Here is a 576,716-nt window from a genome sequence, read left to right as displayed (position 1 = left end):
AGATTTCTAACATCATTCTTTTTGCTTGCAATCACATCAGTCTCTATTTGTTTACTCTTCTGTACATCCTCATTACAGATATTCTCAATTCTCCTTTTCCGACAAACAACACGTTTTTCAAACACAGGATACTGACCTAAATGAGTAGCATAGCTTTTTCTTAATCTATTATATTCCTTTACACAGTTTGCATCAGCACTAACTTTTGACTCATCAAAGTCTATCATGAATAAACCAGATATTTTTTTCACACGTGACAAAGCAACATATGCCATACCTTCTTTAAACACACTAGATCCAATGTTTACAAAAGCACTATCTACAGTTAATCCTTGAGATTTGTGAATAGTTACAGCATATGCTAGAGAAAACGGAAACTGCTTCCTACGTACATATAGGTCTTTCACAAGCAAGAAACGAACTGAACAACAACTAATGTCTTTAACCTCTTCAATCTGATCAAATTTTATTTTTAAAAATTCAATTCCATCTTTTTTCTGGTAATTAACAAAACCCACAACGTTACCCATAGCTCCATTCACTAAACCTTTTTCTACATCCAAATTACGTCTTAAAATTACTCGACAGTTCATACATACATAAAGATTCTTTTCTAAACCAGCTGTTTTCGATATGTTTTTCTCTAGAGAATCCAATTTAGTTGTCAATTTGCTTGTCAATATATTAGTTATTCCTTCATGCTGTATTTTATCCACAGCTTCCAGTTTTATAATCTCTTCATTTTCCAATTTCAAAGGTTCTTGATTGAATATAGAGCATTCATGTAGTGTTGGCATTAAGCAGATTACAGTATTTTTTCCAGCAATTTTCTTGTATATTTTCTCTGGAACTATTTGTTCTGCTGGAAACAAATTACATAACAATCGACTCTGTAAAGCTTTTCTGCCATGTTCTGTGAGTAGTCCAATTCTGATATCTTTGAGAATACTTGCATAATCATCATCATTTGCTTGCCGCATATTGGTAATGAGTTCTTTGTACTCAAAGTATGTCCAAATATTCACATTACCTATACTTCCTAATGACTTTTTTGTGTCTTCATGTGTAAGAGTATGAAATACTGGTTGTCCTTTAACTGGAGTGAGCTGCAGTAGATCCCCAAAAACTATAACATGTTTTCCTCCAAATAGCACATCATAGTTTGTCTTTAGAATTTGCTGCATTCTTAAATGCACAAAGGCAAGCATTAAGTTTGATACAATGCTTACCTCATCAATAATGAGAACTTTCATTTTTTTCAATACTCTTGAAACTTCAAAACATGCTTCTCCTGTTAGCTTGCGGTATTGTATTTTGTTCTCATGCTCTACTGGTAACATTAGCAAACGATGGAGGGTAATTCCTTTTATGTTATATGCTGCTAACCCAGTTGGAGCAGTAACAACACAAGACAAAGTTGAATCAGTTTTTTTTCTGTAGGTAGCTTCTAATTACTTTAATTAAGAAACTTTTTCCAGTTCCAGCTTGTCCACTCACATACATTCTGATTGGTTCGAATGATGTGCATGAGCACTCTTTATTTTCATGTAGTAATCCATGATCAATTTGTTTTGTGACTTCCTCATAAATTTGTTGTTGTTCATCATTCAGTTGCTGTTCCAAATTTGGTAAGTTTATTAAATCTTCCCAAGCTTGATTCATAGCTGTTTCCACTTCAGTCATGGCTATTGCAGCTTCATTTTCTACGATTGGTTGTCCTAGGGATCTTGACTGAGCGTCCCAGAACTTTGACTGTCTTGAGAACTGTCTCTAGCTACTTCAGCTGCAATTGTTGCTTCTTGTTCAATTTCTTCATTTAACATTTGTACATAAGTTGTGAAAGTACTGCATTCTATGGTATCTTTGCATGCATTAAAGGAATCTTCATAGCTTTGAAAATGTCCAAGTAATTCATCCTCTGAACGCCATGGTTTAAACAACTGTAAAAGTGCTAAGTGGTAAATTTCCTTCTTGTCACTAGTGTCGCAACTCAGCTTTCTGTGATTAATCAAACTTCCTTTTGTTTGTTTTACCAAACATCCTTCCTCACCAATGACTTTATATTTTCCATTGTTAATGTCCTCTGTGGTATTCCGTTTAAAAATGTAGTTCTTCATAGAGACACATGTTCTCAAGATGATGACTTCTCTTTGGGTAATATGTGTCCAACATGTTTGTTCTTAAAATGTCTGTACTTTCTGGTTCGTACTCTGCTAAATATTCAATTTTTCGAATAGATTTCAATACCCGATTTTGCATTCCTGCAAGGCCTAAACTTACCCAAATTATTCTTCTGGATTTGGAGTACAGACTTGCAGATGATAACCTATCTGAGCATTCGTATGACCCAATTTCTCGATGCGATAACATCTTTAAACTGAAACTCTATAGCTTTTTACTGACAGTCTTCTCGTGAGAAATCTCTTCCCACATTTCTTTCAATTCCGTTTTCTCAGATTTAGTGATGTAAGATGTGACATACCGAGCAACAGCAATAGAATTGTCAGCTACATACTGAATATCCATGTTAGCATTCCACATGGATAAAATGACTGGGTTGTAGTCATTTATATATTTTGACTCTTCTTTTCTTCTTAGGTTGTAGGTATTTTTAGGCGATTTTCTTGTAATAGTATGTCGCACAGCTGACATAAAACTGTTTACTCTTTTGAAAGAACAGGCCGTGGAAATCCAAATCGACATTTTGTGTAGAATTTATCTTTACTCTTGTACTTTCGTCAACAGTATTTTCCACACCGATGACTTTGGAAACGTAAAACTTGCTCTTTTAAGTTTTTTTCTTCTGTGCTTTTAGGTATAGCACATGTTGCATATCCTTCAATGAAAGATAAAATTGCATCATCAGAATCTGTTCCAAATTTTGGGGCATCCTTGATCCACAACAGCATATGAATATGAGGAGCACCTCTTGCGTGGTACTCTTTTCTCCAAAAGAAATCCACAACTTCTCCAAGAGGTGGATTTTTTTTTATTGCAGATGAAGGACATCATAGCCTCAAATCTATGATTGAAATATCTGCAAACATTAACCGGATCCGATGAGCACAATTCTCCTGCTGTCTTGTATTGCATGTTTTCAATATTTTAATTTGCCTCTCGAAGAAAATCCAGTAAATCATCCCAAGCGTACTCAGCACAGCTTAGGGTAAGGAACCATGTAGGAGTTCCTAAATTCCGTAACATACATTTCAATTCTCCATGGCGTCGGTACCAATATTCATTAGTCCCACGCTGACAAGCCATCAGATTAATCAAGTGAGATTCCAAATGATCATCTCGCTGTTGCACTTTGTTCAGAAAATCCTTTGCAGACACATTATGTAGATGTACTCCAGTTTTCAAAATGTGATTTACTGCATAAGATAGTGCAGATAAGTCACTTTCAAATAAAAGATGGAACAAATAAGGAATACTTTGACGAAATCTTGGATCTTCTGCATATAATCTTGTAGTCCGGTACTCAGAAGCAGGAATCTGTACTGGACGTTCATCATATCGTCCACCTTTTCCTGTAGGAAACAGCTGGGGAAAACAACGAGCTTCCAAGCTCTCCTCCCATACACTCACGGGAGTTCCTTTTGCTTTTTTCATCTGAAACAGATCAATAGTGTTTCCCAAAACTTCTTTAGAATGAAGAGGATGTATGCTGAAATGTTCATAAATTTGCCCAGTTGGTATTCCTGTGTCTGCTAGTAAAACTTCTTCATCTTCATCCATATAAATTGATTCATACCATTTATTATTTCTTTTCAAATATAAATTTGCTCTTTGTACTTTTCGTACACCTACCAGCTCCTGCCAAATTTTCCTATTCTTTGTAGGTACACCATTAACCAGAATAACTAATGGTTCAGTTTCCAAACTATCTGCATCAATTGTTTCAATATTTTTTTTCAAATCTAATGGCAAATAGACAACTCTTCCTTGTAAACCTCTTTGTAAATCTGAAGGAGGTAATTTACCTGTTTTGGACTCCATACGAACTATAGTCTGAAACGGATGGACACATTGAATGAGGATAGACTCATACGTAGTTAAATCACTAAGTTCTGCAGGAATATCAACCAATTCTAAATTATTATGTACAGCTCTAGCTGGCATTTTATTTTCTTCTAACTTGTTATAACAGTATTTAAAAAATAGGCGGATCTTCACCCAATTCAAAACAATTTTCCAGAAACAAATATGTAGCAAAATCCTTCCACTTACAATTATTTTCTTTTCCACTTTTTTTATAGAGATCAACATTCCTAGTTTGAGTTTTATAATGGCTTCTCCGGACACAAATACAAGTAATATTTGGTCTTTCATTGGAGATGATAGTAAATTTTGTCATTTGATCTTCAAATGTTTTACTAACAGTGGGTTCTACATTCTCTTCCACATTTTCTTCAATAACAGTATCATTTACTGCACTTTCTTGCTCTGGACCAAAGTAACAAATCTCAATATCCTCACAAACCTTCTTCACATCTGATACAGATCCACGGAACAGAGCACTATTCAACTCATGTAACTCTAGTTCTGGACTTTTAGCAAAATACAATCTTCTCACAAACTTTCTCATTTCAGTATGATGAACTGCCAGCATCCTAAAATGGTGAAAAACACTTTGACAAACTTTCCTAGAAAGACAAGCCAGAGAATGTCCTTGCAAACCAGTATTCTCTCTCACTCTGCATGGATCTAGTCTTTGAAGCACCTTAATCTTCTGTTTAACACTTCTTTTACTATATTCTCTTAGAAAGTCACAAAATTTATCAATAGATTCCTGTCGTACAGTACAAATACTACTACAATTCCAAGTGTACACTGGGGCTTTAGGACGTCTCCCCATAACCTCATCAGCTAACACGTCTTCCTCATTTCTTGGAACCATTTTCTCCTTTTCCATTACACAACCATCTTTCACTTCATATGCTCGACCACTGGTGTCAACTGCATGCAGCAAACTATTACTTTGAAGATAACTCTCTTCATTAAAAAATGGTTCAGTTCTTGAACTATGCTTCCATTCTCCTAAGAACACTTTACAAAAGTACTGGTTTTTCACTTTTCTTTTTCTTTTGCTTTTTGACTTCATTACATTCACTAATTTATCTAATGTACGGATCCTGTTCAAAATTAAAATGAATAGTTTTCTTTTTAATTCCAAAGCCTTTGCAACAATTGATTCAATATGGTTTTTTTTCTTATAAAATTTGGCTTTCTTCCTATATTTTTTCACATCCTTTAGCAAATTGAACATCACTCTTCTCTGAAACATTTTTCTATGAATGTTTTTAAAATCTATTTTTCTTTTTAAGTCATTCTTTCTTACTTCTGATTGTACATTAGCATTTAGTATATTCTGTCGATTGTCTTGTTGTTTTCTACTTGAAAAACTATTTCCAGTGGATATATTTTTTAAATTTTTTTTTGCTTGAGGACATTTTTTATAAAATCCTTAGTATGCTTAACAGAAGGCTTTTTCTTTTTTCCAACATGAGGTTCTTCAACTAAATTTTGTTGTCCAGTTGTCTTCAAATATAGATGTTGCTGTTCTTTTCTCTTTTATAGGCATCTTTAATTTATTTCAGTGTTGTTCAGCAATACCCGAAAGAAACTAAAAAAAAAATACCTTTATGTAATTTAAATATATTACTATATTTTGTATGAGCTTTTCAAAACCTATCATATAAGCTGTCCCTTTCCTATGACTGCAAGTCTTACACAATAAAAGCTACACAAATTAAATCTCTGACAACAATTCCTGTGTGCATACAGACTCATGGTGTGATTCTAGGCAGAAAACGATATTTGATTGGCAATTTCAAAGCACATTTACTACTGTGGTTTTGCAAGTGATAATTACTGTAACACCCTGACACATTTTCCTTATAGATTAGAGAGGCAGAAAAGAGCACATGTCCTAACAGCTACTTGAGAGCATGAGCACGTGGAACCTGAGTGAGTGATTAGACTAGAGCAAAGGAAATGAGCCTTGGTGATGTTGAATGTGTTAGCGTTACTCACTGCTATCTGAAATACCACACAGTGCTGAATACTTAGCATGGGAGTGCAGGAGAAGCAGCTGCCTGTGTGCTAAGAGCGTGCTTCTGGAGACTGTGTATTGTCAGGTGCAAGAGAGATCTGCATGGACGCTTGCAGAACTGCATGAAGACTGCAGAGATGTATGTAAGAGTACATGTGGGGTAAGGGTTAATTGGAGTTTTGAACATGTAGGATCTACCTCACCCATTGCAGGAGTGTAAGGAAAATCTACCCTGTTGTTTTCAAATGTGTTAGCATTTGCCTCTCATTTGTGAGATATTGATTTGTGCTGAATGCTAGCCATCACAGTTCAAGAAAACAAGCTGCCCCTTTCCTACGAATGCAAGTCTTACAGAACCAGACCAACACAAATTAAATCTCTGACAACAATTCCTGTGTGCACACAGACTCATGGTGTGATTCTAGGCAGAAAACGATTTTTGATTGGCAATTTCAAAGCACATTTACCACTGTGGTTTTGCAAGTGATAATTACTGTAACAGCCTGACACATTTTCCTTATAGTTTAGAGAGGCAGAAAAGAGCACATGTCCTAACAGCTACTTGAGAGCATGAGCATGTGGAACCTGGGTGAGTGATTAGACTAGAGCAAAGGAAATGAACCTTGGTGATGTTGAATGTGGTAGCGTTACACACTACTATCTAAAATATCACACAGTGCTGAATACTTAGCATGGGAGTGCAGGAGAAGCAACTGCCTGTGTGCTAAGAGCGTGCTTCTGGAGACTGTGTATTGTCAGGTGCAAGAGAGATCTGCATGGACGCTTGCAGAACTCATTGAAGACTGCAGAGATGTTTATAAGAGTACATGTGGGGTAAGGGTTAATTGGAGTTTTGAACATGTAGGATCTACCTCACCCATTGCAGGAGTGTACGGAAAATCTACCCTGTTGTTTTCAAATGTGTTAGCATTTGCCTCTCATTTGTGAGATATTCATTTGTGCTGAATGCTAGCCATCACAGTTCAAGAAAACAAGCTGCCCCTTTCCTACGAATGCAAGTCTTACAGAACCAGACCAACACGAATTTAATCTCTGACAACAATTCCTTTGTGCACACAGACTCATGGTATGATTCTAGGCAGAAAACGATTTTTGATTGGCAATTTCAAAGCACATTTACTACTGTGGTTTTGCAAGTGATAATTACTGTAACAGCCTGACACATTTTCCTTATAGTTTAGAGAGGCAGAAAAGAGCACATGTCCTAATAGCTACTTGAGAGCATGAGCATGTGGAACCTGGGTGAGTGATTAGACTATAGCAAAGGAAATGAGCCTTGGTGATGTTGAATGTGTTAGCGTTACACACTGCTATCTGAAATACCACACAGTGCTGAATACTTAGCATGGGAGTGCAGGAGAAGCAACTGCCTGTGTGCTAAGAGCGTGCTTCTGGAGACTGTGTATTGTCAGGTGCAAGAGAGATCTGCATGGACGCTTGCAGAACTCATTGAAGACTGCAGAGATGTTTATAAGAGTACATGTGGGGTAAGGGTTAATTGGAGTTTTGAACATGTAGGATCTACCTCACCCATTGCAGGAGTGTAAGGAAAATCTACCCTGTTGTTTTCAAATGTGTTAGCATTTGCCTCTCATTTGTGAGATATTCATTTGTGCTGAATGCTAGCCATCACAGTTCAAGAAAACAAGCTGCCCCTTTCCTACGAATGCAAGTCTTACAGAACCAGACCAACACAAATTTAATCTCTGACAACAATTCCTTTGTGCACACAGACTCATGGTATGATTCTAGGCAGAAAACGATTTTTGATTGGCAATTTCAAAGCACATTTACTACTGTGGTTTTGCAAGTGATAATTACTGTAACAGCCTGACACATTTTCCTTATAGTTTAGAGAGGCAGAAAAGAGCACATGTCCTAATAGCTACTTGAGAGCATGAGCATGTGGAACCTGGGTGAGTGATTAGACTAGAGCAAAGGAAATGAGCCTTGGTGATGTTGAATGTGTTAGCGTTACACACTGCTATCTGAAATACCACACAGTGCTGAATACTTAGCATGGGAGTGCAGGAGAAGCAACTGCCTGTGTGCTAAGAGCGTGCTTCTGGAGACTGTGAATTGTCAGGTGCACGAGAGATCTGCATGGACGCTTGCACAACTGCATGAAGACTGCACAGATGTATGTAAGAGTACATGTGGGGTAAGTTTTAATTGGAGTTTTGAACATGTAGGATCTACCTCACCCATTGCAGGAGTGTAAGGAAAATCTACCATGTTGATTTCAAATGTGTTAGCATTTGCCTCTCATTTGCGAAATATTGATTTGTGATGAATGCTAGCCATCACACTTCAAGAAAACAAGCTGCCCCTTTCCTACAAATGCAAGTCTTACAGAACCAGACCACCACGAATTAAATCTCTGACAACAATTCCTTTGTGCACACAGACTCATGGTGTGATTCTAGGCAGAAAACAGCATTCCTGCGTGATACCAGTACACCTTAACTTATGGTGAACACATACTCCATAATATCTTACAAGTTCAAGGCAGTTAAATATCTTCCAAAACATAAAATGTAAAACACAACTTTAAAACAAGAATCACATTTATATTTTTCATATCGAAATGCACCACATACATCCCCTCTCAAATTCATAACTCGCCTTTAAAAGTAGTTAGTAGAGAAAGAAATGTGGCACTCACACAGCAGATTATCAGAGCCAGAATCTCTGAACTGTACACCTCTCAGCAGAACCAGTAAATGGCAATCTTTCCCTCTCTTTTTTCACACATATACATGTTAACTTCAAATCACAGTGCTTCCCACATTTTTTCAAATGGAAACACACATTTCTATTGGTTGCAAATTTCAACCCTTTCCAAATGATCCCTACCCCCAACATGACTTCTGCCTGCTACCATAGCAACATGTCATGGAACACTGGTGTGAGCAGAGAGGTCAGAAGTTCAGCACACAATGTTTCTAATCCAAAGAGCAAGAGTGCTTGACTTTTCAAACCTAACAGCAAATCCATAGTAATGTTCTGTGGGAACACATTTTTCTGAACCAATACAAAACATGCTTTTAAAAATTTAAACATACAGCCTAGTTTTTAGTGTAGAATGGTCTGAAACAGCCAATGAGCTCTTTTTATTAAAAAAAAAAAGTATGTAAGCCTCCATTTTACAACTATCTTTCTTTTCATATTGCCATTCTACTGAAAGACACCTTCTGAGTGCATCCAGATCTCCTTGAAAGATGTTCACAGTGTGGATTGTAGGTCATAGCAATGTCTTCTGGAGTGAAAAGTATGCATAAAAAAGAGGTATTTTGAAAAACCTTGCTTTGCCAAATGTAGACATTAAATGGATTGGTCAGAGAAGGTTAAAGTGGCACCAATTAATGCCTTTGGTGAAATCCTTTCTACATCTCCCACAGCCTGACCTTATAATTGTGCACTGTGGTGGAAATGACCTAGGCACTTTAACTGGGTAGGTCTGGAAATGCTTGTTAAGGACACCTTTGTGCAATTGATGTCACTTTTTCCACAAACTACCTTTGTATATTCTAATATATGCCAAAGGCAAAAGTGGAACTGGTCCAACCAATATTGTCTGCAGATTGACAAAGCAATAAGTCTGTTTCTGCTTTCCTCAGAGACTATGGTATGGGTTCTATATACCACAACAACTTGCGTTATGCCTTGAACTTGAAAGATATTATGGAGTATGTCTTCACCATAAGTTAAGGTGTACTGGTATCACCCAGGAATACTGTTTTCTGTCTAGAATCACACCATGAGACAACATGCACACAGGAATTGTTGTCAGAGATTTAATTTGTGTTCCTGTTGTTCTGTAAAACTTGCACTTTCAGGAAAGGGCCTGGTATCACCCAGGAATACTGTTTTGTGCCTAGAATCACACCATGAGACAGTGTGCACACAGGAATTGTTGTCAGAGATTTAATTTGTGTTGCTGTTGTTCTGTAAAAATTGCACTCGCAGGAAAAGGGCAGCTTGTTTTTTTCAACTGTGATGGTTAGCACTCAGCAGAAATCACTATCTCACAAATGAGAGGCAAATGCTAACACATTTGAAAACCACAGGGTAGATTTTCTTTCCACTCCTGCAATGGGTGAGATAGTTCCTACATGTTCAAAACTCCAATTAACCTTTACCAAACATGTACTCTTACACATATATCTGCAGTCTTCATGCAGTTGAAAAAGTCTCCATGCAAATCTCTCTTGCAACTGACAATACACAGTCTCCAGAAACACACTCTTTGCACACATGCAGCAGCTTCTCCTACACTCCCATGCATAATACTCAGCTCTGTGTTGTGTTTCAGATAGCAGTGTATAACGCAAACACATTCAACGTCACCAAGGCTCATTTCTTTTGCTCTACTCTAATCACTCACCCTGTAACACATGGTCATGGTCTCAAATAGGTGTAAGGACATGTGCTATTTTCTGCTTCTCTAAAATATAAGAAAAATGTGTCAGGCTGTCACAGTAATTATCATTTGCTCCTCAACAGAAGTAAATGTGCTTTCAAATTGCCAATCAAATATCGTTTTCTGCCTAGAATCACACCATGAGTCTGTGTGCACACAGGAATTGTTGTCAGAGATTTAATTCATGTTTCTCTTGTTTTGTAAGACTTGGACTGGTAGGAAAGGATCAGCTCATGTGATAGGATTTGAAAAGTTGAAAAACAAAATTGCAATGAATTAAAATTACATAAAGGTATTTTTTTTTAGTTTTTTGCAGGTATTGCTGAGCAACAGTGAAAACATTTAAAGATGCCTATAAAGTCAAGAAAGAGAAAAGAAAAGAAACAACAACTATATTTGAAGACAACTGGTAAAAAAAAAATAGGAGGAGAAGCGTGTGTTGGAAAACAGAAAAAGTCTTCTGGTAAGCAAACTAAAGAATTTTTAAAAAATATCTTCCAAAAAAAAAAAAAGGATCGAAAGATAAATTCAAACAGTGTTTCAAGTACAAAACAACAACAGAGTCGACAGCAAAAACTAAATGCTAATGTAGACTCAGAAGTAAGAAAGAGTGACTTAACACGGAAAATAGATTTTAAAAACATTCGTCGAAAAATGTTTCAGAGAAGAGTGATGTTAAATTTGCTAAAGGATGTGAAAAAATATAAGAAGAAAAAAAAATTTATAAGAAAAAGACATTAATTGAAAGTATTGTTACCAAGGCATTAGAAATAAAAAAAAAACTATTCATTTTAATTTTGAACAGGATGCGTAGATTAGATAAATTAGTCAATGCAATGAAGTCACAAAGCAAAAGGAAAAGAGAAGTAAAAAAAATAACTTTTGTAAAGTGTTCTTAGGAGAATGGAAGCATAGTTCAAGTACTGAACCATTTTTTAATGAAGAGAGTTATCTTCAAAGTAATAGTTTGTTGCATGCAGTTGACACCAATGGTGGAGCATATGAAGTTAAGGATGGTTGTGTAATGGAAAAGGAGAAAATGGTTCCAAGAAATGAGGAAGAAGTGATGGCTGATGAGGTTATGGGGAGACGTCCTAAAGCCCCAGTGTACAATTGGAATTGTAGTAGTATTTGTACTGTGCGTCAGGAATCTTTTGATAAATTACGTGACTTTCTAAGAGAATATAGTAAAAAGAGTGTTAAACAGAAAATTAAGGTGCTTCAAAGACTAGATCCATGCAGAGTGAGAGAGAATGCTGGTTTGCAAGGACATTCTCTGGCTTGTCTATCTAGGAAAGTGTGTCAAAGTGTTTTTCACCATTTTAGGATGCTGGCTGTTCATCATACTGAAATGAGAAAGTTTGTGAGAACATTGTATTTTGCTAAAAGACCAGCACTAAAGTTGAATGAGTTGAATAATGCTCTGTTCCGTGGATCTGTATCAGATGTAGTGAAGGTTACTGATGAGATTCAGTTTTGTTACTTTGGTCCAGAACAAGAAAGTGCAGAAAATGACACAGTTACTGATGAAAATGTGGAAGAGAATGTAGAACTTACTGTTAGTAAAAATTTTGAAGATGAAATGACAAAATTTGCTATCATCTCTAATGAAAGACCAAATATTACTTGTATTTGTTGCCGGAGAAGCCATTACAAAATTCAAACAAGGAATGATGATCTGTATAAAAAAAGTGAAAATGAAGATAATTATAAGTGGAAGGATTTTGCAACATATATATTTCTGGAAAATAGTTTTGATTTGGGCGAAGATCAGCGTATTTGTAAATACTGTTATAACAAGTTAGAAGAAAATAGAATGCCAGCAAGAGCTGTACATAATAAATTAGAATTGGTTGATATTCCTCCAGAACTTTCTGATTTAAATACGTATGAGTCTATACTCATTCAATGTGTCCATCCGTTTCAGACCATAGGGCGTATGGAGCCAAAAACAGGTAAATTACCTCCTTCGGATTTACAAAGAGGTTTAAAAGGAAGAGTTGTCTATTTGCCATTGGATTTGAAAAAAAATATGGAAACAATTGATGCAGAAATTGGAAACTGAACCATTAGTTATTCTGGTTAATGGAGTACCAACAAAGAATAAGAAAATTTGGCAGGAGCTGGTGGATGTACGAAAAGTACAACAAGCAAATTTGTATTTGAAAAAAAATTATAAATGGTATGAAGCCATTTATATGGATGAAGATGAAGAAGAAATACTAGAAGACACAGGAACACCAACTGGGCAAATTGAAAAAGTGGATAAGTCAAAAGAAGAAGAAATTTATGAACATTTCAGCATACATCCTCTTCATTCTAAAGAAGTTATGGGAAACGCTACTGATCTGTTTCAGATGAAGAAAGCAAAAGGAACTCCTGTGAGAGTATGGGAGGAGAGCTTGGAAGCTCGTTGTTTTCCCCAACTGTTTCCTACAGGAGAAGGTGGAAGATATGATGAACGTCCAGTACAGATTCCTGCTTCGGAGTATCGGACTACAAGATTATATGCAGAAGATCCCAGATTTCGACAAAGTATTCCTTATTTGTTCCATCTTTGATTTGAAAGTGACTTGTCTGCACTATCTTATGCAGTAAATCACATTTTGAAAACTGGAGTACATCTACATAATGTGTCAGCAAAGGACTTTCTCAACAAAGTGCAACAGCGAGATGATCATTTGGAATCTCAATTGATCAATTTGATGGCTTGTCAGCGTGGAACTAATGAATATTGGTACCGACGCCATGGAGAATTGAAGTGTATGTTACGGAATTTAGGAACTCCTACATGGTTCCTTACCCTCAGCTGTGCTGAGTACGCTTGGGATGATTTACTGGATTTTCTGCGAGAGGCAAATTCAAACATTGAAAACATCCAATACAAGACAGCAGGAGAATTGTGCTCATTACATCCGGTTAATGTTTGCAGATTTTTCAATCATAGATTTGAGGCTATGATGTCCTTCATCTGCAATAAAAAAAATCCAACTCTTGGAGAAGTTGTGGATTTCTTTTGGAGAAAAGAGTACCAAGCAAGAGGTGCTCCTCATATTCATATGCTGTTGTGGATCAAGGATGCCCCAAAATTTGGAACAGATGCTGATGAAGCAGTTTTATCTTTCATTGAAGGATATGCAACATGTGCTATACCTAAAAGCACAGAAGAGAAAAACTTAAAAGAGAAAGTTTTACATTTCCAAAGTCATCGGTGTGGAAAATACTGTTGACGAAAGTACAAGAGTAAAGATAAATTCTACACAAAATTCTACACAAAATGTCGATTTGGATTTCCACGACCTGTTCTTTCAAAAGGAAGAGTAAACAGTTTTATGTCAGCTGTGCGACATACTATTACAAGAAAATCGCCTAAGAATACCTACAACCTAAGAAGAAAAGAAGAGTCAAAATATATAAATGACTACAACCCAGTCATTTTATCCATGTGGAATGCTAACATGGATAAACAGTATGTGGCTGACAATTCTATTGCTGTTGCTCGGTATGTCACATCTTACATCAATAAATCTGAGAAAACGGAATTGAAGGAAATGTGGGAAGAGATTTCTCACGAGAAGACTATCAGTAAGAAGCTATACAGTTTCAGTTTAAAGATGTTATCGCATCAAGAAATTGGATCCTACGAATGCTCAGATAGGTTATCATCTGCAAGTCTGTACTCGAAATCGAGAAGAATAATTTGGGTAAGTTTAGGCCTTGCAGGAATGCGAAATCGGGTACTGAAATCTATTCGAGAAATTGAATATTTAGCAGAGTTCGAACCAGAAAGTACAGACATTTTAAGAACAAACATGTTGGACACATATTACCCACAAAGAAGTCATCACCTTGAGGACATGTGTCTTTATGAAGTGCTGCAGAACTTCATTTTTAAATGGAATGCCACAGAAGATATCAACAATGGAAAATATAAAGTCAGTGGTGAGGAGGGATGTTTGGTGAAGCAAACAAAAGGAAGTTTGATAAATCACCGGAAGCTGAGTTGCGACACTCCTGACAAAAAGGAATTTTACTACTTGGCACTTTTGCAGCTGTTTAAACCATGGCATTCAGAGGACGAACTACTTGGAGAATTCCAGAGTTATGAAGATTCCTTCAATGCTAGCAAAGACAGCATAGAATGCAGTACTTTCACACTTTATGTTCAAATGTTAAATGAAGAAATTGAACAAGAAGCAACAATTGCAGCTGAAGTAGCTAGAGACAGTTCTCAAGACAGTCAAAGTTCTGGGACATTCAGTCAAGATCCTCTAGGACAATCAATCATAGAAAATGAAGCAGCAATAGCCATGAATGAAGTGGAAACAGCTATGAATCAAGCTCAGGAAGATTTAATAGACTTACCAAATTTGGAACAGCAACTGAATGAAGAACAAAAACAAATTTATGAAGAAGTCAGGAAAAAAATTGATCACGGATTACTACATGAGAATAAAGAGTGCTCATGCACATCTTTTGAACCAATGAGAATGTATGTAAGTGGACAAGCAGGAACTGGAAAAAGTTTCTTAATTAATGTATTTAGAAGCTACCTACAGAAGAAAATGGATTCCATTTTGTCTTGTGTTGTTACTGCTCCAACTGGGTTAGCAGCGTATAACATAAAAGGAGTTACCTTACATCGTTTGCTAATGTTACCAGTAGAGCATGAGAACAAAATACAGTACCACAAACTAGCAGGAGAAGCATGCTTGGAAGTTTCAAGAGTATTGAAGAAATTGAAAGTACTCATTATTGATGAGGTAAGCATTGTATCAAACTTAATGCTTGCCTTTGTGCATTTAAGAATGCAGCAAATTCTGAAGACAGAGTATGATGTGTTATTTGGAGGAAAACACGTCATAGTTTTTGGGGATCTTTTGCAACTTACTCCAGTTAAAGGACAACCGGTATTCCATACTCTTACACATGAAGACACGAAAAAGTCGTTAGGAAGTATAGGTTATGTAAATATTTGTACATATTTTGAGTATAAGGAACTCATTACGAATATGAGGCAAGCCAATGATGAGGACTATGCAAGTATTCTGAAAGATATAAGAAATGGACTACTCACAGAACATGGCAGAAAAGTATTACAGAGTCGATTGCTGACTAATTTGTTTACAACAGAAGAAATTGTTCCAGAGAAAATATACAAGAAAATTGCTGAAAAAAATACTGTAATCTGCTTAATGCCAACACTACATGAATGCTCTGTATTCAATCAAGAACTTTTGAAATTGGAAAATGAAGAGATCATAAAACTGGAAGCTGTGGATAAAATTCAACATGAACGAATAACTATTATATTGACAGGCAAATTGGCTACTAAATTGGATTCTCTGGAGAAAAACATTTCAAAAACAGCTGGTTTGGAAAAGAATCTTTATTTGTGTATGAACTGTAGAGTAATTTTAAGACGCAATTTGGATGTAGAAAAAGGTTTAGTGAATGGAGCTATGGGTAAAGTTGTGGGTTTTGTAAAGTACCAGAAAAAAGATGGAATTGAATTCTTAAAAATAAAATTTGATCAGATTGAAGAGGTTAAAGTCATTAGTCGTTGTTCAGTTCATTTTTTGCTAGTGAAAGACTTATATGTACGTAGGAAGCAGTTTCTGATTTCTCTAGCATATGCTGTAACTATTCACAAATCTCAAAAATCAACTGTTGATAGTGCTTTTGTAAACATTGGGTCTACTGTGTTCAAAGAAGGTATGGCATATGTTGCTTTGTCACGCGTGAAAAAATTATCTGGTTTATTCATGATAGACATTGATGACTCAAAAGTAAGTGCTGATGCAAACTGTGTAAAGGAGTATAATAGATTAAGAAGAAGCTATGCTCCTCATTTAGGTCAGTATCCTGTGTTTGAAAAACGTGTTGTTTGTCGGAAAAGGAGATTTGAAAATATCTATAATGAGGATGTACAGAAGAGAAAACAAAAAGATAGTGATGTGACTGCAAGCAAAAAGAAAAAGGACAGTGTTGAAGAGGTTGTTGGTTGTCATTTTGAAAATAGCTCTGGTGTCGCAGATGTAGTGCTGAATGTTGTATTTTATCTTGAAACTTTGCAAGAGCAGATAATACTAAATCCTGAAAAAAGATTCTGTTCTTTGCTGAGTCTCCTTTATGAGAAGCTGAGTAATGATAAAAATTAAATAGAAAGTGCTTCTGATGTTAGAAATATTTTAGATGTATGTTCTGGATGTACACAGTTTACACAAAATGTCCAGCAAGATGCACAGGAATTCTTGATGTATATCCTGATGGTACTGGAAGATGAAGGAGTAGAAGTAGGAAATTTATTTGGTGTCTCTTATACATGGGAACATTGTTGTGATAACTGTATGAACACAAGCAGTAGTAATGTAGATTCTGAAAGGTTCATATATTTACCATTACCAGAAAGTAAAACAGTGACTTTTAGTAAATTAGTTAAAGATGCTAATCACAACATGGAATGTTCTAATTGTAAATCTGAAATGTTGTCAACGTTATTTTTAAAGAAATATGGACAGTATGTAATTTTAATGGTACAACGTTGTAGAGCTGATGGAACAAAATTGGAAACTTTACTAAAGAAGTTTGTTGGCAACCAATTATCTATATCTGGAAAAACTTTTGTAGCAGTTGCAATCATTTTTCATGATGGTCCTTCTATAACTTCTGGTCATTACACAGTTTATCTTAAATGTGAAAAAGGATGGACACTGTGTAATGATTCTCAATTGATTTTTAAGCAACGTTTGCCTTATGATTTACCCAATTGTTACTTAATTTTTCTGAAACCCAAATTTTAAATACTAAAATCAGCATCGGAAGAAAGCATTATTAAAATTTAAAAGGATTAAAATTGGATATTTCACTCAAAAGGGGTTTTAAACTTACCATTTGGCCTCAAGGAAAGGTAAAACAAACAATTGTGGACTTCTTTGACAGACATTATTTTGGAAAATGTTCTTTTGCAACAAGGTTTACAGACGTTATTTCTTGTAAATTGTTATTGTTCTTAAAAGGTATTTTTGACATTTCTATTAAGGTATGTTTTAGTGAGGATACATTTGGGGCTTTTTTAAACAATCTTTCAGATTGTTTTTTTTTTTGCCCACTGTTAAATGATGAATACAATTGATTTCACTATTTTCAGTGAAAATCAAAACATTCTGAAAACAGCAAAAAAAGGGCAACAAATTGCTTTGCTAAATATGAAAAAACATGTACTGTTTAATAAAGTGTATTGTTGAATATTTCAGAACTAGAAAGAAAATTTAGAAGATGTAATTAATTTTCCTTGCAATTAAATAAAAACATTTATTTCTCAATAAGTTAGTTTGATGGTCAGGTAAGTTTAAAATATCTGTATGTGTCACTGCTTTCGTTTTATGCTTCCTTTTCTTCACCTCTCCTTACTCTGCTTTTCTCATTTCTCTTCTCACTCACTCTTCCTGCTTTACTACTCTTTTGTAACTCCCTCACTCCTTCTCTACTACTCCCCTACCTTTACTACCTCCATCACTAATTTTTCATCCATGTTTCTTTCTCTGTATCCATATGTCTTAGTCTTTTTACCTGCCTTACTCCTTCTCAGTTGTTTGCTCTCTGTCTCTGTATCTGTCACTCTTGGTTTGTCTGTTTTACCCTTAATTTCCTTAAAATCTCTGGGGCACATTTACAAGCCACCTGCACCACCACTACGTCACTTTTCTTGACGTACTAGTGACGCAGGGTGCTTTTCCATATTTACAAGGAGAGGATAAGCCACCTTGTGTGTCTTTTCCTCTCCTTGTAAATACAGCCAATTCAAATGCAGCACTAAAATGAGCTATTATCTTTTTGTGATAGGTTTAGGGTACCTATAGGTAAGTACTGATGCAGAGTTTAAATTTAATAGGAAGACTCTCTTCCCTTCATGTGTGAAATGTACACCATCTCTTTTTTAATTACTTTGCCACTCCCCTCTCTTTGTCAGGGAGTCCCTGAAGGTTTACTAAAGGTGAGAAAAATGATTTTTTTTTTTTAAATGTCATTGGGTGCGCGCAGGGTGCGCGCACCCGAAAAAAAAAGGCAAATAGATTCAAAAAACAAGTTTTTGTGTTTTGATTTTAGGTGGCTCTAAAAAGAGCCCTTGAGTTAATGTAGGGACAGAGGAAGAGAAAAACGAAAAAAAACACAAAAAAAACTATGGCCTAGTGCAAGGGTGGTCCTCAAATTTCCTCTGAATGAGATCAATACTGCTCTCACCCATAGTAATAAGAGTAGCACAATCCATGCACCGTGTACTCATCCTCCCAAAACAAGGACGAATATCCAGAGGTGTGTTAGAAGGTGAAGGCACCATTGCAGAAGAAGTGCTCGGCTGAGCTGCCGAAGATGTGCTCGGCTGAGCTGCTGCAGATGTCGTCGGCTGAGCAGGTGGAGGGTTTGCTCCAGAAGCTTGACAAAAAGTCACAGGATGCATTGCCTCAACGTGCCTCATCATAGTGTGAATACTAAAAGAGTACTTCTGATTAGCATTCCCACGTGACAAGGTGCAGTGACACAGTGTGCAGGTGACCTTTGGTGCATTCACATTCTTTTGTCCCTCAGGAAAAGTGAAAAACTGCCATATAAAGGAGTCTTTCTGCTTCCTCTGCCTCTGTCTCTCAAGAGTGTCCTGCTCACTCTCAGAAGGTGGCTGGTGCTCTGCCATTGTCTCACAAAAACAGAGTAGCTCCTTCTCCAAGGGAATCAGAACTAATAATGAGGGGAGTGGGTGTAGTTTTGGAAGAATCTGGAACTGAAAGTACTTTGAACCAATGAAAAGTGATGTTTCTTGATCACATGACTTGCCATGAGGGGATTGGGTGTGGTGTTGAAACAATCTGAAACTGAAAGTAATGAAAACCAATTCAAAGTGTTGTTTTATTAATCACATAACCCGAGGTGCGCGCACAGAGAAAGCTCCGAGCACGCACGGTGCAATTATGCATGCACGAATGTGTACGCGCGCATGCGCATAAGTATTATGCGCGTACGTAACGCGCATACGCAGCACGCGCGCATGCGCGAACGTCAGCGCGCGTACTCTACGCGTATACGCGAGTGTAGCACGTGGAGCACGTACGACGCACACATGCGTACATACGCATGCGTACTGGGTGCGCGCTGCGAGCGCGTACTAAAACGTACATATGCGTACGTATATAACGTACGCATGCGTACACAAAAAACGTACGCATGCGTAGTAGGTGCGCGCTGCAAGCGCGCACTAAAACGTATGTATGGGTACGTAGATAACATACGCCTGCATGCATGAAAAACGTACACAAACGTACTAGGTTCGCGCTCAGTGCGCGCACCCTAAAAATGTATAGAAGAAAAAAAAAAAGAAATAAAGTGGACATAAGTTAATAGAAGATATTAACTATGCTGTTCAACTTTATCCAAATTCAAAGTAAAAAAAAAATGACCCACACAAAATTAAAGGATACAGATAATTTATAAATGTATACATAGGGAATTTTTTCTAAAAGAAATATATAAAAAATATATTAAAAAAATAAAAAAATAGCATTTAAAAAACCTTTGAAATTCACTGAAAAAACCATAGGTTTCACAAACGTTATAGTTAGGAATTAGCATTTAAAAAACCTTGCAAATTCACTGAAAAAACCATAGGTTTCACACACGTTATAGTTAGGAATTAGCATTTAAAAAACCTTGCAAATTCACTGAAAAAACCATAGGTTTCACACAGGTTATAGTTAGCTGGACATTTTACTCGTAAAAAACCAATGAAATTCCCCCGTTATAGATAGTTCAGCTAAATATAACTCACGCGCCCGCAATCCACTGCTGATGACGTCACATATTACTTCACTCATGACATGGTCAGTGACATCACTCATGACATCACTGATGACATCTCAAATGACATCACTGATGACATCACTGATTTCAGGAATTGTGGTGTGTTCTAAGGTGATTTTACCATGTAAAAAAGCCTTCTGCTGTGATATAATGAATCATGTTTGAGAGAAAACTATTTTCTCATGCTTTTCCCACAGAGGTTTGGAAGGTGATCTATAAGCTAAACTGAGAGCATATTTTCTGTAAATTCACATTATCTTTCTCAGTCATGTGAGAATGAAGTCTGACATTCTCAGTAAAACATGTACATCAAACAAGGGCAGAGACTGTCAGTTGATTCCTTTGTGTTCTACTGCAGCTTCCCAGAATGTTCTAAAGAACAACTAGAGCGCTGACAGTCCTACTTATGACAAACGTATTGCACACCGGAAGCCATCTTGATTGGAATAAAGTGGTAACTCTTAAAACATTTAATTTAAAAAGGAACAAAATGAGGGGGTCATTTTGCCATAGAAAGTATGATTAGTGCTGCAGAAAGAAAAATTAGGGCACATTTTGAGTGACTTCTCAAATCCTTTTCTATTTCATTAAAAAATTCTGATATGCAGACTGAAACATGCACTTTCAATACCAGCAGCAGACTTCCCTGGTGAGCAGTAGCTTTAATACAGTGATCTAATGAGCAACTAGAGTGCTAACATTCTGAATTTATGGCAAATGTGTGACACATCTGAATGCCTTCTTGATGGAATCAAAGTAAAAAAACTGAAAGTATTTCCTAGTGAGGAGACTTTAGTAAATGAGGAAATTAGGAAACTTCATAACAAATAAGTCTCCCAAAATGGCCACCAGAGACAAAAGAGCCCAATTGTAGCACAAATGTCACCCAGATGTAGCCCAAATATAGCCCAATGACAGAATGTCCCAGAGTGTTCTAACGAACAACTAGAGCGCTAACAGTCTTACCTATGACAAAGGTATGGCACACCTGAAGCCATCTTGATTGGAATAAAGTGGTAACACTTAAAACATTTAATTTACAAAGGAACAAAATGAGGGGGTTCATTTTGCCATAGAAATTATGATTAGTGCTGCAGAAAGAAAAATTAGGGCACATTTTGACTTCTCAAATCCTCTTCTATTTCATGAAAAAATTCTGACAGTCAGACTGAAACATGCACTTTGAATACAAGCAGCAGACTTCCCTGGTGAGCAGTAGCTTTACTACCAGTGATCTAATGAGCAACTAGAGTGCTAACATTCAGAATTTATGGCAAATGTGTGACACATCTGAATGCCTTCTTGATGGAATCAAAGTAAAAAACTGAAAGTATTTACTACTGAGTAGACTGCAGTAAATGAGGAAATTAGGAAACTTCATAACAAATAAATCTCCCAAGATGGCCACCAGAGACAAAAGAGCCCAAATGTAGCCCAAATATCACCCAAATGTAGCCCAAGTATAGCCCAATGACCGAATGTCCCAGAGTGTTCTTAAGAACAACTAGAGCGGTTACTGTCTTACTTCTGACAAAAGTATGGCACACCTGAAGCCATCTTGATTGGAATAAACTGGTAACACTTAAAACATTTAATTTAAAAAGGAACACAATGAACTGTACACCTCTCAGCAGAACCAGTAAATGGCAATCTTTCCCTCTCTTTTTTCACACATATACATGTTAACTTCAAATCACAGTGCTTCCCACATTTTTTCAAATGGAAACACACATTTCTATTGGTTGCAAATTTCAACCCTTTCCAAATGATCCCTACCCCCAACATGACTTCTGCCTGCTACCATAGCAACATGTCATGGAACACTGGTGTGAGCAGAGAGGTCAGAAGTTCAGCACACAATGTTTCTAATCCAAAGAGCAAGAGTGCTTGACTTTTCAAACCTAACAGCAAATCCATAGTAATGTTCTGTGGGAACACATTTTTCTGAACCAATACAAAACATGCTTTTAAAAATTTAAACATACAGCCTAGTTTTTAGTGTAGAATGGTCTGAAACAGCCAATGAGCTCTTTTTATTAAAAAAAAAAAGTATGTAAGCCTCCATTTTACAACTATCTTTCTTTTCATATTGCCATTCTACTGAAAGACACCTTCTGAGTGCATCCAGATCTCCTTGAAAGATGTTCACAGTGTGGATTGTAGGTCATAGCAATGTCTTCTGGAGTGAAAAGTATGCATAAAAAAGAGGTATTTTGAAAAACCTTGCTTTGCCAAATGTAGACATTAAATGGATTGGTCAGAGAAGGTTAAAGTGGCACCAATTAATGCCTTTGGTGAAATCCTTTCTACATCTCCCACAGCCTGACCTTATAATTGTGCACTGTGGTGGAAATGACCTAGGCACTTTAACTGGGTAGGTCTGGAAATGCTTGTTAAGGACACCTTTGTGCAATTGATGTCACTTTTTCCACAAACTACCTTTGTATATTCTAATATATGCCAAAGGCAAAAGTGGAACTGGTCCAACCAATATTGTCTGCAGATTGACAAAGCAATAAGTCTGTTTCTGCTTTCCTCAGAGACTATGGTATGGGTTCTATATACCACAACAACTTGCGTTATGCCTTGAACTTGAAAGATATTATGGAGTATGTCTTCACCATAAGTTAAGGTGTACTGGTATCACCCAGGAATACTGTTTTCTGTCTAGAATCACACCATGAGACAACATGCACACAGGAATTGTTGTCAGAGATTTAATTTGTGTTCCTGTTGTTCTGTAAAACTTGCACTTTCAGGAAAGGGCCTGGTATCACCCAGGAATACTGTTTTGTGCCTAGAATCACACCATGAGACAGTGTGCACACAGGAATTGTTGTCAGAGATTTAATTTGTGTTGCTGTTGTTCTGTAAAAATTGCACTCGCAGGAAAAGGGCAGCTTGTTTTTTTCAACTGTGATGGTTAGCACTCAGCAGAAATCACTATCTCACAAATGAGAGGCAAATGCTAACACATTTGAAAACCACAGGGTAGATTTTCTTTCCACTCCTGCAATGGGTGAGATAGTTCCTACATGTTCAAAACTCCAATTAACCTTTACCAAACATGTACTCTTACACATATATCTGCAGTCTTCATGCAGTTGAAAAAGTCTCCATGCAAATCTCTCTTGCAACTGACAATACACAGTCTCCAGAAACACACTCTTTGCACACATGCAGCAGCTTCTCCTACACTCCCATGCATAATACTCAGCTCTGTGTTGTGTTTCAGATAGCAGTGTATAACGCAAACACATTCAACGTCACCAAGGCTCATTTCTTTTGCTCTACTCTAATCACTCACCCTGTAACACATGGTCATGGTCTCAAATAGGTGTAAGGACATGTGCTATTTTCTGCTTCTCTAAAATATAAGAAAAATGTGTCAGGCTGTCACAGTAATTATCATTTGCTCCTCAACAGAAGTAAATGTGCTTTCAAATTGCCAATCAAATATCGTTTTCTGCCTAGAATCACACCATGAGTCTGTGTGCACACAGGAATTGTTGTCAGAGATTTAATTCATGTTTCTCTTGTTTTGTAAGACTTGGACTGGTAGGAAAGGATCAGCTCATGTGATAGGATTTGAAAAGTTGAAAAACAAAATTGCAATGAATTAAAATTACATAAAGGTATTTTTTTTTAGTTTTTTGCAGGTATTGCTGAGCAACAGTGAAAACATTTAAAGATGCCTATAAAGTCAAGAAAGAGAAAAGAAAAGAAACAACAACTATATTTGAAGACAACTGGTAAAAAAAAAATAGGAGGAGAAGCGTGTGTTGGAAAACAGAAAAAGTCTTCTGGTAAGCAAACTAAAGAATTTTTAAAAAATATCTTCCAAAAAAAAAAAAAGGATCGAAAGATAAATTCAAACAGTGTTTCAAGTACAAAACAACAACAGAGTCGACAGCAAAAACTAAATGCTAATGTAGACTCAGAAGTAAGAAAGAGTGACTTAACACGGAAAATAGATTTTAAAAACATTCGTCGAAAAATGTTTCAGAGAAGAGTGATGTTAAATTTGCTAAAGGATGTGAAAAAATATAAGAAGAAAAAAAAATTTATAAGAAAAAGACATTAATTGAAAGTATTGTTACCAAGGCATTAGAAATAAAAAAAAAACTATTCATTTTAATTTTGAACAGGATGCGTAGATTAGATAAATTAGTCAATGCAATGAAGTCACAAAGCAAAAGGAAAAGAGAAGTAAAAAAAATAACTTTTGTAAAGTGTTCTTAGGAGAATGGAAGCATAGTTCAAGTACTGAACCATTTTTTAATGAAGAGAGTTATCTTCAAAGTAATAGTTTGTTGCATGCAGTTGACACCAATGGTGGAGCATATGAAGTTAAGGATGGTTGTGTAATGGAAAAGGAGAAAATGGTTCCAAGAAATGAGGAAGAAGTGATGGCTGATGAGGTTATGGGGAGACGTCCTAAAGCCCCAGTGTACAATTGGAATTGTAGTAGTATTTGTACTGTGCGTCAGGAATCTTTTGATAAATTACGTGACTTTCTAAGAGAATATAGTAAAAAGAGTGTTAAACAGAAAATTAAGGTGCTTCAAAGACTAGATCCATGCAGAGTGAGAGAGAATGCTGGTTTGCAAGGACATTCTCTGGCTTGTCTATCTAGGAAAGTGTGTCAAAGTGTTTTTCACCATTTTAGGATGCTGGCTGTTCATCATACTGAAATGAGAAAGTTTGTGAGAACATTGTATTTTGCTAAAAGACCAGCACTAAAGTTGAATGAGTTGAATAATGCTCTGTTCCGTGGATCTGTATCAGATGTAGTGAAGGTTACTGATGAGATTCAGTTTTGTTACTTTGGTCCAGAACAAGAAAGTGCAGAAAATGACACAGTTACTGATGAAAATGTGGAAGAGAATGTAGAACTTACTGTTAGTAAAAATTTTGAAGATGAAATGACAAAATTTGCTATCATCTCTAATGAAAGACCAAATATTACTTGTATTTGTTGCCGGAGAAGCCATTACAAAATTCAAACAAGGAATGATGATCTGTATAAAAAAAGTGAAAATGAAGATAATTATAAGTGGAAGGATTTTGCAACATATATATTTCTGGAAAATAGTTTTGATTTGGGCGAAGATCAGCGTATTTGTAAATACTGTTATAACAAGTTAGAAGAAAATAGAATGCCAGCAAGAGCTGTACATAATAAATTAGAATTGGTTGATATTCCTCCAGAACTTTCTGATTTAAATACGTATGAGTCTATACTCATTCAATGTGTCCATCCGTTTCAGACCATAGGGCGTATGGAGCCAAAAACAGGTAAATTACCTCCTTCGGATTTACAAAGAGGTTTAAAAGGAAGAGTTGTCTATTTGCCATTGGATTTGAAAAAAAATATGGAAACAATTGATGCAGAAATTGGAAACTGAACCATTAGTTATTCTGGTTAATGGAGTACCAACAAAGAATAAGAAAATTTGGCAGGAGCTGGTGGATGTACGAAAAGTACAACAAGCAAATTTGTATTTGAAAAAAAATTATAAATGGTATGAAGCCATTTATATGGATGAAGATGAAGAAGAAATACTAGAAGACACAGGAACACCAACTGGGCAAATTGAAAAAGTGGATAAGTCAAAAGAAGAAGAAATTTATGAACATTTCAGCATACATCCTCTTCATTCTAAAGAAGTTATGGGAAACGCTACTGATCTGTTTCAGATGAAGAAAGCAAAAGGAACTCCTGTGAGAGTATGGGAGGAGAGCTTGGAAGCTCGTTGTTTTCCCCAACTGTTTCCTACAGGAGAAGGTGGAAGATATGATGAACGTCCAGTACAGATTCCTGCTTCGGAGTATCGGACTACAAGATTATATGCAGAAGATCCCAGATTTCGACAAAGTATTCCTTATTTGTTCCATCTTTGATTTGAAAGTGACTTGTCTGCACTATCTTATGCAGTAAATCACATTTTGAAAACTGGAGTACATCTACATAATGTGTCAGCAAAGGACTTTCTCAACAAAGTGCAACAGCGAGATGATCATTTGGAATCTCAATTGATCAATTTGATGGCTTGTCAGCGTGGAACTAATGAATATTGGTACCGACGCCATGGAGAATTGAAGTGTATGTTACGGAATTTAGGAACTCCTACATGGTTCCTTACCCTCAGCTGTGCTGAGTACGCTTGGGATGATTTACTGGATTTTCTGCGAGAGGCAAATTCAAACATTGAAAACATCCAATACAAGACAGCAGGAGAATTGTGCTCATTACATCCGGTTAATGTTTGCAGATTTTTCAATCATAGATTTGAGGCTATGATGTCCTTCATCTGCAATAAAAAAAATCCAACTCTTGGAGAAGTTGTGGATTTCTTTTGGAGAAAAGAGTACCAAGCAAGAGGTGCTCCTCATATTCATATGCTGTTGTGGATCAAGGATGCCCCAAAATTTGGAACAGATGCTGATGAAGCAGTTTTATCTTTCATTGAAGGATATGCAACATGTGCTATACCTAAAAGCACAGAAGAGAAAAACTTAAAAGAGAAAGTTTTACATTTCCAAAGTCATCGGTGTGGAAAATACTGTTGACGAAAGTACAAGAGTAAAGATAAATTCTACACAAAATTCTACACAAAATGTCGATTTGGATTTCCACGACCTGTTCTTTCAAAAGGAAGAGTAAACAGTTTTATGTCAGCTGTGCGACATACTATTACAAGAAAATCGCCTAAGAATACCTACAACCTAAGAAGAAAAGAAGAGTCAAAATATATAAATGACTACAACCCAGTCATTTTATCCATGTGGAATGCTAACATGGATAAACAGTATGTGGCTGACAATTCTATTGCTGTTGCTCGGTATGTCACATCTTACATCAATAAATCTGAGAAAACGGAATTGAAGGAAATGTGGGAAGAGATTTCTCACGAGAAGACTATCAGTAAGAAGCTATACAGTTTCAGTTTAAAGATGTTATCGCATCAAGAAATTGGATCCTACGAATGCTCAGATAGGTTATCATCTGCAAGTCTGTACTCGAAATCGAGAAGAATAATTTGGGTAAGTTTAGGCCTTGCAGGAATGCGAAATCGGGTACTGAAATCTATTCGAGAAATTGAATATTTAGCAGAGTTCGAACCAGAAAGTACAGACATTTTAAGAACAAACATGTTGGACACATATTACCCACAAAGAAGTCATCACCTTGAGGACATGTGTCTTTATGAAGTGCTGCAGAACTTCATTTTTAAATGGAATGCCACAGAAGATATCAACAATGGAAAATATAAAGTCAGTGGTGAGGAGGGATGTTTGGTGAAGCAAACAAAAGGAAGTTTGATAAATCACCGGAAGCTGAGTTGCGACACTCCTGACAAAAAGGAATTTTACTACTTGGCACTTTTGCAGCTGTTTAAACCATGGCATTCAGAGGACGAACTACTTGGAGAATTCCAGAGTTATGAAGATTCCTTCAATGCTAGCAAAGACAGCATAGAATGCAGTACTTTCACACTTTATGTTCAAATGTTAAATGAAGAAATTGAACAAGAAGCAACAATTGCAGCTGAAGTAGCTAGAGACAGTTCTCAAGACAGTCAAAGTTCTGGGACATTCAGTCAAGATCCTCTAGGACAATCAATCATAGAAAATGAAGCAGCAATAGCCATGAATGAAGTGGAAACAGCTATGAATCAAGCTCAGGAAGATTTAATAGACTTACCAAATTTGGAACAGCAACTGAATGAAGAACAAAAACAAATTTATGAAGAAGTCAGGAAAAAAATTGATCACGGATTACTACATGAGAATAAAGAGTGCTCATGCACATCTTTTGAACCAATGAGAATGTATGTAAGTGGACAAGCAGGAACTGGAAAAAGTTTCTTAATTAATGTATTTAGAAGCTACCTACAGAAGAAAATGGATTCCATTTTGTCTTGTGTTGTTACTGCTCCAACTGGGTTAGCAGCGTATAACATAAAAGGAGTTACCTTACATCGTTTGCTAATGTTACCAGTAGAGCATGAGAACAAAATACAGTACCACAAACTAGCAGGAGAAGCATGCTTGGAAGTTTCAAGAGTATTGAAGAAATTGAAAGTACTCATTATTGATGAGGTAAGCATTGTATCAAACTTAATGCTTGCCTTTGTGCATTTAAGAATGCAGCAAATTCTGAAGACAGAGTATGATGTGTTATTTGGAGGAAAACACGTCATAGTTTTTGGGGATCTTTTGCAACTTACTCCAGTTAAAGGACAACCGGTATTCCATACTCTTACACATGAAGACACGAAAAAGTCGTTAGGAAGTATAGGTTATGTAAATATTTGTACATATTTTGAGTATAAGGAACTCATTACGAATATGAGGCAAGCCAATGATGAGGACTATGCAAGTATTCTGAAAGATATAAGAAATGGACTACTCACAGAACATGGCAGAAAAGTATTACAGAGTCGATTGCTGACTAATTTGTTTACAACAGAAGAAATTGTTCCAGAGAAAATATACAAGAAAATTGCTGAAAAAAATACTGTAATCTGCTTAATGCCAACACTACATGAATGCTCTGTATTCAATCAAGAACTTTTGAAATTGGAAAATGAAGAGATCATAAAACTGGAAGCTGTGGATAAAATTCAACATGAACGAATAACTATTATATTGACAGGCAAATTGGCTACTAAATTGGATTCTCTGGAGAAAAACATTTCAAAAACAGCTGGTTTGGAAAAGAATCTTTATTTGTGTATGAACTGTAGAGTAATTTTAAGACGCAATTTGGATGTAGAAAAAGGTTTAGTGAATGGAGCTATGGGTAAAGTTGTGGGTTTTGTAAAGTACCAGAAAAAAGATGGAATTGAATTCTTAAAAATAAAATTTGATCAGATTGAAGAGGTTAAAGTCATTAGTCGTTGTTCAGTTCATTTTTTGCTAGTGAAAGACTTATATGTACGTAGGAAGCAGTTTCTGATTTCTCTAGCATATGCTGTAACTATTCACAAATCTCAAAAATCAACTGTTGATAGTGCTTTTGTAAACATTGGGTCTACTGTGTTCAAAGAAGGTATGGCATATGTTGCTTTGTCACGCGTGAAAAAATTATCTGGTTTATTCATGATAGACATTGATGACTCAAAAGTAAGTGCTGATGCAAACTGTGTAAAGGAGTATAATAGATTAAGAAGAAGCTATGCTCCTCATTTAGGTCAGTATCCTGTGTTTGAAAAACGTGTTGTTTGTCGGAAAAGGAGATTTGAAAATATCTATAATGAGGATGTACAGAAGAGAAAACAAAAAGATAGTGATGTGACTGCAAGCAAAAAGAAAAAGGACAGTGTTGAAGAGGTTGTTGGTTGTCATTTTGAAAATAGCTCTGGTGTCGCAGATGTAGTGCTGAATGTTGTATTTTATCTTGAAACTTTGCAAGAGCAGATAATACTAAATCCTGAAAAAAGATTCTGTTCTTTGCTGAGTCTCCTTTATGAGAAGCTGAGTAATGATAAAAATTAAATAGAAAGTGCTTCTGATGTTAGAAATATTTTAGATGTATGTTCTGGATGTACACAGTTTACACAAAATGTCCAGCAAGATGCACAGGAATTCTTGATGTATATCCTGATGGTACTGGAAGATGAAGGAGTAGAAGTAGGAAATTTATTTGGTGTCTCTTATACATGGGAACATTGTTGTGATAACTGTATGAACACAAGCAGTAGTAATGTAGATTCTGAAAGGTTCATATATTTACCATTACCAGAAAGTAAAACAGTGACTTTTAGTAAATTAGTTAAAGATGCTAATCACAACATGGAATGTTCTAATTGTAAATCTGAAATGTTGTCAACGTTATTTTTAAAGAAATATGGACAGTATGTAATTTTAATGGTACAACGTTGTAGAGCTGATGGAACAAAATTGGAAACTTTACTAAAGAAGTTTGTTGGCAACCAATTATCTATATCTGGAAAAACTTTTGTAGCAGTTGCAATCATTTTTCATGATGGTCCTTCTATAACTTCTGGTCATTACACAGTTTATCTTAAATGTGAAAAAGGATGGACACTGTGTAATGATTCTCAATTGATTTTTAAGCAACGTTTGCCTTATGATTTACCCAATTGTTACTTAATTTTTCTGAAACCCAAATTTTAAATACTAAAATCAGCATCGGAAGAAAGCATTATTAAAATTTAAAAGGATTAAAATTGGATATTTCACTCAAAAGGGGTTTTAAACTTACCATTTGGCCTCAAGGAAAGGTAAAACAAACAATTGTGGACTTCTTTGACAGACATTATTTTGGAAAATGTTCTTTTGCAACAAGGTTTACAGACGTTATTTCTTGTAAATTGTTATTGTTCTTAAAAGGTATTTTTGACATTTCTATTAAGGTATGTTTTAGTGAGGATACATTTGGGGCTTTTTTAAACAATCTTTCAGATTGTTTTTTTTTTTGCCCACTGTTAAATGATGAATACAATTGATTTCACTATTTTCAGTGAAAATCAAAACATTCTGAAAACAGCAAAAAAAGGGCAACAAATTGCTTTGCTAAATATGAAAAAACATGTACTGTTTAATAAAGTGTATTGTTGAATATTTCAGAACTAGAAAGAAAATTTAGAAGATGTAATTAATTTTCCTTGCAATTAAATAAAAACATTTATTTCTCAATAAGTTAGTTTGATGGTCAGGTAAGTTTAAAATATCTGTATGTGTCACTGCTTTCGTTTTATGCTTCCTTTTCTTCACCTCTCCTTACTCTGCTTTTCTCATTTCTCTTCTCACTCACTCTTCCTGCTTTACTACTCTTTTGTAACTCCCTCACTCCTTCTCTACTACTCCCCTACCTTTACTACCTCCATCACTAATTTTTCATCCATGTTTCTTTCTCTGTATCCATATGTCTTAGTCTTTTTACCTGCCTTACTCCTTCTCAGTTGTTTGCTCTCTGTCTCTGTATCTGTCACTCTTGGTTTGTCTGTTTTACCCTTAATTTCCTTAAAATCTCTGGGGCACATTTACAAGCCACCTGCACCACCACTACGTCACTTTTCTTGACGTACTAGTGACGCAGGGTGCTTTTCCATATTTACAAGGAGAGGATAAGCCACCTTGTGTGTCTTTTCCTCTCCTTGTAAATACAGCCAATTCAAATGCAGCACTAAAATGAGCTATTATCTTTTTGTGATAGGTTTAGGGTACCTATAGGTAAGTACTGATGCAGAGTTTAAATTTAATAGGAAGACTCTCTTCCCTTCATGTGTGAAATGTACACCATCTCTTTTTTAATTACTTTGCCACTCCCCTCTCTTTGTCAGGGAGTCCCTGAAGGTTTACTAAAGGTGAGAAAAATGATTTTTTTTTTTTAAATGTCATTGGGTGCGCGCAGGGTGCGCGCACCCGAAAAAAAAAGGCAAATAGATTCAAAAAACAAGTTTTTGTGTTTTGATTTTAGGTGGCTCTAAAAAGAGCCCTTGAGTTAATGTAGGGACAGAGGAAGAGAAAAACGAAAAAAAACACAAAAAAAACTATGGCCTAGTGCAAGGGTGGTCCTCAAATTTCCTCTGAATGAGATCAATACTGCTCTCACCCATAGTAATAAGAGTAGCACAATCCATGCACCGTGTACTCATCCTCCCAAAACAAGGACGAATATCCAGAGGTGTGTTAGAAGGTGAAGGCACCATTGCAGAAGAAGTGCTCGGCTGAGCTGCCGAAGATGTGCTCGGCTGAGCTGCTGCAGATGTCGTCGGCTGAGCAGGTGGAGGGTTTGCTCCAGAAGCTTGACAAAAAGTCACAGGATGCATTGCCTCAACGTGCCTCATCATAGTGTGAATACTAAAAGAGTACTTCTGATTAGCATTCCCACGTGACAAGGTGCAGTGACACAGTGTGCAGGTGACCTTTGGTGCATTCACATTCTTTTGTCCCTCAGGAAAAGTGAAAAACTGCCATATAAAGGAGTCTTTCTGCTTCCTCTGCCTCTGTCTCTCAAGAGTGTCCTGCTCACTCTCAGAAGGTGGCTGGTGCTCTGCCATTGTCTCACAAAAACAGAGTAGCTCCTTCTCCAAGGGAATCAGAACTAATAATGAGGGGAGTGGGTGTAGTTTTGGAAGAATCTGGAACTGAAAGTACTTTGAACCAATGAAAAGTGATGTTTCTTGATCACATGACTTGCCATGAGGGGATTGGGTGTGGTGTTGAAACAATCTGAAACTGAAAGTAATGAAAACCAATTCAAAGTGTTGTTTTATTAATCACATAACCCGAGGTGCGCGCACAGAGAAAGCTCCGAGCACGCACGGTGCAATTATGCATGCACGAATGTGTACGCGCGCATGCGCATAAGTATTATGCGCGTACGTAACGCGCATACGCAGCACGCGCGCATGCGCGAACGTCAGCGCGCGTACTCTACGCGTATACGCGAGTGTAGCACGTGGAGCACGTACGACGCACACATGCGTACATACGCATGCGTACTGGGTGCGCGCTGCGAGCGCGTACTAAAACGTACATATGCGTACGTATATAACGTACGCATGCGTACACAAAAAACGTACGCATGCGTAGTAGGTGCGCGCTGCAAGCGCGCACTAAAACGTATGTATGGGTACGTAGATAACATACGCCTGCATGCATGAAAAACGTACACAAACGTACTAGGTTCGCGCTCAGTGCGCGCACCCTAAAAATGTATAGAAGAAAAAAAAAAAGAAATAAAGTGGACATAAGTTAATAGAAGATATTAACTATGCTGTTCAACTTTATCCAAATTCAAAGTAAAAAAAAAATGACCCACACAAAATTAAAGGATACAGATAATTTATAAATGTATACATAGGGAATTTTTTCTAAAAGAAATATATAAAAAATATATTAAAAAAATAAAAAAATAGCATTTAAAAAACCTTTGAAATTCACTGAAAAAACCATAGGTTTCACAAACGTTATAGTTAGGAATTAGCATTTAAAAAACCTTGCAAATTCACTGAAAAAACCATAGGTTTCACACACGTTATAGTTAGGAATTAGCATTTAAAAAACCTTGCAAATTCACTGAAAAAACCATAGGTTTCACACAGGTTATAGTTAGCTGGACATTTTACTCGTAAAAAACCAATGAAATTCCCCCGTTATAGATAGTTCAGCTAAATATAACTCACGCGCCCGCAATCCACTGCTGATGACGTCACATATTACATCACTCATGACATGGTCAGTGACATCACTCATGACATCACTGATGACATCTCAAATGACATCACTGATGACATCACTGATGACGTCATCCATGTGATAAATTAGCACATCTTCTCACACCCTAATATAACCTTTGATACACCGACTCAAAATTTAAGAGTTCCATTCTCAAAACCATACATACTGCAATACCAATAACTACATACCCACTTATTAACTCTTAGGTCTACATACACCTCCACTCATTCACCTGTACAGTCACTCATACTTACAGTCACTCCATACAAAACTATCATATGCATTTATACACCTATATACACACTCACACACTACCAATCATCCATAGAGGTACTCTCACACCTAATCAGTCATGCAAATAATCACACTCCCATTTACTCACCTATGCGGTTATACACACTCAAGTTCACTTACTCATAAAAATAGTATCACATTGTTACGTTCTTATAGAATCATTGATACAAGCACACACTCATCCATTCAGTCACTCACACAATCACACACTCTCACATCTACCCACTTATATACTCTTACACGCATATATACTGCCTTTCACATATGTAGTTAGTCACAAATGTACCACTGAGATATACATTCAATCCCTAACACACCCATACATACACTCACTCAACCATACAGTCCATCACAGATTCACTCTTAAAACCATGCACCCATAGAATCATCCACTCACACATCCATGCATAGAGTCACACACACCCTACCCACACAAACACTCAGGAACCCATACAGATACTGAGACAAGAAATCAATCTCTCATATAGACACTCATATAGCTATTCACAAAACCATGCAGCCACTTATACAGAAACATACAGACATTTACATAGTTTAGTCACTAGTCTGCAGTAAGATACATTTAATGGCTCACTTATAGAGTTAGTTACGCACCACAGAAAATCATCCATTTACACACTTGTACACCCACTCATTCTTCAACAGGCCTTTCCCTATATATATTAAACATATTAAAATTGTTAAGAAACACACGCTCAATGGATGATGTCATCAGTGATGTCATCAGTGATGTCATTTGAGATGTCATCAGTAATGTCATGAGTGATGTCACTGACCATGTCATGAGTGAAGTAATATGTGACCTCATCAGCAGTGGATTGCGGGCGCGCGAGTTATAGTTAGCTGAACTAACTATAACGGGGGAATTTCATTGGTTTTTTACGAGTAAAATGTCCAGCTAACTATAACATGTGTGAAACCTATGGTTTTTTCAGTGAATTTGCAAGGTTTTTTAAATGCTAATTCCTAACAATAACGTGTGTGAAACCTATGGTTTTTTCAGTGAATTTGCAAGGTTTTTTAAATGCTAATTCCTAACTATAACGTGTGTGAAACCTATGGTTTTTTCAGTGAATATATATATATGTATTGCCTACTGGCAGTCGCCAGTAGGTAGTTATAGTTAGGACCTATTTTCCATAGGAAATCCGCAACATTCTATTTGGAATAACATTGGTGCCGATTGACGAATCTTCGCGAAATTTTCCAAACTTTTGGCCAGCTCCGGTCCACTCCTATCCTGAAAAGTTCACGGTGATTCGTCAAGCTGGGGCCGAGAAAAAAGAGGGGTCCCAAAACGCATTTTCCCCAATGCATTTTCCCATAGGACCTGTTGACCCAGCTACAGCCGAAACTGCAGAACGGAATTACACCAAATTTGGCAAAGAGGTAGTCCTCAGTTCATACTCGTGACTTTTGCTTAAATGCTGTAAATCTGTTCAGTAGTTCCTGAGAAAATTAGAGTTAAAAAGATAGATATATCTGGGTGGAGCCTAACCACACATCTCATCGTGAGATTTGATTGGCTGTCAGTACTTCATCCAAGAAGAGTTGGCAGCCATCTTGGGACCAATATACATTATAGCACCTCATTAAAAAGCATTGCAGTTAATAGAAGGTTTTAAGACTTTAGTTACATTATAAATCATTTGTTGATGGTACCATACTCATTTCAGGAATTGTGGTGTGTTCTAAGGTGATTTTACCATGTAAAAAAGCCTTCTGCTGTGATATAATGAATCATGTTTGAGAGAAAACTATTTTCTCATGCTTTTCCCACAGAGGTTTGGAAGGTGATCTATAAGCTAAACTGAGAGCATATTTTCTGTAAATTCACATTATCTTTCTCAGTCATGTGAGAATGAAGTCTGACATTCTCAGTAAAACATGTACATCAAACAAGGGCAGAGACTGTCAGTTGATTCCTTTGTGTTCTACTGCAGCTTCCCAGAATGTTCTAAAGAACAACTAGAGCGCTGACAGTCCTACTTATGACAAACGTATTGCACACCGGAAGCCATCTTGATTGGAATAAAGTGGTAACTCTTAAAACATTTAATTTAAAAAGGAACAAAATGAGGGGGTCATTTTGCCATAGAAAGTATGATTAGTGCTGCAGAAAGAAAAATTAGGGCACATTTTGAGTGACTTCTCAAATCCTTTTCTATTTCATTAAAAAATTCTGATATGCAGACTGAAACATGCACTTTCAATACCAGCAGCAGACTTCCCTGGTGAGCAGTAGCTTTAATACAGTGATCTAATGAGCAACTAGAGTGCTAACATTCTGAATTTATGGCAAATGTGTGACACATCTGAATGCCTTCTTGATGGAATCAAAGTAAAAAAACTGAAAGTATTTCCTAGTGAGGAGACTTTAGTAAATGAGGAAATTAGGAAACTTCATAACAAATAAGTCTCCCAAAATGGCCACCAGAGACAAAAGAGCCCAATTGTAGCACAAATGTCACCCAGATGTAGCCCAAATATAGCCCAATGACAGAATGTCCCAGAGTGTTCTAACGAACAACTAGAGCGCTAACAGTCTTACCTATGACAAAGGTATGGCACACCTGAAGCCATCTTGATTGGAATAAAGTGGTAACACTTAAAACATTTAATTTACAAAGGAACAAAATGAGGGGGTTCATTTTGCCATAGAAATTATGATTAGTGCTGCAGAAAGAAAAATTAGGGCACATTTTGACTTCTCAAATCCTCTTCTATTTCATGAAAAAATTCTGACAGTCAGACTGAAACATGCACTTTGAATACAAGCAGCAGACTTCCCTGGTGAGCAGTAGCTTTACTACCAGTGATCTAATGAGCAACTAGAGTGCTAACATTCAGAATTTATGGCAAATGTGTGACACATCTGAATGCCTTCTTGATGGAATCAAAGTAAAAAACTGAAAGTATTTACTACTGAGTAGACTGCAGTAAATGAGGAAATTAGGAAACTTCATAACAAATAAATCTCCCAAGATGGCCACCAGAGACAAAAGAGCCCAAATGTAGCCCAAATATCACCCAAATGTAGCCCAAGTATAGCCCAATGACCGAATGTCCCAGAGTGTTCTTAAGAACAACTAGAGCGGTTACTGTCTTACTTCTGACAAAAGTATGGCACACCTGAAGCCATCTTGATTGGAATAAACTGGTAACACTTAAAACATTTAATTTAAAAAGGAACACAATGAGGGGGTTCATTTTGCCATAGAAATTGTGATTAGTGCTGAAGAAAGACAATTTTGGGCACAATTTGAGTTACCTCTCAAATCCTCTTCTATTTTATTAAAAAAATTTGATATGCAGACTGAAACATGCACTTTTAATACCAGCAGCAGACTTCTGTGGTGAGCAGTAGCTTTACTACAGTGATCTAATGAGCAACTAGAGTGCTAACATTCAGAATTTATGGCAAATGTGTGACATATCTGAATACCTTCTTGAGGGAATCAAAGTAAAAAACTGAAAGCATTTCCTACTGAGGAGACTGCAGTAAATGAGGAAATTAGGAAATTTCATAACAAATAAATCTCCCAAGATGGCCACCAGAGACAAAAGAGCCCAAATGCAGCACAAATATCACCCAGATGAAGCCTACATGTAGCCCAATGACATAAGTGTGCAAAACACTTATTTTTTGTGTATTTGCAGTTTTATAAAGTGCAGACTTGTCAGGTATTGGAGTGCTTTACATGAGCATTGGATACATCACACAAGATCAAATTCATTTTGGTTGTAGACATGGGGAGATTAAGTGATTTGACCAGAATCACAGAATGTTGATCTGAAGCAGAAACGCCAACCTGGTTTCCCAGTTGCAAAGTCTGCGGCTCTGGAAGTAACACCACATCCTCTCCCCTAAGTGCAACATTTAATCAAGTGGCCAACTGGATAAAAAAACATAAAGATTACAAATAATTTAAAAGTTCTTTGTCGCTTTTTGAAAACTCAGAAAATATGCCCTCATTTTAGTTTTTTAGAGCACAAACCATAATTTTGATGCAAATAAGATCCTCTCTTATATGTAATTTCTAAAGGAAATGCTCTAGGTATTACAGTTTTGATTACATGAAGATGACGTCAGGCGTTCCACACTTTTGTAATAAATATAGAATGTTAGCAATCTAGTTGTTCATTGGGATACTGTTGAGAGGCAGAGGCCAGGGGCACGGACTTATTCAATGTAACTCAAAGGGGAAAATCAATATCCCAGTTTTTTTTCAAAATCTCCCTCTTACCAAGTTGAAAATGTTCACAAGTATGGCACATTGGATCATGGTAGGCAGGAGGAATTGGGGTAGGGACATGGACTCGGATAACAGAGGACAGGAGGGACATGGAGAGGTGCACCAAACTGACCCTACAGGGCAGGCATCAGGGTTTGCAGCAGCACAATACACCACACAGAGCATGCGGGGCGGGAGTACAGCACAACAATCCATAGAAAGCAATAGGGAGGGGACAGGACCAAGCACATGGACAACAGAGAACAGAGGGGAAAGAGGCAATGGTAGCTAGCTGACCATAATGGACAGACAGGAGAGAAAGCTGCAGCATAACAGACCATAAAGGGCAGGAGGGACGGATCAGGGGCATTACAATGGAACAGACAAGCCAGGATGGAGGGAATAGGGGTCTGCACATGGAAACAGAGGGCTGGGGGCAAGGAGGCAGGGCAGGAGCAGCAAGATGACCATGGAGGTCAGGCAGGATGGGCACTAGAAACAAGACACACCATGGAGAGCAACAGTGAGACTATGATGGCATACACACAGACCATGGAGGGAAGGTGGGAGGGGGTCAGGGGCAGCTAACTGACCACACAGGGAAGGTGGGAGGGGCCATGGCAGCACAGAAGACCATGCATGGCCAGCGGGAGGGTTAGTGGCAGCACAATGGCTATGATGGGCAAGAAGGAGGATGCAGGGGCATGCACAAAGGACCATGGAGGATAGAAGGGAGGGTCAGGAACCGGGCACAGACAAGAGAGTTCAGAGGAAGGGGCCTCACAACAGACCGTGCGGGGCAGGCAGGAGGAGCAGTTGCAGCACAACAGACCAGAGAGGGCAGAAGGGTGTGGCAGTAAAATGGACCATGGAGGACAGGGGGAAGGGGATAGGGGCATGGCATGTGGACAGGCAGGGTGGAGGTAGCAGGGACAGGTTACAGTCCTCTGACAATGCTAGGCAGGTGGGAGGGGAGTGGCAGCTCAACAGAACACCCAGAGTAGATAGGAGTGGCAGGTCCATGAACATGGTGGGCAAAAAGGATGGAGCAGGGGCATGCACAAAGACATCGGATGGCAGGGGGAAGGAGAATAGGGGCAGCAAGCTAAGCACAGAGGCTAAGCAGGAGGTCAATGATGGGCCATAGAATTGGGCAATGGAGGGCAGGAAGAGTGGACTGGTACATCATGCTAAATGGAGGGCAGTGGCAGCACATCAGACCATGCATGGCAGGAGGGAGGAGGCTAGTCCATGGATTCAGACAACAGAGGATAGGGAGGAAGTGGATGGGGCAGCAAGCTAACTGTTCAGAGAAGGTGGGTATTAGGAACTTTATTGTTTTTAAAATGTGTGTCTGTGCGAACTACTTAAAATATGAACAAGTATGCAGCATAATCTCACTTTTATTCAGGACGAAGAGGACGTTTGTGACTGTGACTCCGGGCTCACTTGGCAGAAACAACCCCTGACCCTTCACCCCCATCGCAAAATATAATGCCTGTGAAAAGGGGAGGTGGACGCAGTGTTATATAGAACATAGTCCTGAGAGCACGATTGAAAATGAAAACTAGATATAGTATGTGGTATAAACTATGCACCAAAAAGTGTGATATAAGATGAACCTGGGCATGAAATATAATATGCAATACATTGTGCGCAATGACAGATTCATTGGAGAGCGAGAGATAGCACAGGCACTAGCACGTGCTATGCGATATGCGCCTTGGAGTGTAATATGCACAGGGCAGTGTTGTGTAAACTAACTAGTCTCTAAAGTTGTAATATAAAATATGTGCTGGGGAGTGTAACGTTGCATATGCACTGTGACAAAGATATGGATCCCAGATTGTAATATGTATGGCATAGCGCTGTGCGTTATAACATAGGCATCGAGGAAGGCACGTTAGATGGGGCAATATAACCTGTGCGAAGGCAAGTGTGGCATGACATATTCACGGGGAGGTGTTACAGTGCACATGGGCTAGAGAGTGTCATAGCATACGCACTAGCTGGTGGAATACAACACAGAGGTGTGTGGCACTCGGCGGGCACTGGTGGGTGTAACACAGCATTGGGCTCAGCCAGGAGCACGCTGTGACTCTCAAGTGCGGTTTGTCTCCTTTCCAGAGAGTGAAATTAAAAGTATTACACATCCGGCGGTGGATGTGTGTTTTATTAACATTGAGGGGGGTTTCTTGCATAGTTTGGTCGAATTTTTGTCGAATCTTATTTGAATGGCTTGGTGTGCGTGTGTATTAAATGTGCCCATCAATACCTACCCATGTTTGTATAAATAAGCAACAAGGGTGTCTACTTGGAGAGTACCCACCGGCGGGGGCGCCGGAATTAGGCACGGTATGGCGTCAGACACGTCAGAGCTTCACTAGCGGTGTAAATACATTCCACGTGGATTCATTGTATGCATAGTCGCCTTTGAATGATTATCACACAAATCGTCATGGTGATAGGTACATACGGTTTGTCCAGCATGTCCTAGGTGTTTCTATAAATATATTTGTTTTTTTAAATAATAAAAAACAAAGGACGGCCCGGGGATAGGGTCCCTGGGGCCATAAGTGGCCTGAGGAGGGAGGTAACGCAGCCCCCCTCCTAAAGAATTTAAAAAAAAAGGCCATGACCCGGGGTTTGGGTCCCCGGGCTGATTAACGCCTTGGTAGGGGAGCCACGCGGCCCCCTTCCAAATTTATTTTTTCAACAAAAAAAATTAGGGTGCAGGCCCTGGGGGATGGGGTCCCCAGGGTCAATAAATTAGAAAAAATGGGGGGCCGCACAGTTTCTATTTTTGAATGTGTGTATCAAAGGTTATATTAGGGGGAGAGGAGGTCTGCCACTCTATCACAAGGATGATGTCATCAGTGATGTCATCAGTGATGTCATTTGAGATGTCATCAGTGATGTCACGAGTGATGTCGCTGACCATGTCATGAGTGATGTAATATGTGACGTCATCAGCAGTGCATTGCGGGCGCACGAGTTAAAGTTAGCTGAACTAACTATAACGGGCGAATTTCAATGCTTTTGTACGAGTGAAAAGTCCAGCTAACTGTAACGCCCCTGAAACCAATGGTTTTTTCAGTGAATTTCTAAGGTTTTTTAAATGCTAATTCCTAACTATAACGTGCCTGAAACCTATGGTTTTTTCAGTGAATTTCAAAGGTTTTTTAAAGGTTTTTTTCCAGAGATAGGAGTGCAGGAAGAAGGATAACGTGCAGAAAGAACAAACAGAAGAGCAGAAAGAAGCCTTGTTGCAAAATCATCCTGTACCCTCAACTTTTTCAGACGGATACTGGTGGTAACTGAGTCTGACTAACTAGTCCTAGAGCCAGTGCTATTTTAAAAGACACTCAGAATACAGTGAAAACACCTACATACACTAGGGAACACTATGCATTGGGGTCCCCCTGTGATTAGCATGACCTCCTCTGTAAGCCCCTAGTTTATAATAGGGCAGTGGATTAAAACTACCTCTTAAAACGCGCCACAGGGCGTGTTTGCACATGTCACCTCAGGCCCCGTCCCCTCCCTTCCCCACTGTGTCAACAAGCCCTGTGGCCATTTTAAGTTTGGAGATTAGGTCCCCTTGAATCCTGAGGGATCCTAGGGTCCAACTAGACCACTAGATACCTCCAGTAAGCGCCACAGAGCTGCGTTGCATAGAGATGTAAAAAGGGGCACGACCTAGACTACCTCTCTGCAACGCAGCGCAGTGACGCTTACTGGAAGCACCTGGTGGGCTAGTTGGCCCCCAGGGTCCCTCAGGATTGAAGGGGAATTATTTCCCCAACTTAAAATGCGCCACAGGGCGTGTTTGCACACGTTAACTCAGGCCCCGTCCCCTCCCTTCACCACTGTGTAAACACACCCTGTGGCCGTTTTTAGTTGGGAGATTAAGTTCATTTGAATCCTGAGGGTCCCTATGGTCCAACTAGCCCACTAGGTACCTCCAGTAAGTGCCACAGAGCTCTGTTGCAGAGAGGTGTAAAAAGTGGCACGGCCTGGACCACCTCTCTGCAACGCATCTCAGTGGCGCTTACTGGAAGCACCTGGTGGGCTAGTTAGCCCCCAGGGGCCCTCAGGATTGAAGGGGAATTATTTCCCCAACTTAAAACGCGCCATAGGGCGTGTTTGCACACGTCACCTCAGGCCCCGTCCCCTCCCTTCCCCACTGTGTAAACACACCCTGTGGCCGTTTTTTAAGTTGAGAGATTAAGTCCCCTTGAATCCTGAGGGTCCCTAGGGGCAAAATAGCCCACTAGGTACGTCCAGTAAGCGCCATTGCAGAGAGGTGTAAAAGGGGGCACGGCCTGCACCACCTCTCTGCAACGCAGAGCAGTGGCGCTTACTGGAAGCACCTGGTGGGCTAGTTGGCCCCCAGGGTCCCTCAGGATTGAAAGGGAATTATTTCCCCAACTTAAAACGCGACACAGGGCGTGTTTGCACACGTCACCTCAGGCCCCGTCCCCTCCCTTCACCACTGTGTAAACGCGCCCTGTGGCGGTTCTAGGTTGAGAGATTAAGTCCCCTTGAATCCTAAGGGTCCCTAGGGTCAAACTAGCCCACTAGGTACCTCCAGTAAGCGCCACAGAGCTGTGTTGCATAGAAGTGTAAAAGGGGCGTGGCCTCAGAACACCTGTCTGCAACTCAGCTCCCTGGCGCATACTGGAGATACCTGTTGGGCTAGTTGGCCCTCAGGGACCCTCAGTATTGAAGGGGAATTAATTCCCCAACTTACAACTGGCCAGGGGGCGCATTTGCAGAGTGCTGCAAGGAGAGGGCGTGGGCTCTGGCGTGATGCCGGTCTTTTATTTTATTTTATTTTTTTAAAAAGGAAGGCTGTGTGGCCCCCCTTCTTTTTCTAATTTATTGGCCCCATCCCCCAGGGCCTGCACCCTAATTTCTTTTGTTGAAAATAAATAAATGTGGCTCTCCCAAGGCCTTAATCGGCCCCAGGGACCCCAACCCCCGGGTCATGGCCTTTTTGTTTTTTTAATTCTTTAGGAGGGGATCTGCGTTGCCCCCCTTCTCAGGCCACTTATGGCCCCAGTGTCCCCATCCCCCGGGGCCGGCCTTTGTTTTTTATTATTTAAAAAAAAATATATTTATAAAAACACCTAGGACATGCTGGACAAACCGTATGTACCTATCACCATGACGATTTGCGTGATATTCATTAAAAGGCGACTATGCATACAATGAATCCATGTAGAATGTATTTACACCGCTAGTGAACCTCTGACGTGTCTGACGCCCTACCGTACCTAATCCCGGCGCCCCCGCCGGTGGGTACTCTCCAAGTAGACACCCTTGTTGTTTATTTATACAAACATGGGTAGCTATTGACGGACACATTTAATACACACGCACACCAATCAATTCAAAGGGGATTCGACAAAAATTTGACCAAACTATGCAAGAAACCCCCATCACGGTTAATAAAACACACATCCACCGCTGGATGTGCAATACTTTTCATTTTACTCTCTGGAAAAGAGAGGAACCTCACTTGAGAGTCGCAGCATGCTCCTGGCTGAGCCCAATGCTGTGTTACACCCACCAGTGCCCGCCGAGTGCCACACACCTCTGTGTTGTATTCCTCCAGCTAGTGTGTATGCTATGACACTCTTTAGCCCATGTGCACTGTAACACCACCCCGTGAATATGTCATGCCACACTTGCCTTTGCACGGGTTATATTGCCCCATCTAACGTGCCTCCCTCGATGCCTATGTTATAACGCACAGCACTATGCCATACATATTACAATCTGGGATCCATATCTTTGTCACAGTGCATATGCAACGTTACACTCCCCAGCACATATTTTATATTACAACTTTAGAGACTAGTTAGGTTACACAACACTGCCCTGTGCATATTACACTCCAAGGTGCATATCGCATAGCACGCGCTAGTGCCGGTGCTATCTCGCACTCTCCAATTAATCTGTCACTGCGCACAATGTATTGCATATTATATTTCACACCCCGGTTCATCTTATATCACACTTTTTGGTGCATAGTTTATACCACATACTATATCTAGTTTTCATTTTCAATCGTGCTCTCAGGACTATGTTCTATATAACACTGCGTCCACCTACCCTTTTCACGGGCATTACATTTTGCGATGGGGGTGGAGGGTCAGGGGGTGTTTCTGCCAAGTGAGCCCGGAGTCACAGTCACAAACGTCCTCTTCTTCCTGAATAAAAGTGAGATTATGCTGCATACTTGTTCATATTTTAAGTAGTTCGCACAGACACACATTTTAAAAACAATAAAGTTCCTAATACCCACCTTATCTGAACAGTTAGCTTGTTGCCCCATCCACCTCCTCCCTATCCTTTGTTGTCTGAATCCATGGACTAGCCTGCTTCCTCCTGCCATGCATGGTCTAATGTGCTGCCACTGCCCTCCATTTAGCATGATGTACCAGTTCACTCCTCCTGCCCTTCATTGCCCAATTCTATGGCCCATCATTGACCTCCTGCTTAGCCTCTGTGCTTAGCTTGCTGCCCCTATTCTCCTTCCTCCTGCCCTCCGATATCTTTGTGCATGCCCCTGCTCCATCCTTTTTGCCCACCATGTTCTATGGACCTGCCACTCCTATCTACTCTGAGTGTTCTGTTAAGCTGCCACTCCCCTCCCACATGCCTAGCATTGTCAGATGACTGTAACCTGTCCCTGCCACCTCCACCCTGCCTGTCCACATGCCATGCCCCTATCCCCTTCCTCCTGTCCTCCATGGTCCATTTTACTGCCACACCCTTCTGCCCTCCCTGGTCTGTTGTGCTGCAACTGCTCCTCCTGCCTGCCCTGCGCGGTCTGTCGTGAAGCCCCTTCCCCTGAACTCTCTTGTCTGTGCCCAGGTCCTGACCCTCCCTTCTATCCTCCATGGTCCTTTGTGCATGCCCCTACACCCTCCTTCTTGCCCATCATAGCCATTGTGCTGCCACAAACCCTCCCGTTTGCCATGCATGGTCTTCTGTGCTGCCATGGCCCCTCCCACCTTCCCTCCATGGTCTGTGTGTATGCCACCATAGTCTCCCTGTTGCTCTCCATGGTGTGTCTTGTTTGTAGTGTCCATCCTGCCTGACCTCCAAGGTCATCTTGCTGCTCCTGCCCTGCCCCCTTACCCCCAGCCCTCTGTTTCCATGTGCAGACCCCTATTCCCTCCCTCTTGAATTGTCTGTTCCATTGTAATGCCCCGGATCCATCCCTCCTGCCCTTTATAATCTGTTATGCTGCAGCTTTCTCTCCTGCCTGTCCATTATAGTCAGCTAGCTACCATTGCCTCTTTCCCCTCTGTTCTCTGCTGTCCATATGCATGGTCCTGTCCCCTTCCTATTGCTTTCTATGGATTGTTGTGCTGTACTCCCGCCCCGCATGCCCTGTGTGGTGTATTGTGCTGCTGCAAACCCTGATGCCTGCCCTGTAGGGTCAGTTTGGTGCACCTCTCCATGTCCCTCCTGTCCTCTGTTATCTGAGTCCATGTCCCTACCCCAATTCCTCCTGCCTACCACGATCCAATGTACCATACTTGCGAACATTTTGAACTTGGTAAGAGGGAGATTTTGAAAAAAAACTGGGGTATTGATTTTCCCCTTTGAGTTACATTGAAAACGAGGAGATTGTAGACAGGAGACAGATCAAATAAAGCCCATTTGAACTTAAAAACATTGGACGTTTCATGGCTGAAACGGGTCTGTTGGCATGTATGGTTGTACTACCACTGCCTCTTCCTTCTGCCCACAATGGTCTATTATATTGCCACAGCCTCTCTTGCCAGTCTTGTATTGTTGGTTTGTTGCCCCTGCCCCCTTTTCCACTGCCCTCTATAGTCTGTTTTGCTGCCACTGCCCTTCCTGCCTGCCCAGTGTGGTCAAATTGTTGCCTCTGCACTCTCCTACCTGCCTTCAATTTTCAGAGTCTGTGCCCCTGGCCTCTGCCTCTCAACAGTATCCCAATGAACAACTAGATTGCTAACATTCTATATTTGTTACAAAAGTGTGGAACGCCTGAAGTCATCTTGATGTAATCAAAACTGTAATGCCTAGAGCATTTCCTTTAGAAATTACATATATGAGAGGGTCTTATTTGCATCAAAATTATGGTTAGTGCTATAAAAAACTAAAATGAGGACATATTTTCTGAGTTTTCAAATAGGACAAAGAACTTTTAAATTATTTGTAATATTTAAGTTTTTTTATCCAGTTGACCACTTGATTAAATGTTGCACCTAGGGGAGAGGGTGTGGTGTTACTTCCAGAGCTGCAGACTTTGCAACTGGGGAACCAGGTTGGAGTTTCTGCTTCAGCTCAACATTCTGTGATTCTGGTCAAATCACTTAATCTCCCCATGTCTACAACCAAAATGAATTTGATTTTGTGTGATGTAACCAATGCTCATGTAAAGCACTCCAATACCTGACAAGTCTGCACTATATAAAACTGCAAATACACACAAAATAAAATGTGTTTTGCACACTTCTGTCATTGGGCTACATGTGGGCTACATCTAGGTTATATTTGTGCTGCATTTGGGCTCTTTTGTCTCTGGTGGCCATCTTGGGAGATTTATTTGTTATGAAGTTTCCTAATTTCCTCATTTACTGCAGTCTCCTCAGTAGGAAGTGCTTTCAGTTTTTTACTTTGATTTCATCAAGAAGGTATTCAGATATGTCACACATTTGCCATAAATTCTGAATGTTAGCACTCTAGTTGCTCATTAGATCACTGTAGTAAAGCTACGGTTCACCACGGAAGTCTGCTGCTGGTATTAAAAGTGCATGTTTCAGTCTGCATGTCAGAATTTTTTAATGAAATAGAAGAGGATTTGAGAAGTCACACAAAATGTGCCCTAATTTTTCTTTCTTCGGCACTAATCATAATTTCTATGGCAAAATGAACCCCCTCATTGAGTTCCTTTTTAAATTAAATGTTTTAAGTGTTGCCAGTTTATTCCAATCAAGATGGCTTCAGGTGTGCCATACTTTTGTCATAAGTAAGACAGTAAGCGCTCTAGTTGTTCTTAATAACACTCTGGGACATTCTGTCATTGGGATATACTTGGGCTATATATACTTCTGTCATTGGGATATACATGCGCGGACGCCCGCGCATGCGCATTTCTCGCGAGAAATGCACATGCGCGGGTGTCCGCGCATGCGCATTTGCCAAAAGAAATTAGAAACAGATAGAGGGAGCCCCGGAGACGCTGCGCTTACGGGTAAGTCGACTTACTTTAATTTATTTTTCATTGCTTATATTATTAAAAGGAGGGCAGGCGGGAGGTGGGTGGCGGGTGGCAAGCAGCTACGCTTCGCCCTCGGCGTGTGCGTAGCGCTGCCCTGCTTCGCCTACTTCGGAAAGTGCGAAGCAGGCAGCGCTACGTACACTACGTGGGCGAAGCGTAGTGCTACGCCCGGGGTTACATATTACATCACTCATGACATGTTCAGTTACATCACTAATGACATCACTGATGACATCTCAAATGACATCACTGATGACATCTTCCAGTGAATGTGTATTTCTTTATAGTGTAAATATGTTTTATATATATGCCAAGGTGTATTGAAGAATGAGTGGGTGTATAAGTGTCTGAATGGACAATTTAGTATGTGTGTGACTGATTGTATAACTGACTGATTAAGCATATCAGTCAGTCAAATAGCTTTATTCGATAACAAGTATCATATAAGCAACATCAGACAAGCCAAAAAAAAAAGATGCGAGTTATCGTAAAAAAACAGTAAAAAAGATCGGTGTATAGATTCCACCCAGGGATAATATACAAAAGATTGATTGTTTTGTTGATAAATATTAACAGTGGCACATTAATCTCTGAATCGAAATGGAGAGTTCATTTGTGCATTCGATACATTTTAAAATATGATCTAGTGAATAAAACTGGTTAAGAAAAAGTGAGAGCATACATCTTTTACAGCTATTTGATAAGATTTAAAAAATATATAAAAATGCATTCACAGTGTAAATTCATTCCTCCCTACGCAAGAATTTGGACCTAACAAGTCAAATACAGCCAAGATACTTTGCCACGGCACAGACAAAAAGAGCTCTTGAATCTGATCTCAAGATCCACAAAGCAACACTGTAATCCAAGGTGCCCAGCTGTCTACAGATTGGTTTTATCCATCTTGCTCTGGCCCGGGAGTATGCTGGGCATGCGAACATGAGGTAGACCACGCTCTCTTTTGGTGCCTCGCAGCAAAGGCAATCCGCGATAGTCTTCCGAGGAGGATTCCATTTTGTAGTTAGCTCGTGAACTAAGAGAGAGCCAACCCTAAACTGTATATAGAGTGCCCCATCTCTTGGGATCTGAATAAGATCTAAATATGGTTCTAAAAATATGTGCTGCTTGAAGTGATAAAAATCATCTGTCATCCTACCTGCGCTAGGGTTACTGAGTTCCTCTGTGTCAACCCAAGCCCAATATACTTTTTTGAGTTGGTCCTTACAGGGTGGGTTTTGACCTTCCCAAGAGTCTTTAAGGACTAGGGCAAATACTAATTTCTTAACATTGTTAAGCCAGCTAACCCTGTGGTTACAGTCTAAACTAATTACCTCTTTAAATGCGGCAGCGTATTTGACAAGTTCGGTAGTTCGCTGTAGGAGCGTCTTCCCATATCGCTCATCAGGGGCTTGAGTGGGACATTTCGGGGACATTTTGGGGAAGGCTCACTAACTCTCTCAGGAACTTTTGTTCGGATCAACAGCTCTCTTGCACGTTGTTGAACCCCCACAGTTCCGCACCATAGATGGCCGAGCTGACTACCTTTGCAGCATAGATCGTGAGCTCTGGGGCTACAGGTCTGCTCTGTGAAGAGCGATGTTCTCTGCCTATTGCCCCAGCCACACGTTTATGATTCAGGAGCATCTTGTTAATGTGGGGATTCCAATGCATTGTTTCGGAGAGCCGGATGCCCAGATAGTCAAAAGTGCTGACTCTCTCCAGACGCATTCCACCGATGGTAAAAATATGCCTGAAAGGCTTGTAGGGGTTGAATGTCATTAATTTAGTCTTTGTAGTGTTAATGATCAGCACCCTTGAGGTGCAAAAGAGCTGGAACCTGTCCAAGAGTTTCTGTAGCCTAACCGGGGTCTTGGAGATCTCTTGTGACCCCCACCTCACTTGAGCATAATTACCCTCATGCAAACTGACAAGCAGGTTCAGAATAAGCATGGGAATACCCATGTCTCCCAGAACTTTCCATAATTGTTCCCGGGGGACCAGATCGAAGCAGTCTTCATATTGATGAAAGCAAGATAAAGACTGCCTCCACCGATCATGACTACCTTCCAATAAAGGAGGAGCAGCCTGAACGACTGGTCAACTGTCCCAGTTCTGGTCCTGAAACCCGCCTGCTATTGGGGGACGATATTCTCATCCAAGATTGGATTCTCTGCAGCAGCACCCTGCAAACTACTTTTTGAATAGCATCTATCAAACTAAGCGGTCTGTAGTTGTCAGGGTCCTCCCTAGCTCCCTTTTTAAAGACGGGCACCACTTCGGCGCCCTTCCACGATTCGGGTATAGGGCATCCTTTAGAGATGGAATTAATTAGAAGCGTGATATATTGTGCTCAATCACTAGGGTTCGCAAGTAGTAGATCCCCTTGAAGACCTTCCGGACCAGGGGCTTTTGATGGTACTATTCTTTTAAATGCCCCTTCTACTTCATTTAAACTAAAGTAGTCACCGATATTTGGAGTAAAGCAGGGAAGTGGCTGGTCGCAAGGCCCTTCCGGATAAATTGTATCTGTTCCTGTGTAAATTTTCCTGAAATGGACGAAACAATCTTGGCTCGATATGTGGTTGGGGATTAAGTCAGGGTCATTACTATTGGCCCCCCTAACAAGGTTCCAAAATAGATTAGCATCCTTTGCTAAGCTAGCATCTTTTAAGTTCTGCCAGTGGCATTCTTCCCACTGTAGTTTTGCACAATGCAATGCTATTTTATACTCCTTCCTGGCAGATTTGGATGCGAGGACAATTTTTACTTTTGATAGCTAGGGCTTGAGCTTTCCTTTTTTGTCTACAAGTTTTAGAAAACCAAGCCTGCCCGCTTTTCGGGCGTGCTTTGTAGGTATTAGAGCTAGCAGCTATTTTGAAAAAAGACCCATCTGCTCTACAGTTCTCATGTAAATATCCAAGGCCTTCTCTGGGGCGTCGGGGTTAAGAGATGCCTCCTGCAAATCACCTATGTTTTCTACCAAGACTCGATTAATTCCAGACATTTTTAGTTCATTAACAGCAACTTTAGGCCATTTAAGATATCTTCTACAGTTAGAAGGGGCCACTTCCTTGGTCGCCATATTGGTAGTTGCACCAGGGACAGGGCAGGAAGAAGGCCAAAAAGCCTTCATAGTCAGACAGAGTGGGTTATAGTCAATGTCGATGGTAGGGACTATTTCTATGTCAATAGTGCTTCTCCACAATCTTGCATCTATTAATATGTAGTCGATGCGAGATGGACAACTGATTCTATTGTATGTGCAGGCCCCTTCAGCAGCCAACGTTGTTCTACCATTTGCGGCCCTCAACCCAAATTCCAGAGCAAGTGTGTTCAGCTTGATTGCGACCTGTGACCATCTTTTAATGGGGGGAATGCTTAGGGGGGGAATACCCCATCTTTTATCGTCCTCCTCCAACCCCAGCATGTCCTCCATGCTAAGAGGCTCGAACGTACAGTTAAAATCTCCCGCTATCACAAGATATGAGTCGGGATGGCAAATAGATAGCTCTTGCTCCAAGGATGAGACAAAAGCTGAGGACATTCCCCCTCTTGTCCCCCTTACATATACATTAAACAACTCAAGGGTTATGGCTCCTTTTTTTCCATTGATGGTAAGTCTCATTATATCTGGGCTTGCACATTTTCGTTCGGTTATTCTAAAGCCCAAATCAATATTAACCCAGACATTCAGGCCTCCAGAGGGGTGCCCTCTCCCTGTGGTGACAGCTGGTAAAAAAAAGCAAGTATAACCAGATTTATAAAGGGGAACTAAGCTCCAGGTTTCCTGGAAAAGGCAGATGTCTTGACTTTCTATTAGTTTGTTCCAGTCGGGCAATAGCAATTTACTGCTAAGTCCGGCTACATTCCAGGAAATGATCTTGAGCTGGGAGTAAGGGGCCGAACCGAGGGCTGCCTCTCGAGGGAATGTTGCTTGGGGCTGGAACAATGAGGCATGGAGAGCATTAAGGGCAACCCTATCTGTGTCCATGTTTATAAATGCAATTTGATCCCTCATCTTATCGGTGCAGCAACTAATGTGATCAGTGTGGTTTGGATTTATGCATAATTGATCAAGAACACTTGAGGGTTGTATACTTAGAAGGGTGCTTGGGTTACTATTGTGAGGGGTGTCCAGAGACTCTAGATGTAAGGTAGGGGCAATTCTCAGTCAATCATTAGCATCCAGTGTGGTACCTCCTTCTGCACTCGGCTCTGGTGCATTACCCTGTGCCCTGGCATCAACAGTTACTGGGAAGCTTCTAAACTGGATAGCTGAGGGCCCTGGAGGGCAAGTCCGATATTCTAATGCTAGCAAGTTTGCGGCCAAATCGGGCTTGGCCAGGGGGAGTTCGATGTAATCCAAGGATTGATTGTGGTGCATGCATCTCCGTGCCCTAACTATGTCGTCCCGTATCAGTGATCGGCAGCCCCTGACATGGCGAATCCAGTGTATGGCCTTGTTTTTTAAAGAGTCTTCATTTTCACGGTCACCATGCAAGTCAAGCTTGGGGACATTGACCTTGAAGACTGTACGTGTCTGTGCAGGGGGAGGGTTCGAAAGTTTTTCTAAATAACAAGAGTCTTTGGGCTGCTGATGTATTGAAGGGTCTAATGTACTTTGTGTTGGTTTGCAATTGAGGTTGTTTTGCCTGACTAATGGGGACAAAGGCTTGGGAGGAAACCGCCTGTTTATAGTTGGATGCCTTAAGGGCCCAGTCAGCCTGTACTTTGGGGATGAGGGTGGACCTTTGTGTGCGGTAGTTCATTCTTTTTGTACATTTGTAAGTGCCCGTTGGAGATGGGAATTGGGTGGGCAGCTAGCTGTTGGCTGATGTAGCATGCTTCCTGGGGTTATTAGTTCAACTACAGCCACTAAGTCCTTGATTATCATCCTCATCGCGCCTATTTCCAGCCTGAGCGCGCTAACTATCTGCATAGGATCTTCTGGTGTAGGGGTACTGGTTCCTACTAACTCGGGTGAACTTACAGTCGGGCTTGGGCTTGGGGTTGGGCATGGCACGTCAGTTCCCCCAAAGAATCAGAGGCCTCAGCCAGTATCGGAAAGTGGTTGGAACAAATGATGACAGAAGGTTCTAAATGGTTCGCAGGATCGTGGGTCGGTGGGTTATTGTGCTGGGTAGAAATAATTTCCCGTTGCCCTGTCGCAGAATGGTCAGCCTCGCTGCTAAATGAGGTGCGGTTATGGGGGGATTTCTGAAATATTGAGGGTATTATAGTTGGGAGCGGTTGCCTGCAACTCTTCTCAAGTGGGGATTTGGTGACACCATTAGCCGCCGGTAACTCAGCTACTAGTATCCCTTCACATTCTGTGATTAGAGTCTCGATTCTATCAATCACGCAGTTGTTGGCAATGTTCTTAATGGTTTTCCTTGCCTTTTTCCCCTTACCCATCCCGCCAGATGCTCCGTTTGCCACCCCGCTCCTTGGTTTTCCTTTTTCCCATGGTTGCACTATCAGTGATTTAATTAGGCACAATAAAGAGTCAGAGCCAAGTAAAGAGAAAAAAATCAAAGGCGGAGGTGCAGCGCAGCCTATCCCGAGTAGGAAATGTTTAGATGTCTTTAAAGGCCCGGGTTACACTCAAAGGAGTGGTGCACGATCACAGATCAACACAGTACCTTATTTGGTGTTCAGCAGTTCCTCTGGGGTTAAATAAGCAGCGATGGTCTGAGCGCCTCCCCCTCGTCAGCGGCAGCTGCAGGTGGCGCTGTGCACCCTGGGCTTGGTGGTCCACAGCTCAGGTCAGTTGGAGGTAAGACCTGCAGTGGATTAGCAGCATAGGTAATTCCGGTTCTCCAGGGATACCGGGGGTCCCTTGAATGGCAGCAGGCAGCAGCGGTCACAGGCAGGAGGTGAAAGATCGTGCACTGAACAGCGTGTCCCTCGCCGTGGGGGGAGAGGCAGCGCTCCATGCGCAGGATGGTCCGAGCACCTCCCCCTCATCAGCGGCAGCTGCAGGTGGCGCTGTGCTCTCTGGGCTTGGTGGTCCACTGCTCAGGTCAGTTGGAGGTAAGACCTGCAGTGGATTAGCAGCGTGGGTAATTCCAGTTCTCCAGGGACACCGGGGGGTCCCTTGAATGGCAGCAGGCAGCAGCGGCCCCAGGCAGGAGGTGAAAGATCGTGCACTCAATGCATGGGTTAGTGAGTCAACTCTAAATTTCTGTATCAGTCTGTCAGTTGGTGTATAAGCGGCTGCATGGGTTGGTGAGTAGCTGCATTACTGTCTATATGGGTTATTGATTGGTTGTCTGATTAACAGTATGGGTGGGGGGTGGGTGACTCTATGCATAGATGTGTGTGATTCACTGGGTGTATGGGTTCAACAGTGCATCTGTGAAGGGCTGTATAGGTGGGTGAGTGTGTTGTATGGGTGTGGTGGTGAGTGAATGGATGTGTCAATGGTACATGTGTGAGTAACTACATATGTGAAAGGCAGTATATGTGAGTGTTGGAGTATATAAATTACTATATGTGAGAGTGATTGATTGTGAGAGTTGCTGTATGGATGAGTGTGTGCTTGTATCAGTGATTGTATAAGAGAGTAAGTATGTGTTAGTATTTGTATAAATAAGTGAGGTAGTCTGTGTATAACTGTATAGGTGAGTAAATGGGTGTGATTGATTATTTGCATGACTGACTAGGTGTGTGAGTAACTGGATGAGTGGCGGCATGTGAGTATCTGTATAGGTGTTTGAGTGCATATGATAGTATTGTATTGATGAGTGACTGTATTGGTAAATGAGTGGATGTGTGTGTAGACCTAGGAATCAGTGTCTGCATATGTAGTAACTGGTATTGGTGTGTCTATGGTTTTGAAAATTGGAATCTGTATTTTAGAGTGGGTGTATCAAAGGTTATATTAGGGTGTGAGGAGGTTCATCAGATTATCACGTGGATGATGTCATCAGTGATGTCAGCAATGATGTCATTTGAGATGTTGAAGATGGCTGCATACCCACAGAGGTGGAGTATGTCCTGAGGGCACAGGTTTGTAGTCCTCTGCTAGGAGGTTGTTCATTTTATATCCCAATTTCAAATAAAAAATCTTGAAACCAATTATACCACTGGTGTTCCTTTATTTTCCAATGGTGCTTCTTTATGATTTTATTAAATCAAATTTGTATAAGTAGTTTCAGCACTACGTTTCCCTTCATACATTTTATAGATCCCAATGCATTTCTGCCTAAAAGGCCTTCATCTGGGGATAGTTAGTATTAGTGTGTGGTCAATGTTCTGGTCGCATCACAAGGCATGTTCGACAATACGCCTCGGTTCCCGGCTGGTAGTTAAATAGTCATTTGAGATGTCATCAGTGATGTAATCAGCGATGTCACTGACCATGTCATGAGTGATGTGACATCATCAGCAGTGCATTGTGGGGGCGTGAGTTATAGTTAGCTTTACTAAGTATAACGACCGAATTTCTCTGGTTTTGTACGAGTGAAATGTCCAACTAACTATAACGTCCCTGAATCCTGTGGTATTTTCAGTGAATTTCTATGGTTTTTTAAACGCTAATTTCTAACTATAACATATCTGAAACCTATGTTTTTTTCAGTGAATTTCAATGTTTTTTTAAATGCCATGTAGCCCACCAGGTACATCCAGTAAGTGCCACAGAGCTGTTTTGCATAGGGGTGTTCTGATGCCACGCCCCTTTTTACACCACACTGCAAATGCTGCTTTTGGCACACTGCTGCTCAGAGGATGAAGTCCACTTGTGACCTGAGGTCCTCAGGACGCAAGAGGACCTCATCGCCACACCAGCAGTGTACCAGAACCCGCGTTTACAGAGTGGTGTAAAAACGGGCGTAGCTTCAGACCACCTCTCTGCAATGCAGCTCTGTGGCGCTTACTGGAGGTACCTGGTGGGCTAGTTGGTCCCCAGGGACCCTCAGGATTAAAGGGGACTTAATCCCCCAATTTACAACACACCAGGGGGTGGATTTGCACACTTGTAATATCATGTCCCGCCCCCTCCCTGCACCACTGTGCAAACGCGCACCCGGCAAATTGTAAGTTGGGCGATTAAGTCCCCTTGAATCCTGAGGTTCCCTGAGGGTCAACTAGCCCACCAGGTATCTCCAGTAAGTACCACAGAGCCCCCCCCCCGCATCCAATTAACATTGCGTTGGAACCCCCCACACATTCATTTAGCAAAAAGCCCCGGGGAGATGGCGGTCCCCGGGACTGCGGGGGGCCGTGTGCCTCCCACACATAATTACCATAGCCCCGGGGGGGTGGTGGTCCCCAGGGTAGCGGGGCCCCCGCGGGCCCCTGCTATAAGTTTTCAACAATGCCCCCGGGCCCTGGCCCACCCGGGGTCCTCATTAAAATGAAGCACGGGAGTCTGCACTTCATTTTTTTAATAATTTCGGCTGGATTCGTGACCCCAATGAAATTATAAAAATAAATGCTTTTTTGGGTCCTAGGGGTCCTTGGGGGACCCCCTGAGCAGGCCTAGGAGGTCAGGGTGTTTATACCCTGCCTCATTTTCTTGTTTTTTATATTTGTTTTACTGTTTTCTTGTGACTTGGTCACACGATGGCTGCCAACACTTGCTGGTTTGGAGTGTTGGCAGCTGATCAGAATTGAGCTTGTGCTCGGGATGATTTGGGAATCAGATATCGATATTTTTCTTTTTCTAATTTCTCAGGAACTACTGAACATATTTAAACCATTTAAAAAAAGGGCTGTTTCTGAACCAAGAGCTACCTTTTTGCCTGCAAATTTGGTGTAATTCCATTCAGCAGTTCGGGCTGTAGCCTGTTCCAATTTTTCCTATTGAAATTAACATGGGGAAAATGCATTTTGGGACCCCCTTTTTTCTAGGCCCCCACTTGACGAATCACCCCGAAATTTTGAAGATAGGAGTAGACCAGAGTGGGCCATTCCTTTTGAAAATTTCACAAAGATTTGTCAACCGGCGCCAAAGATATTGAGAAAAGAAAAAACGCTATTTGAATAGAAACGAGATTCTAACTATAACTACCTACTGATGACCGCCAGTAGGTAATGTGTATATATATCTTTAAAAGGCAGCTATATATATATATATATATTCACTGAAAAAACCATAGGTTTCACACACGTTATAGTTAGGAAATAGCATTTAAAAAACCTTACAAATTCACTGAAAAAAACATAGGTTTCACACATGCTATAGTTAGCTGGACATTTTACTCGTAAAAAACCAATGAAATTCCCCCGTTATAGTTAGTTCAGCTAACTATAACTCGCGCGCCCGCAATCCACTGCTGATGACGTCACATATTACATCACTCATGACATGGTCAGTGACATCACTCATGACATCGCTGATGACATCTCAAATGACATCACTGATGACATCACTGGTGACATCATCCCTTGAGTATGTGTTTCTGAACATTTTTAATATGTTTAATATATATAGGGAAAGGCCTGTTGAAGAATGAGTGGGTGTACAAGTGTGTAAATGGATGATTTTCTGTGGTGTGTAACATACTCTATAAGTGAGTCATTAAATGTATCTTACTGCAGACTAGTGACTAAACTATGTAAATGTTTGTATGTGTCTGTATGTTGGTGTATAAGTGGCTGCATGGTTTTGTAAATACCTATATAAGTGTGTATATGAGTTATTGATTGCTTGTCTCAGTATCTGTATGGGTTCCTGAGTGATTGTGTGGGTAGGGTGTGTGTGACTCTATGCATAAATGTGTGAGTGGGTGTTTCTATGGGTGCATGGTTTTAAGAGTGCATCTCTGATGGACTGTATGGTTGAGTGAGTGTATGTATGGGTGTGTTAGGGATTGAATGTATATCTCAGTGGTACATTTGTGACTAACTACATATGTGAAAGGCAGTATATATGCATGTAAGAGTATATAAGTGGGTAGATGTGAGAGTGTGTGATTGTGAAAGTGACTGTATGGATGAATGTGTGCTTGTATGAATGATTCTATAAGAGGGTTATAGTGAACTTGAGTGTGTATAACCGCATCTCTGAGTAAATGGGAGTGTGATTATTTGCATGACTGACTAGGTGTGAGAGTACCTCTATGGATGATTGGTGGTGTGTGAGTGTCTATATAGGTGTATAAATGCATAAGATAGTTTTGTATGGAGTGACTATAAGTATGCGTGACTGTACAGCTGAATGATTGGAGGTGTATGTAGACCTAAGAGTTAATAAGTGGGTATGTAGTTATTGGTATTGCAGTATGTATAGTTTTGACAATTGAACTCTTAAATTTTGAGTTGGTGTATCAAAAGTTATATTAGGGTGTGAGAAGATGTGCTAATTTTTCACATGGATGACATCATCAGTGATGTCATCAGTGATGTCATTTGAGATGTCATCAGTGATGTCATGAGTGATGTCACTGACCATGTCATGAGTGATGTAATATGTGACGTCATCAGCAGTGGATTGCGGGCGCGCGAGTTATAGTTAGCTGAACTAACTATAACGGGGGAATTTCATTGGTTTTTTACGAGTAAAATGTCCAGCTAACTATAATATGTGTGAAACCTATGGTTTTTTCAGTGAATTTGTAAGGTTTTTTAAATGTTATTTCCTAACTATAACGTGTGTGAAACCTATGGTTTTTTCAGTGAATTTGCAAGGTTTTTTAAATGCTAATTCCTAACTATAACGTGTGTGAAACCTATGGTTTTTTCAGTGAATTTCAAAGGTTTTTTAAATGCTAATTTTAGAATTTTTTAATATATTTTTTAAATATTTCTTTTACAAAAATTTCCCTATATATGCATTTATAAATTATCTGTATCCTTTATTTTGTGTGGGTCATTTTTTTTTACTTTGAATTTGGATAAAGTTGAACAGCATAGTTAATATCTTCTATTAACTTATGTCCACTTTATTTCTTTTTTTTTTTCTATAAATTTTTAGGGTGCGCGCACTGAGCGCGAACCTAGTACGTTTGCGTACGTTTTTCATGTATGCAGGCGTACGTTATCTACGTACGCATACATACGTTTTAGTGCGCGCTCGCAGCGCGCACCTAGTACGCATGCGTACGTTTTTTGTGTACGCATGCGTACGTAATATACGTACGCATACGTACGTTTTAGTACGCGCTCGCAGCGCGCACCCAGTACGCATGCATACGTACACATGCGTGCGTCGTACGTGCTCCACGCGCTACACTCGAGTATACGAGTAGAGTACACGCGCTGACGTTCGCGCATGCGCGCGTGCTGCGTATGCGCGTTACATACACGCATAATACTTATGCGCATGCGTGCGTACGCGTTCGCGCATGCGTAATTGCACGGTGCGCGCTCTGAGCTTGCTCCGTGCGCGCACCTCGGGTTATGTGATTAATAAAACAACACTTTTAATTGGTTTTCATTACTTTCAGTTTCAGATTGTTTCAACACCACACCCAATCCCCTCATGGCAAGTCATGTGATCAAGAAACATCACTTTTCATTGGTTCAAAGTACTTTCAGTTCCAGATTCTTCCAAAACTACACCCACTCCCCTCATTATTAGTTCTGATTCCCTTGGAGAAGGAGCTACTCTGTTTTTGTGAGACAATGGCAGAGCACCACCCACCTTCTGAGAGTGAGCAGGACACTCTTGAGAGACAGAGGCAGAGGAAGCAGAAAGACTCCTTTATATGGCAGTTTTTCACTTTTCCTGAGGGACAAAAGAAGGTGAATGCACCAAAGGTCACCTGCATACTTTGTCACCGCATCTTGTCACGTGGGAATGCTAATAAGAAGTACTCTTTTAGTATTCACACTATGATGAGGCACGTTGAGAAAATGCATCCTGTGACTTTTCGTCAAGCTTCTGGAGCAAACCCTCCACCTGCTCAGCCGACGACATCTGCAGCAGCTCAGCCGAGCACATCTTCGGCAGCTCAGCCGAGCACTTCTTCTGCGATGGTGCCTTCACCTTCTTACACACCTCTGGATATTCGTCCTTGTTTTGGGAGGATGAGTACACATTGCATGGATTGTGCTACTCTTATTACTATGTGTGAGAGCAGTGTTGATCTCATTCAGAGAAAATTTGAGGAGCACCCTTGCACTAGGCCATAGTTTTGTTATTTTTTTTTTCGTTTTTCTCTTCCTCTGTCCCTACATTAACTCAAGGGCTCTTTTTAGAGCCACCTAAAATCTAAACACAAAAACTTGTTTTTTGAATCTATTTGTCAATTTTTTTGGGGGGGTGCGCGCACCCTGCGCGCACCCAATGACGTTGTTTTTAAAAAAAAATCTTTTTTTTTTACTTTAGAAAACCTTCAGGGACTCCCTGACAAAGAGAGGGGAGTGGCAAAGTAATTAAAAAAGAGATGGTGTACATTTCATAGATGAAGGGAAGAGAGTCTTCCTATTAAACTTTAAACTCTGCATCAGTACTTACGTATAGGTACCCTAAACCTATCAAAAAAGATAATAGCTCATTTTAGTGCTGCGTTTGAATTGGCTGTATTTACAAGGAGAGGAAAAGACACACAGAGTGGCTTATCCTCTCCTTGTAAATATGGAGGAGCACCCTGCGCCACTAGTACGTCAAGAAAAGTGACGTAGTGGTGGCACATATGGCTTGTAAATCTGCCCCAGAGATGTTAAGGAAATTAAGGGTAAAACAGACAAACAGAGAGTGACAGATACAGAGACAGAAAGCAAACAACTGAGAAGGAGTAAGGCAGTTAAAAAGACTAAGAAATATGGATACAGAGAAAGAAACATGGATGAAAAATTAGTGATGGAGGTAGTAAAGGTAGGGGAGTAGTAGAGAAGGAGTGAGGGAGTTACAAAAGAGTAGTAAAGCAGGAAGAGAGAGTGAGAAGAGAAATGAGAAAAGCAGAGTAAGGAGAGGTGAAGAAAAGGAAGCATGAAACGAAAGCAGTGACACATACAGATATGTTAAACTTACCTGACCATCAAAGTAACTTATTTAGAAATAAATGTTTTTTTTATTTGCAAGGAAACTGAATTACATTTTCTAAATTTTCTTTCTAGTTCTGAAAAAAAGAAAAAAATATTAATATTCAACAATACATTTTATTAAACAGTACATGTTTTTTCATATTTAGCAAAGCAATTTTTTGCCCTTTTTTTGCTGTTTTCAGAATGTTTTGATTTTCACTGAAAATAGTGAAATCAATTGTATTCATCATTTAACAGCGGGCAAAAAAAAAAAACAATCTGAAAGATTGTTTAAAAAAGCCCCAAATGCATCCTCACTAAAACATACCTTAATAGAAATGTCAAAAATACCTTTTAAGTACATTAACAATTTTCAAGAAATAACATCTGTAAACCTTGTTGCAAAAGAACATTTTCCAAAATAATATCTGTCAAAGAAGTCCACAATTGTTTGTTTTACCTTTCCTTGAGGCCAAATGGTAAGTTTAAAATCCTTTTTGAGTGAAATATCCAATTTTAATGCTTTAAAATTAAATAATGCTTTCTTCCGATGCTGATTTTAGTATTTAAAATTTGGGTTTCAGAAAAATTAAGTAACAATTGGGTAAATCATAAGGCAAACATTGCTTGAAAATCAATTGAGAATCATTACACAGTGTCCATCCTTATTCACATTTAAGATAAACTGTGTAATGACCAGAAGTTATAGAAGGACCGTCATGAAAAATTATTGCAACTGCTACAAAAGTTTTTCCAGATATAGATAATTGATTACCAACAAACTTCTTTAGTAAAGTTTCCAATTTTGTTCCATCAGCTCTACAACGTTGTACCATTAAAATTACATACTGTCCATATTTCCTTAAAAATAACGTTCACAACATTTCAGATTTACATTTAGAACATTCCATGTTGTGATTAGCATCTTTAACTAATTTACTAAAAGTCACTGTTTTACTTTCTGGTAATGGTAAATATATGAACCTTTCAGAATCAACATTACTACTGCTTGTGTTCATACAGTTATCACAACAATGTTCCCATTTATAAGAGACACCAAATACATTTTCTACTTCTACTCCTTCATCTGCCAGTACCATCAGGATATACATCAAGAATTCCTGTGCATCTTGCTGGACATTTTGTGTAAACTGTGTACATCCAGAACATACATCTAAAAGATTTCTAACATCAGAAGCACTTTCTATTTTATTTTTATCATTACTCAGATTCTCATAAAGGAGACTCAGCAAAGAACAGAATCTTTTTTCATGATTTAGTATTATCTGCTCTTGCAAACTTTCAAGATAAAATTCAACATTCAGCACTACATTTGTGTAGCAGTTGACACCAGAGCTATTTTCAAAATGACAACCAACAACCTCTTCCACACTGTCCTTTTTCTTTTTGCTTGCAGTCACATCACTGTCTTTTTGTTTTATCTTCTGTACATCCTCATTACAGATATTCTCAAATCTCCTTTTCCGACAAACAACCCGTTTTTCAAACACAGGATACTGACCTAAATGAGGAGCATAGCTTCTTCTTAATCTATTATACTCCTTTACACAGTTTGCATCAGCACTTACTTTTAAGCCATCAAAGTATATCATGAATAAACCGACTAATTTTTTCACGCGTGACAAAGCAACATATGCCATACCTTCTTTGAACATAGTAGATCCAATGTTTACAAAAGCACTATCAACAGTTAATCCTTGAGACTTGTGAATAGTTACAGCATATGCTAGAGAAATCGGAAACTGCTTCCTACGTACATACAAGTCTTTCACTAGCAAAAAACGAACTGAACAACGACTAATGACTTTAACCTCTTCAATCTGATCAAATTTTATTTTTAAGAATTCAATTCCATCTTTTTTCTGGTACTTTACAAAACCCACAACTTTACCCATAGCTACATTCACTAAACCTTTTTCTACATCCAAATTACGTCTTAAAATTACTCTACAGTTCATACACACATAAAGATTCTTTTCCAAACCAGCTGTTTTTGAAATGTTTTTCTCCAGAGAATCCAATTTAGTAGCCAATTTGCCTGTCAATATATTAGTTTTTCGTTCATGTTGAATTTTATCCACAGCTTCCAGTTTTATGATCTCTTCATTTTCCAATTTCAAAAGTTCTTGATTGAATACAGAGCATTCATGTAGTGTTGGCATTAAACAGATTACAGTATTTTTTTCAGCAATTTTCTTGTATATTTTCTCTGGAACTATTTCTTCTGTTGTGAACAAATTAGTCAGCAATGAACTCTGTAATACTTTTCTGCCATGTTCTGTGAGTAGTCCAATTCTTATATCTTTCAGAATACTTGCATAGTCCTCATCATTGGCTTGCCTCATATTGGTAATGAGTTCCTTATACTCAAAATATGTCCAAATATTTACATTGCCTATACTTCCTAACGACTTTTTCATGGCTTCATGTGTAAGTGTAAGGAATACCGGTTGTCCTTTAACTGGAGTAAGTTGCAAAAGATCCCCAAAAACTATGACGTGTTTTCCTCCAAATAACACGTCATACTCTGTCTTCAGAATTTGCTGCATTCTTAAATGCACAAAGGCAAGCATTAAGTTTGATACCATGCTTACCTCATCAATAATGAGTACTTTCAATTTCTTCGATACTCTTGAAACTTCCAAGCATGCTTCTCCTGCTAGTTTGTGGTACTGTATTTTGTTCTCATGCTCTACTGGTAATATTAGCAAACGATGTAAGGTAACTCCTGTTATGTTATACGCTGCTAACCCAGTTGGAGCAGTAACAACACAAGACAAAATGGAATCCATTTTTTCTGTAGGTAGCTTCTAATTACATTAATTAAGAAACTTTTTCCAGTTCCTGCTTGTCCACTTACATGCATTCTCATTGGTTCAAAAGATGTGCATGAGCACTCTTTATTTTCATGTAGTAATCCGTGATCAATTTCTTTCCTGACTTCTTCATAAATTTGTTTTTGTTCTTCATTCAGTTGCTGCTCCAAATATGTTAAGTCTACTAAATCTTTCCTGTGCTTGATTCATAGCTGTTTCCACTTCATTCATGGCTATTGCTGCTTCATTTTCTACTATTGGTTGTCCTAGAGGATCTTGACTGAATGTCCCAGAACTTTGACTGTCTTGAGAACTGTCTCTAGCTACTTCAGCTGCAATTTTTCCTTCTTGTTCAATTTCTTCATTTAACATTTGAACATAAGTTGTGAAAGTACTGCATTCTATGCTGTCTTTGCTAGCATTGAAGGAATCTTCATAACTCTGGAACTCTCCAAGTAGTTCGTCCTCTGAACGCCATGGTTTAAACAGCTGCAAAAGTGCCAAGTAGTAAAATTTCTTTTTGTCAGGAGTGTCGCAACTCAGCTTCCGGTGATTTATCAAACTTCCTTTTGTTTGCTTCACCAAACATCCTTCCTCACCACTGACTTTATATTTTCCATTGTTGATATCTTCTGTGGCATTCCGTTTAAAAATGAAGTTCTGCAGCACTTCATAAAGACACATGTCCTCAAGGTGATGACTTCTTTGTGGGTAATATGTATCCAACATGTTTGTTCTTAAAATGTCTGTACTTTCTGGTTCGAACTCTGCTAAATATTCAATTTCTCGAATAGATTTCAGTACCCGATTTCGCATTCCTGCAAGGCCTAAACTTACCCAAATTATTCTTCTGGATTTGGAGTACAGACTTGCAGATGATAACCTATCTGAGCATTCGTAGGATCCAATTTCTCGATGCGATAACATCTTTAAACTGAAACTGTATAGCTTCTTACTGACAGTCTTCTCGTGAGAAATCTCTTCCCACATTTCCTTCAATTCAGTTTTCTCAGATTTAGTGATGTAAGATGTGACATACCGAGCAACAGTAATAGAATTGTCAGCCACATACTGTATATCCATGTTAGCATTCCACATGGATAAAATGACTGGATTGTAGTCATTTATATATTTTGACTCTTCTTTTCTTCTTAGGTTGTAGGTATTCTTAGGCGATTTTCTTGTAATAGTATGTCGCACAGCTGACATAAAACTGTTTACTCTTCCTTTTGAAAGAACAGGTCGTGGAAATCCAAATCGACATTTTGTGTAGAATTTATCTTTACTCAACAACAGTATTTTCCACATCGATGACTTTGGAAACGTAAAACTTTCTCTTTTAAGTTTTTCTCTTCTGTGCTTTTAGGTATAGCACATGTTGCATATCCTTCAATGAAAGATAAAACTGCTTCATCAGCATCTGTTCCAAATTTTGGGGCATCCTTGATCCACAACAGCATATGAATATGAGGAGCACCTCTTGCTTGGTACTCTTTTCTCCAAAAGAAATCCACAACTTCTTCAAGAGGTGGATTTTTTTTATTGCAGATGAAGGACATCATAGCCTCAAATCTATGATTAAAATATCTGCAAAAATTAACCGGATCCAATGAGCACAATTCTGCTGCTGTCTTGTATTGTATGTTTTTAATGTTTGAATTTGCCTCTCGTAGAAAATCCAGTAAATCACCCCAAGCGTACTCAGCACAGCTCAGGGTAAGGAACCATGTAGGAGTTCCTAAATTCCGTAACATACACTTCAATGCTCCATGGCGTCGGTACCAATATTCATTAGTTCCACGCTGACAAGCCATCAAATTGATCAATTGAGATTCCAAATGATCATCTCGCTGTTGCACTTTGTTGAGAAAGTCCTTTGCTGACACATTATGTAGATGAACTCCAGTTTTCAAAATGTGATTTACTGCATAAGATAGTGCAGACAAGTCACTTTCAAATAAAAGATGGAACAAATAAGGAATACTTTGACGAAATCTGGGATCTTCTGCATATAATCTTGTAGTCCGATACTCCGAAGCAGGAATCTGTACTGGACGTTCATCATATCGTCCACCTTCTCCTGTAGGAAATAGTTGGGGAAAACAACGAGCTTCCAAGCTCTCCTCCCATACACTCACAGGAGTTCCTTTTGCTTTCTTCATCTGAAACAGATCAATAGCGTTTCCCATAACTTTTTTAGAATGAAGAGGATGTATGCTGAAATGTTCATAAATTTCTTCTTCTTTTGACTTATCCACTTTTTCAATTTGCCCAGTTGGTATTCCTGTGTCTTCTTGTATTTCTTCTTCAGCTTCATACCATGTATTATTTTTTTTCAAATACAAATTTGCTCTTTCTACTTTTCGTACATCCACCAGCTCCTGCCAAATTGTCTTATTCTTTGTTGGTACACCATTAACCAGAATAACTAATGGTTCAGTTTCCAAAGTATCTGCATCAATTGTTTCCATATTTTTTTTCAAATCCAATGGCAAATAGACAACTCTTCCTTTTAAACCTCTTTGTAAATTCGAAGGAGGTAATTTACCTGTTTTTGGCTCCATACGCACTTTGGTCTGAAACTGATGGACACATTGAATGAGTATAGACTCATACGTATTTAAATCAGAAAGTTCTGGAGGAATATCAACCAATTCTAATTTATTATGTACAGCTCTTGCTGGCATTCTATTTTCTTCTAACTTGGTATAACAGTAATACGCTGATCTTCACCCAATTCAAAACATATATGTTGCAAAATCTTTCCACTTATAATTATCTTCATTTTCACTTTTTTTATAGAGATCAACATTCCTTGTTTGACTTTTATAATGGCTTCTCCGGCAACAAATACAAGTAATATTTGGTCTTTCATTAGAGATGATAGTAAATTTTGTCATTTCATCTTCAAAATTTTTACTAACAGTAAGTTATATATTCTCTTCCACATTTTCATCAATAACTGTGTCATTTTCTGCACTTTCTTGTTCTGGACCAAAGTAACAAAACTGAATCTCATCAGTAACCTTCACTACATCTGATACAGATCCACGGAACAGAGCATTATTAAACTCATTTAACTTTAGTGCTGGACTTTTAGCAAAATACAATGTTCTCACAAACTTTCTCATTTCAGTATGATGAACAGCCAGCATCCTAAAATGGTGAAAAACACTTTGACACACTTTCCTAGATAGACAAGCCAGAGAATGTCCTTGCAAACCAGTATTCTCTCTCACTTTGCATGGATCTAGTCTTTGAAGCACCTTAATTTTCTGTTTAACACTCTTTTTACTATATTCTCTTAGAAAGTAACGTAATTTATCAATAGATTCCTGACGCACAGTACAAATACTACTACAATTCCAAGTGTACACTGGGGCTTTAGGATGTCTCACCATAACCTCATCAGCCATCACTTCTTCCTCATTTCTTGGAACCATTTTCTCCTTTTCCATTACACAACCATCCTTAACTTCATATGCTCTACCATTGGTGTCAACTGCATGCAACAAACTATTACTTTGAAGATAACTCTCTTCATTAAAAAATGGTTCAGTACTTAAACTATGCTTCCATTCTCCTAAGAACACTTTACAAAAGTTGTTTTTTTTTACTTCTCTTTTCCTTTTGCTTTGTGACTTCATTGCATTGACTAATTTATCTAATCTACGCATCCTGTTCAAAATTAAAATGAATAGTTTTTTTTTATTTCTAATGCCTTGGTAACAATACTTTCAATTAATTTCTTTTTCTTATAAAATTTGGTTTTCTTCTTATATTTTTTCACATCCTTTAGTAAATTTAACATCACTCTTCTCTGAAACATTTTTCGATGAATGTTTTTAAAATCTATTTTCCGTGTTAAGTCACTCTTTCTTACTTCTGAGTCTACATTAGCATTTTGTTTTTGCTGTCGACTCTGTTGTTGTTTTGTACTTGAAACACTGCTTACCAGAAGACTTTTTCTGTTTTCCAACACGAGCTTCTCCTCCTATTTTTTTTTTACCAGTTGTCTTCAAATATAGTTGTTGTTGCTTTTCTTTCCTCTTTCTTGACTTTATAGGCATCTTTAAATTTTTTCACTGTTGCTCAGCAATACATGCAAAAAACTAAAAAAAAATACCTTTATGTAATTTTAATTCATTACAATTTTTTTTTTCAGCTTTTCAAATCCTATCACATGAGCTGATCCTTTCCTACGAGTCCAAGTCTTACAAAACAAGAGAAACATGAATTAAATCTCTGACAACAATTCCTGTGTGCACACAGACTCATGGTGTGATTCTAGGCAGAAAACGATATTTGATTGGCAATTTGAAAGCACATTTACTACTGTTGAGAAGCAAATGATAATTACTGTGACAGCCTGACACATTTTTCTTATATTTTAGAGAAGCAGAAAAGAGCACATGTCCTTACACCTATTTGAGACCATGACCATGTGTTACAGGGTGAGTGATTAGACTAGAGCAAAGGAAATGAGCCTTAGTGACATTGAATCTGTTTGCGTTACACACTGCTATCTGAAACACCACATACAGCTGAGTAGTACGCACGGGAGTGTACGAGAAGCTGCTGTGTGTGTGCAAAAAGTGTGTTTCCGGAGACTGTGTATTGTCAGTTGCAAGAGAGATCTGCATGGAAACTTGCACAACTGCATGAAGAGTGCAGACATGCGTATAAGAGTAGATGTGTAGTAAGGGTTAATTTGAGTTTTGAACATGTAGGAACTACCTCCGCCATTGCAAGATTTGATGGTAAATCTACCTTGTTGATTTGAAATGTGTTAGCATTTGCCTCTCATTTTTGAGATAGTGATTTCTGCTCAGTGCTAACCAACACATTTCAAGAAAACAAGCTGGCCCTTTCCTGAAAGTGCAAGTTTTACAGAACAACAGCAACACAAATTAACTCTCTGACAACAATTCCTGTGTTCACACAGACTCATGGTGTGATTCTAGGCAGAAAACGATATTTCCTTTGGCAATTTGAAAGCACATTTAGTACTGTGGATGGAGCAAGTGATAATTACTGTGACAGCCTTACACATTTCCCTTATATTTTAGACGAGCCAAAAAGAGCACATGTCCTAACAGCTTCTTGAGACCATGACCATGTGTTACAGGGTGACTGATTAGACTACAGCAAAGGAAATGTGCCTTGATGACGTTGAATGTGTTTGCATTACACGCTGCTATCTGAAACACAACACAGAGTTGAGTATTATGCATGGGAGTGTAGGAGAAGCTGCTGCATGTGTGCAAAGAGTGTGTTTCTGGAGACTGTGTATTGTCAGTTGCAAGAGAGATCTGTATGGAGACTTTTACAAGTGCATGAAGACTGCAGATATGTGTGTAAGAGTACATGTTTGGTAAAGGTTAATTGGAGTTTTGTACATGTAGGATCTACCTCACCCATTACAAGATTGAAAGGAAAATTTACCCTGTTGATTTGAAATGTGTTACCATTTGCCTCTCATTTTTTTGATAGTGATTTCTGCTGAGTGCTAACCAACACATTTGAACAAAACAAGCTGGCCCTTTCCTGAAAGTGCAAATTTTACTTGAGACCATCAGCATGTGTTACAGGGTGAGTGATTAGAGTAGAGCAAAGGAAATGAGCCTTGGTGACGTTGAATGTGTTTGCATTATACACTGCTATCTGAAACACAACACAGAGTTGAGTATTATGCATGGGAGTGTAGGAGAAGCTGCTGCATGTGTGCAAAGAGTGTGTTTCTGGAGACTGTGTATTGTCAGTTGCAAGAGAGATCTGCATGGAGACTTTTTCAACTGCATGAAGACTGCAGATATGTGTGTAAGAGTACATGTTTGGTAAAGGTTAATTGGAGTTTTGAACATGTAGGAACTACCTCACCCATTGCAGGAGTGGAAGGAAAATCTACCCTGTGGTTTTCAAATGTGTTAGCATTTGCCTCTCATTTGTGAGATAGTGATTTCTGCTGAGTGCTAACCATCACAGTTAAAGAAAACAAGCTGCCCTTTTTCTGCGAGTGCAAGTTTTACAGAACAACAGCAACACAAATTAAATCTCTGACAACAATTCCTGTGTGCACACTGTCTCATGGTGTGATTCTAGGCACAAAACAGTATTCCTGGGTGATACCAGGCCCATTCGTGAAAGTGCAAGTTTTACAGAACAACAGGAACACAAATTAAATCTCTGACAACAATTCCTGTGTGCATGTTGTCTCATGGTGTGATTCTAGGCAGAAAACAGTATTCCTGGATCCTACCAGTACACCTTAACTTATGGTGAAGACATACTCCATAATATCTTTCAAGTTCAAGGCACCTAAATATCTTCCTTAACATAAAATGTAAAACACAACTTTTAAAGTGGTAGGAAAATGTACCATGCTATTTTCAAATGTGTTTGCATTTGCCTCTCATTTTTGAGATAGTGATTTCTGCTGAGTGCTAACCAACACAGTTGAAGAAAAGAAACTGCCCTTTCTTAAAAGTGCAAGTTTTACAAAACAACAGCAACACAAATTAAATCTCTGACAACAATTCCTGTGTGCACACACACTCATGGTGTGATTCTAACCTCAAAGCGATATTTTGTTTGGCAATTTGAAAGCACATTTAGTACTGTGGTTGAGTAAGTGATAATTACTGTGACAGCCTGACACTTTTTTCTTATATTTTAGACAAGCAGAAAAGAGCACATGTCCTAACAGCTCCTTGACACCATGACCATGTGTTACAAAAAACAAGCTGCCCCTTTCCTGCGAGCACAAGGGTAATAGAGCAAGACCAACACGAATTAAATCTCTGATAACAATTCCTGTGTGCACACTGTCTCATGGTGTGATTCTAGGCTGAAAACAGTATTCCTGGGTGATACCAGTACACCTTAACTTATAGTGAAGACATACTCCATAATATCTAACATGTTCAAGGCACTTAAATATCTTCCTTAACATAAAATGTAAAACACAACTTTTAAAGTGGTAGGAAAATGTACCATGCTATTTTCAAATGTGTTTGCATTTGACTCTCATTTGTGAGTAACTGATTTCTGCTGAATGCTAACCTTTACACTTTAAGAAAACAAACTGCCCCTTTTCTGCGAGTGCAAGGCTAACAGAACAAGAGCAACACAAATTAAATCTCTGACAACAAATCCTGTGTGCAGACAGACTCATGATGTGATTCTAGGCACAAAACAGTATTCCTCAGTGATACCACTACACCTTAACTTACAGTGAAGACATACTCCATAATATCTTACAAGTTCAACACAGTTAAATATCTCCTAAAACACAAAATGTAAAACACAACTTTAAAAGAAGAATGACAATTTTAATATTTATATCAAAAATCACCACATACATCCCCTCTCAAACTCATAACTCACCTTTAAAATTAGTTAGTTGAGACAGAAATGTGGCACTCAAACAGCAGATTATCAGAGCCAGAATCTCAGAGCTGTACACCTCTCACCACAACCAGTAAATGGCAATGTGTCCCTCTCTTTTTTCACACATATACATGTTAATGTAAAATCACAGTCCTTCCCACATTTTTTCAAATGAAATCACACATTTCTATTGGTTGCAACTTTCAACCCCTTTCCAAATCATCCCTTCCCCCAACATGACTTCTGCCTGCTACCATAGCAACAGGTCATGGAACACTGGTGTGAGCAGAGAGGTCAGAAGTTCAGCACACAATGTTTCAAATCCAAAGAGCAAGAGTGCTTGACTTTTCAAACCTAACAGCAAATCCAAAGTAATGTTCAGTGGGAACACATTTTTCTGTACCAATCCAAAACATGCTTTTAAAAATGTAAACATACAGCCTAGTTTTAACTGTAAAATGGTTTGAATCAGCCAATGAGTTCTTTTTATTAAACAAAGTATGTATGCCTCCATTTTTCAACTGTCTTTCTTTTCATATTGCCATTCTACTGAAAGACACCTCCTGAGTGCATCCTGTTCTCCTTGAAAGATGTTCACAGTGTGGATTGTAGGTCACAGCTATGTCTTCTGGAGTGAAACATTTGCAGAAAAAAGAGGTATTGTAAAAGACCTTGCTTTGCCAAATGTAAACATTAAATGGATTGGTCAGAGAGGATTAAAGTGGCACCAATTAATGCCTTTGGTGAAAACCTTTCTACATCTCCCACAGCCTAACCTTATTATTGTGCACTGTGGTGGAAATGACCTAGGCACTTTAACTGGGGTAGGTCTGGAAATGCTTATTAAGGACACCTTTCTGCAATTGATGTCACTTTTTCCACAAACTGCCTTTGTATATTCTAATATATGCCAAAGGCAAAAGTGGAACTGGTCCAACCAACTTTGTCCGCAGATTGACAAATCAAGAAAGCACGTCAATAAGTCTGTTTCTGCTTTCCTCAGAGACTATGGTATGGGTTCTATATACCACAACAACTTGCGTTACAACATGCAAGACATTTATAGAGGAGACGGTGTACATTTCAATGATGAAGGGAACCGAGTCTTCCTCTTGAACTTTAGACTCTGCATCGGTACTTACTTGTAGGTACCGAAAAACACTCAATGAACACAAGGGCTCTTTTTAGAGCCAACTAATATCTAAGCACTTAAACTTGATTTTTATTTCTATTTTTGTTAATGTTTTTTTTCGGGTGCACGCAGAGTGCGCGCACCTCGCGATGTTTTTTAAAAACATTTCAATCATTTTTTTTGCCCTTAGTGGTCCTACTGTGACCCCCTGACAATGGCTAGGGGGTCAAGAACTCCCTACTCTGCCCCCTATTCACGTTCTCCACCTTTCCTTTTCAGTGCGACAGACAAAATGGCGGCCAACACTTCCTGATTTCGACCGATTCGAATGTTTACTGACATCTAACAACCAATCAGAATTACGCTCGCGCACGGCAGGGTGCGCGCACAGGGCTTGCACTGTGCTCGCACGCTGCACGCGTATAGATATTGATATGCTTTTAAATGCTATTTTCTCAGGAAATACTGAACAGATTTACACCAGACCTGCAAAAGGCACTTCCTTGACCTTATGGCTACCTCTCTGCCAAATTTCAAGTAATTCTGTTCAGCCGTTCGGGCTGTAGCTGCGACTAAAGGTCCTATGGAAAAATGCATGGGGAAAACGCGTTTTGGGACCCCCCTTTTTTCTCGGCTCCCACTTGACGAATCACCCCGAGACTTTCAGGGTAGGAGCTGAGCGGAGCGCCCCATTAGTTTGGAAAATTTAGCGAGGATTTGTCAACCGGCGCCAAAGTTATTCAAAATAGAATTTTGAGATTTCCTATGGAAACACGGTCCTAACTAGAACTATCTACTGGCGACCGCCAGTAGATTATATATATATACCGTGCGCGCAGGGTGTGCGTACGGTGAAAAACCAGAAAAAAAAATAAAAAATAAATACATAACTTAGCATTTAAAAAAACGTACAAATTCCCTGAAAAAACCATAGGTTTCACACACGTTATAGTTAGGAATTAGCATTTAAAAAACCTTGCAAATTCACTTAAAAAACCATAGGTTTCACACATGTTATAGTTAGCTGTACATTTCACTCGTAAAAAACCAATGAAATTCCACGTTATAGTTAGAACAGGTAACTATAACTTGCGCGACCGCAATCCACAATGTGTCATTTCAGATGTCATCATTGATGTGAAGAGTGATGTCACTGACATGCGTGATGTAATATGTGACGTCATCAGCAGTTTATTGTGGGCGCGCAAGTTATAGTTACCTGTTCTAACTATAACGTGGAATTTCATTGGTTTTTTACGAGTGAAATGTACAGCTAACTATAACATGTCTGAAACCTATGGTTTTTTAAGTGAATATATATATATATATATATATTCACAGAAAAAACCATAGGTTTCAGGGGTGTTTTAGTTAGCTGCCCATTTCACTACAAAACCATAGAAATTCCTCCGTTATAGTTAGTTCTGCTAACTATAACTCACGCGCCCGCAATGCACTGCTGATGATGTCACATATTGCATCATTCATGACATGGTCAGTGACATCACTGATGACATCTCAAATGACATCACTGATGACATCACTGATGACATCATCCACTGAATATGGTTTAGTTTGAAATTTAAATATGTATTATATATATACCAATCTGTATTGAAGATTGAGTGGATATATAACTGTCTGGATGGAGGATTTAGTAGCTGTCTGACTGTCTTTTTAAGTGAGTAATTAAAAGTGTCTCACTTAATACATGGATTAGTAACGAAATTATGTGAATGTGTGCAGCACTGTCTCTGTTGTTGTATAACATGCTGCCTCAGTTGGTCACTAACTACATGAGTGTGTATATTAGTTATTGATTAGTTGGGTGAGTATTTGTATGGGACACTGAGTTTGTGTGTGGTTGGATGGGGTGTGTGTAACTCTATGCATAGATGTGTGAATGGTTGATTGACTAGGTGTCTGGGTTTAAGAGTGGATGTGGAAACAGTTGTTTGGGTGACTGAGTGTATTTATTTGTGTGTTGGTGAGCGAATATATGTTTAGTTGTACATCTTCAACAAAGTAAAAAAATAAAAGGCATTGTATGTGAGAGTTGGTGTATATAAATAAGTTTGTGTAAGAGTCAGTGATTGTGAGAGTAAATATATGAATGAGTGTATAATTATAATGGTGCTTTTTTAACATATTAACGATGAGTTACTATGTGTTTGAATAAATGAGGTGTCGTTGGATAATTGTGTAAGTGAGTAAATTTAAGTGCGATACATTTTTTTCATGAGTGAGTAGGATGACTGCATAACCGACTAAGATGACTGCTGATGTGTCAATGTCTTTATATGTGTATAAGTTCATTTGATAGTGTTCTAATAATTAATGACTGCATGTATAGATGATTCTGTTGTTGAATGGGTAGTTGTGTGTGTAGACTTAGTAATCAGTGAGTGGGTATGTAGTAACTGGTATTGGTGTGTCAATGGTTTCAAATATGGTACTCTATTTTACAGTGAGTGATGAAAGGTTATAAAAGTGTATGATGTGGTGTATCGGATTGTCAAGTGGATGATGTCATCAGTGATGTCATTTGAGATGTCATCAGTGATGTCATCAGTGATGTCACTGACCATGTTATGAATGATGCAATATGTGACATCATCAGCAGTGCATTGCGGGCGCGTGAGTTATAGTTAGCAGAACTAACTATAACGGAGGAATTTCTATGGTTTTGTAGTGAAATGGGCAGCTAACTATAACACCCCTGAAACCTATGGTTTTTTCTGTGAATTTCTAAGGTTTTTTAAATGCTAATTTCTAACTATAACGTCTCTGAAACCTATGTTTTTTTTCAGTGAATTTCTAAGGTTTTTTAAATACTTTTTTCTAACTATAACGTCTCTGAAACCTATGGTTTTTTCAGTAAATTTCAAAGCTTTTCTAAATGCGAATTTCTAACTATAACGTCTCTGGAACCTATGTTTTTTTTCAGTGAATTTCAAAGGTTTTTTAAATGCTAATTTTTAAGTGTGATATTAGTTATATCTTTTGTACTGATTTTCTACAGTTGTTTAACTGTTTATTTATAAATATTTTATTCATTAAATAACATTATATATTTTTCTGAAAATTGCAAAAAATAAAATAAAATAAAAATTCAAACTGAAATATTGATTAATTTTCTTGTTTTCATTTTTTATTTTAATATATTTATATTATTTTCTTTAAAAAAACAAATTCCATTTTTTTTCGGAGTTGCGCACTCAAAGCGTACACATCACGGTGGGTGCGCACATTCTAGCCATCATTTTGGAAAAGTCGTGAAGGATCCGCGTACGGTGTGAGACGACTGCGTGTTTTTCAGTTACATCATATACATTTAATATCACGTGATATGCGCGATTGGTATGCGACCAGTCTGCGACTCCTGCTCCCGCGCATTCGCGACACATGCGCATTACGGTACAAGATGTTTGCGCGCTTGCGGGTCCCGCGTGACATCATATACGTGCTGGGGCGTGATGGGTGCACGACTCCCGCAAAAAAAATGTATGTTCCAAAATGATATGTATGTGTCTTTAATATACATATTAAGGCAAGAGATTATGTAAGATATTCATCAAAATAATATATTTGTACTTATAAGAAACTTATATTATTTTTAAATATATTTTCGCGAAGTCGGGTGCGTGCGTCGTGAGTGCAGAAAACCAGGTCAGCAGAGCTGCTGTAGAGCCAGAGGACCAGGTCAGCAGAGCTGCTCTAGAGCCTAAGAACTAGGTCAGCAGAGCTGCTCCAGAGTCAGAGAACCAGGTCAGCAGTGCTGCTGTAGAGCCAGAGAAACCAGGTCAGTAGAGCTGCTTTAGAGGGAGAGAACCAGGTCAGCAGAGCTGCTTTAGAGCCAGAGAACCAGGCCAGCATAGCTTCTTTAGAGCCAGAGAACCAGGTTAGCAGAGCTGCTTTAGAGCCAGAGAACCAGGTCAGCAGAGCTACTCTAGAGCCAGAGAACCAAATCAGCAGAGCTGCTTTAGAGCCATAGAACCAGGTCAGCAGAGCTGCTTTAGAGCCAGAGAACCAGGTCAGTAGAGCTGCTCTAGAGCCTAAGAACCAGGTCAACAGAGCTGCTCTAGAGCCAGAGAACCAGGTCAGCAGAGCTGCTGCAGAGCCAGAGAAACCAGGTCAGTAGAGCTGCTTTAGAGGGAGAGAACCAGGTCAGCAGAGCTTCTATAGAGCCAGAGAACCATGTCAGCAGAACTGCTTCAGAGCCATAGAACTGGGTCAACGGAGCTGCTTTAGAGCCAGAGAACCAGGTCTGCAGAGCTGTTGTAGAGCCAGAGAACTAGACCAGCAGAGTTGCTCTCTAGCATAAGAACTAGGTCAGCAGAGCTGCTCTAGAGCCAGAGAACCAGGTCAGCAGACCTGCTGTAGAGCCAGAGAAACCTGGTCAGCAGAGTTGCTTTAGAGAGAGAGAAACAGGTCAGCAGAGCTGCTTTAGAGCCAGAGAACCAGGTCAGCAGAGCTGCTCTAGCTGACACTGACTGACTGACACTGACTGACACTGATTGACACTGACTGACACTGATTGACTGACACTGACTGACACTGATTGACTGACACTGACAGACTGACTGACACTGACTGACTGACATTGACTGACATTGACTGACACTGACACTGACTGACTACTCTCTACTACTCTACTACTGACTCTCTACTACTCTCTACTACTCTCTCTCTACTACTCACTCTCTACTACTCACTCTCTACTACTTTCTACTACTCACTCTCTACTACTCTACTACTCTCTACTACTCACTCTCTACTACTCACTCTCAACTACTCACTCTCTACTACTCTACTACTCACTGTCTACTACTCACTCGCTACTACTCTCTACTACTCACTCTCTACTACTCACTCTCTAATACTCACTCTCTACTACTCTCTACTACTCACTCTCTACTACTCTCTACTATTCACTCTCTACTACTCACTCTCTACTACTCACTCTCTACTACTCTCTACCACTCACTCTCTACTACTCTACTACTCACTCTCTCTACTACTCTCTACTACTACTCTCTACTATTCACTCTCTACTACTCACTCTCTACTACTCTCTACTACTCACTCTACTACTCTCTGCTGCTCTCTAGCACTCCCTCTCTACTACTCTACTACTCTCTCTCTACTACTCACTCTCTACTACTCACTCTCTACTACTCTCTACTACTCACTCTCTACTACTCCCTCTACTACTCTCTACTACTCACTCTCTACTACTCTCTCTCTACTACTCACTCTCTACTATTCACTCTCTACGACTCACTCTCTACTACTCGCTCTCTACTACTCACTCTCCACTACTCACTCTCTACTACTCACTCTCTACTACTCTCTACTACTCACTCTCTACTACTCACTCTCTACTACTCTCTACTACTCTCTCTGCTACTCACTCTCTACTACTCACTCTCTACTACTCTACTACTCTCTACTACTCGCTCTACTACTCACACTCTACTATTCTCTACTACTCACTCTACTACTCTCTCCTACTCTCTACCACTCACTCTCTACTACTCTACTACTCACTCTCTACTACGCTCTCTCTACTACTCACTCTCTACTACTCACTCTCTACTACTCTATACTACTCACTCTGTACTACTCACTCTCTACTACTCACTCTCTACTACTCTCTACTGCTCACTCTCCACTACTGATTCTCTACTACTCACTCTCAACTACTCTCTACTACTCACTCTACTACTCACTCTCTACTACTCTCTCTACTTCTCACTCTCTACTACTCTCTCTACTACTCACTCTCTAGTACTCACTCTCTACTACACACTCTCTACTACTTGCTCTCTGCTACTCGCTCTCTACTACTCTCTAATACTCACTCTAATACTCACTCTCTACTACTCTCTACTACTCACTCTCTACTACTCCACTACTCTCTACTACTCACTCTCTACTACTCACGCTCTACTACTCTACTACTCTCTACTACTCTCTCTCTACTACTCACTCTCTACTACTCACTCTCTACTACTCTCTACTACTCACTCTCTACTACTCTCTACTACTCACTCTCTACTACTCTCTCTACCACTCTCTACTACTCACTCTCTACTACTCTCTACTACTCACTCTCTACTACTCTCTCTCTACTACTCTCTACTACTCACTCTGCTACTCACTCTCTACTACTCTCTACTACTCACTCTCTACTACTCACTCTCTACTACTCTCTACTACTCACTCTCTACTACTCTCTACTACTTTCTACTACTCACTCTACTACTCACTCTCTACTACTCTCTACTACTCACTCTCTAATACTCACTCTCTACTACTCACTCTCTACTACTCACTCTACTACTCTCTACTACTCACTCTCTGATACTTTCTCTACTACTCTCTACTACTCTCTACTACTCACTCTCTACTCTCTATTACTCGCTCTCTACTCTCTACTCTCTACCTCTCTACCTCTCTCTCTACTACTCCCTACCTCTCTACCTCTACCTCTCTACCTCTACACCTCTACCTATACACCTCTACCTCTCTACCTCTCTGTACATGCACACAAGTGCACATATATATATGCATATATATGCATATGCATTTATATATGTATGTGTATATATATATATACATATATAAACATATAATCTGCATATCTATATAAATATAAATTAATGCAAACATATACATATACATATATGCATACATATGCATGGTATGTATATGAAATTTTGAAAAACACTAATAAAAGCAAAGCTAAAAAGCCACCTAATTATAAACAGAATTGCTTTAACTTAAACGAGGGCGAGACCTATTGCATTTTCAATGCTTGTTTACTTTGGTTCCATCAAGAAGGCATTCAGATGTGACACATTTGCCATAAATTCTGAATGGTAGCACTCTAGTTCCTCATTAGATCACTGTAGCAAAGCTACTGCTCACCATGGAAGTCTGCTGCTGGTATTCAAAGTGCATGTTTCAGTCTGCATGTCAGAACTTTTTAATGAAATAGAAGAGGATTTGAGAAGTCAAAATGTGCCCTAAGTTTTCTTTCTGCAGCACTAATCATAATTTCTATGGCAAAATGACCCCCCTCATTTTGTTCCTTTGCAAATTAAATGTTTTAAATGTTACCACTTTATTCCAATCAAGATGGCTTCAGGTGTGCCATACCTTTGTCATAAGTAAGACTGTTAGCGCTCTAGTTGTTCTTTAAAACACTCTGGGATTTCTGTCATTGGGCTATACTTGGGCTACATCTCGGTGATATTTGTGCTACATTTGGGCACTTTTGTCTCTGGTGGCCATCTTGGGAACCTTGTTATGAAGATTCCTAATTTCCTCATTTACTGCAGTCTCCTCAGTAGGCATACTGTCAGTTTTTTACTTTGATTCAATGAAGAAGGCATTCAGATGTGTCACACATTTGCCATAAATTCAGAATGTTAGCACTCTAGTCGCTCATTAGATCACTGTAGTAAAGCTACTGCTCACCAGGGAAGTCTGCTGCTGGTATTGAAAGTGCATGTTTCAGTCTGCATGTCAGAATTCTTTAATGAAATAGAAGAGGATTTGAGAAGTCACTCAAAATGTGCCCTAATTTTTCTTTCTGCAGCACTAATCATACATTCAATGGCAAAATGAACCCTCTCGTTTTGTTCCTTTTTAAATTAAATGTTTTAAATGTTACCACTTTATTCCAATCAAGATGGCTTCAGGTGTGCCATACCTTTGTCATAAGTAAGACTGTTAGCGCTCTAGTTGTTCTTTGGAACACTCTGGGAAGCTGCAGTAGAACACAAAGGAATCAACTGACAGTCTCTGCCCTTGTTGGATGTACATGTTTTACTGAGAATGTCAGACTTCATTCTCACATGACTGAGAAAGATAATGTGAATTTACAGAAAATATGCTCTCAGTTTAGCTTATAGATCACCTTCCAAACCTCTGTGGGAAAAGCATGTGAAAATAGTTTTCTCTCAAACATGATTCATGATATCCCAGCAGAAGGCTTTTTCACATGGTAAAATCACCTTAGAACATACCACAATTCCTAAAATGAGTATGGTTCCATCAACAAATGATTTATAATGTAACTAAAGTCTTAAAACCTTCAATTAACTGCAATGCTTTTTAATGAGGTGTTATCATGTATATTGGTCCCAAGATGGCTGCCAACACTTCTTGGATGAAGTGCTGACAGCCAATCAGATCTCACAATGAGATGTGTGGTTAGGCTCCGCCCAGATATGTATATATTTTACTTTTGATTTTCACAGGAACTACTGAACGGATTTACACCATATATGCAAAAGGCACATGCCTGGCCTGAGGACTACCTCTTTGCCAAATTTCACGTAAGTCTGTTCAGCCGTTCGGGCTGTACCTTCGACTAAAGGTCCTATGGAAAAATGCATGGGGAAAACGCGTTTTGGGACCCCCCCTTTTCTCGGCCCCCACTTGACGAATCACCCCGAGACTTTCAGGGTAGGAGCTGAACGGAGCGCCCCATTTGTTTTGAAAATTTCACGAGGATTCGTCAACCGGCGCCAAAGTTATTCAAAATAGAATTTTGAGATTTCCTATGGCAACTAGGTTGTAACTATAACTATCTACTGGCGACCGCCAGTAGATAATATATATATATATATATATATATATATATATATATATATATATATATATATATATATATATATATATATATATTCACTGAAGAAACCATAGGTTTCAGGCACGTTATAGTTAGGAATTAGCATTTAAAAAACCTTAGAAATTCACTGAAAAAACCATAGGTTTCAGGGGCGTTATAGTTAGCTGGACTTTTCACTCATTCAAAACCCTTGAAATTCCCCCGTTATAGCTAGTTCAGCTAACTATAACTCGCGTGCCCGCAATGCACTGCTGATGACGTCACATATTACATCACTCATGACATGGTCAGTGACATCACTCATGACATCACTGATGACATCTCAAAGGACATCACTGATGACATCATCCAGTGAATGTGTGTTTTTCTGAAAATTACATATGTTTTATATATGTATATCTCAAGGTCGATGGAAGAATAAATGGGTATATAAGTGTCTAAATGGATGATTTGTTTTTGAAAAATTCATTGTATAACTGACTGATTAAGTGTATCTTAGTGAATACATGGTTAGTGAGTAATGTTTAAATGTGTAAATATCTGTATCAGTCTCTCACTTTGTGTATAAGTGGCTGCATGGGTTGGTGAGTAGCTACATGAGTGTCTATATAGGTTATTAGTTGTTTTTTGAGTATCAGTATCAGAGTGTCTGAGTGTATGTATGGTTCGGTGGGGGGTATTACGTAGTGCATAGGTGCATGAATGAGTGACTCACTGTTTGTATGTGTTGAAGACAGCATGTGTGCAGGACTGTATGGGTGGATGAGTGTGTGCATGGGTGTGTTAGTGAGTGATAGACTGTCTCAATAGTGTCTTTATGAGTAACTACATATGTTTTAAACTAGTATATGTGACTATTTGTGTATATAAGTGAGTATATGTGAGAGTGAGAGATTGAAAGAGTTCCTGTATGAATAAGTATGTGTTTCTATAAGTGATTGTTTAAAAGACTAAGTATGTGTAAGTTTCTGTAGAAGTAAGTGTGGTGGTGTGTGTATAAATGTATATGCAAGTAAATGGATGTTTGATTCTTTATTAGCATGAGTGACTATGTGTGTGAGTAACTCTATGGATGAGTGTCATTGTGTAACAGGATGTATAGGTGTGTGAGTACATATGATGAGTGAGTACATGTATGAGTGACTGTATAGTACTGTTGGTGAATGAGTGGATGTGTATGTGGATCTTAGAATTACTGAATAGGTTGTTGTAACTGGTATTGGTATGTCCATTGTTTTGAACATTGTAGTTTCTATTTTTGAATGTGTGTATCAAAGGTTATATTAGGGGAAGAGGAGGTCTGCCACTCTATCACAAGGATGATGTCATCAGTGATGTCATTTGAGATGTCATCAGTGATGTCATGAGTGATGTCACTGACCATGTCATGAGTGATGTAATATGTGACGTCATCAGCAGTGCATTGCGGGCGCGCGAGTTATAGTTAGCTGAAATAACTATAACGGGGGAATTTCAAGGGTTTTGTACGAGTGAAAAGTCCAGCTAACTATAACGCCCCTGAAACCTATGGTTTTTTCAGTGAATTTCTAAGGTTTTTTAAATGCTAATTCCTAACTATAACGTGCCTGAAACCTATGTTTTTTTCAGTGAATTTCAAAGATTTTTTAAATGCTAATTTCTAACTATGCCTACAGAGATAGGACATGTGAAGATAGAAGAAAAAACGCACGGAAAGAAAAAAAAGAAATGCAGAAAGAAGCAACAGAAGTCCTCAAAGACGAAGAAAAGTACAGGAAGAAGGATAACATGCAGAAAGAACAAACAAAAGAGCAGAAAGAAGCCTTGTTGCAAAATCATCCTGTACCCTCAACTTTTTCAGACGGATACTGGTGGTAACTGAGTCTGACTAACCAGTCCTAGAGCCAGTGCTATGTTAAAAGACACTCAGAATACAGTGAAAACACCTACATACACTAGGGGACACTATGCGTTGGGGTCCCCCTGTGATCAGCATGACAGCATGACCTCCTCTGTAAGCCCCTAGTATATAATAGGGCAGGGGATTAAAACTACCTCTTAAAACACGCCACAGGGCGTGTTTGCACACGTCACCTCAGGCCCCGTCCCCTCACTTCCCCACTGTGTAAACATGCCCTGTGGCCGTTTTAATTTGGGAGATTAAGTCCCCTTGAATCCTGAGGGTCCCTAGGGTCCAACTAGACCACTAGGTACCTCCAGTAAGCGCCACAGAGCTGCGTTGCAGAGAGATGTAAAATGGTGCACGGCCTAGACCACCTCTCTGCAACGCAGCGGAGTGGTGCTTACTGGAAGCACCTGGTGGGCTAGTTGGCCCCCAGGGTCCCTCAGGATTGAAGGGGAATTATTTCCCCAACTTAAAATGCGCCACAGGGCTTGTTTGCACACGTTAACTCAGGCCCCGTCCCCTCCCTTCACCACTGTGTAAACACGCCCTGTGGACGTTTTTAGTTGGGAGATTAAGTTCATTTGAATCCTGAGGGTCCCTAGGGTCCAACTAGCCCACTAGGTACCTCCAGTATGCGCCACAGAGCTGCGTTGCAGAGAGGTGTAAAAAGTGTCACGGCCTGGACCACCTCTCTGCAACGCAGCTCAGTGGCGCTTACTGGAAGCAATTGGTGGGCTAGTTAGCCCCCAGGGGCCCTCAGGATTGAAGGGGAATTATTTCCCCAACTTAAAACGCGCCACAGGGCTTGTTTGCACACGTTAACTCAGGCCCCGTCCCCTCCCTTCACCACTGTGTAAACAAGCCCTGTGGCCGTTTTTAGTTGGGAGATTAAGTTAATTTGAATCCTGAGGGTCCCTAGGGTCCAACTAGCCCACTAGGTACCTCCAGTATGCGCCACAGAGCTGCGTTGCAGAGAGGTGTAAAAAGTGGCACGGCCTGGACCACCTCTCTGCAACTCAGCTCAGTGGAGCTTACTGGAAGCACCTGGTGGGCTAGTTAGCCCCCAGGGGCCCTCAGGATTGAAGGGGAATTATTTCCCCAACTTAAAACGCGCCATAGGGCGTGTTTGCACACGTCACCTCAGGCCCCGTCCCCTTGTTTCCCCACTGTGTAAACATGCCCTGTGGCCATTTTTTAAGTTGGGAGATTAAGTCCCCTTGAATCCTGAGGATCCCTAGGGGCAAAATAGCCCACTAGGTACGTCCAGTAAGTGCCATTGCAGAGAGGTGCAAAAAGGGGCACAGCCTGCACCACCTCTCTGCAACGCAGAGCAGTGGCACTTACTCGAAGCACCTGGTGGGCTAGTTGGCCCCCAGGGTCCCTCAGGATTGAAAGGGAATTATTTCCCCAACTTAAAACGCGCCACAGGGCGTGTTTGCACACGTCACCTCAGGCCCCGTCCCCTCCCTTCACCACTGTGTAAAAGCGCCCTGTGGCCGTTCTAAGTTGAGAGATTAAGTCCCCTTGAATCCTAAGGGTCCCTAGGGTCAAACTAGCCCACTAGGTACCTCCAGTAAGCGCCACAGAGCTGCGTTGCATAGAGGTGTGAAAAGGGGCGTGGCCTCAGAACACCTGTCTGTAACGCAGCTCCCTGGCGCACACTGGAGATACCTGTTGGGCTAGTTGGCCCTCAGGGACCCTCAGTATTGAAGGGGAATTAATTCCCCAACTTACAACTGGCCAGGGGGCGCGTTTGCAGAGTGCTGCTAGGAGGGGGCGTGGCCTCCAGCGCAATGCCGGTCTTTTATCTATTTTATTTTTTTAAGAAGGAGGGCTTTGTGGCCCCCCTTATTTTTCTAATTTACTGGCCCTGGGGACCCCATCCCCCAGGGCCTGCACCCTAATTTTTTTTGTTGAAAAAAATACATTTGGCCCTCCCAAGGCCTTAATCGGCCCCGGGGACCGCAACCCCCGGGTCATGTCCTTTTTTTTATTTAAATTCTTTAGGAGGGGGCTGCGTTGCCCCCTCCTCAGGCCACTTATGGCTCCGGGGACCCCATTCCCCGGGGCCGGACTTTGTTTTTTATTATTTAAAAAATATATATATTTATAGAAACACCTAGGACATGCTGGACAAACCGTATGTACCTATCACCATGACGATTTGCGTGATATTCATTAAAAGGCGACTATGCATAGAATGAATCCATATGGAATGTATTTACACCGCTAGTGAAGCTCTGACGTGTCTGACGCCCTACCGTGCCTAATCCCGGCGCCCCCGCCGGTAGGTACTCTCCAAGTAGACACCCTTGTCGTTTATTTATACAAACATGGGTAGCTGTTGATGGGCACATTTAATATACACGCACACCAAGCCATTCAAAGGGGATTCGACAAAAATTCGACCAAACTATGCAAGAAACCCCCCTCACGGTTAATAAAAAACACATCCACCGCCGAATGTGTAATACTTTTTATTTTACTATCTGGAAAGGAGACAAACCTCACTTGAGAGTCACAGCGTGCTCCTGGCTGAGCCTAATGCTGTGTTACACCCACCAGTGCCCGCGGATTGCCTCACACCTCTGTGTTGTATTCCACCAGCTAGTGCGTATGCTATGACACTCTCTAGCCCATGTGCACTGTAACACCACCCCGTGAATATATCATGCAACACTTGCCTTCGCACGGGTTATATTGCCCCTTCTAACGTGCCTTCCTCGATGTGTATGTTATAATGCACAGCACTATGCCATACATATTACAATCTGGGATCCATATCTTTGTCACAGTGCATATGCAACGTTACACTCCCCTGCATATATTTTATATTACAATTTTAGAGACTAGTTATGTTACACAACACTGCCCTGTGCATATTGCACTCCAAGGCGCATATCGCATAGCACGCGCTAGTGCCTGTGCTATCTCGCGCTCTCCAATGAATCTGTCATTGCGCACAATGTATTGCATATTATATTTCATGCCCCGGTTCATCTTATATCACACTTTTTGGTGCATAGTTTATACCATATACTATATCTAGTTTTCATTTTCAATCGTTCTCTCAGGACTATGTTCTATATAACACTGCGTCCACCTACCCTTTTCACGGGCATTAAATTTTGCGATGGGGGTGGACGGTCAGAGGATGTTTCTGCCAAGTGAGCCCGGAGTCACAGTCACAAATGTCCTCTTATTCCTGAATAAAAGTGAGATTATGCTGCATACTTGTTCATATTTTAAGTAGTTCGCACAGACACACATTTTAAAAACAATAAAGTTCCTAATACCCACCTTCTCTGAACAGTTAGATTGCTGCCCCATCCACCTCCGCCCTATTCTCTGTTGTCTGAGTCCATGGACTACCCTCCTTCCTACTGCCATGCATGGTCTGATGTGCTGCCACTGCCCTCCATTTAGCATGATGTACCAGTCCACTCCTCCTACCCTCCATTGCCCAATTCTATGTCCCATCATTGACCTCCTGCTTAGCCTCTGTGCTTAGCTTGCTGCCCCTATTCTCCTTCCCCCTGCCCTCCGATGTCTTTGTGCATGCCCCTGCTCCATCCTTTTTGCCCACTATGTTCCATGGAACTGCCACTCCTATCTACTCTGAGTGTTCTGTTGAGCTGCCACTCCCCTCCCACCTGCCTAGCATTGTCAAATGACTGTAACCTGTCCCTGCCACTAACTACTGGCGACTCTCAGTAGGTAATGTGTGTGTGTGTATATATTATAAATCATTTGTTGATGGTACCATACTCATTTTAGGAATTGTGGTGTGTTCTAAGGTGATTTTACCATGTGAAAAAGACTTCTGCTGTGATATCATGAATCATGTTTGAGAGAAAACTATTATCTCATGCTTTTCCCACAGAGGTTTGGAAGGTGATCTATAAGCTAAACTGAGAGCATGTTTTCTGTAAATTCACATTATCTTTCTCAGTCATGTGAGAATGAAGTCTGACATTCTCAGTAAAACATGTACATCCAACAAGGGCAGAGACTGTCAGTTGATTCCTTTGTGTTCTACTGCAGCTTCCCAGAGTGTTCTAAAGAACAACTAGAGCTCTAACAGTCCTACTTATGACAAACGTATTGCACACCTGAAGCCATCTTGATTGGAATAAAGTGGTAACTCTTAAAACATTTAATTTAAAAAGGAACAAAATGAGGGGGTTCATTTTGCCATAGAAAGTATGATTAGTGCTGCAGAAAGAAATATTAGGGCACATTTTGAGTGACTTCTCGAATCCTCTTCTTTTCATTAAAAAATTCTGACATGCAGACTGAAACATGCACTTTCAATACCAGCAGCAGACTTCCCAGGTGAGCAGTAGCTTTACTACAGTGATCTAATAAGCAACTAGAGTGCTAACATTCTGAATTTATGGCAAATGTGTGACACATCTGAATGCCTTCTTGATGGAATCAAAGTAAAAAACTGAAAGTTCCATGGACCTGCCACTCCTATCTACTCTGAGTATTCTGTTGAGCTGCCACTCCCCTCCCACCTGCCTAGCATTGTCAGATGACTGTAACCTGTCCCTGCCACCTCCACCCTGCCTGTCCACATTCCATGCCCCTATCCCCTTCCTCCTGTCCTCCATGGTCCATTTTACTGCCACACCCTTGTTGTGCTGCAACTGCTCCTCCTGCCTGCCGCGAGCAGTCTGTTGTGAGGCCCCTTCCCCTGAACTCTCTTGTCTGTGCTTAGGTCCTGACCCTCCCTTCTATCCTCCATGGTCCTTTGTGCATGCCCCTGCACCCTCCTTCTTGCCCTTCATAGCCATGGTGCCGCCACCAACCGTCCCGCTTTATTCCAATCAAGATGGCTTCAGGTGTACAATGCGTTTGTCATCGGTAGGACTGTTAGCGCTCTAGTTGTTCTTTAGAACACTCTGGGAAGCTGCAGTAGAACACAAATGAATCAACTGACAGTTTCTGCCCTTGTTGGATGTACATGTTTTACTGAGAATGTCAGACTTTATTCTCACATGACTGAGAAAGATAATGTGAATTTACAGAAAACATGCTCACAGTTTAGCTTATAGATCACCTTCCAAACCTCTGTGGGAAAAGCATGAGAAAATAGTTTTCTCTCAAACATGATTCATGATATCCCAGCAGAAGGCTTTTTCACATGGTAAAATCACCTTAGAACACACCACAATTCCTAAAATGAGTATGGTACCATCAACAAATGATTTATAATGTAACTAAAGTCTTAAATCCTTCTATTAACTGCAATGCTTTTTAATGAGGTGCTATCATGTATATTGGTCCCAAGATGGCTGCCAACACTTCTTGGATGAAGGGCTGACAGCCAATCAGATCTCACGATGAGATGTGTGGTTAGGCTCCGCCCAGATATATATGTGATTGTACTTTTGATTTTCTCAGGAACTACTGAACGGATTTACACCATTTAACCAAAAGACACGACTCTGAACCAAGGGTCACCTTTTTACCAAATTTGGTGTAATTCCGTACAGTTCGGGCTGTAGCTGCGACTAAAGGTTCCTATGGAAAATTGCATGGGGAAAACATGTTTTGGGACCCCCCTTTTTTCTCGGCCCCTGCTTGATGAATCACCCTGAGACTTTCAGGATAGGAGCGGATCGGAGCTGGCCAAACAAAAGTTTTGAAAATGTCACGAAGATTCGACAACCGGCGCCAAAGTTATTGGGAATAGAATGTTGCGGATTTCCTATGGAAAATAGGTCCTAACTATAACTACCTACTGGCGACCGCCAGTAGGTGATAGATATATATATATATATATATAGATATATTTATTTATATATCTTTAAGGAGCAGCAAACAAGGGTTAGGAAAAAAGGCTGTTAACATAAGGTTTGATAAAAAAAACTTGCAATCAAATTTCTAAGTTGTTGTGAGAAACTCTGATGAACAGACAAGCATAGTACTTAGGCCAATGAACATTTACAGAAAGGAAGCTTATGATAAATTAAATAAGGCAGAGTTGTATGTGATATTGTGATATGTAATCGAAGTGATTTATCATTGGTCAACCATCATTACAAGGCTGATCTTACTGAGTGGCAAAATGATAAGTGATTAATCAGGATGAATACATGTTTCAGTGAAATAATCGCCCTAAAATTTCTACGATGTACCTAATACCAAAAGTTCATAAAAATCCAATTGAGCACCCGGGTAAGCCAATAATATCAGCTCAGTAGAGTCTTCTGGAGACTACATCAAAATACATTGATCATTTTTTCCAGCGGTATATCAAGAACTTACTGCCTTTTGTGAAAACACAAGTGGCTTTTTGAAATTAATATATGACATCCCTATGGAAGATGATTACATTCTTATCTCGTTTAATGTGACACCTTGTATACAAGTATCTGTCATGATGATAGTTTAAGAGCAGTTGGACATTATTTGCATCATCAACAGGTGAACCTATGCAGACACACACAAATGTTGCTGGCAATGATCAAGTGATTTTTGTAAAGCAAATTTTTCCTGTTCAATAACAAGCTATTTCATCAGCTCCCTGGTACTGTGATGTGCATCTGTCTTGCCCCCAGCTATGCATTTTTACATGTGGCCATGTGTGAAGAACAGGTGTGCCTCAATAATTACAAGTGGGCCTGGAACCAACATGTAGTTATTTGTTCAAGGTTTATAGATGCTTTATTTGTGGTGTGGTGAGTGTCTATTGCAAGTGCTGAGCTATTTGTGAGGGAAATAAATGTTAGCAATCTGAATTTACAATTCATATGTCAAATCAGCAAAACAAACCTAATTTTCTAGATTCTGAAGTCTTTATCAAAGGCAACAGAATTGAGACCATGTTATTCAGGAAAGATACTGCTGGTAACACGGTTTGCATGCATCTAGTTTCCATCCACAACATACTAAAGCCAGTATCCCCTGTGGAAAGATACAACACACCAGGAGAAATTGCAGCACTACCCTAGACACACAAAAATGTCAAGATGAGATGAAAATCAGATTTACACAAAGAGGCTACAGCAAAAAGCTTTTAAAGCAGGTGCAGTGAGCTGCCAATGAGAAAGATAGGGATGCCATCTTATTTTCTTGGCCAAAGAAACAACAGGGAGATGCACTGCACACTTTATTTAGAAAACACTGGCACATAGTGAGAACTAATCCAATAATTGGCGCTAAAGTGCATAAGAGCCTATTGATCACCTATAGACCAGCAAGAGCAATGAAAGAAAAGCAGCGCTGAAGTGACAAAGAAGGGTAACTGGTTGCAACCAAAGGATGGATTTGGAAAATATAATAGATGTGAAGCATGCACAGTTGGCGAGAATACTGAAGAATACCTATCTCCCTTTCATGAGAGACCTAATAAAGGTAGGGGCTCTTATAACTGCAGAACAGATTTTGCTGTATATATGATGACCTGTGTCTGTAACCTGCACTATGTAGGCAGCACAACATTGCCAGTGTATACGGGAATTCCCCAGCACATGTGAGTGATTTGCAACATGGACCATACATATCCTGTAGCTAGACATTGTGATACACATCATAGCCATTACCCAAAGCAGATGAGATACTTGGCAATTGATGCAGTACCAGTCAATAGGCGAGGTGGGGGTCATGTTAAAGTGCTTAAGCAACTTGAGATGTGTTACATTCTAAACGTAGACTGCAGATACTTAATGGTCTTAATGCAGATGAAGAGTTACATGCTTGCCTTTGAGGCTACAGGAGAGATGCACACATTATCTAGAAGTAGGCACACTGATCTCCTGGGAAGCCTCCATGTGTAAATATGTGATTGTTGGACCTGGCCCTTTTTGCAGGGTTATCCCCAAACTTTTTGCGTTCCTCCTGCATTTCTTATGCCCTGTTTTTGTTGGTTTTAGGACTCTTGGCATTTTGCCACTGCTATTCAGTGCTAACGTGCATGTGCTCTCGCCTTTAACCCCTTCGATGCGCATAACGGAGCGGTTCCGTCATGCGCGTCGGTTGCGCTGTGCGCATGACGGAACCGCTCCGTCATGGCCCCACCCGCGCACAGAACCTTCAGCACAGTGCGGAAATCCGCTCTGCGCTGAAGGGGTTAAATATGGAAAGTTTGGTCTACACCTATTTGGCATATTTAATGTAGTTGTAAGTCCCTTGTACATTGGAATCCCATATACCCAGGGCCTGTAAATTAAATGCTACTAGTGGGCCTGCAGCTCTGCTTGTGCCACCCATAGAAGTAGCCTTTCAAACCTGTCTGAGGCCTGCCACAGCAGTGCCTGCATGCGCAGTTTAATGCCACGTTGACTTGCCATTTAAAGTTACTTGCCAGGCCTGAAACTCACCTTTTACTACACTTAGGTCATCCCTAAGGTAAGCTCTGGCTTGCCCTATGGGCAGGTTGTTTTTAAGGTAAAAGGTAGGACATGTGCCTTTATTGTGTGGCATGCCCTGGTAGTGACAAACACCCTGTTTCATTGTTCACTACAGTGAGTTCTGCTCCTTTCATAGGTTAGCATTGGGAATTTCCTTCAAAGTCTTTAAGTGGTAATTTCCGATCTGAAAGATGTATTGTTGCCATGTTTGGTATGTTTGGAATAGTGATGATAAATCTCTCCTATTGGTGTAGATGCATTTTTTCATTACTATTATAGAAATGCCACTTTTAGAAAGTCGGAATTTCTATGTACTTATGACTCTTTGTGCTTTGCAGCCTGGCTCTCATCCACGTCTAGGACAGAGTGACAGCTAGGCTTTGTGCATACATGAAACATACAGTCAGCACACAGGAAAGGTTGAGTGTAACAGGGTTGCATCTGCATTCATCTGCATACCGAATGGTCTTCCTGGGCTGGGAGAGAGGGAGGTGGGGTGCACTTACATTTGTATAGGCTCAGCCCTGCCCTTACACAAAGGGCTTGTTTACTTCCTACTGATGTCTGGAGCCAGGGATGAGATTGAATGGGGGTGTTGTGTGGTGTTGTGCACTTCTAAAATTCTTTTGAAGTTACCAAGGGCTCTGACCCCATTTTTCTAGACACTATTTGGGACTTTTATCAAGCCGCTGCTGGCTCTGCCTGCTGCACCTTGCTAGATAGAACTGATATTTCACCAGAAGGAACTGTCACTTTATTAACTGCTTTTCTGTGTTGGCCTGCTGCTTGCTGTGTGCTGAGCTGCAGGATGGACTATCACTCTGCACCCTGGTTCTGTGCTGGCCTGCTGTCTGCATTCCTGCTTGTGTGCTCCCACTGATCTTTACGGATTGTTGGCTTGGCCCTGGTTGGTTGCGACTCCAGCGTCAACAAAAGTTGCATCAGCACACCACTGCCCTGGGAATCTTGTGGTCCCCATTGCTTTGACAGTCTGCAAGTGAGTAGCGCCACACTCCTACCCCTAGTGGAATTGCAGTGTGTGTAGGGTGCTTTATTATGCCATCCTTTTGGGGCTGAACTGCAGTGTATGGTGAGGGCTCCAGGTCTCACACTTTTTCCCCACAACCCAAAATGTAGTCGGGAAGATTTATTTGTTTCATTTTGGGTCACTCTCAGGCCGCAACAAGCCCTCCCTGCAGCACAGACCACTGGGATATGGCAGAAAAGAGACATCACCGCACTTCCCTTAAAGGGAGCGCCAGCATTTTTGCTTCTTAAAGTACTAGTGCTAATGGGGTACACCTCTTGCTTTGTGAACAACGTGTGCCAGAGCAACCAACATCGCCTCTACCTGCCTTTCATCACTGGAAGAGCTCAGGCTCTATCTGCAGTTTGAGGGCCTTTTGTTTTCCTCCGCGGGGTTTATGGGTGAAGCCTCAAAAGAGCTCCCTGGTTCAGTCTTAATTAACATAAGAACACTAATAGGAGCATCGGTGCTCCCGGGCACTACATTCCTTCTGGGGATGAATGTTGGCTGCTACAATAGATAGGATGCTCCTAACTGTATAGGTGATATTACTGCAATGCCTGTGGTGGTTTAGGCTGTACTACTACATGTGTACATGTAGTTATTTTTGTGGTACCGCATTCGACAGAGAGCTTACAAATTATCATATTTACTGCAATAGGCACACACTGACAAAATTCATTGAAGCACAACTGACAAAATTAATTGAAGAAAACTGTATCCTCGAACCCTCCCAGTCCAGATTCTGCAGCAGCCACAGCACCGAGACCACTCTACTCACCGTCTCAGATGACACCCGCACCCTCCTCGACCAAGGACACACCGCGGCCCTGATCCTACTCGACCTCTCGCCAGCTTTCGACACCATCTCCCACCACACACTCACCACCAGACTCCACAACACTGGCATACAAGGAACGGCTCTTAAATTTATCCGCTCATTCCTCACCGGAAAAACCCTAAGAATCAGACTACTTCCTTTCCTCTCCAAACCCTTGGAAATCAACTGCGTAGTACCTCAAAGATCATCGCTCAGCCGCACGCTATTCAATATCTAAATGGCCCCCCTCACCGCCATCGTCAGACAGCATTCACTCAGCATAGTATGCTATGCTGATGACACCCAGCTTATCCTCTCCCTCACCAAAGACTCCACCACTACCAGACTCAACTTCCAGAAAGGAATAAAGGATGTTGCATCCTGGATGAGCAACATCCGCCTGAAACTCAACTTGAAAATGACAGATGTCATCGTCTTTGGACCCTCCCCCTCTACATGGGACAACACCTGGTGGCCCAGCCCCCTCGGCAGCCCTCGACACGAACACATCACACAACACCTGTTGAACCTTCACTGGCTCCCCGTTGAGATGAGAATCACCTTCATGATACTCACCCACACCTACAGATGCCTCCACAACACCGGACTCCAATACCTCAACAAAAGAATCTTCTTCCACCTTCCCAAAAAAAACCTCTGTTCCGCCAAACTCACCCTCGCCGAAACCCCTTGCATCCGCAGAGCGAGGACAGATGGAAGAGCATTCTTCTACCTCACAGCCAAGATCTGGAAAAAGCTCCTGATCCCTCCCAATGCCTTAAGATCCTCACCGGTGAGTACTGTGCTTACAATTCCCTGATTGATTGATTGACAGGTGGCTATGAGCCCTTTGCTGGTTCCTTAATTATTGTATACCATCTAATCAAAGTGCATCTGGGCTGCACCCTGTGTTATTATGGGGATATTGTGTGATTTAGGTACTGCAATGATATATGATGATTCATGTGATTTCTCTCCCTAACCTAGCTGCTGCAATTCATGCCCTGATGTTATGATATGTGTTGTTTTTGCTTTACTTGTTCAGGATAACACGTATTACTTCAGCATTTGTCTTGTATGTACAGTGAGGGTGCTTTTGATAATGTGTGCAACATATAAGTCTTTGTCTTATTGGTCTAACTGTTTTAGCAATTGCCTCGTAGCAAAATGATTATTGGTTTATGTGGTTTTGGTCTACGTTTATATGCAATACAGAAACATATTTGTGTATAATATTATGTGGAGTCTCTTTTGTGGTGTATTTGTTGTGTCACTGGTGTGAGTGTGTTCTGGAAACGCTTTACACATTGACTCCAGGAGAAGCCTGACTGCTCGTGCCCAACTACCATGAGGGAGAGCAGAGGTTATTTTTGGTGTGTAACTCCCTTACCCTGACTACAGTGGTGGGTTCTGCCTGGCTTGGGGGCATATCCTAGCCAAATTGAAACCCCACTTGTAACAGTGACCTTGAAGGAACATTGAAATAGACATACCTTCTCCTTCTCACTGACTTTTTAAAATTTTAAACAGTAAACAATTATTTTGTTTGAGACGCTATGTCCAGACTCAATGGAATCTGTAAATATGAAATGAACAATGGTGAAACATTCACAATGATGTCAGTCCTCTTGTGCCTTATTGGTTGTAAATCGTGCATGCAATTAATGCACTTTATTTTTTTTCATGGGCATATCAAGTAGCCAACATGGGCTCGGTTGGTTGTATAATGTGCCTAACATCAAGGCACTTCAGTTTATTTATGTGTTAATACTTAGCCAAAAGATAAAATTGGCAAATAACCCACTAGGGCGTGATTGATAATATGCACAAAATCAAGGCACTTTAGTTTATTTTTACATTAAAACATAGACAAAAGATGAAAGTGGCAAATAGTCCACTTGTGCATTATTGGGTGAACTATATTCATAATATGAAGGCACTTTATGTTATTTATGTGTGCATACATTGTTATCAAATCACCTCAACTTTGTGGGAGTCTATCTAATCTATGGGGATTTGTGAAAAGAAAGTTGTGCCAAACGTGAATTGCAATGATATAGCAAACTAAGCTGACAGTCTGACAATTGTAGGTCATTTTAACCAAACATATGATTATATGCAGTTTTTGTTAGAGTGAAAGGTCGTTTTTCATTTGAGTCAAAAGTCTTTTTCTTCTATTCAAGATGATGAAATGGTATGATAACAAATCAAAATGGCATACATGTCTGGTGACCAAGGCCGTGAGTGACAGCTGAAACTCATTATGGCATACTGGCATTTTGCGAGATTAAAGTACTTGAAATTGACATTGTGTGGGTCTGCATCGATCCCTGCCAAGAGCATCAGGAGGATTGGGGGTTGTATATATAAAAGCGTTAACTTTCCAACCGGCGGCAGCATCCACGAGGGAGACTCCAAGTCCCAGATCACCCTGCTTCAGGAGGGAGGAGCCTGCAATTCCTGGCGCTCTTAAAAGTGCCTTCCAACATCGCAGCGCAGGACGTGCTGACTTTCCAACCGGCGGCAGCATCCATGAGGGGGACTCCAAGTCCCAGATCACCCTGCTTCAGGAGGGAGGAGCCTGCAATTCCTGGTGCGCTCAAAAGCGCCTTCCAACATCACAGTGCGGGACGCGCTGACTTTCCAACCGGTGGCAGCATCCATGAGGGGGACTCCAAGTCCCAGATCACCCTGCTTCAGGAGGGAGGAGCCTGCAATTTCTGGCATGCTCAAAAGCGTAGCTTTTCTCTGTCCCATGACCTCTTCCACCAGAACCTCGCCCCCTAGGAGCTGCAACTTTCTGTAAAAGCACAGGACACTGGCTAATCCAATGGCTTTCCTCCTTACAATACACACACTGATTTGGCCCTAAAGGTGTCGTTGAAGTCTGCCTGCTGTTACGTGGAAGCTCTCTAGAAGGACCCCCTTGTCCCCTACCATTTCCCCTAAATGCTTGTTGCAGCAAAACATTTGTTTTTAACTTCTTGTGTTTCTTATCAGTCCTATCCTTTTCTTCCTGATCTCGGTGTTCATAATACTGGGCTGTTAGAGTTGGGGGTCTCTAGTTGGCAGAGGTAGGTACCTTTGACTAAATAGGGACCCTTGCGTCTAGTCAGGGAAATGGGTTACACTGCTAAAATAACCCCTGCTCACCCCCTTGGTATCTTGGCACGAGCAGACAGGCTTATCTCAGAGCCAGTGTGTAAAGCATTTGTGAACACATACAGTAATATAGTGACGACACTACAAAGGGACGCCACACAGGTTGTATTATAAAAATAAGCATCTTTCTATAGACTTAACACAAGACCACAAACGACAAAAATCCACAATACTGTACTTTAAAAAGGGTAGGATTAGCTTAGTTCTCTTAAGATGGTAAATGCAACACTTTATGTTCAATGTACCTTTGGATGCGTGACCCTATACAACAAAAAGAGTTGCAGGGAAGGTGATGCATCTGTTTCTTACACACAAGAACGGGGATGCGTCGGTTCCTTACTCCGGGGGAGGTGATGCGTCGGTTCCCTAATGCTACGTAGGGGACGGTGATGCATCGGTTCCTTACCAGAGGGGAGGTGATGCGTCGGTTCTTCTCTGCGCGGGGAGTTGATGCGTTGGTTTCTTACTGTGCTTCTGTGGAGATGCAGCTAGCAATGCCGTGATGCAATGAAGATCCGGTGCAATGAAACAAAGATGGCGTCTTCTTGATGTTGCGACAATGAAGGGCTGATGCGTGCACGCCCGACAGCCATGCGGCAACTCTGTGAAACATCTTGAGCTGCGACAGGCCCTGCAACATGCTTCTCTGGTGATGCGACGGCGTCTGCTGCAATGGCGACACTCTTCTCCAGGGATGCGGGGTGCCTCGGTGATGCGATGTGACAGTGGCAGCGGCGGCACGCTTCCTCAGTGATGCGATGATAACGGCTGCGGCAGCGACACGCTTCTCCGGTGATCGACGGCATCTGCTGCGACGGCGACACTCTCCTCTGGTGATGCGACTACAACTGCTGCGGCGGCGACACGCTTCTTCATCTTGAGTCGCACTTCCAGCTCCTAGCGACATGCAGTCTCTCAGAAGGCCCAGCTCCACAGCAGGCACTTCAATTCCCAGCAAGGGAAGTCAGGGGAAAGCTGGTGGGTGAAGTCTGTTGTCCCTGAGAGTTCAGCAGGAGGCAAGCTCTAGTTAAAACCCTTGGAGATCTTCTTTCAAGTTGATGAAAGTAGCACAAAGTCATTTCTCCTTTCTTTGGCAATCAGGTAACCACTGCAGGCCAATCCTCAAACAGCACACAGTATAGGGATAGTCTCCTCCTGCAGTCTCTCTCTCTGGTTCCTCTCCTCAGCTAAGGTTCTTCTTGTTTCCCAGAAGTGATCTAAAGTTCTGGGGTCTGGGTCCCCCCTTTTATACTCATTTTCTCTTTGTTCCCTGAAGGCAGAGAGGCCTTTGCCTAGTCCAAACCAGTTCTGGTCAGTCCTGGAGCACTTTTTTTTTTTTTTTTAATATATTTTTATTGGGTTCTTGGCAATCCATTAGAGCAAATAATACAGTTTATCAAACATAGACAATATGCTGGATCAAAGCATAGTACATCAACAAAAAAGAAAGAGAGACCCCCACAAACCATATATAAAAAGAGTTCAGCATTTTAAATTATAGTAACGAATATCGAGATATATCTACCACATTCAAAAGATAACTTTAGTCAAAATAAGATTCCCAAATTTTGGTGAGTTTACGCAGTGCCCCGATCCTTTTTGCGAATATAAATTCGGATTTCCTGACTTTCTTAATCTTTTGATATCATTCATCCACAGTTGGGACTGTTTCTGTCTTCCAATATTGAAGAATCAGTGATCTGGCCACTGCTACCAAAATATAAAAAAGTTTCGCCATAGAATCAGGCAAATTTAACTCAAGGTCCAATCCGAATATAATTACATTTTCATATCTAGTGATCGTAAAATGTAAATGAAGAGAAAGCAAAGAGAACATTCCTTTCCAGAATGACTTAACTTTAGGGCAAAAAGCCATTATATGAGACCAGTTAGCCAGGTCCGGTTGAGTGCATCTGAAACAATTAGGCGACGAAGTGCTATACATTTTAGCCAAGATTGCAGGAGTGTAATATAAAAGCCACTTACTAAAAAAAAAGCATTCGTCGCCAATTGGCACCTCTCAAAACCGTAAAATTAAATTTATTTAAGGTATTCCAAAAGTTATCAGTTATTTTAATGTTTTCCTGCTTCTGCCACTTTTTTATTGCTTCGGCACTTATATCCTACTCCCTACTTTGTGCTAAACTTTTCCTCCATTTTCCAGGATTTTTAAAAAGTGGGGACCAAAAAAGGTCATTTGTTAAATGTGACAGTTGACTATTTTGTGCTAAATCGAATTGAGCCAAAGATTTATACAATAAAACATATGAACCCATAAGAAGAAAGTTTCCACAAATTAAAGTGGACATCTCATCAATAGTTAGCCATACTCCATCTTTCACAAAGCTCGACAAAGTTGTAAACCCAGATCTGGCCCAATTATGTATGATTTCTAACCCGATATTAATCCCGAATCCCAGAACAGCGTCCCTCAGTGGAGTTACTAAGCTCAAAAGAGGAAGAGAGTACCTTTTTAGCATGACTTCACGCTTTTTAAAAAACCAACTCAGAACCTTATATCTGACTAGTTTGGGTGATTTAAATATCAAAAGAGGAAAAGGAATTTTGGTCTCTTTACAAATTAAGTCGAAAAAAAAGTTTATAACCAGAGCAACTCTAGGTATTGAGTGTTTAAATCTTGAGAGATACTGTGCAAAATAAGCGTAGTAGTAGTCTTTCAAATTTGGCAGACCAAGACCTCCTTGTTCTTTATCTGCATATAAGGCGTTAATAGCTATTCGAGGTTTTTTTCCAGCCCAGACAAAAGCTGAAAATAAGGATTCAACTTTTGAAAAAAAAGAGCCTGGGAGAGAACAAGAGATAGTAGAAAACAAAAAGTTAAATAAGGGAAGTACTGACATTTTAATTAATGCCACCCGGCCCAGAATAGATAAAGGCAATAGATTCCAACGTGAAAACATATCACAAACTTTTTGTATCAACGGCTCGAAATTCAATGTGAACAAATCCCGTACTAGAGGTGTGAAAAGGACACCCAAATACTTTTTGGGTCTATTATTAACACAGCTCTGAATATCTGGGTGCAATTCAGGATTATTCCTACCACAGATTAAAATTTCAGTTTTCTTCTTATTGATTCGATACCCCCCCAATGCTTCAAATTCTGTAAAGACCGAAAAAAACAGTGTTTGCGTATATATCTCAGGTTTCAGCAGCAACATAATATCATCTGCGTATAGTTTAATTTTGTCCATACAAGCAACAGGCGGAAGAATATCCTTACTTTTTCTAATTGCTACTGCTAGAGGCTCAATAAAGAAAGCAAAGAGAGCAGGAGATAGTGGACATCCTTGCCTCGTCCCTATTTGCACTGAAATCGAGCCTACTATGGATGAATTAACAAGGATATGAGCTTTTGCCCCCTGATATAAGTTCCTAATTAGGGTAATGATTTGAGAAGGAATACCAAAGTGCTGTAATATAAAAAAAAGTGTATCCCAAACCACCAAATCAAAAGCCTTTTCTGCATCTAAAAGGAGAACTAAGGCCGGAACCCTACGTGTTTCAAAATAGTCTAATGCCTCAATCAGATAATGTGTGTTAGTAATTAATTGACGGCCAGCAATAAAGCCATTCTGGTCTGCGTGAATCAATTGCGAAGAAACGTGGTTAAAATGAATAGAAAGTAATTTTGTAATAATTTTATAATCTGAGTTCAGTAATGTTATAGGCCGGTAAGAGTTGGGATCTAGGGCTTGTTTCCCTTTTTTCAAGAAACTGACCACCGTTCCATCATAAAAGGACGCGGGAATTGGGCCACCCTCCAGCATAGAATTAACTAGTGAAAGAAGAAGCGCAGAAAAAGAACTAAAGAACGTAACAAAAAATTCCGCGGGAAGTCCATCTGGACCACAGGCCTTACCATAAGGAAGGCCTTTAACAACAGACTCTAAGTCATCAGGTGAAAATGATGACGCCATTGCTTCTTGGTCCAGTTGAGAAAGAGTAGGAAGACCATATTTATCTAAAAAATCGTTTAATCTCCCCTGATCCATAGTGTGATCTGAGGTATAGATGTTCTCATAATGGGACAGCATCATTGTTCCAATCTCTCCCTGATCTGAGGTATCCACGCCACTAATTGGGGATTTAAGAGATCGAATCACATTAGCTGCAGCACGTTCTTTAACCTGCCATGCCAGGAATTTGCCCATAAAATTACTATGCTCGTAAATTTTTTGGGCTTGTCTGCAAAAGATTTCCTCACTTCTAGTGTAATAATGTGCATTCAACTCCCGTTCTGCGACATTCAATTGATTTTGTATCTTAAGAGAGGGATTGTGATACATTTGATTTACTAAGACCTGTATGTTTTGCTGCAATTGATTCTTTGTATCCCTATAAATGGCTGATTCCTTTGCATCCCTTCCTATAACTACCTCCCGAATAAATGCCTTCAGTGAGTCCCATACAACATGTATGGGGGCTGTTCCCATATTTCGTTCAATATACTCCCCAATCTCCTTTTTAAGAGAAGAAACCCATATTTCATCAGAGAGATAAGACTTGTTAAAAACCCATCGTTTCTTAGTATTCGCGCTTTCTTCCAACACAAACTCAGCCACTAACATCGCATGGTCGGAGAAGCCATTATGTAACATCCGATAATGCTGAATTTAAAATTTTGAGGAAACCAGAAAAAGATCGATACGAGAAAATGACTTATGCCTTCCCGACCAACAAGTATATTCTCTTTTATAAGGATTTAAAGAGCGCCATGGATCAACAAAATCGAAAATCCTTACGTTATTCATAATTATCTGAAATGATTTAGGTTTCAACTGCTTTTTCCCGCCAGTGGTGGAATCCAAGTTCGGTTTCATAAGAATATTAAAGCCCCCTCCGATCACAATATCCCCCCCAACCATCAGTAGGGACTGAAACATTTCATCATATATTGCAGGGCAATCATTCAAGGGGGCATAAAAGCTTACAAAGGTAATATGCAGTGGTCTATTCTTTAATTTACACGTGGCCCAACACCACCTACCCTGGGTATCTGCATCAGTTTGAATCAACTCCACCTCTAATCTCCTACTAAGAAAGAGTGCGACTCCTCTCGCTGACTCAGAGAAAAAGGAAAAGCCCCGATAAAAGGCCCACCCCTTAAACATGGAAAAATGATCAGATTTTGAGATAGGAATATGAGTTTCTTGCAAAAGTATAACTGCTGGATTTTCAGACAAAATCCATGTCTCCATTGCCCGCATCTTCTTTTTATTATTTAGACCGTTCACATTAAAAGAAATAATTTTCAACTTTATTTTAGTCATAATTAGGGCCCAAACTTAGAACCCATAACACACATTTTTCCCTTTTATCTAATATAGCTTTAAACAATCAATACCGTGATCAGTATTCACCAGAAAATCCAGCACAAAGACCACGTTTATCTCCAGCATTTGACCAAGCAGCAAAAATAGAAGCAACAAAATTTTTTTTTTTTTTTTGGGAGCACTTTGTTGACAAGACTTCTTCTTTCCTTTTTACAGTGTAGGCCAGGGACATCAGACGCACCACAGGAGTTGGAGCCAGCATTGTGGAAGGAAGGCACAGCCCTATTCAGGTCCCAGGTGCAACTCCTCCCACCCAACTGCATGCTGACTCACCCTGTCTCCTAGAATCTCCCAGCCCCTGTGACTCAAACTCCAGACAAGGAAAACACAATCTGGCAGAGGCAGGCTTGGATGGTTAGACATGAAAATACCTACTTTCTAAAAGTGGTATTTTCAAACACAAAATGTTAAAACCAACTTCACTAGAAGATGTATTATATCATTCTGAGTTCAGGCATACTAAACTCGAATTTCTATCTAGTTCTCTGAGTCAGCTAGGATTATAAGATGTAATAATCAAACTGTCAATTCTGGCCTATGGGGAACAGGTAGCCTTGCAATAGCGAAAAACAAAAATGGCTGTTATTCACTGTTAGAACATGCCACACACATCAGGGCATGTCCTACCTTTTACTTACAATGCACCCTGCCCTTGGGCCTACCACAGGGTTGACTAATATGCAGAAAAGGGAAGGTTTAGGGACTGGCAAGTGGGTGCAATTGCCAGTCAACACAGTGGTACCAGACTGCACACAGGCTCTGCAATGGCAGACCTGAGACACACTTTACAGGCTGCTTCTGTGAGTGGCACAACCAGTGCTGCAAGCCCACAAGCAGCATTTGGTTTACAAGCCCTGGGCACATTCAGTGCACTGTACTAGGATCTGACAAGTAAACCAAATCAGCCAATCATGGAGTCACTAATCCATACATCAATTTACCATAGGGAGCACTTGCACTGTGGCACTGGATAGCAGTGGCACAGTGCCCAAAGCATCTAACACCAGCAAAAACACATGAGGCAACAACAAAAAAAGGAAGGGAGACCCACACCAATGGTGCCAGGTCTAACATATTCAAAATAACAGGGGGAGAAGACGTGGACCAAGTAAACTCAGATGCCTGTAAATCAGGAAGAAGGCTAGACACAAATCTGTCAACGAACAATCGAACTCCTCCGTCGATAGACATATCTTTCCCACTATAGTCCAAAAACGTATCTTCAAACCGGGTAAAGAAATCAGACACACTTTCATCCTTCTTCTGTTGACAAGCCATCAATTTGTCCCAGCTCCCCTTCTTAGGCGGAATAATGGAATGCATGTATGTAATAATACAACCTGCAAAGCAAGTATCTGGGCTCTGGGTTTATCACCTGGCTTCCTTTCCTGATCCCATCCCTTAATCACATCTCATGTACCTCCTAGCTCCGGGACATGATCTTGAGTATGAACCTGTCTCCAACCCTCAACCGGAACGAGAGGACCAAAAAACATTTCAATATCAGCAAAATTAATTACAGTAGAAGAGGCGTCCTCTGTTAATTCTTTATAATAAGCTGTAGGATTTTTCCTAGGATCAGTCAAATGAATCTTAAGGGCTACAACATCACTCCTTTTGGATGGAGTATAAACCCATTGCTCCTGGAAACGGGCCTAGTAACATTATTACGCTTATCTGTTATCTCAGGTATTTCTGGGTGATATATGGGGTGAACCTCCCCCATCGGAAACTGAGTTATATGGGTAGGGCTACTCTCATGTGGTCTACCCCTATTGGCAACTAAAGTTGTAGCATTCCCAAATACTTGTCCTGGCTCCAAGTCAGTGGCATACACATGATCTCTAATATCAAATAAAATTTGAGGCGCTTCTGTCCCAATGTGTTTCTGCCAAAAACGAATCAATATAGCAGACATATGCTTAAGGGCATGTTACTGTATAAAGGGTTCAAAATCTCACATACCTTCCCAAACATCCACCACACTATAAAGTGCATTACAAGCCCACCACGCAGCCTGGTCAGCTAATACTTGTTTCACTTCATCCTCCACCCCAGATCGCACTAACGGGCCTATTCGCTCCTTGATTTTGTCCTATCTCTGTCCTCAAACCCGCATGCTGGTGTCTCAGCATTCAAAGGCACTGAAGGATGAAAGACCATAGAGGGAGAAGCAAATGAGGTAACAGGTACAATCGTTGTTAATGCTTGCACCGGAGGTGAAAGAATGGAAGATACGGGAGTTTCACCAGTAGCTGTGCTAGGGGGTCACAGTTGTCAAAGACATGGAGGACAAAGAAGAAGCGAGAGATTTCGTAGCCAAAGCCATCAAAACAACAGCTGTAGATATGGGAACAACCTAAGCAGATGTGACAGGCTGCTGGGACTGTAAGGGAATTGCAGGATATATCCCCTGCGGGGCATAAGGAGGCAGTGGTCGAGTATCTAATAACTCTACCACAAAAGTATCATCATCTTCTTTGACCAAATAAGACTTATCAATATGCATCCCAAATCTCCTATCTTCATATTCAATTCCAGACTCTTGTTTTTCTTTATCATATGCCACAGCTTTCTGTGTCAATGTTTGTATTTTCCCTTTCCGTGCATCCCTCTCCATCTTTAACCGCCTCTTTCTGGCCTCCATCTGCCAAGTTCTAAGGGAATCAAACATGGACTGTCTACTTCTTTTCTTAAATAATTGCTCCTGTGAAAACCCAATTTTTTGTTCATCAAAAGTGCCCGCCAACGGCCACTGTAAACTCGGTGTTGTCCCTCCTATATTTGTACCATATTGTACTAAACATAATAGGGTCAAGACCATGGTTCACATACATGTCAAAATTAGGGCTACCTTCAGGAGGCGCTGGCTGAGCTTCTTTCAATCGAGAATCTGCAGAACAACAACGACAACACAAAGTCCATATCTTACTGAATCCAGGCATTTTGAAAGGAAAAAAATAAGTTTGTTATTTTGACCTGGCAAAGTAGTTGCAAGTACTTTTATCAAAAAAAATCCTCAGACAGTACCAAACTGAAACCACCATGGTACCATATCCACAAAGAACCAAAACAAACTCACCCGATATCAGTAGCACAAATGGACCAGTTCTCCACTACTGACTCTTCAGACCAAGCGGTCAGATCCAAGGGTATTTGCATTCAGGACTCCAGTCGGGATGACCACTGCGTGAGGCACCGTCCGGCAGGACAGAAGGGGCAGCTGCGACCAAATATTACTCTTCGTGCAGGGATCCCTGAGCAGTCAGTCTGACCCGACGATGTCCTCAGCCTCCCCCATCTGTTGAAAGGGGATGGATCCATCCCCAAAGGAGTACCTGTTGGGGCACCAACTGAAAGAAGTGGCCCGATTAGGGTCACCCGGGTCACTAATGACCACCTCTCAGCCTTCCACACCAAATGAAGAGTTGGTCAGTCAGTAGAGAATACAAACCAATAACTGTTTATTCTGATACACTCAGAGCGGTGCCCGGTCTGCCCAGTCGCTAGGAGTGCTGCAGAGGGGACTGAAATCAACAAGCATGAAGATACAATATGTAAATTTCATAACTGTGCTGAAACACGCCCACAGTGGGATTTTCCAGGCAGGTGCAGCTAAGCAGTGGAATACAAAAAAACGCTTTCAACACATATCTTACACAAAGTTACAGAGTCCAAGGTTGTTCCATTCGGGCTTGCCACTGTTGGAATGAAAATGTTTTAGTTGTTTTGTCTGCTTATTATTCTATGTAAGTTAGCATTTGCAGCACCCTTTTTTATTTTTGGCCGCCTTTTTGGACCATGATCGAAACCAATCCTTATTCTTCTTTTTGAGAAATGGCCTGTGGTTAGTTTTGTTTCTCAAAGGTTGGGCCTTGCTTTGCTAATGAATACACTGTTCTTATTAGCACATATCTTTCCCACTAGTCTAGTGGCGGGCACGGACAGAGTGACCTTGGGTAGGAGATAGTATGTACCCGGCCTCAGAATCGAAACCTATCCTTCTGTACTTCTTTGTTTAACTGCATCTGCCTAGAAAATTCCATTATAGGCATGCATTCATTGGTTCTGAATGGTACATAATATATCTCCTTGTTTGCTGATGTCAGTCCCTCTGCAGCAATCTTAAGAGACTGAAGAGACTGGGCTCCGCTTGAGTGTATCTGAATAAATATATATTGGTTTGTATTCTCTACTGTCTGATGACTCTTAATTTCTATGGAAGGCTGAGAGGTGGTCACGAGTGACCCTAATCGGGTCACTTCCTTCAGTTGGCACCCGAAGAGGGACGCCATCAAGCGGGTGATCCATCCCCTCCTGAGGACGGGTAGGGAGGTCGAGGCCATCGTCGGGTCGGACGGACGGATCAGGGATCCCTGCACGAGAAAGTTCCTGTACTCGCAGCTGCCCCTTCTGTCCCGCTAGACTGTACCTCACCCAGCGGTCATCCCGACTGGGGTACCGAACGGTGAAACCTTTAGATCTGACCGATTGGTCTGAAGAGTTAGCAGTGGAGAATAAATTAGTTTGACCTACATACATCAGGTGAGTTTGTTTTGGTTCTTTGTGCATATGGTACCATTTTGGTTTGCATTTGGTACGGGTTGAAGACCGAATTTGGGTGAAAAGTGTTTGCAAATACTTTGCCAGGCATAAGCAGTGAAGTTTTTTTTTTTTTAGAATGCCTGGAATAACTAAACTGCTTTCTTTGTGCTGCCGTTGTTCTGCTGATGCTCGACTGGAGGAATGTCAGCCAGCTCCTTTAGAAGGCATAATGAATTTTGATATGTATGTGAAGCATGGCCTTGGCCCTATTATGTTTAGTACGCTATGGCACAAATATACGAGGGACAATGCCAAGTTGCAATGACCATTGTTGGGCACTTTTGATGAACAAAATATTGGGTTTTTACAGGAATCATTTTTTGCAAAGCGAAGTAGGCAGTTTATGTTTGATTCTCTTCTAACTTGGCAAAAGGAGGCTAAACAGAGACCATTAAAGATGGAAAAAGAGGCACAAAAGGGGAGGATGCAAACATTGACTCAGAAAGCTGTAGCACATGATAGAGAGAAAAAAAGATAGGGATAGAATGTGAAGATAGGAGGTTTCGATTACAAATTGATAAATCTTATGTAGCCCAAGAAGAAAATGATACTTTTGTGGAAGAATTGTTAGATACTCGACCCCCACCTCCATATGCCCCGCAGATGATATATCCCGCTATTTCCTCACAGTCCCAGCCACCCGTTCTCTCTGTCTCTGCTATCTCTGCTCCCGCTACTGTTGATCAGAATGCTTTGGCCACTGCACCTCCTGTCCTTTCTTCGCCCTCGCTGTCTGTGGCAACTATAACTGCTAGTACTCCTGCCACACCTATTGTTTCAGCATCCATTTCACCAGCTCTTACACTTGCGATGCAGCCAGCAGGGATGTTAGTGCCTGTTACTTCCGTTGCTACTCCCACTCTGTTTTTCATCCTCCGACATTACTGAGTAGTGGGACACCAGTGTGTGGATTTGATGATAGAGATTGGACAAAATTTAAGGAACGTACGGAGCTGATAATATGATCTGATGTGGGAGATGAAGAGAAAAGGGTAGTAGCTAATCAGGCTTCCCAGTGGGCTCATAATCCCATTTACAGTGTGGAACGTTATGAAGGATTATGAGCCTTTTGTACAACAGCATGCCCTTAAGCATATGTCTGCTTCTCTGATTAGTCTTTCAGAGCAGTGCTTCAAAGATGCAGCACAGCAGATTTTATATTTTATATGATATTAGAGATCATGTATATGTCACTAATACGCGACCGAGCCGTATTGCAGATCGTGCAGGATTTGATTGGGAAGGGAGTGATTGAGGAGACCACTGCTAATATTTGCTATTACCCTATTCTTCCAATTCTTAAAAGGGCACCCCAGTTTCCTCTGATGACCATTAGGATGTTTATCGTTTTGTGATTGATTTGCGTGAAGTTAATAAAATTGTGATTCCCCAGTTTTCGGTGGTTCCTGACATTATTACTCTTTTGACAATGATTCCCTCTTCTGCTAAATTCTTTTCTGTCATTGATTTAAAAAATGCATGCTTCAGTATTCCCATTCATCCAGATAGCAGATATCTTTTTGGGTTCACCTTAGCTGGTAAAAGTTTTAGGTTCTGTCGTACTCCTCAAGCCTATACAGAAAGTCAGAGTATCTACAGTAAGGCATTTTAAGGTCAGTTGGATTCTTTGTCGCTCTCCACCAGTAATGTATAGCTACAGTATGTTGAGGACTTGCTCATCGCTTCTGACACACTAGGGGTAGAAAATGCTGTCTTTGGATTTGCATCATCAGCTGGTCAGTCAGTCAGTCAAAAAGCTTTATTATCGGTTAAAAACCATAAAAGCGAAGAATACATAATTACATAAGACAACCAATTGATCACCAATGAGCAGCAATACAAAGTTTACATGATTAAACAATACACCTAGAACAATAAATAGTTTTTAAAATAATAAAAACAGATAAAATCAGGCCACTCAAAATGGTATTAAAATTCCCTAGTAAATGCAGAAGGGTACTGACAGTTAAACAGTTAGTGCAGCTTTCTCCTTAAGTTTGGCTCATCTAGAGCACCACATAGAGAACAAGAATCTGGAGGTCGCAAACACAGTCATATTTCAGCAATCTAAACACAACCCTGTAATCCCTGAAGCCCCTGGACTAACATAACTGTAAGATCCATTTGGCTCTAGCCGTGGAGTATGAGGGGCAGAAGAGCACAACGTGCAGATCTGTCTCTTCGGCGTATTCACACACCCGGACATAGGCTAGATGCATAATGAGCCATTGACCACTTGTTTGTTACTGCCCTCACTGGGAGGGATCCATGTCTAAATTGGACATACAATTTCTTCGCCAGTGGGGGCTGAGTTTCTCAAATTGGTACCTATCCTTGACTTCGAGAAAGCTACTGGACAACCTACCCAACGATGGTCTTAGTGCCATCTGTTCCAATCGGAAATAGTTGAATGCTTTGACCAGTGCCCTCTTGGGAGTCGTAACAGAGGAGAGTGCGGGGGCAAGCCACAGATCTTCCTTCCCCAGGGCCAGGCATAGATCTTTAACATGCTTTAACCAAGGGATTTTTCCCACACCCCTTAGCGTCAATAGATGACTAAGTTCCTCCTGATAACTTAAGAGCTCAGATGTGGACCAGAGTCTCTTCCAGTACAATAGAGGACAGTTAGGGATAACTTCATGTATGGGGACCAGACCTAAGTCAAGGCGTAGCGGGATCAGCGGTGTGCTCTGTGGGAGTCTCAGCAGACGCCTTATGAAACTATTCTCAGAGATAGAGAGCGAGGAGGCATTGGCGTGGCCCCATAGCTCTACACCGTAGAGTGCCCCATCTCTTGCTTGTGCTTTATAGATTTCTACAGGAGGTCCCACAATTTTGGATGTGCACTCATTATGTACCTTTAGAATACCTCCCGCTGCTTGGGCCAGCTTCATATTTGCCTTGGCTATATGGGTCCCCCATTCCATCTTGTCATTCAGTGTTACCCCTAAATATTCAAAAGTAGAGACTCTTTCAAGGACTGTGGCATCCATGTGGGGAAGGGGACAGTTGAGCAATTTAGAGTTAAAAACCATAAATTTGGTTTTGGACAGGTTGATCTCCAGGTTTCTTAGTCTGCAAAAGGAGCAGAAAGCCTCCACTGTTCGCTGAATACCCGTTGAAGATTTTGATAACAAAAGGGTATCGTCAGCAAACATCAGGGCTGGTATCTTTCGGGCTGCCAAGCCGTACCTCTTGCAAAAGTGCCCTGATGTAGACGTTTAAATAATTGGCACAAATAGGCTGGAACACCCATCTCCAACAAAATGGCCCATAGCTTCTCCCTCTGGACCAGGTCAAATGCAGATCGAAGATCTACAAAGATCAAATACAAACTGCCAGCCCCCAAAGTCACCGTCTTCCAGTATACCATCAGTAATCTAAACAGTTGGTCGATGGTGGAAACTTTGGCACGAAAACCTGCTTGTAGGGAGGCCAGGATGTGATGATTGTCCATCCAACACTGCAACCTTGATAGAAGAATGCGGGCCATTCATTTCTGGAAGACGTCAATAAGACTGATGGGGCGGTAGTTGACCGGGTCCAGGGGGATGCCTTTTTATGGATGGGAATAATCTCCGCGCCCAGCCAAGTTAGAGGAATTTCCATACCCAGGAGTATGGCGTTAAAATATAGGCACATGTAAGGGACCCAAACCTTCTGCTCACTCAGAAACAGGTCTCCCGGTATGCGGTCCAGTCCGGGGGCTTTCCCTGTGGCCAGACTTTTAAGGGCTCCCTGAGTTTCCTGCAGGGTTACTGGATAGTAGTCCGGGTCAGTAGTGACCTTTGTGTCTGGAGCAGGTGGGACTGAGTCTGTTGGGGTCACAGTATTAGTATGCGCGAAGAGGGGTTTAAAGTGCGCTATCCACACATCTTCACTCAAATTAGGTGTAATAGCACTCGACCCCTCGGATGAACCTGATCTAACAAGATCTCATAATCCCCTGTAATCACGTCCATCTAGGGCATCTTTATGTTATCCCATCTACGGGACTCCCATTCTGATATGGACTCCGCTGTAATGCTTTTGTAAGCGAGTCTAGCCCCTCTTATACTCTCAACTGTGCCAGTTTTAACCTCTCTAACAAGGGCGCGTTTTGCTTACCTACAGGATTTGTTAAACCACTGCTCCTGGATTCTTGGCCGGACTCTCCCGTGAGCTGGGATATAGAAATAATCAGCTAGAGAGGTGAATAAATTACAGTGGATGAGCTCAAACGCCCGAAAGTAGGAGCAATCACAAGTAACCGGCAAAAAGGAAGCCTCTGCAAAGAACAAGGCAACTAGTTGGTAGAGTTCAGATACTTTATCCAATGCCAATGCAAACTTAGCTCATTTAATACGTCTGCCTCCTGCCACAGTGATTAAATTGGGGTTTGGGTAAGGATTGTACTCCCCCACTCCAAGTTTACTGCCCAATGCTGAATGAAGTTCTAGAGACAGGAGATTGTGGTCACTATCCACTCTCTCAATTACAGTGAAGGTCTTAATTTGGGACCACAATTCAACATTGACCATAATATAGTCAATGGTCGTAGTTTTCCCCGCTCTATTGTAAGTGGGCTTCCCTGGAGAGTCGGCAGGAAGTCTGCCATTGCAAGCTCTAAGGGAATGGGAGACTAAAAGCTTATTTATCTGCAGCGCCAATGGAGTCAGGCGCTTAACTGGATACAATAAGCACTCCTGAATATGCCAGATAGAATCCTCCTCTGCAGTTACAGACAGGATCCCCACCAATGGTTCAAAATGACAATTAAAATCACCACCCAATATTCTATGTATAGGAGTGGGGTACAGTGCGAGGAGTTCGTCAATAGCCTCAATCAGGGGAGACCCCCTGGAGTGGGGAGTGGGGCGCAGGTAGATGTTGAATATCACTACTGACGTGCCATCCAGATATTTAAGGGCAATGCACAAAAGCTCCGGGGAGTGTGTATCGATCACTGTCACTGAACACCCCAGATGAGTAGCTACCCATGTGCACAAGCCCCCCGATGGTCTACCCCTCAATCCCTGTGCAGCTGGAATGTGGTAGCATGCATAGTCCACCCTGAGGGGGACGGATGTCATCCAGGTCTCTTGGAACAGAAACACGTCATATTGATCCACCAACTCCCCCCCAATCTGGGCTCTATAACTTAGAGCCTAACCCCTCTACATTCCAAGACCCTATAAATGAGCTACATAGCTGGGGCCTTGTGGAATTGGCTATGGCGAGCAGTGGCAAACAAATACAAGCGATTCCTTCTTGAATGGTTGTCCCGCTTCCATCTCCTTGGCCGCGAGCTTTAAGATTTACAATTAGTAGAGGCGGCAGTGGATCCACTAGTACTGCCCCCCCTGGGGTCTGAGGGAGCTTCTCCCCTAGCCTCTCACCCGCCTTCACCTCCGGGCACTCGGCTGGAATACGATCTATATCATTGTGCCAAGGGGAGGAGGCTAGTCAATCCACATTATTCAAAACACTAAATCTATTTTCCACAGGTATATTATATTTAGACCTCTCACCGTCCTTATGATAGTAGGATGCTCCAAAACCATCAGATAGTCTGATCTGCCAGTAGCCAGCTGTCAGGTCAAATGTGCTTAGAAACTTGGCTGCGGCCAAAGTATCTATTAGCTCATCTGCCCTGGTGATGGGATGGGCATCAGTCCTAGTGACTGCATTGAGACCCCTGTAGTCTACACAAAACCTCATCTTTCTTTTCCCACCACTGGTGTGAGGTTTAGGTACCAGGACTACTGGGCTAGCCCAAGGACTAACTGAGGGCTCAATCACATCCAGATCCAACATCTTTTGGACTTCTGTCCTTATACAGTCCCTGACATGGTCAGGTTGCCTGTAGATCTTATTCTTCACAGGTAGACTGTCCCTAGTGTCCACTTCATGAGTGCACCAGGTGGTCTGACTTGGAGTTAGTGAAAACATATGTCTAAACTGGCTGAGAAGGTTTCTGCAGTCAGTTTGCTGCTGGGCAGTGAGGCTGCCTGCCAAGGCTACACCATCATCAGGGTTCTGAGAAAGCAGGTCAGGGAGTGAATCACTCTCTTCCTCCTGTCCTTCATCAGTAGCCATGAGCAAGCCCATGTCTGCCCTGTCAACATATGGTTTTAGTCTCTTGACATGAAGTACCCTATGGGGACTCCTAGAGGTTCCAAGGTCTACCAAATAGGTAACCTCCTGTTTTTGTTCAACAATTGTATGGGGGCCACTCCATTTGTCATGGAGGGCTTCTGGGGCCACAGGCTCCAACACCCACACTTTCTGTCCTGGCTGGTAAACAGTCAGCACAGCCTTTTGGTCATGCCAGGCTTTTTGCAGTTCCTGGCTAGTCGCAAGGTTTTTGTTTGCCTTTTTCAAGTACTCAGCCACCCTGGAGCGGAGACCAAGTACATAGTCCACTAAGTCTTGCTTTGGGGGCTTGAGAGGTAACTCCCATCCTTCCTTCACCAAACACAATGAACCCCTGACAGGGTGTCCAAACAAAAGTTCAAAATGGCTGTAACCATCCCCCTTTTGAGGCACCTCCCTGTATACAAATAAAAGGCAGGGCAAGAGTAGGTCTCATTTTCGCCTAAGCTTCTCTGGGAGTCCTTTAATCATGCCCTTTAAGGTGTTGTTGAATCTCTCAACTAAACGATTGCATTGTGGGTGATAGGGTGTGGTGAACTTGTAGTTCACTCCACACTCCTTCCACATAGCAGTCAAGTAACTAGAGATGAAGTCTGTACCCCTGTCAGATACTACCTCCTTCGGAAAGCCTACTCTTGAGAACACACTCAAGAGAGCTCTTGCCACTACAGGTGCTGTAGTGGTCCTTAGGGGAATTGCCTCTGGGTACCTGGTGGCACGATCCACCACCACCAGTATGAATCTGTGCCCAGATGCTGTTTGGGGATCCATGGGACCAACAATGTCAATCCCTACCCTTTCAAAGGGCACCCCCACCACAGGTAGTGGTATCAGGGGGACCTTTGTAGTACCACCTGCTTTGCCACTGGCTTGGCAGGTTACTCAGGAGCGACAAAACTCCTTTGTGTCCTCAGACATGTGGGGCCAGTGAAAGTGAGGGACAATACTGTCCCAAGTCTTGTTCTGGCCTATGTGTCCTGCTAGGGGAATATCATTGGCTAGTGTCAATAGGAAACCCCTAAACTTCAGAGGTATAACCACTCTCCTGGATGCACCAGGTTTGGGGTCTCTACTCTCTGAGTAAAGGAGTCCATCATCCCAATAAACTTTATGGGTGCCACTAGCATTCCCAGCAGCCTCATCAGCAGCTTGCTTTCTGAGGGGTTCAAGAGAGAGGTAGGTTTTCTGCTCCTGGCTCAGATCAGACCTGTAAGGGCCCCCTGTCCCCAAGAACTTAACCTGGTCAGGTTCAAGCTCCTCTGGGACAGTTCCTTCTTCAGGCTCAAGATCATCTCCCTGAGGAGACTGATCAGCATTCTGAGTCAGGTGGGAAGGCTCTGCCTTAACCCTACTGCTCCTCCTCTTGTGAGGCACCTGGTATATTATTTTAGAATCCAGGGCCTGTCCAGCTTTAGACATTTTAGCCTGTGTCCTAGTCACAGCAAAGATATGAGCAGGGATCCCTAACATTTCTGCATGTGTCCTGAGCTCCACTTCAGCCCAAGCTGAAGTCTCTAGATCATTGCTAAGCAAGCACTGTACTGGTAGGTCTGCACTTACCACAACCTTCTTAAGGCAAGTTACCCCTTCCCAGGAGAAGTTAACAACTGCCAGAAAATGGTCTGTTCTGACATTGCTAGCATTGGTCACATGGTACATTTCACCAAGTATAATCTGCCCAGGATCCACAAGATCTGTTGTCACCATTGTGGCACTTGCTCCTGTGTCCCTGAATGCCCAAGCTTCTACTTCATTTATCAAAGGCTGCTGTCTGTATTTGCCCAAGTTACTGGGACTCACACAGGGGGACATATCCATGCCCCCATCACAGACAAGCACAGCCTGAGTTGGAACTCTGACTAGGCCAGAGTCCATTTCAGAACCCAGGGTCAACCCTACTACACCCTTATTCTGTGTATTCCCACCACCAATTGTAACTGCACTAGGGGGACCAGGTGCCTTAGGGGCATTAGTGGGGGCTGGAGTATTCTCTTTGGCCTTGGTGCAGTCACTGATCCAGTGAGTTTTCTGCTTACAGATTTTGTACCAATGTTTCTTTTGGCCTTTACCCTTACTTGACTGTGAATCCCCATTAGAAGAAGATTTTTGGGGCCCTTGAGAAGACTTCTGGTCTTTTCCCTTGTCCCCACCCTTGTCAGAGTTCTTAGAAACCTGCTTCTTTGGGACACCACCTTGGTTCTGTACCTTCTGCCTCACCCTGGTTCTGACCCATTTGTCTGCCTTCTTTCCCAATTCTTGGGGAGAGGTCAGATCAGAGTCTGCCAAGAACTGGTGTAACAGCTGATTTTGACAGTTATTAAGAATCTGCTCCCTCATTATCAGATCGTACAATCCTATGAAGTCACACACTTTCCTGCCCAATAACCAACCTTCCAGAGCCTTAGCAGCACAGTCAACAAAGTCAACCCAGTCTTGATTTTGTGCTTTTTGGGTGTCTCTGAACGTTAACCTGTATTGTTCAGTGGTTAGGCCAAACCCATCTATCAGTGCACTTTTCAAGACCTGGTAATCATCAGCATCCTCTTCTCTTACAGTGAGGAGCTTATCTCTACCTCTCCAGGGCAGTTATCCACTTGTGGATGTCATCCCCACTCTGGCAAGGAGGTACAATCTTACTTAGGTTTCTATGGTCATAAGACCTCTCCCTATCTCTAGGGAAATTGCTGCCACCAATGGACTCTAGTCCCTCCTTTTTACTAGCTCTGTAGAGCTCTAGGGCGTCCCTATCTAAGGCCATCTGCTGCTTTCTGAGGTTGAACTTGTCTTGCTCATACTTCAGCAGTCTCTCTCTCTCCTCTCCTGGGAGGTTTCCCTCCCTCTGTGAGAAGAGACAGAGGTCCCTATAGAGGAGTTAGACTGTACAGATCCCCTTGACAGAGATCTATCCCTTCTAGCCCGACTTTCAGGTCTACCTGGAGGAATAAAGGAAGGAGCATTATTGTCATCCTCCTCATCCTCATCCAGGAGAGCTGGGTTTACCAGAGTCTGGTCATTGTCACCATTCTGGTCAGCATTAGAGGTAGGGTCAGGGGAATTATTACCCCTGGGCCCACCCTCACCTGCAGCCCCACCCACACTGCCTACCCCATCAGAACCACTAGGTCCTGGGAGATCATCCAGCTTCAGTATCTTTATGAGATGCTGGATGGTTGTGCTTTTGCCTGTCTTTAGCTTCCTAATGGAACATAAGGCCCTAAGCTGAGCAAAATAGAGATCATCATATCTATAGGGAAGGAGCTCACTGGTTCCTGGTAGGGACCCACTGGTTCCTGGCTTTTTAGACATTACTAATGTGGTGTGGTGTATTGCACTACCTACACTAGTGTGGCCTACTAAACTCTCTTGAGTTGTAGAAAGGGTGTGCTATCCCTTAACACACAACTCTAAGTTCAGTAGAACTTACTGTAGCGAAACTTGATATTATGTGTACCTTAGGTACCTTTAGTGGTTTTCAGTTGATCAATTTAATTGAGATTATCTGTAAAAACAATAGCAAGCTGGAATCCCACACACTGCACACCAATGTGAGAAGGTGGCCTGATATATGCTGTCCACTAGTTCTAGTGGGCACCTTGTATCAGTCCAAACAACCCCTTATGGTGATAAGTTAAAGACAACCTTTCTTGAAAGCTATCCTAGCGGGAGCTATGGAGAGCAGCCTTCAGGCTAAGTCTTGAAGGAATGTAAAGCAGCTTGTTTTACCAGTCTATAATCTCTTGAATGATCAAATGAAAGGACAGCCACACCAGGTATATATTCAAAATATATGTATTTAGGTCAAAACACACCCCTCTAGTCTCTTTATGAGACTGGAGTTCGAAGTACTTAATTTACAAGTTAGCAATCAACAGTAATAGCACAAATACACGTTTGGGCCCTAGGGGCGTACCAAACCATATACCAAAAATGTGGTATAAGAACCACGACTGGAACAGACACAAGGCCTAGAGCCTGTAGAATCGCCTGTAGAATGACACAGGGGACCCACGGGGACTGTATGCAGTGTGTAAACACAACCGTGGGTTCCTGTTCACTTTTATGGGCAATGTTGGAAATTTAAAGATTAGGGACACTTAGAATCGAGTCAGGACCAAACCCTTTTGGACTTAAGAAGTTCTAGGGCTAGCACCCATGGGAGCAATGGAGTACTCGAGTTACCTCACCCAGGGAAGCCGGGTGCATAGGTGTCTCTTGGTGTTGGGTCGCATCGTCGATTGCAATGGAAGCTGGCAAAGAACTGCTGCTGCCGTGAAGAGGAGAAGTGTCCGAAGAGATCCAAGCCTGGATCTAGGATGGAAGGAACCTGTAAGCAGAGGGGACAGAGTCTAGATCACTAGCCAGTGACCGAGGGCAGGATGGACCAATGCCCACAGATGTCGGGTGCTTCAGGTGAGTTGATGGGTGTCTTGACTCTTCAGCCATGAGGTCCAGAAGATGCAGATGAAGACCAGGAGCTGGATTCGAGCTGTCCCATAAAGTCTGTCGAGTGCTGCAGTGTCGGCGACCAGATTGGACCCAACAAGCCTTGGCAACAGCAAGTCACAGGAAAGCAGAGAAAGAACTGCGGTGCAGACCAGCAAGGTCTGAGGGACTCACCCAGCAAGGGTAAGTTGAGGCACATCTGGAGCAACCAGGAAATCCCAATTAGAAGAGGAGTTGCCTTCGTGCAGACCTACTAGCCAAAGGGCTAGCGATCGTGAAGGAGCCTCAAGCGGTCGCACTTGAAACTGGCCCACGGGTCACTCGTGGAGTAGAGGCCAGCATTCTTCGGTGCAGGAGGTGCTCAAGGCCGGGGCTACTCGGAGCCCAAAGCACGACTTTGAGGAGGACCAGGAAGATAGTGTTGCTGCAAAAGTTCACGGTGTCCAGGGGTCACGGTTCCATGTCACCCACAATAGCCACGGGCCTCAGCTTCACTGTGGACTCAGGGTAGCATCAGGGAAGTCTAGAAATCTATCTCTGGTGATGCAAAGACTTCGGCGTCCGGCAGAAGCTTCAGCGATGCAGACCGGTCAGTTGCTTCTTTGGTGCCTGCCAAGCAGGGGAGTCACTCCTTGACCCCAAGGGAGATTTCTTCAGTCTTGTAGGCAAAGTGTAATGTCGAAGGTCCAGGATATATCTTGACGAATTTTGTCCAGGGTAATCTAAAATCACAAGGACTGGGTTCCCATACTTATACTAAGTTTGGGGGTTGGACATACTCTAGGGACCCACCTATGGGACGGTTTGGAAAGAGGGGTGGTTAAAACCATTTCCTTTGTCCAGTTTTGCACCAGAGCAGGGCCAGGTAGCCCCTGCAACCGGTTTGAACTGGGCTATGCACAGGGACACCAAGTGTGCCCCCAGTGCAGGACTTCAAAGCACCAGAGAGTGCTCCCGCCCAGCCCCAATACACATCTGCCTGTCTGGGGAGGTGGTCACACCTCCCTTCGACAGGAAACCTACTGTCCAGGCCTCCCCTGCCGGAGTTTCGGTCAGCAGCAGCAGGCTAGACCTGTGTCTGTGGCAGAGGTATCCATTTTGTGATGCTAGGGCTCAGGAAAGTCCTACCGGGTTAGACTAGTGCGAACATGTCTCTCCCTCTAGAGGGGTGGAATGCTAGTATTCCAAAGCATTTGACACCAAACACAACATGTTTCCGTGCAGCCATCCCAAAGTTAGCATTTACCGCGAGGTTATAATGCACTTAAGAGTATATGGTCAGCCTGCACCACAAACAGCATCAGAGGAGATACTCCGTACGCTGCAGAGGGTCTCTGCTCATGCAGGGGCACCCTCTCACATAAAAACCAAGCACTCTGCCTTCAGGATTGTTAAGGCCTGCCATAGGAGTGACTTATAGGTTCACATGTGTGTGCAATGGTAGTGATATAGGTAGCCTATACCACAGTAAGGGGTGTAAGCACACCCTTACCCAGGCTGCAATAGTAGACCTGTGGTGCCATTTTGAAGTGCTTCCCAGGGGTGGCATAATACATGCTTCAGCTCCTGGTAGGCCTCTGCGGTACCTATGCCCTAGGTACATAGTATGCCATATACGAGGGGCTTATAAGGCACTCCAGAATCCAATTAGATATGTACCTAATGTACATGCAAACCATTTTAGAGAGGAAGCAGCTAGGCTGTGGTCCTGATTAGTAGGATCACAGCCAGAGTATGGTCGAAAAACAGTGACACACCAGCAAAAAGTGGGGCTACCCATGTGAAGCAGATCCTACTTTCCTATACACCTCAGATCCAATCTGTAATGTACCTAAAGTAGATGGAATCATTTTAGAGAGGAAGCAGCTAGGCTGGGGCCCTGAATAGCAGGGTCCCAGCCAGACTAAAGTAAAAAAACTGTGAAAAACCAGCAAAAAGTGGGGGTAAACATGTGAAGCAGATCCTACTCTCCTACATTGTGAACCTTTCTTGTCTCTTTCTGCAACACTCTTGCCTCGTTTTGCATCTATTTTGCTTGTTTCTGCACTTCTCATGCCTCTTTCTGCACCCTCTTGCCTCTTTCTGCACTTTTGTTGGTTCTTTTGCACTGCTCTTGCTTCTTTGTGCACCTTTCGCAAATTTCTGCACCCCTCTTGCCTCTTTCTGCGCCCCCACTTCCCTCATTCAGCAGCTCTCTTGCCTCTGTCTGCAGTCCTGTTCCCTCTTTCTGCACATCTTGTGCCTATTTCTGCAACTCTGTTGACTCTTTTTGGAGATCTCTTACATCATTCGGTCCATCTGTTGCTTCTTTCTGTACTTCTCTTGCTGCTTCCTGCGCCCCTCTAGACTATTTCTGAACCCCTATGGCTTCTTACTGCACTTCTCTTGCTTCGTTCTGTACCTCTCTTGTTTCTTTCTGCACTCCTCTTGTCTCTTTCTACACCCCTTTTACCTCTTTTTGTAACTTTTTTGTCTGTTTCTGCAACGTTTGCCTTTCTGCAGTTCACCTGTCCCCTTCTGCACCTCTGTTGCACCTTTCTGCATCCCTCTTGCCTATTTATGCACCCCTCTTGCCTCTCTCTGCACCCCTGTGCTTCATTCTGTACTTTTCTTGTTTCTTTTTGCAACTCTCTTGCTTCTTTCTGTACCCCTCTTGACTCGTTGTGCACCCTTTTTCTCTCTTTTTGCATCCCTATTGCCTCTTTCTCTACCTCTCTTGCCCACTTTCTGCATTTCTCTGGCTTCTTTTTGCACCTCTTTTGCTTCCTTCTACAGCCCTCTTGTCTCCTACTGCACCCCTGTTGCTTCATTCTGCACTTCTCTTGCTTCTTTCTGTACCTCTCTTGTTTCTTTCTGCACTCCTCTTGCTTCTTTCTACACCCCTTTTATCTCTTTGTGCAACTCTTTTGCCTGTTTCTGCACCTCTCTTGCCTCTTTCTGCACCTCTGTTGGTTCTTTTGCACTGCTTTTGCTTCTTTGTACAGCTCTCGCAAATTTCTGCACCCCTCTTGCCTCTTTCTGCGCCTCCACTTCCCTCATTTAGCAGCTCTCTTGTCTCAGTCTGCAGCCCTGTTCCCTCTTTCTGCACCTCTTGTGCCTGCCTGTTTCTGCAAATCTGTTGACTCTTTTTGGACATCTCTTACCTCCTTCGGTACATCTGTTGCTTCTTTCTGTACTTCTCTTGCTGCTTTCTGCACCCCTCTAGCCTATTTCTGCACCCCTATGGCTCCTTACTGCACTTCTCTTGCTTCTTTCTGTACCTCTATTGTTTCTTTCTGCACTCCTCTTGCATTTTTCTACACCCATTTTACCTCTTTCTGCAACTCTTTTGTCTGTTTCTGCAACTCTAGCCTTTCTGCAGTTCACCTGTCCGCTTCTGTACATCTGTTGCCTCTTTCTGAACTGCTCTTGCCTATTTATGTACCCCTCTTGCCTCTTTCTGCACCCCTGTTGCTTCATTCTGCACCTCTCTTGTTTCTTTTTTGCAACTCTCTTGCTTCGTTCTGCACCCCTCTTGCCTCTTTCTGCACCCTTTTCCCTATTTGTGCATCCCTTTTGCCTCTTTCTGCACCTGTTCCCTCTTTATGCATCTCTTTTGTCTGTTTCTATAACTCTCTTGCCTCTTTCTGCAGTTCTCTTGCTTCCTTCTGCACCTCTGTTGCCTCTTTCTGCACCACTCTTACCTCTTTCTGCACTCTTCCGCCCTTATTCTGCTCCTCTCTTGCCTCTTTCTCTACCTCTCTTGCCCACTTTCTGCATTTCGCTAGACTCTTTTTGTACCTATTTTGCTTCCTTCATCTCCCCTCTTGTCTCCTACTTCACCCCTGTTGCTTAATTCTGCCCTTCTCTTGCTTCTTTCTGTGCCCCTCTTGTTTTTTTATGTACTCCTCTTGCCTCCTTCTACACCCGTCTTGCCTCTTTGTGCAACTCTTTTGCTTCTTTCTGCACCCCTGTTGTTTCATTCTGCACCTCTCTGACTTCTTTCTGCACCTCTCTTGCAAATGTGGGTACTCCTCTTGCCTCTATCTGCACCACTGTTCCCTCTTTCTGTGCTTCTCCTGCCTCTGTCTGAACCTGTTCCCTCTTTCTGCACTCCTCTTGCCTCTTTCTCTACCCCTTTTGCCTCATTCTGCACTTATTTAGTTTCTTTTTGCACCTCTCTTGCTTCTTTTTGCAACCCTCTTGCCTCTTTCTGCACCCTTTTTCCATCTTTCTGTACCCCTATTGCATCTTTTTGTACCCCTATTGGTTCCTTCTGAACTGCTCTTGCTTCTTTCTGCACTTCTCTTGTAAATTTCTCACCCCTCTTGCAAATTTCTGCACCACTCTTCTCTCTTTCTGTACTTCTCTTCCCTCTCTCTGCACCCGTTCCCTCTTTCTGCTGTTTTGTCAGTTTCTGCAACTCTCTTGCTTCTTTCTGAAGTTCTCTTGCCTCCTTCTGCTCCTCTGTTGCCTGTCTCTTTGTACACCCCTCTCGCCTCTTTCAGCACCTTTCTTCACTTTCCCTGCTCCTCTCTTGCCTCTTTCTGTACCTCTCTTGCCACTTTCTGCAACCCTGTTGCTTCCTTCTGCACTGTTCTTGTTTCTTTTTGCAACTCTCTTGCTTCTTTCTGCACCCCTCGTGCCTCTTTCTGCACCCTTTTTCCCTATGTGTGCATCCCTATTGCCTCTTTCTGTACCTGTTCCCTCTTTCTGCACCTCTTTTGTCTGTTTCTATAACTCTCTTGCCTCTTGCTGCAGTTCTCTTGCTTCCTTCTGCACCTCTGTTGCCTCTTTCTGCACCACTCTTACCTCTTTCTGCACTCTTCTGCCCTTATTCTGCTCCTCTCTTGCCTCTTTTTCTACCTCTCTTTCCCACTTTCTGCATTTCGCTGGACTCTTTCTGTACCTCATTTGCTTCCTTCCTCTCCCCTCTTGTCTCCTACTGCACTTCTCTTGCTTCTTTCTGTACTCCTCTTGTTTCTTTCTGCACTCCTCTTGCCTCTTTCAACACCCCTGTTGCCTCTTTTTGCACCTCTCTTGCCTCTTTCTGCACCCCTGTTGCCTCCTTCTGCACCTCTCTTGATTCTTTCTGTGCCCCATGCCACTTTCTGCACCCTTCTTCCCTTTTCCCAGACGTCTCTTGGTTCTTTCTGTACTGTTCTTGCCTCATTCTACACCCCTCTTGCCTCTTTGTGCAATTCTTTTGCTTCTTTCTGTACCCCTCTTGCCTCTTTCTGCCCCCTGTTGTTTCATTCTGCACCTCTCTGACTTCTTTGCGCACCCTTCTTGCCTCTTTCTGCACTCCTCATGCCTCCTTCTGCACCTCTCTTGCTTCTTACTGCACCCTTCTTCCCTTTTCCTGCACCTATCTTGCCTCTTTTTGCACCTTTCTTGCTTCTTTCTGCAGTTCTGCTGCCTCTTTCCGCACCTCTTTGGCATCTTTATGCACTGCTCTTGCTTCTTTCTGCACCTCTCTTGCAAATGTGGGTACCCCTCTTGCCTCTATCTGCACCACTGTTCCCTCTTTCAGTACTTCTCCTGCCTCTGTCTGAACCTGTTCCCTCTTTCCGCACCTCTTTTGACTGTTTCTGTAAATCTTTTGCCTTCCTGCAGTTGTTTTGTCCCTTTCCGCACCTCTGTTGCCTCTTTCTGAAGCTCTCTTGCCTCTTTCTGCACCCCTCTTGCCTCTTTCTGTACTCCTTTTGCTTCATTCTGCAATTCTTTTTTTCTTTTTGCACCTTTCTTGCTTCTTTTTGCAACCCTATTGCCTCTTTCTGTACCCTTTTTCCATCTTTCTGCACCCCTATTGCTTCTTTCTGTACCTCTGTTGGTTCCTTCTGAACTGCTCTTGCTTCTTTCTGCAATTCTCTTCTAAATTTCTCACCCCTCTTGCAAATTTCTGCACCGCTCTTCTCTCTTTCTATTCTTCTCTTCCCTCTCTCTGCACCCGTTCCCTCTTTCTGCTGTTTTGTCAGTTTCTGCAACTCTCTTGCTTCGTTCTGCATTTCTCTTGCCTCCTTCTGCACCTCTGTTGCCTGTTTCTGCACCCCTTTTGCCTCTTTCTACACCCCTTTTGCCTCTTTCAGCACCTTTCTTCCCTTTCCCTGCTCCTCTCTTGCCTCTTTCTGTACCTCTCTTGCCACTTTCTGCATTTCTCTTGCCTGTTTTATACCTCTTTTGCTTCTTTCAACACCCCTGTTGCCTCTTTTTGCACCTCTCTTGCCTCTTTCTGCACCCCTGTTGCCTCCTTCTGCACCTCTCTTGATTCTTTCTGTGCCCCATGCCACTTTCTGCACCCTTCTTCCCTTTTCCCAGACGTCTCTTGGTTCTTTCTGTACTGTTCTTGCCTCCTTCTACACCCCTCTTGCCTCTTTGTGCAACTCTTTTGCTTCTTTCTGTACCCCTCTTGCCTCTTTCTGCCCCCTGTTGTTTCATTCTGCACCTCTCTGACTTCTTTGCGCACCCTTCTTGCCTCTTTCTGCACTCCTCATGCCTCCTTCTGCACCTCTCTTGCTTCTTACTGCACCCTTCTTCCCTTTTCCTGCACCTATCTTGCCTCTTTTTGCACCTTTCTTGCTTCTTTCTGCAGTTCTGCTGCCTCTTTCCGCACCTCTTTGGCATCTTTATGCACTGCTCTTGCTTCTTTCTGCACCTCTCTTGCAAATGTGGGTACCCCTCTTGCCTCTATCTGCACCACTGTTCCCTCTTTCAGTACTTCTCCTGCCTCTGTCTGAACCTGTTCTCTCTTTCCGCACTTCTTTTGACTGTTTCTGTAAATCTTTTGCCTTCCTGCAGTTGTCTTGTCCCTTTCCGCACCTCTGTTGCCTCTTTCTGAAGCTCTCTTGCCTCTTTCTGCACCCCTCTTGCCTCTTTCTGTACTCCTTTTGCTTCATTCTGCACTTCTTTTTTTCTTTTTGCACCTTTCTTGCTTCTTTTTGCAACCCTATTGCCTCTTTCTGTACCCTTTTTCCATCTTTCTGCACCCCTATTGCTTCTTTCTGTACCTCTGTTGGTTCCTTCTGAACTGCTCTTGCTTCTTTCTGCAATTCTCTTCTAAATTTCTCACCCCTCTTGCAAATTTCTGCACCGCTCTTCTCTCTTTCTATTCTTCTCTTCCCTCTCTCTGCACCCGTTCCTCTTTCGGCTGTTTTGTCAGTTTCTGCAACTCTCTTGCTTCGTTCTGCATTTCTCTTGCCTCCTTCTGCACCTCTGTTGCCTGTTTCTGCACCCCTTTTGCCTCTTTCTACACCCCTTTTGCCTCTTTCAGCACCTTTCTTCCCTTTCCCTGCTCCTCTCTTGCCTCTTTCTGTACCTCTCTTGCCACTTTCTGCATTTCTCTTGCCTGTTTTATACCTCTTTTGCTTCTTTCTATACCCCTCTTGCCTCTTATTGTACCCCTGTTGCTTCATTCTGTACTTCTCTTGCTTCTTTCAACACCTCTTGCTTCTTTCTGCAACACTCTTGCCTCTGTCTGCACCCTTCTTCCCTCTTTGTGCACCTACCTTGTCTCTTTCTGCACCTCTCTTGCCTCTTTCTGTACCTCATTTGCTTCTTTCTGCACTTCTCTTGCCTCTTTCTGCACCTCTGATGGTTCTTTTGCACTGCTCTTGTTTCTTTGTGCACCTCTCACAAATTTCTGCACCGCTCTTGCCTCTTTCTGCTCCCCCATTTCCCTCATTAAGCAGAACTATTACCTCTGTCTGTACCCCTGTTCCCTCTTTCTGCACTTCTTTTGTCTGTTTCTGGAACTCTGTTGCCTCCTTCTGCACTTCTCTTGCGTCTTTATAAAACTCTGTTGCTTTTCGATGCACTTCTTTTGCTTCTTTCTGTACCTCTCTTTCTTCTTTCTGCACCCCAGTTGCCTCTTTCTGCACCTCTCTTGCTTCTTTATGCACCCCTCTTGCCTCTTTCTGCACCTCCTTTGCTTCTTTCTGCACAACTGTTGCTTCATTCTGCACTTCTCTTGCCATTTTCTGCACACTTCTTCCCTCTTTATGCACCTCTCGTGTCTCTTTCTGCACCCCTGTTGCCTCTTTCTGCACCTCTGTTGCTTCTTTCTGCGCCCTTTTTCCCTTTTCCCACACCTCTCTTGCCTCTTTCTGTCCTTTTCTTGCCTCTTTCTGCAGTTCTGTTGCCTCATTATTATGCACCTGTTTTGCTTCTTTCTACACCTCTCTTGCTTCTTTCTGCACCCTTTTCCTTTTTCCTGCACCTCTCTTGCCTCTTTCTGTACCTTTCTTACCTCTTTCTGCAGATCTTTTGCCTCATTCTGCACCTCTTTTGCTTTGTTCTGAACATCTCTTGCTTCTTTCTACACCTCTCTTGCCTCTTTCTGCATCCCTCTTCCCTCTTTCTGCACTTCTCTTGCCTCTGTCTGCACCTGTTACCTCTTTCTGTACCTCGTTTGTCTGTTTCTGCAACTTGTTTGCCTTTCTGCAGTTCTCTTGTCTCCTTCTGCACCTCTGTTGCTTCTTTCTGCACTCCTCTTGCCTCTTTCTACATCCCTTTTAACTCTTTTTACACGTCTTTTGCCTGTTTCTGCACTTCTCTTGCCTCTTTCTAAACCTCTGTTGATTCTTTCGACACGTCTCTTGCTTCTTTCTGCACCTCTCTTGCTTTTTTCTGCACCCCTTTTGTCTATTTCTGTACCTCTCTTGCTCTTTCTGCACATCTCTTGACTCTTTCTGCACCCCTCTTGCCTCTTTCTGCACCCTTCTTCAATTTTCCTGCATGTCTTTTTGTTCTTTCTGCACTGCTTTTGCCTCTTTCTGTACCCCTCTTGCCTCTTTCTGCAATTTCTTTGCTTCTTTCTGCACTTCTCTCTCTCCTTACTGCACCTCTGTTGGTTCTTTCTGCACTGTTCTTGCTTCTTTCTGCACTGTTCTTGCCTCTTTCTGTACCCCTCTTGCCTCTTTCTACACTTCTGTTGCTTCTTTCTGCACTTATTTTGCTTCTTTCTGCATCTCACTTGCTTCTTTCTGCACCCCTTTTCCCTCTTTCTGCACCTCTCTTGCCTCTTTCTACACCTATGTTGTTTTTTTCTGCATTGCTCTTGATTATTTCTGCACCTCTCTTGCAAAGTTCTGCACCCCTATTGTAAATGTATGCACCCCTCTTCCCTCTTTCTGTACTTCTCTTGCCTCCATCTGTACCCGTTCCCTCTTTCTGTACCTCTCTTGTCGGTTTCTGCACCGCTGTTGCCTCTTTCTGCACCCCTCTTGCCTCTTTCTGTTCCCTTCTTCCCTTTTCCTGCACCTCTCTTACCTTTTTCTGTACCTTTCTTGCCTCTTTCTGCACTTCTCTTACCTGTTACTAAACCTCTGTTGCTTCTTTCTGCATGTCTCTTGCGTCTTCCTTCACCTCTCTTGCTTTTTTCTGCACCCCTGTTGCTTCTTTCTACACCTCTCTTGCTTCTTTCTGCACCCTTTTCCTTTTTCCTGCACCTCTCTTGCCTCTTTCTGTACCTTTCTTACCTCTTTCTGCAGATCTTTTGCCTCATTCTGCACCTCTTTTGCTTTGTTCTGAACATCTCTTGCTTCTTTCTACACCTCTCTTGCCTCTTTCTGCATCCCTCTTCCCTCTTTCTGCACTTCTCCTGCCTCTGTATGCACCTGTTACCTCTTTATGTACCTCGTTTGTCTGTTTCTGCAACTCGTTTGCCTTTCTGCAGTTCTCTTGTCTCCTTCTGCACCTCTGTTGCTTCTTTCTGCACTCCTCTTGCCTCTTTCTACATCCCTTTTAACTCTTTCTACACGTCTTTTGCCTGTTTCTGCACTTCTCTTGCCTCTTTCTAAACCTCTGTTGATTCTTTCTGCACCTCTCTTGCTTCTTTCTGCACCCCTTTTGTCTATTTCTGTACCTCTCTTGCTCTTTCTGCACATCTCTTGACTCTTTCTGCCCCCCTCTTGCCTCTTTCTGCACCCTTCTTCAATTTTCCTGCATGTCTCTTTGTTCTTTCTGCACTGCTCTTGCCTCTTTCTGTACCCCTCTTGCCTCTTTCTGCAATTTCTTTGCTTCTTTCTGCACTTCTCTCTCTTCTTTCTGCACCTCTGTTGGTTCTTTCTGCACTGTTCTTGCTTCTTTCTGCACTCTTCTTGCCTCTTTCTGTACCCCTCTAGCCTCTTTCTACACTTCTGTTGCTTCTTTCTGCACTTATTTAGCTTCTTTCTGCATCTCACTTGCTTCTTTCTGCATCCCTTTTCCCTCTTTCTGCACCTCTCTTGCCTCTTTCTACACCTATGTTGTTTTTTTCTGCATTGCTCTTGCTTCTTTCTGCACCTCTCTTGCAAAGTTCTGCACCCCTCTTGTAAATTTCTGCACCCCTCTTCCCTCTTTCTGTACTTCTCTTGCCTCCATCTGTACCCGTTCCCTCTTTCTGTACCTCTCTTGTCGGTTTCTGCACCGCTGTTGCCTCTTTCTGCACCCCTCTTGCCTCTTTCTGTTCCCTTCTTCCCTTTTCCTGCACCTCTCTTACCTTTTTCTGTACCTTTCTTGCCTTTTTCTACATTTCTCTTGCCTCTTTTTGCAACACTTTTGCTTCTTACTACACCCCTCTTGCCTCTTACTGCACCCCTGTTGCTTTATTCTGCACTTCTCTTGCTTCTTTCAGCACCTCACTTGCTTCTTTTTCCAACCCTCTTGCCTCTTTCTGCACCCTTCTTCCTTCTCTGTGCACCTCTCTTGTCTCTTTCTGCACATCTCTTGCCTCTTTCTGTACCTCTTTTGCTTCTTTTTGCACTTCTCTTGCCTCGTTCCGCCCCCTTGCCTCTTTATGCAACTCTGTTGGTTCTTTTGCACTGCTCTTGCTTCTTTGTGCACCTCTCTTGCAAATTTCTGCACTTCCCTTGCCTCTTTCTGTACCCCTCTTCCCTCTTTCAGCAGCTGTATTGCCTCTGTCTGCACCCCTGTTCCCTCTTTCTGCACTCCTCTTGCCTCTTTCTACACCCCTAGTGTTTACCTATGTATTCATCTCTTATCCAATTTCTGCACTACTCTTGCCTCTTTCTGCACCTCTGTTGCTTCTTTCTACCTTTCTCTGTCTTTTTCCTGTAACTCTCTTGCTTCTTTCTGTGCTCCTCTTGCCTCTTTCTACACCCCTTTCATATCATTCTTCACCTCTTTTGCCTCTTTCTACACTTCTCTTCCCTCTTTCTGCAATTCTCTTGCTTCTCTTTGCACCCCTGTTGCCTCTTTCTGCACCTCTCTTGCCTCTTTATGCACCTCTCTTGCCTCTTTCTGCACCTCTCTTGCTTCTTTTTGCACCCCTGTTGCCTCTTTCTGCACCTTTCTTGCCTCTTCTCACACTCCTATTGCTTTTTTACTGTACTTCTCTTGTTTCTTCCTGCACTTCTCTTGCCGCTTTCTGCAGCCCTCTAGCCTCTTTCTGCACTTCTTTTGCTTCTTTCTGCACCTCTCTTGCTTCTACCTGTACCCCTGTTGCTTCTTTCTGCACCTCTCTTGCCTCTTTTTGCACCCCACTTGCCTCTTTCTGTACCGCTCTCGCTTCTTCTTGCACCCCTCTTGCCTCTTTCTGTACCTCTCTACTTCTTTCTGCACCCCTCTTGCCTCTTTCTGCACCATTCTTCCCTTTTCCTGCACAAATCTTGGTTCTTTCTGCACTGCTCTTGCTTCTTTCTGCACCTCACTTGCACATATCTGCACCCCTCTTCCCTATTTCTGCACTTCTCTTGCATCTGTTTGCTCCCTTGTTCTCTCTTTCTGTACCTCTCGTGCCTGTTTCTATACCTCTGTTGGTTCTTTCTGTACTGCTATTGCTTCTTTCTGCACCTCACTTGCACATTTCTACACCCTCTTTCCTATTTCTGCACTTCTCCTTCATCTGTCTGCACCCTTGTTCCTTCTTCTGTACCTATTTTGCCTGTTTCTGCAACTCTCTTGTCTCTCTCTGCAGTTCTTTTGCTTCTTCTACTCTCTGTTGCCTCTTTCTTCTCCCCTCTTGCCTCTTTCTGCACCCCTCTTTTCTCTTTCTGTATCCCTGTTGCTTCATTCTGTATTTCTCTTGCTTCTTTCTGCACCTCCCTTGCTTCTTTCTACACACCTCGTGCTTCTTTCTGCACTCCTCTTGCCTCTTTCTGTACCCCTCTTGCCTCTTTCTGTACCCCTCTTGCCTCTTTCTGCAGCTCTCTTGGTTCTTTCTGCACTACTCTTGCTTCTTTCTGCACCTCTCTTGCTTCTATCTGTACCCCTGTTGCCTCTTTCTGTACCACTCCTGCTTCCTTCTGCTCCCCTCTTGCCTATTTCTGCACCATTCTTCACTTTTCCTGCACATCTCTTGGTTCTTTATGCACTGCTCTTGCCTCTTTCTGCACCCCCTTTGCCTGTTTCTGCATCTCTGTTGGTTCTTTCTGTACTGCTATTGCTTCTCTCTGCACCTGTCTTGCACATTTCTGCACCCCTGTTCCCTCTTTCTGCACCTCTTTTGCCTGTTTCCCCAACTCACCTGCCTCTTTCTGCACCCTCTTCCCTCTTTCTGTACCACTTTTGCTTCATTCTGTGCTTCTGTTCCCTCTTTCTGTACCTCTGTTGGTTTGTTCTGCACTGCTCTTGCTTCTTTTACCACCTCTCCTGCAAATTTCTACACTTCTGTTTCTTCTTTCTGCACTTCTCTTGCTTCTTTCTGTACCTCTCTTGCTTCTTTCTGCACCCCTGTTGCCTCTTTCTGTACCTCTCGTGCCTCTTTCTGCACCTCTCTTGCTTCTTCCTGCACCCCTGTTGCCTCTTTCTGCACCTCTTTCGCCTCTTTTTGTACCTCTGTTGGTTCTTTCTGTACTGCTATTGCTTCTTTCTGTACCTCACTTGCACATTTCTGCACCCCTCTTCCCTATTTCTACACTTCTCTTGCATCTGTCTGTACCCTTGTTTCCTCTTTCTGTACCTCTGTTGCCTGTTTCTGTAACTCTCTTGTCTCTCTCTGCAGTTCTCTTGCCTCTTCTGCTTTCTGTTGCCTCTTTCTTCACCCCTCTGGCCTCTTTCTGCATCCCTCTTACCTCTTTCTGCACCCCTGTTGCCTCTTTCTGTACCTCTCTTGCCTCTTTCTGTACCTCTATTGCTTCTTCCTGCACCCCTTTTGCCTCTTTCTGCACCTCTTTTGCCTCTTTTTGCACCCCTATTGCTTTTTACTACACTTCTCTTGCTTCTTTCTATACTTCTCTTGCTGTTTTCCGCACCCCTCTAGCCTCTTTCTGCACCTCTCTTGCTTCTTTCTGCACCTCTCTTGCATCTATCTGTACCCCTGTTGCCTCTTTCTGCACCTCTCTTGCCTCTTCTTGCACCCCTCTTGCCTCTTTGTGTACCTCTCTTGCTTTTCTGCACCCTCTTGCATCTTTAGGCACCATTCTTCACTTTTCCTGCAGAATTCTTGGTTCTTTCTGCACTGCCCTTGCCTCTTTCTGCACCTCTCTTGCCTCTTTCTGCACCTCTGTCGGTTCTTTATGTACTGATATTGCTTTGTTCTGCACCTCACTTGCACATTTCTGCACCCCTCTTCCCCGCTTCTGCACTTCTCTTGCATCTGTCTGCACCCTTGTTTCCTCTTTCTGTACCTCTGTTGCTTGTTTCTGTAACTCTCTTGTCTCTCTCTGCAGCTCTCTTGCCTCTTCTGCTCTCTGTTGCCTCTTTCTGCACCCCTCTTACCTATTTCCGCACCCTTGTTTCTTCATTCTGCATTTCTCTTGCTTCTTTATGCCCTTCTCTTGCTTTTTTCTGCACCCTTCTTACGTCTTTCTGCACCCTTCTTCCCTCTTTGTGCAACTCTCTTGCCTCTTTCTGTATCTCTCTTGCCTATTTCTGTACCTCTCTTGCCTCTTTCTGCAGCTCTCTTGGTTCTTTCTGCACTGCTCTTGCTTCTTTCTGCACCTCTCTTGCTTCTAGCTGTACCCCTGTTGCCTCTTTCTAAACCTCTCTCGCCTCTTGTTGCACCCCTCTGGCCTCTTTCTGCACCCCTCTTGCTTCTTTCTGCACCCCTCTTGCCTATTTCTGCACCATTCTTCACTTTTCCTGCACATCTCCTGGTTCTTTCTGCACTGCTCCTTCCTCTTTCTGCACCTCTCTTGCCTGTTTCTGCACCTATGTTGGTTCTTTCTGTACTGCTATTGCTTCTTTCTGCACCTCTCTTGCACATTTATGCACCCCTCTTTCCTCCTTCTGCACTTCTCTTGCCTCTGTCTGCACCCCTGCTCCCTCTTTCTGCATCTCCTTTGCCTGTTTCGCCAACTCTCGTGCCTCTTTCTGCAGTTCTCTTGCTTCTTCCTGCACCCCTGTTGCCTCTTTCTGCACCTCTTTTGCCTCTTTTTGTACCTCTGTTGGTTCTTTCTGTACTGCTATTGCTTCTTTCTGTACCTCACTTGCACATTTCTGCACCCCTCTTCCCTATTTCTACACTTCTCTTGCATCTGTCTGTACCCTTGTTTCCTCTTTCTGTACCTCTGTTGCCTGTTTCTGTAACTCTCTTGTCTCTCTCTGCAGTTCTCTTGCCTCTTCTGCTTTCTGTTGCCTCTTTCTTCACCCCTCTGGCCTCTTTCTGCATCCCTCTTACCTCTTTCTGCACCCCTGTTGCCTCTTTCTGTACCTCTCTTGCCTCTTTCTGTACCTCTATTGCTTCTTCCTGCACCCCTTTTGCCTCTTTCTGCACCTCTTTTGCCTCTTTTTGCACCCCTATTGCTTTTTACTACACTTCTCTTGCTTCTTTCTATACTTCTCTTGCTGTTTTCCGCACCCCTCTAGCCTCTTTCTGCACCTCTCTTGCTTCTTTCTGCACCTCTCTTGCATCTATCTGTACCCCTGTTGCCTCTTTCTGCACCTCTCTTGCCTCTTCTTGCACCCCTCTTGCCTCTTTGTGTACCTCTCTTGCTTTTCTGCACCCTCTTGCATCTTTAGGCACCATTCTTCACTTTTCCTGCAGAATTCTTGGTTCTTTCTGCACTGCCCTTGCCTCTTTCTGCACCTCTCTTGCCTCTTTCTGCACCTCTGTCGGTTCTTTATGTACTGATATTGCTTTGTTCTGCACCTCACTTGCACATTTCTGCACCCCTCTTCCCCGCTTCTGCACTTCTCTTGCATCTGTCTGCACCCTTGTTTCCTCTTTCTGTACCTCTGTTGCTTGTTTCTGTAACTCTCTTGTCTCTCTCTGCAGCTCTCTTGCCTCTTCTGCTCTCTGTTGCCTCTTTCTGCACCCCTCTTACCTATTTCCGCACCCTTGTTTCTTCATTCTGCATTTCTCTTGCTTCTTTATGCCCTTCTCTTGCTTTTTTCTGCACCCTTCTTACGTCTTTCCGCACCCTTCTTCCCTCTTTGTGCAACTCTCTTGCCTCTTTCTGTATCTCTCTTGCCTATTTCTGTACCCCTCTTGCCTCTTTCTGCAGCTCTTTTGGTTCTTTCTGCACTGCTCTTGCTTCTTTCTGCACCTCTCTTGCTTCTAGCTGTACCCCTGTTGCCTCTTTCTAAACCTCTCTCGCCTCTTGTTGCACCCCTCTGGCCTCTTTCTGCACCCCTCTTGCTTCTTTCTGCACCCCTCTTGCCTATTTCTGCACCATTCTTCACTTTTCCTGCACATCTCTTGGTTCTTTCTGCACTGCTCCTTCCTCTTTCTGCACCTCTCTTGCCTGTTTCTGCACCTATGTTGGTTCTTTCTGTACTGCTATTGCTTCTTTCTGCACCTCTCTTGCACATTTATGCACCCCTCTTTCCTCCTTCTGCACTTCTCTTGCCTCTGTCTGCACCCCTGCTCCCTCTTTCTGCATCTCCTTTGCCTGTTTCGCCAACTCTCGTGCCTCTTTCTGCAGTTCTCTTGCCTCCTTCTGTCCCTCTATTGCCTCTTTCTGCAACCCTCTTGCCTCTTTCTGCACCTTTCTTTTTCTTTCTGCACCCCTGTTGCTTCATTCTGCACTTCTCTTGCTTATTTCTGTATCTCTCTTGCTTCTTTCTGTACCCCTCTTACCTCTTACTGCACTTCTCTTACATCTTTCTGCACTCTCTTCCCTCTTTTTGTACCATTTTTGCTTTTTTCTGCGCTTCTGTTCCCTCTCTCTGCACCCCTCTTGCTTCTTTCTGTACCTCTGTTGGTTCATTCTGCACTGCTCTTGCTTCTTTCCGCACCTCTCTTGCAAATTCCTGTACCCTTCTTGCCTCTTTTTGCACCCTTCTTCCCTCTTTCTGCACCTCTCATGCCTGTTTCTGCAACTCTATTGCCTCTTTTTACAGTTCTCTTGCCTCTTTCTGCACCTCTGTTGCTTCTTTCTGCACTGATCATGCCTCTTTCTCCATCCCTCTTGCCTCTTTCTGCACCTCTGTTGGTTCTTTCTGCACTTCTCTTGCTTTTTTCTGTATCTCTCTTGCTTTTTTCTATACCCCTCTTGCCTCTTTCGGCACATCTGCTGCTTATTTCTGCACTCCTCTTGCTTCTTTCTCCACCTTTCTTCCTCCTTCTGGACTTTTGTTGCCTCTTGCTGCATTTTTCTTGCTTCTTTCTGCACCTTTCTTCCTCTTTCTGTAGATGTTCTACCTATGTAGGCATAGTTAGAAATTAACATTTAAAAAACCTTAGAAATTTGCTGAAAAAAACCACAGGTTTCAAGGACGTCATAGTTAGGGTTTAGCATTTAAAAATATTAGAAATGCACTGAAAAAAACACAGGTTTAAAGGGCGTTATAGTTAGGGAGTAGCATTTAAAAAGCCTTAGAAATTCATTGAAAAAACACATGTTTCAGGGACATTATAGTTAAGCTGATATTTCACCCATACAAAAACAGAGAAATTCATCGCGCCCCCGCAATGCACTGCTGATAACGTCACATATTACAACACGATTGATATGGTCAGTGACATCACCGATGACATCACTGATGACATCACTGATGACATCTCAAATGACATCACTGATGACATAACCCACATAATATCTGATGCATCTCCTCACACCCTAATATAACTTTTGTTGCACCCACTCTAAAATACAGACTGCCATTCTCGAAACCATAGACACACCAATACCAGTTAGTACATACCCACTCACTGATTCAAAGGTCTACACACACATATCCACTCACTAACCCTTACAGTCACTCATACGCGCATGCACTCATCAATACAGCCACTGATATATGCACTCATACACCCATAAAGACACTCACACCCACCCAATCACCCATAGAGTTACTTAAACACCTAGTCAGTTACCCAAAGAATCAATCACACTGCTCACCTATAAACTTATACACACACCACCTCACTTATTCATACGGATAGTAACATATACCTACTTTCTTCTACAATCACTGACACAACACACACATATCCATACAGGTACTCTCACAATCAATCTCTCTCGCATATAGTCTCTTATATACTCCAACACTCACATATACTGCCTTTCACATTTGTAGTTACTTACACATATACCACTGAGACATTCATTCCCTCACCAATACAGCCATATGCATACTCACTCACTTACCCATACAGATCCTCGCAGATGCACTCATGAACCCACACACCTAGTGAATCACTCACTCACACATCAATGGAGGAAGTCACATATGTGAGAAATTGGCCTGATATATGCTATCCACTAGTTATAGTGGACACCTTGTATCAGTCCAAACCATCCCTTATTGGTTATAGGTTAAAGACAACCTTTATTGAAAGCTATCCTAGTGGTAGCTATGGAGAGCAGCCTTCAGGCTAAGTCTTGAAGGTATATAAAGCAGCTTGTTTTACCAGTCTATAATCTCTTGAGTCACTAAATGAAAGATATCCAAACCAGGTATATATAAAATATATGTATTTATTACTAAACACACCCTCCTAGTCTCTTTATGAGACTAGAGGTCAAAACACATAAGTTACACTTCAATAATAACAGTAAAATAGCATAAATACACGTCAGGCCCTGGGGCGAGCCAAACCATATACTAAAGTAGTGGTATAAGAACCCCGACTTAACTAGACAAAAGGCCTAGAGCCTGTAGAATCACTGGGACCCCAAGGAACCACCCAAGTTAGTGAAACAGGGGACCCACGGGGGCCGTGTGCAGTGTGTGAACACAGCCGCGAGCTCCCACTAGCTTCTATAGGGAAAGTCGCGGTTCGATTTTTAAACATTAGGGACACTTAGAAATGAGTCAGGACCAAACCCTTTTGGACTTAAGAAGTTCTAGGGCTAGCACCCACGGGAGCACCGGAGTACTCGTGTTATCTCACCGAGGGAAGCCGGGTGCATAGGTGTCTTTTGGTGTTGGGTCGCGTCATCGATTTCAATGGGAGCTGGCGAAGAAGTGCTGCTGTTGAGAAGAGATTCAAGCCTGGATCAAAGATGAGAAGAACCTGAAAGCAGAGGGGACAGAGTCTGGGTCACTAGCCAGTGACCAGGCAGGAGATGGACAGATGTCTACCGATGTCGGGTGATTTCAGGTGAAAGAAGTGAAGGTTGACTCTTCAGCCACGAGGACCAGGAGCTGTCGAGGACAACCTGGAGCTGGATTTGAGCTGCTCCACAAAGGATGTCGGGTGTTGCAGCATCGGTGCCCAAAATGGACACAACAAGCCTTGGCAACAACAACCCACACAGAAACAAGAAAGATGCTTTGGTGCAAACCAGCAAGGTCTGTGGGACTCACCACTTGAAAGGGAGTTTGGGCACATATGGAGCAACCAGGGAAGCCCAAGGAAATTCAAAGTTACCCCCTCAGGGACCCACCAGTCAACAGACCAGGGATCGCAAAGTGACCTCAAGACAAAACACAAAATGGTGGCCCACGGGTCACTCGGAATGACCAGGGCAACAATCTTTGGGGTATTCAGTACTCAAGGTAGGGGCTACAAGTCAGCCCAAGCACAACTTCAGGAGATGTCGAAAAGTCAATGCACTTGCAGAAATGCACAGTGACAAGGAGTTCTGGTTCCACGCTACTCACAAGGGCTGCGGGTCTCAGCTTTGCTGGAGATTAGGGGCGGCCTCTGAGATGTCTGGAAATCCTTTTCCTGGGCTGCAAATACCTCGGAGTCCGGCAGGAGCTTCGATAATGCAGACCGGCAAACTGCTTTGTTGGTGCCTGCCAAGCAGGGGAGTCACTCCTTGACCCTAAGGGAGATTTCTTCAGTCCTCTGGTCTTTAGCAGAGCGTCAACGGTCCAGGATTAAGCTTCAGAGTTTCATCCAGGGTAATCTAAAGTTCTGGTTACAGAGGTTCCTTGCTTATAAGGAAAGGGTTGGACTAGCTCCTGGGATCCACCTATGAGAGGGTTTGGAAAGAGGGGTGGCTACACCATTTCCATTGTCTAGTTTCATGCCAGAGCAGGGGCTGGTCTGAGCTGGACTATGCACAGGGACACCAAATGTGCCCCCACTGCAGGACTTCAAAGCACTCAGAGAGTGCTCCCACCCAGCCCCAATTCACATAATCCTGTCTGGGAGGTGGTTACACCTCCCTGTGACAGGAAACCTATTGTCCAGGCCTCCCCTGCCGGAGTTTTGGTCAGCAGTAGGAGGCCAGACTTGTGTCTGTGGCTGCAGCATCCATTTTGTGATGACAGGGCTCTACTAAGTTTCTACCAGGTATACCAGTGCTGGCATGTCTCTCCCTCTAGAAGGGTGGGATCATACTCCCACACCAGTTACTGGTGTGGGGGTATGATTCCAAGGTGTTTGACATCAAACATGACATGTTTCCGTGCAGCCAGTCCAAAGTTAGCATTTACCATTTGGTTATAATGCACTTAAGAGTATATGGTCAGGCTGCACTACTGGCAACCCCAGAGAAGAGATTCCAAAGGCTTCAGAGGGGCTCAGCTCATGCCTGGGCACCCCCTCACATATAGCCAAGAACCCTGCCTTCAGGATTGATAAGGCCTGCCATAGGGGTGACTGATAGGTTTGTATGTGCAGTATGTGGTGAGATATAGTGAACCTATATCTCAGTAAGGGGTGCATGCACTACCTTACCCAGGCTGCAGTAGCAGATCTGTGGTGTCATTTTGGGTGGCTTTCCATGGGTGGCATAATACATGCTTCAGCCCCTGGTGGGCCTCTGGGGTACCTATGCCCTGGGTACATAGTATACCATATACTAGGGACTTATAAGGGCACCTCAGATCCAATCTGACCTGTACCTAATGTACATGGAATCATTTTAGTGAGGAAGCAGCTAGGCTGGGGCCCTGAATAGCAGGGTCCCAGCCAGACTAATGTCGAAAAACAGTGATACACCAGCAAAAAGTGGGGGTAAACATGTGAAGCAGATCCTACTCTCCTACAACATACCCCCCAACCACCCACAAAGACACTCAGGCACCCATACAAGTACTCAGACAACCAATCATTAACCCATATAGACACTCGTGTAGCTACTCACCAACTCATACAGCCACTTACACACTAACTGACAGACTGATACAGACATTCACACAGTTTAGACATTCACCCATGCATTCACTAAGACACGTTAAATCACTCACTTATACAGTCAGTCACGCACCCAATAAATCAACCATTCCAACACTCATACACCCTCTTATTCTTCAATACACCTTGGCGTTTATATATATATATATATATATATATTACCTACTGGCAGTCGCCAGTAGGTAGTTATAGTTAAGACATATTTTCCATAGGTTATCTGAAACATTCTATTTCGAATAACGTTGGCGCCGATTGACGAATCTTCGAAAAAATTTCCAAACTTTTGGCCAGCTCTGGTCCGCTCCCATCCTGAAAATTTCACAGTGATTCGTCAAGCGGGTCCGAGAAAAAAGGAGGGTCCCAAAACGCGTTTTTCCCATGCATTTTCACATAGGACCTGTTGACGCAGCTACAGCCCGAACTGCTGAACGGAATTACACCAACTTTGGCAAAGAGGTAGTCCTCAGTTCAGACTCGTGCCTTTTGCTTAAAGCCTTTTGCTTAAATGGTGTAAATCCGTTCAGTAGTTCCTGAGAAAATTTGAGCTAAAAAGATAGATCTATCTGGGCGGAGCCTAACCACACATCTCATCGTGAGATTTGATTGGCTGTCAGAACTTCATCCAAGAAGTGTTGGCAGCCATCTTCGGACCAATATACATGATAGCACCTCATTAAAAAGCATTGCAGTTAATGGAAGGTTTTAAGACTTTAGTTACATTATAAATCATTTGTTGATGGTACCATGCTCATTTTAGGAATTGTGGTGTGTTCTAAGATGATTATACCATGTGAAAAAGCCTTCTGCTGTGATATCATGAATCATGTTTGAGAGAAAACTATTTTCTCATGCTTTTCCCACAGAGGTTTGGAAGGTGACCTATAAGCTAAACTGAGAGCATATTTTCTGTAAATTCACATTATCTTTCTCAGTCATGTGAGAATGAAGTCTGACATTCTCAGTAAAACATGTACATCCAACAAGGGCAGAGACTGTCAGTTGATTCCTTTGTGTTCTACTGCAGCTTCCCAGAGTGTTCTAAAGAACAACTCGAGCGCTAACAGTCCTACTTATGACAAACGTATTGCACACCTGAAGCCATCTTGATTGGAATAAAGTGGTTAATCTTAAAACATTTAATTTAAAAAGGAACAAAATGAGGGGGTTCATTTTGCCATAGAAAGTATGATTAGTGCTGCAGAAAGAAAAATTAGGGCACATTTTGAGTGACTTCTCAAATCCTCTTCTATTTCATAAAAAATTCTGACATGCAGACTGAAACATGCACTTCCAATACCAGCAGCAGACTTCCCTGGTGAACAGTAGCTTTACTACAGTGATCTAATAAGCAACTAGAGTGCTAACATTCTGAATTTATGGCAAATGTGTGACACATCTGAATGCCTTCTTGATGGAATCAAAGTAAAAAACTGAAAGTATTTCCTACTGAGGAGACTGTAGTAAATGAGGAAATTAGGAAACTTCATAACAAATAAGTCTCCCAAAATGGCCACCAGAGACAAAAGAGCCCAAATGTAGCACAAATATCACCCAGATGTAGCCCAAGAATAGCTCAATGACAGAATGTGCCAGAGTGTTCTAACGAACAACTAGAGCGCTCACAGTCTTACTGATGACAAAAGTATGGCGCACCTGAAGCCATCTTTATTGGAATAAAGTGGTAACACTTAAAACATTTAATTTACAAAGGAACAAAATGAGGGGGTTCATTTTGCCATAGAAATTATGATTAGTGCTGCAGAAAGAAAAATTAGGGCACATTTTGACTTCTCAAATCCTCTTTTATTTATTAAAAAGATTCTGACATGCAGACTGAAACATGCACTTTGAATACCAGCAGGAGACTTCCCTGGTGAGCAGTAGCTTTGCTACAGTGATCTAATGAGCAACTAGAGTGCTAACATTCAGAATTTATGGCAAATGCGTGACACATCTGAATGCCTTCTTGATGGAACCAAAGTAAAAAACTGAAAGTATTTCCTACTGAGGAGACTGCAGTAAATGAGGAAATTAGGAAACTTCATAACAAACAAATCACCCAAGATGGGCACCAGAGACAAAAGAGCCCAAATGTAGCCCAAATATCACCCAGATGTAGCCCAAGTATAGCCCAATAACAGAATGTCCCAGAGTGTTCTAACAAACAACTAGAGCGCTAACAGTCTTACTTATGACAAAAGTGTGGCACACCTGAAGCCATCTTGATTGGAATAAAGTGGTAACACTTAAAACATTTAATTTACAAAGGAACAAAATGAGGGGGTTCATTTTGTCATAGAAATTATGATTAGTGCTGCAGAAAGAAAAATAAGGGAACATTTTGACTTCTCAAATCATCTTCTATTTCATAAAATAAATCTGACATGCAGACTGAAACATGCACTTTGAATACCAGCAGCAGACTTCCCTGGTGAGCAGTAGCTTTACTACAGTGATCTAATGACCAACTACAGTGCTAACATTCAGAATTTATGGCAAATGTGTGACACATCTGAAAGCCTTCTTGATGGAACAAAAGTAAAAAACTGAAAGTATTTCCTACTGAGGAGACTGCAGTAAATGAGGAAATTAGGAAACTTCATAACAAATAAATCTCCCAAGATGGCCACCAGAGACAAAAGAGCCCAAGTGTAGCCCAAATATCACCCAGATGTAGCCCAAGTATAGCCCAATGACAGAATGCCCCAGAGTGTTCTAATGAACAACTAGAGCGCTAACAGTCTTACTTATGACAAAAGTATGGCACACCTGAATCCATCTTGATTGGAATAAAGTGGTAACACTTAAAACATTTAATTTACAAAGGAACAAAATGATGGGGTTCAATTTGCCATAGAAATTATGATTAGTGCTGCAGAAAGAAAAATTAGGGCACATTTTGACTTCTCAAATCCTCTTCTATTTCATAAAAAAATTCTGATGTGCAGACTGAAACATGCACTTTTAATACCAGCAGCAGACTTCCGGGGTGAGCAGTAGCTTTACTACAGTGATCTAATGAGCAACTACAGTGCTAACATTCAGAATTTATGCCAAATGTGTGATATATCTGAATACCTTCTTGATGGAATCAAAGTAAAAAACTGAAAGCATTTCCTACAGAGGAGACTGCAGTAAATGAGGAAATTAGGAAACGTCATAGCAAATAAATCTCCCAAGATGGCCACCAGAGACAAAAGAGCCCAAATAGAGCACAAATATCACCCAGATGTAGCCCACGTGTAGCCCAATGACAGAAGTGTGCAAAACACTTATTTTTTGTGTATTTTCAGTTTTATATAGGGCAGACTTGTCAGGTATTGGAGGGCTTTACATGAGCATTGGTTACATCACACAAGACAAATTCATTTTGGTGGTAGACACGGGGAGATTAAGTGATTTGACCAGAATCACAGAATGTTGAGCTGAAGCAGAAACTCCAACCTGGTTTCCCAGTTGCAAAGTGTGCAGCTCTGGAAGTAACACCACATCCTCTCCCCTAGGTGCAACATTTAATCAAGTGGTCAACTGGATAAAAAAACATAAAGATTACAAATAATTTAAAAGTTCTTTGTCGCTATTTGAAAACTCAGAAAATATGTCCTCATTTTAGTTTTTTAGAGCACTAACCATAATTTTGATACAAATAAGACCCTCTCATATATGTAATTTCTAAAGGAAATGTTCTAGGTATTACAGTTTTGATTACATCAAGATGACGTTAGGCGTTCCACACTTTTGTAATAAATATAGAATGTTAGCAATCTAGTTGTTCATTGGGATACTGTTGAGTGGCAGAGGCCAGGGGCACGGACTCTGAAAATTGAAGGCAGGTAGGAGAGTGCAGAGGCAACAATTTGACCACACTGGGCAGGCAGGAATGGCAGTGGCAGCACAACAGACTATGGAGGGGAGTGGAAAGGGGGGCAGGGGCAACAAACCAACAATACAGGACTGGCAAGAGAGGCTGTGCCAAAATAATAGACCATTGTGGGCAGAAGGAAGAGGCAGTGGTAGTGCAACCATACATGCCAACAGACCCGTTTCAGCCAGGAAACGTCCAATGTTTTTTAGCTCAAATGAGCTTTATTTGATCTGTCTCCTGTCTACAATCTCCTCTTTTTCAATGTAACTCAAAGGGGAAAAGCAATACCCCAGTTATTTTTCAAAATCTCCCTCTTACCAAGTTCAAAATGTTTGCAAGTATGGTACATTGGATCATGGTAGGCAGGAGGAATTGGGGTAGGGGCATGGACTCGGATAACAGAGGACAGGAGGGACACGGAGAGGTGCACCAAACTGACCCTACAGGGCAGGCCTCAGGGTTTGCAGCAGCACAATACACCACACAGGGCATGCGGGACGGGAGTGCAGCACAACAATCCATAGAAAGCAATTGGGAGGGGACAGGACCATGCACATGGACAACAGAGAACAGAGGGAAAAGAGGCAATGGCAGCTAGCTGACCATAATGGACAGACAGGAGAGAAAGCTGCAGCATAACAGACCATAAAGGGCAGGAGGGACGGATCAGGGGCATTTCAATGGAACAGACAAGCCAGGAGGGAGGGAATAGGGGTCTGCACATGGAAACAGAGGGCTGGGGGCAAGGGTGCAGGGCAGGAGCAGCAAGATGACCATGGAGGTCAGGCAGGATGGGCACTAGAAACTAGACACACCATGGAGAGCAACAGTGAGACTATGATGTCATACACACAGACTATGGAGGGAAGGTGGGAGGGGGTCAGGGGCAGCTAGCTGACCACACGGGGAAGGTGGGAGGGGCCATGGCAGCACAGAAGACCATGCATGGCAAGCGGGAGGGTTAGTGGCAGCACAATGGCTATGAAGGGCAAGAAGGAGGGTGCAGGGGCATGCACAAAGGACCATGGAGGATAGAAGGGAGGGTCAGGACCTGGGCACAGACAAGAGAGTTCAGGGGAAGGGGCCTCACAACAGATCGCGCGGGGAAGGCAGAAGGAGTAGTTGCAGCACAACAGACCAGGGAGGGCAGAAGGGTGTGGCAGTAAAATGGACCATGGAGGACAGGAGGAAGGGGATAGGGGCATGGCATGTGGACAGGCAGGGTGTATGTGGCACGGACAGGTTACAGTCATCTGACAATGCCAGGCAGGTGGGAGGGGAGTGGCAGCTCAACAGAACACTCAGAGAAGATAGGAGTGGCAGGTCCATGGAACATGGTGGGCAAAAAGGATGGAGTAGGGGCATGCACAAAGACATCAGAGGGCAGGGGGAAGGAGAATAGGGACAGAAAGCTAAGCACAGAGGCTAAGCAGGAGGTCAATGATGGGCCATAGAATTTGGCAATGGAGGGCAGGAGGAGTGGACTGGTACATCATGCTAAATGGAGGGCAGTGGTAGCACATCAGACCATGCATGGCAGTAGGGAGGAGGCTAGTCCATGGATTCAGACAACAGAGGATAGGGAGGAGGTGGATGGGGCAGCAAGCTAACTATTCAGAGAAGGTGGGTATTAGGAACTTTATTGTTTTTAAAATGTGTGTCTGTGCGAACTACTTAAAATATGAACAAGTAAGCAGCATAATCTCATTTTTATTCAGGAAGAAGAGGACGTTTGTGACTGTGACTCCGGGCTCACTTGGCAGAAACACCCCCTGACCCTCCACCCCCCCATCGCAAAATGTAATGCCCGTGAAAAGGGTAGGTGGATGCAATGTTATATAGAACATAGTCCTGAGAGCACGATTGAAAATGAAAACTAGATATAGTATATGGTATAAACTATGCACCAAAAAGTGTGATATAAGATGAACCGGGGCGTGAAATATAATATGCAATACATTGTGCGCAATGACAGATTCATTGGAGAGCGTGAGATAGCACAGGCACTAGCACGTGCTATGCGATATGCGCCTTAGAGTGCAATATGCACAGGGCAGTGTTGTGTAACCTAACTAGTCTCTAAAGGTGTAATATAAAATATGTGCTGGCGAGTGTAAAGTTGCATATGCACTGTGACAAAGATATGGATCCCAGATTGTAATATGTATGGCATAGCGCAGTGCCTTATAACATAGGCATTGAGGAAGGCACGTTAGATGGGACAATATAACCTGTGCGAAGGCAAGTGTGGCATGACATATTCACGGGGTGGTGTTACAGTGCACATGGGGTAGAGTGTTTCATAGCATACGCACTAGCTGGTGGAATATGACACAGAGGTGTGTGGCACTCAGCCGGCACTGGTGGGTGTAACACAGCATTGGGCTCATCCAGGAGCACACTGTGACTCTCAAGTGAGTTTCGTATCCTTTCCAGAGAGAAAAATAAAAAGTATTACACATTCGGCGGTGGATGTGTGTTTTATTAACCGTGAGGGGGGATTCTTGTATAGTTTGGTCAAATTTTTGTCGAATCCCCTTTGAATGGCTTGGTGTGCATGTGTATTAAATGTGCCCGTCAATAGCTACCCATGTTTGTATAAATAAACAACAAGGGTGTCTACTTGGAGAGGTACATACGGTTTATCCAGCATGTCCTAGGTGTTTCTATAAATATATATTTTCTTAAAATAATAAAAAACAAAGGCTGGTCCCGGGGGATGGGGTCCCCGGGGCCATAAGTGACCTGAGGAGGGGGGCAACGCAGCCCCTCTACTAAAGATTTTTTTTTTTAAAATGGCCATGACCCGAGGGTTGGGGTCCCCGGGGCCGATTAAGACCTTGGGAGGGCCAAATTTATTTTTTCAACAAAAACAAATTAGGGTGCAGGCCCTGGGGGATGGGGTCCCCAGGGCCAATATATTAGAAAAAGAAGGGGGGCCACACAGCCCTCCTTCTTAAAAAAATAAAATAAATAAAATAACGGCATCGCGCCGGAGGCCACTCCTCCTCCTTGCAGCACTCTGCAAACATGCCCCCTGGCCAGTTGTAAGTTGGGGAATTAATTCCCCTTCAATACTGAGGGTCCCTGAGGGCCAACTAGCCCAACAGGTATCTCCAGTATACGCCAGGGAGCTGCGTTGCAGACAGGTGTTCTGAGGCCATGACCCTTTTACATCTCTATGCAACGCAGCACTGTGGCGCTTACTGGAGGTACCTAGTGGGCTAGTTTGACCCTAGGGATCCTTTGGATTCAAGGGGACTTAATCTCTCAACTTCGAAAAAAGGCCACAGGGCGCATTTACACAGTGGTGAAGGGAGGGGACGGGGCCTGAGGTGACATCTGCAAACACGCCCTGTGGCGTGTTTTAAGTTGGGGAAATAATTCCCTTTCAATCCTGAGGGACCCTGGGGGCCAACTAGCCCACCAGGTGCTTCCAGTAAGCGCCACTGCTCTGGGTTGCAGAGAGGTGGTGCAGGCCGTGCCCCTTTTTACACCTCTCTGCAATGGCGCTTACTGGATGTACCTAGTGGGCTATTTTGCCCCTAGGGACCCTCAGGATTCAAGGGGACTTAATCTCCCAACTTAAAAAACAGCCACAGGGCGTGTTTACACAGTGGGGAAGGGAGGGGACGGGGCCTGAGGTGACGTGTGCAAACACGCCCTATGGCGCGTTTTAAGTTGGGGAAATAATTCCCCTTCAATCCTGTGGGCCCCTGGGGGCTAGCTAGCCCACCAGGTGCTTCCAGTAAGTGCCACTGAGCTGCGTTGCAGAGAGGTGGTCCAGTCCGTGTCACTTTTTACACCTCTCTGCAATGCAGCTCTGTGGTGCTTACTGGAGGTACTGTTGCAGGGATTCTGCTCATGCACAGAACTATGCGCAGGAAACCAGGACCTCACTGAATTGTGGTGTACCAAAAACTCACCTCAGTACCCAGAACCCCAATCCGACTTGCATCAGTGTCCCATTCGTTATCCGTATTCTCTCGGAGGTCCCAATGTATAGACAACCCAGAACAAGCGAATTAGAGTACTCTCAGGAATGGTGGGAATCAGAAATACCTGTACGCTATTATTCTCATATCAGTTCACAACAAGAGTAATCAGAGACACGGTAAAGTTTAAAAGGTTTATTTTATAAACTACGTGTCCTAAGATGCAGTACTTTGGCTAACATAAGCAGACAAATGATTACAATTAAAACCATCAGCATTGTTACAATACCATAGAAAATGAAGGGAGAAATCATGTTACAAATGACAGTGGAATACAACCCCCTTCCCCTCGCTAGTAGGCTAGTATTATTATACTATTAGAAGGTCTCTAGGTTTGAATGGGGAACCCCATACCGTAAAGATCAGCCTAGGTGAATCACATCACAGGATCAGCTTCGCTCTGCACCCGGAAAAGTTCTTCTCCAGAATGTGTGTGTAATGCATGCAAACTGCAATATTAAAGGCTCTTGACTTTCAGGTATTTGCAGCTGTGTGCGTATTATGGCTAGAGAGTGGGCCGATCAACCTGAACTCAAAAACATACATTGTTTGGCGGCTCAGAGTGTTTCTGCACACAATGTTCAGACCAAGGTCGCAGTGCACATCTAGGGATGTGAACAACAGACAGTTCTCAAGTGAAGAAAAGGCAAGCAAGCAGTTTTCAAATAATAACATGTCTCTGCAGTGTCGTGTGCAAAAGCAGCAAAAGTGGCAAGATGGCTTTTCTAACATCTAACGCGCTTATGCTAACATAGCAATGTATGTATCTAAATCGCTGCCTTCACTACACCCCCCCTTGATCGGACCACAAACAAATAGGGATACAAAAAGGAATGCAGAGTTCAATTTCGACAGAGCGGAACCAAGTGCATGTATTGGAAATCCAAATAAAGAGGAGTGAAAGTTCGGAAAAAAAACGTTAAAAAAACCAAAATGAAGTGGAAAAAAAGTAAATGGTAAGTCAATACATCATGCAAAGGCTCAACGAGCACAGATGTCATAATCCGGGGCAGGAGACACCGAGTTTGACAAGCACAAATCCAGAGCACATTCGAAAGGACAATCTAGGCAATGAAAAACAGGTTGTACACATGTAAAGTAGGCAAACCGGAAGGATAATCCATAGGCTATGCTCAGGGTTGACAGTGGTAAAGTTCCATAATATTCAAGCATCCGGTTATGAAGATGGAGCAGCCGGGACAGGCTGTCGCGTGGCACAAATTGTGCAGCCATTGCGCAGTAAGCAGACCAACAGCAGCACACCAGCCGCGAGGGCGAGAATCAACGGGAGCCTGCCAAAGACGCTGGAAAAAATTGAATGAAAAAATGCCGGTATCACACCAAAAATAGTTTGGAAGGAGGTCACGAGGCCGTAGCCCACAATTTTGAAAAAATGCGCCAAGCCAGTCGTTGACGAGGCATTAAATATGGTTTGAATCAGGGCACCAAAATGAAGTGGGAGATCAGTATTTAAAAGCACCTGCACCTCGGTGCGGGTGTTGGCTATGTGAAGGACAAATGTTTCACGGGACGAAGTCAGAGCGACTTCTTTTTGAGACAATAGAGCCCTTATTCTGCTCATCTTGTTGAACTCTGCTTTCAAGGTTGGAATGGAAGGCCAGATGGATACATCCAGCTGCCCATGCGGGGGTGGGAAAAGGACATTTTTACAGCAGACTACTCTCTGTGATACAGTCACAATGTAAGTAATTCCCACCAGCATCCTACAGCAAGCCTCATTATTTAAAAGTAGATAACTACCGTTAGCTAACAACGTGAAAGAGGGTGTAATAGCTGGCACTGGAATTCCTTTCAGGACGCATGCTAAATTAGGCGCTTGCACATTGCACGCGCCATGCAATTGGATGTGCCTACAGACTACAGAGTGATCAGGTGTGGAAGAGCATTCCTCACCCTTCAAATAAACTTCTTTACCTTCTCTCATGCACCTGTATGCAAATGGGAGTGACCATACTTCATGCCGGAAAGCAGTACCCAACGGTTCATATCTGCCTAGGGCATAATGTTTCATGCACGAACTGAATTTAAACAAAGGAAATGGCAATGTGATTAACCCGTGGATAAGCCGCACAGCTGAGTTCAATTCGGCCACTGAAAAAAGCAAAGGTTCTAACTTTTCAATATGTAGTAATGAGTATGTTGCATCTTTCATGGACATGAATTGTTGTTTCGCAGTTAGATTAAAGGGAAGTAAAAAAGATGAAGTATTCATGTAGTTCCATGGGACTTTCCCAGCCTTTAACGTTTGCAAAGTCCATGCAAACTGCATTATAGAACGCAATTGATTCTGACCATGATACAAAACAGACATATCATCCTGTATAATATCAACAACAGATGAAACAATATTATATAATGTGTAAATTCTGGAAGAAAGGGTGTTAATGCTATTATCTATAACAGCTAGCACTTTTCCCATATTGGCTTGATCAATAGCTCTCAATCTGGAAGCAGCTTCAATTTGTGATAACTTCCAAACCTTGGGGGGCGGAGCTTGGCTCGCAACGAAGATGGCCGCTTGAGCTCGGAGCTCCGGCGAGCCACGTCCAATATCTGTAAATAATCCTGACCCCGACGAATCCCAGAGCAACGGTCGGCCCCAGCGGAACGTACCGGGGTGCCGGACAGTTGAACGCCGCGATTTCCAGCCCGATCGAGCGAACGGGCGACCTCCGGAGCCGGCGACTCGAGCGGCGTCCTAGGCCGCGGATCCCCGGCCTCGGGTGGGGTGGACAGCCGACGACGTGAGGAGGCGTGCGGCCAGCGGACCTGAGGTGCGTGGCGGAGGACAGCGGCGATTAGAGGCAGGGTACGCCGGCGCACACAGAGGCAGCGGACAGCACCGAGAGTGAGACGCCGAGCTGCAGAGAGTGAGATCGGCTCGCTGAGAGGCCCGGGTTGCATCCCACGGCGCCCGCAGCGCGGAGGATCGGTGATACCCCCTGCACGCCCTAAGGCAGAGAGACTGGAGGTGAGGCGCGTTAGGGGCGCTCCTGGGCATCGTTGCGGCGGCGGCCGGGACGAGGGGCGCTGGTGAGCCCTGCAGCGGAGGTGCGGAGGAGGCAGCAGGTCGGGTGTCACCGCGGGTGAGACGCCTCCGGGGCTGGGCTGAGCGCGGACACCGCGAGCTTGGTAGCCTTGCAGCTGGGACGGGGCGGACGGCCTGCCGGACACCTGGAGTGGACGTTAGAGGATTGGTACGCCGGGTGAGGACAACAGGTGCTAATTGAACCGCCGAGACGCCCGCGGTGGGCTGCCTGCGACTGTGCCACGGCTGGGTGGTGACGGGGGACTTGCCAGGCCGAACGGCGGCGCGCTGAGCGGAGTGGGGGCACAAGATGGGTAAAGCTGATAAAACCCAGTCGAAACTAAAGTTCGAGCAGCGGCGCCCCCAGCCGCAAACACCGATGGAGGGTGCTACGGGAGGCGGGCCTGACCCCGCGGAAGACGACCGGGACCTGAGGGGCCTCTTGTTGTCCATGGAGAAGGGACTGCAGAGCGGCATCACTGCCCTGGGCGCCAAAATCGACGCGCTCTCCTACCGAATGGACCGCATGGGAGAGCGCCTGGACAGGCATTCCGAGCGCCTAGACCAGGCTGACAGCCGCATATCGGAGGTGGAGGGCGCGCAGACGGCACTGGACAGCGACCACAAGAAGCTCGAGCGCCAAATGCAGATGCTGCAGGACAAGACAGAGGACTTAGAGGCCCGTTCTCGGCGATGTAACTTGCGCATCACTGGTCTGCCGGAGTCCACTGCCACAGGCCGCATGGAGACCTTCGTGGAGACACTGCTGGTTGCACTGCTGGGGAAAGAAGTGTTCTCCGGGATGTTCGTGGTAGAGAGAGCGCACAGGTCCCTGGGCCCAAGGCCCCCGCCAGGAGCACCGCCCCGACCGGTCATAGCTAAACTTCTGAACTATAGAGACCGGGATGCGGCGCTGAGAGTGGCCCGGGAAAAGAAGACACTGTCCTATGAAGGGTCGCCTATCTCGCTCTACCCGGACTTCACAGCCCGGGTGCAGGAGGCCAGACGACAGTTTGCCCCTGCCAAAAAACAGCTCCGGGAGCTCGGAGTGGACTATGCCATGCTGTACCCGGCTAAGCTACGAGTCAACCGACAGGGCAAGTCGCACATATTCCAGGACCCTAAAGCACTTCAAAAGGCGCTGAAGGACTGGGCGAAGGAGCAGCGTCGGAGCCCGGCGACGTCACCGCGAGGGGACGAGAGAGATGCCGACCTGGACGCACGGGACTGATCAAGAGTGCAGGACTCATCTAGTTGGTATTTGGTCGAGACATGCTTGGCTGCGGGGAGGTGGGATCTGAGGGGCACGGGGGGGGAGTGGTTGGACGATATGGTTATGGGGTACTGTACAATGTGAGATGCACTCCCCACCGGACTAGTCGCAACAGGGAGGCCCGGGGACAGTGACTTATCCCCCAGTTGCTTAACTCCTTTATAGGATTATAGAGTATGCTGCTGGGACCAACCACCTGAGAGCGCTGTTAAGAAGTTGTATCAAAGTGCTGGGAGGGGTCGAGAGACACCATAGTGGCTCGCTGGGCCGGGCGGCGGCAGTTGGGTGCTAGGTGCTTCCACACTAACGTGTGAGCGCAGAGCGACCTCCGCCCGCGTGTGCGTTCCACTCCGTTGAGAGTTCGAAAGTTAAGGGTGAGGAGGCGGGAGGTATGGGGTGCCCAAGTTTGGGAATCTGCAAGGCCGAGTTGGGGAGGGTCTGCTGTGGGCGGGGGGGAGGGGGGGTTTGAGTTCCGGGGGTTTGAGGTCACTAGGATGGGGTGCGAGCTTAGCACTACTAGTATGCTCCTGCGCTTGGAGGCGCGCTCAATTGAGGGATTTGCACCCAAGAGCAAGCTATGGCGAACGCCGAAGCGGCCATGCCTGAGAGGCGCGACGCACTAAGAATCCTCTCTTGGAATGTACGGGGACTTAATGATTACCGAAAAGCCCGTAAAGTGCTGCACTACCTTAAGAGGCATGAGATAGATATTGCGCTCCTACAGGAGACGCATCTTCCAACTAACAGCCCTATCCTGCGCACCAGGGACCTGAGGGAGGCACATGCAGCGGGGTTCACTACACACTCTAGAGGGGTGCTTACATGGGTCAACGCGCGGGTGGAGCACAGATTGCAGTGCATTGCCACAGACAACGCGGGCAGGTATGCACTCACGCGCTTTCAGGGTAAGGGCATGGATTTACTACTGGTTAATTGTTATGGGCCGAATTATGACTGCCCTGAGTTTTTCACAGCGCTGGCGGGAGCGGTGGGGGATACAGGCGCGCGGCAGGTACTATGGGGAGGCGACTTTAATGTAGTGTTAGACCCGGAGCTGGATAGATCAGGCGGCCCGAACCGAGCGCAACCTGCGGCAGCGAGGGCGATCAATCGGGGTATGCTATGTTTGGATTTGGTGGATTTGTGGCGCACTCGTAACCCGGCAAAGGGAGGCTACACGCATTACTCGGCATACCATAACCTGCATACGCGGATAGACTACTGGCTACTATCTGCGCCCCTCACTTCGCAGATTCGCGAGTGCGCGGTACTCCCACGAACGCTTTCTGACCACTCGCCGATACTGCTCTCCCTGGCGACGCCCAGGAAGGCCCCCCCGCCGTTTCTTTGGCGATTTCCCCCTTACTCGCTGCTGGATCCTCTGTTCAAGGAGGAGCTGATGGCTGCGATCGAACAATTCTTTGCCACCAATTTGGGCTCCGTGGAGGATTTCCAGACTGTCTGGGAGACCTTCAAGGTCCACATTCGCGGAGTGGCGATGGCTAAACACTCGGGGGTACTCCGAAGTATCCGGCGCCGCCTTGCGACGCAGGAGCGTAATCTGGCAGCGTTGGAGACAAGACTGCTAGAGACGGGCGGGGATGACACTACTGAGGAGATAAAGGCTCTCCTGGCAGAGTATCACGAAACGGCTGATGCAGAGGTGCTACACCTGGGGAAGTACGCTACGGCCAGGGTTTATGGTGAGGGGGACAGACCGGGGTCGGTGTTAGCTAACCTGCTCAAGGCTCGCAGGCGCAGGACCGCCGTCACGCAGGTCAAGGCAGTGGATGGCTCACTGCTCACAGAGGAGGAGGACGTGGTGGAGCGATTTCGGTCGTACTACGCTGGACTCTATGCTTCTAAACAAACCGGCATGGAGGACGGCATAGGGGACTATCTGGACCATATAAAGTTGCCGTTCCTACCGAACGAACACAGGGAGTTTCTCTCCCTACCTATCGAGAGGGATGAAATTCTGGAGGCCCTGGCGAGCATGAAGGCGCAGAGCGCCCCTGGAGCTGATGGCCTCACTGTCGCGTTCTACCGAGCTTTCATAGACCAGCTCTTACCACACGTGTCGACGCTGTTTGACGATATGTGCACGAAGGGACATATGCCACCGTCCATGCGCGAGGCGCTCTTAGTCGCTATACCGAAGCCAGGCAAACCGCCCGAGGAGTGCAGCTCCTATCGACCGCTGTCGCTACTCAACGTGGATACGAAATTATATGCCAAGGTCCTGGCCACGCGGCTGGCCCTGCTCGCTCCCGAACTGGTCGCCCCAGAGCAGGCGGGATTCATGCCGGGCAGGAACCTCACATACAATTTGCGGACGGTGTTTGGCGTCATGCAACACGTTCGCCCTGAAGCGCGCGCGCTCGCTGTGTTTCTCTACATGGAAAAGGCATTTGACTCTGTCGAGTGGCCATTCATGCGGCAGGTCCTGACGCGCATGGGGCTCGGTCCGATCTTCCTTCAAATGATAGGGGTACTATATAATGGCCCCACAGCGAGAATACGCTTGGGCGACCGAGTCACGGAACCGATAACAATTACGAGGGGCACGAGGCAGGGTTGCCCCCTGTCGCCTTTGTTGTATGCCCTGGTGGCAGAACCGCTGGCGTGCGCTATGCGTGAATACCACAGCCTTCGAGGTATCAATTTCCCGACTTACAGGATAACGATATCCACGTATGCAGACGACACCCTGCTATATGTCAGGGACCCGGAAAATAACCTAGCCCCAGTGTTGAGGGAGGTAGTCCACTTTGGAGCGCTCTCCGGGCTGACGGTGAACTGGGATAAATCTATAGTGTTCCCGCTGACGCCGGTCACGACCCCATTTGCTATGGAGTACCCGTTGCACTGGTCTGAGGAACCGGTCCGGTACCTGGGGATCCAGCTCCATAGGGACTCAGAGGTGGTGCTATCTGAGAATTACGGACGGGCCATAAGTAAACTGGAAGACGACGTGGAGACCTGGATCAAGCTGCCCCTTTCGTTATTGGGACGCATATCCATTATGAAGATGGTGGTGCTCCCTCGGTTCCTGTTTCTTTTTATGAACATCCCCATGGTGCTCTCGCGTGCTTTCTTCGCGCGGCTACAGGCGTCAATGCTAAGGCTGGCGTGGGCTGGCAAGCAGGCGCGGACCAGCTGGAGAGTACTGACGCTACCTTACCAGATGGGTGGCCTTGGGGCACCCGACATGGAGCTGTACTACCGGGTGGCGCAGGGAGCTCAGGCGCATAGTTGGATACACGGGGGCGAGGCTGTCCCGTATCTCAGACTGGAGACATTGTTTGCGGCGCCGTTGCCGCTCCCAGCGGTAATTTTTGAGCATCCGGACCGCCGCACGGGATTTCTTGATTCCTTGAACTCCACTAGGCATGCCTGGAACTGTATACTACAGCGCGACTCTGGGGCGCAGCTGTATTCGCCGGCAATGCCCACTGCCTGGGCGGTGTGGCTGGCCCCTTGCAAGGAGGAGGGAGTGCGGCGAGCGCTTAAGGAGATGGGAGTGCACACCATGGGTGACATGTTTGCTGACGGCCAAGTCAAGACGTGGGAGGCGGTGGCAGCCTCGGGCGCGGAGGGCACACAATTGCAGCGTTTTCAGTATTACAGAGTCAGGCAGGCCTGGAGGCAGTTGTTGGGGGGTGATATGGAGGAGCCGGCGGAGGTTCAGGAACTGACATACATAATTAAGAATGACAACCCCCGCGGGTTGATCTCTAAGCTGTACAGAATGGCGCAATCTCATAGGGTGCACGAGTTCGCAAAATGCAGACTGGACTGGCAAAGAGACTTAGGGATTACCATTGACGATGCAATGTGGGCGTACTGCTGCACGGGGATTAGACGCATCTCTCTGCATGGCAGACACCGGCTGGTCCATTTCAAATTCCTCAACAGGTACTACTACACGCCGGAGCGCTTGCATAGATATGGGCTGCGTGAAGACTCTGTATGCGACCGTTGCAGACACCCGACGGCTGGCTTCCTTCACCTAGCGTGGCAATGCCCGGGCATATACAACTATTGGGTGGCGGTCTACCACCAGATAGTGGGGGTGACGGGGGTGGAGCTGGCTCCGGACCTGGCAGTGGCGCTATTGGGGCATTCAAGAGGTGTACCAAGGGCGGCCAGACGCCTGGTTGATATGGGGATGCTAGTGGCGAAACGACGAGTGGCGATGAGCTGGATGCGTGGTCCCGTGCCCACGGTGGAGCAGTGGAAGCGCGATGTGCTGTACTGCTGCACCCAAGCGGAGAGGTTCAGCGAGTTGCTGCCGCCGCGTAGCAGGCCTAAAAACTTCTGGGAATTGTATGAGGACTACCTGAGCGGGCGAGGGGCTGCAGCGGGAAGCCCGGATGGGGGCCCTGACACGGAGGTTGCAGAAGAGGAAGCTCCCGTAGGAGGTGTTCGTGCGGGTGACGCTAGATGAAGATGAGTGGCGGCTGAGTGCGGGATGCGAGCGATACTGCGACTGACTTAGGACCTCAGGGGTTTGGTTGGGGAGGGTGGGTTAGGGGAGTTGGGGGAAGCGTGAGGGGAGGGAGGGGGTTTGGAGTTTTATGGCCATAAAAAGAGTGACTGTCCCCTAAGCTTTGGGGAAAGGAGCGCGTTAAAGCCTGACCGCAGACAGGGGGTCTGCCCCGCATGCAAGCGCTGAACTGGAGGGACACTCGGGAAGCATTAGGTATTTATTCAGTTTAGCACGGTGATGCCCGGCCTCCGGGATGTGGGATAGCCGATATAATCGATTGCGAGATGAGACAAAATGGCGGGCCTCAGGTTGATGGCACTCGGATATGTATATTACTTTTCCTTGTTTGCAGTCAATAAATACATTTAAAAAAAAAAAAAACTTCCAAACCTTGTAATAAATAGCCTACACCCATCTTTTGGACCTGCCACCACAGGACCCTTAACAAAATCATTCAAATCTATTTTGTCATGTAATTTAGATAAATGAACTTTAACAGATGCCAAGGTGGAATGTTGCAGCCAAGACTGGCATAACTTCCCAACAGAGTAGGTAGTAACAGAATGAAAAGATTCAAAGCGGGGGTCTACGCAAACCTGCGTATACCCAGGCTGCAGACCCCAAAAACGATGTTGACAGGAATCTGAGCTCGTCTGCCAAGTCAACCATCCTTTTGAATTTAATTTGGAAATATTGAATGATGTGTTAGTAGTGTATGACTGCAACGCATCAAGGGACAGATCTGTATGATTATCCCAATTTGGATAAGCACCCAGATCTGGAATAGATGGGGAATTCAGCTTTTTAGAAGTAGCCAATCCAAAACAGGTGGTCTGAAAAATAGTTGAATTCAAAAATAATATGTGGTTCGGGATGAGGCAGGCATGATGCAAAGCTTCTGTTCCTTGTACCTGCCATGGTTTAGAACCCCAAACAGATTTAAGATCAATAGTAGCTTTCCATAGATCATAACCCCTGACCGCTAAATCATCCTTAAAGGATTTGGAATACAATAATTTAGTGTGTGTCAGCCTTCCCTTCGAGGCAGACTCCGCTGCCACTTTAAAATAAAAGGCGGCAGGTTTTGAAACACTGAAATCAGTAAAATAGGCACATTTATTTACCAATGTGCTGGAGCTGCCTAGCATTGGCGCTGGACAATGTTCCCATTGTGTATAATTCACAAAATTACGATACGTATTGGCTTTATGTAGGAAATGATTGCCATAATGTTGATAGCAAAACAGCTCCCCGTAATTAGCAGTATCTAAATACAAATCTTCAGCATCAAAAGCGGCATAATATTTCAAATCAGAAAACAGTGCTTCTATGGCCTGAACGTCCCAATCATCAGAGCGGATGTTTTGTTTAACCACATCACCCATAGAAACACGAAATACATTCGGAACATTAATAACCCCAGTGGGTCCATGAATTTGAAATTTAACAGCATCCCACGCAATCCCATCTAACACAGGCCAGACAGTAATATTCACAAAAGTCTGGTCTCTCTTTATGATGTGTGATGAGGAGTGGGGGGCCAAAGTTCCATCAATTGTTATAATTGTCAATCTTTCTTTTAGGTAGTGTCCATTTACAAGAGGAAAAAATACCACCACAAATCCGATGGACATAAATAAAAAAATACATATGAGCATCAGCCAAATGTAAGTCCAAGGGACAATCAAAATATGTCTTTTAAACCAAACAGCAAAAATAGAAACTTTTGATGGGGCCCTGGAAGTCACAGAGTTAGTATCAAAGGAGAAACGTAACTGGGTAACTGTGGTTGATTGTAAAACAGGCAATGTTACATCTGCAGGATAAGCATACTCAGTATCTTCAGGTAGACCATCAGCTGGTGGTAGCAACAAAGGATCAGCAACTGTATGCATCTCGATAGCAATATCAGGCATGGTGGTAGACGCCGGAGCCAAAAGAGAATTTCTCAGCATAGCAGGGCAAGAGACTGCTGTAGTCATACTAAGAAGAATCGGCCACTCGCTGTAGTTTGACATTGTCAATGGAGATGTACCTGTTATCCTTGCGACCAGGAAGTGGAGGTAAAATGACTGTTCTTGTACCCTGCATGCCAAGCACTGGAACCGGGGCACGATAAGAGGGGCCGAACTCCTTCTTGTTCTCTACCTTCTCACAGACCAGGTCACCAACTCGAGGTAGCCAGCCGACTACCGGAATCTGAAGCGCAGCATCAGATGTGGAGGGCAAGTGTTCCTTCACAAGACTGTCTCTGGTCTCTTGTAGACTCTGTAACACAGCACAGTGATCATCTACGTCAAAGGGTGCGGCAGACGCCGCCATGTCTAGACCATCAAGGTCCGGGACAAACATTTTTATGCCAAAGAGCATCATGTATAGGGTCCGCCCACCCAGAGACCTTCTAGGGAGATTATTAAGTGCACGTTGAACATTATACAGATGGGTAAACCAGTTCCGTCCAGTGCCTAAAACCCTAGCTGTCAAGGATTGCTTTAAGTCACGGTTCATTCACTCCACTACACTATTACCCTCAGGTCGGTACGGAGACGAAAATTTGACTTGGACCCCCAAGGATCTCATGGCTTCTTTGTACGCCTTAGAGGCGAACACAGGGCCCTGCCCTGATCAGAATGAAAGGTACCACACGCAAAACTTCCCACAAAGACACGCAAATCCCTTATGACAGTACGAGCATCAGCACTCCTTTGTGGCCATACCCAAAGAAAACGAGTGCACGGATCCACTGCAACCAAGATATACTTGTACGCAGTATGAGAGGAGAAAGGACCGCAGTGATCTAGATAAACACACCGAAGTGGCTTATTATATATGTGCAACTGAGTTTGTGGTGGGCGCGCAGCAGTTGAAGGTTTAATCTGCTGGCAAATGTCACAATCAAGAACATAAGTGCGAGCCTGTTTATATAACCCGCTCCACCAGTAAGGTTGTTTTAACAGAGTAACAGTTGCTGCAACGTCGGCATGGGCAGAGGCCATACCCTCGTAAGCCGCTGTTACCAAGGATGGTCTGCAGTCCGCGTTGGGAATCAATCCGTCACCAATGTCAGTAATTCTCACTAATGGGACGTTATCAGGACTTAAGTGATAATGGTAACGAGAAGGGAAACCTCTCGGGTAATTACTTCCCTTCTCTGTAGCAGCAATAGCTGCCAAAATGTCATTATCTATCTTACTTTTGGATCTCGTAACTGCTGCTACTAGATACGTTGCCACTGCTGTTTTCGCTGCCTCGTCAGCCAAGCTGTTGCCGACAGCGTGGACACCAACTCGCAGGTGACCAAGAGTGTGAATTACATTCACTAGAGGCAGATGTTCTTTAAGTTCTGCCACTCGAACCCAAAGCATTTTATGCTTAATTGTGCTACCTTTGGAATCACGGTATCCATTTTGAGACCAAAAGAATAGATTTTCGTTGAAAGATTGATCACAGTTAAACGAGTCACGCACGATAAGAGTAGTGACCCGAGGATCAGCAAACTCCAGTGCAAGCACCAGAGCATGGAGCTCTACCAAATGTGCGGTACAATCACCCAATGGCTGCGTATGCACGACATCAGACTTGAATTCTCCATTCTCGAAAGTAACCGCTACAATTGCGCAGGCTGCTGAATAGGCATGCTTCGATTCCATCGCCGGTTGCGCCGAACCGTCAGTAAAAATGACACACGGGTAATCTTCGGGTGGGCGCAAAGACAGAGGAGCCGGATAAACGAATTCATATTGCAAGTACTCCTGCGTCTGCAATGAGGCATCAAAGATATAGGTGACATCTGGCGATGTCAGAGAAGTGGCCCATTGTATCCAATGTGGATGCAAAGCTTTTGAATTTGGTACACTGGCTTTCGTCACTGCCTCTAGGGCAGGATACGGTGTAACCACCAACATGCGTTTTCCTTGCGACAGCGCCCATTCTTTATGAATCGCCATCTGCACCGCAGTCAAAACTTTTTCGACTGAGGAAAAGCGCAATTCAGCCAAAGTGTACAAGTGTGATTTATAGGCGATGGGGACTGTGCCGCCCTCATTGAACGTTAAGTACGTGAAACCCACTGCGCCTGGCACAATTCTTATTACCAGGTTTGTGTGGTTATCGCGTGTAAGTAAGTATTTCGAAGCAAGAAGATCAGCCTGCAAAGATTGCAAAATAGCTGAATGCTCTGGCAGCCAGCTCGATTTGGAAAAAGAAGGTTGTACCAAGGCATATAGTGGCTTGATACACTGGGCATAATCGGGAATGTATGTACGACCGAAATTCAGAAAGCCCAGCAAAGACTGTAATTTTTTCAATGTTGTAGAAGCACGCAGACATGCGCACTTCTCCAGAAAGTGAGGAGCAGATCCTCGACCCTCATTATTGAGTTAGTAGCCCAAAAACAACACTGTATACTCTGCAATGCGAGACTTCGCAAAGTTGAATTTGTAACTGAAGTCTGCAAACATAACAATAATGCGATCAACGCGACACAGATGCGGCCACAACTCGTCATCTGTGAGATAGATATCATCAACATACGAGTACGCATCAGGGTCAATGCTCTACACGTGCTGCAAAGACGCCAGGGCTGTTTTCATAGCCCATGGCTAATCTCTTAAACTGCTTTTGTTTGCAGCCAGAAGTAAACACTGTCCACTGACTACTAATAGAGGACAGGTTATGGCTGTAAAAACCATTGGATATGTCAAGGGTGGTCTTAAACCTTTTTCTCACTAGACTATCAACGAGGGCAGAACTGTGGGTATTCTGTACCGCACACGTCCTGCAATGAGAGTTCAAATGCCGGTAATCCAAAACTAGGCGGTACGATCCATCAGGCTTCGTTACAGTGAATAAAGGATTATTCATTGATGACACACATGTTTCAATAACTCCCTGATATTCCAATTGCTCAAGGATGTCCGTGACGTGAGATCTAGCTTCGCGGCGCATGGGATATTGGGGTTGTGGTTGAGGCATAGACCGCAAGGGAATCTCATGGCTGGGAGACAATTTATCCCAGTCACCTGAGTACGATACAAAGCCGGTGCAAGCACCTGAGCCCACTCTTTGGCAAACCTTTCAGCGTGCTCCTTTGGCACTGTGTGCGCAAAGGACGGGAGGATTACCTCCTCCCCTATAGGAGCATCTAAAATGAAAGCCGGGGGCCAGTCCGCCTCTGCCAAGAGAATGTCATAGGAAGAGGTCAGATTATCCCAAAAAATCCCTTGTATTGTACGTTGTATGTCACCTTCAATTAAGAGGACCATGTCATATAGTCTGTCAGGGGGAGCCACTCTAGTGTCAGCAGTTTCTACAGTAATGAACGTGTCAGTTGCTGTCACCTCCAGAAATGGACGCAGTGCTTGCCGCACTACTGTATCCTCCGCTGCGCTGTCGAGCAGCGTTAGTGCCCATGTCATGTTCCGAAGCTGCGTCCGCACTATCTGTGGCATACCTCGCTGTCAATGCAGCAACTTTCTTCTTCTGAAACGGGGAACGTTGACGTGCAAACTCATCCTGCTTGCCTTTACCGTCAGGCTGACGGGGTTGCTCACGTCCTTGTTGGGCACCCCAACCTTTGCCACGTTATCCGCCACCGGACTGTGAGGCCGATGTTTCCTGTGAAGAATGAGGAAAACGTTGTTCAGTAACCTGAAATCTATCAGGTGACCTAATACTAGTGCGATCGCGCAAATCGTATGTGCATGCACCAGTCGCCTGTACAGGAGAGGCAGGATGAGACCCCTGTTTCTGTTGCTGCTTCCCCTGTTTCTTTGTTTGACAATTTTGTTTAGGGAATGTTGGACGATCGTCTTTGACAGACAAACTCACCTTAGTCTGCTGTATTAAGTCAGGAATGACTATAGTCAGTTTAATCCCTAAGCTACTGCGGCCAATAGTTCTATATGCTTCCGCAATAATTTTAGGCAACTCTTTGGGCTTGTTGAGCTCATCAATGCGGGCTAAGCCATTAGCCACTTGGAATTGCAGCGCATCTTCCTTGAGATTACCAAGGACGAGAGAGGCAACTACGTCAAATACACCGACAAGCCGCATTCCCAACTCTACAGACGCCTCCGGACCGTGGTTATCTTGAACACGTTTAATGACGGAGGGTAGCACAGCCATAGACGGGGTGCCAAAGCACTTTGAGTAGACTGCGGCAAAGACCTTGCCCCAGTTGTCACAATCAGACACCTCTGGGACTAAGTCCTTCTGCAAACTAATGGTGAGGATCCTGTGTTTCTCCACAGGGGTAGAATGCGGAAATACCGCTTCCAGTTGGTCAAATTTCTCAGCAAGCCAATAAGGCAAATCATCCTTTTTCTGGGGGCGCTTGCCCATTACCATCACCTGCACGTTGAGTGAAACGTATTGCACTAAAGCCCTATATACTGTAATAAGGGCTGTATAGAGTACACGCAACTCATCCACCGCAACACTCAGATAGCGGGGATGAGGCGTAAATACGGCCAGCACCGGCCATGTGGCCCCTGGAATTGACAAAGGGCCCATTCTAGCCGGTGTAACCGCATGGGGAAGGGCGCCATTAAACCAAATGCAATGCTGCCAGGCCGAAAGGGGAATATCCTGCGTCCTATACGGTGTTAAATTTGCTGGGACCCGTGTGTGAGTATAGGAGTGAAACGTATTATTATCCGCATTCACTGCCGGCAGTGTCACCCAAGAGTAAAACAACTCGTAGGGGTAAGACGCATCGACACTCACCACAAAAATTACTGCCATCCCATCATCTGGCACCCCATACTGCGTCAAATGACGCCGCAGAGGTGTACGGCTATGCGCTGCAATATCGACCGCCATAAGGACACAGAGAAGAACAACAATGGATATTACAGTAGCACAATGGTTCAGAAATATAAAAACCTTTTTAATTAACAAGCTTGAGGGAACCTATCGTACAAACAGGTAGGTTAAAACCGTCACTCCTGCTATCCGGAAACAAGAGTGAGGGTGTCGTGGACTAATATAAGCACTACTAAGGCGTTTCAAATCAGAAGACCAAACGTTAGGTGCTCCATGTTGCAGGGATTCTGCTCATGCACAGAACTATGCGCAGGAAACCAGGACCTCAGTGAATTGTGGTGTACCAAAAACTCACCTCAGTACCCAGAACCCCAATCCGACTAGCATCAGTGTCCCATTCGTTATCCGTATTCTCTCGGAGGTCCCAATGTATAGACAACCCAGAACTAGCGACTTAGAGTACTCTCAGGAATGGTGGGAATCAGAAATACCTGTTCGTTATTATTCTCATATCAGTCCACAACAAGAGTAATCAGAGACACGGTAAAGTTTAAAAGGTTAATTTTATAAACTACGTGTCCTAAGATGCAGTACTTTGGCTAACATAAGCAGACAAATGATTAAAATTAAAACCATCAGCATTGTTACAATACCATAGAAAATGAAGGGAGTAATCATGTTGCAAATGACAGTGGAATACAACCACCTTCCCTTCGCTAGTAGGCTAGTATTATTATACTAATAGAAGGTCTCTAGGTTTGAATGGGGAACCCCATACCGTAAAGATCAGCCTAGGTGAATCACATCACAGGATCAGCTTCACTCTGCGCCCGGAAAAGTTATTCTCCAGAATGTGTGTGTAATGCATGCAAACTGCAATATTAAAGGCTCTCGACTTTCAGGTATTTGCAGCTGTGTGCGTATTATGGCTAGAGAGTGGGCCAATCAACCTGAACTCAAAAACATACATTGTTTGGCAGCTCAGAGTGTTTCTGCACACAATGTTCAGACCAAGGTCGCAGTGCACGTCTAGGGATGTGAACAACAGAAAATTCTCATGTGAAGAAAAGGCAAGCAAGCAGTTTTCAAATAATAACATGTCTCTGCAGTGTCGTGTGCAAAAGCAGCAAAAGTGGCAAGATGGCTTTTCTAACATCTAACGCGCTTATGCTAACACAGCAATGTATGTATCTAAATAGCTGTCTTCACTACAGTACCTACTGGGCTAGTCGGACCCTAGGGACCCTCAGGATTCAAATGAACTTAATCTCCCAACTAAAAATAGCCACAGGGCGTGTTTACACAGTGGTGAAGGGAGGGGACGGGGTCTGAGTTAACGTGTGCAAACACGCCCTGTGGCGCGTTTTAAGTTGGGGAAATAATTCCCCTTCAATCCTGAGGGACCCTGGGGCCAACTAGCCCACCAGGTGCTTCCAGTAAGCGCCACTGCACTGCGTTGCAGAGAGGTGGTCTAGGCCGTGCCCCTTTTTACATCTCTCTGCAACGCAGCTCTGTGGCACTTGCTGGAGGTACCTAGTGGTCTAGTTGGACCCTAGGGACCCTCAGGATTCAAGGGGACTTAATCTCCCAACTTAAAATGGCCACAGGGCGTGTTTACACAGTGGGGAAGGGAGGGGATGGGGCCTGAGGTGACGTGTGCAAACGTGCCCTGTGGCGCGTTTTAAGAGGTAGTTTTAATCCCTGCCCTATTATATACTAGGGGCTTACAGAGGAGGTCATGCTAATCACAGGGGGACTCCAACGCATAGTGTTCCCTAGTGTATGTAGGTGTTTTTACTATATTCTGAGTGTTTTTTAACAAAGCACTGGCTCTAGGACTGGTTAGTCAGACTCAGTTACCACCAGTATCCGTCTGAAAAAGTTGAGGGTACAGGATGATTTTGCAACAAGGCTTCTTTCTGCTCTTCTGTTTGTTCTTTCTGTACGTTATCCTTCTTCCTGCACTTATCTTCGTCTTTGAGGACTTCTGTTGCTTCTTTCTGCATTTCTTTTTTTTTCTGTGCGTTTTTTCTTCTTTCTTCACATGTCCTATCTCTGAAGGCATAGTTAGAAATTAGCATTAAAAAAATTCTTTGAAATTCACTGAAAAAAACATAGGTTTCAGGCACGTTATAGTTAGGAATTAGCATTTAAAAAACCTTAGAAATTCACTGATAAAAAACATAGGTTTCTGGGGCGTTATAGTTAGCTGGACTTTTCACTCGTACAAAGCCATTGAAATTCCCCTGTTATAGTTAGTTCAGCTAACTATAACTTGCGCGCCCGCTATGCACTGCTGATGACGTCACATATCACATCATTCATGACATGGGCAGTGACATACAGCCCTAAATCGGATTTTAAATACACTGAGACCAGGGTTGATATATACAAGATTGTGCGGAAACTAAAACTACGCAAATTTTTCGCCCTCCAAGGTCCAACCAATATCGTTGAGGAACGACCGCGTGATCAGGCTGATGCTGGTACCAAGTCCTACAATCTCACTGCAGGTGATATGGAACTATTTAGGGACATGCAACATCTACAAAATGAGCAAGAAGGAACTATGGGGGAAATGAGTTGTACGCTTCTGGATAGAACAGTGGCCAAAACTCCCTTCAAAGCCAAGTCTACCTTCTATCCCTTGATGTTAAAAGACAATCTGGATTCATTTAGTGACAAAGTGGCAACAGAATTGAAAAGTCTGTACTCTATGACAGCAAGGGCGCCTAGAAAATACAACAAACTAGACAATCAGTATTTCCAACTCATGCATAAATTAAAAACCAACAACAATGTCATAGTGCGACAATCAGACAAAGGGGGCAATGTGGTCCTGTGGCCCAGGGACCAGTACATGGAAGAAGCTCTCGCCCATCTTAACAATCGCAACTGCTATAAATTGAGTACTCTCAATATGATGAATGCAGCACGGCAGGATTGCTACAGTAAACTGTTAGCCTGGAGATCGTCAGGCTTGATCACAATGGATGAATTCAAATTTCCTAAAGTTGACCACCCTATTGTTCCAGTCATCTATTTCATCCCGAAAATACACAAAAGAATGGACAGGCCCCCTGGCAGACCAATCATTTCAGCCAGGGGGAGCCTACTGGAAAATGTGTCTAAATACGTTGACCACTTCTTACAAGAACAAGTGAAAAGTCTCCCATCTTATATACAGGATACCGGGGACTTTTTGAGAAAGTTGGTCAATGTTCCATGGAGTCAGGATTTACTTCTTATCTCTATGGACGTTACGGCCCTATACACTAGTATTCAACATTTGGATGGGGTCAGGGCCTGCGAACATTATCTGAACCGTAGAACCATGGGAATGTCTGCACACAACAAGATGTTACTTACTATGATTTCTATGTGTTTAGATAACAACTTTTTTCTTTTCCAACATCAAGTATACCAACAGACACATGGGGTGGCCATGGGGGCTTGCTTTTCTCCCAGTTACGCATGTTTGCACATGGGTTACTGGGAGGAGCGGGTCCTCATGGCCAAATATCACATGATTATGGAGTCCAATATTATCTGTTGGTATAGGTTCATCGATGATCTGTTTTTGATTTGGCGTGGTAATGAATGTAGTGCACGCAGTTTCCTTGAGGCTATTAACACCAATGACTTGAATTTACAATTTACGTTTGAGATTAGTAAACAATCAGTTTACTTTATAGACGTTGAAATATTTGTCCTCAATAACCAACTTCAAACTAGACTCCACAGAAAGGACACTGCGGGGAATACGGTGTTACATGCATTCAGTCACCATCCACAACACCTAATTAACAGTATTCCCTTTGGAGAAATGCTGAGAATGCGTCGCATTTGCAGCATGGATGCAGACTTCTTTAAAGCACAGACTGATTGTAGGGATCGTTTCAGGGAAAGGGTATTCTGATTCTATACTCTCCAGAGCAGTGCGGAGAACTAATAATATAACTAGAACCATGGCACTGGCACCAAAAATAGCCCCTGAGCACAGTCCAACAGTTGACACCACTGAGGAGACACGCATTATACTGACATTTAGCGCACAACACAAACTGGTGCGCAAGATTATCAATGATAATTGGTCACTAATACGTGCGGACTCGGTATTAGGGAGTCAACTGCCGAAAAAGCCCAAGATTGCATTCAGGAAAGCACGCTCAATGAGTAATTTGTTAGTGAGCAGCAGTCCTGAACTGAGCCATTCTAAATCTTGGTTAACAGCAAGGAAAGGGTTTTTCCGCTGCAATTCATGTAAGGCATGCAGATATGGAGTGAGTTGTAGGACATATATGTCACCTTTTCTCCCAGAACCTGTTCCAATCTCCAAGTATCTTAATTGCAAAACAGATTTTGCGGTGTATGTGCTAGAGTGCTCCTGTGGCCTGCGTTATGTTGGTAGCACCAAGCTGCAGGTTCACAAGCGTGTACTCTGGCACATGCGAGCGATCACCAACAATGATCTAGCCTATCCGGTGGCACGCCACTTCAAAGAGCACCACTCTAGTAAACTGGAGGCTTTCAGTTACTGGGTGGTGGACTCAATTCCCACAATGAGAAGGGGAGGCAACCGTGAGGTCGCTCTTAGGAGATTGGAAACGGATTATATCTTGGAGTTGGACAGTAAAGGCCCCCGAGGGTTAAATTCTAGTGAGGACTTCTTTACCCATCTATAAGCTAGTCATTAAGTCTTTAGAGATCAGATAATATACTGTACAAACTTTAACAAAGGTTCAAACATATGCTGCTATTTTCCTGTTTTTTATATGTAAATACTATTGAAGTTTAATTAAGTTTTTATACACTTCTTTGCACATAGGGTTTTCTCTTTTTAATAAAATAATGTACTGTATATTTATTAACAAAGGTTGTCACGGATGTGACCTCTAGTTACAAATATGCATTTCTTGCACAGTCACTTTATTTCAGCAAGGGTCTTAATTGAAGTACCCCAATGGGGCGGCATAATGCAAGATTAACTTGTCTTTTCTATGTTTTGAAAACAAAGTAAGAATGACAAAATCTATCTGTCTTTCGAACAGGAGGGTTTTCAACTAATATCATGGTGACATTTGGATGCATTATGCAAGTCATGTGAAAAATCAATTGATTTTATATACACCATTGTTTTTTATAATGAGTCATTGCTTATTTATATAAATACCTTCTCTGTTTAATTATGCAGTTGACACAAGCATTAGTTCGTTATCACAATGTATTTAAACAGTGATTGGAACTATTTGTAATTCAGTCTGGTGAAGACAGACTATTAGTGGACAAGTTAACTGTATATGTCTATTTCTATGCCTGACCACTTGCGGACCATGTGACTCACTTGGGCAGATATAATAGGATAAACTCGCTGTGTTGCGCATCATGTGACCAAGGCCTGTGACGGGCTGAAACGCGTAATGGCGGCGTTGGTGCTTGTTATATTTAAATAAATTATTGGAATTTGCACCGCACTTTGGGTCTGCTTCCGTTCTTTGAGGACAATCCTGTAACTTTGAAACGGAGTTTTGGCTATATATATATATATATATATATATATATATATATATATATATATATATATATATATATATATATATTATCTACTGGCGGTCGCCAGCAGATAGCTATAGTTAGGACCGAGTTTCCATAGGAATCAGTGAATATATATATATATATATATATTATCTACTGGCGGTCGCCAGTAGATAGTTATAGTTAGGACAGTGTTTCCATAGGAAATCTAAAAAATCTATTTTGAATAACTTTGGCGCCGGTTGACGAATCCTCGCGAAATTTTTAAAACTAATGGGGCGCTCCGCTCAGCTCCTACCCTGAAAGTCTTGGGGTGATTCGTCAAGTGGGGGCCGAGAAAAAAGGGGGGTCCCAAAATGCGTTTTCCCCATGCATTTTTCCATAGGACCTTTAGTCGCAGCTACAGCCCGAACGGCTGAACAGAATTACTTGAAATTTGGCAGAGAGGTAGCCATAAGGTCAAGGAAGTGCCTTTTCCAGGTCTGGTGTAAATCTGTTCAGTATTTCCTGAGAAAATAGCATTTAAAAGCATATCAATATCTATACACGCGCAGCGTGCGTGCACTGTGCAAGCCCTGTGCGCGCACCCTGCCGTGCACGAGCGTAATTCTGATTGGTTGTTAGATGTCAGTAAACATTCGAATCGGTAGAAATCAGGAAGTGTTGGCCGCCATTTTGTCTGTCACACTGAAAAGGAAAGGTGGAGAACGTGAATAGTGGGCAGAGTAGGGAGTTCTTGACCCCTAGCCATTGTCAAGGGGTCACAGTAGGACCACGAAGGGCAAAAAAAATGATTTAAATTTTTTCTTAAAACATCGCGAGGTGCGTGCACTCTGCGCGCACCCGAAAAAAAACATTAAAAAAAATAGAAATAAAAATCATGTTTAAGTGTTTAGATATTAGGTGGCTCTAAAAAGAGCCCTTGTGTTCATTGAGTGTTTTTCGGTACCTACAAGTAAGTACTGATGCAGAGTATAAAGTTCAAGAGGAAGACTCTGTTCCCTTCATCATTGAAATGTACACCGTCTCCTCTATAAATGTCTTGCATGTTGTAACGCAAGTTGTTGTGGTATATAGAACCCATACCATAGTCTCTGAGGAAAGCAGAAACAGACTTATTGACGTGCTTTCTTGCTTTGTCAATCTGCGGACAAAGTTGGTTGGACCAGTTCCACTTTTGCCTTTGACATATATTAGAATATACAAAGGCAGTTTGTGGAAAAAGTGACATCAATTGCAGAAAGGTGTCCTTAATAAGCATTTCCAGACCTACCCCAGTTAAAGTGCCTAGGTCATTTCCACCACAGTGCACAATAATAAGGTTAGGCTGTGGGAGATGTAGAAAGGTTTTCACCAAAGGCATTAATTGGTGCCACTTTAATCCTCTCTGACCAATCCATTTAATGTCTACATTTGGCAAAGCAAGGTCTTTTACAATACCTCTTTTTTCTGCAAATTTTTCACTCCAGAAGACATAGCTGTGACCTACAATCCACACTGTGAACATCTTTCAAGGAGAACAGGATGCACTCAGGAGGTGTCTTTCAGTAGAATGGCAATATGAAAAGAAAGACAGTTGAAAAATGGAGGCATACATACTTTTTTTAATAAAAAGAACTCATTGGCTGCTTCAAACCATTTTACAGTTAAAACTAGGCTGTATGTTTATATTTTTAAAAGCATGTTTTGGATTGGTACAGAAAAATGTGTTCCCACTGAACATTACTTTTGGATTTGCTGTTAGGTTTGAAAAGTCAAGCACTCCTGTTCTTTGGATTTGAAACATTGTGTGCTGAACTTCTGACCTCTCTGCTCACACCAGTGTTCCATGACCTGTTGCTATGGTAGCAGGCAGAAGTCATGTTGGGGTAAGGGATGATTTGGAAAGGGGTTGAAAGTTGCAACCAATAGAAATGTGTGATTCCATTTGAAAAAATGTGAGAAGGACTGTGATTTTACATTAACATGTATATGTGTGAAAAAAGAGAGGGAAACATTGCCATTTACTGGTTGTGGTGAGAGGAGAGAGGTGTACAGCTCTGAGATTCTGGCTCTGATAATCTGCTGTTTGAGTGCCACATTTCTTTCTCAACTAACTCATTTTAAAGGTGAGTTTTGAGTTTGAGAGGGGATGTATGTGGTGATTTTTGATATAAATATTAGAATTGTCATTCTTCTTTTAAAGTTGTGTTTTACATTTTGTGTTTTAGGAGATATTTAACTGTGTTGAACTTGTAAGATATTATGGAGTATGTCTTCACTGTAAGTTAAGGTGTAGTGGTATCACTGAGGAATACTGTTTTGTGCCTAGGATCACATCATGAGTCTGTCTGCACACAGGATTTGTTGTCAGAGATTTAATTTGTGTTGCTCTTGTTCTGTTAGCCTTGCACTCGCAGAAAAGGGGCAGTTTGTTTTCTTAAAGTGTGATGGTTAGCATTCAGCAGAAATCAGTTACTCACAAATGAGAGGCAAATGCAAACACATTTGAAAATAGCATGGTACATTTTCCTACCACTTTAAAAGTTGTGTTTTACATTTTATGTTAAGGAAGATATTTAAGTGCCTTGAACATGTTAGATATTATGGAGTATATCTTCACTATACGTTAAGGTGTACTGGTATCACCCAGGAATACTGTTTTCTGCCTAGAATCACACCATGAGACAGTGTGCACACAGGAATTGTAATCAGAGATTTAATTTGTGTTGGTCTTGCTCTATTACCCTTGCACTCGCAGGAAAGGGGCAGCTTGTTTTTTGTAACACATGATCATGGTGTCAAGGAGCTGTTAGGACATGTGCTCTTTTCTGCTTGTCTAAAATATAAGAAAAAAGTGTCAGGCTGTCACAGTAATTATCACTTACTCCACCACAGTACTAAATGTGCTTTCAAATTGCCAAACAAAATATCGCTTTGTGGTTAGAATCACACCATGAGTGTGTGTGCACACAGGAATTGTTGTCAGAGATTTAATTTGTGTTGCTGTTGTTTTGTAAAACTTGCACTTTTAAGAAAGGGCAGTTTCTTTTCTTCAACTGTGTTGGTTAGCACTCAGCAGAAATCACTATCTCAAAAATGAGAGGCAAATGCAAACACATTTGAAAATAGCATGGTACATTTTCCTACCACTTTAAAAGTTGTGTTTTACATTTTATGTTAAGGAAGATATTTAAGTGCTTTGAACATGTTAGATATTATGGAGTATGTCTTCACTATAAGTTAAGGTGTACTGGTATCACCCAGGAATACTGTTTTCTGCCTAGAATCACACCATGCGACAGTGTGCACACAGGAATTGTTATCAGAGATTTAATTCGTGTTGGTCTTGCTCTATTACCCTTGCACTCGCAGGAAAGGGGCAGCTTGTTTTTTGTAACACATGGTCATGGTGTCAAGGAGCTGTTAGGACATGTGCTCTTTTCTGCTTGTCTAAAATATAAGAAAAAAGTGTCAGGCTGTAACAGTAATTATCACTTACTCCACCACAGTACTAAATGTGCTTTCAAATGGCCAAACAAAATATCGCTTTGTGGTTAGAATCACACCATGAGTGTGTGTGCACACAGGAATTGATGTCAGAGATTTAATTTGTGTTGCTGTTGTTTTGTAAAACTTGCACTTTTAAGAAAGGGCAGTTTCTTTTCTTCAACTGTGTTGGTTAGCACTCAGCAGAAATCACTATCTCAAAATGAGAGGCAAATGCAAACACATTTGAAAATAGCATGGTACATTTTCCTACCACTTTAAAAGTTGTGTTTTACATTTTATGTTAAGGAAGTTAAGGAAGTGCCTTGAACTTGAAAGATATTAGGGAGTATGTCTTCACCATAAGTTAAGGTGTACTGGTATGACCCAGGAATACTGTTTTCTGTCTAGAATCACACCATGAGACAACATGCACACAGGAATTGTTGTCAGAGATTTAATTTGTGTTCCTGTTGTTCTGTAAAACTTACACTTTCAGGAAAGGGCCTGGTATCACCCAGGAATACTGTTGTATGCCTAGAATCACACCATGAGACAGTGTGCACACAGGAATTGTTGTCAGAGATTTAATTTGTGTTGCTGTTGTTCTGTAAAACTTGCACTCGCAGGAAAAGGGCAGCTTGTTTTCTTCAACTGTGATGGTTAGCACTCAGCAGAAATCACTATATCACAAATGAGAGGCAAATGCTAACACATTTGAAAACCACAGGGTAGATTTTCCTTCCACTCCTGCAATGGGTGAGGTAGTTCCTACATGTTCAAAACTCCAATTAACCTTTACCAAACATGTACTCTTACACACATATCTGCAGTCTTCATGCAGTTGAAAAAGTCTCCATGCAGATCTCTCTTGCAACTGACAATACACAGTCTCCAGAAACACACTCTTTGCACACAAGCAGCAGCTTCTCCTACACTCCCATTCATAATACTCAGCTCTGTGTTGTGTTTCAGATAGCAGTGTATAATGCAAACACATTCAACGTCACCAAGGCTCATTTCCTTTGCTCTACTCTAATCACTCACCCTGTAACACATGCTGATGGTCTCAAGTAGCTGTTAGGACATGTGCTCTTTTCTGCTTCTCTAAAATATAAGAAAAATGTGTCAGGCTGTCACAGTAATTATCATTTGCTCCTCAACAGAAGTAAATGTGCTTTCAAATTGCCAATCAAATATCAACTGGGGGTTCGCACCGTACATACACGGGTGGGGGTACGACTCGAACGTACACGGGTGTACATACAGGGGGGTTCGACTCGAACGTACACGGGGGGGTTCGCACCGTACATACACGGGTGGGGGTACGACTCGAACGTACACGGGTGTACATACAGGGGGGTTCGACTCGAACGTACACGGGGAGGGGTTCGACTCGAACGTACACGGGGGGGTTCGACTCGAACGTACACGGGGAGGTTTGACTCGAACGTACACGGGGGGGTTCGACTCGAACGTACACGGGTGTACATACAGGGGGGTTCGACTCGAACGTACACGGGGGGGTGCGCACCATACATACACGGGTGGGGGTACGACTCGAACGTACACGGGTGTACATACAGGGGGGTTCGACTCGAACGTACACGGGGGGTTCGCACCGTACATACACGGGTGGGGGTACGACTCGAACGTACACGGGTGTACATAGAGGGGGGTTCGACTCGAACGTACACGGGTGTACATACAGGGGGGTTCGACTCGAACGTACACGGGGAGGGGTTCGACTCGAACGTACACGGGGGGGGGTTCGACTCGAATGTACACGGGGGGGGTTTGACTCGAACGTACACGGGTGGGGGTATGTCTCGAACATACACGGGTGTACATACAGGGGGGTTCGACTCGAACGTACACGGGGAGGGGTTCGACTCGAATGTACACGGGGGGTTCGACTCGAACGTACACGGGGGGTTCGACTCGAACGTACACGGGGGGGTTCGACTCGAACGTACACGGGTGTACATGCGTACAGGGGGGTTCGACTCGAACGTACACGGGGGGTTCGCACCATACATACACGGGTGGGGGTACGACTCGAACGTACACGGGTGTACATACAGGGGGGTTCGACTCGAACGTACACGGGGGGGTTCGCACCGTACATACACGGGTGGGGGTACGACTCGAACGTACACGGGTGTACATACAGGGGGGTTCGACTCGAACGTACACGGGGGGTTCGCACCGTACATACACGGGTGGGGGTACGACTCGAACGTACACGGGTGTACATACAGGGGGGTTCGACTCGAACGTACACGGGTGTACATACAGGGGGGTTCGACTCGAACGTACACGGGGAGGGGTTCGACTCGAACGTACACGGGGGGGGTTCGACTCGAACGTACACGGGGGGGGTTCGACTCGAACGTACACGGGTGGGGGTACGACTCGAACGTACACGGGTGTACATACAGGGGGGTTCGACTCGAACGTACACGGGTGTACGTACAGGGGGGTTCGACTCGAACGTACACGGGGAGGGGTTCGACTCGAACGTCGAACGTACACGGGGGGGTTCGACTTGAACGTACACGGGGGGGTTCGACTCGAACGTACACGGGGGGGTTCGACTCGAACGTACACGGGGGGTTCGACTCGAACGTACACGCGCGTACATACGGGGGCTGAGGGGGGTTCGGCGCGTACGTACGGGGGCTGGGGGGGGGTCGGCGCGTACGTACAGGGGCTGGGGGGGGGTACGGTGCGTACCGGGCCACCTACTCTGGTCGATTCGCGCCGTACTTCGCTTTTCCGGCACTTTTTGGGTGCCGTGAAAATATTGCCGTCCGGACTGCTGTCGGTTCGAATCGGAATCGTAATTCCTGGTTCGTGAAACGCTGCCTGAAAGCGTCCCGACGTCACGTCACGTCGCAGCATTCCCGGATCACATTCGTATGTACGTTTTCGTCGGTCGGTGTTTTTTACGATTCGTACGGAAATGGTGTTTCCGTGCGAATCGTAATTCCATGTTTGTAAAGTTTTACGACCGGGTACGAGTCGGACGGGGAAAACGCTCCGACCGACGGTTCGTACCCGGTTTTTACCGGATCGTAATCGGCACCTAAGTGTAGAATATGCCAGAAACATAACTTTTGCACATCAAATAAAACTTCTAACAGCCCTAGCTTATGTACCAACCACAGATGTAGCAGAACATTACAATCTTTTATTAGAAAGTCCATGCTACAAACAAAATGAAGTAAAGTTATCTCCCCTCTTAGATTATTTTGAGGATACCTGGGTGGGGAGACTACACAGATCAGGCCATAGACGTCAGCCCAAGTTCCAAATACCTTGGTGGAATGTATATGTAAGTACACTCAACCAACAAGCCAAAACTAACAACGCCGTCGAGGGCTGGCATAATGCATTCCTAACTTCTACTGGGAGAACAACTCCAACACTACAAAAACTCCTAATTGCCATACAAAAGGAACAAAGTTTCCAAGAATTAAGAATGCAACAATCTGTCCTACAATTAAAACCAAAACAATCTAGACAAACTACTCAAATGTATAATTACCTACAACAACAGGTACAGCTATACCCATCCACAAGAGGACTTGAGTACTTAAATATAATAGCTCAAACTCTCTTCTAAACCCTTTCCAAAATATTAACCCACAATTCTACTAAAACAACTATCACAACATAAATAAACCACTTTATTATATCACATATTTAATTATGTGGTCTAAAATATATAAATAATTGATATCTACATATATTTAGACAACATAATTAAACAAACCAAGTACACAACAACAATATTAAAGATATAAGATTTGCCCACCCACAATTAAAATATTTAAATGAACTTACCTGTGTAGTTGCTCCAATGGGATAATAACATTCCTTCCAAATAAATCCAGGTAGTTCAAAATCCATAGGTATCAAAAATGAATCCAAATAAAATGGAAAAATACAACTGTTTTTCGAAAAAAAACGTCGACGCCAAAAAACGACAATCCATTAACCATAAAAATCCCGAAAAATATAAAAAAGGTAAATAACCGCTCCTGGAAACCCGAACAATAAAGGAAGTGTTAAAAAAATATTAGTAAACATAACTAATACACACTTCCTTAAAAAAAAAAAACTGTTTGAAATAGACGAAAATATCTTCTCCGTAAAACGTACAAAAGAGAAACAAACATTCCCACCCACACACAAACATACATAATACACCTAAAAACATCACTACAAACATTATTCATACACTATAAAACTTTAACACACCTAAATAACAAAAGACTAACAAAGCCACAAACACGGAACACAACGTAAATTATAAAACCGTATACAAACTATTACTAACACCCTAACTTCTAAAACATCAATCCATACACACTTATTACAACATTACTACTTCCACAAAACACTTAAAACTATGTACTAATAAAGAAAATAACTCTTACCTTCTCAAACGCGAAACCGCTCCCGACCGCGACCTGGATTCTACCAAAATAACCCAAAACAACAGCGAGCGGTTACAAAATAAAAGACCCAAACAAACATAACAACTCAAATAATACCAATAAATGGCCTAACTATTTATTTAACATTACACATTACTTTAAAAATGAGTAAAACATTACAATAAAATACTCAAAAAGAATACCTATTTATTTTATATATGTGAAAATTATTTAACTTATAAAAATAAATATAATAAGAAAAATATATTTACTAATATAATAACAAAACTGTATATAAGACCAAAAAACAATGTATGAACATGATATCATTAATATATTGTATCTAAAATTTAAAAGAAATATTCTAAAATATAAACATTTTCAATATTAATTATCTAATATAAATATTAATAATTAAAATATATTTAACATATATTTCAAAACATACAATTTCTTATGAATTCAAATAAAGTCTAAAAATATTGAGAGTACACAATATAAATTTAAAAATATTAAACAGCTATAAAAATCATATATTTTTATTTTTTATATTTTTGTCTATTCATATATTAATGTCCAAAATATACATTAAACAAAAATATATCCATTAAAAAAAAATATTACAATAATACAAATATTAAATATTAATTATTTTATTACATGTTTATTTCAATGATTTAATTCTTATAATATGCGTAATAATAAACAATATTTTCTCTGTAATTAATATACATTCCAACAACTATAAAACAAATATTATTTTCCTTTCTACTATTTTACACAAAAATTTAGAATTTGCATTCTGATATAACTTCTATCTTTTATCCAATCAAAACTAAAATCTACAGACTTATAGTAAATTAAAACAAATTAATTTAACTGTTCCTATTCAACTCTATATTAAATTATAATAATTGCTATTTACCAAACTTGATTAACATACTACTCCCACTACAAACTGAACTGAATTAATTTACTATTCCCACTCCAGTCTATATTTAATTAAGATAAGTGCTGGACACTGAACTTAATTAACTTACAATCCTCACTCCAACCTATATTTAATTAGGGTAGGTGCTGGACACTGAACTTAAGAAATTTACTATTACCACTCCAGTCTATATTTAATTAAGATAAGTGCTGGACACTGAACATAATTAATTTACTATTCTCACTCCAAACTATATTAAATTAGGGTAGGTGCTGGACACTGAACTTAATAAATTTACTATTCCCACTCCAGTCTATATTTAATTAAGATAAGTGCTGGACACTGAACATAATTCATTTACTATTCTCACTCCAACCTATATTAAATTAGAGTAGGTGCTGGACACTGAACTTAATTAATCTACTATTCCCACTCCAGTCTATATTTAATTAAGATAAGTGCTGGACACAGAACTTAATTAATTTACTATTCTCACTCCAACCTATATTAAATTAGAGTAGTTGCTGGAGACTGAACTGAATTAATTTACTATTCCCACTCCAGTCTATATTTAATTAATATAAGTGCTGGACACTGAACTTAATTAATTTACTATTCTCACTCCAACCTATATTTAATTAGGGTAGGTGCTGGACACTGAAGTTAAATAATTTACTATTCCCACTCCAGTCTATATTTAATTAAGATAAGTGCTGGACACTGAACATAATTAATTTACTATTCTCACTCCAACCTATATTAAATTAGAGTAGGTGCTGGACACTGAACTTAATAAATTTACTATTCCCACTCCACTCTATATTTAATTAAAATAAGTGCTGGACACAGAACTTAATTAATTTACTATTCTCACTCCAACCTATATTTAATTAGGGTAGGTGCTGGACACTGAACTTAATAAATTTACTATTCCCACTCCAGTCTATATTTAATTAAGATAAGTGCTGGACACTGAACATAATTAATTTACTATTCTCACTCCAACCTATATTAAATTAGAGTAGGTGCTGGACACTGAACTTAATAAATTTACTATTCCCACTCCAGTCTATATTTAATTAAGATAAGTGCTGGACACTGAACATAATTAATTTACTATTCTCACTCCAACCTATATTAAATTAGAGTAGGTGCTGGACACTGAACTTAATAAATGTACTATTCCCACTCCAGTCTATATTTAATTAAGATAAGTGCTGGACACAGAACTTAATTAATTTACTATTCTCACTCCAACCTATAGTAAATTAGAGTAGGTGCTGGAGACTGAACTTAATAAATTTACTATTCCCACTCCAGTCTATATTTAATTAAGATAAGTGCTGGACACAGAACTGAATTAATTTACTATTCTCACTCCAACCTATATTAAATTAGGGTAGGTGCTGGACACTGAACTAAATTAATTTACTATTCCCACTCCAGTCTATATTAAATTAAGATAAGTGCTGGACACTGAACTTAATAAATTTACTATTCTCACTCCAACCTATATTTAATTATAGTATGTGCTGGACACTGAACTGAATACATTTACTATTCCCACTCCAGTCTATATTTAATTAAGATAAGTGCTGGACACTGAACTTAATTAATTTACTATCCTCACTCCAACCTATATTAAATTACAGTAGGTGCTGGACAATGAACTTAATTAATTTACTATTCCCACTCCAATCTATATTTAATTAAGATAAGTGCTGGACACAGAACTTAATTAATTTACTATTCTCACTCCAACCTATATTAAATTAGAGTAGGTGCTGGAGACTGAACTGAATTAATTTACTATTCCCACTCCAGTCTATATTTAATTAAGCTAAGTGCTGGACACTGAACTTAATTAATTTACTATTCTCACTCCAACCTATATTTAATTAGGGTAGGTGCTGGACACTGAAGTTAAATAATTTACTATTCCCACTCCAGTCTATATTTAATTAAGATATGTGCTGGGCACTGAACATAATAAATTTACTATTCTCACTCCAACCTATATTAAATTAGAGTAGGTGCTGGACACTGAACTTAATAAATGTACTATTCCCACTCCAGTCTATATTTAATTAAGATAAGTACTGGACACAGAACTTAATTAATTTACTATTCTCACTCCAACCTATATTAAATTAGAGTAGGTGCTGGACACTGAACTTCATAAATTTACTATTCCCACTCCAGTCTATATTTAATTAAGGTAAGTGCTGGACACAGAACTTAATTAATTTTCTATTCTCACTCCAACCTATATTAAATTAGGGTAGGTGCTGGACACTGAACTAAATTAATTTACTATTCCCACTCCAGTCTATATTAAATTAAGATAACTGCTGGACACTGAACTTAATAAATTTACTATTCTCACTCCAACCTATATTTAATTATAGTATGTGCTGGACACTGAACTTAATAAATTTACTATTCCCACTCCAGTCTATATTTAATTACGATAAGTGCTGGACACTGAACTTAATTAATTTACTATCCTCACTCCAACCTATATTAAATTACAGTAGGTGCTGGACAATGAACTTAATTAAATTACTATTCCCACTCCAATCTATATTTTATTAAGATAAGTGCTGGACACTGAACTTAATTATTTTACTCTTCTCACTCTAATCTATATATAATTATGGTAGGTGCAAAACACTACACTTCATTAATTTAGTAATCCCACTCATAAATATATTTAATTAGACTAAATCATGTATACTGATCTTAATTAATTGTATATTCCCACTCCAATATGTATTTAATTACAGTAATTGCAATACAAATATATAATTACATGAAAAACATTAGTGTTAATGATTATTAAAAAATTTACATAATAAAATACCCACACTTATCCTCTACAAATCCAATTCCCCAATCTAAAATTTATCCCAAAATATTATATTATAAAATATTTTTTTTTAATATAAATGACTCAATATTACTAATTTAACATAACTTTTTTAAACACTCCCCACCCTTATCCCCTATAATCCAACATCCAAAACCCCAAAAACATTTTAAATTGTACAATTAAAATCAAAATTTATACATACTTCTTATACAATATTACCAACATTTTACAAATTTTTAGAAAACTCCACACCCTTATCCCCATAACACAACATACCACTCCTAAAATTAAATATACCTTTCGAAATGTTATTCTAATATTCTAAATTATGTATACAAATTATTCCTAAATAAATGTTAATTTTTAAAACACTTCCCACCCTCATCCCCTATAACCCAACATCCCACTCCTAAAACATAATAGAAAAAATATATTTTTATTCCAAATTTCAAATTAAATTTATTAAATATTCCAAATTAAAATATTTTTTTAACAACACTTCCCACCCTTATCCCCTGTAACTCAACATCCCACTCCGAAAATTTAAAATAAAATTCTAAATTACATTTAAAATTATACATTTTTTTTTTAAAACATTCAAAAATACATAAACATTTATAAAACACTTCCCACCCTTATCCCCTATAACCCAACATCCCGCTCCTAAAATAAATTTTAAATTTCTAAATAAAATTTAAAATTTCTACATTAATTTTTTATTACATTCTAAAATATATAAACATTTTTAAACACTTCCCACCTTTATGCCCTATAACCCAACATCCCTCTCCTACAATAATTTGTAAAATTGTAAATTATATTTAAATTTTCTAAATAATTTTTTTTTTAAATTAAAAAATATATAAACTTTTTTAAAACACTTCCCACCCTTATCCCCTATAACCCAACATCCCGCTCCTAAAATTAATTTTAAATTTCTAAATTAAATTAAAAATTTCTACATTAATTTTTTATTACATTCTAAAATATATAAACATTTTTAAACACTTCCCACCTTTATGCCCTATAACCCAACATCCCTCTCCTACAATAATTGTAAAATTGTAAATTATATTTAAATTTTCTAAATAATTTTTTTTTTAAATTAAAAAATATATAAACTTTTTTAAAACACTTCCCACCCTTATCCCCTATAACCCAACATCCCGCTCCTAAAATTAATTTTAAATTTCTAAATTAAATTTAAAATTTCTACATTAATTTTTTTAAACATTCAAAAATATAAAAACATTTTTTAAACACTTCCCACCCTTATCACCTATAACCCAACATCCCGCTCCTACAATTATTAGTAAAATTCTAAATTATATTTAAATTTTCTAAATAATTTTTTTTTTAAATTCAAAAATATATAAACTTTTTTAAAACACTTCCCACCCTTATCCCCTATAACCCAACATCCCGCTCCTATAATTATTTGTAAAATTCAAAATTTAATTTAAAATTTCTAAATAATTATGTTTTTTAAATTCTAAAATATATAAACATTTTTAAAACACTTCCCACCCTTATCCCCTATAACCCAACATCCCGCTCCTAAAATTAATTTTAAAATTCTAAATTTATTTTAAAATTTCTAAATATTTTTTTTAAATATTCAAACATATATAAACATTTTGAAAACACTTCCCACCCTTATCCCCTATAACCCAACATCCGGCTCCTAAAAATCTTTTTAAAATTCTAAATTTATGTAAAAATTTCTAAATTAATTTTTTTAAATTCTAAAATACATTAACATTTTTAAAACACTTCCCACCCTTATCCCCTGTAACCCAACATCCCGCTCCTAAAATTAAATATACATTTCAAATTAGAAATAAAATTTAATAATTAAATTTTACAATATATTAAAAAATTAATTAACTTTTTTAAAACACTCCCCACCCTTATCCCCTATAACCCAACATCCCGCCCCTAAAACAATATAAATATTTCTCATATTATATACATTTTAACTATTTATACAAACAACTTCAAAATATTTACTAAACATACAATAACGATATTTTAACATGTCGATATTATTACTAACGATATTACTTACATCGACATATAATAAAAAAAAAAAAACGATATTTTTCACATCGATATTATCTATTTCGATATTTTGTACTTTCGATATTTTTGACTCGATATTTATGTCCCTCGATATTAAAAAGTCGATATATAGACTGCTCACCCGAATAAAGTTTATTTATGATATATATATATATATATGTATATATATATTATCTACTGGCGGTCGCCAGTAGATAGTTATAGTTAGGAGCGCGTTTCCATAGGACATCCGCAACATTCTATTTGGAATAACTTTAGTGCCGGTTGACGAATCCTCGCAAAAGTTTCAAAATAGGTGGGGCGCTCCGCTCCGCTCCTACCCTGAAAGTCTCGGGGGGATTCGTCAAGCGGGGGCTGAGAAAAAAGGGGGGTCCCAAAACGCTTTTTCCCCATGCAATTTTCCATAGGGACCTTTAGTCCAAGGTACAGCCCGAACGCCTCAACAGAATTATTTGAAATTTGGCAGAGAGGTAGTCCTCAGGTCAGGGATGTGCCTTTTGCAGGTCTGGTGTCAATCTGTTCAGTAGTTCCTGGGAAAATCAAAAGTAAAATCATATATATATGTGGGCGGAGCCTAACCACACATCTCATCCTGAGATCTGATTGGCTGTCAGCACTTCATCCAAGAAGTGTTGGCAGCCATCTTGGGACCAATATACATGATAGCACCTCATTAAAAAGCATTGCAGTTAATAGAAGGTTTTAAGACTTTAGTTACATTATAAATCATTTGTTGATGGTACCATACTCATTTTAGGAATTGTGGTATGTTCTAAGGTGATTTCACCATGTGAAAAAGCCTTCTGCTGGGATATCATGATTGAGAGAAAAATATTTTCTCATGCTTTTCCCACAGAGGTTTGGAAGGTGATCTATAAGCTAAACTGAGAGCTTATTTTCTGTAAATTCACATTATCTTTCTCAGTCATGTGAGAATGAAGTCTGACATTCTCAGTAAAACATGTACATCCAACAAGGGCAGAGACTGTCAGTTGATTCCTTTGTGTTCTACTGCAGCTTCCCAGAGTGTGCGAAAGAACAACTAGAGCGCTAACAGTCCTACTTATGATAAACGTATGGCACACCTGAAGCCATCTTGCTTGGATCATTTTTCCATAAAAAGTATGAATAGTGCTGCAGAAAGAAAAATTAGGGCACATTTTGAGTGACTTCTCAAATCCTCTTCTATTTCATTAAAAAATTCTGACATGCAGACTGAAACATGCACTTTCAATACCAGCAGCAGTTTTCCCTGGTGAGCAGTAGCTTTACTACAGTGATCTAATGAGCAAAAAGAGTGCTAACATTCTGAATTTATGGCAAATGTGTGACACATCTGAATGCCTTTGGAATCAAAGTAAAAAACTGAAAGTATTTCCTACTGAGGAGACTGCAGTAAATGAGGAAATTAGGAAACTTCATAACAAATAAGTCTGCCAAGATGGCCACCAGAGACAAAAGAGCCCAAATGTAGCCCAAATATCACCCATATGTAGCCCAAGTATAGCCCAATGACAGAATGTCCCAGAGTGTTCTTAAAAACAACTAGAGCGCTTACTGTCTTCATTATGACAAAAGTATGGCACACCTGAAGCCATCTTGATTGGAATAAACTGGTAACACTTAAAACATTTAATTTAAAAAGGAACACAATGAGGGGGTTCATTTTGCCATAGAAATTATGATTAATGCTGAAGAAAGAAAATGAGGGCACATTTTGAGTGACTTCTCAAATCCTCTTCTATTTCATTAAAAAATTCTGACATGCAGACTGAAACATGCACTTTTAATACCAGGAGCAGACTTCCATGGTGAACAGTAGTTTTACTACAGTGATCTAATGAGCAACTAGAGTGCTAACATTCAGAATTTATGGCAAATGTGTGACATATCTGAATACCTTCATGATGGAATCAGAGTAAAAAACTGAAAGCATTTCCTACTGAGGAGACTGCAGTACATGAGGAAATTAGGAAACGTCATAACAAATAAATCTCCCAAGATGGCCACCGGAGACAAAAGAGCCCAAATGTAGCCCAAAATCACCCAGATGTAGCCCAAATATAGCCCAATGACAGAAGTGTGCAAAACACTTATTATTTTGTGTTTTTGCAGTGTTATATAGTGCAGACTTGTCAGGTATTGGAGTGCTTTACATGAGCATTGGTTACATCACACAAGAACAAATTCATTTTGGTTGTAGACATGGGGAGACTAAGTGATTTGACCAGAATCACAGAATGTCGAGCTGAAGCAGAAACTCCAACCTGGTTCCCCAGTTGCAAAGTCTGCAGTTCTGGAAGTAACACCACATCCTCTCCCCTAAGTGCAACATTTAATCAAGTGGTAAACTGGATAAAAAAACATAAAGGTAACAAATAATTTAAAAGTGCTTTCTCGCTATTTGAAAACTCAGAAAATATGTCCTTATTTTAGTCTTTTAGAGCACTAATCATAATTTTGATGCCAATAAGACCCTCTCATATATGTAATTTCAAAAGGAAATGCTCTAGGTATTACAGTTTTGATTACATCAAGATGACGTCAGGTGTTCCACACTTTTGTAATAAATATAGAATGTTAGCAATCTAGTTGTTCATTAGGATACTGTTGAGAGGCAGAGGCCAGGGGCACGGACTCTGAAAATTGAAGGCAGGTAGGAGGGTGCAAAGGCAACAATTTAACCACACTGAGCAGGCAGGAAGGGCCGTGGCAGCACAACAGACTATGGAGGGCAGTGGAAAGGGGGGCAGGGGCAATAAACCAACAATACAGGACTTGCAAGAGAGGCTGTGGCAATGTAATAGACCATTGTGGGCAGAAGGAAGAGGCAATGGTAGTACAACCATACATGCCAACAGACCCGATTCAGCCAGGAAACGTCAATCAATCAATCAATCAATCATAGGCATTTGTATAGCGCACTGCTCTGAACTAACTATAACGGGGGAATTTCAATGGTTTTGTACAAGTGAAAAGTCCAGCTAACTATAACACCCCTGAAACCTATGGTTTTTTCAGTGAATATATATATATATTACCTACTGGCGGTCACCAGTAGGTAGATATAGTTAGGACCTATTTTCCATAGGAAATCCGCAACATTCTATTTGGAATAACTTTGGCGCCGATTGACGAATCTTCGCGAAATTTTACAAACTTTTGGGGCCAGCTCCGGTTCGCTCCTACCCTGAAAGTTTCACGGTGATTCGACAAGCGGGGGCCGAGAAAAAAGGGGGGTCCCAAAACGCGTTTTCCCCATGCAATTTCCCATAGGACCTTTAGCCGCAGCTAAATTACTCCAAATTTGGAAAAGAGGTAGTCCTCAGTTCAGACTCGTGCCTTTTGCTGAAATGGTGTAAATCCGTTCAGTAGTTCCTGAGAAAATTTAGAGTTAAAAGTACATATATATCTATGGCCTTGGAGGATCCGAGCAGCCTCCCCATCACAAGCTGAATTTTAATTGGCTGCCAACACTCTGAATCAAGAAGTGTTGGCAGCCATCTTGTGCCTCGGCAGAACCGACGCACAAGAAAGCCAACAAAAACCAACGCAAAACGCGACAAGGGGGCAGGGTAGAAACACCCTGACCCTCCTTTGGATTGTGAAACCAAGGAAGCAAGATGGCGGCTCCGTAGCGGTCGGTGCAGTGAAGCAGTGAGGGCAGAGGAGACGGGACCGGTGAAAGGCTAATGCGCGCCGAATAGGATCTGAGTTGATCGTGGCCCCCGTAAGGATGCTGCTGCTGCTGTTAGCACCCACCTCAAAAAGCTTTTTTCGTCACGTAGCTGGGGCAGTTGCTGTTGTGTTTTCGGCTTCTTTGTCTGGACGCAGACTCCGCGGAAATACAGGAGGGCGGAGCCTAGGTGGAGCAGTGCGGATTCGGGGAAGACGGAGCAGTGCCGGGCCTGGGACGAGCAGAGCAGACCTTCTCCTGGCGCGAGGGGGTGACAGCGGCTTGGGTGTTGTTAAACGGCCCGGGGATAGACGGAAAAGAGAGATGGCTCCAAAAATAGCGGCAGGATTAAAACCGGCATCCCAAAGGAGGAAAGCACCACGAGAGGACGCCGAGGGCATGACAGAGGGGAATGAGGTCCTAGTGGCAGGATCAATACCTATCGAGAAAGCAAAAAAGGGCCAGCAGAGCATCGGAAGGACTCGCCAGGGGCCCACCTCAAATGCGGATATCTTTACCAAAGCCGGTAAGGAGAAGGGGAAGGAGTTAGCTAATGAGGTGGAGGTGGAGGGCGGTATTATACCGGTAACAAGAAGCCAATTGGAGGATTCGAAACCTGGGCATAATATTGAGGAGGGCCCCCTATCCTGCGGCAATGAACTCTCGGACCAGGTATTATCCCCCACAATGTCGGTTATCGATCCCGTGTCTCAATCTAAAGCTGGGGTGCAGGAGGTGTTAAAGGAGTCACTCCGGGCTGGTAATATGCTGTCATCCCAGATCACGACATCGGAGGTTGTAGACGACCCAGGGTCAGACTCTTCGACGACTAACGTCGGGCCACTGTCATTGATACAATCAGGAGCTTTATCTGATATGGGACTTCCGAGAGTTGAGTCGGACCCAGACTTGTTAGGTCTATGCAGCGAAAAGGAGAAGGACCCCAGTGAGTGCTTCTTTGAAGGGGACGGTTGGTCCGAGGAAGATGAACGTAGTTCCAACTCAGAATCAGAAGGTGATACAGGGAGTAACCCAGAACTAGATGTTCCAGCAACAGCCGTAAGACCTCCAATGGCGGCAAGGAGCCAGGCTCAGAGTCATATGCATCGGGACTTAAGCCATGACCAATCTACCGTTCTGCCTCTCCAGGGAAGCCCGGGTGTTGATAATACTCATCTGTCACTTCTGGAGACAATCCACCAAGAGATAATCGCACACAGAGAAGAGACCCGCCAGGATAATCGAAAAGCTCAGGCCGCGATGAGGAAGATGCAGGGCGTGGTTAGGAAACTCTCTAAGGTTTGTGCCAATACTGGAGACAGAGTCTCAAATCTGGAAGAAAGACTGGTAACAACAGAGGCTGAGGCAGCTGAGGCTTCTCTCAAGGTTAATGCCCACTGCACTCAGGTGATCGATCTTCAATGGAAAATGGAGGAGATGGAAAATAGGCTTCGTCGGAACAACTTGAGGGTATTGGGAATTACGGAGGGGGCTGAGAGCAAGCGTTCCCAGAGCTCTCTAGTTGGAACTGGGTTACTGAGATCCAGCGGGTTCATCGTACCCCCTTCAAACTCCATAAGAATGCAAGGGAAAGCAATAAACCAAGAGCGGTATTGGTGTTTTTCGGAAATTTCATCTTGAGACAGTCCATTGCGGAAAAAGCGAGACCAGATGCGCGGAGAGTTAGTGAAGGGATCTCTTTCTTTGTCTGCCCAGACTATTGCCATTCGACTGTAGAGCGGAGGTGGAGACTGAGGGAGATGATTAAGCCTTTTCAAGATAAGAAGATCCAAGCCTTCCTGATCAATCCAGCCCAGTTAAAAGTGATCAACAACGGCAGGATATTATTTTTTGCTTCAGAAATTAAAGCCAAGGAGTATTTGAGCTCTTTAGGCAATTAGACACTAAGCTATTTTTTTTTTCTGGATGGGACTAATCTGTTTACCTTTCCATCAGGAGATGGTGCAGTAGAATGTCATGTAGTTATTTTTCGGTGCATGTACAAGCCTGATATTGGTCTAAGGGTTCTTATTGGTCTTTCCTCACTGCAAAACACCGCCAGACCATCACGTGCACAGACTAGGTCCGAGCGCTTCACAGAGGGGGTTATGTCGGGGTGGTGTAGGGGGGGAGGGGTTCGAGTGGGTTGGGTTTGGACAGCGGGTGGAAGGGGGGGAGGTGGGGGAGGGGGAAAAAGATGCAGTTTGGATTACTATGGATGTTCTAATAGTCAGTATAAGGATGCAGCAATCGACAATCAGTTAAGGTTTCAGGTATCTTTAGATGTTCAAGTAGACTTTCAGGATGGCAAGCATTAGGGTGTGCTCAATTAATATTGGAGGGTTAAATGATTGGAGGAAACGTCAAAAATTAGCCCATTTTCTGAGGTACAATAGATTGGACGTTTTATGTCTGCAAGAAACTCACCTCCCTTGGGCTAAAAGGAACCATATGTCTGTGAGTGGCTATGAGTTAGTCGCCTGTTCAACGCAATCTTCGATAAACAGGGGAGTGGCAGTCTTGGTTAGAACTTTCTTGGGAGGGGTTAGACGGACTAAAGTGGATAGTAATGGGAGATGGGTCTTAGTTGAGTTGGTAAAGGGTTTTACGTTGTGTGTAGTTTATGGATCTAACAATGATGATCCCGAGATTTATGATTTTCTCGAAATAGAGTTAGCCACCTGGTCAACCCCCATAATTTTTTTTGGTGATTTGAATATTTCAGCGGACTGGGGCCCGGATGCAGTATATTCAGGACGAAAGCCAAGGGTGTTTAGGGCTGTTAAATCTCTTATCCGCTCGCACGGGCTGCTAGATGTATGGGGAATTAAGGTGCCTAAAAACCCAGGCTACACATATTTTTCATACCCTTTCCAGAGATATACTAAGCTGGATTATTTTTTCGTGTCAGCTTCAGAAATAAACAGGGTAGCAATATCCAAGTTCCCAAAGGTATTATCGGACCATAATCCGTTGGTATTAACATATGAACTGGATGGGTTAGAAAGGGTAAGAACTAGATGGACTTTCGAAAGGAGATTATTGTTGGATAAAAGATTTGTAGAACATATTAGGAAATGGGTGGGGGAATTTTTTGCAGCTAATAGATATAGTACCTCACGAAATGCGGTCTGGGAGACGTTTAAGGCAGCCTTAAGAGGTGAATCAATAAGCTGCGCGGCCAGATTGAGAAGAGAGGACAGGAGCGAGGTGGAAAGATCAACGAGGGAATTATCAGTGGCAGAGGAACAACATATTCTAGATATAGCACAAGGTAGGGATAGTATGGAGAGCCAAAGGAAACTGCTGGTAGCTAAAGCCGATTTACAAAAGCTGGTAACGCAGAGGGTGACAGGCGAATATCAAAACTCAAGGGTGCAACGATATGAAACTGGCGAACAAGCCGGCAGGCTGTTGGCACTACAAATTAGGCAGGAAAGACTAAAAAATACTATCACTAGGATAGAAGATAATGGTAAAGAGTACACAGAAGCTAAAGACATCCTGCAGGTTTTTAAGAATTTCTATCAAGGCCTTTATACCGAGGAAAATCCAGGCGGTCGCCAAGGTGACGAATATGTAGATAACGGCCCCCGACTTGACAATATAGCTAGGGAAGAGCTGGAGATGGATATTGGCGAGGGCGAGATTATAGCAACCTTGCAGGAATTATCCACGGGCAAGGCGGCGGGCCCTGACGGGATTCCTTTGGAGGTATACAAATGCATCGAGTCCGAGATTACTCCGCTTCTTATAGATCTATTCAATGGTATAGTTTGTACAGGGGTGGTTCCAGACTCATGGAGGGAAACAAACATAGTCGTTTTTCAAAAGAAGGGGAAACCTAGCGAAAAACCGGGATCGTACCGCCCCATTTTGCTAATCAATGCGGATACCAAACTCTACTCTAGAATCTGGGCTAAAAGGCTGGGCAGGATCATAGGCGGCCTTGTCTCCCCGTGGCAACACGGGTTTGTACCTGGGCATGGTACCACAGACCACACTAGGAGAGCAATAGCTCTGTTTGATGCCCAGTCCATTGTGGGAGACGGGATGGCTATGATCCTGCTCGATGCAGAGAAGGCTTTTGACCGAGTGGTTTGGAGTTTTCTCTGGGGGATCTTAGAGGGGAGGGGATTCGGAGAGAAATTTATAAGAGCACTCAGGGCAATGTATGTTAACCCGTTTGCCAGAGTGGGGGTTATGGGCGAGAGCTCCGATAAAATTATTATAAATAGAGGCACGCGTCAGGGCTGCCCTTGCTCTCCAATCCTCTTCTCTCTATATATCGATCCGTTCATCCGAAAGATACTAGGCTGTCCAACAATCAGACCCTTGGTATGTAAGAGGCACGAAACTAAGATTTTGGCGTACGCGGACAACTTGGCCGTGGTTACTTTAGATCCGCATCAGGCACTTTTGGTCTTGGCACAAATTGCTAAGGATTTTGGCAAACATTCAGGATATCTATTAAACGAATCTAAAACATTAATAATTTGTACAAATAATATCGTCAAAACGGATGCAAGTTTTGTGGATTCAGCGAGCTATTTGGGGGTCAGAATCAATGCTTCAATAGATAAAATAGTAGAATTTTGGCCCCCTGAGTAAATCTATAGAAGCAGATCTAAAAAGGATCAATGTATTACACCTTTCGTTGATAGGGAGGGTCAACGTATTGAAAATGACGATGTTTCCCAAAATTCTTTATTTGTTCCGGGCCATACCTCTTTTAATTGAAGAAAAAGTAATTAAAAGTCTGGAATCCATCTTTATAAAGTTCATCTGGCAGTATGGGAGGGTAAGGCGTTCTACTAATCTTATGTCTCTCCCTAGGGATAGGGGCGGTCTGGCCTTACCGAACTTGAGGTTGTATCATTGGTCGTGTCTACTGATGCATATGTCCATTCTTTTCCAGTCAGAGCCACAATTCAGTCGAGGAAATTATGATACTCAGGTGCCCCCCTCAATTTTTGAGTTATTAGTAGGGAGAAAAGCATTTGGCCTTTTAATGCGCGAAGTCGATCGCAGATATTATAGGAAGGTTTGTTTTAAGGTATTGGGTGGTGCATGGGGGGTCTGGAGGGCTATCTCAAAGTTTTGCAGAATCCCCAAGGTAAATCAATATCTCCATTTAAACAATTCTAGCGTATTCCCACAGATGGCAGCCAATAGGAATTTGCAGGTATGGGAAGAGCTAGGAATTAAGACATTAGGTGATATAATGAGGGGAGATGAGATCTTGGGGCTTGAGGAGCTGCAGCACAGTGTTGGTATCCCCTTAAAACATTGGTATGTCAAATTAGTGTGTAGGCTGAAGGCATTAAGACCGAGGATTTCATCATCAGCGGAATTCCCCATTGTAGACCTATTGGTTAAAGGGTGTAAGAAGATAAAAGATATGTATAGTCTACTTAATGGAGAAATTCAAGATGATATAGAAAAAACTGAATCCGCTTTGGCTATAAAACTGGGAAATCCCGATGTTGATTTGGATCTGGCCCTCCTTTTGAATAAGAAAATATTCAGTTCCACTAGTCTGAGGGCACAGCATTACAAAACCTTGTTCAATCTATGTCATACGCCAGCTAAGCTATATGCCTGGGGGGTAAGGGAAGACGACAGCTGCCCCAGATGTAAGGGGGGTCAGGCAGATCTGCTTCATATGTTTTTCAACTGTGGGTCTCTGGCTGGTATTCAGAGGGAGATAGAAAAATTCTGGGAGGGGCTGATAGGCCAAAAAATTGATATATCCCCTACCCTTATGGTATTAGGTAGCGATGATAGGTTAAAACTGGGGAAGGCGGAGGAAGCTTTGGTTTTCATCTCCGTCGCAGTACTCCGGATCTTAATTTCTGCTGGGTGGAAGGATATCGTAGCTCCCCCATTCCAAATGTGGCTCTCTAGACTACTTGGTTTGCATAATATTGAGATCTCTCTGTATGCTCAGAAGGGGAAGAAATTAAGGGATCTTGGGGAAAGTATCTGGGCACCTCTCTCAAATTGGAGGGGGGCCGGAACTAGAGAGGAGGAGTGAAATCAGAAGAGCAACGAATAAAATGTGGCTCCTCATCCCACTATGGTAGGCATTGCAAGGATAAAGGATGTATCATTATGGTATTATTATTTTGAATTCTTACACTGACGCATTGATGTAACTTTATGTTATTTGTACAAACTGCAAATCTAAAATAAAATAAAAAAAATAAAAAATAAAAATAAAAAAAAGAAACACCCTGACCCCGTAGGCCTGCTCAGGGGGTCCCACAAGGACCCCCACGGCCCAAAAAATATATATATATATATTTTTTTTTTTAATGGGAGGATGTGCGCTGGATGCACGGATCCTTCCGATAGAAAACAAAATTCGGCGCGGGCTTCCGCGCTGAATATGCTAATTTGCCCCCGGGGGGGGCCAAATCCCGGGGGCATAATAAAAAAAGAAGAGTGGGGGTCCCAATCCCCCCCACACTGCCCTGGGGCCTGCCACCCCCCAGGGCTCGAACATAGTATATGCGGGGGGCTCACGGCCCCCCCGCAGCCCCGGGATCCGCCACCCCCAGGGCTTCTTGAAAATGGGTGGGGGGCTCTCAGCCCCCTGGACCGCCACCCCACGGGGCTTGAAATAATTTGGGGTGGGGGGCTCTCAGGCCCCCCCAGCCAACTTGTAAATGCTGGAGGGGGGACACGTGGCCCCCCTCCTGGAGCCTTGTATTGGCCCTGGGGACCGCCACCCCCCAGGGCCAGCTCCTGCAGTGTCCCGGGGTGCCCACCCCCGGGACACTGTAGTTTGCAATGACAGGGCGGGAGCCTCGCAGCTCCCACCCTGTCATTGCAAACTGATTCGCTTCATTGAAGCAACAGCAGGGAAACCTGCTCTCGCTTCAATGAAGCAAAGCTGATTGCTTTTTCACATGGGGAGCAGCATGTTAGCTGCTCCCCATGTGGAAAAGCAATGCCGGCTCCCGCAGGATGCGGGGAGCCGGCTAGGACTGTGGGGGGATTGGGGACCCCCCCAAGGCCCCCAACGAGAGGTTAGGCCCCGGGGCATGGGGTCCCCGGGGCCATAAGTGGCCTGGGAGGGGGGTCACGTGGCCCCCCTCCACCATTACATTTAAAAAAAAAAACAATGGCCGGCCCCGGGGGATGGGGTCCCCGGGGCCTTAAAGTGGCCAGAGGAGGGGGCTACACAGCCCCCCTCCATAAAAATATTAACTAATTAAAAAAAAAGGGCCATGCCCTGGGGGATGGGGTCCCCGGGGCAAATTATGGCCTCGGGAGGGGGGCCACGCGGTCACCTTCCCGATTTTTTTTTAAAAAAAGAAAAGAAATTGGAGGCAGGCACTGGGGGATGGGGTCCCCAGGGCCAATAAATTAGAAAAGAAGGGGGGCTACACAGCCCCCCTTCTAAAACAAAACAAAAAAAAAGACGGGATCGGGCCGGAGGCCACGCCCCCTCCTTACACCACTCTGCAAACGCGCCCCCTGGGACGTTTGCAGAGGGAGAACTAATTCCCCTTGAATACTGGGGTTCCCTGGGGGCCAACTAGCCCACCAGGAACCTCCAGTATGCACCAGGGGGCTGCGTTGCAGAGAGGTGTAATGAGGCCATGCCCCTTTTTACACCTCTCTGCAAGGCAGCTCCGTGGTGCTTACTGGAGGTACCTGGTGGCCTAGTTGGCTGCCAGGGGACCTCAGGATTCAAGGGTACTTAATCCCCCAACTTAAAACACGCCACGGGCGCGTTTGCACAGTGGTGAAGGTAGGGGGCGGAGCCTTAGGTGATATGTGTGCAAACACACCCTGTGGCGCGTTTTAAGTTGGGGAATTCATTCCTCTTCAATCCAGAGGTCCCCTAGGGGCCAACTAGCCCACCAGGTACCTCCACTAAGCGCCATGGAGCTGTGTTGCAGAGTGCTGTAAAAAGGGGTGTGACCTTTGAACACCTTTCTGCAACGCAGCTCCCTGGCGCATACTGGAGGTACCTGGTGGGCTAGTTGGCCGCCAGGGGACCTCAGGATTCAAAGGGACTTAATCCCCCAACTTAAAACATGCCACGGGGTGCGTTTGCACAGTGGTGAAGGTAGGGGGCAGGGCCTGAGGTGATATGTGTGCAAACACGCCCTGTGGCACGTTTTAAGTTGGGGAAATAATTCCTCTTCAATCCAGAGGTCCCCTCGGGGCCAACTAGCCCACCAGGTACCTCCAGTAAGCGCCATGGAGCTGCGTTGCAGAGTGTTGTAAAAAGGGACGGGGCCTCTGAACACCTCTCTGCAACGCAGCTCCCTGGCACATACTGGAGGTACCTGGTGGGCTAGTTGGTCCCCAGGGGACACCAGGATTGAAGAGGAATTAATTCACCAACCTAAAATGCGCCACAGGGCGTGTTTGTGAAGAGAAACACAATGGTTCTAAATGGCCTAAAAAGGTCCAAGTTAGAAAAACCTTAAAAATGGGCAGGCGTATGAATAGTGCTCTTTCTTTTGGCTCTAGTAAAAATTCTCGATGGGAATACCAGGCTCGTTTCATTGAGCGTTTAACTAGCCGTCTCGGATAGCCTCGGTCAGTTAGCTTTTTGCATAGGATTTCTGCCTCTAAAAAGAAATCCTCTTTGAATTTACAATTCCTTCGGATTCTGAGGAATTGTCCGTAAGGCAGACCGTCTCTCAAGGCTCTAGGATGAGCACTGTTATATTGTAATAGTGTGTTGCGCTCAGTGGGTTTACTAAATAAGGTAGTGTAGAGTTCGCCATTGGCGCTCTTGATGGTGACATCTAAATAGTCAATTTTGTTGCTGTCAAAATTATGAGTAAACTTAAGATCAGTTTGGGTGTTGTTAAGCCAGGAGCAGAATGATCGGAGTTCGATGTCGGTACCAGACCTTTTTTCGAATTCAAGATTAGGAATTATATTAGAGCTTTGTACTTAATTTATTATATTATTATCTTTTTCGCTGATGTAAACAGTCCCAATAATTATTCGCTCTAACAATTGTATGTTTTGTATAAGTAGCATCACTCCAAAGAGAGCAATATGTAGTCTATATTAATTTTTAAATGTTAAGCTCCTTGCAGGGACTAGACTATGGTTCACTTATATTTTGTATTCTTGCTTTTTAGATTATAGATGCTCACTTTTTTTTCCTGAAGATGAACTCAACTAACTGAGTTCGAAACGTCGTCGACCGCTTACAACATGAACCCATCATATTAAGTTAAAAAGAAAGTGGTTCAATTCTTGTTGTCAATGCGATGTCTTCTTTTAAAGTTCACTTTCACTTTTTATGTCACGCGTATTGTCACTAAGTATGTGAGCACCTGAATTTGTTTCACTGTGTAATAAAATATCTGTTATACCGTGACCTTCTTGTCCCTGCTCTATATTAACTATCGCTCTTTCAAATTAATTTCAAAAAACCTTTATTCATACGCTTACCCATTTTTAAGGTTTTTCTAACTTGGACCTTTTTAGGCCATTTAGAACCATTGTGTTTCTCTTCACACTTTACCACCCCAGGTTTGTATATTGGGGTACCCTTGTTCTTTATAAAACACAGGGCGTGTTTGCACACGTCACCTCAGGCACCGCCCCCTTCTTTCACCATTGTATAAATATTCCTCTAATATCAGCCGAACTACGAATTCCGATTTACTCACCTGTTATCAGCAGAGAACCCCGTGCTGCATCTTTTAGACCAGCACTGACCCTGAAAAGTAATTCTAAGCATACTTAACAGTAACTTATATTTCCTTCCATAGGAATCCATTGTGTGGTTTTCACCAGAAAAGTTTCAAAGTGTCCATTTTTGAAACGTATAAATATTCCTCTAAAATCAGCCGAACTACGAATTCCGATTTACTCACCTGTTATCAGGAGAGAACCCAGTGCTGCATCTTTTAGACCAGCACTTACCCTGAAAAGTAATTCTAAGCGTACTTACCAGTAACTTGGATTTCCTTCCTTAGGAATCCAGTGTGTGGTTTTCACCAGAAACGTTTCTAAGTGTCCATTTTTGAAACGTACAAATATTCCTCTAAAATCAGCCGAAATACGAATTCCGATTTACTCGCCTGTTATCAGGAGAGAACCCCGTGCTACATCTTATAGACCAGCACTGACCCTGAAAAGTAATTCTAAGCGTACTTACCAGTAACTGGTATTTCCTTTCATAGGAATCCAGTGTGTGGTTTTCACCAGAAAAATTTCCAAGTGTCAATTTTTGAAACGTACAAATATTCCTCTAAAATCAGCCGAACTACGAATTCCGATTTACTCACCTGTTATCAGGAGAGATCCCAGTGCTGCATCTTTTAGACCAGCACTGACCCTGAAAAGTAATTCTAAGCGTACTTACCAGTAACTTGTATTTCCTTCCATAGAAATCCAGTGTGTGGTTTTCATCAGAAAAGTTTCTAAGTGTCCATTTTTGAAACGTATAAATATTCCTCTAAAATCAGCCGAACTACGAATTCCGATTTACTCACCTGTTATCAGGAGAGAGCCCAGTGCTGCATCTTTTAGACCAGCACTGACTCTGAAAAGTAATTCTAAGCGTACTTACCAGTAACTTGGAATTCCTTCCATAGTAATCCAGTGTGTGGTTTTCACCAGAAAAGTTTCTAAGTGTTCATTTTTGAAACTTACAAATATTCCTCTAAAATCAGCCGAACTACGAATTCCGATTTACTCACCTGTTATCAGGAGAGAACCCAGTGCTGCATCTTTTAGACCAGCACTGACCCAGAAAAGTAATTCTAAGCGTACTTACCAGTAACTTGTATTTCCTTCCTTAGGAATCCACTGTGTGGATTTCACCAGAAATGTATCTAAGTGCCCATTTTTGAAACGTACAAATATTCCTCTAAAATCAGCCGAACTACGAATTCTGATTTACTCACCTGTTATCAGGAGAGAACTCAGTGCTGCATCTTTTAGACCAGCACTGTCCCTGAAAAGTAATTCTTAGTGTACTTACCAGTAACTTGTATTTCCTTCCATAGGAATCCATTGTGTGGTTTTCACCAGAAAAGTTTCAAAGTGTCCATTTTTGAAACGTATAAATATTCCTCTAAAATAAGCCGAACTACGAATTCCGATTTACTCACCTGTTATCAGGAGAGAACCCAGGGCTGCATCTTTTAGCCCAGCACTGACCTTGAAAAGTAATTTTAAGTGTACTTACCAGTAACCTTTATTTCCTTCCATAGGAATCCAGTGTGTGGTTTTCACCAGAAAATGTCTAAGTGTCCATTTTTTAAACTTTCAAATATTCCTCTAAAATCAGCCAAACTACGAATTCTGATTTACTCACCGGTTATCAGGAGGGAACCCAGTGCTGCATCTTTTAGACCAGCACTGACCCTGAAAAGTGATTCTAAGCGTACTTACCACTAACTTGTATTTCCTTCAATAGGAATCCATTGTTAGGTTTTCACCAGAAAAGTTTCTAAGGGCCTTATGTAGGTGGGATTGCATTTACCACTTCATAAATACCGAATCATACCGATTCGGTATTTATGAAGTGGTAAATGCTATGTAGGTAATTGGTCGGTAAATATTACCGATTCGGAATCATTCGGTAATTACCGAATCGGTATTTACCGATTCGGTAATGAGGCATACCTTCCCATTGATGGGAAGGTATGCCTCATTACCGAATCGGTAAATACCGATTCGGTAATGGGGGAGCAAATGCAAGGGTGGCAGGGTGTCACATTGACACCCTGTTGCACCCCTGATTCGGCCATGTGTGCACATGTGGCACACATACATGCCCTGAGGGCATGTGTGTCTGCCACATTGCACACATCTACGGGCAAAATCATGCATTTACACACATATTCGTCATTTACCACCAACTATTAGTTGGTGGTAAATAACGAATCCCCACACACACCACACAGTCCCCCTACATCTGATTTCTGTATTCGGAATTTACCGAATCGGTAAAATTACCGAATCGGTAATTTTACCGATTCGGTAATTTTACCGATTCGGTAAATTCCGAATACAGAAATTGTCCCCCTACATACCAAAAGCCAAAATACCGGTCGGTAACGGTATAATTACCGAAAATCGGCCGTTACCGACCGGTATTTGGCTACCTACATGAGGCCCTTAGTGTCTATTTTCACAAACTAAAAATATTCCTAAAAAATCGTCTGTATGACTTAAACACATTCTTTCAACTGTTTACAGGAGATTCACCAGTGCTGGATCCAGGATCCACCACTGAGAAAGAAAAAGTAACGATAACACTACTTACCTGCTAAGTGAATTCCCTGCCATAGGATAACATTGTTGATTCTATGCATAAATCTTTCTAAGTGTCAACTTTTAAAATACAATAATATTCCTTAAAAATCACTACTGTAACCAAAAGGATTTTACTCAACTGTTTACAGGAGATGTCCAAGGACTGAATCTAGGATCCAGTCCTGTGGTTAGAAAAGTAACCCATAAAGTAGCTAATTGCATTTGACTAGAACTTCACATTGAGCTCAATGTTGCATTGTGTTTAAAATTTTGTTGCCCATTGCAACAACTGTAACTACTGTACTTAAAAGTCTATTGCCTATTTTCAAAGTATTTAAACTAAAGTAATTCATTCTGAGAAAGTATATTTTGTATTGTAATGTGTAATGTAATTAAAAAAATAAAATATCTAAAAACAAACAGTTTACAAAATGTAGTAAATCAGTATCAAAAAAATCAGTATAACAATTAATACATTAAAAATTGTCATTTACAAAACCTTTGAAATTCACTGAAAAACCATAGGTTTCAGGCCTGATATAGTTAGGAATTAGCATTTAAAAAACCTTAGAAATTCACTGAAAAAACAATAGGTTTTAGGGGTGTTATAGTTAGCTGGACATTTCACTCAAACAAAACCATTGAAATTCCTCCGATATAGTTAGTTGTTCTAACTACATCTCGTGTGCCCACAATCCACTGCTGATGATGTCACTTATTACATCATTCATGACATGGTCAGTGACATCACTGATGACATCTCAAAACTAACCATATCGGAGGAATGTCAATGGTTTTGTTCGGGTGAAATGTCCAGCTAACTATAACACCCCTAAAACCTATTGTTTTTTCAGTGAATTTCTAGGGTTTTTTAAATGCTAATTCCTAACTATATCAGGCCTGAAACCTATGGTTTTTTCAGTGAATTTCAAAGATTTTTTAAATGCTAATTCCTAACTATATCAAGCCTGAAACCTATGGTTTTCTCAGTGAATTTAAAAGGTTTTATAAATGCTAATTCCTAACTATATCAGGCCTGAAACCTATGTTTTTTTTCAGTGAATATATATATATATATATATATTCACTGAAAAAACCAAAGGTTTCAGGGGCGTAATAGTTAGGAATTGGCATTTAAAAAACCTTAGAAATTCACTGAAAAAAAACATAGGTTTCAGGGGTGTTATAGTTAGCTGGACATTTCCCTCGTACAAAACCCTAGAATTTCCCCTGTTATAGTTAGTTCAGCTAACTATAACTCGCGCCCCCGCAATGCACTGCTGATGACATCACATATTACATCACTCATGACATGGTCAGTGACATCACTGATGACATCACTGATAACATCTCAAATGACATCACTGATGGCATCACTGATGGCGTCATCATGTCATAAATTACTGCATCTTCTCACACCCTAATTTAACTGTTGATACACCAACTCAAAATTTCAGACGTCCATTCTCAAAACCATAGATACTCCAATACCAATAACTACATACCCACTCATTAACTCTTAGGTCTACATACACCTCCACTCACTCACCTGTACAGTCACTCATACTTACAGTCACTCCGTACAAGACTATCATATGCATTTATACACCTACATAGACACTCACATACCACCAATCATCCATAGAGGTACTCTCACACCTAGTCAGTCATGCAAATAATTAATCACACTCCCATTTACTCACCTATGCAGTTACACACACTCAAGTTCACTTACTCATAAAAATAGTACCACATTCTTACACTCTTATACAATCATTGATACAAGCACACCCTCATCCATACAGTCACTCTCACAATCACACACTCTCACATATACCCACTTATATACTCTTATAGGCATATATACTGCCTTTCACATATGTAGTTAGTCACACATGTACCACTGAGATATACATGCAATCCCTAACACACCCATACATACACTCACTCAACCATACAGTTCATCACAGATGCACTCTAAAAACCATGCACCCATGGAATCACCCACTCACACATCTATGCACAGAGTCACACACACCCTACCCACACAAACACTCAGGCACCCATACAGATAGTCAGACAACCAATCAATAACCCATATAGACACTCATATAGCTATTCACAAAACCATGCAGCCACTTATACACCAACAGACAGACACATACAGACATTCACACAGTTTAGTCACTAGTCTGCAGTAAGATACATTTAATGACTCACTTATAGAGTCAGTTACGCACCTAGAAAATCATCCATTCACACACTTGTACACCCACTCATTCTTCCACAGGCCTTTCACTATAAATATATAAAACATATTTACACTTTACAGAAACACACAGTCACTGGATGACATCATCAGCAGTGCATTGCGGGGGCGCGAGTTATAGTTAGCTGAACTAACTATAACAGGGGAATTTCTAGGGTCTTGTACGAGGGAAATGTCCAGCTAACTATAACACCCCTGAAACCTATGTTTTTTTCAGTGAATTTCCAAGGTTTTTTAAATGCCAATTCCGAACTATAACGCCCCTGAAACCTTTGGTTTTTTCAGTGAATTTCAAAGGTTTTTTAAATGCCAATTCCTAACTATAACGTGCATGAAACCTATGGTTTTTTCAGTGAATTTCAAAGGTTTTTCAAATGCTAATTCCTATCTTTAACTTATCTCTGAAGATATCATGTTTAATGTTTTTGATTGTATTTCTATATTTTTCAAATTCAGTGTCTCAATTTCATTAATTAAGTTTTTTTTAAAATACTTTTTTATCACCATTTTTTAAACTTATTTTTTCAATTTATTCTTTTAAAAATTAAAAAATATTATTTGAACTTAATGGGTTTTTCAAACATATTTTGGTAACTATATGTTCAAAACTTTATTTTATATATTTTTTTCCCATGTTTTTGGATCCGCGCACCCTATGCGCACCGTTCTCGATCCCTACGCGATAGCATCTGCGCATGGTAAGCGTTGGGTACGAGTTTAGTGCGTGATCGCAATGCGACCGGTAGGCGACTCCCAGCCTATACGCAACACGTTCGATGTACGTAATGCGACGTTTACGCGATGCGTCATCTGCGTCTATGACGCGGTAGGTGCGCGGATCCCGCGAAATATTTAATATTTAAAAAAACAATGTATTTCATGTGAATATTAATTGAAGACAAACCTAAACTAGTCTTAAAGCTAATATATTTTTACATCTAATCCTATAATTTTTTTAATTCAACTTCGAGGATGCGTAAGCGCAGGGTGCGCGGATCCCATGTGACCTGCAAAAAAAGAGATTTGATTGGTTCATTACACTTCCTCTTCTAACTATTGAAAGACCCCACCCATTTCAATCATTCTTCTTTGACCTTCTTTAGAGCACCATCTCTTTGGAGAGAAGAAGATTTTTTAGACTAAGTTTACACTTAGCTCTAACTTTTCTCAACCAAAAATGGCTTCAGGGCAGCAGGCATCACCTGCATCTCCTCATACTTCTGAGGATGAATTTTTGGAGGAGGCACCACCCAAAGAACGTTTTTCTTCAGTGGTGTGGAAATGTTTTACTTTTCCCGAGTGGCAGAATAAGACCAATGCCACCTTGGTCACGTGCAAGATTTGCAAAAGAGTGCTGTCACGAGGGGATCCTAACAAGAAATACTCGTGCGGCACGGCAAGTATGATGAAGCACCTGAGGAGCCTTCATCCAAACAATCTTGCACAACAAGAGTGCAAATGGATGAGAAACACTCCTGCTCCTGCGCCTTCCACCTCATCGCAGTCGAGCACATCAAGTGTGCATCCATCAGCCCAAACCTTGGACATCCGTCCTCAATTTAAATTTTTAAAAGTGCCCTGCACTAAGTGCAATAAGACTTAAAAATTATAAAAGAAGAAAGAAGAAAAAAAAAAGTTTTTGTAAGAACTAACTTTCCTGGTTTAAAAAAAGAGCTAAATTTCTTTGTTAGTGTTAGTTTAGATGAATGTATGTGTAGTACGTACTTGACTGAATGAATGCATTGGTAGCGTATGGTGAATGTATAAGTGCAGAACTATGAGGAAGTGCTGCAGCATCACACAGTAACCTCTTTAACTGCAGTGTGCTGTAGTACTTCCGGAGCACAGGGATGCAACATATGTACAAAAATATGTGCTTCTGTCTACACGGCTGCTTAAACTGCAGCCATGTGGTGACACAGGCACCCTTGCACCATAGTGCAAGGATATCTGTGTCATGTGCTGTTTGTTTTTCTACAGGAATACACACCTTCCTGCACAAAAACAATGAGAAAATGCATTTTTCTCCTTCAATGTATGCTGAACATTTCAGCATGCATTGAAGATATAAAAATGTGGAGAGGGGCGTGGCCAAGATGGCGGGGTGAGCGGACGCTTCCTCCCGTAGCTCCTCCGGCCCGGCCAAGCTTGAGCCCTTTTCTTATGCTTTTCTCCCCCCGCTGAGGCTCAGCGTGGAAGAGGAGTGTGGCGGAGCACCTGGTGCGCACGTTGTTGCCGTTTTGGTTCTGATTGCCTCGGGGGAAGCCCCCAAAAAGTCCGATCGAGCTTGAGGAGCGAAGGAGGGCCTGAGAGGCGGAGCGCATCGGAGTGCTGTCCGGGCGCCTCGGCTGGGCCTGGTGCTGAAAGTTGCGATCTGGAGGGAATCTGGCCCGTCGCTCGACGGAGGGTGAAGGAGCCCTGCGGGAGGGGACCCGACGGTGCGGAATACTGAGGACGGGTGCTTCGGCACTCGGACCTGTGTCGGCGACACTTCGCACTGTGTAGGCCCCTGTCCCTTGGCCGAAGTACGGCGGACTCTCTGTTGGGGTCGGACCATCTGGGCCCCTACGTGTGACAGACTGACACCGGCGGTGGAACCTATTTGATTGCTGTGCGTTTTGGGGGCCCCGGTGGTGTCGTCGGGCCTGGTCGCTCTGCCCTGCCTCGCCCTGCAGCCATCTTGTCCCCGTGGGATCAGTGGTGTTGGCCTTCGCCGGAGCCCTTGCTGGCGGATGTATGTGACCGCCGCTGCTGCCGGGCTGACTTTTTGGGGGATGTGCGGATGAGGAGCCCCCCACTGTAGCTTCCATTCCTGTCTCGGCTGGGCACCCGCGGCTGGCGGTGACCGGGCTGGACCGCCATTTTGTCACCTGTGACGCAGCGACCCTGCTTGCGGGGGGACACCCACGTCGAGTGCTTGCCAGCAGCTGGGCATCCCTGGGGCGGCTGGGCCAGTGCCCGACCGTAGTGCTTGCGATGTCTGGAAGAGGAGGCTCGAAGAAGGGGGACCGCACCCTGCCGGACATGCTTGGCAGGGCCCAGCAACTGCGGGACAGAACACAGCCTCCGCCGGGGACCTCCCAGGCCTCGGCGGACGTGACTGGGGGGGAACCACCCGTCACGAGGACCTTTATGGAGGAACTGTTTAGCTCCCTCAGGGAGGACTTCCAGACACTTAAGCGGGAGGTGGCCAGCGAGGTCCGGGAAGTGCGCAGGGAAGTGGAGGGCCTTGGCGAGCGCGTTGAAACGGTGGAGACGGAGGCCCAACGCCGGGAGGAGGAGATAGTCCACCTTCAACAGGACGTTCTCCGCCTCCGGGAGCAGTGTGTTGAGCTCCAGGCCCACTCTGAGGACCTTGAGAACAGATCACGGAGGAACAACATTCGAGTGCGTGGTGTGCCGACTGCAGACGAGGGGTCCGATCTGGGGAGCTACCTGCGGGACCTGTTCCGAGAGATCCTGGGGGAAGCTGCGGACTTCCCCATTCGCATTGATAGGGCACATAGGGTTGGCCGGCAGCGCCAGTCATCAGCACCTCCACCGGACATTCTGGCCTTCCTGCCCGATTTCCCGCTGAAGGAACGCATCATGACTGAGGCCCGCAGGAAACAGCCCCTGACTTTCCGGGACCGGCCGGTGGCGCTTTACCAGGACCTTTCCGCCATCACGCTGCAGAAACGCAGGTCCTTCAGGATTGCCACTGACTTTTTGCGAGAACACGAGACGCCGTACTCTTGGGGTCATCCCTTCCGCCTGATCTTTCGATGGAACGGGGTGCTACACCAGCTACGCTCCTTGCAGGACATTTGTGGAGTCTTGGGGCTTACGGCGGCGGAGGAGGAAGGAGCTACACCGGCGTGGAGGGCCTCGGAGAGACGGAACCGGCGGAGGTCGGCGAGGCGACGATCAGCGGCCAGCGCAGGGCGTCCTGATTCCCCTACCATCAGGGCGGACATGGCCGACGCTTTGAGGGCTGCGGCCAGGGACTCGGCCGGCTCCACCGGCGTGGCCTTGACGGCCTAATACTCACTCCGGGGGGAGATGCCTTTAGCTTCTTTCAATGCTTGGTGCGGGGCGGGGGGGTTGGGGGGGGCGGCTGGAGGTGAGTGGCTGGACATCCACTTCGTTTCTTTCTACGGACTTGCCCGTTTTGGGGCTTGACTGGGACAATGGGGTGTTTGAGTTTGTGTTTGGCTAGTTGCCAGGGTTGTGTTTTGGGGGGGTGTAGGGGTTGTTCTGGGGTTGGGGAGGTCCCGTCCGATGTTGTCCATGCCTACGCTTGGTATGTTATGGCTTGTCCTGTGCGGCTGCCCCGCGCGCCCCACCCGCTGATCCCCTGCCCATTGCACGGCGCTCCCGATCCCCGAGAGGAATGTCGGCCCTAAAGGTAGTGACCCTTAATGTTCAGGGTCTGAATAACCCCGTGAAGCGCAGAGCGATTTTATCTTTGCTGGAAGGGACGCAGGCGGACATTTGCCTTTTACAGGAGACCCACCTCTTGTCCCGGGATTGCCATAGGCTGCGCTCTGCTAAGTTCCCTACCCAGTTCTTCTCCTCGGCAGCGAACAAGACGGCGGGGGTAGCCATTCTTCTAGCGAGCTCCTTTAGGGGGGAGGTTTTGTATAAATGTGCTGAACAGAAGGGGAGGCTTCTTGCGTATCGCATGCGCTTAGGGGGCATAGCGTTTACGGTCGGCTCCGTCTATAGCCCAAACGATCACCAAGAGCGTTTCCTAGACTCCGTGTTGGTGGATGTCACTGCTTCCCCCGACCGCCACGTCATTTTGGGGGGAGACCTTAATATTGTCTTCGATTCTGTGATGGACAGATCGGCGCAGCGCTTCCCGCAGACGGGGGAACTGTCCCAGGCTGTGAAGGCCCGGATTGCGGAAATGGACTTACACGACCTTTGGCGTTCCATGCACCCCACGGATAGGGACTACTCTTACTTTTCACACGCACATCGAACCTACTCACGGCTGGACTACCTTCTGGTGAGTGGAACGATGCATGCCGCTGCCACGGCGGCGGACATCGGGGTCCTGACCTTGTCTGATCATTCACCAGTCACCGGAGTATTCCAGTGGCCGGCGGCCTCCCCCTCTCGAGGGGTGTGGCGCCTCCGGGATACCCTTTTACACAAAAAGTCTGTCGTGCAGCGTATTGGGGAGGTCATACAGGACTACCTAACTCACAACAGCAACACCGACACTTCGCAGGCGACACAGTGGGCGGCACTGAAGGCAGTCCTCCGGGGGGAATTTATCTCTATCTCCGCAGCCGAAAATAGGGAGCGGCAACGGAAGAGGGACGAGCTGACCGTTCAGGTCCGGGAGCTTGAGCAGGTCCACCGCCGCACGGGGGCGCCACGGGTGTGGAGGCAGCTGAAGGCTGCGAGGAAGCTCCTGTCGGCATTGGATCTTGATAGGGCGGAGTATGCCGCCTTGCGCTTGAAACATGCCTTCTACACTGGGGGGGACAAATGCGGCAAGCTTCTAGCACACCGGCTCCGGGTCACGCAGCAGCGTGGCATCGTGAGGGAACTGGTAGGCGCGGACGGGGTGGTAGTCTCCGGGGACTCAGCGGTAGCGGAATCTTTCCGCGGCTTCTATGAGGCGCTGTATGCGGAGGAGCCCTCCTCGCCACGGGACGCCGAAGGCTACTTGGAGTCGGTGACCCTTCCGGTGCTGGATCCGGCTCAGGCGGACCACCTGGAGCGGGATATCCATGTTGAGGAGGTGATTTCCGCTATCGCGCGGCTGAAGCATGGTAAGGCCCCGGGCCCGGACGGGTACACGTCTTTGTTTTATAAGACTTTTTCCACGGCTGTGGCCCCTGTCCTTACTCGGCTATTTAATTCCTTTTCCGAATCGGGAGCCATCCCACCGGATCTCCTGGAGGCGACGGTTGCGGTAATTCCGAAACCTGGGAAGGATCGAGCCCTCTGCGGTTCGTATCGACCCATTTCGCTCTTAAATGTCGACCTCAAGTTGTACACAGGGATTCTAGCGTCCAGGCTGGGTCCACACCTCCCCGGATTGGTGGAGGCGGACCAGGCAGGCTTTGTACCCGGGAGACAGACGGTTGACAATACCAAGCGGGTGGCGCATGTTCTGGAAAAGGCCTCGCGGATCCCGGGGGAGCGGATGTTGCTGTCCGTCGACGCGGAGAAGGCCTTCGACAGAGTTCACTGGCCGTATCTCGAGCTGGTTCTCAAGAAATTGGGAATCGGGGATAAGTTCCGCACCATGGTATTCAACTGTTATAAGCATCCTTCAGCGTCGGTGCGGGTCAACGGGTGCAGCTCCGGTGGATTTGCCATCGAAAGCGGCACGAGGCAGGGCTGCCCCCTCTCGCCGCTCTTGTTTGCCCTCTACATGGAGCCGTTTGCTCAGAGGATTCGCGATAACCCGGATGCGGTCGGGGTCCGGATGGGCCAGTATGTCCACACTGTCAGTCTCTACGCGGACGATGTCCTGTTGACCTTGGACGACCCCAGGAGGTCGCTGCCTGCTTGCCTCCAGGAACTAGACGCCTTTGCCTGTGTGGCCGGCTTCAAAATGAATATGAGCAAGTCGGTGGCGTTAGACGTGTCCCTGGCTGCGGACACCAGGAGGGACCTTCAGCGACTCTTCCCCATGCAGTGGTCCTCCTCCACGGTGCCATACCTGGGGATTCTGCTGGCGCCCACATTACCGGAGATGGTTACGGCTAACTATGCCTCCCTCAGCAGGAAGATCAAGGAGGAGCTTGGTCGTTGGAGCAAAGGCCTACTGTCCTGGTTGGGGCGAATCGCGGCGGTTAAGATGACGGTGTTGCCCCAGATACTGTATCTTTTCCGGGCCCTCCCTCTCCAGCCCCCGGTGGGCTGGATACGACAAATGCAGGCTGACATCTCCCGCTTTGTCTGGCAGGGCCGCAAGCCACGAATGAAGAGGGTCCTCTCCACGCTTGCTCCGGAGGCGGGGGGCCTCGGTATTCCAGACCTCCGTAAGTACTTTCAGGCGGCACAGCTGCGATATTTGGTGGAGTGGAGCAGGTGGGAGTCTGACAAACACTGGCTCTTTCAAGACCAGGCAGTGGCGGGCCGCACTTTACAAGAGGTTCCATTCTTGCGTCGCGCGCACCGCCCCCCTAACCTTTACGCTTCTTTTATTACGCGGGTCCCCCTGCGGGTGTGGGACGCAGTCTGTGAGGCTCGGGGCCTCACCACCTTCCCTTCGCCGTTCACACCCATAGCGGGCAACCCGGACTTCTCCCCAGGGATGGAGCCGGGAGTTTTCTCCCATTGGGTGCAGGCGGGCTGCAGGGCGCTCTTCCAGATCTATGGCCCGGAGGGAGTGATTCCGTTTCAGCAACTCCGCCAGGAGTTCGGCCTGACGGAACTGGACAGATTGCGCTACATGCAGGTTCGGCATTGGGCCCTCCAGCCCCAGGTGCGTGACACCGCTGCTCGTCAAATTACACCGTATGAGAGGTGGCTGGCTACCCGGACCTCCGATGCTAAGCTAATTACCGATCTGTATAAGTACCTACAACCCCCGCCGTTTCACTATTACAATCCGGGGAGGGAGCGCTGGCACAGGGAATTGGGTAGGACACTCAGCCACAAGGAGTGGGACAAAATTGCGTATCGGGCGCGGCACTCTGCATATCACACGGGCCTTACGGAGACCTTCACTAAGGTGTCCACTTATTGGTATTACACCCCGGAGCGACTGTATGAAATGCATAAACACACTGACAAGGGGTGCTGGCGGGGCTGCGGGCAGGAGGGTACCCTCTCACACATTCTTTGGGATTGCCCCGTGTTGACCGCTTACTGGAAGGAAGTTTTGGATGAGGTGGATAAGCACTTTGGGATAGAGCTGCCGCGCTTCCCAGCGTATGTCCTGCTGGGCCTCCCCAATGACCTAATGTACCCACTGAAGTCCCGCAGGGGCAGACAGATCGCGATTGCGCTGGGGTCTGCGGTCCAGAACATCCTTATCCACTGGCGCACCGACACTGTCCCCTCCATCACGGGTTGGTTGCATAGGCTTTGGCACGTGCTGGGAATGGAGAAGCTGTCGCTCACGGTGGCGGGGGAAATAGACCAATTTGAAGAGCTGTGGCAACCCTTTCTAGCGCTGCTGTCCACCGAATTCCGGGAGCTCACCTGTCCGAGGTATCTTAGGCTTCTCAGGCTGACGCCGCCGGTAATCCCGGCGGACTAGATCACATGTGAGACAAGGGCCTCCGGGGGGGGGGGAGGTGCGGGGCTTCTTGGTGAGGACTAATCTGACGCGGGACCATAGGACGTGGGGGTGGGGTATTGTTTTTTCTTCCTTCCTTTCTTTACTGGGGGGATGGGGGATGGGGGGGGGTCGATTGTGCTTTGTCGAGTTGCTGCTGGCTTTCATTGCTCAGATTTGGGGTGTTGGATATGCACGCAGGGATTCCACAGTTTGCTTTTCTAGCCTTTCATTTATTGTGCTTTTCCCTGGCTCATCGAGCTATCCATCGCTAACCCTCTTGAGTTGCACCTTTTTTCTTTGATTGTATTAAGTGTACCCTAACCTCCTATCCCCCTCCCCCATGGTTTGTTTTGTATCAATAAAAACGTTTTAAACATAAAAATGTGGAGAAATTAAAACAATTCTCCTTGTTGTGCTTTCCTACACCAATTTTAGAATGGTGCACCATTCACACACATATCGAGATTTATGATTTCTGATACATCTAGACATGTATCTTGTTCTATGAGTATTAAGTGCAATCATGCACAACACTTATAGAACACCCTTTCAACACAAAGTGGTCTGCATGATGAGGTTGTATTTACATGGAGTATAAAAAGTGCACAGAGTGCCTTTTCCTCTCTTTGTAAATATGAAAGAGTATCTTACACAATGACTATGTTAGAAAAAGTGACATATTTCCATTTTTAAAATTCCTTGCAAATGATAAAAGGTAAGCACAGAGTTTTGTCTGCAAAGATGTTCAAAGAAGAATGATTGAAATAATTGCGGTCCTTCAATAGCAAAAATAGGAAATATTATGAACCCCTCAAATCTCTTTTTTTGCAGGTCACATGATATCTGATTGTGGTCAGATTTCAAAACTACAAAGGAGTGTTTTTAGAAACATGTTTCAACTTTGTACCTTCTTGCAGACCTCCTCATTCTGCATATTGAGACTTAGTTAAACTTACCTTCACAGTAATAGGAATAAAAAATGGTACACATTTTTTTCACATTTTCATTCCAATCTAAATTCATAAAAATTGCTTATTTTAAAATTTGGATCTGTGAAAGAAAAGGGAGAAAAAATTATGACATGTAATAATACATTTTTTACAACACAGCATAATTTCCACAAAGTAATTTTTTTGCCTTTTTTGCTGTTCTCAGAATATATTAAATGTCACTAAAAATAGTGATTCCAATCGTACTCATCACTTAACAGCAGGCAAAAAAAAAACAATCTCAAAGATTGTTAAAAAAAAAACAACATGCTATTCTCAAAATAAAACAAGATACAAATCACAGATATATAAAATGCATACAGCTAACAAAATTTTATAAGTTTAGCTTACAAAAACTGTAAATGTCGCTTTAAAATATTCACTGAATCTAAGGATGAATTTTTGGAGGATGCACCACGCCCACAAAGTTTTCCTTCAGTGGTGTGGAAATGTTCTACTTTTCTCAAGGGGCAAACAAAGACCAATGCCACCTTCGTCACGCGCAAGATTTGCAAAAGAGTTCTGTTACGGCGGGATCCTAACAAAAAATACTCGTGCGGCATAGCAAGTATGATGAAACACCGAAGGACCCTTCATCCAAAAAATCTTGCACAAGAAGAGTGCAAACAGATGAAAAACACTCCTGTTCTGTATCTGTAAAAAAGTATCACAAATAAATGTATATTAATAACTTTCAAATTTATACTATTCCATTACTGTACAAACACATTTTATATAAAAATTGACTAAGAAACTATAGCCCTGAACCACAAGTGTGACGATGGTTAAAACACTACATGCATAGTGCATACTACTTTGAAGCAGTTCATGCCCTAAAGCATACCTCACTAAAAGACTACATGCTAACTGACTAAATGATTACAGTACTATAAGGAGACACACTGGGTGAGTGACAGGGTGTTTGCTAGAAGTGTATGAATACTAACTAGGGAATTGAAGGTGTGAAAGACAACTGTGTAGGTGATTATAGGACTGCATCCATACTGCATAGGCATTTAAAGCAGTCCATGTGCTAAGGCCTGGCTCACTGCATGACTACTTGGGTACTGACTGAATGATTAGAGTACAGCAAGGAGAGTGCCTAGGTGAATTTATAAGTGGTAGTCTTTTCGCACAGGGAATGGATTAGTACTTGGTACTGAATGGGTCACTAGAGGAGTGCAAAGGGAGTGACAGGATGTTTGCTGGACTGTATGGATACTGACTAGGGAATTGAAAGTGTGAAAGACAAGTGTCTAGGTGGTTAGAAGACTGCATACATAGAGGATAGGGGTTTGAAGCAGTCCATGTGCTAAGGCCTGACTCAGTGCATGAATACTTAGGCACTGACTGAATGATTAGAGTACTCCAAAGATAGTATCTTGGTGAATTTATAAGTGTTTGGGTTTTGGCACAGTGAATTGATTAGTACATGATGCTGAATGGGTCACTAGAGGTCTGCAAAGGGAGTTACAGGGTGTTTCCTGGAAGTGTATGGATACTGACTAGCGAATTGAAAATGTGAAAGACAAGTGTATAGTATGTTAGAAGACTGCATGCATACTGCATAGACATTTGAAACAATTTATGTGGTAATGTATGGTTCACAACATGAGTACTTGGAAACTGACTAAATCATCAGACTACTGCTAGGTTAGTGCCTGGGTAAAACTTTTACATTTTCAGTTCTGGCACAGTGAAGTGAATAGTACATGGTACTGCACTTTAGTGTCAAATCCTGACTCATTTTATCAATGCATAAGCAAAGAATAGCTTCTAAAGCTACTAAAACTTGACAACATGACCGATTTTAAAACAGTTATCTGTCATCAAATACACTATGTTACCAAATGCTTCTCTCACAATCCTTACCCAAATGTACACAGACTCACAGTGTGATTTTAGACAAGCAACACTATTTCTAGCAGTTTACCAAAACTCATTCACTAGTCTAGAAGAGGTAATGGTACTGCACACAATCCACATATTTAAGTACAGCGCATTAGTGTCAAAGCATGACTCATTTAATCAACGCATAAGCAAAGACTGCCTTCTAATGCTACTAAAACTTGACAACATGACAGGTTTTAAAAGAGTTATCTGCTAAAAAATACACGATATTACCAAATGCTTCTCTCACAGTGGTTCCCAAATGCACACAGACTCACAGTGTGATTCTAGACAACAACCACTATACCTAGGACTTTACCAAAAATCATTCACTACTGTGGAACTGATAAGGGAACTGCACACAATCTACATATTTCAGGACTGTACTTTTCTGTCAAAGCCTGACTCATTTAATAAAAGCATATTCAAAAACTGGCTTCTAATTCTACTAAAACTTGACAACATAACAGGTTTTTAAAAAGTTATCTGTCAGAAAATACACGATGTTACCAAATGCTTCTCTCGCAGTGGTTCCCAAATACACACTAACTCACAGTGTGATTCTAGACAAGCACCACTATCACTAGGAGTTTACCAAAACTCATTCACTACAGTGCAAGTGGTAAGGGAACTGCACACAATCTACATATTTCAGGACTGCACTTTTGTGTCAAAGCCTGACTCATTTAATCAAAGCATAAGCAAAAACTGCCTTCTAATGCTACTAAAACTTGATAACATGGCAGGTTTTAAAAGTTATCTGTCAGCAAATACACGATATTACCACATACTTCTCTCACAGGGGTTCCCAAATACACATAGACTCACAGTGTGATTCTAGACAAGCAACACAATCCCTAGCAGCTTACAAAAACTCATTCACTACTGTGCAAGGGGTAAGGAGACTACACACAATCTACATATTAAAGTACAGCACATTAGTCTCAAAGCATGACTTATTTTATCAATGCATAAGCAAAGACTGGCTTCTAATGCTACTAAAACTTGACAACATGACAGGTTTTAAAACAGTTATCTGTCAGCAAATACACGATGTTACCAAATGCTTCTCTCACAGTGGTTCCCAAATGCACACATACTCACTGTGTGATTCTAGACAAACAACACTATCCCTTGCACTATACCAAAACACATTTCTTCATCTAGAAGAAGTACTACATTTTAGTATAGAAACATAACATAACTCATTTCACAAATTCATAAACAATGACTGGTTTCTAATTCTACCAAAATATAAAGACAGCACAGTTATCTGTCTGCAAACACATGAAAAACACAAATGCTTATCACAGAATGGTTTCTACATGCACACACACTGTCAATAAGATTGTAAAGAAAAAAAGTACTCCCTACACCTTAGCAGGAGAAATACATTAGTCTGATTAAAATCAAAATAGTCTACATATATCCCCTCACAATTAAATAACTCACATTTCAAGTTGTTTTGTAGACTAAGAAGTATATCAGTCACTCACCATATTTTCTTTTACAGAATCTCTGCACTGTGCACCTCTCAGCAAAATAAAAGAATGGAAAAGTTTCCCTTTCATTTTCCACACATATACATGTAAACATCAAATCACAATCATTCACACATAAACTCAAAAGCAAACACACATTTCTATTGGTTAAACATTTCAACCCTTTACAACTGAAATACATTTCAACCCTTCCCCCAATCTGCCTTCTACCTGTTACCATAGAAAAAGCTCATGGAACACTGCACTGAGCACACAAGTCACAAGTTCAGCACACAATGTTGCTAAACAAGACAGGAAGTGTGCTTGACTTTTCAACATATCAGATTATCATATATAATGTTCCTTACAATCTGTTTTTGTCAACCAATAAGAATCATACCTTTAAAAAACAGAAATATACACCCTACCTTTCAGTGTAGAAAGTAGTCATACAACCAATGATTTCTTGTCTTTTTTCCCCCAAAAATTCTGTGGATCCGCGCACCCAGCGCGAGAGAATCCGTGCACCCAATGCGATAGGATGCGCGCACCGAGCGCGCATTTTGCTGTTTAAAAAAAAAAAAGGGGACCCCAGGGGGTTCTTCTAGGACCCCCTAAGCACCTCTAGAGGGTCAGAGTATTTCCACTCTGCCCCCTTTATATGTTTTACACACTTATTCCCCTTGCTTCTTCAGCCTCGCTTCTACCGAGGCAGAAAATGGCCGCCAACATTTCCTGGTTTCGAATGTAGACAGACACTCGACAGCCAATTAGCATTCAGCGTGCGATCGGGAGGGTGCGCGCTTGGTTCAGGGAGAGTGCGCTTACGGTGCGATTAGAGTCCGCGGATCCTCCCCGGCCATAGATATTTATGTACATTTAACTCTAATTTTCTCAGGAACTACTAAACGGATTCACACCATTTATGCAAAAGGCACGAGTCTGAACTGAGGACTACCTCTTTGCCAAATTTGGTGTCATTCCGTTCAGTGGTTCGGGCTGTAGCTGCGACAACAGATCCTATGGGAAATTGCATGGGGAAAACGTGTTTTGGGGCCCCCCTTTTTTCTCGGCCCCCGCTTGACGAATCACCACGAAACTTTCAAGGTATGAGCGGAGCAGAGCTGGCCAAAGGTTTGGGAAATTTCGCGAGGCTTCGTCAACATGCGCCAGACTTATTGGGAATAGAATGTTGCGGCTTTCCTATGGAAAATTGGTCCTAACTATAACATATATATATATTACCCCGTTATAGTTAGTTCAGATAACTATAACTCACACGCCCGCAATCCACTGCTCATGACGTCACATATTACATCACTCATGACATGATCAGTGGCATCACTCATGACATCACTGATGACATCATCCTTTTGATAGAGTGGCGGTCGCGCAAGTTATAGTTATCTGAACTAACTATAACGGGGTAATTTCATTGTTTTTTTATGAGTGAAATGTCCACCTAACTATAACATGTGTGAAACCTATGGTTTTTTAAGTGAATTTGCAAGGTTTTTTAAATGCTAATTCCTAACTATAACGTGTGTGAAAGCTATGGTTTTTTCAGTCAATTTGTACGTTTTTTTAAATGCTAAGTTATGTATTTATTATTAGATTTTTTATATATTTATTTTACAATAAACTACGTATTAATTTTTTTAATTTTTTTTATGGTTTTTCACCGTGCGCGCGCACCCCGCGATTTAAAAAAAAAAATTAATGTTTTTTTCTGCCTTCGGGGTCCTTCAGGGACCCCTGACAAAGGCTAGGGGGTCAGGAACTCTGTACCCTGCCCCCTTTTCACGTTCTCCACCTTCCTTTTTCACTCTTGCACTCAAAACAAACAAAATGGCGTCCGACACTTCCTGATTTCGACCGATTCGAGCGTTGACTGACATGTAACCACCAATCAAAATTACGCTCGCGCACGTTAGGGTGTGCGCGCACCGTGCGCGCACGGTGCGCGGCTATAGATATTTATGTACTTTAACTGCAATTTTCTCAGGTACTACTGAACAGATTGACTCCATATATGCAAAAGGCACATCCCTGACCTGAGGACTACCTCTTTGCCAAATTTCAAGTAATTCTGTTCAGCCGTTCGGGCTGTACCTTCGACTAAAGGTCCTATGGGAAAATGCATGGGGAAAACGCGTTTTGGGACCCCCCTTTTTTCTCGGCCCCCGCTTGACGAATCCCCCCAAGACTTTCAGGGTAGGAGCTGAGCGGAGCGCCCCATTAGTTTTGAAAATTTCGCGAGGATTCGTCAACCGGCGCCAAAGTTATTCAAAATAGAATTTTGGGATTTCCTATGGAAACACGGTCTTAACTATAACTATCCACTGGCGACCGCCAGTAGATAAGATATATATATATATATATCATATATCCAACACAAAGGGTAGCCCCAAGGAGAGGAGCCGCAGGCTGTTAATAAGTTCATTTATTGCGTTTCCCAACTTGCAAACAGGCTCTCGTCAAAGAAGTAGCATCCAATTCAATCCGTTCAGGTAAGCCAAATACGTTTCAGGAATCTCGTTCCCTTCGTCAGTGGCGTTGATTTTGAGTCATCAAGCAGTGTTTCTTGTGCACCTATAATAACAAAGTACCTGCCCCAGTGAGCATGGCCACTTTTATGGCCTTGTGGTTCTTGTGGTCGGACAAGGTCTACCCATGTGAGTGTGCTAAATGATTCACAAAATTTATAAAACAAATAACACCCAAGTGGGTTGGTGCCAAGTTCATGTCAGAGTGCCTGCCCCGCTTTCCAGTTGAAAAATCTTTAGAACATACAGCCTTCCAAAGTGCCTGTTCTATATATATAGGGTTTCACTTACTTGATATATACTATCAATCAATCAATGGCATTTATAAAGCGCGCTACTCACCCGGGAGGGTCTCAAGGCGCTGGGGGAGGGGGTATGTTACTGCTCGAACAGCCAGGTCTTGAGCTGCTTTCTGAAGGAGAGATGGTCCTGGGTTCGCCGAAGGTGGGTGGGGAGGGAGTTCCAGGTCTTGGCAGCCAGGTAGGAGAAGGATCTTTCTCCGGCGGTGGCTCTGCGGATGCGTGGAATGGTGGCGAGGGCGTGGCTGGTCGATCGTAGCTGGCGGGTGGGCGCGTAGAAGGTCATGCGGTCGTTGAGGTACTTGGGGCCCAGGTCGCGGAGAGCATTGTGTGCGTGGGTGAGGAGTCTGAACGTGATTCTCTTGCTGACGGGGAGCCAGTGCAGGTCTCTCAGGTGTCCGGTGATGTGGCTGTGTCGGGGGAGGTCCAGGATGAGTTGTGCGGAGGCGTTCTGGATGCGTTGGAGTCTTTTTTGAAGTTTGGCTGTGGTTCCGGCGTAGAGGGTGTTCCCGTAGTCCAGTCGGCTGGTGACGAGTGCCTGGGTAACGGTCTTCCTGGTTTTGGTGGGGATCCATCTGAAGATCTTGCGGAGCATGCGCAGGGCGTTGAAGCATGAAGATGAGACGGCGTTGACTTGTCTGGTCATCGACAGGGAGAAGTCCAGGATGAAGCCCAGGTTGCGTGCGTGGTCCGTTGGTTTGGGAGCGGTGCCCAGGGCCGGGGGCCACCAGGAGTCGTCCCAGGCGGAGGGTGATGATCCCAGGATGAGGACTTCCGTCTTGTCTGAGTTCAGTTTAAGGCGGCTGTTCCTCATCCAGTCGGCGACGTCTTTCATCCCTTCGTGTAGGTTGGCTCTGGCGGTGGTGGGGTCGTTGGTGAGGAAGAGGATCAGCTGGGTGTCATCGGCGTAGGAGATGATGTTGAGGTTGTATTGGCGTGCGATGGCTGCGAGGGGGCTCATGTAGACGTTGAAGAGGGTTGGACTGAGTGAAGATCCTTGTGGTACGCCGCAGATGACTTCGGTGGCCTCGGATCTGAACGGGGGGAGGTGGACTCTCTGGGTTCTTCCGGCGAGGAACGAGATGATCCACTTCAGTGCTTTCTCTCGCATTCCGATGTTGCTGAGGCGCTTCACGTGGGTGCGGTGGCAGACGGTGTCAAACGCCGCAGAGAGGTCCAAGAGGATGAGGGCCGCTGTTTCCCCGTTGTCGATCAGGGTTCTGATGTCGTCGGTGGCTGCGATGAGGGCGGTCTCGGTGCTGTGGTTGGCCCGAAACCCGGACTGCGAGGGGTCGAGGGATTCGGTCATCTCAAGGAAGGCGGCAAGCTGTCTGTTGATGGTCTTCTCGATGACTTTGGCGGGGAAAGGAAGGAGCGAGATGGGACGGTAGTTCTTGAGGTCGGTGGGGTCCGCCGTTGGTTTCTTCAGGAGGGCGGTAAGCTCGGCGTGCTTCCAGCTCTCCGGGAAGGTGGCGGTGTGGAAGGAGGAGTTGATGATGGCCCGGAGATGGGGTGCGATGATGGCGTCGGCTTTGTTGAAGATGTGGTGTGGGCAGGGGTCGGTTGGTGATCCGGAGTGGACGGAGTTCATCGTGCGGGTGGTGTCTTCGGTGCTGTTCGGGGTCCAGTTGCAGAGGGTGGTAGTGGCGGGCGTTGGTTCGGTGTTAGGGTGCGTGGTCTGTGTGTTGAAGCTGTTGTGTATGTCGGTGATCTTGCGGTGGAAGAACGTGGCCAGTGAGTTGCACAGGTCTTGCGAGGGCGTGATGTTGTTGTTTCCAGCGCTGGGGTTGGAGAACTCTTTGACAATGCTGAAGAGTTCCTTGCTGTCGTGGGCGTTGTTGTCCAGTCGTTCTTTGAGTGCCGATTTCTTGGTGGCGCGGATCAGCTGATGGTGTTTGCGGGTGGCGTGCTTGAGGGCGGTCCTGTTGTCTATAGTCTAGGTCGAGCCTCCAGGCTTTCTCGAGGGTGCGGCAGTTCTTCTTGGATTCCTTGAGTTCTTCGGTGAACCAGGGGGTTTTCTTGCTGCCGGGTCTGCTGGGAGGGTTCTTTAGTGGTGCGAGGTCATTGGCGCAGGTGGTCAGCCACTTGGTGAGGTTGCTGGCTGCTTCGTTGGGGTCCGTTGTGTTGGTGGGAGTGTTCTGGCTGAGGGAGGCTGTGAGCTGCTCGGCGGTGATCTTGCTCCAGCTCCGGCGGGGAACCTGTTGCGGGTGGTAGTGGGTTGTAGTTTTTCTGAAGCTGAAGTGGACGCAGCTGTGGTCGGTCCAGTGGAGTCCGGTGGCGTGGCTGAAGGAGATGTGCTTGCTGGATGAGAAGACGGGGTCGAGCGTGTGACCGGCGTAGTGGGTGGGAGTGTTCACCAGTTGCTTGAGTCCGAGGTTGTCGAGGTTTTCCAGCAGGGCGGTGGTGTTTCTGTCGTTTTTGTTCTCCAGGTGGAAGTTGAGGTCCCCTAGGAGGATGTAGCCGGCGGAGGGCACGGCGTGCAGGCTGATGAAGTCTGCGATGTCTTCGCTGAATTGTGTGTGTGGTCCCGGGGGTCTGTAGATGAGGGTGCCTCGGAGGGTGGTCTTGGGGTCAGTGTGTATCTGGAAGGGCAGGTGTTCGGCGGCGGTGAAGGTTTCGTCGGAGTTAGTCGAGATGCGGATGGTGTTCTTGTGTACGATGGCGATGCCTCCTCCCGTCTAGATGCGGTCCTTCCGGGTGATCTTGTATCCGTCCGGGATGGCTATGGCGATGTCGGGTGCTGAGGAGGCGTTCATCCAGGTTTCGGTGAGGAAGGCGATGTCCGGTGCTGTCGCGTCGAGCAGGTCCCAGAGTTCCCGTGCCAGTGGATGGAGCGGGTGTTCAGCAGGATGCACTACAGGTGGTTGCTGCTGGTGCTCGACTTGGCGGGGGTGGTGCTGGTCCGGAGGCAGGTGAATCGGCAGGCTTGGCAGGTAAAGGGTCCGTGGGTGCGTTTCGGGGTGGCTCGGTAGCAGGCAGGGTTCCGGCCGGCATTGAGTGCGTTGAGGGTGGTGGCGTCGTAGGTCCGTCGGGTAGTCTTGCATCGGCGGGGGCCAGGGGTCCTGGCGCTGGGCGCGGTCCAGGCGTGGACGGGCGCAGACGGGCTTGCCTAAGGCGCGCCAGCGGCGCGCCCGCTGCGTGCGTCCACAGCGCGGCCACGCAGCAGTCGCCATAAGAGGGAGGGAGGGGAGGAGGGGTCAACTGGAAGGACCAGTAGGGGCAGGGGGGCGGGGCCGCACGGGAGGCAGCGGCAGGAAAAAAACGGCGCAGGGAAGGAGTGCGCTGCCCGGGGCAGGCAGCACAGGCACACGGGGTACAGGGGGAAAAAAGGGCCACACGGGGTACAGAGAGGAAAAGGGCACACAGGCACACGGGGTACAGTTCAGCTATCAGGCGTCAGGTGAAGAAGCAAGGCGGAGCTGCAGCGGTGGGGGAAGTGACCTACCCAAGGGTCAAGGGTCACTGACTCCGCCGCGCAGCGGTCACCATAAGAGGGAGGGAGGGAGGGGAGGAGGGGTCAACTGGAAGGACCAGTAGGGGCAGGGGGGCGGGGCCGCATGGGAGGCAGCGGCAGGAAAAAAACGGCGCAGGGAAGGAGTGCGCTGACCGGGGCAGGCAGCACAGGCACACGGGGTACAGGGGCAAAAAAGGGGCACACAGGCACACGGGGTACAGAGAGGAAAAGGGCACACAGGCACACAGGGTACAGTTCAGCTATCAGGCGTCAGGTGAAGAAGCAAGGCGGAGCTGCAGCGGTGGGGGAAGTGACCTACCCGAGGGTCAAGGGCGTGAAGGCATGCATGATAAAGGCATAAAGGCATAACTGTGATAAAGATTTGCATGGTAAAGACAATGCATGGTAAAGGGATTGTGAGGTAAAGGATTTGTGTGGTAAAGGTACTGCGTGGTAAATGATGTGTTGTAAATGCTGTTTGACGACAAGTACATACGCAATATATTTCATATTTCTTTCTAATGGTACGGTGATGGGAGCGATCACACTCCTAATAGCGAGAAGGACTGAAAACCTAGACATACAAAAAAACACTTGACCATACGTCGAAACTGAATTGGACTAGAATAGCACTTCTAATTGCTTTTGATATCGCACCAACCATTTTAGATTAATGTCAGCTGCTTTGAAGGGAATGCGAAAGCATGATAATTGAGCTATTATGGTCACCTACATGTGAGCTAATACATTTTCCTTTTTTTGTATGGATTACTAACATGAACAACTTGAAGTCCTTAAAAACGCATGATAACAATTCTACATGTTAAAATGTTTTGGTGCACAATCAGGGCCTCACTTCCAATATTTTGCCGTAGGGCAGCGCTGCAAGCCTTCCTGCTGTGCTTCTCTATGGCAATAGAAAAGGGCAGGAATGTGATGTATCTGTCAGATATGGCACATTCCTGTTTTTTTTCCCTGCACAGGCACACAATCAACTGCCATGCACCACTGTAGACACCCTTGCCCCATTGTACAAGGGTGTCTGCATTGTGGGAATGATTGTTTTTGTGCAGGAAGGGACACATTCCTGCACAAAAATAATCAATGGAGGCAATTTCCTCCTTCTATGTGTGCTTCAGAGTGCAGCACAGGTGGAAAGAGGAAACAAGCATTGGCATAGCCAATAGGTCTCGCCTTTGGGACCTTATAAGTGTTTAGCCAAACAACAGTTGCATAACTAAATACTTATAAGGTCCCAAAAGCGAGACCTATTGGCAATGCAAAGCGGCAGCGAAAGTGAAAGTGATCGCGATTGGATCACGATCAAACATCACAGTGGCCACGAAACCGAAAGTAATCCCGGTAAAGTGCGGCGCGCGAGCCCGCGCACGTGCACTGTAGCTCTAGGCTGGCCTGGCAGCACTTTTTGGAGCCCTCTCAATAAGTCTCGCCAGACCAGCGCATGCGCTGGGTCAGGCGAGACCTAAAAACAAGGAGAAATGTAAGAATTTCTCCTCATTACGCCTGCTCAGGGGAGGCGCAAGTTTTTGGAGCTGCCCCAGATTTATGCTATGTTGTAAATTTGGGGGACTGTAAAAAACCATGGGTGTTGCGTGGGAAAATCTACAGCAACACTCATAGCACGCCTCACTGCCTTAATGTAAGGCACCGCAGTGACGTGCTACTGGCCTTACACCATATCTACAAGGCATGAAAAGCCATGCAGGCTGCTTTGCATGGCCGTGTAGATATGGGCCTGCAATGTGCGCCACCGGACCGTCAAACAAGTGGCGCTCCGGTAGCGCAAGAGGCTTGCAAAAATGACTCTGTTTATTATACACACTTTCATTAGGCAACTTGACCCTCTTAGCAACATGTCTAAACAATATTGGACAAAGCCAATGAATCTCACATAAGCGAAACCTGTCGGCTTTGCCAAGGCTTGTATAGATAGCCACAGGGAGATTAAGCGATTTGCCTAGAATCACAGGACGTGAAGCACACAATGGACTTGAAGCCGGTCCCCAAGTTCAAAAGTATGTAGTAATGCCCTTAACGCCACTCGTTCTCTCTTGTCTGTGTGTTTTTCTTGTTTGTGCGAGTTGAAGTGTGGAATATAATTAACTGCCAAATCCTCCGAGACCACTGCTGTGGCCTCCGTACCGGTTAATTTCCACACAATTTGTAACACCGGATGACGAGTCTTTTTTCCCAAGCTCGGTGCAGTGCGAAGTGGTCACCACGCCCTCTGCACCACATGCAACTGTAATCGTGGTAACCTTATATGGTCGCCTTTCCTCCTCAAGCGAGGCATATTGAGAAAAAAAATTGTAGTCTCCGAACTTCGCTTGAAGGCTTCGTGCTTCCTTTTGATAAACGAAAACAACGCACCAGAGCGAGGCAAACCCGCTGCTGAACTTACTCTCCCATCCACCCATCTGCTGAACAAGATGAAAACACAGCCAGACAGCGACCCAAAACGGCTCCTGGGTATACGGGGAAAGCGAAATGCGTGAATAACTTCTCAACAGAGCACTGCCAACCACAGGTACTCATATTCCTTTTAATTTGCGTTGCTTCTATGTTTCCCTCAAAGAATCCTAGGTTTCGATGTTTTATTCGGCATCAATTTGTTCTCGTGCAGTTCCGGAGAACAAAAAAGCGGAAAGAGGAGTAACTGTTTTTGTGTGCGAAGGAGTTTGGTGGCCGCGGTAGTTTTGTTGCTGTATAGCTTTAAGTCTGCGTTTAGCCGTGGTAGGCTAAAATGTCTCGAGAGCATTGTTTGCTTCGGAGATATATCAGTAGGAGTTTTGGGATTAATAACGGGAATGTGAATGATACAATTTTGAGCCTGACCTTGAAAAAAATATGATACAAATTGTCCCAGATCTTGCTGTATAACCCACAATAGTGGAGGAAGCAATGTTATGCTGCTGTGCAGTGGACCAAACCATGTTAATGTGCCCCTCATTCGGCATTGGACTAATGGACTAATGTTCCCTCTGCAGGGGCCTTTGTTCCACCTCATGGTTACAGGTTCAAATCCTGGCGGGGCCACTCAGCCTTTCATCCGTTTGAGGTCGATAAAATGAGTACCATATAGTTGGGTAACAATATATCACCTGTTTTTCAGCGGCAAGATACTTCCAGGTGAACGTGCGCTTTACAAATACACATGTTATGTTGAAGTGAATGATTTGTTAAAGTACATGTAATGAACATTTATGTTGTAATCAAGTCTATAAAGTGACTCGTGACCTGATGAAATTTCCCTTGACAACCAAGTGGTGTCTCCGCTCACTTACTGATTTTAGGTTTTAAACATGGTTCATGTAACTTTTTTGTTAATGTCAGTACTTTTCAACTGTGGTCTACAAATGGTTTGCATGTGGATAAAATGTTTCGGCTAAGTTCTGCACAATTATATATTTTTACACAATTAAATCGGCATTTCCTCTAAAAAGAGAAGTAAAAAAGTAATATGTCACAACAACACGTATTTAGAGTGTAAACTATTTCAAGTGATTCCGAGAATGGCGAGGCTTATATAGTAAACATTATAAACTACGCACTATAGTTTGTTCGCTACAATAAGTTCAGTCTGTGAAATAAAACCTATTGAAAGTGAGGAATGCAGAGCACCCAGCGGTCTTCTGGGAAGAGGAGTATGTTTCATTAAAAAATGCTTCCAATAATTTACATTAATTGGTACACGTCATTTTCTCAAACTAACATATTTAACGTTTCAAAACGTTGCTCTATTTTTTTGAAGATGCCAAGAACATTGCCTTTCTCTATGGGTTTTGAGAGGCATTCATGAAATGGCTGAAGAAGTATCTCGAAAGTCTTCGGCCTTACCTGGATCTTCCTTTTGCTGCCCACACATACAATGTAAAAAAAAACTTGTGAAAATTTTTTAAAAAGTCCCACCCCCCCCAAAAAAAAAAAAATATATATATATATATATATATATTCACTGAAAAAACCATAGGTTTCAGGCACGTTATAGTTAGGAATTAGCATTTAAAAAATTCTTAGAAATTCACAGAAAAAACCACAGGTTTCAGGGGCGTTATAGTTAGCTGGACTTTTCACTCGTACAAATCCATTGAAATTCCCCTGTTATAGTTAGTTCAGCTAACTATAACTCGCGCGTCCGCAATGCAGTACTGATGACGTCACATATTACATCACTCATGACATGGTCAGTGACATCACTCATGACATCACTGATGACATCTCAAATGACATCACTGATGGCATCACTGATTACATCATCCTTGTGATAAAGTGGCAGACCTCCTCTCCCCCTAATATAAACTTTGATACACACATTCAAAAATAGAAACTAAAACATGGGTAGCTATTGATGGGCACATTTAATACACATGCACACCAAGCCATTCAAAGGGATTCGACAGAAATTCGACCAAACTATGCAAGAAACCCCCCTTCACGCTTAATAAAACACACATCCACCGCCGGATGTGTAATACTTTATATTTTACTTTCTGGAGAGGAGACGAACCTCACTTGAGAGTCACAGCGTGCTCCTGGCTGAGCCCAATGCTGTGTTACACCCACCAGTGCCCGCCGAGTGCCACACACCTCTGTGTTGTATTCCACCAGCTAGTGCGTATGCTATGACACTCTCTAGCCCATGTGCACTGTAACACCACCCCGTGAATATGTCATGCCACACTTGCCTTCGCATGAGTTATATTGCCCCATCTAACGTGCCTTCCTCGATGCCTATGTTATAACGCAAAGCGCTATGCTAAACATATTACAATCTGGGATCCATATCTTTGTCACAGTGCATATGCAACGTTACGCTCCCCAGCACATATTTTATATTACAACTTTAGAGACTAGTTAGGTTACACAACACTGCCCTGTGCATATTACACTCCAAAGCGCATATCGCATAGCACGCGCTAGTGCCTGTGCTATCTCGCGCTCTCCAATGAATCTGTCATTGCGCACAATGTATTGCATATTATATTTCACGCCCGGTTCATCTTATATCACACTTTTTAGTGCATAGTTTATACCATATACTATATCTAGTTTTCATTTTCAATCGTGCTCTCAGGACTATGTTCTATATAACACTGCGTCCACCTACCCTTTTTACGGGCATTACATTTTGCGATGGGGGTGGAGGGTCAGGGGTGTTTCTGCCAAGTGAGCCCGGAGTCACAGTCACAAACGTCCTCTTCTTCCTGAATAAAAGTGAGATTATGCTGCATACTTGTTCATAATTTAAGTAGTTCGCACAGACTCACATTTTAAAAACAATAAAGTTCCTAATACCCACCTTCTCTGAACAGTTATCTTGCTGCCCCATCCACCTCCTCCCTATCCTCTGTTGTCTGAATCCATGGACTAGCCTCCTCCCTCCTGCCATGCATGGTCTGATGTGCTGCCACTGCCTTCCATTTAGCATGATGTACCAGTCCACTCCTCCTGCCCTCCATTGCCCAATTCTATGGCCCATCATTGACCTCCTGCTTAGCCTATGTGCTTAGCATGCTGCCCCTTTTCTCCTTCCCCCTGCCCTCCGATGTCTTTGTGCATGCCCTTGCTCCATCCTTTTTGCCCACCGTGTTCCATGGACCTGCCACTCCTATCTACTCTGAGTGTTCTGTTGATCTGCCACTCCCCTCCCACATGCCTAGCATTGTCAGATGACTGTAACCTGTCCCTGCCACCTCCACCCTGCCTGTCCACATTCCATGCCCCTATCCCCGTCCTCCTGTCCTCCATGGTCCATTTTACTGCCACACCCTTCTGCCCTCCCTGGTCTGTTGTGCTGCAACTGCTCCTCCTGCCTGCCTCGCGTGGTCTGTTGTGAGGCCCCTTCCCCTGAACTCTCTTGTCTGTGCCCAGGTCCTGACCCTCCCTTCTATCCTCCATGGTCCTTTGTGCATGCCCGTGCACCCTCCTTCTTGCCCATCATAGCCATTGTGCTGCCACTAACCCTCCCGCTTGCCATGCATGGTCTTCTGTGCTGCCATGGCCCCTCCCACCTTCCCTGTCTGGTCAGCTAGCTGCCCCTGACCCCCTCCCACCTTCCCTCCATGGTCTGTGTGTATGCCATCAGAGTCTCATTGTTGCTCTCCATGGTGTGTCTTGTTTTTAGTGCCCATCCTGCCTGACCTCCATGGTCATCTTGCTGCTCCTGGCCTGCCCCCTTGCCCCCATCCCTCTGTTTCCATGTGCAGACCCCTATTCCCTCCCTTCTGGCTTGTCTGTTCCATTGTAATGCCCCTGATCCGTCCCTCCTGCCCTTTATGGTCTGTTATGCTACAGCTTTCTCTCCTGTCTGTCCATTATGGTCAGCTAGGTACCATTGCCTCTTTCCCCTCTGTTCTCTGTTGTCCATGTGCATGGTCCTGTCCCCTCCCTATTGCTTTCTATGGAATGTTGTGCTGTACTCCCGTCCCGCATGCCCTGTGTGGTGTATTGTACTGCTGCAAACCCTGATGCCTGCCCTGTATGGTCAGTTTGGTGCACTTCTCCATGTCCCTCCTGTCCTCTGTTATCCGAGTCCATGTCCCTACCCCAATTCCTCCTTTCTACCATGATCCAATGAACCATACTTGCGAACATTTTGAACTTGGTAAGAGGGAGATTTTGAAAAAAACTGGGGTATTGATTTTCCCCTTTGAGTTACATTGTAAAAGAGGAGATTGTAGACAGGAGACAGATCAAATAAAGCCCATTTGAGCTTAAAAACATTGGACGTTTCCTAGCTGAAACGGGTCTGTTGGCATGTATGGTTGTACTACCACTGCCTCTTCCTTCTGCCCACAATGGTCTATGATATTGCCACAGCCTCTCTTGCCAGTCCTGTATTATTGGTTTGTTGCCACTGCCCTCCATAGTCTGTTGTGCTGCCACTGCCCTTCCTGCCTGCCCACTGTGGTCAAATTGTTGCCTCTGCACTCTGATACCTGCCTTCAATTTTCAGAGTCCGTGCCCCTGGCCTCTGCCTCTCAACAGTATCCCAATGAACAACTAGATTGCTAACATTCTATATTTATTACAAAAGTGTGGAACGCCTGACATCATCTTGATGTTATCAAAACTGTAATACCTAGAGAATTTCCTTTAGAAATTACAGATATGAGAGGGTCTTATTTGCATCAAAATTATGGTTAGTGCTCTAAAAAACTAAAATGAGGACATATTTTCTGAGTTTTCAAATAGCGACAAAGAACTTTTAAATTATTTGTAATCTTTATGTTTTTGTATCCAGTTGACCACTTGATTAAATGTTGCACCTAGGGGAGAGGATGTGGTGTTACTTCCAGAGCTGCAGACTTTGCAACTGCGGAACCAGGTTGGAGTTTCTGCTTCAGCTCAACATTCTGTGACTCTGGTCAAATCACTTAATCTCCCCATGTCTACAACCAAAATGAATTTGATCTTGTGTGATGTAACCAATGCTCATGTAAAGCACTCCAATACCTGACAAGTCTGCACTATATAAAACTGCAAATACACAACAAATAAATGTTTTGCACACTTCTGCCATTGGGCTACAGATGGGCAACATCTGGGTGATATTTGTGCTGCATTTGGGCTCTTTTGTCTCTGGTGGCCATTTTAGGAGATTTATTTGTTATGAAGTTTCCTAATTTCCTCATTTACTGCAGTCTCCTCAGTAGGAAATGCTTTCAGTTTTTTACTTTGATTCCATCAAGAAGGTATTCTGATATGTCACACATTTGCCATAAATTCTGAATGTTAGCACTCTAGTTGCTCATTAGATCACTATAATAAAGCTACTGCTCACCACGGAAGTCTGCTGCCGGTATTAAAAGTGCATGTTTCAGTCTGCATATCAGAATTTTTTAATGAAATAGAAGAGGATTTGAGAAGTCACTCAAAATGTGCCCTAATTTTTCTTTCTTCAGCACTAATCATAATTTCTATGGCAAAATGAACCCCCTCATTTTGTTCCTTTGTAAATTAAATGTTTTAAGTGTTACCAGTTTATGCCAATCAAGATGGCTTCAGGTGTGCCATACTTTTGTCATAAGTAAGACAGTAAGCGCTCTAGTTGTTCTTAAGAACACTCTGGGACATTCTGTCATTGGGCTATACTTCAGCTTCATCTGGGTGATATTGAGGCTACATTTGGGCTCTTTTGTCTCTGGTGGCCATCTTGGGAGATTTATTTGTTATAAAGTTTCCTAATTTCCTCATTTTCTGCAGTCTCCTCAGTAGGAAATACTTTCAGTTTTTTACTTTGGTTCCATCAAGAAGGCTTTCAGATGTGTCAAACATTTGCCATAAATTCTGAATGTTAGCACTCTAGTTGCTCATTAGATAACTGTAGTAAAGCTACTGCTTACCAGGGAAGTCTGCTGCTGGTATTCAAAGTGCATGTTTCAGTCTGCATGTCAGAATTATTTTATGAAATAGAAGAGGATTTGAGAAGTCAAAATGTGCCCTAAATTTTCTTTCTGCAGCACTAATCATACTTTCTATGGCAAAATGAACCCCCTCATTTTGTTCCTTTTTAAATTAAATGTTTTAAGAGTTACCACTTTATTCCAATCAAGGTGGCTTCAGGTGTCCAATACGTTTGTCATAAGTAGGACTGCTAGCGCTGTAGTTGTTCTTTAGAACACTCTGGGAAGCTGCAGTAGAACACAAAGGAATCAACTGACAGTCTCTGCCCTTGTTGGATGTACATGTTTTACTGAGAATGTCAGACTTCATTCTCACATGACTGAGAAAGATAATGTCAATTTACAGAAAATATGCTCTCAGTTTAGCTTATAGATCACCTTCCAAACCTCTGTGGCAAAAGCATGAGAAAATAGTTTTCTCTCAAAGATGATTCATAATATCACAGCAGAAGGCTTTTTCACATGGTAAAATCACCTTAGAACACACCACAATTCCTAAAATGAGTATGGTACCATCAACAAATGATATATAATGTAACTAAAGTCTTAAAACCTTCTATTAACTGCAATGCTTTTTAATGAGGTGCTATCATGTATATTGGTCCCAAGATGGCTGCCAACACTTCTTGGATGAAGTACTGACAGCGAATCAGATCTCACGATGGGATGTGTGGTTAGGCTCCGCCCAGATATATCTATCTTTTTAACTCTAATTTTCTCAGGAGCTACTGAACGGATTTACACCATTTAAGCAAAAGGCACGAGTCTGAACTGAGGACTACCTCTTTGCCAAATTTGCAGTCGCCAGTAGGTAGTTATAGTTAGGACCTATTTTCCATAGGAAATCCGCAACATTCTATTTGGAATAACGTTGGCGCCGATTGACGAACCTTCGCAAAATTTTCCAAACCTTTGGCCAGCTCCGGTCCGCTCCTATCCTGAACATTTCACGGTGATTCGTCAAGCGGGGGCAGAGAAAAAGGCGGTCCCAAAACGCATTTTCCCCATGCATTTTCCCAAAGGACCTGTTGACACAGCTACAGCCCGAACTGCTGAACGGAATTACACCAAATTTGGCAAAGAGGTAGTGCTCAGTTCAGACTCGTGCCTTTTGCTTAAATGGTGTACATCCGTTCAGTAGTTCCTGAGAAAATTAGACTTAAAAAGATAGATATATCTCGGCGGAGCCTAACCACACAGCTCAATGTGAGATCTGATTGGCTGTCAGTACTTCATCCAAGAAGTGTTGGCAGCCATCTTGGGACCAATATACATGATAGCACCTCATTAAACAGCATTGCAGTTAATAGAAGGTTTTAAGACTTGTTACATTATAAATCATTTGTTGATGGTACATACTCATTTTAGGAATTGTGGTGTGTTCTAAGGTGATTTTACCACGTGAAAAAGCCTTCTGCTGTGATGTCATGAATCATGTTTGAGAGAAAACTATTTTCTCATGCTTTTCCCACAGAGGTTTGGAAGGTGATCTATAAGCTAAACTGAGAGTATATTTTCTGTAAATTCACATTATCTTTCTCAGTCATGTGAGAATGAAGTCTGACATTCTCAGTAAAACATGTACATCCAACAAGGGCAGAGACTGTCAGTTGATTCCTTTGTGTTCTACTGCAGCTTCCCAGAGTGTTCTAAAGAACAGCTAGAGCGCTAACAGTCCTACTTATGACAAACGTATTGTACACCTGAAGCCATTTTGATTGGAATAAAGTGGTAACTCTTAAAACATTTAATTTAAAAAGGAACAAAATGGGGGGTTCATTTTGCCATAGAAAGTATGATTAGTGCTGCAGAAAGAAAAATTATGGCACATTTTGAGTGACTTCTCAAATCCTCTTCTATTTCATTAAAAAATTCTGACATGCAGACTGAAACATGCACTTTCAATACCAGCAGCAGACATCCCTGGTGAGCAGTAGCTTTACTACAGTGATATAATGAGCAACTAGAGTGCTAACATTCTGAATTGATGGCAAATGTGTGACACATCTGAATGCCTTCTTGATGGAATCAAAGTAAAAAACTGAAAGTATTTCCTACTGAGGAGACTGTAGTAAATGAGGAAATTAGGAAACTTAATAACAAATAAGTCTCCCAAATGGCCACCAGAGACAAAAGAGCCCAAATGTAGCACAAATATCACCCAGATGTATCCCTTGTATACCCCAATGACAGAATTTCCCAGAGTGTTCTAACGAACAACTAGAGCGCTAATAGTCTTAGTTATGACAAAAGTATGGCACACCTGAAGCTATCTTGATTGGAATAAAGTGGTAACACTTAAAACATTTATTTTACAAAGGAACAAAATGAGGGGGTTCATTTAGCCATAGAAATTATGATTAGTGCTGCAGAAAGAAAAATTAGGGCACATTTTGACTTCTCAAATCCTCTTCTATTTCATAAAAAAATTCTGACATGCAGACTGAAACATGCACTTTGAATACCAGCAGCAGACTTCCCTGGTGAGCAGTAGCTTTACTACAGTGATCTAATGAGCAACTAGAGGGCTAACATTCAGAATTCATGGCAAATGTGTGACCTATCTGAATACCTTCTTGATGGAACCAAAGTAAAAAACTGAAAGTATTTCCTACTGAGGAGACTGCAGTAAATGAGGAAATTAGGAAACTTCATAACAAATAAATCTCCCAAGATGGCCACCAGAGACAAAAGAGCCCAAATGCAGCACAAATATCACCCAGATGTAGCACACATGTAGCCCAATGACAGAAGTGTGCAAAACACTTATTTTGTGTGTATTTGCAGTTTTATATAGTGCAGACTTGTCAGGTATTGGAGTGCTTTACATGAGCATTGGTTACATCACACAAGATCAAAATCATTTTGGTTGTAGACATGGGGAGATTAAGTGAATTGACCAGAATCACAGAATGTTGAGCTGAAGCAGAAACTCCAACCTGGTTCCCCAGTTGCAAAGTCTGCAGCTCTTGAAGTAACACCACATCCTCTCCCCTAAGTGCAACATTTAATCAAGTGGTCAACTGGATAAAAAAACATAAAGATTACAAATAATTTAAAAGTTCTTTGTCGCTATTTGAAAACAAAGAAAATATGTCCTCATTTTAGTTTTTTAGCAGACTAACCATAATTTTGATGCAAATAAGACCCTCTCATATATGTAATTTCTAAAGGAAATGCTCTAGGTATTACAGTTTTGATTACATCAAGATGACGTCAGGCGTTCCAAACTTTTGTAATAAATCTAGAATGTTAGCAATCTAGTTGTTCATTCGGATACTTTTGAGAGGCAGAGGCCCGGGGCACAGACTCTGAAAATTGAAGGCAGGTAGGAGAGGCAACAATTTGACCACACTGGGCAGGCAGGTAGGGCAGTGGCAGCACAACAGACTATGGAGGGCAGTGGAAAGGGGGGCAGGGGCAACAAACCAACAATACAGGACTGGCAAGAGAGGCTTTGGCCATATAATAGACCATTGTGGGCAGAAGGAAGAGGCAGTGGTAGTACAACCATACATGCCAACAGACCCGTTTCAGCCAGGAAACGTCCATTGTTTTTAAGCTCAATGGGCTTTATTTGATCTGTCTCCTGTCTACAATCTCCTCTTTTTCAATGTAGCTCAAAGGGGAAAATCAATACCCCAGTTTTTTTTCAAAATCTCCCTCTTACCAAGTTCAAAATGTTCGCAAGTATGGTACATTGGATCATGGTAGGCAGGAGGATTCGGGGTAAGGACATGGACTCGGATAACAGAGGACAGGAGGGACATGGAGAGGTGCACCAAACTGACCCTACAGGGCAGGCATCAGGGTTTGCAGCAGCACAATACACCACACAGGGCATGCGGGAGGGGAGTGCAGCACAACAATCCATAGAAAGCAATAGGGAGGGGACAGGACCATGCACATGGACAACAGTGAACAGAGGGGAAAGAGGCAATGGTAGCTAGCTGACCATAATGGACAGACAGGAGAGAAAGCTGCAGCATAACCGACCATAAAGGGCAGGAGGGACAGATCAGGGACATTACAATGGAACAGACAAGCCAGGAGGGAGGGAATAGGGATCTGCAAATGGAAACAGAGGGCTGGGGGCACGAGGGCAGAGCAGGAGCAGCAAGATGACCATGGAGGTCAGGCAGGATGGGCACTAGAAACAAGGCACACCATGGAGATCAACAGTGAGACTATGATGGCATACACACAGACCATGGAGGGAAGGTGGGAGAGGGTCAGGGGCAGCTAGCTGACCACACAGGGAAGGTGGGAGGGGCCATGGCAGCACAGAAGATCATGCACGGCAAGTGGGAGGGTTGGTGGCAACACAATGGCTATGATGGGCAAGAAGGAGGGTGGAGGGGCATGCACAAAGGACCATGGAGGATAGAAGGGAGGGTCAGGACCTGGGCACAGAAGAGAGAGTTCAGGGGAAGGGGCTTCACAACAGACCGCGTGGGGCAGGCAGGAGGAGCAGTTGCAGCACAACAGACCAGGGAGAGCAGAAGGGTGTGGCAGTAAAATGGACCATGGTGACAGGAGGAAGGGGATAGAGGCATGGCAGGTGGACAGGCAGGGTGGAGGTGGCAGGGACAGGTTACAGTCATCTGACAATGCTAGGCAGGTGGGAGGGGAGTGGCAGCTCAACAGAACACTCAGAGTAGATAGGAGTGGCAGGTCCATGGATCATGGTGGGCAAGAAGGATGGAGCAGGGGCATGCACAAAGACATCGGAGGGCAGGGGGAAGGAGAATAGGGGCAGCAAGCTAATCACAGAGGCTAAGCAGGAGGTCAATGATGGGTCATAGAATTGGGCAATGGAGGGCAGGAGGAGTGGACTGGTACATCATGCTACATGAAGGGCAGTGGCAGCACATCAGACCATGCATGGCAGGAGGGAGGAGGCTAGTCCATGGATTCAGACAACAGAGGATAGGGAGGAGGTGGATGGGGCAGCAAGCTAACTGTTCAGAGAAGGTGGGTATTAGGAACTTTATTGTTTTTAAAATGTGAGTCTGTGCGAACTACTTAAATTATGAACAAGTATGCAGCATAATCTCACTTTTACTCAGGAAGAAGAGGACGTTTGTGACTGTGACTCCGGGCTAACTTGGCAGAAACACCCCCTGACCCTCCACCCCCATCGCAAAATGTAATGCCCGTTAAAAGGGTAGGTGGACGCAGTGTTATATAAAACATAGTCTTGAGTGCATGATTGAAAATAACAACTAGATATATAGTATATGGTATAAACTATGCACCAAAAAGTCTGATATAAGATGAACCGGGGCGTGAAATATAATATGCAATACATTGTGTGCAATGACAGATTCATTGGAGAGCACAAGATAGTACAGGCACTAGCGCGTGCTATGGGATATGCGCCTTGGAATGTAATATGCACAGGGCAATGTTGTGTAACCTAACTAGTCTCTAAAGTTGTAATATAAATTATGTGCTGGGGAGTGTAACGTTGCATATGCACTGTGACAAAGATATGGATCCCAGATTGTAATATGTATGGCATAGCGCTGTGCGTTATAACATAGGCATCGAGGAAGGCACGTTAGATGGGGCAATATAACCCGTGCGAAGGCAAGTGTGGTATGACATATTCACGGGGTGGTGTTACAGTGCACATGGGCTAGAGAGTGTCATAGCATACGCACTAGCTGGTGGAATACAACACAGAGGTGTGTGGCACTCGGCGGGCACTGGTGGGTGTAACACAGCATTGGGCTCAGCCAGGAGCACGCTGTGACTCTCAAGTGAGGTTTGTCTCCTTTCCAGAGAGTAAAATAAAAAGTATTACACATCCGGTGGTGAATGTGTGTTTTATTAACCGTGAGGGGGGTTTCTTGCATAGGTTGGTCGAACTTTTGTCGAATCCCCTTGGAATGGCTTGGTGTGCGTGTGTATTAAATGTGCCCGTCAATAGCTACCCATGTTTGTATAAATAAACGACAAGGGTGTCTTCTTGGAGAGTACCCACCGGCGGGGGCGCCGGGATTAGGCACGGTAGGGCGTCAGACACGTCAGAGCTTCACTAGCGGTGTAAATACAGTCCACGTGGATTCATTGTATGCATAGTCGCCTTTTAATGAATATCACGCAAATCATCATGGTGATAGGTACATACGGTTTGTCCAGCATGTCCTAGGTGTTTCTATAAATATGTATTTTTTAAAAATAATAAAAAACAAAGGCCGGCCCCGGGGGATGGGGTCCCCGGGGCCATAAGTGGCCTGAGGAGGGGGGCAATGGAGCCCCCTCCTAAAGAATAAAAAATAAAAAAAAAAGGCCATGACCCGGGGGTTGGGGTCCCCGGGGCCGATTAAGACTTTGCGAGGGGGGTCACGCGGCCCGCTTTCAAATGTATTTTTTTCAACAAAAAAAATTAGGGTGCAGGCCCTGGGGGATGGGGTCCAATAAATTAGAAAAAGAAGGGGGGCCACACAGCCCTCCTTCTTAAAAAAATAAAATAAATAAAAGACCGGCACCGCGCCAGAGGCCACGTCCCCTCCTTGCAGCACTCTGCAAACGTGCCCCCTGGCCAGTTGTAAGTTGGGGAATTAATTCCCCTTCAATACTGAGGGTCCCTGAGGGCCAACTAGCCCAACAGGTATCTCCAGTATGCGCCAGGGAGCTGCGTTGCAGACAGGTGTTCTGAGGCCATGCCCCTTTTTACACCTCTATGCAACGCAGCACTGTGGCGCTTACTGGAGGTACATAGTGGGCTAGTTTGACCCTAGGGATCCTCAGGATTTAGATGAACTTAATCTCCCAACTAAAAACGGCCACAGGGCGCGTTTACACAGTGGTGAAGAGAGGGGATGGGGCCTGTGGTGACGTGTGCAAGCACGCCCTGTGGTGCGTTTTAAGTTGGGGAAATAATTCCCTTTCAATCCTGAGGGACCCTGGGGGCCAACTAGCCCACCAGGTGCTTCCAGTAAGCGCCACTGCTCTGCGTTGCAGAGAGGTGGTGCAGGCCGTGCCCCTTTTTACACCTCTCTGCAATGGTGCTTACTGGACGTACCTAGTGGGCTATTTTTCCCCTAGGGACCCACAGTATTCAAGGGGAATTAATCTCCCAACTTAAAACGGCCACAGGGCGTGTTTACACAGTGGGGAAGGGAGGGGACGGGGCCTGAGGTGACGTGTGCAAACACGCCATTTGGCGCGTTTTAAGTTGGGGAAATAATTCCCCTTCAATCCTGAGGACCCCTGTGGGCTAACTAGCCCACCAGGTGCTTCCAGTAAGCGCCACTGAGCTGCGTTGCAGAGAGGTGGTCCAGGCCATGCCATTTATTACACCTCTCTGCAACGCAGCTCTGTGGCGCTTACTGGAGGTACCTAGTGGGCTAGTTGGACCCTAGGGACCCTCAGGATTCAAATTAACTTAATCTCCCAACTAAAAACGGCCACAGGGCGTATTTACACAGTGGTGAAGGGAGGGGACGGGGCCTGAGTTAACGTGTGCAAACACGCCCTGTTGCGCGTTTTAAGTTGGGGAAATAATTCCCCTTCAATCCTGAGGGACCCTGGGGGCCAACTAGCCCACCAGGTGCTTCCAGTAAGCGCCACTGCACTGCGTTGCAAAGAGGTGGTCTAGGCCGTGCCCCTTTTTACATCTCTCTGCAACGCAGCTCTGTGGTACTTACTGGAGGTACCTAGTGGTCTAGTTGGACCCTAGGGACCCTCAGTATTCAAGGGGACTTAATCTCCCAACTTAAAACGGCCACAGGGCGTGTTTACACAGTGGGGAAGGGAGGGGATAGGGCCTGAGGTCACGTGTGCAAACACGCCCTGTGGCGCGTTTTAAGAGGTAGTTTTAATCCCCTGCCCTATTATATACTAAGGGCTTACAGAGGAGGGCATGCTAATCACAGGGGGACCCCAACGCATAGTGTTCCCTAGTGTATGTAGGTGTTTTCACTGTATTCTGAGTGTCTTTTAACATAGCACTGGCTCTAGGACTGGTTATTCAGACTCAGTTACCACCAGTATCCGTCTGAAAAAGTTGAGGGTACAGGATGATTTTGCAACAAGGCTTCTTTCTGCTCTTCTGTTTGTTCTTTCTGCACGTTATCCTTCTTCCTGCACTTGTCTTCGTCGTTGAGGACTTCTGTTGCTTCTTTCTGCATTTCTTTTTTTTCTTTCTGTGCGTTTTTTCTTCTTTCTTCACATGTCCTATCTCTGTAGGCATAGTTAGAAATTAGCATTTAAAAATCCTTTGAAATTCACTGAAAAAACCATTGGTTTCAGGCATGTTATAGTTAGGAATTAGCATTTAAAAAACCTTAGAAATTCAGTGAAAAAACCATAGGTTTCAGGGGCGTTCTAGTTAGCTGGACTTTTCACTCGTACAAAACCATTGAAATTCCCCCGTTATAGTTAGTTCAGCTAACTATAACTCGTGCGCCCGCAATGCACTGATGTTGACGTCATATATTAAATCACTCATGACATGGTCAGTGACATCACTCATGACATCACTGATGATATCTCAAATGACATCACTGATGACATCATCCTTTTGATAGAGTGGCAGACCTCCTCTCCCCCTAATATAACCTTTGATACACACATTCAAAAATAGAAACTAAAATTTTCAAAACAATGGACATACCAATACCAGTTACAACAACCTATTCAATAATTCTAAGATCCACATACACATCCACTCATTCACCAACAGTCCTATACAGTCACTCATACATGTAATCACTCATCATATGTACTCATACACCTATACGTCCTGTTACACAATGCCACTCATCCATAGAGTTACTCACACACATAGTCACTCATGCTAATAAAGAATCAAACATCCATTTACTTGCATATACAATTATACACACACCACCACACTTACTTCTACAGAAACTTACACATACTTAGTCTTTTAAACAATCACTTATAGAAACACATACTTATTCATACAGGAAGCCTTCCAATCTCTCACTCTCACATATACTCACTGATATACACCAATAGTCACATATACTAGTTTAAAACATATGTAGTTACTCATAAAGACACCATTGAGACAGTCATTCACTCACTAACACACCCATGCACACACTCATCCACCCATATAGTCCTGCACACATGCTGTCTTCAACACATACAAACAGTGAGTCACTCATTCATGCACCTATGCACTACGTAATACCCCCCACCGAACCATACAGACACTCAGACACTCATACTGAAACTCAAAAAACCAACTAATAACCTATAAAGACACTCATGTAGCCACTTATACACAAAGTGAGAGACTGATACAGATATTTACATATTTAAACATTACTCACTAAGCCATGTATTCACTAAGATACACTTAATCAGTAAGTTATACAATCAATTTTTCAAAAACAAATCATCCATTTAGACACTTATATACACATTTATTCTTCCATCGACCTTGAGATATACATATATAAAACATATGTAATTTTCAGAAAAACACACATTCACTGGATGATGTCATCAGTGATGTCATTTGAGATGTCATCAGTGATGTCATGAGTGATGTCACTGACCATGTCATGAGTGATGTAATATGTGATGTGATCAGCAGTGCATTGCGGGCGCGCGAGTTTTAGTCAGCTGAACTAACTAAAACGGGGGAATTTAAATGGTTTTGTACGAGTGAAAAGTCCAGCTAACTATAACGCCCCTGAAACCTATGGTTTTTTCACTGAATATCTAAGTTTTTTTAAATGATAATTCCTAACTATAACGTGCCTGAAACCTATGGTTTTTTCAGTGAATATATATATATATATAATTTAGTGAAAATCTTGGAGATTCATTGATGAGAAAAGGCAATTGCTTGACAGGCCACCACAATCAATGAATAATAATGCTAAAGCCACATGAATAGCAATTGCGTGTTGACCAGAAGGGCCTCAAGGACAGAGCCAACATTGCAAGAAGAGCGAAATAGCAGAGCTTCTCAAACTAGAGGTCAGCCAGCAGTCTGCCAGTTAGGGAATGCCTCAGTCATCGCTCTTCAGAGGGGGATGACTTTGTGAATGTAGGAGTAGTAAATTGTAAGTCGGAATCTCTAGGACAGGAGGGCCTCCGATTCAGTGATTTTCCAAAAAGCAGTCTCTTAGAAAAAGTGAACTTCAAAGTTTGAGGTGCTCATACAATAGGATCATCAGAAATATTCATTCCCTGAAAAGAACATTCTTTATAATTAGGAGTCCCTCTGATGATGGTGGCTTCAGCTAGAGTTCCTTAAATTGTGAGCGTTTTTATGTTATAGTCCTTTAAATTAGGACATATTGATAGGAGAGGGAGGCATCAGGGTTGTATCGACCCACTGGCACTGTCAGGGAGAGGCAGCGGATGAGAGTCTTATGAGCAGAGGCCATTGGGAGGAGCTGCATAATCCAGTTGAGTTGCTCCACAATCGTACGGCGGCCCTCAGCCTAACAATGCACCCGCGGTACATAAGGCCACACTGCATAGCAACTCTGGCCCTAACAAGCACTGGGAGATGGTAGGAGAAGTATCATGAAGTAGGCAACAGACGTCCTGAGATCCACTGAAGGGCGGGCCTCACCTGATGTAGCTGACAGGGGCTTATACCAGGCTGGAGAGGGTGATCTTCCCCGCACTTTTACTGAGGAGCTGATCTCCTGACAGTTGATCAGTGGTCCCAGAGCTCGGACCCCACCCAGACTATGGGTAAGACCCTCCCTGCATTTAATGGCACACTTGAAAATGTGGAGCTCTTGAATCCTCCGTGAATGCAGACATACAGGTAAGGCCTGCAGGTAGGCACACCAAAGAGAGATTGCATAGAACGCTTGGCATGCTTGTCTCCCTTCAGCTCCTTTGTGCCCTGGACTTTTGAGTGGGGCCTTTGGCCTGGCCTGGAAAGATAAATCTACCCAAGCTCTCCAATTGCGAAGACTTGCTGACGCCCCTCTCTCATGGGAATCATGCGTTCAGGCGAGATACATACCCTGAAGAGGATGCTGGCTTGTAATTTCCTGGCTCCTTTTGATAGTCATGTGAAAATGCCTTTAACAGCATTACTGGATCTGGGCGGTGTTCCTTTAGGTCATTTTTACTAGGAGTACCATAATGCTACTTTCTGCGCCCTCCTCACCACTTGCTAACAGTTCTGATGGGGCCACAAGGCATAGAAGCTGGTTGGTTGTAATGTGGCCATATTTAATGAGTCTACTTGTTTCGTGTTCTACAGAGCGAGGGCATAGGACTGAAATGCATATCCAGTGTCTGACTACTATACACCCAACCCATGGCACAAGTCACTTGCAATGGTATTCCTCTTCTGCGTTCGATGTGCACAGGTGAACTAGACAGGGGTGCCCACTAACCCCACTACGGTTCGTCTTGCCTTTTGATCCTCTGGAGAAAACAATTACTGAGGCACCATATAATCAAGGGATACCAGTACCAAAGAGGAACACACAAAGTGTTGCTATACGTGCTCGATATTTTGGTTACGCTGCAAACCCTGCCACCTCATTGCAAGCTTTCATTGACCTGATCTCTCACTTTTTCGCTCCCATCTGGTTATATGGTTACATCGGATACATGTAAGGCGGCACGACTAATATGAATTACAACAGTGGCAGCCTTAGGTGGCCAACCAATACTTTGATTGACCAATAAACTGAGGTACTTAGGGAGAGAGGCAATACCCAGACTAACAGATATGGTCATATATATCATTACCCATGAAAAAAAAAATATACCTCAATAGGTGGCCTCAGCTTAATATCTTGCTCCGGAAGTAGACCCAAGTGATAAAAATTAATGTTACACCCCACTTTACAAACCTTTTTTTCAAATATACCAGTATGTATACTGACTTGCCTGATGTCAGCAGCTATTGACAAGGCCCTGAAAATGTTCGTTTTGGTCGGCAGAAAACCACGTCTACATATGGGAAAACCACATGCCTCTATGGAGAGAGGAGGTTTACAACGTGCCTAACAAAAACATAAAACAAGCATTTGCAATGCAATCTGACTCGCCTTTTGGACCTTATATTTATTTAGCCATGCAGCACATTAGTTTGGGTGCTGAAACATCTACTGTTCTTTAACATGGAGGAAAAGCAAGCACCAAACTGAGTGACACGCCAAGTATGGGAACACATAGAGAGAAATATTGCTTTTCAGCAGGAAAGCTCTGTTTTTAATATAAAAGCAGGGCCTTCGGTGGTCATATCACTGAAAATACAAGATTAGAAAAAAATATTATTGTCTACGGGTGCTCGTGGAAGACAAGTTCTATGGACTGGAATCTAGAGAATGCTTAAGTTATTCTGGTATTTTACTGACCTCTGCTGGTCGTTTTCGATCTAAAAAGTTAAATAGAGGCAATTTCCAGAAAAATTAAAAAAAGAAAGTCCCTCAGCAGACATCAATTCTGATATTTTACTGACCTCTGCTGGTCGTTTTCTATCAAGACAGTTAAATAGAGGCAGTTGAACAAAAAAAGTCCCTAAGCGGAAGCAGACAAGTCCTAAGGCTGATCTTCAGAGCCCACAAAGTACATACACATATAAGTATATACTAAAGTATATATACTAAAGTATATACAAGAGGTATTGAATGCTCGAGCTAAAAAGCAGAGCCTACAGTCCCACAGGAGCATGCTGTCTCACTGCTGTTCACATCATTGTCTCAGATTGCAACCTCTTAGGCCACAGATGATAAAATGATTTTTGCAAACCAGAGCCTACCTACAGCCCACTGTTGCTGAAAAGATTTTCTCAAACCAAAGCCTCTAGTCTCACTGCTCATGTAATCAGTGTTCCAGGCCAGAAGCTACTGTCCTCTCTACGAGGACTTTAATGACTTTAACGTCCCAAATGAGAGCCCGTGTCCGACAGGTGATGGCAGCATTGTCTCAAGTCAGAGTCCGCTGTCCCACATGTGATGACATCACTGACTGAAGCCAGATCCTAGGTCGCACAGCTGATGACATGAGTCTCAAGCCATCTGCCAGTGCCTATTGTCACACAGGTGATATTGTCTCAAGTCAAAGTTCACTGTCCCACATGTGATGACATCACTGACTGAAGCCAGATCCTAGGTCGCACAGTTGATGACATCAGTCTCAGGCCATCTACTGGTGCATATTACCTTACAGGTGATCTATTGTATCAAGCCAGAGCCCACTGTCCCACATGAGACTCCGAACCCCCGTAAATCAGAGGTGAGGAATGGGCAATTAGAGGGGTAGGACTGGCCTGAGGGAGCCGTCATCACACTAAGTGCACAGCTGGTTCGGAGATGAGCAGGGCAAACCTGAAAGTCCAGCTATGCAATAGAGACTGGGCGTTAGACCTCTGAGCGGACTAATAAATTGGTACTGCCCCCAGCAGAAAACACAGAGGAAAGTGACAGGCCTTTGAAAGGATAGGAGGACAGGGGCAGAGTCAGCCGCAAGTCAGGTACAGAAGAAGGTGGCGACATGAAAATGCTCCCAAAGTCTCTAAAATAACAATATTGCAAATTAACAAGGACTTTATCCAGCTGCAGAACACCGGGAACGCGGAGGACATTCCCTAACAGTATAGCCAAAAGTTGTTTCTACTTCCACTGTGAGTTTGTGACAATGCCTCTTTGGTTGTGCTTTCCTTAACTTGCTTTAACTCCAAGTTTTGAGTAGAGGGCGCTGCTTGCTGCCCCGATGCCAGCAGAACAAGTGACGCGAGGGTGATCTGAATGCGGAGTTCGAAGATTTGGGCTTGGCGCTGCACGCATCTAGCGCTTGGAGGGGAGACTTAAATCACTGAGCCCCGTTCCTTCGCTCTTTGAACCTGGCCCTAACATCAGCACATTTATACTTTTTTTCTTTTAAAGCTGCAGTTGTTAAAACTCGGTTTCTGCTGAGGTCTTACAGACTCCCCGAAGAACACGTTGCATAAATGTACCTCATGCAAAAACAACAAGCATGCGAGCCTCGCGCTGGCAGCAGGGTGGTGGGGAGAGAGGAGGGTGCTTGCGCCTGTTTCCCTTGCGGGAGTGAGCAGGAACCATCTGTCAAAGCTCGCTCCCACAAGGGAATTGCCAAACGTTAACGCATTTGTGAGAAGTTGGCCTGGTATATGCTGTCCACTAATTATAGTGGTATAATAAACAACAGGAGCATAAACCCTTAAACCTCATTGAGACTGGGGTAATAGTGTAAGAAACAACAATGATTCTCAACAGGTATCATTAAGCATAGACAGATAAATTGCATGTACAAGACATTACAGTTAGAATAAGGAAGACCCTGAAAGAATTGGGTAGAAAAAGGTCATGATGTATTAGATCAAAAAAAGGTTTTGCAAATAGGACATACAATGATGTAAATGAACAAGATAATGGAACAGTTGTATTAGCACTGTACGCAAAATAAATGACGTATAAGAACAACCCGAACTTGTACTTGGTGCTTAAAAGTGTACGTGACACGAAGACGGCGACGCAAGTGACAAGGTGAAATCAGCTGGGGACAGCGCAAAGTGAAGTGAAAGTGAGATTTAGAATAATATATACAAAAGTTCTGAATTCAATTTCTTTACAATAGAATTACTTAAATATACATAATAAGGAACCATAAGGCCATCAATTAAGCTGAGGAGTCGACGGCGTTTCGATCCGAGCAGATTGGGATCATCATCAGGACTGGGTTGTCATATTCAAGAAACAGTGCTGTACAAGAAAGAGAGGGAAGGGTCAAGGAAAAGGATTAAGGAAAAGTATCAAGAGATAAGGTGAACTGGTCAATGAAAGACAGGGAAAGGGAAGGCCCTAAGTTTAGGAACACCAAGAAAAATAAGGGCCAGTCAAGACATGCTTATATCAGCAAATTAGGGTGCATGGAAAGAGGATAAAGGGAGGAAAGGTAAAGGGGTAGGTAGGGGGGTAGGGGAGAGGTTGTCGGGGGTGGTGGCGATAGGGGTCAGATAGGAAGGGGGGAGGTGTGAGAAAAGAGTTAAAGAAACCGGAGGCAAGGTAAAGGAAAAACCAGGGACTAAGAAATCTAATACCTGTAAACATGTATGACTCTTGAATACAGAAGGTCGCTAGAGAATACGAGTAGGTGAAAATCTGTGGGAGGGGAAATTCGAAAATTAGTGAATACAGAGAAAGGGAGAAACAAGAGATGAATGGGAACCAGAAAAAACTGAATACCTGGACGTGGGTCAATTGAAAGACTTCCAGGGAAGGAATTGGTGTATAGGAGTTACAAAGCAAGTCGAGGATGCTGCTCGTAAGTAATGGGAGCAACCAGAGGCAATGAATGCAGCAATTCTAAAATGGGGACAACAGGAGAAGGTTAGAGGAAACTGATGGAGGTGCGTGCACATGGAAGGGGGCGTAGTGAAGGGAGAGGAGGGGGGTAAATTATTACCTTAATTTCAATGATTCAGCCTCATGTTTAAGTCGGCGCTAGAAAAGCGCGAGAGGTACTGACAGCCTGGAATAAGAAAAATAAATAAACTAAGCCTGGGTCAGACTTGAGCTGGAGCGAACTAAATATGAAGAGAATTAACGACCAAAAACCGAAATGGAAGTGGAAATACCTAATGAATAGGGCGTCAGGGAAGGCGTCTGATTCAACCGGAGTTCGGCGTCCTGAGTGGTGGACGATCGCGGGTCCGGACCTCAAAGCCGGGAAGGGGGGGGCGTGGCTGTGACGTGGGACTATGTCCGAGGGAAGGATTGAGCTAGAAAGAGGACTAGGGAGAGGAACGGGGGTGCGTGGCTATGACGTGAGAATACGTCCGAAAGAAGGATAGCAAAGGGAGGCAGCTAGAAACAGGACTAAGGAGAGGAACGTAAAAGTAAAGGAAAGCAAAGTTAAACAGATACGAATTAAGCAGTTCGCTGTGCAATTGGAAGACAGTTCACACAATATAATTAAGGGGCAATAATGTACGTTCCCTGAATGAGCATTGCCAACATCACCAATCACACCATGAACAACCATGTCAATGATGAACCAATAAATACTTTCATATTTACAAGGTCGCGATCATCCACCACTCAGGACGCCGAACTCCGGTTGAATCAGACGCCTTCCCTGACGCCCTATTCATTAGGTATTTCCACTTCCATTTCGGTTTTTGGTCGTTAATTCTCTTCATATTTAGTTCGCTCCAGCTCAAGTCTGACCCAGGCTTAGTTTATTTATTGTTCTTATTCCAGGCTGTCAGTACCTCTCGCGCTTTTCTAGCGCCGACTTAAACATGAGGCTGAATCATTGAAATTAAGGTAATAGTTTACCCCCCTCCTCTCCCTTCACTACGCCCCCTTCCCTGTGCACGCACCTCCGTCACTTTCCTCTAACCTTCTCCTGTTGTCCCCATTTTAGAATTGCTGCATTCATTGCCTCTGGTTGCTCCCATTACTTACGAGCAGCATCCTGGACTCGCTTTGTAACTCCTATACACCAATTCCTTCCCTGGAAGTCTTTCAATTGACCCACGTCCAGGCATTCTGTTTTTTCTGGTTCCCATTCATCTCTTATTTCTCCCTTTCTCTGTATTCACTAATTTTTGAATTTCCCCTCCCACAGATTTTCACCTACTCGTATTCTCTAGCGACCTTCTGTATTCAAGAGTCATACATGTTTACAGGTATTAGATTTCTTAGTCCCTGGTTTTTCCTTTACCTTGCGGTTTCTTTAACTCTTTTCTCACACCTCCCCCCTTCCTATCTGACCCCTATCGCCACCACCCCCGACAACCTCTCCCCTCCCCCTTCCCACCCCTTTACCTTTCCTCCCTTTATCCCCTTTCCATGCACCCTAATTTGCTGATATAAGCATGTCTTGACTGGCCCTTATTTTTCTTGGTGGTCCTAAACTTAGGGCCTTCCCTTTCCCTGTCTTTCATTGACCAGTTCACCTTATCTCTTGATCCTTTTCCTTAGTCCTTTTCCTGGACCCTTCCCTCTCTTTCTTGTACAGCACTGTTTCTTGAATATGACAACCCAGTCCTGATGATGATCCCAATCTGCTCGGATCGAAACGCCGTCGACTCCTCAGCTTAATTGGTGGCCTTATGGTTCCTTATTATGTATATTTAAGTAATTCTATTGTAAAGAAATTGAATTCAGAACTTTTGTATATATTATTCTAAATCTCACTTTCACTTCACTTTGCGCCGTCCCCAGCTGATTTCACCTTGTCACTTGCGTAGCCGTCTTCGTGTCACGTACACTTTTAAGCACCAAGTACAAGTTCGGGTTGTTCTTATACGTCATTTATTTTGCGTACAGTGCTAATACAACTGTTCCATTATCTTGTTCATTTACATCATTGTATGTCCTTTTTGCAAAACCTTTTTTGATCTAATACAGCATGACCTTTTTCTACCCAATTCTTTCAGAGTCTTCCTTATTCTAACTGTAATGTCTTGTACATGCAATTTATCTGTCTATGCTTAGGCCGACAATCTTTGGTTGATTCTCTGCTCGAGGTGGGGGCTACAAGAAACCCCAAGCACAACTTCAAGAGACGTCGAGAAGGCAATGCACTTGCAAAAGTGCACGGTGACCAGGAGTTCCGGTTCCATGCTACTCACGAGGGCTGCGGGACTCAGCTTTGCTGGGGACTTGGGTCCACCTCTGAGATGTCTGGAAATCCTCTTCCTGGGCTGCCTGAGTCTGGCGGGAGCTTTGGAGATGCAACCCTGCAAATTGCTTTGTTGGTGCCTGCCAAGCAGGGGAATCACTCCTTGACCCCAAGGGAGATTTCTTCAGTCCTCTAGTCTTCAGTAGAGCATCGAAGTTCCAGGAGTCAGCTTCAAAGTTTCGTCCAGGGATATCTAAAGATCTGGTTACAGAGGTTCCTTACTTATACCTAAGGAAGGGGTTGGACTAGCTCTGGGGACCCACCTGTGGGAGGGTTTGGAAAGAGGGGTGGCTACACCCATTTCCTTTGTCCAGTTTCACGCCAGAGCAGGGGCTTCCAGCCCCTGAACCGGTTTGAGCTGGACTATGCACAGGGACACCAAATGTGCCCCCAGTGCAGGACTTCAAAGCACTCTGAGAGTGCTCCCACCCAGCCCCAATACATATCATCCTGTCCGGGAGGTGGTTACACCTCCTTGTGAGAGGAAACCTATTGTCCAGGCCTCCCCTGCCGGAGTTTCGGTCAGCAGCAGGAGGACAGACCTGTGTCTGTGGCTGCAGCATCCATTTTGAGATGCCAGGGCTCAGTTAAGTTTCTATCGGGTATACCAGTACTGCCAAGTCTCTCCCTCTAGAAGGGTGGGATCATATTCTCATATCAGGAATTGATATGAGGGTATGATTCTAAGGTATATGACACCAAACACGACATGTTTCCGTGCAGCCAGTCCAAAGTTAGCATTAACCGTTTAAGATATAATGCACTTAAGAGTATATGGTCAGGCTGCACCACTGACAACCCCGGAGAAGAGATTCGGAAGGCTGCTGAGGGGCTCAGCTCATGCCTGGGCACCCTCTCACATATAGCCAAGCACCCTGCCTTCAGGATTGATAAGGCCTGCTATAGGGGTGACTGATAGGTTTCTATGTGCACTGATAGGTAAGGTATAGTGAACCTATACCTCAGTAAGGGGTGCATGCACCACCTTACCCAGGCTGCAGTAGCAGACATGTGGTGTCATTTTGGAGGGCTTTCCAGGGGTGGCACAATACATGCTTCAGCCCCTGGTAGTCCTCAGGGGTACCTATGCCCTGGGTACATAGTATACCATATACTAGGGACTCACAAGGGTGTCCCAGAATCCAATCTGGAGTGTACCTAAAGTACATCCAATCAATTTAGAGAGGAAGTAGCTAGGCTGGGGCCCTGAAGAGCAGGGTTCCGGTCAAACTAAAGTCGAAAAACAGTGAAAGACCAGTAAAAAGTGGGGGTAACCATAAGAGGCAGATCCTACTCTCCTACACAGTTGCCATTCAAAGCAATGCAACGCGTGCATGTTTTTGCCTGCAAAAGTGAATCGATTGCTAAAGGTCTTTTTCCTATGCAGCGCATGCGCGCTGCGTAGACGAGACCTAAAAATGAAAGTGTCCTCATGTAACACAACTGGTGCTATTGAAAGCGCTTTGATACCCGGAACCGGGTAAAGTTTGCGGTATATAAAACTCCATTAAAAAAATACATTAATAAATAAACTCCTGCACATGTGCACATATTGGCTTGATTAGCAACTTGCACAACTCAGGTATATAATATCTTCATGATTCACTTGATACACCTGGCTGGTTTATTCTAGCAAAAGGCCCTTTTTGGGAAAATCTGTGGAGTTAGGTTGTTCTACAATGGGAACGCAGGCAAGGTAATAGCATCACACCCAATCCTGCACACTACGTACAGGCTTAGAGCAGCACCCACGACTGCTGGGCGAACACTCCAAGGCTGATGACCAAGCCCCAGTGTGGCAGAACGCCTCCATTATTATAGAAGGTAGGAACCACTGTTGAAAGGTTTAGAATATGAGTATTCCCTCGATCTCAGACCTCCGCATAGATATTAGAGATATTAAAATGCTTGCAGTTGCCCAGGCACAGTTTAATCCACAACCAAGACAGCTCTATTGCTATCTGAGACTTGTCCATGCTTTGACACACACTTTAGGGCCTCTCACGTACCCACTCAAGTCATCCTCAATTCTGAACTGTATACAGAAGTGGAGCATTTAAAAAGGTATGGCCTCAGGCCTTTATAAAATCATGGCTGACCATCAATTTTTTATGCCTGTCTGCCACTCTTTAAAGGAGTTGGGTAATAAAAACCAGCAGGTATGTAACTCTGATAAGTGGGAAGACCTCCTGGCCATGTACAATAAGCCCCTATGAGAAACCAGTCTCAAACCATGTTATCTCAAGGTGCTACATTGATGGAATTGGTCCCTAAGATACCTCCTCAATGCAACTTGCTGGAGAAGAGGTTCAATTGAGGAGGACATTGTTCATCTGCTCTGGGAGTATCCACTATTGAATACCTTCTGGACTTAGATTGAGATGGTATGCAAGGGCACATTACAAGTAAGAGGGAGCCTGACAGTGCAATTTGTACAGCTTTATGACTTTACTCATTTCCCGGAGATTTCTTTCCAAGGAGTGCGCTGGTTAGCCAAAGCGCTGGCCACTGTGAAACTGTGTATGCTTCAAGTATGGTAAATGCATACCAGTCCCAGAACGGTCATTTGTTTGCAAGAGATTTTTAAGATAGCCAGCCTTAATGATCAGCTTGATACATTTCAGAAAATCTGGGGATGCCATCACCTACCACAAGCATGGACTGGTGATAGAACAAAGGGATGGCTGCTGAAAAGTGAAACACAAAGATAAGGAGTTATAATCCGGCTCCATGGGTCCCTGTTAAGGATCGGCTTGGCATAGAGGCCTGAGGAGAGGGACTTACGTTTTATAGTTTACATTTGAGGTTATGTTTCACTGGTTTATATCTGTGACTAGGAAAGTATATGAGTGTTTTGGCTTGATCAATATTACTTGGAAAGGAAGATGGACACCTCGAGACATTAGAGGTATGCTGGGGATGGTTTGAGGCTTCACTCTGCCCTTTATCAGACTGTAGTGGGACTGGGTTCTGAGAGGTGCGAAAGTAACTGGGAACGATTGTGATGTATATGGCTACTACCGAAAAAGAAAATAAATTCAAGGTCAGATTTATTAAAATGAGAAGGACCCTCATGTCATAGACTGTCAGAATAAAGTGGTCTCTTAATCTTATCCCCTTAGAGTAGTAAAATCGATGAAGCAGGCCTTAACAACTGGTTTGAAAAGATTGCCTTAGACTACATACTGCTCTTGATATCTCATCGGAAACCTGTGTGAGGAGATAGGGCACCCAGACTTATCTGGTTCACCGGACCTTTCCTGTCCTTGTATTAAAAAGGGTAAACTAAACAAATATTTCTGGGTAAGGCAAGGTCAAAAAGATGGGAGGTGGATAAGTTTAAACCAACTGTGATTTTGTTTAATCTGGTCTACATCCATAAGGGTCTTCAATATTATTTATCTCTTATCCAGAATAGACAACATCGCTTTGATCTTACAAAATTTCATTTTAATTTGCTACTCCTTATGGTAGGATACCCAGCTAACTTTCACACTTTATAACAAAAAACCAAAGGTGCACCACATACACAATATGAGAATAAGAAAGTCCTTTGTAAATAACAATTTTCTTCAGAGGTCACTTATTGTAAACATTTTTAATTTTCATTTAAATAGAAATTCCAAAACATATAATCAATCCATCAGTGTGATTTAGTGAACAGTCCAGCCGACGCGTTTCGTCCTGAAACAGGACTTCTTCAGGGCTGTCAAACAATGAACAGAGAGATATATACATATAAATAACATATATACACCAATACATACATATACATTTATAAAAACACTAATACATAAATATAAACACCCTAAGAGCAACAACAAGACAGAACGACATTTTTACTAAAGTGTATGGAAAATAGTTCCGACATGCGGCAAAATGGATGGAACATGTCATCTTCTGGGGTAGGTACATCGACGATGTAATTATGTTGTGGGATGGACCTATCGCCTCTCTCATAGAATACCATGCCTACTTGAATAATAATCCCTACAATGTAGGATTAACCATAGATTACAATCAGCAGGAAATAGACTTCTTGGACATCACATTCTTTATCCAGGATGATTATATACACAGTCGCACTCACAGGAAGATCACGGCGTGCAATAGCACACTGCACTACCAAAGCTCACACCCCCAACATGTTATTTCCAACATCCCCTATGGGGAAATGATTCGTATGCGCCGTAATTGCAGTACAGATGATACCTTTGCCTGTAATTTAGAGAAAACCAAGAAACGCTTCCGGGATCGAGGATATCCAGAAGCAGTGCTAAAGAAAGCTTACACTAAGGCATTGAAGACCCCAAGACGAGAGACCCTAACAACAAAACCATTGAGGAAACTCCAAAAAGCTCCTATTGCTTTTGGAACCCAATTTGATGATCGCAGCAATAGGGTATATAATGTCCTAAGGAAACACTGGCACTTATTAACCGATATACCAGACCTTAAGGACATTATACCGTTAAAACCCAAAGTAACATATAGAAGAGGGCAAAATCTGCGTAACATCTTGTGCCCTAGCTATGTCACTACTGAAAAACCCCAAATCTGGCTCCAATCAAAGACGGTTGGCTTTTACACATGTAATCAATGTAATATGTGTAAACTGGGGAGAAATAAAACTAAACTTTTCAGCTTTAATACCAAACGAAGTTTTTCGATAAACCATCTAATCAATTGTAACTCCAAATACGTAACATATGTGCTAGGTTGCCCCTGCAATAAGATTTATGTGGGAAGCACTAAAAGGGCTTTGAAAATCAGAATGCAGGAACATGTTCGGGCTCGTCGAAATGGTGACTTGAAATACCCACTCACATATCACATGCAGGAAAATCACGCAAAAGAAGAGGAATTATGGTTTATGGGAATAGATCACATACCTATTAATGCGAGGGGTGGGAATCGGGAACTCTCTCTAAGAAGAAATGAGGCAGGGTGGATTTGTAAACTGCGTAGTTTGGAATTTGGGTTCAACAGCGATGATGAGATGCATTACTTTCTTGAATAATTAATGGTTTCCTGTTCTGTGATCATCAATGAAACTGTAAACTGATATCGGCTTCTGTTTCTCCAAAATGAAAAAATTAGTTGGACTATTAGGGACAAATGTATAAATACTCTGCATTTGTTCTTTACTAATGTTATGTTTTCTACATGTTCCCTGAATTATGTTTGTTTCGCTTCATTCACTAACTCTACTGTCTTTCATTAGAGCAAACAGCATTGATTCCACTCTGCGTGTTATGTCAACATGGATTAACTTTGATCTGATATTATATAAGATAATTCGATAAAACCACGAAAAGGTATGGTTAGTGTATTCACCTCTTCTGTTCCCTCACCCTCTCTCCTTTTTTTCCTTGTGCTGAGCTGCATACATTATTGCTAAACTGTAATATTTCCTTCTTGTGGATCTAACTTATTCCCTCCAAATACAGGGATATATATTTCTTATTCCATGGAGATCATAACCAATTCTTTGTTTATCATGTATGCATCATGCACTTTGTGTGCATTTCAATTACATCTCAATTAGGGTTAAGTACACCTCAGATTGCAAATATGCTCTTTACAAACTATATGGCGATCATGGTTTTAGATTTTCTCTTAGCACAATCATTCTTTGGATGTCCTGTTATCTATATGAATTATTTTATCTTCATACTGGCCACCGGCATATGTGAGTGGATCTCTTTCTTATATATTACTATGACAACCACCCACGGGGTCTATTTTTGATAGGACCGCAGGTATATGGTTAATAACAAACTTTAACTGCTTCTCCCACGTTCATCACCACCCAGTGGTTGATACTTATTCTCTAGGTGGTGATTGCCCCTGAGATTCCGTTTAATTATGCTTAAATAGGCCATTATGGGACGGAAATTCTTCGATGTCCACAGTATCTATGCAAGTATATTTTCGAGTATTGTGGCCGCTGTCATTGACAAACGGATCCAAAGTTTACATGTTTTCTTGGTAACCAATCATGTGGTTCCCAGCTCCTCTCGCGGTATTCACAGAGTGTGGAAACATGAATCACAATAAGTCATTTATTCTTCCCGCTGTGCTCTTTGCATAGAATTGTTTTTCTATGCCTCCTCTAATGCGGGTTGCTCAATACATACAGTTTATTTATTTATTAGATACTCGGTAAATTTTGTCTAAGTTCTTGTTAAAATGGCCGTTCTAACCAATGAACGCGCAGAATCCGTTATATTTTGGTTTCTAGGACAACGACTTACGTGATTTGCCGTGTTCTCGTTTGCGTTTTTTATATACATATATCGCATTATTATGAGACACATATATTCCTTACTTTGAGCTCACGCACATATATCAACTGTCCAGTTCAATTATTGAAGACTCATATATTATTACGTGATAGATTGCCCATTGTTGAGTTCACACATAGATATTAACTATCTTTTTTAAATGTTGATTTTATAATATTCCTATGGCATACCCGATCTCATTTTGATCATATATACTGACATTATTTCGTTTGGGACATCTCCTAGACCTAATACAAGCTATTCCGTAATGGCCGCCGTATTTGACAGTCAAAGCTTAGCTCGTTTGGTTATCATGGAAACGATCCACGTGACCTGTTTAACCCGCCACCCGTTACACTATTTAAAGGTTTCGGCTATAGGACTAAGGTTATTCAACGCGTTATTAGACGCTGCTCCGTTCCAGTGTTGGACGCCTGCAACCTTGCTTATCGGCAATTACTAACATACGGTGAGATTATTAGTTAGTTTTTTATCGATGCGCTCGCGTACACTGTGTCGGGCGCCGCATTCCCCCTGACTCGGGCCCCCCCTTCTCTGGGTATTACTATATATATAGTCTATATACATGCTTTGGTGGCTCCGGGTCTCTTGCTTTTATGTACCACTTTACAGATAGGGTTTTTAATTGCATATTCACGGGTTCTGCTTTCCTTTCCACTCGGGTTTTTTTAACCCTGGGTATTTCTGTATTTATGACAGTTATTGTTTATTTCATGATTTCCTGCTTCCACGTTTCATTTGGGAAGCAGTTTTCAGTTAGACATATCCATGTTTTGTCTCATGCAACCAATTGACTTCGTTATTTTATGTTCTTATACATATACATTATTCATTCCCATTTTAGAACCTTGGAATGATGTTTAATATAAACATGATGTCCGCCTGAGATCAATTTTGACTGTGGAACCCCTGGGATTATTACCCCCCAGATTTTGGCAGCTACATTGCTTACTTTGACGTGGCGGTCTTTTGTAAGTTGTACTTATCTTCTTCCCTTGTATATATTATTTATAATGACGGTTTTTTTAAAGTCCGCTTGATATTTTTTTTGGTTGCATTCTTTTGTAACATAATTATATATACGTGTCTCCCCCTCTTTCTTCTTTTTTCTTGTTTAGTAATACTCTCAAGCCCTGTCAGTACAACACTTCCATCTAATATAAGAGGCTATGGAATGATACATATCCACGAGGAGCTTTTCACTTGCTTTTGACGCCTATATGTAAGTCATTTCTAGCCCAATTGGTTTATATTTATCATAATGATAGCATTAGTCTTTTACCTTCTTTTTTGGTTATCATTCTGTGATTATGACTGATTTTAGTCATTTCTCTTTCTCTTTTTCCCCTTCCCCTCCCCACTTCCCTCCCCTTCCCCTCCCCCTCCTTTTTTCATGTTTATCCTTTTTTTGACTGTACAGCTGATAGAATCATACACCGGACCCTTGTTTACTCTTCACAAGGATTAAACTAATCCATAAGGACTCTGCCATTTATGAATTACGTCATCACTCTATGGTAGGTGAGGTTCTCTCTTCCGTTGCCCCCTCTTCTTGTTCTTCCTGTCTTACCTTCTCCTCTTTTGCAAATTTGTTTGGACAATCAATAGAACCAACACGTTGCTCGGGGTACCTCAAGCGAATGCTCTATGTTATAATAAATTACAATGATCAATAGGATTGAATATACCCCATATCTGGAACTATTTTCCATACACTTTAGTAAAAATGTCGTTCTGTCTTGTTGTTGCTCTTAGGGTGTTTATATTTATGTATTAGTGTTTTTATAAATGTATATGTATGTATTGGTGTATATATGTTATTTATATGTATATATCTCTCTGTTCATTGTTTGACAGCCCTGAAGAAGTCCTGTTTCAGGACGAAACGCGTCGGCTGGACTGTTCACTAAATCACCCTGATGGATTGATTATATGTTTTGGAATTTCTATTTAAATGAAAATTAAAAATGTTTACAATAAGTGACCTCTGAAGAAAATTGTTATTTACAAAGGACTTTCTTATTCTCATATTGTGTATGTGGTGCACCTTTGTTTTTTTGTTATATACTCTGATTCCTACGGGAATAGGCATTGTTGCGGTGGGTGCCACAGAGTGTGCACACGTCTTTCCCAAATATATAGGGCTCTGATAGGGAGAGTGATACAGGGTTAGGTGCTGGCTTAGTGAAGGTTCCACTGTGAGTGTTTGTCTTCTAACTTTCACACTTTGTTGGATCTGACCCCTTGTCCCTGTGATGGTATATCCACCCATCTGATATTTTGCACTTTTTATCAGATCCCTAGAAGGAAACCTTTATTGCTATTATTTAAAGTTTTTAGGTTTAGACAGTGCAGAGCTTCCCTGCTGTTTTTGCACCAGCTACATAGCCCCTTGATATGCTGCTTGGTGGGCTCCTTAATTTGGCAGATTTTAAAACTGAGGAAAAGGGCAATGCTTTAAGGCTGCTGTGTTTAAGGAAATTACCACAGTTGTATTAGTCTTTTATATTGGGTGGGCCATAATTCTGCAATTTTTACTTGATACATACGTTTTCCTGTATTTCTCTGCACACTAGCTGGGCGAGGGAGTTTTATGTATTTCTTTTAACTGCTTTTTTTAAACTGTATTTGTATTGTTTGTATTTTTCAATGTGCTTTTATGCTAGAGAAATGTAGCAAATAAAGATATTTGACTGACTAACTAGTAAAGTCTTAAATCAAGAACTCAAATGAAAAGTTGGGCATCAGTGTCAGAGACACTTAAATAAAATGATCGGATTACCTCTGGAGAGGACTTACAGTCTCTGTTGAATCCTAGCTGCAAAGCAGGTATTGCATTTAGTGTAGGAGCCCAATTAAACCCTGTGATTTAAATGGACATTATGACTGCACTTGAGACAGTAGACACAGTTGGACAGTTGGTCCTATTCACAAACTGCATTTTTTGGTATATAAAGTAGTGCTGCAGTGGTACTGTTGAAGTACTCCCAAATGCTGTTCACAAACCAACGACCGGAGACATCGGCACCAACTTTCTTTTGTGCAGAGATCTCTGCCAGCTTGGTATAGTTATACTCTAGCCCATCCTTGGAATACGTCTAGCACCATGCATGGCTACTCACACGTACTGCAACACATTCCAAAAGAAAATAATGCAGACAGAAGCTTAATAGAACATATCAAAGGAAATCATGTTAAAATGTGTGTGTATTGGATGTTGTAGTTCGCTTCAGGCTTTATTTACAAAACCACAGAAATTCAGCAGTTATAGTTATCTCAAGTAACTATAACTCATGCACTAAAGTAACTATAACTTGAGCCTCCGCATGCAGTTTTCTCATCAATAATTGTATGCCAAATGTTCCAGTAATATTATCAATAATGTAATAGAATATGTCATGAATGATGTAATATGTGGGGTAATTAGCAGTGCATGGTGAGGGCACGAGGTATAGTTACCTTAGGGCCTGGCCTTATTGGAAAAGTGTGAGTGAGCTTGCAGCCCCCCTACATGGACTAATTTCCACCCGGGTACCCCATCTCTCAGGCCCGGGGCACATTGGCAAATGAGGAGGGGCACACAGCCCCCTCCCCGTGCTCATTTTGGCCCCGGGGACCCCATTCCCCGGGGCCTGTCCCAACAAAGGGCGGGTGCTCTGGTGCCCACCTAGGGCATCCACCACACTTTTGTTAAGGCCGCGAGGAGCCCTAATGCCGCTGTGTCCTCAGCCGGCTTTGTGGAAGTCGGCATTGCTCTGCCCTCAAGGAGAAGTCAAAAAGCTTCTCCTTATAGGTGGAAACAATCTTTTCATCTGTTTCCCTGCCCGCCGCAGTGCCAGCAGGGAAACAGACATAAAGTCCAACTGCATTTTTCATGCTCCTGTGGGCAGGGAGCGCACTTGGATGGAGAGGGCGGAGAACCCACTATGTCCCTTGCGGTCACCCTCCTCTTTGTCAATGTGGCTGGGACTTGGTGGGGATAGGGTCTCTGGGGCTGAATTTGGCCCAGGGAGGGGGGCCGATTGCCCCTCTCTCCAGTTGTATATACAGCCGAGCCCCAGGAGAAGGGGTCCCTGGAGTCAAAATCAGCCCAGGGAAGGGAGGTTTGCATTCCACCTCATTTTCACTTTAGCTGGGCCCAGGGGGATTGGGTACCTGGGTCCAAAATCAGCCCGGAAGATGGGGCCTTTTCTCCATTTTTTTTCTAACAAGGCCAGACCACGGGGATAAGGTCCCCGGGACTGAAATTTGCCTGGGAAGGGGGTCTGTGTGGCCTCCTTTTAAACTATGGCTGGGCCCTGTTTGATGGGGTCCCCAGAGCTGAGATCAGCCCCGGTGATGGGGCCGTGTGTCTTTCTCCTACTTTTCCAATAAGGCCAAGCCCCAGGGAATGGGGTCCCTGGGGTAGATATCAGCCTGGGCGGGGGCTGCGTGTGCCTCCCTCCTCCAAATATATATAAATATTCCCCCGGTACCTGGCCCATCTGGGGGGGGGGGGGCTTAAAAATCAGGTCCAGAAGACCCTGCCTGTTTTATTTTTTATTATAACGTCCTTGTAATATTAGTTATTTCCTTAGGTTTTTTTAAAAAAAGAGTGAGTATGTGAGTGGCTGTATTGGTATGTTGCTGGGTGTGTGAGTGGCTCTATGAGTGTGAGAGTGGCTGTATCAGTGTGTGGCTGAGTATGTGAGTGGTTGTGTAAGTGTGTGGGTGAGTTTGAGAGTGGCTGTATCAGTGTGTAAATGAGTGTGTCAGTGGCTGTATTGATGTGTGTGTGGCTATATCTGTGGCTGGGTGTGTAAGTGGCTGTATCAGTGTGTGACTGGTTGTCTCAGTGTGTGACTAGGTATGTGAGTGGTGGTGTTGGTGTGCGGCCAGGTGTGTGACTACCTGTATCAGTCTGTGAGTGGGTGTGTGACTGGCTGTATTGGTGTGTGAGTGGGTGTGGGTGTCTATCAGTGTCTGAATGGGTGTGTGAGTGGCTGTATTGCTGCGTGGTTGGGTGTATGAGTGGCTGTATTGGTGTGTGAGTTTCTATATCAGTGTGTGAGTTCCTATATCAGTGTGTATGTTGGTGTGTAAGTGTCTGTATCGGTGTGAGTGTGTGTATGAGTGTCTGTATTAGGGTACGAGTGGGTGTGTTAGTGGCTGTATTGGTGTGTGAGTGGCCGTATGGGTGTGTGGCTGGGTGTGTGAGTGGCTGTATCAGTGTGTGGCTGGGTGTGTAAGAGGCTGTATCGGTGTGTGAGAGGCTGTATCAGTGTGTGAGTGGGTACACAAGTAGGAATATCAGTCTGTGATTGGGTGTGTGAGTGGCTGTATCGGAGTATGGCTGGGTATGTCAGTATCTGTATCGGTGTGTGGCTGGGTGTGTCAGTGGCTGTATCAGTGTGTGAGTGGGTCTAGAAGTATCTATATAGGAGTATAAGTGGCTGCCTGACTGTATAAGGGGGTGTATGTGTTTTTTTATTTGTGCTCTGGAACCTCCCATGGTATAAAGTAATGAAACAACACTGTACCAATTAATTTGTTAACCACATTTCGCCAAGAAAAGGTGATATTCACTCGTATAAAAAAGAAATAAACAAAAGTGAATTAGAATTACAATTTGTAAAATTATATATTAAAATGTACAATATTTCAACAATGTACAACTCTCTTTTGCAACAATTATTAACATATTTCTCAAGCTGTAATTATAAGCATTCAAATATTCTTTATAACTGTTCTCAGCTTTTATACTTATTCCCCATAAGTTATGTACTGTCTAAAGACTCATCCTTTAACAGTGGGAAAAAACAATCATATAGACTGTAATAAAACAAAAGTGCTCAGTATGTCAGTACAAATAAGCAACACTTTGTATTACACTCACTATAATTATTTAAACAGTCATTTGATCTATACCTGCTCTGCTATCCAAAGAAACATATGCTGAAAATTAGGTCTTTTTCATTGGAGGCACTAGTACATATATAAGGCTCACTAGCATAGGCAAAACCTTACAAAGACATTGCCCTTTGTTTGTCGCATGATGTCATAGATACTGATAATGCATCTACCATAACAAGGCTATTCCATTTTTACAACTGTAATCCTCCTTAGATCTTTGGTTTGGGAAACAAAAGCTACATATCCCCAAAAAATATTCTGTAAATTAGGTATTTTTCATTAGAATTACTAGTACAAATATAAGGGGCACCGGCATAGGCAAAACCTCGTAAAAAACGTCACCCTTTGTTGGCTGCATGATGTCATAAATTCTGGTAATGGATTTACCATAATGAGACTATTCTACTTTTACAACTGTACTCCTCCTTAGAACTTTGGTTCCAAAAACAAAAGATGCTTATCCAAAGAAATATTTGCTGAAAATAAGGTATTCTCCTTTAGAAGCGCTAGTAGTTATATAAGGCTCGCCAGTATAGGCAAATCCGTATAAAGACATCACCCTTTGTTAGCCGCATGATGTTGTAAACACTGATAATGCATCTTCCATAAAGATAGTATTCCATTTTTACAACTGGAATCCTCCATAGAAATTTGGCTCCAAAAACAAAAGTTATGAATTTGCTAACTTCAAAGTCAATCTTTGCTTAAATTTCAGGTTGCTATCATTCAATTCTGTCCATCCACTTTTTCACTTTTTAGATAGACAGTGTAATGGCCAGATCTAATACTAATTTCTTCATGAAAAATGATAGTAGTATTATTATATATTTCCCCAGAAATAGATATTTGTTCCACTTTAAAGTTAGTAATCTCAGTTTCTAATTTTGTTGCATCTGTTCTGCATCATTGTAGCATTAAAATAACATATTTGCCACTCCTTGCTACATGTAACATTGACACAATATCTGTTTGACTATTTGAGCATACATTGTATTGTGAAGCTTATCTCGGCAATCTGTCAAAACTTCACTTTTGCAGTCTGGTAATGTTAAATAAATAACACGCTCTGAATCTATTCCTGTAGTTGATCTGTATGAGCAATCTTCACATTCATGGTTCCATCAATAAGTAAGTCCAAATAAGACATCAGAAGGTATTCTTCTTTGAAAACAGCAAACATCACCATTAAAAACTCCTGTGTATCCTTTTAAGTCTCTTGAGTAAACTGTACAGATCCACTACATACATCTACGAGATCTCGAATGTGTGACGCACAATGTGTTTTTCTTTTGTCACTACATAGATGTTGCAACAAACATACAGTGCAGAACACAGTCCTTTTTGTCATTTCTGTTTAATTGCATCTACAACACGAAGTAGTACAAATAGTATGTTTAACACAACATTAGCATAGTAGTTCACACCAGAGGAGTTTGACAACTGGTAAACAACATCTCCCTCATTTTCAATTTTTTGTTTCTTAATAACTTAGGGGGTCATTAGGATGGCGGACAGACTTCAGTCCATATGCCATCGTCTCAGGGATAGGGACCGCCCACCTATATGGCAGCGGTCCTGCTCCACAAATTGCACTGGCTGAAGCACCTTCTGCAAAGTTAAAAATGCACGTTTTGTTTTTCCCTGCCACTTGGTGCAAGGAAATGTAAGGGAGCACCTTAGGTGCCCCCAGGTACAAAACTAAAGTGCCCCTGCACAAGGGGGACCCGCAACGTGCCCCCAAAATCAATCCCCGCCAACCTTTCCATGGTGGAGGAACTGCCATGGAAAGGCTGGCGGGATGCAGCATCCTAATGTGGTGGACGGTGCCTGCTAGGAACCACCACCATTCTTGGGATGCAGGCAATCATAATGATTGCCTTTGTTGGACCCATGGCGGATGGGCTTTCTGCCCGCCAGCACATCGCCCACCATCCTTATCTGGCGGAAGGAGAATGGCCTTACCATGGCGGTGAACCCGCCACCGACATGTTGCAGGTGGTGGGTTCACCGCCATCGTAATCAGGCCCTAACTTCTCTTTTATTTACTTCTTTGCAACAACATCACCGCACTGCTTTGAAGGTTTATGCTTTGGACAAAGTGGCCTTTCTCTCGTAAACTAAATACAGCCCTAAGTGAGGAGAGTAAAGACTTCTTAATTGGTTTTATTATTTTACACAACTTGTATTTGCATTTAATCTGCTGTCATCAAATTCAACCAGATACTAACTAGACAATGTCCTAACTCGAGACAAAGCCACATGACATGCCTTCTTTAAACAATGTAGTACCAATATTAATATTTGCTGCATCTGCACTTAAACATTGTGACTTACGAATATGCTAGAGAAACTTGAAACTGTTTCAGTCGAACAGATATCTTTCACAAGCAAAAGGCATGCAGTAGATTTGCTTTGCATTGTCAGTCTGATCAATTATAATCACAAAGTATTCTACCTCATTCTTATTTGGAAAATTAACAAAGTCAATAATTTTACCCATAGAACCATTAGCCAAACCTACTTCACCAATCAAATGTTGGCGCAAAATCGCTCTACAGGTTTTGCGTACACATTTCTCCAATCCTGCAGTCCGTGAAATGGTTGTCTCTAATGAATCCAGTTTTGTTTGTAACTTGTCATGCAGCAATATGGTGACATCCTGGTGTTACAATTTATCTATTGCCTTCAGTTGAAAATGTTCTTCTTTTTCCAATTCTAGCAATTCATTGTTAAAAATACAAACTCCTCTAGAGTAGGCATTAGACACACATTAAGTTTTCTTAGATGACTTTCCAGAACAAGCCTTACCTCTTTTGAAAGAACACCTACTCTAATATGCTTCAGAATATGTCCATATTCCATATCAGATGCTTGTCACATATTCCTGATTAATTCTTTGCATTTGAAATGTAACCAAATATTCACATTTACAATGCTTCCCAAAGATTTCCTAGTTTTATCATAGAGCAGTGTTTTGAATACAGGCTGATCCTTCACATGTGTAAGTTGCAGTAGATCTGCAAAAACAATTAAATACTTCCCTCCAAATAGGACATCGTAATCCATTCTCAAAACGTCTTGCATTCTGAAATCCACAAAAGCAAACATTAAGTTTGAGACTATACTCACCTTATCAATGACTAAAGGTTTCAACTTTTTTACTGTCTAACCTTTGGTATTCCAGTTTGTTTTACAGGCAGAATTAGAAGACAATGTACAGTAATACCTTTAATATTGTGTGCAGCTAATCCAGTAGGTGCTGTAACCACACATGATAAATTGCAGACTGTATTCTTCTGCAAAAAAGCAGTATGAACTTGTTTAGGAAACCTTTAACAGTACCAACTTGGCCACGACTTACAACAGAAGATGCTTAAATGTTGAACACAGACACTCTTTCCTGTCATGAAGCAATCCATGCTCAACTGTAGCTTTCACTTCCAAATATATCTCCTTTGCTCATCATTTAGTTGTACAATAATCTGCCAGAGTAATTGTTGCCTGACTTGCTTACTCCATCGCTGGCTCTACCTCATTCATTGCAATACCAGTCTCATTTTGAATGATTAGTTATCCAAGTGAGTCTTGACTTTGAATCCCAAATGTTGGCTGCTTTGTGAGCTCTCCTTAGCTGCCTCAGCAGCAATTGTATCTTCCAGTTGAATTTCATCATTCAACATTTCAAGAAGTTTGGAAATACTGAGCACTCAATGCAATCATTCGCAGCACTGAAAGGGTCTTCATAGCAGTCAAACTGTCCCAGTAATTCTGTTTCAGAACGCAAAGTTTTAAACAGCTGCAAAAGTGGCAAATAAGAAAACATTCTTTTTACAGCAGTCTGGCAACTCAGTTTTCTATGGTTAATTAGACTACCCTTGCTCTGTCGCACCAAACACCCGTTGCAACCAACTACTGCAAATTTAACTTCATCTACATTTTTTGTCACATTGTTTCCATATATGTAGTACTGAGAACTTCATATAGACAGACCTTTTCTATATGTACACTCCTTTTTGAATACTAAGTATCCAACATGTTTGTTTTCACAGTGTCTGTGCTGTCTGGTTCAAACTCTGCAAGATATTCTGTTTCTGGAAAAGATTTCAAAACTGAGCTCCTACTTGATTTGGGCCTAGACTCACCCAAACAATTCCTTTCAACTTAGAAAATGAACTAGCAAAATTCAGTGGTCACAGCATTAATAGGATACAATTTACCTGTGTAAAAGCATCTGTAAAATGAAGCTGTATAATTCTTTTGGTAGAGTCTTTTCAGCAGAAATCTCTTCTTGCGCATCTCTCATCTGTCTTCTCATATTTTGTTATATATGGCGTAACATAACAAGCAACAGCCATAAAGTTGTCTACCACATATTGAATATCCATATTGGCATTCCACATTTTGAAAATCACAGGATTGTAGTCATTAATATATTTTGAAGCCTTTGTTCTCTTAAAGTTGTACGTGTTATTTGGTGGTTTACGAGTAAGTGTGTGTCTGGCTGCAGACATAAAACTGTTCACTCTTCCTTTTAAAATAACAGTTCTTGGAAATCTAAAACAATATTTTGTATAAAACTTTCCTTTTTCTCTGTATTACCGCCGACAGTCCTTTCCTCATCTATGTTATTGAAAAAGTAAGAATTGTTGTACTACATATAACATACTCCTGTATGAAAGAAAGTACAGACTCATCTGTGTCTGTTCCAAATGTAGGTGCATATTTTACCCACAACAGGACCACCTCTTGCTTGGTATTCTTTTGCCAAAAGAAATCAGTAACTTCTCCAAGAGGTGGATTGTTTTAGTTGCAGATTAGGGCTGCATACCTTGAAATCTGGGGTTAAAATACCTACAAACATTTTCAGGATTTAAAGAGCAAAGTTCTCCAGGTGTCTTCACTTCAGTTTCTTTAATGTTAGAGTTTGCTTTTCTCAAAAAGTCATGTTAGTCACCCCATGCATATTCTGCACCACTCAGGGTTACAAACCAAGTTGGTGCACATAATTTTCGCAACATGCACTTCACCTCACCATAACAACAATACCAATATTCATTGGTTCCACGTTGACATGCCCTTGCATTTATCAAATTGTACTCCAGCTTCTCATCTTTTCAATGAATTTTCTCAATGTAGTCTTTTGCAGACATATTTGACATATTTTGTAGATTAACTCATGTTTTAAGAATATGATTAACAACATATGAAAGTCCAGACAAATCACTTTCAAATAAGAAATGAAATAAATATGGAATACTTTGTCGTAATCTAGAGTCCTCTGAATGTAATCTTGTTGACCTATACTCTGCTGCAGGTATTTGCACAGGGTGGTCATTATACGATCTGTCTACTCCAGTTGGAAATAGTTGAGGAAAACATCAAGCCTCTAAACCTTTCTCTCACACACTCATTAGAACTCCTTTAGCTTGTTTTATCTGATACAGCTCAACAGCATCCGCCATAACCTCTTTTGAATGCAGTAAATGGAAACTGTAGTGCTCATATATTTCTTCAGATCTACTCCTATCCACGTTTCAAACTGTTCACTTGAAGACAACCTTTCTCTCTCCATGCAACTTCCATGTTCAACAACATCTACATCTTTACAGTATACATTATTGTCTTTAAGATAGAATGTAGTTATCTTATTTACATCTACTAGTTCCTGCCAGATTATTTAGTTTTTTGTGGGCACACCATTCACTAGAATAAGAAGCTGTCCTTCCAAATCTCTCTCTACACCCACAGTTTCAATATTGCATTTAAAATCTAAAGATAAGTACACAACTCTGCTTTCAAGGCTTTTCTATAGCTCAGTGGGTAATAGCTTCCCAGTCGTTAGTTCCATATGAACTATTGCTTGAAAAGGGTGTATAGATTGTATTAGTATTGGTTCATAACATTTTAGCTGTTGAGGTTCCTCTGGACTTTAAACCAACTATAATTTATTATGTATTGCTCTGGCAGGCATTTTGTTTCCTCTAATTTATTATAGCAATACTTGTAGGTGATCTGCACGTTGACAAATCAAAACGCTCTTCCACAAATATATACACTGCAAATTCTAGCCATTTTTTCTATTTTCTTGTTCAGTTTTCATTAACACAATAACATTTTGAATTTGACCTTTGGAATTAGTGTGCCGACAGCAAATACAAACATAGTTTGGTTTCTCTGTAGAAGCTGCATTAAACTTCACTTTTTCTCGTGCAATGTTATCAGTACTGATATCTGTGTTCTGTTCCTCTACACTTAAACATACCAACTACTGATTCTCCTCAGACTCTACGTCAGGACTAAAGAAACTTAACTAAATGTCTTCATAAACATTTTTAACCTCTGATGCTGTACCATACAAAAGTGTTTTGTTCATTTCTCCTCAACACAATGCAGGACTTTTTACAAAATAATGTCGTCTAACTTAAATTTAGCATTTTTGAATGATGAACAGCCAACATTAAAAAATGATGAAAGGTGCTTCTGCACAGTTTCCTGGATATACATGCCAATGAGTTATCTTGTAAATTAGAGTATTTCCTCACATTGCATGGATCTAATACTTGCAACATTGCAATTTTCTGCTTCACACTTTAAAATGGAAATTTAAGCAGGAAAGGTCTTTATTAATTGCTTCCTGGAGAACACTATAAATACTACTGCCATCCCATTTATACACAGATGCATGTCTACACCTTCTTCCTTTTTTATTTTGTAGTTTTCTGTAGCGCGAACTTGACCTGAAGGTATCAGAGCACTTTACGTGAGCACCAGCTGCATTACACAAGGACACATTCATTTTTGTTAGGCATGGTGAGATGAAGGGCCATATGTATCAAACCCCCTTTTTGCGATTGCCAAATTGCGATTTTTCGCGAATCGCAAATTGAGAATCGCAAAACGGTATGTACAAAAAAATCGCACAAAAATAGCGATTCCCTAAAAATCGCTATTCCCAATTGCAAAACTTCAAATAGCGATTACTTATACTAAAAAATCGCAAATTTGTGAAATTCGCAAATTAGAGAATTGGAAACTCAGGTGCAGCATGATGACATCACAACCAGGAAGTGTGACTACCCATGCTGCACCTGAGTCTCAGAAGCACAGTGAGAGAGTAGGAGTGGAGGTGAGGGATCACTGCAGTGCTACAAACAATGGCAGAGCTTGGAGACATGGCCAGCAAGGACAATCAGCAGCAGGGGGAGACCCCCAGAAAAAGAAAACAAAAGTTCTCTGAAAGTGAGCTGGAGGTGCTGATTCAGGAAATGGTCGTTAGCCACGAGCACCTCTTTGGAAAAAAGTCCCTGCGTGTGCCTGAAACACGCAAGAGGAGGATTTGGGCTGATATCCAGTGTAAAGTAAACGCAATTAGCGTCACCCACCGAAGCGTGGAAGACCTCAGGAAGCGCTGGTACGACATACGCCAGCGCTCAAAGGAGAAGGTCGCTGCAAGGTTGGAGCAGGCCAAGAAGACCGGCGGTGGGATCTCTACTGCCACCACCTCAACACCACTCAAGGAAATGTTTGAGGGGACCCTGCTTCCAGAGAGTGTAATGGGCGTGGCAGACCTTGACAGCTCCGACCCCCCCAGAACCAAGACAAGGTAAGAAGCATGCCATCACACCCTTGATACCCCCCTACTTCCCCCACACACCCAGGAGAGACCCTGGGGCACAACAAAACTAAAAATCCAGTGCAGGTACACAAGCACACACAGCAATGCATTATGGGAGATGTAATCACATGCACATAACAGTGGAGCATTGACTCCCAGCCAGTCCCAAACAGTATGTGCGCATCATGAAAGGCAAAATACAGACAGACAAGACCCATGTAACTCCAAACAGTGATTTTTAATGCATGACAGATGCAAGTCAGGACAGAAAATGAATGTGTGCATTTACGTCCACAACACCATCAGAAACACAGGGAACAGTCAGTGGAGGCGAGGATGATTCCCCTAACCCAGAGGCAACAGGGCAAGAGGAGGGAATGGAGGAGGAGGGCAGCCCAGTCATCCCTCCAAAACACAGCAGGCGGATTGCAATGCCACCATTGCCCCCGCTGGAGGAGGAAGCCCAGGACACCGATAGCGATGTCCAACCAATCCCGGGTCAGCCAAGCCACGACACCGTGATCGAGCACGTGCTGATCCAATCCTGCCAATACCATCCAGGCGCAGGGCACGTGCATTCATCAGTGCAGCAGTCCCAGGACAGGACACAGTCTTCAGAGGGCTGGAGGGGCACATGTTGGAAGTCCAGCGCCTGCAGGCGAGAAATATCAGGTCAATACAGAGGCAAATCAGGGCTGGCTTCATGGGCATGACGGGTGCCCTGGAGGCACTCTGTACTGAACTGAGGGCGGATCGTGCTGCTAGGCGCAGGGGGATGCAGCGCCTATACCTCTACACCAGGGCAGTCAACTTCCTTTCCTCAGCAACCAATGTGCTGTCAAGGCGCAGCATCAGTATGCAGCGTGAGGTGGCACACAACAGCCAGGACGTGACAAGGTCCCTGGTACAGGTGACATGTGCTATGGATGAGCTGCGGGCAGCTCGCATTACTGGCCCAGGAATCCTCACTCCGAAAGACGAGGACGCCCAATCTGGCAGGAGCAGCATTACACCCCCGCCCCCCCCCGCATAGGCGCTGTAGTGTGCATCACAGTATGGCTTCTGGGACAGGTGAGGAGGGCACTGTGCACCCACAGCCAGGGGCTACTGGCCGACAGCGCCGCAGTTGAGGTGCTCAGACTTGGACAAGGAGATGGGTGCATTAACCCAGTGTACACGAACACTTGGTCCAGATTGTTCATTCGCACTGTGATCCTAACATGTGCTGGGCATTGAATAATACATTGTGTGCTACACAGGCTGCCTGCTGATATTAATCCTGTAGTCAAGGAAATAAAACACAGTCTCATAATTGATAGTTAGCATTGTGTCATATTTTCTTACCTAGAAATAGTTCTGTGTGATCTCATCTCGCCTCTGGCGCCCGGCAGCTGCACCAATTACACCGGCTGGCATGAGTCCTAGCACTGGCCCCTCCTCATCAGATGAATCCCATTCACTGAGCTCCACTGGTGTGCCTTTCCTGGTGGCGATGTTGTGCAGCATGACAAATGCTACCACTATCTTGCAACAGGTATTGGGGCTGTATTGTAGTGCCCCTCCACTCTTATGTAGGCATCTGAATCTGCTCTTGAGAATTCCGAAGGTCCGCTCAATGGTACATCTGGTTGCTATGTGGGCACTGTTGTACCTCTGCTTCCCAGCGTTGGCAGGATTCAGGTAAGGAGTCAGTATGAATTCACGGACCGCATACGCACTGTCACCTGTGGGGTGGGAGGAATATGGTTAAACACTATCCTGCCAATGCTGTCCTTTACTAGTGTGTCCTTTGTACAAATGCAATTACCTAGTAGGTATCCCTCATCAAACTCCCCACTTGTGAGTCGACGGTGTATCCCACTGTGGCGGAAGATGAAAGCGTTGTGCCTGCTGCCTGGGTATTTTGCGACGATGTCGGTGATAATGTGCTTGGCATTACACACCACTTGTATGTTCAGGGAATGGTAGGATTTGCGATTTCTGAACACATACTCGTTCCTGGGGGGGGGGGGGGGGGGGGATATGGCGCCATGTGTCCCATCTATGCATCCAATGACGTGGGGAAACTGTACAATTTGATAGAACTCCTGCTTGGTCTGGTCTAGTGCCTGTGGTGTGCTGGGGAAGTGGATGTGGTGATGCAGCCTCTGTACCATGGCATCAAGGAACGCTTGGAAAAAGCGCGACAATGCACTCTATGAGACCCCTCCTGCTGTGGCTATCACCCCCTGGAAGCTACCTGATGCCAAGAGGTGTAGTGAGCACAGGACTTGTATATGGGTGGGGATGGTGTGTGTCCTGCGTGTGGGGTGTTCAAGTATAGGTTTGAGCTCCGCTATTAAATCCAGGATGCTCTCTTCATCCAGCCTGTAGTTTGTATGGATCTCCTCCTCAGTCCGCTGGAACAGGGTTATGCGCGCTCGAAAGTTCCTTTCCTGGCGTCTCCTTCTCGGTGCAGCAGCTCTGAGTCGCAGCCTCCTGGCTATCACATACAGCCCAACCATTGTTGAAATGATCTGTCGCATTGTGGGCCTCCTTAAATAGTTTGCACCTGGTTACCACCTGCTCATACTTGGTGGTAATTGCGAATCTCAAAATTGCAAATTTCGACTAATCGCTTTTAGCTATTTTTTCTCGCATTCCGATTTGTGAATTCGCTACTTGCGAGCTCAACAATTGCGACATTCACTATTGTTGAGTCACATTTTGTGAATTTGTAATAATCGCAAAATTGCTAATCGCAGATTTTGCCATTAGCAATTTTGCGTCTCTTACATAGCAAAGCTGTGTTTTGCGATCGCATACACCGTTTTTTTGCAATTTGCAGATTATGCGATCACAAAACTGCTTCATACATATGGCCCCTTGTGATTTGGACAGAATCACAGGATGTTGAGCGTCATTGCCAAGACTCGAACCCGGTTCCCCAGAATTGAGATCGACCGCCTTAGCCGTTAGGCTACATCCTCTTCTTTGTATAACTAGGTGTATGGGTGTGTAAGTACATATGCAACTGGCTGAAACTTAAAAGTATACATCTTACATTTTAAGCACATACCACCCTCCCCTATCAGCTACCTGGAGCTTATATTAAGGGTAACTTATATGCAATTGTAGGGGATAGGACCGCCGGAAGGGCGTAAGGGAACACAAGAAGCCGTGATATGGAGTACGTGATATATTAGGGTTCTCTTGATAGGAATGTTCAGGACTGCAAACAACAAGGTTCCAACTGAAAAGACAACACAAAGGTGAAGGAGATGGTTTCTCTCCTGGGTTCCTGGTTCCAGGCCGTCAGGGTCGGGACAGGTCAGGGTTCTCCGGGATTCTCTCGCTCTCTCAGACACTCTCGATGGGCAGGGGAGGGAAAAGAAAGAACGGACCGGGTAAATAACTGGTCTTGCGGGTTTAGGTCTGGTCAGTGCTACCGTCACCAATTCGTAAGTGCGGGAAGGTTTGTGCAGGATCCTACAACACGAGCCACCTTTACCCGAGTGCCCTACCTCCCCGTGCCTTCCCACAACACCCACCAGAATGCTCCCCTGAGGGGTACTCACCTTATGCCACGGCCCGTCTCCAGGGCCGTGGCGTCGGACCCGGGACGTCTTCTCCCTCTCTCAGCCCGCCGGGTATGGACGGGGTGTACAGGGAACTCTGCTGACTCCGTCCCCTCCGCTCCTCTCTGCCTTTGCCTTCCTCCGCTCCTCCGCTCTCACCGTCCTCTGCTCCTCCGCTCTTGCCGTCCTCCGCTCCACCTCTCTCGCCGTTCTCCACCTCGCTGCTTCTCTCCTTCCACTCCGTCCGTCTTCCTCCATTCTCGCCTCTGTTCTCGCCTCCATTCTCGCCTCCGTTCTCGCCTCTGTCTTCCGTGTCTTTTGAGTCTCTCCCTTCTGCTTTGCTTGGAAACTCCTACCCGCTCTCTTGGGCCAACGCTAGATTGTTGCCTGCTTCCGGTCCGGATTGGGTCAGCTTGGTCTTTCCCCACTTCCAGTCCACCCCGGCGCTGTCATCCTCACAGTAATAAAAAAGGAAAGTTTAAGGACGAGCAAGAGGTTTTGAATGCCAAATCAACATGTCAGTCTAAACTGCACACACAGGCTCTGCAGTTGCAGACCTGAGGCATGTTTAAAGGGCTACTTGTCTGGGTAGCACAATCACTGCTGCAGGCACACTAGTATCATTTAATTTACAGGATGTGGGCACAGTAGTACACTCTACTTGGGACTTACAGATAAATTAAACATACCAATAGTGGCTAAGTCAAAAAAAATCATGTTTTGGGGAGAAGAACGTACACATTACCACTATCTAGCAGTGGTAAAGTGTTCAGACTCCTAAGTCCAACTGGGTGTCTGAGTATGTGACTGGATGACTGAGTGGGGCTAACAGTACCTGTATGGATGTGTGAATGATTATGTAAGTGTATGTATATGTGAGTAAATGGGTGTGTGAATGGTTTTATGGATGTTTGACTGTGTGTCAGCCAATGTCTAGCTATAAGAGTTGTGGGTATGTAAGTGCTTTTCTGGGAGTGTAAATAGGTGTGTAAGTGCCTGCCTGCCTAACTGTATAAGTGGGTACAAATTACATACTATTAAACTGCATACAATTACCGGGCACCCATTTACAATTTCATACACATTCATTCATACAGATTGAACAAAATAACTATATTTTCAGTATTCCAATTCTTCTTTCTTTTTGCCTGGTCAGTATGTTTTTACTTAATGTCCCCATATAACCTCCTATCTATGTTCCCTTTTACTGTGAAGTACACATTTTCAGTTGTAACAGTACACCCAAATTCCCATGCCAGTAAATTATCTTTGCTGCTCTCCAACTCTTCTGTTAATATCAGTTAATATCTCAAACAAGAAATATAGAATGGTGTTCTACTCTCAGTAGAAAAGTACCAATAATGGCTACCCTTCCCATTCTCCTTTCAATGATACTGCTGTACTTAGCAAATCACAGGCTTCATGTCATCTAATATCACTTCTAAATGGTCACTGCTTTTTATCTCTTTCCATTTGTTTTGTGAAGAAGCTCAATATGGTAGTGTTTTTGGGCAGGTCTGCGGATCCATTGTTGTGCCCAGTGTGGCCCCACTTGTATATTCACAGTGGCTCCACACAATTTCCCTTACAATAATTCAACAATGTGCTGTTCATGCTTTGCATTTAGAACCCAAACACTCCCTAACAAGCAATGTTTGTAGACCACTGTGCTTTCAAGTTTCACAGTGCAGTCTCTTCTGTTCCCTTCCCCCCACACATTTTTGGCTAAGTTTCCATTCACATTAACTGTAGCAGGTGTGGTTGGCTGATTGGAAATCCAAGCATATCCCAAACTACATAACTTTTGTTTATTTCTCCAAAGCCAATCACAGAGGTGGGTATTTTTTTTTCTTAAAGTCACTACCTAATGTTAGGTCCCTGCACAAGTCCACCATCCAATCAAATATGTTGTTTTATATTTTAGGTCCTCTCCTCAATTATAACTGCCCTTCATCTTCAAATCTGCCTCATTGTGCTGCAGACTTTTCCTGTGTGCTACTCCTTCGTGTCTCCAAAATGATCAGAGTCTGGGTGTGGGCCGTAGTTTTGTGTATTGGGCCAGAGAGAGTGCTAGAATGAGTGGCATTGACAGGGACCTATGTTTACCTAATGTGGACATTACTTGTGTTGGCCAGAGAGTGTTAAAGTGACATAAATTGCTACCTTTGGTTGAAAGCATTGCAGATTTCCAACATCCAGGCCTGATGATTGTATACTGTGGTGGCAATGACCAAGGCACAATTAGGAATGTAGGACTGGAAAGCCTAATGAAGGATACATTTGGTAAATTGATGATACTTTTTAGGTCTCGCCTAGCGTTGCTGCGGCGAGATTTAATGCAGATCAGTACTTTTAGAAAAGGGCTTTAAACCCTGCCCCTTATTTCCATTGGCTGGCGTCACCATTTATGCTAAACGGTGACCAGCCATTGGAAATAAGCTATCTGTGTTGCCTCCCTTTGGCTTTTTGTGCCGGCCCACTTAGACTGGCTAGTCTGCTTTGCGTCTGTCGCAAGCGATTTCTTATCTTTATGGGGCCATGTGTTTGAAACACATGGTCCCATAAAGACAAGAGATCGGCTGCAGCGCAGTCCCTTTTCACTTTCAGCACCGTGCTTGTTAAGTTGTGTGTGCATGTGTCTGCCCCCTCCCATGGCTGAGACTCCGCTCCGTGTGCGATGGAGACAGGGGGGTGGGGGAGACAGAGAGCACAAGCCGAGATCTTGCCGAGACAATCGCAGGAACTGCAGAGCATGCAGCAGCGTGGGCGACCATGCCGTCAGAAAGGTACGTGGGGGTTCCATCCAAATACTCCTCTCGGGGGATTCCGCGATTTGTGCTAATACTTAGTGATACAGGAATAATTCTCCTAGGGTCCGGTGCAGTGTTGTGACTGTGTGTTTTGCAATCAGTCAAGTTGGTGATAAAGCTTTATTTGTGTCTTTACATTTAAAGCATTAACTCGCTTGTAGTAGGGACGTCAACAAAATATGCGTACAGTAGCCCCGTTTAAGTGCGTGATCACGTTTCAGGAGGATTGCTTTGAAATCAGGTCTCATGAAAGTGGAACCACCCTTCCCCTTGACGTTCTGAAAACTTGTCCGTTCTAGAAAGCAGATTCGCCCACTTAGAAAAAACACATTCCTAGGCGTGTTCACAGGGGTTGCAAAACAATGTGTTCCGTATACCACAAGTCACGTGATGCGAAGCCTGCTCTCTCTAGGCATTGTTAACTGTTGAATAATCTCTGTTTCAGAATACCTGTTCACAAACGGTCCTGTCAGTTGACACCTAAAGTACAAACAGTTTGGGGCTGGGGGTATTGGAATGTGGCTTGGTTGTTCAGCTGTCACTTGTCTCTAACCAGCATCATTTAAAACAGCTGTCCATTTACAAGAAACGCTAGTAGAAAGAAATGTGAGGCAAGTTCCCAGCAGGCTACTCTTTTTCGCTCTCTGCCCTCCCCCTTCAGAAGCCAAGGCATTCTTTCATCTCAGCTCTCTTCAGTCCCCTCCCCCACACGTAAGCTCTTTGGGGGGAAAAAAGGATAAAAGAAAATATCAAGGCTGGCTAACTAAAAAAAAACCTGCCTTGTTTCCTCAAAAAACGCAGATGCTGCTTCAGAAGAAAACACTTCAGACTTGTGTCTTTATTCTTCCTGATGTAAGCTTCAACATCTTTATCTTAAATGTATTATCACAAACACTTGCATCTTTGTAATTTCATTAATCGCTGCTCACATGAGTAATCCCTTTAATCTACCCTAGCTCTTGGATTACAGATAGCTCCTCCCCATTTGCTTTAGTTTCCATGACCCTTATGGATTGCACATGTACTAACAGCCACTGCTCCCCTCTCTGGCAGTTTGCTGTCTTCCTGCCATTTCCACACAGCAGGCTTTAGCAGCCCATCCGTGTGTCTCAGCCCAGGCTGATTCATTTTCCAGGACACCCCACTCCTCGTCTCCCTGCCCTGCTGTGGGCTCCGTGACCGTTTACATCCCATTGGAAATGGTTAATAAGGCTTTGTACTACGTTTAGTGAATACCTGCAGCAATGGTTTGTTTTGCAGAGCTGCACACCTTTTAAAATTATGCTTCTTTCACTAGGCACATGTTATTTACCTTTTTACATATCTCTGCAGTCCCTAATTCAATCCTGCCATTGCTGCTCCGGTGCTTATGTTGTTTTAGCCCAGCCTCCTCCCAGCTGTTTCTGCTTCCTTTTTGCCCCTTCCCTCCCCCGTCCAGATTTAATTCCCACCAACAACCCTCCCTCCTCCCTTGTGTTGCTGGTTAAAGCTGGCACCGTAGTAATCAGTGTATCAGAATGCCTTCTTTTTGCATAGCGCCTGCTGCCACAGTATTTGTTTCTTCATAGCGCTACTAAAATCATGCTAATTTATCCGTCTAGTGAGGCTTTCCTAACATGTTCAAGCAAACACTTTGAAAGTCGCAAAGTCCTGATACGAAGTACAAAGAAAAAAAAGAGAAACTGTGTTTTGTAGATCTCAAGCACATCTCTGAGGCCGGGGTAGTAATCTGCCCGGTGTCCTACCCTGACATAGCTGCCTCTATTATGTGACACCGTCAATCAGTCCACTTTATAACCAATCATTGGTTGCACGGTGTTCACTCGTGGGATCCAGCTGTGACAGGTTCTAAAACCCCAGTATGCAATGTGCTTTAGGTTAGAAAGCTAGTACTGAACGAGTGGGTCACACACAAACAGCATTCACCAGCGGCTAGATTAAGCTGACATCTGTAGCCTGCAGGTTGCACTGAGTTAGTGACCTACCACAGGTACATTAACCCGCTAAATTATAATATAGGACAGTAACAAGTAACTTGCAGGCTTCTCTTCGGTACCTGTAGCAGGATCTTTGACCGAGTGAGCTATCCTCATGGTTATCCTTCTCGCTTCTCTGTTAGGGAACCTTGTTTCATCCTCTGATTGTGTTGTACCAGTTCACCAATTAGATCATAATTGGCCAGTTGTCATGTAACTGAACCTTTGCTGTAAACAACGGAACCACAGGAGATGCCTGTCTTCCACCTTTTGGAAATAGCCTCTGTCAATTAAACACCCAGCTGCGCCTCCCAAAGAGAACAAGCATTAAAAATGCTATAGGTCACGCATTTCATTAAGTTAAAGACATTTGCTTTGCTATACAATACCATTAGCAAGCAAATGGCTTTAACTTAATCAAAGGCAAGACCTATTGCATTTTCAATGCTTGTTGATCATTGGTTTTCTCCAACATCCACAAACCAAAAGCACACATTCAATACGAAGCTGCACATTTAGGATTCGTGACAGATCTGCGGACCCGTTCCCAACCAAAGCACTCATTTAAACAAAAACACATTTAATACCGTGGCCATGTGTGTGGCTGTATGGGTTTGTGAGTGGATGTATAAGTGGCTGTATGGGTCTCTGACTAGTTGTTCCAGAGTGTGAATTGGTGTGTGAGTGGTAATGTCACAGACTATGTGCGTATGTGAATTGGTATGTGACTGTGCATGTCACTGTCTGACTATGTAGGTATGTGAATTGGTGTGTGAGTGATTGTGTGACTGTGCGAGTTGTTCTATAAATGGGTATGTAAGTGGTTGTATGGGTGTGTGAGTGGGTGTATGAGTGGTTGTATGAGTGTGTGAGTGGTTGTATGAGTAGCAGTGTGGGTGTGTGAGTGGTTGTATTGGTGTGTGAGTAGTTATGAATAGCTGTGTGGGTCTGTGATTGGTAGTGGTGTGTGAGTATCTGTGGGGGTGTGAGAGCAATTGGATGGGTGTGTGAGTCATTGTGTGGGTGTGTGAGTGTTTATATAAGTGTATGTGTGGCTCTGTGAGTAGCTGTGTGCATCTGTGATTGGGTGGTTATATTGGTGTGGGAGTAGGTGTATAAGTAGCTCTGTGGGTGTATGAGTGGTTGTATGGGTGTATGAGTGGGTATGTGAGTGGCAGTGTAGATGTGTGAGTGGGTGTGGAGTAACTGTGTATCAGTGAGTGTGTGCGGTGTGTGAGTAGGTGTGTGAGTAGCAGTGTGAGTATGTGAGTTGGTGTGTGAGAGGTTGTATGGGTATATGAGTGGGTATATGAGTGGTTGTATCAGTGTGTGAGTGGGTGTATGAGTGACTGTGGTGGTTTGTGAATGGGTGTATGGGTAGGTGTGTGGGTGTGTGAGTGGGTATGTGAGTGACTGTGTTGGTGTGTGGTGAGTGAGTATATTTGTTTTTAATTTGGGTTCTGGATCTACGTCAAATTTACACAGGGGCTGCACTGAGCGCTGCGATTCATCTGCAGATCAACCACATGTAATAAAAGGATTTGGGGTAATTCTTGCCCAACAGGGGTACCTCAGTGACCCCTTTATCTTAAGCATGGGGTCAGGATACCTCTATTTTGATCCCAACAATCCGTTTACACTATAAATTTTAATGTCAGGGATTGTGCTCCAATCGATAAAATGGTGGTCTCAGTATTCCTGTCAGGTTGGGGCCAGCCAATCACAGCATTGCTGTTGACATGTAAATCCGCGGATCTACCACTGTGGAACCGCATCCCTATGTATCTAAATATCTTTCTTCTTAAATACCTCCAAAACTACTGAACGAATTTTCAGAAAATCACAAAAAACATGTCTTTATGGACCAAAAGCTAGCTTTCTGACAAATGTTGTGTAATTCTATACAGCGGTTCGGGCTGTAGTTGTGTTCAAAATCCCTATTGGAAATTGCATGTGAAAAACGCATTTTGGTACCCCTCTTTATATCGGCCCCTGCTTCACGGATCACCCCAAAACTTTCCAGATAGCACCTGGAGTGAACAGGACAGGATATTACTTTAGAAATTTTCGTGAAGATTCGTCCAAAGGCGCCAAAGTTATTAGCAAAACAGAAAACACCTTGTCTATGAAACTAGGTTCTGACTATAACTACCTACTGACAAGCGCACCAGTAGGACATATAAATACACCAAATATATATAAACACCAAATCGTTCCCTCCAGGAAACAGATCAGGACACACTGCGGGGTTGCAGGACCTAATTTATTTCAAAGTGTATAACGCGTTTCGGGAGTGTGCTTTTTTCAAATGCTAATGACTTCAGGGCTCTTTTGCACATTCAATTTGCAACATTAGGCCATACTCTCATTGGAGAGAACATTGTGGCCACTATGAAAAAGACTGCATCTCAAACATTCCCCTATTCCTCCTTTGAATGCTGGTAATTACATAGTTCTTTCACATGCAGCCCTTTAAATTCATACCATCTTTTAGCCTCAAGTGAGTACGGGCTGTACTGATTTCCCATCCAGTCATTTCCCGAGTTTTATATGCATACTCGTTCTTCCTGTTTGCCCTGTAAGCAGGCCTGGCAGTAGTTTGCTGAGTTTGCTATGCAGAACGCCGCGAAGTGACAAAAAAACACCGCGGAGTTCTGCAGGTGGCGGAGTGCAGTGAGAACTGCCTTTCACATTGATCTTCCTGCAGCTCGGATAGAAATTCTATCGGAGCGGCACTTCGAGCGCCAACTTACTGTTCGTGAGCGCAAGCTGGGAAAAAACTCCGCTACACTAAGCGGAGCTGAGTTTACCTCACTCCGCGAGCTCCGTGGAGCGTGGAGTGCAGAAAACTCTGCAAACTCTGCCAAAGGACCAGATTTCACCCCCCAGGCCTACTTGTAAGTCACTTTTTAAAATACAGTGGGTTTCTCCCAACCCCTACATCCAGCCGCATGTTGCCACAGTGAACACACCTGAAGGCGCAGCCTAAGTAACCTGCATCTCACCATGAAGTCACAGGCTGACATTCTCGCAGGTTTCCTTTCCTCCCTGGGTGTGGCAGTTCAGAGGCTTTCAATCCTTCGAAATCACTTCCATCTCGATGCCACTGATAACTTAAAAAAACAAAGGTTAAAAGGTGAATTTGTCAGTGACACCATTACTGTTTTGAAGTTAAAAACACTGAAATTTACCAGTTATAATTAGCAGAGCTAACTTTAGCGTGTGCCCCCGCCATGCATTGAGTAGGACCTCACATATGAATTCACTCATGACATGTTCTATGACATCATTTATGACATCACTGATAACATCTCAAATGATATAATTGATGCCATCACTCATGACTTCACACATTACATCATCCAAACCTCTTTTGTGTGTATTACTCTATGTATGGGTATTCTATTAGAGCTATGAAGATAAGTGCAAAATAACTCAGAATAATATGAAGCAACTCTCTGCTATCATACATACAACCCCCATAGGTAAAGGAAGCTTGAGTTATTTGCAACATTGACCCCATACCATGCACTTCATTGGTAGCCAAGTTCATGTTGACTATGAACCACAGATGAAAGGGCAACCTATCCTGCACATGGTGTTCAATATGTCAATCAATTAATGAGGATATATGAAGCACGACAAATCACCCATGAGTGTCTCAAGGCGCTGGAGTTGCTAGTTGCTTTATGGAGAAAGTATTGAAGAATGAGACACAAGCAGGAGAAAACAGGCAGAAAAACAGGGGAGAGGAAGGATAAAGCAGTAAAAAACTAGGCAAAAGCAGAAGAACGCTCTCAGAAAAATGGGGGAAAGGAAGGAGAAGGTAGTAAAAATTAGGCAAAAGCAGGCTAGCCACTGTCCAAAAGTAAGCTGCTTTGCTGTGTTTTTCACATTGCTCGCATTTTGCACTTTTGGTTTTTAAACTTTTAAAACTTGGTATTTTAAAATCTGTTGCTTACTTGTGGGAGATTGACTTTGCTTATTGCGGTCCCCGGTCCGTCATGGCAAACAGTGCCGATTGCATGGAGGAACAGACGTGACTCCGCCCACATTGATCCTCACTTCCTGCCCCGGGTATATGAGGCTGATGGCTTGCCGGCCACGCTGTATTAGGTAATTGCGCGCCGTGAGGCTAGCCACGGTCCAAAATAAAGCTGCTTTGCTTTGTTTTGCACATTGCTCGCATTTTGCACTTTTGATTTTTAAACTTTTAAAACTTGGTATTTTAAAATCTGTTGCTTACTTGTGAAATATTGACTCTGCTTATCATGGTCCCCGGTCCGTCACGGCAAACAGTGCCGATTGCACGGAGGGACAGACGGGATCCGCCCACATTGACCCTCACTTCCTGCCCCCGGGTATATGAGGCTGATGGCTTGCCGGCAGCAGGCACGCCGAAGGCCCGCCAAAGGCAAGCCCGTCTGCGCGCGACCGAATCTCAGCAGGCGCCGGCCATGCTGACGCAGTAGGAGCGGCGAGCCCATATGCTGGTCGCGGGACGATTTAATGTGCCTCCGAGGTTCAATCTGCGCTGGGTCACACCAGATTGATTTAGCTGTTTACCCACTACCACATAGCTGCTGCGCATGCGCCCAGATTCTGAATCAGGTCAAGGCTCCCAATATGAGACAGATACCTCCCCGGGGCTTGGCATATGAGTGCAATGTTAAAATCAAGACTTGCCTCATTAATTGCAGATTATTGCCCAAGCATGCAGTGGATGTCTTGTCAATTTTAATTGAGGGTTCCTGGGATGTTATGTTTTTTTTACGGAAACCTGGCTTAACACGGATACGGTGACAACAATTACACGAGCAATCGCACCAGGTTTCAAAATGTGCCACGCCAATCGAGAAGGTGGGAAAAGGGGGGTCGGCGTGGCTATTATTTTTAGAGACTCGTGGGAGTTGGTGTCCTCTGACCCTCTTTTTGTACAGGGCATTGAAGGACTTAATTTTTATATACAATTTGACTCCTCATCTGCCCTCGCGGGCATTCTCATCTACAGACCACCCAACTGTGCAGCAACTGCTTTGCAGACTTTATGTAACTTTATTGTTCAAAAATCGGTAATGTATACCAATTTTATGGCCCTGGGAGATTTTAATCTGCATGTGAATGATTCAAACTGCTCACAAGCAGCGCAACTGGTTTCGTCCTTGGCAGGTGCCAATCTCATACAACGGGTGTCCTCCCTGACGCACATAGCGGGGCACACCTTGGACTTAGTTTTCTCCAACTTCTTTGCCATCGAAATGGAGACTCCGTCCCCTCTGATCTGGTCAGATCATTACCTGATCCCTTTTTTGATTACTCTGCCCAACCTGGGAACTCGTTTGATTCAAAAGAGAAATTGGAATACCCTGACCGAAGCAGTATTAAGCTCTATTCTGCAGGACAATTATCCTCGTCTATCCTCTGACCCCAATGCAGATGCAGCCTCTATACACCAATGGATTGCCACTGCTGTGGAGTCAGTTGCGCCGGTCAGAGTAGTGAAATCTACTAGACTGTCCCCTACTGCTCCCTAGTTTTCTAATGCCCTCAAAGAAACAAAAAGCAGGTGCAAAAAGTTGGAACGCCAGTGGAGGCTGTGCTACTGTGACATAGCCAAGGTAACTTACAAAAAAGCATTAAAAGATTTTCATAAGGCTCTCCATAAATGCCGCTCAGGCACCCCAGATGATCCATGCCCTCTAAAACTGTGGAAAATGTTATCCCTTTCCCTGATGGGCGGGCTACTTCATATATGGAACTCCTCTCTGGAAATGGGCATCTTTCCTGATAAATGGAAACATGCGACACTTCTCCCTTTGAGAAAGAAACCTAATGGGGATCCAGGTGATCTTAGCAACCTTAGACCCATCTCTTTGCTCCCTGCCCCAGGAAAAATGCTGGAGAAGCTGGTTCAGCGCCAACTGACCACTTTTATTGAGCATAATGGCGCTCTGCATGACACACAATCTGGTTTTCGGGCAGGATTTAGTACGGAGACCGCTCTCCTTGAGGTGGCAGAGTCGGTAAGGTGGTCGCTGGATTCAGGAGCATCAACGTGGCTTTTGACACTGTCGACCACACCATACTGGTGCAGAGACTACAAGGTGTGGGCTTTGGTGGGAAAGTTCTAACCTGGCTGACATCCTATCTGAGTGGCCGTACTCAGAGAGTTGCCCTTAAACCATATGAATCCAAACCAAAACAGCTCTGGTGCGGTGTCCCTCAGGGCTCAGCTTTGAGCCCTTTAGTTTTTAACCTCTACCTAGCCCCATTGTTCTCTTTGATTGCCAACTGAGGAGGGAAAGCAATTTCCTACGCTGACGACACCCAGTTGGTTTTTTCGTTTAAGGAGCAGACGGTAGATGCTTTTAAGAATTTTAAGGGCTGCTTGCGTGACATAGCACTATGGATGAACTCTAATAAATTAAAGCTCAATGCTGGGAAGACAGAAGTTCTGTTCTTCAGTCAGGGCACAGTGCCATATTCAGATTTATGGTGGCCGTCAGAAATGGGCCCATCACCTTCCCCTGCCACATGTATTTGAAATTTAGGGGTGAGATGGGAGTCTGACCTTTCCTTTTCAGCCCAAATACAGCAGGTCTCTGCAATCTGTTTTAGTAAATTAAAAAATCTCCGGAAAGTTCTGCACTTTTTACCAGAAGACTGCCGCAAATCAGTAGATCATGCCACAGTTACATCTAGGCTAGACTACGCTATTGGCCTATATCTTGGCCTTCCCAAATACGCCATTCACTGCCTTCAGATGATACAGAATGTGGCTGCGAGACTGGTTTGTCAAATACCATTTCAACACCATGTCTCTCCGCATCTACAGAAGTTCCACTGGCTTTCAGTGGAGAAAATAATTATATTTAAGGCCATGATGTTCGCCTATCGGCCTCTTAACGGAAAATGCCCGGGATATCTGAGGGAAAGACTGTGTCTGTACAAGCAAAATCGTGCGCTGCGATCTAATTCCCATAAATTGCTGCGCACCCCACGCTTTGTGAAATCACGCCTGGGCGGTAGAGCATTCACGGTCAGAACGGCCTCACTGTGGAATGCCCTACCAGGTCCCTTGCAGCAGGCTAATTCAGAAACTTGTTTTAGAAAGGCCTTTAAGACGTAGCTCTTTAGGGCAGATTAATAATGGGCTGTTGAGTTTGCTACCCTCACTGACAAAATTCACTTGATGTCTCAGCCCTGGGACACCCCTGTTTGGGGGGGCTGTCGCGCTTTATAAGCTTCAGTATTATTATTATTATTATTATTATTATTAAAACAGGGAAGAGGAAGGAGAAAGCGGTAGAAAACAAGGAAAAGCAGGAGAAAGCACTCAGAAAAACTGGGAAGAAGCAGAGCGGTGTAGCAGCACCGGAGAGCTGGGCCTCGGTCCTGCTGTATATATCTGATCAAGTCAAATTCCTCCAGATACTCAAGCCCTGTTACATAACTAATGCCCTACTATGGACAGGCTTTACCTATATCAAACCCCTGACAGTCACTAAACCGACATTGAGGAATGAAGTGAATATGAGTAGAAAAGTGGGCACTGTTAGCTCTGTTTATTGTGTGGAGAGAGTTTACTCTGTACCACACTGTTTGCAGACAGTGAAACTCTAATCAGAAATACACACCAGTATTAAAAAGTATCTACTAAGCACAGTGTGCACTCTATGCAAAACGTGCCTAAAGTTCAACTATTTACTTAAAATAACCAAGGACTGAAGGTGCTAAAGATCATATTACCTGCAGTTTTCATACTGTGGTGAAAACGTTACAGATAGTCCGTCTTCTGAAGCAAAACAAGTGCATGTAGTTAGGTTAGTACCTGGTGTAAATAGTCTTTTATGTTAAGTAGCAATTGTCATGCTGAGACGATTATGTCTAATAACTCAAGGCTGCTCACAATATTTAGCATGTAGCACGTATAATCTTTTCTCTGCTGGAAACCTTTTTTGCGTTACCAAAAAACTTGAGTGGATCATAATGAACACAAGTCATCTACTGTCAACAGCACACAGAGTTACTCTTCAATACAAAGATTTAGAATGTGTTCAAACCTGTACACACCTATGGGGCATTAGGAGCACATGTGTTTTGTAAACACTTAAACTGTTTAGCTGAACACAGACTGTACACAATTAGATAGAAAAGTAAGGAGGTAGTTATCCATAATTGTCTAAACTATAAAACAAACTAATACACTCATTGAATGATGTCATAAGTGATGTCATATGTGAGGTTATAAGCAGTGCATGGCGGGGCACAAGTTATAGTTAGCTCTGCTAATTAGAACAGGTACATTTCTGTGTTTTATTTTAGTACAAAATGTTAATGTTGTCACTGTTAGAGGTATATTATGGTAGGTTCCGATGTGATCCTGGAAGTATTGTCATTCTGTACCTAGTTCTATGTACTCATTTGTTATTCTTTTTTTAAACATAATATAATACATATACACATATAACAGTATATTTTTATTCTAGCCTTTCTTAGAGCGCGTCACTCACCATCGTCCGAGTGGGTGTTTTTATGAATTTCAAGTTATCTGTACTGATATGTCCCAGCACTGGTCACAGCTCCTGGCATTTGCCTATTCTGTACAGATTATGTGAGGCCTACACATGAGAACTCCGCTGACCCACCAATATAGACAGAAGGCAGTGTCCTACCAAATGTTTTGGTGGCTGTATGAGAATTTTAACCACAGGCACGTGCAGATCATAAGGAATTGCATGGTGTGATTCATAGGCAGCTGGCCTAATGAAAATGTATGTGGATACAAGCAGGTCCACCGAACTACTATGTATGTCTCTACCCTATGTGTTTACATTGTTTGTTGTTGTTTGGTCTGTTTCCCTCTAGGTAATTAACAGGAACACTACAACTGAGTTGTTCCCCTGAGTACTATCACTCAAGCAGAACCTTAATTGAGGTACTATAGGATTATAGGGGTTTAGCCCCCTGCTCCTATTTTTAACCTTTGTATGCACTTTATCATACCACACGGTCCTGACAAAGCACACTGGGATCCACTCGGGACCCCTTCCACAGCGGAAACATGTCAACCAGGCTTCACTCTCACTGACATGCACGGGACTGAGAGCAGCAGAGTAATACCTCGACCTCTAACTTATTTTGCTTACAAGAGGTGCCTTAGCCTCCCACATACTTGCTTTTTTATCCATACCCCACGGACCTACAAATAAACTTCATTTCATGGTACCGGAGATGTATTTTTAAGACACTAGCACCACACCTTTCTTTTAGGCCCACACACCCACATTCACAACTGCAGCGTCTCCTAAAAGATCTCTGACAAAGAGCCCTCTCGCGGGGCCTGTGGAGGACAGCAGTGCCACCCACACGAGGAGAAACACCCGATGATGAAGCATGAAACTCGCAAGAGTGTGTGAGGGCACTGTTTCCAAAAGGAGAAATTTCCCATCTTCATCAGAACAGTAACACACGTAGAGACTATTTACTTTCTTGCAACAAAATTGGTTACAGCTTCTTTGATAGGAACAGTCACCAACCAGTGAGTACACACACCAGCCTTTTGTCACCCCATACTTCTTTGACTCCTGGAAGGGAAAGGGAAGAACTTCCAGAACCAGATGTTGGGGTAGTATAGGAAATCCCCATACTTCAAAGGCTGTTACCAGGTATAAATATTGGATCCCAGAACACCTTTACAGTACACTCCTGGACCTGTGGAAGACTTTGGAAGGACTGCCTTGCACCCTAGAGGACTTCCCTGCTGCTACCAAAGGAGAACTTGACCATCACCTTGAACCCAGGACCACCTGAAGAGGCATCAAGGGGTAGTTGGCTGGTGTCTTCTATGAGCTACAGGGACATAACATGCTCCTTAGCTCTTAACATGTGCACCTGTCCTCTGCTGGAGTGAATCTTAACCCCTAAAGTAGTGCCCCCTAGGAACTGGACCCTTGGTAGGGGTTTTGGTGGCACTGTCGCTGCCTAACTCTAAAACTTGGCACTTGATACATTTTCCACAAAAAACGTCCTGGACAACTGACAGAAGACCGGGGTCTACCTTCGAGCTGACCCGCCCAAGGTACATTACCTGTCAGCCTGACTTCTTGGTAGCTCCTGCTACATTCTTCTCTGCAGGAGCAAATCCTGTTCAGCTGGACTCGCAGTAGCAGCATCCAACCATGTGAGGCACTCTTCTGCTACAGCCTACAGCTTTGTTACGCTGAAGGTTTTTGAATTTCAAAAAGTAGTCTAAGTCCGAAGGTTAAAATCTACACCAAGCTCAACAGTAACAGGCTCCGCATTCAACAACAACCTCCTTGGCCGGGAAATCGAGCTTTTCCCACTCATAGTTTTTTCCCACCATTGATATGGCTTCACCAAGACTTCACCTAGCATCTTCCTGAAGACGAATCCTCCTCGGACACAACCTGGACTATTCAAAATCCTGGACTATTCAAAATCTTTCGCAGTCCAAGGTAAGCTGAGACCTGGCCCAATCCACTCCTGTTATCCGACCCACACTCCATCACGGTCGGCCTAACTTTTGACTTAGCTCTGGTCTTGCATGACCAGATACCTGCGGTATGTGCTTTGATCCTTTAGGAGCTGGTTTTCACTAAAAACGTATAAAATTCCTAACTCCGGTTCTACTAATGTAATTTACTTCATTTTGGTGTCATTTTTATTTATTAAAATGGTCTCTCTTTTTCTAAATTGGTCTAGGATTTTTCTTATTTTGTGTTTTCAATCTATTGATGTTTATGTGCTGAAAAAATACTTTACACAGTTTCTCTTAAGATAAGTCTAACTGCTTTTGTGCCAAACTACCAGAGAGTTAAGTACGAAATATTTTAGTGACTTTTGTAATTCACCCTGACAAGAATCTTGTGATGGTTGCTGGAGTAGGGTCCCCAGTCCTCAATCAACAACCCAATTTCTTGCAATAATGAACAGATTCGGCCTGTAGCCTCAATCATTGGCTTGCCACCATAATCCACTCATTCCTTCTACATTGCTCATAAGCGCACCCACAAAGGAAAAAGTGCAATAGAAGCACCCTTTTTTCAGTGGAAGCACACAACTTCTTTCTAACCAACTGCTGTACTCAAGAAAAAGATGTGGTTAGATCTTAAGCTGCTCTTTCAGTAGTTCTTTTGAAAGCTCTTTTTCTATTTATCTCCTAAGATGTGGCACTATCTGCACTGTCAACCCAGACGTAAAAATGGAAAGCATTTGTTTGTCAAATTGAGTAGCACTAAAATTTACATTTTCAAATACATGCTAATCTTTCACAAACTGGTAAGCTACTTACTGCTAAATAGTACATAGAAACCATGTCCAAAATGAGAGTAAAACTAAGGCTTTAATCAGATTGGTCCAACTTCGTCCTAATGTCATTCCTTGGCCGACTTCCTCCTTCTAAGCAGAAATCAATGACACAAAGAATATTTTGTTTAACAAATTCAAAGAATCATACTCAATATTAACAATTCCACTACCCATGCTGTAGAACATCATATGTCCCTTTGCAGGTACCCATCACCAGCACTACTTTAATCCCTTGACAACAAAATCCTTGACTACCATTCTACTCTCCTAAAATTAGCCTTCAATAGTGATGATCTGATCCCACCATCTCATTAAATCCCTGCATCTTTTGTCCCTTAGAACCATTTTGGATATTATCAACATTTCTCTTCTCTCAGTTATCATCCCATCATTCTTGAAGACTAGTGAAACCTTGCCCCTCCCTAAAAAACACCAGACATCTACCCGAATGAGCTTCAGCCCGCCTGTGGAATCGTCTGCCTCTTCATCTTAGACGGGTCTAGGACTTGCTTATCTTTAGGAGACGGCTAAAAACTTGACTGTTCCAGCAATAAATATCTTGGGGGCGAGGTTTGAGCTCTTGTTGCCTGTGGTTTTGGTGGTTCTTAGCGCCGGGACACTCTGTGTGAGTAGCTGTGCGCTCTACAAATACCTATTTTCATTTCATTTCATTTCAAACCCCCTCAGGCACATTCCTTTCTTAGGGAAAATCTTGAAACAGCAGAACTTAAGACCACCTTGAATTTTTACAACCTCCTCCAACTGTAAAAATGTGGACATTCCTCTGCTGTAGTACACAGACTGCCACCATCCTTGTAGTTGGGACAATCTATCTATCATTGATGATACTGATCCATGTCTCTTGGTACTAACTCACCTGCCAGTGACTTTTAATGCCATTGACCATCAGGTCTTCAATCAAATTCTCCAATCACACCTGGGCACCAACAGCACAGTTTTGAATTGATTCACTCATACTTCTGTGGCAGAATTTTTTTTATACATATACAGTCCTCCAGCTGTCACCAATTACTGATGTATGCTGGTCCACAGAGTCCTATTCTCACTTCCATTATCTTGAACTTATACACTGAGCCATTAAGCCTACAAATCATCCTGCAAGACATCGATAACCCCCAATATATTGATAACTCCACCCATTCCTTAAAGTGACCCCATCTTACAACATTCTTAGCTCCTACATGAATGTATATCTAAAACATAACAGAACAAAGAATAAGTTTATTGTTATAAATCCAGAAACCACTTTTGAAGCACATGCTGGTTTGGGCAGAAGCTGCAGTGATAACTGAGAGTGCCGCCTGCTTCAGCTTCTTCCTGATTGCACAAATCCAGAACCCTGTTTCACAACCCACTGCTGCATCTTTAACTTGGATACAGTACCACAACTCAATGTTGCCTGCATTGTGCCCCTTGCTATCTGCTGTCATCTGGTCACATTTTGCAGTTGCATTGTGCTCGGTTTTTATGGGGTACACAGCTAATTCTCTCAATAGCTGCTTCTGCTGCTTACTCTTTGCAGTAGAGTCCACTCCAAAGCCTTACTTGGCATGTTGAAGTGATCTTCATGTGTTGCTGCCTAGTGTCCCTCCTTTATCTTCTGCCTGTAAAAGTCGAGCACTTTCTTCAAATACAGATGAGTTAGTACAGGTAGAGTGCCAACTCATAGTCAGCATGGCTGTAATAATTTCAATACAAACTATCTCATTGGCTGCGCAGTGATAGTGTCAAAAGCTCAGCATCTGCATTAACTCCTTCCCCACTAATGATTTCTGAAGTGCAAAGGAAGGAAAAGGAAAACTGAAAACTTTTCATACTCCCAGCAATGCAGCCTGTGTTTTCCACATTCACCAGGTGCAACAGCCACTTACATAGCATGGTTCATGTCATACCTCAGAAAAGACTGATTTCTGAAATGTTTTTGCATGGGACTTATTGGAGGAAAGCTGGATCTCAGGAAGAAATATGCAAAGTAACGTAAAACAACCACAAACGGATACTACTGCAGCTTTATCCATGTGGTACAATCTTTAAGCAAAGACCCTCTCCTTATTGTATAGGAATATTACTGTAATGAGTGGACCAGGACCAGGATCCAGTTTAAACTCTAGTCAAGGTTGATAGCATCTTTCACATTGATGGTAATTCGCAAACAAATTCTAAGATACTGAAGAAGGTCAGCAGCACCTAAAGAGCAGCAGTGGGTGAAGAAAGTGGATTATCATTTTGGGTGAATGGTTGCCCAACTCAATGAATAATAACACTAACATGGCGGGGTGATACCCCAAAGTCACTAAATTAATTCATGCTCAACCAACTGATAGATGGGGCACGGAGCAAACAGGCTTAACTTCGTGCAATAGGTAAAGTATTTATGCAGTATCCAAATAGCAATAAGGTAAAACATCGAACAATAAAAAACCCAAACTGAATTAGAAAAATAGAGTACATTTTAACAATAAGAATGAAAACAAAGCCACAAACATCCAATAAGGGGAACCAGAGATATGATTTTTTAAAGATTCGAGTGAAAATAGCATGAAAATCACTAAGTATTAATGAGAGTCTATGGAAGCAGTAGACCAGGATCCTAAAAGCCGTTCCAGGCAATCTGTGTTGGAATGTGGGTCAGATTTACCAAGCAGGTTTGCCCCACTTAAATAATTTACCCACTGACCTAGTCTTTTTTTATGGTGCTCAAAATTCTTAGAAAAAAGGTCAAGCCTGAAGCTGTACCCGACAAAGTTGCATTGAATTCCCCGACAAAGTTGCATTGAATTCAGACAACTTTGGTGTGAGGTTCTGCTGACCGCTCCGGACGTCTTAAAGTTTCAAAGAGTTTCTAAGCCCAAACTCTGTAGGGTTTCTAGAGAATGTCAGAGACTGCACTTAGGGGCCAAGACTCACTTCAGTAGAGGCTACCAGCAAGGACGAGTCTAGATCCGATTGGTACTGATGAACTGATCACTTCAGGAAAAAGGCTTGAATCTTCTTGTGTACATGTAACCACACAGTTCAGCAAGCTAACTGATGCTTGGAGTCCACTTCCTTGTAATGGGTACATGAGGGAGTAGACCCAGCCGGTCAGGGCTTCTCTTGGATCACAGAAAGAAGGTCCAGTCCTCCTCTGAGGTTCTGCAGATCTAGAAAGTGTTCTTAAGAGAGTTTCTTGGGGTGCCCCATTTATGGTTTGTACTAGCCAGTGGGTTGTGGTTGCTCCAGGACAGTCTCTAACCAATAGAGACAAAGTTACTGGAGGCAACCCTCCCCACTTCAGTAACACTTCCCGGTTGCCTTACTGCAAACTATCGCACATTGCCCCATTCTAGGAGAAATCCAAGATGGCACAGGCAGCTGGCCTCGAAGGGAGCTAGTCAAGTGTATGTTTAACAAATGAGCAGTCTTCTCACCTGTGTCTATTCAAAACTACTTCTGGGGGTAGTTTCCCTCCCACTAGGTTCAGAGCCTGCCTCAATAGTGTGGGCCATGGGGACAACGGCTTGCTTTCCTCAGTTCTCCCCTTGCACTAAACTATGAACGGAAGGTTTCCCTTTGTTCTATTCAAGTTAATGAAGCCCCCAGCAGCTTTGACGACCTGATACCGATCATGTGCCCCAAACACAGCCCATCTTGTCACCAGGATTAAGCAATTGTTCTGGTGTAGTGTAGGTTTGTTGCCTAATTAAGGTCAAGTGCTACTTAGGCAGCTGCTAGCAGGCTAATCCCAATTAGCCCCAAGAGGTTCAGGCAGACAAGATGTAACATCCTAAAAGTTACTTTTCCCACCTAAGTATTGCAATCTAACTTCAATCCTTTTTAAATAATAAGTCTTTTCATTTCCTCAATGTAGTTTATTGATACTATTTTGAAGAAGACAAAAATGAATCATCACCTAAGCATGCAAGCAAATCAACTATTCACCCAAAGCGCAACAGTTAATGCAAAACATTTATGAAATAACCTACACTGAACAAGGTTTGTCAATGGAGAGAAAGGAACTAAATGTAGGTAGATGTGAACAATGTGGGCAGACTGAGACTTTGTGCCATCACTCACAGTGAAGGGAGGCCATAGGTAAAGTAGGTCTAATCATTGCCACTTCACTCTACTGAGATGGATAGAAGGAAAATGGGAACGGCAATCTAACAGAGCAATGGATGAATTCTGCTGAATAAAAATCTGTAAATGAGACCCAAAAAACAAAGATAGGTCACAGTTAAACAAGTTAAACATCATACTGGAGGAGGTGATTATTAGTGAACATAGTGTTCCCATCGCATTGCGATAAGAGATGGCAGACTTTCTCTGGGTCTGCATTGAAGGAAGAAAGACTACCTTAACCTGCCTACATACCAAAGACATTGTAAAAGGCAGTCCATCTACAATGTTTATAATAGAATGGAAAACTGCAAAACTCTAAGTCCCAGAATTAAATGAACTTTTGCCTAAAATGCCTTGGCTGACTGAGGTAGATTGATTACTATGGCCACGTGCAGTTTTGTTTTCCTTATCATAAACTACAAATAATAATAACTTCTTACGTATGTCTTGCAACTAATCACAGTAAATACCGTGTTTTACGACTGGGCTGGATGAGTTAGATTGCTTACCTTGACCATATGGAGTTTTGTTTTCCTCATTATAAACTGCTAATAATGAGAAGAACTTCTTACACATCCTATAACTAATCTCTGTAAATTCTGCGTGTTACTATTAGCACTTTTACTATTACTCCATTTATCAACTTTGAAAAAATGGAAATTCCCAATTGCTGTTGCCAGGTTTCAAATTTCTGACATTAAAGCCGCACCCTATCTCAATCAGAAAGCACTTAAAGCGCCGATTGACATGATATTTCCAGCTACCATATTTTGAAAAACGAGCAGAAAAAAATTAAGTATTTCAAGGGGATTAGAAAATGTAGCACATTTTAATGATTTAGTTTTATGCTTCTCTACATTGATGATGGAGTTTTAATTTCAAGCAAATCACTTAAAAAGATATAAAAGTAGTGCAGACAGATCCGATATTTGGGATGGTTCATTGTCGGTTCCAGTTATTTTGTTTGTTTTATTATCCTATTAGTTTATTACATAAACTATAGAAACAAATGGTGGACAAGGCTCAAGCAAACAGAGGTAACTCTCATATCACAAAAATAGTACAACAAGGATGCTTGGGTTATCCACTTATGCCTCAGACCAAAGAATACAAGTAAGGACGGACGGTACTGACTTATTTTTAGATGTATAGTCAAAAAGATTGATTTTACTCTTCTGATTTAAGTTATTAAATCTTACACTGTTATTAAGTAATTGGAAAAATGCAGTCGTCGCTGTTTTGGGAAGTTATCTGAGAAACCTTATGAACAATCGAAGGATTTCCTGAAAAGGAAAATAGGAAATGGCAGCAGTTGTTCTGAAACTATGGTTTGCACACTGCAGCCTGCTCCTGAAATGAGTTATGTGAAGAAAATCACGAATACGTTTAAATGAACACTATCTGAGCGCCTCACCCTGAACAAATTCTCCAAAAGTATTTGAGGTCAGGCACTCAAGCCCAGTGCTGAGGAAGTGCCGGCTGCTAAAGTTGCTGAATCAGTGATTAACTTGAGCTGGTGTTTGTTGGTGGGGACGACCGGCACTCTTTTTTTGGTTGTGACCAACAGTTATTTTTCTTAATCAGACATTGACTGGCGAAAGAGGGAAAACAAATTCAGGGGGAAGGAGGGGGGAGAGAAAGATGGGAAAACCGTAACAAATTGAGAAAGCAGGAACCTGCAAGAGTGAGGTGAAGTTGTGGGGGTAGTGTCTGATAGAAAATTAAAGAGACACAAGGTAGATTCAAGACTAAGCAACCTTGGTATTCAGTTTTAATAGCACCGGCCTCAGGTTTCTAAGCAGATTTTTGGGCACCGGTGTGAGAAGTTGGCCTGGTATATGCTGTCCATTAGTTATAGTGGGCACCTTGCACCAGTCCAAACAACCCCTTATTGATGATAGGTTAAAGACAACCTTTATTAAAAGCTATCCTAGTGGTAGCTATGGAGAGAAGCCTTCCGGCTAAGTCTTGAAGGAATGTAAAGCAGCTTGTTTGACCAGTCTATAATCTCTTGAATGGCTAAATGAAAGGACACCACACCAGGTATATATATAAAATATATGTATTTATTACTAAACACACCCAGTCTCTTTATGAGGCTAGAGGCAAAAGCACATAAGTTACACTTCAAATAAACAGCAAAGTAGCACGAAATACACGTTAGGCCCTAGGGGCGAGCCAAACCATATACTAAAATAGTGGTATAAGAACTACGACTTAACTAGACACAAGGCGAAGAGCCTGTAGAATTGCTGGGACCCCAAGGATCCACCCATTGTAGTGACACAGGGGACCCACGGGGGCCGTTTGCAGTGTGAGAACACAGCCGCGAGCTCCCGTTAGCTTCTATGGGGAAAGTCGCGGTTAGAGTTTTAAAGATAAAGGACACTGAGAGATGGACTAGGACCAAACCTTCTTGGACTTAGACAGTTCTAGGGTCAAAACCCACGGGAGCACCGGATTACTCGAGTTACCTCACCCAGGGAAGCCAGGTGCATAGGTGTCAAATGGTGTCGGGTCACATCGTCATTTTCAATGGGAGCTGGCGAAGAAGTACTGCTGCCAGGAGGATGCGAAGTGTCTGAAGAGATCCAAACCTGGATCGAAGATGTGAAGAACCTGAAAGCAGAGGGGACAGAGTCTGGGTCACTTGCCAGTGACCAGGGGCACGATAGACGAATGCCCACCAATGTTGGGTGTTTCAGGTGAAGAAGGTGAAGCTTGACTCTTCAGCCATGAGGACCAGGAGATGTCGAGGACAACCAGGAGCTGGATTTGTATTGTACCATAAAGGATGTTGAGTGCTGCAGCATCGGTGCCCGGATTGGACACAACAAGCCTTGGCAACAGCAACCCACGCAGAAAAGAGAAAGATGCTTCGGTGCAGACCAGCGAGATCTGAGGGACTCCCCCAGCAAGGAGGAGTGAGGGCACATCTGGGGCAACCAGGGAAGCCCAAAGAAAGTCAAAGTTACCTTCACAGGCATCCACCAGTTGATGGACCAGGGATCGTGAAGGGACCTCAAGAGGAATCCCAAAATGGTTGCCCACGGGTCACTCGGAGTGACTAGGTCAACAATCTTCAGTGGATTTGCTGCTCGGGGACTGGGCTATAAGTAATCCAATGCAAAGCCTCAGGAGACGTTGAGAAGCGGATGCACATGCAAATGTGCACGGTGTCCAGGGGTTCCGGTTCCACAGTACCTACGAGGGCTACAGGTCTCAGCTTTGCTGGGGACTCGGTTTGGCCTCTGTGAAGTCTGGAAATCTACCTCTGGTGTTGCAAAGTCTTCGGCGTCCAGCGGGAGCTTCAAAGATGCAGACCAGACAGATGCATCTTTGGTGCCTGCCAAGCAGGGGAGTAACTCCTTTACTCCAAGTGAGATTCTTCAGTCATCTAGCGTTAAACAGATCATCCAAGGTCCAGGATTCCATTGCAGAGTTTCGTCCAGGAATATCTAAAGTCCTGTTTCCAGGGGTTCCTATCTTATACCCAAGGAAGGGGTTGGACTAACTCAGGGGACCCACCTATGGGAGGGTTTGGAAAGAGGGGTGGCTACACCCATTTCCTTTTTCCAGATTCACGCCAGAGCAGGGGCTGGTAGCCCCTGAACCGGTTTGAGCTGGACTATGCAGAGGGACACCAAATGTGCCCCCAGTGCAGGACTTCAAAGCACTCTCAGAGTGCACCCACCCAGCCCCAATACACTAAAGCCTGACTGGGAGGTGGTGACACCTCCCTGGGACAGGAAACCTATTGTCCAGGCCTCCCCTGCTGGAGTTTCGGTCAGCAGTAGGAGGCCAGACTCGTGTCTGTGGCTGCAGCATCCATTTTGTGATGCCAGGGCTCTTTTAAGTTGGTATCTGCTATACCGGTACTGTCATGTTTTCTCCCTCTAGAAGGGTGGGATCATACTCCCATACCAGTTACTGGTGTTGGGGTATGATTCCAAGGTGTTTGACACCAAACACAACATGTTTCCGTGCTGCCAGTCCTAAGTTAGCATTTACCATTTGGTTATAATACACTTCAGAGTATATGGTCAGGCTGCATCACAGACAACCCCGGAGTAGAGATTCCGAAGGCTGCAGAGGGGTTCTCTCATGCATGGGCACCCTCTCACACAAAACCAAGCACCCTGCCTTCATGATTGATAAGGCCTGCCATGGGGGTGACTGATAGGTTTATATGTGCAGTGATAGGTGAGATATAGTGAACGTATATCTCAGTAAGGGGTCCATGCACCACCTTACCCAGGCTGCAGTAGCAGACCTTTGGTGTCATTTTCAAGAGCTTCCCAGGGGTGGCATAATACATGCTTCAGCCCCTCCTAGGCCTCTGGGGTACCTATGCCCTGGGTGCATAGTATACCATATACTAGGGACTTATAAGGGCACACCAGAATCCAATCTGTACAACCGTCACTCACTCTTTTACAAATTAAGCACTGCTCACACCATGGGATTTGCCTCCATGGTTGTGGGGGACATTTTGCAGTTTGTTCCTCTCCTTACCTCTAGGTTTTACCCGTTGGAGACAGGCAATGACATCTGGCCATAGCACTGTCTAATCTAAATTGCTCAGGTGGTCGAATGGCAAACCTCCGAAAATCCTTACTCCATTGGGCTGCCGGAGGAATATGTTAGTGACACAGATGGAGGCTCTCCATCACCAAAATACTTATGGCCAGCCGGTCTGTAAATCAGCTTGGCAGACAGGATACTCTGTCGCTGTTGTGACGGAATGCCCACTCGACCAAACTCTAAATCAGTCCCTCAGGTTTTCATTTTAGAAATCTGTGTAAAATGACAAATTAATAGCGAGCCTTGTATAGGTGGCACTGAAAAATTAACTGAGATGCACAAAGTGCTAAGAGTAAAATAGTAGATATTCTCTGGTCAATAAGAATATCTACATTCAGGAATTAACATGTATTTGTAAAACGCATGTTCACCCAGAAGGGCTTCTTGCGTTGAATAAGAGATGTTTTATTGTTACCCAACAGGACTCATTTGATCAACTTAAGATGAAAGAAAGGCTGAGTGGACCCACCAGAATTTGAACCTGTGACCAGGAGGTCAAATACAGGCGCCTACAGTGAACGCATTAGTCCACTAAGCCACAAAACCGAGCATTCCAAGTGGGCAAAATCATAAGTCGGGGCAAGTTACAAAGCTGTAACCCTTTGCCAGATTTTTTAATCTGAGTGGATTTCTGCATTGTTTAGCTTGCATACATTATATAACTCTAAGACACGCATTGCAAGTTGGGTGGGCTAGGGTGAGGAAAAGACAATAACCCCATGATTAGCTTTTTACCATGTGTGGTAATGACTTTCTATTATGAGTTTTACATTTGAAAATGTGGCATAGCATTCAGAATTCGTTTTTAACACAGCAAATTCTATTTTTGGCATTTTCTGAGTGCCCTTCCCCCTTTAAATTTCATCTAATTTGGCATGATCTAATCTAACCGAGAAAGCCGTGAGGGTATGATACTATGACACAACGCATAATTTCAATCCCTGGTTAAACTGTTATTTGCTTAGTGATTGGAATTTAGCACTTAGTTCGTAGTGAGGTCTAGACTGTGCACCTCACGTCACACCAAATTCTCAGCAGGTGACTCTCATTTCTCGGAAATTTGAGCCTGCAACCCTCTATGTGCTTGCTTGCCTGATATTTCTGAAGAGGAAAGAGTGACTGGCTACTTGTGCCAGATACCTGCCAGGTTGCAGGTAAAAAAACTCAAGCACCAGAGGGCAGGACACTTTCATCGCAGGTCAGTCATGACTGGGGATGTGATCAGCAATTTGTAGGAGCAACTATGAGAAAAACGATAATACCTGTTTGGTTCTTTGCTTTCTGATACTTGAAGTGTATAATTCTAATGATCACATTGTGTAGTGAAGAAGTCCACAGCTAGGATGTAGTTTTAAGAAGAATTATTGAGTTCAGTTACAGGTAGTTGATAGGTAGTAGAGATACAGGCCCACCAGGAGCAGTCTACCTGCTGCTCAGCCCATACTCCAACTGACACACTCCAGCATCCAGGCACCCAAACATTCCATTCAAGACTCTCACACCAACATTCCATGCACCCACGTTCACACTGGCTGAGCAGCTAGGGAGTAAGAAACCAGATAAATACAACACAGGTTACTACATATTGGGATTACAAGGACCAAAAGAAAGAGACAAAAACAGTAATAAGCTTGTCACACCTGACATCAGAAATCCTGAAGAGTTTTTGTTTCATGAATATAAAGTTAACAGTTCTTGGCAGGAGGCCGGTTCTTAAATTGTAAATGACAACTATTCCTACAAGCACCCAGACTTTTTTAGGAGGCCATCACTACTTCAACTACTGGGTTGGCCAAGTTGAGCCAGTGGCACTACTCGCAACCAGAATGGATATAACTTAGTTTTCTGTGCTCTCAATATCTCTCCAACAAGTTTTTTTTTTAATTGGAGGTAGTGCACCAGGAAGTGTTTGAAGCTATACTTTAATTTTTAGTTTAGAATTTTGAGTTGCTAGCTCACAGATTAACCCCTTTCATTGCTGACAGAATAAAGCAAATGTGTGTAATCCCACTCTGCTCAAGTAAACTGTGCAAAATCTAGCCTACTCGATCAGTGGTGGCTAGTAATCTTGAAAAGCGGTGGGCTGTAAAACCTGACCTGAATTTCAGCAAGATAGCAAAGCTTGCCTTGTGAATGGATGGTTCTGGGGGGTTCCCACTTAGGGAAATGACAAAAAGTGACCTAGTACTGCATTGCATAAACAGTCTCCTGAGCACCAAAAAATGTCTAAAACAAATGTCAACTTGTAAGTGATGGTTCTTAATTTCCAGTCTTCACTTTCATCCAACAATCCTAGTGAATCTTGTAACCATTAGCCTTATAGCCATTAGCCAGCACGTGTTTTGTCGTTTGGTATGTCTACCACCGACTCTACATAGCAGAGCCCAATGCTGATTGCTCTCCTACAGTTAACAATTAGAAACACATTGGAAATAAAAAGGAAAATTAAGATTAAAACTAAAAGACCAATTGTGAATGTATTCATCCATTGTATATCCTAAGGGCAACATTGCACAAAGGAACTCCCTCCCTGTGCAGATTCGTCGTTTAGACTGCCTGTCATTCTTCCGCAAAATCATTAAAACTCAACGGTTTCCTACAGTCTAGCTTTGGCCCTCTTCGGACACTGCTTTCAGCGACGGGACGTCCCTTCACTGGGGCAGCTGCGCGCTTTACAAGAGGTTATAACATCACATAACATACAGCTCCAGATACCACTATGTAAGTCAAGCAACCATAGTAATATTGTCCATAATGACTGTAAAATCTTGACTCCCATGTGCACATAGTATTACTACAAGCTACAGCTACATGTGTAATTCTCTAGCTGTCCATCTTGGTATCTCTCAATCTCGGATATCCTGGGAAATTCTGTCTAAAATACATCATTATAAAGGCAACGGCAAAACCTATCAACTAGTTCTCATTAATTGTGCCAAAGTTTTCCTAATGTAAACTCACAATTTATAAGTTGTATAGAGAAAGGAAAGGGAAAATATAAAAAAGAACGCCACATTGAACCTACTATAGTTTAAATTCAACTCATTTCAAACATCCTAAGTCCCCCCAAAAAATTACATTTCATGGTCAATATTTAGGCCTTTTTCAACTGCAAGTGTGTTGGCGTGACTCAATTTACATGACCTCTTGCTAGAACTGGAGATCACTTGCTCGTCTTTCCCACTTTCCAAAAATCTCCACTCTACGTCAGTAATATTTTGAACAAGTTCCATGTACTCACTACCGTTGCGCCTCGCTCTTAGAATCTCCCCGTAAGGCATTGAGTTAATCTAATATTTCGGATGTAAAATAGTGGCATGAAGTAGGGAATTGCAAGACGTTTTCTTCCTATACATCCTGCTATGTATCTTATCGTCACTTATGTACAATTCAACATCTAAAAACACAATCCGTTCTTTACTATGTTCTAATGTTAAAGACATGTTATACATATTATTGTGCGGAAAATCAAAAAAATCAATAAATTCCACCTGATCGCCAGTTCAAATCTTTAGGCAATCAATCAGTGTACCTCCTCCGGTAATGAATATTATCATTCCATTTGGTTCCACCCGGGCCCCAGATATGTGCCGCCTCAAAACCAACCTATACAAAGGTTGGCAAAAGACAGTGCAAACCTGGAGCTCATCAGGTTCAAAGCAGAATATTTTTCGATTGGGAGGGAGGCCTTACCATGCAATATTCTCACAATACACAGTGGGTGATTCTTGAATTCAACAACAACAATCCTTAGCTCAATCCTGGCAGTGTGGCAAAAGCAGTCAGCCATTACTGGAGAAACATATGCTAACCATTTTACAGTACCATCATGGTACACAAGTAATTGAGAAGACTCAAAAGAAAAATTCAACGCCAAGTTATAAAAATAGAACGTATTTTCCTAAAATATAGACACCAAAACAAACTTTTTATCATACACACAACCGGAGTTGCGGACTTTTAAAGCGTTAAAAAATAGATGCACTTTATCTGCCAAACTGGTTTATTTGAAATGAATGGGGAAAAACACACATGACACTAGATAACTTTTTTTTTTTTGTGTTTTTGTTTTGTCCTCATCTCACCATTAAGCATCTGCAATTCTTAAAAGAAACCGTCCTGCCAATCTTTACTCCCCATGGCTGCTGTATTCACTTTAGGCCACACCAGGCCAGCCCCTTTGTTTGAAGCTTGGTGTAATCATAGGACCGGGGGTAGACTATACCAGTCTCAACTCTCTTCCCCAGGACAGAAGGGCCTGCCAGATGTTCGCACCATACTCAATTACACCCCCTGATCCAAACGTGCCATAGCAAACACAGCTTTTAGCAAATCCTCACACTGAGGGGGCCGCGGATCTTTCCAATTCTTACAAATTTCCCTCCGGGCAATAAGGACCAAATATAACAATAGACCTCTATGTAGTGGCTGTAAGACCGTGCTAAACACACCGTCATCCCCAAATATAACTAGGGTGGCATTAACCTTGACTTTAAAGATGCCACATAGAACATCCTCCACCCCCTCCAGAAAGCTCTAAGTTCAAGACAATCACAAAAAATATGAATATCATCGGCTTTGAGGAGGTCGCATCTTGGACATTTGGGGGAGGATAGTGGGGCAAACTTAGCTATCTTCGCCGGTGTATAATAAAGCTTATTAACAACAAAAAAGTGGTTCTTTTTTAAACTGGCCAGCTTGACATACTTATAGAGAAGTTTCAATGACGAGTCATACAGATCTTCAATATCAGAGTCAAGGGGGGACTGATTCCAGACTAAATGCTGTGGGGGATATTCCACATCTTCAGCCTCCAGGAACTTCTTATACCATATCGAAACTTCCTTTCTCTTAAGATGTGTCTATTGCAGAATATGCTCAGTTTCCCATTCTCCTCGAATGGACCCCTTTTCCGCTGTAAACCAGGAGACTAATTGAAATATTTAAATCTGGAAAAACTACTTCCAACTTTAGCTGTTAAGACCTCCCAGGGGTGAACACCTTCTGAGGATAGAAGTTCTGACCATATGATGATACCTGCCCTCTTTATTGTTATCGAGAGGTTGTCCTTCAGGCATACTGGGGTCCCCAGGGAGTCCCAAATTGGGGCAAAATCAGAATAGTACCGATCCCCCATCTACATCTGACCTTATACCACAGGCTAAGGGCGGCCCTAAGAACTTTCATAGGCACCTTTTTGAGCTACCTTGGTGCCCCTCCACCTTAACCATTTCTCCCAATAGCCTGCCCCAATTCGTTTCCTCTGGTTTTACAGGTAGCATCCGTATATTTTTAAATTGGAAAGCAACACCAGCCAATATCCGGAAGGGCAAGCCCCCCTTTAATGAGTTTACGTCTCAGCTTCTTCCATGAAAGTCTAGCACCCTTATTAGCCCAAATAAAACTTCCGAACTAGATCACTTGTAGAGTGAGTTCAAATGAAACCCTCTTGTGGATAAGGTCATGTGGGTCCCTAAATCAAGCTCCAATAGTTGTTACTTTATTACCATGCCCAGAGAGTTAGGGTGCAGAGGTGACTTGGCTGCCCATGGTACTAAACTTGCTCCGCAGGAGCTGACAAACTTGCAGCACTTGACAAAACCACACTTGGAGATGGAGTCCCACTCTACCCATGGAGAGTAGTTGCCTTTGGGTTCCTAGGATCGGGGTTCAGCAGCTGGATGGATTTCCTCCACCTTGCTCAGCTGCTCTGGGTATAGAGCTAGCTGGCAGCTGTCAATTACCACGGCAGGTCACTCCAAAGGTGCTTTACCACACAGTCAATGACTGCAACTTCAAGATTCAGGAACACAGCAGCGGGGTCGCTGTGAGGTGCTCTTATGATGTTGTTCAAGGGGTTGTCTCCCGACTGTCGATCGCCAAGCCTTGGCTGCAGCAAATGTAGTCCATCGTTACTTCGGCAGCTAGACGGTGATGGGAGTGGAGTAGTGGCTTTAAACTTGGTGTAAGCTTGGTACCACTCCGGACCTGCGGGACACCATTTTTCTTTGGGCTCACTCTCGACAGGCCAAGCGGGTTGCAATTCTTGTCACGCAGTACGTCGATTTTCCTGCAGCTTGCAGGGACTGGACCCACTAATCCTTGTTAGTCTGCTTCGGTTTCTGGCATCCACTAGAGTGACTCTTGTTGGGAGCAACAATCTTTTGCCACGGACACACGTCGAACACATGGTTCCAGCATAAGGTCTCTTCAGGGCACGTCAGTGTCCTATCTTCGCACTGCCGCAGAGTCTAAGGTTCTGTTGTCGGTGGCGGTGTCTTCTTTGTGCCGCTTCTCAGATTTAAAGTCAGAACTGAGTTTCTGGTATCAGGGGAGCCCGTTAAATCCTAGCTTAGAGGGTGGTAAGGGTGTGTGGGAAAGTAGCCTAAGGCTACTGAGCCCTGTAGCTAACCCGCCCCTGAGGTGACAACATCCTGTGGGTGTATGTCACCTTTCTACCCAGAGTCCTCTAATTTAGGGTCTTCTAACATGGCCGAACCCTTCTTTGGCTGTACTGACTTCCTAGGCCACCCTAAAGGTGTGGCTTGCCTTTTGGAGCTGCATGCCTCCTGAATAACTAATTTTCCAGCCTGTTGGGCTGGACAAGGCGGTAAGGGCTTTGTCCTAGAATGGGAGTCAAGTGCACTTGCACATCAAGGGTGATGAAGCATTTGGTGCTCACCACTATGATTGCTATAAACATTAGCCATCCTGGGAGGGAGGAGATGTGACCTCCTTCCTGCCCAGGCCCTTGTCTCTGTTGTAGGGAAGTGCTAGCACATCCCACCAGGAGGGCAGACTCTTGTCTTAGCAGCATATGGCTTGAGAAGCCCACCAATGCACTGGGTCACTGTATCCTAGGGGGCACCCATTCAGGGTGGCACCCCTGTGCATACCAGCTCAGGCTCAACATGAGCATCATGTTGGTAGTGAAAAAGCATGGGATTTGACGCCAAACACAACACCATGTGGTTGTTCCATAATGGAGCTGGCTATCACAAGTTTTCTGTGTAGCCAGCCTATGTTACTCTGTGGACCGCCGGTCACTTACAGTAAAATCTTGCTTTACTGGGTTACTCTAGGGATATATATGTGTAAACATATATATTCACACCTTTACTATCAAGCACTCTACCTCCTGGGCTTAGGAGGACAACCTTATGAGTGACTTACTTATGTTAACAACATAACAAAATAAAATGATAGATGAAGTACTGAAACTTTTGAAGCATTCTCCCCCATTTATAGATCAGGGTGTAATCCATCGTCATTTTGCTTGCCCCCTCACCCAAGTTTGGACCTATCCATATGTAAATCAGTTTTGACCTAGCTCCCCATGGAAACAGGCCAGACTGAACTGCCAAGCCAGGTCCTCCCTGGACTAGAAACAAGCATACTGGAACGGGTTTTGCGGTATCACCCCACTTCAGCCAGGCTAGCTTGAATCCAGTGGCACAGCGAGGAAGGGGCCCACATTTTGGCATTCCCTTAGCCACTTAGGGTGCTTATATCAATATCACAAAATAAAATGATAGATTGAGTGTTGAAACTTTTCAAACACTCACTCCCAGTCGCAGATCTGGGTTTATTCCGTCATTATTTTGCTCGCCATGTCACCTCAGTTTGGACACAGCCATATGAAAATCAGTCTTGGCTCTGCTCCCTTGGGCACAGTCCAGCCTGAACTGCCAAGCAAGGTCTTTCCTGGACCAGAAACAAGAATCCTGGGATCGAGTTCGAGATATCACCCTTCATCAGCCAGGGTAACTGGAATCCGGTGGTGCAGCGAGCAAGGATCCCACGTCTGGGCATAACCGTAGCTACTTAGGGTGCACATAGCAACATCACAAAATAAAATGATAGACGGAGTGTTGAAGCTTTTGAAACACCCATCCCGGTCACAGATCTGGGTTTAATTAATCGTTATGTTGCTTGCCGCATTGCCCAATTTGGGTCCAGCCATACACAAATCAGTATTGACATTTCTCCCCATGGGAACATTCCAGACCAAATTGCCAAGCCTGGTCCTCCTTGGACTGAAAACAAGCATCCTGGGAACAGTTTGGGGGTAATACACCTCATCCGCCAGGCTAGCTTGAATCCAGTGGTGCAGACATCAAGGGACCCACATCTGAGCACCCCCTCAGCTACTTAGGGTGCACATGCTTCATCACAAAATAAAATGATGGGCGGAGTGTTGAAACTTTTGAAACACTTTCACCCATTCACAGATCAGTGTTTAATCCATTATTATTTTGCACATCACACCACTCCAGTTTGGACCGATCTGTATGCAAATCAGTTTTGACCTTGCCCCCCATGGGAAGAGTCCAGCCCAAACTGCCAGGCCAGGTCCTCCCTGGACCGGAAACAAGCATCCTGGGGTGGGTTTTGGGGTATCACCCCTCTTCAGCCAGGCTAGCTTGATTCCGGTGGTGCAGCGAGCAAGGACCCACATTTGGGCATTCCCTTAGCCACTTAGAGCGCACATCCATTTTCCTAAGGGAGCTTCTGTGGTGGGTAGAAAATGCCTGCATCATAAGCTCCCATAGAAAAATTTATGTTTCCAAACTTCACAGCACCTTGTGGCAGGCACCTCATACTGCAGGGATGTTTGAGGGGGCTATAGCCAAATGCACAGGGCCGGGGGAAAGGGGTCCCTGCTAGGGGCCCCCAAAGTACATCTCTGACAGCCATTCCATGTCAGAAAGGCCAATATGGATTGGCTGTCAGAAACTGACATCATAATCCCGAAGGCGGAAACACCATCCTTAAGGGATCTTGAGGTCTTTCCGAATGGCCGATGGGCTACTTGAGCCTTCGGCGTTGGATTCCCCGGCTGGTTTAAACTCTGACCGCCGTCATCATGATACAGCAGTCAGACTTTAAACCTACTATGTCCATTGGAAATCCTCCAACCAGTCGAGCAGGAAGGGCTCTTTGGTCTTGTGACCAGGGACTTTTGGTGGTTCCCAAGTTCAGAAGAGAGATGAGCGAAGGTCAATCCTGTGCATTCCTTACTCCCAGGCTTTGGAACATTATGCCAGTCTTCCTTATAACTCTGATTTAGAATACTGCTAAAAGCACACCTGTTCTAACGTGGTCTTGAGAAAATGGCTGATCACATTTTATGGAGGGGTTGTTTTGCAAATAAGCAAAAACCAAAGGAAATGATGGACGGAGTGTTGAACATTGCAAGCACTCACCCCCAGTCAACTGATCTGGGTTTAATCCATCACCATTCTTTAGCCCACTCTGCCACCCCAGTTCAGACATGGCCATATGCAAATCAGTCTGACCCTGTGCCTCATGGGAACAGTCCAGCCCGAACTGCCAAGCCATGTCTTCCCTGGACCGGAAACAAGCTTCCTAGGACTGGTTTCTGGCATTTCAGCCGTCTTCAGCCAGGCTTGCTTGAATCCAGTGGCAAAGTGAACAAGGGACTCACGTCTGAGCATACCCTGCCAACTTATGGCGAACAAAGCAAAAACCAAAGGAAATGATGGACGGAGTGTTGAACATTGCAAGCACTCACCCCCAGTCAACTGATCTGGGTTTAATCCATCACCGTTCTTTAGCCCACTCTGCCACCCCAGTTCAGACATGGCCATATGCAAATCAGTCTGACCCTGTGCCTCATGGGAACAGTCCAGCCCGAACTGCCAAGCCATGTCTTCCCTGGACCGGAAACAAGCTTCCTAGGACTGGTTTCTGGCATTTCAGCCGTCTTCAGCTAGGCTTGCTTGAATCCAGTGGCAAAGTGAACAAGGGACTCACGTCTGAGCATACCCTGCCAACTTATGGCGAACAAAGCAAAAACCAAAGGAAAAGATGGACAGAGTGTTGAACATTGCAAGCACTCACCCCCAGTCAACTGATCTGGGTTTAATCCATCACCGTTCTTTAGCCCACTCTGCCACCCCAGTTCAGACATGGCCATATGCAAATCAGTCTGACCCTGTGCCTCATGGGAACAGTCCAGCCCGAACTGCCAAGCCATGCCTTCCCTGGACTGGAAACAAGCTTCCTAGGACTGGTTTCTGGCATTTCAGCCGTCTTCAGCCAGGCTTGCTTGAATCCAGTGGCAAAGTGAACAAGGGACTTACGTCTGAGCATACCCTGCCAACTTATGGCGAACAAAGCGGTACAAAAGGGGGTGGTGATGGACGGAGCACCAGAACCAATCAAACACTCACACCGAGTCAACAGATCTGGGTTTGATCCATCACCGTTCTTTAGCCCACTCTGCCACCCCAGTTCAGACATGGCCATATGCAAATCAGTCTGACCCTGTGCCTCATGGGAACAGTCCAGCCCGAACTGCCAAGCCATGCCTTCCCTGGACCGGAAACAAGCTTCCTAGGACTGGTTTCTGGCATTTCAGCCGTCTTCAGCCAGGCTTGCTTGAATCCAGTGGCAAAGTGAACAAGGGACTTACGTCTGAGCATACCCTGCCAACTTATGGCGAACAAAGCGGTACAAAAGGGGGTGGTGATGGACGGAGCATCAGAACCAATCAAACACTCACACCGAGTCAACAGATCTGGGTTTGATCCATCACCGTTCTTTAGCCCACTCTGCCACCCCAGTTCAGACATGGCCATATGCAAATCAGTCTGACCCTGTGCCTCATGGGAACAGTCCAGCCCGAACTGCCAAGCCATGCCTTCCCTGGACCGGAAACAAGCTTCCTAGGACTGGTTTCTGGCATTTCAGCCGTCTTCAGCCAGGCTTGCTTGAATCCAGTGCAAAGTGAGCAAGGGACTCACGTCTGAGCATACCCTGCCAACTTATGGTGAACAAAGCGGTACAAAAGGGGGTGGTGATGGACGGAGCATCAGAACCAATCAAACACTCACACCCAGTCAACAGATCTGGGTTTGATCCATCACCGTTCTTTAGCCCACTCTGCCACCCCAGTTCAGACATGGCCATATGCAAATCAGTCTGACCCTGTGCCTCATGGGAACAGTCCAGCCCGAACTGCCAAGCCATGTCTTCCCTGGACCGGAAACAAGCTTCCTAGGACTGGTTTCTGGCATTTCAGCCGTCTTCAGCCAGGCTTGCTTGAATCCAGTGGCAAAGTGAACAAGGGACTCACGTCTGAGCATACCCTGCCAACTTATGGCGAACAAAGCAAAAACCAAAGGAAATGATGGACGGAGTGTTGAACATTGCAAGCACTCACCCCCAGTCAACTGATCTGGGTTTAATCCATCACCGTTCTTTAGCCCACTCTGCCACCCCAGTTCAGACATGGCCATATGCAAATCAGTCTGACCCTGTGCCTCATGGGAACAGTCCAGCCCGAACTGCCAAGCCATGTCTTCCCTGGACCGGAAACAAGCTTCCTAGGACTGGTTTCTGGCATTTCAGCCGTCTTCAGCTAGGCTTGCTTGAATCCAGTGGCAAAGTGAACAAGGGACTCACGTCTGAGCATACCCTGCCAACTTATGGCGAACAAAGCAAAAACCAAAGGAAATGATGGACAGAGTGTTGAACATTGCAAGCACTCACCCCTAGTCAACTGATCTGGGTTTAATCCATCACCGTTCTTTAGCCCACTCTGCCACCCCAGTTCAGACATGGCCATATGCAAATCAGTCTGACCCTGTGCCTCATGGGAACAGTCCAGCCCGAACTGCCAAGCCATGCCTTCCCTGGACTGGAAACAAGCTTCCTAGGACTAGTTTCTGGCATTTCAGCCGTCTTCAGCCAGGCTTGCTTGAATCCAGTGGCAAAGTGAACAAGGGACTTACGTCTGAGCATACCCTGCCAACTTATGGCGAACAAAGCGGTACAAAAGGGGGTGGTGATGGACGGAGCATCAGAACCAATCAAACACTCACACCGAGTCAACAGATCTGGGTTTGATCCATCACCGTTCTTTAGCCCACTCTGCCACCCCAGTTCAGACATGGCCATATGCAAATCAGTCTGACCCTGTGCCTCATGGGAACAGTCCAGCCCGAACTGCCAAGCCATGCCTTCCCTGGACCGGAAACAAGCTTCCTAGGACTGGTTTCTGGCATTTCAGCCGTCTTCAGCCAGGCTTGCTTGAATCCAGTGCAAAGTGAGCAAGGGACTCACGTCTGAGCATACCCTGCCAACTTATGGTGAACAAAGCGGTACAAAAGGGGGTGGTGATGGACGGAGCATCAGAACCAATCAAACACTCACACCCAGTCAACAGATCTGGGTTTGATCCATCACCGTTCTTTAGCCCACTCTGCCACCCCAGTTCAGACATGGCCATATGCAAATCAGTCTGACCCTGTGCCTCATGGGAACAGTCCAGCCCGAACTGCCAAGCCATGTCTTCCCTGGACCGGAAACAAGCTTCCTAGGACTGGTTTCTGGCATTTCATCCGTCTTCAGCCAGGCTTGCTTGAATCCAGTGGCAAAGTGAACAAGGGACTCACGTCTGAGCATACCCTGCCAACTTATGGCGAACAAAGCGGTACAAAGGGGGTGGTGATGGACGGAGCATCAGAACCAATCAAACACTCACACCCAGTCAACAGATCTGGGTTTGATCCATCATCTCTCACATTGCCCATGTTTTTTGCTGTGGCGTGTGCTGCGCTCTTCATAACATGGAAAAACAGACATTCCACGCCTATCTCTGCATTACATGGCAGGCACCATGCAGTGCCTATCACATGGTGTAGGAATATGTAGCCTATGTCCCTGCGCCAGGGGGTTCTGCTACTGGCCCCCAAATCCATTTCCGTCTGCCGTTTTTCTGCGATTTGACCACCGCAGAGCGTTCAGTAGAAAGGGATAATGTAATCCCTATGGCCATTCTGGGACTACAGTGTGGTCCGACAGGCCGTCGGCTAAAACCTGCCTGTCAGAACCATGGCGGTCATGTGTTTCTGACCACCACCCGTTCAGAAGCCATTGTAATATGGTGGACGGAGATCCCTGTTACAATGGCCGAGGGACCGCCACCAACAGCCTGTCTGTGGCGTTCCCTTGGCCATTGTAATTAGGCCCAATGTCTTTTTATTCAATAAGGAGTGGTTTAGGCAGCTGTGTGGGACTGTGATGGGCTCCAGGTTTGCATCGCCTTTTGCCAAACCTTTATGTATTGATTTGAGGTGGTGCATAACTGGGGGCCAGGTCGATCCATATGGAATGAACATTCATTACTGGGGGCAGTACATAGATGATTGCCTAATGATTTGGACCGGCGATCAGTTGGAAATGATTACATTTTTTTACTTTCTGAACAATATGTATAACATGTCTTTTACATTAGAACATAGTATAGAACGGATTGTGTATTTAGATGTTGAATTGTACTTAAGTGACGATTAGATACATAGCAGGATGTATAGGCAAAAACGTCTTGCTATTCCCAACTTCATGCCACTAGTTTGCGTGCAAAATGTCAACTCCATCCCTTATGGGGAGGTGTTAAGAGTGAGGCACAACTGTAGTTAGGATCTGGAATTTGTTTGCACTATTACTGACACAGAGCGGCAATTTTTGGCATGTGTGTATCAGAAACAAGTTTTCTCGAGGACTATGAAGAGGTCACGTTAATTGAGTCATGCCAACACATTTTGGATACCAAACCTAAGACGAAGAACAAGAAGGCAGTAGTAAGATTGATTACTGATTTTCACTCCTATTCTTACAAAGTATGCAACACTTCTTATTGACATCAAATCGATCCTTACAGCCATTTCTTACAGTACACCCCATCATTACTTTTCGCAAGTGTAGGACACCATGCAACATCATCAGCCCCAGTTACCCAACATGACATGTGCAGGACCTATAGTTACATAAGAGAATGAAGGGTTCATATAAATGTGGGCATTATAATGTGCATATTGGCTATGGATAGGGAGACTACGTGTAGCATTAACAGTTCGTATGACAATGCCATTACCACACATGTTGAGGCAGCACTCATTATGTTTTTTATGTGATCATCTGTAAATGCAACAAAGTATATGTAGGCAGCACTTTTAGACCATTGAGAAAATGTATCTCGGGGCATTCTAGAGCACTGAACCAGCAAAATGTTATACCTAATAGCAATACATGCCAAAGATTGTAAGGCTCAGAATAAACATCTAAGTGTCAGGTTCCACTGTATTGATGTTGGACAAAGTGGTGTGAGAGGAGGCAACTGTGAATTGAAATTATGCTAGTGTGAAGCCCATTGAATTATGAGATTACATGCAGTGAAAAAAGACCTAAATATTTACCATGAAATGCAATATTTTTGGGGGATTTAGGATGTTTAAAATGTGTTGAACTTAAACTATGGTGGGTCCCTGTGGTGTTTTTTTTTACATTTACCCTTTCCTTTTTCTGTATACAACTTATATAGTGTGAGTTTGCACGAGGAAGAGTTTGGTCCAATTAATGAAAACTAGTTGATAGGTTTTGCCATTCCCTTTATATTGATGTATTGTAGACAGATTTTACCAGGATAGCCAAGATTTAGAGATACCAAGATAGACAGCTAGACATTACACATGCAGCGGTAGCTTGTAGTGATACAATGTGCACATGGGAGCCAAGATATTACAGTTCTTGTGAACAGCATTACTATGGTTGCTTGGCTTACATAGTGGCATCTGCGCCCGTACTTAGTGCAGATTGGATTTTTATTTCCAGTAATATTCTAATTGTTAACTGTCATAGAGTAATTGATATTGGGCTATGTTATTTTTGTTGCCGATGGTAGACATAACAAATGATGAACATGCATTGGCTAATGCCTACAGGGCTACTGGTTACAAATTCTCCAGGATTGTTGGATGTAAGTGAACATTGGAAATAAAGAACCATCACTTACAAGTAGATTCTCTGCTTTGGACACTTCTTGGTGCTCAGGAGACTGTTTACAATTTGTTTGGAGGCTTTTGCCTTCATATTTAGGAGTACTAGGTGGCCGCTTCTCCCCCTTGGAGCATCTTAGCATCTAAGTTATTTCATAACTTTTACAACACACGAATGTGCTTACAGTATGACCCTGCCACCTTGTTGTTTGGACTGCATTATATAGCACAGTTGTCACAAGCAATTGGATGTGCAATTTAGAAATACTCTAGTTCTTGTATCAAATTAGGGTTGGAGAAAAATGAAAAAAATATAGAGGGTTATTCGGAGAGGGTAAATGTGATGAGACAGCAATGCTGAGCATTGAAAAGTATGGGTGTTAAGTGTGAAGTGGACAAGGTAATAGACGAAGAAGAAATAGAAGAATGAAGTGATGATGAGAGTTTGGTTTGGCAAAAAATGTGAAAGGGGTGGAAATGCAGGTGGATACAGCCACTCCCAAGGGTAAGACGTGGTGTACGTTACAGGGAAAGGATGTTGGGGTTGTGGAGAGCTGTGTGGGAAGACAAAGGGTACAGCATTATGAGTTAGATTATTGACAGTATAAATTAGATCAGTGGTGTGTTTGCTCCAAATACTAAGGAGTAAAAATGACCGGACATAATGATCGGGGAATTCCCTTCTAAAGTGTGCAGCAGTGCAGAGTGCTCACCAGTACCCTTCCCCACCCCCCTTCTTCTTTGTCCTTTAAATAAGTATGGTCAGTTGAGTGCTTTTGGGTGTTGTTTGCCAACTAATCTGTTAAACCCAGAGTACTCCTGTGAGCACTCAGAATAGTGGATCTATAAATTGCAGGTAGAGAGAGATAGAGTGTGAGAAACATAGAACATCATTACGATGTCGGTCAGACTAGTGTCCGACCAGCATCGTTTCAGAAACGGGACTGCCAACAGGGAGTTGGCGGTCCAACTGCAATTATTACAAAATGACCGCCTTCACAGTGGTTGCTAAGTGTATATTTTCTATTGCGGCTTGTGCTGCAGGCTGAAACACAAGCCGCAATCGAAAATATACACTTTTAAAATATCCCTGCACCTTGTGTCAGGCACCATGCGGTGCCTGCCACATGATGCAGGGAAGTTTAGGGGGGCACCTATGGTGCACCCCAAGCCCCATAGCAGAGCGCCAGAGGGAAAGGGGGCCCTGCTAGAGGCCCCCAAAGTCACTTTCCACCTGCCTTTTCATGGCGGGCAAACCGCCATTAAACGGCAGGCGGAAATGTGCATTGCAATCCCTACGGCTGTGGCTGAGCAGGCACCGCCCATATTGTAGGGATCACTGATCCTCAAACGGTTCAACAGGCTCCTTGAGTGCATTGGATAGCATTGGACGGTCCCTACGCCTACTGCCTCGAACCGCAGGCATTGTAATGCAGCGGTCGGACCGCAGCAGCAGATTTCGATCTGACTGCAACCGACAAGCCATCAGTCGTGGTCCGATCGACATCAGAATGAGAGCCATAGAAAGAGAAACATTACCTGTCACAGACTACAGTAGTTTCCTTGGCCTCTCCCCCCTCTTCTCCCAAAATAAGCACCCACGTTAGACACTTGGGCTAATTTTATTCTAGGACTTTATAACAAAGTAGGCTAGTGCATAACATATGCAATATAGTTAAAAAATATCAGAATTTATAGAAAATGTGATAACATGATATTTTCTGGCATTCCCCTTCCTGCCAAGATTTTGCTAAATTGAAGTCGCACCTAAAAGTCTGCAATAAAGAGAGTTGCAGTACGTTATTGTATGCATGTTTGGTATGGACAGGCAGCAATGTGCTAGTGGAACTAGGCTTTGTTTGTGAGAACTCAGTTCATTGTCAGACTATTTTCTTGCTGGCTAAGAAACTAGTTACAAGATTCCAAGACATGGCTCTCTGCCTGAGAGAGAAGAAAAGCCTGGTGTTGTATTGTACAAGTGGTTGTATGTTAGAAACTTATTAGCAAAAATATCTTTTTAAAAAGAGTCACCCATTGGATGTAGATTTTCTTTTATTAACTCCATTTGGGCATTGTTTTAGTAAATGAAATCTAAGACACAATATTTCGGGCATATTTTTTGGTTACAGTATTCAGGTACCATACCTTAACCTTCGCTTTAAAAAGCTCATAAGCATTCTTTCAAGGTTCACTTATAAATGTCCTATTAGGAAATCACTAACCATAAGCTGAAAAACTAAACATTATATGGCTAGAAATGAACTAAAAGCACCACATACAATAGTTAAAACATGATCAGCATGTTGTTATAGAATTATTGTTATTATTATCTTCTCTTGGTGATGTAATGTTTTGCAGTGATGCAGAAGAAGGTGGTCAATAGGGTGGTCTAAATGGTGTATTTTTAGGGAATCTTCTCTCGGAATAATTCACCCAGTTTTGGAGGGCACCCTTGTTTAGTTTTACTTTCAAAGGTGGAGTTTGAACAGCAAATTCCTGTACAAAGTTTCACTCTTTTTTTGCTTGGAGGGTCTGCAATAGATCAGTTCATGAATCAGAGAGAAAGGCAAGGCAGTGATATAGAGAGCAGGTAATAGAATAAGTCTTACGAAGGATGATATCTTTTACACAATTCTGCAAGGTCACCATCCCTTCTCAACTGGCAAACAATCCTACCCCGAATTCTTCCTCAGCTTTCTCATAGCCATTCCAACCCTCCATATTCACCAACCACCAATGGCTCTCCATTACTTTCATTATAGGAATACCAGTGCAACACCCTCTCAAAGTTCTTTAAAGATAATCTAACAAATATATATTAAGTCGAAAGATCCATTTTATATGCTTTAAGTGTTTGCTTGAATTGCACATAGCCTTGCAAAAAAAAAATGCATTTTGATATATTTATTGCAACGTTTTGTGTTTGTATACTTTGATGGTATTTGGCTACCGAATACAGTTTATTACTGCTACTAATTTAACAAATACAATTTGTGATGTAAAACAATCCTGTGATCATTGTAACACCATTCTGTCCTTTAATTTCTTTGCTAAATATAACTTTTTGCCAGTTTGTACTGTCACTTACTGAATGCTTGGCTGAAGGAAGATGTCTTTCCTGATTCACTTAAAATGGGTCAAATTATACCACTTCTAAAAAAGAAAACCAGGTAGATCTAAAAAATCTGAAAACGTTTGACCCATAACCAACCTTGCCTGACTTAGAAGTATCCTTGAAACATATGCTGCTATCCAGAGCAATAGGCATGTTGAAGAAGAAAAGCTACTGGGTACATATCAGTCTGGTTTCCGGAGCAGTTTTAGCACTCATACAGTTAGTCTGAAAGTTTTAGATGTCATCTTCTCTATGACTTATTATGGCACCCCCTGCTTGCTCATCCTGCTAAACCTCTTGGCGGCGTTCAACACGTCTGATCACCAGAGATTACTGAAGAATATATAATTACACAAGGGCATAGGTGGTGTAGTTTTGCTTTTTGTCTGGCTAACCAAAGGCAATTGGTTGGGGTTAGGAATCATGCATCCAAAGATACACCTGTAACTTACAGTCATTTTTCAAGAGTCTATCTTAGCACAGTTTCTATTCAGTCTCTGAATTCAGAACCATGATTGAAGACAAATGATGTCCATTAATCAATATATTGCTGATATGCATATCTACCTGAAGATCTCATCAATTCAAGATGTGATCCCACTGAGATCTTGTCTTCGAATTAAAATGGTTGTCTGCCGAACTTCCCACTGTGCTATGGGTGGGTTGACTGTCAACCCACCCTAAACAGGCTCAAAAGTTCATAAAGCTCTAGGAAATAACTCCCTTCACATTTGAGACATTTGTAATTTTGCTGTGCAGCAGCAAACAGCTTTTTTGTATTTATTTCTGAAAAGCCAAAGAGAATGCTAAGCAGGCAACTCCAACATGGTGGGTAGCCCGGAATGCATGCACTATACTGGCAGAGGAACTTTCATAACAGAACTCTCTGCCAGGGAGACTGGTGTCTCTAAATTTGACGAGCAGTCCTCCACCAGATAAGTAGAGATCACAGTTTGGTGGACTGTATTATACTCAGAACATTTCTTTTGTACCCCCTTTTGCATAATAGAACATAAAAGTACTCCAGTCATATTTAGTCCACCTGTTTTCTTTGTTTTTTAGAAGGTTAGATCATTTTTGGAAGAATTTCTTGCCTTCGGATTGTACGCAACCGGTTTTTACATGGGCAATTAGTGAAAAAACGCATTCCTCAGATTTCGATTTGTTGAACAGGGTGATCATGTTTTCATCCTATCTGATAGAGAAAGGCATGTAGTTGGTCAGATTTGGCACCATTCTGTTTTAATCATTTCTCAGTCTGCCCAAGGTATTATGGTTCTGCTTCATGAGTATCGATAGACTTTGTTGTGCTGGAGGAAAAAATGCACACCTGCTGCAAGTCGTTCCTTTCAGGTAGATTGAAGGCTGATTAGCGCCTGTTTCATATCCTGTTATTTCCCACAGCTGTGAGCCATACCAGTGCTTGAGGTCCATGTAGACCCGATCACTGAATGTGGGTGTACCACCGTGACTGATACACTGTGTCTCAAGGCCGCCCATGTATATCTTTTTCTCCTCCTCAGTGGGATTGATAAACATGGACCTTGTCTCAAGTTTGTCCCTCTCTGCTGCATCATGGTATCCTTGGTGCATTGGTGTATCAGTGGATGCCAACACAAGGTGTAAGAGCGATTCATTGCAAAACACCAGCATACCTAGCCCAGAAAATAACACTATCAGGAGAATGCCGCGTATCTCGCAGTCAGGGAGATCTACTACTGAAACCAGCCCGTTTCCGTAAGAAAAGAACTTATGACCGAGCTTTCTCTGGTGCAGCGCCTAGAATTTGGAATGCTCTCCCCCCTAACATTAGAAGAATTTCGTCAATCTCTGCTTTCAAAAAGGAAGCCAAATCTTTTTACATGAATAAATACCTACCATAATCGCAACAAATTTGTCATTCTCATGGATCTCCATGATCATATGCATGCTACCTCTCACCGAACATTAACCTCTTCGAGGTACTGTATTTATGTGTTTTTTGTTTTTTTTGTAAGCATAATTGTTTTCTCAAATAGTATACAACTACTGATGACTTGGTAACACAATTGTTGATAGATATATTAATGTAAAGCGCTCTGACACCCCACTCAGGGTCATGTCCGCACTATATAAAACACCAAATAAATAAACTAAATAAATAGATAGGTGACCTCTCAAATATGCTGATATCAGATTGTGGAAGAAGCACTTTGGGGGCTTGCCAGGGAGTGTGGGGAATAACTTTGTTAATTCCTATTTTATGTATTTATGTTTTGTATTTGTGTTTCAGTTTCAAGATGGATGCCAGTGCAAATTTGTAAGCAACAAACATTTTGTTTCTATTATTTCAGGGTCGTCCAGGTATTAAAGATGGTTTTTCTTGCTTACTACTGAAAACCTGGTAAGTTAATTGCATAGTGTTGATACTCATTTGATGCAGAAAAAGGTGCCTAACACTTTTATGTCAGTTGTAGCTTCACTGCTCATTGTTGTCCACTGCACCTTGCCGTCTTCTTTTCCACAACCCCCAGTTCACTTACACCTTTCGGTTTTCACATTGAGCAGGGGCATTCTTAGCTAAGTGTATTCTCCAGGAAAATAATAGCAACTACTCAAGTGGTTTGCAGTCAGCTTATTTTCATTCCTATTTAGGTTATTACAGTTCCTTTCACTCGCGGTGTTCTCTTGGGTGAATCTACACTCCCCCCCTGTCTGATTGCCCTTTAAAGGGGTCATTTATTAGATACTTGCAGGCCTCATCCCTAAATACTTGTAATCTCCAATGGGCCTATCTGGAATGTGAGTCCCTGGCACTCCTGTTGTTGCATAGTGCATCCAAAACACCCAGAAGTAAGGGGACAGACGTGGTAGAGGATGTGGTGTAGTCCTCCGCGTTCTTTATGCGCTAGTCTGCCCTTGGGAAGTCTGTCCCAGTCGATGTTGGGTTTTCTCCAGTGAGGTTGTAGAAAAGATGCACCTGAGAGACCCTTGATGCCTGTAATTACTTAAAAAATAATATACTCACCTTTTCGCCATTGATGGCTGCATTTCTGTTTAAGTTGATATGGTGCATGCACACAAAGACAGTTGGATATATACTCACCGTCCAGTGCTGCTAATCCATGAACTTTGTGGATGGTGATATTCATACTCTGCACAAGAAGGAAAATACTATAATTTTTTGCTATGACACTAAGAACAGTGATGGAGAGCTAATTCTATTATTTTGGTTAAGATTTGTTTTCGGTGAATCTTGAGACTTAACTCAGTCACATTTCATATGGAATTGTTTTACAAACATTGACAGAATTATGTTATTCCGTTTCACTTTTGCCTTAAAACTTTTTGCCTTTTGTTTTTTAGGTAACAATTTGGTGCCGTAGGGATATATTAGTAGATGTGATATTCTGGTTCCTTACTTGCTCGGCCTCCTGTAACTGTTTCATTCTCTCAGGAATTTTACTGTATCCTCAGGGATTCTAGCCACTAGATTTAAAGTGGGAAAGTAGGAGGTACTAGGCAAAAACATAAACGTACAGTTATGTTATATGTATATCCATGTTCACATTTGAAAAGGTGAAGGTCTTAAATCCTCATTACATTCTTATAGATGTACCACGACACTAGAACACTGAAAGAATCTGCAGAGCAGAGAACGGATGCAGCCACCTTGAAGGGACACTAAGGCGGTCATTACGATGTCAGGCGGAATCACTTCCACCCCACACCGATTCGGTCATGAGACCGACCGACCGACACCCCATTAGGATGCGACCGAACATGGCTATATTTCACTATGGGAGCATGCATTATGGCCATAAACTGGCCGTAATGCATGCTCCAATAGTGAAATGGGAGGTGTGGTTCAGCCCTGCACCCTGTGGCATGGACCTCAAGATGCCTGCCACAAGGTGCAGGGATCAACAGTGGGCCACCATTGGTGGCCCCGCGGCCTCCAACCGGAGGCCTTGCACCAAGGGGCCCCCAAAGACGCTTTCGGACATGGCTTCTATGTCGGACAGACTGGCATGGACACCATGTCGGAAACTGTCATCATAATCTCAAGGGCGGAAAGGCCTGTCCTTGAGGTTACTACCCGGGTTCCGACTGTCAGATGGGCTCTCCGAGCCCATCAGATGTCACCCAGAATGACCGGTCGGTTTCCTTTCCAACCACCTCCATTGTAATGAGGCAGTCAGAAAGGAAACCGAGCGGTGCATTACGACGCAGCCATAAATGCTCCGACCATTGGTCTGAGCCTTTACAAGCTGCATCGTAATTCGCCCCTAAGATGCAATATGTTTTCTTTTCTCCACTGCCCCTTTCCCCTAGGTGGTGTTATCATCTGGAGTTGTCATATCTTGGTTGGTTGCAGGGCTTTGATGGCATAGGGAATCAGCTTCTGATATTCACATCTCTCTCCCACAAGATTGCACAGCCACAGCAGAATCGGTTGTGCCTTGACGTTACAGTAGCCCAGTATTCCCTCTGGTCAATATATTTTCCCTTGAACTCCACTTCAAATCAGGCAAAATCTTTAGGTGAAAATACGTCCAAAAAGGAAAATTAAGGGGAAGGGTTGGATCTGGTAAATTACATTTCCCCCACTTATTTGTCCTTTCTTAGTGGGCCTACAGGACCCAACTCATAAAGACATGGTGTTTCTGACACCACAATTAACTTAGCAGCCAGTAACTGTAACTGTGTTGTTCGCATTTTCCATCCCCATTAATAGGGTATCTTTATGGAGGACCTTGGTATTCACTGAAAGTTGTTGTTCTCTTGCTAATTTGTTTGCTGTGGTGGAACTATTCTCTATGATTAAATGGAAATAAACCTGGACAATATTGACTTTATGAGCAGGAGCTTGGATGACTGGGGGAGTGGGTGGTCTCATTTGGAGACTTTTGTAGGGCAGACACTCTATATTCACAAAATATGTTGCTTTTCACTGTAAGTTACTACTGAGGGATACTTCAAGGATTTCTCCTTCATTCAGTGCAATGTGAATGAGTATGCGGCACAAAAGTATGTATTGGGATGTCATCTGCAAAGGTAGATCAAAATGAGTTTGAATGATCTTCCTTCATTATTCAAAAGTAGATCCCAAATGCTAACAGCACTGTCTGAAATGGAGGAGACCATATTTCAGGTAGTCCACAGCAGTGGACAAGATATTCTGCTTCAACACCAGTCACCTTTATTGCAAATTCACATTTGAGATAAAATAAGTGTGGTGTCAGATACTAATAAAATGTTGGCCTCTCCTTAGAGAATTTCCTTCTGCTGGGTAATGGGATACTTAAATATCCATGCTCACTAAGGGCCGAACGTATGACCATTGTCGTTAGAGACTCGCAAATTGCGAGTGCAATGTGCGAGCCGCTAATGCCGATGTACAACAATGTCGGAGACACTGTTTGCGACTGCCAATGGGTTTGCAAATTGCATGCATCATGAATATTCATGAGGCACTCACAATTTGCAACCCCATTGGGAATGGCTGGCCCTCCCAGGTATGGTGGCCTGATGGGCTCAGCAGACCTCCATGGCTGGGACTGCTTTTAAATATAGCAGTTTTTTTTAAATGCAGCTCGTTTTCCTTAAAGGAAAGCGGGATGCATTTAAAAAAAGAAAAATGAAATGTTTTTGTTTCATTTATTAAGGGCAGGTTTTAGAGCCAGTCACAGAGGGGAAGGGGCCGCCTGGGGACCCCTTCCCACTTGCGAGTGGTTTACCTCCCTTCTGTGAAGGGTGGTAAACTGCGACTGTGGTCTCAAAACAGTCATACATGACATTTGGGGTCGCTATTAGGAAGGGAATGCCCCTTCCTAATAGAGAGTCGCAAATCCTATTTAGCGAGTCACAAATAAATTGTGACTCGCTAAATAGGGTTTGTACATGGCCCTGTAGGGTTTTGCATGCGCAAACGGGTCGCAAACCCGTTTGCGCATGCAAAAACGGGTCGTACATCTGGCCCATATGATTGCCATTTTTAAATAATCACCTATAGATAACCATGCAGTGCTTTCCACATGCCCTTCCATCATAGGCCTCTTTGCTCTGTATGTATCTAGTGTTTCCATTGCAATAACCTAGCAAAAGGCAGTGGAGCACTGTACAAGGTTAATGACAAGCATGAAGTCATTGAGTGCTACGAATGGTAGCTGGGTTATAGGCAGTTAATACATTGAGATGTAAGGTTCTTTAAATAAGTGAGTCTTCAACTCTTTCCTAAATTGGAGCAAAATTGGGCCAGTCCTAATATAAATGGGTATGTCGTTCTAGATCCTTGGCATATAGATGGAAATGGCGTGCTTTCTTGTTTTTTCTTTTTTGCATGTGTTTGTCTGCAGTCTGATGGTGTCCTAGCTGTGATTGTGCCACGAGCCACAAGAGATTGTGAGGTGGTCTGCTAGGTAAGCGTGAGTGCTGGTGCTGATGGCTTTACAAATTATGCAGCTGGTTTTGAAGAGCGTGCGGGTAGAAAGGGGAGCCAATGGCATTCCATCAGGTTAGGGATCATATTTCTTTCAAGCATTGGATTGAATGCCCTTAAGATGGGTTCTAGTGTGGAAACTGGGCAGCCAAGAGCATAGTGCTACAACCATTCAGATCATAGAGTAAGAGAGTTTGCACAGCAGTTCTGAAGTTCATTTCTGACAAAAACACTTTCACTTTCTTCAGACTAGAAAGCTGGTATCAGAACATCTTTGCTTTTTTGGCAATGTGTTCCATGAGGGGGCGGTGTCCAGTGTGAATCCAAGTTGCTTGATATTTGGTGAAAGTTAGGGTTCGAAGCTCTGGGGGCCCAATGTCCCTAAAATTACAGCTCCTTGGTACACCCATGAGTTGGGTAGATCAGGGATGGAGTTAACCTCAGTTTGATGAGGAAATGTGTCCCAGAGACAAGGTACAAAACAGCAGTTCACAATGCAGTCAAATAAAGAAAGGATCAACTCAAAAAGTGAGTTCTAGAGCAAAATTTAGAAAAACCATGACAGTTTATGACACAATTCAAAAGGGTACTATACAGAATTAGTAAAGTGCAGATGCTGCAAATCTCATTGAAATGCATACAATTTGTGTCATTAAGGTTCTCATTAATAGGAACAATGCTGAATACCAAGAAAATCAATAATAGTATAAGTCTCAATTGTGCAGCAAAATTAGTAAGAATTCGTGCAACATCTCTAGTAGAGACTCTAAAATCTGACTCACTCCCAAGTTCAGGGGTTTATATAGCCAGTTTTTCCATAGAGGAGCATTAGAACTGCAAAGTCCCAGTGGTGTGAGCAAAGAAATACATTTTCAACAAATCAAATAAATATTAATTCAGCCCCTCTGACGTAATGTCGTCCGGGGTGTCAGAAGAAGCTAGTTACATAAACATTAGTGAACCATTGTGGATTAATGCCTTAATGTGCGCAAGCTGAACGTGCTCAGAAAAATGTTGACAGTAGGCTGGAGAACAGTTTCATTCAGAAATAAACAAAACCACATCTTGCTTGACTATGTGCAGCAGAAAGTAAACATAGACTAAAAACAAGCATTTGCAGTGGAATAGGTCTTGCATTTATAAGAGTTTGAGCTATTAGCATTGTGAATGACAATGCCTTTTATTTATGTGTTTTTTTAAAAACAGATAAATGAAAGCCACAGTTTACAATTGACAATGACACAAGCCAATGAAAAGAGTGGGCAGAGCTTCACATCCATACCTTAATACAGCATGTCATGCAGAGCAGCGCATGTGCTGCCCAGGCTCGACCTAAAAATGTGAGGAATGCTTTGTGTGCGCATGTCTGCTTGTTCTTGTGCCTGTGTATGCGTGTGCACTCATGAGCAAGATAATGTATGACGGTTGTGCCTAATACAAACAAATAGGAACTGAAGCTGCAAATATCACAAAACGCAGAAACTAAAGCATAACATATTATTTGGCCTTCATTTCATTTTTTGTAAGGAGTTTACCAGCTTATGTTAATACATTTATCATGTGTTTTGGTATGGGCTGAAACTGCTTAACTCACTATTTTTGCTATTCTGAAGTCTTTCACTAGATGCATGGAGGTGGCTCACCCTTAACTCAATGGTGCTGCTGCTGGGAGGGCGTGGCTGCACTCAAGGTTAAGAGGCTCCTTCTCTTCTGGGTTGGGGCCTCTTCCCAGAAGGTCTTCACAACCCTCTATAGCATATCTAAAGTAAAACCATTCTCCACTACACTCTGCATTGAAGGGTTGGGCCCTGAAAGGCAGTCTTTCTCACATTATTCAGTGTCTAGCTACATCCTCTTGGAACATTTTGGTCGACCCCTGCAGGGTGCTTTTAAATTCAGAGAACCAGAGATGCATTTTTAGTCAATTTTAATAAACCAACTCATTATAATGTCAGTTATGTTGTAAGATCATAACAATCTCTGATACAATCAGTGCATCTGGCTAACTCGAATGCTTTTCTGTCGTGAGGATACATATGATTCTACATCTGGTGCAAAAATAACTTCTTTTATCACACTATCTATGCTTGGTATACAATGAGGGCCTCAAATAATTCACATTTATATATATTGTCTACAGAATGTCACTGGATAGGAACTGTCACAAACAGAAATTACAATAACTCTTCACTTGGAATTAACCATAAAAGAACAAAGGCTCTCTTCAAACAGACCGGAGTTGTACACATTATCAACGCGGCGCTTCTCAGAATTTAATGGTTTGTAAAAACAATTCCCTGTACATAATGTTGATGTATTAAAAGTACCAATGTCAATACACCGTGTTGGCCCAGTCCATCTAAATACACAGAGTTAGGCCAAAGTCACACAGTGTTGTAGCAATATCACAAGGAGCAGGCCTTGTAATAGATATTATCTAGTGCACAGGTATTACCTAGTGAAAATTAAACATTTTGGCAGAGCAGTTATGTGTGAGTGTGTACGTTGAAGCTGTTCTGTAGGGACTGCCCCTGTCACCCCCTCCATGGTAGTAACCGTAGGTGGAAGGAACATGACACCTCACAACAACAGATCCTATTGCATACATGGCAATATTGAGGGTATACTTAAGGATAGTTTTAGAAATGACAAGTTTCAATAATTTTATTTTCCAGTTAGCTTTCATCAGAAGGAAGAGAAAGTTATGAGAACGTTAAAATATAATTTGAAGCTAACAACCTCCCACCTACATCATTAGTTTTGCCATTAGGAATGTAGTGCTGCTTTCTGTAAGCAAACCCTTATCTTTTCATAGGCTGTTCCCAGTGCTTAAAATTGAAAAATAGAAGTGCAGGTACTCTCTAATTAAAAGTATTACATTTCTCTTGAGAAGTGCCGGTACTCTCTTGGTCAAAATAAAAAAGTACCGGTACTCAGTACCGGACAGTAGCGGCCCATTTAAAGCACTGGCTGTGCCTCTATGGGGAGAAAAGCACTGGGCAGAGATCTGATATGACTGAGCCAAGATCAGACAGGACTGAGCCAACACCCCACAGGACTGGACCAGATATCATCCAGTACTGGCCTATATCACAGCAATGGCTCACGATCAGGCCAGGATGGCTTAAGATCACACAGTACTGAGCCAAGAACACACATTACTGGCCAAAGATTACACACTGAGTTATGGTCACACAGTACTGAACCAATATCAGACACTCCTTGGCCAAATGCAACTAGTTGATGGCCCAAGATCAGGCGATGCTGAATCAACATCACGTAGAGCTTAACCAAGATCACACACTGGAGACTAAAAGAACAGTCAAAATCATGCATGACTGAGTCAAGGTCTCAAAGCACTGAGTCAGTCCAACATAGTGTGGCTCCCTCTTGCCTCTCACTGGCCCAATTTTATTCAACACCAGCGCAAGATCATACATCCCTTGCTTAACGCACAACATCGGCACAGAATCAAACACTGCTGGTCCATGATCAAACTGCGAGAGCCCAACATCAAACAGTACTTGGCCAAGGGCATGACACTGAGCAGATCTTTATAAACAGTTCTAAACCTCGTAAATTTGCACTAGAAATCCTGTGGCATAAAAAGCTTAGTCGAAACATAACATGTCCCTTTAAATGCAATGGCCGGCTTACACATTTGAGAGGGTCATAGTAGAAGACAGGTTATTAATTGTCTATATATGCCTTGCCCACAGTGCAGAAAGAATTTGCACATATAGGAAATTTGAGACTATCAACAATGGAAAATGAATACTTGACAGTTGGCAGTAGTGTCCTTATATAATCATGTCCCGCCCCCAGCTCCGCCCCTTTGCCCCAACCTTTAACTTAATTTGATGAGTACCTGCACTTATCTTCCCCATTTAACGCGTTAGGGCTTTAATTGGGCTGAATCTTGCTGCTGCTGACTAAAAAGCAGGTGCTGAGACAGGTCCCTATCGGGCTCTCTATTTTTGCCCTCACCTTCAGGATGAAAACAGAAATATTAACTCTGAAGCAGTACTACCCTTCACTGTTTTTGATGTAACTTCAAAGAAACTCGCTATAGTTCTTTCACAGTCTCATCATTTTAGAACTGAAGCATTTTCAATATGCTATACTACGAAGCCATGGTTATTGCTTATTTATGTTATGCAACTAACAACCATTCACAATGCCAATAGTACTGGTGTGTTGTAAGTATAATGTTACTTGCCGTATTATATATCTGAATGTAATGACAGAAGTAGCAAAATACCAGTCAGGTGGTACACTAAGCTACGCATAGATTTTCAGCTTATGTGCTTTTTAGCAACACCCTTAATTACATCGGTCACGCCCCTTTGAGAGACCCCACAGTTTTTTCATCCCAATTAAAGCCCTGACTGCACGTAACTTCTAAATGCATCAGCATTAATAAAGCTTGACTAATGCATATTTTTCCAGATGTATTCTGTAGAGTTCTAACAAGTTGTAGATGTAATTTCACGTTTAAGGCTAACATGTTATAGCTATGAAAGATGTCACGTGACCTTGTGTCCTTTGAGAGAAGAATATAGTATCCCTATTGCAGTCTGGTAGTAGTAGTTTTGCTTTTAGGCATTATAAAACCACTCTCTGCTACTGTTATTGGCATTTCTGTACATTTACAGCCTCCCAGCGCACTTGACGGCAAATAAAAAAAAATATACAGTTTTCAAATTATAAAATGGCGCTTTGTAAATCAACATAGCGCTCTAAAGTTGCTTCCGGGCTGATTAACGGTGCTATGGAAAACGATACTATGATGCTGCAGAGTCTGGCCTGTTTCCTTGTCCGAAACGTCTCCCATAAGTTAAAACAGAAAGAGCGTCAACCTCCGGTCCGGGGGTGGGGTAGAGAATAGGGGGGAGCACTTACCATCTGGACCACTTTGAGCATCACCTGCACTGTCTGCAGTTAGCCCCTGTCTATGGTGCCGGAGTCCTCTGACACCGTCACGGTGCTAACGCTGGTCTGGACAATGTGCACACTCATGGCTGGTCCTGGGGTATCTGGTGCTTCAGCAACCTGTCCTTTCACTAATGCTACCCCCATCCCTCTCTACAACAGCTGCCGACCCCTCCGGCACCTTTACCCTCACATTCACTTTAGCTTTCACACAAACCCTGTGCACCCTCTCTTGAGACATCGACCAGCCCTCGCCTTCCTGACCCTCTCAGCCATTCCTCTCTTCCTCTGCCACTCTACTGGTACCCCACAGCCCACTTCCCCTTTTATTACACTCCGTCTTTGCCCTCCACTTCCTTAGCACTTGGCTAATAGCATCACTCCACCCATCTTTCTAAGGTGTGTATCCCACATTTTTCAGTGCTGCACAGCACCTGTACTCCGTACACATCTGGGTCTCTTTACAGTAGAAAGGAATTTGTTACTCTGCGTTCATAGTATGTTAGTTCTCCCCCAACATTAGTTCAAAGTTCAGCTTGGGCTCCTTCCCCAAAAATATTTGCAATGCGATAGGTCTCGCATTTAAATACGAGACCTATGGCCAGGCCAAAATGGGACCCCAAATCAGCCCTGGCAAACTGCTCGGCCGGCCCCTGGGTGGGGAAAGTGGGGTGCGACCAAGCTGTTTGCTAGAGTCAGTTTCGGACGGTTTTGTTACATAGGACCGATAGTGTCGACCCCCAGTAACAAAAACGCCCCCCCACCCAGGGGCCAAAGATCAGCCCCCACCCTTGCGGCCCACCGGGGAAACGCCCGGTGTCCGCTATGGCCATTCTGGCTCTGTCTGTGGCATTGCAAATAAACGGCCACCATTGTGTCAGCTGCATCGAAAGTGAAAGCGGGCATGGGCCACTGTATGTAAGCAAAGCAAGTCATCATGCCTAATGTATGAGAAACTCAATAAAGAAAATAGTACACGTACCGTGTAACAATGAAGTAAAGGGGCAAGTAGCTATGGGAGGTTGCAAATGAAGACAAGGCCGTACTAAGGAGGGACTAACAAGCCTATTTAGGAATCAGAAGCCAGCATTTACTAAGGAAAAAGACACAAGCCAATGAAAAATATGGGTGGGGGAGTGTGCAGGGCTTCTCCCTGTAATGTACTACAACCGATCATCGCCAGAGCAGTGCTTGTGCACTGGCTCAGGCTCGACCTAATGATGCTATTGCATTTTAGAAAAGAAGGCTTTGATGCCTGATTAGCATAAGCCAGGAAAACACGCTTTAACAGGTCATAGCAAAACTGTTTCAACTGCATTCGCTTTCTGTCAATGTACACCTGTGAATTCAAGTGTAAATTAATTGTACAACAGACCATTAATAATGACCACTTGGAGTAAAAATGCATAAACGCGTCATCAGATTTATCAAGGTTCACATAATTGAGCTAGGTTTGTACTGTTTCTTGTTTGTGGTTCTTGCAGAAAACAGCATATCTGTCTTGCTCTACTCATATGTGTAGCACTGCAGTTCAATACATACTATTTCTTATTAACAGATGACAGGTTTCCTGCACACAGCTCAGTTAAATAGCGGGGTCTGAGAGTTTGGAGGTTGGGGGCAGGTCGTCCTGGTCAGAATCCATTTAGAGCCAGTGTTGGTGCATGGGAGGTTTGCAATAGGTCTTATGAGTGCAAATTCTCTTTGGAACTCACAAAAGGTGTTTTCACAGTCATAAAAGGATTTAGTCACTCAAAGGTTTTCGTATGAATAAGTAAATCTATTCAAAGGGCAGGGTTTAGGCATTCTTGGTCTGGAAAGGTTGTGAACACTCATAAATTTAAACATTAATCGATGTTTACAATCTCCACTTCTGTCCCTTCTTGGAACAAGTTAGACATTTACTCTAACCAAGGGCAGGAAGAACAGTTTAGAAGAGTGTTAGTGATAAGAAGCTTGGTTGTAGCAGAAGGGGTTTCTCCATTAGAAACATATTTTCCTTGTGTAGAAATGTGCAAATCCAATTATACAGCAGATGTTCTCATCGACATATATACAAATGTATACTTGCTCCTGTGAAAATAGAATTCACAAATATATTCTGTGAGTTTTCCTGAAGGCCTGCATCGTTCACAGGTTTAAATTACAACTTTTGGATATTTTTACATTTACTGAAAGTTACAGGTTTGCAACTCCGTATTTGGCAGATTTATTTTTAAAATAATTCTGTCCTTTCACTCCTTCCATATACCTATCCTCACTTTCACTCATCCCATCCATCCACCCTCCCTTTCACCCCAGTCACCCATCCTTTCACTCACTCACTCACCCATCCATCCTTTCTCTAATCCATCCACACTTTCACTCATCTATCCATCCTTTCATCACCCATCCACCTTCCCTTTCGCTCATCCTTCCACCTATTCTTTCACTCACTCACTCATCATCCTTTTATTCATATCTCCACCATCCCTTTCACTCACTCATCAATCCACCCTTTCCGTCACTCATCCATGCATCCTTCCTTTCACTCTCTCATTTAACTTGGTCTAAAAAGTTACAGACAGATCTGGAGTTTTGTTTTGGAACATATAGTTAAGCGTACCAGTTAAACAAACAACATATGTACTCCGTCCCTTAAGGATGGGCCTATTCTCATTCTAAATGTGTTTTTCTTTTGTAAGACCCCCTATCTGGGGTATAGAATGGTTCTGTGCATAGCACAAGTCGGTTTACATGAGGGTAGATGGCGTCCACCCACTGTTTTCAAAGGGTGGACGCCGTGCACCCAGCCAAGAAGTTGGCCCCCAATAAAATATTCTGAATTTGTCCCAGTGCAGGTTTCAGACACGGGAAACTTTCAGCAGAGCCTACACGTGTCTGCTTTAGTTCTGAGCAGCAACATGCAGGTGGGAAGGGTGTTTTCTTATTTCAAAGTCCAGTTGGCCCAAAACAAAGGGTGAAGTTAAGGTTCCATCACTGCCCTGCCAAGCACCACGCATCAGGGATTAGACTGATGCCCTTTAGTGCTGGTGTCCTCATCACCGCACTAAAATGCATTAGTCACATCATTATAGCGCTACTGACCACTGCAGGAGGCGTCTCTAGGAGCTCAGCTGCACAGCATTGATCGATCGCGCTGTGCTAGTAGAGTGTGCTGTCTCACTTATTTTAATGTTTACACACTGCAGTGAATAATAACTTAACTCCGGTGCCTTATCGACGAAGCAGATAATCAATCCAAGGCTCCGTCATTACCAATTCTGGACGTGGTAGACAGTCCCCCACGTGGATCCAGACTGTGGGGGGTGTGGGGGGGGCGTCCCCTTGTCTGGTGCTGTTTTGTAAGAAGGCTCCACTGTAGGGTCTGATTGACCAGAGTCAGACAGGTAGGGGACAGGCAGCAGCTTTATTTTACCTTACCGTGCCCGCCTTAGCAGCACATTAAGTCCATGGGCTGCCTGCACCAGTGACTGCGGCCTCGGTGCTTCTGAAAGGCCACAGGGCATGGGTAAAGGCAGTCACGTGTCAGACGGGCACAGTTCACATGATAATCCGGTAGAGCGGTGGAGACGTCAATCTTAGAGGCCAGGAGTGTATTGTTCCTCTAAAAGATCAGCAGTGGCAGGGTGGCCTCGGAGAAATACTACGCCTTTTCGAGCTCCATACAGCCTAGCCTGTCTTTGATCTGGAGATCTTTCGACGGTTTGATACATCTAGGATGCATGGCTTTGCTAAAACCGTTTTATAAAGGAGTCAGACCCACCGCCCCATAGGCTGATCTAGAAATTGTCCGCCTTCACCCGGGGCCGACTTAAGGCAATGGTCCTGGAGGCAAGGACAGATGTCAAGTGTTGAGATCATGGCTTACTCTCAAGCAAGGGAGTAGCCAGAAAATTAAAGCACCCCCACTTATAACCAAAGCCCTTATGGCACCAAACAAATGAAGCAACTCATCGTCACCCTCCCCAGAAGAGCTCTCTAGTCTCTTCCATCTAAGCATCAATCCATTCATCCTTCCATCCACCTGCTGATATCCACAATTTCACCTTTACATTCTGTCATCTATTCTTTCTTTCATCTATCATACAATCTTTCACGGTTCCATCAGTCATCCCATCCATACCCACACCTATACATCCATCTCCAAACCTTTTCATTGTGCCAACTATCCATCCATCCTTTCACTCATCCATCCATCTATTCATCCACCCTTTGACTCAACCATCCATTCTTTCACTTATCCTTCTACTCTTCCACCCATCCATTTACCCTTTCACTCATCCATTCATCCACCCACTCACTCATCCATCAACTTTTTCACTCATCTGTCAATCCATTCATCTTCTCTTTCACTTATCCATCCATTCTTACTCATCTATCTATCCACCTTTTCATCCATCCAACTTGCCCTTCACTCATCCATTCCTTCACTCATTTCTCCATCCACCCTTTCATCTGTCTATCAGTCACCCTTCCTTTCACTCAACCACCCATTATTTCACTCATCAACACTTTCACTCATCCATCCTTTCGCCATCCTTTCGCCATCCACCCTTTCACTCCATCTGTCCTTTCACTCCTTCCATATACCTATCCTCACTTTCACTCACCCCATCCATCCACCCTCCCTTTCACCCCAGTCACCCATCCTTTCACTCACTCACTCACTCACTCACTCACTCACTCACTCACTCATCCATCCTTTCTCTCATCCATCCAAACTTTCACTCATCTATCCATCCTTTCATCACCCATCCACCTTCCCTTTCGCTCATCCTTCCACCTATTCTTTCACTCACTCACTCATCATCCTTTTATTCATCTCGCCACCATCCCTTTCACTCACTCATCAATTCACCCTTTCCGTCACTCATCCATGTATCCTTCCTTTCACTCTCTCATTTAACTTGGTCTAAAACGTTACAGACAGAAGAGTCCCATCAGGTACTCCACACTGTTGTAGCTGCTACAGTTGGGGGTCCACTACGCCACAGCTCCATCTTTTCATTCATTCATTCATCCATCCACCCTTTCAATCATCCATTTACTGACCCTTTCACTCATCTAGCCATCCTTTCCCATCATCCATCCATGCTTTCACTCATCCATCCCATCACCTTCCCTTTCATTCATCCATCTATTATTTACCTCATCCATCCATCATCCACCCCCTTATCCACCTTTCCTTTCACTAATCCATGCATCCATTGTTTCACTCATCCATCCTTCAACTCATCCCTTCATCCATCTACCCATCCACCCTTTAACTCGCGAATCCACCCTCTTACTCACACACCTACGTCTGTCTTTTCTTTCACCCATCATGTCTTTGTCAAGTTTAAGACAAAAGAAGCCCTTCAAGAATTCCACCCACGCTGTAGCTGCTAAAGGGTGTGTGTGTGTGTGTGTGTGGGAGGGGGGTGACAACGCCCCTGTTCTCAAGTATAGAAAGGAATTTCGATCTGCAGGCAGGAGGTTTTCATGGAAGTAAGCAGTCCCGCTGCCCCACCCGCTTCCAGCACTGGCAGCCAAGTGCCTCTGTCCGGGAGGTGCTCGACGAAGGGGGATCTTACATCAAAATAAACAAACCTTGCCTGCGCTCTCCGCCTGTGTTTGGGGCCTGTAGTCACTGTCTGACTTTAGTCAGGATGGTTTTAAAGTCTGCAGCTGTTCGCGCTTATTTCGTTTTTCAGAAGGGGCTCTATAATGTACGGTGCTGTCCAAGAAATCTCAGCTCATCTTCTGTGAACAGAACAAGGGCATGATATGCTGGATCTGTAAAGCAAGGATCAGAAATAGTCAGTCACTCGCGAGTGCCATAGATGAAGCTGCCAGGGAGTACACGGTATGGTACGTGCAGGTGTGTAGGTATCCCAAGCCTCCTTCTGGTTCCTGCAGGAACACCCCCTGGAAAGAATTGAAGCTTTTGATTTAGATGAGAAGCTCCCATTTTTTTCAAGGTGAAATAAATCTAGGTTTACTCTTTTCTCCCACATAACAATTCATTAATTAAAATCAAATGAAGGTTAATGTTTAAATTACTTAACCAGTCCAATTTGCCTTGTTGAGTAGCGTAGGGAAGTCTGTGTCAGGCAGGTTTTTCTTAATGACTGAGACGCAATAAATGGCAAGGGCTACTTGCCATATTGGTATTTAGAATACTGTATGTTGGATGTTTATTGTTTTGGTCTTGTTTTACACACATAAATACTGGATTGTTTTTTTTTTTTTGATAAACAAGTTTTTATTGTTTTAAACGGTACAACAACAGAAACAGTCTGGTATTCCGAAGCATTACCACACAGCAATACATTAGGAAGCACCCCCCGGTCCCCCCCGCCCCCAGAAGCCCCCCCCCACCCCCCGAACCACCCTACTAAAGTATGTTGCCTAGCCATTTCCCCCAAACTTTCCGGTATTTCTTGGGGCATCCTCGTGCCCGATAGAGAGTCCACTCTTGCGCCGCGCACCAGTCCACCCCAGCTCCCCACTTAGCCACACTCGGCGGCAACGGCTGCTTCCATGCCGCTGCAATGTCGTGCTTGGCCACCATCAAGGCCGTCATGAGAAACAGCTGTTCTGAACGTGTGCCATCTAAGCCATCTGTGATGCCCAGCAGCGAGTGTCGGGGGTCATGTGGCACCTCCCACCCCAGGACCTCCGTAAGCTCGGTTTCAATGCCTCTCCAGAACCCCTCCAGGGCCGGGCAGGACCACACCATGTGCAGGAAGTCCGCCGGCTCGGAACCACAGCGGGGGCAGGCCGCGTCCCCAGAGAGGCCCGCACGGTGAAGGCGAGCCGGTGTGAGGTATGCCGCATGGAGATAGTAAATTTGGATGAGTCGTAGCTTAGCGGAGGCCGTCACCAAGCGGGGGGCCATAAGGGCGTCCTGCCAGTCGGCCTCATCCAGGGGACCCACCCACCCCTCCCAGCGCTCCTTAAGACCCGCAAGGGATGTAGGGGTGCAATTGACGAGGGAACGGTAAATCCTGGAAATGCCCCCCCTCACCAGGTTGCCCAGCAGGACCTGAGCCTCCGGGGGGCTGTGGTCTGGCAGCCGGATGTCCAGTGGGGTGTAGGTGCGTATGGCGTGGCGCAGCTGGAGGTATCTATAAAATTGAGAGGAGTGAAGGGAAAAACGCGCCTGCAGCTCTGAAAAGGAACACATCCGCCCTCCCCGCCAGATGTCCCCCAGTTGGGAAATGCCGATGAGGTCCCATGATTTGAAGCCTTCCAGCTTCGTGACCTCCCGCAACCACGCCCCGTGCCACAAGGGGGTGACCCGGGTCAACCGTCCCGTCCATCGGGTGAGGCGGAGCGCTTCGCGCCAGGACAGGAATACAGCCTTGGTGATGTCCGGGCAAGAAGCAGGGATGGGGGCGCCGTACAGGCGATCTTGGATGGCGGCGAAGCCCAAGCCGTTAAGTTCCACCCTGTAGGCCGGGTCGGACCAACCCCCTCCAAACCAGTCGTGAATGACCAGGAGGCGGGTGGCCATGTAGTAGAGGTAAAGATCAGACATGCCCAGGCCCCCGTCAAAGGTGGGTATGCGGCACGTCGACAGAGCCAGCCGCCGCCTCCCCTCGCCCCAGAGAAATCTCGTCGCCATCCCGTCTAATTCGCGGAACCACGGTCGCGGAAAGGAGAGGGGGGCGTTTTGCAATACGTACAGAAACCGGGGAAGGATCATCATTTTGTAGAGGGCGATCCTCCCTAGCGGGTTAAGGGGCAGCTGTTGCCATCGCGCCAGGTCGACCTTGGCTCTCTTGACCAGGGGGGCGACATTGAGCGCCCAGCTCAGCTCCGGGAGGAGGGAGACCCAGATGCCCAGGTACTGAAATGATAGGCGGCGCAGAGGGATGGTCTCCTGCCAGTCAAAGCATTCCCTGGAGGGGTGCAACGGAACCAGGATCGACTTCCGCGGGTTGAGGGAGAGACCCGATGCCCGGCCGAAACGGCTCAGAATGGATAGTGCGCGCGGTCCGGAGCGCGCTGGGTCCCCAAGGTACAGTAGGAGATCATCCGCATAGAGGGCAATTTTGTCGGGTTCCAAGCCAGGACAATCCCACCCCCGAAGGAGGGGGTCAGATCTAATCAGGGCGGCCCAAGGTTCCATCGCCAGAGCGAAGAGAAGGGGCGACAGTGGGCAACCCTGCCTCGTCCCCCGGCCGATCCGAAAAGGCCGTGACAATGCACCATTAACCAATACTCTGGCACGGGGACGGGCATAGAGGACCCGCACCATCCCCACGAACCGAGGGCCAAAGCCTATGCGGGACAGGACGTCGAAGAGGTAGACCCACCCCACCGAATCGAAAGCCTTTTCGAAGTCGACGAGGAGTAAAGCGAGGTACGGGGTCAGACGATGGCGGTGAGCCAAGGCCACGTGGAGACGGCGCAGACAGTGGCGCGTACCCCGAGCGGGCATGAAGCCACATTGGTCTGGGTGGACCAAGGTAGACAACAGGGGCCTAAGCCGCTGGGCCAAGACCGCCGCATAGAGCTTCACATCGGTGTTGATGAGCGAAATTGGGCGGTATGCAGCTCTATCGGTGGACGGCGGCGTGGATTTGGGCAAAACCACAATCGTGGCCAGGTCAGACTCCGGGGGGAAGGAACCCCTCTCCAGCGCCTCCGCATAGTGAGCTCTCAGCCGCGGGACCAGGGTGTCCCTATAGGCCGCAAAGAATTCTTGAGGAAAGCCGTCCGGGCCCGGTGTCTTCCCCGCTGACATACGCCCGATTGCCTCCCCGATTTCTTCGACAGAGATGGGGACCTCCAGGCTCTCCATTTCGTCCGGCCGAAGCCGGGCCAGGCAGGCGGTCCCGGGCGCGAGCAGGGCGTCCAGAGAAAGGTCCGGCGCACGCGCTCGGTAGAGCTGAGAATAGAACTGGGCGAATGCCGTTGCCATCGACACGGAGGAAGACTGGAGCACCCCCGATGAGTCGGTGATCGCCAGAATGATGCGCGACGCCCTGGGGTAAGTGGCCAGGCGGTGCAACAGTGCGCCGTTCTTGTCCCCCCAGCCATACACCCTCGCTACCGAGGACTGCTAAAGAAGCTTGGCCGCCTCGAGGGACCGCTGACAAATCTCCTGACGAAGGAGCCGCAACTGACGGTCCACTGCCGGGTCGTCGTGCTTGGAGAGCGACTGTTCCAGCCGCAGCGCCCGGGCTTCGCAAGCAGTGAGCTGCCGCAGCTGTGTCTGGCGATGCCGCACCACATGTGCCTTGGCCGCCCCCCTGATGGTTGCCTTGCAAGCCTCCCAGAGGGTGCCCGCCGACGAAACGGAGCCCTCATTGGCACCGTAATAATGAGTAAGCTCAGTGCCAACCGCCTCGCGCAATGTCTTGTCCTGGAGGAACCAGGCGCTGAACCTCCACACCGGCCGAGCCGCGTGGGGCGGAGGCCCAGACCCAGGAGGACTGGTGAGTGATCTGAAATGCCCCTGGGGAGGATGCGGGCATCCTGGACGCTTCCGCACTCGGCGGGAGGGACAAAAATCATGTCAATACGGGCGTGAGAGTGGTGAGCGGCTGAAGTGTGGGTGTATTGACGATCGTGAGGATGCCAGAGCCTCCAGGCGTCGCAGAGGCCCTGGGCCTCCGCCCATCCCGCCAGTTGTCTCGCCCGCGCGGCGCGGGAGTCCGAAATCGGTCCCGACGAATCCAGCTGTGGGGCCAGGACCGCGTTAAAGTCGCCCCCAAGGACGGTAGCGCCCACGGGGAGAGAGTCCAGCAACGAGGCAGCGTGGGACAAGGCCTGCGACAATCCTGAAGAGGGCACATAGAGCGAAAGGAAGCTGACCGGGCGACCCTCCATTGTACCACAAATCGCAATCCCGATTCCCTGGGGCGCACGGGCCACCTTCTGAAGGACGAAGGGGAAGGAACGACGCAGCAGGACCGCCACCCCGCGGGAACCGCGGGAAAACCCCGAGTGCCACACCCGGTCGTACCCGTAACGTGCCAAGAAAGGGCATTTTTCCCCAAGGAGATGGGTCTCCTGAAGGAGGAGGACGTCGGCCCCAACGCGCTGAGCATACTTAAGGACCGCCGTGCGCTTAAGCCTATCCAGCAGGCCGTTCACATTCCAGGACAGGATACGCAGCTGCGCCCTGGGGGCTACGTCAACCATAGATACAACGGGCGCACTGGGACGCCGCAGGGTCGGAGCCACCCCAGGGGAGCCAGGAGGACATCATGCCGCACCGGCGCGCAGGGACCAGGACCCATGGGGAAAGCAGGGGACAGGCAATGGGGGGCCAGGGGTGCCAGGCCAGGAGCGGGTGACAGCGGACCGTGTGTGTGAGTCAGCGCTGAGCGCAGCAGTGACGCCTGCGGGAGGAAGCCAAGGGGCCCCAAGACGGGAGCGGGCAGCAGCTGGCCGTGTGTGTGAGCAAGCGCGGAGCCCCGCAGTAACGTTCGCGGGAAGCAGCAATGTGGCGCACCCAGGAAAAACCAGACACAAACGAAGAGGACCACCCTCCCTAGGAGGAACATCCAACAAAACATCCAACAAAACCCACCCCCCAACCCCCAACCCCCCACCCTACACTTCGAGAACTGAAGCATCTGTCGCCCTAACTCCAACAACTATTACAAAAGCCCCAAGCGAAACGCTCGGGTGTCAAGAGCGTGGTGGACCCCTCCAGAAGTACGGATGCAAGAGTTCCGGCCTAAACTACCACCCATGAGCGGAGATCCGCTGAGTCCAGGACCGTGATGGAGGCCTCAGCCGTGGGGCCGGGCCGCCAGAGCTGCTGCCAAGACAGAAGACCACCCAGAGTCAAATGGTCAGGCTGCGGGAGAGATCAGAAAGGTCCACAGGCGCGATGAGGGGGGTCAGGGACGGGTCCGGCGGGCGCGGCGACCGGCTCCGGAGGCCCCCGGCCGCCCGAGAGGATGTCCCGGATGAGGCCAACGAGTCCCTTGGCCTCCTGCCCGACACGCTCGTGGAGCGAGGTCCAGCTGCCAACCCCCCCCGGGGCCGCCGGGACTGTGTGCGTCTCCTGCGGCGCGGGCGAGGAGGTCTGGTTGTGTCCAGGTCCGAAGGCCTCCGAGCCGGGGACGCCCGCCCAGATTGGCGCAGAGGTCGCTCCTCAGTGAGCCAAGTCCAGGCCGCCCGGGGAGTGTCGAAAAACAGGGTCTTATCCTGAAAGACCACGCGGAGGCGGGCCGGGAATTGAAGTTGGTATCGAAGACCCAAGGAGCGCATCTTATGTTTCACCTCCAGGTATGAGCGGCGTTGTTCCTGAACCTCCCGGGTGTAGTCGGGGAAAACCATGATGGTGTGGTTATTGAAGGACAGGGGAGACTGCGCTCGCGCCTCCTTCAGAATAGCGTCTCTGTCTCTGAAGTTGAGGATCCGCAGGATGAAGGGGCGCGGTGGGGCCCTCACCGGGGGCTTGGCGGCCAACGACCGGTGCGCTCGTTCCACCACAAACCAGGTGGACAGGCTGGCCGCCGGCATCCAGGATTTAAACCACTTCTCTAGAAAGTCGTCGGTGCGGCCAGATTCGACCCCCTCCGGAAAGCCCACCAAGCGGAGGTTGTTGCGGCGGGCCCGGTTTTCGGCATCCTCTGCCCGCCGGTGCAGTTCCTTGGAATGGGTCGTGAGCTCCCGGACCTGATCTTGGAGCTGCCGGATGTCGTCCTCTGCGGTCGAAATGCGGGACTCCGTCTCGGTGATGCGGGCCGTGGCGTTGCGAAGATCTTGTCGAAGGAGCGCCACGTCCACCTTCACCTCCCCGACCATCCCCTCCAAGGACGTGCGGGAGTCGGTGATGGCCTGCAGAATGGCGGCAAGGTCCGCGCCGGGGGTCGGTGCCGCCTCCCCCCCAACACCCGGGGGGTCGGAGGTCGTGAAGCGATCAATCTTGGTCTGGTGGGGCGCAGCCGCCGACTTAGCACCCCTCTCCTTGCCCATGACCGCCCTCGGGGCGCGTGCGCCGGTGCCCAGGCGCTGTGTAGCTCGCCGTCCCAGTGTCCCAACAGCCAGCTGGTGCGGATTCGAGGGGCGGGAGCGGTGCCCTCCTCCCGCTGCGACGGGCCAAGAGACCACCGGTGGTGCCGCAGCCCCGCGTAAAGGTGACCCAGCGTGGTTTAGTCCCACCGGTATCTCAGGCACCGGGCCTGTGTCCAATTAAGCCCCCACAGCGGCGCTCCCCGCCGCGGTCTGCAATAGAGCCCCCCCCTAGGAGGGGGGAGGAAATATGGATCCCTTCTCTGCCCGGGCGGCGACGGGGAAGGGGAGCACACGGATCCTCGTGTGGTGATGAGCCCCCGCCGCCCACCGCCGACGCCAGTACCTGTTGTGGGTGCTACACGCCGTCCGCATCAGTTCTCGGCCACCACAGGGAAGGAATCCAAGCCCGGCCCCACGGGGCCACTCAGTCAGGTGCGCGCCTCCCTCCTCGGATCGGCGGTGTCTCGGGGCCTCAGGAGTCCCGCGGGCACAGCATGCAGCCGCCAAGAGCCGTCCCAAACCTCCGTCAGGGCTCACCCACTCAATAGGCACCGGAGCTGCGGCCCCGGAATCTTCCTCTGTTCTCCACGCCAAAGTGGGAGTGCGACCTCTCTCTCTCGCGGCCACGCTGTCCGGTATGACAGCCGAGTCCGCCGCAGCGCCGCCGGGAGGGCCTCCGGCCGCGGTTCAGAGCCAGGCCGCCGAGGCTGCACCTTCACAGGGCCAGTCCCACCATTAAGGACCACAGGGCACCAGGCGGCGAGGGAGAAAGCTCGTCGGGCCAGCCGCCACCTCTCCGCCGAATACGCAGTCAGGGCGAGCCCCTCACCACAGCAGTACGCTCAGGAGCACCCAGCGCCGCAAAGGCCCACCATTTTGCGAGCGAGCAATCCGCTCTTCAGGCACCGGAACTGCAGCCCCGGAGTCCTTCGCCAATCTCCCTGCCAGAGTCGGAGCGCGGCCTCTTACTCGCCCCCGCGCCGCCCGATATGGCAGCCGATGCCGCCACAGCGCAGCCGGGAGGGCCTCCAGCCGCAAGTCAGAGCCGGGCCGCCGAGGCTCCTCCCCCGCAGGTCCGTCTCCGCCAGCAGCGACCAAGGAACACCAGGCGGCGGTGGAAAGTGTCCGTCGGGCCGGCAGCCGCTGCACCACAGGACACGCGGTCAGGGTGCACCCCCCACCACAGCAGCACTATCGGATCCAGGGAGGGCACCTCAGGGGCATCCAGTGCCACAGTCACCGCAGGGGCGCCGCCATTTTGCGAGCGAGGCGCGATGCCCCGAACGTCGGCAGCGGGACGGCTCAGCAAAGTCTCGGGAGTCCCAGGGATGCAGGCAGGGCTGGTCTGTAGCGTGCACAGCAAACTACACCGCTGGATGGCTCGGTTCAGGTACGGATATCGGGCGGATGGCGGAGGGGTCCCGGAGCACTCTTAAAGTGCGTCCACCATCTTGGCTTAGCAAGCCACGCCCCCTGGATTGTTTTTTAAACTGGTGTGGTGTCCTTTTGTAGTGTTTTCACTGTATTACAGTGTGTTATGTGCAAATGCTTTATACATTGCCTCTGCGATAAGCCTGACTGCCTGTGCTAAGCTACCAAGGGGGGTGAGCAGGGGTTATTTCAGAAGTGTAATCCCCTTACCCTGACTAGACGGAAGGGTCCCTACGTGGACAAGGTGCATACCGCTGCCAAGTAGAGTCCCCATTTCTAACAGTGAGCCTTATGCTCTTTGACCTTCTGCTGCTGCTTTTTATATATCTGTGCTACAGGTTTTGAGAGGCAATTTGTCATGATATAAGTGTTGTTTCTCATACCCGGACAAGCTAGAGCAACTCCAACCATGTGTGGTTTGTTTTCTGCAGTATGAAGTATTTTACAAAAGCTTAGGAAACCTACTTTTTAATATTATGAGGTCTTTGTTAATGACGGCCACAAGAATATTTTCTCTCAAGATTAATTGTGTGAACAATTGCAGAAAGCATAAATCTGTCTTGCACTGTCTCAAGAAATAAATCAGTGGGAAACAGTGGTGGGCCACTATATGATATGTTATGTTATAGGATTTTATTAATAGCACATATCACAGAGGGTCGCATAGCGATAGCCGAAACCCAAGAACATGGACGGAAAAGAACAAAGAGAGCCAACAGAGAGAGGCGAGATCAGAACAGCCAGGTTTTAAAAGTCTTACAAACTTTTCTGTGGGTGGCTTCCATACGTAGATGGAAAGGGAGTGAGTTCCACTGGGTGGGGGCAAGATATGAAAAAGGTCTTCCGCCATTCCTGACGGTACAGATCTTAAAAGATCTTAAAAAGGATAAGAATATGTTTGTTGGCGGACCTAAGGGTTCTGGTGGGGTTGTACCAGATCAGTTTTTTTGCAAGATAGTGTGGTCCATGCCCATAAATGGTTTTGTTGACCAGTCAGCTGATCTTGAAGAATATATGTTTCCTGATGGAAGCCATTGGAGAGCTCTCAAACTTGGTGTTGAGGGGGATCGGGAGGGTAGATTTAATACAAGTCTGACAGCTGCATTTTGTAGCACCTGTAGTCAGGTGAGAAGCTCTGCATTAATGGAGGCCATTAGGGCGTTCATGCATCATTAAAAAAAAAACGTACAATGGGAGAGATGAACGGGGAAAAATGCCTAGTACTGAAGAATGAAGTTGGATCACTATACATGCGCAGTGGGTCCAAACTTTCATTACTTTCAAATTTTAACAGAGCAATATGCGAGATATAGAAGAAAATGAAAAGTATTAAAACCTAGAGGTAGACAGGATAAGTAAAGTAAACCAGGTTTTAGATCATGTAGAGATACATACGTATTGAAAGATATAGTAGCAGATCAATGCTGAATCAAACTCTGGGAAGCAGTTGGCCCTACATTAGGGGTGGGCGAAATTTGCGAAATTCACTTTCGCAAATTATCGCGAAAATGTTACAAATCTCCGCAAACACGCGGAAATATCGTGAAGATGCGGAAGTTTTTTTCCCACCTGTTCGCGGTATTTTCTGCATGGCCGCGGCTCGCCAACTTACCCATGCGGTTGCTCGCGGGCGCGGCCATCTTGTTTTCACTTGTCTCGCGGTGCATGATCGCGAGAAGAAAGACGTGATCGCGCGACGAATGACGTTACTGCGGGCGCGAACTGTCGCGAGACAGCGCAAATGGCTACCAACAATCCAACATCTCGTGGAGAACGCTACCGGATAGGGAAAACTTGTCGGCGAACGCGGGGATACTGGTAAGGCGATCGCGCGCACGCGAGAATGTATTATTTTGCAGCGCGAGCAAGAAAAATTTTTCCTGTGAAATGCGGATTGCGGAAATTTTGACATTTTCGCGCTCTCCGCGGAACGCGAAAATGTCAAATTATCGCAATTTCCGCGAGCGGAACGGATTTTTAGCCCAGGCCTACCCTACATTGAGAGAGACACAGTCTGTGTTCACATCTTCTTGGCCAACCTCAGCAACATTCTTACCTTTCAATATCTTCTCAATTCCATACCTATATGTGGATTTTTAGAAATGGGAACTTCTGATCTCTCCATGGCTTTCACAGTGGGAGCCATTGACTGATCCACCTCCACTTCATCTGCTGGAGAATAAACATCGAACCTCATGAAAACTACTACTGAAAAAACAGATCTGCAAATTGATAATTAAAAGTGTTTGGGTATCCACATCAGTAGATATTCAATGAATAATCATATATCACCTGGACCTTAGATAAAGCAAACATTAGTGGACAATTACCACAGCAAATATCCCTCATCAAGAAAAAGGTATTACACAGCAGATAATATTGAAGATTTTACTATTATATACGCACACCAGTGCTCTGTCAAGATATTTTGACTGAAGCCAAACCTACATAAAACAATTTGCTCAAAATTAAGTAAACCAAATTGTGCCTCAGTGTCACCCTCACAATTTCAATCACTATGTGATAGGCTTGCTTAGCATACTACAGGAAAAATCAAACATGAGTATGCACATTTCTAACAAATGTCCATTTCACTCTTCCTCACCATAAGAATATGTTGTGCTCAGAATCTTCCAGAAAGCTTTGCCATCAATTCCTGATTTGGAGGATCAGATGAAGGTAATCTCTCTTAAAGCTGGGTCTCCAGTGGTAGTCCTGTCTTGGCCATTAAAATTATATACGCAACTATAGCACTTTGTCTTCTATTGTCAATGTACCATTTAAATGAGGTATTGGATGAAAGGGCTAGTGAAACCTTCCATTAACCCCTTCGGTGCTCATGACGGAACGGTTCCGTCATGAGCCACGGTTGAGCTGTGCTCATGACGGAACCGTTCCGTCATGACCACGCCCGCGCAAGATTCCGTCAGCACAGCGGCGGAATTTGCGCAGCATGGAAGGGGTTAAACAATATAATCTGACCGTTCATGTAGAATTTGTTTACAAACCAATTGCTCAGCTTCCAGGAGTGGTTAAGATCACAGGAAAAGCATGTGACAACATGTTCTACAAAGCTCCTCAAAGTTCAACCTTTTACATTTTAGCCAGATGGACCAAAGGCTGAGAATGGGCATGGAAACAGTATTACTCACAGTTATCTGTGAATATAGAATGACTTTGGACAATAGGCACCCAAGCCTTCTCATTCTATTAGACCTGCTTTGATACAACAAATCACTCCATTCTTATTTGCCAATTAGCAGCTATCAAATTTAAAGGAGTGGCCCCGGAGTGGTTTCTATTTTTTTACTCAGAAGGATGCCAGTCTTTGGTGTATGCCTTTTCAGTCCAAATCTAATTAGGTCACCTTTGAGGTCTGACAAGATTCCTTCCCAACTCCTCTACTTTTTAGTATATATCTTCATCTTCTAACCAATATCATCTGTACCTTTGGAGTCAAAGAGGTTTCCTGTGCAGATAATACCCAGCTCAAAGTGGGTTTGATACTCCAGCTCCCCGTCTTCAAAATATTTTGTAAGCATGTCTGCCACCCACCCAAATAGGGGTGAATAGTAGTTTTTTTAAACTTAATGCCTTTAAGACTCCGATTTGTTGCTGGGGATTTGAATCCTTGCAACTCTTCTTTGTAGCTAAAACATTTGAGTGAAGCACCTCTTTATGTCTCAGTAGTGAAATGTTGTAGTCTTTCTGATGAATAAAAATGTTAATATTAATGAGCAGATCAATGAAATAGTGCCCTCCTGCTATTATCACATAAAACATAGAAAAATTCTGCCGTTCAGAACAACTCAGCTGAAAATACTAGTTGTCAACGCTGGTTGTTTCCAGATTCATTTATGCTAACACCTGTAATTTTGAACCCCCTGCATATTCCTCTCAAAACTTCAAAGAGCCATAATTTTGGAAGCCTGCCTGGTCAACAATTTTTAAAAACGTAATAGGATCTCAGAAGCCCACAAGGCCCTTCGTTGGCTCTCTGTAGCTAACTGTTCTGAGTATTTCTTGTAGCTATGCAGGTAAACCTTTCTATGATATTGGCCCTAACATCTTTAGGGACAGACTGGTAAGGTATGTCTCAAAAAGTGTTCTGTATTCAGGCTCTATATGTCAACTGCCAGTACCTATATTTAAACAGGCTGGCTTTGGAGGGCATGTCTTCTTTGTCTTGGGTCCTCTCTTTAGGAACAAGCTACCTTTGCTCCATTAGGAACTACTTTGTTTTTCAGAAAGCTCTCCTGGCACAAGTATTAATTATTTGCTCTTTATTCTGCCCTATGTTTGATCTGAGGTGGTGAGGACAGTTCTAGCACCAAGAAGCTTTTTGGATCTATGCAATGCTCTACAAATACGCTATAACATAACTTGACTTCACAATTTTTACAGTCAGGCCAAATAATTATTACCATACAATAACACAGACACTACACTGAGTGGGAAAGAGGAAGAACATTATTGACTAAATGTTACGGGACAACAGTCTTAATTTAACTTTTTTATAAACTCCCACAATGTCCAAACTCACATACATATAAATAACAATGTAAAGTTACAGTTAATATTTAATGAATAATGTCAGTAAAGATGAAGATCACCTGTGAACGTCTCAAGCCCTAACCTTTTAAAGAGAATACAGAAAATGGTTTCAGTGGTAGCGTCTTATTCACTCTCCACTGATTGCAGTTTGGTTCTTGCTCTTTGGTTCAGTTGGTCTACACCTCTCATAGAAACAATATTGTGTTGTGAGAGCCCAGAACCACATATAGTTCTAGAGGTACGTAATGGTCTGAAAGTGTGTAGCATTGGACTCTATGAAGGTGCCTCAGTGGTACAGGATTTCATAGTCACAGGCAGCACCTTCTCATAAGGATCATGGGCCTTATGGTACCCCCCTTGAACTACCACATAGGAATTTTGGAATTAATGTCCACATTAGGAAAGATCAGAGTTGAGGGCTGCAGGCTAGCTGTACAACCTCTACATGCCAGGGTTGCAAGAATAGGCTACACAGACTGCAGGATCGGAATACTACTAGTGTGTCTTAAAAAAAACTCACGCAGCACCAAGCACAGACCCGTTTATGTTATGCAGATTTGTAGAGCACACTATCACCTGTGTCCTGGTGCTGTGCAGGTGTGAGTCTAAGGAACATCCATGGTCTAGTGGGACAGCTCAAAAAGCATGGTTTTCAGCTACTTGCAGAAGACAAGAAGTGAGGAGGAGGTTCTTAGGTGTAGCGGCAGGTCGTTCCACGCTTCAGGAGCGATCTAAGAGAAGGCTTGGCTGCTGGATCTGGTTTTCCGTATGTGAGAGATTTGTACAAGTAGGTGTCCGGACAAGCTAAAGAATGTGGAAGGTTTGTGAAAGCAGATGTGATTGTTGAGACATGCTGGGACAGTATTTTGTAGTGCTTTGAAAGTGTGGGTAGGGAGTTTGAATTGTGCTCCTTTGTTATAGGTAGCAATTGGAGCTCCTTCATGTGTGGTGTGATATGAGTTCAGCGTGGGATGTTAAGAATGATTCTGGTCTGTTCAACATCTGTCAAACTGGTCGAACTGTTTAATTTGTTTTTTCGTCCTGCCTTAAATAATAAAAAGATATTTTAAAAAAAAGAATGATTCTGGTAGCCGAGTTCTGAATGGTCTGCAGCCTTCTAGTGAGTTTTTGTTGATCCCAGCATAGAGGGTGTTCCCGTAGTCCAGCTTGCTTGTGACTAGGGTGTGTGTGACTATGTATGGGTGCTAATGACCTTGGATTCATATGTTCTGTAGGTGTTGGATGAGGATGGGGTGGGAGACTTTGTCAAATGCTGCAGATAGGTCCGGGAGGATGAGGGCCACTGTGTCTCCTCTGTCCACAGTTATGCGGCTGTCATCCATGGCAGTGATGAGGGCAGTTTCTGTGCTGTGGTTATGTCTGAAACCAGACTGAGTGGTGTCAGAGTTTGTTGTCTATGAGGAATTCAGTGAGGTGTCTGCTGATGATTTTCTTTATTGCTTTGGTCAGAAATGCTTGTAGGGAGACCGGTCTGTCATTGGAGAGCATTAAAGAGTCCGCAGAGGGGTTCTTCAGCAATGAAATTACAGTTTTGTGTTTCCAAGAATCTGGGTCACAGAAGAGGTGGAGGCATTTAGAATAGGAGTGAGCATGGAGCTGGTGGGTCGGAGTCCTCTGGAGCATGCATGGTGGGGTCAGGGGTCCGACAGGGCCCCTAAGTGGATTGACTCCATGGTGGCAGCGGTTTCATCTGAGGTGATCACCGGCAATGTGGTTAGCAGGAGGAGAGAGCATGCTCATTGCCAAAACAGGCAGAGGAAAGATTTTCTAGGGGGAAAAAAATGTTTGTTTCTTTCTGTACTGTAGGCTGACTTGCTGATTAGGATTAGCAACCTCACAAGGCTTTGTTGCGATAATAGTGAATCAGCAATGTGATCTTTGTGGGGTATCTCTCTTTTTTTCCACAGGCGGGAGTATCTTTGTAGGTTTTTTTGGGGGGACAGTACTCTATGCAGGCAAGCAGGCATAGTCATTCCACAGGAGATGCGGGCAGCCACCACCTCCAAGTATGCGTTTTCTGGCAGAGCTCTTCATTTTGCTGGCTCAGACCCCAGCCTATAAATCCGGTTGGGAACAGTTGGTCAGAAACAGACTGCTACTGAGAAGATATGTCTTATCTCATGTTGTGTGAGCCAGTAAGTAATTTTGTATAATATTATCCTTATCTTTACCCCACATTGGAGTTTCCAAGATGAGGCTTGACCTGAAGTGTATTCCAGGCTAGAGGCAGGCTGACGAAAAACAATTGCTTATAAAGAGTTTCTTCCTCATGGAGCCTGACACTGTTCCTGGGTTTCTCCACAGAACTTCCCAGAAGGAATGTCTGGGCTGGAGTGTTTGTGGATTTCTCCTGAGGGGAAGAGGGAAAATCCTGCAGGGCTGAGGGTGGAGGAATTCATGTTACTGTGCTTGTAGACACACATTCAACAACACCTTTACATAGTATTGTCATGCATGGCACAGATTAAGAGTCACTGATATTTACAAGGAGACGATACTGTAACACTATAAACCAACTTCATCAACTAGCTGCCTCATATGGAGGCTGACCAGGGTATAACCAATGGGGACAATTTTATCTGTACATTTTTTAAGTCTCCCTTTTCTGTCTGGAGAGCACTGGAACTAGAGTCAGCTGGTTCCTCATATTTGAGGATAAATGACACGCCAAACACAATTTTTTTTCCAGGAAAAAACCCTCATTGCAGGACAGCTGGTGTAAACAGCTGTTGAGGTTCTACTGCAAGGTTGTCACCCAATAATGTATTAAATAATTAGAGGACAGAGTCTACTTTTGTTTACATTCTAGTTTTGCTAATCACATAAAGAAGTACGAAGACACCAGTAGGAAATTGGGTTACTGGTTGACAGGAGTAAAACCCTGTTCAAGCATGCTACCACAATTCCAGTCGGGGTCAAATTACTAGCAAACCCCAAATTAACCTGTGCTTAACACTCTGGTAGCTTGGCCAGAGCAGTCAGGCTTAACTTGGAAGCAACGTGTAAAGTATTTATGCAGGACTTTAAACTGTAATAAAGTGGAAAATACAACAAGAAGAGTAAAGTGTAATAGATTGTTTGAGACACAAACTACAAAAATCCAATCAGTAGAACCAGAGTTAGGCAACTTTAAAGATGTACGGTAAGTGTAGTGCCTAAAAGCACAAAGTGCCACTAGCATTTATGTGGTTGTGTGAGACCGGGAGAAAGTCAAAAGTTCTAGATGACTGTGATGGAACTTGGGACCAGGTTAATACTGCTGAAATAGTTAATTTCTAAAGTCCAACGCAAAGAGTTCCATTTGGGGTGGAGGGGGCCATAGGGAACAGGGAGAGTGACACAGATGGTCATCGCTGTAGCGCGAAGATCCAGTTGGGCGTTGCAGACAGTCACTGCTGGAGATTCAAATTGGCAGTCATCATGGTGTGTTGATGCTGTAGCGTGAAGTGCAGATCTCGTGTTACCTGTCCTTGAGAGCGGTTGTTGTGGCATGAAGAGTCTAATTCACTGAAGCTTTGCGATTGTGGGCAACAAGATCTTGGAGGGAACAGGCCTGTACGCAGTCGACAAGAGCCCAAAACTTGTGGATTTCTCCTTTTCCTGAAAGGGGAGCTCCACTGATGCAACACCAATTGTCCAGGACCTGAGGGGCACCTCTTGAGAGTCAGGAACTGAATCCACAGAGGTCAGTAGGGCTCAGGCAGGACCAGTTGCAGGCCTAGGCAGCAGGTCAGCTGGACAGATACAGGGAGTCCTCTGGAGATTTTAATGTCCTGTAATTTAGAACAGGAGGTCAGTCAACAGACCCTTGGAGTCACTTCAGCCTGGGATGAAAGGTGCAGGTCCAGTCTTCCTTCTGAGTAAGTCAAGCACAGCAGCATAGTAGTAGTCCTTTCGGCAGAGCAGCACAGGAGTCCTTCTTCTGTAGTATCCACAGGTCCAGGGGTGTACTGAAGATTTGGGTATGAGGGTCTAATATTTATATTTTGTGCCAACTTTGAAGTGGGAGAGTGCTAGGATGTTTCCACCCCCAGAGGTGTTTGGAATTTCCTGCCTCCATGTCCTGTCCCCAACCTGTCTTGGGGGACAAAGACTAGTGTCAAACCCTTTGTGAGTGGCTTGCCAGTGACTCTGTGATGTTCAAGTGTAGTAGATGACAGCTCCATCCACCCTATTAAGTCAAAGATGGCCCATGCTGCTAACATCTCTTCCTCCTTTATCTCCCTGTCTGAGAGCAATTCATAAAGTCCAACTTCCAGCTACACCTAGTCACGTGACCCAGTATACAGGCTACAGGCACCAAATGGTTGGGGAAAGAAAATTCCAACTTTCTAAAAGCGGCATTTCTAGAGTTGTGACTCAGCATCCAACTTAACCATTAAAGAGGGTTTTAAAGTACAACTCTGTAGCCACCAAACTCGACATTCCTGCGTGCTCCCAATTGAAAGTTGGCACTTATTAAGCATAATAAGGTAACCCAGTGTTATCCTATGTTTGAGGTAGCTCTTACAGTAGTGAAAAACGAATTTGAGTTTTTCACTACCAGGACATGTAAAATAGACTGCACCCTACCCTTTGGGCTGTTTAGGGTCTACCCTAGGGGTGACTTACATGCATTAAAAAGGAAGGTTTAGCCCTGGCAAGAGGTTTACTTTGCCCGGTCGAAATGGCAGTTTAAAACTGCAAACTAGGGCTGCAGTGGCAGAACCGAGACATGTTTAAATGACTACTTAAGTGGGTGGCACAATGAGTGCTGCAGGCTCACTATTGGCATTTCATTTGCAGGCCCTAGATATACATAATACCACTCTACTAGGGACTTACAAGTAAATTAAATGTGCCCATTGGGTGTAAGCTAATATTACTATGTTTTAGGGAGTGAGCACATGCACTTTAGCACTTCTCAGCAGTGGTAAAGAGCACAGAGTGCTAAGGCCAACAAAAGGAGATTAGCAAAAATGGAGGAGTAAGGCAACATGTTTGGGGGAAAAAACAAACTAAGCCTGACAGATCTAACAACACCATATTTCAAACCATATTATATTATGTTATTTTAGCTTCACTTGCTATAGCTCTACGACTCACACCCTAGGGGTATCTCAGCGCATATCATCGGATATGATTTAAGACTCAAAGGAAAACTGTTAGCTAAACTCTTACCATCTTTTAATACTTTTAGGTTAAATATGTACTGCCCTAAATATGAAGCATAAACAGTCTCCTTTGATTTACAACCCACTTGTCATTCACTACAGTCATATGGACTGAGGCCAAAAAGGGACACCGCATCACCATCCATTTCAAAAGCAATCTGTGTTTCTTAAAAGAAACCAGTGATGCTTTAAAAAAAGAGACTTCACTGGGAGCTGGCAGTGGCCCTCTGACAAATGGGCTGACGCCCCCCATATCAACTCACCCCTCACCGCAACTACCAACCCCAACCCAGCTCCTGAGGGGGGCAACATGATTCTGAAAAAGGAAGAGGTCCTGGGGGGAGATTGCAAAAGGGCTTTGCACATGACATGAACCCATAATTCTTCAAAATAAGATGAAACCCTAAAATTATTAGCGATCCTGCTTATCTGCATTACCCCATGAACAGATATATTCGAGATATTTATTTAAATCCAAACATTTACTCTTGACTTACTGTACATTCTCCTGCCTGCCCGTTTGGGTGATTAGTTTCTGTAATGCCCTTGGAATGCATGTTAATCTGCGGACGTTTCCATAGCCTTTGCTCGTTTCCAGCACAAAGAATGTGCCCGTGCGTTAATGACATGGTGGTGATTGGATCTGGAGCCATATACATAAGAACCACTGGTTAATCATTGAAGCTGGCAGTTAAGAATCTGATGCGCGGTGAAAAGCTCACAGTTACAAAACAGGTGACTCTTCCACTTGCCCCGTTTCCCTACCTTTCTACTTCGTCAAAGTTTACTGAAGCGTTCTGTACTTACAGCTCAAGTGGAAATCCGGAGTTAGGATAAGAAGTGCCCGCCTGGGTGAACTTTGATGATATTTTATACTGAGCTCACTTTCTGCCGCTGGACGGGAGGCTCCTTCAGAGCGGCGGTTTACCAAAATAATAGGGCTCTGTGCACCTGAAAGTGGAACTTATACCTTTTGAAGGAAGTACATACATTCTCACAATATCGTTGACATTTTCGCAGAAACAAAATGGTGAATAAAGAAATAGTTTGAAAAATGTGAAAAATAGGCTCTGAGTTTAACGAGTTTCGACAATGCAGATCGTTCTGGCTTTGGTAAAAAAAAAAAGTTGTTTACCAGGCTTCACAAACATACAACGCAAGCAGACCGTGGGCAGCAGCAGTGCAAGCTTCCGAAACACAAAGTGCAGCAATAGGAAACGTGACCGCAACAACCCTGACGTTCCCTAACTCACACACAACAGATAAAACACAGGAAGCAGCAGTAAAGGATTCATGAGGAACAAACTTGTTCAGAACCCAATGGGACTGGACATTGAACCATAATTCAGTCATGCAGAGGAGGGCCGGCCTTTCCACCGACAACGCCCTGGGTGAAGCTAAATGTGGTGCCCTTCCCAATTGTACTCCTCCACTCCTCCCCCCATCAGGCCCCTCCCGTTGGTGATCCTTGTGGGGGGCTCTTTTGCGCTCACATGTCACATCCTGGCTGAATACATACCTCGGAGCAGTGACCTGCCTGTGAACACACAATTGCACCTTGTCCACTCACCTCAATAACCTATTCAGTTGCTAAACTGGAAATGAGTGTCTATGGAAGGGGTAGTGGGAGAGAGGTAATGGATGGAGGTTAAGAAAATAAAAGAAAACATGATTTACGCACTGCGTGGAGGCAATGAACTGAACTGGCGGTCTGGAATAAAAGATTTATTTAGGGCAGCCAAGGAGGTCAGTTGACTATGCACCCCTCCAACTGTAGGGGCCCCAGGCCAGCACACAGCTTGCCCATTCCAAAAGCCAGCCCCGATGCAGGGAACATCAAGACTATGTCCAATGATGAGATGTACAGTGTCAGCATAATGAGTATTTGCATATCTGACGTAGTTTAACTTGCAGGTGAGACATAGGTAAGTGACATGCACTGGCGGCTGGTGGAATTTGAAAGTGATGAGGCAACCAATTTTTATATCTGACCAAAGCGAGAGAACTCAACATTTTCTGAGCGGTTCAGGCCCCTCCCCCCAATAAAAATTCAAATTATTTGTGCTAATTGGTACATTTTCCTCCACATTTTCTGTAATAAATGGATCAAAGTAGAGTTCTTATCAGTCTCTTTAAAGGAAAAGTCATAAAATATTGCATAGATTTCTGGTTTGCCATGTGAGCCTGACCTCTCCTTAGGTGTGGTTACCATGCAAGGTAACTTGGGATCTCCTCTTTTACAGTACAAAACCGATAACATAAACTTATAAACATCCAAAAAATGACATATCCACAGAGCTGCACATTTGCAGTTTTGTTCCTATCTGTAATGTATTGGGTCTTATAGTGATGACATAGGCCGCTGTGTTGGTCTAGTCCAGGGTTACTCATAGTACGGCCCGCGGGCTGCCAGCGGCCCGGCAAGCCTTTCTCGGCAGCCCGCGGACCTTGCAGACATCCTACATGTGTTTTAAAAAAATATTAAATAGTATAAACACTGCCGGTTGCAGCTGCCCGGACTCTGAGACTCTGCCCTGTGGGGGCCGGGGGATTCCAGTGATTGTCAAAGTGGAGATGCAGGGGCCTAAGAGGAGAAATACAACAAAGCTTCATTAACATGTAAATGATCTTTTAACCCCTTCGCCGCAGCAGGAATTCCGCAGCGGCGCTGGGGGGGTTTGGGGGCAGGTGCGGTGGCGCTGTGCTCGTGATGGAACCACTCCGTCACGAGCCACGGGTGAGCTGTGCTCATGACGGAGAGGTTCCGTCACGTCTCCGCCCACTGTGCTAATCGCCCGCACAGGCGGGGAATTAGCGCCGCGTGGCGGAGCGGCCGCCAACGGCCGCAGCATGACAAAACCACTCCGTCATGAGCACACGGCACCCGTGGCTCATGACGGAGTGGTTCCGTCATGAGCAGGGAAGGGGTTAAAGACCTGTGAAGTACTCGGGTGCGGTGCGGCTGTGTGTGAGTGCTGGGAAGCTGTCTCAGGGGGGCTGTCTCAGCCCAGGCTGAGGGCTGACACACACAGGTGAGATGACAGAGGGAGAGGGAGGGAGACAGAGGGAGGGAGAGAGGGAGGGAGAGAGACAGGGAGAGATAGAGGGAGGGAGACAGAGAGAGAGAGAGAGACGGAGGGAGGGAGACGGAGGGAGGGAGATGGAGGGAGGGAGATGGAGGGGGACGGAAGGAGGGAGAGGGAGAGAGGGAGGGAGAGGGAGGGAGGGAGACGGAGGGAGACAGGGAGGGAGGGAGACGGAGGGAGACATAGGGAGAGAGACGGAGGGAGACAGAGGGAGAGGGAGGGAGACAGAGGGAGGGAGAGAGACAGAGGGAGACGGAGGGAGGGAGATGGAGGGAGGGAGACGGAGGTAGGGAGAGGGAGGAAGGGAGAGGGAGGGAGACGGAGAGAGTGAGACGGAGGGAGGGAGAGGGAGGGAGATGAAGGGAGACAGAGGGAGGGAGGGAGAGGAAGGGAGGGAGATGGAGGGAGGGAGACGGAGGGAGGGAGATGGAGGGGGACGGAAAGAGGGAGGGAGGGAGGGAGAGGGAGGGAGAGAGAGAGAGGGAGGGAGGGAGACAGAGGGAGACAGGGAGGGAGGGAGACAGAGAGGGAGGGAGGGAGAGGGAGGGAGGGAGAGGGAGGAAGGGAGAGGGAGGGAGGGAGACGGAGAGAGGGAGACGGAGGGAGGGAGAGGGAGGGAGATGGAGGGAGACAAAGGGAGGGAGAGGGATGGAGACAGAGGGATGGAGACAGAGGGAGACATAGGGAGGGAGATGGAGGGAGGGAGGGAGACAGAGGGAGACAGGGAGGGAGAGAGACAGGGAGGGAGACGGAAGGAGGAAGACTGAGGGAGGGAGACGGAGGGAGGGAGACGGAGGGAGGGAGACGGAGGGAGGGCGACGGAGGGAGAGAGACGGGGGAGAGACAGGGGGAGAGACAGAGAGAGAAACAGGGGGAGAGAGACAGGGGGAGGGAGGGGGAGAGGGAGGGAGGGGGAGAGGGAGAGAGAGAGAGATCTGTGTATGCTGGGTCTGGTGGCTCAGTGGACGAAGGCGTCTGCTGCAGGGACCTGTGTTCAACCTCATGGTCAAAATTTGTTTTTGCTTTAGCCCCGCCCCCCCTCCCTCTGACCCCACCCCCACCGGTGCGGCCCTCGGCCACAAACCACACTGTAAATTTGGCCCCCGAGAGAAAGTTTGTGAGAACCCATGGTCTAGTCTGTACTTCACAGTCTTTAACCATAGTCCCTTAGAGCCAGGCCAGAGCTTTCTCTATCCTTACAACCAGGCGTGCAACGCCCATTAGGCTGACACGCCTTTAGAACCCCCTCCCCCCTTTGTCTGCCGTAGCCCAGGCTGTGGAGTGCACAGGCAGTTAATCTGCTGTTGCGGGCTTGGCACTGGGCGGGGCTGAAGACTCAGACTTGGCCTCATCCAAAATAGTTTGCAGGTCTTCACAAGACCATTTATCAATTCACAGGTCTCTGTGTATTTTAATTCCTACTGGACCCCTTGCTGTCCCCGCTCTTGGTATGGACTGTTGCTGCCTTACTGGGAGCAAGGATGAAAGGCTTACATCTAAAATACAAACGTGGCCATGTGGCACAATAATAATGAAGTGGCAAGCCATTGGCATGGCTTGCCTCTAAGTTCCAAAACAGGAACTGAGCCCTCTACGTGGTACATAATTCATCATTAAAAAATCTGCCAAAGACTCACATTTCAAAAAGTATATGTCTTTAACTTTGAATTGTTCCACTTAAATACCCTAAAATTAATTCCTGCATTGACTGACATTTATCAGGATTCACAGTTTCCAAGCATAAATTTTGAAACATTCATGCCTGCGTTGATGATGCTATTAGCAGGATCACTGTAATTATGCAATTCAAGCATTTCTTTGAATAGTATAGATTTTCCGCATTTGCCACATAATCCTTTGTCTGCTAAATAATCTGTCGATTTTGAAGTAAAAATAGTTTCTAGCTTAGATGGATCAACATTGACTAAAAGCATGGTGATACATGTTCCTGCACTCAGGAAGGCCCTACACAAGGTTGAATTGCCACATTTCAGTTGCTTAATGCTGTATTTAGACGTTAACTTGGTATTTATAAGGTGAACTCTTTCAAAGACAGTTACCATGTGTAAAAATGTCAAAATAATGAGGTAGTACTATCACAAAATGTGGTGCATTACTCCGCATAATTTGCCTTTTCTTGATGCATAATTCAGTCAACACTGCTGCATCACTTCCGATGTAGTTCTGTCCCCTTAGCTCGGCTATTCCTGTTCCTTCCTGGAATTGGTACTTGGGTTTTTCCCTGCCCCCCCTCCTGCCTCGCCTAATACTAACTTTTGCCTATAGCGCCGCTGAGTGGCGGCTGCCCCCCCCCATGTGAGAGCAAGTTCCTGCTTATGTAGTTTTCATGCCTGGTTTTAGTTTTGTTTTGTTGTTTCTTTTTCATAAAATGTTAATTCAAAACCTTCTTGTTGGATGGAGTCTAGTTGTGGGCCTGTTGGCCACCCTCCCGTGTAGGTTGCTCATTTGTTGGCTGTACTGTGTTTCCCTTTTGCATACTAGCGGTCGGCCTCGGAGGTTGTAGGCCCGTGACTGTACATAACTGCTGTGTTAATAAAGGTTTTTCAAAAAAAAAAAAAAAAACACTGCTGCATCATTTGGTCCTCCTCTGCTGCATAATTCCAGTTGCCCTGGCTAGTAGTGAACCAAGAGGCAAAACAGTTGTCATGTGAACCCCGCTTAGATTTTTTCCAAAATGGGACTTGCAGGCCACCATTTCTCTGCCTCTCTTATGCACATGCTGCATGTTGAACACAAACTACAAACACACACAATCCACTTGGATACTAGTACTAGGATCTAGGTTACACAATGATGCAGAACTTCACTCAAGTGGGGCCGGCTCCACAGGTCTGATCATACTGTGGATTCACAAACCACAGTATACTGCCACCAACGATATACATGCTAAACCCATGACAGGGGCAAAAGTCCACAGTCAGCAAAATGAGAGCACAATTGGTGCACACCTCGGGGTCACAGGATAGTTGCAGGACTTCATTTGTGCCAGGGACAGAGGTAGGCCTCTGCACAAGTTATATTAGTGCAAGCCTAGAGCTAAAATCAAAAACAGGGACATAAGTAAGTAAGAGTCTTGCACTCAAGCATGGCAACATGACTGCACACCCCAGGGAACATTCTCAGTCCGGTACAAAAGGGGGTGGTGATGGACGGAGCATCAGAACCAATCAAACACTCACACCCAGTCAACAGATCTGGGTTTGATCCATCACCGTTCTTTAGCCCACTCTGCCACCCCAGTTCAGACATGGCCATATGCAAATCAGTCTGACCCTGTGCCTCATGGGAACAGTCCAGCCCGAACTGCCAAGCCATGCCTTCCCTGGACCGGAAACAAGCTTCCTAGGACCGGTTTCTGGCATTTCAGCCGTCTTCAGCCAGGCTTGCTTGAATCCAGTTGCAAAGTGAGCAAGGGACTCACGTCTGAGCATACCCTGCCAACTTATGGCGAACAAAGCGGTACAAAAGGGGGTGGTGATGGACGGAGCATCAGAACCAATCAAACACTCACACCCAGTCAACAGATCTGGGTTTGATCCATCACCATTCTTTAGCCCACTCTGCCACCCCAGTTCAGACATGGCCATATGCAAATCAGTCTGACCCTGTGCCTCATGGGAACAGTCCAGCCCGAACTGCCAAGCCATACCTTCCCTGGACCGGAAACAAGGGACGGGTATGATCAGACGTGAGTTCTGTGCTCTCCATGCCACTAGAATCAAGCTATCCTGGCTGAAGAGGGGTGAAACCCCGAAACCTGTCCTAGGATGCTTGTTTCCAATCCAGGGAGGACCTGGCTTGGCAGTTCGGGCTGGACTGTTCCCATGAGGCACAGGGTCAAGACTGATTTGCATATGGCTGGGTTCAAACTGGAATGGCATGGTGAGCAAAAAAACGATGGATTTAGGCCCAGATCTCTGTACTGGGGTGAATGTATGACATTGTTCTGCATTCTGTCCATCAATTGTTGTTTTTGCATTTGTCACATCGAGTGGGACGGGTATGCTCAGACGTGAGTCCCGTGCTCTCCATGCCACTGGAATCAAGCTATCCTGGCTGAAGAGGGGTGAAACCCCGAAACCGGTCATAGGACCCTTGTTTCCAGTCCAGGGAGGACCTGGCTTGGCAGTTCGGGCTGGACTGTTCCCATGAGGCACAGGGTCAAGACTGATTTGCATATGGCTGGGTTCAAACTGGAATGGCATAGTGAGCAAAAAAACGATGGATTTAGGCCCAGATCTCTGTACTGGGGTGAATGTATAACATTGTTCTGCATTCTGTCCATCAATTTTTGTTTTTGCATTTGTCACCCCGAGTGGGACAGGTATGCTCAGACGTGAGTCCCATGCTCTCCATGCCACTGGAATCAAGCTATCCTGGCTGAAGAGGGGTGAAACACCGAAACCGGTTCTAGGATGCTTGTTTCCAGTCCAGGGAGGACCTGGCTTGGCAGTTCGGGCTGGACTTTTCCCATGAGGCACAGGGTCAAGACTTATTTGCATATGGCTGGGTCCAAACTGGAATGGCATGATGAGCAAAAAACCGATGAATTTAGGCCCAGATCTCTGTACTGGGGTGAATGTATGACATTGTTCTGCATTCTGTCCATCAATTGTTGTTTTCGCATTTGTCACCCCGAGTGGGACGGGTATGCTCAGACGTGAGTCCCGTGCTCTCCATGCCACTGGAATCAAGCTATCCTGGCTGAAGAGGGGTGAAACCCCGAAACCGGTCCTAGGATGCTTGTTTCCAGTCCAGGGAGGACCTGGCTTGGCAGTTCGGGTTGGACTGTTCCCATGAGGCACAGGGTCAAGACTGATTTGCATATGGCTGGGTTCAAACTGGAATGGCATGGTGAGCAAAAAAACAATAGATTTAGGCCCAGATCTCTGTAGTGGGGTGAATGTATGACATTGTTCTGCATTCTGTCAATCAATTGTTGTTTTTGCAACATTCTCAGTCCAACAGCATGTTCAGGCAATATTATTTTTTTCCAAAATCAATATGGCTTATATTACAGTCTTTTCACTATATATATGTTTACTTGACTCCTATAAATATGCTATTTTGTGGATTCTAAACAGGTTCATATTTGTGTCTCAATGTGTATTCATTGATGTATATATATATACAACTTCCAATCATTGTCCATCTCTACACATGCAGGAATAGCAGCTCCACACCCACTCAATGGTGAGTAGCATGAATGTTTTGTTTTCATTTCTTCACAAGAACGATGAGTTGGAAGCAAGGAAGGCTGAATAGAGCCAGTAAAAACAGCACTCATTGTGACCTGGTGGCTGCCTTACTCGAGGGAGACCTGCCCTATGTCCTGGAGAGCTCTCCCACAGGCTGTAGAGCTGAGAGTAGCCTCAAACCCTGAACATGGGGCAGAAGATTTGAATAGAGAGAGCTGGTGAGGGGCCTTCAGACGTGATGAGAGGCCTCAAGGTCACAAACAACAGCTCTGCAAGTAGACTTTAGAGGGAAAAGGGTCCACCAGCTATAATACCTGAAGTGGTAGTACCTTAGAAAATTCTTCTTTTGTTTCTTGCTGTTTGGAGGGCAAACTTGCATTACATCTCACCAACCAATTTCACTCTCTTGCATCCCTTACTCCTGCTCAACCAAAGTTCCCAAAGCTCAATACAGTTTACCAGATAACAAAACAGAAAAACATCTACAGTCACTTTAATTTCATCAAGTCTTCATCAATCCTTCATCAATGTTGTAAATGCCTGTGGGCCAGCAGAATTGCCTGCAGACCCATGCCAATTATTAGCTCTGCATTCAACCCAGTCAGAACAGTCAAGAACTCATTGAATATAGGTATTTTCCCAAAGGGACTCTAAATGCCTGGCATAAAACCCTCCCTAAATCAAACAGGCTTTGAGCCAAGAGATCCTTCTAACCACTGGCCACTAACATATTGTTTTTAATCAAAAAGGTAGAATGATTGAAAGATCTTTCTCAAAACATAGACCTTTATTCAAAGAAAATAACCTGCTTTAAGTTTACCAAAACAGATTCTAGTGTGGCTGAGGTACAGAAGCAGCAGCGATTTCCACATGGGGTGATTTTAAAACAACAGTGGATTAGAACTGGAGTACTGGCACGCCTATTACTTTAACTCTCCCTTGCCTTTGATACCATTCACCATCCCAATTGTCTACAGAGACTTAATAGCATCAGAGTGCAGGGCGCATAACTGAAGCAAATTGCATCTATTCTACCAGATAGATAAACATTTGCCTTAGCTTTATATTGCACCCAATTTGCTCCTTCAATTTGAAGTGTTACTACTTAAGTATGAAAACTCACGTGACTTTGACTCATACTCAATAGGGCCATACCATTAAGTTGAATAATGGATGATATCTAACCAAAGCAAAATAAACATGTGACAAATTGAAATAACCATAGGCAGTAAATGAATCAAACACCGCCCTTCAACAATATGGCCTCAGCAAGCAGGCCCACCACCAACAACGGAGTCAGGAATCTAGTGATTAATACAGACTCCAGGCTGTCATTCATAATAAGATGTGTTTGTCTAACACTTTGAAACTGCAGTTTGGCACTTCTTGCCCTCATATTGACTATAAACATATTTCTGCCCAGATTGTTTGAAATGCTTGCCCAGCCCCAGTGACTAAAGAGTTAGCCCGCACTGAAAGACTGGTCTAGCTGCTCCCCTGCTTTCAATCACCAGGCTGTCCATGGTCTTGACTTGTAGGGCTGTAGTGCTTAGACACAGAGTTCTCATCTGATATATAACCCACCTCAAAAAACTGTGACAGAACATCTGTGCTTTAGATCAGAGAGCATCAGTATTTCATGTTTGCTGTCATCGCCACACACTGTTGATACACTGCACAGGCTCTACGCTGTACCCTTTGAGAGTAGAGTACATTTACCACAGGGAACATGCTCATATCACAATGCACACACATACCTAACAGGTTCTAAAGACTTTCCTACCTCCCATTATAGTGTTCATTTCTGTGGTACAAACAAATGAGGCTGTCTTTTGGATCTCGAATTCTATATGTGTTGTTATCCAGTATGTGTTACTTATTAAACCTCAGACGGATGAAAAGTCGATTGGATCTGACAGGAAGGGATTTTGAGGCCTACTAGATTACATGCATGGGTCTGCAAGAAATGTAAACCAAAGAAGCGATCTTATCCTAACATTGGATAAGGTCTTTATTATTATGTGTACGTGCCCACCATGCATACCCCTTCTTCCTGGCTGGTGGAAGTAGCATCACTCTTATGCCTCCTGCTCGATCCCATTCTGCAGAGGATATTCAGGGAAGAAAGTTGTACTTAAATTTACAAGCGGGCACTTCTCACCAATCAAGAGTCCCGCGCACACGTAACACAGAAGCGCTCAAGTTTTGATCGATGTCTCCACTGATCGACATCCGAGATGTGCAGGGAAAGTGTCTCCTGCGACCTACCCCTGTGTTTCCTGCTAATGCTGAAATGTAGTAAAGAGATACATGAGACACCAAAAGCATAGACTGTGTTTCTGTTTACAACATTCTGGATATGACCTCTGACATCACTCAAGCCAGGTCACATGCTATTGTTTCCACAGGCAGCTTCCTGTGCAGCCCCACCCTTTCCCAAGTCGTCGTAGGGTGGGATTAGTGATGCTTGCTGGCCTCAGGAGTTGCAAAAGGGCGGGGAGTTGTATGGGGAGCATGCAGTGATTGACAAGCAGCCCGGGCAAGTACAGGGCTGATGTCCTAGATGCCCAGGCCTGCTCTAAAACGTGATGTTCCTTGGCATCATTAGTGGGTGGCCCCTGGGGGCATCTGAGTATTGTAGGCCAGGGCTGGCTCAAAGTCAGCCCTAGGCTGCTTTAGATTATTTTAAAAGCACCATGATACCAGCACATGTGCACTGAGGTATGTACCTCTGAATATGTCCTAGCTGCCTGAATTGTGAGCGTTGTGACAGTCAGAAAGGCCTAGGGCATTTAAAGAAAAAAAATAGAAATGCTGATGGTAACTGTTATTTGGAACTACCATCCGCATGAGTCAAGAACGTGGGCTGTTCCCGACAGCAGCAGTCACATTGGGAGGTGTCCAATTGGACCATAGTTGGGTATCCATTTTATTTGGATGAGGATGTTACAATGTACTGAGTGTGGGAGTAAGCTTGTGCATTCTTACTGGCATTTCCTTGTTTCTCGTAAACAAGTAGCCATTCTGATCACAGGAGACTTTAAGATAAGCTTCTACTGGCATTGTCTGTCCCTTATAAATAATATAAATGCGAATTCATTAGACAGTCATCTTAATCCATGAGCACATTTCTTATTTTGCCCAAAATGTATATATTTTCATCAGAGAGCATTTCTAAAGTCACACTGATATGTAGTCAGGTGAATTTGGCAGAGGTCTCATTTCCAGGCAGCAGTCACAAATGAGTCCAGATCATACTGCTAGCCACCCCTGTCTCACCAGATTTTTTTAAAAAAGATTTTTGATGTCAGTATCTTTGTAAATCTGGCACATTGATTCAAGAGGATTATAAATAGAGGTGTGTAAGTAGGTAATTTATTATTTGCAAAGTTATTAAAAAACAGCGCAATATGATAAAGCTAAAAAATACAATATAAAAACCCAGTTAAATAAGTGTATGTTAAAAAACAATTCCATAACAATTACAATTTCATACAACTCTTTAAAAACACAGAACAGTATGTAAAAGATCCTTTATATAAACCAAATGTTTTGGTGCTCTGTTGTTAACCACAGGTTTTGATTTATCAGTGTTTTGACTCTTCTTTATAAAATAGGCCTAGAAAGGTGCAGGGTGCAGTGCATCCATTAGAGTGGGGGGTTTCCGCGTCGATGTGTCCTTGGGGCCGGGGGGGGGGGAGGGGGTGCATTAAGGATCAGTTCATTGGGTATAAAGTGCTGTGCTTGTGAGCCCAGTCCTAAAGGTATAGGGTGACGGCTGCTCGCTTCCGTAACAGCTACGGAAGCCGAAGATGTAGTGTGCAGGCTGGCTCGTGCATTTTCTTTTCCACCAGCGCGAGAAACTTTACCAGCCTGCAGCTAAGCAGTTGTTCCTTAGGCTTGAAGCAGGCCAGCACCGCCTATCTCTGCGTGTGGATCACTCTTGAGTTAAACTGAGCTTTGAGCAATCTAGTCCTTTCCTCCTTGAGCACATTACAGATGCAAAGCAAGTGCGACAGATCCTCTTTGCCTTTGCCACACAAGCTGTAGCTGGTTGAGATTTGCTCCCTTTGCCAAAGTGGAAGGTGCAGGGCAGACGGGAGTATTCCAAGGCAGTGTTTCAAAACATTTCCCTTCATGTTTCTATGGTAGCCTAGGCGGAAATATTTTTGAGGGACGAGTGTGCAATAGCTGTTAATTGTCATTCAGGCTTGGTTTCTGTCTGAGAATGTGGCCTTGTCTTCTGCCAGCGAGAGATGTTTGATTGATTTCCAGACCAATCTTTAAAAGGCAGCATGACTGGTTGGAATGTCCCAAACCTGCGACAGACCGCTTTTTGCGAGGGATTCCTGAGGTAGCTTCTGGCAGGTGATGTGTTCCTGTGCTGCAGCTCTTGCCAGAGAAGGTGATTTAAAGTGCTTGGGGCAGCGTTCCTGATCTTGTGTCAGCAGGTAATGAATATCTGTTGCCTTGCCAGGGATTGCTCAATTAGGCTGAACTCCAGTCGAATCTGTGCTGCCGAAGAGTAGTTCGAGAGGTTAAACATGATTCTGAATGCTTTGACTAGAGTGCTGTCCAAAATCTTTGACTCTCTGCCTCTCAGGGCTCAGCTGCTATATGTGAGTGTCAGGGCAGTTGCTACCATTAGGCAAGACTAGGCTGCCGCCTAGGGCGTCAAAAGGGGGAGGGCGGCAAAAAACATGAGTTTGGGAATATCTAATGCATTAATTCTTCTAGCCTGGATGACAGGGGGAGAGAGTGATGGTAGTAAAAGGGAGGGGGCGGCATTTTTAAATTCTCGCCTAGGGTGGCAAAACACCTAGAAACGGCCCTGGTGAGTGTTGGTAGTATTTTAGTTTGAGCTATCCAGAGGAGAGGGAGCAGCGTCATAACTACCAGTTTCGATTTGAGATTCCACAGTGTCACTGATAAAGCCAGCCCTTGCCTTTTGATTGGTTCTCTCTGTGTGGCAAGTAGTCCCCCATTGTTGATAATTATGCCTAGGTATTTGTAGTTGAATGCAGTCTGGATTTGTGAGTTCCCCAAATACCAGGCTGGGTATTTTTCCTGCCATTATTGATGGTCATTGTTTTAGTCATCTCTAAGTTTACTTCCAGGGAGCTCTCCGCAGCGTATGCCTGCATTGTACTGAGACGATGTTGCAAACCCACTTGTGTGAGGCTGACCAAGACCACATCATCGGCATAAAGAACGCTGGATAGTGTCATTCCCCGGAGCCTGAGTGCATGTGAATTGCAGGAGTTGCGTATCTGTGACAGATCCAACATGTAAAGGTTGAATAGCGTGGGGGTGAGCACACACTACTGTTATAGACCTTTGGTGTTTGGGATTCACCTGCAGAGGTGTGGCCTTGCCCAGCTTCACTTGCACCCAAGTGTCTGTGGGGAGTAGGATTAACATGTCCAGCAATGCCTGCGGAATGTTCCAGTTGGGCAGTTTCTTCCAGAGCTTTGCCCGGTATACATTGTGGGACATGGTCCCTGTGTCCTGAAAATAATTTTAAAAATATGTAAGGAGGAAGGGTGAGTACACGTTGACCCCTAGGGGCATGTTGCAAGGGGTAATCCCCCACGTCCTTGATTGGCTAACCACAACATGGACAACATGTTGTGGAAATAAACAGAGCGTGGAACTTCTTATGGCATAAGAGTACCTGCTCAGCCTGTATGTCATTACCACAACACTTTCAAGCCCACCAATGAATTAACAATAACTTGAATATTACAACATTGCTTATTAATTTTTCATCAGTTAGTCATCAATCAAAATTTATCACCAGCTAATCATCGATAAAAAGAAATGCAGATAGTCAGAGCTTTAATGTTTTAACCCAAAAATCATTCAAAGACAAACATGTTTTAAGTAAAATTCTTCATCATCACAAAACTTAATTTCCGTCGTAAAAACATATAAGTACAGGTGCAATACAGTTCATACAAATGATAAAAAGACAAACAAAAGACATCAATATCCGAATAAAAAATATCAGTTGATTCAAAGTCTAAAATTCATTAGATAAAAGGTTAAGCCTTTAGTGCACAATGTAAGACCAAAGCAACAAAAACCAATGCCTATTCCAAAGTGGACGACATGGCCCGCTAGGTTGATTTTGATCTAGGGATGCACTACACTTGTGACCATTTTGATATTAACATTGAATTGTGGACAGACAGCCTGGTTAAAACAATTTCAGGAACTAAGAAAATAAAATGTGCAACAGTCTCACTCTTTCAGCAAATTCCTTCTAATTGCCCCCATGCAACCTGAAAACTTTGCAACTGAGCAAGCAATCGCCAGACTAGAGTCCTATCTAAGGATGCGAAGAGCTTCGCCACAAATACATGTACCCAATTGCTTGCAGATTGGTTTAAGCCATTCAGCTCTCGGGCGTGAGTACATTGGACAAGCAAAGAATACATGGGCAGTTGACTCTGCTGCAGAAACGCAGTTGGGGCAAAACCGGAAAGATGGAGAGGACTGTTGCCAAGAGTGAAAGAGTTCAATGGGAAGAGAGCCAAACCCGAACTGCATATGTAGTTTCCTGTCATGAGATATTGTGAAAATATCTAGGTATTGTTCATATTAACTCTGTGGTTAAGCGTACCCATGATCAATTGGTAAGTGAGGCCTGTGTTACCCATTCCCAGTACTGCTTCTTGACTAAATCTTTGTTGGGGAGTAATGCTGGGTTCTTTACGTCCCAATAGCCCTCTAGCCCTATTTAGGTTAACAGGGATATCACATTATGAATCCAACCTATCTTCTTGAAATGGTCAAGTGCACTAACTTCCTTGAGAGCCATGGCATACGGCAGCAACTCAGGAGTGGACCTTACGCGTAGCCAAAATAATAAAGGGCGTAGTTTGACTTTCTCTAGAGTGGCGCACTCTAGGGTAGTGAGGCCAGGGACCTCAATAACTTTTTCTCTGAATTCAAAAGGCCAGCCATCCCTTCAAAGCCCTAGAGTTCTGCTCCATAAAGAGCTGAACCTACTGCTTTGGAATCATAACTCTGAAGTGGGCATGCCTCTGATTTACTGAAGGAAGTGCCATGTTCTTTTTGCAAGGCCGCTGCTCTTTGCCTGTGCTTTAGGGTCAGCTTGGCTATGGGAGGCTTCCAAGACATATCTTCGGACAGGTTGATACCAGATATTCGAAGGTACTCACCCTTTCCAGAGGAAACCCTCCTAGAGATAGTCTACCTCTGAAGGATTTATAAGGGCTAAGCAATAAAAGCTTTGCCTTTGCAGTGTTCATCTCTAGTCCTTGGGAATCGCAGAAATCTTTAAAGCGAGTTAAAAGCAGCCGAACCCCCCCTGGCGTTTTGGATAGTAACAACGTATCATCTGCAAACAGTAAGGTTCCCACTTTTAACACCTTCCCCATTTGCTGGAGCCTCAGAAAGAAACTGAACAACGCCATTCACAAAGAGGGAAAAATGTTTGGGTGCCAATATGCACCCCTGGCATAACCCCCTATTAACATTTATTGGGTCAGTAAGCTGGCCTTGGCAACCCCATCGAACCCTAGCAAAGTTAGCCAGAGCTTTTTCTTGGGACAAGATCAAAGGTGGTCTTTCGGTCTGTAAAGGCTATGTAGAGGCACCCCCAACCAATGACCACAGCCTTCCAAGTCAAAAGAAGAAAGCAAAACACCTGATCAATGGTACTCTTTTTTTGTCTAAAACCAGCTTGGAAGGGAGTCACGATGTTATGTTCACTAATCTAGTCCTGTATCTTTGCAAGGAGTGTACCAGCGAACACCTTTTGAAAACAATCTATAAGACTGACGGGTCTATATTTACAAGGTGAAGATCTATCGCCTTTCTTGTACACAGGGATCACCTTAGCTCCCTCCTATGAATTAGGTATTTGGGCTCCCTCTGCTATCTCATTGAATAGGGCCAAGATGCAGCTTGTCCAGTTCTCACTATGTGTACAAATATATGGCCCCCGGAAAGCCATCGGGTCCAGGGGCTTTAGCCTTTGCAATTGATTTGAAGCTGGATTTAATGTCATTTTTAGAAAATACATCCTTGGCTGTAATAAGGGCAAAAACGGGGGGGGGGGGGCATCTTGTAAAGCCGGCGCACAGGGCCCTGAATATAATAGAGCAAAGTGGTTGTACCATGCTGTGATAGATATGTTATTAGTCGAAGTTGGTGGCCTATTGGTGTTTCCCCTGGTTACTAGGAGCAAAAACATCTGCTAATCTTTCTTAGTGCAAGCCTCCCCAATCAACCTCCCTCTATTGTCATCCCAATCCCTTTTGTCTCTTACCTGAGCTGACTTGTAGGACCTCCTCAGTTCCCTCACTGTGTCCTGGTTCTTCGTTCTGATTGCCTGAGATGGTTGGTGTCTCAGGACTCTACACTACTGGTTAAGCAAAGCAAACTGGGATCTTGGCTTAAGGCCAGGCTTGAGGGGGCAAGAGGGTTCAATAAAATATGTAGCCATCTGGTCAAAGAGACAAGTGTGGCTGGCCGGGATCTCTTCCAGCCCTCCCAGATGATTAGTTAGGCATCAAATCTCTGCTGTACTTCTCAGTAGGATTTGTTTAATTGTTTCAAGCTCACCTTCGTCCAAAACTACCTGGGGCTATTTAAGACGTTGGTTATCATTTGTAGGGAGTAACTCCCTTGACGTTAGATCAGGTTTTAGGGATCTAAAAGGACCCCCCCAGGGTGACCCCAAAGTGAGCTGCAGGGAATTATGATCACTATCCTTGGTAGAAACCACAGCTATATGGATCAGTCTGGGTCATAGCCTTAGATCCAACCGAAAATAATCGATACAGCTTGTGTTGATAGTCCTGTTAAAAGTATTTGTACCCATTTTGTCCAAACTAGTGTGGCTGTTAGCGGCCCTTAATCCAAACTCCAAGGATAGGGCATTAAGTTGGAGTGCCACTTGGGACCATTTTTTATTAGGGGGTAGATCAAGATGGGAGACTTGCCACAGCTCATCCTCATCCCTTTCCAGTGGTTCAACGGTAACGCTAAAATCACCAGCTTAATTCAAGGGTGACAGTGTGGTCCTATCGCCCAGGAGCTCTTCTACCTCATATATTGTAACCAACCTCCTTCCCTTCCTCTGGCATAGACATTATGGATATTAAGTGAGACACCATTCTGGCCTTTGAAATGGATAGCTAGAATAGCTGGGCTGCTAGACGGGAGCACACGGATTTTTCAATGAGGTGCAATTCTCACAAAAATTAGTAGCCCCCCTGCAGGGCAGCCAGACTTGCAAGAGCGTGCTGGTCAATGGAATTTTACATAGCCTGGAACGTAAATTGGGAATGTACTCCAGCTCTCTTGGAGTATACAAATATCAAAGGTTTCAATGTATCGAATTCAATGCTGGAGGGTCATTTTCAGCCATACCCCGGCCACATTCCATGACACTAGTTGGAGCATGCTGGACTCTGACTCTTTCTGGCTATTTGTAAAAGTTGCTCGTAGCTCGTCTAGGTAATTTCCTACCTGCGCATGAGATTGAGTTTGATTCACGAGTGGTGCTCCTCTAGGCAGCCTTCTTTTAGTAGCAAATCGTGTGATAAAGTATAACCCAGTCACTTGGAATAGGACAATGTTTGTAATGGCACAGTACCTTGATTTGGCAAAGATAACATCCAAAAAATTGCCGTAGACAAAGGCCAAGAGGGGTGGCCCTGCTCTGCCTCTTCCTGTCAGTGACGGGCAAGGATGGGCCCGCCTTTTACCAGGGCACTGCCCACACGTGTCCCTTGCTGTGAGACCGGCAAGGTAAATTTAAGTGCCTCCGGGTGCGGCATTGATGATGCAGTGGTGATGACACAGAACCGGGGAAGTCTGGTAGGTGGAGTCTTCTCCCCAATGCGGTGTGCTTGAAGTGTGCGGTCTTCCCACACTGTGGGACCCAGGAGGTAAGTTTAAGCTCCTCCAGGCGCAGCACTGATGATGCAGTGGTGATAACACAGGACTGAGGGAGTCTGGTAGGTGGTGGTTTCTCCCCAATGCAGTGTGCATGGAGTGTGCGGGCTTCCTGCACCGCTGGACCCCGTGGTAAGTTTAAGCGCCTCCGGATGCAGCAGTGATGATGTGGCGGTGATGACACAGGACCGGTGGAGTCTGGTAGGTGGAGTCCTCTCACCAATGTGGTGTGCTTGGAGTGTGTGGTCTTCCCGCACTACGGGAACCGCGAAGTAAATTTAGGCGTCTCCGGACACAGCGGTGATGATGTGGTGGTAATGACACAGGACAGGGGGAGTCTGATAGGTGAAGTCCTCTCCCCGATGCGGTGTGCTTGGAGTGTGTGGGCTTCCCACTCTGCAGGACCCGCAAGGTAAATTTAAGCATCTCTGGGCATGGTGGTGATGATGCGATGGTGATCACACAGGACCAGGGGATTCAGGTAGGTGGAGTCCTCTCCCCAATGTGGTGTGCTTGGAGTGTGCGGGCTTCAAGTAATGTTCAATTCAATGAACAGAAACTCCCACCAACACCCTCCTATTAAAGAAACAATCTAGTCCATAAAAATAAAAACAAGTCTCCTGTTGTGTACCCAGAGTTCAAACATCAAGGAGGGAGTCTGTATTCTTTATTCCTTGAATGGCCAACAACAGAAAGCAGTTAAAGTGTTGATGCATATTTCTGTGGACCATACATCAGATGAGTCGCATAATGATGAATGTTTTTTGTTACGGAAAAAGGATTAGAAAGTTTTAAATTGAAATTTTTCATATAATTAATCATGATTTAGTACATGTCAACCCACTGTATAACAATAATAGGAGAATAACACAAATGTTGTGTCTATTGCAAGTATATTCTTCAATATATACAGATCTTCTCTTTTTAGACCCCCTCACACTGTTTTTGATCGAAGAATTTCATTTTTAAATCTATTGAATACAACAGTTTGTCTTGATGAAGATGGAAGAAAAATGATGTGTGTGAAGGACTGTGGGAGCACAACAGTCCCTTAGGGCTAAAGTGAGGGGGTAGGGGCATGGACTTGCACAAAGGATGGCAGGGGCAGTAAGCTAACCTCAGAGGACAGACATGTTTGGGTGAGGGTAGCACAATGGACCATGGAGGGTGGAGCGGGCAGGCAGGGGCATGCACACGGAGAAGGTAGGGCAGGGAGTAGTGGACGATAGCAGGGGCAGCATGCTGACAACATAGGGCAAACCATATAGGGGCACAGTAAGCTGTTCACCGAGGACTGGCCAGATTGGGCAGGGGCACACTGATGGTGGAAGGAGTGCAGGCAGAAGGGGGCAGGAGCAGCAATCTGACCAGGGTAAGCAGGCCGGGATGGTGAAGGTAAGCACAATGGTCTATAGAGAGCAGGGGAGTGGAGTAAGTGTGTGCATGTGGAGAACAGAGAGTTGGAAGGGGCACTGGCAACAAGCTGACCATGAAGGGCTCGTGGGGGGGTCCAGGGGTATGCAGATAGGGCAGGTAGGAGTCAGAGCAGGGGCAGTAGGCTGACCACAGAGGGCAGACTGTGGTGGGTTGGGCACCAGCAGGGAGTGGGCCTTTGCCAAGTCCCTGTTTCAAATGGGCAAAGGCTGTGTGCAGTGGAGGTGTTGGCTGAATATGTTCAAAAATCCTAGAAATACACTAAAAAAAACAAAGTTTAAATAGACGTTCTGGTTGGGTATGATATGAACTTCCTAACATTAAAAAAACCAGAAATTCATTGAAGAAGCCCAAAGGTTAAGGTGAAGTTATATTTGGGAATGGTAATAAGATCTTAGGTTACTTTTTAAAAAAACTAAACATTTACTGAAAAAACAAAGGTTAAATTAAATTTATAGATAGGTGAATAAGTAAAAAAAATAACACTAAAGTAAACTCAGAAATGCACCAGTTATGGTTCAGTGAGCTCACTCATGACATGTTAAATGACATCATTGATGACATCACTCATGACCGTATCCAATGTATCTGAATGTTTGTTGTACGCTTTTCATTATGGAAGGTATCAGCAAGCAACATCTAGACTCTCTTTTCTACTACGTCTGTAGTGCTAATGGGTGTTGCCTTCTACAACATCCAGGACATAAAGCATATCAGTGAAACCATCCACATTTAGTAGAGATTATGCTCTTTTTTACTGGTATTATAATGCCTCTGTGATCCTTAGTGCAATCATCAATTTAATAATCCTTAAACACCATTCAAAATTATTTACCCAGTGAGATGTACCACTTAAATTACCAATCTAACATAGAATTTAAGTCAACGGCTTCACATCCATGCTTTGGCCACTGATAAGGCATGTTTGGAAAATACCTTTCACAGTCTTGAATGGCGTACACCTTTACAACAATGCTTGCACTCATTCTGCAACTTGGATCATTTGAGCCACTAGTTTATACATTCTTTAACAATGTATAATGTGCCAGAACTTTCATTGAACTTCTGGAAATAAAAATATGTACATTATAAATCAGCCATTTACATGAAAATTGTCTCTATCACTACATGACAAGTCTTTAATATCAGCATTTGCACAGAGGTGAATAATGTTTTGTAGGCAAAAGCTTTAGATTTTCTCTCACATTTTGGCTACAGGACTTTGATTTAGGTCACAATCTATTTGTAGCGTACGTCTGCAACTCACACTAGTTGCCGTCAGTCTCTCCCTTGTTTACTTGAAGTACTGTGGCAATTACAATTTTGCTAGTAGTTAAACTGTGCACCATGTAGATTCCATCATACTAAATCTATCCGGTTTTCTGTTTCAAATTATTTTCACTGGTAAAAACCCAAGGGAAAGAAATCTTCCCTGCCAGTTCAAATCCTTTTACATGACTAGATTGCAGCAGAGCAATGTCAATATTGCAGTTTCATTGCTCTGCTGAAAGTCATCTAACCCAGAGATGGTGTGCCGGTGCTTCGAATGCATGACAAACTATGCAGTGCTCATGCACACAATGACGCATGCGCAGTCGAAAGGCAGAAGACAGGGCAATGCTTCCGCGCATGCGCGTTGACTTGTGCGCTGGGGAGCAGATACTGATAGCCTGAAAAATAGCCTGAATGTTTTGTTGATGCATGCGCGCGTGCGCGAAGAAATACGCATGCGCGCATGCTTAGGGGGAGCGCATAGCCGAGGGGAGCACTGCCTTATGGAACACCGGCACAGATGCTCACAAAGCATCTTGCAAGAACTCCTTCCGGGGCGCCCCCACCGTGACGCAGAATGGGCGAACGAAGCCAAGCAGAGCAGATCGGCTAAGCCCCCTGGTCTGTCTGCCCTCATCCCTTTGCTGGTGAGTCACAAGAGAAAGAGCTGCAGGAAGCCAGGAGGCATTCAACTTCAAAGATGCTGCTGACAACACACCTCCCAGAGGTAAAAGTGCTGACTGGTGGCTAGATGGGGACTCTCCAGAATTGGAGAGTTGCTTCACCAGTATACCAGAAGACTAAAAGCCAGCAAAGCAGGTTAATTGAGTAATGTTGCTTCGGAGACTTGCTGACAGCAGGAAGCATGTTAGGTCAGCAGAGCCCACTGGAACACCAACCAGTTTGTATGCAACCCTATTTATAACTATGTTTTCAAAAGGACTGCATAGCTCATTCCCTTGCTTTAAGAAAAAAGTGGTTTACCAGTATCCGCATATTTCATATTTAAAATAATAGCACAATTACAAAGACAAGTCATCCTAGACTAAAGTAAGAAAATAACTTCTCAGGATCTACCTAGGCAAAATAGATCCATGCCCTAGGAAAGAGAGAGAGATTTATTTATTTTATGTATTTATTTTAAGAGTTTTATATAGCGCTGGCCAGACCCAAAGGTATCAGAGCGCTTTACAACATTTATAGAAATGAAATCAAACACATAGTATAACAATAATATACATATTGGTTCGTGGCGAATCCTGTTCAGGGAGGGGGACAAAGGAGCGAGAAGAGATGTAGTTGCTGTAAATGCCTTAGAGAGAGAGAGAGAGAGAGAGACTGATACTGATGGTGGAAATCCTGAAGGAAAGAGACCTTCAAGTGACGAGAGGAGGGACACCTCCTTATAAAATAAAAAGGGTAAATATTCAGTGGCACCAAGAAATTATGGAATTTGATGTTACACAAAGACCTTAAAAGCTTATTTCAGGAAAGTGAGTGGATGAGATGGCATTGCAAGGATTTGGTCATTATAATGCCTTTTCCTGTCAGTTCCTGCTCGTCACTGCAGATGTTAGGACATGATGGAGACGTCATCACGTCTTGTTGCAAAGTCTTTTGCTCAATTCTAACGAGTTGGCTGAACCAGAGTGAGTGCTTTCCCCTTGCTAACTTTTCTCTTTAGTCTGTTGCTTAGAGGTGCTCCTTTCTTGGTGACTTCCCCACCCTCCAAGTTCTTCTGCCTGTTAATCTGCTGAACCCCACCCACACCGGTATTCCTGCCTCTTTTCTTCAGGTCATTCACTGTTTTATTCACATAGTGCTGTCTGCCTCTATGGCTGCATTTCCTTGCGTAGCAGCCTCTTCCATATCGTTGTGTAGTGCCTTGCATGCAGAGCTGCTAATTATTATTGTCCATATCCTTAATAAAGATGGTGACACTGCAGATGTTCAGCAGGGAATAACTGAGAGGCCAGAAACCAGTGCTTTCAGCAGAATATAACAGGCTGGGTGGACCTGTTTGTTAAGCCCCATTAACTTAAAGAGCAGGGGCTGCTACACATGAGCACAATGCTTCATATCAATCAATCAATCATAGCATTTGTAGAGCGCGCTACTTACCCTTGAGGGTCTCAAAGCGCTGGGAGGTGGGGTATGCTGCTACTTCTCGAAGAGTCAGGTCTTGAGGAGTCGTCTGAAGGACAGCAGGTCTTGGGTCTGCCGTAGGTGGATGGGGAGGGTGTTCCAGGTCTTATGGCCTCCACTCTTCTTCTGAAGTCTGTGCCTCTATCCTCCTCGCCACACACTTTGATGCCTAATAGGGATGTAAAATCCTGCAAGATGTTTTTTGAAATAAGGGTGTTCCTCATAAGCCATGAATCATGCTTTTCGAATTCACACCTCTTTCCATTTCGAATAATGGATTTCTTATTCAAAGCATCATTTGCGCATGTGTACCCTCCTGCCTTTTCCTACTCTCACCATTAGACCATCCCACCTCACCCACTCCTTGCCTTTTAGAACTAGCTTTCTTGGTTCCCCATCATATATCTATCTGCATATATTCTGAAACCACTTCTTCCCCTAATACATATCATATATTATAAGTAGATATTCATAAATGTATTGCAGTCCCATTAAATGTGGTTAGTATGTGAGGACACCTATTTTTTTGTATAAATTGCACTTCTGTTGCACAATCATTTTGAGAGTTAGGTTCTCCGGCCTACACAAAACTTTTGGCACTTGAGTCCAACCACATCTTGAGGCTGATGTGCATCACCTCATGTTATCTATGCAAGTGATGGACCTGCTTCAATTAAATTGATATCCATGAAGTAGTTTGTAAATACTGGTAAAAAATGAATTTTGTTTAATGCTAAAATGTTTAAACAATGATAATAACTGGTCTTATGAATTTGTGAAAAGACTGGAAGATACCTGCTACAACTCACAAACAATAAACACTGAAAACAGGATACCCTAACCGTACTAAATCACACTTCTCTTCAGGACTACACTGTTTATATTTCACAGATTCACAGACACAAGCATGTACATACAGTTAATGTATGCTGTATATGTTTGTGGGCCCTTTACTATTTACTTTCTTTTCTAATATGACCGAGCAGTGCATAGAGTAATTTAAAGAGTGGTAGCTAAGATGACGATTGCGAATCTCAATGTTTTTTTGTTTTTAAGCATTCATTTTAAACTCATTTCAACACCTAACTAACGTTACTATAGCCTTTCGTTTCATTCAATTAATTTCTTGGGTGCTTTTTAAAGGAAGCTAAAATTGTATTACCATACCAGCTATAATATCACTTTAACCTCAAATTTTTAATTGGATTTCTATTTTTTTTAAAAAGTTTATGGATTCTTATATTACCATATCTGATTATAACGTCTATTTAACCTTTGGTTTTTCAGTGAATTTCTAGTTTTTTTTTTAACATATTCACCAAACACCTCCACTGCGCACAGCTTTAGGCCATTCCCAAGAAGGGTTTGGCACAGACCACCCCTGCTGTTTGTAGTGAGCCACTACCCTGAAAACCTGCTACTTCCGATGAAGAGACGTTTTTCCCTGAATTACAGTAGGAACTAACGTGACAACAACTGGTAACACGGATCTCCCTAAAACTCCCAAGGGGAAAGGGGGTTGGAATGAGAAAAACAGAAGTACCAGCTACCTTGAATATGTTGTATCTTTGCGTCAGGAGCAGCGTCTTTTCTGGGTAAGAAACTGCCAGACTCGGGGGAATTAGCTATTTTGGGAAGCTCAGGTCTTTATGGAGAGGAACGCAATTACCATCAAGTGACTAAACAACTTGTACTCTATCTCACATATAGAGCAATATGCTTAAAGATTGTAACGTACATATGAGAATACAGCAGTGTTCCAATGATCATTGGTAAGTCATGAAGAGGGCAATGATCACCCAGTGATCAACAAGAAGAAAGCAAATCAGATAAGCTTCCGTTGTGCACCAACAGAGACACTTTAACTTCTGTAAGTATGGGCTGTGCACCAACATAGACACTTTAACTTCTATTGTAAACATCCTCATACCATATTCAAAGTCTAATAACCATGCCTGTACAATAGTTCCGAAGTTTTCTTTTAAATGCTGTCTTTGGAGGCCTAGACACGCTTTCTGTAGAGCAGCTATTACAAGAAGTACGCTCTCCACAAATGTGCACTCCATTACACTGGTACTGCTATGATGGAACACGTTTTCCCAGTGTCCAAGTATACCATACAGAACTCACTGTCCTTGCTTTTGTGGGAATACATTTGTGCCTTACAATCAACACCTTCGCGTCTTTGTGCTCTATGAGTAAAGTTTAGTTTTACCTGACTGCAGATACAGGGAAAAACATGGGAAACTATGTCCACGTTTATTCTTTTGAGCTGCTCTTTCATTACAGCAGTTACAGGGTATGCGGAGAGTGCAGATGGAGCTGGATAAGGAGCACCTGGACTTGACTCTCCCAAGGATGCCGACGAACGATGGTTGCACGATGCAGGAAACCTGTAAGACGAAGATTGGAAGCAGGCTAGTGACTGCAACATCGATACAAAGTCAAGCACTGCTCGTTCATCAGCGCAACCTTAAATAGCCAATAATACACCTGTCCTTGAGAGTTCAAAAGTTGAAGTCATTATCATTAGAGGTGGGCGGAATTTGCTATGCAAAGCTCCGCAAAACGGTAAAAAGTCTCCGCGAGCACGCAAAAGTTCCACAAACACGCGGAATTGCTTGCTCCGCCCGTTCGCGATGCTTTTTTCCTGTTCGCGAATGCAGTTTGCGTGCTCGGGCAGAAATATCTCGCGAACGCGCATATTTAAAGTGCGAACAAGCAAAAAATTCAGCGAAGCTGCAGATCGCTGAATTTTTGGCAATTCCGCGTTCTCCGCGGAATGCGAAATAACCCAAATTCCGTGAGCGGAACGGAATTTACCGCCCAGGCCTAATTATCATATTTGCCAAGAAGCACTAGAACGTTCCCAGATGGGCACTTATACAAATGGCACATCATAAATACAATCAAGCTCCTGTGGAGAACGGGATAACCCATTATCAAATTACTTTCAGAACCATGGCAGTTACCATGAGGTTTCAATTATGGAATGAACTGAACACAGCACATGGCCCGTGCCTAACCTTTTGCAAACGAGTGTTGGTACAGACAATGGGAAGGACATGCCCATACAAACAAACAATGATTCCACCAAAGGCTATTACAGGCCCTTACAGAAATATAACCTAGCACAATGTCTGACCTTTAGAGATGGGAGTCACTGGCGTGTGTAGCTGGGCAGTGGCCTATAAGGTGCTCATAACATTGGTGACCAATCCACTTCTGCCTGCCAGACTATATTTGGGCTATGTTTTCGGCTGAATATGAGTGGTATTTGGGCTCCTTTTCTCAGGTGACCATTGCTGGAGAGTTACTGGGCCCATGAAACAAATGTTTTCTTTTCTTCCTGTCATATAGTTTATACCACTCTCTTGGGCCTACGATGGACCTTGTTTTGTGCCGAGGGGGGTTGGATATAAGGGTCACAATAATCATCTAATGAGGACCAGGAATTAGATAACTAGACTACAAACTGCAAATTAAACTCATGCAAATTACCCTCAATGCAATGCTATAAAGGAAAAGGATTACCACCGCAAACCCACGTCTCCTGGAGAAACGTAGGTGAGCCAAAATCATATACACCAAAAGCTTGGTTAAAGCTATACAGAACATTAGCATTAGTAGTTGATGCTCTGAGATCTCTTTAATATGGTATTTCCTGATCATTGATAAACCCAAATTGAGAATGCTCATTCACAGATTTTCGGTAAACAGATGCATCAGTAAATTTGCATCAGGTCATAAGATAATTCTGTCAAATTCTAAATAGATGTACCAAAGCTCAAGAGTTCAAGAAGGGACATGAAACATGCCAGCTCAAGCACTCTACCAGAAAGGAAGAGACCACTAGGCACATATGGCATCTGAGTGATTCCGAAAAGGAAAGCTGCTGAATCCGCATCAGACGTGGTCCAAGATGGCAAGAAAGTTCCTCAAAATCCCCTCCAAACGATTCAGCAGAACTTGCAAAAGCAAGGAGATAGCCAGTGGCCCATCCGTCTGAATCCAGCCAGCCATCTCTAAGAGAGTGAGAGAGCCAGAGCCAGTCAGAAGGAGAGCGAGCCCCCTTCAGTTTATATCGGGTAATACTATATTGTTAAAGTTCCGGGGGTAACACCTTCTGGAGTCATCCACACTGATCAGACAACTCAGTTCATTGGTCAGTTCATATAGGAAGAGTGTCAGGCGACATGAAGAAGACACAAAATGTAGAGAAATAGATGAGGCAATCACGCAGTCCTTAGCATTCTAATAATTGAAACATCTGAACAATGCCCCTTTAGTAAGAGCATATAAGCAAGTTCAAGAGGACATTTCTCTGGCAGCTGTTCAGTATTGTAACAGAAAAATATAATCAGATGTCTTGTATAGTACATGAGAACTCAGGAAAGAAAACACAGTTTCATGTTATTGGTTATATTGGGCAATTTTCTCATGGGCAGTAGGCTCAGCAGGTCAAGAGACCTCACATTTCAGTCAGGCCTACATTATTTTTAGATAATATAGCGAGAAATGCATATAATTATTCAGCATACATTCATATGGAATATAAAGATAGCAAATGTCAGTATATTACACTACTACTTTTTGGAAGTTCTAACGTAAAATAATATTTTAAATCAAAATATTAGAAACTTGTTTTCGGCATATAACATTAGTAGATATGTAAAATACAATCTCTGAAAGTTTCACAAATACATCATTAATGGAATGTGTAGCACCTATTTTCTCTTGTCATTTCTGTGCACACATTTACACATGTAAAAGATATATCCTAAAAATATTCACCATCATAACCAGGATAATTCAAATTATTTGATAAATTCTTATTAGTTAGACATATACATGATAATAAAGGATGATTAGGGGTAGACTCTATAACATGAGAGTTCACCTTTTACATATTTCTAACACACGTTAAAGGAAAATAGTACATTGTCGATTAATAAATCACAGTCTATATTATTTACATGAACAATATCATCAACCTCTCTCAATATATCTTCTACCTCAACTCTGACTAATCTCAAACCTCTTTCTACTACTCTTTCCAATGCACTACCCAATTTCTCACCCTATACCTCTATCAATTAATCCTCTACATCCACTCTCTTATTCATCTCAAACCTTATACCACTACTATGATCCCCAAAATAGCCCTTTCTAGATTTTCCCATACTCTACCCCTCCTTGCACCATCTGACACCTCTTTTACTATACTGATCCCCAAAACAAGGGTTTCTAAACTCATTCCTCTTGCTCTTCCCCTACACATCCCTTTTACTCATCCCAAGCCTCCCACTACTGCTATGAACCCCGAATAAAATAAAAAATAAAGTCTAAATCCTTCACTTTTCTTTCCCTCCACTATCCTTTTCAATCAAAATAACAGACTAACATGTCCACTTCTCAAATTTTCATATTTCACTATACTAATTCACCTCTAATCCTTTATGGGTTTCCGAGTAGCGTGCTACTTGCAGAAAAAAAGCACTTCAACTCCTCATTAGCAAGCACTATATAAATGCATACCTTTTCCCCTCTTCTATCCCTCCGCTATCCCTCCCAATCCGAATAACTGATTAATATCCACTACTCAAATTACTTTTATATTTCACTATACTAATTCACCACTAATCCTTATGGGTTCCAGAGTACTCGCCAAGAAAGCGCTTCAACACCTCTTCAGGGGTAGTAAGCACTATATAGATGCAATTACACTACAATACAATCTACACTTTTTCTGTATGCGTTTACGAAGAAGCAACTAAAAATTCTCTTGTCTTGTCATATTTTCTTGACTGTGTAATTGGTGCACGTTTATTATTCTTCTATCAGAAATGTCATAATTGTGGTTCTTATATTATTAAACGTTTAAATGTGATTCCTTCTCCAACACCATCTTGCAAGACTTTCTTGTGATGAAGCTGCCTCATTTCTTCATTTGCGGCAGTATTCTTGTAGGTAATGCTTTAAATTTTACAGCTTAGATTGCATCAGGTGTGCCACACTTTTGTCTTAAAAACAGAATGTTAGGACTACAGATGCTAATCAGGGCACTTTGATAAAGCTGCAGTTGACCACCATGGAGTTAACTGGCAAGCTGCTGATGGTGTTGAAAGTATACATATCAGTTTCCATGTCCGAATGTTTTTCTGAAATGAATGAGGAAGATATTGGAGATCTCATAACAAAAGCACTAAAAGTAATGTTAATTCATTTAGGGCCATATGTATCAAACCCCCATTTTGCGAATCTCATTTTGCGATTTTTAGCGAATCGCAAGTTGAGAATCGCAAAACGGGATGTATATAAAAAATCGCAATTAAATAGCGATTCCGTACAAATCGCTATTTATTTGCGAGATGTGAACTAGCGATTCCTTATCTGAAAAAATCGCAAAATAGCGAAATTCGCAAATGAGAGAATCGGAAACTCAGGTACAGCATGAGTTTCTGAAGCACTGTGTGAGAGAAGGAGTGGAGGTGAGGGAACTCTGCAGTGCAAGAACCAATGGCAGACACAGGAGACATGGCCAGCCAGGAGAAACAGCAGCAGGGGGAAACAGGCAGGAAGAGAAAACATAAGTTTTCAGAAACTGAACTGGAGGTCCTGATACAGGAAATGGTGGTAAGCCACAAACTGCTCTTTGGGAAGAAGTCCCTGCGGGTGCCAGAGACACACAAGCGCCGGATCTGATCAATCCCTCTGGTGGCAGCGCACCATCTGTGCCTTTAGAAAGCAGAGTGTATATTCCCAAGGATGTCATCAAAGATTTCCACAAGCATGAGGATATTGGGCAATGGTTTGCAGCCTATGAGATAGCAATGTTGGCCCACCGGGTCCCTGAAAAGGATTGGGGAGCTGGGTTGTGGGGCCGCTTTGTGAGTGAGGGGAGGGAAACTTTGTTAGACCTGCCCAGTGAACATAGGATGTCTAATGCCCACATGAAGGAAGCCCTGATGACAAGGTATGGTTTGATCCCAGAACTCTATAGACAGAGATTCAGGAATCATAACAAGCTAGAGGGAACCACTTTGGTAGAATATGTGTCTTTCTTTTGCAGAGCTATGGATGGTTGGGTGAAAGGTAGCAAAGTGGATACTTTTGAAGCGGTTTATGATTTATTTGCCAGGGAGCACTTATCTGCTAATTGTTTTCCAGAGTTACGCCAGCACCTTATTGATAGCAAGTTAACTAACCCTAGGAAGCTTGCTGAGGAGGCGGACCGTTGGGTCAGTACCAGGGTCCACAAGGTTCATGTGGGAGATTCCGCCAAAGGTGGGCAGGGTCCCCAGCAGAAGAGTGGGGGAGGGCAAGGGTAAACAGAGGGAGTTCCAGAAAGGGCCCCAAAGTAATTCCCAAGGGAAACAAGGGAAGGGTTCCCAGCCTCCCCTGAGAAAAAGTCAGAGCCCCCGACAGGTAAACCTGTTCAAAGGGGGCCAGTTACCTGCTTTCAGTGTAAGCAGGTGGGACACCGTTGGTATGATCCCCAGTGTCCCCAAAAGGGTCAGTATGTGCCACCCCGTGCACCCCCCGTCAGATGGCCAGTGTAGCCCTGGGAGTGGAGGAGAAGGGTGCCCAAGATGGGTGGGGTCCCGCAGAAATCTCCCTTGTCTCATTAGGAGACTTTAAGATGGTCCCTCAAGCTCAGCTGCCTGATAACACTAAGGAATACAGGCAGTGGGTGACCATCAATGGCCATAGAGTGGAGGCTCTTATAGACACAGGAGCCAGTGTGACAGCTGTCAAGTGTCACCTGGTGTCCCAAGAACAGGTTGTCCCCAATGCCTTTTACCCAGTTGTTGCTGCTGACAACACAGAGAGACACTGCAAGGTGGCTCAGTTTCCCTTTGAGTGGGGTGGGGTCTCTGGTACCCTTCAGGTAGCTGTGAGGACAGCCATGCCTGTGGATTGTCTGTTGGGCAATTTTTTGGAGAGTTCCCCTTGGGCTAAGATGGAAAAGAAGGCTCATTTGGAGATGTTGGGTCTGCCTGAATGGGCGTGTGTAACCACTCGGTCTATGGCAGCCAGTAAGGGTGTTGAAGAGGTCCTGGAGCCTGAAAGTATGGCCCAGGAGCCTGCCTTGAAGAGAAGAGGTAGGGGGCATGGGAAACCAGCCCCAGTGTTCCCACAGTCCAGGAGGAGGCAGACCTTGAGGGGGATGCCCTGGAACCTACAGGGGAACAGGTTGCTGAACTGGGGGGCCTGCCTGAGCTGACCCATTGGCAGCAAGAAGGAGGACCCTCCAGGGCGGAGTTTTGTGCAGAACAGAAGAAGTGCCCTTCTCTTGTGGGTTTGCGGCAACAGGCCACAAACCAGGCAGCAGGTGATCAGTCTGGATCACATTGGATCTACTGGGAGAACGACCTCCTGTATACAGAGCCTAAGGTTGCTGAGCCTGGGTCAGCCCGTGTACTGGTGGTGCCCCAGCGCTTCAGAGCCTTCCTACTGGAGTTGGCTCATGATGTACCTTTAGCTGGACATCTGGGGCAGGACAAGACCTTTGAAAGGCTTGTCACCCACTTTTATTGGCCCCAGATGCGGAAGAGTTCAGATCCTCATTGTAGGACCTGTCAAATTAGCCAGGCAAGTGGGAAAAGAGGAAGGAAACACAAGGCTCCTCTCCAACCTTTCCCTGGAGTCAGTACCCCCTTTGAATGGGTGGGCATTGACATTGTGGGGCCACTGGACCGCAAGACAGCCATGGGCAATAGGTTTATCCTGGTCTTGGTGGACCATGCTACCCGGTACCCGGAAGCCATCCCGCTCAGGACAGTGACGGCCCCATGGTGGGACGTGCACTGATGGGGATTTCTCCCGTGTGGGGTTCCCCAGAGAGGTGGTGCCAGACCGTAGCACTAATTTCATATCCAGTTATATGAAATCCCTGTGGAAGGAGTGTGGTGTTACCTACAAGCTCACCACTCCTTACCACCCCCAAGGTAATGGGCTGGTTGAAAGATTCAATTGGACCCTTAAAGGCATGATCATGGGTCTTGAAGAACCAATGAGGTGTAAGTGGCACATCCTCTTGCCATGCCTTCTGTTTGCTTACCGTGAGGTGCCACAAAACTCCCTAGTGTTCAGTCCCTTTGAACTGTTGTATGGACACGAAGGTAAGAGGACCTTTGAGTCTGGTCAAGGAAGGCTGGGAGTACTCTCCCAGGAAACCTCCCCAGGATGTATACAGTTACATGCTAGCCTTCAGGAACCAGACTCGGCGATTCAGAGAGCTCTCTCAGGCGAATCTGGAAGCCAGCCAGGAAGAGATTAAGCGGTGGTACGATCAAAATGCCACTCTGATTGAGCTTCAACCTGGACAGAAAGTTTGGGTCATGGCCCCTGTAAAGCCTTGTGCGCTCCAGGACAGGTGGACCAGTCCATTTGAGGTGGTGGAGCGCAAGAGTGATGTCACCTATCTGGTGAACTTGCGGTCTCCAAGGAACCCTTTGCGGGTCCTACATGTTAGCCGCCTGAAGCCCCACTTAGAAAGGTCCAAAGTGGGCATGCTCCTAGGGACAGATGATGGAATGGAGGACCAGACAGAGCCTCTTCCTAACCTCCTCTCTGCAACAGAGCATGATGGGTCAGTGGATGGTGTCAGCCTCTCTGCCACACTGACCCCTGATCAGCAGCAAGATTGTCGCCAACTGTTGGGGACAATTCTCTGATTTGTTTTCCTTGGTTCCTGGTGTCACTTAGTGGCGAGTCCATGATGTGGGCACTGGGGACAGTCCTCCTGTGAAGCACAAGGCTTACAGAGTGACTGACAAGGTCAGAACTTACATCAAGGAGGAATTCTCCAAGATGTTTGCCTTAGGGGTGATTGAGTCCTCCAACAGTCCTTGGGCCAGCCCATTGGTCTTGGTCCCAAAGGCTGCCTCGCCTGGTGCCATACCTGAACTCAGGCTCTGTGTGGACTACTGTGGACTCAATTCAGTCACCAGGACTGATGCGCACCCCATCCCCAGAGCTGATGAGCTCAGTGATCGGTTAGGGGCTGCCCGGTACCTCAGCACGTTTGATTTGACGTCTGGGTACTGGCAGATCGCCTTAACTTATTGGGACAAAGAGAGGTCAGCATTCTCCACACCAGATGGGCACTACCAATTCCGGGTGATGCCCTTTGGGATGAAGAATGCCCATGCCACCTTGCAGAGGTTGGTCAACCGGGTGTTGGCTGGACTGGAAGATTTCAGCGCCGCCTACCTAGATGACATTGCGGTGTTCAGCGCCAGTTGGGAAGAACATCTGCACCACCTCTGGGAAGTGTTGATGGCACTACGCAAGGCAGGCCTCACGATTAAGGCGACTAAGTGCCAGATCGGGCAGGATTCCGTGGTGTACTTGGGGCACCAGGTAGCGAGCGGCCAGGTGGCGCCCCTGCAACCCAAGATTGATACCGTCCTGGCATGAGAACCGCCAAAGACTCAGGCACAGGTGAGAGCCTTTTTAGGACTCACAGGGTACTACAGGAGGTTTGTCAAGGGGTATGGCAACATTGTTGCACCCTTGACTGAGCTGACTTCCAGGAAGCAGCCCAAGAAAGTGAACTGGACTGACACCTGTCAGAAGGCTTTTGACGCCCTGAAGACTGCCATGTGCACAGCACCCGTGCTACAGGTGCTCAACTTTTCAAAATAATTCATTGTTCAAGCATACGCTTCAGAGCAGGGTGTGGGGGCTGTTCTATCACAGATTAATGAAGAGGGCATAGACCAACCGGTAGCCTTTATCAGTAGGAGGTTACTTCCACGGGAACAGAGGTGGAGTGCAATTGAGCGTGAGACATTTGCTGTGGTCTGGGCACTGAAGAAGTTGAGACCATATCTGTTTGGGACTCACTTTCGGGTTCAGACAGACCACAGGCCCCTCAGATGGTTGCTGCAGATGAGGGGTGAGAATCCAAAGTTGTTGAGGTGGTCCATTTCCCAAGGGGATGGACTTTACGGTGGAACACTGCCCTGGTACAGAACACGCCAATGCTGATGGTCTGTCCAGATTTTTCCACCTTAGTGAAGAGAACTTCCAAGGGGAAGGGTAGATCTCCCCCGTTTCAGCTGGAGGGGACACGTGTTAGACCTGGGACCATTGGCGTGAGTCTCCCTTCCATTTTTTCTGATTGCCTCCTCCGTATTTTATATTTTTTGCTGGTTTAGATGCTTTGGGCACTGTGCCACTGCTATTCAGTACCACAGTGCAAGTGCTCCTTATGTTAAATTGATGTATTGATTAGTGACTCCATGATTAGGTTATTTAATTTACTTGTCAGACCCTATTACAGTGCACTATGTGTGCCCAGGGCTTGTAAATCAAATGCTGATGGTGGGCTTGCAGCACTGGTTGTGCCACCCACAGAAGCAGCATGTAAAGTGTGTCTCAGGTCTGCCATTGCAGAGCCTATGTGCAGTCTGGTACTGCCATGCTGACTGGCCAAGTGCACCCACTTGCCAGTCCCTAAACCTTCCCTTTTCTTCATGTCAGACACCCCTATGGTTGGCCCAAGGGCGGGGTGCATTGTAAGTATAAGGTAGGACATGCCCTGGTGTGTGTGGCATGTCCTGATAGTGAATTACAGCCATTTTGGTTTTTCACTATTGCAAGGCTACCTGTTCCCCATAGGCCAGAATTGGCAGTTTGATTATTACATCTTATAATCCTAACTGACTCAGGGAACATGGTAGAAATTCAAATTTAGTATGCCTGAACTCAGAATGATAAAATACATATTTTAGTAAAGTTGGTTTTAACATTCTGTGTTTGAAAATACCACTTTTAGAAAGTAGGTATTTTCTTGCTTAACTGTCCAAGCGTGCCTCTGCTAGGTTGTGTATTGTGTGTCTGGTTCTGTGAGTGACAGGGGCTGGGGATTCCAGGAGAGAGGGTGAGCCAGCACAGGGCTGAATAGAGAGATCTGCATGTAGATGGGTGGGAGGAGTTGCACCTGGGACCTGAATAGGGCTGTGCCTTCCCTCCACAATGCTGGCTCCACCTCCTGTGGTGTGTCTGATGTCTCTGCCCTGCACTCTGAAAGGAAAGAAGGAGTCAGGTAAACAAAGTGCTTCAGGACTGACCAGAACTCGTTTGGACTAGGCAAAGGCCTCTCTGCCTTCAGAGAACAGAGAGAAAAGTAGTATAAATATGGGGACCCAAACCCCAAGACTTTAGATCACTTCTGGAACAACAAGAAGAAACCTCCGCCAAGGAGAAGAACCAAAGGAAGCTGTCATGCTTCATAAAGTCCTTAATAACATCTTTGGGAATATATACTCTTCCTTCTCCGGGCACTGGCGGTGTGCTGCCACCAGAGGGTGTGATCTCTAAGCTCTTTGCTTTCAGCTCCATCTCCCTCACAACTCTCTCATGCTCTAAAAGCATCTTCTTCTCTTCCATGGCTAACCTCTTATTTTCTAGCTCCAATTTCTTGGTTTCTATGTCATTCTGACTCCCTACTGTTATAATCTAGCCAGTGATTAATGCATCCTCTCTATTGTCGCCCTATACCTTGCTGCTCAGTCTATGTGATGTCATCAGAATGTTGAAGAGGGTTTGAATGGAAGAAGGAATCAGTTGGTGTGGAAGGGCTGAGCGGCAAGGAGGCTGCTCCTGGTGGGGCATAGTATGAGGCATAACTTGGATCTTATCTGAAGAATAAAGCAGTGATCTTGAATTACATCACTGGACTACGTATCTTTCTGTCAACTGTAACACTTGCGACGATTTTAAAGAACCTGCATGCTTCTTCTATGGAGAATGGACTTTTAAAACTAAAGGAACTTCAAGTAAGTGAAATTACAACACGTGGATTTGAAGAAACCTGGCACCTCTAATGCCCCACCAGTGACCCTGTCATCGGTCGCCCACAACTCAAGTGTGCCAGTTTCTGTTTGCGTGCCTGCTGCCTTGGAAGAGTGATTGCCAGCTTCTGCTGATTTGTTCCCTGCATTGGCCCTGATTGTACTGCATGGTGTATAATTCTGAGTGTTTTGGTCTGCCTTGAACTGCAAGTAACTCTTAAGCTTACAATATAAACAGCTTGACTGCAGTGTTGCTTAACAGCGTCTGGGCTTATCTCGGGGACATTCATTGTTCGGGGGTATATGTCGAGCCCCGGTGTTAACGGTTCATCTTTAGTTAAACGATCCCAGTGTGTGGTGACTGGACCGTCAGATTCAGTGATCAGGGGCAAAGCTGGAGTAATTGTGTCATGGTTATGCAGTTAATGTGCCAACATATCTGTCTGGAAAAGCATTCCGGTCCCAACTGTTGTGATGAGCTGCCCTGCTGTTGGTAATTAATTTCCGAGTAAGTGTGTAAAAAAAAAAAAAAAAAAAAAAAAAAAGGGAAATAAAACTGCCTTAATTGCTCTAACTTCGCTCCCACCGCATCATTTGAATTGCCTGTGGCAGTAACCTGTGGAGCAAGCTTGGGCACCTGTGCAAGCCACCGTTCTGTTCTTGGAGCGACCACCATCGTGTGCCTGACTGTGACGTCAATGATGTCTCTGTCCAGAGCTGCTAAAAGATGCTCTGCTGTGAGGACATGCTAGGAGCCATCCAGCACTCTTCACGCAGCAGGCCGCCATTCTACGATTGGCGGGTTTACACTTCCTGCCTGTATTCTTCTCCCGTTGCCAACCACGACTGGAAACGAAATATTGCGGTGACATCGGATTAATAACGCTGCTCCCCGTGATGAAGTAATGAAATTAAGAAGTGAACTCTTAGGAAAAATGAGCAACGGGTTCATTGAATATGGGTGTTTTTTTTTCGATGCTGTTTTGATGGTGGTCTCGGGTGAGAAGTCACTCACCGGTCATTCGACTGTTTTGCTAACTTCTCGGATGTGACATCTATTTTTTTGCCATAATGCATAATACCATACTTATGTACACTGTTATTAAGTTTATTGCTTTGTTTGTTTCCCATTGCGCTGTGCTCTGTTGTGTTGAATGTGTTGAATGTGATAATACTGATGTGTTGATGAGTGAATGTTGGATATGGTGGTGCTGTATGCCTAGTTTTGTCCCTAGTCCTGCCGCTGTTCTTGGTTGTGGGTTGACATTGGTTCGTCACCCTGTAAGCAATGTGTCCTGCTAGTGTATGCAGCGCAGTTGTGTGTGCAAGTGTGTGCAGTAAGGGGAGTTCTGTAGTGTCCCTAGTCCTGCAAGCGTGTGCAGTAGAGGATTTGTCGCTAGTGCTGCCACTGTTTTGTAACTTCCCTAGTCTTGCAAGCGTATGCAGTAGAGGGTTTGTTCCTAGTCCTGTCGCAGTTTTGTAGTTTCCCTAGTCCTGCAAGCGTATGCAGTAGAGGGTTTGTACCTACTCCTGCCACTGTTCTTGGTTGTGGGTTGACATAGGTCCGCCACTCTGTAGGCAATGTGTGCCTTTACTCCTTGTGGTTGTTATGAGAGTATATGTTCTCTCACTGTTTGGGAATATGAGAAGACTCGGATGCTTCTCTGGATTTCCGTTGCTTTTGGTTGGGGTATACGTAGTACCTTGTGTTTAGGGGTTGGAAATTACCCTTAGAGTGTTACGCCTTGAAGGGTTAGGCGTGCATTTTGAAGAATTCAACACTTTTTTGTTTCTCTCATCTTTTCTAGATGCGATGCGGATGTGGTGTTTGATGATGTTCTTGAAGATTGATGTTATTCTTGAAGCTTTATGTTATTTTTTTGAAGCTCGTTGACTTTTCGTATGTGTGTTTGTCCACCTCCACACATTTATTTATTGTCAGTCATATTGCATGTATGTACTATGATCTCGCATGCTTGTATTTTTACAATTTTGATGAGGGGGGGATGTGTTATAATCTAGCAAGTGAATAATGCATCCTCTCTATTGTTGCCCTCTGTCTTGCTGCTCAGTCTATGTGATGTCATCAGAATGTTGAAGAGGGTTTGAGTAGAAGAAGGAATCAGTTGGTGTGGAACGGCTGAGCGGCAAGGAGGCTGCTACTGGTGAGGCATAGTATGAGGCATAACTTGGATCTTATCTGAAGAATAAAGCAGTGATCTTGAATTACATACAGTGGTCTTAAATTACATCACTGGACTACGTATCTTTCTTTCAACTGTAACACCCACCTTGAGCTTGGCTTGCTCCATCTCATGCACTCTGCTTTTCTCCCTGTCCTCCAACTCCTCTGGGGACTGGCCCTTTGAAGAAACACTGCATGAGACAGTTTCCTTAAGAATTTCCACACGCGAGGGGCGCATGTGGACAGCACACTACGCACTTCCCCTCCAGTTAGGCCCAATGGCCCCTCCAGCTGCCCATCTAAATTCTCTGCCTCCTCCCTAGGTTCTTCAGGATGCTCATTTGCATTCCTAGAGTCCAACCAGGCTCTCAGCGCCTTTTGGTATTCCTCCTTTCTGGTGAGGCCTCTTATAGAGATTTTAAATTTCTTGCAAACAGCTTTGAGGTGTGGCACAGTCAAATTCAATATCCACAGATGCAATGGATGCTGCTTTGCTCATGGTGAAAAATTGGCAGTTCTAAAAAAATAGAAGTTCCAAGGAAAAAGTTCTACCAAAATGTATGTGGTTGCGTAATGGTCTGCACTCACTAGTAGTGTACACCAATCGCTGTATGTAAATCAGTCCAAATCCTCACCGCTGACCACCAATGTTAGAAATGGGGGTCTCTAGTTGGCAGAGGTAGATACCTTTGTCCAAATAGGGACCCCTGCTTCTAGTCAGGGTAAGGGGGATACACTCCTTAAATAACCCCTGCTCACCCCCTTGGTAGCTTGGCACGAGCAGACAGGCTTATCAAAAATAAGGCTCTTAAATGTTAGAAATAGTTCAGTTCAATGCAAGTTGTAAATGCAACACTTTTCCCACAAAGTACCTTAGATGCGTCACGCAAAACAAACAAAAGGGTCGCAGGGAAGGTGATGCGTCAGTTCCTTGCTTCGGGGAGGCGATGCGTTTGTTCCTTACTGCAGCGCAGAGGAGGTGAACATAACATAACATGTGTATTTGTAAAGCGCACGTTCACCTGGAGGTCTCTTGGCGCTGAATAACAAATGTTTATTGTTACCCATCTAAATGGTACTCATTTTATCGACCTCAGATGGATGAAAGGCTGAGTGGACCCGCCGGGATTTGAACCTTTGACGAGGAGGTCAAACACAGGCCCCTGCAATGGACGCATTAGTCCACTGAGCCACCAGACCCGGCTATAGGTGAAGCGGCTGTTCCTTACCAGAGAAAAGGGCATGCGTCTGTTTCTTACTGTGTTCTGGTTACGATGCGACAAGATGGCACCTCGATGTGTTGCAATGATCTGGTGCGATGCGACAAAATGGCAGCTCGATGCGACGGTCCGGTACGATGCGTGATCTCTTGCAGCCACACGGCAGGTGCTGCGACGGTTTTCTCGGCGATGTGTCGGGACCCGTTGTGGATGCGGCGCACTTCTTCCTAGTTGCTCAGCAAGGTGTGGAACCAAGTGCGGAGGCAGCACGCTTCTTCCCCATGGCTCGGCGATGCATCAGGAATCGGTGTGGATGCAACACGCTTCTTCCTTGTTGCGTCAATCTTCCAGCTCCCAGCGACAGTCTCTGGAGATCCTAAACAGCAGCAGGCACCTCTTTGCAGGTTAGAATTCCCAGCAAGGAAATTCAGGGGAGCTGGTGGTGAAGTCTTTGTGTCCCTGAGACTTCAGAACAGGAGGCAAGCTCAGTTTCAAGCCCTTGGAGATCTTCCTCAAGATGACAAAGCAAGCAGAAAAGTCCTTTTCTCTTTTCCTTGGAAGCAAGCAGCCACTGCAGGCCAACCCCAGACAGCAAACAGCATAAGGGCAGTATTTTTTCTCAGCTTCTCTAGCTCTTCTCCTTGGCAAAAGTTGCTCTTGATTCCCAGAAGTGATCTAAAGTTCTGGGGTCTGGGTTCCCCTTTTTATACTCACAAATCCTTTGTTTTCTGAAGGCAGAGAGTGTCTGTACCCAGCCAAAGGTAGTTCTGTCCTCACTGGTGCCGCTTCCTGGCAGGAGGTGGAGACAGCATTATTGAAAGCAGACCTGGCCCAGGCAGGTGAAAGGAAATCTGCCCCTACTCTAAATTCAACCCAGGTCCATTCAGACCAGCCCTGACTCATCAGACTGCCGGAGCCGCTGCCCTCTTTAAGCCCCTGTCACTCACACGCCAGTCATGCAATACACAAACCTAGCAGAGGCAGACTGGATGGTTAGGCAAGAGAATACCTACTTTCTAAAAGTGGCATTTACAAACACAGAATGTAAAAATCACCCACACTAAAAGATGCACTTTAACTTTCTGAGTTCAGGCATACTAAACTTTATTTTCCGATCTTGTTCCCAGGGTCAGTCATGTTTATAAGATGTTATAAACAAACTGCCCATTCTGGCCTATGGGAACAGATAGCCTTGCAATAGTTAGAAAACGAAATTGGCAGTTATTTCATTATCAGGACATGCTACACACATCAGGGCATGTCCTACCTTTCACATACAATGCACCCTGCCCCCAGGGGCATATGGACCCTACCTTAGGGGTGACTAACATGTAGAAAAGGGAAGGTTTAGGGACTGGCAAGTGTGTGCACTTGCCAAGTCGACCTGGCAGTTCCAGACTGCCCACAGGCTCGGCAATGGCAGGCCTGAGTCACATTTAACAGGCTGCTTCTGTGGGTGGCACTATCAGTGCTGCAATCCCACCAGCAGCATTTGATTTACAGGCCATGGGCACACATGGTGCACTGTACTAGGGTCTGACAAGTAAATCAAATAACCAATCATGGAATCATTAATCCATAACAACAATTTACAAATGGGAGCACTTGCACTTTGGCACTGAACAGCAGTGGCAAAGTGCCCAAAGCATCTAGACCAGCAAAAACAGATGAGGCAACAGCAAAAAATGAAAGGGAGACCCACGCCAATGGTGCCAAGTCTAAAAACCACATTGTAATGCTAACGTGATGTAACAACAGCGTTGTAAAGGTTGTTTCCCCACTGACATCTTTTTCAAGTGGCTTGTGGAGGTGTCCTGCCACATAGGAGGCCACTTTGTCATTGGGAGAACACGTTGCAGATCTAGGATGCATTAACTCATGTGGGTCCAGCATGTGTGCTACCAAGGCCTCTGGCTGGGATCCCGAACTTGCCCTGTGGTCGTCGTCCGCTGACGGATGCCATGGCCTGGCTGCACATCTGACCCACCCTGTGAGTCATTGTCATACCCAAAGGAGTCAGGGGCCTCCAGGAGGAAAGGGAGGGGGTCTGCATCCACAAACTCTGGGTAAGAGGTAGGAAAAGCTTTTTAAGGCATTCAAAAGCATCTTTGTCAACCCCTTGCTCGTATGGTAACTTGGGGGCCAAGCGTTTGGACGGGCAGTCCCCTGGGCCCCACGGGGTGCCTGGCAAACTTGCGCCAATTGATTAATCTTCTGTTCGAGGGGCGCTAGGGCTGATGCCAGTGCATGCTCGATCAAGGCATCTACATCCTCGCAGAACTCATCGCCCAGCAGGAGGAAGTAGGTGTATTTCTCCTCCATGTATCGCTACTGACTTCCTGCATGATGGTCAATATGGCACTAGGAGACCTAGCAGATAGGGAGAGTTATTGACTCCAATTAAAGGTGGGACCAAACCCCCAAGATCTTTTAAGGGGCTACAGCCTGTCCCTGCGATGCCTCTAAATCCAGTGTACCGCACGCTTGTGACAACAACCTAGTACTGACCTGCAGCAGGCGTCACAGTCACCGTAATGCACTGCACATATAGAAAGGCAAAGCCGATTAATTACAGACCAGTTTACTCCGGGTGTCATGCTCCAGGCTGCCTTCAGTGCAGGCAATAGAATAAGGAATGGACAAGACGCTGTGGCGGTTGCTACTAGGCCTGGGCAGAGATCGCAGAGTTGCAGAACTCTGTGAATCAGCAAAGGAGCTCTGACGTACTACACGGGGTTCCGTGGGCAGGAGGGGCTGCTCGATGCACTTGTTCATGCCATGCAGATATGTTTACTGCTGTCGAGAATAACACCGGCTTCCACCACATCACAAGCTGGGTCCCTTTCTTCCAGCTTCCCTCCCAAAAACAAATCTCCAAGTCGGAAAACAGCATCTTCAAAGCCCTGAAGCGCCTACAAAGCTGAATCAATTTGTAACTTCAAGGTACTGCCCTCATGTTGGTTTAAACCGTGTGCTGTATTTCTCATCTCAGCAAACAAACTTAGGAGGTTTCGAGCAGAAGCAGAGAATCATAAAATCTGACACACACTGCTTCCTTAAAACATTGTTAGGAATTACCAAAAGCCTTGCTTACCTCAGAGCTGTAAGACCACGGGCCTGTGTGGGCGTGGGGACCTGCGAGTCCAGAGGTGTGCACACGGGTCCCTACAAGTGCGAGGTGTGCATGTGGGCCTCTACCGTGCTTGCGGTGCCCCACGTGACCTCCAGCAGTTCTGCTTGTGTTTTCTGTTTTTGTTGTTTTGTGGCTAGTGAAACATATTTCAAATGCTACTGTGGTTAAAAATAAAGCAAGGCTTGCTGGGCCGCAACATGCTGCAGCTCAGCTTTAATTTCTAGGAATAAAGTTCACCTCTAAATAGAGCATGGTGAAGGTGCTTAATTCCTTCCTGGAACAGCGTCAAGAATGTCTCTACCTGCTCCTAAGGACTCTAGAAGTGGAGGCCCTCTGCAAGTGAGTCAGTATATTAAATTTGCTCTGAACAGGCCGAAGCAAGGTAGTGACGTGGCATGAGGAGGCGTCACAATGCGTGGGCACTGGGCACCATCTAGGGTGTGTCCTGGGGGGGATAGGCTTTCTTCTAGGCTGTTTCCTATGTCGGCTCAGGTACGCCCCCTTTCATTCCTGTGACAAAGCTGAATTCTGTATATATATAACTTCTGCCAGTAACAGAAAAGATGGACCGGAAATACGGCAGGATTTTCTGTTGCCGTTGCGACTAAGTGTGATAGCTGTTGTCCCGGCCTTCTCTCAATAAATAGGTAAGGGGCCCCTCACTTCCTCCTGATGCAATGCCCTGACCCCTTCAGGCTGCTACATTGGATACATTGTATGCTTTGTTATCCAATGGGCTCCACATGGCTGCTCACTGAACTATCTTGCAAAACTGTTCCCTATAGCGCCAGCAGGAGGTAACAGTCCCCAACCCCCACAATAGCATGCATGTTCTTACGCATAAATATAACACACCACACAAATGTTTGCTTGGGTAAGAAACTGCTGCTTGTTTATTACATACACCGCTATGTAATATGGTGAGTTGTCTTACGGGCGATCCAAGGGCAGGCAACCAACTGGGCTGCCTGCCCGCCTGATGAGCCAAGCAGCACTGGGGCGAACCCTGTCTGTACTGCCCCTTCGGTGATCCTCTTCCTGGATCACGGTCCCTTATTACTCATGCCCCTTTCAGGGCGGAGCGTAGCAGGGCAAGCCCCTAGTTGTTCAGGCCCACAACCGCCCGAAGGACTAACGGGGCGCCGACACGGTTTTCCAGGAACCTCCCATTAGGCTCCGGGGCTCTGGCCCTTCCTATGATGCCGCGCAGAGGTACCCTTCCTTCGGTACCCATTTGCTTCCAGATCGCCCTGTAACTCCGCCACAGCTCTGGAGGCAGCCACCGTCGCCGCCAGGGCCCACCACCAAAATAGCTATAGTCTTGCCCGCTAGATGGTCGGTCTAGAGCCTCCTGCAAATCTAGATGAAAGGAAATCCCTACTGGATATCGATGCCCCATCTATCTCCCAATAGCCCTAGACGTTAGCTTGGGTCAGCTAGTGTCTGATGAAACAAACGCCCTATGCCTGTGAAGTTGTGCCAAGCACTAAACACCTCATGCCACCACTGTGTCACCTGACTCAGCCCCGTCCAACACAGAGTAGGACAGTTTCAGGCACCCTGGCTCACGATGCCCACCTATTTGCTGATCACACTGGATGCCGCCCTTCTGGCACCGTGGGTGACTGTACACATGTGTCTCCGATCTCTGGGACAGCACTCGCTTGTTAGGGGAACGTTCCTACTGCAGTAGCCAACTAGGCTATTAGGGCGGGAAGGATTATACTTAACCTAGGCACCGTCCCTTTTCTCGCTAAATCAATGCGCAGATGGAGGTCCCTAACGGCGTATGAACATTGCGCATGGCTGCACACCAGCGCAGCCCTGCATCCCCTATTCTTTATAGGAATTTCGACCGCTCAGTTCCCTCTGGGAAGTCCCCTAGGCATACCCGCTTAGAGAATCTGCTGCTTCGATACTGGTCCCACTGTCTGTAATCTAGTGCCTAACCTTAGATGAGGTAGATGCCACCCACCACCAAGGTCATGGAGATCTAAAGGAGCACACCATTATCCCCGTACCTCTAAGTGGAACTGGCTCCACCCGGCTGTAATGCCAGAGGCACACCTCTTAAACATGTTTACTCGTTATGCACTTGGCACCCTTCTTGTTGCAGCTTTGTGTATTAGTAAAGCACGCATGCCCGCGGGGCATGATGATGCTGCTAGCCAGTGTATATACCCACTCGCTGATACTTATCTATCCTAACTGGCCTTACTTGGATTGAAGAGATGCTGGATGCTACCCCAGGACTGAAGACTTAATGCTCCCACCCACTTAGACTCCAGAACTTGGGGACAACCCCAGTGGTGACCCTGTCTTACATGGTACATCTACCCCAGCGCTCGACTATCAATGTGATAGGGACCCCATTCCCAAGGGATGCCCCTTCTATTGTCTGGTTCTAGCCCGCAGAAGGATAACCTGGGGGGGGGGCAGACAAGTCTGCGGAACCAGGGGGGAAAGGTGAGTGCAAATACCTGCCCTTTCCTGAATTTTGGGATGCCAAAATGGCACTAACGCAGAGTTTACCAAACCTTTCCGTGCCACAGCACACTTGTTAGCTGCTAACTACCACCATCCGCCTGCTGCACTGGTTGACGCGTGGGTGAATATGTCTACTGGAGCTACCAGATACCGCCCTTGGCTGCAGGGGACTGCCCACCCAGTGTACATGGTACCTGATTCTATATGGTACTCGCAGGTGTTCCCCATGAAGGCCCTCGTAGCCAATTGCGCAATGCAGTCCCAGTATTTCGCAATGCCTCACTTTGCGCTGAAATTAAATGAGTAAGTGTAAAATTATACTTTCCCACCATTGGGCTGTTAAGAGGTGGCAAGGCAGGTTGTTATTTAGCGGCTCCTGACATTGACTCCGGGTATATACCACAAACCACCGTACCTCACTACCCGCCAGTACCCTTGGCTTAAACAATGCTTGTTAGTTGTATAAGATAGCTGAAGCAAAAGTCTGGCTTCCCTGCTTAGCATATTGAGGATGCTTCCATTCTGACTAGGTGGGACTGTCACCTTAACGTGTTGAACATTCCTTAAATGTCTCCCTTCGATGAATCGCGAGCTCACCGCAAATGAACCAACATACTAATCAACTTTCGCAACCGCCAGACAGGTCACCTACACGTGATCTAGGTGCGGAAAGCGGGAGCCCTTTGGAAACGGAATGGTGGCGCACAATCCCCACCTTGGAGACAAAATTGACCTTGTTGTACTGCGAGAGAGGTGCATGCGGAAACAACATAACTATCCTTTGCCAACACAGAGCCAGTCCGTAACTTTTGTCTATATTGGGGCAAAGGAAGACCATGATAATATCACTGACCAAGTCTGTGATGTCATATACGCACTCTCCCCCTGTGCTTTGTGTGATACTGGCCCTCCTAGGTGTGAGCAGAGCCCCAGGAAGTATACATGGGTTCTAGGCCGATAATGCACCCATGTTCGTAGAGAAAGATGAAACCATACTTGCCGGCCCCTGGCCAAAACCGACAACCCTTTTACCCTTTGTCAACAGTAGCACATACATCAATAAGACATTGATAAGGGCCACATGCCTAACTCCTGATGTCCAAAGGACCTTGTTGGCCAAGCAGCGAAATCATCACTAAATGGAATAATACGAAACAGTCTTCGCACGGCGCACGCCACCCAGGCGCCGACAGGACACCGAGGTTTACACCTAACAACCCGATTCCAAAGGAAAGACTCCCAACGCAACCCCCTGCACAAGTCACTCACCAAGGCACCGCTGGAGGATCCACCCCTGAACAGCACCTTCAATGAATAGCCAGCTTAAATGCAAGTGGGACCATTACTCTAAGCAACACCACCCATCAATGGAAATCAACCATGCCCCCCTGCAAAACCGGTAGTGTGTGTGAAACCCAGCCAACCAGACAAAACCATGAAAGCAGTTTACCTGGGGCACTGTAGGGCCGTAGCCGCTACTGGACAACCTGTCCCTTCTATCTGAAGCTCGATACCATTAACAGAATGCCAGGTGACTTAAAGTAGGCATAACACTGCAACAGCTCCCCGCGCTGCAAAGGCACTTGCTATACGAGGAAACCACAAGTAAGGTGCTTTCTTTACCTGCCTACGCATAATCTGCGTTCATGTGACCTTCGCTGGAGAAGAGCTATCCCTGAACCTAACAGGAAATGAAAACTCTGGAACTGCAGCCATGAAAGCTAACTAACTGAAGACCTGTGACCGAGGTAACTCCTCCGGAGTTTATACTCGCAAGGCTGGAGTCATGGGACACGACACGTTTAGAATACCAGAGCCTGTTCAAATGATCCCTTAATGTCCTTCTAGAATGCTTTAAACCTATGATGCATATGGCTGCTTAGACCACCTCTGCAATTGCCCACATTAGTGAAAGGTCCACCGGTTAGCCCACTCCATGTGCTTGCAAAGAACACAGTCCCTTATCAAGTTGGTGCCAACCAAGAACTAGTTCCTTTTTGATCCTCTCAACCTATGGAAGCAAAACTAACATCAATGGTCGCACTACCGACCCACGGCGCTCCGATTACCTACCCCGGTATGCCTACCTGCAGAGCTTCACTATGCGCTGCTTGGCCATGTGTTCCACACTTACAACAGCACTAAAAGGTTTCTTTTTGATCAAAACAGAACCTCCTATGTGCTAAGTGGTAGAGTCACCTATTATTTTCATTAATAATAGTGAGCTGCTGCTGTGTTACCGTGATGAAAACACGCCACCAGCCCTAATATTGTATGCAAACTCATTTAGAAATTGGAAGAGTGTGTCTGTGCACTGTCAGTAGCTTTCCCAAAGAGCATAAAAGAGCTGGACTGTAACACATTCAATTTTGTCTCAAATAAGTTTCTACCAAGGGCAGCTCGCAATACTACCACATGTACTGTTGTGCACGGGTGGGCACTCCTGACCTCAAACCTTCAAAATGCCGTGTTAAACGCGCCAGCACCCCCCACGCATACTGAAGAAGGCAGTGCATTGTCCACAGAGAGACGGTGATAATCAATCAATGTGCCCCCCGGCAACATCAGGCACGTCTGTGTGTCTGTGTTTCCCCAGACGACCATCAATATTTGCTGTGATACGATAACTTAACATGCAAAAGCCCCTCAGAGGCAGTAACCGCAAAACCTTCTCTCCTCCGTAATGAGGGTAGAGGGGTATGGCTACCCGTGCAAGCAAAATGCTTTGCATAGCAGCTGTGTCGCCCGACTAGTATGTTGCTGTTTCTGCCCTTGCATTCTAGGTATATGCTAAATCAAGACATCGATAAAGCAAGAACGTCCTGCCTGCAGCATGACAGGGTTCTTGGCTCTGTCACAGGTTTTTGGTTGCCTAAGGTAACTAAGCAGCACTGTAGCTTGTGTATAATATTGAAAAGCTTCCACTTAACGCCGCTGACACCATGACAAAGTTGCTGCCCTGCCCATCAATCTCAACAGAACAATGCAGCAAGGACTTGAAGTGTAGGACATATCTGGGGCAGGCGCGCGGGTGAACAGTGCAGCTGGACAGTTGTAATTCCTAAACAGATTTGGAAACAATATACCTCCTCGATAAACCTGTTTAGTGAATACCAAATTGTGTTTTAACGATCAAGTCCTCTGTTTTAAGGAATCAATGGGTTTCCAACCTGGTCCCAATCCCACATAATATTCGACTCATAATCAAACGAGCGTGTACACAAACTCACATACACGAGATCGAGTGGAGTGAAACAAGCGTGCCTATTCACACATGAGTGAAATTGAGAATCGTGGACCAGCCGCGTGGCTGTTTACACGAGACTGTAAAGGGCTACAGACCTGATGTAAGCACCCGATTTCTGTGTTCGCACACTGGCGCCTGCCTGAATAACAGGGGACTTCAAAGACACAAAAAAGGCTGGAGATCAGACTGATATCGGTGAGTCGTGCTCTGATGCTGACCATGTACCGAGACCAGATGTATCACAACATCCACGCAGTTTGTTTCCCTGCAGAAGCAACGTGTAAACTTTAACACAACGCCACAGGATGTGTTTCCGCTCAGCCGGCTGTTATACTTAAGATTTACATCATGCTTTCGAATAGAAAATTAAAGCACACAGAAGGGCATTTAAGCATGGCTAGGGAAAAGAACAGGTAAAATGACTGACACCTTGTAACATCCATCTTCACCTTGTTAACATTCCAGGTGCCCGTGACCAAGCCTGCAGCTCGCCGGGTACTTCTACAAGATGGCGCAATGCATCCCACAGATGTACATGGTGCTAAAATGTCTGTGAAACCAGCTCTGAGGCAATGGGAAATATAGGGTAGTAGCTGCGACCCCGGCAGCAAGCCAGGAAGTAGTGCAGTAGCAGAACCTCGATGTTTACTGAAGGAGTGAAACAGCCATGGTTTAGATGCAACTTCCAGTTGGGTGAGATTGGAGATCCCCAGGCAGTTTTTATGTTTGCCCCAAAAGCTCCCAGGAGGCGCTTGTAAAAGGAGAAATTAGTTTGCCATTTCCTTTTAAGCTCTGCTGGGGGTCTCAATAAAGATAGGATGCCGGGCATATAACCCAATGGGAAGCAGACAGACTCTCCGGGAAACTGGAATTATGCAGCAGGGGAGGACACAATTATGTGGCAGGGTTTTCCATCGTATTTGAAAAGAAAAAGGCAATATACGCTGCATTATATGATCGTATTAACTCTATTTTGTTATTTTATACATGTTAACACAACAGTGTAAGGCCTCACACCCTCTTTGACTTCCAGAGAGTGTGATGGCCAATATCTGCAGCTCTTCGCCCTTACGCCACGTCCTTTTCCCAACCCCCTTTCCCAGCTAAACCTGAAGGCCGCTCCCCGTGAGGATCGGGGTACGACTCAACGTGACCGAAGAAGCGGACCCCGAGACCGGGAAAGTAAACAGCACGCTACGCCAAGTGGGCCCCCGACTCACCCCGACACAGGGTGACCAGGACTCTAAGGCCAAAACCGGTATATCCCACAAGATAGAAGAAGAACTGCAGCTTCAAGCGAGCGCACAGAATGACGGCGCTCCTCCGCAGGGAACTACAGAGCAGGTAGCAAGAACATACATGAAATGCAACTCAGAAACCCAGTAGCTTGCCTGTGAATCCCATTGCTGTCTTGGAACAACTGCTCACTATATATATATATATATATATATATATATCCCTGGGTTGCGGAGCGCCGCGAGTGAGCACACGTTAGCACATTAACTACACCAAGCGCACAGGGGGTAGCAGCAGTAAACAGCCACACTAAAAACGGCAATCCGTTCAATTCTGCAATGGCATCATGAACCAAGCATGAGACACCCTGCTCGAGGCTCACTGCAGGACCACACACGCCCTTGAAATACCTGTCAGCTATATTTTCTGAATAGTACCACTTTAAGACCCAACTGACGCCAAAATAGTTTCCAACCATTGATGCCTCAGATGATGCTAACCAAGCATCAACTGCCACCGGATTGCCCGTCTGGCGGGCACGTTCACTATGACTGGCCATGTAATCGAACACCCACATGCCCGCACACACCAATTGCGACACAGTCACACAACCAGCCCGCGGGGCCACCGTCCAGCCCCAACGCCCGCACTCACAGACTCGGTGAATCCCCAATGGCTCTCAGGGGTGGTTGCCGATGCTGCTCTGACATAAAAGGCCTGCAAATGTGGGGCCATGGGGGGGAGGGACGGGCAAACAGGGCCACCCCGCACCGGGCCCATGGCCCCGCCTGCTGCCCCTTGCAACACAAACTCTAACCCTTGTGGGCACCAAAAGCGAAAGCCTTGCAGCTGGAGGACCGAGCTTCACTTGGAAGCGGGCGGAACTGCAAACACACCCTGCACAAAGTCGGAACGCACCCAATATGGAGGCAGCACCGCACAGGAAGCCACCAGCAGCTCAGCCCCGCTGCCACAAATGGGATGGGAAGAGGCTGCCTCCCAGTCCCCAACACCGGAAACGGACACGGACGGAGTGCCCCATCTGAACAAACCCCCGCACTCCAACTCACCCCTGACCCGAACGGGTAACCAACTCCTGTGCCCTAGCCCAGCCGGGACCAGCATACATGCCAGCTCCCAGTCCGAGCCACACCGAACAAAGCTGCACACCTGGGCGAGGAGACCACACGGGACACGCGGCCTAGTGAAGCACTCTGGAGACCCCCCCCGCAGTCCCAGTGACGCTCAACCGCCCATCGAGGATCCGTTCCCGACCCTGCAGGCAGCGCACACAGGCGCGGCTGCATCGGCGGACAAAGACCAGGGAACGCGTGAGCGCGCTAATTTCTAAACCATCAACCATCGCATCCTAGAGGAGGGATTTTGATGAGGAGTAATTTGTCGCGGGCGCATCTTATGCCTATCGGAGACCGAACAACTAAACGCGCACCCAGGATGCCGAACTCACTGCCGCCCGCCGACTCCCGCACAACCAGGGAGCCCAATTGAGTTACATGCAGGCCGAGTGCTGCGTGTTACAGGCCATCCCTCTTCGGGAAGGGGGGGGGGGGGGCTTGCACAGAAAACCACGGCGTGTGGGAAGGGGCCCGACTAATCTTGCACTACTCCTGATCTGAGACGCAGATGACGACTGCTGAGCCAGACGCGACCCGATGCCCATTCCTAAACGGCGTGACAAGCGAGGCAGAGACGGCGTGTCCAGGGCGTGAAAAGAGGAAGGTAAGAGGGTGGGGAGGCCTATATACCCCCCGTTACTCACACCCCGGAAGTGACGCGCCCTGCGTGCCGCAGCCACTGGCTGCAGAGAGGGGCGACTGCTCCCCGAGGGGTCCCCTAGTAGAAGGGGGTGGGCTGGTGCCTTGCTGGCACTAAAGGGCCGCCCTTCTAGGGCACCCTGCGGGTGCCAGGGAGGCCGCATTCCCTCAACTATCTGAAGAGGCAGGAATTTGCCCACACCATTGAGTCACCTTTTCTTTCAAGGTCTTGTCAGTGGTCATCATGTGGTCACACGTTACTGTGGGCTTGCTCGAGTCACCATCCCCAGCTGCTGCATGTCTGACCAACATCCTTTAGCAAATTTTGACAGACATACTATATTATAACTCACTAGTCTAGGGGTGAGCGGTGTGCGCCTGCAAACTTCGCTCCGCTGGCAGTTGGTGGAGTCCTTTTTGCCAAACATTGCACTCCAAACAAAACTCCACGGCTTCTGTTGGCAGAGCGGAATTTAATGCCCAGGCCTAGTCATTAAGGAACTTGGTGCGCACGGAGTGAGAGGAGCATCTCTATGATTAGCTAGCACTCTCTGGTGTCCAAACATAATAAAACCTCTGCTTGTGGCCCTGGAATCAGGTTAGGCCCACGTCAGAAACAATGACTGCTGAAAGGAGGTAAAAAAGAGAATAGTACCACCTGACTATGATTTTAAATAATGCATACGCACTGGGAAACACCTGGCAGAGCGGAGATAGCTAGAGGAGTGACTCTATGGGTACCAGAGTGCCCTCTAGCGCCCGCAAGCCAACATCGCACTTGCACAGCCCTGTGATTAGGAAACAGGCTTGTATGCAAATCACCAACCTGCACACCTGCGGCCCCTGAAATAAACATGAATCGAAATCAACACATTTATTACGCCGGAATATGTATACAGGGCCCAATAACATTCTACCAGTAAAGTACTATACAAGTAAGCAGAGATAGCAGTTAACTGTTACAGCTGCTGAGCAGTGTAGAAAGAGCATACATGTACAGGATGGACTTTATTGTGGACTCTGGTTACTGATTGGTTGTTCTATACTAATCCTTCCTTAAGGTTTATGGAACAGGAAGTTTTTTATGTTACTGTGAAGGCTGCTGTAATAAAGGGAATGACGGATAATGCATAATCCTCGCCTTCGGTCCTGACATAGATTTAAGAAGGAGCAATCATTTACATCAAACACCATCAACACGGATGTACATTTGGGCCTTCACAAGAATTACTAGCGAGAGGTGGGTTTTATTAACCAATACCTTCAGCTCAAAATATTTATTCAGTAAGTATTCATTTTTAGTCTTCACCATTATAAATTCAAATAATCTGTTAGTCAATATTTCAATACAAGATAGCATACCACATTAGTGAGTATTACATATAAAATAGGGGAAATATAGCAAGCGTGCTCCATAAAGGTATTCCCTAAACTAGATGCATAAGAATGGCAGTTACTTCAGTAAGCAAAGAAAGGTGTCAGTTCAGAAGCTCAAATCAAGAGTTCTGATGAGAGAATGGAAATGCATGGGCATGAAGCCTTCACACTGAAGCAGTAGAGAATTGTCAAAGCTGGAAATTACTCTCAGCTATAAATCAGAAGGCATAACTATCCCCTAAGTGAGAGACAGGAAAGACTTAGATGGGGTCTTTCCTGAAATAATCCCTAATTTTTTAGGTCTCGCCTGACCCAGCGCATGCGCTGGTCTGGCAAGACTTATTGAGAGGGCTCCAAAAAGTGCTACCAGGCCAGCCTAGAGCCACAGTGCATGTGCGCGGGCGCGCGCGTCGCGATTTACCGAGATTGCTTTCACTTTCGGCCGCTTTGATGTTTGATCGTGATCGCGTTCGCGATCACTTTCACTGCCGCACGGACGCTTGTTTATTTTTAGATATAAACAATCACACCTCGGGGATCGACCTGAGTGACCTCAGCCTGTCTTCTGTAAACACATTCTACTTCAGGATGAATCTTACGGTTGAACTTTGGAAAACTATTTGCTTCACCCGGCCATAATTGTTATGCGCTGTGTGACATATGTTATATAGCACGCTATTACAAGGGTCCATTGCTGACAAGAGGCTTCAATAGTGCTTTACTGCATCAAAATGAACTCGTGGCACTTCACCTGAAGAAACATTAACAATAGTTTTATGAGCATGAACACTGGTTTACAGGAACGCATTTATGCCCCTGCAATGTAAGGCCTGTGCCTGGATATGTAAACCCTGATCCATATGTGTGGATGAACAGGAGATCTGCGTATGGGAATAGACCGCTGTCACTCCACCCACACGGCCCCCTGCGGATTATGACATTTTATACACGGGTTCATGCCCGCTGCCTTTGCTTTCTTCTTCGGCTGAAGTAGGACAGCAGCCCTTGCACTGGTTACCCGCTATGCACAGGACCCTTTATGAATAAGGATACTATTTATGCAGAGAAAGCATACTCCCACATTGGCTAGAAGCAACATGCTCCCTGCAAGTGTGCAACAGCATTTTTGAGAATACGACTTTCTACTGTCAAGCTGTTTTTGTCATAACTGGAAAAAAGGTGAAACTGTTAGTAATATTTTCTAAAAAAAAAGGTGAAACTGTTTGTAATATTTTCTAAGATATGCATTTTTACAAGATCTTACCTGGTCCTGTTTCAATTGATGTGCCCGATTTTGACCGACAATAAAACATGCACACGTTTTATAGGTGTCACTATCACACATTCAGACACTGCAATATCAAACCATCTGCAGCTGACGTTTGTTCTATCTAAAGTAAAAGGAATGAAAACTTGCCTACTTCCTCGTCTAGGGTGTGATTAGGGTCTTAACTACTGTTAAATTTCGATATATTAAACCTGCTGGAATCTAGCAGGGGAAAAGAGTATGGTATTTACTGTGATATGCAGATTTTGGGTTTCGCTAAGCACCAAAACCTGCATGTTATTTCTGCGTTTGTAAGCATTTTGTAAAGTGAATGTGCGTTCCGGCAGACACCGGCTTCAATTAAGCCCCCTGCAGGGGCCTACATGGACAGCCTGTGACAAAGCCTCAGCTGAGAAGTGTTTCTCAGGGTGGACATTTCACAGTGCCTAAACAATAAAATTGTATGAAGCACAGCAGACATTTGTATTTTTTTCATGGGGAACCGGGTTCGAATCAAGGCAGGGATGCTTAACATCCTGTGCTTCTGGGCAAGTTACTTAATCTCCCCATTTATTTAAGGGAAAAAAGAAGGGTTTGGGGCAAAGCACAATTGCACCTATCCCTAGTCGAGTTTTATATAAACGTGGTGCTAGTGACCGGAGATCCAAAACCCCTAAATCTCCTGAAGCTAAACGCTTCAAATAACCATAAACACAATCCAATGGTCCAGCACCCAAAATACAGTTCAAGTGTTAAACATTATTATGACACAGGTAAATGTCAGTGGATTATCTTCCATAAGAAAACATGGACTTTCAGCAGAGTTGTGTTTTTTCTTCGATCCTTTATTCAGAAATTTCTTTCAAACATGTTAAAACAGACCATAGCCAACGCGTTTCATCCTCGCGGACTTCTTCAGGGCTATAAATAATACATATATATTTATAAAATTAATATACATTATTTTCAAACTTTTTTATAATACACACTTTGTACAATACAAACAATCATTACATCTTGTTTTATAAAATAAGCAAACCATGTTGTTTCAAGTTTCCTAATTCTTTCTAGCGAATCAATATTGCAGCAATTCCATATCGCTTACTAATTAATGGTAAGCGATATGGAATGTGTACGACTGTGTTAATGGTTAAAGGTCTTCCTTATGCTCCATTATGACTAAAAATATTTATGAAAATATACATAAATGTAAGACAATGACATGCCTTAGGAATATATTATAAAATTGTTCCTTTTTAATATTGAAATCAGCAGAGTGATCAAGATCCTATATAAATAAGATGAATAAGAATAGGTGAAATAAGTAGCTATATTAGAAGCCTTTTGCACTATTTCTACATGTTAAAAGAATTGCTGCAATATTGATTCGCTAGAAAGAATTAGGAAACTTGAAACAACATGGTTTGCTTATTTTATAAAACAAGATGTAATGATTGTTTGTATTGTACAAAGTGTGTATTATAAAAAAGTTTGTAAATAATGTATATTAATTTTATAAATATATATGTATTATTTATAGCCCTGAAGAAGTCCGCGAGGATGAAACGTGTTGGCTATGGTCTGTTTTAATATGTTTGAAAGAAATTTCTGAATAAAGGATCGAAGAAAAAAACAACTCTGCTGAAAGTCCATGTTTTCTTATGGAAGATAATCCACTGACATTTACCTGTGTCATAATAATGTTTAACACTTAATCTCCCCATGCCTAACAAAATGAATGTGTACATCTGTAATGCAACTGGTGCACGTGTAAAGTGCTCTGGTTTATTCTTTGACTTTGAAAATGTGTTTATTCGAAAAATGGAATACTGCGTGACAACGTAAGGCAAGGGCATATGTCCATTTACTAAGGTATTCTCTTCTAAGCACTATGCGTGCCAAAGATCACACAAAGTGCCAGCAGGGACGCATCACATGAACAGGCTCAAATTGGGAAGGAATAGACCGTGTTGAGAAACTTTCTGATGTCTGGGGTTGTCAGCCAGTTGCTGTAGATGGCTAGATTAGGATCAAGGCTGCTTTTCACTTCGTTAGCTCCTCCTGGTTTCCCTTCGTAACTGTAGGACACACGCTAAGTTTTCACACAACAGCAGACCTTTTGGCTCCATCTCCCCTCCCCCCCCCCCCCCCCCCCCACCCCCCTTAAACTTATATTACAGCTTTACAGTACATTTATTGCTTTTATTTAATTTAGGCAGATACATTGCTTTGGATTAACTTTACACACGGGACTGCAAGTTTATGCACACAAATGGGTTTTTAATTCTGTGCTTTTTATTTGCATTATAGCGCCTTTTATTCACTAATTTTCTGAATTGCACGCAAAAGTTCTTTCTAAAGCAGTGTGAGAACACCTATTGCATTGCATATTCTCTGTCTCAGTGCAAGCATAATAGCAAACAACTAGCAATTAATTTAATATTTACAAATAACAGGCAGTTGGGGCATGCATGCTTCTTGCTAGCAAATGGGTGTTTGAACACATAACAAACTAGAAAAAGAAAATGCAATGTATTCACTAGCATAATTAGGATAATTGTTTGTGTCTCATTTCCTTTTGTTTCAGTTACACAAATATTAGATATACATTCTACAAATATTTTGTTTACAAAACTTTCATATTAGTCTACAGAAACATATAAAACAAACCATGGTGTAGCTCCCAGGAAAATATGCTACATGGCTAAATACTTAAAAGGTCCCAAAAGCGAGACCTATTGGCTATGCCAATGCTTGTCTTATGTGCTCTAGGAACGCACTAATATAAATCTGCTAAAACATTATTTCAGAGGTCTTCAAACTTTTGTAGGTTGAGCCCCCCCAGCTTTTTTTTTTAGATGTTGGGCCCCACCCCACCACCTAACAGAAATTTCGGGAATCTGGTACACTATACAATCAACCGCCACGCGCATATCATGGGCCATATCTGGCAAGTAATGTCCAACACAATAAGAGTGTTTAGTAAACTGCAGGTTTGTGATCTAAAATAAACTTTTTTATGGTTGTTACATGAAACAAACACATTTCCCTGCAAATAGAAATAGACTCTCTTACGTCGATCACATTAAAAAGAAATGAAACAAAACGGTATTTACAAGAATCTGTTTAGGAATTATTCCCAGCCATCAGGGCAAAAACAGAGCTGCCTCTATCAAGGGTCCCCCTGAAAGGCTGTATTGCAGTGCATGTAAATGGGTCCTTTTGTAATTTAGGACGAAAATCTTAATGGGACACGACAGGCCATACTTGTGTACAGGGGCACAACTAGACCCGAACTTCAGGTGGGGGCTAACACTCCCAGCCATGGCTGGCCCTAGCACTGGTCGCACACAGTGCAACAGTCTGTTTTGGCAGCCCCCTCCTCCATATCCTCCTTCTCCATGAATTCTCTCACTGCCACTCACCAACAATGCACCTCATCTCTCTATAGCACCTTTCTGGCAAACATTTCATGTTTTTTTATAGCACTTCTCATTATTTACTCACTCTCAGTTCTTTGATCTGCATGGTACACATTCTTTGTAGCAGGCACATTAACCCTCTGTGGTGTGGGTGGCAAGAGTACCCACGTGAGTGCATGGTGACCCATGCGACAGTGTGAGAGTAGGGTAAGAGGAGTGACTGCAGGGTGAGTGAGGTGACCATATGAATTTGGGTGAGGGTGTAAGTGCAGAGTGGGACGAATAAATGTATGGTTAGTGATGGGCTTATTGGAGTGAAATTCCAGATTGAGCAGTGAGGGGCGCAGGTGAGTGAAGTGTCACATGAGTGCAGGTTGAGTAGTGTGCACGTGTGACTGCAGGGTGAGGTACAGGGTGAACAGCGCCAGTGCATTGTGAGTGCACAGTGATCACTGAGAGTGCAGGGTAAGCAGGTGAATGGTGGGAGTGCATGGTGATCAGTGTGAGTGCATTGTGATCGCTGTGAGTGCAGGGTGAGCGTGAAAGTGAAGGGCGAGAATGAGGAGCGATTTGTCTGAATTCAGGGTGCATTCCCTGACACTTGAAGTAACTCAGCATGTTATTGACTGCAGCGTAGGGTTTCAGATATAAGCTAAAACTATTGCTATTATGGCATTAACCAGGGATCAGGGTGGAGGAAATAAATGTACTTATCTTGTATCAAACTTGGGGGCATATCAACAAGAGCCTTATCTCTGCTTTTTTGGCTTTAAAAGCCAAAAAAGCTGAGATAAAGCTATCTCCCTATTTACAAGTGGGTGCTAACATGCATTAGCGCATGTTAGCGCCCGTTTTCCCGACGACTCGCTTTGCATGTCTAATGAGATGCAAAGTGGGCGTGACTGGTCAGTACCGCTTGTAAAATAGTGCTGATGTGCACATCGCAATATTTACAAGGAGGCCCACGCATTTTAGCAGACGTTAGTTTTTGGCGAAAACCGCGGTTTTTGCCAAAAACTAAAGTCTGCTAAAATGCTGACTTACCTATACTTTACATTGGGGGTGGATTATGCTGATACGACCACAGGGTCGTATCAGCAAGGTTATCGCCGTTTTCCATGGAACATCGCTGGAAAACCAGCGATGTTCCATGGAAAACACCGCTATCACTGGAATACCATTGCGCTATGCGTTGTTATTACAGTGCTAGCATGGCAATAATTTCCAGCGATAGCCGGCGATAACGAATCTCACGCTAAGCGCAGCCAGCGATAGTTATCGCTGCCGCCTGATAATATGCCCCTTCCAGTTTTATAATTAGGGTTGCCAGGTCATTATTTTGATGTCCCAGGCGATACAAAAATAAGCAGTCACCTAAAGCTGTATTGTCAGCACTTGTCTGTGCATACTTGGAACAGGACATAAATAGAGAGCACTTTTAATTGTGTTCTAGGGCTGCCTGAATGACCCATGACTGATAATAAAAGGGAACAAAGACAGAAAAGTCACATTACAAAGGAATACATATTTCTTTATTTATAAGCATATTTAATGTCAAGACAAGTAATTTGCAGGCTGTTTAAACAGCACAGGGCTGGCTGGAATTTTGCTTTTGGCAACTTGAAGCCCTTTTAGCCCTGTGGGGCATTGTGCGTAATTTTAAAATAATATTTGTCTCCTTTCTGCTAAGAGCTAACCCTCCCAAGATGGGGTTAACTTCATAGAGCTGAAATGCTTCAGCTGCAGTGGGAGGCAGGAAGTCTCCTCTGCTGAAACTGAAAGAAAGTAACAGTCACTTTCAGCTGCAGTCGGAGGCAATGAGTCTCCTCTGCTATGAAATCTAACGCAAAGGAACAGGCTGTCTGTTTCATTTGCTTTTGGTTTTAGCAGAGACTTCCGCTGAAGTATTTCAGCTCTAGGAATTAACCCCCTTCCGGGACGATTAAAAATAACTGTTAGCTCTTAACATGACAAAGAAAGGGCACGTCGTGCCCCATCTATCTCTCCCTCCCTCTCCCCTCCGACCCTCTGTTTCAGGAGTTCACCCAAGAAGAAAAATTTCCATTTGTAAAGGTTTGAAGACTTGCGACGCGGGACAGTTAAAGACCGACACAGTTAAGATTTTAGGGTGGATTGCGCGCCCCCCCTAAGATGGTGTCGCGCCCCCCTGGGGGGGGCGCGCCCCACAGATTGAATAACGCTGCATTATTTCAACAATTGATACATTTCCTGTACCTAACTTCCAATCAGGTCTCCGCAAACCCTGGGAGTAGATGAACTCCCTAGTTTCTCACATTTTTACAATAGGCTACAGAATCATGTCCTTGAAAAGACGCATCGTCGACATCTTGCAATTCAGACAGTTCTTCCCAAGAGTTGTGTTTCATACCATCTCCTCTTCTGCCAGTGAAAACCTCACTATCGGTGGTCTATTCACTTGCAAATGGAAGGCTTCTGTGAAGTTACAGCATCTGTAGTGGAAGAGAAAAACATCTTGGGCAAGACAATAATGTACTGCGAATACAGGCCTTTTAACTCTATCATTAAACATCAAAGGTAATTCGGCATCAGTGGTCAGGGTAAACTATAATACATTATGTTATTTTGTTTATGCTTGCAATGCCTAAGTATGATTGCCTACTACAAAATTGCATTTACTTTGTGATTTTGAGTACTTTTGCACTTTCCAGTTAAATGTGTATTGTTTGCAAAATAAGAAAATTTGCTCTACCACTACCAACCAATTATTTGTATTGTAACTAAAAACTGTTATCGCCCTTTATATGTGCTCCTTTTTATGACCCTCAAAAACAGGCTTTCACTATAATGCATTTCAATAGGTTCCATGTCCCTGAGTCCTGTAATGGCTGCCACAACACATTGTTCACCTTGTTAACAAGTCAATCAGGATTAACTAAACTTCATTAAAATGGCAAATCGGATCATATCTGGACGTCAACAGTCCTGTTATCACTATATTTGAACAATTCTTTCTCAAAACAACTGTATGAATGTACACCAAATGACAAAAATCAGGATTTCTGAGAAAAAGCATGCTGAACAGATTTGTACCAAACTTGGGATGTAAGTACTCAAAACAGTTCCTTTGCTTAATTTCATGTAAATCCATTCAGGAGTTTTAGAGAAATTAGTTTATACAAATTGTTCCTGTCTTGGGAGGAAGAATTACATTTTAGAGCTATCTGGACAGTTAATTTTCTGATCCTTTGTAGATTCACGAGGATCCATACATCCTATAAAAAAATGAAAGAACAGCATTGGATGAGGAAGCTTTTTTCCCAATATCCACTGCAGATTTCCAAATATAGTACTGGATTTTTCTTATCCACTATACTCAGATTAAGGTGTCTTCCCTGACAAATGGTATTACCCGGCCTGCTGCACTGAGCAACTTGTTGGGAAAATTAAACACTAAAATGTTAGAAGGGGGCAGGCTAAGTATACTCTGACCCCAAGGTCCATGTGTGGGCCACCAAGTGTGTCCTATGGCTTTACAATTAATATAAAAAACTGCTTATTATCGCTGTATAAGGGAATCCAGTGCTGCATTTTGCAAATCCTGTTGCTTCAAAGTCCCACTGACCTTTGTAAGAGTTCAGGATTTATAAACCCAGCTAAGGATTTGTGAATCTTGACCTAAATGTAAAAAACATAATTTTTGGGCAAACTCTAGCTGTAATTGGCCTTTGGACGTGAGCAGCAGCAGTTGGCTGACACTGGTCTGTGGGCTCAGGGTCTGCGGTCAATCTACACTGTACACTGCTGAAGTTCATGTACAGTAGGGGTTAACCATAAAGGGAAGCTGAGGTCTAGAGGGGCAGTTACATGCGGATTATGATAATGAAAAAAGCAATCGAAATTCACTGAAAATAATAGAGGTTAAAGTGAATTTATGGTTAGCTGTGGTTATACATCTGGAATGTATGTTTAAAAAAACTGTACATTCAGTAGGAAAAACGCAAAGTGCAGTTACGATTTGTTTAATTTTTTGTAATGAAGACAAGAAAAACAGTGGTTGTAATTCACGGCTGGGTCGTTTTGGAGACAGAGAACCTATTTGGTAGCTTTGCAAATAATAGGGCCTCAACAAATACAGAATATTTCTACAGATGTTGGTTTACTTTTATCAACACTTTATCGACTATTGTGCAACTTAATTGGAACATTCTATAAAAGACATACATCACCATATTAACCCATTTTTTTATTTTTTATTAGGTGGCTCAGACTTCAATCAAAAATCAAGCCATGAATGCACTGATCAAAGTACTGGTTCTCGGTTTGATAGTTCTGTCTGGCGCATTCATTTACTTGAAAAGTCCTGAACTGAAATTTGCACAGGTATCGCTGAAATCCGTCTTTCAAAGCAACACTAAGACTGTAAGATGCTCTACTCCGTGTGCAAGCAAACTGGACTTCTCTGACATAAATAATCAATATGCTCCTACGTCACCTGGCATCTTCTTTGTAGAGACATCTGAGAGGATGGTGTTGCCATCTTTAGTGGCCTGTTCTATCGAATCAGCTGCTCGAACGTATCCAAACAGACCAGTGTACTTTCTCATGAGGGGCTTGAGTGAAGACACCTCTATTCAAATGAACTCGGACTCCAGGGTCATATTCCTCCTGTCCGCCATGAAAAATGTCCACGTCCTTCCTCTGCGGTTTGAAGCCCTTTTCAAAGACACGCCGCTCCAATCCTGGTACCACAAGGTATGTACAATATCATATGTACACATTGTGTTCTTACTATTATGGTCTTGTCTGATGTGCAAAATACCCATTAACTTAGTGCTTTACCTACAATTTAGATTTTAGGTGTCTTTTTGATTTTCCTACTTTTCGCCCCTTCAGTGCTATTTAGAAGTATTTGCTCATCAGGAAGTGTTGTTTAAATGGTCTGTTAAAAATGTGTACCTTTCTCTTTTTTACTGACAAATCTGTGTTTGTATAAACAAGATAGAACTCTGGGATTCTTTTTTTAGGTCCTGCCTAGATATAGCTTCGGATGTCTCCCCAGCCTCATGTTCGCTAAAATAAATGTCATATTTACACCATGGCTAATAAAGCGCAACTACTCACCTGTAAGGGTCTCAAGGTTTTGGCCGGGAGGCTGCAGGTCCATCGAGGCGCTATGGATCAGTCAAAGAGCCAGGTCTTGAGGTCCTTCCTGAAGTGTGGCAGTGATGGCGATTTCCTGAAGTGGAGAGGCAGAGTGTTCCAGGTCTTTGCTGTGAGGTAGGAGAAGGAGCTTCCTCCAGCTCTGGTCTTGCTTATGCCTGGGACGGTAGCCAGGGCCAGTTAGGCAGAGCGGAGGTCTCTGGTGGGTATGTGGAATGCGAGGCGGTGGTTGAGATACACAGTTCCCTGGCGAAGGCTTTCTGGATGTTCTGCAGGTTCTTGAGGAGTTTCTGGGTGATGCCAGAGAAGAGTGCGTTGCCATAGTCGATTCTGCTGCTAATGTGTATGTTCGTGACTGTCTTCTGGACTCGGTGGGGGATCTATTTGAAGATCTTTCAGATCAGGCTTTGCATGTTTTCACAGGATGATGAGATGGCATTGATCTGGTGGCTCAGGGTGAGCGAGGAGTCCAGGATGATGCTGAGGTTCTGCGCGTGGTCAGTGATTGTGGGGGAGGTTCCAAGTGCTGCAGGCCACCAAGAGTCATCCCAGGCGAAGGGGGTGGAGCCCATGATGAGGTCTTTGGTCTTCTCCGAGTTCAGGTGATGACAGTCTTCATCCAGTCATGAAAGTTATTCTTGGCGACTGTTGGTTCGTTGATGAGGGAGAGAATCAGCTGGGTGTTTTCGGTGTAGGGGACGATGTTGAGTCTGTGGCTCCTGACGGTTGCTGCGAGCGAGGCCATGTAGATGTTAAAAAACGTGTAGCTCAGGGAGGTGCCCTAAGGCACTCCGCAACTGAGCTCTGTGGCTTCCGAGAGGACGGAGGTAGTCTGACTCACTGTGATCGGCCGGTGAGGAAGGAGCAGATTCATTCCAGTTGAACCCAACGTCCCTGCTAATTTCAACAAAAATATCTCCACGGAAAAAAGCACTGGTTAAAATTGCAAATGTCTAAAATTATTAAAACCGCATCACACCACTAGGAACTTAACGCCCCACCAACATTTAGGTTGTTATCTAGGCTAGCTGTAGGATGCAAATCCATGCTCCACCCAACAAGGGGCCTTGAGGTTTGCAAGCTCAACCTTTGCTAAATAAAATACTTCTAACAGTGTCGGTAATCAGAAAACAGCCCCGGTGAGAGTGGCTGAGTGATAATACTGGAAACTTCTAAGTGAAAAGAATAGTTTAAGCAATCTTTTTAATAAACAGTTTAAATGAAAATCCTTCGCAGTCCCAGCTCATACAATAGTGAGCATGACCCCCCGCGGCCAGCCACAACTTCTTTCCATGTAAGATATGACAGGGCTTGCAGCTCTCCTCAGACAACAAAGTGGAAAAACATGTTTAAAAGTTGATTCGGGCCACCTGCCAGTCATGAATACAGATGAAGTAGTGAGGTACTACACCCGCATGGGCGTGGGAAGTGTGGCGGATGTGGGGATATATCCCCCCAGATTTTATAGTGTGGGGGCACAAGGTACAAGGGGGAGGGAGACAAGGGGACGAAAGAATTTCCCCTCTTTCTTGTCAGTCACAGAGCCATTGGCACCTCAAAGCACTAGTGCTTTGATGTGCTAATGGCCTTGCACTTGACCTGTGACCTTCCATTTTGTTGTGCTGCATACCTTCGGGAATTTTTCTCACCTCGCGCTCGCTGTCGCAGCTGCCTGCAGTCTGCATTTCCAGGACAATGGAAGAGTCTTGAGGTAGTTTGTTGATTGCTGTCTGCATCCTGCCCCTCCTCATTTGACTGTTTCACACTGCGCAATTCAGCCACTCAAAGGCTAATGTTTTGTTGAAATGTTTATTTTTAGCCCTTGAACCTCAAATCAGCCTCAGACACAGTCTAAGTACACATCTTGGGTTACGGTGTTTCAGATGTGTTGGTCTGTCTTATATTCACACACATAATTTAAATACCACTTATTTCTTTTATAGCGCTACTCAACCCAATCCAGGGCGTCGTAGCACTTCACATCATGCATGGACATTATACATTGACAATAATCCATATGTGTGTACATCAATACATAAGATAGTGAGGGTTACAATGTGTAGTAGTCACATGTCCCTTCCTTTATAATGCGCTGTGCCAAATGAGAAGGATTTCAATTTATGAACTGCAAGTAACAAAAGGATCCTTATGTTTAAAGCAATAACCCATTTACCCATCTACATAAAATAAAAATCTGTCATCTGTGTGTCACATGATGTGCTTTTGGGGAGATATATTAACCATCTAGGCTACCTTAATTCAAAACTGGTACTAGACAAAATACCTGTCTCTCCAGCAAGTACTTTAACTTCCAGAGTTATCTATCCATTATTGTTATTTCCTGAGATTTACTGGGAACATAAAGATCTAAGCAGCAGGTGCCTTAACCCCATAAGATATTTTAACATGCAGACTTTGCAACCAGAACAGATATACTGACATGTTTCTCCTTGTTGCCAATTTCATTCTGCAAGCATTTTAATAACTAAATGTATAAGTAGAGGCCTAGGTCTTGCTCCGGGGTTGCATGACTTTTTTGGCACAACTGCGACGCAAAATCTAATTTGTTAAATATTGTAATGCGCTCAAATGTACTAATGATAGACCTGCTTAACATATGTGAGTTCTTTTTATTCTCTCTTTTTTTAAGTTTTGTATAGCGCGAACTCGACCCGAAGGTATCAGAGCGCTTTACATGAGCACCGGCTACGTTACAGAGAGACACATTAATTTTTGGTAGGCATGAGGGAGATTAAGTGATTTGCCCAGAATCTCAGGTTGTTGAGCGTTCCTGCCGACATTCAAACCTGGTAACCCAGCTTCGAGGTCAACCACTCTAATCGTTAAATCACATCCTCTCCCCTTAGAATCTGATGTCATTTTTCGTGATGTCACTTCCTGTGAGGTCATACGTTTTTAATGTCACGCACTGAATTGTCACTTACATAGTGCCTAACTTGGTTATTGCCCCACGTCTTTTAGGACTTGTTCCCTGGTGGGAGAAGTATAATGGAGAACTGGTGTTGATGGTTATAGTAGGCTAGCGTAGTATATGGTGCACACTCTCAGGAGTGATTCACCTTGCACTAGTCCAAGTAACCCTTATGGTGACTTTAGTGGTCTTTAATAACCCTAAAAGCTCTCAAAGTGGTCGTTGTGAATAGCAGCCTTCAGGCTTATCTTGAAGAAGTGTAAAGCAGCTAGTTTTACCACATTTAATCAACAGTGTAGATTAAGTGAAAAAGAACCACACAGTGTTTATAAATATACGTCTATTTATTATGCAACTCAATCACTAACACATTGGCATATCTCCTACCTGGGGATATCAACAATACACACAAGAGTACTTCAAAATAATCAGGCAAGTAGCCCAAATATACACTGGTCTCCTGGGGGAGACCAAACCATATACATGGACTTGGACCAGAAGACTCAGAGGAGACGGGGACACAAGCAACCACCCAAGGTAAGTACCCAGAATTCACACGTAGGATGTGTGCAGAGTGGAAACACAGCTGTGTGACCAATGGAAATCAGGGGAGAAGTCGCGTTGCATTTTTAAAGAAGAAGAACCCTTCCCAGAGGACCCAGAAGAAACCCTTTGGAAGACAGGTGGTTGGAGAGCAACCCCTTCCGTGGATGCTCCAGGAATCAAGTTACCTCCACCAGAGAAACCGGGTGCATGGGGGTGAAGTGACATTAAAACCTGCCGTAGATGACAATGAAAGACTTCGAAGAAGATGCCTCTGGAGAAGCCAGTGAAGGTGTATGGTGGAATCCAAGACTGGATTCTTGAAGAGGAGGACCTGTAAGCAGAGGGGACAGAGTCTATGCCACTCTGAAGTGTCGAGGAGGCACGGAAGCTCAATGCGGACCGATGTTGGGAGGTTCAAGAGTAAAGTTGGTGACCTTGGCGCTGTAGCTGTGAGGACCAGGCGATGCTGAGGAAGACCAGGAGCCGTGCATAAGCTGTCTCACATTGGGTGTCAGTGTCCAGGTGGTCGGTGTCCAGCGGGCGCACCAACAAGCCTTGGTAGCTGCAACTGCCATGGAAAGCAAAAAGGTGTAACCGTTGGGACCAGCAAGCTCCAAGGGACTCACCAAGTTCGAGAGAGTCAGCGCAGCCCCCGAACAAGCAGGGAAGCCCACTGAAGCAAAATAAGACCCCCGAGAGAACCCACAGGCTGAAGGCACAGGAGTCCCAAGAGGACCTCAGGCAGCTCACCAAAGATGGAGGTGCATAGGATGTAGTGAGGATGCTGCTCTTCAAGGGATGAGGTGCAGAAGGCTGGATTTTCTTGTAGCCTGAAGATCTCTGGAGTGCAGAGTCAACAAGCCTTGGCTTCGGCATGTCTGTACTGTAGAGCGGTTTGGTCCCACATCTCCGACAAGGGATACTCTCCTCAAAATTGCAGAAAAGACAGGTCAGGCCTCTAAGGAGCTGCAGAACCACCACTTGTGTAGCTGAGCCTCGGGAAGTTCGTAGGACGACAGGAGCAGCAGACCGGTCAGCTTTGTTGCAGTACCTGCAGATGAAGGGGAGTGACTCCTTTACTCCAAGGGAGATTACTTCGGATGTCCTTGATGCCCACAGGTCTTCTGCAGAACCTGGATGAAGCACAGACACAGATGACGCAGAAGACTAGAAGAACAACGAGACCAGGAGCAGCAGGAGTCTTCCTTGATGCAGTCTTGGTTCCGGTCGAAGTGCAACAAAGTCCAAGTGTCCAGACGGTCAAAGAGTGTCTTGGTTTCAGAGGTGAGTCTTGTGCCACGATCAATCGGAGGACCCACCCATTGGTGTGCTCTTAAGTACCCCAGGGAAAGGGTTGGAACAACTCAGGGGTCCCTCAAGAGGAGGGGCTGGACAGAGGGGAAAATTCTCCCATGTCCTTTGTCCAGTTTTGGCTTAACAGGTATTGCCTCAACTTCTTCAAGGTCCAGACCACTGTAAAGGCCTCCCTCCTAATAGCTGACCAACGCTTCTCCCTGGGGGTCCACTTTCTGCTTATAAAAGCTACTGGCTGATCCTAGCCCTCTGCATTAAGCTGTGATAGTACTTCACCTATCCCTATCTCAGAAGCATTTGTCTGGACAATGAATGGTTTGGAGTAGTCAGGACTTTTCAGAATTGGAGCAGAGCACATGGCTTGCTTCAGGTCATCAAATACCTTCTGACAGCTAACTGTCCACTGAACTTTCTTTGGCCTCCTTTTGGAGGTGATATTGTTGAGGGGTGTCACTATCACTATGGAGCCATAGTCCTTAACAAACCTCCTGTAGTACCCAGTCAGGCCCAAGAAAGCTCTGACCTGAGTCTGGGTAATGGGAGCAATCCAGTCCATGATGGTGTGAATTTTGTTGTCCAATGGTTGAACTTGGCCTCCACGTACAAGGTGGCCCAAGTACACAACCTTACTCTGCCCTATCTGGCACTTTGTGGCCTAGATAGTAAGGCCTGCCTTCTGCAGGCCTCACATACATTTCTGAGGAAGACCAGGTGATCATCCCAGGTGGAGACAAATACAGCTCTATCATCTAGATATGTTGCACCATAGGCTTTCAGAACTATTAAGACTTTATTTACCAGCCTCTGAAATGTGGCATGTATATATTATCAACCAAAAGGCATCACAATAAATTGATAATGCCTTCTGGGGGTTGGAAATGCTGTTTTTAGTTTGCCATTCTCATAGAATCTGATTTGCCACTAATCAGCAGTCAGGTCAAATGTACTGAGACATTTGGCAGAGGCCAACAAAGCATTCGGTTAATCTGCCCTTGGAATTGGATGGGCATCAGTTCTAGTGACTATATTGAGGCCTTTATAGTCAAAACAAAACCTCATCTCTCTCTCTCTTACAATACTGGGACTGCAGGACTAGCCCAAGGGATATCTGAATGCTCAATGACCCCCACCTCCAGCATCTTTTGGATCTCTGTCCTGATGCAATCTCTGTCATGGTCAGGCTATCTGTTAATTTTGCTCTCCACAGACAGGTTGTCAACTGTGTCCACTTCATGGGTATGCCAGGTGGTTTAACTTGGTGTCAGAGAAAAGAGACCAGGAAACTGATTGAAAACCTGCCTGCGACCAACTTGCTGTTGAACAGTGATGCTGTCTGCCAAGACTACTCCTTCAACTGATCCATCAACAGAGTCCTGAGAGAGGAGATCAGGGAGAGGGTCACTCTCTTCCTCTTGTCTCTCATCAGTGGCCATGAGCAAGCTCATGTCAGCCTTGTCAACAAAATGTTTCAGGTGATTCACATGAAGAACCCTGTGGGGACCTCTTAGAGTACCTAGGTCAACTAAATAGGTGACCTCATCTTTCTTTTCCATTTAGTGTGGGGACTACTCCACTTGTCTTGGAGAGCTGCTGCAGCCACAGGCTCCAACACCCACACTTTCTGTCCGGACTGGTAAACTGCTAGTACAGCCTTTTAGTCATGCCAAGCTTTCTGAAGCTCCTGGCTGGCCTTAAGATTTTTCATGTACTCAGCCATACAAGAACCCAGGCCAAGTACATAGTTTTCTATGTCCTGTTTAGGAGGCGTGAGAGTTTGTGCCCATCCTTCTTTGACTAGACATTATGGACTCCTAGCTGGATGTCCAAACAGACGTTCAAATGGGCTGTAGCCCACCCCCTTCTGAGGAACTTCTCTGTAGGCAGAAAGAAGGAAAAGTAGTAAGACATCCCATTTTAGCCTCAGCTTTTCTGGGAGTCCAATTATCATACCTTTGAGGGTCTTGTTGAACTGTTCAACAAGTCCATTGCCCTGTGGATGGTAGAGTGTGGCAAACTTATAGTTAACTCCACACTCTTTCCAAATAGCAGTGATATAGCTAGTCATGAAGTTAGTACCACTGTCTGACAAGACGTCCTTAGGTAATCCAACTCTTGAAAAGATTCCCAGGAGGACCTTGTCCACTACAGGAGCTGTAGTGACAATAGAGGGAATAACCTCTGGCTATCTAGTGGCATGGTCCTTCACTACTAAGATAAAACTATGTCCAGATGCTGTTGTAGGGTTTAAGGGACTTACAATGTCTATCTCTACCCTCTCAAAGAGAATCCCAACCACTGGTAGTGGGATTAAGGGGGCCTTTGTAGTGCTACCTGACTTACCACGGGCATTGGCAGCTGACACAAATCATGATAAAAGTCTTTGGTGTCTTCAGACATGTAGGGCCAGTGAAAGTCTCTACTATCAGAAAACAGGTGCCCATCTTCCCAATAAGTCCTGTGGGACCCACTGACACTCCCTGCTTCCTCAGCAGCAGCATGCTGTCTGAGTTGTTCAAGAGACGGGCAGTCCTTCTGCTCCAGACAAGTCTTCCCTAGAAGGTCCCCCTGCCCCCAGTCGTTCTGCCTTGTCAGGCCCATGCTCCTCTGTGTCATTTCCTTTACAGGTACTGAGATCATCTCCCTCAGGAGGCTGATTCTCACTTAGAGTCTGAGAGGAGGATACATCTTTACCCTTTCTGCTCCTTCTGTTGGGAACTGGCTGGTCCATATTCTCAGGATCCGGGTCTCCCTCAGGGCCTAACTTCTTGGCCTGAGCCCTTGTGACAGCAATGACACTGACGGAAATCCCCATAATTTATGAATGTGTCATGTACTCCACTTCAGACCAGGCTGAAGTTTCAAAATCACTGTCTAGTAGACAGTCCACAAGTAGGTCTGAGGATACCACAACTCTCTTCGGGCCTTTTACCCTTCCCCAACTGAGATTGATAACTGCCATGGAATGATCTGCCCTGGCAGTGCTAGCATTGTCCACTTGGTAAATCTGACCAAGTAGAATCTGCTCAGGACACACATGTTTCTCTGTCACCATAGTGACACTGGCACCTGTATACCTGTAAACTAAAGCTTTGTGACCATCATGAGAGGCTGTTGTCTGTATTTGGCCAAGCCAAGTTAGTGGGACTTAACAATAAGGATGGCAACAGTTCCATCAGTTCGGGCATAATTCCTTCCATCTGGAAGGAAGCTTTTGTCCGACCCATCCTGAAAAAAACAACGGCGGACCCCCGCGTACTCGGCAATTACCGCCCCATATCGCTACTGCCCTTGTTGGGCAAACTACTCGAATCGGCCGTAAATAGACAGCTGAGTCACTACCTTGAATCCAACAATTTTTTAGACCCTTCGCAATCAGGTTTCGTCCAGGATTCAGTACCAAAACTGCAATCCTGGCAATGACCGACTCACTGTGGCAAGAAATGGACGCCAGAGGATCACCCATTCTGGTTCTCCTGGATCTCTCTGCAGCATTTGACACTATTGCCTACTCTAAGCTGTCGGAGAGATTGCGTTTGTGCGGCAGTCAAGATCAAGCCAAAAAATGGTTACAGAATTTCCTGTCTGACAGAAACCAAACAATCATGCTGGGACCATATCGCTCAGACAAATGCTGTTTGGAGAAAGGCGTTCCCCAGGGCTCATGTCTCAGCCCCACCTTGTTTAATCTGTACATGTCCCCTTTAGCTAAAATAGCAGAGTCATGCGGGTTTGAGATAATCTCATACGCGGACGACACCCAGCTTATTTTCAAAATGAACCCAAAAGCAACTTCAGAACATCTACGCTTCGCAGCTGGAATGCTTACCATTCCCAATGGATGACTGAGAATTATTCCAATTGAACCCTAGTAAAACGGAAATCCTGTTAATTGGGAAAGCCCCTCTTTTTTGGTCCCAGGAGTGGTGGCCGCGAGAGCTGGGTACCGCACCTGCTCCTAAACAAGTAGTGAAAAACTTGGGGTTTAAACTTGACCAGGCACTCTCTATGAAGGAACATGTAGCAGCAATTTCAAGCTCCTGCTATTTTAGCCTTCGGCTTCTACGGAAGATCCTCCCCTATCTGCCTATCAAGCACCGCAGAACGCTAGTTAAGGCCATGGTGATCTGTCGCCTCGATTACGGCAACGCTCTGCTAGCAGAACTTGGCCCGACGCTGCTAATGAAGCTACAGGTCATCCAAAATACCACTGCACGAATGATCCTAAATCGTCCAGCAGGCTCTCCTTCAGCCCCTCTGTTTCTAGACCTTCATTGGCTCCCGATTGGGAAACGAGCACACTTTAAGACCTTTTGCCTTACTTATAAGGCCTTAAACGGTAAAGGCCCCAAATATCTGGAAAATAGACTCACTAAACAGACCACCACTCTCAACCTAAGGTCTAATTCTCTTGAGCTCCTGAAGACCCCCCAAATCCGCCTCACTCGTTCTGGGGGGAGGGCCTTCTCATATCTTGCGCCACGCTAATGGAACATGCTGCCTATTTCCATACGTACTTGCCCCTCCCTTACTATCTTTAGGAAACAACTGAAAACCTTTTTTGTTCTGATCACTTAGGGCTCTATTTCTGCTGTTGTATGTTTCCTCTCATACCCCCCTCAGCAGACTACTAGGTATAGCACCGAGATGCCCCAGGGTGAGTCGTGCGCTTTAGAAGTGCCCCTAACATAACATAACAATGCCACCATCACAGACTAAAGCAGCCTGAGTGGGTGCCATGACTAGGTCAGATCACACTTCAGTACACAAGGTTAACCCAGCTAAACTCTTGGAGCCTCTACAACTACCAATGCTATTTCTAGGGGCACTAGGAGGTTTAGGAGTAGTAGTAGTCATAGCAGTATTGGTGCTAGACTTTGCAAAATTAGCATCCTTTGCCCTATGGATGTTTTTCTTACACAAATAGCACCAAGGTTTCTTGTTAGAGGAAGAGTTTTGGGTACCTTCAAAAGACTTTCTTTTCTTTAGATTTCAACCCACCTTTCTCTCAGGCCTTAGAAGAATCTTGCTTCTTCTGGTCACCACCACCATGGGACCTTTGTTTCGCCCTGGTGCAAACAAACTTGTCTGCCTTCTTTCCCAGTTCTTGGGGAGTGGTCAGATCCAAGTCCACCAGGTACTGGTGCAGTTTCTGATTTTGACTGTTATTAAGGATGTGCTCCCTCACAAGTAAATTGTACAGTCCTTCATAATCATGGACATTACTTCCATGAAACCAGCCTTCCAGAGCCTTAACAGTACAATCTACAACATTTACCCAGTCTTCAGTGAGTGCCTTCTGTGTGTCTCTAAACCTAACTAACCCTGTATTCCTCAGTGGTTAACCCAAACCCGTCTATGAGGGCACTCTTCAGGACTTCGTAATTGGCTGCATCTTTTCCTTTACTGTCAAAAGTTTGTCTCTACCTTTGTTAGCAAAGGAGAGCCACAGGATAGCTGCCCATTGCCCCTGAGGAACCTTCTGAACTTTACAAGCCCTCTCTGAAGCAGTAATCCACATATGGATGTCATCACCCTCCTGGTAAGGAGGGACTATCCTGCTCAAGTTCCCAGTGTCAAAGGAATATTCCCTGACCATAGGTTCACTAGTGCTACCACCATTGGATTATAATCTGAAAACTTTACTAGCCCTCTGGACTTCTAGGGTTTATTAATCTAGGGCCAACTGTTCCCTCTTGATTCTGAGAGTGGCTCTCTCAAGTTTGAGCAGGTGGCATACCCTTTTTAAAGAATCCTTCCTCTTGCTAGAGATGGAGGTCCCTATTGAAGTTGCAGAGGAGGTTGAATTAACTGAGAAGGACCTGCATCTCCCCTGAACCCTTTTTACCCTCCCAGGAGAAATAAAGGCCTCCCTTTGTGTCACTAGAACTATTCCCTGGGAATTTAGAGCTCTCCAGTGAGTGGTCTTCATACTCCTCCTGGACATGCTCAGAAGCAGTCATGGGTGTTAGACATCCCTAGCTCATCTTCTGGAGCATCACCATCCATAACCAAGTTATCCTGCCCATCTGACCTTTTTTTTTGGTAGCAATAACTCTTCCCCAAAGATTGCTTTCCTGTTAATACACAACTCTCCAAATGTCCCTTGTAAATAATTTATCATAGTCTGGAGCAAGGCCTCCATACCTTCAATCATTGTTTAAATTAAATGCTCAATATTTTGGCTCGATTAATCCTAGCACGAGGCATATTTGCTAGTTTTGAGCATTTTATAGTTTTCGTGATCCTCCCATATGACAAAGTTTTTTGTGCTTTAGTGCATACCATGCACTGCTCATTTGTGACCTTCCACCCTCTGTATTAATTTGTAAGCTTCCAACTCAAACACCATATTTCTGGTGTTCATCACTGACACCTCATATCTGAGCGTTGCCACACATCTCATTTTGCATATCTCACTATACTTGTCTTCTGTGAGCATCTCACATGTGTCTTTCAAAGCAGGCTTTTTAGGTCGAACCTGAGTCAGCGTGTATGCGCTGCTCTGGGAAACTTGTTGTAGTGGAGTATGTAAGAAAAGCCCTGCCCACTCTCCACACATATTTTTCATTTGAGTGTGTCACTGTCCTTTATAAACGCTGGCTTGCGAGTTGTTCTTAAGGTTGTTAGTACCTCCTTTGTACCGCCTTCTCTGCATTTGTAAACACCCATGGCGACTGGCCCCTTTACTTCTGTTGTGACACGCATTTGTTTTATTTAGTGTGTTAGCACTCTTTTCTTTAATTGGGTTTCTCCTACTGCGGGCATGGTGTGGTTTCCCCGCCATGCCCGCTTTTACTTTCAAGCAGCCCGCGACAATGGCGGCCGAGGTCTCGCTTTTACAAGAGTTTGAGCTTTCGTTATTGTAAGTGACAATAGCTTAAACTCTTGTAAATACGAGATCTATTGTATTGCAGATGCTTGTCTGGTAAGTTGTCTTTAGTGGGAAGTAGTTGCACTGATCTGTTGTGAAAGGCATGTGATAAAAACTGGGGATCGCATTAGAATAAAATTGTGCTAGCCATGTTTCTTGGAGGCGGGAGTTCGGGAGGAGGCAAGCGGGAATGTTAAGAGGCTGACTGACAAATGAACACAAGTCCGGGACAGCCCTTAACAATAAGTGACTGTTACGGAAAACCTCTGTAACAATACAGTTTGCCGAACAAATGTACTACACAAAACTGTGTCCAGGCAATAAATCACTATTAAACTATGGTAATTTGACTTAAGAGCTCCATCTCCTTGTAGCATTAGGGTCAGAATGCAATCAAAGCGCTGCGCAGCTGATGACCTCACTTGACCTTCCCTTTTTCAGCCAGCCAGAGACCAATAACAGCACTTGGTTACGGCCCTCTGATTTTCGGGGTAGAAAACATAGCCGTCCGTGCAGTTGAGGAACTGTTTATTTTGGTATACGAGATAAAATGTGAATTAGACCAATACCGAATCATTAAAAGTTTGAAGTTCTCCGAACAGTGGTATTGTGTTTAGGTATCAGGGCGCCACATAGAATAATCACACAAAATATTAGGATATGACCTATTGTTTGACGGTGTAAAAGGTGGGGAGAACCACCCAACTCCCCAGGAAAAACCTAAGTTTATAAGAACACGAAGCACTCCTTAGCACACGTCTATCATTTTTTGAGGCGACTTAGTTACGTAATGCATACAGTAAGTACAAACATAAATAATTGACAAGAAATATTTCTTCTTTCTTCTGTATCATTTGATTTAATATGTGCAAGTTTTCTCAAGTTGTCCTCTACAGCACAGCCAACACATGTTTCGTCGCTACAGGGAGGTGTCCCGTGACTTTCTCAAGGCTGTATGATTGTAAAAACACAAAACCAATATCTGTTTAGGGAATCTAACCCTATTCATAGTTCAATATATAACACTAAATGAGTCGGTCAATAGGGCCTCATGCGAGTGGTGGGATAAAAGTAAGCCACTTCCAATAAGGAGCAATTCATACAGAAAATACCACTGTGTGAAGACAGTGAGTCTATGACTCAAACTAGATGAGACCTAGTCTAAGCATATGACAGTTTGGAGAGAACTTCCGGTGTACATAGTCTTAAATATTATCGTTGAGTGTATGGTTATAATAAGAGCAAAGTGTAGGTAAAGAGTAAAGTATAGTTGGTAATGTGTAGTACGTGCAAAATAAAATATTTATAATATAATAAGAGTGATACAGGGTGTTTATGTTTGGATATTAGTTAATAGTCTTGATACAGTCCATAAATACCTAATTGGTGTGAAGAATATACTCTGTAAAAAATGAAAATGGAAAATATATCTAAGTAACCTTGTATATTAGCATAATTTTAATGTTGAAGTCGTATTAGCATTGGTAGTTATTTTTGCTAAATACCTACTATTTATGTGGTGATAATTTCAACCCACATAGGGTTTCTGGGGGGGCGGCGTCTCTGTTCAATAGTTTAAGTGGGTATATGCGTCTTCGTGTAAATCTTCTCAATGCTGAAAGCGTCATGTTGCTGACATTAAACAACGAAAAACCAGAAAATTAAAAAGAGACGAACGTGATTACTCCAACGGTAGGATATTCACGTTCGCCAAAAAGTATGATCACTTAGTCCCCAAAACAACTACACAAAACACCGGTGATAACAAATTAAACAACTCTAGCACTTCATCTCTGGATACAGCACACACTGATGAAAATGACTCAGATAGAGGAGAGGGACCCACAAATGCCCCCAACAATGAGAGCAGTATTTTATTAGAGGTCAGGAGAATCAAGAGAGGGAACAGAGAAAACTACCGACCAGCACAAGGAGAAAAACTAGGAGGGGAAAAAGAGGGGGTGCGGGAAACAGAACGCCCAGAAGTCAGGACCAGGTCTTGGAATGTGAAAAAATAAATGATGTAACTGTCATGAATTTAACTGATACTAGTCTGTCTGAAGATATGATGTCTGTACTGTCTAAAGGTATGAATTTTTGCCCGAACAGCATCGGGGACCTCTGTGAGACTAAAGTCGATCTTTTCAAATTTATAAGACGCATGAAATTGAGAAAACATTTTGAATTGACCAATACAATGAATAAAGATATACAACAAAACCTTGGGCTATTGATATCTAATGAACAGTCGATTCAAGACATACTAGATAACAGACTTCTAATGTCTGTAACAGATTGTGAAGATGAGGTTATCACGTCTGACATGATTATGAGAGACCTGAACATAAGTACGGACTATAGTATAACCAGCAACCTCAAAGACAAGTCTAAATGGACCCCTACGTTTACGGCAGGCAACAATATAGACTTATTCTATAGAATGATAATTTCATATTTAGACAAACATGAAGGGAGGAACACTGTATCCCGAATCAAAAGAGATAACCTAACACATAATGAACGCACAGCGCTCATGGAACTTAGTAAGAACAGAGACCTTACAATCAGGGAAGCTGATAAAGGGGGCAACATGGTGATCATGCGCCGTACTGGTTACGATCAAGAAATTGTGACACAACTGAATAATCTGGAGTGCTATGAATTACTTCAAGGCAATCCCATTCAAACACTTACTGACTATATCAATAGACAACTAAGACGGTGACATGGACTAGGTTTACTAGACGACAATGAATTGACCTATCTGAAAGTTGACCGACCTAGATACCCCTGCCTTTACACAGTACCGAAAGTACACAATACTCTTCCTTTCCCTCCAGGCAGGCCCATCATCTCAGGTATTGGTGGACCTACTGAGAGGTTATCAGAATATGTGGATATCTTTCTGAAACCACTAGTGACCAATCTACCATCGTACATCAGAGATACCAAACATATCTTGGGTACTTTATCTGACCTAAACTGGGATGAAAATATGACCATGGTTACTCTGGATGTGACAGCATTATACACCAGCATAAAAAGGGATATTGGTTTAATAGCGGTTAAAAAGATGCTGAACAGAAGGGCAGCAAGCTCCTGGAATCATACTGAAATGTTAATTGAAATGGTGGAATTAATCTTGGATAACAATGTGTTCCTATTCAAGGAACACTGGTACAGACAAAGACAAGGAGTTGCAATGGGCTCCAGGTTCTCTCCCTCGTATGCCAACCTTTTCATGGGTTGGTTCGAGGAGACGAGAATGTGGGGCTCATCGGGCTCCAAATGGAATGACTCCATACTTTTCTGGGGCAGATATATAGATGAGTGCATCATGATCTGGACCGGTACTCAAACGAAACTGATGGGGTTTTTCGAATACCTCAATGACAATGAACAGAACATACGGTTCACCATAGAACAGAGTAAGACGAAGATTTCCTTTTTAGATGTAGAATTTTACATACTTGACAATCACATACACAGCAGACTGTATCGTAAATCTACAGCCTGTAATTCTCTATTACATGCTTCAAGCGCACATCCCTCGCACCAGATAAGATCTATCCCTTATGGGGAACTTATTAGGACACGGCGTAACTGTAGCAATGACCTAAAGTTTACCAAATACAAAAAAGATGTCCTAACCAGGTTCGCTAATTGAGGGTATGAAAATAAATTACTGTCTATGGCTGAAACAAGAATAGACAAAGTACAATGGGCAGACACACTAAGGGAAAAAGCCAAACAGACCAGAACTGACCAAAAGATCAGATTGGTCACTGGGTACAACAATTGGTCAGGAGTCCTTAGAAAAAGTCTCAACAAACACTGGCATGTGCTCAACAATGATAATTCTCTAAAAGAATTTATCACAGACAAACCTAACATTACATATAGAAGAGGGGTTTCCCTAAGGAACATTTTGAGCCCCAGTTACCAAAAACCTAAAGATCCAGACAACTGGTTGAATAAACGCACAATAGGTTTTTACACTTGCGGACAATGTAGCACATGCAAATGGGCATGTGGGAGAAAGACAGAATTTGAAGGACCGGGTGGAAAGAAATACAAAATTCACACCAACATAAACTGTCTCACAAAGTTTGTAGTCTACACGATAGAGTGCAAATGTAAGAAAAGATACGTTGGTAGCACCATCCGGACATTACGTGAAATAATCAACAAACACATAAGAGCAGTCAAACAGGGAGATATGAAATACCCTTTGGCTGCTCACATGTCAATCTGCTCAGCACAAACAACAAACAGGCGATTTGATTTCCATGGAATAGAACATGTCCCTAGACACCAAAGAGGTGGAAATAGGGAATTGACACTGAGAAGGAGAGAGGCCCAATGGATATGTAAATTACATAGTGTGGAACATGGTTTGAACATTGACCATGAACTGCACTATTTCCTGGACAGGTAACTATACAAATAATCTTTAACATGTGAAACACAAATACAGACCCATCAGAGTTTAAACCTGATTAAGACACAATGAAGAATGAGAGGCGCAATGTACAACTGAACTAACCAGCTAGTGCTACTTCCAACACATAAGTTAGTAGACATACATTTGGATGAACATAGAGATAATATGTATGATGCATGTATGGTGCACCTAAATGAAAAAGAGAAAGCATCTTACATTATAAACAATATATTGGGTTTTTGTTTTCTTCCCTTTTTACTAATGATTGAATAGATATCACATCCAGTTTGTGTTAACCTTCTTTAACATGTATTCTATTCTTCTACTAAACGTTGTGTATAGTAAATAATTTCAATTTTGTTCTGATATTTTAACGAGTCTAATAATTCTATTGTACTGACTCAAAAGGATGGAGAGAATAGTTTTTACTTTTCCACTTTCTATTCGCGTGAAACGAATCTTATACATTACAGCACACAAAATGACTCTAGTTAAACCCGCCTAATTTTCAAATTCAATTTACCATAGCTGAATTATGCTCTAATTTATGATTTAGGACATTTAACTAAAATTTAAACTGTCCGTGAACACTAATTGAACATTCACCCCATAGGTATTCATGATGTTTAATAACATCTTAAGATGGCCGCCGAAGATACTGTTTAATCTTTAGTCCTTCCTCACTGATTATGGCCAGGTTCCCTACACATGAGAATAATCCTCGCACTTCCGGTATTTAAACAAACACCTGAAACAGGTGATTTGGAAGCGTACTCTGCATCCGAACCGAGCGGTGGCGTCGGGAAATGAAATAACTCTCACACGAGGCGGTAAGAACAGAGATACAGTCCCCACTAACGTAGAGGAGTTTATAGTTAGAAGGCAGTCTTCAATTAACTTTATTTAACAGTTGACTTTTGCATACTGCTATGAGTATACAGGATCATTCGGTTCCTACTAAGCTTACTTTGCTCCATTTAGCGTACTCACTTCATTACAGCTTATCCGTGTTAAAGACTAACTACTATCACGGATAATGCACGCTACATTTTTTGTAGTCATAGACATTAAGAAAGATATCAAACGAATACAATTCGTCTTATTATTTGGTTGCTCATTACCCGTTGCACAATTAAAGACCGTTTAAATATACTCACGACAGCCACATAAAGATAAAAACAACATGGCAGACTCATATTAGGAGTTGCATTTCTAAAGCAGAGCCATGCTACTTCGTCACTTCAGATACATATTATGTATAATCAGAGTTAGCCATTATAACATAGTCGACAAATACACTGCCTTTTCTTTCAGCATTGAGAAGCTTTACACGAAGACGCATATACCCACTTAAACTATTGAACAGTGACGCCGCCCCCCCAGAAAACCTATGTGGGTTGGAATATCACCACATAAATAGTAGGTATTTAGCAAAAATAACTACCAATGCTAATACGACTTCAAAATTAAAATTGTGCTAATATGCAAGGTTACTTAGATATATTTTCCATTTTCATTTTTTACAGAGTATATTCTTCACACCAATTTATGCACTGTATCAAGACTATTAACTAATATCCAAACATAAACACCCTGTATCACTCTTATTATATTATATATATTTTATTTTGCACGGACTACACATTACCAACTATACTTTACTCTTTACCTATACTTACCTCTTATTACAACCATACACTCAACGATAATATTTAAGACGATGTACTCCGGAAGTTCTCTCCAAACTGTCATATGCTTAGACTAGGTCTCATCTAGTTTGAGTCATAGACTCACTGTCTTCACACAGTGGTATTTTCTGTATGAATTGCTCCTTATTGGAAGTTGCTTACTTTTATCCCACCACTCGCATGAGGCACTATTGACCGACTCATTTAATATTATATATTGAATTATGAATAGGGTTAGATTCCCTAAACAGATATTGGTTTTGTTTTTTTACAATCATACAGCCTTGAGAAAGTTGCGGGACTACCTCCCTGTAGCGACAACACACGTGTTGGCTGTGGCTGTAGAGGACAACTTGAGAAAACTTGCACATATTAAATCAAATGATACAGAAGAAAGAAGAAATATTTCTTGTCAATTATTTATGTTTGTACTGACTGTAAGCATTACGTAACTAAGTCACCTCAAAAAATGATAGACGTGTGCTAAGGAGTGCTTCGTGTTCATTAAAAGTTTGAGTTCAAGAATATTATGTCCCTGCTAAAACAACAGCTCATCTGTTAAGCTCTCCTGCATGGGCGACGCGCACCAGGAAGTCTGTCTGCTCCCACGTAATCTCTGGAACTGCTAAGGGCTTGTTTGTTTATACTCAGAGAACTGAGTTTCATTAATTGAGGAAGTGCACAGCTCAGTTAATGAAAAGCTATGCAGTAGAAAATACTTGTCGCAAAACATGAGAACCCTACAACACCTGTGAGAGAGGACCACAAAGAGCAGAGCTGTGATAAGTGTTACTCCACAGAGCACTGCTGATCTGCGCTCCTGTGCAACTGTTTAGTTACCATTCTCATAACAATCTCCTTCCCCTCCCCTCTACCTTTTCAGGTACTCGCTTATTAATACACATTATTAAACGTTCTTTCTTGCACAGTTGCATATACACGCTTATTATGACCCCTTTTCGATCGTACTTACTCTTACTTTACCAGATACACATCTCGATCTACATTTTTAGATCTTTCTAACTCTCATTTCTCCCTTGCAACAGCCTTTGACTTATTCCATGCTCTTGCCTTCTCCTTTACTGCTCACCACTTAGCTTCTTCTGCACTCTGAGTGCTTCTGCGTAATCTTTTAATCCAGCCTTCTCAGTTTACACCCTATCCGGCATGGTCTACTTCTTGAACTTACCCTTTCACCACCTCAGTTCACCTCTGGCTTGTGTTATTTTAACCTTTTTTTAAACCAGTCCTTGCTCCTACCTTCTCAGTTCAATTCAGCTTCTCTCTTACTTGTATGCGTTTGTGCTTTCATCTTCTTACTTTTTCCCTGAACCTACCATTTTGGCAACTCTTGCTCCAACTTTTTCAGACTCTTCCTGGCTGTGACCTTTGAAGACCATTGTTGGAACTCCTCCAGGTTCTCGCTTCCTGTAAGCTTCTTCTTTTCCTGTCTTTTCATTTCTTCTTTCTATCCTATTCACCCCTCCTTATCCTTGGCTTGTAGACCAAGTGATTAATCACATCAACAAGCCGTCCTTTTCTCTTATCTCTATTTCCTCCTTTCCCCCAAAGCTGTAACTGTGGCTACAACTCACCTGAAATCCTTTAACCCGTTTCACAAAGCTTTTTCTATGAGTAAATGCGTAATATGTCAGACTTATTCATGAAATTTCTGGAGTTTAATGTTTACTCACGGTTTCTGTGAGTAAGCATGTCGTATTCCAGAAAAATAGCAAAAATCTTTAGTGTAATCAGTCCTTCACATTTAGGTGTAACTCATGTCTAAAACAGGTGTGTGACACACCTACTCACAGAAAATGCTTTGAGTATGAGGCCACTTATTTTGCTTGTCCTTGCTTTTGGTATCTCCCTTCTTTTATTGTCCCGTGTTGTGTCTTTTTCATTACTTTCCGACAACCTGCTTATGTGGGGCTCTATGACTCTTGTACCTTTCCAAACCACTTGCCAGTAGCTTTCTTTTATTGACTTTTTCCGCCATTGCTAGTAAAGCTCTACTACCAGGCTACTCCTTCTCTATAGACATATTAGGTAATGTCTGTAACCACTCCGTTGCCAACAGCCAAATAATTTGCGATCGTACCACCTCAAGATTTATTTTCTGTATAGACCAAACTTCTTAGGACCACAACCCACTTTTTAGGATAACAAACTTTTGCGACCCACCTAGGCTTAATAGACATGAGGCGGGCAATTGTTTTAATGTAACTAAAGCATTGTGTGGTAGCAATCTTTCCTTTACATACAGCATATTTTCAATTGAAATGGCCACAAAATTAGCACAGGCATACAATTTTACTGATAAAACCATACTGCAATCAAACAATAATGTGTGGAAATCGGGTTTCAATAAATATTGAGCATTTGTGCATCATCAAGAAGAAAGTGTCTTGATCTATTTTGATCCTATTAAAATCTTTGCTTCCATCACAAGTGTAAGTTAATTTACAGGTATTTACATTGTGTTATGAACAATGACATCCTACAGCCTTTCCTCCCAGACTCCATACCACAGCTAGATTGTCATATCATTCCCTTCACTTTTCTTTATCCGACTGCAAAGTGACAGGAATTTGTAAACACCAGTCCCCATGTTGAAAAACATAAGGAGCAATTTGTCAGATGATTTAGCCTGACAATGGACCTCTGTCATTGAAACGCAGCAAATGTGACAAGATATACACAGAATTTAAAGGCATCTTTATGTAGTGCTTAGACTTTCACAACCCACCAAAAATCGGTGTGGTGCGACCCACAGTTCGGGAAATATTGGTATAGACTATAAATTAAAAGGCCATAGAGGAAGGAAAGGGAATATTGAGAGCCCAAACTTCCATAGGAGCCTCCTAATTTATCATAGAATTGTGAAAAGTTGTTTGGTATCAGAAGAATAATAAGAGATAATGGGAAGGTACCTACAGCATGACATAGTGAGGTGATCACTAAACAAACCATATTTGAAAGCTACGCATGACACACAAAGTGCAGAATGTTTTACAAGAGTATTTGGGTGGGCTGTTCGCCAGTAATCCTATAGTAGATAGTTCATTGTTCAGCTTCTTGTTCAGCTTCTAAAGTCTGTATATATTTATATAACAAATAACAAGCCTTTTTAAGTGCAACCAGATCTTCAATACAGAGACTGAAGTCATGTTAGTACTAGACTCAGCTACATAATACATGGTAAAAAGATAAGACCATCCAAAATAGCAGCCAACAGTCACATCATAACCCACATAAAGATGGTTCCATGTGTTTATTTCTGGTTCATTAATAATTCTGGATTTCATCTTGACTGATTAATTTTGCAATATTCACTCCGGAACTCTCAATGTATTACTTTTAAAAAATAGTTTTTAATAAAGACCGTCGATCCTGTTGTGCTCAGCTGGTGCTGCCATTGACCTACTAAGTTCTGAATTTCTTTATCTTTACTATTTGCAATACCTCTAATCATTATGCCTTACTTTTTACCTGTAGTCTGATGATTTCTTTTTCATCCTGTACTTTTGACTTCCCATATTTTCTCCAAGATTTGTTTTATTCTTTTTTCTAAATCAATACATCAAACATAAAACCAGATTGTGGCAATCTTCGGAGAAGAAGGGTCTGCTAGCTGTGGTGAAAGGAATACGATGTAGCTGCAATACTATAGCATCACCCAGAGTGCATATGTGACATTCAGAAAATGTATTCAGACAATTGTGTGAAAGTTGCTTTCACAAATGTAGAAACTCCGGCAACACACCAAATTGGTTTCGCCCTTCAATCATAACAGCAGAACAGGCTTACTTCTGCTCATGTTTGCCCATTGTAATAGCTTAGAGGTGGTATTGCCTCAAAAGGGCAAGTAAACCTCAGCATGTTCAAAGCATCTATAGAGTGCTTTGTTCTGTTGCTGAGGTCATGAAGTGCTAAGATCTACATCAGGTTCCTTGTACTCTTTAGGAATGCTTAGTTGATAGGGTGCCGGTTATAGTTTGGCCTGTTTGGGTAATGTTTGCTGAGGGGCTTGAGGTTCATAGATGTGCATCAAACATGGCATGGTGAACATTGCTATGCATAAGCATGAGAAGTTGCAGAGATGTGAGAACAGATGCAGCAACACATACGTACCAGTTTGGAAGTTGCCAGTATCCTAAAGTTAAGAGTGTGATAGTGTGCATAACATGTGGATCAGGGAAGTCCACCTAAAAGTGATAGAGAACCACCTCTGGAAGATAGGGTATATACCATGCTGCATTGATCAAGACATACAGGAGGCAAAACCCGTGGAAGCACCAGGATATGTCTCCCATGGGATTTTTGGGAACGATTAACCTACCTATTGTTTTAAGAGTGTTTGCATTATTGATCCGTACCATTGCAGAAATATCATCCATTGCATTTTGATGTGATATGTGGATGTAATGGAGATTAGGTGGATCTAGTATTTTTTCTAGTTCATTTTATGTGAAGTTATCTAAATCATAATTGTGTCTCTACAAAACATAATACATGGCTTTGGCTCTCAACTGCTTACATCGTTGACAGACAGTGCCCACTCAATTTGATCCGGGAAGAGCAACTCAATACACCGCACCATTTGAATCACAGCTCAGTCTTTGGGGCTTTTGTTAACATTTAGAGTAACCACATTTGAATAACAATATGCTTTTATTAGGTCGAGCCTGGGTAGCGCATGCGCTGCTCTGCAAGGCATGCTGTATGCAGGTATGGATGTGAAGCTTCGCTTATCTTTTCAATTGGCTCCTGTTACTGTCCTTTCTAAATGATTGCTTCTGATTTGTAAATAGGCTTGTTAGTTCCTCCTTAGTAACGCCTTGTCTGCATTTGTAACCTTTCCGTGAGGAGTGGAATTTTTACTTGTGTTGTTACACGGTCTGTTTTATCTACAGTATGTGAGCACTTTTTTCTTTAATGTCTTTAATCCGGCTGCTTTTGCAGGCACAACAGTCTCTCCCTAACCCACCCTGTTTTCATGACAGCACGGCGCCCGATCATGGACGCTGCTCTTTATCTTTCAAAAATGCTCCCTGCACAGCGCAGCACTTCTGCACGCGCTATGCTGCTTATCAAATGCTTTTTCTTGTTAAAAGCACCCCATACAGCGGTTTTACTTTGTTTGTGAACATACCTTTCTTTATACAAGCTGCGTCTTAAAGAAAGGAGAGTGACCAACTGTTAGACCTGACACCCTTGGCGTGGGTTTTTCCCCTATCTTTTGCCTCTGCTTCCTGTATTTGTGATGCTGCGCTGGATTTCGTTTTTGCTGGTTTAGATGCTTTGGACACTCTGCCACTGCTGTCCAGTGCCAGAGTGTAAGTGCACCCTGTGTAAAATATCATATTGATTGGATATACCTGATTGGCATATTTGTATCGCCATGAAGTCCCTAGTAAAGTGCACTATGTGTGCCAGGGCTGGTGATGACAGATGCTACTAGTGGGCCTGCAGCGCTGATTGCGCCACCCACATGAGTAGCCCTAAAATGGTGTCTCAGGCCTGCCACCGCAGGCCTGCCTGCAGTCCCTGGACTGCCATGTCCTCCTGGCCAGTGTCCACACTGGCCGGGCCTAACCCTTCCCTTTTTGTGCACATCAGTCATCCCTATGGAAGGCCCAAGGTATCCCCCTGGGCAGGGTGCAATGTATATAAAAGGTAGAGCATGTACTAGTGCAGGTACCATGCTCTGGTAGTGAACAGCGGCCATCTTGTATGTTCACTGCTACAAGGTTATCTTGCTCCATAGGCTAACATGGGGGAGGCTGGTGCCAATGGCTATCAGCCTATCTTCTCATAGGAACAAGATAAGACATGACTTTGATATCCCTAAGCTCAGCATTTAATAACACATCTTTTAGGAGAGGTTGTTTTTAAATCCTGAGTTGGAGAACAGTACTTTTTAGAGAGTAGCTGTTCTCTTGTCTGACCCTTCTGTGTGCCTGGGCATGCTTGTGAATTGACTGTCTGGTTTGAGAGTGACAGGGGCTGGGGAGCCCCCAGGAGGTTGAATGAGTCAGCCCTTTGCTGAATGACTGCATTTGCAAGTAGAGTGGAGGGAGGAGATAGCACCTGGGAGTGAATAGGGCTGTGCCTGCCTGCCACGATGCTGGCTCCACCTCCTGCTGGGCGGCTGACGACTCTGCCCCTCACTCTGAAAGGAAAGAAGAAGCCAGGAAAACAAAGTGCTCCAGCAACACCCAGAACGGGATCAGACTGGGCTCAGGACCCACTTGCAAAAAGACTTCAAAGACTTTTAGGGGTATAAGTAAAGGACCCCTGACAACAGAAAATTAGATTCTACAATCAAGAGGAACCTCTGCCAGAAGAAGGACCGCGGAAGAACTGAAGGAAGATTGCCTTGCTGTGTGCTCCAAGGGCTGACCTGTCCTGCTGTTCAACTGAAGGAGAGAAGAAGGGCTTGCTGTGTGCTGTGCCCCTGCCTACTTGTATCTACCGAGACTTTGCTGTGTGCTGTGTCTTCGACTGAATCTCCAAGGGCCTGAGAAGAGCTGGCCTCCTGTCCTGGAACCCAGGGTTAAAAGGTTCCCAAGAAACTAAACTAAGCTATCAAGACCGTGCTGTTTCTGCCTGGAGCGTGAATTTGTCAACAGCTGCCAAGAGTCCCGATTGGTGTGCTCATCAGCACACGGTTTTTGCGAGGGTCGGAGGTCTTTGTGGCCTCCCCTCGTGAATTCTGCCTTAAATCAACGCCTAGCCGTGGCCAGCACCCTCCAAACCCTGTTGCCGTGAAAGTTTTCCTCTGCCAGAGGGCCGCACATCGTCCCGCGATCTTGCCGTACCTTGCCGGCGCTTCCGAGGCAAAGATCGAGCCCGCTGCCCTCTCATTGGTCGAGAGGATCGAGCCCCCTCGCTAACGCCGTGCTGGGATTGGCCAGCGTCATCGGAACATCCCGGGAAGCCGTCGAGAGTGGTGCCGAGAAGAAGAACCCTCGGGGAAGTGGTGCCCGAGTCATCTGCGTGACCCGTCCCCGCCAAGAGCGAGTGTGTTCAGCGCCCCCGGCCTGCGGTCCCAGAAAGAGAAGTGCCGAACTGCCTCCCCGCCGCTTGTTTGATTGTCGAGAGCGGGCGGAAGAGTGGACGGGATCGGCCGGGGCTGCTCCTGAGATTCCGCCCACGCTGAGGCTTCAGTGGAAAGCGCAACGGTGAGAAGAGTATAGAAAAGTACCGCTAGAGTTAGCGAAGAGCTGACTTTGGTCACACAGCCCTGCTGTGATACCCCTGTGATAGCGATTAGAGACTTGAGACTATTTTTAAGTAGAAGAACTTCCTAGTAACCTAGTGCAACCATTAAGCTCATGTGCAATCATCCTGTAAGGGATCGTCTTTCTTTCCTGCTAAACTAGATAAAGATATATTTTGATATACCTACCTGTGTGGTCTACCTTTGTGGTGTACTGGGGGGCCATTGTGGTGATTGAGTGCAAATACCTAACACATTGCCTTGGGGATAAGCCTGTCTGCTCGTGCCAAGCTACCTAGAGGGTGAGCAGGGGTTATCTACAGTGTGTGTCCCTGTGCCCTGACTAGAAGCAAGGGTCCCTATTTGGTCTCAGGTACTTACCTGTGCCAACCACACAAGTAGCCCTTTAAACATATCTCAGGCCTGCCACTGCAGAGACTGTGTGCAATTGTACTACCATGTCAGCTTGTATTAAAAACCCCTTGCCAAGCCTTAAACTTCCATTTTATTACACGTCACCTCAAGGTAGATCCTAGGTAGCCTATAGGGCAGGGTGCTATGTTACTAAAAGGTAGACATGTACTTTTAAGTTTTCCTTATCCATGAAGTGAAAAACACCTATGTTCGCTTTTCACTACTATGACGCCTACTCCTCTCATATACTAACAATGTGATTTCCTTAATACACTCTTTTAAGCTTTAATTCCTGGTTAGAAAGTAGTAGTTGTATCATGTTTTATATCTTTGGAATGGCAATGATAAATCCTCTTTACTGGTAAGGTTGGATGTCATATTACTATTTTAGATATGCCACTTTTAGTAAGTGGGCATTTATCTGCTCTTACAGCTCTGTGCGCCTGCAGCCTGTCTCCAACACTCTCCAATATTAGTCCAATTGTATTTTGAGGTTTAGGAATGTTGTGAAGAGCATTCAGGTTATTCTTCCTTATTTTCTTCCCACCTTTGCTTGCTTGATGCATGTAGATTCAAAAACATGTTTTTTCACATTCGGTTTAATTTCTTTGTGAGTGAAAATAACAATTAAAGCATACTTGCAAACTGTGACTACATGCCTCCCTTTTAGCAATGTTTCACTACACAACTATGCAATTGTATTCAGTTAATGGAGCGTACGGCTCTCATAACAATGGGCAATTTGTATAGGGTCACTGGAAAGTTCAAAAGATTATCCTTGTCCCCCCCAGAAATATAGTGTCTCCTTTGCCTCTGTACACCCTTCTTGATTACAAAAGGTGCGGCGTGTAAGAGATCAGGTGGGTGGACCAGCCCATCCTCCTCCGTGCTCCAATGGCCATGGACTTGCCCAGTTGTAGCCCGCGCGAGAGTCACGCCAATGATTGGAGCACTTTATTGCTTTTATTACAGCAGAGCAGGAGATGGCGTTGGCCCAGCCCCTCCTGGGAGCAAGGCAGGCTGGCATATCGAGTTCACTCTCCAGGCAGCCCAACAGCTGCAATGGTGGTGCCCCGCTGTAAAAATCGGAGCGCTTTATAGTGCTTATGGCAGCAGAGCAGGAGATGGCATTGGCCCAGCCCCTCCTGGGAGCAAGGAAGGCCGGAGTAGGGAGTCTCCTCTCCATGCAGCCTAACAGGAGCAATGGTGCGTTCCACACCGCGGGAAAATCTTAGCACTGTACAGCATTTATGGCAGCAGAGCAGGAGATGGTGTTGGCCCAGCCACTCCTGGGGAGCAAGCAGGGCTGGGCTGTCCGTAGCGGGCACCGGGCAATCCCCCGGTGCGCCGCACGGGTCGGGCCGGTTTTGGGCCCCTGGGGGCCGTTTTTGTTACAGGGCCGTTTTTGCAGCAAAATCGGCCCTGTAACAAAATCGGCCGAAAACCGGCCCTGGCAAAGAGCTCGGCGGCACCCCCAACCCTCCCGCGAGGGAGGGGGGTGAGGAGCGGCCGAGCACTTTGCCAGGGCCGGTTTTGGTTCCCAGTCCGGCCCTGGGAGCAAGGAAGGCTGAAGTCCCCTCTCAGTAGCAATGGTGGCGTCTGTGCCCTTCTTTTTGGCATCTTCTGCACATACATGAATGTAAAAAATCTCAGAGTTAATATATGTTTTGCTGACAGAGGAGCTCTGAAACACAGGAGGGAATTGTCTCTTCATGTTTCCGATTTCTGTTATCTGCAAAGCATGCATTAAATAAAAGAAATTTCATGTTAATATATGAGCTGAAAATGCTAAATAGAAGCAAAGAATCCCCTTCTGTGTTGTTGCAATGCAGAAAACAGCATCATAAGGCCCCATGGGATGCATTATGATGGGTTGTGCTGGCTCATTTCAGAGCCACACGCCTGAGATGTGTAAAATAAATAAGTATAACCCTCTACTTCTCCGTGTTACGGTACTGTCTGAAATAATGTACAAACCCAGATAAATGCTGGGTTAAATTAATCCACTTTACACACTGCAGTGCCTGAAAACATGTGATCAGATCTGCTCTTAACAGGAATAACAAATCATGTTACTGCCCAAGCAAAAGGTACGGCTCTCTCTCGAGGGTGCTGAGACCGCTTTCCTGTACCAGTTTAGAAAACCGAGAAGCATAAAGAGTTCCTCTTTTTTGTAGTTTACCATGGTAACTAGTGTGACTTTTCGTTTCCTGTCGCACTTGTGGTGACATTTGGTCTACCTACAATTTGTTTGCAAGCTTCCTGTTTTGTTAAGCCGAGTGAGATGGAAAGGAAGCTGGGTGTGCACACTTTATGCCTAACCACAGACAGGACTACTGTATCTCTGCACTCAGGGCCAGACTGTTGAATCAAAAGCAACTCTGGGCTAAATGTTCACAACAGCCTCGCTAGCTTTATCTCCTCATGTTCTCTATCTATTTCCATCCATCCATTAGTGTTCTGTCTATTTCTATTTCTATGCTCTCTCTCGTCTCCTTCTCTGATTTCTTGGCCTCTACCTTCCACCTCCCTCCTCTCTTTCACTCTCTCTCTTGAAGCCTCCCTGTTCCTGCTGCAATTAACCTCCAGGAGCTGAAGAAAGTGACAGAGGCACCAGAAGCTTAGTTTAATTATCATTCTGTAGATTTACTACATGCGAAATGTGAACAGCATGCAATATGTAGTTGTTTCCTTATCTCCCTGAGTACTGCTTAATTCAATTAATCAATTAATAAAGTGTACCTATGATGAATACAGTTTTATTCTACAATGGATTGAGGTAATGAATGAAAGACCTAGTGTCGCCTAGACGACTTTTTGGGATTGTAGGTGAGAGAGAAGAAGTATGTGAGTAGACTTATGTGTCCTTTTTACACATTGTAGATACTGGTATACTTCCCAGATTATTTGAAAATGTTGCACCCTTTTGTAGCACATCAGCAGTCCTGTTATCCGCAGACCCGGAGTCACATGCGTGATATCCTCTGGCCAGGCGTGGCCAGAGGCTTTAAACAAAGGGGAGTGGACCACTAGCGATCTCACTCCGACACATGCACTACGAGTGAGTGTGGCTTATTTAAGGGACCTGCGAGTGGGGCCTACACTGGGGAGTTAACTGAGGCAGAAAACAACACCCGATCAGCGACTGCCCAGCACAAGGCAGCACCTGCTCTAATTGCTGAATCCAGAATCTTTTTGCGTCTGTCTGCAGTAAAACACTCAGAAACAAGGGCCCCAGAGACAACTGGTCACCATCAAAAATGGTACGCTAGCTGTCCCTCACTAATATGATGCGAAAGAGGGGCGAGACAAAGTTGCCACCAAGAAGACTTATTCCCGGAAGAAGAGGAGGAAGAAGAAATGTTCCTTATCACATTCACGAGGGAGCTGAAGCGCCGCAGGAGGCCGCAAACCACGTGCGCTGTCCAAGTGGCAGGATCAGAAGTTAAAGACATCATTGACACCGGAGCATCACTTAATGTAATGGGGGTGCAACAATACAACCGTCTCTGGCCAAAGCCTCAACTAGTGCAATCCTGCTCCAAGATCTTTGCATTCGTGTGCGACATATCATCTCCAACATGGACAAGATATTAGTGGACGTCAATGGTTCCCGCTGGTTCTCAAAACTTGATCTCAACGCCGGGTACCACCAGTTACTACTAGCCGAGCAAAGCCGGTATATCACTGTATTCAGCACCCACCTAGGACTGTGCTGGTACAAGTGCCTGAACTTTGGCATCTCATCGGCCGCCACAGTATTTTAGTTTAATATTAGAACAGTGGTCCTTAGCTGCCTGGGTCAGGCAAGACATATCTATCCGCGGAATGCGGTGGTCACAGGATTGGGAGGACAAGGTCTCCCTATATGCAGATGACATTCTTCTTTATTTAACTAACCCGAGGTCATCACTGATCTGCCTCCTAGAAGTGCTGGCGGTATTCGGAAGATACTCCGGATTCGCTATCAACTGGTCCAAGTCAGTAATGTACATGCTTCAGGGAGACCCGCCTGCCATACCGCTAAGCTGCCCGATTCAGATCGCAGATGAGGGTTTCCAGTATCTCGGTATATATGTATCATTAGACTCGAGGCTCCGCTTCGCCTGAAACCTGATGCCACCCTTGCAGAGACTTAGGAAAGATGTAGCGCACTGGAGATCCCTTCCGCTTTCCATGTTGGGAAGGGCAGTTCTCTTTAAAATGATGGCTCTGCCTCGTTTCTTATATGCCCTCCAGAATGCAATGGACCCGGTTCCAGCGTCCTATTTCAGAGAGATCGAGAGTCTTCAGAGACAGCTCCTCTGGGATGGCAGGCCCCGCATAGCATTCTCTAAGTTGACGCTTAATATGTATGATGGAGGGATCGGTCTTCTCGACCTAAAGAAATATTATTGGGCATCCCAACTGGCAGCAATAAACCAGGGGGTCTAAAGTCATCTGGATGATCCCGGAAACGCCATGGATAGGTGGCTGCTCCCAGTGGGGGACTATACAAGGGCGTTATATGCCAAACCCCACAGTTTCCCACTGATGGGGCCAACAGCACATGCAATCCAGACTTGACACACAGTCAAACGACATCTGAAGTGGGAGGGGAAACTCACCCTGGCCACACCGCTGTGGAGCTCGGAGAGACTCGGGAACCTCTGGAAGTCCAAAGGATTCGACAAATGGGACCTCATAGGGATCTCGCGAATCAAAGATATTTCGGGGGAGGGAACGGTTCAGCCTTTTCCGTCGCTTAAAACTCAGTACTGCTTAGCAGACACCGAATATTACCTCTACCTCCAAGTCCGCCATGCGCTGCTCATTCAGATCCCTAGGGATACGACGCTGCCAGAGGTTTCCCCACTAGAGAATAGAGTGCTGGATGGACATCTTACTGAGAAGGCCATCTCCCTAATATACAGGAAGTTGATTAATAATATGGAAGATCCCTTACTGATCCTTAAGGGAAAACGGAATAGTGACGGATTAGAACTTGATGAGGAAGACTGGCAGGAGGTGATCTCTTCCCTACGAATGGTCGAAATCCAGGCCAGGCTGAGGCTAGTACAGCTTAAAATACTCCACAGGATCTATGTAACGGGGCCCTGCCTGCTTTGAATGCAACGAGCAGAAAGCGGGGAGTACAGAAGGGGTTGTGAGGAGCTGGGAACCTTCATCCATATACTGTGGCATTGTCCCAGGATACAATCGTACTGGAGGGACATAAACCATATAATGCGAACGGTATTGGGGGTAAGCTTGCAGCTAGAAGCGCGAAGGTGTATACTGAATGTCTGGGAACCCACAGATCTCAACACCAACACTACACAATGAGCCACTCTGGGCTATATGATAGCAAAAAGGAACATCGCGCAGCTCTGGGGCTCTGGTCAGCCCCCACAGGTGGGGAGATGGAAGTAAGACCTAGACTGGTGCATGTAACGGGAGAAATCAGTCTACGTGGTGAGATGGTGCCCTGGGAAATGGAAAAAGGTGTGGGGAGCATGGAACTGCTACAGTGGTCCTTAAACGCAACAGTTGAGTAAATAGGATAATTATAGACTTGAATCAGTACTATAATGTGAGTGCCCAGCCGGACAATCAATTTAATAAATCAAAAATGTCAAAGAACAAAAATATAAATGTAGCAACTACGTGGGACACAATCCTGCATCCTACATGAACACATGACAAAATACATTTAGAACAAAAACATATCAGGCAAGACGGGGTAGCTTGTGGAATATTGAGCACAATTTCTAACAAGCTTAGAGAAACAGTAACCACTTTTTTTTTCATGTGCGATTTACGTGCAAACTGTTTACATTAGTCGACGATGTTTCGATCCTTTAAAAACAATAATAGGATCATCATCAGGACAGTTAAGGTGCAAGCTTGAATCAATGAAAATAGCCTGGATAGTGCTTGCGGGAATAGGATAGACGTACGCAGACTCAGGAGGGGCCGGAGCCGCAGTAATGATGGTTCTGTGGTTAAGGTGGTGAAGATATTCGGGCGTTTTTCAGCAATGCGTGATAGTATATTAAATAAAATAGCATGTGGGGATGTATGATGGTACAACGCGTACCATCACAACGCGGTATGTTACATCGCGGTTTTGACAACGCAAGTCGTTACATCGACTTGCGTTGGAGGGCGCTGGATTTAGGAATAGTGTGAATTACTATTCCAACTCCAGTCTACGTACAGTAGGGAAGGTGTTGGAATAGTAATTCACACTATTCCTTAGTCTAGAGCGCCCTCCAGTGCAAGTCGGTGTAACGACTTTCGTTGTAAAAACCACGATGTAACCATACCGCGTTGTAATGGTTGCGTGGTAAAGGATGTTTCCCAGCATGTGGTGATGCACAGAATGATGTGAGATCCGATGCTCAATAGCTGGTAACCCAGAAGATCAAAGACGCTCTCCTTGACAACACCACACTCGTCTACTTTGACCTCGACAAGCGCACCGAGCTGCTAGTCTACGCCGCACTGTGGCACTGGGAGCCATACTGGCTCGGGAGCAAAAGCCAGGTCGATGCACCGCATAAGCGTTCGCTAGCAAGGCGTTGACACCGACGGAGAAGCAATATTCCAAAATCGAGCGGGAGGCCCTCCCGATCAAGTGGGCCTGCGGGTACCTCCAGCTACACATATGTGGCCAACCCTTTCAAGTCGTCACAGATAATCAGCCTCTCATTCCCCTATTCCAGGAGTCAGCACCTCATCCACCCCTCTTTGGATCGAGAGGTGGGTCATCCAACTGCAGCGCTACCAGATGTAGGTTGTCTACCAGGCAGGGTCAAAGAGCCCCACTGACAGCTTATCTCACCACCCAATGATGTCTGACACTGCAGGTGACCACAATGAAGTGGAGGACTATGCCAAGATGGTTTCAGATGGAGCCTGTCCCTGTGCTCTATTACTGGAGGATGTCAAGGAAGCTGTCAAGGCAGACACTATCATTGTGCGAGTACGAACGGCCGTGCAGAGTGGTACCTGGTGAGATTTCCTTCAGGATGCCAATGACTGGCCATGCGAAGAAATGGAGAGCTTGAAGATGTGGCGAGTGCAAGACAAATTCAGCACTATCCCAGATGGACTCCTACGCTGGTCTCGCATCATGATCCCGGAGACATTAAGGCACCACTTCAGGCAGATGGCACACAGAGGACACCAATGCACCATGAAAATGAAGACAAGGGTGCGGAAGAAGGTATGGTTTCCTGGGTTACAAGAGATGGCAGAAAACCTCATTCACAAGTGCTGAGAGTGCCACTGACGGGTACGCTGGAGAGGCTGCTGCCAGTAATCACTGAAGAGCTATGTGTGACACCTTGGGCCAAGCTAAGTATGAACTTCGGGAGCTTCCTGGATGGATGAACCACACTGGTCCTGGTAGATACCTATTCGAAATATCCGATCATTGAAGTAATTGACTCACCAGCTTTTGTCCATGTCTCCCCAGGCCTCGAAAATCATTTGCCAGTTTTGGTCTACCCACGGAAATAAAGAGTGACAACGGACCGCCTTTTAATGGTGCCGAATTTGGGACTTTCTCATTAGACTCGATATCATCACCGTTGCATCACTCCCCAATGGCCACAAGCTAACGGGGAGGTTGAAAGGTTTATGCACACGATGAATAAGTCACTTTGAATCGCTACCACTGAGCAAACAAGCCCCGAGCGCCATTTACAACAATTCCTGAGGGAATACTGGAGTGCTCCCCATTGCACAACTCAACAAGCACCATGTACTTTGATGCTCAATGGACCTCGTCGAGACATGATTCCCACATGTCTAGGGTGGGCACCTCCATCTCACGATGTTCAGGGGACCCAAGCACATCACGCGTGACAAAATGTCCTTGCCAGCAGGACCCGGAGAGCTAGGGTTCGATCACTCCTACCCAGTGATTATGTAATCATCAAGGACTGCAAGCCCGGGTGGAAGTTCAGGACACTGTTTGAGCCTGGGTTCTGGACAATCACCAGAAGTGACAGAACTATGGTGAAGGCCAGCAAGGAGCAAGAAACAATATCAAGGAACATATCCTGGTTCATATTGTTGAAACGTCTCCTCAGCAGCCCCCTCAAGGCGGCAATGAAGAGAACACTGACTGGTCGGAGAAAATGGCACAGTTGGTAACGAGCCCCGAGATAGGGGACTGGTGGATCCTACAGAACACCAGCACAATGACATGCAAGCCGGTGCTCCCATCTGCGATCTGCCCACCCATAGCCAACCCCATCGATGTAAACTTCAACCCAATCCTCAGCCCAGCCACCGACTGAAAGACTTTGCATGCTAAGTGCAAGAGCTCCGACTTTCAAGACCAAGTTGGGGAGGGATGTAGCAGATGTGGCCAGGTGTGGCCAGAAGGTTTAAATAAAGGGGAGTGGACCGCTCCGGGTCTAACTCTGACACATGCACTATGAGTGAGTGTAGCTTATTTAAGGAACCCGGAGCAGGGCCTACACAGGGGAGTTAACAAGGTGCCCTCGCACCCCCAACACTACACCTTTAAAGGCATAGAAAATATACTGCATCAACTGAAACCTCTACTTAATACCATTTTGGAATTTGAAAGTATTCTCGAGGGGCTATTTTCTGATCCATGTTTTATCCTCAAAGCACTTATGGGAGTATAAATCAATAAGCCAAAATTACGTTTTAAGTGGTTTGAAAATGGGAGGAGGCCTCTTAAAGGGGTGTGGCTTACAAAGCATGTATGACTCCTCCCAAGTGTGGCCTTTATAAGTATGGGCGCAGACTAATACTTGTGAAATAAATCCGAAGTTTTAAAACTATTTAGAGTTACACTGAATAATGAATCACCTAAATCAGAAGGCACCAACATATCTTACAGTTTACTGTATATGGCACCTCTATCCCAAGCCATATACATTAAGGTAAATTGGTTATTCAGTTGAAATGAAATAGTATTTTAGATCCTGGGACACCAAAGTTAAAATACATTATCTACACTGCAGCTCCTTTCCATGGGCTGCACTTCAATTCCAGCAGGTACCGTTTTGTTTTTGCAACTGTCGAAGGTATAGGGCATGTATTTGCACCAATTTATTTCTTGTGAGCAAAGCTTGGGGAATAACATGAACAAACGGTATTTTTACTCATTTTGCTCCCATAATTACTCCTAGACGGTAGCGTTGCACTCTAAATTACCACGTGAAATACCAACAGATAGGCCTTGCTGGTAACTGACTGACAAAGTTCGACTGAGCAGTATTTGCATTCTTCTCATAATGGCAGCAAGTGCAAAATGGTCAGAAAAACATTTGGACCCAATCTTTTGTACTTTGCGTTCTTCTCATAATGCGCATCTGAGTCTTTTTTTGCGTCATGAAAATAAATGAGCCAAAATGGCAAGTAATCCTCCTAAGGCTTAGTGCCATGCGTCTTTCAGGGCCACATGGCAAGGTCAGCTCAATGTGAGCTTCTGAAGTGAAGTTTTCCCTATACTAAACGGTCTGTGCCAACAAAGATGACAAGAAGAAAGATGCGAGGAACCACTGGACCGCTGTACCAAATGAGGGATTCATGAAAATGTTTGAATTAATCTAAATATGGATAATTACTGCAGGTGCCTTCTATTCCATTGTTTTTACTTAATCTGTATCATTACTTAAGGCTCATTTATGATTCAATAGGTAAAGTCCAGTCCAAACCTATTTGTTTTATCTCAAACAGGGGATTTTCAGCTGAACTTTGGGAGCATATAGTGTACTTAGTAGGACCTCAGCTACATAGCAAGGCTTGCCAGGAACCCATAGTCCTTTTGAAGAACAGAACTTGTTGAACCTAGTAATGTCAGAGCAGGGAAATTGTTCATAGGCCCTGTGCTGATTCACCAACCACCACTGATTAAAGGTTAGTGAATTGGTATGCTCAGTGTGCCCCAAAGGCACTATAACCCCAGGCCTGTGTTGTTATATAGTGATGTGTTTGCTGCCCCTGTGAATATAGCAGCACCACTCGTGGACAAAGTACTGTGACACTTTTGTGGTGCGTATCACTTTTTTGAGGAGGCCAGCAGCCTGGTCATCCTTGTTTGCTTGGCCTATGATCACCTAGGGAAGAATTCTACCGGTTGGCATTGCGTTTACTCTGAGGAAAGCACCTACTTTTGCAGTGCCTAACTCACTAGATTACACCACCCACGGATCGGCAGTTAGAGTGAAGTGTATCCACATACCTCTGTAACCTCCACAGTGGTGTGTGTCTGGAATAACGAGTGAGAAATATTGTGGCACCTTAATATCTTAGTTAAAATATTGAATCCAAAATTATTAACCAATAACTCTGCATCTATTTGCATTGAAAATATACATATGTTCATGGTAAGAAAAGTAAATCTATACTTCCCTGTATTCACTTACATTTCGATATTGTTTCTCTCAAAACTTTGTCTACGGGGGCGGAGTCTGGCCACCGACTGAAATAGCCGCCTCTGTGTAGAGCTCCGGAGGGGAGAATTCTATTACAGGACCGGAGGCTTCGTATTATGCTTCTCTTTCCTATTTATTGCTACTCACAACAGCCAATGAAAACTTTTCTTATGTAAAACAAACTACATTTCCCATGATGTATGCACCACATCACTTCCTGCAGAGCCCCATAAGAGCCAGTAATACCGGAACCAGTCCTCTTTCTTTGCTGCTCACGCAGACAGTTAAGTTGAGAGCTCCGTTATTGGCATTATTAATGTGTTATTTTATGATTGATGCTTTGATTGGTGTAAGCGGCGCATGGTCACTGTATTACTGAGCTTATCTAACGCCGCTTTTACTTCTCAAATCACCTGCCGAATATTGCCTTGACCGCTGTTGGCGGGTCGGATCTCGTGCCCTTTGCGCTACGGGGCTCCCGCTGGGAGCGGGGATGAGTTATGAGCTTGGTTAAGTGCCCCGAGTACGGCGATCGATGTGGGTGTGCATTGCGCCGCTTTCACGATTGAAAGACGATTGTTAGACACGGCGCTCGGCCGCTTTGTCACTTTCAGTTTCAGCGCGTTAGCGCTTAGGCAGGACATTGCACACGGTACCGCCCCGCGGGTGAAAATTATATTTGGTGATATCGCTAAGGCTCCCCTCATATGCCGGTGCTCTGGGAGCCTGTATTATGCTTTGGTTTTAGGTTTCCACGTGCGTAGCCCAATTGGGCTATTTTGGTAGGATTTGGGCTACGCACGTCGTAACTGCCCGTTTTCTGTCATTTTTCTTTCGTTTTTGCCATTCCAGGCTGAGTTTCATACAGAGAGCACTGCTTTACACCTGGCTGGCTGGCTGCAAAAACGACCTGGGCCTGGAGGGAGCACACCTCCTTGCATATTTTCTTGCTCTTTTGGCTCCACTACGCCCTGTGGGCTGTAATAATTCAGATACAGCTTTGGCTGAGGAGCTAGGTACCTGTGCTGTTGTGCTGTGGGTTGGCTCCCCCCCATTTACTCCTCCTTCTTGTTGCCTTATGAGCAAGTACGTTTATAAATTTGGCTCCACCATGGAAAATTGGGTGCACTATGAGGAGGATGACACCTTATACGAGGAGGAAGTAGGTACACCTTTCATCAAGGAAAATATTGTTGAGGCCCTGGACGCTTCCGTGCAGGAGTCGGTCAACAAGGCCCTGGAGAAGGCAGTTCCGGGAACTGTGCAGCAGGCATTGGCGACTGCGTTGAAGCCTATTACTAGGCAATTGGAGAGGTTCGCGAAGCATCATGGCTTCACTACCCCAGCAGGGGCTCCGGCAGAGGGGCCACAGCCTAAGTCCTGGCCTCATTCTGCCTCTTACTCGTCGCTTCCGCGTCCTGAGACGGAGAGAGAGAGGGTTCAGGATACCGACTCGGAACCTTGTTCAATCTCATCGGACACCCCAGATGATTCTCCTCCCAAAAAGAAATCTAGGAAGGCTAAGAATGTGGAGACTCCACAGACAGCCCTTACGCCTTTTACCTTCAACCCCTCGGATATCGTTCATCCTAGGTCCTCTGATTGGCTGCCTGCCCCGGAGGTGGTGGCGTACCTGCATGAGAATTTGCGCAAAAGTTTTGACAAGGAAGTGCGCAACAGACTGCGGTCTGAATGTCCCCGACCGGATCTTTCGGACAAGGTGGCTGAAACGCCAGAAATTGACTCCAGTCTGCTAACTTTCCTTAAAATGTTTGCCAGGGACCCCAAGAAGGGTATAGATCGCGCCTGGCGAGGGTGCCATGACAAGCTTCTTGATGTGGTCGGTCCCTTGGCCAAGATATTGGAGATGGCGCTAGAGGCGCAGGAATCGGAAACCACTATTGATTCCCATGTGTTGGCGGGCTGGACCCAGCGGACCATCTGCCTATCAGGTAATGCCAACTGCGCAATCTCCACGGAGTGCAGGAAGTCCATTCTCATGCGTATGGACTCTAACCTCACGGAGGAAACCTCTTCGGCGACCGTTTTGTCAAAGATGTGGCGAAATACGTGGGCACTTTCACGACCCTGGATAAAGCTCAGGCAGGAATCAAACGTGTATTTCAGGCTGGGGTTTTCAACTGGGCCGGACGAGGCCGGGGACGCTTGTTTGGACGTCAATTCTCCCAAGGTCCTCAGCGAGGAGACTTCGAACGCGGCAGGGGAGAGTGGGATTCTACCCGTGGTGGCACCTTCTACCCACCAGGCAACGCTTCAACAAGCGACGCTTTAACAAGGGATCCTATCGGGGAGGATTCCAGAACACCTAGTCTTAAGGTGAGCTCTCCAGACTTATTTCTTCTTCCATTGGGGGGATGTATTCAGCAGTTTTATCGCAGTTTCTGCAGCAATATTTTTCTGGTGCAGAAGAAAGGCGGTGGTTACAGGTTGGTACTCAGTTTGAAGGATTTCAACCACTACATGACTTACAAGCACTTTAAGATGGAGGGCATCCATCTGTTGGCAGACCTACTGAAGCAGGGGGACTGGTTGGTCCGTCTGGACCTGAAGGACGTCTATCTGTCCGTTCCCATATGTCGTCCCCATCGCAGATTCCTTCAATTTCAATGGCGGAACCGGTGGTACGAATATTTGGTCCTTCCTTTCGGACTTTCCTCAGCACCGTGGTGCTTCACCAAGGTTCTGAAACCTGTTGTAGCCTATCTCAGGGAACAAGGGGTTCACATGATTGTCTACTTAGACGACATGCTCATCATGGCACAGTCTCAGACGTTGGCGGTTCAGCATTTGCGCATGACCATTCGTATCTTGCAGAACCTGGGGTTTGTGATCAACGAACCAAAATCGGTTCTGTGCCCCACGCAGATGATAGATTTTCTGGGGTTTGTCATAAACTCTCAGACGGCCCAGCTCAGTCTTCCAAGTTCCAAACTTCGGGATATCAAGAAGGAGCTTCGCTCCTTCCTGACCAAACAAATGGTTTCTCTCAGGGTGATTGCCCGGATAGTGGGACTTCTTGCGTCGTCCATTCAAGCAATATTTCCGGGACCCCTACACTACAGGGCCTTCAACGACTAAAAATTCAACACTTGCAAAAAGGTCTTTCATACACGGACTTAGTCCCTCTTTCCCCGGAAGTGCGGGAGGAGATGCAGTGGTGGTTGGCCCACGTGGAAGCGTGGAACGGCAGAGCGATTTTCGGCTCTCTACCGGAAGTGGTCATAGAATCCGACGTCAGCCGTTGGGGTTGGGGAGCGCGCTGCGGAAATATTTCCACAGGGGGACGTTGGTCCCTAGAAGAGTTAAGTCTTCACATAAATTGTCTAGAACTCCTCGCAGGATCATTTGCGATCCGGACACTATCTCCCAGACAGGTCTCATGTTGCATCCTTCTTCAGATGGACAACATATCGGCGGTACGGTACATCAACAAACTGGGGGACACGAGGTCCTCAATGCAGGTACAGATAGCGAAGGACTTTTGGCATTATTGCCTGAGTCATCAGATTTCGGTCATAGCCGAATACATTCCGGGTCAATCCAATGTAGTGGCGGATTGGAACTCACGCCACCTCAAGGACTACAGCGACTGGAAACTCCTCCCACGGTTGGTCCAGTGGTTGCAGGAGATAAGGGGGTTTTGCGAGATCGACCTGTTTGCCTCCAGGCTGAATCGTCAAATGACAAAGTTTTTCAGCTGGAGGCCAGACCCATTGGCTCTGGCGACGGATGCCTTTGCACAGGAGTGGACTCAGACTTTGAATTATGCGTTTCCACCCTTTATTCTCATTCCTCGTGTGTTCACTCAGGTGATGCGCCAGAAAGCGGAAGTGATACTAGTGACTCCCTTGTGAAAGTCGCAGCCTTGGTTCCCGTTGTTGCTGGAGGCGAGTTGTGACTTCCCCAGGAGGATCCCATGGTCCTCGACAATGCTCCAGGGCCCTCATGGAGAGAAGCACCCGATGGTTCTATCGGGACATCTGTCTCTGATGGCCTGGAGACTTTTAGGCAGCGTTGGCAAATGTCAGGGTTTTCGGAATAAGTTTCAGGCTTCATCAACCAAGCGTGGGCCCCCTCTACCAGGAAGCGATATTCTTCAGCCTGGGGATGCTGGGTTTGTTGGTGCATGGGACAACATGTGGATCCCATGGGGGCAGAATCACCCTTTATTGTAAATTTCCTGTCAGAAAAAGCATCGGAAAGTTTAGCGTATCGCTCTGCTAATAATTTCCGTTCAGCCATATTGGCGGGCCATTCTCAGATCTTGGGCAAACCTGTCGGAAAGCATCCTTTAATATGCAAACTCCTAAAGGGCATCAGAGTAGCTAATCCACCCAAACCAAAGTATTCTTCCTTGTGGAATGTATCGCTGGTTCTTTCACTGTTTAACAGATGGCCCGACAACAATATGTTGTCCAGGAAACAATTATCAACCAAACTAGCTATGTTGTTATGCCTAGCGGCTTGTAGACGTTCCTCGGATGTTAAGGCTCTTGATATTACAGGTAGAGTATTTACTCAGGAGGGAGTTTCGTTTAATATTACGTCTAGAACCAAAACCATGTCATGCAGTGTAGATTATCATGCTTTTCCCGACAATGCTAAACTTTGTGTGGTCCAATGCCTTAAGGCTTATGAAGAATGTACCAGGTCTACCAGGTCTGATGGTGTGGTACAATTGTTGATTGCTCTGCAGAAACCGTACAAACCTTTTACTGCGGCTACTATAGCTAGATGGTTATAAAATGTTATGCAGGAGGCGGGTGTAGATACTCAGGTCTTAGGTGCACATTCTGTTCGAGGCGCTATGGCCTCCAAGACCTTCATGTTGGGTTCTACTGTACAGGATATCATGCATTCTGCAGATTGGTCAACATTTAAACAGTTTTATTATAAACCGGTGGGTGACATATCCTCTGTTGTTTTTAATCAGCGTTAAACTAGCATAATATGAAGCCTCCGGTCCTGTAATAGAATAAAAAATTAGCTAGCATTCGCGCCAAGAATGTTCAATTCTATTAAGGACACGGAGGCGAGGATTATCCCACCCGGTTAAATTACAGTATTGTAATTATTGCCCACCCGGATCCGAAAAGAAGATGGATTAGTCGTAATCCTGCTTGAAGTTGACGTTCTTCCCAGCTGGTCTGGTTCTTCCACGTTGGAAGCTGTTGTTGAACTTTGTTATAATTATTGGACTTTAACGTTCGGAGCAAAGAAAGAGGACTGGTTCCGGTATTACTGGCTCTTATGGGGCTCTGCAGGAAGTGATGTGGTGCATGCATCATGGGAAATGTAGTTTGTTTTACATAAGAAAAGTTTTCATTGGCTGCTGTGAGTAGCAATAAATAAAAAAGAGAAGCATAATCCTCGCCTCCGTGTCCGCCAAGAATGTTAGCTAATTTTTTATTCTTCAATTCAGCTGTCAACAGGTTTCCTTGGAGCCAGAATGAAAGCAACATGAATGGGACAACAGTGTGGTAACTTTGAGGCTATTTTTCACACAAGACATTTCAGTTAACCAGCTCTTAGATGAAAATGAAATCAGGAAGTCTGTCTTTCCTTCAGCTGACATTCACAAATCATTCTGTCAGGAAACAGTCAGCTGCTCAAGAGATAAGTGACTTCCCTTGCTTTTAAACACAGAGGCAACTTCAGTGGAATTTAATTACTCTTGAACTTTGGTTGACCTCTTCACATTGGCAGAGGGGAAGGGCAGGTGTTTTCCTGTCAGGGGAGTGTGTGGAGGGAAAATGAGAGCACCATTTCTGTAGCTAAGAGAGCCTGTGAAAAACAACTCATTCTGTCAGGAAACAGCTTGAGTCTAAAGATTTAAGAGAAATTCCCTTTCTTGAAGTGGAAAGACTGCTGTCTGTTTTTGAATTGTCTTTGAATTGCAGTTGTATTTCTCACAGACACAGGAGAAGCATAGACTCTGTTACATAACATGGGAAATCCTGTCAGCAGAGTGTGTAGAGGGAAGTTGGCTAAAAAGGGGAAGCTGTGTGGCATTTATGACAGCAACCCCTGTTTGACAACATGCAGCCATCATTTTTAGAATCCCAGAATATTGTGAAAAAATGACTCATTCTGTCAGGAAACAGTCTGATTCGAAAGAGAAATTCCCCTTCTAGGTGTGGAAAGGCTGCTGCCTGTTTTTGAATCGTTTTTGAATTGCTCACATGACACAGGAGAAGCATATACGTACTTTCAACTCTGAGAATCCCAGAAGTCTGTGGATAAAACAACTCATAATTTCAGCAGGGGAAAGCTGTGTGACATTGCCAATTGCCCGGTGACTGTTTTTAAGCAACCCCTGTTTTAAAGACATGCAGTCATAATTTGTTAGAATCCCAAAAGTCTGTGAAAAATTACTCATTCTGTCAGGAAACACAACCTGATTCTGAAGAGTTAAGTGGAATTCCCTTTCTTGAAGTGGAAAGGCTGCAGTGTGTTTTTGTGTTATTCATGTACTTCTCACAGGGCGCAGGGGAAGCATATGAGAACTTTTAAACCTAAGGTATTTCTCTTCATTTGACAGCTTAGCCTCTGCTACATATTTAGGAAGACAAGGAAAGTCCTACCAGCAAAGGGTGCAGAGCGAACGTAGATATACAGGGGAAAGCAGAGTGGCATTTCTAATAGACTGTTTTTCAGCACCCCTTGTTTGAAAACATGCAGCCATAATGTTTGAGAATCCCAGAAATCTGTCCATATCCAAATATATATTTGTGCTTATAGTGTTACTACCCAACTGCTTTGTGAGGTGACTGGATATCATATTGGTTAGTAGGCAGCACTTATTTCTTGTTTTCTCTAACATTGAAGTATAACAGTATGGCCAGTGGAAAACCTAATAGAAAGCCTTTGTTTACACAAGTAGTAGGGAACACTCTACCTTCGGGCACTTCTACTACTGTCCCACAAGATACTGCTTCTATGGACCTTATTTTAAAAGAGATCTCTGCTGTGGGACAACGATTGGGATCTATGGATGTCAAAATCTCAGATCTAGCGACAGAAATGAAGTCTATGAGGATGGACCTAAACTCTTTTCATACCAAAGTGGAAACTCTAGATAAACGAACCACCCTTTTGGAAGAAAGATTAGATAATGCAGAGTGTTGGGGTCCAGATATCTGGCATTTAAAACAAAAAGTAATAGATTTGGAAGACAGGGCCCGAAGAAATAATGTTCGCTTTTATGGAATTCCAGAAAAAATGGAAATGAATAATGATGTGAAGAGCTTGCTACTAACCGTGATACCGCGGCTACTGAACATATCTTTTGAGCATTCCATCGAGTTGCAAAGAGCTCACAGGATTCAGTCAAGAACTTCAACTTCAACCCTTGAATCTAGACCCAGACCAATAATTGCGTGTCTCCTGCATCATGAACAGGTCCGTCAAATACTAACAGCAGCTCGTAAACATGGTCCTTATGACTTAGAAGGCCATAAAGTATTTATTGCTGCAGACTTTTCCACTGAAACCAATGCCAAACGAAAAGTGTTCCTGCAACTTAGGCCAAGACTTCGGAAATGGGATATTAAATATGGTCTTTTAGAACCTGCTACAATGTGGATCACAATGGATGGGAAATCAAGAGATTACACACAGGCTGAAGATCTGGTATGCTTCCTGGACAGTTTAGAGGACCAACACATGGACTTAACACCGCCACCCCTGACCAAAACAACTATAAACAGTCAACTTCAATTACAGAATGATCCTCAAACCTACCATACTGGTAGATTACACGTCCGTACCTTTAAGAAAGAGTCTGACAGAGATAAAGTGGTCCACTGTGTAGAAGTACTCACACAGGAAAATACCAGAGACAAATCGAGATCACCTCTGAAGTCATCCACGTCTTTTGATAAAGTATCTGATGCTAAACCTTCCACTGTTGCTTCTTCCAGCTAGATGAGTATATATGAATGCTGTGTATTAATATAATGTTATTACTGTTTTACTCCAGTTATTACCTCTGATGGATATGATTCATTTCCTTTTCTCCTACATTGTTGTTCAATACACCATGTATATCTCATACTGTATTTATATATACAAATCTCCTAGATGGACTTTATAACTCCATGGCTTTGTTCTTTGCATAATCTGTTTACCATGTGTGGTTTTCTCCCCTGCGGAGTCTACATCTCGCATTGAGGTTTAGACCCACCGACGAAAGATACATTGTTTGATCTGTAGTGTTTTTTTCCTTTCTAGCAGGTAGAAAGGTGTACTTACACCAATTGAAGTTTAGTATTAACAATATTTTGTGATCATATTTGCACATATTGGTTTCAGGTTAATTATCCATTTTTTTTTCTTTTCTCTCTCTACTTAGCTTCAGTAATTTTCCATTACCATATTCCCACATCATTTACCAACCTTCCTTTCCCTTTTTATCCTCTTTGATACATTCTTACACAATACAAACACACTCTAACATTTCCAATCAGCATCATGACAACTAGTCCTATGCACATTGTGTCTATCAATGTCAATGGCCTTACTAATTTCATTAAAAGGAAGAAAATTATTTCCTATTTAGCCTCCAAACATACAGATATTGCTCTCATTCAAGAGACAGATCTATCCGGTATAGAATCAGAAAAATTAAAAGGAGATTGGGTAGGCCAGATTCTTTACAGCTGCAAACCTCCTTCTCACACGTCAGGAGAGCCTATGTCCCATAATATTACTAGAAAATGTGGTGTAGCCATTTGGATACGGAAAACACTGCAATGTCAAATACTACAGTCCTGGTCAGATGAAGATGGTCAGTTTGTTTTAGCCAAGCTTAAAATCGGTAATAACATATTAGGAGTGGGGTCCATTTATGCCCCTGTTGGAAACAAAGCTCCTTTTTTCCTTCATCTAAACAGAATTCTAACAGAGATGGGAATTTCCAAAATAGCTCTGGGGGGTGATTGGAATCTTGCGCCTGATTTGATCTTAGACAGAACGGGCCCTCTAGACACAACACATGGTAGAGATAGAGCGATACTGGGAGACATCCGTGAAGATCATGGGTTGACAGACATTTGGCGTTTATTACATCCTTCAGATAAAGGGTTTACATATCACTCTGCAGTACATGATTCCTATTCTAGAATAGACTATTTATTTACTCACATTCTATCATACCACATGTACTTGATTGTGATATTTTAGAAATTGCACTTTCAGACCATGCTCCTATCAGTCTACAACTTGATTTGGGTCTGAAACGTCCTTGTAGGAAACCATGGCATTTAAACATATCCCAATGCAAACTACCGACAGAAAAATCACAATTACAATCACATTTGACTACTTATATGAAAGACAACAAAGGTTCAGTTTCTTCTCCACAAATTTTATGGGCAGCTGCAAAAGCCACCATTAGGGGGCAAATCATGAGCGATTCTGCCATAGCCAATAAATGTAGAACAGAACAACAGACTATTTTAGAAAATGATATCAAAACCCTGACACATGCTCATTTTACCAATCCAACCGAAGCTTCCAGATGTAGATTGGAAAAGGCTAAAATGGAGCTTAATACACTATATACTTCGAAAGCAGAATATATGTTATATAGACTTAAGGCTCGAAATTACGAACAAGGAGAAAAAGCCGGTTGTTTACTAGCGGCACGATTAAAACAGAGAAAAGCTATGACAGCTATTCCAGCTATTTATAATTCTGAAGGTAAGCTAATAACTGAGACTCAGGAAATAGCTAATACATTTGCAGATTATTATGAGAAGTTATATAGCTCAGAGGTTGATGATGATCACCACAAAGATCAGGAATTTTTTGATAAAATAACACTTCCCCGCCTCAATGAACAGGATCAGCTCATAATGGCAGGCGAAATAACAAAAGATGAAATTGCCCAAGCAATCTCTAATCTTCCATACGATAAAGCACCGGGAGAAGATGGTTTTCCTGGGGAATTTTACCGTTGGGTAAACCAGAAGCAATAGACGCCCTTTATGAGGCCTATAAAGAAGCAGAGGAAACTGGTAGCCTCTCCTCTCTCATAAATAAAGCTATCATAACGGTCTTTCCCAAACCTGAGAAAGATCCATTATACTGCAGTAACTATCGTCCAATTTTCCTTCTGAATACAGATTCAAATATATTAGCCACCATTCTCGCCAAAAGACTCAAACAAGTTATCGCTAAACTCATACATAATTCTCAAGTGGGATTCATGCCAAGCAGAAATTCTCGTAACCATCTACGTACTTTGGCTCACATACTCTGGCTTTCTGGAGAAGACAGAGTAGCCTTATCCTTAGATGCCAAAAGGCCTTTGACCGTATTGAATGGAGCTATATGTTCCGTACACTACATAGGCTGGGGTTAGGCAATGAATATATCTCTAAGGTCAAATGGTTATGTGAGACACCATCCACACAAGTGAATTGTGGGGGTTTCCTTTAAAAATCTTTTTTAGTGCAAAGAGGTACCCGCCAGGGTTGCTCTTTATCACCCCTTTTGTTCCTTCTTGCACTTGAACCGCTGGCTGTGGCAATAAGACAGTGTTCACAAATAGCAGTCATTCCTACACCAGCAGGGATCTCAAAAATACTTCTTTATGCAGATGACATATTGTTCACACTTACTGATCTGCCTACTTCACTCCCTAGACTCATGTCTACCATTTCTCGCTTCTCGATCATTTCTGGCTACAAAGTCAATTGGAATAAGAATGAAACTCTACCATTGTCCAGGGGTACAACAAAAGCAGCTATTTTGGGCTATAATTTTCAATGGAAAGGGGACCGCCTGAAGTATTTAGGTATTTACATCAATACAGGTTTAGAACGTATGATTCAAGATAACTTAGATCCACTTATTGCCAAAACGAAGTCAGAGTATGAAAAATGGTCCCATTTTAACCTGTCTTTTGGGGTAGAGTACAGGTTAGTGAAAATGATTATAGTGCCCCGGTTCGCTTATGTTTTAGGTATGTTGCCTTTGACAGTTAAAATATCAATATTGAGAGATATTGACAAAGGTATTAAAACCTTTATCTGGGGATCCCTGAGACCTACGCTTAAAATCTCAAAACTGATTGCTCAAAGGCGATATGGGGGTCTTAGTTTACCGTGTATTGAGCCTTACTATACAGCCCTCCATTTATCTCAATTGGTTTATCTTTGGCCCAGACAGGATGATCCCCCACTATGGGTTCTCATTGAAAGACAAACTGTACAGGCAACTTCAGGATTGCGCATGTTTTACACTCATAAATCACCTGCTTTACAAACTTCCAACCCTATTATTCAATCTATGCTTAAGATGTGGATACATGCCCACAAACTCCTTAAGAGTGACCCAAGACTGCATGGAAAGGTCCCCATATGGCATAACACTGATATTAGAATAGGTAAACAGACTATATCCTGGGATATATGGGAGAGAGCAGGTATTCTAATGTTGGATCACTTACTCACTTTAGAAGGTGAGCTTAAAACCTTTGAAATGCTTAAGATAGAATTTCAACTCCCTGCCTCCCAAGAGGGGAAATGCTTACAACTAAAACAAGCCCTATTTCATAGACTAGGACCTTTTTCTTGGATAGTTGAGGATTCCCCAGTATTACAATACTTACAAATGTGGGGGAAATTCAAAGGCACCGTCTCTGGATTTTATAATCTCATTGTGCATAAATTACACTCATACCCATTACTTGCACAGCTTCATGTCAAATGTCAAGGGTTAATTACTGTAGCTTATTCCGATAAGGAATGGGAGGATGTTATTATGAACATGCATAAGGGAATCAGAGAGGCCAGAATGAAATTTACTCTTTTCAAAATTCTTCATAACTGGTACTGGTCACCACAAAAACTCAAGTCAGCAGGTTTACTACACCGATCTACCTGTTGGAGGTGCCCAGAGGAGTACTGCGATATACTACACATTTTACTCCGCTGCCCAATTTTGAAGGAATATTGGTCTTCCATAACTGCCTCTCTACACAGAGCTATACAAGTGTCCGTTCCTTTAACGGAAAAATTAGTTCTATTGCATGATGTTACTGATCTCCCAAATCTCACAAACCATACAAGACGATTGATCGCTATTGCACTCACTGTAGGAAAAATGTGTATATTAAGACATTGGAGAACACCCCAATGCCCTACATATGACAAATGGCTTATTGAAATGAATAAAATAGCATCATATGAAAAACTCATTTATAGATTGCAGGACAATGTTGGAATTTTCATTCAAATTTGGAACCCCATTCTAGCTAATAAATGTTCTATTTCTGGTAGTATTTCAGATTTTTCTTCTAGTTAAGAACTACAATAAGTGAATTACTTCTGTTTTCATTTCCTTATTAATTCATTACCATCATTATTTATATTAATGATGTTGATCTTATCATTAGGACTGTTGATGCTGTAGCCAGTAACACTGTTATTTGAATTAGGACTTACTGTTCACCTATTTGAAATTGTTGAGTTAGTGGGAATATCTTCACTTGAAATATTTTATTTGTATGATATTATCGCTACTATCTTCCAACTATCTATAATACATGGTTTACTACATACTGTATACTATCTTTATCATCTCCTCCCTAGTCCACCTTTCCTATTTCTTCCTTTCCAGGTTTTCTGACTACCTCAACTATTGTATCTTTTGATATCTGTATTATCCTTTTTATATTTAAAAATCAGAGAAGGTAAAATTTCATAGTACTTTATTGTGTGGCCTTGTTTGATTTGTTTATACTCCTTTTTTTAATGTATTGTTTATAAACTGACATGTACTTCTCAATAAACATATACCAAAAAACAAAAAAAAGACGTTGTCTACGCTAATAATATTCCCTTCTTGATACTCCATACACTAACCAGATCCAGCCAGTGTTGACTGGCAGGGATCAGGTGTGTTGGGGCAGGGGGCGGGGGAAAACAGAGTGGGCGGATGTAATTTATTTTTACTTACGTTATTTTTGCCGCGTCTCTCTCTGTCTCTCTTCCACGTCGGATTCATTCTACAGTAAGCAGCAAGCACTCAGAAAACTCCCAGGCTCCTCTGACCAATCCCAACACTGCAATGCAGCATTGTGATTGGTCTGTGCACCATGGTTTGGTGCTCAGACAGGACCTGGGGGCCTGGGCATGTTCTCCACTGAGACTTTAATGCAGCCTGTGTGGAGAGCATGCCCGAGAGGGCCAGCCAAACATTCATGCGCACTTGGAGTGGATAAACCACTCCTCCCCTGTGCTGTTTGGAGAGTAGAGCAACCCCACCCACCCCGGGCCACAAAACAGCAGGAAAAAATAAAATGATAATAACATTGAGTTATTATCATTTCATTTATTCTTTAGTTACACTGCTTAAAAGCATTGGGGCAAGGCTCCTCTGCCTTAGCGGAGGAGCCGCCACTGGATCCAATGAGTTGAGAGAATGAGAAGAGCGGAGCTGAGCCCATCACCAGTACTGGGGTGAGCCAAGGAAGTGTTTGGTGAGTGTCTGTACTCTGTGTCAGAAGGAAAAAGGCTAAAGTAATAGATGTGTTGCAAAGTGGAATGCCTGGCAAAAAGAGGCATACATGTGAGCACAGAGAAAGATCACAGCTTCTTACAAAAATCGAGCACATAGTTGGTGGTGGTGACTGATATTCAACATGCATTCCGTTTTGGTAGAATTGAACAACAGTATTTTCCTTCAGAAGCGATGGCATTAGACCATTAAATAAAGAGCAAATGGAAGCAATTTGTGTCAACAATGGCGTGATCAAAAATACTAAGTTTTAAAACAGCTAATTGACCAAAAAATGAATGCAAAAGTATGTGAAGCCTGACTCATAATAAACGTCACAGTTCCTGCAGTGTAGACTGGGAATATTGAATCCCAAGTATCGATGGGTCAAAGTAACAAGACACTGTTGCAAATATCTTTAGACGATATGCAACTGAACAAGAATGTATCTATGGTTATAAGCCGGACCATAATATTAGAACCACATCTCAACTTGTTTTAAAAATAACACCATAAAATCATAGAACAAATAACATATTACAATTGTATTCCTGTGAATATACAATAAAACAAATAACATTATAATACATTGTGCAAATATGCTAAAAAATGGCTATCTATATAAATAGCATTATGATTCAAAGTGCAAATGAACAATAAGGTGACTCTATATGATTTAAGGCCTGTGATCCAAGATTGCCTTAGATACCTAGAATTGTAAACAATAAGTTCCATTGTGACAACAGGCAATAAAAGAGCATCAGTTGTTTTCATATTTACTCTGAGGTTTAATAACCATAATAACATATACACTAAATCATTCAAGATGTCAACAACCTTAAAACAACCACCATGGTCCACAATTCATGACGATACCAATAATTTATCAGCAATAGCTAAGAACTTTATCAAACGACATAGCAATGGGATCGACTCAAACAAAAGACATAAAATAAGGGTAACTTTTCATTGCGCCCTCCTTGCAACACCAATGATGCATCATATTTACAGTTTGACGCATCATGTCGCAAGGAGTTACAGATACATCAGTATTTCTGACGTATCTGTAGGCGCAAAAATGATGCATTGCTGGTGTGTGTCACAAAAGTGATGCAACTCCAGCAATGGGTCATCATTACACATGGGCAAGTTTGAGTTTGAGTTGAGTTTGAAAGTACTTTTAGAGCGCACGTATACCAGCGGTTTCTTGGGCAAGTCCCAAGTTAAATGTGCCTGCGTCAGTCTTACACCTGCCTCATGGCAGGCATAAGATATTGACACATTTTGTGTCCTAGAAATGCCACAGTGAAATCTTATAGATTTCACTGCGTCACTTCTACAACCCTTTCTTGTGTCAGTACACCCCCCCTGCATACATTATACCTGGCGCAGGTATAATGTGGCGCAGGGGTTTACAAAGTGACGCATCTACTTAGATGCGTCACTTTATATATATATAGCGCATTTTGTTCACCGCTGGCGCGTCACAAAAAGTGACGCACAAGCTGCACAAAAGTGACGCAAGGCCCCATAAATAAGCCCCTAAAGGTTTTAAAAATATATGCATATTTTAAGCAGTTCAAGGCACACACATACTATGTGCAATAAGGTTTCACGTGGCCACTCACAAAGTCTTTATTTATATCTTGGACATTCATGAATCCAGGTTGGCGTACCTGGTTGAATCTATGCCCAGTCTTATTTTTAAAAATGCTTCTTTCATTTGGGTCAAAAACGAGCATTCAAATAAGGCTGGATTCGCAAAGATTGATGTGAATTAAACACAAACCATGCTTGCGTTTTGGATGCTAGGGATAACTTTTGCGCATTAAATAAGTTAATTTTAATTTGTATTTTAAAAAAATTGTTTAAAACTGGCCATTGTCAGTTCAGTAAACCCTATCTGTATATCAAAACTCTGAAGTCAAATTAAGATATAAGTTTGCCAGGAAGCTGTAGAATTCATTATTTCATGCCAGCAGATGTTTGCTAGTGAAGCTGGGTCAGATAAATACATAGAGTACATGCATTTCAAAAACGACTGTTGCGACACTATAGACTGCCTTTGAAGTCCGAACTCCAGTCTGATTTCTGCTTGGCCAATTGACTTAGGGATACCAAAGATTATTTTATAGGCCTTAATTACTAATAGATCTAGTATTTTCGCATCTTTCCCCCTAGTAATAGGCAAGCCATATGTTATGGTTGGCTGTTGCTTTGCTCTCATATGTTTAAGAAGATGATCATATGATTGACATCTCAGTGCTATGTGTAGACATTTGAAGGCATAAATTAAGGTTGCAGTTTTTGCCCTCAGGACTTTAAAATGACTTTTAAACCAGACTCTGTTGTCAAATAAAATAACTAAGTATTTATATGTTTTTACCACTTCAATTGGCCCTCCTATGGCCCTCCATGATTTGGTATTTAATTTTGCCCGACCAATTTTCATAATTCTAGTTTTTTTAACATTCAATTCCAGGCCATTCAATAAGATGTAATCATCAAATGCATTAATTAATCTTTGTAGGCCTATCAGGGTTTGGCTCATCAAAATAGTATCGTCAGTGTATTGTAAATAACAGTGAAGTTGCACCTCACCTATTTTTGGTGGATGGTCTTTAAGGGGCTCTAGGTGCTGGAGTAGATCTGACAGCAATACATTAAAAAGGCAAGGAGCAAGGACACAGCCTTGTTTTATACCATTATGGGTTTTAATTTTTTGTGATAAAGTACCACCATCGCCTGGCTTGACCTGGACCCAAGTATTAGTATACAGAAGTCTAATAGCATCTAGTAATTTTTGAGGAATAGCCCAGCCTACTAGTTTTTTCCATAATTAAGCTTAGGGAACTGAATCAAAAGCTGCCTTTAAAACCATAAAAGAAATATATAAATTCAGGTTTTTTTTTAAAGTGCCTGTTCTACCAGTAAAGCAAATTGGTGATGGTGGATTGTCCCTTCTGAAAACCTGTTTGGTTAAATTGAATTATACCTTGCTGTGCTGCCCACTTTTCCAAATCAATCAATAAACGAGAAGCAAAAAAAATTGCGTCTACGTCAGTTAGGGCGATTAACCGATAATTTGCAGGGTTATCAACTGGGCCACTATTATAGATAGGCTGCAAGATGCAACTTTGCCACGATGCTGGAGCGATTTTCAATGCCAATACCAATACCTTGTTGAACACTGGGGTCAACACTTCGGTCCACAAATCAATTTTGGAGCGTAATAAGGTATTGGGTAGCTCATTTGGTCCAGGAGCCCCATTTGTTCGAAGATGACATAGGAGAAGGACAATTTTGTTAGTGCTTATAAGATCCAAGTCATTCTTCAAATAAAGGCTACTCACTTGCTCTACATGTGACTCACTAGATTCCGCGATATTTGAGTGGACCAAGTCGTTGCCCAGGCTCATACCACTCACTATCTCTATATTTGGCTTACTAATTTTATCATAATTATAACACAAGTGTTGCTTATTCACATCTAGATCACACATGCCATACAAGTTGGTAATAAAATGTACCCATTCATCCTCCATAATGTTGGTACTGTGAGCCCTGTTGCCTCCCCTTTCGAATTCATTAATTATTTCCCAAAACATTTGTAACATTATTTTGTCTGGTGGCATATAATAATCTGTGCCATAGCCCTGATTTATAGTGAGATTTGGCCAAGCAAACTTCTTGTTTATGTAATCTTCTTAAGACCATAATTTTATCCTAAAAACATAGTAAGATTGCCGGTACCTATTAGAAGAAACATCCCGTATAGCTTTATTGAGTGACCGTTTTAATTTTAAAAATTGGAATGTATACCATTTATTGGGGGAGTGTAAAAATGAGTTTTTCTTTCGATTTTGTGCTGAAAACATTCCTACCAGGGATGATGTAGTATAATTCCATTTATCTAACATTAATCCTAACCCCACTTAGCACTGATCACTATCCTTTATTAATGCTTCCGCAGCCTGTATTATTTCACCTTGTTTATCCAGATGCCAAACCCATCTCTTCAAGTTGTATGAAGATCGGACCATATTAAGAAGGTCATTATATCTAGGGTTACAACTTATTAGCAGTTGTAATATAATTATCTGAGGGTTGTGGTCACTTACTTGTCGAGGCATCACCTTATTTACGACAATTTTAGGGCCCATATTTTCTGAAATAAAGGTGTAATCAATAATTGAGCCTTGCTTAGACTGTTTAAATGATGGGACAGAACTAATTTGGTCAAGGATTTGTCTTTTAACAAGGTTAACCCAATCTGGAACATATTGTCACAGCATTCACTTGCAATACCATTGCACTTTCCATTAAGGGAGGGAAAGGGGAGCAGGTGTCAATGCAAGTTGCGAGAAATTAATAGACCCACATGTGGGTGCCGAATTACTAGTGAATTTATTATGTCCTGTAAGATTTACAGCTGGGTCACCTTATTTTTCCTAGCCCTTAAATGTATATTAAATATTATAATATTGTGTCGATTATACTATAGTAGAATGCATTGTAACCAGTGCAACTGCAGATCTACTACTTCTACTGTTCAGTCGCAATGTAGCATGAGAGACCGCACTTTGCCCGGCCTGATTTGTTGGTGCGTACTGCCGGAAGGTTAAATTCATTGAACCCGAGCAACAGAGTTGCTTGCATTCTCCATGTTTCTTGGAACATTCAAATTTCAAAAGTATTTAAAAATGTGAAAGTATCTGGATCAGCCAATAAGTTGGCCACCCCATGCACATTCCAAGAGCAAATTCCCAGTTGTAAATCTTTACTATTTGTTACAGGCAAGGTTCACATTTTATCTTCTAGATGCACATTTGCAAGGTTTGCTGGAAGCCATGTCCAATCCTCAAGATGCATTTTGTTTTCAGGTAGCAATTCACAGGTACGCACTCCTTTGAGTGAATTAGTAATTATCAAACCTATATTACAAGATGATATATTCGATGAGCCAGTCTCACCTCTGAGTAGCGGAATTGACTTTTTACGTTCAACCTTATATTTTTCTTGTTCCACTTTTGGTGCTGGTGCCTCTAAAATAGAGGGATATTTTATTGCTGTACCGTTCTTAACCTCAATGCCCCATTCCATAAAATGAGAACTTAAATCTAAGATTTCATTTACTATTTCATTAGTAGAATTAGGGTGTATTTGTTTAAACTGAACAGTAAGAAGATCAGTAGTTTTAATGAATGATAGATCAAGAATATTTGAAATAATTTTTAGGGTTGAGCTCCAATTAAGACTATCATCAATGCCCCTTGATTAATATTGAGGGTGAAAAACAAATTTCACATGATTAGAGGTTTTGTTTTCCGGCATAACCCTTAGGGGTATTATTGGACTTAGTTTGCTATCATTGACTAAATAGTTGATTTGATGACCTCCCCAATATGATGAACTTGGAGTAACATTGCTTCTTATCCCGCCAGGCCCCATGCATCCTAAAACCGGCAAAAATTAAGTCAGCAAAACAGGAGGTCAGAAGACAATAGTCTGGGGAAACCACACTAAGGATGCGAGGTCTAACGGTTATTGTGCCAGCAGCTGTGCTGGCAGGCCAAACCTGATCTGGCTCTCTTAGCCTGTTTGACCTGCCAGTTCCCATTTGTGTGTCTTCCTGAGCCAGCTATGCCTGTACTGGCTTCCTTGGTGTTAGAAATGGGACTCTCTAGTTGCTAATGGTTTGCACCTTTGTCCAAAGTAGGGACCTTTCCTTCTAGTCAGGATAAAGGGGATACACTACTGAAATAACCCCTGCTCACCCCCTTGGGAGCTTGGCACGAGCAGTCAGGCTAATCTCAGAGGCATTGTGTAAAGCATTTGCACATAACCAACGGTAATACAGGGAAAACACTACAAAAGGACACCACACCAGTTAAGAGAAATATCCAATACTTTACACAAACAAAACAAGAGCAAACCGATAAAAATCCAACATACAGTACTTAAAACTATGCAGTTTTCAAGAATAACCTTAAAATGTAGTTCCTTGAAGTCGGTAGCTCCGTCCGGTGAAGTCTTTGCGGTCCCTGAGACTTCAGAACAGGAGGCAAGTTCTACTTCTAGCCCTTGGAGATACTCAGCACTAGTGAAGAAAGTTCAGTCCAGACCTTTCACTTCCCAAGGCAGAAGCAGAAACTGCAGGCCAACCCAGCAAAGCAACAACACAGCAAAGGGGCAGTACTCCTCCTGGAAGTTCTTCCAGCTCTTATTCTTGGCGGGTTCCTTGATTCCAGCAAGTTCTAAAATGCTGGGTTCTGGGCCCCAATATTTATACTCAGTTCCTCCTGGCTCTTTTGGGCAGAGAGTGTCTGTGCCCAGCCCAAGCCAGTTATTTCTTCTGTGACCTGGCTTCCTGGCATGTGGTGGAGACAGCATTGTCCCTGGCAGACCGGGCCCATTAAGGTGAAGGAAACATCCTCCCACTACTCTAAATTCAGCCCAGGTCTATTCAGCCCAGTCCTGACTCATCAAGGAAAGGCAAGACACACTTCAACCTCCCCCCTAGTGGCTGTCTGAAGAGAATGCACATCTGCAGCCCCTGTCACTCCAAAGCCAGACAGTCAATCCACAAACCCAGCAGAGGCACACAGGATGGCTAAACAAAAAAATACCTACTTTCTAAGAGGGGTATTTTCAAACATAGAACATAAAAATCATCTTTACTAAAAGATGCATCTTTATATTCTGAGTTCAGGCATACTAAACCCCATTTCTCTATCTCATCCCAATGGGAAGATGTGCTTATAAGATGTTATAAGTAAACTCTCATTCTATCCTATGGGAAAGATAGCCTTTCCATAGTGATAAACGAAATACACTGTGATTCACTACCAGGACATTGAACACACACCAGTACCTATCCTACCTTTCACATACACTGCACCCTGCCAACAGGGGTACCTGGGCCTACCTTAAGGGTGACTTACATGTAAGAAAAGGGAAGATTAGGGCCTGGCTCGTGGGTGCACTTGGTAGATCGACATGGAAGTTACAAACTGTGCACAGAAACTGAGTGGCAGGTCTGAGAACCCTTTACAGGTCTGCTTGTGTAGGTGGCACAACTAGTGCTGGAGGCCCACTTGCAGGATTTTATTTACAGGCCCTGGCACCCTCAATGCACTTTACTAGGGACTTACCAGTAAATCCAATATGCCAATCATGGAAACACCAATCCAAAGTGCAATGTACAATAGGAGCACTTGCACTTTAACACTAAACAGCAGTGAGAAAGTGCGCAGAGACACTAAAACAGCAAAAACAGAGTCAAAACCAGGAGGTAAAAAGCAAAAAGACAGGGGAAACAGGCCAAAAAATGCCAGGTCTAACACTTGGGTTCTAGTGGGAACTGTGGCCTGTGAGTTTGTTCTGTTTTGGTACCGTAGGCTATTGATGGGATAAGACTTGAAGCCCTAATTTTTATACAATCACAGAAAAGTTGAACTCTAAGTCAAAAAGAAGCAATGCATTAATAATCACCCTCACTTCCCAAAACACTACTTGGAGTATGGAATTCCAAATATTCATCCATCATGGAGATACGCACTGGCTTGCTCCACATGCCGAAGCAGCCATTGAGTAGAATAGGAGTGCCTTGCAACTTTGCACTAGTTAGTAAACAAAGCTTCATTTAAGCAGTTTAATTTATAAGATTAGACATTCTTAACACTGCCAATGGATCTGAAATACAGCTCTACGATTTGCAAGAATGCACACCAGAGGCATTTTAAGCCATGGGCAAAATGTATACTTTCTGTCCATGTCCCGAGCGCTTTGTAGGGGGCCCATCGCTGGCAACTGCTCAAAGAAATGTTTTATCTTGACATCTTAAGAGAAGCTTCATGTAATGCTGAGCCTTCTGATACGTAATCCTCATGCTCTCACGCTCTTTGAATCATGTTTGTGTTTCGTACATCTCTAACTTCATCTCGCACTCTCTTTCTTTACCTGTCTCTGTCTACCTATCTCTACATCTCCAAGTACCTACCACTTTATCTCCACTCTTTCTACTTCACCTGTGTACCTTGTTTCCTTCTCAATGCCCCGCTATCTACCCTTCCTCTTTCTCACAACCTGCCATCTCTTTTTACCATTCTTGGTGCCATTCTTTCTACTTTACTTCTGTAACCCGCTTCTCGACCTCATTTCTTGCTCTACCTCCTCTCTCTCGCTCTACCTAAATCCAATTGGCCTGAAATTGCACCTTGGTACCGGTTCACAGCAACCCTTGATTATCATTGGCACTTTACTTTTTCATGGTGCTCTTTCCATTTAAATCTGTAAAACTTCATATCTCTGGTCCCCCTTATTTTATTTTGGATGTTATTTTCCTTATTATATGTTCTTCTATTTGTGTGAATTGGAAAAGGTTTTTATTGTATGGTGTCTTTGGCTTTTCAGCTGTTTTGTTACTTCTAAATGCTTTACACATTTTCTCTAAGGTGAGCATGTCTGCTCTATGCCACAAGGGTTGAGCTCAAGTTTAAATAACTGATTCCTATGATTGAACCTAACGAGATATTGACTCTATTATTTCTGAAGGACACCAATCCACCCCAGTCACTTTCTCACAGCCAAATAAACACGAATAAAAAATTTACCATTATGAGCTATAAATGTGAATTTGCATTCTTCTTTTGGCTGAGAGACAACGCTACAATCTACATTGAAAAGGAGGGCACCATAGACCCAGGAAGCTCTGAAGTTTGTCCATTTGCTAGCGCAAATACAGAGGAGGAGGCCTCAGTGGAATTCTTGGGCAAAAAACAAGACTGTACCGCAGTTGAAAAAGTAATAAAAAAGATAAGAAAAGACGGGGCACCCAGGCCCAATGGTCTTCCAGGAGCTATCTTTAGAGAAGATCCGGTATATTGGGGATATTTTTTATCCAATCTGTTTATCGAATGTCGACTGAAAGCAAAGGTGCCTGATTCATGGCGAGGGTCTTTTTTCCATCCAATCTTCAAGAGAGGCGAGAACACAGACCCAAAAAATTATGGACTAATCGCCCTCTTAGATGTTGAAGGAAAAGCCTATGCCAGCACCTTATTGAATGAATTAAATAGATGGATTAAAGAGAACAAAATCCTCCCCCCCACCAGACCGGATTCCGCAAAGGCTGCTCCACAATTGATAACATTGTGGCCATGTCATATCTAAACCAGCACGCAAATGGCAAAAACAATAAACCAGTCTTTGCATGCTTCGTTGACTACTCAGCTGCCTTTGAGGACAAATTGCGTGACTGGCATATCCCAGTAGGTCTTCTTAACGCCATTATTTCATTGTACAGTAACACCTGGATCAAAGTGAAGTTAGCACACAACACCACAACAAAGAAGTGCTGGACAAACCGTCAATTAAAACAGGGATGTGTACTTGCCCCCACATTGTTTAATTTATACATCGCTGACCTGGGGAAGAAGCTTCACAATGCTCGTCTTGTAACTCTGAAAATTGGAACCAACAAACTGCAAATATTACAATATGCAGACGAATTAGTGGTAATGGACCTCACAAAAATTGGGCTACAAAAGGGCCTAAATGCCCTCAATAATTACAACAAAAGAAATGAGCTTATAATAAATGCTCAAAAAACTAAAGTAGTTATCTTTGGACAATACCCAAAAAGAGCTCTATGGAAATGGCATGTGGGCAAAGAAATCATCGCTACCGCGAAATCCTACAATTACCTTGGGTGCTGGCTAAGTGAAACGGGTAAAGCAACGCTACATCTGCACAAAATGAAGGCTAAAGCACAGTCAACAACTTATGCCCTATGCAAACTAAATGAGCTAATGCAAAGTCCAACAACAGCTCCCATTAGAAAAGTAATACAAGTCAAAACCAGGGCAATTGCAGGTTATGCACAGCAGGCATTACCGGGCAAAATTGAATCAATGTTAGACAAAGCACAATGCCAGGCCTATAAATGCACTTTCCAACTGCCTAAATACACTTGCAACAGCCTAATTCGTTTGGAATTCGGACTGAAGCAACAAAGTAAAGAATGCTTGGGAATGCACGCAAAATATTACTATCAGGTACTAACAGCCCCAGACAGAAGCTTAAAGAGTATGCTGAAGCCAATCTACGGGGGGGTTAAATAACCTGTGGCAACGTTAGATGGAGGAAGCAGTCGAAAAGTTGGGATTAGCAATTGAAAACTGGTACCAGGCGACGATAAATTATCTGGCCATCAAAAACTCAGTTGATAAAAAATGTTACCAACTATCGCATAGAAATGCCCTAGCAGAATATGCAACAGGAAGAGGTCCACCAGGGCTGATAACATCATATACAGGGCACAAAATCCAGCCCTATCTCAATCAAGCTCTGGGAAGGAAAGCACTAAAAAATATTGTATGGGCCAGATTAGTGCACATCCCAATTAAAGAATTAAACCCAGGGTGGAAGTCCCTTGAACACAAAATCAGATGTAGAATCTGCAACTATAAATTTGAATTTCTACTACACTTGATTTGTTGTTGTCCCGGTATGTTACAGCCCCGTCAGGACCTTTTAAAACAAGTATAGCTGCACAACAGGGGCCGGACAGTGAAAGAAGCAACCTCGGTTCTCTTTTCCTGCACCCTACCGCAAGACTTGGTCAGATTTGGGAGATACATGGCCGAGCTGCGTCTTAAGCATATAGAAGAAGAGGGGCCAGGCAATATAAAAGGCAATCTGGTTTGTTAAATAATTAGTCGCCAGTAACCAGATCGTGAAGAAGCTGTTTTTAACTACTAAACCTTAGTACCTGTATCAAATTAGCAAAAAGGTTGAACTGACAATCTTTTGCCGTTTTACTAATGTATGTAACACATATTCTTATTCGGTTCTGATAATGCTGTATGTAAACCCATTTTTTTAAAGAATGTTTTTTAAATAATTGTTGTTCTAACTTTCTTTTTAATTGTATGTAAGTCATATTGCAAATGGTTTTAAGTAACTGTGCAATATAAATAAAAAATTAATTCATTCATTCTTCTTTTGCACATTACCAGTATACACGGTTCTGCTTAGTGACTTAGAGCCGGAACAGTAAAGGAAAGCATTGGCCTATGTACAGAATATGGAAGTACAGAGGAAGTGTAAGAAATGGGGATAATATTTGAGGGGGGTGGGTACCCGCTTCAGGAAATAACCACAATTCATGTTAGATGAATATTGAATTTAACCTAATAAGTTCAAGTCCCTTTAGCTGTGGCACAGAGGCAATGTGTAAAGTATTTATGGAATACTAAACCAGTAATAAAGTCAAAATTCAAAACATTAAGGCATATTAGAAAAACAGAGTAGTTTCAAGTTTTTTTATAGTGCATAGTTAATTAAAACCATGAAACCGACATTAAAAACAAGAACAGTATTTAAAATGAAAAGAGAAAAAATGCGCAGTTTACCCTTTGTCAGTTATATAACAATTTCTCTTTCCAATATGTTAAAAGGCCTAAGGATATAAAGTGCATTGTATTTTTATTCAGTTATTAATATGATTAAAGGACGATTACTCCTTTGTTCCTATTAATTACCTTGGGAGACTAGTAAAGTGTGAAGTGTTCTCTTTAAATTAAGAATATAAGCTTCGTTGTGCAAATGCGCTAAGGTGTCTCTGCTGACTACAATCATCTCCGTTCAGTTTTATAAAAGTGGGAGTTTTAGCATAGTGCCTGGGTGCAGCCACAGTCGTCAAGGCCACGCTTGTTCATTTGTCACACTCATTAGTTTTGAGCCTCAGCTCGGGGCGGAGTTGTAGGTGAACTCCTGTTGCTGTTCCGTTGCGGGTTGACTGACAGCAAATAGTCTTACAAGCAGGCAGGTACTCTACGCGGTGACGCCTGTGGTGGGTGGGTGTTCAGTGTGGGTTACAGGCACAATGGAACACTAGACTGTATCCAGCCGGATACTACATCTATGTCTCTGTCTGTACAGAAGAGCAACAAAGGGACAGTGATTGATTCTATTTGTCTGTGCGAAGAGAGATCAGAGCTCCTGTAGTTTATTGCCCTTTGTTTCCGTTTTGGGCTGGCCGCCAGTTGGTATGAGAGGGATGTAAGGAGTCATATTTTCGACAATGCGCAGAATCTTCGCAAGATATACCACTAGCCTGCAGTTCAGCTGTATGTCTGTTGCTTTAAAGCAGACCATGACAGCCTGTCTACAATGGCGTAGCCCCCTGGTGTTGAACATCGCTTTTAGTATGGATTTTCGGTCCTCCGGTGTGGACTGCATTAGATAGATTATGTGTACTATCAGTTCAGGTATTTTGGCCGCATATCCCGCATAGGTACAGCCCCTTGGTACGTTGCCATGGTGACAGGTGTTAGAGTGAGGGAAGGCAGTATTTCAGGGACCTTCCTTTGATGTGGGCGTTGGACCCAGATCCAAGATACGGTTGTGGTTTCAATGCATTGTAGCTAGTTATTGTCATCCAAGGGTGACGTCGCTGTGAAACTCACTTAAATAATTTATTCACCTAGTTCTTAGATTGAGGATAGCTGATCTATGTCTCCCCTTCAGGATTTAAACCAAGAGTTGTTAGTGACGATGTGAGGTAGGCTCTGACTGGGAAGTAGTCTCTTGTGACAATTCCCTGTCATAGGTGATGATTTAGTGTCTTTGTGCTGGCGTTTTTTAGCTTGAGACAGTATTTAATAAGTGCCCCTTGCCTGGCAAGGGTTTGTTTTGTGAGGCCAAACTCCCACCTCAACTGTGGAGTTGGCTCGTGCCGAGGCAGATGGGATAGTGACCTATAGGTTTTGGTTATGATCTTATCCAGGAGGAGGCCATCTCTTCCCTTAAGGGATCGCTGCCATAGGCTAGGAATGGTACCAGTTTGGCCTGGATTATCTGTAGAAGTGGTGTGAACGATGGTCCGGCAGTTTTTGCTCTGAGTCGATGAATGACCGTTAGCAGGGAGTTGGCTTTCAGAAGCATACTCTCTTTGTATTCCTTAAATACCCCAGTCTATAAACCAAGAGTCCAAGATATTGATGTTCCGTGGTCACGTCAGGTTTTAGCATTTCCCGGTGCCTTGTCATGGAAATAGTTGCTTGCTTCCCTATAACCATGGTTTTTGTTTACCCTTGAGTAGACTGACGTGGCATTCTGGAGTCTTTGGAGGCTGATCTTTGTGCAGCTGATCAAAACTAGATCATCGGCATACATCAAGCTTTGCAAGTGTATACTCCCTAATTTTGGTGCTTGTGAGTTAACCTTCTCTGAAGTTGGTGGTATGTCTGAAACAAACAGATCGAAAAGGATGGGAGCAAGCACGCACTCTTCCCTTAGGCCCTGGTTTGTTCGGATCTTTCTGGACAGATGGAGTCCACTGCCCAGTTTTTTTATGACCCATGTGTCCGTCCGTATGAAGGAGAATCACGACTTGTAGCAGGGATGATCTAGCTGGCTAACTTCTGCCAAAGCTTGCTTTGGTCAAACCAGTCAATGATCGCTTTCTAGTCAATGAAGTAGATGAAGAGGGGTTGGCGGATGTGCTTGCATTGGTCGATTAGGTATTATGGGGCTAGTATATTTGTTGCTGTCCCCATGCCTTCCAAAACACCAGTTTGATAAAGTGGAATTACATGCTGCTTTGAGGCCCAGGAGTTCCACCAATAGACATCCTGCAAAGTACTTTGACTGAATGTCGAGGAAGACTATGAGCTGATAGTTATTTGGGTCAGAGCTGTCACCTCCCTTATAAATGGGTGACATGTTCAAGCCTTTCAAGGTGTCTGGTATAATGTTAGCTGTTATAATACTGTTAAAGACTGACTCCATGCTCTCTGCCCAGAAATTATTATTCTCTTTGAAGATACCCGCGGGGATGCCATTAGGTCCTGGTGCTCCTTCACTACGGCCCTTTGTGATTTGCTTTTTGATGGTTCCAGCCTGTAACTTAAGGGGAATGATATTATTACTGTGGTAGTTTGCTGCCCCACTAGACTTCTGTTCAGTCCCATTCTTTTCTCTAAGTGGCCCTTCTGAAGGGCCTTTAGTGCTGTTGAATCAGGGCACAGTATGAGGGAATCCACCTGTGATGTTGTTCTTTGGTGATGGGCATTTAAAGTGTTGCAAAAGAAACTTTGGTCAGAGCTCTTCCGGTATATTTGAAGTTGTTGTGGTTTTCGTTAGGCCATTTAATTTGTTCAGGGTCTTCCAAAATCTCTTGTTTGTTGGATTCAATGTCGTGTAGGAGCCTAGCCCAGAATTTGTCATCCGCCTCTCTCCTTAGCTCACATCTGTTTTTCCTGCAAGCTGCTCTAATTATTGCTGCTGCGACTTTGAGGGATTTGTCGGCTTGTGTCTATTGGTATGCCATCAGAGGTTGATTGGCAGAGCATTTTAGGTTTTTTAATTTGTGGAAGTTTGTGATCTTTGTGATTATGATCTGCTAGCAGGGGCCCAACACTTGCACGGCGTGTTGCTCAGCGAACCTACTAATGAACTGAGCCTAGGTGGTTAAGCCAGCCTCCCCATTGGCTGTGTGCTGCCAGAATGTCATTCTTCCAAGCTCCAGAAGATTGTAAGCTGAGCTGATAGACTATTTTATTATTTTATTGCTGACTGTGTAAGCTGAGTCCTGTATTTCTTTGAATGACTTATGATTGGATAAGTTAATGGCTAGACTCAGCTCATGCGGTAGATGATCACTTTCCCGTATGGCCGCTATTTGGAAGTTTGCAACAAGAGGGACCAAAGAGATTGATTGTACTGTAAAATCAATTAGGGAGCTTTGTGTACGGTTATGGAAAGTTGACGCTAGTGGAATGTCTGATGGAAAGCGGCTGTTCACTACCCTTAGGTTAAGATGTTCTAATTCGTTGACAAGTTCTAATTTCTGGCTGTTTTTGATGAAGGGTGTTTGCATTAGGCTGGGATTTCCCAGTGTGCATTTTGGACTGCCAGGATCTCATCCACTGGTGGTAAACCAAGCATATTCATGTTAAAAACAGCTTAAAGAACTATTTCTGTAGGGGTCGGCCTGTTCAAGAGCTCGGTAATGTTGAGTTTCAAATGCTCTATTACTTTGTGTTTCACCTGCACTGTTGGTGGCAAATATATGTTTGCCAAGGGGATCATGGGAGTACCCCATGTTAAGGTAGGTTGGACTATTTGTAGGGAACTTGTTAGGACTGAATATGCTTGCTTTGGGCCACGGATGTTAGCATGCTTGTTTACCTGATTTGCTAAAGAATGAGGGTAAGCTGGTTCATTAAAGAAAGACACTTGTATCCCCATCCTTTTAATACCTGGGCAGTACCTATTTAGCCATTTTGGCTGATGCCCTGGAGACCGTGGCTGTTTCTTTAAGCAGCCCCGATCTGGATGCAATAAACTCCACTGAGACAATGTCACTCAAACCAATGTCATTAATTTCTGGTATTTAGTTTAAGGAGATGAAGGATATTATCTCAGATCAGTATGTCAAAACTCCCTCTTGAAAGGTGTTCTGGGTACATTAATGTCACCAGACTAGAGTGAGGCGTTCTCTTCCCCGCCTTCCAGTTTCCAAGCTCTATTAGACTTAAACCTAACTTGACTTATGTCACTCCTTTTGGCCACTCTGTTAGAAGTAAGTGATGGCTTGGATTCTTCCTCATTATTTTAGTCCGAATAAGGATAGCCGATTAGCCGCTAGATGGTGTCTCTTGAGCACTGTATTTGCTCTTCAGAAATAATTAAAGCATTTGACAGAGCCTTAGGTCTGGCTTCCGTCGGGGTGTCTGTGGACAGTAGCATGTAAGTTTCGCTAAGATTTCCTTGGATGAATCCGGTCTTGGACTCAGTGATTTTGCTTGTTGCCTTTAAGTGTTTACTGTGGAAAGGGGTTTCTCTTACCCGCACGGCACCCTGCGGCTCTGTTTTCTTTTAAGATGTCTGGTGGGGCAGTCTCCTACGGAGTTATAGGTTCTGTGCTATGTTTGGTGCCATCCTCATCTGGTGTTGTAGGATCTTTACTGTGTTTGGTGCCACCCCAAATCAGGTCAACATCACTCTCTTCCTCTGCTACGCTGCATGTGTTCGGGTGGCAGCTTGTATTGTTAAAGATTTAGTATATGTTATACTCAACTAGTAGATGCAGCTTCTTATTTCTTGCCTTTCGGTGATTTTTCCTTTAGGGTCCATGTAGGTTTTGGGAGTTGTCAGGTGCTGTGTTTTCATTTGGCTCCTTGCCTTTGTCCGTCCTTGTGGCTGCTAAGATTATCGGTCCTGGCAGGGAAGAATGTGAAGCCATTAGCTAAGCACTCTGGGCTGGATTTCTTCGACTCAGTGTGCTCTTTGGTGTTGGTGGTTGTGATGTTCTGGCCTTCAGTGGCCACATTTGCTTCTTTCTTGGCTGTTGAGCCTAGGTATTTTTGGGGTGTCATCACTTGGTGGCAGTGGGCTGGTGTGTCCTCAGGAACATTCTTCTTGGTCGACTTTTCTGCATTTAGTGTAGTCATAAGATGCTGAAAAATGTATCTTAGAATAGTTAGTAATATTTCTAGCTTGTGCGGTATTGGTGAACAAGTGCAAATGGGTTGGAGAGTATCTGCTGCTTGTTGGGCTCGCATTATGAGGCTATTTAAGTCTGCTATTTTCATGTTGATGCCAGATATGAACATTGCCATAGTGTTTAGGAGAATTATTTGAGTGTTCCTTTTTTTGGATTGATAATTGAGGGCTTTGACAGAGGATTTGAACGTTCTTAATAATGAGGCCCAGATGTCCTCAGTCATGGCATTGGTTGAGTTGATTACAGGTGCCATGGTCTTGACGTTTGGAGGAGTATCTGGTGCTCCGCCCACATATAATGCCACCATTTCTTACCATTTCTCAGGGGCCAAAGAGGGCATCTCATGCCCTTGAGTCCCAAGGTGAGTGTTAGGGTGTCCAAAACATATTGTAGCTGTTTTCTGTTGGGTGTCTTGCACAAGTGGTTGCCACAGTTTGTCCTTGTCATTATCCTGCGGCTTTCTCTTGGGTGATTAACTGAGACTGGTTGACTATGAGGCAACAGTGCCCAGCCTGCTTCAATTGCTGCTTGCATTTGACTCCTTGCTGGACTGTGCTGCTTGTTCCATTCCGCCTTCCAACGGTTTAATAATAAGAGATAAATCGTCGTAGCCTGATAACTGATTTGAGCTGGCCACATTCCTTTTTATCATATCTACTCATTTGTCCCCTTGAAAGATGTTGTTTGGTGGGGTTTGCTGTTCCTTGTGGATGCTTTTGTGATCCTGAGTGCTTATTTTGGTCTCTTGGTGAGCTATTCTTGAGGTTCCTTCCTTCACAATATCAGTGCTCTGTGTAAAGACTTTGGTCTCTGCTTCCAGGGACTGATTTGGTTCTTCTAGCGAGTTCTGCTTATTACTAAAGGTTGTCCACGTAAGCTCTATTTTTGCTTGGTCCAAGCCATGTAGGGCGATTTGTTGAATTACTGTTGGTTTGAGAGGAGGGCAGCCCCGGTGTCCTGGCATTTGTTGTGTAGCCGTATCCATATGGTAGAAAGATTTAGCAAATATTTTGGGTTGACCTTTGTCGGTTGTGTGGGAAGGAATCTTGGCCTCTGTTTGGTACTTGGATTGTGATTGAGGTGGGCCTTTTTAGTTTCTGCTGGTGGTGCTAGTGCAGTTGATGCTGCCAGTGCCCATCTGGAATGGAGTTTTGGTTTTTGTCGAACACCCCCCCCCCCCCCGTTGGGGTGGGCCTCTGGTCCTCCCTGATCTCATATTTCCACTTGATGGTGTTGATGGAGGAGGTGGCACTACACCTTATCCTGTTGTACAGCCCCAGCAGAGAGCTAGCTTGTGCGATTGTGGCTGTGAGTCCTGTCATTGGGTAGGCTTATGTAAGCCCTGTGTGGTTGCTGGGCAGTATTCCATGTAGCCACACTAGTTGGTAGTTGTTGGTTGAGGAGCGCTGATCACTGACGGCGTCCTGCCTGGGTGTGACTGGCTGGGGCTGGGGTGTGGGAGGATAGTGCAAGGGGTGGGGCTAGGGCAAGGGAGCTCACTGCGGAGTAAGCTGCAAAGGACACTATTCCGGTGGCCTCCAAACCTAACTATACTCAACCCTGTGCCAAGGAGAATAACATTTTTTCCGTGCCCCAGCCAACCTCCTGTTGTTGCCTGTTGTTGTCTACCCCACCTCTGCTGCCTCTGACTGCACTCAAGGGTGAACAGCCATCGCTCTCACTTTTCAGCCCACTTTGCCAATCCTGTTGGTCCTGCTGCTTACCTGCTGGAGCATCCGGGCATTGGGCAGAGCTAGCAGGCAGGCAGGTTTATGGGCTGGCAGATAGCAGGCAAGTAGCAGGTCTGGCGAGCTAGTTGGGCCCAGGTCAATCCACTAAGGGCATTCCGGGGCACATCGAGATGGTGCCAAGAAGGCAATGTCCTATGTAGTAAGAATTATGGTGTGATATCAGCTTTACAACAGCAACAACTTCATAACTCCTCAGATTAAGTAAGCGTCATTCCCCCGAGGCTTGCCTATTCTGAGGCGTGAGCAGACCAGACAGAATCAACCTGGTCATCACGCTCCTGATGCCCCTGATGCACCTGATACTTCTCTCACTTCTCTTGCGCTCCCCTCTCGCTCAGCGTGGCGGCGAAGACAGAATGTGGTGGTGGAGCAACAGTGAAGCAGCAGAGTGGCAGAGACCTTTCGTTCAACGCTCTTCTCCGCTACGAGATCCTAAGTACCCGCGGTGTGATGCTGCTTACCCAAATGACAGCTCTGTTTTCGGGGCACTGGCTCAGGGATCTGAGGCACAGAGGTTGAGGCTTCAGGGCATCCAGCAACAGTGCGCCCCACTCAGTGCACTGTGTAGGAAAGTAGGATCTGCTTCTTATGGTTACCCCCACTTTTTGCTGGTGTCTCACTTTTTTTGGACTAGTTTGACTGGGATCCTGCTAATCAGGACCCCAATCTATCTGCTTTCTCCCCTGCTATGTATGTACTTTAAGTACACTCCAGATTGGATACTGGGGTACTCTTATCAGTCCCTAGTATATGGTGCACATGTACCCAGGGCATAGGTACACCAGAGGTCTCCCATGGGCTGAAGCATGTATTATGCCACCCATGAGAGGCCATTCAATTGACACAACAGGCATGCTACTGCAGCCTGTGAAAGCTAGTGCTTGCACCACTTACTCAGTTATAGGTTCACTATATCTAGTCAGTCACCCCTATAGCAGGCCTTATCAATCCTGAAGGCAGAGTGCTGGGTTTTTACGTGAGAGGGTGCCCCTGCATGAGTAGGGCCCCTCTGCAGCATTCGGAGGCCATTCTCCAGGGATTGTCTGTGGTACAGCCAGACACATAGGTAAAGGTGCATTATAACCTCGCGGTAAATGCAATCTTTAAAACGGCTGCGTAGAAACATGTCGTGCTTGGTGTCAAACACCTCGGAATAATACCTCCACACCAGTAACTGATGTGGGAAGTATGATTCTACCCTTCTAAAGTGACCTTCATGGGTCACCAGTCTACCCGGTACCAGCTTTCTCGACCTGGGAAGCAGAAAATGGACACTGTCAGCCACAGACACATTTCTGCCCTCCTGCTGCTGAGCCGAGCTCGAGCAGAGGAAGGCATGACAATAAGCATCCTGTCACAGGGAGGTGTAACCACCTCCCAGATAGGGTTTAGTGTATTGGGGCTGGGTGGGTGCACTCTGAGAGTGCCAGAAAGTCTGCACTGGGGGCACATTTGGTGTCCCTTGGCATAGTCCAGCTCAAACCAGTTCTGGGAGCCATTGGCTCCTGCTCTGGTGCAAAACTGGACAAAGGACATAGGTGTAGCCACCCCTCTGTCCTGCCCCTCTCATAGGAGGGACCCCTGAATCTGTCCTACCCTCTCCTGAGGGTATAAATGAGCTACCTGGCTACAGGACATTATATTTTACCTGGACAAGATTCTACTAAGAAGATGCCAAGTACTTTGACTGTCTGCACGACGCTGGACGACTGAAGAATCTCCCTTGGAGTAAAGGAGTTACTCCCCTGCACTAGCAGGCACCTAAGCGCATTTGACCGGCTTGCTTCTTCCGAGCTCCTGAGGACTCTGAAGATTTCAGCAATGGAGGTGGGTTTCTGAAGGTCCCTGAGGTCAATATGCCCACTCAGCAATTCTGAGGCCAGTATCCCTTGTGGGGACTGCATGACCTGAACCCCTGTGCACCATGTACATTTGCAAGTGCAAGTGCATATGCTTGTTGGCAATTCCCTAACCCCGAGCAGTATTTGCACCAAAAAACTCCTGCCTCCTCGCACGGAGTGCTCCATGGGCTGGTACTTTGCAAACTTGCTTGAGGTCTCACCGCGACTCCTGGTCTGTTGGCCTGTGGGTCCTGGCGAGGGTCACCTTTTAATTCTTGGGCTTCCCTGGTTGCTCCAGAAGTGCTCTGACTCTCCATTGCTTGGAGAGTTCCCTGGACCTTGCTGGTCCACACTGTAACCTGTTTGTCCTCCTGCGTGGGTTGCATTTGCCAAGGCTTGATTGCTGTTCCAGCCAGACACCGACCCCTCAGAACTCGACATCCTTCATGGGACAGCACGCCTCCAGCTCCTGGTTGTCCTAGACATCTCCAGATCCTTGTGGCTGAAGTGTCAAGCATCCCCTCATCGCACCTGAAGCACCCGACATCGGTGTGCATTCGACTGCCGAGCCCCTGGTCACCTGATGTGACCCAGACTCTGTTCCCTCTAGTTTCAGGTTCCTTCTTCCTTCCAGAATACAGGCTTGGATTCCACCGGACACTTTTCTCCTTCACGGCAGCAGTACTTCATCCCAGCACTCCATTGAAAATGATGGTGGCTTCTGACACCACTTGACCCCTATACACCTGGCTCCTCTGGGATAGGTAACTTGGGTACTTTGGTATCCACGGGTGGGATGGCATTAGAGCCTCTTTTGTTCTAAAGGGTTTGCTTGAAGTCCATCTAGAAGTATCCTTAAACTTTAACATTGTAACCACGACTTTCTCATAGAGTTTTATGGAGCACGTGTTTGTGTTTTCTCACTGCACCCATCCTCCGTGGGCTTCCTGTGTCACTACCTTGGGTGGTTCCTTGGGGTCCCAGCGATTCTACGTGCTCTAGGAACTGTGTCTATTCAATTCGTGATTGTTATACCAATTTTTTAGTATATGGTTCGGTCTTCCCCTGGAGCCTGCTACTTACAACAGTTCTATTGACCCAGTATTGTGTGCTTTGTGTTCTATCTTCATGTAGAAAATAGTAGAAAGTGTCATATTAATAAATACATATTTTTATATAACTACTGTGTGGTTCTCCTTTCATTTAGTCATTTTGGATGTAATATTCTGGTAAAACAAACTGCTTTACATTCCTTCAAGATTAAGCCTGAAGGTTGCTCTCCACAGCTACCACTAGGATAGCTTTCTAAATGTTATAGTTGACCTTGAACATCATAAGGGTCGATTGAACTGGTGCACGGTGCCCACTTTAATTAGTGGACAGCATATACCAGGTCAACTTCTCACACACAGGTTTCATTTTTCCAGCCTTAGATTTACCACATCCGGCCGGGTCGGAGTACAGAGTGCAATCCTCAGCAATCGGCCTTCACTCCGAAAGAGAAGAAAAACAGGGTAAAATTGATTAAACTACATGAAACCAAAACAACAAAAATTCAATAAGGGAAATTGGAGATATAAATGTTTAAAGTTTTAAATTGTAAGTGTGCTAAGAAGCACAAAATGACAACGAAAGTGAATGGCCATGGTAGACCAGGGCCTAGGCGCAATTTGACACTGACCTCGATGGAGCATGGGTCGGATACACTAACCAGGTTCTTACTGGTTTAAGATTTTACCTTCTAACTTTAGGTCTTTAATTCCCAATTTACCACAGGAGTACATTTCTAAAGCCTGCCTGGGATTCAGGGGAGGCACTTGGACATTCACTGGGTGACAGGCATAGACCAACAGGAGGCCCAGTTGCCACTGGTCAGCTGGATAGTTGCAGGAAAAGGCTTAACAGTCTGTCAGCCTTATGATCCTAAGAGTCCACTTCATTTTTCCTTTAACAAGAGAAAGAGCAGGTGCAGTTCGTCCAGGGATTTTCTCACAGTGCAGATAGCAGGTTCAGTCCCCTTCTGATCTTTCACAGATCCAGGAGGGTTCTGAAGTGGGTGGGTGCTTGCAGATGCCACATTTATGCCTGGCATGAGCTAGTGGTAATAATAATAGTAATAATAATAATAATAATAATAACTCCTGAGATTTCCCTAACCAGTGGGGTAAAGGTTCCCGGGGCTAACCATACACACTTTGGGAATTTCTAAGAATGTCAAAGTATTTGGCCATACAAAACCTGAGCTCTGAGAGAGGTGTGTGTGTGGGTAGGTGTGTGTGCGTGTGGTATGATTATCCCAGTGTCCTCCCACATCTAACACTAAAATCCAGTTTTATGCAGTCCCTGTAACCCCAACAAACAGAGGAAGTCTGGTAGGACAAAGGTGAGCTTTCTGCAACCAGACAGTGGATGCACACAAATTGTTTTGCCATTCAGTTTCCCACATTTGAAGTGCATCCCCACTGGGGTGGAGGCTGGTCTGGCTTATGACGGGCTGTATGAAGTTACAAAGCATGCCATTTCCATGCATATGCCTTTACCACACAGATGCCTTTACCACACATGATAAGTATATGTAAGGTTAGTAAAATTATCTATCTATCTATCTATCTATCTATCTATCTATCTATCTATCTATCTATCTATCTATCTATCTATCTATCTATCTATCTATCTATCTATCTATCTATCTATCTGTCTGTCTGTCTGTCTGTCTGTCTGTCTGTCTGTCTGTCTGTCTGTCTGTCTGTCTGTCTGTCTGTCTAAATACATATATATTGTTTTATTTTTGGGGGGAACCTCCCACGCCCCTCTTTTTTAATTTACTCCTCACCTCCCTTTACCACCACCCACCCCTGAACCCTAACATACCCTCACCTTCCTTCTTTCCCACTACCCACCACTAAACCCTAAAATTAACCTTACTTCCCTTTACCACTACCCACTCCTAAACCTTAAAATTACCCATATTTTTCCTCACCACTGCCCATTCCTTAACCCTAAACTTACCCTTACCTCTTTTTACCACTGCCCAACCCAAAACCCTAAAATAACCCCCCTGAGCAAATTGTTAATTAAAATATATATTCTTACCTTACCTATACTTACTGTGAACGGTAATATACATAGGGTACATATATAGAATACTTTTCCTCTCATCTCCTTTGCTGTTTTAAAGAAACGAGATTTGAATGTGATGGGTCCACATGATTTTGCCTATTTCTGGACCAGACATCTAAACAAGATGCGCCTGGACACTCAACTTTACCTTTAAGTCTTTTTACTCTGCAGCCGGGAGTTTTATTACTCGCGTTTTTTATAGCTCAACAGGTATGTTTGGACATTTCAATTATGCGCTGGTATGTGACTTTCATGTTAGCTTTCAGCAACAACACAGCTTTTTCTTGCCAAGGCATACCAAAATGATGCATTGTAAACCTCTGAACATCATCTTCTTTTTAACTTAGTTTGGGTGTGAAAAAAGCACTTTTTGTTCTAAGCTAATATGAGACATTCACATACCACAGCATGGTGAGTCACAGTGGATATTCCAACCGTCCATTTAGTTGGGCTTGCTAAATACACTTGTAACAAAACAAACAAGCATTGGCATAGCCAATAGGTCTCGCCTTTGGGACCTTATAAGTGTTTAGCCATGCAACAGTTGCATAACTAAATACTTATAAGGTCCCAAAAGTGAGACCAATTGGCTATGCAAAGCGGCCTTGCGGCTGCAAAAGTGAAAGTAATCGTGGTAAAGCGTGGCGCGCGAGCCCGCGCACATGCACTGTAGCTCTAGGCTGGCCTGGTAACACTTTTTGGAGCCCTCTCAATATGTCTCGCCAGACCAGCGCATGCGCTGGGTCAGGCAAGTCCTAAAAAGCGAAGGTCGTAATAACGTGGTTATGGGGAAATATATGAGCCTATACCATCAACTGCTTACTTACAATCTGACTGGCAAGGGCAATTCTGGAAAACGCCTGATCCAGCTGGAAGAAACCTCACGTTGCCCTTGAACCATCATATGTGGATCTCTAGGAAAGTAACTAATGATGAAAACAAATGAATATGTTGACATTTTCCCGCTGTCACTCAGATATTGAGTGTATGTGAAGAGAATCAGTCTCCTCCAGTCATTGTGGTGAAAGAAGGCGGTATGTCACTGGTAGAGTTGTGTGGTGCTCAGCCTACAGCCAGAGAGTGTCCTGTGTGGGATGAGTTGAATTAGGTGATATTGTCGAGTTAAAAAGTGTCAAAAACTGGAAAGCTGATATATAATGTGAGTGATTGTTTTTATAGCACAGCGTTATCTTTCTTACTGGGCGGTGGGGGGGGGGGGGGAAGGGAAACTGCCTCCTCGTCTCATTCCTTACACAGTGAGTAATAACACCCGTTTACAGAATCCGAAGCTATATAACGAAAGAAATGCCACAGAACAATCCTCCAAAAAAGGGAAGAAAGGGAAGGGCTCATTCAGCACTATGACGAGGAAGACATGAACTCAGAAAAATGAAGGTTAGCGGTAAGTAGCAGGACACACACAGCTCACTGTCAAGCTCTTAGCAGTAGACCATGATATGATTTATCTGGAAGATTACCATATGTATCCAGTAGCAATTTCTATTCATTTAAATATAATACATGGAAGCTTGCAAACCCTGTATAAACGCCGCCTTTTTCTAATTTCCTCTTTACAGTTGAGTAGTCCACCTGTAATAATAAAAAAAAGCACAGCTGCTCAGTTGTAATCATTTATTACAGTTGAGTTGTACACTCATAATGCCTTCTACTAAAGTCAACAGCAGTGGTAAAAGACTGATTACCGATCATATTTACAGCAGGTTTGCTGGCAAAACGGAGGAACGAAGATTAAAATCAAATTAAAAGTTGGGGAGAAGATGTGACGTAACAGCTACGTTGTTGCCCCAGAATAGCTGCTTCGGAAATCTGAGCAATGTAATTCCCTTTGTTGTCTGAGTTGTTTTTACCTGAAAACAAATGTAGGGAGTCCCGAGTACCTCAGAATGCTTTTATAAGCCCAGATTGCTAATTGCCAAACTGGACTCACGAAATGTGATGCCAGACAGGTACTCTGTACCATGGTACATCGTTCATGTCATGCCATTCCTGGTTCCTGCAGGTATGTTTAGGTCTCGCCTGACCCAGCGCATGCGCTGGACTGGCGAGACTTATTGAGAGGGCTCCAAAAAGTGCTACCAGGCCAGCCTAGAGCTACAGTGCATGTGTGCGGGTGTGCGGGCGCGCGCGCCGCGCTTTACCGCGATTACTTTCACGGCCGCTTTGATGTTTGATCGCGATCACTTTCACTTTTGCGGCCACAACTGTTGCATGGCTAAACACTTATAAGATCCCAAAGGCGAGACCTATTGGCTATGTCAATGCTTTATTTTAAGTTTGGGGCCATAGATCCATTCATGCACTGTTTATTCTTCTGCACACCTTTTTATCATTGATGCATTTTCCCTCCGTTGAATACATAATATGTATGTGCTGTAGTTAAAGCACTAGTTTTAATAGTAAAGGAGACTGTGTTTGTTTGTGTACATTTGAGTGTGGTTCGAAGCTTGGATATCCTTTAACTACCGTATTCATGCTGGCGCTTTATGAGAGCCTAGCAGTGACCACCTTCCTCTGCCTTTTAGCTGCCGGAGACTGTGTGAAAAGATTTCCTCTTGGATCATGCTAGACTGGGACAAGGGCTAGCATTTAATTGCATTCACTGACTTTGTCCTCGGAGGACACTGTAGCAAAGGAAACAACATTTTGAGTCTCTTGCAGGATCGCTGAGACGGCGGCATCCTAATCTCATTGGGTCAGAGGTTATGGCTGCACCATTTGTATGACTATTTCACTAAAAAAAACGAATCAGGCTGAAGGGCACACCTGGCGGTTCTGAAATATTAATTTATATATTGTATTTATTTACTTTGTTCTGTATATTGCCGTATACTTTTTGTGTCATTAATCAATATGAGAGGCACTTTTTCTCCAGTACCTCTCAGGTTCGTTTTGGAAATTGGGTACAATTAAGGGCCTCATTACGATTTTGGTCGGAAAGGCTCCGAACGGCATTCGGATTGTCTTAACTCGTGTTGGAACCCATGTGTCCGACCAACTCGGAAACATTTCCGACCGACAAATTACGATAGAATGTAACCGTTCGGTCTTACCGACTCGGTTCCAACCGGCATTCAGAGACTCCGAGTCGTTCGGAGCAGAATCGTACAGGTCTATGGACTGCGTTTCCAGCTGACATATTTATTTATTTAATGCGATTTTATTAGGCGCAAACATTACCCGAAGGTGTCAGAGTGCTTTACAAAAGAACCAGTTGCGTTACATAAGGACTTTGGATTACATGAGTTACATAAGAGATACAAACAGAAAAAATTGCTAATGTACAAGTTGTAAAGTCATACAAGGAAGAGATAAACACAGAAAAATATTGCAAATGTACAAGTTGTAAAATCACTCAAGGAAGAGATACAAATGGATAAACTCTAAACTCACATAGGAATGGTAGTAAGTACAAAGGTCTACTACATAAACTAGTGGTTAGAGTTATATATAAATGTATATACAAATAGTAAATTTACTCATGATTACATTATACCAGCGATTAGGCTTGGACAATTAAATATTACATATTTACGGAGTGAACGGAGAAATAAAACATCAAAAGGGGTAGAGAGAGGTAGGGGGGAGAAGAGTCAGAGGCTGAGGTTGGTGAGAGGAGAGAGGGGGACCTGAGGGGGAGAAAGAGATAAGGCATTCCAGCAAAAGAGAAAGGTCTGAAGTTCAGCAGGATGGAGTCCAACGGACCGAAGGACAGGACAAGAATCAACAAAATGGCAGATACGGGTCGTGGGCATCAACGGAAACCATCTCAAAAAGGCAAGATGCACCCAAGTCAAGACCCAAAAAACCTGGAGAGCAGAGTTCCATTAAGTAGGGTCGCGGGGGGGGGAACGCAGCCACAGCACCAAGGGAGGACGGAGGGCAGTAGAATGACTGCTGTTTACGTGCACAGGCACAGTACCGCGAGGGCATCAGGGTTGGCGATCAGCGTATCATGGAGAGTTGAGAACTGGAGCGAACCTCTGAACAAATAGGGACCACAGAGACCGAAATAGAAGAGTGTTTAGTCTGTTGCTTGCCTTGTTGGGAATAGTGATGAATTCAGGCCAAAATCCATGCACGAGGAGAGGAAACTGGAGCTACCGTTAATCAGCAATTAAGTAATCAAATATTACGATGTTAGATTTGGACAGCCTTTCCGAATCAGTCTGTGTGACATCAAACGGCTGTCGCAAACTGAATTTTGGGGCCCGAGGCAGGCCCCCCTTCACCCCGAGGCCTCTGGTTGAGGCCCATGGGCATACCCATGGAACCCCTCTTTACAACCATGCACAGTGTGGCAGGCACCATGGGGTGCCTGCGATAAGCTGCAAACTTTCCCAGAACCACCCCTTTTTTCAATGGGAACACAGGCTCCTATTGAAGTCAATGGGAGTCTGACCAAACAGTGTTTAGAAATATTGTGATCGGTCAGCATAATTTGAAATGGAAATTCTAAAGTTTACTAAAAGTAATGAAAACATCACTAGAAGGACTGTAACAGAGCAAGCCTGTATTGCACTGCTGGGCTTCACCCCGTGGCATCACGCACACACACAAGCACGCTCTGACCTCAGGTGCGAGGTCAGCGGTGAACTAATAAACAGGGGTGAGGCCCGGCCGCGCAGGTTATTGAGTATGTGCGGAGAGATATGAAGCAGTCATCCACCTCCCATGTGCTTTCTTTTGCCACGGTTGCGACATAGGCACTGAGGCGCTGCAGGGAAGATGAGGTGGAACTGTCGCCGTAGATCCATTTTGCTCCCTCCTCATTTTGTACAAGAGACCCAACTGCCCACTCCCTCCAGTGCTCCATCTGCTCACACGGCCACTGGAGCACCACCTGTTCTGAGGCAGATTGCCTCAATCTCTGGGCAGCCACCTCGCAGGGGCATTTGAAGTGGCTATTCCCGGTATTCACTGTACCTTCATCTCTGTTTCAGGACTTCCAACATGCCTTGCTTCAGCTTTATGCTCTCTCCCACAGTTCCAGTATTGAGGCATAGCACGTCTATGGATTTTCCTCCTTCACTGAGTACTACCTCATCCTACTGCACCAGTTACTGTTTGCGCGGCCTGCGGCCCACACCTTGCTGTTCGCCACATGCCAAGCACAGTAGCCCATTACTGCATATTACCATGAATGCTGCGGAGCAGGATGGCGCACCAACAGCATCATATCAAAAAACTGCCCCACCCCGATCAAGGCTGCTGCTGCTCCTCCATAACGCCTCATGCTCACCCACACCATTGGAGGTGCACCCAATCCATCGCACCTGTTTAGAGAATGAAGTGACACAGCAACTGCGGCTCCAATTTGGTCTATTTGGGTTGCACATTTCGAAAACTACTGTACAGCCACCAGAGAAACTGATGGAAAAATAAGATGCCCTCTTTCTCTTCACCATGCTGGTGAAGACTTTTTTTAAATCTTTCACAATCTTCCTGGACTTTGAAAAGGTTCAAGCTCCGCTAAGCTTGCCAATATGAAGGAGAGTCCATGGATCTCTTCTATACCCGTCTGAGAGACTTCTTCAACACTGCACTGCACTGAGGATAAACCCCAAAAAGAGGTATGTGCACAAATTATTCAAGGCTGCCAGTCAGCTGCCTTGAGGCATCACATCCTGCACTGCACAGGCTTGCGGCAAAACCTGCTCAACATGCCAGAGTCTTAACCACTTTGTAAACGTGTGTTTTGGTTGGTGCAGAGTGTCCACATTTTGAGGGCGTGGTACACCCAGATTCCAATAGATAAATTCCATAGCTCACCACCCCTCAAGAGACCATAAGGACTTAGCGACACTCACACTCAATAATGGCACTCCCTCCACAGATGATGAATATGAGATCGTCCTCATCAATGTGCTCGAGTTTGTGACCCATTGTGCCGGGCCCACCCATCCTGCTAAGTGGTCATCAGATGCATGTTGGTAACGTTCCTCAATGTAACCAGCCTGGCTCAGTTCCAAACACTGCAGCCATGCTCCAGCCTACAACACACTTTGCCAAGATCTTTGCATACTAAGATATAAAAAAAGTAATAGATAGAATGCTTGAATTAATCTCAACCACTGATTTGCCTTTCGCTGGGTCCACACTGAGGTGACATGGTGTGCAAAATAACTATGGGAAGGGATGTGACACAGAGTAATAACCAGTGACTGAGATTAATTTTAGCATTACCTCGATCCACTTTTTGTATAATTTAGTGTGTTGCCCTAAGTGGAATTGGAGTGCCCAGACATGGGTACAGTGCACACTGTGACACTGGAACTAAGCTGTACCTGGCTGATGATCCCATAACTAGGGGCAAAAGCAGTCCTGGGTTGCTTGTGTTCTGTTTCAGGAAGGACCCGGCTTGGCAGTTCTTGCTGGACTGTTCCAACTTTAGCAGGGTCAAGACTGATGTGCATATAGCTGGGTCCAAACTGAGGTGACATGGTGTACAAAATAACGATGGACTGGTACGCGACCCGAGTAATTACCAGAGGCTGTGATTAGTTTAAGCATTCCATCCATCACTTTTTTGTATACTATAAGTTATTCGCCTCCGGTAGTTCAACACCTATCTGATTGGCAGGGTTAATCGTCTGTTCCATCACTCATGGGGCGCACACCTACCCAACAAGATTCTTTATCTTATTATCTGGCTTTGAAAGTTCCTCCGCTGTGACACAGCTGAGCTACTACACCTCATCCACTTTGCCACCTTCATTGGTGATCCGTCCAGTGACATTGACCTTCTGCTCGCTAAATTCCCACATTTGTTCCACGACCTAGACTGCCTTAAAGGTCCTCCAGTATCCTTGCACATCGACCCAACAGTATGACCCATCGCGCTGAGACACTGCAGGATTCCATTCCACCTTTGCCCAGCCGTGGAGGAGGAACTGCAGAATTTCACTGCAGAAAGTGTCTGGGCCCACCTCATAGGTGTGGCCCATAGTAGTCGTGAACAAGCCTAAACAACCTGGATGTATACGTATCTGTATTAACACGCACCTTTCCAACATGTCGCTAAAGAGGGAACGGCACATCTTCCCCACAATTGACGACCTCATTGCTGACTAAAATGGCTCCATGTGGTTTTTGATGCCTGTTTTGAATTTCAGATACCACCAGCTTGAGCTACATGAGGACAGCAGGTACATCTCGACATTTTCCACCCATGTCAGCCTCCACCATTACTACAGACTAAACTGCAGGATCTTGGCAGCAACAGAGGTCTTCTGAAATGTTATCTAAACCTCACAGGCATGGGCAGTGATGACATCCTCATCTGTACTCCCACCCTCAACAGTAATCGTTGCTGCCTGCAAGCTCACTTAGTAGGATTGAAATGGCAGTACTCACCCTCAACTGAAACATATGCCAGTTTTTATGCCGGCAAATAACATTAGGTGGCTACATCTTTTCAAACACCGGCTTCAAAATTAACACAGCCAATAGTGTGGACAGCGAAGAGGCGGCTACCCCAATATCTAAAGTTTCCTAGGCCGTGCGTCAAAGTATGGGAGGTTAATTCCCAACCTAGCAACGCTGGCAATTCCCTGAGACACCTCATGATAGCCTCAATCCCCTAGGCTTGAGACACAACCGCAGAGGATGCGTTTCAAGCCATCAAGAGCACCCTCATCCAGGAGCCTACTGACCCTGCTAAGGAGTCTGATATAATGGTGGACCCCAGCCCCATCAGCCTCAGAGCCGTTCTGCTGAAGCCTGCTTGTAGTGATCGTTCTGCACCCATCGCATTTGCCTGCAGTGCCCACACTAACACCATGTGCACCCAGCTCTGGTTGCACAAAGAGTGGTGGGATCCCTTCACAGGAACACCCTGAACTCCTCTGCACTTGAGGTGAGTGGCCCTTGGAGCCCATTCCATTTTAAGTCAACGGAAGGGTTTCCACAACGATAAGCATTTACTGTAATTTCTACCAGCCCAATTATCTGAAGGGTTCCTACCACAATTTGTGCTACCGAAGCTGGGTACACGTAGATACTGAAAATACATCCTAACACTTCCTCTTTGAAAGGTGTTGTTTCATGCAATGTAAGGTTGCTCTTCCCCCCACATCCTGATAAAGACCATCCCTGATGGTTCTAAGTAACCGCGTTATATATATATATTTTTTTAGAGTTTTATATAGCCTGAACTCGACCTGAAGATATCAGGTATCAGAGCGCTTTACACGAGCACCAGTTTAGTTACATATGGACACATTCATTTTTGTTAGGCGCTGGGGGTTGAAGTGATTTTCCCAGAATCATAGGCCATTGAGCGTCCCTGCTGAGACTCGAACCTGGCTCCCTAGATTCGAGGTCGACCACTCTAGCTGTAAGGCTACATCCTCTCCCTATATATATATAGGGTCAAAACATTGAGTCTCCTTCGTTGTCTGGGCAAAAGCTCAACTTCCTTACTGGGACTTCGAAGGAATCCTCCTAGTTGCCCTATGCAAATTGAATTTAACTTGAGTTGCCAGACAGCCGGCAGGTGGCTTGAGCACTGTGATTTCTATTTTATTGTTTTTTGTCTTTAGTCACTTCATCTTTCACATGTCCCTCTGCACAAGCACTTACGTCACACTTCTGCACGTGCATGTGCATAGATCGTCTCATGTACCTTAGACATAATACATGCTGTGTGCAGTAACTTCTGTCCTGGCTATGTATTTTTCTTCTCCTTGTTTTCTCTTTTATCATGTACTGAGTTATGCTTTTGGGTTCCCTAAAGAAATATAGGGGCATATTATCAAGGCCAGGCGATAACTGTCGCTCAGCGCTCTTAGCGCGAGGATATTTATCGCTGGCCAACTTTGAATTTTATTGCAGAGATAGCGTGCTATCAGCAATGCTTATCTCCAAAGCGATAAAATTCAGAGTGCAAGCTGTCAACTGTGCGATTATCACTGGAAATACAGTGATAATCACACAGGGTTTGGCGATAGCTTGCTGATAGGGCTACACATACTTAGCCATGATATCCACCGTCCATAGGATATCATGGCTAAGTCAGTTTCAAACCAGGCGTAAGGAAACTAGTGATAACAGAGGTTATCGCTACTTTTCTTGCCGCTATGCTTCTTAGCGTGAGGCTTGATAATAGGAGAAATGTCGCTTAGCGACATTTCTCCCGTTATTCTGGGTGCAACGCCCACTTTGCATCTCATTAGAGATGCAAAGCTGGGCGTTAAGGGAAAGGGCGAAGAAGCATGGATTCACCCATTAGCGTGTCCTTGCTAATAGGGCGGTAAATTTATCACCGCTTTGCGTACGAAAACGGACGCAAAAGCGGCGATAATTTTTTATTGCCTCGTTGATGATATGCCCAATAGTTTCTCCAAAACTGTTTCTGGTACCGACAGGTCCTTGTTTTGTATATTATTCATGCAGAGACCCAGCAGTGAGCTCGAATAGGGTAGTAAACAAGAGTAGCCTTTCAGCATTAGTCAGCTGCAGAACCTAAAACATAATTTAAAACAATGGATCTGAATATAGTGAGCCTGTCAGAGAAGAGATGTGATCATGGAGACAGAAAAATTAGGGAGTAAGGCAAAATATATTTTTTTAAATGTTGACTCTAAATAGGGTGAAACTAAAAAGCTCCTCTAAGTGAGACAACCAAGAAAAGGGAGGAAAGCCACCAAATAAGAAGACAATTGAGACAGATGAGAAAACCATCAAATCATGAGCAAGAATTAGTTATGTTGTGTACTGTCTACAATGCTGTCTACAAGAAATAGCTGGAGCTGACAATAAAGAGACCACAAAAAGGTAAATAAGAACTATTTTTTCTTTCCTCAGTTCTATTTTTTCTACATATTTCTACACATGCTGAACTAGAGGATTAATTTTAATCTGACTTACATTAAACTAATTCTCAAATCCACAGTTGCAGTGATAAACCATTGACCAGTTGCCAATACCTTAAAGTGGATGGTAACTAATTTACAAAGGAGAAGAAACACCTTCCCCTTTGTGAATGCTTTCGGCAGGCTCTGGATGAGGGAAGCAGTGTGAAAGGGATTGCCTTCTCTCACAGATGTGTTTTCCGAAAAGGGCAACTTTAAAAAAAAGAAAAAGCAACAATGGTTTCTTTAACCCCTTCGCCGCGGCACAAATTTTTCTGCGGCACTGTGGGGGTTTGGGGTGTTTGCGGTGCCGCCATGCTCGTGACGGAACCACTCCGTCATGAGCCACGGGTGCGCTGTGCTCATGACGGAGTGGTTCTGTCACGACTCCGCCCACTTGCATTGATCGCCCGTACAGGCGGGGAATCAGTGCCGCGTGGGCGAAGCGGCCGCCAACGGCCGCAGCATGACGGAACCACTCCGTCATGAGCACACGGCGCCCGTGGCTCATGACGGAGTGGTTCTGTCATGAGCAGGGAAGGGGTTAAGGATCATGGGCTGCTTTAAAAAATGTTTCCGGTGTGAGTTTGCAAACACAGGGAAGGTGGACTGCTGTTCATTGCATGTTCTCATCCATGCCATTGTAGCCAATCACACAGGGTCAAAAATAGTGACCTGCTTAATTAATATTCATTAGGCAATTTGTTCAGTGATTTCCTGTCACTGCACATTTTGCAATGTGACATAATAGTATTCAGGTCACATTAGTTAAAGACTGGTCTCAAAGGGTCGATACACAATTTGCAACCACGTGTGTGACCAGTCTTTTAGTACATATGGCCGCAGATCACAAAACATTTTTAAATGGCGCTATTTTATGTCCATGCTGGTAATTAAAGGCAGTGTTTGATGCAAATACCTTACACCTCCATCTCATGAAGTAGTTTACAAAGAAACAAGGGAACCCTAGGAGTCGAGAAGAACTGTGGGATTGTAATTTGTTTTTAGAGACAATGGCACCCTATCACAAAAAATTGTAAAAAATGTCACACAGAGCTGCAATGAGAACTGTGTAGGTTTTTCAAATGAGCAAATTATATATATTTAAACAATTATTCCGACAGAGAAACAAAGTATAAATAAGGTGCAGTGTGTTAAACGGGGATAGAAATCAACAGATTTCCAGACCTCAGGCAATTGCTCATATAGTGACTACACACATATATTTACAACAGTCACCATTGTAAGAAACATCTTATGCTCCACAAAAATTCATAGTCAACAAGTGCAAGTCAAGATGTGTTTGATGGGTTTCAAACCCGACTAAGATAACTGGATCATCATCAGGACAGCAAGAATATAAATGGCTGAGCGTGAGCCTAAATCGGGCTAGACACTGAGAAGGAAGGAATAGGGGAAAAGAAAAACAAGGAAGGAAAGGGTTAGAGAAGGTTCGGCGGTGATAGAACTTCATAAGTCAATGCTGCAAAAATAGCATTAAATCGTGACTAGGTTAGTAGATGGAGTGATATGGGTCTTCACGATGTGGTACAGAATACTATTCCAATTGAGGGTGAACTAGATGAATGAATCACCAATAATAGTCAGATAATACAGTGCCCGGTGGTGTGGTCAAACCCTAATTAGAGAAGCCGTTCACTAACCACAAGTGATGGCGGGAAATCGATGAAGTATCAATAAACTTACAGGGTGAGGCTGACGCTCTTGACACAACAGTGGTATCCGAGCGAGGTCTACATCAAATGACAAATTCAAGGTCAATTGGTCTCTTATTTAGACTTACTTAGAGTTTGGTGGACAAATTACTCCATAACAAATTTGATAGATTTCCTGTCTGCCTTATTACAAGTGTATACTATCCTATGGCACTTATAAAAAGAAGGACATGATATCATTCACATTTGTGATGGAGTTCCTGTCTGCCAAATTAAAAATCAGGCCTTAAGTGCAGGTGGATTGAGAACATCATCCGAGGTATGACATCTGTTGCTGTGTGGTAGTGTGCATTTCTCAGACAAACTATGTTATGCACACATAAACTTGTTGTAGAGAAAGCATTGTCCACAGACACGTATAGATGTAGACCTCATTTTACAGTATACATTTTTACTTCAGTTAATATTTGTTATTAAGAAAACACAACAGATTTTGCCTGCATGAAAGACATTTAAGATTAAGGACCTAGAATGTGTTTAACATCGGTGACAGAGCAATACCTTAACCAGTAATGCCTTTCCACATCTTGGACAGGATAATTAAAGTACTATCTTTGATGCTGTGGCACAGTTCATAGCTATGACATTGAATGAAAATTGAAAAATTGAATAATTGGTAATAATATAACACAGTTAAAGTAACCACTGTGGTCTTTGTTTTTCAGGTGGATCCAACCATGCAACGCTATTGGACACATCACGTGTCTGATGCTTGTAGGCAAGCATTGCTTTGGAAGTACGGCGGTATCTACATGGACACAGATGTGATCTCCATCAAGCCTATTCCAGTAAAAGATTTCCTTGCAGCTGAGAGTCCCGATCTTTGCAGCAGTGCTGTGATTGGATTCCAGCAGCATCATCCCTTCATTTGGGCATGCATGGAGGACTACGTGGAGAACTATAATGGTGACATATGGATACAACAGGGCCCAAAGCTTTACACAAGGATGGCTGAAAAATTTTGCAAGATGCCAAATTTTGAGCTTGTAGGAGATGCAATGTGCTCAAATTTTTCTTATCTTCAACCTAGGAGGTTCTTTCCTATTCCCTTTGACAAATGGCTTCAGTATTTTGAAATATGGGACAAGAATGACAACACTTTCAGCATCTCCTATGCCTTACATTTTTGGAATTATATGAATAAAGAGCTCAAGACGGTGACTGCAGGGAGCAACACAGTTGCAGAGCATCTGTTCAAGCAGTACTGCCCACTGACATATGACATCTTTGTTAAAAATTAGACAGCTGAATGGCAATGGCAAAGCACATGAGCTATCAGAAAACTATTTTTTTAAGGGTTAGGACCATTAAAAATATTTTTTTGCCTCTTTATGACTTTGTGGTGTAGACAAGAAGATTTAGATACAAATTTGCTGATTTGATTCCATGAAGCAATATATTTTATTTCATAAATCCTAGTATAGAACCGAGGTACTGAAACCTTTTTCTAAGTTCTGTTTGATGAACTTGCATTCTTTACTGATGGTGGTCATAATAACAAAGGGTCCACTAATGATAAACGTCATGAAAGGTTTTGAATTTTCCAGTGATTCATTGCCTCTTTCCTAAAATTAAGATGATGTGAAAACTATGGAAGAGATTCACAAACTGCATTTTTTAGCACCCAAAGTAGTTCGACAGTAGTCCTACTTACTCACTACAAAATGCAATTCACAAACCTACAAGTGTAAATCTCAACCGCCACCCCTCCTATCTTTTCCTTGCACATAGAAGTTTACTAGTTAGGTGTCGATTCTGATCCGGGTTGGAAAGCACTCCGACCGAGCTGGATCCGGAGTGCTTTCCGACCGAGCCGGAGTCCTGCAGTCTGACCGAGCGAGTATGATGCGGCCGTATGCTTCCGGACTCAGTTCGGTCGGACTCCCATAGAAGTCAATGGGAGCCGGTCGTACGACGCGTACATGGGCTCCCTTTGACTGAATGGGTATGTCTCGCACAAGGGCACCCCCTACAGAGGGTACGTGCCGGTGCCATCCGCACCGTACATGCCTGTGTTGGGGGGACCCTTGGGTCTCTCCCTGTGTACGAGTCGTAGGGCTGCGGGTGACAGGGGGTCCGACGCGGACCCCCAATGGCGACCACCCGGACGTTTTGTGAGCCAGACACTCCGGCTCGCACAGGCTGTCCGACGTGTGCATCGTATAGGCTCAGCCGTAAATCGCATCCATTGCACGCCACGGTTAGCCTACGACCGAGACGTACGGAGCGGTTCGGACCCGGAAACGACTTGGTCGGTGAATTTCACGTAGCTCGCATGGTACTTGCTCGCTCGTACAGCTGCATGAGTCGGGCGGAAAACACGCGTACGGCTCATAGTTTTTCCGGCCGGATCGCGTTCGGTGCCCTTCCGACCCGGATCAGAATCGGCCCCTAAGTAGTAAGTGTGGAAGGGACCAAGCGCAGTGACCGGAAAAAAGATGCTATGTGATCAGATTTTTCTTATCTTCAAACTAGGAGTTTCTTTCCTATCCCTTTTGACAAATTGCTTCAGTATTTTGAAATATGGGACAAGAATGACAACACTTTCAGCATATGCTTTGCCGTGCATTTCTGGAATTATATGAGTAAAGAGCACAAAGAAGTGACTGCAGGGAGCAACACAGTTTCAGAGCATCTATTCAAGCAGTACTGCTCACTGACATATGACATCTTTGTTAAAAATTAGACAGGTGATTAACAATGGCAAAGCACATGATTTATCAGAAACCATTTTTTTAAAGGGAAAGAACAATTCAAAATAATTCTTTTGTCTAAAACTCTTTATGACTTTGTGGTACAAACAGAAGATTAATATACAAATTTGTTGATTTGATTCCATGAAGCAATATATTTTGTTAATAAATCCTATAACTGTACCGAGGTACTGAAACCTTTTTCAAAGTGCCGTTTGATGTACTTGCATTCTTTATTGATGGTGGGTATAGTAACAAAGAATCCCCTGATGATAAAGGTCATCAAAGGTTTTAAATTGTCCAGTGATTCATTGCCTCTTTTCTGAAATTAGAATGATGTAAAAACTATGAGCCTGATTCACAAATTGCATTTTGTAGCACACAAAGTAGTTTGACAGTAGACCTACTTACTTACTACAAAATGCAATTCACAAACCTACTAGTGTAAATCTCCACCACCACCCCTCCTATCTTTTCCATGGGGAGATCCTTGTACATGTACATTTATTAGTTAGTAGCAAATGAGGGAGGGACGAAGAGGAGTGGCCAGAGAAAAGGGAATACTAACTCCCAAATGGTAGGGTTTAGGGAGGAGTACAAAGGGGTTTAAGGAGGGATTAGGGACAGGCAGCCACCCACAAAAGAGTAAGCTCCTTGCTATTTGCAAACTGCACTCCTAGAGTTATTGCAGACAAAAATGACCCACAACAGTAGTAAATGTAATCCAGCTCAGAGCTGGAGTAAGTCTAGCACAGCACATGGTCAACCACTGGTACTGCAACACCCAGCCATAGAAAATGATGGCAGTAGGGACTTAATGTAAAACCCATATAAATTAATGTTAAAGTATTTAAACTGAATAAAAAATTTTAATGTTAGTCTAAAAATAAAATATTCCTCAGTCTAAAATATTTTAATCAACTTTTTTGAATTTGAAAATCAATTTAACATTAATTTTTATTAAAATATGAGTTAATTACTTTTAATACATTCTGTACATTGCTTTTAAAAATATGTAATAAAAACAGTTTTTTTAAAGAAATGTGCTCTACATTTAAAAGAAATGTATATTAATATTTAAGATAAAATGCATTTTAACATTTTTTTAAAACTTTAATAGAATTGTGTTTCCCCTATACTTTATCATAAAGAGATCTCAGCCACTGGAGTGGGGATCTCCCAATCGAAAAATATAGGAAACATTTTAAAAGCTTATTAAACTTTAAAAAATATTTTTTAAACATTTTAAATAATTACTGTAAATTAATTTTATGTATTTATTTTAATATAGGACACACAAAAATGATACAGCACTGTTAACTTGTGAATTAAATATTAAATTGATGCAAATGTTTTAAATTATATAAAACAGTTTATTATTTTTTTTAAATCTCACCTAAAGTAAAATGTTAACATTTATTTATCATGCATTACAAATTACAAAATAGTTATCTATATAATTACATGCATTCAGTTCTATTTTTAAATTATCTGTAAACTAAAGCAGGGTTATCAAAATATTTTATCATACAATAATATATTTTTAACTATATATAACTTTGTAACAATATATATATTATGTGTGTGTGTATATATACATATATGTACATGTATATATTTGTTTTTGTTTTAAAGTCCAAATAAATCAATTTAATTTTATATTATTTGCCATAGGGTTCCATTTTAAGTCCATGTCTCCCATTTTTTTCTATGAGAGGGTTTTCCAGTATCAGTGGTTAGCCATGTATAGCGCTGCAACTTTTTGGCTGTGATAATATACACTCATACATTTGGCTTCATGCCCTGTTTCAGACAGTAGAGACATACATCTAAACCTCTGAGAACACTTAGCACATGTAAATGTTGAATAGCCAAAACTTGTAAAGTTAATTGTAAGTGTAAGAGTAATCTTACAAGTTTAACTTACTCTCAGGTATAAGTTATCTTTGTGAATAGCCCAAGCATTTTTTACAGAAGTGGACTCACAAAATATTTGCTTTCATTCTAAACTGCTTTTTACATCTGCTTTGGAGCATGGTACCAGGATATTGTGAACTGACGAAAACATTGTGTCCTAAATATCACAAGAATAACCCCCCTTTGGACTAAAAAACATAACGGCGGAAGAAAACAGAGAGCTCAAGAGATAGCAAGCGTGACATTAACGGGTTGACTAATAAAAACTCATGCTGAACAGCCTGCTGTGGGTGATCTGTAGGGAGGGAACACTCGGCGGAGCAATGGGGAGATTGTGGAGAATGTATGTGCCCTTGCTTTTTTACTATTATTTCTATGTTTTGGTGTAGTAGCATACCTACTTTAAAATCAATAAAATGTGTTGTAAAAAAAGAGATGGAGAGAGAAGAAACAAACTGTGCCATGAAGAAGGGAGTATGAGAAGAGTGAGATTAACAGAGAGATAGTGAGAAATGCTATTGTTTAAAGCAGAGTGAAAAAGTCTGACCCAAGTCCATCTTTGTCCCAATAGTTGCTGAATACAATAAAAAGAGACATGAATTCAAAATGATGACACAGATGTCGATGCAGCTCCAGAATTGTTTGTGAATGGTGGGTTAATTGTAGAGCATCCAGTCTTCAATTTACCACTAATAGATGACCAAGAGATCTCTTTTGACTGTCTGGAGCAGTATCCTTGCACAAGGCAACAAGGGTCATCTATTGCAGATAATATTTCTGACCTTTTATTTAGCTTTAATATTGAGAATTATGCTAAATCATGCCGCATTTGACTACTTTGTCTAATTTCTTAGTTGCTTCAGTTCATTTTTAATTAACATAGTTCACTGAGACCATCTTCAGTTGATGTCTTCTGTGGTGTTTCTCAAAGTACCCCAGTATCTTTTTTTAAACATAGGCTGATCAGGTGCCTGCTGAGGGATAAGTTTAAAGTCTCCCACTTCTATACTTAGAACACACAGTATTACCTCAGTTTCAGTGGTTCACAGGAGAGATTTTCCATGGTGTCTTGGAGCCTTTCAGTTCTGTGAGACTGGCTATGTAATTATGGTATGATTTTTTCAAAAACATTTGGAGCAAAGTATGATATTTTGGTTTGTCCAGGTGATTATGTAGTTCACCTGCCCTGTTCGGTCATGTAATATTATATACTACCAAAGCAAAGAACCTTGGGACTGGAAGAACCGCACTCTAAATCCTTCTATTACCTTAGTCATCCATTTCTTATTTTGTAAGCTTTGCTAGCTCCAATAATCCCTCCATTTTGTTCCTAATATAAAAGATAACGGATACTCTGGATGCACAACAAACAACTCTCAGCCTGCTGACATGAGTGTTTATCTTGAGATGATGGTAGGATTCTCTACACTTGATACTGAAGTCGTACCATACAAAACATAAACCACAAGTTGAATGGCATTCCAGTCACTCAGTTACTAGTATGACTTCTCCTTATTCAGGTTATTAGTGAGGATGTACATTTTAATATTCCTTTCTGTTTGTATTAACAATTGTGGATTCATTTTTATACCTGCTTACAGCACTCTCTAGCCTTAGAATTATAGCAACTTTACACTCATTTGTAATGCACTGATATTTCGTTATTCCATGTTGTTCAAAGCACATTTAGCTTAACTGTTCTATTAAGCATCGTTTCTTCCTGAAGTTGACACAACAGAGAGAGAACTGCACATTCAGTGAAGTTAGCCTTTTAATTAGGCTCATTGTATCGCCTTCATGGTCTAGTCACATTCTTCCCACAAGGAGAGCTTGGCACCTGCTCACTAGTGTCTATAAGTAGTTTCATGTGTACCATGTGCTCTCTTTGCAATTAGATTCCATTGAGAATATGTGGATAAATGTAGCTATAAAATTATTACAATGCAGCATTACATGCTCCAAATGACCAGGGAGCAATGCTCTGGTCCATTGATATGACAATCTACACATAGAATTGTTGGTGTTTGCTGGCTATTGTTGCATTTAACATGTCTTTAGATGTCTGTGAGCTATTTAGGAAGCCTTTCAACTCAATTTTATTGCAAAACAGTAGTTTGTTTTCTGTTTACGATTATGGCTCTCTTCAGCGTTTCTGAAATAACTAGAAGAGACAGAAGCTTCGTAGTAAATTAAACGTAGAATATTGTTCAAGGTGGAAACATAGTAGGGCAACACACAAGGCCTCATCTGTACAATTACGTGACACAATAGCCTGGGAAGTAGGGATGGGACCTCCATTGATGCCTTTCGGGTAAAGGTCTGTAGTGGTTGAAATGGCTTTCTCTTTCATGTACTCCCTCAAAAACCATATCATCAGATCCACTGTACATAGAAATGTTGAATGTAATTAGCAGATGGCCTTTCCCCATAACAAACCTAAGCTCTGGATATCAATCTCCATGGTTGCATATTACCTTGACCCCCTATTACAACTGGAGGAAAGAGGACTATATGTCAGCCAGGTCTGGAAAAGTTATATAACTTAGGAAATCTATTGCTTCAAAGCATATATGTCTGTGTGCTTGTCTGCAAATAAGTCACATCTATCCGAGGCCACATGATCCATCTGGCAGTTGACACCTTTTGTATGTGACCCCTGTTTAGACGTCCTTGTATGATTTGAAGAATCTCAATTGATGTTCCTCACAGAATGCTATTAGCATCTGATTCCTGAATTATAAGGTAAATTATTATATAGACGTCTGTCGTATGGAAGTGGTATAACCGAGTGAACGTTATTCTTGGGTGGAGTGGGAGACTACTTTGTGGTACAAAAGGCAATTACAGCATACAATCATAAAGGCCAATTTTGTGTTTTGAAAATGTTGACTGTAAATTTGGATATATGCAAACAACAAGAGAGAGAGGGATACCGAGTCACTCTTAGCCCCCCTATTAATAATCTTATTCAAACAACAAACGAGTGAGGCCCAGGCCAAAAACAGTGTACAAAATCAAAAAACAATGTGAAGGATCATTCTTGTGATTAGAAAGAACCCTCACTCACCAACCTAGTTGGTGACATGCTTCATCTTTGGGTTCACACCAGAGAGGACGAATGTCTCCCTGGTGTGCTACAACGCCTGGTTACAGCGGAGCAGGTTTATTTGGATAACCAAACCAAGTCTGATCAATCTGGTCCCAGAGACCCAAAAGACACAGAAATAAAAATTTCATTATGGTAGAAGTAAATAATGCTTTGTTATTTTATCAAATGCAGTGTACTTTGAGTATGAAATAATTTTTATCTGAATTTCGTTTCCTTCATTTCTTGGTTTAGGAATTGTCCAATATCTAAGATCTCTTTGAAGTGTAATACACTTGTTGGATGGTTTACACTGGAGGAGCATGCCAAAGGGTCATGAAGGAACACAGAGTGATGTCTCAATATTGTATGATTTTTGGTTTCCAGTATTATACCGATCTCAGGCCTTAGATGGTCTGTAGCATCTTCAAACGGGACATAGGAAATATTAAAATCAGGGTCCATCAGGGTAGCACAGTATTTACCTAGGCAGGCCAGTCATGAATGGCAGATGATGCTGTTGAATTGTAGATTCCTACCTAAGCACTATGAAGAGTTATTTATCCTACTTGATGACAAGCAACCAGAAGCTGTGCTATCATCATGGAAATGTGGTTGCAAGACAACTCAACGCAAGATATAGCAATGCCTCTTCCTCATGGCTATAGTATAACCAGGTGTAACCGGGAAGATAGGAAAGGTGGAGGTGTAGCTATGATCTACAAAGATACATTAAAAGGCCAATTCATGCCTATGAAGGTCTCAGGGAGTGAATGCCTTTCTTTCTCACTAGAGTTCTCGTCCACCTTCACCTTTTCAGGGATTTTGATGTACCGCCCCCCTAGATCCTGATATTGATTTAAGGAAAACACTTGCAGAACTAATAGCAGAACTTAGTCTAAAGAAAGCAAACTTTACAATGCTAGGGTATCTTAACATACAGTTGGTTGACACAAACCAAGAGACAGTGAAAAAATTAATCCTTGATATGTCTGCTATTCAAATGCCTTTATTTGTAAATCAACCAACTCACCAAATAGGTCTTCTCTTAGACCCTATATTTTCAAACTGTCAGGAGCTCACAGCAGACAAATCTATTCAAATACACTTGGCACATCACTAACCAGTTCATTGTCCATCCACTCATTCCCACATGTAACTTAGATCCCCTATCCTACAAAGCTAAAGAGATGCTGGTCCAAAACAGAGGCCATTAGCTGGGAAGGTTTTCTAGCTGATTCCATGCCTAAAATGGCAGGGGATAGAGAGGAGAGAGATACAACAATTTTGAAAATGGCTCAAAGGCTTTCTTGATACTTTAGTTCCCTTAAAATCACAAAGGCCCAGTCACCCAATGGGACATGCCAATGGTTTTATACAAATCTCCTACAGCTAAAAAAGGAGACTAAAAACTCAAAAGAGAATGGAGGAAAACAGATAATGTGCCCAGTAAGGCAGCATATAAAAAGCAGCTTGCAATAAGGGAAGCACGAGTTTCATATTTCAGTGATGAAATAGAAAAGAATCCTAGCTCCTCAAAATAAATGTTCGAAATAGTTAACAGCCTCATGAAGCAAGCCAATAATCAAGCAGGTGTGGCCCCTTCAGTAGAGTGATTTAATATGACTGCTGATTTTTTCTTTGTAAAATGTATTAGCATTCTACTAGCCTTACCCAAAGACGACACCCAACTCCCAGCTCCGAAAGTAACCATCTCAACCAGATCTAAATTTTACTCCTTACCTTTAATGAATAAGAAAATAACAGAAGAGACTTTCAGGATCATTAAATCAGGGTTCCCACTCGACCCGGCCCATCTGGATATTTTGAGTGGCTCGGTTCCAGTGGCATGGAAACATGCCGTGGTAAAACCACTCTTGAAGAAAACCATGAAGAAATGTGTAAATAGACATCTGTCTACTTTTTTAGAGGTCCATTTTATCCTGCCCCATGCAAACATGGTTTAGAGTGGGCAGCAATACAGAAAGAACACTGCTTCATGCAACAGAATAACTTGGAGCCATCTGAGACCAAGGTGGCTCAGCAGCAATTATTTTACTCAATCTTGTGTTGCTTTTGACATAGTGGGCCCGATTCACAGAACTAACTTAAGACAAAATCCTAAACTTACTACTTTTGGTATTCACAGAATGCACTTGCTACTTTTGGTATTCACAGAATGGATTTACGACTACTAACTTAACGTCCGCACTCGGGCCGGAGATTTCGTACCGGAGGCGGAGATTCCGGCCCAGAGGTGGGACATCCGGCCCGGAGGTGGAACTTGCGTCCCAGAGGTGGGAATTCCGGTCCGGAGGTGTTGATTTCGGCCATGGCTAAATCTCCACCACCGCCCGGATTTTGTCTTAAGTTAGTTCTGTGAATCGGGCCCAGTGTCCTACTCAGTACTGATCTATAAGCTAAAGGAGGCTAGAATCATCAGAGACACAATCAAATGGCTGACATCCTTCTTAGAGCACAGAAATGTCCAAGTCCAGGACAACTCAATAACTTCTGCTACATATTCATAAAAATATGGTGTTCCCCAGGGATCTTCTTTAAGTCCCACACTTTCCAACATGTATGTACGTCCTCTTGCAGATATAGTGCATTCACATGGATTAGCACTAGTCTCCTATGCAGATGACACCCAGATTGTCATCCCCATCACATCAGAATCCATTGAAAGTTCCAATCAATTAAGTGCCTGTTACTCACTGGATGTGCGCCAGTAGTTTAAAATTGAACAACAACAAAACTGAGGTTCTGGTGATAACAACTAACCCGCCATATTGGTTGGAACTTGACTGGGTGGACAAGCTCAGTCCACTTCCATCACCCTCCCCGACATAGATGATAAGCTCACCATGGAGGTCCAGGCCAAGAAATTCTCTGCATGTTGTTTGGTGCTAAAATGGCTCCCTGCCTCACTCCGTGGAGTGGTGGTAAAGGGATTAATCATCTCACGCATGGATTATGGTCATTTCCACTACTTAGGAAGCTCAAACTATGTCATCAATCGAATACAGGTGATACAGAATGCTGCGACCCAGATTCTTTATAAAATCCCTAGGCAAAAATCAGCAACACCAGCCTTGGCGACTTTGCTCTGGCTGCCAATACAAAAAAGAATTCAGTTCAAAACCCTGTGTCTTGTTCATCAAGCCATCAACAACAGAGGGCCCCAGCTCAAACAGAGCCTACTGACACCTTACAGGACAAAATGAATATTGAGGTCAGAAGGCCACAATCTACTGCTGGTTCCTAGGATTAAAAGAACTAAATGTGGTGGGAGTGTATTAATTTACCTGGCGCCTAAGCTGTGGAATGCCCTACCAGCTCATCTGAGATTGGACAAATCAGAAACAAACTTTAGAAAAAATCTGAAAACCCATCTGTTCTAGTCCTATTCTAGCTATGCAAGTTTGTAGAGCAGAGGTTGTGATCAGTGCTAGGATGCCCATTGGGTAACCAATGCGCCATATAAATCTTGGTGAATAAAATAGAATACACACCTCAATCACCTACGTCTTACAACCCATTTCACCAAACAAGAGAAACTGGGCAAAGAAAGAAAACAAAAGGACTAGACAATAGATGAAGACAATGGGGTATATACTTCTGTTGATCAAGGACTGGACAAGGTCCTTCTATGTGTCTTTGAAAGAAGAACTTGGAACAGAACACACAGGTTTTTCACTAATCTCCTTCTCCTAGTGGAGGTAAGAAAGGTGGAGCAAGGCTTTCGTGGTGCTTGAAGCATGCAACGAAAAGGATCCTCACTGTTCCCATTTGGGCAGTAAAATAGAGCTATAATTAGGGTGCAGAGGGTCTCTCACACCCCTATCCCCAGGACCACTGCACCTGTTGCACTATTGGCAGTTATGCCCTAATAGCAAATATGCACACCTATGCTCTCCCAAGTGTGAGGTAACATCAGCATACACTCTGGTAACAAAGCCCTGTAATCCATGTTGAAAGCTCAGTTCCTCAGCGGTGTTATGTATTCATTACTTCTCTTGGGCACTGGTTGTAAAAATACCCTTCTTTTTTTATAAATTGGAAACTGTCTGTATATAACTGGCACACTCTGCCTTTTAGTGTAATTTTCTAACCTAAAAACTCTATGTACAATTTACAGATCTATAGCTATTGTAGATAGCTGCAGACGTGGCAACAGGATCTTTGAAAAATTGAAGATATAACGCCTGTCTGCAGTACAATGCCATTCGTGCACCACTCCTCAAGTTCTATAAAGACATAGACTCTGTAGAGTGAAGAACAGGTAATACAATTAGAGGGTCATGTAGTCTGGCGGGATGGCGGACTGCTGTAATTCAGCCATTTTCCATATTTGCTGTTCCCTGTCACATTTGGAACAAATGACGTGCTTAGTGACTGCCAGTTGAGCTACTACTGGCGCTGCTCGCAATAAATCAAATGCGGTGTCCCCTTCACCACAACAATTGCTGCTATAGGTTTTTGCATTCTAGAAAGTATGCATTTATGTGTATCGCTAGCACTCATTGAACCTTAGTAGTGTAATCTTAAAATAAGAATTTGAAAGCAATCGAGAAATGTAATCTAGATAAAATCTAGAGGACATCATAAATGACAGTAAGGTGAGGGAGTGGCCAAGCGGCAATGGAGTGATTCGCACTCTGCCGGAGCTCCCAGGGACGAACCCCCACCATCCTGTAATTTATGAGGGGCCAAGGGGGGACTGTTAACACATCTCTGCCCCCCGCTGAAATGCCTGGTCCCTGCTCAAGAGGCAGAAAACCCATACTTGGGTTCAGTGCCTCTCTTGCATGTGGCTCCAACCTGGACTCAGGTGCCACTTTTGGGGAGCATGTGGCAGCGGCGCCGCGTTGCCTTGATGTGGGGTACTGGGGGATCTCCCCCCCCACCAAAATGCCTGGTCCATGCTTAAGAGGCTGAAAACACGTTCAGCAAGGGATATCTGCTTTTGGTGACCCCAATATATGCCCATCTGCTCCGCTAGCTTTCTCAGCATGGAGGTGCCTCTGGGTTGGTACAGCTGCAATGTGACCACCCTCTCTGCTGGCAGCACTTTCCATCCTGTAGACGCCACCATGGGTAAAGCGAGTAGAAAAAAGGACTTGGACACAGGGGCGCAGCTGCCAGTGTATGATTCACAGTAATTGAAGGAAAAGTCCAGACACTGGATAACTAGGCAGAAGACGCAGAAATCAGATTGAGGAGGAAAAACAACTGAGTGATAGGCCTCCCAGCGAGAGTGGAAAAGAATCATATGCTGGACAACCTGGAGAGATGGTTGAGGAGCAGATTGCTACTGAGGGGCTATCACCTTTCTACGCATTTGAAAGGGCCCATAGAGTACCGGCGTGGCCCTCCATTTGCCAGGTGCACCCCTGAAACCAGTGGTGGCCCGACTATTGTTTTACTGGGACAGGGAATATGTCATGGAACAAGCCAGAAAGGAGGATGACATCAATATTAACAGTAGTGACGTTATATTTTCTCGGACTTCACAAAACAATGTTCCTCGTGCCTTGATGCAAAACAACAACTTCGCCAAATGGTCTTGGCTTATGCTATGCGGTTCCCTGCTAGGCTATGTGCTGTGACCCCTGATGGGGTGTAATTCTTTTGATCCCAACAAGGGGTGTGGCAATGGATTGATCACCATCTGACCGTGGGCCCCAGCCAGCAATCTCTAAGGTGCCTGCCCAAATGGCAGAGATCGATACGCAGAGAGAAGAATGTCCCTGGGGTCGCTCTAAAACGAGAAAATATCTGGCAAGAGCCGCAAAGAGAAGGGAAGGCAGTAGCAGCGATCAGTGGTGGGATGAGCCCAGCTGCATTGATGGGTGGAGATGAAATCTGAGATTCCGAACACCCACACAAATAGGACTATTTATTTTTTCATCACATGTCACACATGCGCTTAGATGCATTTCTCAGTACTTCGGACATACACAACTTTTTAAAAGCCATCGAATATCTTCCTAGAACTGTATCAGATCCCAATCTAGTTTTATTTTCCAGGAATGGATGAGGACTCTACCCGGTATCCCGACATGGAAGCTAAAACCAGAGTCCTTGGAGGACCAGGCTTTTCTTTCCTCTGTGGGAGTTAGCATTCAATAGTACTTAGAAGAAAATGCTGCCATTGCCTCGTTACCTCAGGCGGAGGGGGATGCTTTCAAGACCGTGCTCAATGGGTGGTGCATTGCTGCATCAATGGAAGTGCGACACACGTTGTTAACAGAACTGCTATCACCAGAAAAAGGGTTGAGAATAGTTGAATAGCATAGGCCAGGTCACCTAGAAGTCTAACCAAAACTGCTGGAGGCCAAGAAAGCAGTTGCAGGGAAGGTAGAAAAAATTGTGATACTTTGTATATGGCTATAGTGGAGATTGAGACTAACTAGGGTACCAGAGTCTACCGGCAAGCAAGTATTAATCACAAGTTCTACACTTACTTCTCGGATCTATACATAAGCACAGCAGAGTGGCCTATTGGCAAAATGGATGGTTTTTTAGCACCATTGACATTCCCAACTTTATCTCCTGAGGAGGTGGAGGAGCTAGGAGGGAAGATCACCCTATCAGAGGTCCAGGCAGCTACAAAAGGTATGACTCAGGGCAAAACACCAGGAACTGATGGATTTCCGGTGGAATTCCATGCTGCGTTAAAGACGACTTGGCTTCAAAACTCGTCAACTTTTATAGGGCGGCTAGAGATACAAGCCTTTTGCCAAAATCCACCCATGAGGCCCTGATGGTACCCCTGCTCAAGCCAGGAAAATAGGTTCATGGTAAAAAGTATCATATAGACCATTGTCGATGTTGAATATAGATTATAACATCCTTAGCCCGATTCATGCCACTAGGCTTCACCCACAAGTGCCCCGGTTCATACACTCCAACCTAGCAGGAATTTTTCCTGGTCGCAATGCAGCAATCAATATAAGGAGACTCCTCATGATCCTAGAGGCAGACACGTATGATGAGAAAGAAGCAGCCATTTTAGAGGTAGATATAGGGAAGGCCTTTGATAGTCTAGAATGGGCATTTCTCTATGCAATTATGGAGCGCTTTGGCCTGGGGCCAGGGTTGGTGACCTGGGCCAGACTGCTTTATGTGGACCTCACTGCCAGAGTCCGGACAGGCTTCAAGATCTCTGAAAGATATCCGGTGAGCCATGGAACCAGACAGGGTCGCCCTTTGTCGCCCCTTTTGTTTGCCCTGGCTATGAAGCCACTAGCCTGCCATGTCGGGAACGCTTTTAGGTTAATCAGAGGATAAATCCACGATATTTCTCTATAGACGGACCACTTCCTGATCTTTTGAGGAGCACATCTATGGTGCTGGAGGGTGCTCGAGGGCTGCTGGAGAAATTTGGCTCGCTCCTGGGGCTGCGAGAAAATTGGCAGAAATCACATTTATTCCCCACACTAGCAATCCACGACCCTTCGAGGGATTCAGTGATGCTACAATGGGAACCCCGATCCTTGCAATACCTGGGGGTACAAATCTTTCACAACCCAACTGACACACTAGAAGTGAACATTGCAAAGGTCAAACGAACATCTCCAGAAAAATTAAAGTTTTGGAAAACACTCCCTCTCTCAGTTGCGGGTTGCGTTGCTGAAAATTGTTTTGCTGCCCCGACATTTATATTTTTTGAGGGTATTGCCAATGTGTATTTCTTGAGCATTTTTTTAATATTTTGATTTGCTTATTATAGCCTTTATTTGGGGCTCGGGCAGCATGAGAGTGGCCATGCCGCAGAGACCAGTGGATGACGGAGGCCTGGCAGCCCCTCAACTTTGAATCATATTATTTGGCAGCACAGCTCAAGTGGCTGATGCAGTGGCTGGTGGACAGACTAACACATGGGAGGGAGATGTGTCCTTTTGGCCCTGACTTTCACCGCTTACTTAGAATATCACTACAGCTTAGATGCCCTAATGAAGAGGATGCCATTGAATTTAGTGTGATGTGCTGTTGCTGGGTCAGTTGCTTGCAGACAACGCTTGTGAATATACCCTGCTCCCTTCACATCCCCAGGACATCACTGAAGGTAGATGCGAGAGTGTCTATGTTGGGTGACCCTATTCGAGGCAGAAGAGTTCTTTCCTTTTGAGGACTTCCGTCCAGGACACAAAATGTTCCAGGGCCACTTCCTACTCCATGGCGCTGTAACGGCAGTGGTGCGCAAACACTGGGGAGCGGGCCTATCTGAACCTCTCCACCATAAGAGCTGTCACTATATGGTTACATCATCAGGGACCTTCAAGGTAGTTACTTGCCTATATAGGGTGATCAGAGAGGACATGTTGCGTCCTCTCACTGCCCTCCTGACTCGCTGGGAGGAGGACTTGGGGAACCCTATACCCAAGAAGGACTGGATGAGCATACTTTAGAGGGTCCCTAAGGTATTGAGAAATGCCCACTTTAAGCTCATAAAGTTCTATTTCTTACACAGGGCATATGTAAAAAATCCAGTACTTGTATAGCGCACAAATCACCCCCGAAGGGGTATCTCGGCGCTGGGGGTCTTTGGGAAGATTAAGCGAGCTTTTGCCCAGAGTCGCATGGTGCTGGGCAGACCCATGCCGCCGGAGCCAGGTATCAAACCGTGATCCCCAGCGTCCAGTGCAGTCGGCCTGGCCGCTGCGCCACACCTCTCCCCTCACTCTGGGCGACTAAATTAACACTTTAGCATGACCAAAATAAGATACCCATGGTGTGGTGAGGAGGGGGCCAAATCCATGCACATGTTCTGGCATTGCCTGATACTTACTGCATATTGGGAGGGGGGTTACTGCTGCGCTCACCGAGTTCATAGCGAGGGAGGTTCGCTGAACCCCAGAACACTGCCTATTACATTAATTCCCCACACTGCTAAAACTAAAGCTACAAGCAGGTTTCAGGACTTCGCTTTTATACTTGTAAAGTGGGAAATTTCACTCAACTGGAAGGCACCAGGGGTACCCATGATGATGGTATGGTGGAGAGAGCTGGAACAGTAAGCAGGATATGAAAGTTCAGTGCTGCTCCTTCAAGCCAGACGTGGGTGCAGTTCACTAGAAAAGGCCAGAGCCTGGGAGACATTGGTAGATAGTATAACACATCAAGACCCTTCACCCAAGGAGGCATCAGAAGAGACCCCTTAGGACAACAGTAGCTGTACCTGGCCACATCCCCCAGAGCTATGATCCCTGAGATTGTAGGACTGATATGCTGTTGTTGGTTCTATGATATTACCTACAGAATCCTCGAGATAACCTACCCGTTGTTCATGCCTAATGGTAAGAATACAATCAAACAGAACAAGCAGTTAAAGCTGAGAATTGTTCAACAAAATACTTTACTAACTCCTCAAAAGAAATGAAACAGAGAAGGAGGGTTTTTTTGAATTTCCTAATTATTTAACGGAAATAATTTGAATTTATTTCATATTTTCAAAAAATAATTATGCGCAAAGACATTTCTTTTGTTGCGCTAAGGTCTTATATACAAAACTGTACAAAACATATATTACAATAACATATAACTGATAGTCCCCTGAAAAATAGAAAATATATACAAACATTCATCAAACACTCATGGCCATTATACTCATGCATACACGGCAAACATACAAAAAACTCTCAGGAACTAAATCCTTGTGGCGACCTTTCTTCCCTTGTACAATCAATTACATCTTGGTTTGAATGTCCAAAAACATTTCATTATTACATTCCCCAAAATGAATATAACAAATTGTCAAAAAAATAGATAGAATTTTTGAGAGCGGTGCAACACAAGGAAAATGAGAACTGGTCGACGCGTTTCGAACCCCTGAATTATGGGTTCTCCTCAGGACCAACCAATTTCTTAGAATGTGGAAATCTATCTGCCTGAAATGGATGCAAATCGTTTCCAATGCAGAGGGACTGAAAGAAGAGAAGCGTATCTTCTTCTCCGGATGCCAATGAATGAATCTTTGTGTAGTCAGTCCCTAGTCAGTCTCGTGGTCTGACTAGGGAGCGAACGGATGGAAAACGCACTCCGGATTCCGGCACGGGAGAAACAACTTGAAATTGACTGATAAACTAATTTAAATACACAAAGATTCATTCATTGGCATCCGGAGAAGAAGATACGCTTCTCTTCTTTCAGTCCCTCTGCATTGGAAACGATTTGCATCCATTTCAGGCAGATAGATTTCCACATTCTAAGAAATTGGTTGGTCCTGAGGAGAACCCATAATTCAGGGGTTCGAAACGCGTCGACCAGTTCTCATTTTCCTTGTGTTGCACCGCTCTCAAAAATTCTATCTATTTTTTTTGACAATTTGTTATATTCATTTTGGGGAATGTAATAATGAAATGTTTTTGGACATTCAAACCAAGATGTAATTGATTGTACAAGGGAAGAAAGGTCGCCACAAGGATTTAGTTCCTGAGAGTTTTTTGTATGTTTGCCGTGTATGCATGAGTATAATGGCCATGAGTGTTTGATGAATGTTTGTATATATTTTCTATTTTTCAGGGGACTATCAGTTATATGTTATTGTAATATATGTTTTGTACAGTTTTGTATATAAGACCTTAGCGCAACAAAAGAAATGTCTTTGCGCATAATTATTTTTTGAAAATATGAAATAAATTCAAATTATTTCCGTTAAATAATTAGGAAATTCAAAAAAACCCTCCTTCTCTGTTTCATTTCTTTTGAGGAGTTAGTAAAGTATTTTGTTGAACAATTCTCAGCTTTAACTGCTTGTTCTGTTTGATTGCATTTTTGGCTCAGTTTAGCTGAGTTTTTTGAGCCACAACCCAGTGTTGTTTTCTAGCTAATGGTAAGAATATGCATGTGATATGAACCGTAGGGGCTTGACGGGGTTTGGGCATGTTGAAGGGGAGGAGTGCATTTTCCAGCTCTTCTTATGCTAAGTATTGAACGTGCATATGCTGATATGATTCTTCAATGTTGCATAGGGGACTGCATTTGGATATGTAAAACCAAATGAAATCTGTTTTAAAATAAAATAAAATCATGAATGACAGTAAAAATTACTATTTCTTTAATATTTATGACTTAATTTCATAAAGAGTGTGTAAGGCACGAAGTTTCAGCTTATGTTACATAGATAAGCAGCATTTAACAGGTCAGAGAGAACAACAGTATGAATGCATAGCATTCAGATATAAACATAATGTTCAGAACATTGGTCCAGCTGTACTAAAGTAATTTCCTGTCAAAACCCAAGGATTCACATATTCACATGGTTTATGACCATAAAATTACATTTTAGTGGTTAGTAAAATCCTACTTTTTCATTTAGAAAAGTCTTTCTGAATCTCAAAATGAGGGCTCCTGGGGGTGGCACTTGCAGAGTGTCCACCCCCGGGCAGCTTCGGGCACATAGTACGGCCCTAACGACAGTAGGCAACGCTGATTGCCTAGCTCATCAGCGCGAGCCTCAGGAGCGCAAAATTCCATGTGGCGCACTCGCTCCTGTCTGCTGTGAGGTAGGGGAAAATAAATTTAGTTCTCTGCTTGTCAGCGGTTGTTTAATTAAATAATTCGGAGTTTCTCCGTCTTGGAGGCGGCCGCTTCCGTTAAAGAAGAGCTGAGGATGATTTGTGAGGCTGGGAGGGAGGATTTAATTGTACCCGGTGTGCTATCGCAGGTGTGGGAGGGAATGGAGCAGCGGGGGCGGCAAGCTGCAGGCGGCGTCTCAGTGGCCGTCAATGCTTACATCTCCAGCGAGGGCTCACCAGTGTACCATCTTTCCCAGCTCAAATTACCCAATGCTTTAAAAAATGGGAGAGGCAGGCCTCGCACACGCGAGGTGCCTTGCCCTTCCCTTGCTAAGAAAAAGAATATAAAACGAGTCGGGCTGGGGAAAAAAGACTCGATGAATGTAAAAAATTATAAGAATACCCCACCTAGTGGCCAAATGAGTCAAAATGTGAAAATTGTTGATAATAAACCACAGCTTTTGGAGGGGAAAAAAGACATTTTTGTGTTTGGGAAACGCATGTTTAAAAATCAAGAGGGATCAGGTGAACGGTCAAATGACAGAGGCTTGTCTCCTATAGTAGCTAATGAAAAGGGGGACATCATTTTGTTATCAAGGAAAACGCCAAGTAAAATGGATGTTTAGCATACATTGCCTCAAAAATCTGGACGAGAGTTGTATCATTTTGATATGTCTACAGATGTGTATAAAGACACCCCACTTTTGTTTGACAATACCAGTAAGGAGGGTGTTAGTCAGGTTGACCGTTCACATGGAACGGAGCAGATTGGACAATGGGTGTGGATACCAAACGAAATAAACTACGAAAATAGGTTATTAAATCTGATAAAGAATAGGTATCTCCCAGCTGCAAGTTCAAGCGTCTTGCAGCCCAACGTGAGCAAAATACTGCCAAGCTCAAAAAGGGGCAGTACAGATTTCCGGCCAGGCATCTAGCGTCCTGCTACGTTAGAAGCTGTGAGGAGGGGGATTTTCAAGTGAAATTCCCCGCACCGTTGGATGCTGAGAGAGCTTCACTCTACAAGAAAGCTATTAATTGGAAAGAATATGATGGGGGCATAGGGGACGGGGAACAGCCAAGCGATAGCAGAAGGGGTGGCAGTGCAAGAAATAGGGCGTGGTAGGATCACAGCTGTTAGACGATGAGAATGAATCCTTGGAAGAAGGAGAAATTGTGGAGGATGGATGAATATCAAAAACTTGTCAAAAGCTTATGGGAAAAAGGGGGGGCTGTACTAAAGAAGTCTCTAGAATTTATTTTTCACAGGACAGAGAAGGCGAAGGCAGATTCAGCACAAGGCATCAGACCAAAGGGACAAAGAACAGATCGCTGACCGAAGACCTAACAGCTGTAAAAACAGGTGAGGTACAAACACAGTCTGAGGGTGGATAAAGGTGTGGGCACAGATTGCATACAGAATAAGATCGCAGTGCAGGATAAAGACAGTCAGGGTGCTAAAGAGGTTGAGACAGCAGATGACAAGGTAAAAATTTCGGTAAGTACAGACACCATTAATAAAGCAGAGGCTGAGGTACAGAGTACAGTAAACTTCAGGCGTTCACCTTATATAGGTTTTTCTATGCCTTTGGGTGCACATTTAAATACGGCTACAAAAGAAAAGATATGGAAAGGGAAGTTTATAGGGAAGTACAAGCAAAAGAAGGCTCAAAAGAGGAAGCGTGGGAGTTGGCAAAAAGTCCTAGGGTGCCAACAAATATAGATACATGGACATCAGCCTTTCTTATTTTCGCCAGTGTATACTGCGAAAAGTTTCCTGAGAGGTCCGTGTCGATTTTTAAGTATTTAGACTCGATTAGGAAGGCAGCAACAGAATTTGGAGGCTATGCCTGGTTGCACTACGATGAGGAATTCAGCGCCAGACTAGTTTTAATGCCAGTGAAACCTTGGGGCAGATTTACAATAACTGGCGCATCCCTGCATATCAGCAGGGATGCGCCAGTTATTTTGCGTCACGGCAGACACCTCTTGCACCACCATGGATGCGCCGCATTTACAATGCGGCGCACCATGGGGCAAGAATAGACAGATGCATGACGCTTCTGCTGCCGTAAAAGGTTACGCATTGCTGGAGTCGCGTCGCAAGCGCGAAGTAGCTCCAGCAAGGCTCGGGGTACCCCTATGCCTAATATGCTGCGTCAATCCTTATGTCTGCTTCAAGCAGGCGCAGGGTTTTGATGCAGCATGGCAGTAAAAGTGACTGAGTGAAATCTTGTGGATTTCACTCAGCCACTTTTAGGAGGCATTCCTGCACCGGAATTCCCCCCCTGCACCGGAACGCCCACATGTGGCGCAGGGCTTTACAACGTGACGCATCTCCCTAGATGCGTCACGTTGTAAATACCCCACAGCATGGCGCTGGCTTTGAGCCGCCGCTACGTCACAAAAGTGACTCAATGGTGGCGCAAATGTGGCATACGGGGCTTGTAAATCTGCCCCCTTGTGGGGAGGTAGATAATGAGCTTTGGGTCCAATGGATGTACCCTTAACGGCCTCTGCCATCCATGCACACAACTAGTGGCTTAGCGGTTTCTTATCGGCCCTTTCAGAACAGACCCACCCTGGGGGGGTGGGTACTTGGAACAGACCACAAACACTCGTCTCCGGCGCATGCTGGAATTTCAATAAGGGATATTGTACAAAAAACCCTTGTAAATACAAGCACGAGTGCTCAAAGTGCGGGGGGAAACACGCAGTTATGCAATGTTTCGGGGAACAATCAAATTGGGGAAGTGGTTTTCCAAGCAGAGGAAGAGGTTTTGGGTTTCAGTCTGGGAACAAGGGCTTCTACTCCAATCAAAGTGGACAATTTATGTAAATGGCTAGAATTTTACCCTGATACACAAGAAGCAGTAATGTTAGAACGGGGTTTCAAGGAAGGGTTTAAACTAGGATATCAGGGGCCCAGATGTCGCAGATTCGCAGAGAATCTGAAGTCTGCAAATGAATTCCCACACATCGTTAGGAAGAAACTGTTGATGGAAGTTAAAGAAGGGAGAATGGCCGGGCCTTTCAATGCGTGGCCATTAGATAATCTCATTGTGTCACCTTTAGGCGTGGTTCCTAAGAAAACGAAAGGGGAATTCAGGATGACCCAACACCTATCATGGCCCCAAGGGTTTTCAGTTAATGATTTCATTGCAAGGGAAGGTTCCATGGTCCAATTTGCCTCTGTAGATTCTGCATTGGCAATGATAAGAAACACAGGGAAAAATTCTGAATTGGCTAAATGTGACATTAAGTCGGCTTTCAGGTTACTGCCAGTACATCCCTCTGATTTTTCATTACTTGGAATCTTTTTTGAAGGAAAATGTTTTGTAGATAAGACCCTTCCCATGGGTTGTGCGATATCATGCAGACTGTTTGAATCTTTCAGCTCCTTCCTGCAGTGGTGTTTTTCTTTTCGTACAGGGCATACCGGAGTGGCACACTACCTTGACGACTTTTTATTTATGGGAAGTGCTGGTTCCCAACAATGTGAAAAGGCATTACAGGATTTCAAAAGGTTTGCACAAGACATGGGAATGCCTTTAGCAGAGGACAAAACAGAAGGCCCTTGTTGTTGTCTCACATATCTTGGCACTGAAATAGATACCAATAGGATGCAGGCTAGGCTCCCTGAGAAGAAAATAACTGAAATAACTAGACTATTGGAATATGCACGTAAGGCAGTAAAATTGACATTTTTTGAAATACAAGGTTTTTTAGGTCATCTTAATTTCGCCTGCAAGGTCATACGAGCAGGCAGAACTTTTTGCAGGCGTCTGGGTTTTTCCATGTCTGGTATCAAGCTACACACCATAGAATCAGGACAACGAGCAGATTTTGAAGTATGGTTTAAGTTTTTGACAGAATTTAATAGTATCCCTCTCTGGTCATTGGAAGAAGATTTCATTTGGCAAATGCAATTATTCTCAGACGCTTCAGGAGCCAATGGTTTTGGCCTCTTCTGGGAGGGAAAATGGTGCGCAGAAAGATGGCCAGCCAGGTGGGTTGCTGAAAAGAAGAGTATAGCTTTTCTAGAATTTTTTCCATTGATAATGGCTCTAGCGGTGTGGGGAACAAAACTGGATAATAAAACAGTGCTGTTTAACCTAGATAACAAGACTGTAGTTGACTTGGTAAACGGTCAGTAGGCCAAGGACAAACAGATGTTGAAGTCATTGCAAACATTCATGCTTGGCTGTTTAAAGTTTAACATAATATTCAAAGTTAAACGTATTGCAGGAGTTGATAATAATATTGCAGATACCCTATCTCGTTTTCAGTGGGAGAGATTCCGTGGTTTGGCGCCTGGAGCAAACTGGCATACAGAAGAGCTTGGCTGGAGTTCTTAGATTCAGGTGCTATGTATAGAGTTCATGGTAGCGAAAGGTTACATCAACGCAGAGAGGATATGGTTATGAGCATTTCTTCTACTACAATAGCTGGGAAGCTAGCTAGAATATCATTTTACGGGAAATCCTTTTGGGGCTACGAGCCATCGGCGGGGGAAATGGGTAGGAGAATTCTGCAAGGTTGGGCAAGAACAAAAAAGAGAGGGCTATACAAAAGAGAGCCAATATCTTTAAAATTGTTATATAATATAACGCTCAGTTTACCCGAGATTTGTTTGTTTTTCTACATTTGAACTTCACCTGTTCAAATTATGCATGATTTGGCTCTTTTTTGGTGCCTTCAGGATATCTGAATTGTTAGGTACTGCTATCAATGATGATCTAAAAACAGAAAACATATCACTGGTTCATTCAAATATAGAAATTCTTCTGGAACACTCAAAAACAGACCAAACAGGTAAAGGTCAAAGAGTTATTTTGCAAACCATAGGTGGTCCATTATGCCCTAAACAAGCATGGTTAGATTTTCTAAAAAGAGGAGGTGCAACTTGTTTTCCGGCATCTGGATAGTTCTCAGCTAAAAGCCTCACAGTTGCTGTCAATTTTGCGGAAGTCATTAAAGAAAATTGGGAAGAATCTGATCAATTTTGGGACACACTCATTCCGCATTGGGGCAGCTTCAGAAGCTGATAGATGGGGGTTTTCCATTAGTAATGTCAAAAAACTGGGGCGTTGGTCTTCAGATTGTTGTTTACGTTATATTAGACAGAATATGAAAGTTAACAGAAGAAATATTAATTATTTTTCTTTTTTCAGGTCTGGTGGCAGGTTTGTCAATGTCACAGCGTCAGGTTTGGATAATTGGACACTCATGCATCAAATGGGCAGCAAAACAAGCGGAAAGAAGGCATTTTGGGAAGAATTTAGGTTTTAGTTCTGAAGAGGTGTTGGTGTCTTGGTGGAGAAAAGGGGGCATGAAGTGGGGTCAGTTCATGCCTTTAATGAGTGAGCTGTCTTTTAAGGAACAAACCAGAAGTTGTTGTTTTGCATCTAGGGGAAAACGATCTAGTGCAGTTGTCGGGGCTTGGGTTATTGATAGAGATGAAAACAGATTTGGAACTTTTTTTAAAGACTTGGTCCAAAACACAACTCGTCTTGACCGCACTGATGCCACGGCGAATTTGGAGGGGGGCAGAGAGATTTACTACAGTTGAAAGAGCAATGAGGAAAGTGAACAGAGATCTGCAATGTTTCTGTTCTATTAACGGAATTTTTTGGTTGGTCCACGACGAAATCACTAAAGAAGTTTACCAGTTTTTTAGGCACAATGGCATTCATCTGTCCTTTATTGAGAACGAAATCTACATTTTGAACATAAAGGAGATGATTTCTAACATTATTGAAGTACACACATGGTGTTAAATTCATGCTGTTGAAGCGACAGCATTCATGCGTTTTTTCTAACGTAGCATAAATGTTTTCTTACAAGTGTTTCATTATTAAACTCACGCCATCTCCCCCCCCCGTCCCAGACCCCCTCCCCCTTTGCCCACCCTTAAAATCAAATATATATTAGATTATGGTGGTAGTTCATGTTATTTATATAGTGGATACATTATTACCTGTTTGGCGACAGTGAGTTTGTGCTTAGAGATGAACTAATTTTGAAAATGAATAAAGTATTTTCACCTGTTTGGCGACAGTGGTGCTGTTTTTTTAAGGTAACTGATGACAAGCATCCAGTTGACATTGTGAATTTTCGGCAAAATGGGGAGGAAAGGAAAAACTCCTGAGTTAGGGTTTTTTCTGGTGGCAGAGTTGGAGGAGATCAAGACAGGCAGGAAGGGTTGAGGGCATTAGGAATAGCTTCGGACAGAGGGAAGCAAGGGAGCATAGTTGGAGGTAAGAGGTAGGCAGGAGATGGAGATAGGGGTTTGGGGAGGAGGATTAGACCGAACAATGTTGGGTAATAGTTGCTATGGGGATATTGCTTAGGGGCGGGGGTGATAGGTTGGAATATGTTTTAAAGTATGATCCGTATATAAATATGTACTGAATTGCCTACCTGTCCAATAAAGCAGCCTTTTACCCCAAATTTGGGATTTGGACGTGCTTATTGCCCGATGGGTTTTTCAAGTCATTATGAATTGCAATTAGGATGCGGCATGTTAAGGGCAAACCTACTGATTGCAAATCTCAATGACATATATCAATGGTTTGCAACCAGATTTACAGTCACAACAAATTGAAATGTTACCGACTCCTCAAAGGCGGTGGTAACTGATTCACAAAGGGGAAGCTGTTGCTGTTGGAAAACTAATATCCATTAGGCCCCCTGTGATGGGAGATTTTGCAATGCAACCTATTACTGCATAGTTCATTTCACAAAATTATTAGTCGTATCTCCAATTTCAAGATCTAAATACGTGCCAGCAGGGGAGGCTTTCTGAACAAGAGTGTGGGAGCAGACTTCAAGCCCTATCAGCAACCGTAGCAGGAAAGCTGCCGACACCAACAGCTCGCACCTGGAGGTGCTTTACTTAATCTGCTTGGAGCTCCTGCAGCGTGGGGAGACGTTCTGAACAGGGGTGTGGGGGCAGACTTGAAGCCCCAACAGCAACCGTGGCTGGGACGCCGCCAACGCCAACAGCTCGCACCTGGAGGCGCTTTACTTAATCTGCTTGGGACCTCTGCAGCGCAAGACGTATGTGGGTTGCACCCAGGCCAATACCGGGCCCGTCTGTGCCCATCCACGGCCGGTTGGGGCTGGGCTAGGCCAACCCTCTTCGGCCCTCTCCTTGGCTCTCCAATACCGAGGTACTGTTATTTTTCATTTTGCATGTTTCTTCAGTCAGTTACCACATGGCCTTTAAGGGATTGGGTGCCCACCCCAGCGGCCCTGCCTAGGCCAAATATTGAGTTACAGACGCCAGGGCAGGGTAGTCTGTGGCTATTGCACCTAAAGGGTTACTGCCAGGCGTACCCTTCAGCATTCATATTCCCAAACGTGAGACGTCATGGGTAAAAGGAAGATTAATACAGGCACTTCTTGGGGAGACACTATTACTACTATAGACTCCTTTTTGGTCAGAGCAGCCAGTGTTATCTCCAAAGAGATAGCTCTGACAGAAAGGAGACTTTCTCTGGAGATGGAGAGAAGTACCCAGGGATTATATCCTCCTGTTGACCTCGAGGGAACAGCAGGTACCCCATCAGCAGTTATTTCACAACTGCAGCTAAGCATACTGTGGCCACTGAGATTTTATCAGCCAAAGATACCAGTGGCGGCTGGTGAAGATTGAGAGTGGTGGGGCGGGGCAAGGGGGGACATGAAGAATATACAACTGAAATGTGAAAATCAGCCTTTGAGAAGTGCTCTCCTTTGCGAAGGAACAATGACGTTGTATTTAGCAACTTTTGATCCATTTGATCTAGAAACATTTTTTTTTGTTGAAATCTGCAAATTATGCAGCAGATAGTAGATTATGTGGCAAATGTAGTAAATCAATAATCCTGCAAAAAAACATCACAGCCACAAAATCACATAATTCCAGTAGCCCTGCACAGGCATCTTCCCATCTCTCACAAAATAAGACACAGGAAAAAGAAGGGCTCCCCCATCCACATGATCCGGCAAGATTTGTGAAGCTCCTCTAACTCTCAAACAAAGGGTCATAGAGGAAGTCACAGCCTGTCTCTTCAATACCAAAGACCACTGGGGAAATGCAACTCTTTCTCATTCCATTACCCCTTAGTCCCTAGCAATGTTGTTTACACCAACATTAAGCCAGGTCACGAGTCCTTTACAATCACTGGGCAGAGAAAGAGATCTTTAATGCAGTAACCAGGGTGGGGGCAGAAGAGTCAGGTATCTCGTATTGTACTAAGAAGGGCAGCAAGGGTAATGTGTACCTTTCCCACTCCAAAAATAGACTGCTATGTCTTCACAAGAATGAGGAACAAGGCTGTGGTTCGAGCATGGTGTTACCAGTCAAACTGCCACCATAGAAATAGGAACCACTCCCTGTTTCACATCAAAGCCCCATGCACTCTCTATTCACAGAACAATGTGATCCAGTGGAGGCACACTGAATAAGAATTATCACTATTGGAGGCTGTTTGTGCACCCAAACTCAGCACAGTTCACTACAGCTGAGGTACACAGAGAGCTTGTGACGTGCACTATCTCAAGCGATGTCAAGGGTCACTAGGGTTAAATCTTAGGCCTTTCTCTAGTGCACGTAACCTGCTGCACCCAGCACGGATTTCTGCTGTCCTTCCACCAGCTCTATAGGAAAGCACCGACCATCCATGGGGTGTCCGGTCATAAATGTACCTAGGGCCTTCACCACCAACCCCATGAAGTTTAGAAAATGAGTGGAAGAGGTTGACACATGTCAGAGTCACGCAAGCCATGTCACTGACTTGTGATATGAGACTGACTCGATTACACCTCCACAAACCTTTAGATTTCCTTTGTTATTCATCATAACTGGCTATTTCACATTTGAGCTGTTAGTGTATTTTAAAATGTTATCAAAACAAAACATCCACAAAGACTACCCTGCCCCAGCTACTGCAGGACAGGACGCATACACCTCTCTCTCCCCACCTCATTCCCCAGTGACTGGATACCATGGCATCCCTGAGAAACTGACACTCACACATCCACATGATAATCACACACTTCGGCGAACACACACCCAGGAGTTGGGGTACTCGGATATTACCACACCTTTTTGACACACATGTACAGAGACCTTCATATTCTTTAACAAACATACATGAATAACAGACACGTGCTTTGAGATGTACAGACATCTGTTCATAAATATGCATGGTAATTCGAGGTGATTTTCCCTTACTCTGTCTTCATTTTAGCTTTTGAGATAGCTTGGTGGGTTTGGTTCCTCCTGCTGCAGAACACTTTGTGGAGGCAGATGAAATAGCTCCATTAGTCAATTTGCAGTTAAATGCGAGTAGCATGAAGGGCAGGGGTTGGCATCACAGTCAGGTGTTGTTATAGATTCTTACTCTCAGAGCTTTGCTTCGTTTTGCAGAAGGCTGCGAGCAGGAGCTAGCCCGGCACGGCCACTCTGTGCCCATGTCATCTTAGCACTGCATGCAGAGTGTCACTTCGCAGTGCTAGGCAGTAGGGCTAGGCTAGGGCAGAAGAGTTTGGGAACTCATCCTGCACCAAGAAGTAATCCAGGTATAACGAGCATAACATGTTTGTTCCCCCTCTAAATCCCTCTGTGATCTAAATTCAAATGAGTTTTTAAAAAATACACTCTCCGAACACCTGTACCTACAACAACATTCATCACCACTTTGGAGGATGCATCTTTGCTGCTGTGCGCTGTGAGCACGGGTTTAGGCACTCCTAACCCCTTCCCCGCTCATGACGGAACCACTCCGTCATGAGCCACAGTTGCGCTGTGCTCATGACGGAGTGGTTCCGTCATGCTGCGGCCGTTGGCCGCCGCTCCACCCACGCGGCGCTAATTCCCCGCCTGTGCGGGCGATTAGCGCAGTGGGCGGAGACGTGACGGAACCACTCCGTCATGAGCACAGCTCAACCGTGGCTCGTGACGGAGCGGTTCCGTCACAAACACAGCGCCACCGCGCTGCCCCCGATATCCCCCCAGCGCCACGGGGGAATTCCTGCCGCGGTGAAGGGGTTAATTGTATGTAGATTTCCTGATATTGTGTACAGCACACTAAGAAAAGAGAAAAGGTGACCGTGCCCAATAACTCTGAAGACTTGAAAATGAAAACAATGGAGCTTGGATTAGCCTTCCATTAATTAAGTGGCTTCCTCTGTGCAAGATGTACTCCTCTTTTCACAGGGACTAACAAAGGTCACTTTTTTACTGACCGCTCATTAAAAAAAAAAAAAAAGGTCACCGTCAGACACACTTCAGCTACGGAAACACTTTCACCAAGTTGGCCTTAAATGGGTCATGCAAGTACTCTCTACCCCAGCTGCTGCTAATTATTTTTTTAACTTTTTTTAATTACTTACCTTGTTACCTTGTCCACGTACATGAAAACAGTGCTGGGGGCTGCAGGACACTATCTGGATGGAACCTAGGGTCACTTGTAGAGCCCCCTGACACACGCCAGCTACAGAGTGCACTTTCACTCCACTGGAGCTGAAATGTTTCCCTTGATCCCACACTAGATGCAGTGCGAGTCTGCACAGAGTTTCTTCAAAACTACTGATGATAAACTGTGCAGACTCGATTTCTCATCCTCCCGGCTGAAGCCTCTCCCCACCCTTTCCCAACTCATCACAGGGTTGGGGCACACCCCACCCTATGATGAGTTAGGAAAGGGTGGTGACAGTGCTCTCCACTCTCTGATTGATGTGGAGCCCCGGCTTTACAGGGCTTTAGCCTGAATCACCCAGGCTAATTGTATCTCCATATTCTTATGGGGTGGAGATCGATCCTTGAGGCTTGTCTTAGCCGAACCGATGATGTCACAGGCCTTAGGGCTGTGAGATCGTCAGCCCGGCAAATAGTCGCTACTTCGGGCTGGAGGAAAGGATCAGGTGTTGCGAATGTGGAGGCAGGCTGCAGAAGACAAGCGTGAATGCAGCACCCCCGCGCTCCAGCCAGCAAGATTTACTGTGTGCAGTTACATTGCTTAAAACAAAAAAACACTGTAGTAGCTTCAAATATGATTTTATTTTGACCTGCCCTGAGTGGGAACTGGTGGATAAAGGGGGCAGAGACCCAACACCCTTAAACAGAAACCGCCCCCGAAAGATGCCACACTTGTTGAATGCCCGGTTAAAAAGAAGAGGGACGGCGGAGAAGAGAGCACCCCGGTCGCATAAGGGGACGGTCTTCCCAGTCACATGTGCCAATTTTGATTTATATAATGTAATGGACAGGCTACTTCCTAGGATCTAAATGCTGTTTAAAAGTTTGCTGTCTCCCAGTCATGCTTTCCTCTGCTCAAGCTTGGCTCAGCAGCAGGAGAGCAGAATTGTGTCTATGGCTGGCAGTGTCCATTTTGTGCTGCCTAGGTTGAGAAAGCTGGTACCAGGTAGACCGGTGACCCACATATGTCCCTTTGAAAGGGTGGAATCATACCTCCCACACCAGTTACTGGTGTGGAGGTATGATTCCAAGGTGTTTGACACCAAACACGACATGTTTCTAAGCAGCCGTTTTAAAGTTAGCATTTACAGCGAGGTTATAATGCACTTAAACATATACGTCTGGCTGCATCACAGACAACACCGGAGAATGGTCTCTGAAGGCTGCAGAGACACTCTGTTCATGCAGGGGCACCCTCTCACGTAAAACCCAGCACCCTGCCTTCAAGATTGACAAGGCCTGCCATGGGGGTGACTGCTTGGTTTTTAAGTGTAGTGATTTAGATAGATATAGTGAACCTATATCTTAAGTAAGTGGTTCAAGCACAAGCTTACACAGTTTACTGTTGCAGGCTTGTTGTGTCAATTTGAATGGCCTCTCATGGTTTGAATAATACATGTTTCAGCCCATGGGAGGCCTCTGGGGTACCTATAGCCTGGGTACATGGTGTACTATATAGTAGTGACTGATAAGGGTACCCCAGTATCCAATCTGGAGTGTACCTTAAGTACATACATAGCAATTTAAGGGAGAAAGCAGATAGATTGGGGTCTTGAATAGCAGGATCCCTTTCAGACTTGTCCAAAAACTGTGTGACATCAGAAAAAAGTGGGGGTAACCATAAGAAGCAGATACTACTTTCCTACACCTATAACCTTTGTTTTTTAAGTGCATTTATAAGTTTTTTTTATTCCCTCTCCTAACTATATCGTCCCTGTAACCTCTGTTTTTTCATTGAATTTCCATGTTTTTTTTAACTTGTTGCATTTGCAGAGTGGTGGTTGAAAGGGAGCAGGCCTCCAACCAGCTCTCAGCAATCGTGCTGTCAGGGACTTTCTGGAGGTAACAGAAGGCATTTTGAAAATAAATAAAAATGGGATGGGGCCTGCGAGGACGCCCCTCCCGGGCAGATTTCGGCCCCAGGGACCCCATCCCCTGGGCCCGGACTCCAGTGTGGGAGCCCTGGTCCTACCCAGGACACCCACTTTCTAGTGTTGGAGACCACAGGGGGCAAGCACAGTTTGCTATGGCCTGATGGTAGCGGTAAAGGTCGAGCCAAGCCATAGCCAACAGCTATCTCCTGGGGTGGGCTCCTCAGAACATAGAAGGAGTTGGCCCTGGGGGGTGATGGTCCCCAGGGCCATTGTGGGCCTTTCTAGGTCACAGCCCGGGTGGTGGTGGTCCCCAGGGCTGCAAGGGGCCGCACACCCCCCATTTATATTATAACCATATGCCTGGGGGAGGTGGTAGTCCCCGGGGATACAGGGGGGCCTAAGCCCCCGCATTAATATTACATTCAGCCCCGGGGAAGTGGTGGAACCTGGGGCTGTAGGGTGGCCATGTGGTCCCCGGCATTTATGTCATATTTTGCCACAGGGAGGTGGCGTTCCCAGGGCTGTGGGGGAGGCCATACAGGCCTGCATGCAATAATTTTACCTACAGCCCTGGGGATTTGGCAGTCCCTGGGGCTGCAGGGGGTGCCAGATGGTCACCCCCACATAATTAACCCACGGGCGTCATAAAAAAGACACGCAAGAGCCCGCACATCTTAATTTGTTTCATTTTAAAGGTCCACCTGGGAATTCATAGCAACATTTTATACTAAAAATACTGTGGGAGCCTCCCACCATATCTGGGGGTTAGGGTATTCCTACCCTGCCCACTTTTCTTTATTTTTGTACTTTTTTTGTGGGACTCGGCTTCAACATTTTAAGTGACTTCTCAAATCCTCTTCTATTTCATTAAAAAATTCTGACATGCAGACTGAAACATGCCCTTTCAATACAAGCAGCAGAATTCCCTGGTGAGCAATAGCTTTACAACAGTGATCTAATAAGCAACTAGAGTGCTAACATTCCGTATTTATGGCAAATGTGTGACACATCTGAATGCCTTCTTGATGGAATGAAAGTAAAAAACCTGAAAGTATTTCCTACTGAGGAGACTGTAGTAAATAAGGAAATTAGGAAACTTCAAATCAAATAAGTCTCCCAAGATGGCCACCAGAGACAAAAGAGCCCCAATGTAGCACAAATATCACCGAGATGTAGCCCAAGTATAGGCCAATGACAGAATGTCCCAGAGTGTTTTAAAGAACAACTAGAGCGCTAACAGTCTTACTTATGACAAAAATATGGCACACCTGAAGCCATCTTGATTAGAATAAAGTGGTAAAACTTAAAACATTTAATTAGCAAAGGAACAAAATGAGGGGGTTCATTTTACCATAGAAATGATGATTAGTGCTGCAGAAAGAAAAATGAGGGCACATTTTGACTTCTCAAATCCTCTTCTATTTCATTAGAAAATTCTGACATGCAGACTGAAACATGCACTTTGAATACCAGCAGCAGACGTCTCTGGTGAGCAGTAACTTTACTACAGTGATCTAATGAGCAACTAGAGTGCTACCATTCAGAATTTATGGCAAATGTGTGAGTAAAGAGTGAGTAGTAGAGTGAGTAGTAGAGAGTAGTTGTGAGCGAGTAGTAGAGAGTGAGTAGTGGAGAGTGAGTAGTACAGAGTGAGCAGTAGAGAGTAGTAGAGAGTGAGTAGTAGAGAGAAGTAGAGTGAGTAGTAGAGAGTGAGTAGTAGAGAGAGAGTAGTAGAGAGAGAGTAATAAAGTAGTAGAGAGTGAGTGGTAGAGAGTAGGAGAGAGTGGTAGAGTGAGTAGTAGAGAATAGTAGCAAGTGAGTAGTAGAGAGAGTAGTAGAGAGTAGTAGAGTAGTAGAGAGTATAGTAGAGAGTAGTGGAGTAGTAGAGAGTGAGTAGTAGAGAGTGAGTAGTAGAGAGTGAGTAGAGGAGAGTGAGTAGTAGAGAGCGAGTAGTAGAGAGTGAGTAGTACAGAGTGAGTAGCAGAGAGTGAATAGTAGAGAGTGAGTAGTAGAGAGAGTGGTAGAGAGTGAGTAGCAGAGAGTAGTAGAGTAAGTAGTAGAGAGTGAGTAGTTGAGAGAGAGTAGTAGAGAGTAGTATAGAGTGAGTAGTAGAGTAGTAGAGAGTGAGTAGTAGAGAGTGAGTAGTAGAGAGAGAGCAGTAGAGAGTAGTAGAGAGTGAGTAGTAGAGTAGTTGAGAGTGAGTGGTAGAGAGTAGTAGAAAGTAGTAGAGTGAGTAGTAGAGAGTGAGTAGTAGAGAGAAGTAGAGACTAGAAGAGAGTAATAGAGAGAGTAGTAGTAGAGAGTGAGTAGTAGAGAGTAGTAGAGCATCAGTAGTAGAGAGTGAGTAGTAGAGAGTGAGTAGTTAAGAGTAGTAGCGAGTGAGTAGTAGAGAGTGAGTAGTAGAGAGTAGTAAAGAGTGAGTAGTAGAGAGTGAGTAATAGAGAGTGAGTAGTAGAGAGTAGTAGAGTAGTAGAGAGTGAGTAGTAGAGAGTAGTAGAGAGTAGTAGAGAGTGAGTAGTAGAGTAGTAGAGAGTGAGTGGTAGAGAGTAGTCGAGAGTAGTAGAGTGAGTAGTAGAGAGTAGTAGAGAGTGAGTAGTAGAGAGCGAATAGTAGTGAGTAGTAGTAGAGATAGAGTAGTAGAGAGTGAGTAGTAGAGAGTGAGTAGTAGAGAGTAGTAGCGAGTGAGTAGTAGAGATTGAGTAGTAGAGAGTGAGTAGTAGAGAGTGAGTAGTAGAGAGAGAGCAGTAGAGAGTAGTAGAGAGTGAGTAGTAGAGTAGTAGAGAGTGAGTGGTAGAGAGTAGTAGAAAGTAGTAGAGTGAGTAGTAGAGAGTAGTAGAGAGTGAGTAGTAGAGAGTGAATAGTAGAGAGTAGTAGAGAGTAATAGAGAGAGTAGTAGTAGAGAGTGAGTAGTAGAGAGTAGTAGAGCGTCAGTAGTAGAGAGTGAGTAGTAGAGAGTGAGTAGTTGAGAGTAGTAGCGAGTGAGTAGTAGAGAGTGAGTAGTAGAGAGTAGTAAAGAGTGAGTAGTAGAGAGTGAGTAGTAGAGAGCGAGTAGTAGAGAGAGTAGTAGAGACAAGCAGAGTAGTAGAGAGTGAGTATTAGAGGGTGAGTAGTAGAGAGTGAGTAGTAGAGAGAGTAGTAGAGAGTAGTAGAGAGTGAGTAGTAGAGAGTGAGTAGTAGAGAGTAGTAGAGAGGGAGTAGTAGAGAGGGAGTAGTAGAGAGAGAGTAGTAGAGAGTAGTAGAGAGTGAATAAAGAGTAGTAGAGAGTGAGTGGTAGAGAGTAGTAGAGAGTAGTAGAGTGAGTAGTAGAGAGTAGTAGAGAGTGAGTAGTAGAGAGTGAGTAGTAGAGAGTGAGTAGTTTAATTTACAAGGAACACAATGAGGGGGTTCATTTTGCCAAAGAAATTATGATTAGTGCGGGAAAAAGAAAAATTAGGGCATATTTTGAGTGACTTCTCAAATCCTCTTCTACTTCATTAAAAAAATCTGACATGCAGACTGAAAGATGCACTTTCAATACCAGCAGCAGACTTCCCTGGTCAGCAGCAGCTTTACTATAGTGATCTAATAAGCAACTAGAGTGCTAACATTCCGGAATTATGGCAAATGTGTGACACATCTGAATGCCTTCTTGATGGAATGAAAGTAAAAAACCTGAAAGTATTTCCTACTGAGGAGACTGTAGTAAATGAAGAAATTAGGAAACTTCAAAACAAATAAGTCTCCCAAGATGGCCACCAGAGTCAAAAGAGCCAAAATGTAGCACAAATATCACCGAGATGTAGCCCAAGTATAGCCCAATGACAGAATGTACCAGAGTGTTTTAAAGAACAACTAGAGCGTTAACAGTCTTACTTATGACAAAAATATGGCACACCTGAAGCCATCTTGATTGGAATAAAGTGGTAAAGCTTAAAACATTTAACTTGCAAAAGAACAAAATGAGGGGGTTCATTTTGCTATAGAAATTAGGATTAGTGCTGCAGATAAAAAAATGAGGGCACATTTTGACTTCTAAAGTCCTCTTCTATTTCATTAAAAAATTCTGACATGCAGACTGAAACATGTACTTTGAATACCAGCAGCAGACATCTCTGGTGAGCAGTAGCTTTACTACAGTGATCTAATGAGCAACTAGAGTGCTACCATTCAGAATTTATGGCAAATGTGTGAGTAAAGAGTGAGTAGTAGAGTGAGTAGTAGAGAGTAGTTGAGAGCGAGTAGTAGAGCGTGAGTAGTGGAGAGTGAGCAGTAGAGAGTAGTAGAGAGTGAGTAGTGGAGAGTGAGTAGTACAGAGTGAGCAGTAGAGAGTGACTAACTATAACGGAGGAATTTCTATGGTTTTGTACGAGTGAAATGGCCAGCTAACTATAACACCCCTGAAACCTATGGTTTTTTCTGTGAATATATATATATATATGTAACACAAAGATCGCTCCTTCTGGATTGCTTGACTCAAGAGAGGTGGCGCAAATGCCGGCGGAGCACGCCGGCTCGTAAATGTCCCCACAAAATCCAATGATGCGCTCTCAGTCACCAAGAAAAGACAGGATCCGGGAAAGTGTCGAAAAGAGGTGTTTATTCCTCACAACGCGTTTCAACTTGTTGCAGAGTCTTGATCACGTAAGGAAACAATAGTGAGTGAGCAATGGATAAACTTTATGACTGAGAGCGCATCATTGGATTTTGTAGGGACATATATATATATATATATATATATATATATATATATATATATATATATATATATATATATATATATATATATATATTTTTTTTTTCACTGAAAAAAAAAAAGGTTTCAGGGGCGTTATACTTAGGAATTGGTATTCAAAAAACCTTAGAAATTCACTGAAAAAGCATAGGTTTCAGGGGTGTTTTAGTTATTTGGACATTTCCCTCATACAAAACCCTAGAAATTCCCCTGTTATAGTTAGTTCAGCTAACTATAACTTGCGCCCCTGCAATGCACTGCTGTTGACGTCACATATTACATCACTCATGACATGGTCAGTGACATCACTGATGACATCACTGATGACATCTCAAATTACATCACTGATGACATCACTGATGACGTCATCCAGTGACTGTGTGTTTCTGTAAAGTTTAAATATGTTTTATATATTTATAGTGAAAGGCCTGTGGAAGAATGAGTGGCTGTACAAGTGTGTGAATGGATGATTTTCTAGGTGCGTAACTGACTCTATAAGTGAGTCATTAAATGTATCTTACTGCAGACTAGTGACTAAACTGTGTGAATGTCTGTATGTGTCTGTCTGTTGATGTATAAGTGGCTGCATGGTTTTGTGAATAGCTATATGAGTGTCTCTATGGGTTATTGATTGGTTGTCTGAGTATCTGTATGGGTGCCTGAGTGTTTGTGTGGGTAGGGTGTGTGTGACTCTGTGCATAGATGTGTGACTGGGTGATTCTATGGGTGCATGGTTTTAAGAGTGCATCTGTGATGAACTGTATGGTTGAGTTAGTGTATATATGGGTATGTTAGGGATTGAATGTATATCTCAGTGCTACATTTGTGACTAACTACATATGTGAAAGGCAGTATATATGCGTGTAAGAGTATATAAGTGGGTATATGTGAGAGTGTGTGATTGTGAGAGTGGCTGTATGGATGAGTGTGTGCTTGTATCAATGATTGTATAAGAGCATAAGACTGTGGTACTATTTTTATGAGTAAGTGAACTTGAGTGTGTATAACTGCATAGGTGAGTAAATGGGAGTGTGATTAATTATTTGCATGACTGACTAGGTGTGAGAGTACCTCTATGGATGATTGGTGGTGTGTGAGTGTCTTTGTAGGTGTATAAATGCATATGATAGTCTTGTACGGAGTGAGTGTAAGTATGAGTGACTGTACAGGTGAATGAGTGGAGGTGTTTGTAGACCTAAGAGTTAATAAGTGGGTATGTAGTTATTGGTATTAGAGTATCTATGGTTTTGAGAATGGACGTCTGAAATTTTGAGTTGGTGTATCAAAGATTATATTAGGGTTTGAGAAGATGCGGTCATTTATCACATGGATAATGTCATCAGTGATGTCATCTGAGATGTCATCAGTGATGTCATGAGTGATGTCACTGACCATGTCATGAGTGATGTAATATGTGACGTCATCAGCAGTGCATTGCAGGGGCGCGAGTTATAGTTAGCTGAACTAACTATAACAGGGGAATTTCTAGGGTTTTGTACGAGGGAAATGTCCAGATAACTATAACACCCCTGAAACCTATGCTTTTTCAGTGAATTTCTAAGGTTTTTTAAGGGTTTTTAAATGCCAATTTCTAACTATAACGCCCCTGAAACCTTTTTTTTTTTCAGTGAATTTCAAAGGTTTTTTAAATGCCAATTCCTAACTATAACGTGCATGAAACCTATGTTTTTTTCATTGAATTTGAAAGGTTTTTTAAATGCTAATTGCTATCTATAACTTCTATAACTTATCTCTTAAGATATCGTGTGTAATGATTTTGATTGTATTTGTATATTTTTCAAATTCAGTGTGTCAAGTTCATTAATTACATTTTTCTTTAAATACTTTTTTATCACCATTTTTTTAAATTATTTTTTCAATTAATTCTTTTAAAAATTAAAAAATATTATTTGAACTTAATGGGTTTTTCAAACATTTTTCAATGTTTTTGGATCCGCGCACCCTATGCGCACCGTTATTGATTCCTACGCGATAGCATCTGCGCATTGTGTGCGCGGGTACGTGTTTAGTGCGCGATCGCAATGCGACCGGTACGCGACTCCCAGCCTATAAGCGACACGTTCGATGTTCGTAACGCGACGTTTACGCGCTTCCGCGATGCGTCATCTGCGTCTATGACGCGGTAGGTGCGCGGATCCCGCAAAATATTTAACATTTAAAAAACATATATATATATATTTCATGTGAATATTAATTGAAGAAAAACTCTAAACTGGTCTTAAAACTAATATATTTTTACATCTAATCATATAATTTTTTTTAATTCAATTTCGAGGATGCGCGCTGGGTGCGTGCTGCGTAAGCGCAGGGTCCGCGGATCCCATGTGACCTGCAAGAAAAGAGATTTGATTGGTTCATTACACTTCCTCTTCTAACTATTGAAAGACCCCACCCATTTCAATCATTCTTCTTTGACCTTCTTTAGAGCACCATCTCTTTGGAGAGAAGAAGATTTTTTAGACTAAGTTTACACTTAGCTCTAACTTTTTTCAACCAAAAATGGAATCAGGGCAGCAGGCATCACCTGCATCGCCTCATACTTCTGAGGATGAATTTTTGGAGGAGGCACCACCCAAAGAACGTTTTTCTTCAGTGGTGTGGAAATTTTTTACCTTTCCCGAGGGGCAGAATAAGACCAATGCCACCTTGGTCACGTGCAAGATTTGCAAAAGAGTCCTGTCACGAGGGGATCCTAACAAGAAATACTCATGCGGCACGGCAAGTATGATGAAGCACCTGAGGAGCCTTCATCCAAACAATCTTGTACGACAAGAGTGCAAACGGATGAGAAACACTCCTGCTCCTGCGCCATCCACCTCATCGCAGCCGAGCACATCAAGAGTGCATCCATAAGCCCAAACCTTGGACATCCGTCCTCAATTTAAATTTTTAAAAGTGCTCTGCACTAAGTGCAATTAGAAGTGCTATGGTGAGAAATCGATCGGTCTGATCTGCCGCCGGCAGGAAAGTCACATGTGCTAGGTTTTTTTTGTTTTTTTTACTGTTCCCTGAAGTTCATTGTTTGGTTTCTCCTGTTTTGTTTTTTGTTTTTTGTTTTGCAGAAAAACCAAAAAAAATTAAAAATTGTTCAGAAAACCCAAAAACAATTATAAAAGAAGAAAGAAGAAGAAAAAAAAGTTCTTGTAAGAACTAACTTTCCTGGTTTAAAAAAAGAGCTAAATTTCTTTGTTAGTGTTAGTTTAGATGAATGTATGTGTAGTACGTAATTGACTGAATGAATGCATTAGTAGCGTATGGTGAATGCATAAGTGCAGAACTATGAGGAAGTGCTGTAGCATCACACAGTAACCTCTTTAACTGCAGTGTGCTGTAGTACTTCGGAAGCACAGGGATGCAACATATGTTGCAAATCTATGCTTCTGTCTGCACGGCTGCTTAAAATGCAGCCATGTGGTGACAAAGGCACCCTTGCACCATAGTGCAAGGATATCTGTGTCATGTGCTGTTTGTTTTTCTACAGGAAGACACACCTTCCTGCACAAAAACAATGGGAAAATGCATTTTTCTCCTTCAATGTATGCTGAACATTTCAGCATGCATTGAAGATATAAAAATGTGGAGAAATTAAAACAATTCTCCTTGTTGTGCTTTCCTACACCAATTTTAGAATGGTGCACCATTCACACACATATCGAGATTTATGATTTCTAATAAATCTAGACATGTGTCTTGTTCTATGAGTATTAAGTACAATCATGCACAACAACACTTATAGAACACCCTTTCAACACAAAGTGGTCTGCATGATGAGGTTGTATTTACAGAGTGCCTTTTCCTCTCTTTGTAAATATGAAAGAGTATCTTACACAATAACTATGTTACAAAAAGTGACATATTTCCATTTTTAAAATTCCTTGCGAATGATAGAAGGTAAGCACAGAGTTTTGTCTCCAAAGATGTTCAAAGAAGAATGATTGAAATAATTGCGGTCCTTCAATAGCTAAAATAGGAAATATTATGAACCCCTCAAATCTCTTTTTTTGCAGGTCACATGATATCTGATTATGGTCAGATTTCAAAACTACAAAGGTATAAACAGAGTGTTTTTAGAAACATGTTTCAACTTTGTAGCTTCTTGCTGACCTCCTCATTCTGCATATTGAGACTTAGTTAAACTTACCTTCACAGTAATAGGAATAAAAAATGGTATACATTGTTTTCATATATTCATTGCAATCTAAATTCATAAAAATTGCTTATTTTAAAATTTGGATCTGTGAAAGAAAAGGAAAAAAAAATTATAACATGTAATAATACATTTTTTTACAACACAGCATAATTTCCACAAAGTAATTTTTTTGACTTTTTTGCTGTTCTCAGAATATATTAAATTTCACTAAAAATAGTGATTTCAATCGTACTCATCACCTCACAGGTGGCAAAAAAAACCAATCTCAAAGATTGTTAAAAAAAAACAACATGCTATTCTCAAAAAAAAAAACAAGATACCAATCACAGATATATAAAATGCATACAGCTAACAACATTTTATAAGTTTAACTTACAAAAACTGTAAATGTTGTCGCTTTAAAATATTCACCGAATCTAAGGATGAATTTTTGGAGGATGCACAACGCCCACATCGTTTTCCTTCAGTGATGTGGAAATTTTCTACTTTTCTCGATGGGCAAACAAAGACCAATGCCACCTTCGTCACGCGCAAGATTTGCAAAAGAGTTCTGTTACGAGGGGATCCTAAAAAAAAATACTCGTGCGGCACAGCAAGTATGATGAAACACCTAAGGCCCCTTCATCCAAACAATCTTGCACGAGAAGAGTGCAAACAGATGAGAAACACTCCTGTTCTGTATCTGTAAAAAAGAATCACAAATAAATGTATATTAATAACTTTCAAATTTATACTATTCCATTACAGTACAAACACATTTTATATAAAAACTGAATAAGAAACTATAGCCCTGAACCACAAGTGTGACGATGGTTAAAACACTACATGCATAGTGCATACTACTTTGAAGCAGTTCATGCCCTAAAGCCTACCTCACTAAAAAACTACATGCTAACTGACTAAATGATTACAGTACTATAAGGAGACACACTGGGTGAGTGACAGGGTGTTTGCTAGAAGTGTATCAATACTAACTAGGTAATTGAAGGTGTGAAAGACAAGTGTGTAGGTGATTAGAGGACTGCAGCCATACTGCATAGGCATTTAAAGCAGTCCATGTGCTAAGGCCTGGCTCACTGCATGACTACTTGGGTACTGACAGAATGATTAGAGTACAGCAAGGAGAGTGCCTAGGTGAATTTCATATATATATATATATACATATATATTACCTACTGGCGGTCGCCAGTAGGTAGTTATAGTTAGGACCACGTTTCCATAGGAAATCTGCAACATTCTATTTTAAATAACTTTGGCGCCGGTCGACGAATCCTCGCGAATTTTTCAAAATAGGTGGGGCGCTACGCTCCGCTCCTACCCTGAAAGTCTCGGGGGGATTCGTCAAGCGGGGGCTGAGATAAAAGGGGGGTCCCAAAACGCGTTTTTCCCATGCATTTTTCCATAGGACCTTTAGACAGGGCTACAGCCCGAACGGCTGAACAGAATTTAATGAAATTTGGCAGAGAGGTAGTCCCCAGGTCAAGAAAGTGCCTTTTGTAGGTTTGGTGTAAATCTGTTCAGTAGATTCTGAGAAAATAGCCTTTAAATCAATATATATATCTGAGCCAGCTTACGGTGCGCTTACGGTGCGCTTACCGTACGCGTACGGTGACGTGCGCGAGCGCGATTCTGATTGGCCGTTAGATCTTAGTAAAAATTCGAATCGGTCTAAACCAGGAAGCGGCGGCCGCCATTTTCTCTCTCGCACTGTGACAGGGTGTTGAATAACAAAGTCAAAAAACATGTAAAGGGGCTGTTTAGACAGCTCCCAAGCACCTAGCCATGTCGAGGGAGTCCCCAACGATCCCCCAAGTACAAAAAAACAATTTTAATTTTTTCGAAAATTTAGCCGATTACGCTTACCGTACGCGTACGGTAGCCAATATTAAAAAAATATATATATATACACATTCTCCCCACTCCGTGTGCAACTGGTGCCCGAAGGGCACCAGTTGTGCATGGCATATACGTACATTACAAAACATATATTTTACCTGTCACAACGATACTCATCATATGTTTCCTCCATGTGCGCACGGTGCGCGAAGCGCATCGTGCGTTCAGGGCCCATCTAGCGTAACGTGGACACGCGGTGCGCGAAGCGCACCGCGTGCTCACTGTGCGCGCACGGTGCGCGAAGCGCACCGTGCGCGCACGGAACGAACTGCGTTAAGTGGGCGCGCACGCCACAAATGGCGTAAAGTAACTTAGCATTTAAAAAAACGTACAAATTCACTGAAAAAACCATAGGTTTCACACACGTTATAGTTAGGAATTAGCATTTAAAAAACCTTGCAAATTCACTGAAAAAACCATAGGTTTCACACATGTTATAGTTAGCTGGACATTTTACTGATAAAAAACCAATGAAATTCCCCCGTTATAGTTACTGTAGGCAACTATAACTCACGCGACCGTAATCCTCTGCTGATGACATATGTGTCTTTATGAAAAAAAAATATTTGTAATATATGTATAGCTAAAATTTAATGGAAGAAGACATGGGCAAATAAGTGTCTAAATACAGTATTAGCATCAGCAGAGGATTGCGGTCGCGTGAGTTATAGTTGCCTACAGTAACTATAACGGGGGAATTTCATTGGTTTTTTATCAGTAAAATGTCCAGCTAACTATAACATGTGTGAAACCTATGGTTTTTTCAGTGAATTTATATATATATATATATATATATATATATATATATATATATATATAATCTACTGGCGGTCGCCAGTAGATAGTTACAGTTAAGTCCTATATTCCATAGGAAATCCGCAACATTCTATTCCCAATAAGTCTGGCGCCGGTTGATGAATCCTCACGAAATTTTCCAAACTTTTGGCCAGCTCCGCTCCGCTCCCACCCTGAAAGTTTTGTGCTGATTCATCAAGCGGGGGCTGAGAAAAAAGGGGGGTCCCAAAACGCGTTTTCCCCATGCAATTTCCCATAGGATCTGTTGTCGCAGCTACAGCCCGAACCGCTGAACAGAATGACACCAAATTTGGCAAAGAGGTAGTCCTCAGTTCGGACTCGTGCCTTTTGCATATATGGTGTGAATCCGTTCAGTAGTTCCTGAGAAAATTAGAGTTAAAAGTACATAAATATCTATGGCCGCGGAGGATCCGCGCACCGTAAGCACACCCTCCCCGAACTGAGCGCGCACCTCCCGATCGCGCGCTGAATGCTAATTGGCTGTCGAGTGTCTCTCTACATTTGAAACCAGGAACTGTTGACGGCCATTTTCTGCCTCGGTAGAAGCGAGGCTGAAGAAGAAAGGGGAATAAGTGTGTAAAACTTATAAAGGGGGCAGAGTGGAAATACTCTGACCCTCTAGAGGTGGTTAGGGGGTCCCAGAAGGACCACCTGGGGCCCCCTTTTTAAAAAAAAAAAAACGGCGAAATGCGCGCACGGTGCGCGCATCCTATCGGGTTGGGTGCACGGATTCTCACGCGTTGGGTGCGCGGATCCACGGCAATGTTTTTTTAAATAAGACAATAAATCATTGGTTGTATGACTACTTTCTACACTGAAAGGTAGGGTGTATATTTCTGTTTTTTAAAGGTATGATTCTTATTGGTTGACAAAAACTGATTGTAAGGAACATTATATATGATAAGCTCATCTGTTGAAAAGTCAAGCACACTTCCTGTCTTGTTTAGTAAAATTGTGTGCTGAACTTCTGACCTGTGAGCTCAGTGCAGTGTTCCATGAGCTGTTTCTATGGTAACAGACAGAAGGCAGATTGGGGGAAGGGCTGAAATGTATTTCAGTTGGAAAGGGTTGAAATGTTTAACCAATAGAAATGTGTGTTTGCTTTTGAGTTTATGTGTGAAGGATTGTGATTTGATGTTTACATGTATATGTGTGGAAAATGAAAGCGAAACTTTTCCATTCTTTGTTTTTGCTGAGAGGTGCACAGTGCAGAGATTCTGTACAAGAAAATATGGTGAGTGACTGATATACTTCTTAATCTACAAAAGAACTTGAAAGATGAGTTATTTAATTGTGAGGGGATGTATGTAGACCATTTTGATTATAATCAGACTAATGTATTTCTCCTGCTAAAGTGTAGGGAGTACTGTTTTTTCTCTACAATCTTATTGACAGTGTGTGTGCATGTAGAAACCATTTTGTGATAAGCATTTGTGTTTTTCATGTGTTTGCAGACAGATAACTGTGTTGTTTTTACATTTTGGTAGAATTTGAAACCAGTCATTGTTTATGAATTTGTGAAATGAGTTATGTTATGTTTCTATACTAAAATGTAGTACTACTTCTAGATGAAGAAATGTGTTTTGGTATAGTGCAAGGGATAGTGTTGTTTGTCTAGAATCACACAGTGAGTCTGTGTGCATTTGGGAACCACTGTGAGAGAAGCATTTGGTAACATCGTGTATTTGCTGACAGATAACTGTTTTAACTTGTCATGTTGTGAAGTTTTAGTAGCATTAGAAGACAGTTATGGCTTATGATTTGATTAAATGAGTCAGGCTTTGACAGAAAAGTGCAGTCCTGAAATATGTAGATTGTGTGCAGTTCCGTTACCAGTTGCACTGTAGTGAATGAGTTTTGGTAAACTCCTAGGGATAGTGGTGCTTGTCTAGAATCACAGTGTGAGTTAGTGTTTATTTGGGATCAGTGTGAGAGAAGCATTTGGTGACATCATGTATTTGCTGACAGATAACTTATTAAAAACCTGTCATGTTGTGAAGTTTTAGTAGCATTAGAATCCAGTCTTTGATAAGGCGTTAATTAAATGAGTCATGCTTTGACACTGATGTGCTGTACTTAAATATGTAGATTGTTTTCAGTACCATTAACTATTCTAGACTAGTGAATGAGTTTTGGTAAACTCCTAGGATAGTGTTGATTGTCTAAAATCACACTGTGAGTCTGTGTGCATTTGGGTAAGGATTGTGAGAGAAGCATTTGATAACATTGTGTATTTGCTGACAGATAACTGTTTTAAAACTGGTCATGTTGTCAAGTTTTAGTAGCATTAGAAGCCAGTCTTTGCTTATGCTTTGATTGAATGAGTCAGGCTTTGACACAAAAGTGCAGTCCTGAAATATGAAGATTGTGTGCAGTTCCCTTACCACTTTCATAGTAGTGAATGATTTTTGGTAAACTCCTAGGTATAGTGGTTGTTGTCTAGAATCACACTGTGAGTCTGTGTGCATTTGGGAACCACTGTGAGAGAAGCATTTGGTAAGATCGTCTATTTGCTGACAGATAACTATTTTAAAACCTGTCATGTTGTCAAGTTTTAGTAGCATTAGAAGCCAATCATTTCTTATGCGTTGATTAAATGAGTCAGGCATTGACACAAAAGTGCAGTCCTGAAATATGAAGATTGTGTGCAGTTCCCTTACCACTTTCACAGTAGTGAATGATTTTTGGTAAACTCCTAGGGATAGTGGTGCTTGTCTAGAATCACACTGTGAGTCTGTGTGCATTTGGGAACCACTGTGAGAGAAGTGTTTGGTAACATTGTGTATTTGCTGACAGATAACTGTTTTAAAACATGTCATGTTGTCAAGTTTTAGTAGCATTAGAAGACAGTTATGGCTTATGCTTTCATTAAATCATTTAGGCATTGACAGTAAATTGCAGTCGTGAAATATGTAGATTGTGTGCAGTTCCCTTACCACTTGCACTGTAGTGAATGAGTTTTGGTAAACTCCTAGGGATAGTGGTGCTTGTCTAGAATCACACTGTGAGTTAGTGTGTATTTGGGATCGCTGTGAGAGAAGCATTTGGTAACATCATGTATTTGCTGACAGATAACTGTTTTAAAACCTGTCATGTTGTGAAGTTTTAGTAGCATTAGAAGCCAGTCTTTGCTTATGCGTTGATTAAATGAGTCATGCTTTGACACTGATGTGCTGTACTTAAATATGTAGATTGTGTGCAGTACCATTAACTCTTCCAGACTAGTGAATGAGTTTTGGTAAACTCCTAGGATAGTGTTGCTTGTCTAAAATCACACTGTGAGTCTGTGTGCATTTGGGTAAGGATTGTGAGAGAAGCATTTGGTAACATTGTGTATTTGCTGACATATAACTGTTTTAAAACCGGTCATGTTGTCAAGTTTTAGTAGCATTAGAAGCCAGTCTTTGCTCATTCTTTGATTAAATTAGTGAGGCTTTGACACAAAAGTGCAGTCCTGAAATATGAAGATTGTGTGCAGTTCCCTTACCACTTCTACAGTAGTGAATGATTTTTGGGAAACTCCTAGGTATAGTGGTTGTTGTCTAGAATCACACTGTGAGTCTGTGTGCATTTGGGAACCACTGTGAGAGAAGCATTTGGTAACATCGTGTATTTGCTGACAGATAACTATTTTAAAACCTGTCATGTTGTCAAGTTCTAGTAGCATTAGAAGCCAGTCATTGCTTATGCGTTGATTAAATGAGTCAGGCATTGACACCCCACAACACCTGCCTTTGTACACATCCTGTATGAATGCAGCGTGGTTTTCACTTCTATGCTCGTTCAGTGGTGTGATGTTGGCGGGTTGTGTGACTTGTGCTCCTTATTGGTGTGTTTCATTTTGGCCATTGTTAGTCTATATGTGTGTTGTACTTAATTGTGCATGTGTGCCATTCTGCCCATCTCCCCCCCACTCCCTGCTTCTTCCTCTTCCTGGTGCTGTTGTGTCTATAATTTTGTTGCTCCACACATAAATACATGTAAAGAATAAATTAGAATAGTTCCTTGATTCTTTTAGGTTTCAAAAATTCTCTATTGGTTTCTTTTTAATTTTCCATATGAACCGTTTTTTAAATAATATTCAACAACACATAGAAGTCAGATGTGCAACGTATTCTATCAACACACTTTCTAGAACAATCTACAACACGTGCAGGTTAAAAGTTCATCAATTTTTTAAAACTTAGCGATATTTTTTTGCAACATTTTCTTGAACATTTAACAACACGTCCAGGTTAAATCTTCACGATTGTTTTAAGTTCGAACAGTGCCTTCCAAATGCAAGTAGCAGGTGTGGTTGAGCTGAGCAAATTTTATCCTATGACATGTACTCCACGTTGAAACTGCTTTTTCTTAACCAATCACAAAGATGCTTTTCCACAAAACTAATGTGCACCCTACTTTTAAAAAAGAATGCTTTTCATGATATCTTTAGAGATAAGTTATAGATTGGAATTAGCATTTAAAAAACCTTTGAAATTCACTGAAAAAAACCATAGGTTTCATGCACGTTATAGTTAGGAATTAGCATTTAGAAAACCTTAGAAATTCACTGAAAAAAACATAGGTTTCAGGGGCGTTATAGTTAGCTGGACATTCCCCTCGTACAAAACCCTAGAAATTCCCCTGTTATAGTTAGTTCAGCTAACTATAACTCGCGCCCTCGCAATGCACTGCTGATGACGTCACATATTACATCACTCATGACATGGTCAGTGACATCACTGATGACATCACTGATGACATCTCAAATGACATCACTGATGACATCATCCATGTGACAAATTAGTGCACCTTCTCACACCCTAATATAACCTTTGATACACCGACTCAAAATTTCAAACGGCCATTTTGACAACCATAGATACTGTAATACCAATAACTACACACCCACTCATTGACTTTTAGGTCTACATACATGTCCACTCACTCACCTATACAGTCACTCTGTGCATTTATACACCTATATAGACACTCGCATACCGCCAATCATCCATTGAGGAACTGACACATCTAGTCAGTCATGCAAATAATTAATCACAGTCCAATTTACTTACCTATACAGTTAAACACACTCAAGTTCACTTACTCATAAAAATACTAACAAATTCTGTGTCTTCCTGCAGAAAAACAACCAGCACATGACACAAATATCCTTGCACTATGGCGCATACAGCCACTCCCAAAATCACCCACTCTCACATATTGACAGTTATATACTCTTACACACATATATACTACGTTTCACATATGTAGTTACTGACACATGTAATACTGAGATATACATTCAATCACTAACACACCCTTACATACAGTCACCCAACCATACAGTCCATCACAGATGCACTCTTAAAACCATGCACCCATAGAATCACCCACTCACACATCTAGTCACAGTCACACACACCCTACCCACACAAACACTCAGGCACCCATACAGATACTCAGACAACCAATCAATAACCCATATAGACACTCATATAGCTATTCACAAAACCATGCACCCACTTATACACCAACACACAGACACATACAGACATTCACACAGTTTAGTCACTAGTCTGCAGTAAGATACATTTAATGACTCACTTATAGAGTCAGTTACGCACCTAGAAAATCATCCATTCACACACTTGTACACCCACTTATTCTTCAACTGGCCTTTCCCTATATATATTAAACATATTAAAACTGTTCAGAAACACATACTCAATGGATGATGTCATCAGTGATGTCATCAGTGATGTCATTTGAGATGGTAGTGGTTTGCAGCAGACTGACCTCTCTGCTCACACCTTTCTTCAAGATGATGGATAATTTTACTAGTGATTTGTGAGATAGTGGCCTGTCCGCTAAGATCTCTCTACTGGGGCGTGTTGTAGTGGTTGGTGTAAAACTGACATATGCACAAAAACCTATTTCCAGATTGATGAGTTGTGTTGTTTGATTTGCAATAGGCTAGCCTCTTTGGTTAGATGTCTTACTTTTTTTTTTTCTCTTTTTTTTTTGTCCTCCTTCGCCTTCTTGCCACCCTTCTGCTTATGATTCCGCCCTGGATTTTCAGTTTCATTTGCTGGATACAGGAGGGTAGATGTAAAGCTTTAGGAATGGAGGCCCCCCCATAACCATCACACCTTCCATTGCCCCTGGATGACCTCCTCTCCCAGCCGCACAGTCATACAGTTTCCCTAGTCTTCCTGTGTAAACAGAGAAGATTTCCACCAGCCGAAGCAGTCTTCCAAAAGTTGTATCTCTTTTTAGTCTGATCCGAAATATCCATTTTAGCAGCAAATTTCATTGATTGTAACCAACCACCCTCTGTATGGTTGACAGGGGAGACCCAGAGTTTACATATCTCTCTTCGGGCCAGCAATACTGCATAGAATACAAGCTTCGCTTTATCGCTCATATCCTTACCATGCAGCTCTGATCTTCCACATATAACCATCTCAGGGCTTACCTTTATCTGCAAGCCTAGAACCCTTGACAGACAGCTACTCACGGCCTCCCAGAAGGTCTGAATCTTTGGACATTGCAGAAAGATATGCAGATGATCTTCATTCGGGCTTCCGCACTTGGGACACAACACCACTCCACCTGATCCAAATTTTGAAAGTCTTTGTTTAGTCCAGTAAGCCCTATGCATAGTAAAAAAGTGGTTTTTCCTTAAATATGCAGGTTTCACTGTTTTATAAAGCATAGACATTGTTACTTGCCATTGGTCTTCTGTCGCGATCTCCGGCAAGCACCTTCCCCACAGGCTCTCTCGTAGCATGAAAGGCCCATCCTCCATCTCAAGTATTAGCCAATACCACGGTGCAATTTCTTTCTTAAATGTACAGTTGGAAAGAAGCTTCTCCTCCAGTTCATTAAAGGTACCTATCAGATCGCCGGATGCCACATGCCAACTATGAATCTGGAGGTATTTTAATCTGGAGCAAATGGGTCCCCACTCCTCTTCACACTGCCCCCATGACATTAACTGCCCTTCCGGCAATAACTGCTTCCAATTCAATAAACCTCTTTCTTTTAAGGGACGAGCAGTAGATCTTTTGTCCAAAGTGGGGACCCTGGTGCGTCACAAATTGGAGCCAGCTGACTGAAATATGGAATTTTTAAAGCCCTTCTAATTTTGTACCATGTTTCTGCCAAGTCCTTTAAAACCTTCAATCTAACCTTCTTAAAATATTTTGGATCAGCAAATTTAAACAAAAACCCACTCCCTGCATTTCTCTGCTTCTTCAACATCTCCCTACACATTCTTCCTATTTCAGTGTCTGCCGGTGTACCAAATAACATCCTACTATTTTTTAACATAAATGCCCATGAATAAAGCAGCAGGTCAAGCAACGCTAAGCCCCCTTCACTAACTTCCTCCTGAGCTTCTTCCAGGACAAACGTGGCCCTTTTGACATCCAAAGGAAAGAACTGATTTCGCCCTGCAGCCTTACTCCTTCCTAAAACTTAAAGGAATTGTTTCAAATAAAAAAGTTAACTTCGGCAGGATCATCATTTTCACCAAGTTAGCTCAGCCAAATAAAGTAAGAGGTAAATGCATCCATCCCATAAGCTAGCACTGATCTCCTTTCTGAGCTTATTGAAATTCTCCTTAGTGAGGTCGACTATGTTGTGTGTGATCTTAACTCCTAGGTACCTCATCTCTTTTTTGCAAACTATACCATCCATACTCCTATTCCAAGCCATGACCTCCGCTTTCTCCTTATTGATCTTATAGCCTGAAATACTACCAAACTCGCTAGTTACATCTATCAAGCATTTCATAGTAGAGGAAAACATGGCTGCAGGCTAAGTGGTGGGCTGCGGGTTCCCCCTGAAGCGTACAGCGATTACTATGGGTTTATTAACAGGCGGTGCACAAAGAGTGATGTAAGGTGGCGTATGAAGAGAAAAGCTAGCGGAGGAGCAATAAAGTGACTTTATAGATTCCCAGATTGAAACGAAAAAGACAGGTTTTACCTGGTTGTAGGCTTCGTCGGATCAGCGTTGTATGGCGGCAAGGATGCCCGACGACGAACGCATCCCCGTGAGGCTGGAGGAGGAGTCAGCGAGTTCAGAGGAGCCCCGTTCCTTTGCGGGGTTGGACGTGCAGGAGGAAGGCAGGCGAACATCGGTGAGAAAGAGGTTGTAAGGAACCCAGGAAGGCATGTCTCACCGGTAGGGAGCTTAAAGTGACGGGCTCCTATTTTGCTTCACACAGTGCAGGAGATAAGTATCAGCGAAACGACTGAGTTAAAAAAGTCCGCTGATAGTGGGAGGAGGTTGGGAAACGTGAGGAGTGTTAAGACAGTTGCTGCTGAAGGGGAGGATGGGGGACTAGAAGGGGGATTTTGAGGTATACCTTGAGAAGTACATTGAAAGAGGGAGCAAAGGTGCTTACTGATCTAGATGGTTCACCTTATCAAGCTTAAGAGACCCAGAATAACAAAAGGGAAGTGAAGGAGGTGAAGGTTAGGGGTAGACGCTCTGTTAGAAATAAAGTGCACAATGAACTGAGTAGAGCATGCTCTTTAGAGCGCAAGATTAAGGTAACACCATCACTTAGGTCTTATTTTAAAGTGAGCCCTAAGACCTTGGTGCTGAGGGAGAATTCTGGGATAAAGACTGGGGTACCCCATCAGAGTAAACCAATACAGCAGCAGGGACAGGGTAACTTGTCACAGTTAGGGGAGTATCTAGGAAGTGTGTCAGATACAGACCTAACAGATTGGACTACTCATTTGAGCCCAAACCGATTCCTGGTATTATCTGAAGAGATGAGTGAATATTCAGTTTCTGTCACGGATGGGGCCAGTTTATGCACTGTGGGAGCTGGTTCAGACCCTGAAGCCACATTAATGTCAGTAGAAGGTGGAGGGGTGGAAATACCAAAGGACCCACAGAATGATATGTTGGGAGGGTTGGAACAGGGGCGACATGTAGGGTCTGGTGATTCATCGATTATTTAGATGCTTACAAACCTCAGTCTTGAGATGCAGAAAAGATTTGAGATTTCAGAATCAAATCAGCAGTGTATAAGGACCCTATGTGAGGGGCTAGAGAGGAAAATAGACGATTTAAATAGTTGGACCATGGCCTTAGAAGTTGAAGTGAGAGACCTTAGGGAGGAGATGATGGTTAATAGAACCGAGATTGAAGGGTTTAAGGTCAGGGAAAGGGTGTAGGAGGAAATAAGGAAAAATTTTAAAATTGTGAAACTTCCAGAAGGTAAAGAAGGAGGAGATGTTAAAAGTTTTGTGGTGCATTTGTTGAAGAGTGAGTTACAACTGGAGGAGTCAGAGGAGAAAATCTCTAGGGATATTTAGAGAATACATAGGGACCCCTTCAGGTTGATTTCAAATTAGACTAGACCTATGAGAATTTTGGTACATTTTCTTACATATACCTTTAAGGAAAAGATCCTAGCTAAGGCCCTGAAAAAGAAAGTTTTGGAGGTGGATGGAGTACAGATTGAAGTCAGATCAGACCTGTCAACAGCAACGTCCAGTAGGCAATGGGAGTTAGGTAAAAGGATTGAGCCATTAAGAAAGTTGGGTGCTTCAGTGCAATTGAAATTTCCAGCGTTACTTAAAGTAATGTTGAATAACAAGATGTACTCCTTTCGTTTTGTAGATGAGGTGGATAAGTTTCTTGAACAACAACAGTCTAGGAGCCTATAAAGGATGAATGAAGGATGAATGGTGTTATCACTTGGAGTAGGAATATTAGGAATCTGAGTTGTTATTTATGTTATGAGATTTATTATTTGCTCCGCACCAGTGTGTTTTAGGATATAGCACTGCACGCTAAGGGGTCGCTCATAGGGTTTAGCCATGGGCAGTTGGTTAGGGTTTTCCAGGGAAGGGGGGTTGGGTTTTGGGTTTGTTGGGGAGTGGGTGGGTTTGGTGGGTGGAAAATGTAGAAAAATGCCTCATTGGTTTTGTTGCTACTGTTGTTGTAGTCATTGGAATAGGCTGTGTGGGTTTTTCTTTTTTTGGAGATGAGTGGGGTTAGATTCAATGAGCTGAAAGTTCTTTCATGGAATGTAAATGGTCTCCGTGGGAAGAGGAGGAGAGATCTGATAATGGAATATTTGAAAGATTCTCCGGCACAAATTATTATTTAACAGGAGACACATTTGATGGAGGAAGAGAGCATGAAGATTTTTGCAGCACAGAGATGGGTTGCTCATGCAGTTTATACACAACAAACAGCAGTTACGAAAGGAGTTGCATTATTGGTTAAGCAAGGTTTGAATATTGCAATAGAAGGTAAGGCTTCAAGTGTTGCAGGGAGGTGGCTTATAGTTAAGCTAAGAATACTTAGACAGGTTTTTATTTTGGTGGGTTATTATGGTCCAAACCAGGACGATGGGGCCCCATTAGATGAATTAGCTAAGGAGCTTTTGATTTGTTCTGGTCAGATTATAATGGCAGGGGATTTTAATACTGTTTTGGATTACAAGTTAGATAGGTCTGAGAACAGTAGAGCTGCAGTGAATCCTAATATGTCGAACAGAGTTAGATTGTTCATGAAACAGTGGGGTTTATATGATGTATGGAGGTACAAGTTTGGCTCGCAGTTAGGTTATGCATTTTACAATACAAAGTACAAACATATGTCACATATAGATTATATATTGCTAGATCGGAGGATTAAGGATTCAGTCTTGGAGGTAGAACATATTGGGGTGCATTTATCTGATCATTCAGCTATTTTTCTCCGGCTGGCGGTAGGAGAAGCGACAACGGGTACTGTTTGGAGGTTAGGCTGTACGATACTACTAGAAGAGGAAGTAGTGGAGGCTTTAAGAGAGGAAACAAGGGAATTTTTTTAAAGAAATCAGGGTTCAGCTAAGATTGGCATTATTTGGGACGCCTATAAGGCTTATCTGAGAGGCAGGCTAGGAGCCCTGGCAGCAAGGAAAAGGCGAATATACTATAGCAGAGTGTCTGCTTTGGAAGAAAATATTCGGAACTTGGAGGCAGGTTTAGTAACAGTCGGAAGTAGGGAGGTCAGTGAAAAAGAGATGGAAGCATTATTAAATCTAAAAGTAAACTTATCGGGAGTTAAGGAAAGGTGGGAAACCAGCCAGCTGGCACATTTTGAATATGGCGAGGGTTGTAGCAAACTACAAGCTTGGAAAGCAAAAAGCCAACAGGTTCGAAGTTTGATTAAGGAAATAATAAATGAAGATTCTGGCACAGTGCTTAGTGACAGTAAGGGAATAGCTGCAGCATTCCGTAGTCATTTTGAGGGGATCTATAAGGAAGATTTGGTTGTTAAAGAACAGGATGTGTGGAGCTGGTTGGAAAATATGGACCCTCTTTCAGACAATTTAACGGATAGCCTTGATAAAGAGATATCTAATGACGTGGTAGAGGATGTCAGGATCCGTAGCGGCACCTGCCTAGCGAGTACGGGGAACTACATGTCCCATGAGCCTCCGGGGGGAGGAAGTACTTGAGGCAAGTTCGCGCATCAGCGGATGCGCATAATTTTGGCAGTGGAGAATACGTTGTCGGCTCTTGCGGAAGCAGGGACCTGTCCGCCAGTGCACCTTTGTTCCTGGCCTCTTGAGGTGGGATTCCGGGGCAGGATCGGACCTGACTACAGATGCGATGTCTTGACGAGCGGTAAGACCTCCCCTATGACAGAGCGGAGCGCGGGGGTGTTTCCAACCACGCGTTGCCGTGTTCGTCCTTCCGGCCAATTCAGACGTGGAGCGCAGTGGTGTTCGCAACCACGCGTTACCGTGTTTGCCATATCCTGCACACGCAAGGGGGGAGAGCGGAAGTGGCCTTGGGTCCGCGTTCCGGATTTCCTGAAAGTACACCCAAACCGTTCTCAGTGGGGTGCGGAGCGTGGTGGTGAGAGCCACGCGTTTCCATGCTCATTTTGTTGGCATCCACTAAACTGGTGTATAAGAGTGGAGCGTGGTGGTGTTTGCAACTATACATTACCGTATCTTGCTAATGTACCTGGAACTAAGTGGTATTGGAGCGCAGTGGTGAAGGTAACCACGCGTTGGTAGGGTACCTTCTTTTGGGGCATACATTGTGGAGCCCTCAAGAACTTCCTGACAGAGCGGAGCGCAGTGGTGACTTAACCACGCCTTCCCGTATCTGTGGATTACAAACAGTGTACTGTGCGTGGAATTGCCTCTTTGGTTTTTTGTGAGACAGGGGGAAGAAGGAACACACCTTCCCGTAGTATTGGGTCTCTGAGCATGAGGGTAAGGTCTTCTGTTGTTGGACAACTGTTCTAGTGAGAACTGTGTGTAGGAGTCTGCTGGTCATTGTTCTAACGTGAGCTCTAGTGAAGTCATTGATCAGTGTTATTATGGAGCGCTCACATAGATGCAGTAGACTTTAGTGAGACCACATGAGAGTAGTCTTATGTTACACGCCTTGTTTGTATTATTGCCTTTTTGTTGTTTCAGGTTCCTTTTCCCTGCTGCCCTTTCCCCTTTTCCCTTTCCCTCACCAGATGGTTCGAACCCCCTGTGTGATATTTCTGGGTGTTGGTAACATCTGGAGGTGGACCTTTGCCGGCGGCACCTGGATCCTGCAGAGCATAATCTGACAGAGGAGGCTATTAGAGGAGGCAAAAAGGGTAAGGCGCCGTGGCCGGATGGCCTTGCGGTAGAGGTTTATAGAACTTGGGCCGGGGTTTTGACTCCAATAATGAGGCAGTTATTCAATGAGTACTTTATGTCAGATGCTTCTCTGCCGCCTTCGTAGAATGAGGCCAATATTTATTTGATCCCTAAGCCAGGGAATGCATTAAAAAAGGTAGATTTGTATAGGCCAATTTCTTTACTGAATGCGGACTATAAGCTTTTTGCTAAAATTATAGCAGGAAGTTTGAACAGTATTATGGTATATCTGGTTCACGAGGATCAGAAAGGTTTTATTAGGGGTTGAACACTGAAAGAACTGACATACTCTCTTATTGGTTCTATTGATATGGCTACGCCTTTCGATCTTCCCTTGGCTGTTATTGCTCTAGATGCAGTCAAGGCATTTGATCATGTTAATTGGGTATATCTGCAGACGGTGTCGAGATATCTGAATTTAGGTACAAATGTTTGTAAAACGTAAACAGCTATATATTCGGCTCCTAAGGTCAGAGTATTAGTAAATGGGGTGCTGACTCAGCCAGTTCAGATTATGGTACTAGACAAGGGTGCCCTCTGTCTCCACTCTTGTTTGATCTATATATCGAGCCATTGGCACGCAGAATAAGGAGTACAGAGGGCATCATGCCTTTCGAGTTTGAAGGCTGGGGTAAAAAGATAGGTTTATATGCAGACAACATCATAGATTTCTTACTTTCATCATTGGTGTTCAAAGCAGTGGTTTAGAAGAGAGAGGACTGTCCGCTGAAACTTCTCTCCTGGGTTATGAGTGTCATAATTAAAAATGTTACAGTAAGCCCTCTCCTGTACGTCTCGGACCTGTCACCTTTTCATTTAAAAACAAATTTAATGGTATTTTATGAAGTATATTAAAGTTTATTTTGCTGGATGATGATATCAGTGATGTCATTTGAGATGCCATCAGTGATCTCATCAGTGATAATACAGATCATGTCATGAGTGATGTAATAAGTGAGGTCAAAACCAGTACTTTGCATGGGGCATAAGTTATAGTTAGCTCAGGAAACTATAACTGCTGAATTTCTATTGTTTTGTGTGTGTAAAAGCTGAACCTGGCAATAACTGTCCCTGTGACATATGTTTTTTGCAGTGAATTTCTGTTTTTTAGTGCTATTTCCTAACTATAATGCCCCTGTAACCTTTCGACTTTTTTGGGGATATTCCAAGTTTGTTATAACTTCTGTTTCCTAACTATAACATTCCTGTAACTTTTAGTTTTATCATTGAATTTCTATGATTTTTTGTGTGCCATTTCCTAACTATAACGTCCATGTAACCTTTGTCTTTTTTTATTGAATTTCACCGTTTTTTAAATTATAAATTGTACTGCAATTTCACCCATAGTTCAATTTCTAGTATAGAGTTGAACAATTCTGTCAATTCATTTTAGGTACACATTCATCATTATGTATTTTAAAACTAAAAATCAAAAAACTGAAGATAAGGTAGTACACCAAGTCTTTCTTTTGTCTGTTCATTTTATGGATCTGTGGATTCCCTCCCTCCCAGAAGCACACAATTAATACTAAAACAACAACACACTTAATGCAAACATATTCTTTTGTGATTTTTATAAGTGTATCACTGCCTATGGGTGGGCATGTGTAAGTGATTGTGTGGATGTGTGAGTGGCTATATGTGTGTGTAAGTGGGTGTGTGAGGGGCTGCGTGGGTGTGTAAGTGGATATGGGTGTGGGAGTGGCAGTGTGGGTGTGTATGTGTATGAGTGGCTGTATGGGAGTGTAAGCAGTTTTTGGGTCTTTGAGTCGGTGTGTGAAAGGCTATATGTGTATGTGAGTGGTTGTGTATTTTTAAGTCAGTATGTCAGTATGTTAATGGGTGTGTGAGTAGCTGGGTGGGTCTGTGAGTGGGTATGTAAGTGGCTGTACAGGTGTGTGAATAGTTTTCTGGGTATGTAAGTGGGTGTGTGAGTGTGTGTGTGGGTGTGTTTGAGGTTGTGTTGGTATGTGAGTCAGTGTGTATGTGGATTTATGAGTCTGTGAGTGTGTTTGGGAGTGTCTGTATGGGTATGTGGGTGGTTGTGTGTGTAAGTTGGTGTGCTAGTGGTTGTGTGAATGGTTCTGTAGGTCTGTAAGTGGACGTGGGAGTGGTTTTGTGGGTCTGTGAGAGGTGTGTGAGTGGCTGTATGGGTGTGTGAGTGAGTGTGTGGGTATGTAAGTGGGTGCATGAGTGCGTGATTGAGTGTGTGAGTGGTTATGTCGGTCTGTGAGTGTTTGCATGGTTTTGTGGGTCTGTGAGTGGGTGTGGAGTGGCTTTGTGGATGTGTGTGGATCAGAAAGTGATTGTGTAGTTGTATAAGTGGGTGTGTAAGTGTATGAGTGCATGTGTGTGTGTGTGTACGTGAGTGCCTATGTGGGCCTGTGGGTGGTTTTGCAGTTCTGTGAGTGTGTGTATGAGTGGCTGTATGGGTATGTGAGTGGGTATGTAAGTGAGTGGTTGTGTGAGTGTATAAGTGGATATATGAGTGGTTTTGTGGGTCAGGGGGTTGGTATGTGTGTGTACATATGGGTTTGTGAGTGAGAGTGTGATTGGTTGTGTGCATCTGTAAGTGGATGTGTGAGTGGGTCTGTGAGTGGTGGTGTGGGTTTGGGAGTGAGTGTGTGTGGTCTATTGGTCTATGAGTGGGTGTGTGATTGGCTGTATGAGTTTTGTGAATGGATATATGAGTGGTTGTGTGTGTAAGTGGGTATGTGAGTGTGCAAGCGGGTATGTGAGTGTATATGTTAGTGGCTATGTGTGTATGTGAGTCGATGTGTGAGGGGTTTTGTAGGTCAGTGAGTGAGTAAAAGAGTGGCTGTTTGTGTGTGTTAGTGGGTGTATGGATTTGCAAGCAGATATGTAAGTGTGTGAGTGGCCTAATTGGTGTGGGAGTAGGTGTGTGATTGGTTGTGTGGGTATTCAAGCAGCTATTTGAATGGGTGTCTGAGTGGCTATATGGGTCTATGAGTGGGTTGTGAGTTTTGTAGGTCTGTGAGTGGGTGTGTGAGTTGTGTGGGTCTGTGAGTGGATGTGTGAGTGGCTGCATGGGTGAGTGAGGGATTGAGTGAGTATTTGAATGTATGAGTTGCTGTGTTGGAATGTGAGTGGGTGTGTGAGTACATGTGTGAGTGGTTGTGTGGGTCTGTGAGTGAGTGTGAGTGTTTTTGGTCTGTGAGTGGTTGTGTGAGTGGCTGTATAGGTGTTTGAATGGTTTAGTGAGTAGTTGTGTGGGTGTGTACTTGGGGGCATGAGTGTGTTAGTGGGTTTTTGGTCTCTGAGTGGGTGTATGAGTGGTTTTGTAGGTCTGTGAGTAGGTGTGTGAGTGTCCATATGGATGCGTGAGTAGTTGTGTGGCTATGTAAGTGGCTGAATGGGTATATGAGTGGGTGTGTGACTGGTTGCATGGGTGTGTAAGTAGATGTGTGGATAGATATGTGAGTGACTGTGTGAGTCTGTGATTGGGTGTATGAATGGTTGTATGTGTGTCCGTATTGGTGTGTGAGTGGTTGTGTGGCTATATAAGTGGATGTGTGAGTTTGTATGTGGGTGTGTGAGTGGTGGGTGGGCCTGTGAATTTTTATGTGTGTGTTTTGTGGGTCTGTGAGTGTGTATGTGATTGGCTGTATGGGTGTGTAGTGATTGCATGTTTTTATAAGTATGTGTGTGAGCATGTGAGTATGTGTGTTGGTCTTTGAGTGGGTGTGTGTGTTTTTATGATCGAGGTTGGAATCAGCAGATTCACCACAGAGAAAACAGGGGGTTGTGCTAAGCACTTCAGTAGATCTGCGGCCCTTGGGTACAAAAAATGCCCATGAGGAGTCCCTCACAGACCCCTCAATCAGTCAACTGGGATCGGAGTACCTCTACCCTACCCTTAACCCTTCTGTTAATTTTACATTTTCTTTTCCCCGCTGGGAACACAATCCCGAGGCAACAAATGGCGGGCATCATATTCCTCTAAGGTAGCAGCCATCCAATCACGTCATTGCTGTTGGCATGTGGATCAACGGATCCACAATGGTGGATCCACCTATCTAGATATACATAAATATTTTTTTCTTTAATAACTCCAAAACTACTGAACAGATTACAAAAAACACTCTTTCTAGACCAATATCTAGCTTTCTTCAAAATTTGGTGAAATTCCGATCAGCGATTCGGGCTGTAGTTGTGTCCAAAATCAGTATGGGAATTTGCATGGGGAAAACTCATTTTAGGACTCTCCTTTGTTCCTGGTCCCCGCTTAGTGGATCACCCCAAAACTTTCCAAACAGCAGCAGTGACTGGCAAACTAGTTTGTAATCTTTGCGTAGATTTGTCAAATGATGCCAAAGTTATTTATAAAACATAAAATTCTCCTCCTATGGAAACTATGTCCTAAATATAACTAGCTACTGTAAGCCCAACAGTCGTGTGTCCCCCTCTTTTATGTTACTATCTATCTATCTATCTATCTATCTATCTATCTATCTATCTATCTATCTATCTATCTATCTATCTATCTATCTATCTATCTATCTATCTATCTATCTATCTATCTATCTATATATCTATCTATCTATCTATCTATCTATCTATCTATCTATCTATCTATCTATCTATCTATCTATCTATCTATCTATCTATCTATCTATCTATCTATCTATCTATCTATCTATCTATCTATCTATCTGTCTGTCTGTCTGTCTGTCTGTCTGTCTGTCTGTCTGTCTGTCTGTCTGTCTGTCTGTCTGTCTGTCTGTCTATCTATCTATCTATCTATCTATCTATCTATCTATCCATCCATCTATCCTTTCACCTGTCCGTCCGTCCATCTGTCTGTCTGTCAGTCTGTCTGCCTGTCTAATACACACACACACACACACACACACATATATATATATAGATATATTTTATCCGATTTCTTGTTAAGTATGAAGAAACCACGGCACTCCAAAGCTGTTCTGTCTGATGAATTTATTTTATTGTTAGAAGCATCTACACATTTCGGTGCTGCTGCACCTTGGTCACAATGTAGATCATTGCACGGTTAAAGTTCTTATATCTAAAATCAAGGGATCAATTTGTATGAAAATTAAGAAAGGACTTTGTCTGCCTCATTTGTTTTTTTCACCGCCATGTTTGAACATGTCAAAATCACATCATTCATGGCATTTCAATCCCATTTACTCATTTTCAAGTGCAAACCATCTTCCATTTTGATTTAATGATTTATGTATCTTTCAACAATATGAATGTTAAGTTCACCATACACCTTAAGAAGTTATGCACACTAAGTAAAATTGCTTCACCCTGCCAAAGTGGGCTTCAATAACAGTAAATACATACAATGTATAATTTTCATCTCATTTGTTTTTTAGACCTTTTTTTACTATGATCCATTGACTGTTAGTCTTTTAACAATAATAATAAGCTCACACAACACTATGAAACATTGTTCATTTTGAGATTCATTACTTGTTCCTCCCCAATTGGTGTCAACACTTATTCGATTTTTAAATCTTCACAATTGAACTAATCAAAAGTACAATATTAACCTCCCCCCCGTGCTAAGACCTTTTTTGGCTATTTGGGGTAGTTTGCACTTAGGCCCCTGTAACTTTTAGACCACATAAGGTATCCATGCCAAATGTGCGTCCTTTTTTTCCAACATCTTGGGGATTTTATAAGTATCCATGGTTTGTTGATTCCCTTGGAGGGGACACAGAAAGTTACCAAAATGCAGCCACCTTTAGGTTTTTTTAAGAAAAATTCTCTGCAAATGGTTTCAAAAAAAGGTTTGTGGTGCTGAAATCACCATCTTCCCAGCGTTCAGGGACAGACTGACTTTTTTCAGACAACCAACATTTTTTATACAGTTTTGGCATTTTACAGGGACATTGCCTATTTTTTGTTATTTTTGGTGCTTTCAACCTGCTTCCAGTTAATGGTAGAAATAGGTATGAAAGCAATAATAGATCCTGGAAAGCTATACATTTAAAAAAAGTAGATACAATTTTAAATTCAGCAAGGGGTCATTTGTGTAGATCCTTCAAGAATTTTTTATAGAAACTAACAGTTGAAAATAGGAAAAATTGAAAATGTGTTGAAAAAAACAGCCATTTGTGCCAACATTTTCACCTGTAACTTCATATAAGTATGACAGATTTTTTAAAGCAATATACCGTTACTTCAGCTGAACCCTTCTGGCTGTGGGGATATAAAGGACTTGTAGGTTCACCAAGAGCCCAACGAACCCGGAGCCAATAACTGAGCAGCATCTTGCAATGGTTTTTTATTGTATACCGGGTATATAGCAACTCATTTGGAAAAATATAAACAGTGAAAAATTGGTATGAAAGACACATATGAATTTCTGAAATGGGGACAAAATATAGAGTTTACAAACAGTAGCTATTTGCACATCGCCAGAAATGTGGGTACCCATACTATCATGTATATTATAGAACATTTTTCAAAGTGATTTCTTTTTTACACAATGTCTTACCTTTGGAAGGTAGAAATGCATTGAAACTCAATAGGTAATAACAGTTGCTCTATAATTCTGTGTTCCCCTAAATCTCCTGATGAAAATGGTACCTCACTTGTGTGCGTAGGACTAGTGCCCGAAACAGGAAATGGTCCACAACGCAACGTGGACACACCGCATTTTAACAGTGAAAGCTGACCATTTTTTCCAAAGTACCTAGTTGTAGCTTTTGAACCCTAGCTCTGCCAGCACCTAGGGAAACCTAGAAAACCTATACATTGTTGAAAACTAGACACCCAGGGGAATCTAGGGTGGGATGCTTGTCTGTATCTCACCAGGTTCTGTTACACAGAACTCCTTGCAAACCTCAAACTTTGTAAAAAACAAAAAACACATTTTCCACACATTTATGTGAAGGAAAGTTCTAGAATCTGCATGGATCCACAAAATTCCACCCACCCCGCATTCCCCAAAGTCTTCCTAGAAAAATGGTACCTCACTTGTGTGAGCAGGTCTAGTGCCTGCGACAGGAAATGGCCCAAAACGCAACATGGATACACCACATTTTTACAGTGAACCCGGACTCTTTTTTAGCAAAGTGCCTAGCTGTAGATTTTAAAGCCTAGCTCTGCCGGCACCTATGGAAACCTAGCAAACCTATACATTTCTGAAAACTAGACACCCAGGGGAATCCAGGATGGGGTGACTTGTGTGGCTTTCACTAGGTTCTCTTACCCAGATTCCCTTGCAAACCTCAAACTTTGTAAAATAAAAACATTTTCCTCGCATTTCTGTGATGGAAAGTTCTGGAATCTAAGTGGGTTCACAGAATTCCACCCACCATGCATTCCCCAAAGTCTTCCGCTAAAAATTATAACTTACTTGTGTTTGTAGGCCTGCTGCCCGCAACAGAAACAGCGCAAAATGCAACATGGACACACCACATTTTTACATTAAAATCTGACCCTTTTTTTTGCAAAGTGCCTAGCTGAAGATTTTGCACCCTAGGTCTGCTGCCACCTAGGGATACCTAGCAGACTTACATATATTTTTTAACTAGACACCCAGGGGAATACAGGATGGGTTGACTTGTGTGGCTCTCACTAGGTTCTGTTACCCAGAATCCCTTGCAAACCTCAAACTTTGCAAAGGGAACTTTGATGGAAAGTTCTCGAATCTGCGTGAATCCACAACATTTCATCCACCCTGCCTTCCCCAATGTCTTCTGATAAAAACTGATACCTCACTTGTGTGGGCAGGACTAGTGCCCGTTACAGGAAACGATGCAAAACGTAACGTGTACACACCACATTTATACAATCAAAACTGACCCTTTCTTGGTTCTTGGCAAAGTGTCTAGCTGTAGATTGCGAGCCCTAGCTCTGCCAGCACCTAGGGAAACCTAGCAAACCTATACATTTTTTAAACCTAGACACCCAGTGGAATCTAGGATGGGGTGATTTGTGTGGCTATCACCAGGTTCTCTTACCAAGAATCCCTTACAAACCTCAAACTTTGTATAAAAAAAACAAATTTTCCTCACATTTCTGTGATGGAAAGTTCTGGAATCTGCGTGGATCCACATAATTCCACCCACTCTGCATTCACCAAAGTCTTCCATTAAAAATGATACCTCACTTGTGTGGGTAGGCCTAGTGCCCACAACAGGAAATGACCCAAAGCGCAACGTGGACACAGCACATTTGTATAGTGAAAACTAAACCTTTCTTGGCAAAGTGCCTAGATGTAGATTTTGAACCCTAGCTCTGCCGGCACCTAGAGAAAGCTAACATACCTATACATTTTTTTAAAGCTAGACACCTAGAGGAATCCAGGATGGGGTGACTTGTGTGGCTCTCACCAGATTCTCTTACCCAGAATCCCTTTGCAAACCTCAAACTTTAAGAAAACACATTTTCTTCACATTTTTGTGATGGAAAGGGATGGATTCTGTGTGAATCCACAAAATTCCACCCACCCTGCATTCCCCAAAGTCTTCCGATAAAAATGATACCTCACTTGTGTGGGTGGGTAGAGTGGGGGGATGACCATTCTGGGCAGCCGCAAGCAGCATCACTTTGCCACTGGATTCAAGATAGCCTGGCTGATGAGGGTTATGAACTCGAAACCGGTCCCAGGAGGCTTGTTTCCGGACCAGGGAAGACATGGCTTGGCAGTTCGGGCTGGACTGTTCCGATGAGGCACAGGGTCAGACTGATTTGCATATGGCCATGTCTGAACTGGGGTGGTGGAGTGAGCTAAAGAATGATCATCTAGGTGCTTTCTGCCCCCCAGGGGGCAGATTGGCGGCTACTGCCCCATATGCCCCTGGAATTTTGTGGGGGAAGGGGTGGGGGCATTGGCATGCCCACCTTGGGCAGCCCCACCCCTAAATTAATCGGAGGGAAAAAACATGGCGTCTAGTGGGCTTTCTGCCCAGGGGTGTAAATTGGGAGCTACAGCCCTCATCTACCACCCGGGGGGGACAAAAAGACTCTAAATTTGTGTGGGGGGCATTGGCATGCCCATATTGGGCGGCCCCCATGTCTAATTTACATTTGAAAAAATACCTAGTTTCTAGTGGGCTTTCTGACCTCCGGGGTAGCAGATTGGGGGCTACTGCCCCATCTGCCCCCCGGGGGGCAGAAAGACTAAATTTACCTAAATTCATGTGGGGGGAGCAAAGACCCATACCCAAGAAGGGGCTGCTCCTCCCTCCCTGGTGCCTTATGGGTGGATCACTGCTTGGGGATCGCCCTCCTGGGGCGATCCCCAAGCAGGGATCTCCTGACCTCTCCTGACTTTCTACATGCTCAGGGGGCTGGGATAGCCCCCTGAGCACATAGAAAGTAAAACTGAAATGAGTCTCTTGGCTCATTTCATTTTTGGTTTCACTTAAATGACGTCAGCACGATGTATGCGCTGATTGTCATTTTAGGGAAATCACATAGACAGCCTCCAGAGCTTGGGCCCGAGGCTGTTGGGGGGAAAAGAAATCCCTCTGGTGCCCGCACCAGAGGGATTTCAAATGCCATGTGTGAGGACAGCCATGGGCCATCCTACGCACATGAGCACTGGTACGTTGGATGGCTCCAGGCAGTCCGACGCATCGAAGTGGTTACTAGTACTACTATCTACTCGGGTAAGGCTCAAGTGGGCGTACACCATCTCAAGGTATTATTGCATTATCTCAAAACTCAAAATAAGTGTACCATTTATTAATTTTACTTGTATGGGGTGTATGCTGTGACCACCAAACCTAATTCCTCCCCCAGGAGGTCTACTCTCAACTTGCTGAACATCTTCATCTCTAATGTTGCACTGCTTTCAGCTGTCCTTTCCTAAGAGAAAACACAAAATAATATAATTAAACACACTTGGTTTAAACTTAGATCCTAGGTTCTGACTTTAAGGAGTTTCATAAATGAGTGGTCTGGTGTGGATTACAGATGCACATATAATTCTCCATCTACATTCAGACCTTGTGGTTCTTTGCTGTCCATCTCTAAAATTTATCTGGATTCTAGCCGCCTTAGTTCCTTCTCCGTCACCAGTAGGTAGTTATAGGTGGAACCTAGTTTCCATAGGAAAGACATTTTTTTGTTTTGCTAATATACTTTGTGCCATTTGATGAACTTCATGAAATTATCAAAATTAATACAATGCTCAGTATAGCTGCTGTGATTAAAGTTTTGGGGTGGTCCATCAAGCAGGGGCTGCGAAAAAAGGGTGTCCATAATGTTTTTTCCCCCATGTTAATTCCTATAGAGATTTTAGACGCAACTACAGAAAGGGGCCTTTTTGTTATTTGGTGTAAATCTGTTCAGTTGTTTTGTTTTCTAGGTTTTTAAAGAAAAACAAATTTGGTTATCTAGGGTCTTGAAAATGTTTCTATTAGTCTTGATCTTGTGCAGAGATCTGATTGGATGCCAACACTTCAAACAGGCAGGGTTGCCAGCCATCTTGGGACTTGGCTTCAGCCAGTTGTGTGAGTGAGTGGTTTGTAAGTGGCTCTGTGGATGAGTGAGTGAGTGGGTGTGTGAGTAGTTGTATTGGTGTGTGAATGGCTATATGAATGGTTGTGTGGGTGTGTGAGAGGGCGTAGGAGAGGCTGTATGGGTGTGTGAGTGCTCCTGTGGATGATGTCATCAGTAATGCCATCGGTTAACTCATTTGAGATGTCATCAGTAATGTCACTGACCATGACATGAGTGATGTAATATGTGAGATCATAAACAGTGCATTGTGGGTGTGTAAGTTATAGTCAGCTCAAATAACTATAACAGCAAAATTTCTATGTTTTTTTAATGAGTGAAATCAGAGCCTAACTATAACATCCCTGTAACCTTTAGCTTTTTTAGTGAATTTATTAAGGTTTTTTAAAGTCTATTTCCTAACTAAATTGTCCCTGTAACCTTTGCTTTTTTCAGTAATTTATTTTTATATATATATATATATATATAGCGCTTTTTTTGTTTGCCAAGAACTTTAGCGCAGTTTGATTAATCTTTGCGAACTTTTCTAATGAATCGGGCTGTCACATCAGCAGCTGTCTTGAAAACTTCGTAGTGATCCTTCAAGTGTGGCCCCAGAAAAAGGGGGGATCCCAAAATGCTTTTTCTCCATGCTAATTTCAATAGGAAACTGTTGACGCAGCTACAGCCCAAACTGCTGAATAGAATCACACCAAATTTGGCAGAAAGGTACCTCTTGGTCCGAAGAGCAGTCTTTTTGTTAAATAGTGTAAATCTGTTCAGTAATTCCTGAGAAATGTAAAGATTTCTCAGATATACAACTATGGTGGGGGGGTTCCGAGAACCCTCACCCTCATATCTCTCTCTCTCTCTATATATATATATATATATATATTCACTGAAAAAAACATAGGTTTCATGGACGTTATAGTTACAAATTAGCATTTAAAAAACCTTTGAAATCACTGAAAAAACCATAGGTATCAGGGACGTTATAGTTAGTTGGACATTTCACTCATACAAAACCATAGAAATTCTGCCGTTATAGTTAGTTGAGCTAACTATAACTCACGCCCCCGCAATACACTGCTGATGACGTCACATATTACATAACTCATGACATGGTCAGTGACTTCACTGATGACATCTCAAATGACTTCAGTGATGACATCACTGATGACATCATCCAGTAAATGTGTTTTTCTTTAAAATGTCAATATGTATTATATAAATACCAAGCTGTATTGCAGAATGAGTGGACGTATAAGTGTCTGGATGGAGGATTGAGTAGGTGTGTGATACACTGTTTAAGTTAGTGATTAAATGTGTCTTACTGAATACATGGGTTAGTGACTAAACTGTGTGAATGTCTGTATCAGTCTATCTGTTGTTGTATAACATGCTGCATCAGTTGGTCAGTAGCTCCACGGGTGTCTGTATGGGTTATTGATTAGTTGCCTGAGTAATTGTATGGGAGACGGAGTGTGTGTGTGGTTGGGTGGGGGTGTGTGACTCTGTGCATAGATGTGTGAGTGGTTGATTGACTGGGTGTATGACTTTAAGAGTGCATGTGGAAACAGTTCTATGGATGAGTGAATGTGTGTATGGATGTGTTGGTGAGTGACTGGATGTCTCAATGGTAGATGTACAAGTAAGTACAAAAGTAAAAGGCAGTGTATGTGAGAGTTGGAGTATTTAAATGACTATGAGAGTCAGTGATTGTGGGAGTGGTTGTATGGATGAGTATATACTTGTATTAGTGATTATATAAGAGAGTAAGTATGCGTTAGTATCTGTATGAATACATGAGGTGGTTTGTGTATAACTGTGTAGGTGAGTAAATGGAACTGTGATTGATTCTTTGCATGACTGACTAGAATAAGTGCATGACTGACTAGGATGAGTGGTGGTGTGTGAGTGTCTGTATAGGTATATGCGTGCATATGATAGTATTGTATTGATCAGTGACTACATGTATGAATGGTTGTATGGATGAATGAGTGCATGTGTCTGTAGACCTAGGAATTAGTGAGTGCGTTTGTAGTAACTGGTATTGGTGTGTCGATGGTTTTGAAAATGGTAGTCTGTATTTTACAGGGGGTGTATCAAAGGTTATATTAGGGTGTGAGGAGGTGCATCAGATTGTCACGTGGATGATGTCATCAGTGATGTCATTTGAGATGTCATCAGTGATGTCACTGACCATGTCATGAATGATGTAATATGTGACGTCATCAGCAGTGCATTGCGGGGGCATGAGTTATAGTTAGCTCAACTAACTATAATGGCAGAATTTCTATGGTTTTGTATGAGTGAAATGTCCAACTAACTATAACGTCCCTGAAACCTATGTTTTTTTCAGTGAATATATATATAACTTTGGCACCGCTTGTCGAATCTTCACAAAATTATTAAGACATATACTTTAGTCGGTCCAGCTGCTGTGTGTGAAGTTTTGAGGTGATTTGTCAAACAGAGGCCGAGAAAAAAAGGGGGGGGCCCAAAACTAATTTTTCTAATGTATTTTTCCAAAGGGATTTTGAACACTACTACAGCACGAACCACTGAACGGAATTACACATGTGCCAGAAAGCTAGATATTGGTCGAGAAAGCGTGCTTTAGGTGATTTGGTGTAAATTTGTTGAGTAGTTTTTGAGATATTAAAGGAAAAAATAATATTGATATGTAGGGGCATAGATCCATTTAATTAGACTTGCGGATCTACCATCCCATGCTGACACCTAACTGGCTGCCAACACTTCTATTAGGAAGTGTTGGCAGCCATCTAGGGACTCAACTTGAAGCAGAGTCCCAAAAAAGATGTAAAGAAATAAATAACAGGGGCAAGGTAGGAATACCTTGACACCCTCGGAGTAGTGGAGGGGTACCACAGGGATCCCGCAGGAGGCTAAAAGCATTTTTTCAAATTCAGCTTTGCCATAAAATCGTGGGTGGGTCTGCGGATCCAGATGAAATTGGAGGTCCAGGTCTGCGGATCCATGTCTCCCTCGTGTCTTTCTCAGGAATCCACTGGGTCGGCCAGATCCTGGGGGCATGTATAAAATAAAGGAGGGGGGCACATGGGGCCCCCTCCTAGGGTTTATAAAACCTAGAGACCATCACCTCCCCAGGGTATTAATAATAAATTATGTGGGTGGGCCACATGGACCCCTCACAGTCCCGGGGACTGCCACCTCCCCAGGGCTGTATACAAACAAATGGGGGCTGTACAGACTGGACTGCTCCATGGCTGCCATCTTCCTAGGGCTGCAGGTACAGAAATGGGGGGCCTCTCTGAACCCCCCCATGCCCCAGGGACCATCAACTCCTTGGGTCATGACTTTAAGAAGACGGAGGAGGGTCATGCGGTCTCCTTCCTGGGCCATATACGGGCCTGGGGACCACTGTGAGAGGTTGGCCTGGCATATGCTGGTCACTAGTTATAGTGGCCACCTTGCACCAGTCCAATTCGACTCTAATGGTAGATAGGTTTAAGACAACCTTTTAAAGAAAGCTATCCTAGTGGTAGCTGTGGAGAGCAGCCTTCAGGCTAAGTCTCTGAGGAATGTAAAGCAGCTTGATTTACCTTATAATCTCTTGAATTACCAAATGACACCACACAGGTATATATATCAAATATATATGTATTTATTTCTAGATACACTCTACTAATCTCTTTATGAGATTAGAACCCAGATACACATTCAAATGTTAACACTTCTCAATAAATTAGGCACAAATATGGCTGGAGCCCTAGGGGCGTACCAGACCATATACCATATACTAAGAAAATGGTTTAACAAACTCGACTTGCAAAAGGAAAAGGCCTAGGGCCTTGGGAATCGCTGGGGCTTCACTTCTGCAGTGTTAGCAGGTAAGTAATCAGCCCACAGGAGACGTGTCCAGTGTCTAAACACAGCTGCGGGTTTCCTATTGGTTTCAATGGCACAAGTCGCGGTTTGTAATTTAAAGTTTTAGGGCACTTCGAAGAAGTCAACAAGCAAGCCACTTACAGGGTAAGTATTTTGAGGGCCAACACACACTTGGGCACTGGAGTGCACGAGTTACTTCACCCACGGAAGCCGGGTGCATAGGTGTCTTTTGGTGTCGGGTCGCAATGCTGTTTTCAATGGAGATCACTGAAGACTTGCTGCTTGTGACGACTGGAGAGGTGTCCGCTGAAATCTGAAGATGGATTGGAATTGAAGAGGACCTGAAAATTGAGGGGACGGTGGCCAGCAGGATGGATGACCACTGATGTTGCGTCGTTTCAGGTCATCGATAGTGATTTGTCTCTTCGCTCACGAGGTCCAGGAGAGATAGACGATGACCAGCAGCTGGATTCAGAGTGTCCCACAACATCTGCAGCTGATGACAGTGTCTGCAATCCGATTGGAGCCAACAAGCCTTGGCAACTGCAAGTCTCATGTGGAATGAAGATTGACGGTGATGCAGACCATCAAGGTCTGATGGACTTACCCAGCGAGGGTAAAGGAGGGCAGGCCCGGAGCAACCAGGAGAGCCCTTGAAGTTGATGAGAAAGTCTTCGGGTGAGTCACTTGCCAACGGGCAAGCAACTGCAAAGACGCCTTTGCAGGAAAAGTTCCACAGGAGCCCACGGTCACTCGGGATGGGGTAGGCTGCTGATGTTCGGTACCAGACCTGCTAAGGACTTACACTATAGATGGTCCAAAGCACAAGTTTGTAGAACGTTGTTTAGGGTTTGCACTTGAAATCAGTGCATGGTTCCCTGGTATTGCTGTTCCTCGTCACTCGTGGGGTCCAGATGCCACAGCTTCGCTGGGCACTCAAAATGGCCATTGAGAGGTCAGGTAATCCACTTCAGGGGACACAGGGACTTCGGACTCCGGCGGGAGCAGTGAAGTTTGCAACCGTTGATCAAAGTTACTGGTGCATGCCAAGCAGGGGAGTCACTCCTTGACTCCAAGGGAGATTCTAAAGTCTTCCAGAGATATTGGAACGTCGAAGGGCCAGGATTCTTCTTTGTAGAGCGTCGTCCAGGGTTAATCTGAATTGCATTGGCAATGCTTGGTATCTTATAGTGAAGATAGGGGAGGGACTAGCTCTATGACTACTCCTCTAGGAGGGTCAGGGTAGTGGGTGGTTACACCCACTTCCCTTTGTCCAGTTTCGCACCAGAGCAGGGGCAGGTAGCCCCTGAACCGGTTTGAACTGGCATATGCACAGAGGAGCCTACTGCTCCCCCAGTGCAGAACTTCAAAGCACTCTAAGAGTGCACCCACCCAGCTCCAATACACTAAATGCTGTCTGGGAGGTGGTGACACCTTATCACATAAAGAGGGGGGGACCGGGAGCGTAATTTGAGAATAGGTCCAGTACCCGTGCTCCCTCAGAATCACTTAAATATTATGAGAGGGTAACTGTTCCTAAGGAAAAAATGATTGTGTGTGCTCTCACGATGTGGTGTGGGGAATTTCTCCTTTTGTATATAGTGCCCTCACACACCCTTCCGAGTGTCTTGCTTCATCATGGGGCGTTGCTCCTCGTGGGGGTGGCGCTGCAGTCCCCCACGGGCCCCGCAAGAGGGCTCTTTGACGGAGATCTTTTGGTTGGAGACGCCGCAGTTGTGCATGGGGGTGTATGGGCCTATCGGAGGGAAGGTGGGTGGTGCGTTTAAAAATTACTGGATAGAGTCCAAGACCTTTATTCACGGCTCTACCTAGCAAAAGGTTAAAATTAATAATCCTGGAGCTACTCTTGGAAAAAGAAATAAAAGAGGGCAGATTCTGGAAAGTAACTGCTGCTCTCAGGATAGTGAGTGGGAATCCTACTGGTGGGGGGTCAACATGTTTCGCACTCACGGGTGGGTCCTTAAGAGATCCCAAATGCGCTTCGTCAGGACCTAAAAAATTAAAAAGTGAGTGAAAGAGTTGTGGATATTCAAAAGAACAGGTTTCTGTAAAGTGTAGTTCTGTAAACCTGTTGTACCTCAGTAGTAAGGTTGAACAGCGTCCTCGCGCTGATAGGTTTTTCCTTCTTGTTTGGAAACCTTTACCCAACCTGGTATGGTAGAGGAAAAATGGAGAGACACACACATGGACAGTTACCCTCTCATAATATTTAGGTGGTGACACCTCCCAGTGACAGGATACCTTTTGTTGGGCTTCCTCCACTGCGAGTTTCGGTCAGCAGCAGGAGGGCAGCCCAGTGTCAGTGCTGGTGGCATCCATTTTGTGATGCTATGGCTCTAGGAGATTTCTACCGTTTAGTACAGTGGGTACATGTCATCCCCGCTAGAAGGGTGGGATCATACTCCCACACCAGTTACTGGTTCATCGCCCAGGGTCAAGCCTTTTTTTAAAAAACATTCTGAAAGGGGAGGGGGCCTGCCACCCCCCTACCTGGGCCGATTTCAGCCCAGGGACCCCATCCCCCCAGGCCTGGCATCTCCGTTGGGGACCACGGGGAGCCTGAATGCCCCCGCGGTCCCTGCCGGCTCTCCACCTCCTTGGGGAGCCGGCATTGTTTGACACACAAGGAGCTTCTAAACATGCAGCTCCCTGTGTGTCTAAGCAAATGCTCCGCTTCCAGCAAGCAAGGGCATTTTTCTGCTTTCGCCTGCCGGAAACAGAGCAGGAGCCGGCCTTGGAATGTGGTGCCCCCAGGGCCACCTATGGCTCCAGGAGGGGGACTGCGTGGCTCCCTTCTTTTTTGTGAAGTCCTGCCCAGGGTAGGTGGTGGTTGTAGGAAGGTGGAATCTGACTATTTGGTTGCCCCCATTTTTTTTCCTGGTGTTTGAATGGTTTTCGACTAGTCTGGCTGGGATCCTGCTATCCAGGACCCCAGCCTATCTGCTTACTCCCTTAAATGATTTGTGTGCATATTAGATGCACTAGTGATTGGATACTGTGGTACCTTATGAGCCCCTAGTATATGGTGCCTTAGGTACCTAGGGCATTGGTACTTCACAGGCCTACCAGGGGCTGCAGCATGTATTATGCCACCCCTGGGAAGCATTCACAATCTGACACCACAGGCCTGCTACTGCAGCCTGTGTGAGGTAGTGTTAGCACTCCTCACTGAGGTATAGGTTCCTATATCTCACCATACACACACATATAAACCTATCAGTCACCCCTCTTGCAGGCCCTAACAATCCTGAGGGCAGGGTGCTTGGTTTACTATGTGAGGGGGTGCTTCTGCATGAGCAGGACCCCTCTGCAGCTGGCAGAGTCTATTCTCTGCTGCTGTTTGTGGATGCGGTTAAACCATATACTCTTAAGTGCATTATAACCTCGCGGTAAATGCTAACTTTGGAATGACTGCATCAAAACATGTCGTGTTTGGTGTCAAACAACTTGGAATCATACCCCCACACCAGTAACTGGTGTGGGAGTATGATCCCACCCTTCTAGAGGGGATGACATGTACCCACAATACTAAATGGTAGAAATCTCCTAGAGCCCTGCCATCACAAAATGGATGCCACCATCACCGACACTGGGCTGCCCTCCTGCTGCTGACCGAAACTCGCAGTGGAGGAAGCCCAACAAAAGGTATCCTGTCACAGGGAGGTGTCACCACCTCCCAGACAGGATTTAGTGTATTGGAGCTGGGTGGGTGCACTCTTAGAGTGCTTTGAAGTCCTGCACTGGGGAGCAGTAGGCTCCTCTGTGCATATGCCAGCTCAAACCGGTTCAGGGGCTACCTGCCACTGCTCTGGCACGAAACTGGACAAAGGGTAGTGGGTGTAACCACCCACTACCCTGACCCTCCTAGAGGAGTGGTCATAGAGCTAGTCCCTCCCCTATCTTCACTATAAGATACCAAGCATTGCCAATGCAATTCAGATTAACCCTGGACGACACTCTACAAAGAAGAATCCTGGCCCTTCGATGTTCCACTATCTCTGGAAGACTGACGAATCTCCCTTGGAGTCAAGGAGTGACTCCCCTGCTTGGCAGGCACCAGTAACTTTGATCAACAGTTGCAAACTTTACCGCTCCCGCCAGAGTCCGAAGTCCCTGCATCCCCTGAAGCAGATTTCCTGACTTCTCAACAGCCATTTTGAGACCCCAGCGAAGGTATGGCATCTGGACCCCACGAGTGATGAGGAACAGCAATGCCAGGGAACCATGCACTGATTTCGAGTGCAAACCCTAAAAAACGTTCTACAAACTTGTGCTTTAGACCATCTGTAGTCCAAGTCCCTAGCAGGTCTGGTACCGAAAATCAGCAGCCTAACCCATTCCGAGTGACCGTGGGCTCCTGTGGAACTTTTCCTGTGAAGGCATCTTTGCAGTTGCTTGCCTGTTGGCTAGTGACTCACCCAAAGACTTTCTCATCAACTTCAAGGGCTCTCCTGGTTGCGCCGGGCCTGCCCTCATTTATCCTTGCTGGGTAAGTCCATCAGACCTTGCTGGTCTGCATCACCGTCAATCTTCATTCCACACAAGACTTGCAGTTGCCAAAGGTTGTTGGCTCCAATCCGGTTGACGACACTGTCATCAGCTGCAGACGTCATGGGACACTCCAAATCCAGCTGCTGGTCATCGTCAATCTCTCCTGGACCTTGTGAGCAAAGAGACAAATTACCATTGATGACCTGAAATGACGCGACATCAGTGGTCATCCATCCTGCTGGCCACCGGTCACTGGCAAGTGACTTTGAACACTGTCCCCTAAATTTTCAGGTCCTCTTCAACTCCAATCCATCTTCGGATTCCAGCAGACACCTCTCCAGTCGTCACAAGCAGCAAGTCTTCAGTGATCTCCATTGAAAAGAGCATCGCGCCCCGACACCAAAAGACACCTATGCACCCGGCTTCCGTGGGTGAGGTAACTCGTGCACTCCAGTGCCCAAGTGTGTGTTGGCCCTCGAAATACTTACCCTGTAAGTGGCTTGCTTGGTGACTTCTTCGAAGTGCCCTAAAACTTTAAATTACAAATCGCGACTTGTGCCATTGAAACCAATAGGAAACCCGCGGCTGTGTTTAGACACTGCACGCATCTCCCGTGGGCTGATTACTTACCTGCTAACACTGCAGAAGTGAAGCCCCAGCGATTCCCAAGGCCCTAGACCTTTTCCTTTTGCAAGTCGAGTTTGTTAAACCATTTTCTTAGTATATGGTCTGGTACGCCCCTAGGGCTCCGGCCATATTTGTGCTTAATTTATTGAGAAGTGTTGACATTTGAATGTGTATCTGGATTCTAATCTCATAAAGAGATTAGTAGAGTGTATCTAGAAATAAATACATATATATTTGATATATATACCTGTGTGGTGTCCTTTTCATTTGGTAATTCAAGAGATTATAAGGTAAAACAAGCTGCTTTACATTCCTCAGAGACTTAGCCTGAAGGCTGCTCTCCACAGCTACCACTAGGATAGCTTTCTTTAAAAGGTTGTCTTAAACCGATCTACCATAAGAGTCGAATTAGACTGGTGCAAGGTGGCCACTATAACTAGTGACCAGCATATGCCAGGCTAACTTCTCACTTTGGTGGGCAGCGGGTGGGATTCCAGCTTGCCATTGTTTTACCAGAAAATCTCTATTTGAATTACTAACTAAAAACCACTAAAGGTACTCAAGGTACATATAAATTCAAGCTAGTATCAATAAGTTCTACTGAACTTAGAGCTGTTTGTGAAGGGATAAGCACACCCTTGCTACAGCTCAAGCTAGGTCCAGTAGGCCTCAACTAGTGTAGGTAGTACAACACTGCACAACACTAGTATGTCTCACCAAGGTGGAGCCAGTGGGTCCACCCCATCTCAGTACAAAGATATAGCCTACACTGAACTGAAGGCCTTATTCTTTGAAAGACAACTGAGGGTGGGCAGGAGTCCCTCATCACAACACCTGATAGATCTGTTAGTAGCAGATTACCTGAAACAAGCTCTAGGAGCTAGTGGGTCTGCATCAGGGAGTGAGTCAGCCATAGGCTCTGGGTCTGATGATGAAAATCAAGATGACCTGGAGTCTGTGATTGAAGGGCCAGACCCAGAAGGGTCTGAAAGGAACAGAGGAATTCTCCTTAAGAGAGCTGACAAAGTGGGAGAAAGGCCTAGGCCCCCCTCCAGGGACTCTGGCCATTCATACCACTCTGGAAGAGAATCTGTTCACCAGAGGAACTCCACCTATCCCAGGGAGTCTTCCTCTGACAGAAGGTTCAAGATGCTCCAGTGTGAGGAAGCTAGGCTTGCCCTCAGAACCAAGCAATTGGCCTTAGATAGGGAAGTCTTCGAGCTCCAAAGAGCTTCTAAGAAGGAGGGGTTAGATACCCCTGGTGGCAGCAACAGTGTCCCTAGAGGCAGAGATTACATTTCATACCATAGGAACCTGTCCAAGGTTGTTCCTCCCTACCAGAGTGGGGATGATATCCACAAATGGATAACTGCTATGGAGAGGGCCTGTAAAGTTCAACAGGTCCCCCAGACCCAGTGGGCAGAAATGTTGTGGCTCTCCTTTTCAGATAAAGGTAGAGACAAGCTCCTCACTGTTAGAGAAGAGGATGCTAATGACTATGAATCCCTGAAGAGTGCATTAATAGATGGGTTTGGCTTAAGCACTGAACAATACAGGTTTAAGTAAGGAGACACCCAGAAAGCACAGACTCAGGATTGGGTGGACTTTGTAGATTGTGCTACCAAGGCTCTGGAGGGTTGGATAGTTGGCAGTAGAGTCACTGACTTTAAAGGATTGTATAGTTTGATTATGAGAGAGCAAATCCTTAAAAATTGTCAAAACCCACTCTTACACCAGTACCTGGTGGACTCTGATCTGACCTCTCCCCAAGAATTGGGAAATAAGGCAGACAAATGGGTCAGAACCAGGGTTAGGCCCAAGAACCAGGGTGGTGACCAGAAGAAAGATTCCACTAAGCCCAAAGAGAAAGGTGGGGATAATAAAACAGAAAAGTCCTCTGAAGGGCCCCAAATATCCAGTTCTATGGGTGGGTCCCAAAATCCTTCCTCTTCCAATAAGAAACCATATTGCCATGTGTGCAAGCAACCTGTACACTGGAAAACTGACTCCAGCTGTCCAAAGAATGGCAATAAAGAAAATGTTCCTCCCACTGTAGCTCCAGCACCTCCTGTTACTACCAGTAGTAATCCCCCAGGTGGTGGGAGTGCACCCAAAAACTTATTTGGGTTTTCTTGGGGAACTCAGGTGGACTCTGGCCTAACCAGGTCCCCTACACAAGCAACTCTAGTCTGTGATGGTGGCATGGGGTTTGCCAACTTTACCATGAGTCCCAATATCTTGGGCAGGTACAGACAAGAGCCCATGATCAATGGTCAGAAGGCTGTGGCCTACAGGGACACAGGGGCTAGTGTCACCATGGTGACTAGTGCCCCTAGAACAGCTTTTACCTGAGTTTAGCTACCAGGTGACCAATATTGATGGAATTAGGACAGATCATCCCATGGCAGTGGTAAATCTCAGCTGGGGAGGGGTCACTGGCCCAAAGAGAGTGTCAGTGTCCCCAACCTTGCCTGTGGATTGTCTACTGGGGAATGATCTGGAAATCTCTGCATGGGCTGAGGTAGACCACAATGCCCATTTAAGAATGTTAGGCATCCCTGAGAGAGTGGATGAGACCCTGAGGGCCTCACCTCCACCCCAGGAGAAATTAAGGGGAGTGAAGCCTGAAACTATGGATCACTCTACACAAACAGAGAGCATAGGGGGTGAGGAACAGTCCTCCCCCCACCAGACTAAAGGTAAGGGTCAGCTTTCTAAGGGAACTGCCCCGGCCCCTTGTGAAGTAACTGCCCCAGAAGTGGTCAGGCCTGTCCTGGCCACAACTCTGATGGCAGGGGATCCTTCCAAGGTGGCACCCAGTCTAGAGCAGGTATCCTGCCCCTCTCTACCCTGCCTCAGTCAGCCCAGGGCTGCAGAGGTCAGGGAGGTCAGTGGACCCTTAGTGGGCCCCTGTCCAGAGGAACCCCCTCATCAGCAGATTAGGGACACCCAGCAGAGTAGTTCTAGCCAGGTGAATATTCCTCTACAAACTGAGGGACTCCCCTTACCCCTAGGTACAGGTACCCCCCAGATGGGCTGTGTTGGGCACAGGGAAACCTGGGGCATAGTTGCCCCAAACATTCCAATGCCCTCCACTATTCCAACCAGAGGGACCCAACCCCCAGCTGTAGGCAGCCAGAGGTTGACCCTTAGGGCCAGATATGACACAGTCATGGACAGAAAGGCTTCCATTGTGACCAGTGTGCTGAGGAAGTTGAGACCACCCCAAATAGGGCCTCACTTCCAGACTCAGACACCCCACCAGCCTACTTATGTACCAGAAAACAATACAGGTAATTTCCCTAGACTTTGGAGAAACTCCAAAACCCCTTGGGGTAGGATTTCCCAAGTGGACCATAAGACAGGGAGCAACCATGCTAGTGCAGGTTCTTCCTTATATGGCCACTTAGGAAACAAAGGCTTAACTGGGCAAGGTTAGCCTTATCTCCTTTCGTTTGGGGGGGGGGGGGTAATGTAGGAAGGTGGAATCTGACTATATGGTTGCCCCTATTTTTTCCCCTGGTGTTTGAATGGTTTTTGACTAGTCTGGCTGGGATCCTGCTATCCAGGACCCCAGCCTATCTGCTTACTCCCTTAAATGATTTGTGTGCATGTTAGATGCACTAGTGATTGGATACTGTGGTACCTTATGAGCCCCTAGTATATGGTACCTTAGGTAACTAGGGCATTGGTACTTCACAGGCCTACCAGGGGCTGCAGCATGTATTATGCCACCCCTGGGAAGCATTCACAATCTGACACCACAGGCCTGCTACTGCAGCCTGTGTGAGGTAGTGTTAGCACTCCTCACTGAGGTATAGGTTCCTATATCTCACCATACACACACATATAAACCTATCAGTCACCCCTCTTGCAGGCCCTAACAATCCTGAGGGCAGGGTGCTTGGTTTACTATGTGAGGGGGTGCTTCTGCATGAGCAGGACCCCTCTGCAGCTGGCAGAGTCTATTCTCTGCTGCTGTTTGTGGATGCGGTTAAACCATATACTCTTAAGTGCATTATAACCTCGCGGTAAATGCTAACTTTGGAATGACTGCATCAAAACATGTCGTGTTTGGTGTCAAACCATGAAGGGCCCCTAAATAAAAAAAAAATATTTTAAAATGGCCTGACCCTGAGGAATGGGGTCCCCGAGGCCAACATCAGCCTTGGAGGGAGGCCGCATGGCCCTCTTCCCCATTCCCACTAGGCCTGGCCCCAGGAGATTGGGTCCCTGGGTCTGAAATTGGCCAAGACAATGGGGAACACGCGGCCCCCCTTTCCTAAGTAAACCAATAGATTTGAAAAAAAGACGGCCCTGCAAAATGCTGAAGGCCTCGCCCTCTTTCACCACCACTCTGCAAACGCGCCACCTGGTGTGCTACTAGTTGAGAGATGAAGTCCCCTTGGGTCCTGAAGGTCCTTGGGGCCAACTACCCCTCCTGTTACATCCTGTAAATCCCAAATGGCGACATTGGTGAGAGGTCATCAGTAGCCATGCCCCTTTCTCTACCACTATGCAAACGTCCTTCCTGGTGCACTACTGGTTGAAGTTCCCTTGGCTGCTGAGGGTCATTGCAGTGAAGAACCCTTCCTGTCACCTCAAGTAAGTCCCACACAGCTGGATTGCTGAGAGCTGTTTGGAGACCCCACCCCCTTTCTCCACCACACTGAAAATGAACCTCCTTCCACACTACTAGTCAGGGCAAGAAGTCCACTTGTAAGCTGAGGGGCCTTGGGGGCCAAGACGCCCTCCTGTTAACTCCAGAAAGTCTCAAACAGTGGGATTCCTGAGAGCTGGTCAGAGGCCCCACCCCCTTTCTCCACCACACTGCAAATGCAACTACTAGTTAATAAATAATGGAAATCCCTTAAAAAAAATAAAAGTTACAGGGACGTTATAGTTAGGAAATAGAATTTGAAAAACCTTAGAAAGTCACTTAAAATATATGTTAGAGGGACGTTGTACTTAGGAAATAGAATTTTAAAAAACCTTAGAAATTCATTGAAAAAGAAAGGTTATAGGGATGTTATAGTTATGCCAGATATAACTTACATCCCTGCAATGCACTGCTTCGGAGCTCACATATTACATCACTCATGACATGGTCACTGATGACACTTCAAATGATATCACTGATGGCATCATCCACAGAACCACTGACACACTCAGTCACACCCCATACAACCTCTCATGTGCTCACTCACTCACCCACACAACTTTCACATACCCATTCACAGACCCATACCAGTACTCAAACATCTACTTATTCCTCCATAGACCAGCTCACACACCTACTCATTCAGTCATACAGACACTCATACAACCAATCACTCACCCATACAGCTATTCATACTGCCACACACTCACCCATATAGCTACTACACACCCACTTATTCACCTCTATAGCCTCTCACATACCCACTCACTCACCCCTACAGCCTCTCAACACAGCCACTCACTCACCATATAACCAATCACTCACTCACTCACCCACACAACCACTTACATACCCACTCACAAATCAAAATAAGTACTCACACATCCGCTCACTCACCCACACAGCCATTCAGACACATAATCTTCAATACAGCACACTTACACACCCAGTCACTCACTCATACAGGCATTCAGGCACCCACTCACTCACCCATGCAGTCACTCACTGACACACCCAATCACAAACCCATACAGCCACTGACACACCCACGCACTCACCAATACAGCCATTCACTCACCTACACAGTAACTCACACACCCACTTATTTACCCATGCAGCCACTTACACACACATATAGCCACTCAGATGCCACACACGGATACACACAGCCACTCACATAATATATGTTAAAAATAGTATTACTCATCTGTAGTACACCTAGTATACTAACTAAACTTTCTAGTAGCTTACTATATATGTTTAAAACTCTTTCAAATTCTTGAAAAACACACTCAATGGATGATGTCATCAGTGATATTATTTGAGATGTCATCAGTGATGTAAGTGACCATGTCATGAGTGATGTAGCATGTGAAAACAGCAGTCCTCTGCGAGGGCATAAGTTATAGTTAGCTTAGGTAACTATAACTACTGAATTTCAATGATTTTATATGAGTGAAATCTGAGCGTAACAATAACGTCCCTGTAACCTTAGGTAGTTATAGTTAGGACCTAGTTTCCATAGGAAAAACGTTGTTTGTTTTCCCAATAACTTTGGCGCCGGTTGACAAATATTCGCAAAAGTTTCAAAACTTATGGCTCGCTCTGGTCAGCTCCTATCTTGAAAGTTTCGGGGTGATTCGGCAAGCGGGGCAGAGAAAAAGGGGGGTCCCAAAACGTTTTTTTTCTCCATGTTAATTCACATAGGAAACTTTAGACATGGCTACAGCCCGAACTGCTGAACGGAATTACACAAAATTTGGCAAAAAGGTAGCCCTTGGTTCAGAAAGAGACCTTTATGTTAAATGGTGTAAATCGGTTCAGAAGTTCCTGAGAAATTCAAAAAATAGAGGTCGGCAAATCAATTTCCCATAGGAAACTTTAGAAACGGTTACAGCTTGAACCTCGGTAACCGAGGCACTAGAAAACAGAAAAAGAAACGCAAAAAACAAGAAAAGGGGGCAGGGTAGAAATACCCTGACCCCCCAGGCCCAAATACGCATTTCCTTAAAAAAAATGATGGCTGAATTTGCGCTGGGTGCGCGAATCCAGCGGTACAAAAGGGGGTGGTGATGGACCGAGCATCAGAACCAATCAAACACTCACACCCAGTCAACAGATCTGGGTTTGATACATCACCGTTCTTTAGCCCACTCTGCCACCCCAGTTCAGACATGGCCATATGCAAATCAGTCTGACCCTGTGCCTCATGGGAACAGTCCAGCCCGAACTGCCAAGCCATGCCTTCCCTGGACCAGAAACAAGCTTCCTAGGACCGGTTTCTGGCATTTCAGCCGTCTTCAGCCAGGCTTGCTTAAATCCAGTGGTAAAGTGAGCAAGGCACTCAAAGTCTGAGCATACCCTGCCAACTTATGGCGAACAAAGCGGTACAAAAGGGGGTGGTGATGGACGGAGCATCAGAACCAATCAAACACTCACACCCAGTCAACAGATCTGGGTTTGATCCATCACCGTTATTTAGCCCACTCTGCCACCCCAGTTTAATCCGGCAGAGAAAAAAAACATAATTGTTTAATTAAGCCTCCGGGTGGGCCAGGTCCCGGGGGCATGCTGAAATAAAATTGCGGGGGACCGGGGGGACCCCCACAGCCCCGGGGACCGCCACCCCATGGGCTTTGATAAAATATTTGTGGGGGGGACATGGCCCCCCCGCAGCCCTGGGGACCGCCACCCCTGGGACTTTGATAAAATATTTGCGGCGGGCACATGGCCCCCCCAAGCCCCGGGGACACCACCCCTCCCTGGGCTTTCATTAATTATTTGCAGGTGCACACTGCCTCCCAGCAGCACCGGGGACCGCCCCCCCCCGGGCTCCTTTTTTTAAAAAAAACATACCTGTGTGGGGGCACATGCCCCGGGGATCGACACTATAATGCAAATTTGGACCACCACTTCCCCAGGGCTGTGCATTGGTTGGGAGGGCGGCTGTTCAGCCCCCCTCCTGGAGCCCTTCATGGTCCTGGGGACCACCAACCCCCTCTAGGCCTGGTTAGTCAGAGTCAGTTACCACCAGTATCTAAGGTTTTTTAAATGCTAATTCCTAACTATAACGTGCCTGAAACCTATGTTTTTTTCAGTGAATTTCAAAGGTTTTTTAAATGCTAATTTCTAACTATGCCTACAGAGATAGGTCATGTGAAGAAAGAAGAAAAACGCACAGAAAGAAAAAAAAGAAATGCAGAAAGAAGCAACAGAAGTCCTCAAAGACGCAGAAAAGTGCAGGAAGAAGGATAACGAGCAGAAAGAACAAACAGAAGAGCAGAAAGAAGCCTTGTTGCAAAATCATCCTGTACCCTCAACTTTTTCAGACAGATACTGGTGATAACTGAGTCTGACTAACCAGTCCTAGTGCCGGCGCAATGTTAAAAGACAATCAGAATATAGTGAAAACACCTACATATACTAGGGAACACTATGCGTTGGGGTCCCCCTGTGATCAGCATGACCTCCTCTGTAAGCCCCTAGTATATAATGGGCAGGGGATTAAAACTACCTCTTAAAATGCGCCACAGGGCGTGTTTGCACACGTCACCTCAGGCCCCGTCCCCTCACTTCCCCACTGTGTAAACACGCCCTGTGGCCGCTTTAAGTTGGGAGATTAAGTCCCCTTGAATCCTGAGGGTCCCTAGGGTCCAACTAGACCACTAGGTACCTCCAGTAAGCGCCACAGAGCTGCGTTGCAGAGAGATGTAAAAAGGGGCACGGCCTAGACCACCTCTCTGCAACGCAGCGCAGTGGCGCTTACTGGAAGCACCTGGTGGGCTAGTTAGCCCCCAGGGGCCCTCAGGATTGAAGGGGAAATATTTCCCCAACTTAAAACGCGCCATAGGGCGTGTTTGCACACGTCACCTCAGGCCCCGTCCCCTCCCTTCCCCACTGTGTAAACACGCCCTGTGGCCGTTTTTTAAGTTGTGAGATTAAGTCCCCTTGAATCCTGAGGATCCCTAGGGGCAAAATAGCCCACTAGGTACGTCCAGTAAGCGCCATTACAGAGAGGTGTAAAAAGGGGCACGGCCTACACCACCTCTCTGCAACGTAGAGCAGTGGTGCTTACTGGAAGCACCTGGTGGGCTAGTTGGCCCCCAGGGTCCCTCAGGATTGAAAGGGAATTATTTCCTCAACTTAAAACACGCCACAGGGCGTGTTTGCACACATCACCTTAGACCCCGTCCCCTCCCTTCACCACTGTGTAAACGCGCCCTGTGGCCGTTCTAAGTTGAGAGAATAAGTCCCCTTGAATCCTAAGGGTCCCTAGGGTCAAACTAGCCCACTAGGTACCTCCAGTAAGCGCCACAGAGCTGCGTTGCATAGAGGTGTAAAAAGGGGCGTGGCCTCAGAATACCTGTCTGCAACGCAGCTCCCTGGCGCATACTGGAGATACCTGTTGGGCCACTTGGCCCTCAGGGACCCTTAGTATTGAAGGGGAATTAATTCCCCAACTTACAACTGGCCAGGGGGCACGTTTGCAGAGTGCTGCAAGGAGGGGGCGCGGCCTCCGGAGCGATGCCGGTCTTTTATTTATTTTATTTTTTTAAGAAGGAGGGCTGTGTGGCCCCCCTTCTTTTTCTAAATTACTGGCCCTGGGGACCCCATCCCCCAGGACCTACACCATAATTCTTTTTGTTGAAAAAAATAAATTTGGCCCTCCCAAGGCCCTGGGGACCACAACCCCCGGGTCATGGCCTTTTTTTTAAAATTCTTTAGGAGGGGGTTGCGTTGCCCCCCTCCTCAGGCCACTTATGGCCCCGGGGACCCCATCCCCGGGGCCGGCCTTTGTTTTTTATTATTTAAAAAATATATATATTTATAGAAACACCTAGGACATGCTGGACAAACCGTATGTACCTATCACCATGACGATTTGCGTGATATTCATTAAAAGGTGACTATGCATAGAATGAATCCACATGGAATGTATTTACACTGCTAGTGAAGCTCTGAAGTGTCTGACGCCCTACCGTGCCTAATCCCGGAGCCCCCGCCGGTGGGTACTCTCCAAGTAGACACCCTTGTTGTTTATTTATACAAACAGGGGTAGCTATTGACGGGCACATTTAATATACACGCACACCAAGCCATTCAAAGGGATTCGACAAAAATTCGACCAAACTATGCAAGAAACCCCCCTCATGGTTAATAAAACACACATCCACCGCCGGATGTGTAATACTTTTTATTTTACTCTCTGGAATGGAGACGAACCTCACTTGAGAGTCACAGCGTGCTCCTGGCTGAGCCACATGCTGTGTTACACCCACCAGTGCCCGCCGAGTGCCTCACACCTCTGTGTTGTATTCCACCAGCTAGTGCGTATGCTATGACACTCTCTAGCCCATATGCACTGTAACACCACCCCGTGAATATGTCATGCCACATTTGCCTTCGCACGGGTTATATTGCCCCATCTATCGTGCCTTCCTCGATGCCTATGTTATAACGCACAGCGCTGTGCCATACATATTACAATCTGGGATCCATATCTTTGTCACAGTGCATATGCAACGTTACACTACCCAGCACATATTTTATATTACAACTTTAGAGACTAGTTAGGTTACACAACACTGCCCTGTGCATTTTACACTCGAAGGCGCATATCGCATAGCACACGCTAGTGCCTGTGCTATCTCGTGCTATTATATTTCACACCCCGGTTCATCTTATATCACACTTTTTGGTGCATAGTTTATATCATATACTATATCTAATTTTCATTTTCAATGGTGCTCTCAGGACTATGTTCTATATAACACTGCATCCACCTACCCTTTTCAAGGGCATTACATTCTGCGATGGGGGTGGAGGGTCAGGGGGTGTTTCTGCCAAGTGAGCCCAGAGTCACAGTCACAAACGTCCTCTTCTTCCTGAATAAAAGTGAGATTATGCTGCATACTTGTTAATATTTTAAGTAGTTCGCACAGACACACATTTTAAAAACAATAAAGTTCCTAATACCCACCTTCTCTGAACAGTTAGCTTGCTGCCCCATCCACCTCCTCCCTATCCTCTGTTGTCTGAATCCATGGACTAGCCTCCTCCCTCCTGCCATGCATGGTCTGATGTGCTGCCACTGCCCTCCATTTAGCATGATGTACCAGTCCACTCCTCCTGCCCTCCATTGCCCAATTCTATGGCCCATCATTGGCCTCCTGCTTAGCCTCTGTGCTTAGCTTGCTGCCCCTATTCTCCTTCCCCCTGCCCTCCGATGTCTTTGTGCATGCCCCTGCTCCATCCTTTCTGCCCACCATGTTCCATGGACCTGCCACTCCTATCTACTCTGAGTGTTCTGTTGAGCTGCCACTCCCCTCCCACCTGCCTAGCATTGTCAGATGACTGTAACCTGTCCCTACCACCTCCACCCTGCCTGTCCACATGCCAGGCTCCTATCCCCTTCCTCCTGTCCTCCATGGTCCATTTTACTGCCACACCCTTCTGCCCTGACTGGTCTGTTGTGCTGCAACTGCTCCTCCTGCCTGCCCCGCGCAGTCTGTCGTGAGGCCCCTTCCCCTGAACTCTCTTTTCTATGCCCAGGTCCTGACCCTCCCTTTTATCCTCCATGGTCCTTTGTGCATGCCCCTGCACCCTCCTTCTTGCCCATCATAGCCATTGTGCTGCCACTAACCCTCCCGCTTGCCATGCATGGTCTTCTGTGCTGCCATGGCCCCTCCCACCTTCCCTGTGTGGTCAGCTAGTTGCCCCTGACCCCCTCCCACCTTCCCTCCATTGTCTGTGTGTATGCCATCATAGTCTCATTGTTGCTCTCCATGGTGTGTCTTGTTTCTAGTGCCCATCCTGATGGACCATCATGGTCATCTTGCTGCTCCTGCCCTGCCCCCTTGCCCCCATCCCTCTGTTTTCATGTGCAGACCCCTATTCCCTCCCTCCTGGTTTGTCTGTTCCATTGTAATGCCCCTGATCCCTCCCTCCTGCCCTTTATAGTCTGTTATGCTGCAGCTTTCTCTCCTGTCTGTCCATTATGGTCAGCTAGCTACCATTGCCTCTTTCCCCTCCCTATTGCTTTCTATGGATTGTTGTGCAGCACTCCCGTCCCGCTTGCGCTGTGTGGTGTATTGTGCTGCTGCAAACCCTGATGCCTGCCCTGTAGGGTCAGTTTGGTGCACCTCTCCATGTCCCTCCTGTCCTCTGTTATCCGAGTCCATTTCC

At 43.9% G+C, this 576,716-nt stretch overlaps 2 protein-coding genes across 3 annotated transcripts; both read left to right on the top strand.

Moving 5' to 3' along the window:
* Window positions 1-218,630: 218,630 nt before the first annotated feature.
* Window positions 218,631-492,496, top strand: LOC146785315 (alpha-1,4-N-acetylglucosaminyltransferase-like). Of its 2 annotated transcripts, XM_085634294.1 has the most exons (5): window positions 218,631-218,914; window positions 310,865-310,914; window positions 317,093-317,231; window positions 404,497-404,991; window positions 490,268-492,496. In XM_085634294.1, the coding sequence occupies exons 3-5, from the start codon at window positions 317,229-317,231 to the stop codon at window positions 490,841-490,843; spliced, it is 1,074 nt and encodes a 357-aa protein (XP_085490420.1). In that variant the 5' UTR covers window positions 218,631-218,914; window positions 310,865-310,914; window positions 317,093-317,228; the 3' UTR covers window positions 490,844-492,496. The 2 variants fall into 2 exon arrangements, with proteins under 2 accessions (XP_085490420.1, XP_085490419.1); XM_085634293.1 differs by lacking the exon at window positions 317,093-317,231 and having other exon boundaries at window positions 218,634-218,914.
* LOC146785316 (uncharacterized) lies at window positions 242,320-251,331 on the top strand. Its single transcript, XM_085634292.1, has 2 exons — window positions 242,320-247,740; window positions 250,583-251,331. Exon 1 carries the CDS (start codon window positions 246,301-246,303, stop codon window positions 247,435-247,437), a length of 1,137 nt encoding a protein of 378 aa, XP_085490418.1. The 5' UTR covers window positions 242,320-246,300; the 3' UTR covers window positions 247,438-247,740; window positions 250,583-251,331.
* Window positions 492,497-576,716: the final 84,220 nt, after the last annotated feature.

Source organism: Triturus cristatus, chromosome 11 (genome assembly GCF_964204655.1).
Source record: "Triturus cristatus chromosome 11, aTriCri1.1, whole genome shotgun sequence".
Classification (NCBI taxonomy): domain Eukaryota; kingdom Metazoa; phylum Chordata; class Amphibia; order Caudata; family Salamandridae; genus Triturus; species Triturus cristatus.
The sequence above is the reverse complement of the archived record's forward strand: the minus strand, read 5'-3'. Positions and strand labels throughout refer to the sequence as shown.

What these genes read in the sequence shown, in the direction of transcription:
- LOC146785316 (XM_085634292.1), top strand. Translation starts at nt 246,301, where the DNA reads ATGGAACATGTCATCTTCTGGGGTAGGTACATCGACGATGTAATTATG.
- LOC146785315 (XM_085634294.1), top strand. An exon ending in TCCAATCCTGGTACCACAAG is followed by an intron (nt 404,992 to 490,267) that starts GTATGTACAATA and finishes TTTGTTTTTCAG; the next exon opens with GTGGATCCAACCATGCAACG.